At 43.0% G+C, this 556,873-nt stretch overlaps 5 protein-coding genes across 13 annotated transcripts; 2 read left to right on the top strand and 3 right to left on the bottom strand.

Annotated features, from left to right (window-relative positions):
- Nucleotides 1-78,001: 78,001 nt before the first annotated feature.
- PCARE (photoreceptor cilium actin regulator) lies at nt 78,002-86,344 on the bottom strand. Its single transcript, XM_054630717.2, has 2 exons — nt 82,626-86,344; nt 78,002-78,131 (listed from the first exon to the last, which is right to left on the bottom strand). Exons 1-2 carry the CDS (start codon nt 86,342-86,344, stop codon nt 78,002-78,004), a joined length of 3,849 nt encoding a protein of 1,282 aa, XP_054486692.2.
- Nucleotides 86,345-95,665: 9,321 nt separating this feature from the next.
- On the top strand, nt 95,666-128,082 carry CLIP4 (CAP-Gly domain containing linker protein family member 4). 2 transcript variants are annotated; one of them, XM_077176043.1, is made up of 19 exons: nt 95,666-95,774; nt 97,155-97,191; nt 97,324-97,395; nt 99,353-99,416; nt 99,997-100,143; nt 102,754-102,893; nt 103,736-103,829; nt 104,698-104,859; nt 108,032-108,150; nt 110,409-110,645; nt 114,522-114,657; nt 115,370-115,510; nt 118,096-118,179; nt 120,888-121,028; nt 121,449-121,577; nt 123,802-123,925; nt 124,717-124,781; nt 125,442-125,514; nt 126,136-128,082. In XM_077176043.1, exons 5-19 carry the CDS (start codon nt 100,011-100,013, stop codon nt 126,461-126,463), a joined length of 2,106 nt encoding a protein of 701 aa, XP_077032158.1. In that variant the 5' UTR covers nt 95,666-95,774; nt 97,155-97,191; nt 97,324-97,395; nt 99,353-99,416; nt 99,997-100,010; the 3' UTR covers nt 126,464-128,082. The 2 variants fall into 2 exon arrangements, with proteins under 2 accessions (XP_077032158.1, XP_077032159.1); XM_077176044.1 differs by lacking the exon at nt 97,324-97,395 and having other exon boundaries at nt 95,681-95,774.
- Nucleotides 128,083-131,070: 2,988 nt separating this feature from the next.
- Nucleotides 131,071-438,372, bottom strand: ALK (ALK receptor tyrosine kinase). Of its 4 annotated transcripts, XR_013181530.1 has the most exons (30): nt 437,637-438,372; nt 356,155-356,274; nt 344,786-344,950; nt 297,132-297,333; nt 236,071-236,198; nt 209,947-210,078; nt 202,466-202,597; nt 201,417-201,517; nt 191,306-191,475; nt 180,449-180,543; nt 178,946-179,089; nt 167,974-168,136; nt 163,634-163,784; nt 161,142-161,273; nt 160,133-160,277; nt 159,166-159,348; nt 157,590-157,688; nt 156,754-156,906; nt 155,473-155,571; nt 153,584-153,770; nt 151,335-151,425; nt 150,370-150,434; nt 149,314-149,443; nt 142,786-142,883; nt 141,617-141,709; nt 139,862-139,963; nt 138,575-138,709; nt 137,906-137,996; nt 134,519-136,597; nt 131,071-131,906 (listed from the first exon to the last, which is right to left on the bottom strand). XR_013181530.1 is itself a non-coding variant. In XM_077176040.1 (29 exons), exons 1-29 carry the CDS (start codon nt 438,217-438,219, stop codon nt 135,893-135,895), a joined length of 4,794 nt encoding a protein of 1,597 aa, XP_077032155.1. In that variant the 5' UTR covers nt 438,220-438,372; the 3' UTR covers nt 131,959-135,892. The 4 variants fall into 4 exon arrangements, 3 of the variants coding, with proteins under 3 accessions (XP_077032155.1, XP_077032156.1, XP_077032157.1); XM_077176040.1 differs by lacking the exon at nt 131,071-131,906 and having other exon boundaries at nt 131,959-136,597; XM_077176041.1 differs by lacking the exon at nt 131,071-131,906 and having other exon boundaries at nt 131,959-136,597; nt 159,286-159,348.
- Nucleotides 438,373-489,963: 51,591 nt separating this feature from the next.
- LOC129118563 (ankyrin repeat domain-containing protein 9-like) lies at nt 489,964-495,968 on the bottom strand. The gene is made up of 2 exons (XM_054630003.2): nt 494,767-495,968; nt 489,964-490,580 (listed from the first exon to the last, which is right to left on the bottom strand). The coding sequence occupies exons 1-2, from the start codon at nt 495,637-495,639 to the stop codon at nt 490,572-490,574; spliced, it is 882 nt and encodes a 293-aa protein (XP_054485978.1). The 5' UTR covers nt 495,640-495,968; the 3' UTR covers nt 489,964-490,571.
- Nucleotides 495,969-529,376: 33,408 nt separating this feature from the next.
- On the top strand, nt 529,377-541,830 carry YPEL5 (yippee like 5). 5 transcript variants are annotated; one of them, XM_054630682.2, is made up of 7 exons: nt 529,377-529,508; nt 532,700-532,833; nt 532,933-532,996; nt 533,169-533,322; nt 534,089-534,187; nt 537,898-538,070; nt 539,660-541,830. In XM_054630682.2, exons 6-7 carry the CDS (start codon nt 537,930-537,932, stop codon nt 539,882-539,884), a joined length of 366 nt encoding a protein of 121 aa, XP_054486657.1. In that variant the 5' UTR covers nt 529,377-529,508; nt 532,700-532,833; nt 532,933-532,996; nt 533,169-533,322; nt 534,089-534,187; nt 537,898-537,929; the 3' UTR covers nt 539,885-541,830. The 5 variants fall into 5 exon arrangements, with proteins under 5 accessions (XP_054486657.1, XP_054486659.1, XP_054486661.1 ...); XM_054630684.2 differs by lacking the exon at nt 533,169-533,322; XM_054630686.2 differs by lacking the exons at nt 533,169-533,322; nt 534,089-534,187.
- The last annotated feature ends 15,043 nt before the right edge of the window (nt 541,831-556,873 follow it).

The raw sequence follows: 556,873 nt of genomic DNA, 5'->3' as shown, positions 1-556,873 counted from the left end.
ATGTGTGGAGAAGTGCAAGGAGCCAGCTGTGTTTCAGTCCTGCAAGGTCCTCCCTGTGTCTGCATCCCAGCCCTTCCAGAAGTTGAAGCAGAAGCCCTGGATTGGGGTTACAGAGCAGAGTATCCTGTTTGTGCTGTTCAGGTGTGGGGAATGGTGGCATTGGGAACTTGCCACCACTGCCCCTTGTTACTTGTAAGGTTGGCATAGCCTGTGTCTATCATTCCTATGCACCAGAAACTGTTCCAGAGTGGGGCTGGGGGAGAACCTGGCAGCAGGAAGAGCAGGGGGATCTTAAGAGCATTTTGTTCATTCTTGGTTCTCACAGACATTTAGATCCTGTGAATCTGTTACAGTGACAGCCAGCTGGTGGCAGGGGGTGAGTTCTGGTCTCTTGCTTTGGGGTTAGGACAGCCAGTTCACCCTGCCTTCAGCCCTGAAGCAGCTGCTCTGTGTGACGCTGTGGCTGTGGCAGCTGCAAACAACTGGGCTCCTTGGTCAGAAACTGCCCTCACCTGAGAGCTGCTAACTGACCATGCTGTGCACTTTGTAATCCTGAAAACTGTATCTGCAAAGCCAAGGTCTCAGCCAGTCGAGGACTAAACTGTGTGTCTGCCTAGAGAGACTGGACATGGGATAGGTCCTCCCTTCTAATCTAATCCTGGTAGTTTGGGAGCAATGAAGAGAATGAAGAGGACAGACCAGCAGCTCATTTGGAGCAGTCGAGGTTGGATGAGAATTTGTGAGGAGTCCAGTGCAAACCTCTGCAGTTAAGCAGCCAAGAAATCAATAGGACAGAAACCCTCAGGTGTAACTTTGGGTTTTATTTGCCCAGCTATTACCGTGTCTCATTTATGGGTGTGTGTTTAATGTCTGTCCAGGCACCACTGCAGGGCCTCTGGGATTTTTGTTTGCTGCTTTTCATGCAGTGGCCTTCCCAGTTATAGAAGTAGATAAACCGACTGTGGTAAGGAGCAGTACCAGAGGTGGCCAGAGGGTGCCAGACCAGCTCCACATCACAGGAACAAGCTATGACTCGCCTTTGAGGATGGCGTAAGCGCATCGGTACTAAATGCACCCTGCTGTAAGGCGGGGTGGTTCACGTTCATGCCTCTTGTTATGCTCCCGCTTCCAAAGGGACTTAGTACCCCACCAGCACTGGGGGTGAGAAGTATTTGTTACCTCCTTTCCTAAGTATTTCAGTGTTCTGTCTGATTCTTGCAAGTTTCATAGGGGAATAAGAGCTGCCCATATGGGATGTGCACCTGTGTCTGTTATAAGCTGTGCAGTCTCAGAGTTATGGATGTTTTGCTTTCAGCCTCCCTCTGTGCTATGGGAAGTGATTTATTTGTCTTTTAAAAAAAACCCAACAAAACAAACATGTTTTTGGGTTCATCCACTAAATTACTTTTGCTAATGGCCTTTCTGTCCCAAAACAAGTATCTCAATGACCTTGGTTAAGTATAAACAAAAGTAAAACATGCTGTTGGAGGGGAGGAGGATGACATAGAATGGGAGAAAATAAGGAAAGGTTTAGGATGCACAACCAGTTCTTAGAGAATTCCTGGTTTCTGGCAATGGGCACAGTGAGAGAGTTGCTTTGCTGCCATGACCATCCATCTGTGGGGAGAGCAGCTGCTGGGGCTTCCCCCATTCTGCCAACAGCAGTCTGCCTCCAACATGTGGACTGTATGGCCATGATTTTGCCAGAATGTGGAAAACACATCGTTTGAATGTATTTTGATATTGTTTGACATCACCTGAGCGGAGCAGTTTGGTGGGCAGGATGCCCTGTGGGCAGGATGCCGTGTGTGCAAGGGCCGTGGCAGGGATGGGTGGCTGGCCCTGGCACTGGCAGTGTTATTTTCCCAGGCAGGCTGCTGATCCAGCTGTGGGGGAAGGCAGCAGCAGCTGTATCAGCGCAGCCAGCAGCAGCACATGGAGGAGACCCTCATCTGCACAGAGCCCGTCACCCCCATTGCTCCCCCATGGCAGCGAGGGATGATTCCGCCGCAGGGGAAGGGCTGCAGCAGCCTGGAGACTCCTTCAGCCAGGACTTGTTGCAATCTCCTTCCTGCAGCTGTGCCTGGAGCATGTTGGCCTGCAGTGGTGCTGCAGGGTCCCAGGGATGCTGCTCGGCTCAGGGGGCAGAGTGTGTACAAAAGCTGCATTTCAAGTGCTGATCGCGAGACCCCGGAGCCGCTGGAAAGTGCAGCAGCTCTTCTTCATTCTGTGCAGGTGAGAGCCCAGCCTTGGAGCCTGTGCCTGGGGACAGGGAAATGCTCTGAGCATAGGTTTGAATTCTTAGGGACAGTCAAAATGAGAATTGTTTTGAGACAGGTATTGTAATATTGAGTTTGGGTGTGTCTACAGGAAAGAAAGCAGGAATAAACCCCTGCCACAATGAAGGAGAATTTGCACAGCCAGTTTGCACCCTACAGATACACTGATTATATCGGCCCACTGAACACTGGGGGCATCTGATGCAGAGTGCAAAGCCTCTTTGAACAGATTGGAGAGATGAGACTTGAAGAAATAATTTTGCAGATGCAGAAAAAGGGATCAGACCCTCTGGTCCCTTTGCTCAGGGTTAGCTCTTCCAAATCCTGGGCATGACCCCTCTTGGAATGATTCCTTTATTGCTGATATGCAGCTGGAATACTGAATGTAGCTGGGGAGAAGTATTGCTTCGTAATTTAGGTGACTTTTTGCTGGATAAATTCTGGAGTAGAAATGGGCTGTACCATTAAAACTTGCTTGTTGCTCTTTTATTATTGACCTGACTGTTCTACAGGGGATAAAAATTCTGATTTAAGAAAGGTGTTTTTTTTTTTTTTTTTACTGCTTGGCTGCCACATGGTTTTATCCTCTGTGAAGTCATGTAAAGAATGATTAGTTCTCTGAGTTCTAACAGCTCTGTTGGAGAGTACTTCAGAAGGACCTCCCCTGTGCTATTTCCATTAAGAAAACGTTGAATTGTTAGGAACTGCCAAGATCAGAAATGTTTTGAGGCAGATCATGTTTATGTTGGGTCTGGGTGTCTCTGCAGTAAAGCAAGCAGGGAATAAACCCCTGGAACAATGAAGTAGAGCAAAAGTGGAATGTTTGGATGGTCAATTTGTTCCCCACAGATGCAGGCTCCCTGAATACTTGGGACATCTAATGGGAGTGCAAAGCTTCTTTTACTTCTATCATGTAGTGCTATTGTTCATGTCCCAGCACTCTTTTTATTGTGAAGAGAAACAAACAAATCCTAAAAAGCAAAACCCAACCCAGAACTAGGCTGGTGCAGGTTGTGCTTGACACGGCCCCAGTGGCAGCAGACGCGTCTGGCTCTGCCTCTCTGTGCTGAGCGCTGGCGATTGGAGTCACCCTTAGGCCTTGTTCTAAGGCTGGGTACCAAGCTCCCGTCGCTGCCACCTCCCAGAGCCATCCCAGATTCAAACCCTGACACTTCTGCCTGGCAGAAGCACGGGTTTGAAGATGGATTTCACTAGAAAAGGAAAGACCACTGAAGGAAAAGGTGAGGAGAGGAGGGGAGTGAAAAGGCCAGAGCCAAATGCAAAAAGAAAACCCCCAGATTTCGGGGAAGACTGGTGCATGGTGGTCAGTGCTGGCTCTGTGTCAGAGTAGGTGCCTGACAGCTACAGATGATCCTGCATGGATCCACCCATGGCATCCCAACATTGTCTCATTAGTTTAGGCTGTGTTGTCCCTTTTGACAGTGGCCAAATGACTCCTTCTGTCAGCCAGGACAGGGACTGTAGCCACAGCTGACCCCAAAGTGGAAATGGTCATGAGATGCAAATCCTGTTGCTTTCTCTGCCATCAATGTTGGGTCTCACTACAGATAAATTTCCTGTTCTTCCTCTGCTTGCTGATTGGGTCCAACACTGAGGATGGTATTAAGGTGCTATAGAAACACCAATAAGGCCTGCCTGGTGGCTGAGAGGTCTTTGTGGTTTGCAGAGCTAGCAGTGACAGCTGTGTCGGGCTTTACTGGGTATTCACAGAAACCCAACCTCAAGAAGTAATCTTTTTCTCCCTCTTATCATTACAGCTTTCCACCTTTCTCTTCCAACTTGCTAACTCAGGACTGGTCAGAGGAATTAAATGCATGCTAGTTTCATGAAAAAAAAACGACAAAGTAACATTCTTGTTGTCATATAAATTACAACAGTTCTATCAACATTAGATTGTAAGGGTTCCACATTACTGGAGTTTCATACCTCCTTGATGCTTCTTGCAGCCAGCTCCTCTAGTACTGACTCTTCCTTGTCCTTGCAGTAGCTAACTGACTCCAGCCCCCACCAATCCACTCTTTTGTAACACGCTTCTTATTGGTTACAGGTGTGGCCTGTTAACATCAGGCCTGCTCCTAATCTTTAGTAATTGGTTCATCTGCAACTCTTTAGGGGATAAGATTATATTCTATACTACCTTCATTTACCCATATTGTATGCCCCTACACCTTCTGATTAATTAAAAAGCCCCATGAGCACCTCATCTATTAAATGGGTTGATTGAAAGGTGGGATTCCTGAGCATCTTCTACTCCCAAGGACCCTCCCTCCTCTGCCTGACTGCAAGGATGGTGTGTGGAACCATGGAGATCTTGGCTCCCAGCCGGCTTAGGGGGCCTTGGCCCAGGAGCCCCGGCAGAGGCTGCAGAGCAGCGCTGGCCCCAGGGTCACTGCCAGGGAGGAAAAGGTGAAGGCTGAGTGTGAAAAATGCCACCCATTTTTCAGACTGAGCATGGCTCAGCCTCACACAGAGGTAAGGGTAAGCAGGGCTGCTCTCTGTTGGGAGGAAGGGTCTTGTGTCAGCCCAGAGAGGCTGTGCACATTGGCAGGGAACAGCTGTGGCCTGCATGTGCCCCCGGCAAGGAGCTGTGCTGCTGGCAGTGCCCCTGGAGCTGTAGGGCTGCTGAGCTGTGGGGCAGGGAGAGGAGCAGGAGGGTGCATGTGCAGCTGAGGCATTCCTGGAGAGCACAGGGCTCTGGGCTCCCTGCTGTCCCAGGGCAGCCCAGAGGCCAGGCTGTGCCTGTGGCAGCTCTGGGGAAGTGGCTCAGGGTTTTCCCCTGGCCTGCCTCAAGTGTCTGCCAGCAGGAGCATGTTTCCCTGTGCAGCTGTATAGAAGTTTCCAAGGAATCTGTCCCATGAAATATGGAGCTTCATGTGATAAATGAAGCCCACACCTCTGTTAAAATTTAAAGTTTAATAGGAGACAATAGGGGACAATTTCAATAAAGCAAAAGGAACTGTGCTGGATGCTTAGCCGCAGCCAGGAGTGCACCAATCAACACAGCAACACCCCTAATATACCCTGGGTATTGCAACAGCCAAATACATGTTCATAAATGGTAATTCATATTCAAATACTTTAACATGGTTCCTCCTCCATCCCTCCCCTTCAGCGCATGCGCAGTCCTCCTCGTTGTGGTGTCTGCTGCTTTTCGATACAATCAATGGGCCTCGATTCTTTAATTGGTTAAATGTTAACATCATCACAACACAACATTCGTATTAAAAGAACTCAAAGCTTTAACGTTGACTAAAGTCGATGTTATAAAACACATAGTGTTCACTCCAAGGTTTGTGAAAACCAACACTGTAACATATTTATCACACTTAAGATGCTTTAGGTTTGCATTGCAGCCTCTGCTATACTTTGTGTCTCCCCTTTGCAAATCTGACAGGCTACAGTCTTATCAAGAAGTTTTCTCTGGACACTTCTTACCCACAAAAGTCCTTGATCCCATCCAGAAAAGCTCTCTTTCCTCCAAGCTCAGGAAGAATCTGCCACCTGCCTGAAGAGTGTTTGAAGAAGAGAATTTATGTGTTAGGTTTTAAAGTTGCAGATGCACATATGTTCTGATATTTAGATGTAGTTTTAAATAAATGTGTTTTGATAGTATCTTTTAAATTTTGATGATATATTTTAATTGAATGTATTTTATCTTGATTAAAAAAAATTAAATAAAATAAATTCAAATAAACCAAGCAGATAATTTGAGACCCAGACCTGCTAGCCTAGAGGTTATGGGAGTGCAGCTTACTCGATGTGCCAGTGTCTCACCACATCCTTTCATCACTGGGCTTCTCCCCTTCCTCTTTTGCCATGTTTTCTTTGTGTCATTTGTGCTGCTCTTTCTTACTTGGCATTAAGTAACAAAGGGGCCACCTTTTCACATGTTTGGGGGACAATGGATCCAAAGGATCCTGTCTAGTCAAAAGTTTTCCACCTGGATGAGTTCTGTGCTCACCAAAGGCCTGAGCAAAGAAACAAAGAGAAGTGTGCCCAAATGGCAAAGCTTTGCTCCTTTGCAATCTCACACAGATCTGGCTCACAGGTGTCTTCAATCACAATTTCATAGGCAAGAAGAGGTTGTGTATTTCACTAGGAAATGATGCACTGCTTTGGAAAAGTCATCTGTATGTATATTTACCCAGGACAGCAGTCCAACTGTGTTGTTTGCAACTTTGTTTGCAGAAGGATGAGTGGACTGTGAGGCCAATAACAGGTGACAAGGGTTCCTCAAATCTAAACCCCAGTCTGGGTGCCATTCAGTCCAGTGCTGAGACATCATTTGTTCCCATGGAGCAGTGCTTGCCAGGGTAATGAATTCCTGCATAGCTGGAACAAGCAATTCTTGATTCAGCTCCAGCTCTTGGGGGCTGCATGATCATTGACAATGCTCCCTATTGTCCTTGGTTACAGTATAAAGATGTATTCTATTCCCATCCTCAAGAGCTGTTGAAACCAGGAGTGGCATTGTTCTTTTCCTTATCTCCTGTTAATGGGCCCATCAATGCCTTTCCCCATGACTCAGAGGTAATTCCCTCTGGGAGCCATTTCTGTCTCATGGACCCACCCCATGACTCATGAAATGATAACAGCCCATTGTGAGATGCTGTGCCCAGTGGGGAGGAACTAAGCATCCCCACCTGGATATAATCTGGAGTTTGGGCCAGAACAAGCAGCCTTTCCACTGGATTCCCAGAGGAACGGCCACCCTTTCCACTGGATCTTCAGAGGAAGACTACACCCTTCTCCAGGATCACATCTGCCACTCCAGGAGGAGTGCAGCCACCAATCCAACTGGACTGCTACCAATACCCTGACCAACAGGGTGCCTGCTTGTATTCTGTCAGTGCTTTTTCTTTTGTATTATTGCATGTATTTTGGATGGTGTTCTTTTGTTTTGGTTTGGTTTGGTTTGGTTTTTGGTTTTCTTTTCCCCTCTTCCTAATAAATTGTATTTCTGACTTGGAGTCTCTCGCTGGTTTTGCTTTCAAACCAGAACACCTATCCAGAAATTATTTTGCAGTTTTCTCAGTTTTCTTTCATAGTCATTTGAAGCTTTTAACCTTCACATTTCAATTTGCTTTGCCTTAAGGAAAACCACTTCTGGTCCCAGTGCATACTGTAACCTTTTGCCAGCAAAGTCCTCATGGTTGCCAGCTTCTGATGTTACAGAAGAAACTGCATGTGAATGTGTTAATTAGGTTTTCTGATGGAAAAACTCTATGTCACATGGCTGCATGCATTTGCTTAGCTATGGGTCTAGTCCTGGCCTAGTAAAGCCCAGGCAGGGTGGCATGTTTCAGGGAAAACTGCTCCATGAGCCTATGGAGTTGGCATCAGCAGGAGATTGAATGTGTCCTTTGGGGATTTCTCTGGAGACACAATTAGGGACCAGTTCTATGCTGCAATATTCTTGTATATCGTTCAAAAATATCCTAGAAAAGGCAGTGAAACTTCACATCTCCTTTCACAGCCACTGTTGGAAGAGGGGCATTCTTGTCCCTCCTCAAAGCCATTGCTCTTGCACACCAGAAACATGAACATCCACAAACAGCAAGGATGCATGGTCCTCCTGCTGCTGCTTCAGAGCTCTGGGGAGTGCAGAGCTGGGTATTACCAATGGGAACACTTGATGAGCATTTCATGCTCCTTCAAGATATCCAGATCTCAGGGCTTTTAGTCTCAAAGCAGCCACTGTCCTGGCTCTAGGGAAGAACATAAATGGGAAACAGCGACTGCCAGCCTTGCAGGGGAGTGGAGGCAAACCTGAAGTGTGTGTGTCAAAAGAGGAATGGGAAGAGTGTAATTCCAAAGTCAAAGCTTCCTTAGGAGAGCAGGATCAGTTCTTTACTGCATGCTTGCATGAAAATCATTTGGGACCTTGTCATGGTTTGGCACTGGTGCAATGCCAGTGCCTCCATGAAAATACACTCGCCCTGGTGTCTGCTGTGAGATGTGACCAGGAATAAGCAAAGCAGACCCCCACTTAGAAATAAAGAAAAGAAACCTTTATTACTATTTACAACTATATGTAAAAAGAAACACACAGGAAAAATGAAAACCTTCCAAAAACATTTCCTCCTCCCCCCACCAAATTTCCACTACATCCATCCCTCAGATCACCAACTCTTGGTCCATCACCACCCTTTAGATAATCAATTCTCAGTTCATCAAGAGGAGAGGAGTCCCTCTTGTGCCATAGGCTTCCCCAGGAAACACAGTTGAAACCTCGTGTGTTTCCATGTCACTCATGGCACAGCATAGAGAACATCTGCCATCATGACCTCTTCCTTCAATGCCCAGTGCTCTCACCACTGCACATGGACCAGAGCTGCTTCTAGGGTTTTCCTTTGAAGGATGCTTTGTCCCGTTCCAAAAAGAGCACAGTCTCACCTTTGGGACACTTGTCCCCCCCAACTTTCACCCCCTGGGGCCGAGGGGTCTCAACACTGAACCCTCTTGGTTCTGAGCCATTGCCTCCCCCTGGATGCAGTCTCTGTGTCACAGGAAACATGGTTCTGTCCATGGCTATACAAGAAAAGTCCAGCTAAGGCCACTCCATCATCTCTTCCCACCTAAGATTCTTCTCCACTCTTCCGACATCTTTCACTTGCACGAACTTTCATCACACTTGCCCATTTCCTCCTCCATTTCATCTCTCTCTCTCTTCTCATTCAGATCCCGGAGGATCAGTATTTGTAAGGTTTCCATTATTTGAGAAAGGGGTTAAAATCTCAGGCTCTGCCTGCTCAGGGCTCCCACTGCCCTGCCGGCACCTTCTCGCTGTAACCCCCCTTCTCCTTCTCCCGGCCATGCTATCAAATCTCAAGGTGGCACCGGCACAGGCTGGTGCTCTCTCTCTCTCTCTCTCTCTCTCTCCTGGGGAGGGGGGGGTGGGGAGGGTGGCTGCCCGATGCCTCTTGGTGCTCCTCCACCCTTCCATCCTCAAGGGCCTCTTCACCTCCCATCTCTGTCCAAGGCCCAGCCTACCTCACCCGGCCGCATGGCTTCCCCTCCCCTGCCCAGCAGCAGCAGCTGGGCTGGGGGAGGTCCAAACCAGAACCCAAGAGACCTTCCCCCGGGAGTGCTCTGCTTTTAACCCCTGTGTTCTCAGAGGCGTATCCATATCCTCAGTGGCCACACCAGGTGCCAATATTCAAATCTGAGCACCCATTGGTTTGACCACAGCATCCCAGAAAACTTACTTCCTCTCAAACCACGACAGACCTTCTTTTTGTATCTCATGCAGAAAAAGGGGGCTTAATAATACCATGCTACTTAAAACCACATTGGGATCTAGCTCTGTGGTGGTTCACAATGAAGCAGACTGCCTGCTTTGTCACTGCCAGCCCTGGTGATCATGCAAGGGACTGTAGTATATCCCATGCCTGTTTTGCCTCCAAGCAAAGCTTGGTTTTGCTGATTAGTTGTGCAATAAATACAAGAGTAATAAAATGGACAATTAAATTGGTCATTTTGGGGGATATGCTCATGCTTTCACACATCAGTCCTGTACCTTCTGCTCCCAAGGCTTGTCACTCATCATGAAATATTTTAATTAAAAAACTCAGATCCCATGTTACATCTGAATAAAATTGCATCAGATCATCAAGAATTCTGGTGGCAGGAACAAGACCAAAGCCTTCTGCCTCTCACTTTAGGCTATCCTGGATTTCTGCAGCCCTTTGTGAAAGCTGCTGTAGGCAGAGTGTTTGTAGTTGTTTTTGTGACCATTATGAGAGATATGTGGAACAGTCTGCCGGGCTCTCCTGGCAGAAATCTGTTTGTCCAAGCCCAGGGACACGGTGCCGGCAGAAGGGGAGCGGCCCCGCTCCCAGCCCGAGAGTCTGTGAGCTGAGCCATACCAGGGAGAAAAGACACCGAGGGGCTCCAGCCCAGCTGCTTCACCTGCCGCGGCTGCTCCATGGAGCTCTGCCATTGGGAGAAAGTCGTCGCTGGACAAGCCACTGAACTTTCATCTGCTGCTGGAACTACTCCGTGATAGCTCCTGTTCTTCCTGAGGGAGAACCCGGCGCCATCTTGGAACGTGTGTCCTGGGGGGATTTTCCTCTGGCATTTTGGGTCTTTGTTCCAGTGGGGGGACGGTGAGGTCTGACAGTTTGATATCTAGAAATCACTGGCCTTTTTTCTTGCTTTGTAGGCATGCTGTTTGTTAATAAACTGTTGGTTTCTTTCCACTTTCATCTATTAGTATTACTTTCCTATTGCTGGAAGGGGATTGTTGGAACACATTAGAGGAGATGACTTATTGCAGAGTGTCCTGTTTTAGGATGTCTCCAACTGTGTGAGACAGATGGCTTCACACAGGAGCATCCCCAAAGCTGCTGAGGGGAAGGCACAGAGGGAGACAAACCCAGTATCTCTGAGGGAAATTCCTTGACACCAAAGCAACCTGAGTCATCAAACAGCTGACCTGACATTTTGAGACATGGGCCAAAGGGGAAACCTTTCAGGGTGTTTGGTCCAGGCTGGGTTATGCTCAAGGCAAAGGTGTGACAGGGCACTTGGCTCCTTCTCTCTTCATTGTGTCCGGCACACACAGGAGCCCAGAGCTCCTGCAGAAACCATCACAGCACTCAGTGGGAGCAACTTGTGTCCAGTGCTCACACAGAGCTGTGGTGTCCAGCACTGCACCTCATTGGGATGAGGAAGTGTTCCAGCCCTCTTGGAAGGAGCTAAGGAGCTTTGGCCTTCAGATCAGCTCCTTCCCAGCTCTTGATTTGCTGCCCTGGCTGAGCTGCTGCTTGTGGCAACACTTGTTTCACAGCTGACAGCCCTGCTCTGCTGGCCAGCAGCCTTTGCAGGAGCTTGTGCTGGTGACATTGAACCTTTCAGATCTTCCTAAGGAAAGCTCAGGGCAGAACTTGTCAAAAGAGCATTGCCTGGGCGATGCCTTTGACATTAAATCTCTCCTCTGTGCTCTGCGCCGCACACAGTAAATATTTGAGTGCTGCTCCAGAAATTCCTGAAATCAGTCAGTTAAACCGTAACAGAACATGATCTGGGATGTGTAATCTCATTTTAATTCATTGTGCAGAAAGCTGCAGGAGCACTGCTTATGAGCTGTGTGTCTAACCTAAGTGACCTTGCCACCAAGAACTTAGAAAAAAGGGGAGACATGGAATCAGTAGCACAAGGATCTGCGTTGTGATTCTCCCACGGGCCTGAGGACATGGCCCACTTCCACTGGGCCATGGCTTTTTCCCCTCCATCAAAACTTGGTGCTTCAGATTGTGGTGGTGAATGGGCCCGGCCTTGTCCGGCCCCACGGTGATCTGGGAAACGCTTGTCAGGCCTGGGCCTTGCTGAACAGCCCCTGGGCTCAGCTCCTGCTGAGCTTATCAGGGACACGGAGTGCTGCCAGGAACTTGTGCTGTCTAACGAGCTCCTGGGGTGTCCTGGGAACAGCCTTGGAAACCACTTTTCTTGCCTGAATGGCACGGCATCCTTCTTCTCCCGCTTTCCAAGACAGGCTGCTGCCCCACAGTGCGGCCATGAGGAAGCATTTTATGGCCAAGGCCCACTCTCTGGTGGCCCCTAAAGAGCGCTCCAAAGGAGGCCCTTGGAGCTCTCCTGAACCACAGTGGCTGCCAGCAGCAACCTCCCTCTGAGTGGGGCCTCTCAGGGGCAGTGAGCTCTCAAGTTTGCTGCACTGTCAGGATCACCGATCAGCAATGGATCCTGGGCCAAGAGCCCCACTCCCGGAGGCTCCAGTTTAACCACTGTTAAGCTGGAGTGCTGTTAAGCTTTTAGGCCATATTCCTTTTTAGCCTTCCCTTTCTGTCCCTTTGTCAAAAGCACCTAAACACACACACACACACACACACACACACACACACACACACACACACACACAGAATTCTCAGAATGTTTCTCATTTGATTGACAGAATTTTGTTTGTTGCTATTTTTTTTCCTGTTGTTCCTTAACCGACTATTAACCGACTAGTAAGCAATAGTGTGAATGTTGCCAATGAATTTTCATGGGCTGTTGCTTAATATTCAATCTGTTTTTTACTGAAACTTGCCTGGGAATTTTTAAGCAATCTCAGATACTTGTTTGTAACAAGCCTTGGGAGCATGAGGGGCAGGGTTGACACTGTAAAGCAGGAGGGTCATTCCAAAGGGACGAGTTTAACTGTCCATTTTATTACTCTTCTATTTCTTTCACTCTAATAAGCCAAGCCAAGCTTTTCTTGGAAGCAGAATGTGTGTGGGATGCACTACAGCATTGTCCCATAGCTCTGGGCTGAATGGCACCCAGGCTGGAGTGTAAATAGATTTGAGGAACCCTTGTCACTTGTTGTTGGCCTCACAGTCCACTCATCCTTCTGCAAACAACTTGCAAACAACACAGCTGGGCTGCTGTCCTGGGTAAATATACCTACAGATGACTTTTCCAAAGCAGTGCACCATTTCCCAGTGAAATACACATCCTCTCCTTACCTATGAAATTGTGACTGAAGACACCTGTGAGCCAGATCTGTGTGAGATTGCAAAGGAGCAAAGCTTTGCCATTTGGGCACACTTCTCTATGTTTCTTTGCTCAGGCCTTTGGTGAGCACAGAACACATCCAGGTAGAAAACTTTTGACTCGACAGGATCCTTTGGATCCATTGTCCCCCAAACATGTGAACAGGTGGCCCCTTTGTTACTTAATGCCAAGTAAGAAAGAGCAGGACAAATGGCACAAAGAAAACATGGCAAAAGGGGAAGAGGAGATGCACAGTGAGGAAAGGACGTGGCAAGACACTGGCACATCAAGTGAGCTGCACTCCCATAACCTCTAGGCTAGCAGGTCTGGGTCTCACATTCTCCTTTTGGTTTATTTAAATTTAATTTCTTTATTTTTTTAAAATCATCACAATAAAATACATACAATTAAAAAGATGTCATCAACATTTGAAGATACAATCAAAACACATTTATTCAAAATTACATCTAAAGATCAGAATATAAATCCATCTGTAACCATGAAGCCCAACACATAAATCCTATTCTTGTGACACTCTTCAGACAGGCAGCAGCTTCTTCCTGAGCTTGGAGGAAAGAGAGCTCTTCTGGATGGGAGGCAAGGAGAACATTGGAAGTGTCCAGAGAAAACTTGATAAGACTGAAGCCAGTCAGGCCTGCAAAGGGACACACAAAATGTATCAGAGCCTGCAATGCAAACCTAAAGCATCTGAAGCTCCATATTTCATGGGACAGATTCCTTGGAAACTTCTAAACAGCTGCACAGGGAAACATGCTCCTGCTGGCAGACACTTGAGGCAGGCCAGGGGAAAACCCTGAGCCACTTCCCCAGAGCTGCCACAGGCACAGCCTGGCCTCTGGGCTGCCCTGGGACAGCAGGGAGCCCAGAGCCCTGTGCTCTCCAGGAATGCCTCAGCTGCACAGGCACCCTCCTGCTCCTCTCCCTGCCCCACAGCTCAGCAGCCCTACAGCTCCAGGGGCACTGCCAGCAGCACAGCTCCTTGCAGGGGGCACATGCAGGCCACAGCTCTTCCCTGCCAATGTGCACAGCCTCTCTGGGCTGACACAAGACCCTTCCTCCCAACAGGGAGCAGCCCAGCTCCCACCTCACCTCTGTGTGAGGCTGAGCCATGTTCACCTAACACCCTTCCTTAGGCATCCACAGCTCCTCTGGGCAACTTGTTCCCAGTGCCTTACCTGCCTCACTGTAGAGAATTTCTTCCAAGAAAATTGCTCAGAGGATAAAAATGTTTCTGTAAATACATCAGCAACAAATGGGGGGCTAAGGAGAATCTCTGTCTTTTCCTGGATGTGGGGGAAACACAGAACAAAGGTTGAGGAAAAGACTGAAGAACTGAATGCACTCTTCCCTGGTAAAAACTGTCAGGATGGCTGGGCCCAGGGAGTGGTGGAATTCAGTGGAATTAAATCCAGCTGGTGCCTGGTCACAAGTGGTGTTCCCCAGGGCTCAGCACTGGGGCCAGTTGTGATTCACATCTTTGTCAATGATGTGGAGGGGAGGATCAAGGGCACCTCAGGCAGTTTACAGACGATGCCAAGCTGGGTGGGAGTGTTGATCTGCTGGAGGGCAGGAAGTCTCTGCAGAGAGATCTGGACAGGCTGGATCATGGGCTGAGGCCACTTGCATGAGGTTGAACAAGGTGAAGTGCCCCGTCCTGCCCTTGGGCCACAGCAGCCCCATGGAAGGCCACAGGCTGGGGGCAGAGTGGCTGGAAAGCCGCCCAGCAGAAGAGGACCTGGGGGTGCTGGTTGGCAGTGGCTGAAGGTGAGCCAGGTGTGCCCAGGTGGCCAAGAAGGCCAATGGCATCCTGTCCTGGGTCATGCTTTAGTGGTGGCCTTGGCAGTGTCAGGGGTCTCAGGTTATTGGAAGGACTTGATGATCCTAAAGGTCTTTTCCAATGGAAACAGTTCTGCAATTCACACCTCCATTTGTGCTTTTGAAGGATGCAGTCCCAAACAGACCTGCATTTGTGTTTTTAAGGGATTTAGCATTGACCTCTCCTTGAAAGTAATAGGAATCAGGCATTAAATGCTCTCAAAACACTTTTATTCCTTGATCTTAAGCTGTATGCTTGAATTGAGGTGCTTTTGTTGGCCCTTGGACCATGGGATAAATGCAGGCAATTTAGCTGCAAGGGCACTTGTTTAATCTGCTTTTCTGCTTCCTTTCCCCATGGGTGGCAGATTTGGGAGTCTTTTCTTGTGCTTTGACTTCTGGTTCAGACTTGTTCACGGATGTGTTGTAAAATCTTAGCTACCCCTTTGTAGTGAAAAATGCCTGCAGACTGGTGGGAATTGCTAGAGACAAGGCTTACAAAGCAGTTCCCAGTATGATTAGCCCAGTGTCCCTGCTTAAATCCAGGTATGCTTGTATTAAAAAGGAACTAACTGTTCTAACTGCCCTGCCCCCTCCTGTTTTTAAAATTTTTTGTAGCTCTTGGGGCAAGTCCTGTGTGCCATTCCAACTCTTTGTTATCAAATGTGTGAAGTGATGTTGCTGCTGAAGCAGCAGGCTGAGTTCAGTGGGAACAAGCCCAAAGCACTGGGTCCCACAGCAGTGGGCACGGTGGGAGACTTGCCTCTGCTGCCATGGCCATCCAGCCATGGGGAGAGCAGCTGCTGGGGCTTCCCCCATTCTGCCAACAGCAGTCTGCCTCCAACATGTGGACTGTATGGCCATGATTTTGCCAGAATGTGGAAAACACATCGTTTGAATGTATTTTGATATTGTTTGACATCACCTGAGCGGAGCAGTTTGGTGGGCAGGATGCCCTGTGGGCAGGATGCCGTGTGTGCAAGGGCCATGGCAGGGATGGGTGGCTGGCCCTGGCACTGGCAGTGTTATTTTCCCAGGCAGGCTCCTGATCCAGCTGTGGGGGAAGGCAGCAGCAGCTGTATCAGCGCAGCCAGCAGCAGCACATGGAGGAGACCCTCATCTGCACAGAGCCCGTCACCCCCATTGCTCCCCCCATGGCAGCGAGGGATGATTCCGCCGCAGGGGAAGGGCTGCAGCAGCCTGGAGACTCCTTCAGCCAGGACTTGTTGCAATCTCCTTCCTGCAGCTGTGCCTGGAGCATGTTGGCCTGCAGTGGTGCTGCAGGGTCCCAGGGATGCTGCTCAGCTCAGGGGGCAGAGTGTGTACAAAAGCTGATTATATTGGCCCGCTGAACACTGGGGGCACCTAATGCAGAGTGCAAAGGTTCTTAGAATAGATAGGAGAGATGAGACTTGAAGAAATAATTCTGCAGATGCAGAAAAAGGGAACAGACCCACGGGTCCCGTGGCTCAGGCTTAGTTCTGCCAACACAAGGATGGTTAGTTTTATCTGCTCTGTTGGAGAGTATTTCAGAATGACTTGCCCCGTACTATTTCCATTAAGAAAATATGGAATTGTCAGGAGCTGCCAGGATCAGAAATGTTTGGAGGCAGATCATGTTTATGTTGGGCCTGGGTGTCTCTGCAATAAAGAAAGCAAGGAAATAAACTCTTGGAACAATGAAGATGAGCAAAAGAGGAACATTTGGATGGTCAATTTCTTCCCTACAGCTCTCGGCCAACTGAATTCTGGGGTCATCAACAGGGGAGTGCAAAGCTGCTTTTTCTTCCACCACCCTGTGCCATTGTTTGTGTCTCAGCACTTTGTTTGATGTGAAGAGAATTAAACAAAATCCCTCACCAACAAGCTGCAACCGAGAACTGAGTGGGAATTACAGAATTAAGGGCATTGAAAAGTAGCTTTGGAAAGGTCTACATCCTAGACAGTGTGAAAGCCTCAGGCCTGGCCTGGCAGGGCTTAGAGCTGTCTGGGCTTGGGAAGGGAATGGAAGGGGATGGAGTTGGGGTGGGGTTTTGCAGCCATGGAAACGAGAGAAGCATGGGGAGCGTGTCACAAAGGGGCAGCCCCAGGCTGGGCTGGTGCAGGTTGTGCTTGACACGGCCCCAGTGGCAGCAGACGCGTCTGGCTCTGCCTCTCTGTGCCGAGCGCTGGCGATTGGAGTCACCCTTAGGCCTTGTTCTAAGGCTGGGTACCAAGCTCCCGTCACTGCCACCTCCCAGAGCCATCCCAGATTCAAACCCTGACACTTCTGCCTGGCAGGAGCACGGGTTTGAAGATGAATTCTACTAGAAAAGGAAAGACCATGGCAGGAAAAGGTGAGGATAGGAAGGGAGTGAAAAAGGATGGAGTAAATGGAAAGAAATATCCCCCTGGATTTCAGGGAAGACTGGTGCATGGTGGTCAGTGCTGGTCCTGTGTCAGAGTAGGTGCCTGACAGCTACAGATGATCCTGCATGGATCCACCCATGGCATCCCAACATTGTCTCATTAGTTTAGGCTGTGTTGTCCCTTTTGACAGTGGCCAAATGACTCCTTCTGTCAGCCAGGACAGGGACTGTGGCCACAGCTGACCCCAAAGTGGAAATGGTCATGAGATGCAAATCCTGTTGCTTTCTCTGCCATCAATATCGGGTCTCACTACAGATAAATTTCCTGTTCTTCCTCTGCTTGCTGATTTGGTCCAACACTGAGGATGGTATTAAGGTGCTATAGAAACACCAATAAGGCCTGCCTGGTGGCTGAGAGGTCTTTGTGGTTTGCAGAGCTAGCGGTGACAGCTGTGTGGGTTTTTCCTGCCGATTCAGAAAGGCCAGCCTCAAGAAGGAATCTTTTATCCCCTCTAACCATTGGAGCCTTCCATCTTTCCCTTCAGACTTCCTAACTCAATACTGCTCAGAGGAATAAAACACAGACTACTTCCAGGAAAAAGAAAACCAAAGAAATTGTCTCAAAAATTCAAAAAAGCCTTGAGTGCCACTCCCATTAGATGTGTTGATGAAAAGTTGGGAGTTCACTGAACTCACTTCTTGCCTTGTGAGCATGGCTCAGGCTCACACAGAGGTGAGGTGGCAACAGGGAGGAAGGGACTTGTGTCAGCCCAGAGAGGCTGTGCACATTGGCAGGGAACAGCTGTGGCCTGCATGTGCCCCCTGCAAGGAGCTGTGCTGCTGGCAGTGCCCCTGGAGCTGTAGGGCTGCTGAGCTGTGGGGCAGGGAGAGGAGCAGGAGGGTGCCTGTGCAGCTGAGGCATTCCTGGAGAGCCCAGGGCTCTGGGCTCCCTGATGTCCCAGGGCAGCCCAGAGGCCAGGCTGTGCCTGTGGCAGCTCTGGGGAAGTGGCTCAGGGTTTTCCCCTGGCCTGCCTTAAGTGTCTGCCAGCAGGAGCATGTTTCCCTGTGCAGCTGTTTAGAAGCTTCCAAGGAAACTGTCCCATGAAATATGGAGCTTCAGATGCTTTAGGTTTGCATTGCAGGCTCTGATGCATTTTGTGTGTCCCTTTTGCAGGCCTGACTGGCTACCCTCTTGCCAGGAGGTTTTCCCTGGCCAGTCCCTCCATGCTCCTTCCCTCTAAGCCGTTGCTGCCGATCCAGAAGAGCTTTCCTGCTACCAAGGCAAGCAAGATGTGCCATGGAGAGCAGGAGAGTGGGAAACCTGGCACCGGCTGTGAGAAGGAGATGAGAGAGAGAGAGGAGCTGAGTTCAGATGGAAAAGGAAGTAAGGTAAGGAGACCAAGCTATTTCCTGTGTGGTAAATTGCCACTTTATGTGTTGTTGGCACAGGTCTGAGACCTTTCCCTGCAGGAACTGACCCTTTCAGTGAAGTTGCACAGGTCCTGATTTGGCTCTTTAGCTGGGCCAGCAATGATGGGATACTAAGGATGGGTGTGCATCTACGCCCAGTGCTTCCAGCCCCATTGCTGGCCATGGCATGGGGGCCCTGGAGCAGCTTGGGCAGGCAGAGAGCTTGCAGAGAGCAGCAGGGCAGGGAGCTCTGCTGAACTTCCCAAATGCCAGTGAGCCTGAGCTGATGGATGTGTGGGAGCTGGAGAGCAGCGAGCATGCCGAGAGCTGAGCAGCATCTGGGCTCAAAGGCTGCTGGGGAACTGTAGGAGGGAAGGGCAGCAGCAGAAGGAATGAGGGCCTTGAGAAAAGCAGGTTTGGACATCCTGCAGAATGGCTTTGTTTGGCCATGGCTGGAGATCAGCAGTGGCTGTGAGACACCTTAGGGGCAGGGAGAGAACAGTGATGATCTACAGCCACTGCCATGCCATCCCAAAGGCCAGTGGGGGCAGTGGCACCCCAGAACATCTTGATGTCAAACATGTGGATGGCAGCTGGGAATGCAGGCACACTTAGCCACACTTGCAGAGCAGAGAGCATGAGGGCCGGATGTCAAATGTGGGACATGGTCTCTCCACCACCAGTTCCCTTTGCATTCCCCATCCTGTGCCAGTCTGCTCTGTCAGTTTGACTTGTTTGTTCCTTCCAGGTCCCAATTGAGGGCATATCTAAATTTCTTGATGCCTGAATGTGGGCAAGGCTGGCTGCTTGATCTGAGCACTGTGTTCTACTCTTTCCAGGTTTCCTTGCCATATCCCAGTGGTGGGGAAATGAAGAAGGCATCATTTGGACTGCCTTTGATCCCCCCAATTCGCAAGGCGGGAAGTCTCCCTGTTGGAAGTGCTGTGGGATCTGTCCAAAGCTCTCCCCAGCTGGATTTGCAGGAGTCCCGGGAGATGAGGTAAGCCAAGGTGTCTGCTGCTCCAGTGTGCTGTTCACTTCACTTTTCCCATCTCCTGTGCTGATTTTCCACAGTCTCCTATATATTTAGGCAAACCTCTTTGTATTCACCGTTTTGCCCATCCAATGTCAAAGCCAACAGCAATGCCCCAAGAGCAGAGGTGGTGGTGGGAAAGAGGAGACAGCGCTTAAAGCACCTCCAGAATGGTCCTCTACTGGACTTGGCTCTTGATTCCCTCTGTAATTGTTGTGAGGTCATTTGGGAATTGTTTTGAAGGGCCTGGACCCTGCAGAAGTTTGAATGCTGAGATCCTTGACTGTTAAATTCTGCAGTCAGGAGAATATGCATGGGCAAATATTGGCTCCTGGAGAGGTGTCTGCAAATTCAGGTGCTGCTTCTGCAAACATCAGGTGTAATTTCTCTGTGCCTGGGCCTCCACTGTGAATTGAGATCCCTGATAAGTTTTGGGACATAAATGTATAATCTGACTGATGTTTAGATCTGGGCTTAAGATCAAAGAGGGCAAGGTGCTAGAGAAGAGTTCTAGGACTGTACCTGATGGAAAGATATTGGCTTGGGATAGGTGTGAGAAAAGGAAGCTGTGAAGCTTATCCAAGTGATAACCATAAAGAGGGAGCCACAGAAGTATCATTCCAATTGAAAATCTTTGGTAGGGCTTTGAAAGTGCAACGTGAATATCCTTCCCTAGCAGCTGAGTAGGAAAAGGCCATTTTGTTCTGGAAAGAGCCAGGAGGTGTAATATCATTCTCAGGAGGCAGCAGTGCTCTGCCCACGTGTAGCACGGGGCTGCCACCAGTGCAAGGCACGAGCAGGCAAAGTCAAACTTTGTGAGCAGTACAAAAGTAGCTGTCCTCCATCCAGGCTGGTGTCTCAGCCCAGCAGCTCTTGCTGCTTCAGAGGGGCTGCAGGAGATACTTGGCTCTGAAAGGAGAGGCAGCAGAATTGGGGAGTTCTGGTGCAAGCTGAAGAATGACGTCTGTGTTTCAGCCAGAGCTTGGCCAGTTCTGTGTGGCTGCAGCTACTGAAAGCTTAAGGACAATTAATCATCTTTGCATCCTTTTGGGTTTATGTGTTTCATTCCCTCCTTCATAGAAGTGACCATGCTAAGTAGCTTTGTCTCCTTTCATGGTACACCCATTCCCTCCCTTCTCTTTCTACCTCCTCACATGTTCTTTTGTCCTCCATTTTCTCCAGGGCAAGATCCAACAGCACAAGACAAGAGAGGATGTTGGAACATGCGGGTAGGTGCAGGGCATGTCTGTCCTAAAATGACCATTGGAATTTTGACTCAGAGGTGACATTTGGAAAGCTTGCTTAAAACCCATTCTTTTAAAAATGTATTTACATTCATTTCAATTCCTTGATGGGCACTGTGGATTCTCCCAGAGCCCAGTCCCTGGGAGTGTTCTCCAGTGGAGCTGTGAAAATTCCTCCAGTGTGAAGTGTTGAGTGGCAGGAGCTGCAGTGGTACCTTGGGGTCCTGGAAAGGCTGTGCAGGAAAAGGAAACATTCCTGTCCATCCTGCACATGCCTTTCATTTTCCTGCAGACTTTCTAGTGTCAAAATGAGACTAGACAAGGAAGGCATTAGGCAGGAAATGAGAAATGTTCCCAGTCCTTCCTCCTGCTTTTCAAGGAGAAAACCTTTCCTTGGGGCTGTTTCTGATCTGAACCCTATGAGATGTGAAGGAGATTGATGGACATTGCCTGGTTTTGCACTGGGAGGAATTGGGAAACCTCCTATGACAGAAAGTCCTTTGGACTTTTCCAATGAAGGAGAAGGAGACTTCCAAATGGATGCAGCCTAGGCAGGGTGTGAGTTTGTCATCCTCTGACAGCACAGTCCCAAAGCCACCTATGGCAGGGTCACAGTGACAAATCAGTTCCCAGGCTGTCTCTGCCTGTGTCAGTGTTTCAGGCTGAGGCTGGGGCAGGAGATGCTTTGTGCCTGTCCCTGCTTTGCCTGATCCCTGATAAGTGGAATTGTTCCAGACAAAAATCTGATTCAGGGAATGCTTTCAAGTTGAAAGCCTCATTGACACTGTTGTTGTTCCTTTGGCATCTCTGGGCATGTAATGATAGGAGAGATGAGACTTGGAGAAATAATTCTGCTGATGCAGAGGAAGGGATGAGAACCCCTGGTTCCTTGGCTTATGGTTAGTTCTGCCGAATCTGTGTATGGCCCCTTTGGAATGACTCCTTCATTGCTGATCTGCAGCTGCAGTGCTTAATGCAGTTAGGGGGAAGGTTTGGTCATTGAAGAAGGTGAAGTGTTTTCTGGATTTATTCTGGTCCAGGAATGACTAATCTTATTAATCCATACCTTTATGTCTTTTATTACTGATCAGGATATTCTACACAGGGAAAGAAATCCAGTTTTAGGCTGGTATTTCATAGTGCTTGGATGCCACATAGTTTAACCCTCTGTGGAACCATGTAAAGAATTCCTTCTCTTACTTCCCCCAGTTCAATAGGAGAGTATTTCAGTATGATGTGCCCTCCAGTCTTTCCACGAAAAAAAATTTGAATTGATGGTATTAGCCAAGATCAGAAATATTTTGAGATAGATCATGATTATATTTGGTCTTGGTGTCTCTGCAATAAAGAAAGCAGGAAATAAACCCCTGAAACAATGTAGTAGAGCAAAAGAGGAACATTTGGATGGTCAATTTCTTCCCTAAGCTCACGGCCAACTGAATTCTGGGGTCATCTACAGGGGAGTGCAAAGCTGCTTTTTCTTCCACCACCCTGTGCCATTGTTTGTGTCTCAGCACTTTGTTTGATGTGAAGAGAATTAAACAAAATCCCACACCAACAAGCTGCAACCCAGAACTGAGTGGGAATTACAGAATTAAGGGCATTGAAAAGTAGCTTTGGAAAGGGTCTACATCCTAGACAGTGTGAAAGCCTCAGGCCTGGCCTGGCAGGGCTTAGGGCTGTCTGGGCTTGGGAAGGAATGGAAGGGGATGGAGTTGGGGTGGGGTTTTGCAGCCATGGAAACGAGAGAAGCATGGGGAGCGTGTCACAAAGGGGCAGCCCCAGGCTGGGCTGGTGCAGGTTGTGCTTGACACGGCCCCAGTGGCAGCAGACGCGTCTGGCTCTGCCTCTCTGTGCCGAGCGCTGGCGATTGGAGTCACCCTTAGGCCTTGTTCTAAGGCTGGGTACCAAGCTCCCGTCACTGCCACCTCCCAGAGCCATCCCAGATTCAAACCCTGACACTTCTGCCTGGCAGAAGCACGGGTTTGAAGATGGATTCTACTAGAAAAGGAAAGACCATGGCAGGAAAAGGTGAGGATAGGAAGGGAGTGAAAAAGGTTGGAGTAAATGGAAAGAAATATCCCCCTGGATTTCAGGGAAGACTGGTGCATGGTGGTCAGTGCTGGTCCTGTGTCAGAGTAGGTGCCTGACAGCTACAGATGATCCTGCATGGATCCACCCATGGCATCCCAACATTGTCTCATTAGTTTAGGCTGTGTTGTCCCTTTTGACAGTGGCCAAATGACTCCTTCTGTCAGCCAGGACAGGGACTGTGGCCACAGCTGACCCCAAAGTGGAAATGGTCATGAGATGCAAATCCTGTTGCTTTCTCTGCCATCAATGTCAGGTCTCACTACAGATAAATTTCCTGTTCTTCCTCTGCTTGCTGATTGGGTCCAACACTGAGGATGGTATTAAGGTGCTATAGAAACACCAATAAGGCCTGCCTGGTGGCTGAGAGGTCTTTGTGGTTTGCAGAGCTAGCGGTGACAGCTGTGTGGGTTTTTCCTGCCGATTCAGAAAGGCCAGCCTCAAGAAGGAATCTTTTATCCCCTCTAACCATTGGAGCCTTCCATCTTTCCCTTCAGACTTCCTAACTCAATACTGCTCAGAGGAATAAAACACAGACTACTTCCAGGAAAAAAAAACCAAAGAAATTGTCTCAAAAATTCAAAAAACCCTTGAGTGCCACTCCCATTAGATATGTTGATGAAAAGTTGGGCGTTCACTGAACTCACTTCTTGCCTTGTGAGCATGGCGCAGCCTCACACAGCGGTGAGGTGGGAGCTGGGCTGCTCTCTGTTGGGAGGAAGGGTCTTGTGGCAGCCCAGAGAGGCTGTGCACATTGGCAGGGAACAGCTGTGGCTTGCATGTGCCCCCTGCAAGGAGCTGTGCTGCTGGCAGTGCCCCTGGAGCTGTAGGGCTGCTGAGCTGTGGGGCAGGGAGAGGAGCATGAGGGTTCTTCAGATGCTTTATGTTTGCATTGCAGGCTCTGATACATTTTGTGTGTCCCCTTTGCAGGCCTGACTGGCTACCCTCTTGCCAGGAGGTTTTCCCTGGCCAGTCCCTCCATGCTCCTTCCCTCTAAGCCATTGATGCCCATCCAGAAGAGCTTTCCTGCTACCAAGGCAAGCAAGATGTGCCACGGAGAGCAGGAGAGTGGGAAACCTGGCACCGGCTGTGAGAAGGAGATGAGAAAGAAAGAGGAGCTGAGTTCAGAGGGAAAAGGAAGTAAGGTAAGGAGACCAAGCTATGTCCTGTGTGGTAAATTGCCAGTTTATGTGTTGTTGGCACAGATCTGAGACCTTTCCCTGACAGGAACTGACCCTTTCAGTGAAGTTTGAACAGGTCCTGATTTGGCTCTTCAGCATCATATCCCAGAAATGATGGGATACCGAGGGTGGGTGTGCATCTATCCCCAGTGCCTCCAGCCCCATTGCTGGCCATGGCATGGGGGCCCTGGAGCAGCTTGGGCTGGCAGAGAGCTTGCAGAGAGCAGCAGGGCAGGGAGCTCTGCTGAACTTCCCAAATGCCAGTGAGCCTGAGCTGATGGATGTGTGGGAGCTGGAGAGCAGCGAGCATGCTGAGAGCTGAGCAGCATCTGGGCTCAGAGGCTGCTGGGGAACTGTAGGAGGGAAGGGCAGCAGTAGAAGGAATGAGGGGCCTTGAGAAAAGCAGGTTTGGACATCCTGCAGAATGGCTTTGTTGGGCCATGGCTGGAGCTCAGCAGTGGCTGTGAGACACCTTAGGGGCAGGGAGAGAACAGTGATGATCTACAGCCACTGCCATGCTATCCCAAGGGCCAGTGGGGGCAGTGGCACCCCAGAACATCTTGATGTCAAACATGTGGATGGCAGCTGGGAATGCAGGCACACTTAGCCACACTTGCAGAGCAGAGAGCATGAGGGCCGGATGTCAAATGTGGGACATGGTCTCTCCACCACCAGTTCCCTTTGCATTCCCCATTCTGTGCCAGTCTGCTCCGTCAGTTTGACTTGTTTATTCCTGCCCGGTCCCAATTGAGGGCATATCTAAATTTCTTGATGCCTGAATGTGGGCAAGGCTGGCTGCTTGATCTGAGCACTGTGTTCTACTCTTTCCAGGCTTCCTTGCCATATCCCAGTGGTGGGGAAATGAAGAAGGCATCATTTGGACTGCCTTTGATCCCCCCAATTCGCAAGGCGGGAAGTCTCCCTGTTGGAAGTGCTGTGGGATCTGTCCAAAGCTCTCCCCAGCTGGATTTGCAGGAGTCCCGGGAGATGAGGTAAGCCAAGGTGTCTGCTGCTCCAGTGTGCTGTTCACTTCACTTTTCCCATCTCCTGTGCTGATTTTCCACAGTCTCCTATATATTTAGGCAAACCTCTTTGTATTCACCGTTTTGCCCATCCAATGTCAAAGCCAACAGCAATGCCCCAAGAGCAGAGGTGGTGGTGGGAAAGAGGAGACAGCGCTTAAAGCACCTCCAGAATGGTCCTCTACTGGACTTGGCTCTTGATTCCCTCTGTAATTGTTGTGAGGTCATTTGGGAATTGTTTTGAAGGGCCTGGACCCTGCAGAAGTTTGAATGCTGAGATCCTTGACTGTTAAATTCTGCAGTCAGGAGAATATGCATGGGCAAATATTGGCTCCTGGAGAGGTGTCTGCAAATTCAGGTGCTGCTTCTGCAAACATCAGGTGTAATTTCTCTGTGCCTGGGCCTCCACTGTGAATTGAGATCCCTGATAAGTTTTGGGACATAAATGTATAATCTGACTGATGTTTAGATCTGGGCTTAAGATCAAAGAGGGCAAGGTGCTAGAGAAGAGTTCTAGGACTGTACCTGATGGAAAGATATTGGCTTGGGATAGGTGTGAGAAAAGGAAGCTGTGAAGCTTATCCAAGTGATAACCATAAAGAGGGAGCCACAGAAGTATCATTCCAATTGAAAATCTTTGGTAGGGCTTTGAAAGTGCAAAGTGAATATCCTTCCCTAGCAGCTGAGTTGGAAAAAGCCATTTTGTTCTGGAAAGAGCCAGGAGGTGTAATATCATTCTCAGGAGGCAGCAGTGCTCTGCCCACGTGTAGCACGGGGCTGCCACCAGTGCAAGGCACGAGCAGGCAAAGTCAAACTTTGTGAGCAGTACAAAAGTAGCTGTCCTCCATCCAGGCTGGTGTCTCAGCCCAGCAGCTCTTGCTGCTTCAGAGAGGCTGCAGGAGATACTTGGCTCTGAAAGGAGAGGCAGCAGAATTGGGGAGTTCTGGTGCAAGCTGAAGAATGACGTCTGTGTTTCAGCCAGAGCTTGGCCAGTTCTGTGTGGCTGCAGGCACTGAAAGCTTAAGGACAATTAATCATCTTTGCATCCTTTTGGGTTTATGTGTTTCATTCCCTCCTTCATAGAAGTGACCATGCTAAGTAGCTTTGTCTCCTTTCATGGTACACCCATTCCCTCCCTTCTCTTTCTACCTCCTCATATGTTCTTTTGTCCTCCATTTTCTCCAGGGCAAGATCCAACAGCACAAGACAAGAGAGGATGTTGGAACATGCAGGTGTGTACAGGGCATGTCTGTCCTAAAATAACCATTCTAGTCTTGACTTGGAGGTGACATTCTGAAAGCTTGGTTAAAACCCATTCTTTTAAAAATTTATTTACATTCATTTCAATTCCTTGATGGGCACTGTGGATTCTCCCAGAGCCCAGTCCCTGGGAGTGTTCTCTGGTGGTGCAGTGAAAATTCCTCCAGTGTGAAGTGTTGAGTGGCAGGAGCTGGAGTGGTACCTTGGGGTCCTGGAAATGCTGCGCAGGAAAGGGAAACATTCCTCTCCATCCTGCACATGCCTTTTATCTCCGTGCAGACTTTCTAGTGTCAAAATGAGACTAGACAAGGAAGGCATTAGGCAGGAAATGAGAAATGTTCCCAGTCCTTCCTCCTGCTTTTCAAGGAGAAAACCTTTCCTTGGGGCTGTTTCTGATCTGAACCCTATGAGATGTGAAGGCGATTCATGGACATTACCTGGTTTTGCACTGGGAGGAATTGGGAAACCTCCTATGACAGAAAGTCCTTTGGACTTTTCCAATGAAGTTGAGGGTGACTTCCAAATGGATACAGCCTAGGCAGGGTGTGAGTTTGTCATCCTCTGACAGCACAGTCCCAAAGCCACCTATGGCAGGGTCACAGTGACAAATCAGTTCCCAGGCTGTCTCTGCCTGTGTCAGTGTTTCAGGCTGAGGCTGGGGCAGGAGATGCCTTGTGCCTTGTGCCTGTCCCTGCCTTGCCCGATCCCTGACAAGTGGAATTGTGCCAGACAAAATGCTGTGTCTGGGGCATCTGGTTCAGGAATGCTTTCAAGTTGGAAGCCTCATTGACACTGTTGTTGTTCCTTTGGCATCTCTGGTCGTGTAATGATAGGAGAGATGAGACTTGGAGAAATAATTCTGCTGATGCAGAGGAAGGGATGAGAACCCCTGGTTCCTTGGCTTATGGTTAGTTCTGCCAAATCCTGGGTATGGCTCCTTTGGAATGACTCTTTAATTGCCAAACTGCAGCTGGAATGCTGAAGGCTGCTCGGGAGTAGTATTTCTTAGTAAGGAATGATTTTTTTTTTCTGGTTTAATTTTGGATTAGAATTGACTTATCCCAATCACGCTTGACTCTTGTGGTTTAAAAGATGATGTGGCTATTTTAGGGGGATAAATAAATACAGATTTACAAACGGTCTTCTTTTCATGATCTGACCTATGTCCCTTCAATTAAAAAAAATTGTGTTGCTATGCAGTGCCATAATCAGAAATGTTTTGAGGCAAGTCATGTTTTTGTTGGTTTTGGGACTCTTCAGGAAAGGTAGCAGGGAAAAAACGCATGGGGCAATGAAGCTGAGCATAAGCAGAATATTTGAAAGGCAATGTGCCTACAGATTTGGGTGCTTGAATGCTGGAGATATGTAAGGGGAGTGCAAAGTTTGTTTTACTCCTAACATGGCTGTCATTGTTCACGTGCCAGCACTTCCTGTGCGGTGAAGAGAAATGGAATGAGTTGGGAATCAACCAAACCCAACCCAGAACTGAGTGGGAGTTACAGAAATAAAGGCCATGAACAGTAGCTTGGGAAAGCAATTACTTCCTACGTGTAGGAAGTAGGAATTTCATTGTCCAATTTGGGAGACCACTGTGGATTGCCAACAGTTTAGAAGGAAAGGAATTTCCAAGTGGTAGATGAGCAATGAGCAACACATAAGCAAAGTTGTAGAAGCTTTCTCTCTTGGCTTGCCAGCCCCATACAGTTCAGAGGAATTGTAGTGAGGCTGGTTTCATGAAAAACAAAACCAGTGTGATCTTCTGAATAGTAAGAAAACTTCTTGTATTCCTCATCCATGAGATGGATTGATTGTATAGGTGGGAGTTCACCCAACTCACTTCTTGCCTTGTGAGCATGGCTCAGCCTCACACAGAGGTGAGGTGGGAGCTGGGCTGCTCCCTGTTGGGAGGAAGGGTCTTGTGTCAGCCCAGAGAGGCTGTGCACATTGGCAGGGAAGAGCTGTGGCCTGCATGTGCCCCCTGCAAGGAGCTGTGCTGCTGGCAGTGCCCCTGGAGCTGTAGGGCTGCTGAGCTGTGGGGCAGGGAGAGGAGCAGGAGGGTGCCTGTGCAGCTGAGGCATTCCTGGAGAGCACAGGGCTCTGGGCTCCCTGCTGTCCCAGGGCAGCCCAGAGGCCAGGCTGTGCCTGTGGTAGCTCTGTGGAAGTGGCTCAGGGTTTTCCCCTGGCCTGCCTCAAGTGTCTGCCAGCAGGAGCATGTTTCCCTGTGTAGCTGTTTAGAAGTTTCCAAGGAATTTGTCCCATGAAATATGGAGCTTCAGATGCTTTAGGTTTGCATTGCAGGCTCTGATATATTTTGTGTCTCCACTTTACAGGCCTGACTGGCTACCCTCTTGCCAAGAAGTTTTCTGTGGCCAGTCCCTACATGCTCCTGCCCTCAAAGCCATTGCCTCCCATCCCCAAGAGCTCTCCTTCTACCAAGGCAAGCAAGATGTGCCACGGAGAGCAGAGGAGTGGGAAACCTGGCAGCGGTTCTGAGGAGGAAATGAGAAAGAAACAGGAGCCGAGTCCAGAGGGAAAAGGAAGTGAGGTAAGGAGATCAAGCTATGTCCTGTGTGGTAAATCTTCAGTTTGTGTGCTGTCAGCAGAGTTTTGAGACCTTTTCCCTGATAGGAACTGACCCTTTCAGTGATGTTGCACAGGCCCTGATTTGGCTCTTTAGCTGGGCCAGCAATGATGGGATACTAAGGATGGATGTGCATGTACCCGTGCTGCCTCCAGCCCCATTGCTGGCCATGGCATGGGGGCCCTGGAGCAGCTTGGGCAGGCAGAGAGCTTACAGAGAGCAGCAGGGCAGGGAGCTCTGCTGAACTTCCTAAATGCCAGTGAGCCTGAGCTGATGGATGTGTGGGAGCTGGAGAGCAGCCAGCATGCCGAGAGCTGAGCAGCATCTGGGCTCAAAGGCTGCTGGGGAACTGTAGGAGGGAAGGGCAGCAGCAGAAGAAATGAGGGCCTTGAGAAAAGCAGGTTTGGACATCCTGCAGAATGGCTTTGTTGGGCCATGGCTGGAGCTCAGCAGTGGCTGTGAGACACCTTAGGAGCAGGGAGAGAACAGTGATCTAAAGCCACTGCCATGCCATCCAAAAGGCCAGTGGGGGAAGTGGCACCCCAGAATATCTTGATGTCAAACATGGGGATGGCAGCTGGGAATGCAGCCACATTTCCAGGGAAATGAGAAGGCAGGGAGTTCTCAGAAATGTGGGACATGGTTTCTCTCTCACCAGTTCCCTTTCCATTTCCCATTCTTTCCCAATCAGCTCCATCAGTCTGACTAGTATATTCCTGCCCGGTCCCTGTTTAGGGTATGTCTAAATGTCTTGAGGCATGAATGTGGGCAAGGCTGGATGCTTGATCTGAGCACTGTGTTTTATTCCTTCCAGACCTCCTTGCCATATACCAGTGATGGAGAAATGAAGAAGGGGGCATTTGGAAGATCTTTGATCCCCGTAATGCGCAAGGCAGGCAGTCTCCATGTTGGCAGAGCTGCAGGGTTTCTGCACAGATCTCTCCAGCTGGATTTGCAGGAATCCCGGGAGATGAGGTAAGCCAAGGTGTCTGCTGCTCCAGTGTGCTGTTCACCTCACTCTTCCCATCTCCTGTGCTGATTTTCCACAGTCTCCCATATGTTTAAGGAAACCTCTGTGTATTCAGCATTTTTCCCATTTATGATGATCCAGCACAATGTCAAACCCCACAGCAATGCCCCAAGAGCAGAGGTGGTGGTGGGAAAGAGGAGGCAGGGCTTGAAGGCACCTCCAAAAGGGTCCTCTGCTGGACTAGGCTATTATTAGAGCCTGAGCTTGTCCAGCTCTGAGCAACTCCATCAACTGAAAGCTTAAAGACAATTAATCAGCTTTGGATCCTTTTGGGTTTATGTGTTGCATTCCCTCCTTCATAGAATTGACCATGCTTAGTGGGGTTGCCTCCTTTCATGGTACACCCATTCCCTCCCTTCTCTTTCTACCTCCTCATATGTTCTTTTGTCCTCCATTTTCTCCAGGCTAGGGTCCAGCAGCAGGAACCAAGAGAAGTTCTTGGAACATGCAGGTAGGTGCAGGGCATATCTGTCCTAAAATGACCATTGGAATTTTGACTCGGAGGTGACATTTGGAAAGCTTGCTTAAAACCCATTCTTTTAAAAATTTATTTACATTCATTTCAATTCCTTGATGGGCACAGTGGATTCTCCCAGAGCCCAGTCCCTGGGAGTGTTCTCTGGTGGTGCAGTGAAAATTCCTCCAGTGTGAAGTGTTGAGTGGCAGGAGCTGCAGTGGTACCTTGGGGTCCTGGAAAGGCTGTGCAGGAAAGGGAAACATTCCTTTCCATCCTGCACATGCCTTTCATTTCCCTGCAGACTTTCTAGTGTCAAAATGAGACTAGACAAGGAAGGCATTAGGCAGGAAATGAGAAATGTTCCCAGTCCTTCCTCCTGCTTTTCAAGGAGAAAACCTTTCCTTGGGGCTGTTTCTGATCTGAACCCTATGAGATGTGAAGGAGATTGATGGACATTGCCTGGTTTTGCACTGGGAGGAATTGGGAAACCTCCTATGACAGAAAGTCCTTTGGACTTTTCCAATGAAGGAAAAGGAGACTTCCAAATGGATGCAGCCTAGGCAGGGTGTGAGTTTGTCATCCTCTGACAGCACAGTCCCAAAGCCACCTATGGCAGGGTCACAGTGACAAATCTGTTCCCAAGCTGTCTCTGCCTGTGTCAGTGTTGCAGGCTGAGGCTGGGGCAGGAGATGCCTTGTGCCTTGTGCCTGTCCCTGCCTTGCCTGATCCCTGACAAATGGAATTGTGCCAGACAAAATGCTGTGTCTGGGGCATCTGGTTCAGGGAATGCTTTCAAGTTGAAAGCCTCATTGACACTGTTGTTGCTCCTTTGGCATCTCTGGTCGTGTAATGATAGGAGAGATGAGACTTGAAGAAATAATTCTGGGTATGGCCCCTTTGGAATGACTCCTTCATTGCTGGTATGCAACTGGAATGCTGAATGCAGCTAGAGAGTAACATTGCTCATTAAAGGAGTTGCCAGTTTTGCTGGATTAATTCTGTGCCAGGAATGACCTATCTCATTATTCCTTACCTGTCTCTCTTTTGTTACTGACTGGGACATTTTACAGAGGGAAAGAAATCCAGTTTTAAGATGGGTGTTCCTCTCTAACAGCTTGGATGCCACATGATTTTATCCTTTGTGAAACCATGTAAAGAATTAATTCTCTGAGTGTTATCAGCTCAGTTGGAGAGTATTTCAGAATGACCTGCCCTCTGCTATTTCCATTAAGAAAATTTTGAATTGTCAGTATTAGCCAAGATCAGAAATGTTTTGAGGCAGGTCATGTTTTCTGTTGGTTTTGGGTGTGTCTGCAAGAAAGAAAGCAGGCAAAAAACCCCATGGAACAATGAAGCAGAGCAAAAGAGGCAATTTGCAATTGGATGGCCAGTTTTTTTCCCTGCAGATTCAGACTCCTTGAATATTGGGGATATGAAATGTGGATTGCAAGTCTTCCTCCCACATGAGGTGCCATTGCTTATGTGCCAGCACTTCCTCTGTTGTGAAGAGAAATAAAAGCAACAAACAAAACCCAACCCAGAACTGAGCGGCAATTACAGAAACAAAGGCCATGAACAGTAGCTTGGGAAAGCAATTACTTCCTAAGTGTAATTGTCAAATTCTGGAGACCACTGTGGATTGCCAACAGTTTAGAAGGAAAGGAATTTCATAGTGGTAGATGAGCAATGAGCAACACATAAGCAAAGTTGTAGAAGCTTTCTCTCTTGGCTTGCCAGCCCCATACAGTTCAGAGGAATTGTAGTGAGGTTTGTTTCATGAAAAACAAAAACAAAGCAATCTTCTGAATAGTAAAAAAACCGCTTGTATGCCTCATCCATGAGATGGATTGATTATATAGGTGGGAGTTCACCCAACTCACTTCTTGCCTTGTGAGCATGGCTCAGCCTCACACAGAGGTGAGGTGGGAGCTGGGCTGTTCCCTGTTGGGAGGAAGGGTCTTGTGTCAGCCCAGAGAGGCTGTGCACATTGGCAGGGAAGAGCTGTGGCCTGCATGTGCCCCCTGCAAGGAGCTGTGCTGCTGGCAGTGCCCCTGGAGCTGTAGGGCTGCTGAGCTGTGGGGCAGGGAGAGGAGCAGGAGGGTGCCTGTGCAGCTGAGGCATTCCTGGAGAGCACAGGGCTCTGGGCTCCCTGCTGTCCCAGGGCAGCCCAGAGGCCAGGCTGTGCCTGTGGCAGCTCTGGGGAAATGGCTCAGGGTTTTATCTCATCCCGATTCAAGTGTCTGCCATTGAGAGCATGCTTCCCAGTGCAGCTCTTTGGAAGTTTCCAGGAAATGTGTCCCATGAAATACAGAGCTTCAGATGCTTTAGGTTTGCATTGCAGGCTCTGATATATTTTTTGTGTCCACTTTGCAGGCCTGACTGGCGAACCTCTTGCCAAGAAGTTTTCTCTGGCAAAATCGTCTCTACCCATTCCCTGCAAGCCATTGCCTGCAATCCAGAAGAGCTCTCCATTTATCATGCCAAGCCAGATATTGTGCAGAGAGCAGGAGAATGGCAAAAATGTTACCAGCAATGAGGAGGACAGTAGAAAACCCCCGAATCTAAGTTCAGAGGGAAAAGGACCTAAGGTAAGGACACCAAGCTGAGTCCTGCATGGTAGATTTTCACTTTATGTGCTGTAGGCAGAGCTTGGAGACCTTTTCCTGTGCTGTGAGCCCAGGGAAGCAGCTGAGCCAAGGAAGAGCTCAGCTGGACACTGCGTTTCAGGCTGTCTTTGCAATGGGTGTGTAGGGCAGACTTCATGTCCTCAGCATGTATCAATAACAGGAGAGGTCTCAGAATGGTTTCTGGGCTGTGTCGTGGTTCCTTGTCTGTCTTATGGCTGAGAAAACACCAAGAATCAGTCAGAGCAGCTCAAGTTGTCCAATCTGGAAAAGCAATCATTCTCCATTTACCAACCTACATGTCTCTATGAAGCACCTCTATGTCTTGGTGGTGTTTTCTGTGTCAGCTGTGTCTGCTTTGGATGGAAAAAGGTGTTTGCAGGAAGCTGCCAAGTCAGGTTGTCTCAGCCTGTGAGTTGTACAGCCATGCCCTCTGCACAGTTGTCTCTGAAGCTATTTCCAGACTCCATCAGGTGCTGGGCAGCTGTGTGCTCTGGCATGGCTTTGTCCAGAGGGAAGGGATGGGAGGTGGCCATGGGGAGAGCAGCCCAGAGCTCAGGCACACGATTGCCTTTGCAGCAGGGCCAGGACCTGCAGTTGTTTTGGGTTTGCCGTGGGGTGCAGGAGGAGGCAGATGAGCAACAGCTTTGGTAGGGAGAATGTGCAATCCAAGGCTGGGGTACTTGATTTCAGCCTTGCAGAGAAAGGGCCCAAGGTATCCCTGACAGGAACTGACCCTTTCAGTGAACTTTGAACAGGTCCTGATTTGGCTCTTTAGCTGAGCCAGGAATGATGGGATACTAAGGATGGGTGTGCATCTACGCCCAGTGCCTCCAGCCTCATTCCTGGCCATGGCATGGGGGCCCTGGAGCAGCTTGGGCAGGCAGAGAGCTTGCAGAGAGCAGCAGGGCAGGGAGCTCTGCTGAACTTCCCAAATGCCAGTGAGCCTGAGCTGATGGATGTGTGGGAGCTGGAGAGCAGCGAGCATGCCGAGAGCTGAGCAGCATCTGGGCTCAAAGGCTACTGGGGAACTGTAGGAGGGAAGGGCAGCAGCAGAAGGAATGAGGGCCTTGAGAAAAACAGGTTTAGACATCCTGCAGAATGGCTTTGTTTGGCCATGGCTGGAGCTCAGCAGTGGCTGTGAGACACCTTAGGAGCAGGGAGAGAACAGTGATCTAAAGCCACTGCCATGCCATCCAAAAGGCCAGTGGGGGCAGTGGCACCCCAGAACATCTTGATGTCAAACATGGGGATGGCAGCTGGGAATGCAGGCACACTTAGCCACACTTGCAGAGGAGTGAGCCTGAGGGGAGAGGTGTGAAATGTGGGACATGGTTTCTGTCTCACCAGTTCCCTTTGCATTCCCCATCCTGTGCCCGTTTGCTCCATCAGTTTGACGCATTTATTCCTGCCAGGTCTCAGTTGAGGGCATACCTAAATGTCTTGAGGCAGGATTAGAGGCAAGGCTAGATGCTTGATCTGAGCACTGTGTTTTATTCCTTCCAGACCTCCTTGCCATATACCAGCGATGGAGAAATGAAGAAGGGGGCATTTGGAAGATCTTTGATTCCTGTAATGCGCAAGGCGGGCAGTCTCCGTATTGGCAGTGCTGCAGGGTCTCTGTACAGATCTCCCCAGCTGGATTTGCAGGAGTCCCAGGAGATGAGGTAAGCCAAGGTGTCTGCTGCTCCAGTGTGCTGTTCACCTCACTCTTCCTGTCTCCTGTGGGGATTTTTCACAGTCAGCTGTCCCATGGATTCAGGCAAACCTGGGTGTATTCACCATTTTGCCCATCTGCGGTGATCCAGCACAATGTCAAACCCAACAGCAATGCCCCAAGAGCAGAGGTGGTGGTGGGGAAGGGGAGGCAGGGCTTGAAGGCACTTCTGGATGGCTCCACTGCTGGACTTGGCTCTTATTTCAGCCAGAGCTTGTCCAGCTCTGTGTGACTGCATCCACTGAAAGCTTAAGGACAATTAATCATCCTTGCATCCTTTTGGGTTTATGTGTTGCATTCCCTCCTTCATAGAATTGACCATGCTAAGTGAGGTTGCCTCCTTTAATGGGACACCCATTCCCGCCCTTCTCTTTCTACCTCCTCATATGTTCTTTTGTCCTCCATTTTCTCCAGGCCAGGATCCAGCAGCACAAGACAAGAGAAGTCTTTGGAACATGCAGGTAGGTACAGGGCATATCTGTCCTAAAATAACCATTCTAGTCTTGACTCGGAGGTGACATTCTGAAAGCTTGGTTAAAACCCATTCTTTTAAAAATGTATTTACATTCATTTCAATTCCTTGATGGGCACTGTGGATTCTCCCAGAGCCCAGTCCCTGGGAGTGTTCTCTGGTGGTCCTGAGCTGTAGGGCTGCTGAGCTGTGGGGCAGGGAGAGGAGCAGGAGGGTGCATGTGCAGCTGAGGCATTCCTGGAGAGCACAGGGCTCTGGGCTCCCTGCTGTCCCAGGGCAGCCCAGAGGCCAGGCTGTGCCTGTGGTAGCTCTGGGGAAGTGGCTCAGGGTTTTCCCCTGGCCTGCCTCAAGTGTCTGCCAGCAGGAGCATGTTTCCCTGTGCAGCTGTTTAGAAGCTTCCGGGACGTCTTCCCCATGAAATATGGAGCTTCAGATGCTTTAGATTTACTTTGTGGCGTTTGTTACATTTTGTGTCTCCACTTTGCAGGCCTGACTGAGTACAGTGTTTCCAAGAGTCTTCCCCAGACATGTCCCTCTTCACACCTTCCCATCAAGACCTTGCCTTCCATCCAAGAGAGCTCTTCCTCCATCCATCCAGGGAAGATGTATGATGGAGAGGAAGAGAAAGGGAAAAGTAGCACTGGCTACAAAGATATCAGAGGAAGCAGCCAGGAGCAGACTTCAGAGAGAATAGGACGTAAGGTAAGGAGACCAAGCAAAGTCCTGTGTTGTAGATTTTCAGTTTTTGTGTTGTTGGCAGAGCTTGGAGACCTTTTCCTGTGCTGTGAGCCCAGGGAAGCTGCTGAGCCAAGGAAGAGCTCAGCTGGACACTGCGCTTCAGGCTGTCTTTGCAATGGGTGTGTAGGGCAGACTTCATGTCCTCAGCATGTATCAATAACAGGAGAGGTCTCAGAATGGTTTCTGGGCTGTGTCGTGGTTCCTTGTCTGTCTTATGGCTGAGAAAACACCAAGAATCAGTCAGAGCAGCTCAAGTTGTCCAATCTGGAAAAGCAATCCTCCTCCATTCAGTAACCTACATGTCTCTATGAAGCACCTCTATGTCTTGGTGGTGTTTTCTGTGTCAGCTGTGTCTGCTTTGGATGGAAAAAGGTGTTTGCAGGAAGCTGCCAAGTCAGGTTGTCTCAGCCTGTGAGTTGTACAGCCATGCCCTCTGCACAGTTGTCTCTGAAGCTATTTCCAGACTCCATCAGGTGCTGGGCAGCTGTGTGCTCTGGCATGGCTTTGTCCAGAGGGAAGGGATGGGAGGTGGCCATGGGGAGAGCAGACCAGAGCCCAGGCACACGATTGCCTTTGCAGCAGGGCCAGGACCTGCAGTTGTTTTGGGTTTGCCGTGGGGTGCAGGAGGAGGCAGATGAGCAGCAGCTTTGGTAGAGAGAATGTGCAATCCAAGGCTGGGGTACTTGATTTCAGCCTTGCAGAGAAAGGGCCCAAGGTATCCCTGACAGGAACTGACCCTTTCAGTGAACTTTGAACAGGTCCTGATTTGGCTCTTTAGCTGAGCCAGGAATGATGGGATACCGAGGGTGGGTGTGCATCTACGCCCAGTGCCTCCAGCCCCATTGCTGGCCATGGCATGGGGGCCCTGGAGCAGCTTGGGCTGGCAGAGAGCTTGCAGAGAGCAGCAGGGCAGGGAGCTCTGCTGAACTTCCCAAATGCCAGTGAGCCTGAGCTGATGGATGTGTGGGAGCTGGAGAGCAGCGAGCATGCCGAGAGCTGAGCAGCATCTGGGCTCAAAGGCTGCTGGGGAACTGTAGGAGGGAAGGGCAGCAGCAGAAGGAATGAGGGCCTTGAGAAAAGCAGGTTTGGACATCCTGCAGAATGGCTTTGTGGGGCCATGGCTGGAGATCAGCAGTGGCTGTGAGACACCTTAGGGGCAGGGAGAGAACAGTGATGATCTACAGCCACTGCCATGCCATCCCAAAGGCCAGTGGAGGGAGTGGCACCCCAGAACATCTTGATGTCAAACATGGGGATGGCAGCTGGGAATGCAGGCACACTTAGCCACACTTGCAGAGGAGTGAGCCTGAGGAGAGAGGTGTGAAATGTGGGACATGGTCTGTGTCTCACCAGTTGCCTTTGCATTCCCCATCCTGTGCCCATTTGCTCCATCAGTTTGACTTGTTTATTCCTGCCAGGCCCCAGTTGAGGGCATATCTAAATAATCTTGAGGCAGGATTAGGGGCAAGGCTGGATGCTTGATCTGAGCACTGTGTTCTACTCTTTCCAGACCTCCTTGCCATATCCCAGTGGTGGGAAAATGAAGAGGTGGTCACTGGGACTGCCTTTGATCCCCCCAATACGCAAGGCAGGCAGTCTCACTATTGAAAGTGCTGCAGGGTCTCTGCCAAGCTCTCCCCAGCTGGATTTGCAGGAGTCCCGGGAGATGAGGTAAGCCAAGGTGTCTGCTGCTCCAGTGTGCTGTTCACGTCGCTCTTCCTGTCTCCTGTGGGGATTTTTCACAGTCAGCTGTCCCATGGATTCAGGCAAACCTGGGTGTATTCACCATTTTGCCCATCTGTGGTGATCCAGCACAATGTCAAACCCAACAGCAATGCCCCAAGAGCAGAGGTGGTGGTGGGGAAGAGGAGGCAGGGCTTGAAAGCATCTCAGGAAGGGTCCTCTGCTGGACCTGGCTCTTATTTCAGCCAGACCATTGCCAGCTCTGTGAGACTGCAGCCACTGAAATCTTAAGGACAATTAATCATCCTTGCATCCTTTTGGGTTTATGTGTTGCATTCCCTCCTTCATAGAATTGACCATGTAAGTGGGGTTGCCTCCTTTCATGGGACACCCATTCCCTTCTTTCTCTTTCTACCTCCTCATATGTTCTTTTGTCCTCCATTTTCTCCAGGCCAGGATCCAGCAGCACAAGACAAGAGGAGACCTCTGAACATGCAGGTATATACAGGGCATGTCTGTCCTAAAATGACCATTCTAGTCTTGACTCAGAGGTGACATTTGGAAAGCTTGGTTAAAATCCATTCTTTTAAAAATTTATTTGAATTAATTTCAATTCCTTGATGGGCTCAGTGGACTCTCCCAGAGCCCAGTCCCTGGGAGTGTTCTCTGGTGGTGCAGTGAAAATTCCTCCCGTGTGAAGTGTTGAGTGGCAGGAGCTGGAGTTTTACATTGGGGTCCTGGAAATGCAGTGTTGAAAAGAAAATATTCCTGTCCATCCTGCACATGCCTTTTATCTCCGTGCAGCCTTTCTGGAATAGATAAGGAAGGTATTTAGCATGAAATGAGAAGTGTTCCCACTCCTTCCTCCTGCTCTTGAAGGAGAACAACTTTCCTTGTGGTTGTTTCTGATCTGAACCCTTTGAAATGTGAAGGAGTGGAACTTTGGGTTGAGCACTTTGCTCCCTGCAAATACAGGCTTACAGAATACTGGGCACATCTAATGGAGAAAGCAAAGCTGCTTTTGTGTCTAACATGTGGTGCCTTTGTTTGTGTCCCAGAACTTCTTTTGTTGTAAAGAGTAATATAAAAAATCCCCAAAACTGCAAAATCTGACCTAGAATTGAGTGGGAAATACAGAAACCATGGCCTTGGAAACTCCTTTTGAAAGCAAAGACTTCCTTGCCAGTGTCAGATTCTAGAGAGCACTGTGAGTTCCCAAGTGTTTGGAAGGAAAGGGATCCTGTAGTAGTGGGGAGGCAACGGGCAGCACATGAAGTAGTAGAACCCTTCTCTCTTGGCTTGGCAGCTCCATATTGTTCAGAGAAATTAAACTGATGCTGGATTCATGAAAAATAAAACAACAAGCAATCTTTTCAGTAACTAAAATACACTTTGAATTCCTCAGCCATTAGAAGGGCAGATAATAAAGGTGTGAGTTCAATTAACTCACTTCTTCTCTTGTACCTGGTTGGCAGCTTCTTCTGAATCCACAACAAAAACCCAGAGAAAGGAGGAAAAGAGCTCTCAGTGTAAGATAGGACCTGGGATGCCTCTGTTCCCAAGGGAACTCACAGAGACCTTCAGTTTGGAGACTCGTGTGCCGGACCCCGGCCTTGGGAATGGAGGTCTGGGCTCCTGGCTGGCTCAGGGGGCCTTGGCCCAGGAGCCCCAGGAGCATGGATCAGGCTCAGAAAAAGGTAAGGGGGCTGCTGAGCCGCTGTCTGATGGGAGGAAGGGTCTTGTGTCAGCCCAGAGAGGCTGTGCACATTGGCAGGGAACAGCTGTGGCCTGCATGTGCCCCCTGCAAGGAGCTGTGCTGCTGGCAGTGCCCCTGGAGCTGTAGGGCTGCTGAGCTGTGGGGCAGGGAGAGGAGCAGGAGGGTGCATGTGCAGCTGAGGCATTCCTGGAGAGCACAGGGCTCTGGGCTCCCTGCTGTCCCAGGGCAGCCCAGAGGCCAGGCTGTGCCTGTGGCAGCTCTGGGGAAGTGGCTCAGGGTTTTCCCCTGGCCTGCCTCAAGTGTCTGCCAGCAGGAGCATGTTTCCCTGTGCAGCTCTTTGGAAGCTTCCAGGAAGTCTGTCCCATGAAATATGGAGCTTCAGATGCTTTAGGTTTGCATTGCGGCCTCTGTCACATTTTTCAGACCTGACTGACTGCCATGGTCCCAAGGAGGTTTTTCCTGGGATCTGTAGTTTCCCTGCCATCTTCCCAGATTCTCTTACATTCCAATGCCTTGCCTTCCCTCCAGAATTACTTTCCTCCCTCAATGCCCATATCTTACTCTCCTTTATTATGAAGCTGGCCATTCTGCAGGGGCAAAAACTCTGGATTTACAAGATTGTTATTTTTCTGCTTTGCTGCCTGATTTTATCCTCTGTGAAGCTGTTGTATAGAATTAGTTCTCAGAATTTTAACAGCTCTGTTGGAGAGTATTCCAGAATGAGCTCCATTGTTCTATTTGTATTAAGATAATCAACCTCTATTCAGGCTGGCCTGAAAGTGGCCCGATCTTATAAAGTTGAGAAGGAAAATCCTTGGGAAAAATGAATGATCTAGTGTCAAGAACACAATTTACGTTTGGGTATCACTCCTGCAACCCTAGGCTTGTCTTTGAATGTCCTCTAAAATATTCCAACAAAGAGATGAAAATGTTGATCTAAATGCATCCAGGTATTAGAACCAGGGAGTTCTTTTAGGAACCAGAAAGAAGATGTTCACTAAAATCAACGTGAATAAGGGCAGATAAGAATCTCTGTCAAGAGCAATCTCCATCTCTGTCCTTCTCTGTCAGACACAGAGGCTGTCCAGCATGCAGGGGCTGAGGCCTTTGTCATGCAGCAGGTTTCAGTCTGCTGGCCAACAGAGTAATGTCATGTCTGCTGCCAGTAGCCCATCCCTTGGGAGAGGCTCCAGGCATTGTGCCTTGCTACTCTCAATGCCAATCCCTGTATTTTAGGAGAGCTCTGCAATCTGGAACCTGTCTTGCCTGTTGGCCAGCATGGCATTTTTGGGGGCTTGAAATGCGCCATGCTGGTTCCTGTAAATCCTTTGCTTCCATTCCCAGGCCTCCCACTGAGCCAGGCCAAGGAGATGGATCATCCCAGCAGTGCAGGTGTTACGAGGGACAAAGAGCTGAGGGACAGCTCTGGAAAGGTAGGGGATAAGGACAGGGATGAGCAGACTTCCTTTCCAGTTTATGCCCAAAATGTCACTGAAAATCATAATCTTCCACTCCTTGGGGGATGGGGATTCTCTTGGGAATTTATTTGACAACTCCAGAGCAATTGCTTGGCCATTTCCAGTGGTGCCACAGTCACTGGTTTGGAGATGGTGCTAAGGTCAAGAATGCAAGAAGCATTCTTTATGTGCAAAGGCTGTTTTAGAGAAGTTCTGAATGGCAGAGCAAGCTACACATCAGTGAACGTGGGCAAAGTGCATCCTTGGAAGCAGAGAAGCAAAGATTCTGATGTTGAGTGCAAGCAAGGCTGCAAAATCAAATGGGAGAGTTTGATTTTTCCTGGTTACCTTTGTGGCTGTATCTCATAGCCCTCTCACTGTCAAGTTTTCTGCTCATGAACATCAGTGCTTCTGCAACTTGTTTTCACAAGACTCCTCCTTTTGGTCTGCTGGTCTCAGAGACCAAGTCCTTGAGAGCTGAGGCCTTCAGAAGCCAGGAAGTGAGAAACAGCTGCAATTGCTGGCCATGAGTGTTAAGCAACAGCTCATTAGGCCTCCTTGCTGGGTATTGCACATGGTTTTTATTCTCCTGCCGTGGCCTGTAGGAACTGAACTGCCTGCTCACTGTCATGTGAGCTCTTCATCTGTCTTGGAGCACTCCTATGAGTTTCATGCTTCAAGCAGGGCTTCCTGACATAGGTTGCAGTTGCAGCAGTGGAAGATTGTGGCACTACAGTGTTCCACCTCACTGTGTGTAATTGCCAAGGTGAGGACTGGAGACATTCCTCTGAAACTATTGGAATGTATATGGAGCTGCCTTGAAGCCTATGGCACTCTGTGGACTCTGTGCTCCTGATGAGGTGTTGTGTTTGCTTTGTGTGTCTCTGCTTCCAGTCTGTGATGTATTTCCATTACACCTAGGTCCGTGATGCATTGGCGAAATTGGCTGAAAAGAATGTTGCAAGGAAGAAAATGGAGCTTTTGGAAAAGGAGATGAGGAGGAAGCAAAAGGAAACATCCTTGCAGCTTCTTTCTAAGGCAGTTGAGCCCAGGCATGCAGCTGGACCAAGTAAGTGGTGGCTACACATGTGGCGGTCCTTTTTGAGCACTTGCTTGCCCTTTGCACAATATTGCATTCAGACTGGGGGGCTGTTCTGCTTGCATCTGAGTGGAAGCTTGCATAGGATTTAATTCTATTTCCCAAAGAAAAATACAGAGGTATAAAGTGCCCATGGCCTCACTGCATCAGTAAGAGAATATCAGCTTCCCACCTTCACCTCTAAATTCTTTCAGAGTAGAAAATTCTGTCTTGCAAAGTACACTGGGGCTTCAGACTGTCTCCTGGAGAGCAGTCTCCAGGGAAGGTGAGGCCAAAAGAATGCTTTTCAACCAGGCTGCAACCTGGAAGAAACAAAATTCACCTCCAGAGATCCTTCTCCTGCCGCTCCCTGCTGAGGAGCTGGCGCTGTAGAGCTGTGCTGAAGCCCCAGGCAGGGCTTCTGTTGTAGCCCCAGGAGCAAGCAGCGTTCCCGGCTGAATCCCGGCTGAGGGGCTCTGCCTGCAGGGCTGTGAGCGCTGCCCGAGGGCGGCAGCAGGGCCCTCAGGAGGCAGCACTCAGCCCAAGGGCATCACGCAGGGCTATCTGCACTTTCTGTGGGAACTGCCCCTGCCTGCCTCTGGAACAGAGCAAAAGCAAAGCAATACTGGGTTTTTCTTGGTTCTCAGGGGAAGCATCACTGCAGTTTGCTTTTAAGCTAGAAGAGGGTAGATTTAGATTAGATATTAGGGAGATTTTTTTTTTTTAATGGAGGGGATGAAAAGCTGGCAGGATTTGCCCAGAGAAGCTGTTGTTGGTCTATCCTTGAAGGTGTTCAATGACAGTTTTCATGGGGCTCTGAGGAACCTGATCTAGATGAAGATGTCCCTGCTCACAGGGATTGGACTAGATGGTGGTTAGAGGTGCCTTCCAACCCAAACTCTCTAGGATTCTGTCATTCTGTGATCACTGTCCCATGTTAGCGTGCCATTGTTATACTTGAAGTTCTTTGGGATAACAAAGAGATGTTACCCAGCTCCAGCAAGTTTTCTGGCCTTTTCCATCGTCGCCCGGTCCAGCACCCTCCACTTACAAGCTCCTCTCTGGTCCCTGCAGCCTTTAGCCTACCACCTATCCATGGCACAGCTCCTAGGCTGCAGAGGAAACCCCCTGGTAGTGCCATGAAGAAAACGGTCATGAGGAAGCAGGACAACATTCCCTTAGTGCCCAGTACACCCACCCGCCATGGGGATGGCAGCTTCCCACGCAGCTCCTCAGGTAAGCCTGCTCCCTGGCAGCTTTTTCCTGCAGGGGTTTGTCCTTGCACAAGGAGCACAAACTGCCTCCTGCCTCAGCCAGCACAGCTGGGATCTTGGGTCCATAGTCTGTCCTGAGAATGAAGAGCAAATCTAGTTTTGAGTTACTCCAAAAGTTGATAGTCTAGAATATTTGAAGTCAATGGAAACAGAGGTGCTGTGAGGTGGGAAGGGTCAGGTATGGCTGTTCCCTGGTTGTTGCTCCGTGGGGATTGAGCCAGGCCCAGCAGGGCTGGGTTGTTCAGGCTTGGCTTGGTGCTGTCACAAGGCAGCTGCAGGTCTTTCCTCAGGGAGGTGCAGAGTGGCCCTGTCCTCATGGCTGGGGGAAATCAGGGTGCTGAGACAAGAGAGGCCCCTGAGGGGTTCCCTCCTGGGCTGGCCAGTGCTGCTGTGGGCACTGTCTCACAGGGAGTGGGAGCTCTGCGGCCTCAGGAAGCTGCCGCTGGCTGTGGCACCTGTGGCACTTGGGAGCTGGCGCTGTGGGGGCAATTGTCAGGTTCAGCCTGGAGCTGTGGCCAGCTGGGGGAGGCTGGGAGCAAGCAAGGAGCCCCAGGATCCAGGCAGCAGGGAAGTCTCTGAGCCAGTGGCAGTGTGTGCCACACGGAGGCCTGGCTGGGAGATGGGGCTGCAGGCCGCGCCATGGCGGGTGCCTCGCCCGGGGCTGCAGCAGCGCCCATGGCCAACCCTCTCCTTACAGTGACCCCGCAGACGGCCACTGGTGCCAAGCGGCGAGAGGAGCCGCTCCGTGGGCGTGGGCAGAAGGACAGAGCATTTTCAGACCCACAGCAGTCCTTGCAGGAGGCACTCTCCATGCTGGGCAGCGATGACTGGTAAGAAAGGCCCCGCCGTTCCCTCTGTGTCCCTCGGAGCGTTAAGGTTGGTCAGAAGCGTGTCTTGCTCGTGCCTCGGAGCCCCGAGAGCCCAGAGGGCCAAAGGGCACTGGTGAAAGCCCTGCAGAGCAGGGAGAGCATAAAGATTGGAGAGCAGCCTTTTCTTGGCCTTGCTCTGCAGCAGTGCTGCAGCTGCAGCAGGTCCGTGCTGTTTCCTCGCTTTGCCTGCTGCTCCATGGAGCTGCAAGGGAAATGTGGAGGGAAGAGAGAAAGCTGTGGGATGAGATCATCTGCTGGCTGAAGGCAGAAGCAGGATGGCAGCAGTTTTGAGTGTAGAGATTTGGGTGCCTTGGGCCGCTGGCCCAGTGGGACTGAGTAAGATTCCTCTCTGCTCCCACTGCTGTCAGCAATGGCAGGGACTCGTGCATGTGAGTCCCAGAAGCAGCTCCAGGGAGCTCCTCTTTTTGAGGAATGGACTGCGTTGTTGTGATTTCAAGTCCCTCAGCCTGCCATTATTCCTGAAGGGCTCATGGCAGAACAGAAGGAAAAGGAAAATCCTCTAGGAATCTTGCACTTTTGGAATTCAAGTTTTCCTTCTCACTACTTCATATCGGCTTGAGATGTTTTGTCAAAACTCACAACGTGTCCCAAAATTCTACATAGACAGAAGGAAGCCCAGAGGTGATAACCCTACAAATGTGAGGTGATATTGGTTGTCTTTTTGATGTCTGGGTTAGCATCCACTCATTGGTGGATGCTTCATTCTCACAGGGACAAACATGAAAAATCAGCCAGAATGCATCTGCTTTGCTTTGCCCTTTCTCTTGTGCTTTCTCTTCCCCATTTCTCTTTGGTGCCCTGTGAGGTGCAGAGAGCTTCTGCAGGTGTGGGGGGGTCCTGATGACACTCAGGGTGCCCGTGGGATCAGTCAGCAGCCCTGTGCTGCAGCCCTGATGCCTCACATACCTTCCTGAGGCTGAGGGCCTGCACAAAGCAAGTGCTGAGAGCTGGAGTTGTTTGCACCTTTTAAATAACATGTTGCTGTTGTGGGGCTTGTTTTAGGTAGGAGTGTTGTGGGAAAAGCCAGAGTTTCAACAGTTCTTGCCCAGGGGTGGAATCTTAATCTTCTGGGATGACATCCGGCTGCATTTTTGGGGAATGGGTGAGGTGGAGTGGAGTGGGTGACACACAGGCCTAGACTGTCGAGCGGAAACTCAGCTCCAGAGTGGCAGTGCAGACTCTCAGGGCTGCACTGCTTGCTGGGGCTGACAAAGAAGGAAAATCCTGTCCCAGTAACAGCCCAATGGGACTGTGTCTCAGGGACAGCTACAGGGAGGTGACAAGAAACAGCAGCATGGCATGGCCTCACAGCTTCTAGGAAGCAGTGACAGAGGGACTTAATAGCAGAGATTTTCAGAAAGGCCACACCTGAAGATTCTGAAAGCCCTCTCTTTGCCTCTTGGATTTGTGTATGCTTTTGACAGCCACAGCATCCTGTGGCAATGTGTTCCATGATTTCATTAAGTGCTCCTTGAAAAGCACCTCCCATGGTTTGACTGAGCTGCCAGCCTGGTCATTTCAGAGGGTGCTGCCTAGTTCTTGGGTAGAGAGAAAAATCAGCCTTTTTGGTACTTGTCTTTCAGGGAACTGAAGAAGAAGGGACTGTTCACCATCCCACGCCTGGCTGAGTCCCATCCAGAAGTCCTGCTCGGTCGACTTCGTGAGATTTGCTTGGCAGCTACCAGTGAGGTGAGAACATTGTTCTGAACTGTCCCCCATCCTTCATCCACAGCTTGTAGAGTAGATATGTGCTTGCTCATCTCCATGTGTGCTCAGGGACTGCCTTCATTTCTGGTTTTAGACCTTCTAATGTCTGTCAGCTATCTGTAGGGTCTGTGTGTACGTGCAGCTGTATTTACTGGCAGGTTGGGTATCTGGCACTTGTCTTTGAGTGTGGTGCCTTTATAATGCAAGGCAGAAATGGGGACACTAATGACATTATATGCCAGAGTCCCAGTCTCTGCCCAAGCTGTCATTGAACACTGCAATGAGTCTGTAGATCTGAGCTTGTGTTTTCTGTTTGCTGTCTGAGTGCTTCAACTACAGGTGTGGCTTTTTTGAACAGGAGCACCTGACTGGTTTATTTTTATGACTTATGCCTTTATGGTTTGAAAACATGCTTTACTTTATTTTGCTTTGTTTTTCAAATCAAAGGGCCTAAAATCAAAGCAGTTGACATTATAGAAGGGTTAAGTAGAACACTTTAGTGAAACATATGTTTTTATGCCTGCAGTAAGCAGGTGTGAGGCCAGAAATTGGTGCCAGAGTAAGTGCCTTTCTGTGCTTGGGCTCTTCTGCTCTTCCTGTGCTTTTATGTTGCTCTATACACAGTGGGACATGCTGTGATTTCCTGGGAGTTTTGTCTAAGGAAACTGGTTTACTTTTGAAGGTGATTCTTATGTTTCCCCTCATGTCTTCCCCAGGTGACCAACCTCCGGTCCAAGGTGTCCTGCTCAGCAATCGTCACTCTGGGAGAGCTCTTTGCCATCTTGAAGAAGGACATGGACTCCGAGGCGGATGGGGTTGCTGCGGTCCTTCTCCCCATGGTGTGGAACTCCCCAGAGTTTATTCAGAAGGCAGCCTGTCAGAGCCTGGGGATGATGGTAGAGAACGTGACTCCTGCCCGAGCAATGACTGTTCTCATGGACAGGGGAGTCAAGTAGGTTCTTCTTCTTTAGTGATGTTCTTCACCTTCCAGTGTGTGGGTGGGGGAAGGGATCTGAGAGAGAGAATGGGAATGCTGGGAGGGAAGGGTCCTTTATCCTGCATCTTCTGTGGACTCAGGGACTCGATTTTCTGATCACCCTCATTTCTTTCCTCTTGTCACCTATTTCTGCCCTCCTGCAGCCCATTAGGTCACAGAATCACAGAACTGTAGAATAGGGGAAGTTGGATGGGTCCCATCAGGACCATCCAGTCCAGCTCCTGGCCTTGCACAGAACAACCCAAGGCTCACAGCGACTGTTGTCCAAATGCTTCTTCAACTCTGTCAGGCTTGGTGCTGTGAGCACTGCCCTGGGGAGCCTGTTGCAGGGCCCAAGCACCCTCTGGGTGAAAAACTTTTTCCTGACATCCAAACTAAAGCTCCTCTGACTCAGCTTCCTGCTGCTTCCTGGAGTTCTCCCAGTCTGTCCGAGTTTCCTAGATGTGGTGAATGGAGGGGAAGTGAAAGTGCCTGCAAAGGCTGAGGGCAGAGCCTTGTGCTTTTGTGGGAAGAGGGACAATTGCAATTGCAGCTGTGAGCACTGTTGGTATTTTTCAGTGCTAAGCACAGAGGCCCTGGGGAAAACCAGGTATCCTCATGATGCCATTAACCTGAGAAATAGTGAGGGTCCTTGCTGGGATGGGGAGCACATGGGGGAGAATGTGCTGGGTGTGGCACAGCCTGCACAGCAGGTGCAGCTGCTGCCAAAGGGAGTCTTCTATGAGTGTCCTGCCCTTCGAGCTCTGCTTTCTATTCAAAATGATGTTTCATGTTAGCCCTGAGATGATGATTCACTTTCCAGGCACCTTCACAGGCCGAGGGCCATGGGACAGCTGAAGCAAATGCTGCCCTAAGTGTTGGTGCTGGGCCTGATAGTTCCCAAGAGACAGTCTTTAGATCAGGACAACCTGGCTCAAATGCCTGCCACCCTTTCCTCATCTTGGCAATAGGGGAAAACACTCAGATGTATCCCTTGCCAAGCTTTACAAAAGAAACAGGCTGCATTGCTGGATATTCTGCAACTTCACGGCCCACAGCGTGTTTTCCCTGCATTTGTTTCTTTCCAGAGGTCTGCAGATTTGGGGATGAATGGGTGGAAATAGCCTCATCCTGCTGCAGCTCTGTGTACTGGGTGCCCTCTGATGGGTCAGCATGAATTGTCCTAATTTCTAAATAATTCATATGTGATCTATTACTTTAATTTTTCTCTGAGTAAATGTTGGGAAAGAAATGGAGTATGAGCTAGTGCAGGGAGACTGAATTCTTCCCTCTTGCATGCAGGCAGTCCTTCTGTACAGTGCTAGCTTAGTGTTTATCCAAGGACAGAACCTTCTGCAGGTGTTGGAAGGTGCAGGGAGAGCCCAGGCTCCTTCCCCCAGCAAGGCCAGGGAGCACACTCTGGCCAAGGCCTGTGCTGCTGCTGCTCCTTGTCCCTGTGCCCCAGGGTTTGCTCTCTCCTTCCCAGGAGCCGCTACGTCCAGGTGCGGAAGTGTGCGGCCGAGCTGCTCCTGTCCTTGATGGAGAAAATGGGAGTCACCAAGCTCGCAGGCACCCCCAGGGCTGAGAGGCTGCCACACGTGGCAGGGACACTGGCTCAGGACTGTCACAAGGACACAAGGTAATGATCTTCATTTCACCTCCAAAACCAGGAAAACCATTTTGTGTTTGGCTTTAAAGATAAAACCACAAAAGAGTGGAAATGAAAAGAAATAATGAGTGATGTCACTGTGTGGCTACGGGGCATAGAATCATGGAATATGCTGAGTTGGAAGGGACCCATGCAGGTCATCCAGTCCAGCTCCTGGCCATGTGCAGGACAGCCCAAGAGTCACTCCATGTGCCTGAGAGCATTGTCCAAATGCTTCTTCAGCTCTGCCAGGCTTGGTGCTGTGACCGCTGCTCTGGGTTGCCTGGGGAAATGACTGTACTGGGTAACCAAAGGCTGGCCAGCAAGAGGGAGCATTACCAACTTCCAGTGACTTGAAGGATTCTTTACTGAGATCAAAAGAGCTCAGATTAGCCAGTCCAGCAGTTTTGATTGGCCTTAGGTGCACAAAGAAAGCCAAAGTGTTGGCTAATGTTCATCACTGAAGGATCCCAAACATCTGGTTCTCATTAACTTAAGACTTCCCTAGAAATATTTCAGAGGTCTTCAGACAATGTATTCAGTCTTTCTAAACCTCTTCTGCAGATTTCTAGAATGCTGTTATCTGTGGCTCAGTGACCTCCAAATTCCTTCTTGAAGAAAACTTTGGTTTCCTGGCAGCAAAATCACCCCAAGCCATCAAAATCCCCTTACTTTGATGATGAAATTCCCATTAATAGCTGCCAAGAACACCAGAGCAACTAGCTGACCCTGTACATACGCATAGTATAGAATAATCAAAAGCAAGCATGAGGTGAGAAAGGTAAATTACTGTGCAATGGCAGCAGGACACTGCTAACAGGCTCTGACAACAAAGCAGATGTGTTTTGCTTGTTCCCTGGGATCCTTTGATCCCACAGAAGCACACCCCCAGTTTCAGAGAGAAATGGTATTTTTCTCTTGCCCCACATTCTCCTCTTGCCCCTTGTGTTCAGCTACAGCACTGTGCAGTGTCAAGTGAGGTAAATCTCCCTCTTTGCTGAGTAGGTAATGGCTTCTCATGCAAGCATTGCACCTGATGAGTTTAAGGCATCAGCCTCTTCTGTTAACACTCTTCCTTTGTTCATTTTCTATTGTTTCCTTCCTTCCTTCCTTAGGCATTATGGACAGGAGATGGTGAAGTTGTTGCTGAATGATCAAAAATTTAAAAAGCTTTTGGAGCAATCCCTTTCCCCACATGACCTGGAAGATATTCTGACCAGAATTAAGAAGAAGGTAAGTGCTTGGCAGGAGAAATGTCTCCTTTTTGCAAGTATTGCCACTGCTAATACGAGATCAAACATGCCCAATGTGTCTTTATCTCATTCCACTTCTGCTGATTCATTTTGCTCCTTGGAATGAGCTGTTAATCCTCAGCCTGTTCATCTGGAGACCACAGAGGAACTGCTATTATTAGGGGGAAAGTGGGGTTTTGAATACTTTGAATATTGGTCAGAAAGGGGAAAGGGAAAGAGGAGAAAATGGGTTTACACTCACATGTACGCCCCCACCACACTCTCCCTACTCTGCCCCAGTAATGCAACTAAGTGAGAATAGTGCTTCTGAACATAAGGGAGTCTTTGCAAAAGAGACTGGAAGTAGTAGTGCCAAGGAAATTTCCAAATATACAAAAGATGTCCAAGTCAATCTTAGTTACTACAATTGCTGTCTGTCTTTTGGGAATACTGCCCTGCTGTCAAGCCCTGTGGAGCTAGAAGAAGCTTAGTGAATTCAGCAGCATCCAGTGGAAAACCATTTGTTTGTTTGGGGGGATTTTATTCTTTCCATCTACAATACAGAAGGGAGTGTGCCTTGGTGCAGGAGCAGGGAGAGTAAGCCTTGAACCAAATCAACTTCCAACACAATGGGCCTGCCCCCAAAGAGTCCAATTTTTTTCTGGTGCTTCCTTTAAGACCACTCATTGCCTGTCAGTTTGCATTATTCCCATTTATGCTCAAGACTAATGAATTTGGGATTTTAGACTGCTGCTCAGTGTGGTAGCACCCATAACCTGCCTTGGGCTATTGAAACCAAAGAGTTGGCATCACTGAATCTCTGGTCTGTCTCTTTCTGTACGTTAGGAAATGTTTTCCTAAGCCTTGGTAGCAGTGATCCTGGTTCTAACTTGTGTTTTAAAGAGGGAATTTCCTATTTTATATTCTGAAGATTCATGGGGTTTCTTTATGTCTTTGTAGGGGATGGGAAACCAGAAGGCTGAATGCCCCTCTGTCAAGGAGCCAGTGGAGAAGAGGAACGACAGCCCGAAGAAGCCCCAGGCCACATTGCCCCCTATCAAACGGTACTGAGCACTTTTGTCAGATGTGACAAAGCACAAGACAAGCTTTACATGCCTCTTCCTCAGACAAATCTTTCTGCTGGAGATGACCAGTGCCAGAGATTGTTTCCCTTCCCTACAAATCCCTTAGGATAAAAAATGTCAACTTCTGCATTGATTTGAAGACAACTTCTCTGGAGGGCTTTCCACCGAAATTGGGTGACAAAAAGACACCCATTGGTTGCAGCTCAGATGATCCAGTGCAGTAGCAAGGGCAGTGTTGTGGAGGCTAGGAAAGGGCCAAGTCTCTGCTGCCTGACTTGAGACAAGTAAATTCCACCAGGGTTTTTTTAATCCAAGTGGAATCTTTTTTAGATGGGTGTTTTAATGAGAAGTACCAGTTTAGAAGCAGGATGCCATTCCCCAAACAAGCAGTTCCCATCCATGTGGTTTGGCCTGGGTGATTCATGGTTTTCTGACCCTCAAACAGTACCAAGTTTGAGTAGTAAGGAGCAAGGCAATTCCTGAGCAACTTTGGTTAACAGGTGTCTCAGTGTGGACTTTTTGTCTTGGTATTCCTGTCCTTCATATAGTTTGCTTGACGGACAGCGTGTTTGGTTTATTTCCCCCTGTGCTGCAATCAGCATTTAAGACAGGGATTTGGTCCTTGCTGTCTTTCCATGCCAGTGGCAGAGTTACTTGTACCTCTTCTCCTCAGATACCAGAGGGGGTTTATTGAGCTCTGTCCTGCTCAGCGGTGGCAGGAAAGTGACCACATGCCTCAGTAGCATGGCTAGCATCTTCCTGTGCTCATGGAAGAGACAGGTTGATCCAAGAGGATTATTCCCAGAGGATTTGTTAAGCTGTGCATCTAGTCTCTAGGGAAGCAAATGAAATGTGAGTGTAGTTCAGGCCTGTCTGGCTTCTGTTTTTATCTCTGTTCCTCCTTTTCTGGATGCTTCAGATATGCCCCTGTTCGTCTGTTCAGATGCATCTGAGCTACTTTTCCAGATTGTCATGCCTGGTGTAGAGACACTTCTTCAGAGTGATGACTTTCCTCATTAAAAGACACACACGTGCCATATGAGGAGGCTTTTAAACTTGGAAGTAGTGTCTCTCTTTCCCCACAAAGCAATGTGTGCCTTGGAAGGCATCTGAAGATAGATCAGATGCATCTCATCCTTGGTTTTCCTGAGTGAGCAGTGGTGAGAATGTCACTTGCAGATTGTCTCCCATCATGATTGTCACGAGGTCCACGTTGTCCTTCAGAGCCTCATGATTTTCTAGCTTGAAATCACATCATTAGGAAAGCTCCTCAGGATGTTTTACTCACAATTAAGTGAAGGTCTTACCAGCAACAGGTCCTAATTTGGTTTTGTTTTGCAGGGTGAAGTCTGCCCCTGGTGGACGCCTCCTCCACCGTCCAAAAGCCCAGGTCACGTTACCTGCAACTGTGGAAGGAAGGGAGTCACTCCAGAAGCTTTACCATCTCCTGGAAGCCAAGGGGTTTCAGACACGCATGGAAGGAGTGGCACTCCTCCTAGATCTGTGCAAAAGCAGCCCCCAGCTGATCTCCAGTAACATTGTCCAAGTATGTAGGGTATCTTCATGGTTCCTTTCCTTTAGCTGCTTTCCCAAGCCTGTAGAAGTGAAGTTAATTCAGTGTGTCTTGGCACTACATCCTGGCTGTTTGGGACAGGCTGGTCCCTCTTACCCAGACAAATGTAATTGAGGTCCAGGCTTCAGGACAAGTTCTTTCAGTCCAGCTGTATTTGTCTGGCAGGTGCCTATTGCTGCTGTTCATCAGATGATGGCAGAATTTTCTGCTGGTGTAACTGCTGCTGTCTCCTGCTCCCAGTTGGGTTAAGTGAAGGGAATCCAGCCATTGAAAGCATGGCAATTATTCCCTAGACAAAAAATAGGTTTGCATGGGGAAGAGAAGTATCAGGCTGGGTTGGTTTAAACAAAATGTTTTTAAAGGATACTTCCGTAAACTCCATCTTGTCTTGCACAGGCACAACTCTGGCTACTCATGTCCATCCTCATCCCTATTCCTCTTGGTAAAGATGGTGCTCACCCTTCTTGGGGGGCCTTTTTTTCTCTTTGGAAAAAGAGGAAAACAGCTAAGGACAGATCCATCCTTTCTCCTCCCAGGAGCAGCTTTTTCCCTTTCTCCAGAAAATGGTGCCTGATGCTGTGGCTGTCAAGGGACTGAACCTGCTCTAATGAGTGCTTACAGCACATTACATTTCAGAAGTCTACCTGTTAGTTAGAGCAATGGTCTGGATCCTGGAAGAGTTGACCAGGGCCCTGTCCCTCTCCAGACACAGATTCTGAGACAGACAAAATAAGACTTTGATCTCCTCCCGCTACAGTTTTGGCAAAATCATACCTGCCCTCAGTACTTGAGGCAGCTGTATAGAAAAATGGGCATGGTAAATATCTGCTTCCATACTTTGAAAGCAAAGGAAGACTTTTGAATTAATAAATGGAATTGATTTAATGATTTATAGGTGGAGAGAAATACCATAGGAACTTTTCTGTCCCGTGCCAAAACTCTTAAAAACAGATGAAAATCTTTCAAGCAGCATCAGGTTGTGCAACCATTCTTGTGAGTGGCCCACAGGAAAACAGTGAAATTGTGCAAGCAAGGGCTGACCTGACAGAAGGGATCACTTTCATCTTTTATATTGCTGAGTGCTCATTTCTACATCCCCTCTTCAGACAAGGTCATTTTAATCCAGCTTTCATGTTGTTTGTTCTCCTCACAGATTTTTGATCATTTTGTCCTGAGAATAAATGACACCCATAAGAAAGTGAAGCAGCAGGCGCTGGAGGTGCTGGCAGAAATGCTTGGACTCCTGGAAGATGCCCTGAACCCGGTGATGATCCGTTTGGTGGAGGGAATAACAAAGAACCTCAACTCAAAGGATCCCGGGGTTCATGCCGCAGCTGTGAACGCACTGGACCAATCTGTTGTTCATTTAGGTAAGGCTGGGCCCTGGCATGGACTCTCCTCAGCTGTGTCTCTGTCTGTCCCACACAAGAGAGCGCTGAGTGCCTTGGGAGCTGTTGTTGTCTGTGGAAGGCTGCAGCTGACACCCACCAGAAGCTGTGCAGGTGCAGTCCTTATGCACCATCCCCAACAGGCTGGAATGTGCAGCAGCATTTCCCAACAGTCCCAGGCTCCCTTGGCTCTGTGCCACTGGTCTGAAGAGCAAGTCCTGGACTCCAGCTTTGCTACAATTCAGGGGCAAAGGGGTTTTGGAGTTTACTTGGGCCCTGTCTGACTTCCCAAATGAACAGCTTTGCTGTTGGCATGAAGGGACACTGGCCCATCAGAGCTTCTGCAGAGCAGCCACCTGGAAGGCTCTACATTATTGGCATCAGCTGCCTATTTCCCACCTTTCTCCTTTGTCTTCTTTTTCCAAAGGGGAACTTGTGATTGACCGAGTTCATTTCTTTAGAACAAATGGATCTAAGTCCAGCTGTCAATGATGCCTTGTTCCACATGTTGTTTTGGATGGGGCAAGATGGCAATAGCAAATACCTGCCCAGTCAAGGGCTGCTGTAAATTCCTCTGCCACACAGATTTATGTCAGCTCTGAGAATGCTGCACTGGGGGAATAAGCCTGAAAAATGGAGTGTTGAAGAGTCAGGTCTTCAGGGGCAGTTTCCACTTTCTCCACCTCAGCTGCTCTGTGGAGTCATGAACTGCCTGACTCAGTGCCTTTCTGTGTCCCAAGTATGGGCTTCTTCCTTTTTGCTCTGGCATGCAAAACCTTTCCACTGCTTCCATGTGACTGGACTCTTGAGGTCCCTGATGTGAAATGTTTGAACATAGCTCCTGGTCCAGCAGACAGCTTTGGATTTACAAATGTGAAAGGAGTGCTTTTCTTTTGGAATTTTAAACCCTGCCAAGAAGGCTGGAAGGAAAGACAAAAAACATTGAAAAATCAGCAGAAATTGACTTTATTGTAAAAAATGGGGTTGCCCCTGCCCTTTCCCTCCACACTGTCCTTTCTCCTATGCCCTCAGAAGAGTGAGCAGAAATGTGTGTTTCACTTGTAGATGAAGTGTCACTGATGAAAGAGCTCAGCCACCAATGGAGCCAACTGAGTGGTGAAGCTCTGCTGGAAGTCACAGAGTGTATCACAGGTATGGCCTCCCTTTCTAAGCCAAGAGGTCTCTGAGGGAGAATTGACAGGGAATGCCTGTGGACAGACAGCAGAGTAGCTCCTCCACATCAGGAGGTGCTGAGCTTGTCCCTCCTGCCCAATAGCCAAGGCAGGTGTATTTGGCAGGCTTTCCCTGGCTGCTGCAGAGCTGTGCAGCATCTGAGATGGGGGCAGCGCTCGGCCTCGGGGCTGAGCTCTCACTGGGGCTCTTCTCAAGTTCCACAGTGACCAATGTCTTTAATTGCATTTAAACTCAAATGAAGTGCCATTTTCAAATGGGTGCCATAACCCTTTTCCTGCTTAGCAGAATTGGTTTTGGGTACTTTCAGGAGCTGTTTGAATGTTGATGACTGCTGGTGGATTAATAGCATAGAGAAAATGAAGTCTCTTCCACCACAGAATAATAAATAGCTACTACATAACATTTTGCCTGATCAGAAAATAAGACTGGTCTCCTGAGCATTTCAGGTTTTGATCTCTCAGCCAAATCTGCCATGCAAGGAGCCTGTTGGTAGTAAATTTTTGTCTGTGTTTGATATAGTTCAGTTCAGAAAATGAGCAGAGAGCAGATTCCAGAGACAATGTGAGGAAACACTTGTGTTCTGGCTAAATTTCAGTCCCCTGTGTAGCCTTTTTCTCTCTCTATGCCCCTATTTCAGTGCACATTGTAAGAAAAAATGCCATTAGCATTGAGAGGGGAAATGCCATTAAAATGTGGAGATGCTGAGATGCCCAAATGCCAGGGCAATGGGGTCTGGGTGATTCTCTAAGACTCCCTGAGGTGTGAAAGAGCTCTTTGTTGGCAGCCACCAAAGCATTCTGCCAAAGACATCATCTAGGCACTGATGTTTCTCATCCAACTGTCAAGCAGCACCCATCTCTGGTGGGCTGGAGTTTTGGAGTGTGTTCTAATACTGCCCTTTGCTGTGTGCCACGGAGCAAAGGGAAGAGCCAGATGAGACCTCTGGCCCTTGACATCAAAGTTACAAAAATGGAATCATTCCTTTTATTAGAAATCTCTCAATTACCTCTCTAGGGTGCATTTCCAAATCTTCTGTGTGGGTTTAGACAACTTGTTAATGGAAATAGAAGGCAATTTGACATTTTATTCATTGTTCATGCAGAAACAAATAGTGAAATGATTTAGTAAAGGTACAAAGTCTGGCACAGGTACAAGGCTCTGGTTGGAGAAATTAGTCCTGAGGGGCTGGTGGTTCTGTTTCAAGGATGATCAGCTGCATTGCCCGTTTCTGGGTCATGGGGCTCTGAGTGCTATTTCACTGCTCTTGGCCAGAGAGGCTTGCCAGAAGCAAAAGCAGAGGTGGATCCTTGTTTGCATTGAGGCTGGTGGGTAAGGAGCTGTGTCTCTGTCCCGGCAGTGCTGGTGGAATGGGTCCATGCCAGGAGCCCTGAAGTGGTGCAGCGCTACGCCCTGCCCGTGCTCTGGTGCTGCCTGGAGAACAAGGCGCTGCCTGTGCGAAGCGCCAACGTCTGCGCTGTGGTCACCAAGCTTGCCTGTGCCCTCTGCGAGGTGATGGGCACCCAGCTGATTAAGTGTGCTGAGAGCAAGCCTCCACATGTGCAGGAAAACCTCTCCAGCCTCTTGGGCTGGTGAAGGTTTCATGTTCTCCAGAAAGCTGACCGAGTGCTGAGTTGGACACCTCCGGATGGGACTTTTCAGCTGTGCCAGAAATGACAAAATACTAAGGAAGGGTGTGCATCTGCCCCTGCTCTCTCCATCGCCCTTCCTAGTCATGGCATGGGGGGCCTGAAGGAACTCCAGACTGAGGGCAAGGTGAAGACCAAGCATGGCTCAGCCTCCCAAAAAGGTAAGCAGGGAGCAGGGCCGATGTCTGACGGGAGGAAGGGTCTTGTGTCAGCCCAGAGAGGCTGTGCACATTGGCAGGGAAGAGCTGTGGCCTGCATGTGCCCCCTGCAAGGAGCTGTGCTGCTGGCAGTGCCCCTGGAGCTGTAGGGCTGCTGAGCTGTGGGGCAGGGAGAGGAGCAGGAGGGTGCCTGTGCAGCTGAGGCATTCCTGGAGAGCACAGGGCTCTGGGCTCGCTGCTGTCCCAGGGCAGCCCAGAGGCTGGGCTGTGCCTGTGGCAGCTCTGGGGAGGTGGCTCAGGGTTTTCCCCTGGCCTGCCTCAAGTGTCTGCCAGTAGGAGCATGTTTCCTTGTGCAGCTGTTTAGAAGCTTCCAGGAAATGTATTCCATAAAATATGGAGCTTCAGATGCTTTATATTTACTTTGTGGACTTTGTTACATTCTTTGTCTCCACTTTATAGGCCTGACTGAGTACAGTGTTTCCAAGAGTCTTCCCCAGACATGTCCCTCTTCACTCCTTCTCTCCAAGCCCTTGCCTTCCATCCAAGAGAGCTCTTCTTCCATCAAGCCAAGAAAGATGTATGATGGAGAGGAAGAGAAAGGGAAAAGTAGCACTGGCTACAAAGATATCAGAGGAAGCAGCCAGGAGCAGACTTCAGAGAGAAAAGGAGGTAAGGTCACCAAGCAAAGTCCTGAGTTGTAGATGTTCAGTTTATGTGCTGTAGGCAGAGCTTGGAGACCTTTTCCTGTGCTGTGAGCCCAGGGAAGCAGCTGAGCCAAGGAAGAGCTCAGCTGGACACTGCGCTTCAGGCTGTCTTTGCAATGGGTGTGCAGGGCAGACTTCATGTCCTCAGCATGTATCAATAACAGGAGAGGCCTCAGAATGATTTCTGGGCTGTGCCGTGGTTCCTCGTCTGTCTTATGGCTGAGAAAACACCAACAAGCAGTCAGAGCAGCTCAAGTTGTCCAATCTGGAAAAGCAATCACCTCCATTCAGTAACCTACATATATCTATGAAGCACCTCTATGTCTTGGTGGTGTTTTCTGTGTCAGCTGTGTCTGCTTTGGATGGAAAAAGGTGTTTGCAGGAAGCTGCCAAGTCAGGTTGTCTCAGCTTGTGAGTTGTACAGCCATGCCCTTGGCACAGTTGTCTCTGAAGCTATTTCCAGACTCCACCAGGTGCTGGGCAGCTGTGTGCTCTGGCATGGCTTTGTCCAGAGGGAAGGGATGGGAGGTGGCCATGGGGAGAGCAGGCCAGAGCCCAGGCACACGATTGCCTTTGCAGCAGGGCCAGGACCTGCAGTTGTTTTGGGTTTGCCGTGGGGTGCAGGAGGAGGCAGATGAGCAACAGCTTTGGTAGGGAGAATGTGCAATCCAAGGCTTGGGTACTTGATTTCAGCCTTGCAGAGAAAGGGCCCAAGGTATCCCTGAGAGGAACTGACCCTTTCAGTGAACTTTGAACAGGTCCTGATTTGGCTCTTTAGCTGGGCCAGCAATGATGGGATACTAAGGGTGGGTGTGCATCTATGGCCAGTGCCTCCAGCCCCATTGCTGGCCATGGCATGGGGGCCCTGGAGCAGCTTGGGCAGGCAGAGAGCTTGCAGAGAGCAGCAGGGCAGGGAGCTCTGCTGAACTTCCCAAATGCCAGTGAGCCTGAGCTGATGGATGTGTGGGAGCTGGAGAGCAGCGAGCATGCTGAGAGCTGAGCAGCATCTGGGCTCAAAGGCTGCTGGGGAACTGTAGGAGGGAAGGGCAGCAGCAGAAGAAATGAGGGCCTTGAGAAAAGCAGGTTTGGACATCCTGCAGAATGGCTTTGTGGGGCCATGGCTGGAGATCAGCAGTGGCTGTGAGACACCTTAGGGGCAGGGAGAGAACAGTGATGATCTAAAGCCACTGCCATGCCATCCCAAAGGCCAGTGGGGGCAGTGGCACCCCAGAACATCTTGATGTCAAACATGGGGATGGCAGCTGGGAATGCAGGCACACTTAGCCACACTTGCAGAGGAGTGAGCCTGAGGGGAGAGGTGTCAAATGTGGGACATGGTCTCTCCACCACCAGTTCCCTTTGCATTCCCCATCCTGTGCCCATTTGCTCCATCAGTTTGACTTGTTTATTCCTGCCAGGCCCCAGTTGAGGGCATATCTAAATAATCTTGAGGCAGGATTAGGGGCAAGGCTGGATGCTTGACCTGAGCACTGTGTTCTACTCTTTCCAGACCTCCTTGCCATATCCCAGTGGTCGGGAAATGAAGAAGGGGTCACTGGGACTGCCTTTGATCCCCTCAATATGAAATGCGGGAAGTCTCACTATTGACAGTGCTGCAGGGTCTCTGTACAAATCTCCCCAGCTGGATTTGCAGGAGTCTCGGGAGATGAGGTAAGCCAAGGTGTCTGCTGCTCCAGTGTGCTATTCACCTCACTCTTCCTGTCTCCTGTGGGGATTTTTCACAGTCAGCTGTCCCATGGATTCAGGCAAACCTGGGTGTATTCACCATTTTGCCCATCTGTGGTGATCCAGCACAATGTCAAACCCAACAGCAATGCCCCAAGAGCAGAGGAGGTGGTGGGGAAGAGGAGGCAGGGCTTGAAAGCATCTCAGGAAGGGTCCTCTGCTGGACCTGGCTCTTATTTCAGCCAGACCATTGCCAGCTCTGTGAGACTGCAGCCACTGAAAGCTTAAGGACAATTAATCATCCTTGCATCCTTTTGGGTTTATGTGTTGCATTCCATCCTTCACAGAAGTGACCATGCTAAGTGGGGTTACCTCCTTTCATGGGACACCCATTCCCTCCCTTCTCTTTCTACCTCCTCATATGTTCTTTGTCCTCCATTTTCTCCAGGCCAGGATCCAGCAGCAGAAGCCAAGAGGAGACCTCTGAACATGCAGGTAGGTGCAGGGCATGTCTGTCCTAAAATGACCATTCTAGTCTTGACTCGGAGGTGACATTTGGAAAGCTTGCTTAAAACCCATTCTTTTACAAATTTCTTTGAATTCATTCCAATTCCTTGATGGGCTCAGTGGATTCTCCCAGAGCCCAGTCCCTGGGAGTGTTCTCTGGTGCTGCAGTGAAAATTCCTCCCGTGTGAATTGTTGAGTGACAGGAGCTGGAGTGGTACCTTGGGGTCCTGGAAATGCAGTGCTGAAAAGAAAACATTCCTGTCCATCCTTCACATGCCTTTTATCTCCGTGCAGCCTTTCTGGTGTCAAAATGAGACTAGAAAAGGAAGGTATTTAGCATGAAATGAGAAATGTTCCCACTCCTTCCTCTGCCCTTGAAGGAGAACAACTTTCCTTGTGGTTGTTTCTCATCTGAACCGTTTGAGATGTGAAGGAGTGGAACTTTGGGTTGAGCACTTTGCTCCCTGCAAATAGAGGCTCACAGAATACTGGGCACATCTAATGGAGAAAGCAAAGCTGCTTTTGTGTCTAACACGTGGTGCCTTTGTTTGTGTCCCAGACCTTCTTTTGTTGTAAAGAGTAATATAAAAAATCCCCAAAACTGCAAAACCTAGAATTGAGTGGGAAATACAGAAACCAAGGCCTTGAAAACTCCTTTTGAAAGCAAAGACTTCCTTGCCAGTGTCAGATTTTAGAGAGCACTGTGAATTCCCACACGTTTGGAAGGAAAGGGATCCTGTAGTAGTGGGGAGGCAACGGGCAGCACATGAAGTAGTAGAACCCTTCACTCTTGGCTTGGCAGCTCCATAATGTTCAGAGAAATAAAACTGATGCTGGTTTCATGAAAAATAAAAAAAAAACAAGCAATCTTTTCAGTAACTAAAATACACCTTGAATTCCTTGCCCATTAGAAGGGCTGAATAAACGTGTGAGTTCAATTAACTCACTTCTTATCTTGGACCTGGTTGACAGCTTCTTCTGAATCCACAACAAAAACCCAGAGAAAGGAGGAAAAGAGCTCTCAGTGTAAGACAGGACCTAGGATGCCTCTGTTCCCAAGGGAACTCACAGAGCCCTTCAGTTTGGAGACTCGTGTGCTGGACCCCGGCCTTGGGAATGGAGGTCTGGGCTCCCGGTTGGCTCAGGGGGCCTTGGCCCAGGAGCCCCAGGAGCCCCAGGAGCATGGCTCAGCCTCCCAAAAAGGTAAGTAGGGAGCAGGGCCGCTGTCTGGTGGGAGGAAGGGTCTTGTGTCAGCCCAGAGAGGCTGTGCACATTGGCAGGGAACAGCTGTGGCCTGCATGTGTCCCCTGCAAGGAGCTGTGCTGCTGGCAGTGCCCCTGGAGCTGTAGGGCTGCTGAGCTGTGGGGCAGGGAGAGGAGCAGGAGGGTGCATGTGCAGCTGAGGCATTCCTGGAGAGCACAGGGCTCTGGGCTCCCTGCTGTCCCAGCGCTGTCCAGAGGCCAGGCTGTTCCTCTGGCAGCTCTGGGGAAGTGGCTCAGGGTTTTCCCTTCCATTGTTATACTTGAAGTTCTTTGGGATAACAAAGAGATGTTACCCAGCTCCAGCAAGTTTTCTGGCCTTTTCCATCGTTGCCCGGTCCAGCACCCTCCACTTACAAGCTCCTCTCTGGTCCCTGCAGCCTTTAGCCTACCACCTATCCATGGCACAGCTCCTAGGCTGCAGAGGAAACCCCCTGGTAGTGCCATGAAGAAAACGGTCATGAGGAAGCAGGACAACATTCCCTTACTGCCCAGTACACCCACCCGCCATGGGGATGGCAGCTTCCCACGCAGCTCCTCAGGTAAGCCTGCTCCCTGGCAGCTTTTTCCTGCAGGGGTTTGTCCTTGCACAAGGAGCACAAACTGCCTCCTGCCTCAGCCAGCACAGCCGGGATCTTGGGTCCATAGTCTGTCCTGAGAATGAAGAGCAAATCTAGTTTTGAGTTACTCCAAAAGTTGATAGTCTAGAATATTTGAAGTCAATGGAAACAGAGGTGCTGTGAGGTGGGAAGGGTCAGGTATGGCTGTTCCCTGGTCATTGCTCCGTGGGGATTGAGTCCGGCCCAGCAGGGCTGGGTTGTTCAGGTTTGGCTTGGTGCTGTCACAAGGCAGCTGCAGGTCTTTCCTCAGGGAGGTGCAGAGTGGCCCTGTCCTCATGGCTGGGGGAAATCAGGGTGCTGAGACAAGAGAGGCCCCTGAGGGGTTCCCTCCTGGGCTGGCCAGTGCTGCTGTGGGCACTGTCTCACAGGGAGTGGGAGCTCTGCGGCCTCAGGAAGCTGCCGCTGGCTGTGGCACCTGTGGCACTTGGGAGCTGGCGCTGTGGGGGCAATTGTCAGGTTCAGCCTGGAGCTGTGGCCAGCTGGGGAAGACTGGGAGCAAGCAAGGAGCCCCAGGATCCAGGCAGCAGGGAAGTCTCTGAGCCAGTGGCAGTGTGTGCCACACGGAGGCCTGGCTGGGAGATGGGGCTGCAGGCCGCGCTATGGCGGGTGCCTCGCCCGGGGCTGCAGCAGCGCCCATGGCCGACCCTCTCCTTACAGTGACCCCGCAGACGGCCACTGGTGCCAAGCGGCGAGAGGAGCCGCTCCGTGGGCGTGGGCAGAAGGACAGAGCATTTACCCACAGCAGTCCTTGCAGGAGGCACTCTCCATGCTGGGCAGCGATGACTGGTAAGAAAGGCCCCGCCGTTCCCTCTGTGTCCCTCGGAGCGTTAAGGTCGGTCAGAAGCGTGTCTTGCTCGTGCCTCGGAGCCCCGAGAGCCCAGAGGGTCAAAGGGCACTGGTGAAAGCCCTGCAGAGCAGGGAGAGCATAAAGATTGGAGAGCAGCCTTTTCTTGGCCTTGCTCTGCAGCAGTGCTGCAGCTGCAGCAGGTCCGTGCTGTTTCCTCGCTTTGCCTGCTGCTCCATGGAGCTGCAAAGGAAATGTGGAGGGCAGAGAGAAAGCTGTGGGATGAGATGATTTGCTGGCTGAAGGCAGAAGCAGGATGGCAGCAGTTTTGAGCGTAGAGATTTGGGTGCCTTGGGGCCACTGGCCCAGTGGGACTGAGTAAGATTCCTCTCTGCTCCCACTGCTGACAGCAATGGCAAGGACTCGTGCATGTGAGTCGCAGAAGCAGCTCCAGGGAGCTCCTCTTTTTGAGAAATGGACTGCGTTGTTGTGGTCACAAGTCCCTCAGCCCACCATTATTCCTGAAGGGCTCATGGCAAAGAGAAGGAAAAAGAAATAAAATCCTCAAGGAATCTTGCACTTTTGGAATTCAAGTTTTCCTTCTCACTACATCATATCGGCCTGAGATGTTTTGTAAAAACTCACAATGTGTCCCAAAATTCTACACAGACAGAAGGAAGCCCAGAGGTGATAACCCTACAAATGTGAGGTGATATTGGTTGTCTTTTTGATGTCTGGGTTAGCATCCACTCATTGGTGGATGCTTCATTCTCACAGGGACAAACATGAAAAATCAGCCAGAATGCATCTCCTTTGCTTTGCCCTTTCTCTTGTGCTTTCTCTTCCCCATTTCTCTTTGGTGCCCTGTGAGGTGCAGAGAGCTTCTGCAGGTGTGGGGGGTCCTGATGACACTCAGGGTGCCTGTGGGATCAGTCAGCAGCCCTGTGCTGCAGCCCTGACGCCTCACATACCTTCCTGAGGCTGAGGGCCTGCACAAAGCAAGTGCTGAGAGCTGGAGTTGTTTGCACCTTTTAAATAACATGTTGCTGTTGTGGGGCTTGTTTTAGGTAGGAGTGTTGTGGGAAAAGTCAGAGTTTCAACAGTTCTTGCCCAGGGGTGGAATCTTAATCTTCTGGGATGACATCCTGCTGCATTTTTGGGGAATGGGTGAGGTGGAGTGGAGTGGGTGATGCACAGGCCTAGACTGTAGAGTGGAAACTCAGCTCCAGAGTGGCAGTGCAGACTCTCAGGGCTGCACTGCTTGCTGGGGCTGACAAAGAAGGAAAATCCTGTCCCAGTAACAGCCCAATGGGACTGTGTCTCAGGGACAGCTACAGGGAGGTGACAAGAAACAGCAGACTGGCCTGGCCTCACAGCTTCTAGGAAGCAGTGACAGAGGGACTTCATAGCAGAGATTTTCAGAAAGGCCACACATGAAGATTCTGAAAGCCCTCTCTTTGCCTCTTGGATTTGTGTATGCTTTTGACAGCCACAGCATCCTGTGGCAATGTGTTCCATGATTTCATTAAGTGCTCCTTGAAAAGCACCTCCCATGGTTTGACTGAGCTGCCAGCCTGGTCATTTCAGATGGTGCTGCCTAGTTCTTGGGTAGAGAGAAAAATCAGTCTTTTTGGTACTTGTTTTTCAGGGAACTGAAGAAGAAGGGACTCTTCAACATCCCACGCCTGGCTGAGTCCCATCCAGAAGTCCTGCTCGGTCAACTTCGTGAGATTTGCTTGGCAGCTACCAGCGAGGTGAGAACATTGTTCTGAATTGTCCCCCATCCTTCATCCACAGCTTGTAGAGTAGATATGTGCTTGCTCATGTCCATGTGTGCTCAGGGACTTTCTTCATTTCTGGTTTTAGACCTTCTAATGTCTGTCAGCTATCTGTAGGGTCTGTGTGTACGTGCAGCTGTATTTACTGGCAGGTTGGGTATCTGGCACTTGTCTTTGAGTGTGGTGCCTTTATAATGCAAGGCAGAAATGGAGACACTAATGACATTATATGCCAGAGTCCCAGTCTCTGCCCAAGCTGTCATTGAACACTGCAATGAGTCTGTAGATCTGAGCCTTTGTTTTGTTTGCTGTCTGAGTGCTTCAACTACAGATGTTGCTTTTTTGAACAGGTGCACCTGACTGGTTTATTTTTATGACTTGTGCCTTTATGGTTTGAAAGCATGCTTTACTTTACTTTGCTTCTTTGTTTTTCAAATCAAAGGGCCTTAAAATCAAAGCAGTTGACATTATAGAAGGTTTAAGTAGAACACTTTAGTGAAACATATGTTTTTATGCCTGCAGTAAGCAGGTGTGAGGCCAGAAATTGGTGCCAGAGTAAGTGCCTTTCTGTGCTTGGGCTCTTCTGCTCTTCCTGTGCTTTTATGTTGCTCTATACACAGTGGGACATGCTGTGATTTCCTGGGAGTTTTGTCTAAGGAAACTGGTTTACTTTTGAAGGTGATTCTTATGTTTCCCCTCATGTCTTCCCCAGGTGACCAACCTCCGGTCCAAGGTGTCCTGCTCAGCAATCGTCACTCTGGGCGAGCTCTTTGCCATCTTGAAGAAGGACATGGACTCCGAGGCAGATGGGGTTGCTGCAGTCCTTCTCTCCATGGTGTGGAACTCCCCAGAGTTTATTCAGAAGGCAGCCTGTCAGAACCTGGGGATGATGGTAGAGAACATGACTCCTGCCCGAGCAATGACTGTTCTCATGGACAGAGGAGTCAAGTAGGTTCTTCTTCTGTCCTGTATCTGGCATCTTCTGTAGACTCAGGGACTCGATTCTCTGATCAACATAATTTCTTTCCTCTTTTCAACTGTTATTGTCCTCCTGCAGCCCATTAGGTCACAGAATCACAGAACTGTAGAATAGGGGAAGCTGGATGGGTCCCATCAGGACCATCCAGTCCAGCTCCTGGCCTTGCACAGAAAAACCCAAGGCTCACAGAGTGTGCCTGAGACTGTTGTCCAAATGCTTCTTCAATTGTGTCAGTGAAGTTTGAACAGGTCCTGATTTGGCTCTTTAGCTGGGCCAGCAATGATGGGACACTAAGGATGGGTGTGCATGTACCCGTGCTGCCTCCAGCCCCATTGCTGGCCATGGCATGGGGGCCCTGGAGCAGCTTGGGCAGGCAGAGAGCTTGCAGAGAGCAGCAGGGCAGGGAGCTCTGCTGAACTTCCCAAATGCCAGTGAGCCTGAGCTGATGGATGTGTGGGAGCTGGAGAGCAGCGAGCATGCCGAGAGCTGAGCAGCATCTGGGCTCAAAGGCTGCTGGGGAACTGTAGGAGGGAAGGGCAGCGGCAGAAGGAATGAGGGCCTTGAGAAAAGCAGGTTTAGACATCCTGCAGAATGGCTTTGTGGGGCCATGGCTGGAGATCAGCAGTGGCTGTGAGACACCTTAGGGGCAGGGAGAGAACAGTGATCTACAGCCACTGCCATGCCATCCCAAAGGCCAGTGGGGGCAGTGGCACCCCAGAACATCTTGATGTCAAACATGGGGATGGCAGCTGGGAATGCAGGCATACATGCAGAGAGTGAGCCTGAGGGGAGAGGTGTCAAATGTGAGACATGCTCCCTCCCTTTTCTTATCCCTTTCCATCCATAGCCAAGCTGCTGCATCAGTTTGACTTTTTCTATCAGGTCCCTGTTAAGAGCATTGATAAATGTCTTGAGGCATCTAAGGGGCAAGGGTGGATGATTGATCTGAGCACTGTGTTCTACTCTTTCCAGGCTTCCTTGCCATATCCCAGTGGTGGGGAAATGAAGAAGGGGTCACTGGGACTACCTTTGATCCCTCCAACACTCAAGGCGGGAAGTCTCACTCTTGACAGTGCTGCAGGGTCTCTGCCAAGCTCTCCCCAGCTGGATTTGCAGGAGTCTCGGGAGATGAGGTGAGCCAAGGTGTCTGCTGCTCCAGTGTGCTGTTCACCTCACTCTTCCGGTCTCGTGGGGTGATTTTCCACCATATATTTATTGTGGAATAGCACATATTCATTATATTCTCACATATATTTAGGCAAACCTTGGTATACTCACCATTTTGCCCATCTGTGGTGATCCAGCACAATGTCAAACCCAACAGCAATGCCCCAAGAGCAGAGGAGGTGGTGGGGAAGAGGAGGCAGGGCTTGAAAGCATCTCAGGATGGGTCCTCTGCTGGACTAGGCACTTATTTCTGTGTGACTCCAGCAACGGAATGCTTAAGGACAATTAATCATCCTTGCATCCTTTTGGGTTTATGTGTTGCATTTTCTCCTTCATAGATGTGACCATGCTAAATGGGGTTGCCACCTTTCATGGGACACCCATTCCCTCCCTCCTCTTCTCCCTCCTCATATGTTCTTTTGTCCTCCATTTTCTCCAGGGCAAGATCCAGCAGCAGAAGCCAAGAGAAGACCTCTGAACATGCAGGTAGGTGCAGGGCTTGTCTGTCCTAAAATGACCATTGGAATTTTGACTCAGAGGTGACATTTGGAAAGCTTGGTTAAAACCCATTCTTTTAAAAATTTCTTTGAATTCATTTCAATTCCCTGATGGGCTCAGTAGATTCTCCCAGAGCCCAGTCCCTGGGAGTGTTCTCCAGTGGAGCTGTGAAAATTCCTCCAGTGTGAAGTGTTGAGTGGCAGGAGCTGGAGTGGTACCTTGGGGTCCTGGAAATGCAGTGCTGAAAAGAAAACATTCCTGTCCATCCTGCACGTGCCTTTTATCACCCTGCAGTCTTTCCGGTGTCAAAATGAGACTAGAAAAGGAAGGTGTTTAGTATGAAATGAGAAATGCTCCCACTCCTTCCTCCTGCTTTTCAAGGAGAAAACCTTTCCTTTGGGGAGTTTCTGATCTGAACCCTATGAGATGTGAAGGAGATTGATGGACATTGCCTGGTTTTGCACTGGGAGGAATTGGGAAACCTCCTATGACAGAAAGTCCTTTGGACTTTTCCAATGAAGTTGAGGGTGACTTCCAAATGGGTGCAGCCTAGGCAGGGTGCTAGTTTGTCATCCTCTGACAGCACAGTCCCAAAGCCACCTATGGCAGGGTCACAGTGACAAATCTGTTCCCAGGCTGTGTCTGCCTGTGTCAGTGTTGCAGGCTGAGGCTGGGGCAGGAGATGCCTTGTGCCTTGTGCCTGTCCCTGCCTTGCCTGATCCCTGACAAGTGGAATTGTGCCAGACAAAATGCTGGGTCAGGTGCATCTGGTTCAGGCAATGCTTCCAAGTTGGAAGCCTCATTGACACTGTTGTTGTTCCTTTGGCATCTCTGGGCATGTAATGATAGGAGAGATGAGACTTGAAGAAATAATTCTGCTGATGCAGGAAAAGGGATGAGATCCCCTGGTTCCTTGGCTTATGGTTAGTTCTGCCAAATCCTGGGTATGGCCCCTTTGGAATGACTCCTTCATTGCTGGTATGCAACTGGAATGCTGAATGCAGCTAGGGAGAAGTGTTGCTCAGTAAGTAAGGCGACATTTTTTCTTGAATAATTCTGGACTAGAAATAACTTTTGTCATTAATCCTTTCCTGTCTTACTTTTGTTACTGACTCAAGCATTCTGCAGGTCGAAAGAATCCACTTTTGAGACAGGTTTTCCTCTCATAGTGCTTGGCTGCCACATGATTTTATCCTCTGTGAAGCCATGTAAAGAATTAGTTCTCCTAGTTCTAACAGCTCAGTTAGGGAGTATTTGAGAATGACTGGCCATCAGCTCCTTCCATTAAGGACATTTTGAATTGTCAGTAGAAGCCATGATCAGAATTGTTTTGAGATTGGTCGTGTTTATTTGGGGTTTGGGTGTCTCTGCTGAAAAGAAAGCAGAGAATAAACCTCTGGAAGAAGTAAGTAGAGCAAAAGTGGAATTTTGGGATGAGCTCTTTGTTCCCTACAAATAGAGGCTCACAGAATACTGGGCACATCTAATGGAGAAAGCAAAGCTTCCTTTATGTCTAACATGGGGTGCCATTGTTTGTGTCCCAGAACTTCCTTTGTCATAAAGAGTAATATAAAAAATCCCCAAAACTGCAAAACCTGACCTAGAATTGAGTGGGAAATACAGAAACCAAGGCCTTGAAAACTCCTTTTGAAAACAAAGACTTCCTTGCCAGTGTCAGATTGTAGAGAGCGCTGTGAATTCCCAAGTGTTTGGAAGGAAAGGGATCCTGTAGTAGTGGGGAGGCAACGGGCAGCACATGAAGTAGTAGAACCCTTCTCTCTTGGCTTGGCAGCTCCATATTGTTCAGAGAAATTAAACTGATGCTGGTTTCATGAAAAATAAAACAACAAGCAATCTTTTCAGTAACTAAAATACACTTTGAATTCCTCAGCCATTAGAAGGGCTGATTATAAACGTGTGAGTTCAATTAACTCACTTCTTTTCTTGTACCTGGTTGACAGCTTCTTCTGAATCCACAACAAAAACCCAGAGAAAGGAGGAAAAGAGCTCTCAGTGTAAGACAGGACCTAGGATGCCTCTATTCCCAAGGGAACTCACAGAGCCCTTCAGTTTGGAGACTCGTGTGCTGGACCCCAGCCTTGGGAATGGAGGTCTGGGCTCCCAGCTGGGTCAGGGAGCCTTGGCCCAGGAGCCCCAGGAGCATGGATCAGGCTCAGAAAAAGGTAAGGGGGCTGCTGAGCCGCTGTCTGTTGGGAGGAAGGGTCTTGTGTCAGCCCAGAGAGGCTGTGCACATTGGCAGGGAAGAGCTGTGGCCTGCATGTGCCCCCTGCAAGGAGCTGTGCTGCTGGCAGTGCCCCTGGAGCTGTAGGGCTGCTGAGCTGTGGGGCAGGGAGAGGAGCAGGAGGGTGCATGTGCAGCTGAGGCATTCCTGGAGAGCCCAGGGCTCTGGGCTCCCTGCTGTCCCAGGGCAGCCCAGAGGCCAGGCTGTTCCTTTGGCAGCTCTGGGGAAGTGGCTCAGGGTTTTCCCCTGGCCTGCCTCAAGTGTCTGCCAGCAGGAGCATGTTTCCCTGTGCAGCTGTTTAGGAGTTTCCAGGAAATGTGTCCCATGAAATATGGAGCTTCAAGCTTTTGGCTTGAATTGCAGTCTCTGTGAGATGTTGTGTGTCTTTGCAGATCTGACTGGCTACAGTCTTACCAAGAGGTTTTCCCTGGTCGGTTCTGATGTTCTCTTACCCACAAAGTCATTGTCTCCAGTCCAGAAGAGCTGTCTTTCCTCGAAGATCAGGAAGAAGCTGCCAACTGACTGAAGAGTGTTTGAAGAATAGGATTTATATTTTAGGCTTCATAGTTAGAACTGTACATATGTTCTTATTGTTTTGAATAAATGTATTTTGATTGTATCTTTAAATTTTGATGACATCATTTTAATTGTCTATGTTTCATTGTGATGATTTTAAAAAATAAAAAAAAAAAAAAATAAACCAAAGGAGATTGTGATACCAGGACCTGCTAGCCTAGAGGTTATGGGAGTGCAGCTCACTCAATGTGCCAGTGTCTCACTGCATCCTTTCCTCACTGGGCCTCTCCTCTTGCTTTTTTTGCCATGTTTTCCTTGTGTCTTTTGTGCTGCTCTTTCTTACTTGGCATTACAACAGGGCCCCCTGTTCACATGCTTGGGGGACAAGGTACCCAGAAGATCCTGTCTAGTCAAAAGTTTTCTACCTTGATGAGTTCTGTGCTAGTTCTGTGCTCACCAAAGGCCTGAGCAAAGAAACAAAGTGTGCCCAAATGGCAAAGCTTTGCTCCTTGGCAATCTCACACAGATCTGGCTCACAGGTGTCTTCAGTCACAATTTTATAGGCAAGAAGAGGTTGTGCATTTCACTAGGAAATGATGCACTGCTTTGGAAAAGTCATCTGTAGGTATATTTACCCAGGACAGCAGACCAGCTGTTTTGCTTGCAAGTTGTTTGCAGAAGGATGAGTGGACTGTGAGGCCAATAACAGGTGACAAGGGTTCCTCAAATCTAAACCCCAGTCTGGGTGCCATTCAGTCCAGTGCTGAGAGATCATTTGTTCCCATGGGGCAGTGCTTGCCAGGGTAATGAATTCCTGCATAGCTGGAACAAGCAATTCTGGATTCAGCTCCAGCTCTTGGTGGGCTGCATGATCATTGACAATGCTCCCTATTGTCCTTGGTTACAATATAAAGATGTATTCTATTCCCATCCTCAAGAGCTGTTGAAACCAGGAGTGGCATTGTTCTTTTCCTTATCTCCTGTTAATGGGCCCATCAATGCCTTTCCCCATGACTCAGAGATAATTCCCTCTGGGAGCCATTTCTGTCTCATGGACCCACCCCATGACTCATGAAATGATAGCCCATTGTGAGATGCTGTGCCCAGCAGGGAGGAACTAAGCATCCCCACCTGGATATAATCTGGAGTTTGGGGACAGAACAAGCAGCCTTTCCACTGGATTCCCCAATGAACGGCCACCTTTTCCACTGGATCTTCAGAGGAAGACTACACCCTTCTCCAGGATCACATCTGCCACTCCAGGAGGAGTGCAGCCACCAATCCAACTGGACTGCTACCAACACCCTGACCAACAGGGTGTCAGCTTGTATTCTGTCAGTGCTTTTTCTTTTGTATTATTGCATGTATTTTGGTGGGTTTTTGTTGGGTTTTCTTTTTTCCCTTTTCCTAATAAATTGTATTTCTGACTTGGAGTCTCTCGCTGGTTTTGCTTTCAAACCAGAACACCTATCCAGAAATTATTTTGCAGTTTTCTTTCATAGTCATTTGAAGCTTTTAACCTTCACATTTCAATTTGCTTTGCCTTAAGGAAAACCACTTCTGGTCCCAGTGCATACTGTAACCTTTTGCCAGCAAAGTCCTCATGGTTGCCAGCTTCTGATGTTACAGAAGAAACTGCATGTGAATGTGTTAATTAGGTTTTCTGATGGAAAAACTCTATGTCACATGGCTGCATGCATTTGCTTAGCTATGGGTCTAGTCCTGGCCTAGTAAAGCCCAGGCAGGGTGGCATGTTTCAGGGAAAACTGCTCCATGAGCTTATGGAGTTGGCATCAGCAGGAGATTGAATGTGTCCTTTGGGGATTTCACTGCAGACACAATTAGGGACCTGCTCCATGTCACAGTATTCTCTTATATCATTCAAAAATATCCTAGAAAAGGCAGTGAAACTTCGCATCTCCTTTCACAGCCACTGTTGGAAGAGGGGCATTCTTGTCCCTCCTCAAAGCCATTGCTCTTGCACACCAGAAACATGAACATCCACAAACAGCAATGATGCATGGTCCTCCTGCTGCTGCTTCAGAGCTCTGGGGAGTGCTTGGCTTCCAAAACTGGAGTTAGGTATTGCTTGGGTCTTGGCTCAGTTTTGTGGAAGTTTAGAAGGAAAAGAAAATCTGAGATAAGAAGCTTAGGATAAGTGGATACATTGGCCCCTGTGCTTGCTTTCCACCTACTTTTTTGCAGGATTGACTTCTCATCCCCAAATGAGTGACTGGGAAGTAGTCACCCCCAGAGCTGTTGCTTTGTACTTCTGGAGCATATCAGCCTCCTGGGAATTATCATCCAAAGAGTAGAGAAACTCACACAAGTCCCAGTCTCCTTTGTGCTGCAAGGTCTCTAAGTTAAACCTATCAAAGGACTCTTAAAATTACTAAGAATTTATTCAAGAGGCTTTAAGAGTTATTAAGCTTATTTAAGGCTATTTTTACTGGTTTGTAAATAGCCTCTGAAAAGGTCACAACAATCTTCATTGTGTGTTGAGAGAAGACAGGTTGCAGAGCCACTCATCAGTCCAGGGAAACTGGGAATACACCTAGCATCTAAATGCCTGCTGCAGCCCTTTGCTGTGGTGTTTGTAGTGGCTATTCTTCTGTGGAAAAGCTTAATGCAGTTATTTGGCTGTCAAGGGAGCTCTGTGGGGCTGAAAATGGGACATCATAAACTCTTCTGGGCTAGCAAAGCTCAGAGGTGCAGTACATGCTTTCTTCTTCTCTTGGCTCTTGGTAGGATAAATAGTTCTGAAGTACTGTGTCTTTCAACATGAAGAGCATAGCATTTCCTGTGGGTTTTAAAAAATTGTCCATGGTGTATTTTATGTTCTTTCATTGTTTTGCACCTTAGAGGGTTTTAGTTTTGTAATTTTTGCATCCTGTCTTAAGCTGTTGTTGATATGCTATTTGGACTAATATGAAATTTGTCTAAGACTCATAATTAGGTAATTACTTACCAGGAGTCCTTTCTAACTAGATGCTCAGCTGCAGAGCACTGTGGTAGCAGGGTGTCCCTGATGCTCCCTCTTTCCTGACTTGTCCACATGAGAAACTGTGCTATGAGAACCTACTTGCAATCCAGGTCCCTTACAACAGTTAAGATGTGCAGGCATACGCATGTGTTTTCCCTGAAATATAAAGGTGAAAGGATCTGCATAGGTATACCTGGTTATTGATGAAACCTTCACTATTCAAAAAGATCCAAAAGATGCATTGCCTCCTGCCCTGGCTGTCCACATTAACTATATTTACTAGCAAAGAGACACAAAGCTTCTAAGAGGAGTAAAACATTCCAAAAGTGAGGCCATTGTGTTGTACTGGCAGGTTGAATTTCCAGTTTGGATGTAAGAGATACTAAACTTCTACTGATTATAAGAGGGGGTAGGCTGCAATGAAATGGCCCCATAAGATTGACAGAGTCACACTTAAAAGCCAAGCAGCTGGTAAATTTGTTGGTTTAGATTTTCACTGCAGAGTCATCTCTGCCTTGCCACATGTCTCTGTGTCTGCTGGAGTGCCTGGAAAGTTTTGTTCACAGCTTTATGGCTACTGCTCTGGGAAAAGATGGTTTGTTAGCATCCTCAGGCTTGGACTTGGGTTCACTCATATCCTAAGGAGCCAATGGTTAGGTAGTATTAATAAATGAAGGGCAGCCTGTCTCATTGAAAGCTTTCAGTTTCTCCTGAATTGCTGTGCAATCAATTAATCTGTGCCCTGAGGAAAACTTTACTAAAGCAGGAGGGATAGATATAGAGTAAAATAGGCTTATCACCCCCTTTTCCTTTGAAATAACCTTGATAAAGGGTGTGTACCATACAGTCCAACTTCAGAAATTCTCACACTATTGCAATGCAATCACAGTATGTTAGTAAAGAAAGATAAAAGAATAAAGGAAGACACTTAAGAGGTCAGATTTTGAAAATCAGGATGTCACTGAAAGGAGAACAATGAGGAGTTGAGAGGGCTGTAGGTAATTTTGTGCTAGAAGTGGTGGAACAGGATAGGTGCAGGGCAGCTGTCACTGTCATATTTTCTGAAAAATCTCTTTGCCCAGGATTCTTCTCCTGGGAAGCTGAGAAGCCTTGGAGAAAAATGAAAACAATACTTATCTGATTTGCTTCTCCTGTGTTTTGCTGCTTTGGAATGTGTTTGGAGATTGTTTACCAACAGGTGATTGCTTCATTGGTTTCTGGTGTGAATTGTTTTTGACCTAATGGCCAGTTGGGGCCGAGCTGTGTCAGACTCTGAAGAGAGAGTCACGAGTTTTCATTAGTATCTTTTAGCCTTCTGCCTGTATCCTTTCTCTATTCTTTAGTATAGTTTAGTTTAGTATTCTTTAATATAATGTAGATCATAAAATAATAAATTAGCCTTCTAAGAACATGGAGTCAGATGCATCATTCCTTCCCTTGTGGGGGGTCCCAGAAAATACAATAGGCAGGTATATGTGAGATTAATGGAAATGGGATCAGAGGGAAAATGTGGTCCTGGGCCTTGATCACTTTGTCCTGCTGAGTATCTACTGTCTCTATCTGCACATGTTTTCTGTTGGCATGAACATTTTCATTATTCATCAAAAAGGACTGTGGGCAAGAAATGCAAACTTGGGATCTTTGCCCCCAGGTTTCAGATGATCCAGTATACAATTGTGAGTTTGTATGAACCTTCACCTTTACCTGAGGACAATGTGGAAGTGAGCCCCTAATCCATACTGCAGGTGCTATGGATCTTGCCCAGGAAGATCAAAATCATAGTTTGAAGGCCATACCTGCAAAATGCATCTCCACATGATGGCACTGGGTACATTTGATGTGGAAGAATTAATGATTTGCTAATCTAGGAAGTTTTCTCTTCAGGAGATACTGGCAGTTCTTTATTGATGAGACATGACAGTAGGAAGAGTTACTTTATCTCTGGTTATGGTTTCTTTCCTTCCTGTAGCAAAGGTGATATCTTCTCAGAATGTTTCTCTTAATGGTAAAACTTCATAAATGGTTATGACATGCCTTGAATGTTAAGAATGTTAAGTGCTAGCACTGCAATGTTAAGTGCAAGCGCTGCAATATGCTGAATTTATTGATAACCTGCACAGCATTCTCAGCCAAGTTGCTAATCACAGAATCACAGAATATTCTGAATTGACAGGGACTCACAAGGATCATCGAGTCCAGCTCCTGGCCCTGCACAGAACACCCCAAGTGTCACTCCATGTGCCTGAGAGGGTTCTCAAAACACTTCTTGAACTCTGTCAGGCTTGGTGCTGTGAGCACTGCCCTGGGGAGCCTGTTCCTGTGCCCAGCCACCCTCTGGGTGAAAAACCTCTTCTTAATACCCAGCCTAAACCTCCCCTGACACAATTTCAGGCCATTTCCTCAGGTCCAGTCACACAGAAGAGATCAGTGCCTGCCCCTCTGCTTGTCCTGACAAGGAAGCTGTAACTGCACTGAAGTCCCCCCTCAGTCTCCTCTTCTCCAGGCTGTCTGAGGTAGTTCTTGAAGTCAGAAAAAAGAAACTGGAGTGTGTGTGGTGCCTCAGTGTTCTAGTCATCTTCAGATGCCAAGGGAATGAAATGACAACCCCATTAAAGGTCTGAGATTTGAGTAGCATCACTGGAAATTGGGGCAGCTGCCAACTTTTTAAAGGTCTGCAGATTAAGTGCAGCACAGAGCTGTTGGCTCTCTTTTCACAGCTGTGAAGAAGCCCTGGCTGGAAACCTGATCCTGCTGCACTCGATGTTCAATCCCTCTGCAATCTGACCCCACTGCAGGGAGTGCACTCTGATTTTAACCCTTAGGAGCAAGCCACTGTCCCCTGAGTCCACTGTACTGGGTACAAGACTGCCAGGTAGCTCAGGCTTAAACCAGGGCAGGGCAGGAGTGGAAGCACAGCTCACCTGTGCTCTGCTCTGTCAGTGCCCAGGCTAGATCTTGTAGCCTAAAAAAAGACATATTTGTTGAATGGAAGTGCAATCTAAGTTAACTGATGTACCAGCAAAACACAAAACAAGACAAACTTGTGCTAGGATGGGGGAAGGGGAAACAAATGGACTTTTTATACTTCAGGGCACTAAGGAATGCACCAATAGTATAACACTGGGCTAAGATTGAAACTGGTAGCATACAGAATATGGGAGATCCAACTCATACCTTGTATATAAAATCTCTGTTTTATTTACATCAGTAAAAAATAAATGTTTAAATTGAGCCTGGTCTTACAAAACAACTGTATCCCAGAAATGTTGTATTTGTGAAAAAATTGAACTGTTGACCAAAAACCTGTTAAAAAATTAATTTTTTAAAAAAAGTAGAGAGACAAACTATAATTTCCTGCATACTAGAGTTACTCTCAATTTCATGCTTGCAATACAAATCAAAGGTAAACATATTTTTTACAAGAGTCCTGTACATTACTGGACAAAAGAGAACCTCTTAACTACATGTAACCATGAGTTCACATTACAAACTTGCAGATCACTCCCCCAGAAGCTGTATCTTGCATACAATGACCAGTTTGCTGCAGCATCCTTTGGGCAGCATCAGAATCCTTCAGGTGGGATTGTGTTTGCAGGGAGCCTCCTGATGACCACAGCCTCAGTTGGAGCAGGGAGGGGGGAAGTCCAGGATGGCAGCTCATGCACACACCTCCAAGGGAGCCTGGTTTTGGGCAAAGATGCTTTGGCTGACTCCAGAGAGCACACGTGGGATGAGGTTTCCAGCTTGACTGCTGAAGTGTTGTCCCTTGTGCTGCTGTAGCAGAATCTCTTGCTTGAGGGATGTAAATATTTTCTCTTATATTTTCTCTTATTCCCCATCAGGGGTGCTGGGGAGTTCCAGCATGAAGCCATGAAGAGATGAACTGATTGCAGTAGCTGAGGAGAAGCTGTCCTCCCACTCTGCTCTGTTTTCCTCTGCAAAGCTGCATTCAGGCATGCAAAGTGCCAGTTTCCTGCTGTCATGCTCTTGGTTTGCTTCTCTTCTGGGGGCTTACTGCCAGCAGAACAAACCAACCCAAAATGCATGCAAAAATGCATTTGTATTCTTACCCAGGAGGGAGAGAACTGCATTTCTGATGAGGAGAGGACTAACTTAAAGAGCTTACACTGCTGGTGAGCTTTGCAGTATCTCCCTGGTGATTTTCCAGCTTGGCAGGCAGGGGTGGTGCCTCTGCCTGTGTGATTGATTACACAGTGGATTGGATCTGTATGGCTATGGCTGCCTGGCCTCTTTAAGCTCACAAAGCCCTGACCACCCAAAGCATCTATTCACTGCTTGTCTATATTCAAACCCCCACTTTAAACATAATAATTAAGGTTTCCTTGTGTCTGTGGTGCTAAATGGCACTGTACTTGGTGGGAGATGCTTGTGGTTAAGGCACGGGACTAAAATCAGGAGTTCAGTATCCAGAGAATATCCCTTGCTCTGGGGGAGGTGAAGCTCCATTCCCCCATCAGGAAGGTGGGCAGGAAGGGTAAAAATGCTGGGTGAAGGTGAAGCTCCCAGCCACAACCTTGAAGAAAACTGTAGGAAAAAAATTAAACTATTCCTAACAAAGTATGATACAAATGGCTTTTTTTTTTTAAACAGATCTTATTCTGTACTAAAGTTGTAGATGAAATGTCAAATGAAACTGAAACTACATTAATTAAAAGCTGCATCTTAACCATGATGACATATCAGGTGGGGAAGATCCAGTAATTTCTGAGACTGTAGTGAATGCTGTAAAATCTTAGGATTAATTGACTGTAAATAACTTGTGTTTTTATTAACAAGAATCTGTCTAGACTATCCAGTGAAATTACAATAAAATCCCTCAAACTGCATAAATCAGAAAAAAAATATATAAAACTTTTTTCAGGGAGAACAGGATTCTCCATGGTGGCATGTTTTTTCTTTTACAAAAAAAAAAAAAGAAAAAATAAAAAAGAAAAACAAGCCCAAACAAAACCTCCAAATGTGTCCTTAGATAAATGTGTCCTTAGATGCTTTGTGATTTATAATGTTGTTTGATCAGGCGATTGCAAAACTACTCTAATCAGGATTAAGCCTTGTACCCTGGAAACTAAAGGTGATAAGATTATCTGGTAATCAAAGGTGATTTAGAAGATCAAAGGCTTTTTTGAGGAAGTAAGATCCCTAATTTTTTCCCTTCAAAATGGGTTGCTTTGTTTTAACTTGTATATGACATTATTTCTCCCTGTGTGTTGATAAACACCTAGGGTAAAAATGTGGCTTTGCTGAAGCCATGGATGTTTTAATTGCAGTAACACTCAATTGGCTCAGGGTTTTACCTCCCTCCTGGAAAAGTCACATTTTACACAGATGTGATGCCTACTGAATAAATAATGTGTTGAATAATGATTAATTTGTGTTAGCTTTTTAAAATCTATTGTCTAAACCATGGAAAAAAGGACTTGGCTATAGGTCCTGTCTTCATCAACCAAATTTGCCTCAGACTCACCCAGCCACAAAGTGTTTCTTTTGCTCCATGTGGATCTCTGAGCAAAGCCATGGCATGAAAGGAGAAGCAGCTGGCTGGTGTTTCGTTAGATTGTTGAGCCCAGTCTGGGGTTTTTGATGCAATGCCATCTCACAGTTTCCTTGCAAGAGAAGATGAAGCCTTGTTCTGGAGGCTGGGCTAAGGCTGTTTCCTCCCTCTGGGGTCTCTGTTCTTGCTTGTGCCTCTGCCCCTGGGGTGCTCCTGCTGTCAGTCCCTCTGCAGCCCCTGGCCCACGACGTAGAGCTCGGGGTGGGAAGCAGATCTGCTGGACTCTCTGCTCTCAGGAACCGCAGAGCTGTTCCACGAGTCACCTGCTTTTCTAGGGCTCTTCTCCAAGCTGCAGAAGGAAAGATGCTTAAGAGGCTAATGAATCATGACTTTTTACAACAGCACTGATTAGAGCATGTTAACCCAGGAAGCACAAAGGCTGCACGACACCCTGTCATTCCCCACACCCTGTCATTCCCCATCTCCTCCTGAACACACTCTTTGTGTGCACCATCCAGATTTTGCTCTCATCCTGCCAAACGCACTGTACTCTTCCCTCCCAGACCTCTCCTGGGAAGAAAACATTTTGTATATTAACAGGGGATAATTATGAGGCTGGGTTTCCCTGCAGATAAGGGTGATTTGAGTGAAAAGTCTTGTTTCAGACTGCTGAAGGAAAGGAAAGGTCTTACCTCTGATGTGCATCTGCCTAGCCTGGTTACAGTGATTTCCGAGCACACCAGTGTAGCCACATTTCTCTTCACAGAGAAAAGCAAGGCACAATTCTTCCCAAGAATATTTCTGGGTTTCACATTCTCTGAGTCTCAGAGAAAGGAAAACAATTCTTATCATTTGTTGTGCCTGTGTTTGTGCAAAAGTAGAATGCAATATGAAGACAGTTCACCCAAAGTGATGGTGTTTTGTTTCCTTGTGTGTGTGTGTGTGTGTTGAGACTGTTGGGTGACAGTCAGTGGGCAGTTGTCTAAAGAGTTGAGTGCTTGGCAGATTCAGTTTAGATGCAATGCAACATAATGTAATATAATATAGTAATATAGTCTAATAAAGTAATTTATCAGCCTTCTGATAAGATGGAGTCAGATGCATCATTCTCTCCCATTGTCGAGAGCAAAAATATCCACCATATCCCAGCATGACTGTGGGAGGGGAATTCTGCTCTTATAAATCTGCTACTCTCACTCTGCTGACAGAAGCCCTGAGACACAGAAAGTGTAAATGATGTTCTTGAGGTTGCTCTGGCACTCTCTAGGGGTACAGGGACTTTATGTATCAAGACTGATCATAGCAGTGGATCCAGCCATGGGTATCTCATGCCCTGTGCCTTCCTGCTGCAGTGTGTGAAGTGTGCTCTGTGCTGCTGCAGCTCATTCATGGGATTTAAACTCAACATGGGGAAATATTTCAGAGCTATCTGGGAATCATGACTGCATTTTAAGTGTACAAACTGCTAAACTGAATGAGCTTTCGACTACAGACAAGCTGTTATGTTCCTCCTCTTAACCGCTAGGACTTTAATGATTTGAACTGCTAAATGGAGAGATTTGTGATACTTGCCCAGTCATGAAACTAATCCAGATTCAAATATCCCCCAGTTGCAGAAGCGCTCGTTTGGGCTACTTGCTTTGAGCCTGATTCAGTCAACCCAGTCCATCCTCAAGCTCTCACTGAACAGTATGTTAAAGACAATGGCATTTTATCTTCTCTCTCTGCTCTACCACTTAGGAAAGCAGCAGTCTTGATGAAATACTATTTTGTTAAGGTGCATACACAGAAACTGTGCTGCATATTAACAGAATTTCTATGAGCAGAGCAATTGTACATGTTGTGCCTTACTGAGATGCCAATAATTGCTGATTGCTGTCAAATGACCAAACTTAGAAACCAGCCAAGTTATCTCAGCCTGTCCAGCCACAGGCTGGTCAAATGGGAACCAGCTGAGCTGACTTGAGAACTGAAGTTCTTGTCAAGTAAGATTCAAGATTAAAAGAAAAGCTCCAGCTCCAGCCCTAGTTAGGGCTACTAACGTTTTAAATCCTGCTATTCCTTATAACATGGGATGGGCAGAAGGCATGCTTGGAAAAAGTGGGTTTTGCTTCCTAGGAAAGCAATGAATGTTCAGGAGACAGACAAATCTGTGCACAACACTGACATTTAATATCCATCAATGCCAGCTTGCAAAATAAGATGGAAGTTGTCTCTTTTTTTGTGTGTGTTTCTGCTAAAAGGGGGTGTGTGGGAGAGGCAACTCAGCTGCCTCTTTTTGCTTGTACAAGCTCTGCCAGATTATCTTTGGCAACCTACTTCTCATCAAATGGATGTTTTAATTTGGTGTGGGAAAAGTGGGGGGATAAATCTCTTATATCCCCAAGTTTGTGAGCCTGGGAGACACTGGATAACTCACTGGTCTTCAAAATTTCTTTTCCCATGAAAGATTGATAGTATCTCAGGTTTGACTATGTGTTCTCACCCTTCTACTAATGAAGCTGCTAATAGCACAGAAAAATAACACAGGAAAACACGATACAGACCAAAAAAAGGCATTGTTACATTTTAAAAGAAGAGGTAAAGCAGGGGGAGGAATGAAGGAAAGCAGACTGACAGCTGTGTGGTGATGGCTTGTGAATTTGAGACCAGATGCAAACATAGCTGGAATGATGAGGTTGAGGTTTAGGTTCAGACATTTTGAGATTTTCCTCTGTCAGTTACAAAGCAAAGAAAGTCCTGCCTGGTTAATGAACTTGGTGGAGAAAGATGGATCAGAGTGTGGTGCTTTGTCTATTAAGGCACCTGCTAAAAGAGCAGGGCTCAACATCTGCACAGGGTGATGTGGTGCTCACATCTGTGGCAGCCACCCCAGTCCTGAGCAGGAGGAGAGGACCTGGGTGATGTGAAGAGCTCTCAGAGTTTTTTCCCTGTGTTCACTCCCAAAATGGTCCTTCTCTGCCCATCAGCCCATTGGCTGTGATGTTCATTTTAGGCCATTCAATGCAAGGTCCATAAAATTTACCCCAGGCAGCTTATTTTGGGTGTAAGAAAACACACAGTTGTGTATTGCATCTTAAATCAGTGTGTGAGGTAATTAATGGTCTAAATTTCCCTTTTGCTTGTGTTGATATAAATTTGGCATAACTGACTGGTACTACTGTTGGTGTTCATTGGGATAAATGATAAGCTGAATTTGACCTAGGATATATTTAGTTCTTCCAAAATACTTGTAGATCATAACACTAGGATATATGACTTTTTTCATGAAAGGGATGATTTTATTTACAGTGAGTTGTTTTGTATTACTCACTATACTCTGACAGACTATGACAGAAAGATAATACATCCCATCGAAGTATACATTAGCAAGCAATATATAATAAAGAAATAAAATGCATCCATAAAACTGCCCCAGCTTTTGTCTTGCAAGGTTTTACATAAAAACTCTTTTGAAAACAATAATTTCTGCTGGCAGGCACCGGACTAGACAAAGCTGACTTCACACAGTACATAGAAATAACAGAAAACCCAGCAGCACTGCACAGGAATTTTAGGAAATATTCAAATGTCAGACTACAATGCAATATTAGAACTGGGAATGCAAAATGGTTTGCATTTCCCAGTGTTTTTTACATGTTTTGTTCAGCATATTCCTCTACTGCCAGCAGGGGATACTCAGTCCTTATTCTGTCTTTGGGGTGGGAATGCCTGGAAATCTGTCCTCAGTGCTTGTGACTGTCCCTGTGCTCACAGTGCCCTGAGTGCCTGTACACCTACAAGTGCAATTTCATCCTCTTGGGGTTGATCTTGCAATCCCTCTCCCTTCTCAAGTCATGGGACTGCAGCTCTTCTGGGACAAGAGCAAAAATAATGCTCATGTGTGGAAAGGTTACCAGAGAAGCTTAAAGCTTAATTGACTTACACATCCTAAGATGTTAAGAAACTAGAATAACAACACTGGACTTACAGGCTGTTACACATCTTTGAGTATTCCCAAATACCCACTTCTATTTTGATTTTATGATTTTTTTTTTCCTTAGGTGATAGAAAAAATTTAAAGCTAAGCCCAGTTTTTTATTAACAGGCCACCACTTTTTGCAAACATGGAACTGACATGTGTTGATGTCTAGATTTATTTTTCAGAGCAATGAATCTCCAGTAGCCATGGGATGCTTCTGAAAACTGGGCTTGGGTTGTTGTAAGCAGACTTGACATCAGCACCTAGGTCTGAAAGTGTGCACAAGAAGCTTAAAATTCCAGCCTATAATTTTGTCCACACAGATCCTTGCCTATATATGATCTGTCTCATTCTTATCAGCTGAATTGAAACACTGTCCCACAGCTTTCAGATGAACAGTTTATACTGGATTAGAAGCTGATGATAGAACAACACTCCTCCTCTTGGCTCACGCTTATCTTCTCATAAATATGTATGTTTATAATCTGAGGGCTAGTTCAGAGCTTTTTAGGAATTGAATGTGAATGCCATTAGCCCCCACACAAATAATGGGAGTTCTGTGCCATGAAACCAACACTGAATTTTTCCTGGAGTGCCTGTCACAGCTTATGTGTAAGAGTAAGGCTTGAGCAAGCCATGGAAAGTTAACTCTTCCCTTCATTCAGACTGGTAGTCTACTGAAATCTGAGGCAAGAAAATAGAACAGATTATTTCAGTTGGAAGGGACTGACAATGATCATACAGTGCTATCTTTGCCCACCCATCTTTTCTGCACATGAACAGGACACCCTTCTGGGAAACCTCTTAACAACTTTAAATTCCCACTGGAAAGAAAGCCAACAGGGTGCTATAGGTCTGTTCTTCTGGCACCAAGTTCCTTACCTTGCTTGGTGAAGTGCAGGTTCACTGCCAGCTGTCAGAGGAGCTGGGAGATGAGGCTGGACCCCTGGGCGGCGGTCGGAGAAACTTCTCCTCACGAACGGCTGCGGGTGGCCGGTGCTCAGGGACAGCCTCCTGGTGCGGTCACCGGGCTGCTGGAACAGCAGGCTGCTCCTCTGGGGGTGTCCTGCAGCTTCAGGCTGGCTGCTCACCTCAGCAGGGCACTTGCTGGGTGCCACCGGAGGTCTGGCTTCGAATAAGGAAGAGGTGGCCGGGCAAAATATGGAACGGACATTGCTGCCCCTCTTGGAGGAGGAGAGCTGGTGCTCGTCCCCAGCATCCAGCCCAGCTCTGGGCCCCTTGTAGGAGCGAGATGGGGAGGCTGGTGGGGAGGGGGTGCTGGGGAATGGAGTGGGGGAGCCTGCCAGCCGCTGTGCCGTGGGTGAGCTCTGTCTGTGCCCCACAGGAGGGCTGAGTGGTTTTCTCTGTGGTGGTGGAGAGGGCAGCTTCTTCTGCAGAGGTGGGCTGGGCACCCTGGGGCTGGAGGGGGGACTGGGTTTCCTCTGCATGCTGGGTGAGCTCGGCTGAGTGTTGCTGAAAGTGTGCAGAGAATGTCTGTGATGCGCTGGGGGGCTGAAAAGCCGTTTCTCAGTTGGTGAAGAAGGAGCAGTTCTCGTTGGGGAGACCCTCCTGGTGAACAGTGAGCCCTTGTCGCCGCTCCGGAGCGGCTCGGGAGAGCCGTGCTTCTGGCGCGGCACTGAAGGCGCGGGTGGGCTGGGCCCCTTGCTCTCTGAGCGGCTGCTGTGTGGGGTTGAAACCCCACTGGGGTTCTGAAGAGGAATGATTTTATGGGTTTGCTTGTATAAATCCGCAGCCTCTTTCCTCTGGGTTTCCAAAATCTCCTCCTGGCTGGGGATGCGCACGCTGGTAGGGTTCAGCTCCAGGGAGTACCTGTGCGGTTTCTCATCCCCTGACCTGCTGCTCCTTAGACCTTTATTAGTCACCCCACTGGGGCCACTGATATTTTTGCTTGGCAGTAAGTCGATGGACTGAAGGGAGGCTTTCATTTTTGGGGAAACTTGTGATTTCTTAGCAGCATGTAATTCTGGTTTGGTGGTCTTTTTGGCATCTTCTGAAGAGTTTCCTTCTATTCTTGCAGTTTCTTCAGGCTCGGATAAATTTTCAGAAGAAGTATCCATTAACATTTCAGGTGGTGGTGGTGGCAGGTTCTCAGTGTCTTCATCGATCTCTTCCTTTGTGTCCTTCTTGCTTAATTCTGCAGGTGGTGCAGGAAGAAAGGCATTTGGAAAGCTAGAAGAAACATCACTGGTGTTTGTGTCTTCTACTGGCAAAATGCGATGCTTGAGATTTAAAGGTGCCAGGCCTCTCTGAAAGGGAGCGGTGGGTGGGATGACTGGAAGTCCAAATTTTCTGATGCACTTTATTGGTCCTAATGATCTTAGAGGTTTGGCTTTTGCAAGATCATCAGTAGGACTGAAGGTTTCAATCAGTTTTTTGACAGACTGCCGGGGGGTACAGCTGCTGCCACTCAACATTTGTGCTCCAGGAAGCTCATTTTCTTTGCCTCCTGATGTCTCCTGGGTAGGCACAGTAGCTATTACAGGCTTCCTGACTCTCTTTTCATTCAGGACAGGATTTTGATCAGATGTGAACAAAGGGACTTTATCCTGGTTAGGCAGGATGCTGAAATTTTTTGAGAGGCCTGCCTTCAGCTTGCGGGAGGACCTAGATGTAACTTGCTCATCCTGCAAATAAGGTGCTGCTCTTGATTTCCACGACTCCAGGTTGTTAGCTCTATCCTTTCTGTACAACATTTCCAGCCTTTTGCTGAGCTCTTTTTGAGTCCTCTGAAGCTCTAGGAGAGTCGGGTCCTCTGCCTGGCTTCTGAGGGACTCCTCTGACCTGGACCGTCGCTGTTTCCCAAACCTTCTCTGTCTGCCTGTTGCTGTACTGGGCCTCTTTGCTAGGACTGCTCTTCCACTCTCATCCTCTATCCACTCCTTACGCCTGGATTTAGCTGGGACAAACTTGATTTTTTCACTAATGGCATCTTTCATCTTCAAAATGATTTCTTCTGTATCTGCATTCTCTGTCCTTTTGATGGACTGCCTTTGAATGTTATCAGTGAGTGCAGGTGAAGACAGGGACCTCGGCAGAGCATCCTTCCCCATTTCTGATAAACTTGTGCTGTCATCATCCTCCCCCAGCGTGCTCTCTTCTTCATCATCATCATCATCATCCTCATCCTCATCTGAAGGAAAATCTGTTGATTCACAGATTTTGAAATGTTCACCTTCCTGAGTAGAATCAGACTGCAAGGAGTTGTGAGAACGGCTTTTGCTCAAGCTTGCATACTGGGACATGGTAGAAGTGCCCTCTGCTACTCCACCCTGACAAGAAGTCTTTTCCCTGCTTTGCACAGATGAATGAAACACATCTTTAAAATGCCTTCCAAGAGCACAGCCATGGGGAGCAGCTGTGCCCATGCTCACACGCTCCGCGGTTCCGGCATGCTTTCGGGATGGATGTCCATGTGCACAGGACTCACCTGGCTGTGCTCCATGCTGGCTGAGAGCACTGAACTCTTTGAGGGATTCGTTGTCCACACCAATGCCACTGTCCTCAGAACAGAGAGTCCTGTCATCACCATGGGACTGAGAGGATCCCACAGTTGAGGCTTCGAGCAGCTTTACTGTCCGTAGCAGGTGCTCATCAAAGCTCTGCTTTGCTTTCAGTTTGCCTTCCAAGTTGCTTGCAGCAGACTGCAGGTAGCTGCATGTCTCCTGCAGGGCGTTGGATGTGAGGGAGGCCAGCATCCCACTCACCAACTGCATTTTGTTCACTGTGTACTGCAGTAGCTGTTGCAGAAGATCAGGGTGCTCCTTCAAATCATCCTTTCCAGCCGGCCATGCCAGATTCCCACCTACATCCTTGAGAAGATTTTCTCCATCATTGGCAATTTCTTCCAAGAGCTGGTTGATTTCATCAAAGCGAAGCACGAGGAAGCTGATCATCTGCTGCAGGAAGAGCTGAGTTTGGGTGGCCTGGTTGGCCATGTGCAGAATAGTTTCATACTTGGACAGGTTGGGGTGTAAGTAGGCGTATGCACTCTGGTGAGCCTTGACAAGCAGCTCTGGGAAGTCCACCTTCTTCTCTGTCTCACACGGGGCCACAATGGACTTTTCTTTACTTTTGTTGGGTTGACCTTGCTTTGCCAGCTTATGGGTTTTTTTCTTCTTTCCTTTCTTTGGGATTTGCTTTGCGTTGCTTTCATTCCTGTCATCCCAGATGAAAGCCGATGCTTCTGATTCACAGGAGGTTTGCTTTCTGATCTCTATGGACTCAGTGATGTGCTTTTGAGACTCAATCAGCTCAGACATAATGACTTCAGCATCTGTGGCTGTCCTCTCGATTTTCTTGTCTTCCCTGGAAATCTGGGAATCTGAATGAGCCTTGGAAGATAAGTGCAAATTATCATTTTTGTCCAGCTCTGATAGTCTATCCTCCTCCTCTTCTTCCAGGTAGTCCTTCCTCTGAATCCCATACTCATCAATAGTGTAGCAAGATGAACCTTTAACCAGCAGAGGGATTCCTTTATCTCTTGAATCAATCGGCAAAACACTTTTGGATTTGTTCAAAGCCTTAAGACCAATTCTTGCAGCAGTGCTATCAGTCTCACTGCGAGAAGGTGTGCAGCCCATCTTTACTTCGTCTTTATTTTTGATCAAAAATCCAAAACACAAAAAAAAATCAAACTCACTGTGTCATCCTGAGCTGCAGACTGTCCTGTGCCTCAGGAGTTTTCCATCAAGATCCCAGTTTTGTTGTCAGTTTCCTTAGCTGCTCACCTTAAAATCCCATGTGCTTATTGCATAGGGTCTGCTCTTGAAGTTGTGCCCTGTTCCATTGTAGGTTCCCACTTGGGTTTTCTTCTTTGATTCAAAAAAAGGAGTGTGAGAGCTCGGCTGGATTTAGAGCTAATGGATTAAGAGCACTTGCGTACCTCACTTCTGCCCTGACAGATGTCCTCTGCAAATAAGATTTTAAGCTCATTAGGGTAAGCAGGCTCTAGCCAGTCAGCATCAGTGTTGTATTTATAAAGGCAGATTTTTTTTTTCTGCATACTGTGGGACAGAAGGACTTGGTACCTGTCCCTGCTTTTTTTACTTGTTGCAAAAACATAACATACAATTGAATGCAGAGATCCAAAGGAATAGGCTGTATTTTGAAGCCTTTTTGAAGGCAAACTCTCTGAACATGGCATGTAAGCATCACTGGATACTCCTTAACTAAGAGAAGGGTGACCTTGACCACAGATGTACCCACTGGAGAGTAAAGACAGGAAATCAAATGGGTCAGAAATGCCTGTTAAGACTTTTGCATTGAGAGTCTTCAAAATTTCCCCCTACTTGCAAGTGACAAGCTGTTTACTTTTTCCTTCTAAGACTTCCAAACAAGATTTTGCAATTTTTTCCTTTTTTTCAGATGATCATTCTTGAAATTTTTATTCCTTTCTAGATAGTTTCCCAACGTGAAAATCCTAACTGCACAACAATGGTATTTGAATTAAGTAATTCAGTAAAATAAGTTTTGCATATTTTGTTAAGACAGCATCTGAATCTAGTGGATCCAAACTGTTTATTTTCAAATTAAAATTAAAAATCAAATGAAAATTAATTTTTTCCTTTGTCTCAGTGTCTTGGGATTAAATTTGAACTCCCAAGAGTGACTTGCTTACTGTTATTTCTTTTTCATTTGCCAGGGCTTAGTTCTCTTAAATGCAGGGCTTTAAGGGCTAGGACTCTAAGAAGGAAAAAACTAAGAAATTTTAAAAATATAGACCCATATCTGAAAAAGAAAAGGGAAGGGATGGGATGGGAAGGGAAGGAAAATAAAAACCTGTTATTTGAATCACTTCTAAGGTCAGGATGGTATAATACTGCTCTGAAAGAGAACCTAGGGAAGCCAAAGTAGGAATTGGATGAGGCAGAAGATACTTGTCCTTTCCAAGTATTTATTTGTGAAGGGTGGCATGTGGAAGCAACTGCCCCCAGCCTCCCTCTTCACTACTCAGATGGCCAAAATTGACTTTTTAATTTCCAGACACAGCTTTTGTCCTGAGGTGGCCCCTCCTCGATGTTGCAGGGGTTACAGACAGCAGTGGCCAACTCAAATGCTGACTAGAAGTCTATAGCATCTCTCTAGCAATTTCCACCTGCGTGGCCATGTGTGTCTTGCCCAGTTCCCAAAAATCTTTCCATGCTGCCCAGCCTATGAAACATTCTCAGACTTTAAGTAACTGCTTACATGATTGATTCCTCAGGGCTGGGCTGCAATCTGAGAGGGAAGTTGTTATTCTCTGTTCCCCTATTGTTCAAATCTTTTTATCTTTTCAGCAGAGGCAGCAAAATTACCTTGCTTTAGAGGGAAGAAGGCACTACGGGGATTCCCAGGAAGATTTTTAAAACTCAATGTGCTTTCTCCAAAGTAATTTTTCAGGAACACACACATTACACTGAATGTATATGATGACATAGTCATTTCCCAAAAGGCTTTTCTGGGAAACATCAGGTAATAACCTCCTGACTCTGCTTCTGGCCAGTCATTCAGCTCAGGCTCTGGCTGTTTCTATGTCTCACCCCAATGTGCATTCTGCAGAACCATCCCAACACTTTCTGTATTCCCTTTTGGGCACGTATCTCATGTGTTCAAAGTGGGGAAGTGGAGCAGATTTAGGCAGCTGCTTCATCCTGGTGATGCTAATGGTCAGGATGCTGTAGCCCTCCAGAGCTGGCCTAGGAAAGCTCAGGAGAACAGGCAAACAGCCTTTTTGCCCCTCTGCTGCCTCCAGTGTGACTTGAGAGGCATCTCTGTGTAACTGCTTAGTATTTGTGCTATGAAATCTCTGGTGTCTGTTTTTCACAAAGCAGCTCCAACAGCTCCATTGCTCACACTAGGAATTTTGACAATTAACTCTTTGTGAGTTGGTGATGGTGTTCAGGATGTTCTTTTCCTTCCCTTTGCCTTTGATCAGTCATGTTACTTTTCTTTGAATTTCTGTTCTACTTATTTTCACACCATGCATTAACATCTTACAGAAAATAAATGTATGGTTAAAAACTGCAAAATCGTGGTTTATGATTATGAATTATGCAGTCATTTATTATTTTAAATATTGATAGTAAACCAATTGTCATGGTTTGGCGCTGGCGCAATGCCAGTGCCCCCATGAAAACATATGCTCCCTGGTGTCTGCTGTGAGATGTGACCAGGAATAAGCAAAGCAGGCCCCCACTTAGAAATAAAGAAAAGAAAACTTTATTAACTAAACAAGAAACACACAGGGAAAATGAAAACTTTCCATAAACATTTCCTTCTCCCCCCACCAAATTTCCACTACATCCATCCCTCAGATCACCAACTCTTTGTCCATCACCACCCTTTAGATAATCAATTCTCAGTTCATCAAGAGGAGAGGAGTCCCTCTTGTGCCATAGGCTTCCCCAGGAAACACAGTTGAAACCTCGTGTGTTTCCATGTCACTCATGGCACTGCACAGAGAACATCTGCCATCATGACCTCTTCCTTCAATGCCCAGTGCTCTCACCACTGCACATGGACCAGAGCTGCTTCTAGGGTTTTCCTTTGAAGGATGCTTTGTCCCGTTCCAAAAAGAGCACAGTCTCACCTTTGGGACACTTGTCCCCCCCAACTTTCACCCCCCGGGGCCGAGGGGTCTCAACACTGAACCCTCTTGGTTCTGAGCCATTGCCTCCCCCTGGATGCAGTCTCTGTGTCACAAGGAACATGGTTCTGTCCATGGCTATAACAAGAAGAGTCCAGCAAAAGCCACTCCATCATCTCTTCCCATCTAAGATTCTTCACTCTTCCTACATCTTTCACTTGCCCAGACCTTCACACTTGCCCATTTCCTTCTTCCATTTCATCTCGATCTCTCTTCTAGGAAAGGTTAATGTTCTGCACAGTTTTCGTACTCCAAAAAAAAGGGTTAAAAGCTCAGGCTCTGCCCGCCCAAACCTCCCACAAGCGGCTGGACACCTTCTCACTGCACTGCCCCCCTTTCTCCGCCGGCTGGGCTGTGCTGCCAGCACATGGTAACAAATTTCAAGGTGGCACAGGCTCTCTCTCTCTGTCTCCTGGGGGATGGGGGGCTGCCCGATGCCTCTCGGTGCTCTTCCACTCTTCCACCCTTCCATCCTCAGGGCCAGGCCTACCTCACCCGCCCGCCTGGCTCCCCTCTCCCGCCCAGCCGGCAGCTGCTGCACAGGGGAGAGATCCGAACCCTTTCCCCACCGGAACCCAAGAGAGCTTCCCCCGGGAGTGCTCTGCGTTTAACCCCTGTGTTCTCAGAGGCGGATCCATGTGCCCAGTGGCCACACCAGGTGCCAATATTCACATCTGAACACCCATTGGTTTGACCCAGAAAACTTCCTCTCAAACCACACCACCAATACACATTTTATTATTTATTTATTACTAAATCTAGATCCAAGCTCATAGAAAATGTGTTTTAACAAGGAATCTGTTTCATCCTGGATTTCATTGCTATCTGCATGTATATGCAATATTACTATTTAATGTTGCACCAGATTTATTAGCTTCTGTGAGATCTTTGATGTGCCTGTTTGCAAACACTTATGTAGCTGCATTTTTCTTATAAATACTCTTATTATCAAGTAGGCAGATATTTCTTTATACTTTTGAGGCACTTCAGAAAAATCCCAGTGCTTTACCTCACAAAAAATTATAAGGAAAATACTTTATCTCATGATCAAACAACAAAAGAGAGGCTAAAATAGGTAAAGCACATAAATGATTATGCCAAGTCTTAGAAAGCTAAGGTTTGTATTTGTGGAAAAGAGCTCACTGAGGAATTATGGAGAACTTGAATGATGACAACAATTTTAAAGAGCTATTTTGCTCTCAAAGAAATGCCCTTTTTGTTCTTTTGTGTGAGCAAATTGAATATAACCAGGGAGCTGTTCATATTGTTGGCCTAGATAGCACTAAGTAAATAAGAAATAGTCTCTTTTTATTTCAGCTTCTCCTGCAGAGCTGACACTAGTTGTGGATATAGAACAGGTTGTCTCCTTTCTGTAATCACTCATAGAGATACATAGGAAGCTTAATTTTGTTTCCCCTGTGGAAGCCTGTTGGCAATGGTAAAAAATAGGAGCACCATGGTTTGAAGGAAATGTAGTTGCAAATAATTGAATAGAACTAATGAGGCTATACATACTCTTTTACTAGTGGTGATGATGCAAGTGAAAGACAAAATTAATCTTGATTCTGGGCCAGTGATACACTTTTCAGAATTGGCTTTTTAAAAATTTTATTAATTCTAGTTTCTAAGTAAGGTGGTGCACTCTGATTGCATGAGGCTATAAATGTGACCCCAATGCTTTCAAAACCCTGTTTTGCAAATATCTGGATTTTTTAAATAGCAGAAGAACAATTAAAAAAAATATTGAAAACAGCTTGGAAACTGGCTTCCCTCTCCAGCAAAAATATTTTACAAAGGAATTAATGAAGGAAGAAATGTAAGTAGAAAACTAAAGAGAGTAATTTTGGGGGGTTTGCCTGCACAGGGCTGTTGCTACACTGGGGGGTAATAAATAAATTTACACAGATTTACAATTTTATTTACAATTTATTTACAATAAATTTAGACAGATGGCTAAGCTTCTAAAACCACATTTAAACCAGAGTTTAGAATGGAGCAGAAGGAATATCTTTCTCTGGATGTGGCCACAACTATGACTTGGTTGAGCATGCTACAGAACACAGGAAGGATGAAAAAGAAGTAGATTTCTGAAATTTTCTTGTGAAGTTTGTCACAAAACTTAGAGTAGCTTCTTATTAGAGGATGTAGAAGTTCTTGTCTGCTACAGTGATGTGTGAGGTAAATCACAGGTGACCCAAAGGGGTCAAGAAGAATTGTATGACTAGGGTCAGCAGTAGTTTTGTGAAATATATTTACATTAGTGTGTTGTATTTGGAAAATGTTGTCAGTTAGTCAGAGTTTCTCTTTGCTAGGCATTCCATCAATATTTTAGGTGCTTGCTATCTGCCTCACCCAATGCATTCACTGCTGGTTTCAGTGGGCATGACAGTGTCAGCCAAAAGATGAGAGTTAGGACAAAGAACTCTGTGAAACAGCATGAGGCTTTAAGCATAGATTTCCAGAGTTATGCAAATCTAGAAAATTAAAAGGAGAGGGATCCACTGGCCTTGGCAACTTTTACATTAGTTCTCATGAGTGAAAGCAGGTTTGTGGTTGTGGGGCAATTTCAAGGCAAGTGAGATCCTTTCAGGTGAGGGACTGGCAATTTAACTGCTGGCAAGGGCTGCAGCACTTCCTAATGGAAGGTGGTAGTATTGATTTTGGATCAGAAATGAGGTCCTGGAATTTGTGTTCCTGAAAAATATCCCCAGATGCTACAGAAAAGAGTGCAGCTATTGAGCCTTATCCAGCTCCCAGCAGGTTTCCTTACCTAGAGAGTCTGAGGCTTCCCCTGAAAACTGAGGTAGGCACAGGATTCCCCCTGGCTTTCTGTCAGAGAGTGTCTCTAACCACTGTGTGTGTGCATACTCACAGTCAGAACCTCCCTGCTGCCCTAAGCCTTGCTCCAGAGTGGCTCTACTGAGGCTGCAATGCCTTCCTAAGCCATTTCAATGATCGCTTCCCTCTGATACAGCAATCTGTGCAGATGAACTGGTGTCACTCTCATATTTTCTGAAAATTTTATTTACCTAGGATTCTTCTCCTGGGAATCTGAGAGGCCTCAGAGAAAAAGGAAAACAATATTATCTGATTTGCTTCTCCTGTGTTTTGCTGCTTTGGAATGTGGTTGGAGATTGTTTACCAACAGGTGAATTGTTTTTACTTACTGGCCAATTGGGGCCAAGCTGTGCTGGACTCTGAGGAGAGAGTCAGGAGTTTTTCATTATTATCTGTTACCCTTCTGTCTGTATCCTTTCTATATTCTTTAGTATAGTTTAGTATAGCATCCTATCATATCAATCATATCATATCATATCATATCATATCATAATAAATTAGCCTTCTAAGAACATGGAGTCAGATTCATCATTTCCTCCCAACGACGGGGGACCCTGAAAATACCACAGACTGCTTAGCACTGCTCTATTTCTGCCCCAAGAAGAGACAAGAAATTAAATAATGTTTCAGTTGAAACAGGCTTGTTGCTCACAAGCATTGTTCCCTTCCCTGTCTTCCTCCCGAGGTGGTCAGAGCTGGTGCAGCCCATTGTTTTGAGCTCTCCAGGTGTTCAGCAGCCTTGCTGCCCATGGCAGCACCAAATGAGTCAGACAGGATAGGCTGAACAGGCTTTCTATTTTCATTCATATCCTGGCTCAGAGGAGTGGCTGAAAAAGACCATGTGCTAATGCACAGAAAGTGGTTTAAATATATATTCTTTTAAAACTTCCATTGCAGGGCCCAGAGGTGGAAGTCCAGACAGGCAGGGGTTTTGTCAGGCAATGACACCCAGCCTCCTCTGCAGCTGCAGCACTCAGGACTCACTTTGAGCTGAGATGTTTGGGGTTCTGCCATTGCTGGCCTGATCAGAAGGATCTTCTAGAACCTGCAACACTTTGTTAGGTCCTTGCTGTGAAAAATGTCTATTATATGATTGGCTTTTCACAAATATTAAAATGAATATTATATGTGTTATGTTAGAAAGTTATGCTGTATTAATTTTTTAAAGTAGTGTGTTAAATATAGTTTTAGGTTATATCATGATGTTAAAATAGAAACTATATATGTGAGATATTTTTTAATAAAGGAACGAGGTACTTGCACCAGATAGCAGCCCCAGGACACCAAAATCTTTCAGAGAAAGAGAATTTATTGCGCCATTATCAGAAGAAACGAACTTCTTCCTGCTTTGCTCAGCCATGAAGATGCGTTAGGATTAAGAGGAAGAAGCTGACACTGACCAGAGAGAATCCTGTGTTTGAATGGAATTTATGCATCATGTGTGAGGTGCGTGAATATGCCACGGGCTTTTAAGAGTTAATCCTCTGTTAACGGGTGTCCTTTTTCAGGCTTATTTTGCCCAGAAAAGGTACCTGGACATCCATAACTCTTTGTTTCTATTGTCTCGTACTGTCCTAATCTCAATTGCTCAATTTTTTATTGCTCTAATTATATTGCTATTTTTATAACCATTTTATTACTATTAAACTTTTAAAATTTCAGAACCAAGCAATTGGCATTTTTCACACTTGCTTTCATTTTCTAGCATGAAAAATAATCACACACAGTTTTGTCCTCATATTCAACACCACCTTTGGATTCACACCCCATTTTCCGAGGTTTATGGCAGATGGCAACTACATCCTGTGTCTCAGCTTTCATTCTGCTGCATCAAGCAAGCTGTGCTCTGGTAACAAACTCCTCAAACAGACTGTTCTTTTCCTTGGCTGTGCTGACAAACCCTCTCCAGGCAGGCTGGATTAGCTGCTGCTCACTGAAGAAGGGTGCTCACAGCATTATGTGACTCCTCAAGGAGATGGCCAGACCTGCTGGACATCACATCACGGACACTTCACTTCCCTGCCACAACTCTCCAGTTACACAACCCAAGATAAGTGTTTGATTTTTGTGCCATTGCTTCATATTGGTAATGGTGCCCCTTGTGTAGCTGCCTTGCATGGTTTGGTTCCTCAGTTACTTCCATGCAATGATCCCATATCCCAATCTTGCATCAGTTCATTCCTTTCTAACAGCAATTCTTTCCTTTTCGCTTTTTTTATCTCATTGGTTTGCTGGTTTTCTTTTTTCCCCCCAAAAAAAAAAAAAAAAAAGTAAAGGAAAACATGAAACAAAGATTAGTTCCCAGGATAACACCCCAGGATGTCATCAGTAGCCTCCCTCAGCTCCGCACTTTGCACTTAACACTACTCAACACTGTTTGCCCCTGTGGTTGTGCTTTACATTCATTGAAGTTCTCCTAAATTCCAGTCTTCTCCAGGACGAATAATTTCCATTCCAGGTTCTTCACTATTCAGTATCAGCAATAAAGCATTTCCTCTGCCCTGAGCACCGAGCATCTCAAAAAAGGCAAACACTGACTGCCAGTACAATGCTCACATCTGATCTTGCTTACATGCTTGTCGTTATAAAAAGAGTTGGAACCTCTGTAGCCTTGAGGTGAAAGTAGCAGGCCTGCATTTTACTGGGACCTGTTTTCTTTGCCTTTTCCAAGGTATGGAACGTTCTGGAAGTGGAAGAATTTCCTAGCTTTTTTGTAGCCATCTGCTATCACGTTTACTCTCACAACTGCAATTAAATGTTCTGGGAGCAACTCTTGACCTTTCCCCGCACTGCACTTGAGGAAATTTTCACTTGCCACTCCTATTATTTGTCCTGCCCCCACCCCTTTTAATATCATCACTGGAAAAACAACACCAAAAACCTGATTGTACACATCAGTTATGTTTATTCAACAGTGACCCACGCAGAGCACAAAAACATAGCAGGACTTGGCTGAGGTTTTATCCACTTCAAATTGCCTTCATGCAGCCTGGGCTCAAGTACGATGCTGGGTTTACCACTGCAGGCGTTTCCCGGAGAGTGCCAATTGGATTTAGATCCGCAGTAGATTTTACAGCGCGGGACGAGAAACCCTTTGAAAATCCTCCTTGGGAGTTCCTCCACTTCTGAGACAGCCGGGACGCCTGAGCCGAGTGCTGAAACGTGCCGGTGGTGCCGCGTGGGTGCCAGTCCATGCCTGCCCGGTTCCTACCGCCGGCCCCATCCCCGCATCGCTCCCGCCGCGCGTTCCCGCTCCCGCCGCGCGTTCCCGCTCCCGCCGCGCGTTCCCGCTCCCGCCGCGCGTTCCCGCTCCCGCCGCGCGTTCCCGCTCCCGCCGCGCGTTCCCGCTCCCGCCGCGCGTTCCCGCTCCCGCCCGGCCGCCGCGGAGGGGCGAGGTCTGCAAGGAGGGGCGGGGCGCTCTGACCGCCCATTGGTCGGAGGGGTAGGAAGGGGGCGTGGTTTGTCCGCGGTGGGCGGGGCCTGTGCCTCGCTGGGCTCCCTGGGCTGCGGGCGGGCCCGGGCGGCGCGCGGCGCTCGGCCGGGAGCAGGTAGGGCTGGGGCGGGGCTGGCGCTCTCCTGGTGATTTCCCGGTGATTTCCCGGTGATTTCCCGGTGGTTTCCCGGTGATTTCCCGGTGCTTTCCGAGCGCTCTCCCGGCGCTTCCCATCCCCGCTCGGCGCATGGCGGGGGGCGGGGTGGCGGCGCAGGGACCGCCGCAGCGGGCGGGCCGCGGCCGGCCTGGCTCCCCCCGCCCGGCTGCGGCGCAGGGACCGGGGGCGGGCGCGGCCCGGGCGGTGTCACCGCGGAGACCGGAGACCCCCGGCTCCGGGGGTGCGCTCTGGGACAGCGCGGAGTGCTGGGGAGGTGGCCCGGGGGCTGTGGGCGGGCAGAGCCGGCCTGGAGGGTGCGGGAGCTGAGCTCCCTCCCTGGGCTCCCGGCTTCACAAAGCGCCGGTCCGGGGGAGGTCACGGGGTGCGGGTCTGGAGCATCTTTCCTGTGAGGAGACACTGGGGGAGCTGGGCCCGTGCCGTGCGGAGAGGAGACAGACGGGATCTCGTTAGTGCATATATAAATATCTCGAAGGCAGGTGCCCAGGGGATGGTGCCAGGCTCATTTCAGTGGTGCCCAGAGGATGAGGAGCAATGTCTGTAAACTGAAACACAAGAAGTTGTTCCTCAGCGTGGGGAGGAATTTCTTTACACTGAGGGTGGCAGAGCCCTGGCACAGCTGCCCAGGGGGGCTGTGGAGTCTCCCTCCCTGCAGACATTCAGAGCCCACCTGGACACGCTCCTGCGTCACCTGCTCCAGGTGACCCTGCCCTGGCAGAGGGGTTGGAATGGATGATTTCCTCAGATCCCTTCCAATCCTGACAGTTCAGTGAATCTGTAAGAACACTGCCGTGTTGCAAAACCTGCCCTGCACACCACCCAAATCTTGGGTTTACCTACATTTGTATAGCATGTCTACCACCTGTGCTGTAAATGTTCTGAAGTGGGCAGGTGGTGTATGTGCAAGAAACTTGTTCTCTGAACTTAATTTTTCTTGAGCCTATCTAAGTACATCATAAGGAGTCCATTTTACATAGTTGTTGTCAAAAATAGCATCACATTTGTGACAGGTTCAGCTATCAAAGCCCAGAACAACTGTATGTTATAGCTTGAAGTGCTTTAGCAGTTGCAAGTTCTTACAGCACTTGCAGGAAAGCTTTGTGCTTTACCACGAATTACAAACTAGAGTACGTGAAAAAGTTGGATCCTCTATTATGGAACTTTTTTATATGTATTTGCAGAGCTGCCATGCATTCCTGTGTAATGTGTGGATATCAAGAAACCTGTTGTTGCTGTTCAGTTTTGTCAACAAAAGGGTGTGTGCATCTGATGACTCTTTGAAGATTTTTTTCCTGATATTTCTGCTTTTTTCAATTTCAGGTATAATTCAGTAGGAAGAGCATATGGCTGGCAAATAGTAAGTATGGTACTCTCTGCTGTGCTAAGCTGTGCTCAATGGTAGTTTGGCAATGCTGCGAATAGAAAAATTCTCTCTTTTTTCACGTAATTTCTCTAATAGTTTCTGCTCTAAACTCTTTTACTAATACAGGAAAGTCACTGCTCTTTTGGAAGGCCTCCCATTCCGCTGCACCAGGACCTTCCAGCTGAATCTTGGTGGGAAGTACGTTTTGGTTATTGTTTCAGTTTTGCTCACCACAGAACTCACTATGAGGGTGGCGTGGGGATGCCTTTTCCCTGCCTTTGAATTAGTTTTCAGCCTTTTCCTTTGCCTTTCCAGCTGTGTGTGTGGTGTTAGCTGGCTGGGAAGCTCTCACAGCTGAGCTGGCAGCCCCTGGAGGTGGCTGTGGGTGCAGAAAGTGTCACCTTGACATCGTGTGTCAGTGCTGGGTGGTGACATGTGCCCTGTTCTAGAGCCAGATGAAAACCCCACAGTGTGAGGGTGTGCACACTGCCATGAGGGTGTGCACACTTCCACTGGAGGTGCTGGCATGTAAATTCCTTCTTTCTGGAGTTGGGTCAGCATCTGCATTGTAGCCCTTGGGACTTGGTGCTGCCTACCTGACAGCACGGGTTGTTTCCCTGCCTGCTTTGCTTTGGCAGAACACAGATGGTGTTCTTGTCCCTGGCCCTGCAGAATTAAAGATGCCCTGGCTGTTTGGTCTGCTTTCCTGTGTGCCATAAACACTCTTTCTTATATTCATTTTGAAATGCTTCTGTTGGTTTCAAGTTCCAACAACTTGTGTTGTCCTACTTCACAAAATCTCACCTTTTCCTGTTACCATCTGCTCAATCAGGCCTGGCTACTTTTCACTGTGCTCCTTTTGTTCCCTCAGTGTAGGGCTGTGCAAAAAGCTTTTAATTTCTTTTGTGTCTTTTCCAGCTTAAGAGGCTCAGCTAATATGTCTTTTATACTCATGCATATTGCATGTTCCTTTGTGCATTTCGTGAGAGCTCTGAGGTGCTGCCTGTGAGAAACTTGGGGATTCATGTGTCTTACAAAGCTTTGTTTTGTTTTGCCACAGCCTCTGAAGAAATACCAGATTGTAGCAGATTTATTTCACTGTTGCCCTTCAAAAGCAATTTAATTAGGTATTTGCAGCTTAAGGGACATTCTAGTCCTTCACACAAGAAAGCTGTCATCTTTATGATGGCTATTAAGCCATTGAAATGTAAACTCATAAATTTTCCTGACTGTAAGAAAATACTAATTGAAATAATTAGAGATATTTTTGGCCTTGTTGAATAAAAGAACACGTAAGCCAATGCAATTTGATAATGCTGTGGGAAAAAATAGTCCTGTCCTTCCAGTGGCCTCCTCCTTGATCTTCATGCCAGAACATGAATTTGTGCAGCTGTATAAGACTAGGGAAATAAACTAGTTGGGAGGAAAATGAGCATTTTTCATGTGGAGCTTTATTTCCAACTTGAGGACAAGGTGAGCTGTGTATGATGGGCAAGAAGAGGAGGCTTTAGTTTATTTACTTAAAGACTAGCATCTGCTAATGCTAAATGCTTTTTATATTATCATGTAGATTCTGAGGTCCCAAGCAGTGTGACCCATTTATTTGGGGAAATATCAGACTAAATCTGCTCATACAGCTTGCTCTGTGTTAGATACAAAAACCAAAATAAATCTTCTTTTAGTTTTTCATATTTACTTGGGTATAAATTAAATGTAATAAAAACAATCATTCCTTCAGGCTCCATGGCTTCTTTCTGTTAAGCAGGCTGGCTGAACAAATTCCTTAGAAAAGAGCACTGTATAGCAATCTCCACAATAAAAATGTAGGTTGTTTAGTAGAAATGTTGCTTTTACCCCAAGTGTTTAATAATGATCATTCAAGATGCAGAATTTAAATTTTTCAGCTGTGAGATGTAGCCTCTGATGGTGCAATCATGTCTGTTTCTATTATGAATAATGATATTTTTGTTATTTGTTAATGAATTTGCCTAATAAACTGTCTTACAAGTGGTAGCCAGCTTTCCTCTGATCTCAGCCTCATCCCGTAACTAGATGTAACTTGGGCTAGTTTTTGTCACTATAACTCTACAATGTTTTAGTCTTGATTCTTGTCACTATAACTCTACAATGTTTTAGTCTTGATTCTCTCTCCTAGATTGCTGGAAGGCCTGGGAAAGTGCCTGGAAGCAGCAGAAGAGGGGGAAAGTTCCAAGGCTGTGGTAAGTGTGCTATTTTAAACCAGGCAGGAGCAGAGCTGGGAGAGGAGCTGATATGGAACCGTGAGTCCAGGAGTGAATCACTTGGTGATTGATTGTCTGCAGCTGTGTGTGGGAAGATGAAAGAGCTGAGAATTTAAAAAGAGGAGGCAGCAGTAGCTGGCAGCATGTCCTTGCTCATGGTGAAGGCAGGGAATGTGCATGCACAGTGTGAGGGCAGGTACTTGATGCTGCACGTTTTCATAAAGCTGTGAAACACACTAATCCGTTTATCCTCAGTGTGTGTTGGCTAATAGAGCATTAATATTTTCTTTGCTGCTCAGCTGGGAAACTGGGGAGAAATATGATGTTTTCCATGAGTTAAGTGCAAGTTTAGTGATGGAAGTCACAACTAGAAGTTGGCTAACCCGGACACCATACTCTGTGAGCCTTGTTCATATATCGGTTTGTAAGAATGTCATGGCAGTAATAGTTTGCAAATTTAAGATTTTAGTCTCACTGCATGTTATATCTATCTATGATAGAACTAATCCTAAGTATTTCCAATGAGGTTATTTATTGATTTTTATTTTTCCTCCTAAAGTGGCTTTCTAGAAGATGACCATAGAGGATCTCCCAGAACCTTCCTTCGAAGGAGATTCCCTCATTGAAAGAGAGCGATTCTTATTCCCAAGCTCTGAAACATCTGTTACTTTTTCTGTTGCTGCAGCACCAATGCCTTCAGACTGTGGTATGTACTTTAAACAGAAAATCCATTTGTGATCAGCAGAGAGTAAATTTGAATAATAAATTTTAAGGAAAGCTGTCAACTCTTAATTATTTCTTTCCAGGAAAAAGTTTTCTTCTTATTAAATGGATTCTCTCTTAAATGAAATGAAAGATTAAGACCCATGCTTCATTTTCCATTTTCCCTATTGCATACACTATAAATTATTTATTTTCCTTTGTACAGTTCTGTGCACGTGTGATCACATTTGTACTTTCATGTCAGTGTAGAATTGGATATTGTGTTAAAATGTAAACTTGGAGTAAGTAAGGGAAGTTAATCTACACCACATTTGAAACCTCTAAAGTTACACTTTTTCTTGTGCTTTAGTATGTAAATGATGTACTAGAAGTACTAGAAGGAGATATTTCTGTTGGAAGTGTATGTTTTCGTGGTGGTAAGGACTGTAAAGTGAGTGGTAGAAAATTATACCAAGTATCAGTGATCAGTTGTCAGAATGATGTTTGTCTTCAGTAACTGCCTTCACATGTATAAATGATAATAAAAATTCTGACAGTGTATAATGCGTTAAAACGTCACTGTAGGTAAGGAGCTTCACTGATAGCTGCAATTATAATGCCTTTGAATGTTGCAGAAGATATTAATAGCATCTATATACTTCAAAAATCACTCCTTCCACCTCTGTGTTTCCCATGCATTGATTAGAGCAATCAGCTGTATTCAGGAAGAATAAATAAATACCTGTAATGTTCTGTCTTTGACAGGCTCAGCATTCTCGAGACCCAATTTATAAGTTAGCTCAGGTTGGGAATGTAAGTGTTCCATATGAAATGTCTGAGTACATATGTGTCTTTACATGGTTTAGCCCTGTTCTCATCACTTGTCTTCCTCATCTGCTCTAAGTACTGCCATGATTTATTCCATTCTACTTTCTTATCCCTTGAAGTTTCCATTTGCCTTCTTTAAACATTGTTTTGTTGTGGTATCTTCTAATAACCCTATGATTTCACTGCTATGTGTTCTACCTGGTTTCTGCCTACTCATTAAATGAAAATAAAATCCTTTTATAGGAGATTGCTGTCACCTGTGTAACAGTAACATTGCTGAATCTGGGTAAAGGAGGTTAAACCATGGCAGAGAGAGAGTCTCAGTCTTTACATTCAGTGCATTTATTTTTCCTTAATGCAGTTGGGCACTGTGATCAATACTTGGGAAAGATAGAGGGGGAGAAAATAATATTTTGAGGTGACATCTAGATGCCATTGGCATTCTTTCATGGGATTCATTGCTTTAACAGATTCTCTGTAGCATTGCTTTACTTGCAAAGACTACAGCTGATCACCTATTAAGCACTTAGGGTGGTTGTTATTAATCCTTGATACAGTCTCAGATTTTCACCCTACCATGCTGATTGGAAGAGTTGATCTCTGATAGATAATTTGGATCAGGTTTGTGGCTAGAAATCTTCCTGGTAGAGTAAGAACTGTGAATATCGTGCAGGATCATTAATCTTGTTGCCTAGTTGTCTGTTTACTTCATAGTTTCAGCTGTAGATCAGCTGTGGTTTATGTGGAAGGTAAATATTAGTGGATAAATCAGTAGATGTGTGTTGATGCATTGGATGTAGGGAAGAAGCACACTTTGTGTAGTGCTGGGAGATAAACGGTTTGGTTTTTATTTTATATGCTAGGTGGAAATAAAAATTAATGATAAATATCAGAGAAAGTTGCCCTTCTTTTCCATTCTTGTTGAGGCAAGGTGATGGAGTTTGAGGAACTCTAAATAGCCAGGAAGAGAACTCAGTACGTGCTGTTATCTTTTAATCCAACCTAGAAGTCAGGTATGCTGTTTTTGGGGAAAGGTTGGGATGATTCACCCAGGAGTGGTTCATGCCATGTCACACACCCAGATGGGTGATGGTGTGTGTTACTTAACCTGTCTGTCCTGTCTGAGAGCCGTGAATCTGTGATGGATGTGAGCTGATTGTACATTTATCCAAAACCTGTTTAAAAGGCACCTCCCTGATGGCTGCAGGGGGGGTAAAAGTTCAGTGTTTGCCATGGTTCATTTGCCTTTGGTAGGAGACTGTGCTTTCAGTCCCTCTCCTCATAGCCATTGCTATCCAGATTATTTCATGGAATTCTCCAGAGCTGGAAGAAATTCCACAGATGAAAAATAGAGGATGTGTATATAGAAGCACACACACCCCTATGAATAATGTGACATATAGTTTTGTAATAAGGTGTTTTATGCACTTACAGTTTGGGTTGCCTGAAAGAAAATGAGGCTTGAAATCTTTAAATGTAGTGTTGTTTTCTTTTTTTCCCCTGGTCTTGGTTTGGTGTCATAATTTTTGAAGGTGTTTGTCTCCTGCAGCTGCCACCAGCTGGGATTGATGCATTAATGAAATACTGAAAATAGCAGAGGTCACAGAATGCCTTCGTGATTAGACTGTGTTTATATTTTAGTATGTTCCATGTAAATTGTGATGGAAGAAGAAGGAAGATGTTTTCTCTCTGCTTCTCTGCTGTTCTTTGCCTCTGAGTTTGAAAAACTAGATGCATGTTAAACATCAAGATCTTTTTATATGAAGACTCTTTTCTTTTCTAACAGAGTTTTCCTTCTTCGATCCCAATGATGCAGCATGCCAAGAAATACTCTTTGACCCCAAAACATCAGTTTCTGAATTGTTTGCTATCTTGAGGCAGTGGGTTCCACAGGTCCAGCAGAATATTGATATTATTGGGAATGAGGTGAGATGCAAATGAAGATCCTTGAGTGCTCTCAGTGTTAAACACTGTGTTGACAGTGAATAAAACCAGTTCATTCCGAAGCAGAATTAATCATAAATGCAGTTTCTGCCTTTTAACAAGTAGTGACTGATCATGCCTTGTATTCCACATGTTGTCAGATTTTATTTGGAAAAAGAGAGATGATGGATAAAATTCAGTACATTTGCATAGATGGTATAAACAATATTTCTCTCAAGGCAATTGTATTGAGACCCTTCACCTTGGTGTTTCAGTTTCCTACTTAGCAGTAATACCAAACTCAAACCCAAAAAATATATGAAGTTACTGTTAAAGCCTGACCTTAAGGGCAATTTTCCAAGGCACAAAATGTGTTTCTAGTATTTCTATCCCACTTTCTTATTTTTCTTCTGGATTACAGGTTTTTCTGGGGAAGTGTAGTGACAATAAACCCTACCATATTATAACTGGGGGCTTCTTTTTCTTGGGGTTGTGTGGGAGTGGGCTGGGCAATTGTTGAGAGATCAAAGAACAAGGGGAGAGGTTCATAAATCATTTTCTCACGCGGTTAATTGCTTAACTTTTTAGCATGTGAAGTATATGTTAGAAGGAGCAATATAAAGATTTTTTTAATCTGTAAATAATGAGGGCTAATTATAATGCTATTTATTACATTTGCATATGTTGCTCAGTTCTGCAGTTAAGAGGCTTTTCTGGCAGGCTTCTTTGTTACTAGCCATTGCAATGAATCCAGGAGTCAGTATATCTGCAATAACTTTGGAAACAGTAGTGATGTCAGAGATATGCCAGAGCTAAAATGTGCTTATTTTCCACTTCCCTGTCAGATCATTAAAAGGGGTTGCAATGTGAATGACAGAGATGGACTGACTGATATGACTCTCCTGCATTACACTTGCAAATCAGGGGCTCATGGCATTGGTGAGTAAAAATAAAAGTCATTATAGATGTAAAACCTAATTGACTCACATAAGCTTATCCCACTGACACTTAGAGGATTTTTCCTTCCAGTAGATTTTTTTTTTCCTTGTGCTTGGTTTTCTCTGTTTTAGTGGCCATGAGCAAGGAAGATGCAGAACTGCAGCTGTAGCCATGGGGAGCAAGCTGAGTTAGTGGTATGGGTATTACACACAGTAGTACCAGCTTAAACAGATGCTTCATGTAGCAAAGGCAGTTTCAGGCTGAGGTGCAAGCTGCAAGTTTGCTATAATTTTTGCTGTAGTTTTCTTACAGCAGAACATTTAGGTGACCAGCTGTTCCTTTTGTTTTGTTTCTTTCACCCGGTTCGTGTCAGAAGAGAACAATAAACTTTGTTTGCATTCTTATGGTCATAAATACTGGAAATGAGAGCACATTCAACTCTGTTTGAACACCCCTATTAACTTTTCTATGTTTTTGTTGACTCAAGCCTACTTCTCTGAATTTGAGCAAAGTCTGGCATAGGTCATCTTCCCTGGTGTTGGCACATCTTTTAACATAAACTTCAACATCAAATTGTGATGTGCAATTCTTTTTCTCCTACCAGATCCTAAAACTCCTAGGTTTACTGGTTGACACAGTACTTAGATTAGAGAAAAACAGATAGTGTTATTATACACTAGAGATTTCAGCCCTTTATCATAAAGGCCAAAGATTTCTGTATCCTAATCCTAAAAAAAGGCATAGTAATAGTTCTGCTGTGAGCTTGAAGGGCGTAATGTATGTTTTGTTTTACACATAAACATGTGTGTGTTTTTTGAGGTCAAATAAATAAATCACTAATGCATTCTTCACAAAAATTACCCTGCAGGTGATGTTGAAACTGCTGTAAAATTTGCAACACAGCTGATTGATTTGGGTGCTGACAGCAGCTTGCGCAGCCGCTGGACAAATATGAATGCCTTGCACTATGCTGCCTACTTTGATGTTCCAGAACTCATCAGTGTTATTTTGAAAAATGCAAAGCCAAAAGGTAGGCACTGTGACCTTTGTTTCATGTAGTTGTCCATATTTTGTAGATCTTGAGCTGAAGTATTGTGGTCTGTAAGTCTGGTGTTCATTTATCCATTATACATAAATAATTTCTTATTCTTTTATTCAGCCTCACTGGTTCGTTTTTCTCTTAAACTATTTTTTAGTGCTTTACTGTACTGTTTCCATTGCTGGTTTTTAAACTTACTTGAGCTTTGTACAAGACAATAAAAGTTTCAAATAGACTGGAAAGTAAACAGGTTAATCTTAAGTTATTGAGAGCTAAGGGAATGTTTGCAGAAAACCAAAGATACAGCTATTCTAGTAAAATCTTGTGGTTTTTAAGGTTGCTTAAACATTGAGAAGCATGTTTGACATGTGGGGAGAAGGTTAAAGGAGTAGTGGGGATTTGGCAATTTCGTGTGGCAAACCTGTGACTGAGGCAATTTTAATGTGCTTGTTTTTCCCATTTCTCAGCTATGTAGAAGGTCCTGTTTAGGGAGCAATTTGACTTTAGTGTTTGGCATAAATAGATCACACCTTTTGGAATGATACTGTGAAGGATTGGTAGTTGGAGCCCTATTTGTACTAATGCACTTGGAAGTACAGAAATGGTTGTGATCAGAACTGTTTGTTTCTAATTTGGTCAGGACAGCAAAACCAGTAAGCAACTTTATCACTAAAATTGTACACTAAAATTTGTCACTAAAATTGTACAAATGTGAATTTGTTCTACTGCATATCCTTCTGATTGTGCTAGTTTACAAAAGGATTTTTTTATCTAGGGACTCTGTCTTAGCAGTTTGAAAAGCTGGTAGGCTTTTGGAGTATCCAGGGGTGCTTCCCACATCTTGAATCTCCATGGAGGTAATTGCTAAGCAGTGCTGCTGCTGGAGTGACTTGCTTAGGAGGTGACACGTGTGGGTGGATAACAAAGGACAAAATCAGACTGCACAGTAGTTAAGTCCACATCACATTTCAATAGCCTGGCTCCCATAATTTGCATCAGCAGTCTCCTTTCAGACCTTGTTGGCATTTGGTGTTCTCCTCCTGTGCAGTTCCTACAGAAGGGGTGGGACTCTGCTCAGATTGCCAAGGAAACCACTCTGGTTACTGGGCAGTTGGCAATTCTTGGATAAGCAGCTGATATTTTTAATCTCAGGAAATATGTAAAATTATTTGCCCTGTGACATGGAAACAATGGATGGTCTGAATTAATAGAATAATTTTAGCTCCATACTTCATCAGCCAGTTTGCAGAGAAGGAAGAACATACATAGAAGGTGAACATGCTTTGGATGGATCTATACTGAACTGGAGAAAAAATGGTTGTTAATATAAAAATAATTTTTCAAGACAGTGGTGTGCTGACTCTGAGACACCCATTGTGAAGCACAGGTGTTTCCTTTTGATTTACTGCTAAACTGCTTTCTTTATGACACTCTGTAGTTAAAGTCATCATACAGATTTACTCAGTTGCTACAGGAGAGAGCTAGTTTGGTCTTGGATTTTTAAAGGTTTTAAATACAAAAATTGTATATTATTTTCCTCTAGATAGTTTGGGGGTAGTTACCAGGTAACATTTGATATTTGTCTTTCTTTCTGTCACCTCTACTATGCCCACTTAGATTGAAGCTGTAAGAGAACTGTTCAGAAAATCTAAGCATGAAGCTTGCAAGTCTGAGGAAGTCACAGAGTCTAACTCAAAAAACCAAACCATACATCAGTTGTTTTTCAAAATAGGAGTAGATGCAGCTGTTGATGGCTCAGTAGCTGATGCTACTGACCAGTATTTCTGCAAATTGATTCCTGTGTGTGCAGAAAATGTTTGGCTGTATCCCATGGACGTTTCAATGGCTGTATACAGCTCCTCAGCTTCTAGCTGGTTTTAAACTGGTGATGTCTTCTGACCTTTGGTACATAAAGGGTACATCTGCACGTGTAGCTCTCATTATGATTGAGGCATGTAAATGCAGTATTTTTTCATGTTTGTGTTCAATCAGGGATATTGCAAAACTGTTAAATTCTGATTGGAAATTTGTTACCTTTGATCTTTATAAAATTGAGTCAGTTTTATTAGTATGTATGAACTTAGCATGTCTATACAGACATATAACTGTGTATTTTCTATATTGTTGATGTTTTATTAGTTTATTTAGTGTAACTATATAAGGATGTTGATGCATTTGGGAAATACTTTGTTTATGGCATTGTGAGAAGGGCTAGTGTTTTTTGGGATGGAGACTGATACTGGAAAATATGAGAAGACTCTTCAGCCCTGAGGTGGAAAGTTTTATGTTCCTCACTGGTATTTCAAATTGGAACATGATTGCTAATACTTGTGGTCTTGTGCTTGTATATTAAATCAGCTGGCATTTTTAATTAACAGTGCTATACCTAACTGACTCAAAATGACATCTCTCTTGTGTAATTTAAGAGAGGAGCCTCAGCCTAAACAGACATTTAAACTCCAATCTTCTAGAGCAGTAATAACTTCATAGCAGATTGAAAGATATATTGGGAGCAACTGATGGAAATACATATTGTGCTAAATAATTTCCAGTCAGGTGTAGTGCTCCATTTTCCAAACTATCAGTGTGAGACCCTTCAGAGTGCAACTCTTTGAAAACAAAGAAATTGTAACAATCACCAGCTCTTACTTCATTCTTGGCCATTAGTAATTAAATCAGTGTAAAGCAGATGTATAATCAGTTTTCCCTTGCCCTACTGCCTGCTCACAAAGGAAAACAACTGGTCGAAGATGCATCTCATTTTAACGTTTGACACCTAGAAGCAATAAAATATAAATGTGTCTGAAACGTTAAAAAATTAATCTACTTGCAAACCTGAAGTTACTCACTTGTTAATCTTGGCACAGTAGATTGGGCACCCTGAGTAGCAGCAATTTTGCAGTTAAGCCATCAGTATTAAAAAATGAGTGAAAGTACTTGCTCATCTTCCAGTGAAAGGTTGGTTCGTGGTATGAATAAACAGATGCAAATAAGGTTGATATCCATGTAGAATTAGTTCTTATATGCATTTGGTACATAAATAATGGTGTGTCTGTGTAAATGCTAACATAAACTGTAAAAATGAATGTCCTCTCAAGGAATCTGTAGGGGGAAATGTCCATGTAACAGACTTGCATACCTCACATGTGATGTTTAATTGCAGATGTGGATGCCACCTGTAGTGATTTTGATTTTGGAACAGCTTTGCATATTGCTGCATTTAACCTATGCACAGGAGCTGTCAAGTGTTTACTGGAACATGGAGCAAATCCTGCCTTTAGGGTAAGGAGTTAGGTTGTAGATTCACCAGAAGGTGAAAAAGGTACCTGGAAATACTGAACAGTCTGTCCAGGATTCTGACCAGCTAAAAGTGTGCTACATGGAGTGTGAGTGCCTCTGAAAAAGATATTTGCAACTCATAGTGGATGATTTTGTATGCTTTGTCCTACTTGTGTGTTGAAGTTTGCATTTTTGTGTCATGGTCTAGTTCATTATTTCAAATAACTTTCAAGAGGCTTTTCTGTTTGTTGTATGAGATTTCATTTGTTAATACTCATGGCTGTCTTGCATCAGCTGAATCCCCATGGCAGTGGGGGATCTTTTCAGAAATGGAGGAGTGCAATCCTTGCCCTCCAAAAGTGCAGTGCTGTGCTTAGCAGTGAGCCTGGTGTTAGCATGAGTAACTGAGAATGCATAAACATCACCTGCTCTCCTTAGTAACCTAATAGTAGGCATAGGTTAGAGTGCAGAGTGTTGCTAATATGTGTCTAATATTGGGTTACTGCCACAGTCTTGGGTTTTGATTGAGTTTTGTGTTTGATTTGGGTGTTTGGGGTTTTTTTGTTGTTTGTGTTTTTGGGGGGAAGGGCTTGGAAGGTTTTTTTATTTTAGCAAAACCAGTATTTTAGTTCTCCATTTTCAAATGCAGGGGGTTATTTTAAATGAGAAATCATAGTTGCTTTAAGGATACTCAAAAGTCATTATTTTGTGTAGCACTGTTGCTGTTAAATCTTCTGGAACATTATTGTCCAAAGAGTTCTTCATGATATTCAATCTAGATCTCTTGGAAAATGTTGGGTTTCTTTTTGTCTCTCTATTCAGTGTGCATGAATGTGTCTCAAGTTCTCTGGCAGCTGTTTGGGAGTCTGTTGTCACAGGCAGTGCTGCTTTGTAGTTGCATGAGCTTTCTGAGCTGCCAGGGGTGGCTGTGCCCTTGAGAAGGGAAATCCTGAGCTTCCTCTGGGCTTCCACCTCTTCCACTCTCCTTCCTGCCACTGCTCTGCCCCCGCTTTGTGTTGGCACAGAGGTTTGCAGGGCACCTGGTGGGCTGAACTGTGGGGCTGATGTGACCAAAATAATCCCTAATGTCATGACTACAAACTCAAACTCCCCACTCAACTTTAACCCAGCTATTTCCTGTTTTTAAGGTGGTGTGATTTTTACTTACAGAATGATTGGAGATTTTTAGGGAATGGTGGGTGTTGAATTGCTCAAACCTGCAATAAAGTTTTGACTAGAGAAGTGTGTGGAGTTGGATTATTTGGGAACAGCAGTGTAAATTCTGAGTAAGGATTATACTTTTCTAGCTTTGAGATGGATTGAGAGGGGGTTCAGGAAACATTGAACTTCTAGTCTGTTTTGAAGGGACCAAAACAAATGCAATCTTACTCTGCATCGCTCCTGCTGGTAATGTCTGAGTCCAGGGGCTCAGTTGAGACAAATTTGGAAGACTGAGATGATTATTTTGCTGCAGATGTGAAAATGGGCAGACAGCCAAAGCTCCACATCAATGGCTTTGCTAAAGAGTGTAGGTAGGACTGTCCCTGGAGCAGCTTGACAGTACCTGCTGTCTGGGCAGCTGCCTGGAGTTGAGGTTGACTCCAGGGGAGCTGGTGCTCCAACAACTTGTCCTGTCACATAGGACATGCAGGGAATCACAGCCATGGCTTCTGGGACCAGGATGTGTTTGGAAAGGACTCTGTCCTTAATCCATCTCTCATAGGATAGTCTGTGCCTAGATAAACCTGAACAGATTTATTCAGGTACTCGTGTGAGCCATCACATTTGCATATTCTATACATGCAACATACATTAATTCGATTTTCTCTTACATTTGGCATAAGCCTCACCAAGGAGCAAGCTATATGCTGGGTAAAGATAGATTCTTTGGGAGGAGTTGGCATTTTGGTTGTTGGCATTACAGACCAGAAGTCTGCCTTGCTTTCCTAACTCTGTGTTCAGGTACACAGAGAGACACAAGTGTCTTGTTTCAGGTGTTCTGAGTCCTAATCATGTTCTTGAATTTGAAAATGTTGGTGACTTGTCAGTTTCAAAAATGAGATGCTGTACATACTAGCTGATCTATCTAAGGATGTTTTGGTATCCTTATTTGAAAATGTGTTTTTTTTTCATAGTTGTTTTATATTCTAGGAAAAATATCTAATAAAGAGGATGAAACACTTTGTGAAACACTGTGTTTTCACCTGGTCAGATTTATCTTGTAACAATATTAAACCCTGTGCTATGTTATGTTTCTACAGAATGACAAAGGGCAGATTCCAGCAGATGTGGTTCCTGATCCAGTAGATATGCCACTGGAAATGGCAGATGCAGCAGCCAGTGCAAAGGAAATCAAGCAGATCCTGCTGGATGCAGTGCCTCTCTCATGTGACATCTCCAAAGCTATGATTCCAACCTATGACCATGTCACAGGCAGGGCCATGCTTTTGTCACTTGGCCTGAAGCTGGGAGATCGTGTTGTTATTGCAGGACAGAAGGTATGGCCATGAACCTGGCACTACTCTCATAGTTCCTGGGGAGTCCCTTTCTTTACCACTTTGGAGACATACCTCAATTTGAGGGTCTGAAACGCTTTCTGGAAGGTGTGATCTCTGGATGGCAGCAAGGAACTGGTTAGGGAAAGTAATAAGCTGAGGAGTTGTGTGATAAAGTCATTATTATGAAGAGCAGTTTTGACAGGCATAGGCTGCATTTTGTGTCTTTAAATGATTTTTAACAGTCTCCTGTAGTACATCAGCATGGCTCAGATTTTATTAACTTTTTTGGTGTCACATCAAAGTGATGGTAAAGTTGGCAAATTACTTTGTGAGTTGCCCAGCTTTGTTAGGAGTGTGCATTTGTGAAGTACTCCTGATAGTTTCCAGAAGGCAGGGGAAAAACTCTTCAGTTCTGCTTAGCCTATAGTAACCCAATTTCACTGGTGCAATGCAGCTAAAATCTTTGAAGCAGTGCTGTGCCAACAGGGTTGTTACATGGTTCTCTGGAAGTATAAAAATGTAGTTAATAGAGGTCCAGCTCAAATGTGAATAGCTCTTTAGAAGCTACCACGATAGCCCCCTTTCTAAAAACATTTTAAAACTGTAGCATTAATATTGCATTCAGTATTCAGACATTTCATTTGCTGTGATAGCAAGGGATCTAAGTGCTAGGACTCTTTCAGAGAAGTACTTTTTTCCTGGTAAATACTGAAAGCATTTTTGAGCAAAATTTTATATTTGAATAGCTTTCACATTAATAGCTTTCCTAATATAACTTCAGATTTGTAACTGTCACAACTGAAAGATTCTAAAGTGATCTCCAGCAAGAGTGTGAAGCAGCTCCCATTGTGTATTTTAATTTGCTGTACTCTTGAAATTGGGTCAGGGAAAGCAAAGGAATCACTAGCTATGCAGAAGGCATTTTAACTGAAGTATGTACAGAAGCCAATTATTCTTTAAAGACAGAAGTTTCTTTATCAGAAATCACAGTGGCAGCAAGAGAAGATAAGTGCAAGTTAATGGAGGCTTTTGAGCAAGAAAGTGATGAAATTGGTGCTCTTGTGTATCTTTCCTCTAAGTAAGGCCCAGTTTGTGCAGTAATGTGCTCACTGTGCATGGACAGAGCTGCCTGGGTTTGGTTGCTTTTATTCTTGTAGTTGATTATGCTGTTGCAGTGTTTTTTAAGGAGTTGTTAGAAGCTGTTTTGTGCTGCCAAAGGCCAGCAGGCCTTTGCAGCTAGCTTGTTTTTCTTTAAGGGAGCCAAATCTGTTCTAGAGCAGGGGGGAAGAAGGAATGTGATTGTGCTTTTTGAACTTCCATTTCCACAGCAGCTTTCCTCCCTTCCTTCCTTTGTGTGCGAGGAGCTGTTGTGCAGCACTCCCACATTTCTTCCCACCCCGTTTCTCCCTTTGCCTGAATGGAGAAGTTGTTCTCAGCCCTGCCTTCCCCTCCCCCTCGATACTCCTAAATTCCTGCAGGGTGGAGCAAAAGTGAAAACAGGATGAGTAAAATGGTGCCCTGTTTTTAATCTTCTCCTGGATCAGTTCTCATTCTGTGTCTTAGTTTGGAAAGACAGCTGTCTGCTAAGGAAGGCAGGAGCCTCCCCTGAAATGGAAAATGTAAACCCCCTCCCTCTGAATTGCTATAAATTTTAAATTAAGGGGCTCTCGGGCAAAAATATGGGAGCAGGAATAACAATTCTTTATTAGGGAAGAAAATAGAAAGATAAAATAAGCAATGCAGTAAACCAAAACAACACTGACAGAGTGAGAACACAACCTGACACCCTGTTGGTCAGGGTGTTGGTAGCAGTCCAGTTGGATTTGTGGCTGCAGCACTCCTGGAGTGTCAGGTGTGGTTCTCTTGGAGCAGGGATCCTGTAGAAAGGGTGTAGTCTTCCTCTGAAGATCCAGAGGAACAGGCAGCTGTCCCTCTGGGAAATCCAGTGGAGGTGCTGTGTGGTGTTCCAGAATCTCCAGATTATATCTGGGTAGGAATGCTTAGCTCTTCCCTCTGGGTGGAGCATCTCCCAGTGGGATGCTGTAGTTCTTATCAGCCATGCAGTGACATTCAACATCCTGTTATCAGCAGATGTCTCCCTGGAGGGAGGAGTGGTTGTGGAAGAGATAAGGAAGACTGCCCACTTAACAGAAGACAACTGCCATATAGATGGCAAATAGAATACAATCTGCCTTCCCCTCCCCCTCGGTACTCCTAAATTCCTGCAGGGTGGAGCAAAAGTGAAAACAGGATGAATAAAATGGTGCCCTGTTTTTAACCTTCTCCTGGATCAGTTCTCATTCTGGAATATGGAAGTGCCCTGGGATGAGGGCACTTGGAGCAGCAGCATTTTTTGGAGCTCTGTTTACGGGTTCCTGTTGTCTTTGCTGCTTCTGCAGTCTCCTAATATGTCAGCTTTAATGAAGCTTGAAAGCCAAGCACAGTAGATGCCCGAGGGAGAATGGATTCCTCTCCTGGCTCCTACTGTGCCTGTCATTCTGGTTGTCTTGCAGGGTAGGAAGCTGTGTAAGCAGGTGTTCTTGTGTATGTGATTTGGGGCCCCACAGCTCCACCAGCTCCTGCTCTGCTAGGCTGAGTGTCCATTTGGATCACATCTGATGAAGTGGGAGTGAAAAGGGAGAGAAGCAGCTGGGAGAAAACTGCCCCTGCTGTGTCTTGTGCAAGAGAGATCCCCTGCTCCTTGCTTGCACAGGTCCTGGGGCAGAATTGGAGCTGCAGTTTTGCCATCTCCCACCTCTGGTTTAAGATGCTGGCTGTTCTCCTCTCTGCTCAGTAAATGCTCTTTGGCTGGTGCCTGGAAAGTAAGTGGAGGAATTGTAGGAATCTGTGGGGCTGCTTGGCTGAACTTCCCCATGCTGAATGTGATCCCTGTGTCAGTAGCTAAAAGGTCTCAGTCTAGATTAGTGTGACATACCTGCCTATAACAATCAAGTTTAAGGAGATCTTCAGCATAAGAGGCCCTGGGTCGTGTTTATTTCTTTACAGACATTAGGAAAGAGTACCTGGAAGGTTTTGTAGTTAAAAAAAAATTGTTTCTATCTGTTTACTCTCTGAGGCTTGGATTAAGCAGTGGAGTCATAGTGTACAATGAACTAACATTAAGGTCACATGAGATGAGGAAAACTGAGCAACTAAAAGATCAAAGTTTTTTATTACTAAAACTAATTTAAAAATTCAAATATAGAAATGAATTGAAATCAATGTTAAATGCAGCTCTTGTAGTTATTCCTCCCCTGTTTGGTTGAAGTGTGTGAATTTATACTGTATATTTGTGGAGAATGAGGTCTACCAGCAGGACTGGTCTGTCTTGATATTCTTCATATGCTTATCTGTTCAGAGTTTGTGGTATTTATTGAAGCAACAGCAAATGTTTAAAACATTTTAAATGTTTAAAACATTTGCTGGCTTTTAAAATTTTGTTTAATCGTAAGGAAGGAATCTTTATGAATCTTCTCCAAAGAAAAAAATTATGCTCTGAAGTTTACCCTTGAACCTTTGCTGTATATATATATATATGTATATATATACACTTGTATGTGTGTATCTATGTAAACACAGATTTGTCTAATATTTCTATGGAACCCTCCAGTTCAGGCAGATACCTAGCCCTGATTCTGGAATTATTCTTGGATAAGCAGTGCAAGTAAAAACCTCTCACTAGGCATTTTGGAAAATGTATTGAGTGGTGTTGAAAGGTAGGAATGTGAATAAGTGAGGGAAATGATTTTTGCATTTTTGTGATGACTTGTCTTGCATTTTGGAGATGACTTGCTGTCTCTTTCATAACTGATACTATTTTCTCATGAACAATACTTTTCTAACAAACCCATTCTGTGTTGATGCTTTTTCTCTTAGGTTGGTACCTTAAGATTTTGTGGCACAACAGAATTTGCCAGTGGCCAGTGGGCTGGTGTAGAGCTGGATGAACCAGAAGGGAAGAACAATGGAAGTGTTGGAAAAGTCCAGTACTTCAAGTGTGCCCCAAAATGCGGTATAGCCTTTATTTTGTTTTTTCTTCAGTTTTTAAACCCCCACATTTTAAAGAGTACTGGAAGGTTTGAGCTGTTTGGGAGGATAAAAACAGGTAGCAGATTCTGTTGCTTTTCTTCATAGTGCTTTGTGTGATTTATTGGTTCTTTAGCTGGTCCTAAAGTTTTGGCTGCAGCTATTTGCAAAATGACTGAAGCCACCAACCAGTCAAAATTTCTGGTTCTTTCCTTGAAACTGTGAGATTTCCTTGTTTTTCATTGATATTGTTGAAAGGGCTTGTTTGTACTGTAACAATACTAGCTATGTTTCTTTACCTGCTTTGTCTTCCTTGGTCAGACATTCCTGCTTGTAGTTGTTTTCTAACTTTGAGCTTGAGGTATTTTAATTAAGGTGCTGTGGCCACACAGGGCATACAAAGGTGGTGTCTTTTGTAGCAGTGGAGACTGAACGTTACTGTTAGGATAAAAAGGAGATTCTAATTGATAGTCTGAGTGTTTCCAACTATTCTGTTCATGTTGCTTGATAAGGATTTTGATTTCACTGTTCTCTTGAGCTTGTCCTTCCTACCCTGCAAGTGCTTTGTCAGCATAGCAAGTTATGATGGCAGCTAAAAAAAAATCCCTGAATTAATTGGTGTGAGAGAGTAGCTGCAAAGTTTCATTACTTTACCATTATCCATGGTTCTTTGTTGGCACATACGACTTTTTCTCTAGGTATCTTTGCACCCCTTTCCAAAATAAGCAAGGCTTCTGATCACAAGAAAAGCTCCGTACGAAGCTCTTCCACGCGCTCTTCGCCTTTGGTCAAATCCAAGAAAGTAGATGTGACACACATAACTTCCAAAGTGAATTCTGGTGAGTATTTTCTTGCATGTTGACACAGGATGGAGAGATGCTAATCTTCAAGAATTAGTAAATCTTGGTATTAAAATTCTTGTTTGGAGTTAGTTCATAGCCTGGGACAAGGTGATAAGGTATTCATTAACTCCATGTTGTCCTGGTTGGAAGTTCACTGGCCTGTGGAGTGGTGCTGGAAGGACATTGTGTGAAGCTGTGATTTCAGTGATCTGATGTACTGTGACAGTTTCTACTCTTTACATACTCTATATAGAGAACCTCTCGCCACAACATTTATTCTTGAGCCATTAAAGTAATTTCTAATTGGCTGTGATAACAGTTAAGTGTCTCAACTTAATGAGGTTCTATTTACTAAGATATTCCTGGAGAATTTGCAAGGAATGAAAATCTAGTAAGTAATCTATACACCTTTATGCCTAGAAATTGAAGAGATGTATTTTCTTTCCATAAAGAAACTATTTAACTCATTGTATTTTATCTGTTAATTAAATTTTCTGAGTAAAACCAGTGCCAAATTAGAAGAGAGAGGTTGTCCTTGTAATAAGGCTGCACTCTGATTAGAGTTACGGGCTCAGTCTCTGGCTCTGGTTTACTTTCTTAGTAATTTGCTCAAGTTAGTTAATCCTTCTGTGTAAGTTCCCTCCCTGTGGAGTGAGTGATCCATGTTTTCTGACTGTTCAGGTTCCAAGCTGTTTGGAGAACAGGCTCTTCCCTGCTGTGTGCAGTGCTGGCCATGCATAATCTGGCCCCCCATGTTTGGCTGCCTATGTAATAATGTCAGTAAATATTTCATTGGCATTTCTTCTGCCTTTGAGACCTGTTCAGGTGACTCACACTAAGGCAACACAGCTTAAGGGATGGAAGATAACACACATTCCCATTGAATTTACCCAAGCACCCTAAAACACTGCACACTTTACCTGTAATATGCAGGGTATAGAAGCAATGCAGCAGGCTGGTGCCAGGAAAGGATGCATTTTGACAGCTTTTTTGGATGACTTATGTGACTTTTCTCTGCATAGATTGAGTGGGGAGTAAGTGTCTGTATTTACAATTAGCACAAGATTCAAGCTATTTATAAATGGGCATCTTGCATAAAAAGCTTCTTGGGATAAGCAGTTTGTTAGGAGTATTGCTCAGCAGCAGATCTGAGCTGCCTTCTTTTGTTAAATGTTTTTCTGTGTTTGATTCACTTTGCTGTGAACTGTTTGTAACCCATTAAACTATAATGGGAGGGACTTTTCCTTTGTCACTGACCTAGTTCAATCATAACCCACTTTTTCTGTCCCAAAGGTGCAGTTGTGTCTTTGTAAAATTTAAACATTTGATACCTTGCTTTGAGGTAGAAATCAGAGTCAGTTAAGCATCATCTGCCCAGGAGAGCTTACATCCACTGGATGTGAGTGTCTGGAAGCTGCTGTGTGCAGGGAACACAGCACAGAATTCCATGGCAATGAACATGCCTGGCTGAGTGGCTGGCAGGAGTGGGGCAAGGACAAAGCTGCAGAGGCAGAGCTTGGGTTTGCAGTGTTTATGTGCATCACCAGGTCACGTTTCTTTCCTTTAAACTTCCTCCCTGGAGTAAATTGGTTTATAATAATTTGAGAAAAATTAATATGCTTTTTGTAGATAAGGTTATAAGCTGCAAAGTAAAATATAATATTGTATAGGGGTTTTGAAATTTTATTTGGTTCTACTGGATTTGAATAATCCATCAGATTGATGAGAAAAGATCTTTTTCAAGTTTCTAGGAAAAGGATTACTGAGATAAAAATAAGAAATGTGTTACCAGTCACAAACAATTAGTTTTTTGATCTGATGCCTTAATGGCCTTAAAAATTTGGGAAATACTCTACATTCACAAACTAGTTCAGTCCCTGTGGCTGAATTAAGCTGAGAGATGTAGTTAAATAAAACAGATGTGATTTTTTCTTTCATGACAGGGAGGGGATAAATCATAGATAAGCTTGTTCTTCATTGATTTAAGGTAGGAAACTGTCAGAAATGCAAAATGAGTGTTTGCAAATTATAACTTAGGTGAGAGTATGAGTTCCTACACGTATCACAACATTGCTGCTCTGAGAGTTAGGCTCTTGAAAATCATACTGGCATGCTTACATCATTATTTGTAGTCTGAATGAAGATTTGACCTCAAATCTCTCTCAAAACCTTGATGTGTAATCTTTAAAGCAGAAATTATGAAATTAATACTGGTGAATAGTAGACCTTAAGTCTATGAAAGTGAATGTTATAGATATGAATGTTTGAAAGATTTAAATAAAAGTCCTTCAATATAAAATTAGTATTTTATAAACCATTTGTTTATTGTTTGGCAAGATAGTTTGGACTGGTTTAATGTGTTAAGGGGTTTAATATCTATGCTTATCCATCAAAATAATTCTGCAGTTCTCATTTTACCCATTTGTCAAGTGTCTAAGGAATTGTACAGTTTTATCAATTTTTTCATGCATCCAGTAATCTGAAAATCTGAATAATCTGCAAAAATTGTTTTTGTATGTGACTGTAAAATGATTGTTACTTGTTAGGATGTGTATATTTAATTGTATATATTCTTTTTATAGGCTTAAATATTGCAAAAAGAGACAGTGCTTCTGAAAACAACTTTCTGACTGCTAACAGGGGAAAAACTGTACCTGCAAAAGATGGTAATTAAATAATTTTAATTTTTTTTAACATGTTAAGAAAAATTCTTTGTGTGGTAGAAGCAGTATTATTGCTGCCCTACCTCTGTAAAAGCCCTGTATCTTCACTGTAGAAAGAAGCTGCCATGCTTGTTCAATTCAAGTCTCAAGCAGGCTGTAGGTATTTGGTTTTCTAGGAGCAAAGTAATTTGTGTGGATGTTTGGCTGGTGTTCTGTGTTGGTTTGGTAACCACCTCTGTCTGAACACTTGGGCAGGAACATGGGAAAGCCCTTAAAGCTGGCTCTTAGTAAATGATCTTGCAGAGGATCTGCAGAATTACCAGCTGAGGTTTTTGAGGGAGACCTTTTACCCTGTGTTGTTGCTGCCTCGATTTTAATATTCTGTTGGCTTTTTTCCTCTCCTCTATCTTTATGTTCGTGCTTCTGTAATAAAGCGTTACCATCTAACAGTGCTTAACAGTCTTGGTGTTGTGTCATGGCAGACTCACAAGAACAGGCTTCAAATATGAAAAGTGAAACTAACTTTTAAAGAGTGCCTTTTGCATGTGAATCATTCTCTGCAATTATCTGTTTTCACAATTAGATAACTTCTACCACAGCAGTACTTTGCTGAACTTGAAACACAAAGGGACCTTTCAGCTATCTCAAACAAACCCTAAAAGTTGTGTTTCCTTTGAAGTTTTGTCTACAAAATCATACTGTGTTGGTAAAAGCAGTGTTTATTTGGAATAATTTGTAGTGTGAATTTGAATACTCCTTCTTTAAGGCACAGAATCACAGAATAGTGATTCCCTTCCCTTGGAAGGGACCTTAAAGATCATCAAGGATCATTAAATATCATCACCCAACTTGTCTGGGTAACCTGTTCCAGTGTCTCCCACCCTCACAGGAAAGAATTTCTTCCTAATATCTAAGCCTCCTTTCTGTCAGCCTCTACCCCTTGTCCTGTCACTGCTTCCCCCCATGCACAGTCTCTCCATGTGTCTTCGAGGCCCCCCTCAGGCACTGAAAGGACACAGTGAGATTTCTCTGGGGCTGCCAAGCCCAGCTCTCTCAGCCTTTCCACACAGAAGAGATGCTCCATCCCTCTAAACATCTTCATGGCCTCCTTTGGACTGGCTCCAGCAGGTCTCTGAAGGAAGCATCTTTTTATAGCTTCTGTGAGTGAACAGTTCTGAATTCAGAAAAGACAACAACAACTGGATTTATAAAATATGACTTAGGAGTAAAGACTTGAAATTTGTGATTGTGTGATTAAAAAGCCAGAAGATGAGAGGCATAAAACTGGAAGCTTTGGAATACAAGGGGTGATATAACCCACTCTGCATGTATAGTGGGAGTAAAAAACCTTGATTTAAACTGCTGGTGATTGAGGTTTTATACTGGGGGGGAACCCTGTAAGGGATAATTATGTGGTGAGATACACTGCTGAGGAAGTCTTGAGATTTCCCTGATGGGAAGTTTTTAAGAACAGGCCAAATACTCACCTGTCAGGAGTGTTGTAACAAATAATTGTTTTGCCTGAAGGAAAAAGAATCAATTATATGGCCTGCTGAAGTCCTTTCTGCTCTTCCTTCTCCCATGCTGTGATTTCCCACAAAATGAAGTATCTTGATGACAGGTTTAGTTGGAGCAGTTCCTGTTGCATCCCTGTAAAAATGGTGGTCTGACCTCCAGTGAATGCATCCCTGGACTGGCTTTTAAATAAGAACATGTAGCGTGTGTCTGCAAATGTGCATGTGTATTTATGCCTTGGATATGGAGCTGAAGTTTGCCTGTTTAGTCACTATTTAGTCAGTAATTTGAATTTTCTTTATTGTAGCCTAACTGCAGTGAGTATTTCAGTCTTCAGATTTCTGTCCTTAGCTTTTGTTTGGACCCACTGCCTTTGCCTTTCCTCAGTTCTTCCTTACTGTTTTGGAAAATTGGAGAATTAAATTACATTGAACAAATGAACCCTGTGTTGATACCAAGCTGTTTGCCAAAACTAATGGATTAAGCTTCTCAAAACTCTGGAAAGTTTGATAAGCAATATTATCTTAATTTTTCACATTGATAAGCTGAGGCATAGATGAGTCTTGCTGCATCCTGCTTCATTTTGGGTAGAAGGGGTTAAGAAGGGGGAGAAGAGGAAGAGCCTTGAAAAGGAAGTAGGAAAGATGAACATAAGTCTTATTGGACAGTTTAGACTTTAGGGTTTGCAAATGGAAATAAAAGTGATTTATTTCCCATTCTTGTTTTATAGTACAGATTTTAATATTAATACAGTATGTAATGGAATATAGTAGGCTTTAATCCAGGCAATAATTCACTTACATAATATCACCTTCCTTCCACTTCTCATCAAATCTTTAGTAGGCTGGGTGCTGAAAGGCTGGTGGTACGATCTCTTACTACTAAAGCTCACATATTTTAATAAATGTGCTTGGGACTGTTTAGATGAACTTTCATAGAATAATAAAGATGGGCTTTTGGAGACCTCTTCTAGCATCAGCTGTCGCCACATTCCCAAGGCAGGGTCATGTGCACCCATGTCATTCCTGACACGTGTTTGTGCAAACACTGCATAACAAGCTCTAACTTTGGCTCTTCACTTGTATTCTGTGCATGGACAGCAGATAACTTCAACATTACAAAAGCTTTCCCTTCTGCCTAATCTGTCCTTTTCCAAATTATAATCCCTGAAGGACAATTTTCATTTATGTCTTTAGGTTTTCCTGGGTACAGCAGCTCTTCCTCTTCGACTGCCTCCTTGGAAGGGAAACGGAATTACTCCAAGAAGAGGAACTCAACGAGCAGCAGTAAAAAGGCCCTGACCAGAGTGTCTTCTGCCTCATCTAAGATTAGTGCTGGTATGGTCTGTTGCATTGAGGTGTATTTTCACAGGGGGGAGTTCACTGCTATGCTAAGTACTTATGTAGAACTGCTTGTGTTGTTTCAGAATGTGAGTTAGTTCGAGAAAGACACTTGTGAAGTAGTTTAACCATAAACCTAAGTTTGGCAACTTCTAGAAGGATTTTTGTGATGTCTTCAAGATGCAAAGTGTTTTTACAGTTGGCCACTCTACCTTTTCAGAGCAGAGAAAAGGCTGTAGTTCAGTTTTTGTGCTGCACAAAGCAAGTTTTTGTCTAAGCAAAATTTGTGTTGCCATGTGTGGAAGGTACACTGCATTAGAGATAAATACTCTCTTCACTAATCACTTGGCTTGCTATTGAAAGCTTTCTTAAAGATTTAATCTCACTAATTTCAGGTCTTGTTCTTGTCTTGTTCAGGGTTGTATAGTTCCCCAACCACGAGGAAAAATGCTCTTGATGGAGAAATCCAGGTTGGAGACAGAGTACTGGTGGTGGGACAGAGAACAGGCACTGTTAGATTTTGTGGGACAACAAAATTTGCACCAGGTATGTGCAGTGCTCTGTGTATGTCCAAATTAGTATGGGATAGCTTACATGTGAGCACATGAATGGAAATCCATCTTTTCCATCGCTCCTTCCAAAAGAATTCTAAATTTAAATTGGTTTGTTTCCAAGTTTGTTCTTTCTCTCTCTCTCTCTCTTCCCCTCTCCCTCTTATGTTTCACTGAATATGTTTTTTACTTTAATGCAACTGTCAGGAAAAAATAATTGTTTAAAATGTGACTTTTATTTGTCCACTTTACGTAGGAGAGATACTTTGATATTGAAGTTGTAGGTATTACAGAATCACAGAATATTCTGGGTTGGAAGGGAACCACAAGGATTACAGAGTCCAGCTTCTTAACAAAGCTTTTTGAAAATCCTCAGTTTAGTCTCTGAAGTGGTATGTAGTTTATTGAGCTCACATTCATTTACTCCTTACTTTTTGTATTAAGGCTTTTTGACACAGCTTGTCTCTTGCAGTAGTGGCACTCTTTGCCATGTACCAGTCTCATTTCTTAGCTTATTGGCTTCTTTAAGAGGGTAGCTGTGAACATTAAAATTTTAACTAACAAACCTTTAGGTCACAAGATTAATAAAATTCCAAATGCCTCAAGAAGCCCCAACCCCTACCACCATTTTCTCATCCTTCTCCCTTTCAGCTTCTCCTTTCCTCTTGCTTAAAACTACTTTGCAGTGAAGCCAAGTGCTGTCAAAGGCTGCATTGTGGAAATCAGTTTTGAATCTAATATTGTAACCAAATTTATCTTCTCTGTGGCCCTGTCTATAATCTTTCTGCAAGAGTAATGCAGAAGCATTGGTAAGTGATGGTGTGAGCACCTGCTCTGGCTGAGGGCTGTCTCATTGGTGGGTGTCTGGCAATGCTCTGTGTTGACACTGGGTGGCATCAGCATTTAAAAAACCCCATCAGGATGCAAGGTCGTGGTACAGGCTCTGTATTGTTTCATCCCTGCCCCGTTCCCAGTTTCACTGTGGGCAGCCCTTGCTCAGGTACTGCAGTGCCCTGAGGGACACTTCAATGTCACCCCTCTTTGTGTTGTTGCTGAGGAAGTGATCAGGGAGAAAAAGGCTGTTTCCCACATACACTGACAACTGTGAAATCTGAAAGCTGTTTGACAATGTGAAGTCTCCTCCCTCTCTGCTTTAAATCAGGAACATAATTTTTTGGAGGAAAACACGCTATTGTAAGAAGTGAGGATGGAAAGATGACAAATCATCACCATTTGCTAACCCAGTAATTTATAGAAAATGTAGCAGATGCATGTTTAAGTATTTCAGTTCTAATGTGTATCAAAGCTCTGGAACTTATCCAAGGTTTGTTCCTTCTGCTGCAATGCAGATCTTTATTTAATTCTAAAAGTGGAAAGGGGGGAACTTCTGATATACTGAGCCCTTCTAATTCATAAGCTGTCATTCTTGAGTTTCTTGAGCTGATAATTAGAGTTACGGTTTTATCCAGTGCCTTAGTACCAAGTGACTTGTATTAAATTCTGAATCTTCTGGGGATGGATAGCATAAGGACTACTAATGGAGTATGAAATTTAGCACCTTTGTGTAATTAGCTCACATTTATCACAGGTTATGAATGATCAAGCTCGTTAACATCTTGCTGCCTATTCAGTGTTCTGTATGAAATTAATTGATGGCCAGTCCCAATTTTTGCACTCTTCTCTTGATATCACACGACCAGCCTTGCAATTTGTATTAATTATAACTTGCTAGAAAGAGGGAGGAATGAATTAATATCAAAACTTTAATTTTACTGTTGATGATCTCAGATGAGGCATAAACCATGTGGTCAGAGGAATGAAGAGGTAAATGTGAAACAGCAGTGCTGGTCTTTGCTGTCTCCTTGTTGTCCAGTAGCCAGTAATGCTCAGTAACACTCTATTTTACTTTAGTATGTATATGTATATATATATATATTCCTCAAATGTTTTAACTTTTTTGTATTAATTAAAATGTCAGTAATTTTATTGAAAGCATATAAAAATGCTGAGATAATTAGATCTATTAGGTTACAATTTTTGCATAATTGCATAGATAGCTATTTTATAATATTCCTATTTACTATTAGCATCTTGATATTTTCTGACTAGAAACTGTTATCCTTGATGTGTGTGAATGCCAACTGTGCCAGTGGTCAAGATGAAGAAAAGCCTGTAGTGTTTTGTTCCAAATGCCCTGTTTTTACTGTTTTGCAATGTAGGGTTCTGGTGTGGGATTGAACTGGACAAGCCCCACGGGAAGAACGATGGCTCCGTGGGAGGAGTGCAGTACTTCAGCTGCCTTCCCAGATATGGCATATTTGCACCCCCATCTCGTGTACAGAGGTGAGCACTGCAGCTCTTGTCATGTTGGGGTTGCCAAATGATTTCTTAATACATTTTCCAACGCGGAACAAATTTTTGAACGCATACAGAAGATACAAATGTTTTCTTCTGCAAATGTAAGTTTATAACCTCCATTAAAAATATGGTGGTTTTAGATCAGCTTTTTGAAAGCAGAATGTAAAAATAGAGACACATCTCTACTGTTTCTCTTGAAACTACCTGAAGTATTTTTATTCCAGGGCCTCTGATACTCTGTGTTCATTAAACCTTAGTTTCATGAATTAAACCTTACTTTCATGACCCAATCCTGATGTGTTCTGCTAAATGCAATTATAAAAGGAAATTGCCCTTGCACATGACTAAAAAAGGCTCTTTTCATCCCAGCTAACTGCACAGAGGATCCAAAGCCTGCACCACTTGCTTGTAGTCTCTTCCTTAGCTTCCAGGAAAAGCATCCAAGGAGTTCTGTACTCTTTCCTCCTGTATGTTGTTACTCTGCCAGACATGTTCTTGCTTTTATTTCTCTGAATAAGCCAGCTCAGGCAAACTCTTAGCAACTTGCCTCAGAATGATGCCTGCTGTCTCAGTGAGTGAGAGGCAAGTAACTCAAATACTCTGACTTTCTCCAGGCATGTCTTGCACAGCAGCCTGAGTGCAGCAGGAATGCTGGTGTCTCTTGGGGGCAGATGGAGAAGGAAAGAATGAAAACCTCATCAATATTTGACAAGAAGCCAGTAGGTTTGTTCAGAGTTGAGTTGAAATGACCTCTTCATTGTGTTACTGCTTTTCAGACTGACTGGTTCTCTGGATTCTCTCACAGAGACTTCGTGGAGTAAAGTAACTCACACTTTTCCAGGTAGGAGCGGGAGACACTGGGATTTGGGTGAGGCAGGCCCTGCTCTGCAGCCTGAACCATCTGCACAAAGCCAACTTCTCTCTTCTTCTGAAGAGATTTTCAGGGACCCCAAATGCCAGCCGACAGTCTGGCTGCTCCCTTTCCAAAAATCTAGCCTGGAGAAGGAACTGTGGAGTACTGTATTGATCTTAACACTTTCCTGGCAGAAAGAATTGTCAGTTATGATTGCTGGCAGTCTTCCCTTACTGCTAATACTGCTTGCTAATCAGAGGGAAAGGGAAATGGAACCTGCTCCTTAACACAAATTGAGATTGATGAAGGGATCAGTGGGGGGATGTGCCTATGAAATTACTAAAACTTGTGTGATGTACTTGAAGTAGTTGGTTTTCTTTTCCTCTATTTTAGCTTCTCATGAAAAGACCTTCAAATTGCCCTTGTTTGGTTTGTTTAATTTAATTTCTGTTCCTTCTGAAAAGCCAAACATATTATAGGCATATATATTTGTGAGAAATTTCGTCATTTAATTTCCAAATTAGAGGGGAGAATGTGCAGCAAATGTAGTGGAAGCAGTATAAAAAAACGCACAAAGAATACGTGTTCATAAAAGTGTTTCTTTTTTCCTTAAGAAGTCCTACACAGGTTATTAATCTTTCCACTCAGGTTTTAGACGCAGTCTAAGCAGCACTTCTGCCTCTTCACAAAAGGAGATAAACAGAAGAAATGCCTTTGTTAGGTGAGTGTTATGAGTTTCAAGTGGCTGTTAGCTTTGCTCAAAAAAACTCTTCATGCATACAGGATATCTAGACCTTTACATGTTTTTTTTTTCCAAAATGAGCCAGTAGTACACTGTTTTTCCATGGGCATCCAGGAGTACAGTCCTAGAAATCAGGTTGGCATTAAAGTTGTTTTCCAATCATATTCTCCAAATACTTGTATTTTCACAAAGCTGGGTGAAAATACACCACCAGAGGCTCTTGGTAAAGGACTTCACTTTGTTCTGGTGATCCCAACTGACAGTTGTATGTTAAAAGTTGTTTCAGTTAAACTGTTTTGAGCCCCAAATAAAATGTTTTGTATGGCTTAATTTACCAATACTATCACCTGCTGTAAATACTGTAGATCGTAGCACTGGGTGAAGGAAATTGCTTTTCCAATACTTGAGACTGCGGAGTGCAGCAGCCTGTTACTGTTATTTCATGGTTTGTTAGTTACATGAGATCGAACCCAGTTTTTCTAAAAAGGGATTTGAGGGTGTGTTTTTCCCCCCACGCACTTCCTTGAATTACAGATTCCCCTTGGATGTTTTATAACAAAACAAAAAAGACTTTTTTTGTTCCCTTTCCTTTCTGGCTAGGTCCAAGAGCTCCGTGCTGCGGCGCAGCTGGAGCAGCAGCAGCAGCAGCGCAGCTCCCTGCGAGGGGCCCGTGAAGCTGCACGAGGGCTCCCAGGTCCTGCTGAGCAGCTCCAACGAGATGGGCACCATCAGGTACATCGGCCCCACGGACTTTGCCCCGGGCGTGTGGCTGGGGCTGGAGCTCCGCAGCGCCAAGGGCAAGAACGACGGCTCGGTGGGGCAGAGGCGCTACTTCAGCTGCAGGCTGAACCACGGCGTGCTGGTGCGCCCCAGCAGGGTCACCTACCGCGGCATCAACGGCGCCAGGCTGGTGGATGACATCTGCTGAGCCCCACGCAGCGCGGGAGGGAAGGGAAGGAGGATTTCAAAGCACAAAGGAACCCCGCCTACAACGCAAACGTGTTTCGGGATCTTTACATCTGCATTTGCATTTTACATATAAAAGTGTATATGTATGTGTGTGTATATAATATATATATTTTCTATAAATATATATATATATATAAAATAGAGAGAGAAAAAAGTGTTCAGTCATGTTAAGGAGTAAAACCGCCGTTAATTTTCTCTTACTTTAATGACCCTTGCCTGGAAGGTTATTAAAGCATCTTGGGTTTAAGATGCTGCATCATTTGAAAACCATTCCAGTTGGAGAACAAGAGTGTCTGCAGCATTCTCTAAAGCTCCTGTGTGGTTCATGCAGTATTCAGAGGGTTTTTCTCCATGTAGTAATGAACTGGAAATGTTTGTGCTTTGCCTGCTTTTGACAGTGGAGGTGGTTGATGGGTGACATTAGCCTGGTTCATGGGCACTTTGTCAATTCCAATACCAGCTGCTAGCAATAAAAAAGGAGGAAAAGTAAAAGCCAAACCCCCACCCTCCCCACCCTTTTCCAAACAGTTGTGGAGTATTTTTGCATTTTACTGTTCAGATCTCTCTTCCTCTTTCCCCCTCCTCCTCTCCTCCTCTTCATAATACAAAAGGGCTGATAAATACAAGGATTTGCCCCTCTCCTAGTGAAGAGCAGCAATTAATAAGCCTTTAAAAAGCACAAATATGCTGCATGTCAGTCTGTACAGTAACAAGCACTTTTTGTTCTGCATTTGTAGAACGAGCTACTTACCAGATGCACTCTTTAAAATAATGCACTTTGCACTCTCCTGGAGAGCTTACCCTCATTTTTAGAGACTATTTTTTTGTTTGGGGTGCTGCAGGCAATGAGTATCACAGTTTTAAAATGCAAATAAACCCAGAGTGGAAGACATAGTTCCCTTATCATAAATATTTAGTCTGTATAAATACAGCAAGGTAATTCCTGCCAATGGTATGGAACAGATACAGGGTTTTCAAGCAAGCTGTTGCCATTATTTGATTAGTTTGTGACACTGTTTCTTTTTGTTTGCTTTGGAACAGTTTCCAGTATAATTTTTTTGTGAGATCTTATGATGACTTAAGGATAATTTTAGGTACAGCACTGTAATGGGCCTTTGTGTGACATCATTTGTGTATCAGCCTTTTAGAACAGCTAATCTTTTGTCCATGTTTTAAACATAGAATGTATTTTAATTGCTCAGCATATGTAAACATTATCTTAACTGGATGGGTTTGTGTTCCAGAACAGTCCTTTTACTCTTAAATTATTTGCTTGCTCTTGCCTACTTGAATAAGTGATACTTTACATCATAATATCCTATTTTTAGACAGAATCCTGCTGCTGTAACCTTCTTTTAAATGTTGCTGTAGTTATTTTTCCTGATCTGTATTTAAAATAATGCATATTGTATTCTAACTCATGGGAATTTTGACTATAGAAGCTGTAAATTTTGAATGTAAAAAAAGAGAGTAATGCTTTATATTTAGAGATGCAGATATTCAGTGATGTACTGAACTTTATCTGTCTAATATCTGTTTCCTGCTGATATTAATAAAATGAAACCCTATTAAATAGTAGAGCAAAGAGAATTTTCGTGGCGTCTTTACAGAATGTACATTTCTTACTTCTGTTCTCCTGTACAAATTAAATGCAGGGAGCTCAGTGAGCTGTGATCCAGAAGGTTTTCTCTCCTTGCTCTTCAGCACAGAACTGCCAGCTCCAAGCAAAGCAGTGGAGTTTCTGTGAGGAGACACTCATTACCAGGAATGCTCTTTTCCCTGCCTGACCAGATGGAATGGGTGGAAGTGCTTTATCTGAGGGGCAGCTGGAGTTCTCCAGGAGGAGGTATGGGAAGAAGTGTGTGGGTGAGGCAGCAAGGTGGGGCAGCTTGTTGGGAGCCACAGCATTTCTGTGTGGTCTGTCTTGCACAGATGATTTAGTGGGAGCTTGTTTTTGCTGCAGGGCTCTCAGGCTGCAGCTTGCACAGCTCTGCAGCTCCACACAGTTCAGCTGGAAGCAGGGCCTGGGCCTCACTGAAGCTGCCTGATGGAGGGAGAGGGCACAGGCACCATCTGGCACTGGTGTGTTGTGCTCTGCCTTCCATTTCAGCTGCAGCCAGCAGCACATCTCTGCTGGAAGCTCTGGCTGTGAGTGGCTCGAGCAGTGTAGCTCAGAGGAGCAGTCTCACTGTTATCAGGATGGAGCTGTTCTGGTAGCTCTCAGAATCTTCTGGCAGGAAGCAAGAAGCACTGTAAAATTATGCTGTCTGAAACAGAAATAAATCAGTCCATTCCAGAAAGGATTACTGATGGCTCTCTTCAAGGTGATGAGGGGAAGGGATTTGTGCTTCCCTAAAGCCAAGGTAAGTTGCCATAATCCTTTACTCCAACTCTTACAGGAGGACACTGTGTCATAAAGAAAATTCTGAAAATAAGTGGCAGTGAAGTTTGAAATTAGGTGCTGTGCAGAGGGCTGTACTATCACAGTCCCTGACTGGTTAGAAAAAAAGCCAAATGATCCTCAAAGTCCTGAGAAACTACATAAATAAAACATTATGTGTAGTTTATAAATAAGCAGATGGTCCCCAGCAATTCTGTGCTCTCTCTGCAGACTCTGAGGCCAGTCCTTGTCCCACACACAGCATGTGAAGAAAATGTCCTTCAATACTCTTAGCAATTAAATCTTACAAGTTTTCTTGAACACTGGCTGGAAAGGAGAGACCACAGGTGCACGTGACAGGGGGATGAGAATTTTCTTGAGGTGTCTGAGGATGGAGAATTAATTTCTAGGGAGCTCAGCTGAGCTGGACTCGGTGACTGCTCTGCAGATGGTGACAGTAATGGTTTTCTGGGCAGGGAGCCTGCGCCTTCAGAGTGCTGCACACAGGTCCAAGGCTGGCTCTGCAGAGCTGCAAGACACAGCACAGTTCCTCTTACAAATAATTAACTCTGTCACCTGGAGGAGGTGGCAAATCCAGCCTTTCTGTCATGGTTGTTCCAGAGTTCAGAGTTTGCAGAAGCCTTGTCAAGGACCAGGTGGGAACTGAAACTGTCCACAAAAGCCACATAGCAGAGTACCCACCTGCATCCTTTTCCCTGCCTGGCTGCAGACTGACAACTCTGGGAAAAAGGGGAATTACAGCAGAGATTTCCAGGCAGTGCCAGATCCAAACCAGGCTGTGGTGGCTGGCTGCTGACCAGCCCTGTTCCTGGAAGATCATAGGAGAGCTCCTTTTTGAGTTAAGACAGGGAAGAAAAGGAGGGAGGGGAGAGGTGCCTACTGGAAAAGTCTTGTTAACCAAAGCAGAGCACTATCCTGCTGTAGAATGTGCACATGAAGGAGGACATTTATCTATAGTAAGCCAGTCCTAATTTCAAGGAGCATTTCATGAGAATGCAGCTGCCTGGGCCATAGGAGTGATATGGAATGGGATAAAAAGTGAGTGTTTCAGGGCAGAAGCTATCTCTTCCTAGAATTGTCACAAGATTCAATAGTCTCATTTTCAATACTGAATATGAATTAAAATACATCTTACAGGTAGACCTACCCTCAGTCCAGACTCAAAGGCTGTCTTAGATGCATACCTTTAGAAAAACACCCAAATGCTATCTTCAGCCATATCCTTTGTTCTGTTTTTGTACAGTTTGCTGTGGGTAAAAGCCAGCCTTCCTTGGGACAGAAGGAAGGGCACCTTCCCCTGTAAGAAACTTGGTGTATAGCATCTTGTACCAGCTTGCAAGGCAAGATGTATTCTATTTGCTGTGTGGCAGTTGTCTTTTGGCAAGTGGGCAGTTTTTCCTTACCTCTTCCACACCCACTCCTCCCTCCAGGGAGATATCTGCTGATAAGAGGCTGTTGAATGTCACTGCATGGCTGATAAGAACTACAGCATCCCACTGGGAGATGCTCCGCCCAGAGGGAGGAGCCAAGCATTTCTACCTGGAGATAATCTGGAGATTCTGGAGTACCAGCATGGCATCTCCACTGGATTTCCCAGAGGAACAGCAGCTGCCTCTTCTTCCAGGGGATCTTCAGAGGAAGACTACACCCTTTTCTACAGGATCCCTGCTCCAGCAGAACCACACCTGCCACTCCAGGAGGACTGCAGCCACAATTTCAATTGGACTGCTACCAACACCCTGACCAACAGGGTGTCAGGTTGGGTTCTGACTCTGTCAGTGTTGTTCTAGTGTACTGCATTGTTTATTTTATCCTTTTATTCTCTTCCCTATTAAAGAACTGTTATTCCTGCTCCCATATTTGTTGTCTGAGATTCCCTAATTTAAATTTTATAGCAATTCAGAGGGAGGGGGTTTACATTTTCCGTTTCAGGGAGGCTGCTGCCCTCCTTAGCAGGCACCTGTCTTTCTAAACCAAGACACATCTGCAATGTAAAGAGGTCTGGAACAGTTGCTGCAAACCCCAAAAGGTGACTCGGGGTACCACCAAACCTACTCCTTAGAGTGTTCATCACCTTAATAATTCTGCAACTTTGCCAAGTAAAAATGGATGTCCAGAGACATCTGGACATTGATCCAATCATTGCACAGCCCAACACAGAGAAATCCAGCTACTGTCACTTTATTTGTCTTCATGCCTTGTGATTCACTACACTTGTTTACAATACAAATACACTATTCAATACAAAATACTCAATGACCATATATTAGTATTTTTCTTCATAGTATCCCTGAAGTGCACAGGCCCTTCCTTTATAAACAATGTTGCATAAACGGCTGTACATGAGACAGACACTCCTAAAATGAAGCTCGGTACTGAAAGAAGCCAGGAGGGGACACTTGGGACGTTTCCCTGGGATGGGTTTAACTCTGGGACAGACGAACAGCGATGTCTTTGCTGCTGTGGAAGGCTGTTTTATGCTATTCCCACCTCCAGGTTCTCACCCCCCAGCAGCCAGGAGCAGACATGCAGAGTGGCACCTGCCATTCCTTGTTCCAGCCCTGTGGCTGCTCCCTGTGTAGGGCAGCTGGAGCAGCCCTGGTTTGACACCGCTGTCCAAGACCCACTCGGCCACATTAATGCAGCCCTGGGGCCTCCCTCCCACCATGGACCCTGCACCTCCTCTGGCTGTGGCCAGGCCCCTCTCCCACCCCACTCCCTCACTGCCTCGGGGGAGCAAAACCACCCCCGCTCCTGCCCTGCTTCATCCCCAGGCACGTGGTGGGGAAACAAGGTTCAGTGGCACAAAGGGAAGGTGATGGGACAGCTGGAAAGGCAGAGAGACAGGCAGCCAAACCCAGTTTACCTCCAGCAGCTCATGGAACCACCTACTTATCCTCTATAGGAAACCAGGTAACATCCACATGGAAATAAGCCATTTTCAGGGTTTTTCCCCAGTTGTACTTTACATCCTGTAGATCATACTGCTTCCTGTTTTCCACTGCAGAATGAGGAAGACATAAATCAGAACATCATTATTACCAACACAAAAGATTAACAGTCTTAAAACAAGTTCCTTAAAAATATACAGTGTGTCAATATACTATAACTTAAAAAATAAGTCGTTGACAAAAAGGGTAAGAGGGTTAAAATAACTTGAATTTGTTTTTCTCCTAGTATGGAGGGGTTTGATAGAGGAATTTGGGATTTATAGAGTGCTTTGGTCTGGTGAGCCTATGGTGACTTAAATCCCTTCTGCTCCCTGCAGCCCTGAGTACTGAACAGGTGAATCGTCCTAGACACAGAAATTAAAATTTCTGGTTCATGCTCATGGCAACTGCAGCTTGAATACAATCAACAGAGCACCCTTTGCTCCAAACAATTAACGGCAGTATTTGTTTTCTAAGAAAGAGGACAGGCAAATGCTCCAGGTCCTGTTTCTAAGTGAGGAGATTTGATTACCTGCAATATTTACAGAACAGTTTTTGCAACCTGGGGTACTGTGCTTGGACAGCACACATTGATACCAAACTAAATGCTTGCTGTGGAAGAGCTCAGAAATTGTATGGTTTTGACATTAAAAATGAGCCCAAACTGGATTTCTGAATTCCAAGAGTTAAGAGAGAGGGATTAAAAAAAAAAACAACCAAACAACAGTAATACAAACAAACCCCAAAACTCCAGCCCCAACCAACCAAGAAAATCCAAACCATTAAAGAACCTACAACAGAGCATTTTGCACTGGAGACACTAGAGGGAAGCTCTCTTAAAAGCAGCTGCCAGTGCTGAACAGTATTTGTCTCAATGCACTGTATTGAGCAGACTGGAGAATTTCAGTAGCAATTCACCATTTCCCCTGATCAGAATTATCTCTTGACATATTCCATAGGTAAGAAGCAGGACTGTGTTTAGCTCCTTCATTTTTTTTACAACTCCCATTCTGTAAGAAATTCCATGATAAATAACTGCACAGCACAAGCTCAAAGCAGTAACCACACCCTCACCATGGCTGGGAGAGCCTGCCTTTCACACCTACAGACTTAAAATCATCTCTTGCTGCTTGTGCTTTTTAAATTTCTTTAGAAATTCCACTTTTAACATCATAACCTGGCAGCTCATCTGCATTTGTGCAGCATCGAAGCTGCTGCCCCAGATCCAAGAATTAATAATTTTAGCTAGTCAAAGATCATTAACTTAGCAACTTTTTGTTCTTGTGCATTCTTTTGAAAACACTCATCAGTAAACAGGTCAGCTTCTGCCCTCAGTAACTTTGAAAGGCAGCAAAAACTCAGAGTGTGCTCCTTTCCAAAGAAAGGCTAAAGAAAACAATGAGTTCAGCTTTTCTGAAAATGAGAAAGCTGGAATACTTAAATGAAAATTGCTATTATATGTGAATAATGTCCTAGTGTAATAAATTGTTCAGATGGTGCTTGCCTCCTGAATTAATCAGCTTTCCTGAGACTCGAGAAACTGCCCCACTGAGTTTACTGAGCTAGAGAGAGAGAGAGAGACTGGTGTGACACTAACACAATCCTGAGCTAGACAGAATCCCTCCCCAGTGGCTATTTCACAGCAAGAGCTGTGAGCCTAATAACCTGGGAGATGACAAATACCCTCCTAGCTCAGCCTAAAGAAGCCTGTAAGCGTGACCCTTGTTATCCCCCCTAACCCATGCAGCAGCAGTGGGATGGATCTCTAGCAGATGAACATGAAATTCAGAGCAGCCCCTGACCCAAGCTTCCCAACAGGAGCACAGCCTGTTAACCAGTCACCACATCTGCTTTTGGCTTTGGTCTAAATAGAGGATTTAATTCTGGGTATCATAGGCATCAGAAAGGCAGATTAGGAGAACACACTAGTGCTCCCCCTGCAATGTGTTTTGTACAAGGGGGGTGGTGTTGGGGAAGATGAAACAGGAAAGCCCCTTATAAATATGACTGCCTGGCAAAAGATTTTGAGAATGTGGAGACTATAAGTGAGATTGAAATGAAAGCAAGCTTTGAGATACCTCAGTTACTGAACAACTGGAAAACAATGGTATGGCCAGCTGAAGGTAATCCCCTCTTGATCAAACATTACCCTGCGCTTGCAGACAAATCCAAGGGTCAGAGCAGACCCTACTAGCTTGGCAGAAGGGGTCCAAAGAGTAGCTTTTAGGGTTTAAAATGTAACACACTATGGTAATGCAATGATTCTTATAGGCTGCATGTAAATGCTATAGGATTTGTATATTGTAGTAGACTGGTTAGTGAGAATCAGAATATTCAGCACAGAAGAAGATTTATTGTATTGTAATGGGAACCTCACTTGCTCTCTCATCCTCTTTACCACACTCTTGCCTTCTCTCTCTTTACCTCTCTCTCCCTCTTTTGTGCCTGCTCTGAGCTGGGGCTGGCAGCTCCAAGCTGGGCCCCTGCACCCACACATTTGCAATAAACCTCAAGTTCCATGACCTGGCTTCAGAGATCTCTCGTCTCCGTCCGTCCCAACCATCCCCCTGCATCGCTCCTACAGTGTGGCCCAAGCCAAGTCCTCCAATTTCAATCTGCCCATCCCAAATTTTAGGAGGTATAGACATTCTGGTTTGTTCTCTGATGAAGACAGGAAGCTTACCTCCACGTTTGGATCCAGGGCCAGACTCAGGGTCACTTCACTGAAATGAAGAGTCTCAGACTGAAGAACACCTTCCCACTCCTTTGCTGATGCTCCAGTACTCCCATTTCTATGGAAATAAGCACCCCTTTTTTGGATAGCGATCATGCTAAAACAGCTCCTCCCAACCCTAAGCTGAAGTTACTAATGCACATCTTTACACATGAATTATTTCCTACATCTATGTTTTGACAATACACTTAACTGGAGTATTTTTCATGCACGGGGTGTACAAAGTGAGTCAATGGAGTGTTTGTCCTTAAACCACTATCATACATGTATTTTGCCAAAGGAAAAAGGGCTCTAAACCCTTCAGTACAGACAGTATCTGGCTTCCAGACAGTGGCACGATGTAGTCTTCTGCCTTTATGGTGTTGTTCCTACAGTGTATATCAAAGGCTACTTCAAACCTTCGAGGTATGCAGGTGGCTGTCCCTTTTCAGGGCACGGTGAAAGTCTCTCTCATGACCATGGTCCTTTAAAGCTTCACCTTGATTCCACTTGACACTTCAACATTCTTTATGAAGGGCATCCCTACTTTTGTAGGACAGAAGGAATTTTAAAGGGTTTTACTTGGTTCTGGTGTTTAAGCATAGGTGAACAAAAACAAACCAAAGAAAACCCCAGCCAAACAATGCCCGCCCCCTGAATGCCTCGTAGCATCTACACCCATCCTCTGCTTCCTCTGCCCTCCCCTTCAAGTGATGCAGTGTGACCAGGGTTTTTCCACTGCCCTGCCAGCACCCCCACAACACTGTGCACTCAAGGACTTTTGAAGACTGGACTGCAGCTGGACCAAGACTGGAGATCATGCCATCGCGTCACCATTCAGCGCCGTCGTATTTCTTTATTTTGGTTTGGATAGAGCATGCTCTTCCCAAACCCACTACAAGCCCTGCCAGCAGCAGGAGATCTCCAGGTCTTCCACAGCAACGACAAGTTTGGCACGGGAAAGCCCAGACATGAAACACTCATGGCAGTGAGCTGCGGCTTGACACGGAAGCAGAGGACGCACAACTGGGAAAAGCTCACAGGAAGGGCATGACGACAACCATGCGGATGAGTTGATGCAACAGCAGCTGGGCCTTGCAGTTAACAACAGTTCCCTGCATCCTCCCTCCCCCTCGTTCCTTTGACTCTGCTGGGGCCCCGGTGGTTTGAAGCCTCTCGGGTTAGTAGAAATTACAGCTTCAAGGGTGGCACTTTTGGAGCAAGTTTGCACGAAACAGGAGGTGATGCTGTCCCATGCCTTGCTCGCGGGGTGTTGGGTAACGGGACATCTCTTCAAGGCTCAGGGGCCACGGGGGGGAAAAGTCAAGAGAGGGTCGAGGGCTCTCAGGGCCCCTGCTGGGTTATGTGGCTCTTGTTTCTGAGGACAGGGTCCTCGTAACTGCTAGCACAAGGTGATGTGGAGCTTTCCAAGGGCAAGCCCTGCTGCTGGTATCCGTAGTTGACGTTCCCACAGGGGAAGTGGCGGAGCCTAAAGAGAGGCACTTCTTTAACACTTGCGGTTAGGGAAGATGGCTCTAAGAGCAGGGAGGAGCCTGGCAGCCTGCCAGTCACAATGTTGGGCCCCACAGTACAGTTTCCTTCCTGTCCCAAATTCTCCCTCTCGGGCCTCTCCTTCTCCAGCAGAGAACTGTTTTTGCTGGCCTGCTTCTCTGCAAACCAGGAGCCGTAGGTTGGATTCCAGAGGTTGGTGGGCTTGTTTCTGGAGCCCCGGCTTTTGTGAAGCTCGGAAGGGGGGTTGGACTGGGCATAGGCCATGTTGATGTGTCCTCCCCCTGTGGCTGACTGCACCTTCCCTGGCGGAGGCTGTTCCAAGGCTCCCACTTTCCCTAGAGATTTTCCGGCAGTGACGGCCGATGCCAGGGGTGGTGGAGATGGCAGGGTTTGCTTATCATCCTTTCTGTCTTGGTGTGTTGAGACCAAGAGAGGAGGAATTCCTTCTGGATCGTCAGGGCGCATCGCCACCTTCTCCTCCTCCTCAGCTGACGGGCCGTACTCTACCGGCAGGGCGGTGTTGATGACATCGGGATCCTGCCCAAGGGAACAACGGGAATTCCTCAAAGCCTGCAGCCATCACACATCTAGCAGCTGTCATGCTATGATCTCAAGACATCCCACCACCCAGAGCCCACATTCCATGAGGAGGGGATGCAGACAAACTGCAGTTAGGTGTGAGATGCAACAGGATATCCTTAAAATCCAACTCCTTTTAAAGAAAGTAACCCTCAAACTCACCATAGAACAGCAGAGGCACAAAACCAATGAAAAGCATTTTTTATGTCCAGCAAAATTTCCTGTGGGAATGCTTTTTGGAATCTCTATCATCTCAGAGTTCATAACACTCTAAGATAATATTGAGAATGTTGGAACCATGTAAGTATTGCCTCCACATGAGAAGGGAGGAATGGGAATGCTGAGTGAAGACAATACTTGCAGACTCCTTGAAGCCTGAATCCACAGGGGCTGTGGTTCTGAGCTATTTAAGCAGTTTTGAAAATTAAACTGAGAGAAAATGCAGTGATCTTGGCAACCTTTACTTATTGCTATATGCCATGGCAAGCTACAGATAGCAGAAAAAAATGCCTCCCAATCCCAGGATTCAAACACACGTAAAAAACAGATCAAGCTTCCCAAATAGCAAGGGAAAGCAAACTGACTGAAGTGAGCAACAGTGAGATCATACAAGGAGCCTGCGCTGATGCAGGCAGGAGAACATTTTCCAAAGTGCTCTATTCCTCACAAGCTAAACTGGTCGTAAAAAAAAAAAAAAAGAGTAAATCAGATTTTGGCCTGGAAAGCCAGCCACATCTTTTCCCCTCTGCCTAGCCTAAGAATCCCCGCTCCTTCAGCCTGGCCATCTCTCCACCTGCCTACTCCAGCGCTGCCAGATTAAAACAAAATTGCCAACAGCTGCTGAAACCATCTGCAAAGGGTGCTCTGAGCTGGGACCACTTCTGTTCAGTGCTGACTATGCCTTAAGGGTAAACACTGGGATGGAGTGGCTGGGATGAGGCATGTGAAAGCAGTGCAGGTGCTACCCTGTCTTTGCTCTTTTGCTTGTTGGAATCTGTGCCTCTATAAGCAGAAGCAGGGCTACAAGTGTGCTCTCTGTAAAGCTGTGTCAAACTGTGTCAGCCTGTGCCTTTCAGCAGCAAAAGACAAGAGGATCAAGCACCTGGTGAGGTGAATATCCCAGCCAGGGGTCCCAGGCTGACATCAGTCTCCCTGGACTGCAATAGTGCAGTGCTGCCTCCTCATCTTGAGTCCTGGCTTGTCTAGAGAGCTCTTTAAGAGGAACCCTCTCCACCCCTGCCACCTGAGGTGAATGAACATGGATACCTGAGTGCAGTACTCAATCCTCTCCAGGATTATGGCAAAGTTTGGCCGGTCCTCAGGCTGGTGCTGCCAACACTGGGTCATGATGCGGTAGCTGGAAGGGCAGAACAGGAGATGTTCGTGAATGGCAGATCCTGTGGGATGCGACAACTGCTCAATGCAACTTGGGAATCACAGACATTCAGCACCATTCTTGCTTCTAATAAATGAGAGTTCTCTGCCTTCCCTGGAATTGGACAACTGATGCACTGGTGACCACTGGAGTGTGACCACCAGTGGGGTGAAATGCAGAGTCTTTCAGAGAAATTACTCATCCACCTGAAATCCATTGGACAACACACTAAAGCTAGGCAGGGCTGCAGATAAAGGAGCCCAGTTTTCCCTGCCTGTGAACAGTCTGATGCACTGAAGTTTCACAGCTAACCTAAGACGGAGAAACATTGTGTCATCTTTGACCACACAAGCAGTGGCCAGGACTTCTCCAATGGGCCCTGATTTATTCTCCAAAACAACAGAAAAATTAAATATTAGAGAAATCACTGGCACTAAAGATTAATAAGGCAGATTAGCCATGATTAGGTCAATCTTAAAGGTCATTAACTTTTGAGTAGAGAAAAAGCATTTGAAACAGAAACTTAGTTGCATGAATATATCAAAGTTACAGTCTCATACACAGGGCCAGGGCAGTTTTTAGGTGGATCCATCCTTCCTCCATTGGTGACAAACTCCAGAACCTCCTGGTTGCTTTTGCTGGGGTAGGGCATGTATCCCAAAGAGAATATCTCCCACAGCAACACGCCAAAGGACCTGAGTACAAACAAAGAAACAAGAAACAAAGAGAAACAAAGGAAAACAAAGTGAGGGATACTGGAATGACCATCACCAGTGGGCAGTGCCCTTAGGTTCAGTACCATCAGCATTGCTTTTTGCAACATTTGATCAGGTAGCTGGTGGAAATCCTGCTGTAGGATTCAGACATAAATAAGCTGCACAGCTGTAACTTTAAAACTTTTAACAAATATCAGGAGTTGACTGTTAGGTGAGTGAAGCCTATGATGTAGGTAGGTAAACATGGTTGCTTTTTCCTTGTACTCAGCACTGCTCAACTGGAGGTAACAAGAGTGAAAGGTTATCCTTTTCTGAGGCACTGACCACTGCCAGAGAGAGAAGTTTTGACAAACTTTTCCTCTGGAACAGCTACCCTGCATGCAATATCCTGCTAGTGAATCCCCACTGGTTCTCTGAGGCCCACAGGCCCCACCTTTCACTCAGATTAGAATGAAAACACTCCCCAGCAAACACAGCCCTGGCCTGGGTGCTGTGGGCTGCAAAGCCCTGGGGACGGTGGCTGGGACAGTGCCCCTCCAAAGCATTCACCTGATTTAATTCACATTAAAGCTGTAGAGAGATGTGCAGCAGTGGGAAACTCCTCTGCTTGGTGCTGAGACAGGCAGAGCTCAGCTGTACCAGGGTGTGGACCTCACCCCTCTGCTTGCTCAGGATCTGGGTCCTGGCCACCAGCCCCTTCCCCCTCCACACACTCCCTGAGCTCTTGCCTCCTGCTCTCCCGATTTTCTGGCCACTCAGGAGCTCCAAGTGCTGCTGTAGGCCAGGAGAAAGGCAAAACCCACAATGCAGGACATCCTTCTCCCTGACTGGCAGGATGGATTGTGCCTGCAGCCTCCCATGCTGCTTTCCTCAGTGTGGCACTGATGCTTTCCTGCTGCAGCAGCAGCACCTGCATCTGCTCTGCTCTCCCTGCCCTGCAGCACCCACCTCTGCACAGGCCTGATCCTTCTGCTCCCTTGTCTCCTCAAACACTGCTGGCTCTGAAAGACCCAGCTTGTCTTTTTAGTATGTGAGAAGTGAACAATACCATGTGGTTTTTACAAAATATTCACAGTTTACAAAAGGGGTCCCAACACAGACAGAGCGGCCAGCGGAGGAAAGGAAGCGCACCATGTGTCTGTTTTTGATGTAAAGATCCCTTCCATGAAAGCTTCAGGGGGCATCCATTTGACAGGCAACATTGCACACCCACCCTTACGATAGTAGCTGGCTCTGCAAAGAACAAACAAAACAAAAGAGTTAGCCAAGGATTCAGAAAATGCCATCAATATGGGATTTTCGTAATTACAAATATTCAAATTATGAGCCAGAGGAGAGACTAATTTAGGTGGAACAATCTAAGTGCTGGAATGACCTGTTTCTTCTCATAGAAGCAGTGGGAAAGAGCAAATCATGGAAGTGCTGTTTAATGTACACCACTTCAGGCCTGACCTGGTGAACCAGTTATCCTCATCCTCATCCTCCTAGGGAATTACTAACACAGTAACTGCTGCTGGCAGAGCTTCCTCCTGCCCTTTTCAAACACAGCAAGATCTCCTCACCTCATGTCACACATGGTCATCTTGGGCATACCCAGCAAGAATAAACCAAACCTCTCCCATATATACCCAGTCTAAAGCACTGTGAGTAAAATCCAAACCCCTCAATAGGAGCAAGGAACTTCTTGAGGAGGATGCCAGGTCATTAGAGCCAGGACAGTGACACAAAAATGTTCCTGAGACAGGAGTTGCAACAGTCCTTTGGAGTTGCTGTCATTTAAGATAAAACCTGCAAGCCCCCAATGCCATGCTGGCATTTGCAGGAGGCTGCTCATGCAAGGTGGTATCACTGATCACAACAGCACAGCCTGAGCATCCAAAGGGTGCTCCTGGACAAAGAAACACATGCAGGCTTCAAAGGCACCTTTGAAAGCTCAGCATCAAAGTGTTCATCTTGGCAGTCAGTTTGCTGCTTGTGTGAGGGTGACAGATGCTGCTCTGTCCCAGCAGAGCCCCATCTGACAGTGGGGCTGCATGGGGGCTCTTTGTGGAGGGAAAAACACCCAAACAGCTCTGATACACTTGGGTTTCTGAAGGTAGCACTCTGTTTGCAGCACCTCAGGCTGTGATACTGTCAGAGCTCAAGCTGAGCAGAGCCAAACCTGGCTTAGTAATTGCACAGGAAAATCCCCAAGCAGGAAAAAAAAAGAAGGCAAGGCACTGGAATAAACTGTGCAGGTGACTGAGCATGAGGCATTCCTTCTTCTGAGTCAGGGCAAATCAATTCCTCAGCACAGCAGGGTATGGAGCTGCACTTCTAGAGGTGCTCTGTGGAAGATGAAACATCAAACTGCAGCCCTGACTGCTCATGGTCATTAAAGATTTTCTGGCACTTCTTGCAAGAGCAAAGGTAGTTAACCCTGTGTCCTGGCTGAATTCCAGTTTGGGTGATTACATTTTCCTGACCTTCTACACCTTCCTCCTTGAGCTGCAGTAAATTTAGGAAATTTACTGGTGACACCAAACCAAAGGTGCAGGGGTAGCATCAAGGAGAGAGATTAAACTCAGAATGATTTGGGATCACAAAACAAAGGGGCACATCAATGCCATTCATCGTGGAGAATGTAAAAAAAGGAAACTGAGGACAGAATCTAAGAGGGAGGAAAAACCTTCCATGACCATTAGACTCCACTGCCCAGGAGAAAACTGCCCAGGGCAGTTTAAGGCAAACACCAGGAAGGCATCAATTGGGATTCACCAGGCTGGCATCTCTCCGCTCCTGCCTCACCAGGGTTACACAGAGCAGCACAAGAGGCTGCACAAACACTGCTCCTCCCCCATTTCAGTGACCTCCCACTTGCAGGTACGCTGGGCTTGGCTCTGCTACCTGTAAATATCCCGGGCCATTCCAAAGTCTCCAATCTTAGCCACTCTCCCAGGCCCTCGACAGGTAAGGAGGCAGTTCCTGGCAGCAATATCCCTAAAAAGAAAGGGAAGAAAAGAAACAGAAAGAGAAGAAGCACTTAATTATTAGGCAGTTTTGCAAATCAAAAAGAAAACAAAATATAGGACCTACTTTCCTGAGCTGCAGAGAACCTAAACAGCCAGAAAAGTCAGTGTTTATGGATAACTGCAATGTCCCCAGTTCCAATCTATCCCCACAGCAGGAACAGTTTTGTTCTTTAACATTTTCTCTTTAAACTTCACATAACATCTTCCAGTTGAAAGGGTGGGCCTCCTGTGAGCCTCCCTTCACCCCAGGAGTTATTTTTATGTCTCTAAGGAGTGCAAGAAGAGGAGCTGATTTCAGAATGTACCAGTCCCAACATCCAGCTGTCTGGGCAATGATCCACTGATCTGTTCCTACTGTGCTTGTTCAAGTATTGTCAAAAGGCTGTTGTACTGCCAGAGACAGGTGTCAGAACACTGCCAGAACAATGTGCAGGTGTTGCTCTGAATACTGAAGCTGTGGGCCTGAATCTGTGTATGCAGGTAAAGCTCCACCTCTGCTGGGCTGGAGTAAACCTTGAGGTCTGAATAGCACAATGGCACAACTTGTGGTGACTCTCAGAGCTGCAAACTGCCACCTCTCTGCTCATCTCTACTCGGCAGGCAGATTCTAGGTGCTTGCCAAACCCCCTGTTTTGCAGGAGCCATGGTCACTGATGCTGCCCTTCTGGCTGTGCTTGTACAGGTGCTCTTCGAGGGGGAGAAGAAAAAGCTTCCAAAATGAGCAGACAGGCACTAAATAAAATTCGTGACAGAGAGAGCTTTAAAGACTTCTGTCACAAGACTGTGTCCATCTGCAGAGTAGGCAAATAGGCTGCACAAGTGCAGGCCCTGAGACAGGGCTCAGGATCTTTGGCAAAACTACAGACCTTTGCCAGCCTGATTTATAGCAGCTCCTATCTCTATTGCTTCTACAATTCTGATTTTGTCTCCCTGGTTTAAAGGTATCCAGCCACTAGAGTGCAGCAGGACACAAACAGATGGAGCAGGGCATTATGAGCCCCTGCTGGCCTTTCTGCAAGTCCTGCCCAGGCAGGGCTCACCCACCTGTGAATGAAGTGGTTCTCCTCGAGGTACTGACACCCACAGGCAATGTCACGGGCCACGTGGAGCAAGTCCAGCATGGAGAGGGAGGAGGGCTGATTCTGCCAAAAGACAAGGGACACACATGGGTTAAAAGCAGAAATATGGTGTGGTTTGTCACTGCTGCAGCGCTGGGAGCTCCCCAGCAAGTGACAAAGGGATTAGGGAAATGCACAAGAGAGAGTTCATACCCATGAACTATGAAAGGATGTGCAGACACAACGTTACACAGATCCCAGAGACAGAATCAGAACAGACAGAGTCAGCTGGCTCTGACTTTCCAGCTCCATTGGGATGCCCCTGTAAGAATTTCCCCCAGTTCTCAGGGCACATCTTCTGAATTTTCAGCACGATTTTTCAGATCTGTAGCCTGAACTGTTCTTCACTGAGTTTCTCTGTATTACTGCCAGCTCCTCTCTAAAGTCACCTTGAACCACGAGAATGACATTTTGTATAATGGCATGAGTCACATTTGCTCTTTCCCTCCTCCACATCTGTGTAGGTTTTATCTTGCCCCTCAGAGCACTGGCACAGTTTTGTGTAGCCAATGGCTATGGAAGGCTAAGGCTGCCAACTCCTTGTTCCTGCCCCTGTGATGAAGCCCACAGCCCTTGCCAGGAGGAGCCAGATGCTCTAGTGGAAAGGGCAGGATTCACACCCAGCCCCTGCAGCCAAACCACAGCTGCTGCCCTGAGGTGTGAATCAGTGATCCCTGTGGTGAGACTCAGTGATCCCTGAGGTGAGATTCAGTGATCCCTGTGGCCAGTCCTGTGGGGAAGGGGAAAGTGCTGCTGCCTGTGGAGTGAGGAGAAACAACCGGGTGGCAGTGACTGCTCATGGCACAACAACCATTTCATGGATAAGTGTTTATCAGCCTTAGTTATTCCACCAAACAAGCTTATCACACTCCTTGGCTCTCTCTTAGGACACCAACCTAGTCCCCAGAAGGCACACCTGTCCCTGGGGCTCTCACACCAGTGCACAAATGAGCATAGCTTCTCCAGTGACAGGGACTGCTGGCTCTCCAGCCCATCTCCAATGCATGCCATGCTGTGCTGGCCATCCCACCTGGTCTAAACCACTGCAAACTGGGACTGGAAATAAGTCCAGGCTCTGCAGCAGCCACTAGTTAAACAGTGGTCATTGGCTGGTAAAACTCAAAACCAAAAATCAACCAAATAAAAAACCACAACCAAAACCAGACAACGACAACACCAACAACAAAACCAAAAAAAAAAACCCAAAAAGCCAAAAACAAACCCCAAAATCAAACCTCCCAAAAGCCCCCAAAACCCACCCAAAACCCCTACCAAACAATAAAACAAAACAAAAGAAAACAAAACAAAAACAAACCAAACAAAAAAAACCAACCTAATGTCCTCTGAAGATATTAGGAAAAAAAACTTGCCTCAATACTTAGCTAATGAAATAATTGAAAAATGGTGCATCTCTGTGTGAACAAAGCCTGTTTTGTTCAATGCAGGGCCATAAACCAAAATGTGATCTTGTTCCACCTGCCTATATTTTATTATTTACACAGTATAGTTCATTGCATATATATGCTTCACTGATTTTTTAAAACACTGGACTGCATCTCCCCTTAAACTTCCCTCTTTACAGAGCAACTATTTTCTGCAAACATAAAGCAGCTCTTTCCCTGCCATTTTGTGGGGAAGGGGGAATAATCTCTTTTACCTCTGTGAGTTAAAGTGACTTACCAGCTACACAAGATGGCTACAATAGGAAAGAATGCACATCTTCTTTTTCCCTTGCAGGGCATAACCAAGGGGAAATTAATATCTCAATCTACCCATTCCCTGCTCTTTCAAGCAAGGGTCAGAAACTTGAAGTGAAAACTGAAAAACTGAGTAAAAAGCTCAATTCTTTACTCTACAATCGATTTCAGACTCAGGCTGTACTGCAAAGCAGTCTGGAGGCTGAAGCCACAAGCTGATTTGACCTGTATAGCTTTTTTCTCTTTTCTCCTTTTTTTTTTTTTCTTTTTGCTTTCCTTTCCTTCCTTGGATGAATTCCTTCCACCTTTTTTTGGCTAAATACAATCCTAAAACAGATGTGACTGCCCAGCCAAGGACAATTTAGCCATGTAATTTGTTTGAAAAATGGAGGTTTGGGATTCATTTTGCAAAGGGGCAGCCTTGAGACAAACCAAAGGATTTGCTTTACAGCCTTTGCTCCCCAGATGAATGGATGGTGCCAGCTGCAATGCTCCACTGCTCAGGGCAGTGGGCATGCTGGAACCACTGGTGTGACACCTCCCAGGTGAGGCTGAGTCTTGCCAAAGGTGAATGAAATTCTGTGTATTGTTCAGTGTAATCACTGCTCTGTGCAACAGGCTGCACAGCACAAAGGAGGGGAATCATTTATCCGTATATGATTTCTCTCCCAGAGCTGGGCTTTGATTGCTGTGCTGTGTGAGAGAAAGATCAGCACTGAACCTCCCAGAATGGACAATTCTGCAATGCTCACTCTGAGCTAAGGCTCCAAGTCCAGGAGCCTCTGGATCTACCAGCCTGCCTCTCTGCAGATGAGGGGGAAGAGGTAATCCTGTAAGAGATGTGAAACTCTATTAGAAATGGAACAGAGAAAGCCTTCAGGGCTGTCAGCCATGGACTCATGGGGAATTATGAATCTGAACCTTATGGAGTGGACCTAGCTGGCATAAATTGACATATTCCACGAGAATCACTGGTCTTGCACCAGTGATGATCATTCTTGCTTAGAGCCCAGAAAAATCATTACATATTGGCTGAGCTGAAACTTCATATTTTACATGAAGAACACAGATGAACAACATGTAACAGTGCTGGCAGCATCTCCATCTCTCATTAAGTTGGATCCTGTGTTCTGATACCTCCTGCAGTTGCTTTAGCTTTCCATTTCATGTCCCTTGCAATGCCTTCAGTCCCCCCTTCCCTTCATTCACCTTCTCCTTCCCCATTCCCTCTGCTCCCTTTCTGGCTTTTCAGTGTGCAAGTGCACGGCAGCATGCTGCATGTGTCTTGTTCCAAGCCGCACACATTGTAGCTGGGCAGTGGCAACTGGGGGTCTCTCCAGCAAGGTGCTTTCTTTTTCCATAAGCCTTGGAATTAGTGCCAAGTTAATGTCTTTCACACCTCTATTAAGTCTATCCAAAACTAGCAAATGAATTTGATGTTACTGGCAAGGAAGTGCAAAGAGCAACTGGGGGATGAAGGTAGAGACTGAACACGTAAATCTCTTTTTTTGTAATTAGGCTAAAAGCAGAAGTAGGTGGGAAAGACAAGGTAAAAGAAATTAGCTGGAAAATACAAAAGTGGAAAATAAATAAGGAGAAAGGCAGTAATTCATATGGTGCTTACTGCAGAGTAGAGAAGTGCATCTCTGCCATCCACCCAGTCAGATAGGGCTTGTGTTCAATTAATTCCTTTTGGAAGCAAAGCTCATCAAAGCCTCTTTACTTTGCACTTGTCCCTTGTCTTTCCTTTCCTTTAATGGCCCTGAAAAGCTAGACATCCAGCCTGCTATGCCTGACTTCTGCCTGTCTTCCCTGAATGAGCAACAGGAGGAACAAAGCAGCTCAGGGTTCATTAAGAGCAGTGCAAAGATACATCCACCAGCACTGAGCCACAGGCCCTATGTACAGAGACTCTGTCACACCTTGGGTGTATGCAGAGGGTAAATCCACTTCCAGGGCTGGATCTCATACTTCACAGAGCACAGTGCCCTGCACACATCTCAGTTCTCATCAGTCATAGTCTCCTTCCTCGCAGTTTGTGAGCCAGCAGTCAAAAATACACCAGAGGCTGATTTCTCAGCACTCACAGGTGCCACTGGCCCCTCAGAAGCTGCCCCAGCAGCCAGATAATGAATTACCCTGTCATCCTTGCCAGGCAGACACCACATGGGATGGTTGCAGAAGCAGGGCAAGGCAAGGGGAAAGAAGGTATTAGAATGGAGCATAACAGTGTGGATCTGCATCTGCACAGAGTCAGGCTGCCCATGTTCACCCAGCTGTTCAAGAGGGAATGGAAACTGCTTTTCTGGATCAGTTCCAGCTTGCACCTACCCATCTGCATTAGAAGCTCAGCTTTCCCAAAGTGTGGGAGACATGAGACGAAGCAGAAAACAGAGGCATCAATCCAAGGTCTGCTTCACTCCTGAGAGCAAGTTAAATTCAGAAACCAGGGAGAATCTTCAAGTGATGGGAAAGGCCTTGTGCCTGGTAGCAGTTATGATCAGTCTCAGGTAACCTCGAACAGGTCAGGAAAGACAAGTGTCTTAGGTTGGAAATGGGGGTGTGCATTCTATTGACATCTGTTAGAGGTGGGGCAGTTATCTTCTGTTCATTGGGCAGTTTTCTTTATCTCTTCCACAACCAATCCTCCCTCCAGGAGATACCTTCTGTTAGTGGGCCAGTGAGTGTCACTGCATGGCTGATTAAATTCCATCATCCCACTGGGAGATGCTCCACTCAGGGGGAGGAGCCAAGCATTCTTACGTGGATATAATCTGAGATTTGGAACATCAGAGCAGTCTTTTCCCACTGGATTCCCTGAGGAGCAGCTTTCTTCTCCAGTGGATTCCCAGAGGAAGACCAGACCCATCTACACCACCACTGGGCCTTCAGAGGAAAACTGCACCCTGGAGTCTCTCCAGCAAGGTGCTGGAGGAACAGGATCACTGCTCCACCACAACCACAGCTGGCACTGCAGGAGGGCTGCAGCCACCATTTCATCAGACTGCTGCCACCACCCTGACCCACAGGCTGTCAGGTTGTATTCTGACTCTGTCAGTGGTGGGTTTTTTTTTTTTGTACTATTGCATTTATTTTTTAGTTTTCCTAGTAAAAAACTGTTATTCCTATTCCCACATCTTAACCTGTTTTAATTTCAAAATTAGAATAATTCAGAGGTTGGGGGTTTATATTTTCCATTTCAGAGGAGGCTCCTGCCTTCCTTAGCAGAGACCTGTCTTGTCAAACCAGGACAACAAGGAAAGAAGAGGAATGTGAAGGCAGAAAGAAATACTAAGGAAGCAATGGAGGGAACCATCAGCCTCTTCTGCCATGGGCTTTCACAGGGGTTGCACGGAGCTACTGCTGACAAAAGCAGAAGTTGTGGTAAGGAAGAACTCATGACTGAGGTAGGGCCAAACAGAAAAAAGCCCCTCAGATCAGAAGGTTCCCATGACTTCATCCTGTCAAGATTAAGGGCCGTTTCATCTACAAAAGCAGCTCATTTTACTGCAAGTAGGTAAAATTCCTGCTGTGCAGGACTAGTGTTCTGGTAGCTTCTCACAAGATCTGTACCATCACTGAGATGGCTTCTCTAATTTAAGCAGCCAAACCCCATCGTGTTTCACCTGCCCCTTCCCACATCTTGCACAGCCTGGCCTGGCAGTTCTGAACAAAGCACTTACCTGCAGCATATCCAGTCTGTGTTATTTTACACTGCACTGGGTGAGAGTGGGGACCACGTTGCAGAACATGAATTTCCCCATTCACCTACCACCAAGTTCAGCAAATTTGTAGGAGCATCTCTAGGTGCTTCAGAAAAACAACCTGTATTTATAAAGTCTGCTTTCTTAGATCTCAGACTTTATTTTCTGGGTGTTTAGCCTCCTTATCCAGGAAGGAGCCACTTTATTGCAGCCTATTCAAGACTGCAATGCTCTGAGTCTCACAGACCATTTTATATGTCTGAAAACCACACTGCATGGAAAAAATAAAAAAGTTTATCTGTTTCCAGAGGCCTCAAGGAAGAATCTTATTGATACCTGTTAGAGCAAATTTGTGTCTCTCTTGTACTGATAAAATGCAGCATTTTGTCCTGTGTCGAACTTAGAGACAAAATATGAAGCTGGGCCAGCCTTAAACTTCAGCAATATCTGTGTGACTTTCTGACCCAGGGACTCAGAGAAAGCTTTATTCTTCTGAAATACTGAATGCTCTCTAGAAGTCATAATTTATTTCTTCCACATTTCTAGCTGACTGTCTCTTCCTATTGATGCTGATTTCAGTGGGGAAAATCTTTAACTCTGGACTGAAGATATTTTCTATTAAGTTGACAGCTCCAGGCTGGATTGTCTCCTTGCCTATGCCAAACTTGAACTGACAGGTATCCACAGAAATGCATCTGATCAGCAGTTTAAATAATGGGTTCATATTTTTAATATTACTTGCTCAACATTTCCCCCCAGCCTGCCCCCAGCTGGTGTGGAGAAGGTAAGAGTTAACATTTTTTTTTAGACTTCGCTTTTGTTCTTTTTTTAGGTAGTATCTGCAATGGTATCTAGCAAAGTCCAGGGATGAGGCACCTCTGCATAGCCCCAGCAGCATCTGGCTCCTGCCTGCACAGAGGTCTCACAACAACAGAAATTTTGTCACCATCTAAAATGCTGGGAAATAGTGTCTCATAGATGAGTTCTTTTACAGCTAAGTGTTTGCCTTGTGGCAGCAGCTCCCTGAATAAACCACAATTTACTCTTCCTCACCGGTCTGGGCCGTGTCTCCCTCAGGAAGGATTTGAGGTCTCCCCCAGCCATGAGCTCCAGCAGGATGAAGCGGGGCAGGGCCTGCAGGCTCACCCCGATGCAGCGCACGATGTTCTGGTGGTTGAACTTGCTGTGGAGACAGGGACACCCAGTTGTGGAGCAACATTGACCCAAAAAACACAGTAGCAGAAAACATTCAAACCTTTTTGCTGCAGGGAACGTGTGGGGTTTTTTTTTGTTGTTGTTGTTTTTTTCTGGGTTTGTTTTAGTTTTTTTCCCCAGAAAATAAAAAATCTCAAAGGTAGGGCAACTTGATAAAGCTTAAGCACTACCCCTGCATTCTGTGTCTGTCTGGACAGTGTAGGGACAGACAGAGGTGGGGAAGCAGTGGGTTTTGGCTGCTTTTCCTCTCCCTGTTTTCTGCATTCTTTTTGGGCTACAGCAAGACTTCTGGGGCATAGGAAGCAGAACATGTCTGATAACAGAGAAAAGTCTGCTCTTAATTTCCCCATCCAAGAGGCAGAAGTTGGGCTAGGACAATGTTGTTCTAAGTAACACACAGACATGGGGATCTGCTTCTGGGGGATGTTTCTTGAGGTCAAGTCTCCAATACTTCCTTAATTCCCCACCTCTCAAATGTGATGGGAAAGTGGTTCCATAGATTCTGTGATTCAGACACTGACACATGACATGACAGCATCATAAAGTCAATGCCATCTGTTTGTTTTGACTAGCCAAACTCAAATTCCTAAGGTATGTTCTCCTCTCTGAGAGAAATCAAAAAAATCTTATTATCAATTCTAAAATCCGGGCTTTAAATTTTTCACTTTGGGTAATGAAAACCAATGTGAATCCTTTTGAAAATTTAGCCTTTGATCATTTGGTGCCTCTTCATTTGTAAGAAGAACAGAAAAGGATGGCAGTGCCTATTATATTTGTGCTGAAACTACTGTATAGATGTGCTGAGATGACACCACCTATGAAGAACCTTTTTTTTCTATATTTTGTTGTGCTTTGCAAGGCTACACAAGTGGTGTTGATGTGATTCATACACACCTAATAATGAGAGCTTCCATGAGGAAGTCGAGCTCATCTTGCTCTGAACACACTTCTGGCAATGTCTGGAAAAGAAAGAACAGGTTGGCAAGGAGAAGATACTTCAACTTACAGATTAGAACACCTTGGCACTAACATTGTCTGCAGCAATCCTCCTTTCTCAAAAGAAACTTCACTCTAAGACAATCACTAGTGCATTGCTAAACTAGACTGTGAAGCCTGTTGAAAGGTAAATATCAGACCTCCTGGCCCATCAAGGCCACTGTCATCCTCCTCCCAGCAAAGGAAATAGCCCAGAGTGCACAGAGAAGTGTTCAACATATGGGACTCTGCTGTTTAGAGGATGAGGAGTGAGATCACAGCTTCTGAGTTCTCTGCAGTTCAATGATCCTCCCTTCCTGCAAGACTGGGATCTATAACCAGCAGCAGAACTGTGCTGCTACGTAATCTCTAAGAGAAAACAAACCAGCTAGACTGCTGAAGGCCTGGAGAACTCTACCAGGGTCTCTTAGGATTTAGCTTCACATCCAATGCATATCCATCCTGTAAGGGACAGGTGAGATCCCTGGAAAACCAGCCAGCTCCTACTTGCAGGGTCTTTGACGTATGTGCCAGCAGCTTTTGGCCCTGTGAAGATTTTTGGACAGATTACCAACCAGGTGTAGCATGGGGAGGATGGACAGTGCATGGATTTAGCTCTCATTCCTGCAGCCTACTTGGCTCTGTGGGAAACCTTTGCCTATTTACTATTCACAGTCCTCTTTTAGTAGTCTCACATACCCATATCCTATAAGCTGTACCATTGCTGTGATGGATTTAAGTGTTGCAACAGAGCAGCAATATTTCTAGCCATGTCTTTCAGGACTTATAGCAACGCTTCACTCATCTTCATTGTTATAATGCATTGGGACTCTTGGGTGAAAGGTGCATGAAACCATCATGATAACTCAATCACTGTCACTTACTTTCACAGCCACCTGCAAGGGAGTGGGGTCGCTGGGGATCCCTGTCACCTGACCTTCATATACCTCACCAAAGGCTCCGTGGCCCAAACCCCTGGACAGACCAGAGAAGACAAGAAGGTTTTACTACAGAGAACACACATTATAACACTGTGGACACAGCTCACAGGCTCACAATTTTCATGGCAGTGTAACAGGGAGAACTGGATATTGACAGTATGATCTCACCAGACCTTGGTGAGGTCTTTCATGAACCTACATTTTATTTAATTGGAAGGGAAAGCAGTCCATGGAAGTGAACATTCCCCAGTGAAATTGAGCTGCTGGCATTGCAGCACGTAACAGAGAGCAGTCATCTATGGCTTTGGTATCAGTGCTCAGTGGTGGGTGCTCCAAAACAGATCAATAAAGACAGGACTTTAGTCTTGGTGTTTACACACCCTAAACACATTAACAGTTCCCCTGATATTTCTGCATCACCATTAAACAAAACATTGAGCAAGAAACTAGGAGGCACAATGATTCTCTAAAGACCTGAATTCTAAAGCAAATAACTTTTCTTGACTTATTGTGTGATTCTGGGCAAGCACCTTAGCCAGTAAATGGTGATGACAGTGCTTTGTAAAGCACTCAGCTCAAGGAATTTGTGCTGAGAATTGTTTCTGGCAGTGATCATGTTATGAAACGTAGAGTTTTATTTTGAATAAGATTACAAGAAAAAGAGAAAGGAATAAGAGTAATCATACAATAGAACCTGTTCCATGTCCTTGTGATACAGATTTTGCATACCTGTCTATTCAGTCCTCACTCTCTTAACATTAAGTCAACTCGTACAACAACAGCTATTTCACATCAGGGGCCTGTCACAATGACATGGTGAAATATAGCAGGGGATGAGGCTGCCCCCCAAATCCTGAGTCCTTCTTAACCCTGCATGGGCTGCACTTTGGGCAGTAGCATTTCCAGCCTCTAAGAGGCATTCCTGCATCTCAGTCTGGGGAAAAGGCTGCATGCAGTCTCCTGTTAGAGCCAGGTCTGGGCTGAGGGCTGCATTGATTCTGTTCTCTGCTCTATCAGTGGACTGCTTTTGCATGGGCTGTTGCCCTCCTGTCCATATGAACAAGGAGGAACAATCAGGTCTGCTGTTCATAAGCTCTGTCTGTAGTTTTCCCAGGATAGAACCAGTCTGGGCAGTCAAACCACACTGAGGACTTGTGCTGCCTGTGACTCAACCACTTTGTGTAATAACATTTTGTAGGTATCAGCTTGAGACACCATTCTTGGCTCTGCCTGACCAACCTATTACAAACTGAGGGGATAAGCCAGATCTTTACAGCTCATAACTCACCCTCCTTCCAAAAAGTCCACTTTCCCTTCCCTTGTCAATTCCCAGCTATATCCTCTGCTGTCTGCTTACCACACTTCAAAAATCCTTTCAAAGTCCAAGTGGCAAAGGGAGCAGCAGCACAGGGTACACTGGAAACCTCCAGGTGCAGTCCAGCAAGATGTGCAGGTAAGAGGGAATGAGATAAGAGACAGCAAAACATTGCAGACTGCATAGACTGCTCTGAGCATGATTTTTTTTCAGCACCTTAAGCTTCCCAATTTTCCAAGGACTCCTGCTTCCACTTTTTATTTTTTTGTGTAACACTGCATGGTATCAGGGTACTGTCACATTCACAGGTATCCAGCAGTAGAGCAAAGTGTGTAAGAACTCAGAATATTCAAGTTTTTCTTAGGAGACACTTTAAAGCTTTTCAGAAGTTCTCATCTAGACATGATTATCTTGCTGGCTTTATATCCCTGTCTTTTTAATACTGTCTGGCATTTTCAAATCCATTCCTTTCCTTGCTATTGCACTTAAGGATGTCATTGTCTTTACCAAAGACCCCATCAAAGATTTAAAAGAGCTTTCTACAAGCTTCAGCCATCCCAGAATTTCATCAGCTCATGGCAATGGGCCATTCACTGCATAGCCTGTAAAAGATGTAACTGAATTACTGGTGATGACTATTCAGTTCTCCTCACAATCCCAGGAGATGAACACCGCACCTGTAGAAGGTCAAGGGGAATGCCAAAATCTAGTCCCCTCCACACGAGCCTAACTACTGCAGCTTTATATTTTATGGAAAGGGGTCTGGACCTAGAAGTGCACAGGAATTTGCACAGAGCTGTGCATTTACACCTCTCTAGGAGAGTTGGGACATGTGGGTGTACAACATGAAGGGTGGGGAAGGCAAAGATGGATTTACCGGATGAGGGAGATGTTTTTTCGAGGCACCTCTTTAAGGTCACTAATGGAGGTGGTTTTTCCTGCAAAGCAGTAGTTGGGGTTGTAGTCTGTCATGATGGTGGAGGTACGCAGCTTGCTGAGTTTGTACTCTGGGCTCTGCAGCTCCATCTGCATGGCTTGCAGCTCCTGGTGCTTGCGGCGATACACTAAACAGGAGAACACAGTTAACCATGGCCAGAGACTGCATTTGGGACAGCCCTTCTCACTGGGATTCACTGTGCTGTGGCCAGACTTCAGGGAATCAAACCAGCCAGTGACACTGGCGTATTTCTGTACATCAAATAATTACAGATCGAAAATGGGATCTGAAGATATCCAGGAACCTTTGATTTACACATCTTACAAAGAAACAGGCTTGCTCATGGACTGTCTGGAAAAAGTAAAATGAATTTCACTTGGAGACATCTCAGAGTTCTGATGTTGTTTTAATGCTCTATTTAGTTTAACCAGACCTTCCAAATACAAGTCCAGTTTGAAACTTGTGGGAGGTGGGGTATTACTGACTTTCCTAAATCACACAGAAGTGACTAAAGTCTGAAATGAATTATTGCATCACATTGTTCAAAATGGATAACCTAAGCTGTTTCCTGAGAATAACACATTGTACATAAAAAATAGCCAATTTTCCAAAACTTCCACTGTTTCTAAACAAGAGGTAGGACCACATTTGAAGTCAGTTTATGATATGTTATATTCCTTGCATGACTTCACTGATACTTCTGCAACACCATTTAAAACCACACGTTGAAAGAAGACATCCTGAGGATATTCCTTGAAATAGTAACTGATATTGCAGGATTTTTTCCAAAAGAAGATGACAATCAGGAGCAGGTTAAATCACTATTGATTTCTGTGGGAGCTGGATTGAGCCCAAAGACTGTGACGGCAATAGTTATTGCATCTTCTCCAGCAGATGTTGCTCAAGGGAAAAATTGAAGGGGTAAACATGCACTTGCAAAGGCAGATGGATGTAATGACCTATCCACAAACCCTTCCTGTCCTCCATTTTCCTCCTCATTGCCTTTGCTTTGATTTTTTAAATCGTTGCCCTTTCCTGAGATGGAAATGATAGGCTCGTTGGATGGAAAGAGGATTACTCTTCCACTCCTGAGAAGTATTTAGTCATTGTAAAAAGGCACTGTAAGGATAGAAATCATAGATGTAGGACCATGTGCATGCAACTGATAACTCCTGAAATTCTTAAAACCGAAACAGCTGTGCAGATCTAATTTCCTGCTCTTGGTTCATCCCTCTCCTTCCCCGGACCACACACAGTGTGGGCAAAGAAAGGTGGCAAAGCTGTGGTTTGAATCCCTGACTCCTTTTCATTGATTCAAATCTATTCTGCTTGCACCAAATGCAGGTGAGTGAGTGTTTAAGATAAGAACATGAAAAGGTGAAAAATACCTTTTAGAATTTCAAGCAAAAATGCCAAGAACACCCACATCCTACAAAGGAGCAGTTTGTGAAAGAGGAACCTATGTGAGAGTTTAAGCTTAAATGTCATACATTAAGAGATGAAATGTGTACATAGGCGCACAAATAAAGAAACTTTTAGGCAATAAACAGCACCAGATCTCACAAAAACCAGAAGCAGTTGTGTTCTGGCAGCTGCACAGTACAACACAAAAAATAGTGTATCTTTTGAGATGCAGTCAGTAAGTGAAGCCTCCTCGACTTGGCCACTGTGGTTAGAAACAACTACAGAATTCTGAAGATGTGTGTGGGAAGGTGTCATTAAATACAGCAGTAGCTCAAAACCTGAATCCTTTTGCCTCTCAGGGCCCAATTATCCCTAGCTCAGATCCAGCGCTCATACGAAAATATCTTTTGCAGAGAAACACTCACCTATCATGATTCCTGAAAAAGCCAAAATTAAAGCAGCCACCAATGCTGAAGTCACTACAGACAAGACCAAGGAGAAAGGGAGACGAACCACTGGCTCAGCTGCAACAGAAAGAAATTTGAAATTATCTTCCAGGAGCCACATTTTTGCCACCAGATTTTTTTCTGCTCGTCTTTCCATTTACTCATCTGCTGCTCCAATAGTGTAGGAGCAACCTCTGGCATGACCAGTTCTCAGGATCTATGACTTCTCATACCTCATTGTTTCACTTTCCTCAATTAGTATCAAGTAATTAAAACAGATGGTTCACTATCAATGAATTAACATGTGAACTCCCTGGGTGCAAAAACAAGACCATTAAAAAAATGGGCAGGAGGTTGGGGGGGTGAAAAGAACATTACATTGTTTGGGTTAAAGTGCTGCTATCAATGCCAAATCACAGCAAAACAGGAGGAGGACTGCACTATTTCATCTCCTAAATGCATGTAATCCAAGCAGAAAAACCTGATAACAGTGTAGTGAAGCTGCATCCTCATGTGGGATCATGCTATTAAGGATTACTTCACCTTGACAAAATGACCATACTTTTTACCTATCTTACAGGCAGGAATGGTAAAAACACAACACAACAATTTTCCCATGCCAGTGACAAGCTGAAAGCAGGATCCCAAACCCCTGGGGTCACCTGCTCTAAATGCTGCACAAGAATAGGAAGCAAACCCAGTAATGGAGCTCTGAGCACCTGGTTTTGAAAGAAAGGCAAGTACAGGCACTGTGTTTAGTTTTTGTCAGAGAAACCTTGCACAGAATTTCTCACAGTTTCTGAACCTTACTTTAAATGTCCAATTCCTCAGGAATCATATTTTCCTTCACCTTGCTTTCTTCTTTTTTTTTTTTTTTTGGTTCTTTAAAGAACTGGTCTGAAATTGAAGTTCAGCTGGAAAATTCTTTCAGTGAGCAAACTTTCAGGATTTCAGAGCAGACTCTGAACACAAGCACAAGCAGACACAAAATTTGACTCTGCTCAGATCTGCCCAGGATGCCAAACACATACTGTAGAGCAAAGCAGCACTGCTGCTCAGTGCCCCAGTCCTCACCATTGATGAGGCTATATCCTGGCAAAATAGCTCTGCAGCATACACAAGCAAGAAAGAAAATAAACTTCTACTGCAGGCAGGTTTAAGATTAGACAGCACTTTCAGGATGTCTTACAGTCCAAACCAGAGCCTTTGGCCACACATTTTCTGTCCCACATGTTAGCAGTACCCCACACACCTACTTACCTGTGCAAGACACACCATCCTCTGCCAACTCGGTGCCTGGCTCACAAAAGCAAATGACTTTTTGAGTCTCAAGATCAACATGGCACTCGTCCATCTCACAATGACTGCAGTTAAGGTGCAGCCTAATTTCCACCTCTCCGTGCCCCTCTGTCACTAAGGAGTGGATGAAGAAGCTCAGTTAATTACTGTAAAGACCATTCTTATAATTTCCTTGGGTTCACCCTTTTCTTTCCTGGCCTTTAGTCCCTCCAAGACCAATCACTGCAATATCTTCAAAACTTTCTGGCTGAATCCACCAGGCCAGAGTGCATCTGCATTTGAAAATACTTCTGGCTGTTCTAAAGGAAACTTCTGTTTTTTTAAAAACAAGTAGATTTGTTGTTGTTTTCTGAACACATTGCAAACATATTAAAGATGCTGACTTCTGGGAAAACACAGGTTGGAGTTGCAGTATTTATCACTCCCATGCACTGCTGGGCAGCACCTAGATATTTTACCAAGGGATGCTCTAAGGAACTTGCTTGCTGGTGAATAGTCAGATGTTTTGTCTGTTTCTTTCCTAAAGTATCTGAGCTATGAGGTTCTGTTATCACTTTCCTTGTCCAAAATTATTCTGTAGGCTGGTAGACTGTACTGCTGGGAGTGTTTCCTAATAGGCTTGATGTTTCCTCTCTCTGTTTTTTTCCTGCTACTTCTGTCTATTCTCTGCTGTATTTTATGTACTTTCTGCTTCCTCATGTTCATGACACTGAGCTGTACTCCAAAAGGATGTAAGGGGTCCTACTATTTTTAAAATGAAATAAGCCCATGAGAAGACCTCTGACCAGTATGAATACCTTTAAGTGCTGGAGTGTATAAAGTACCAATTGGATTAATAAAGGACACACCATCCTCCCCATCCATCTCTGGGTCATTGTCCACTGCAGCATTGCCACCTATGTCAAACCAGAAGTTACCTTAACAGACTGAGGCTCATAAAACAATAAAACACAGATAAACATGGAAACATGCATGACTTCAGCTTATTTAGGGAGGCATCCAAATGAAAAAAGAGAAAAATTATTATATTTATTATATAGGAAATATTTAGCATTTATTATATAGGAAATATTTAGCAAGTTGTGGCATGAACTACTGGACTTTAGAATTTCAGTTTAATAATGAAGCTTGTGACAATCAATCAATCAATCAATCAATCAGCTCTGTTTAGGTAGACTGGTGCAAACTAAGGCACAAACTTCATCTTTAACCATTTGGATGCTGTGAAACACACAAGCCCCTGTTAAAATTTATGTAGCCAAGAGACTGGAAAGCACCAGTACTCCAGGGCTAAGTTAGTACCCTTGCTGATCAAGGCATGGACTGTGTCAGCAGAGGGAATGGATAACCTGATATCCTTCCTCTCCTTTGCACCCTCAAAGCAGGGTGGTCCACCAGGAGTGGGGACTGAAGGAATTTATGAGTTGCTCATTTCTGCTTGAGCATATGGAACATGTATGTAGAAGCAAAGTATGGGCAATAGATAACAAATATTAGAAACACATATATTTTGTACTTCAAGCATGCAACGATTCCCCCACCCCACCCAAAAATAGCTTTTTCCCTTTAATTGTCTTCAGTGAAATAAAAAAAACATAATGTGAGTCATTCTGTTGGAAAAAGAAGCATTACACAGGAACATTGGTACAAAACATGCACTTAATCATTTATACTCATTACTTCCTCTCAAGATTTCTAGTCTACCATATACTTAATTTAAGCTGTGGAGAACCAGGGGTTAAAGAGTCCACCACAGTGCAGATGGCTGCAGAAAGTATGGGGCCCAGGAGACTATGGGTTAGTAAAGATCTTGAATCTGGCCCACACCAGTTGTAATCAACATAATGCCATCTGACAGCTGCCCTGAGACACAGAGGCACATGAAATTAGCTCCTTGTTGACTGAAGTCATATTAAGAGGGGTGCTGGCTGGCAGCCTGAGCCTCTGCCCCCAGAGACCACCTGTGCAGGACCACCCACAGCAGGGCAGGGCAGAAGCTGCATCCTTCCCCTGGCATAAAGCCTGGCTGCCAGTCCCCAGGACCAAAGTCCTCCAAACACAGGTGCTGGCAACAGGAGCACAGAGCTGTGGCTCCTCCTGCACTGTCACCCCAATGTGAAAAGCTCAGGAATCACAGCAGGATTTTAAAGTCACATTTTGCAGAGCGCAAAGCCAGGGCTGCAGCTGAAGGACTGGCCTCTGGCTCTTTGCTCAAAGCCTCAATGAGTTCATCTAGTGCTAAAAAGGCAACACACAGACATACTAGTACATAACAGTCAAATATGCTAGCTACAGGAGAGTTATCATCAGCATTTTGCTGACCATTAGCACTAAAGGAGGGGAAGGGACACCTTGAACACGAAGCCACTTTACCTATATATCCTCCGCCTCCTCCACCTGAGGAGCACCCCCCTCCACCCCCTCCGAAACCCCCTCTTGTCTCCCACCCCCACTTCTTCATGGCCTGGGGGCAGGATCTTCCTCCAGTAGCACCTTCCAGCAAGGATTTTCCTGACCACAGGAAGGAAGTGTTATCATTCCAGCCACCTCCACCACCTGCAGTTGAGAGAAGAGAAAAGGCACAGCCAGGGGTTACTTTTTGTGTAAAAAACACTGGAGGGATCTGCAGGAGAAGCATCCATTCAGAACACCTCAGCTGAAAGCCATCATCTGCACCTCTTTTCACCTACCATACATGCAAGGACAAGTATTTTCTGTAGAAAAGGTAGAAAGATATCCCTACCTACTCTCCAACCACTTCTTTCGGGTTTTCAGAGCCTTCCCCTTCTCTTTGACTAAAAAACTCTTGAAATAAACCAATGCCAATTCTAAAGTAGAAAAAACTGAATTTATTGTAAGGGGTGTGAAAATATGTCCCACTCCTACTCTCCACACCACTTACCAGTGATTCACTTTCAGCTCTGCTGCTTGCTCAGTCCAAGGTCTCTGCACAGAGACTTCTAGACATGGTGCAATTATTCTCTTTCTGCATAAGCCTGAGAAACTCTGAGTAAGTCCACACAGCACAAAACAGTGCAGAGACCAGAACAGTCACATTGGCACTGCAAACTCCCACATCAAAAATCAAACAACTTTGTTTATGAAGGTACTGTATTATTTTGGGAAAATCTAGCCGTTGTTATGGCTATACCATCTCTGATACCCTTGTTTATCCCAAGTATCCAGCACTGTGTGTAGCTTCTATTTGCATCTGTTATAACCCTCTGTTCCCCCTGAGCTGTATTTTCATGAGTTTTGCCTCACCTTCTTGTGAGGAGGAGGAATCTGGGAGTACCACATATTCACAAAGGTTTTCTCAAAAGGAATAAACTCTCCTTACCTGCAGCTCCTGAATTTCCATTCAACCCTGGAATAGAGGAATCATTCTCCAGTCTTTCTGGATGAAATGTGTCCGTTTTGGCCCTGTAGGCCCTGCCACCACCCCCTGCTGCAATTATCAAGGGGACCGGCTCTCCGTTCTCCATCTTAACAAATTCAGAAATAAAGGCAATGTTCAAACTGAGTCAGACATGGAAATGGAAGCTCAGCCTCATCACAGTTACTGCATGCTGCACCAAGCAGGCATCTAGGGCTGCTCAGCACTGCATACTGTCATTGCATTATTTATGTACCCACACCCAGAAAATTAATGAATAGAAAATTAAAGAATTGTCCTACCAAGTTCTGCTACAGGAAACAGCAGTGTCAGTAGCTCTATGAATTGTATCTACCATGGTGATGGCTCTTAGAAGGCCTGTAATGCCTCATGTGATGACTCTTATCAAATGAAACAGCTAAGGAGCACTGCTCTGCACAGTGTCTCCCTTGAGACCAGTGTTTGGAATTAATATTGTCTCAGCTAGCACAGAACAGGAAACATCAGAGGTCCACAGCTACAGGACTGCCAACAGAAAACTTACAGGCTATCCTCAGCTTTCCCTGTCAGGCTAAATGTATAGCTGATGTCTCACATTCTACAAGGCCAGAGGTGAATGAAGTCCTGCAGAATTTGCCCTTTGCTGTAGAAGTGTGCTTCAGCATCTCAGTTTTTATTGAAAAAAAAAACCCGAACAAACAACCCAGCTCAACCCATTATGTTTGCAAAGGATACTTCAAGCCACTGAAATGAGTGTGGCCATATTGAACAGCAGTTCAGGGAAGTGTGAAAGGCCAGCCCAGATCCCTGCATCTCTCAGGTGGAAATTAGGGATACCCAGAGGTTACTCTGTGGGCCCTCTCCCTGAGGTGCATAAGGCATTTTTCAGAGGCAGGATGTGTGGATGCTGAAGGTGCATGGGCAGACGGAAAAGGCACCGCCAGGGGTTACTTTGGAAACTGTGTTTCCATACCTTAAATATGTAAGTGGCACCGCCCCCACCACCACCTCCTCCTGCCCATTCATTGACACTTCTGTTCACACGAATCTCTTCTTCAATCACGTTGTTCTCTCCAATGCAGACCTTCTGGATAACATCATTTGTCTGCAAACAGAAGACCAAGCCTGAATTTAGGTAAGAAACCTCCACTCCCTTGTGCACACAGAGGCCTCATGAACCCTTTCAAAGGGTTCATGAACCCTTTGAGGCCCCAAAGGCCTCATGAACCCTTCTACCATCCCAAAGCAAGAAACTGTCCTCCAGGGAAACTACATGACCAGAACCAAATGAATGCTCTTCTAGAAGAATCTGGCTTTTTGCCTCAACCTTCACCAGAAGAATTTGTTGCCATTTAAATAGAATTATTTTGAAGCAAGCTCAGTGCTGATACCTATTATCATGTAATACACCTCCATAAACTTTTAACATACAAAATGTAGCAGAATTTGCTGCAAATATTTTCCAGCACTAACAGTCTGTATTTCAGAAGAGGAGCACAGGAGTAACTCGGCAAGGATGTGCCTTGTCCTGTGCCACATGACAGCAAATGGCAGAGACAGAGAACCCAAGTTTGTTTACCTCATTTCTTGTTGGGTGGGCCAAGCAGCCCCTGTGCATCTCTGATGATCTTAGCAGCAATTTTACTGCAACTATCAATGCCTAACAAAAGAGCAGCAATCCCACCTTTGACTGCAGTGTAACCCCGATGTTAATGAAAATACCTCACTAAAAAGCCTCCACATTTCCTACTTAGCATTTTTCCCCTTCCATCAATTATCATTGAACACAGTGAACTTTCTGTATTAGGCAAATCCCCAAATTCACTAACTGATTTCAATCACAACATTAAACCACCATTTATGCCTACTTTAGGACTATGACCTAACTACTGTTTTGGTTTAAAATTGGAGCACTAAAGTGCATGACTAGTAGGACCCTGGCTGTGAGCATTTTCAAGTTGCAAACTTTGCTTCTAGCCTATTTTACTTTACAGGTTTTGTCTCAGTAACACTATCTTGTTATATTGCATGTATAATGCACACTGAACTTACTAAACCAACAACAACTTTTAGGGGAAAATGCACAAACATTTGTTATAGGAGGATTGACCTTCTGCTTCCTTCTACTCTCATGTGTGTGTTTTCTTTTGGAAGAAGAACCTGATAAAAGCATACTCAAATTACAAATTATTCTGCTGACCACACCATATATTCAAAGTTGCGCTAGAGAATGAGTGGCATCTCTTTTGTGTGCAGACTTGCCTAAAGAACTAACAGTCTTCCTTTCCTTGTTTTTTCCCTCTCCTTAATTGATTTGGAGTTGGGTGGGAATGATTAATAAAATGACAAAGTCAATGACCCAAAGGAACCACTAGATTACAAAAAAAATAATCCTTCATGGCAAAGACATAACTGATTACAATCCAATCTAGTAAAAGTCCCCTCTACAAGTCAATGCAATCTCTTTGCCTCAATGAAAGAATTACATTAGCACTCAATAAATTCTCACTAAGATTACAGTGGCCTGCAATTTAATGAGTCCATTTATTACCCTCAGCTGGAATTTCCTAGTTAAAGATGCTGGATGGACGTTTGAGTTAGGCTATTTCTCATTTCAAAAAGGCTTTATATTAATGGTTTGTTTGTAGATATGTGTAATTCTAGTTTGAACATTATTTACTTCAGCATCCAGCCTTGAGAACCCCTTTTACTTGTCTATATCCTTCAACCTTTCTCTGCTCGAACAGACTGCTAAGCTTTCATCTCTTGGATGCCAGCCATTATCAGCTGAGAAATGCACATCATTTAAATGTCCAGCTCAAGCCTGCAGGTGAAATTTCATAATAAAATGCTTAGTTTGCTCCATGAGAGTGTCTTACTCCCACATCCTCCTCCAAAGAATACTTAACAATTAATTAACTACTGTGCATGCAAATAGTGCCCATCTTTCTGTAAAGACATTTGCAGCAAGGGTTGGTTAATAACATAAAAACAAGGACTGACCCAACCATGATTGATTTGTCTTTCCTATTCCCCTGTGGAGAATAACCAAGCAGGCTCTGTGACGTGGGTATCTCTAGAGGTGCAGAGTATATGAAAATGGCAGGGCTGGGCTCAAAAATGGAACAAGGACAAAACCCTGCAAAATCAGCCCTGAAGACTGATCTCCAGAGGAATGGAAGGCAGGGTTGTCTTTTGTCTCCAAGCCCATACACAGAAGCTCTGAGATACTCAGACCAGACAGGAACCTGTTGTGTATTATCAATGGGGCCCAAATGTTGAAAAGAAGCAAGCACAGGGACATGGTGCTTCATGTTCTCATGCTCTCCCAGTAAAACTAAAAAAAAGTATTTCTTGACTCCTATACCCCCAAACCCCTTGAGGACAACGTTTTTCTGTGTGAAAAGACAAAACTCTATGGACTGGTAGAAGGGATGCAGGCAAAACAGAAAGGCCATCACTTACACTAGGACAAGCATCTTCTCCTTGCTGTCCCACCAAGATATACAGTGTATCATCCTTCTGGAGGTCAAAAATTCCCAGCACAGACACTCCGTGGGACCGCACCATGGTGTTCTTCCCTCCTTTCCCACCTGCAGCTCCATAGCCTGAGATGCTGCAGGAAAAAGAAAACAAGAGGCTACCACTTGAGTTGTCCCAGGCAGGTGGAAGGAGGCACAAACCCCTTTGGAGCACTGAGCATTTTGCACACCTGAGCATTTTGCATGGTGTCACAAAGCTGTTCTCCGAAGACCTGAGATTCTAAATAAACCTAAACCCAAAGCCTGAAGACCGATTTTCTGCTCTGTTTGAATCTGTGAGCTTGTGTAGTTACAAAACAGATTCTTTCACATTGATTATTGGGCAAACACAGCTGAGAACAGAGTGAGCAAGCCCTTATAGTTTCCAGCTTTAATATCTGAAACACATCTTGTTTCCCAGAAGGCACATCCTTGAGAAGTTTGCAGCAAGGAAGAGAAAGAACAGAAGCAGGAGAGCTGGTAAAACCAGGACATATGGCTAAAGAGAACATTAAGCATGAGATTGACAGAGGGAGATTTGAGAAAGCAGACAGCATAACTGGTCCTGGTAGCATGGACCAGATGGAAAACAGCTCTCTTATTCCCAGGACCAGAGGAATACAGAAAGAAAAGTAGATGGAGATGACACTACCTGCAGTAAACAAGGAAGGCAAAAGCCCCCTGGCCAAACTCATGGTGATCAGAAACATCTCCCTGTCTCCAGCCAGGAGTGGGCAGGTTACACACAGGCTGCTGCAGTCCCAGTTCAGGCTCTGGGATTTTTATTTCAAACACTCAAGATTCAGAGGTGCTTGCTGTTGCTGCTGTACCCAAAGATGTGGCTGTAACACTGTATTTCCCATCTCCTCCCTCTCCCTTTCTAACAGTGGACATACTTAAAGCAGCTTTTAGCAAAGGATTTCAAAGCACTTTTAAAAAATCATGATAAAACACACATTTCTGCGACGAAACACAGAGTTACTCAACTTTCTGAGCAGGTGAATGATGGTACAGCAACCCAGTTTGGATCTGAAATAAGCAGATAAATCTCCACTGACATTAGTAGCATTCCATGTGCTTCTGTGAGAGCAAAATTCCACCTGGAGCAGGTAACCAGAGACTGCAGAACTCAAAAATGGCTCTCGGCTTCCTACCAGGCACAGCATAGGTGCTCTGCTTTAACACCTCCTTTCCTCCAGCACCTGGCTGCTCTCTGCCCAGCACAGTCCTGCCTGCAAACAGGCAGTGTCTCATAAAGCATATTAGATCCTGGCAATGTGACATGATTATGTTCATGCCACTGCTGATAACCAAAGCAATCAGTCCTCAGTTAGGCTGTACCAGAGCCAGCAGAAAAAGTGATGGACACAGCACTGGGCCACCCTGAACAGATGCTACATGAACTGAAAGCTGAGTTGATTTACTGTAGGATTTTGCAATGGCTAATGAGGTGCACTACCAGGCACAGCAAGCTGGCAGGGCTAATTGGCTTCCAGTAGGGGCCATACTTTTCCATGTAAGAACAGATTTTGCATACAAGCAGTGATATCAGAAAGTTCAGGAAACCCAGTCTGGCCTCACCCAAAGGCTGAAGACAAATAAAACCCACTATATTCAGGTGGCAGTCATTCCCTGTTCAAAACAGGTGTCACTATTTAAACAGTTATCTTGACTTCAAACCTAGAGAGGATCCCTTTCATTAGTAACACCTTTCTTTTACAGGAGGAAGGAAGCCATTTAACCATATTGGCCCTGAAGAAAGGTTCAGCCCATTCAGAGCAAGAACACAGAGTACCTCCCACTGCCTTCCTTCTTTTCTTTTACTATGACACTTGTGGGATCTGCAAAAGAAGCCCACACCTTCAGGAAGGGTCAGGATGTGCAGAGTGCAAACCAGGGCTGGAGAAAAACGTGCACCCTCACATCCAGGTAATGGGAAACACTGGAGCTAGTCTTGAGAGTATGAGAAAATGCTGTACCTAGCCTGGCTGACTCAGAATGACACTTTTTTGCACACCACTGGGCTGTGTTCTTGTGCCACCTTACAAAATAGAGAAGAGAGGACAGTGGAAGTGATCACAAGTGGGGCACTCAGCAAAATGGACCTAAACCTTTTCCTTTAAAAATGGAAAGAAGTAGGTTAAAGGATGGTGAAGTGTAATTTATTACAGTCCACTTCTCTCATACTTGGTCATGAGGCCTAGATGACCAGACCTTCTGAATGCTTAGAAGGAGATCGGAAACAAAAAAATATTCTTTTATAATGTTTAACTTCCTTGTTACACAATGTGAAGTCCCACAGGGGTGAACCAGAGCATGTAAAAACTCCAGTTTTCCAGTGTGGGCACTACAGTGTGTGGCAGCCTACCCAGACCTTCACAGCTGGGGTTTTCTGGGTGTGCCTGGTTTGTGCTGGCAGAGTTTTGTGCAAAATTGAGCTGTCTGTATTTTAATAACGCATATTCTGCCTCATGTTCACAAAATCAATATCCTTCTTGAGCAATTACCAGGAGTGTACATTACACAGTGTAAAACACACTGATGTGGCAGAACATCAGCTCCCTCCAGAGCCCAGCAGCCAGCAGGAGCGTTCTCTCCCTGTGTCAGGTGTTTCAGCAGTGCCCATCAGGAAAACTTACAGCACCCACACTGCAGCAGCACTGCAGGGCAGAGCTAAACACAGGCAGTAAGTCCAGGCTCTGGGAAGCCTGGAATTGATACTGCAACTTGACATTTTCCTAGGGCTATGCTATGCTGGCAGACTCTGCTGCCCCTTCAGCAGAGCAGAATCAGGAAGATGTCAAGTTAATTTAAGCCCACAATTGCCTCCTGCTTTCCCCAGGCTGTGAATTTTCTACTTTAGCCTTAAGAGGTGCAGAAGAGAATGTCATCCCTTTATATATATATGTTATGAACGACATTATACATCTATTATCTATACAGAACTTAAAAGTCTGTTAGGTCATTTATAGGATTTAAATAGACAAGTCATGCCTGCAGGGCCCAGGGGTTGTATTGTGCAGCAAAAAATCAGCCTACAGTTGCACAGGAATTCTGGCTCTTCTTGGACTCTGCTATTGAAGAAATGACAGTGCTGTAAGCTTTTGGGCTGTTTTGCCTCTTCATTTTTGGGCTGTACTTTATAACCATATTTACTGGATGCTGGTTCTGAAAAATTCTATTCACCTCAGGCAACTCCTTGTTGATAGCTGGGTAAAGTATCATTAATGTTTTTTGCATTACCATCAATCCTTGTAGGAATAGGCACTCAGGCAGAACTTGTGCCTAGCCCAGCCAGTTTCTCAAAACTGCTTTGCCCTAGACCTCTGTTAGAGACTGACACCTGGCCTAAACATTGGCATTCTTTTCCAATATAAAAGAAAAAAAAAGAGATGCGATCAGAAAATTGTAACTGAAATTTGTTCACCTTCAATGGAATGTTTTGCTTTGAGATCCAAGACACCATCATTGGTTTCAATATGGAATGCTGCATGAAACCCACCTCTAGACAGTCACTGGTTCAAACTGACAGTTCTGCTTACAAAATGATGCATGTAATGGCTTCATGCTACCATTTAGATACAGTGAACTACACTTCAATTGAACTTCTTTCCCCAGCAAGAGCAAAAGGAAAAAATGATTGGTAAAAATCTGATAAAGTAGCATTGAACTGTATCTGATCACCTCTCTTTGAAAACAACTCCACAGAGGGATTTAAGTGTTAGAACCCTCAGTATCTCACAGCCTACCATTTAGGTGGCTGCCTTCCAAAATCAATTCTACTGTGGTAAGCCAGGCTTACAAGCTCAACTTGCTGTCTCTAGATTCAAAAAAAGTGAAGATGCTGAGCAGAGGTTGTTATAAGCTGGCCCATAAGAAATGCTGACACATGATTGTGCCTTCCACAGCAAGTGAAGGGTGGGAAAAACTCATTCTGAACCCAGGGCTCCATGAATGCCAAATGGGAAATGCATTCCTCTTGGTCTGGGGAGGTGAAAATGCTTCATTTTCAGCTCCTGATAGAGCTCTCCCAACCTGTGACCATTCAGGCTAAAGATTTGCCTGCCTCAGAAAGTTTCTTCTCTTTCACCAAAATAGTTGCATCTTCCAGGGAGCAAATCTGAGATGGGGGAGACTGGAAACCACAGGCTCAGTGATAAGTAAAACCCCAGCAGATGTGGCCAAACTTCTGAATGTAACACTTCAAAACTGCCTGTTGTGTATCAGCAGCTTGGATCGTTCTGAACACAGATACATCATGCCAATCAGAGACAGCTCCCTTACCTGTATGTGTTGGTTGCTGGTACTCTCCAGATCTGAATGCCTTGGAGAATCCCTTCAGCTCCCACCACCACTCTGAGCTTGGAGTTCCTGTAGGCATCGTTGCACTGGCTCTGGGTGGGGCCATAGGGTCCACTGGCACCACAGGTTGTGAAGAGCCACTGATCTGAAAGGAGGACACGTGCAAAGCATGACCCCACACCCAAGGACCAAGGAGCTGCTCTGCTTCTTGGACCAAGAGCAGAACCTGGCCCTGAGGTTTTAACCCAAACAAATATCCCCAGAATTATTTTTAAAAGTCTCATATTTCTGTGTGCCTCAGTATTTGACAGCTTTTCATTGACATCTCCAGAAATCTATCACAGCAATAAACATAATTTTATTTTTCCTAAGGCTCAAAAAGGCAAAGAGCACAGAGTAGAGAAAAATCCAAGAGTCCTCCCAGTTTCAGGCTCTGCTCTCTGGGCTGTTAAGTGCTCATTCATAATCTCAAGGCTGGTGCATTCCAGCCCTTTCAGTTTCTAGAGACATATGGTTATTGAATTTATTTTAAATGGGAAAGTAACTGTTAATTAGATAAAAACCTGTAAACACAACACCATCACAGTGATTAAAACATAACAATAGATTAATTGAATTCTGAATAATTGTTTGCTCACAGGACACTCAAATTAAGCTTCAGAAAGCAAAACACCTGACTGGGGCCTGTAAAACCAGCATCTAGTTTCTGCATTTTCTAGGCCAGATCTGTGGGTGTAAATCAATGCCTCCCTATTACAGCCATTTTCATCAATTGGAAGCACTGATCCTGTACAAATAGATGTCTAGAACAAGGCTTTGTTAATTTGTGTTTCAAAAAAAGTCTAAATTTTAAAATTTGAATACATGATGGTGGCAATTATGTCCTTTTCCTTAAAGATTCATTTTAGGAGCATTGTAGTCCCAAGACCACAATGCTTTTGTAAACCCACCTTGTCCTATTTTCTAGTATATCAAGAAATACTTCATATATACTCAAAAATAAGATCTAGATGGTAAATAAGCGGAAAAAGCATTTTTTGTGAACATGACATGATTTATCAAACATACTTATTAATAATCTAATATTAACAATCTAATAAACTCTATTAGGTAGTTCTACTGCCATTATAAGATAAAAGATTTGGAATCTGAAGGTTTTTCTATAAATGATGTTGGTCCAGTCAGCCTTCCACAAGGCCTTCTCAAAGGGCACCATTTCTCCACCAGCTTCCACAAAAGCGATGCCACACATGCAGATTCCTTCAATGGTGACACTAAATAGTTCAGACAGGGCATTAATTGGGCTCAGCGACCAGGAGTTGGAATCAATGATCCTTGCAGATCCCTTCCAACTTAGGATGTTCTATGATTAGCTTGACCTGCTTCCTGGAATTCAGAGCTATTGTCTAAGCTGATGTGGTTTAGAAATGATGGTCTGCACGTGTCTGGATGAGCAAGGCCAAAGGTCCTACCACTGCTGTTATTGGAGACGTTCACCCTCCAGAAATACAAGAAAACACATTGGCTTAGCCAGAAAAAAGGTCTGAATTACCTTTTCACAAACTAATCCTGAAGATCAGCTAAATTCCTTCTTACAAAAAAAGTTCAGTGAATGAAATGGATCAAAGAATTTGACAGAACTTTAAGAAATACAGTGACTGGTATTTCTGAAAAATGTTGGTAATACAGTGTCGTGCAAAATTACCACTCTGTAAAAAAATTTTCCAATCCAAGTACTGCTGAGAGAATAATCCCACCTCTCTGAAAAATCTACACCATCCCTTCTCAAAACTCCCCTGCAAGGGTCCTCTACAGCTTTTGTCACTGTTACTTGTTTTATTTACATATTAATTTCACTTATTTCTCCAATCCTTCTGCAGTGGGTGGCAGTATGAAATCTTAAAATTATTAGACAGCAAATGGAATAATTTTCCTCTCTTCCTGTGCTTCTGATGTACCCCCTAAAACAACAGGTAAGAGGGTAAAGGCGCCTAAGGAAGAAAGGTCTAGAAGTTACTAAAGCAAAATGCTTCAGTAGCTCTGAACAGTTTGGCACCAGAAGTTACTTATGTTTACCCTTGCAAAACCCACCCCAAACCCAAAGGAAAATCTCACAGTAGCTGGAAGATGAGAGACTCATTCTGTCAGCTATCACAGTGATTTAACATTGCAATACCCCAGCGGGTTTAGCCACCTGCACTGAAACATATGTTTAGTAAAGCAGGCAGGTAAGTGGAACAATAAGAAGCCACTTGGATGTCTCCAGTGAAATATCAAACATGTTCCCAAAGGTAGATGTGGGTGACCTTCAAGGAGACAATAAGCCTAAAACATGAGAGAATCAAAATGGAAAACTGGAAGTGATAAAACCTAGGACAGGCCACAGCATGTGCAGACTGCTGCTGTGGTTAAGCTTTACATTTCTGATTTAGTCCCTTGAAATAATACAGGTTCCTTAGGTATCTGCCTATCTGACCTTTGCAAACTCCTCTCTAGATGATTCCACATGTAATACACATGCTGGACAGCTGGACCTGAAACTGGCTGCTCTTGGCTCCCACTGGGTTCCAGGGACTGGGGATCAGTGAACTACATCTTATTCCAAAATGCTTTGAAATGGCCCTCTGGTTCCCCAAAAGCCCTGGTTGAACAGAAGGAGAATGTCCTTCTGCTGTACACCTTACACCTTCAGACTCTGAACTGAAGCAACCAGAACAGCTTTTGTATTTTCTGCCTTTAGGGCAGACTAGAGGGGGCTCACTTGCAGTGCAGAGGCAGTATCAGAGTAAAGGCAGACATTGCTGGCAATTTGAGATTAGTCAATCTGAGTTTTCAGAGCTTGAGAGGATGGGGAAAGAAAAACCACAGATATGTTATACCAGGGAGTACAATGGAACCTGGAGATGACTGAGCACAGGAGGTGTTATCTTGGGTTTCTGAAGTGGTCCTGTTGTAATGGATACAGTGGTGCATACAAGATTGTCTGTAGAGCCTCCCAGATTCTGCAGGTGCTGCAGCCAGGACTAGCAAGAATATGTATTTGCTTTATTTAGGTAGACAAGAACAGGAAAACGTGTTTCAGAACTAGCAGAGCTGGGTAGTTATCTTTGCCCAAACCATTGCAGCAGGAAGTCTGGCCCAAGTGAAGTCCATGGAGAGACTGCACCTGATTTAAACCAGCAGGGATTTTAGTAAAATCTACAGCCGGGTGTTGCATGATCTCCTCATTTGTCATTGCTGCACTGATGTGCAAACAGCCCTACTCCTGTTTATAAATACTGAAAACCAGTCCAACATGGAACAGCTTTGTCACTGAATCAATGGGACATAATATGACACAGGAAGAAGTTTCCCCTCATTTCAAGATAATTAGGAAAGATGGATCTTAGTTACAATTCTGGATACAGACTTAAACTCCCACACTTCCCCCCTCCCCACCATTTCACAAAGCCAGCTCTCAGTGTGCAGATACAACAGCCCAAGAGCTGAAACCTCTAACCCAGCAGCAAAACAGAGCACTGCCTGCCTTAATAACCCACCACTACTTTCTTAAAAGTAAGATTTCACTCCATGCAAAGTATTGATTTTCTCTTGATTCTAGAAATGACTGCAGCATGTCTTATGAGCTTGGAGAGAGCATTTCTACAGGTTGCTGCATGCCACAGCAGTTTACAGTAATTCAGTTTGAAGCATTATTTTGATCTCCAAAGACTAAAGCAGCAGCACTGAATCGAAAATCCTTAAGTAGCTTGGTGAGGAGCATAGATTTTTTCCCTCTGTGAATAGCTGTGATCTGTTTCATAGTGCACAACACATCCCTCCTTCCTCCTGCAGTGTGTGGCAGGATAACACTGCCAGCACCTCACACACTGGGGGAAAAACAGCAGGACTTTCCAGGCTAAAGCTCCCCAAAAACTAGCAGATTGTGGAATTCTGCCCAACTTCACACAAGTTACATGTACCCAATGTTCAGAAACAGCTCAACATTCCTATGACAAAAAACAACAGGCAGTTTAATGTAGGGTCCCTGTATATTCTGCAATTGGTAGTTGCAACATGCTACCCAGGTTTAAAGAATGGAAATATCTGTTTGAGGTGGAGGGGGAAAAAATAGTGGAGATTCAGATTGGAGGACTACATTTCAGTGAATAATTTATACATCAGTTCAATTTAGATAGAATCCTCCCTTCTAAAAGAAACATGGCAGAGGAAAGATTAAGTTTCTGCATGTTCACCCACTCACCTGGCCTCCTGCTCCCTGGCAAGCCCCCCAACAACTGGCAAGGTCCCAGAAGCAACATTTTGCAAAAAAAATGTATTTTTGGCTCTATTAAAACAATTGAAAAAAAATTTCTTCCTTCATAACTTTTCTTTCTGTAATGAATTCACTGACTGATATATTTACACACACAGTTGCTCATCCTTTTGCACAGCAGAAATTCTAGGTTTCACACAGCTTGTCTAGATACATGAAATGCACAGCAATCAAGGTGCTGGATTTCAGCCACAGCAAGAGGGGAGTAATGTCCTGCTCTTGGAAAACAAAATGAACAAAACCCCACAAGACTTAAAATGACTGATTTGTTAGAAGCTCTGATACTACTTGCAGCCCTAGGCAATGCTGCTGCAGGCGCTGCTGCAAATAACAACCAGCAACACTGAAGAGAAAACCATGGGACAAAGCCTGAGGCACATTTGTACTTCTAACATGGAAAGCAATTTTATTGGCATGTGTACAGCTCACAAACTCCATGCCCCAAAACAGACAGAGGCATTCTGGCTATACCTCAAGGGTCTAAATGTATTAGCTGGCATTTGTCAAATCCAGCTGGTTTGAACCTAGTTTAAACCCACTGCCAACCAAAACTTTAGTGATTTGAGCAAATTTCCAACCAAGCACCATGGTACTTGGCTTATTTTGGAACCTAGAGTAACATGTAAGTGAAATGCATCAGTGCTTTAAAATAGTGTGTAGACAGTTTGTGTAACTTGCTGTGACAAGCTCTATTCAGACCAAAAGGCCAGTCCTACTTCCAACAGAGTAGAAATCCACATTCATGAGGGCTATAAATTCTCATGTTTCAGAAGCATAAGAACCCCAGTGGCTAAACTTTTGGATACTATTAATTCTTCCTCACAGAGTCCATTTTACCTCTTCGTCTCAGGCAGATGCCATCTAGCTTGATGCCACGACCAAGTGGAATGTTTGCTTCATCTATTGGTAAAAACTTCCATAAACTTCCCTTGCCTGCCAATATTTGGCCAATATGGGAAATCAGGGGCTTACAGGAAACTGCCCACCATAATCTTCACTAACATTTGGCTGCCACTGGCCCCATGGGTTGTGTGGAGAGCTGTAGATTTTACTCAGTGCATGAGCAATCTCAGTTATGCATTACCGATAATTCCAGTGGTCCACGCTGGAAGCCTGTAGGCAAAATACACTACAAGCATACATAAGAAACATGCTCAGTGAGGTAAAGATTTCAATTTTGCTATGGGTTCTGCCATTTAACAGTGTTCTGTGAGCAGTAATTGGAGATTATTACCTTTCCCAGGATTGAATTTGCCAGAGATTAATGGGGCAGGGGTTGAAAGATGATGGTAAATGGCAGAACTAGGTTGTGCTCACAATCACAGTCTCATACCTGTTAAGTGTGCCTACAAAATGCTATTAAGGGGCTATAAAATGATCATAGAAATTAGTGAGTCTTGCCAGCAATACAAGAACCAGTTACTGAGGTATGGCTAGACTAAGAGAGGTCGGCTTTTCCACCCTTTCTGGAGTTACTATTTCTATCTTTATTTTCTGAATGAGAGCAGCAGTGGAAGACTTGGATAGGTCTTTCAGTTCAATAGGAGGAGCATCTGCAGTGACGGCAAACATATGCGTGATTGATACTGAGTATTTCAAAGAAATACTAAGGTATTTCAAAGAAATACTCAAAAGCTTGATTCATACTTTAGACTTTTCTCAAGTGTTTATAAATAAGGAACAGTCTCAGGGCATTCTGGTAAGAAACTGTGGTCAGTGTAAGAGGGTAAGAGCAGTACTGATTCTGGACAGCAATGGCAACGCCTTGTTTCTTGCCACCTTCTGAAACCAGGCACTAACAAAGCAGCATGAAGAAAACAAATTTCTTTTCCCTTTTATGATTCACAAAGAGTCTTCCATAATGATACATGCCAGCAACCTTTTTGGAATTTCATATTGCTCATAATTACAAAGGATGGTAGAAATGCACATTAGGTAACAAAGACCAAGTTGGGTGGAGGTAGAAAAATTATTTAAAACATTTTCTGAGATTTACAGCAGTTTCTGTATAATTTAAACTGCCATTCTTAAGAGTGAGCAGCTTTGAAGTGTAGGTCTGAAACCTGTGAATTGCCCTGTTTATTTCAAGTGCATGATTAACTCTGGAGAGCAATTATGCCAATTCAACTTTGCTAGGTTGTATCTGGTTGCATGCTGATTTTCAGTATTGCACCGTTGCTATTTTCAATCCTACAGAGAAAGCAAGTGTAAACACTGCAATGAAGAAATTCATACCTACATATTGTGAGATCCCACTGTTGTGTCTGAACATCTCCATCACTGTTTAGAATGCTACATTTGTTGGGGGGAGGGCACTGGGCTGTTATTTACTGTGTTAATTGATGCATAATACAAAAATACAATTCTGCAGATACCTTTATTGCATTATACCAACAGTTCAGTTAGTATAATTGCATACAAAGAGCAACCAAATGTAATTTTCTTTTACTTAATACTTGCTCCGCTGTCCCTTTCAGCTCCTTCATCTGATTAAGTAATGTGACTGAGAGTTCTTCCGAGAAACAGCCATGGAAGTGCTCAAAACAGGACTCTCCCTGATGGAAAACACAAAATCTGTGCAACCACTAAATGCTGTGGGGAAGAGACTGCAGGAAAACAGTATCCCAGTTTGGGTAAGAAAATTATTTGATGGCAGTTTCCATGCATGAAATCAGGGCTGCACAATGGCTGGTGGATGTGCAGAGCAGAAGGGACAAAACAATGCAAGATTTGAGGGGGGGAAAAGGTTAATGTTTTTGCACATTGCACAACATGCCATTTTTGTACTGTGTGCCCTGACATGAATAAGTTGTCAGTGGGACAGAAGAGAAGCTGAAACATCAAAAGAGAGGCTATCCTCATGGTATTTAAAGCCTATTCAGAAGCACTAGAAATCTTTAATTAAAGCTTGATTGCTCTGTGTCTTGTTATCTCCTTTTGCCTACTGAGAATCCTATTTTGTCTCCTTCAGCTTCTGTGATAGTAATTTGTTTACCTCGAGTTCCTCATTATTGCTCACTGTATCTTTAGATGCCTGAATTTCCCATATTCTAGCCTTGTGTATAAAAGGAAATTGCATTGGTTTGATATAAATTGACTTTTTAATTGGTAGTTGAATGATAGTATGGTTTGAGAAGCTTTCAGTTTTACTTAAACTAATACCTAACCAATTTAAAAGCAAAGCCAAAGTAAGCCCGGATTTACAACAGAATAAACAGCACTCAGCCTTTTGTACAATTTAACCATCTCAATGAAAAATCCTGGTTCCATTAAAGCTGATTCAGTCTTCTGGCATATGCAGACCTTGTTACAACTGTTTTTTCAGGCTGCTTCTAGAATCAAGTTTCACCTGCAACCTTTCAGCAAGAAGCTGGTATTCCAGCAAATAACACATTATTAGTTAACAGAAAAGGAAAGCATTTGCACTGCCCTGTGAACATCTATCCAATGGCCACCTTGCACTGCAAGTAGCTGTTCGATCTGAAAACCACAGGAATGTTTCTGTGCTGGTCCTGGTCATCAAGGAACTTGAGAGAGCAACAACACCACATTACTGTAGACATTTCAGGTCTTATTCTACCTGGAGTGTTCATGATCCCAGTGTGACACACTGCAGTGGGTAACACATTTCTGGAAGCTTTAAGGTGTTTGACAGCGTGGCTGTATGGTGTGTTTTGAGTCTCCAGTGTGCATGACCTGGAGGTCCTCTGAGCCATGACCAACAGTGGCAAGGCTGAAGAAGCAAGTCTGAGGGTGCAGGGCCTGAGAACAGAGAGGACAGGGGGCCTGGTGGTGCCAGCCATCAATTCTGCTGGAAATGCATTTCCAAGCACAGGCAAAAGCAGCAGGTATGTATATAAGAGGCTGTGCTCAGATACAAAGGAACAAGTGGAGGGTCCCTGCCCTTGAAAACAAGTGAGCTTGTTTGGATTTAATGTTGTGTAAATAAAGTGCTACCTGTCTTTCAGGCTGTAGCTCCTGCTGCGAAGGCTGAACTGGCCTGGAGACTTAGGGAGGGCATTTTATTATCCTGTAGTCTCATCAGCTTTAGGAGCACAGTTCTTTGTTTTAGTAAGATTTCTTAAGAAGGCAGTATTATAGTATGTGATCCATCACACAAGTCAAAGATCCTATTAACTGTAATTACTTTTAGCTGAGCTCATACTGGTCAGTGCAGTCTTTGGGACTTCAGGGTGGTGCTGATGCTGTTGGTTCACTCACACTACAGTAAATATGTGCCCATCAAAGGAAAGGCCTTCTCAGAATCAGCCTGAGGTTTCTTAAATGCATTACGGGATGCAGAAAGAAACAAGATTGAAGCTGGGTAAAATACATAGCCCAGGGACCAAACCAGCATCTGCAGTGTTTCCTGAGAGCAAGCAGGGGCTCAGCAACACAAAGGGAAAAGGGAATTTGGTGCTGCAGAGACCCTCAGAAATGCAATGACTTTCACTGCAAGAGGCTGCCACTCAGCTTCTCTGTTTCTGCCCTGTCTACTCTGAGGGCACAAGGGGAGAAAATTGCTGCAGGAGTAATTTCAAACCCCAAGGGCTAGAGACAATTTTAGACAGAATATGAACAAGACCAAGGATAAAGCCCAGAAAATAGGCAAGCTGTTTTAGATTGAAATTGCCTTGAATTTTCACCCCAAGGTCATCACAAATTATTTTAATTGCTCAAAGAACCTCAGTGACCTTCTCTTCTACCCTCATGCAATCTGATTCCCTTTATTTCTACCATCCAAGCCTTTCTTTAAATTGAATTCCTCAGACAGGACAGGGAGCAGAAGAGCTAGATGATGTCAAGTCTAGTGACAAGTAGGAAATAAAATTCTCACAAAAATTTACAGCCACAGGATTTCTAGCCCACACACACTTTACATTAACTTTGCATTTAAAATCGAATGCTTTTTTTTTTCTGTTGCTAAAACAGAAGGTACCCTGGAAGGCAATGTATAGCTGCCTCAGGAAACTACATCACCACCCACAGGAAGTCAGCCAGAAATCCATAATCTACCCCTGCCTACAGATCCTACCATGAGATCACTGACCCAAGGGCAATACTGAGAGCACTTAAAAGACAACTCCACTGTTTCCAGGGCAGGAAACAGAGATACAGATATTGAAGGGAGAACTTCAAAAGATCTTCAAAGAGAACATATAAAGATACTTTTGTAAATTATACCTTTGTGACAGCCCAGGCTTACACACAGCATCTGTAAGAGAGCTAAACACAACCTTTATGGCTGAAGTGCAGCTTCACCCAGCTCAGCACCCTCTCCTATGGGCTCTTTGCCTCTGTCTCACTCCCTCGGGGCTCCTGGAAGCGCTTCTGCACCTTTCTTGCTGTTTGATGCTCAGCACATAAAATATCAGTAAACTCCATGTGATGGGGACTCAGCTGACCCTGCAGGCTGTCCCTCAGCCTCTGCTGCCAGAGCTCAGGCAGCAGCAGCTGCCCTGCTGTGGCAGCACGGGGTGGGCTCATGGATGCAGCTTTTCAGGGAGGCTTTCAGGGCTCTGTGGGGCTTTTGGCCACACTGACCAGACTGTTGTTAGCATCAGAGCTAACACCATTAGTCCACACACCTCAACAGAACACTGCAGGTAGCAAAGTGAAATACAGACTAGAAAAGAACAGATGCAAAAAACTCTTCTTAGCAGAAGAGTGGGAGAGAAGGAGGCAGCAGGAACAAATCCTTAGGCTTAATGACAGGGCAAAGGAGGCATTTATCAACCCTGCTCTCTAACTTAAGAGGGGAGGTATTTCAAATTGGCAGGTAGCTGCCCTAAGTGAGGAGAAACAGCTGCACACGGTGCTGGGGGTTGCAGTTCTTACAAGCCCTTCTGTCTCCTGCAGCCAGCCCTCACTTCCATGGCCAGCCCTGCTGCCCCACGCAGGCTGGAGGTTGTGGCTGCTTGAACCTGTTAGGAAGAGAGGCTGGCAAGGAGGAGGGAAGGAAGCCAATTCAAATGGAAATGTACCTTTGGGGCCCAAAACAGATATTGTGGATATGTGGGAAAGCCTGGGAAAGGAGAGAGGGAAACATTTGGGAGACAGTGATGGGAGCACAGTTAGGTTGGAAAGGCTGATTAGGTGGGAAGGGCTAATTACAGTTAGGTTGGAAAGAGGAGCTGAAGGGTAAGGGAGAATAAAGTAACACGAACATACAAGACTGACATTTCCAACTAAGTCCAGTACTGTACTGTTTCAAATGGACAATGAGTATCTACTGAAAAAGTGAGGCTATGTTAGTTCAAATCAAGTCTGTATCAACCAGAGTTGGGTGTTCAGGTTAATAAATGCTAAACTCAGTCAATTTGGACACTTCACTTTGATTCTGCCCATTTTTAGATGACCATGACACCAAACACACTTATCTTACAGTTTAAACCCATTTTTTACTTCAAGGGGCCCTCTCTGGTTCTTTGACCAGCTGGCAGCCTGTTACAGTTAAAACCAAATTACAGTTAGCAGCTAAAGGTAATCTCTTTCTAGAGCATGTTTGTTTTGTTTGTAAGAGACTTGGGAAAAGCTCTAATCAAAGGCTTTGGGGAAAAAATGCATTTAGCCACATTTAAATGAAATCTGTGCTAGTTGGAAATCTCTCCTGTCTGATGATGCTTCTCAGACAGTTACCTGCTGGATCAGAAAAGGGGGCACTGCTGAGCTGGAGATTTCCCAGGAGCTTTTGTTCCCATCCAAACTTCTTCTGGCCACCTCTACTGGTGAGCAAATTGTTTGACTCTGGAGTGGTACCTCGAGGTGTCTTCTCTCCACTGACTAGAAAACAAGAAATCACAGATTGGTTTATGGCTGAGGGGGACTGAGTCACTATGTTACTCAAAATTGAAGCTAAAATAAGGGCTGGAGACTTCTGTGCTGAGAATAAGAGCCTGCAGTCACAGGATTTAACATTATTAAAAGAATGAGCAGATTTACTTTCCATTGTTGTTATGGAACGGAGACAAAAGGAAAATAAACAGGAATGAGTGGTAGGCAAAACATTAAGTGAAAGAAGACACAAAGTAGAAATACAGAAGAAAATCTTTAGCAACTGTTATAAAAATTTTTTTAGCCAGTAAAAGCAGGAGGAATTTTCTTTAATTCTATCCTAATTTTAAGATCTCTTTGAATACTGTAACTTGAGGTATATTGCACTTGTGCACAGAACCCAAGAGGTATTACAGCATAAATGGAGAGACTCATGCCCCAGGCAATGCAAATTAACATAACACAAAGCAGATGAAACATTCTGACTGCAGAAGTGGTTTAGAGGTTTTCAGTCCAAACAGGGCTACAGAGGTTGCAGCTCCAAGCGTAGGAGAAGAAAGGATGTGCTCAAGTTCTGTTGCTCAGCCCAAGGCAGAAGTTTAATTTGTTCAGAGCAGCAATTCTCCAGCCCTCATGTAAGTTGTTGGTCTGAGGTACAGAGTGACAGATCATTGAACACATTTACAAATTAAGCAATTCACTATGCATGAGATTATGAAAGATGAGTCAGACACAAATGTTTAATAAAAATCTACATGTGCCATCAGAGGTACAGACTGGGCATATTCTAGAGGCCAGTCAATCACAAAGCCAGGATCAGAATCCAAATTTTTCCCCAGAGCAGTAGAGTGTGAAGATCCTAGTTTCTGATTCACACTTAAATGCATGTCAGTCCAAATAAAATAACCTTGTTCTAATTTAACTGGAGTATTGTGCCCAGTGTTATTGCAAAGTTAGTGTCAATCACAGGATGCTTGTCTTTTCCCAGCCAGTGTCCAACTGTCATTCATTTTGATAACTGACACACAGCAAACCAGGTCATGTGGAAATCTATAATCACACACTGGCTTCTGCATCAGCCTGGCTGGACAGGTGATGGTTCTGCCTCAGCTGGAAGCTGATCTCCCACACCCTGTGTCTCACTGCCCACTCATGCCAAACTGGGAACTTGCTCCCTGCCTGGCTCCACCAGTGAGGGGTGCACCTGACCGGGGTTCCTCTGCCTAAGCACAGTGATTTCTGACACAGACCTTTGCCTTTCAAGAGTCTTTGGAAGATAATGACACCCAGCCCGTTCCCCACAGTTCCCAAATTTCAATTACATGGCAAATAAAAGACAAGTCACTTGCAGATAAAAGGGAAACTTACTTGTTAAATAACAGTCCAGACTAAGGGAGACATTGTCAAAAGCAATAATGGCATCAGAGCCTTCTTCCCATGAAGCGGTGATCTGAAACCAAAACCTGCACAAATTGGAAAAAATGGGATTAAATTCTGCTAAAGAACATGAAATTCAGAGCTCTTCACAATTAAAGCAGCTTTTAAATGGCGGAGAAAAACTTTTCACGTATAAAAATATTAAATTGATAGAGAAAGTATCCTCACTCCTAGCAAGGAAAGATGATCTGAGGAGGGGAGCTATTCAGTAATATAGGTGGAGAGAATAACAGCATATTGCCCCTCTTCCCTCCAGACAAACAGCCTGCAGAAGCAGAAGTGTGTGTATGCATGTGGTCAGAAAACAAAGTCCCCTGGATTCTGGTACAAATAAAAGCTCAACCAACTGACCAGACCCCTAAGAGGTTTTAATCTCACAAGTGATTTACACTCTAAAGTGCTAAGAAAAATAAGTAGGCAGGGCTCTTGAAGTAATTTGGAGCTCCTAAAAGGAACTGGCAATCAAAGGCTGGACCAATTTTAGAAAGTATTTGGTGTTGATGCGCTCTGTAGGAAGCAAAGGGTGTCTAACAGCCCTGGCAGTCACAAAAGAGAGGAACTGACACTGGGTAGTCCACAGGAAGAGCAGAACTCATTATCTCCTTAGAGAAGCTGAGGAGGTTCGCCTTAAATCACTTCCTGATTTAAGGAAAGCTGGCTTCTGCTGGGAAGTTATGCCACTCTTACATTACCAGAAGAAAAATCACTGTAAATTCGTTCTCAGTGATATTACAAGTCAACAGGATGAGCAAAAATTACCCACAACCAAATACTTCAAATCTGACAGTACACTGACCACACATTAATTGTGTGTACTCATGGATTTAGGTTTTCTCTTAGCTTAGCAAGTTCATGTTCTCTCGATGCATATCTGCCACATAAAACCGTAATACTCTGCTTAGGAAAGAGAAAAATTTCTGAAAGCAGCCAACCATAGCTGAGCAGTCAGATACAATGCTCAGAGGTTGCATCAAGAATATAAAAACATGAAATGATCACAGGATATAGAACAAGCTGCAAGTGAATATGAAATATTATTTAAACCTCATTCTCTGTTGTATCTTGATGTTTTACACCAGCAGAAGTTAAACCATTCGTGGGTCTCTTTAATGTAGATCTATTGCTGGTGCTTGCTGCTCTATATTTTAGAGATAAATGTTCAGTCAGAATGTGAATTCTTGCAGGTGCTTCAGTTCAGACAAGAAAATGATGACAGAACAAGGTATTTTTGAGGAGCACCCCTATTTATTTCAAAAGGCTTTAGAAATCCTGTCTCTTCCTTGCAGCAAGAATCTAAACACTGGCAGAATTTTTTTTTCTTCTCACAGACTCTAGTCCTTTCTGCATGGCACTGGGTCTAAAATATTTTCTCTCAGCTTTGTGTATGTTATTAGCATTCCTACATTAGTCTTGGTGATTCCTACTGTTTTAAAATATACCTCTCCTTTACCAGCAAGCCAACCTCAAAACCAAAATTCCAGTGAAGCTGCCCTGGTCATGTGCATATTTACTGTGGGACAGCATATTCCTGTGTTTTGAATGTGGATTTTGACTGAGACTCCTGTCAGCAAATGTAACCAACTTCCACGTTGTTCTCCAACACAGAGCAGCTTTCCAGAGGGGACAGTGAGGTTTGGCAAAAGCTAAACCAGACCCCAGGGATATTTGTGAGGATATTTTGAGGATATGTAGATTGGAGTGTCATCATCTTCTGCAACTGGTGTTCTTGCTAAGCTACAGCTGGGCACAGAGTCAGAAAAGCTGACACAACCAAAGCAAAAAACTCAAACCAGGAAAAATTCCTGTCAGCCTCCAAAAGGTACAAAGGGTTTGGAACAGACCACAGAAAATATTTCTATAGTTATGATGTTTCTCCTTCTTCATTTCTGGTAAAGAAAAGCAACGATGTTCCAACACTAAAATTTCTCACTCCTTGGAGATATGCCTTGCACATATGGAGAGACTTCACTAAAACTGACTTTTTGTGTTCTAAAAGACATGAGCAGCTGCCATGAAAGAGCAGGGGACACAAATAATAGTGGATATAGTGAAGGAAGAGTATCCCTAGCATCAAAGGCAGCTCCAAATTGCAAGACACAATTTTCCTTGCTAAATGATCCATCTTTTTTAGCTCAAAAGGTGGGAGCTCCATCCATACAAGTCTGAATATCACAGAAGCATATTTTTAGCCTTCCAAAATCCATAAAAAGTGCAACTGCAGTCTGATGCTGCCAGCAGTCTCACAGTTCTTAGTTGGGATACCTGAAACCCCTTGTGGGTATGTCTAGGAGGAGAACAGAAGGGAACATAAAATCCTTGGATATTAAATTGGCTTCTGATGGAATTGGCTGCCCTCCCCCTGCCTCCCTCCCTCATTTGCTTTACAGCTGATATCCTACAACACTTCAAATGAAATTACAGGCTCTAGCATAAACATAAGCTGTTCAGTTTTAGACATGCCATACAAGACTTAAACAAAAGCTGTTGGACACACACAGTGGCCTCTGAATCTCCTTTTTCCTGCAAGTCACAGCGCCAGCAGCAGAGATGATTGAACTGTTGGTGAAACAGGTCCTAAAGCACCACAGGTCACATTCTGGTGTGCTATGGAGAACCAGCACCTACCTCAGGCTGTAAAATACAGCAGAAGCTTCTCCTTCCTTGTTGTGTGCTGCTGAAATGCCCAGGAAGAGGTAGGGTGGAACCTGGCTCAGCTGCACATCTTTCAGACAGCTGTGAGTGAAAATCAGTGTCCTGCACACAGTGACCATTGGTGCTGCATTGAGGAGGCCAAGTCTGGTGCATTTGAGCCTCAGCCAATTTCCTCAGGGTGCACAATAAATGCCAGTTGCAGACAAGGACACTGATGTGAATTTATGATTGTAAGGTGTTAAACCGATGCTGTAAAATTAATTACAAAGACAAATAAGCAATTGCTCTCTGTCAGCTTTTCCCTCCAGTACTGCAGACTTTAGCTCGGGGAGCATAAGAGACAGATACCTCTGCAAAGACTACAGTGCACCTTCTTTCTGCCTCCAGGCAATGGAGCACTTCTAAAAATATCTTCAGGCAATTTCCTAAGGTTCATGCCCCAAGGTGTTATGCACTGATGCACTTTTCATGTCGTGCCTCTTCAGTCAATAAAGGGTTGTTCTTTTGAGAATTATCAAATGTTCAGTTTCTAAGACCTTGAAGGCATGACACAAATCAGTATTTCTGTTGTTGAAGGGAGTGCCATGTCACATGCCCATGTCAGTATGCAATAGGTTGCTTTTTACTTTTATATACAGTTCATTCAAGTTAAGAATCAGCCTTGCTGATTTCACCTGCAGGAACACCGGGACCAGAACTCTTGAGAAATTTCCACAAGTTCATCAGGGATGAAGAAAAATGACAGAAATTCCTCCAAAATACAAAAATTCTGTGAATGCTAAACACTATTAGGACCATCAGTGCTGCTTGGGTTGCCTATTAATCTTATTTTTTGCTAACACGAAAGCAATTTCAGTACAAACCTTCTCTTGAGACCAGCATTTCTGCAACAAATAGTTCATCATTTTATCTTCCCTTGTTTAATGCCACTATTAATTTAGAAATACGATGTCTTTCAAATTCCATTGAAAAAAGATCATCAGTTAACCAACATTTCAATCATTAGCTTTGGTGGCTTTAGCTTAATGGGCTAATTAAGGGAAATTTAATCAAAACTCAAGATGGAAATGTCACACATCAGTGAGATGGAAAAAACCCCACAGACAACCTCATTCCCTTGCTCCCTCTTTTTTTTTTTCTCCCTTTCGTTTGATCCCTGAAATCAGTGCAATAACTCCCTGTGACTTTGGTGGGAGCTGACACTGAAGCAGCAGCAGCAGCAGATGTTACTGCAGTGACTCAGAACAGCACTGGAGGTGACAACCACCACAAACTGGGGTTTGTGCACAGATCAAAGAGGGGCAATGCTGACTGCACACCCTGCATCTCCACTGGCCTCAGCACAGCACAGACACAGCCCCTGCAAACACAGATGCTGCAGTGAATGGCCAGGAAAGAATATTCCTGAAGGCAATTATACAGGAGCAGCCAAATTACTGCTGGCAACTTTGTCGTGACTTTGTGGCTTAATAAATCCCTGCAACTTCTTCATGTGGAAGCCAGATCCTCATCAGATAATTCTGTGCTTGTAAGCTAGATTTCTTCACAGGAATGAAAGCATGGCAGCTATGAAACACTTCAATGACTTGGATATTAGAAAAATTACGACTTGAGGACTGGTGGAAATGACTTCTTAACTGTCTCCTTTTGCCCTACTCAACCTGGAGCACAGCTAGAAAGGGATTCCTTAGATGTATGACAATTGGGCAGTACAAGTTCCACCCTGCAGGGCTGAGTGTTAGCTGAGCTGTGAAAGCAAAAACATACAAAGGCCTTTTTAAAAGAAATTCTGTTTGAGGCAAATAGGAAAGGCTGTACCAGGGGGACACCCTGCCCCTCCTCCTTTCAGTCTCCTCTCTGGGGAACATCAGCTCCTCTGTTTGAAGGATACAAATTTCACATACATTCAAAAACCACTCAAGGGTGACCACTGCTCAAATATTTCAGTCACAGATAAGAAATGACACAAAATGACATTTTTTTGGTTTGTTTCTTTGGTCCCATGTGTGAAATATCAATCCAGATGAACAGTTCTATGAAAGTGTAATTTAACTCAGTTAAATCTGACCAAAACAGGACAACATCAAAGCTTCTGGTCTCCCACTCCTCAAGTTTTTTGAATCTTGGGTTTTATTTCAGTGTGGTCAATATTTGAGCTTTGTAACATCCCCCTGGGTTTTCTTTCAGCTCGTTCTTTTTGATTACTGTTATTTTTTTTCTTTATTCTAACAGAAGACTGGTTCTCCCCAAAATATTTGGGGCTTATTAGAGAGGGAAATTCAGAAATGAAAGTGTGAAGATGTATTTATAGCTATGTTGGTATAGCCTCCATGAGGACAAAACTCTTTTGCACACATCATCTATCCCTATATCTTCGCTGCACAGAAATGTTAGGTTTTGCATGTATTTTATCTTCTTCTGATGAAAGGGAAATAAAAAAACCCCATTGAAGACCTCTGCAAGGTGATTTTCTGCAAATTCTACAGCTCCCTCCCTTCAGTAACTACTCTGAATTTCACCTAAATATTGTCCCTGGCTCATACAGACAGTTCAGATTTTCATTACCCAGATTCAGGCAGCTGCCTTCATGCCATTATTTTAGAAAGCCTCATAATCATTATTTTTTTTTCTTTTGATCATAAAAGACAGGGATTATTAACCAAGATTGAACATTAATCTCCTCTGTACTCAATCCCCCATACAGTGACACGAACACAGCGTGTCTGTACGTACAAATCTCATTTCATAACTGGTAATGTTTTGCCTCTGATGGAGATGATTTCTCTCCCTACCTAGCTAAAATAATTACAGCTGAACCTGCTTGAGACCGAGGTATTCACAGAATGGAGAAATTTCAGGTCACTAACCCTTATTACATTCGGGTTCCCATTAACTTCTCTGTTACAAATGATGCATTGTTAGCTCACTTCACAAAGGAATACTCACTATTTGGGATAAAAGATACATTTAGAGGAAATAAGATTATTTGGAGAAATATAAGCATGTTAACCAAACTCAGTTACAGTGACAGAATTGCCGTGCAGGAAGTTACTTAATAGCTAGTAATAAAGATTGAGATTTAAAGGTGTTACTAAAGACAACCATGCGTGCACAAAATCTGTCACAGGTACTCTGCACACACTGTCACAAAAACCACTTTTTCAGATGCACAGAACAACATTTTCAGAATAACTCTTTCAGAAGGAGGACAGTCACAGGCAGACATAATTAATGCTAGAGAGCAGAAGAGCAGTGATCTGATCTCACTGCTTTTAACAAAGTAATGTGTGGCCACCTCAGGGCAACACAGCCTGGGCTTGTAGGGTGGATGTAAGACAGACTGAAGAGATCTGGGTGCAGATGTGTCCAATTAATATATATCCATAGAATATTCTGTGAATTGATATATATGTAGTAATGTGTAAGCAGACACATGATTAGCTTGTGTGGAGGATCCCTATTTCTTCTTAGAGAATGGCAAGAAAATTTAGGAGTAACATGAAATAAACAGGCCCCTGGGTCAAAAATATTGCCAAGGACCTTTTCTTTCCAAGTGGGAAACCTGACACTGAGAAACTTATAAATAAATTCTGAAAGGAATGAGAAGGAAAGACACAGCAATGCAAGAGAAATTACTGGACAAGAAGAGTGCTTAGCCACAGCTGGTGGAGATACAGGGGTATGAGATGAGACCATTTCCTTTTACTGCTGCAATGAGTGAGAGGCTCCCCAGGTGCTGTGGCTGCCATTGACACCAGAGCTGCTGAAGGAGCCAGACAGAACAGACAATCTCACTCCCACAGACTGAAAGGGAATCCCACATGGATATGGAAACCAAAACCTAACAAAAGCCAGTGTAGTTTGTCAAACCCACAAGTCAGCAAAATTAGAATAGGTAATGAAGCCAGTTAAAACAAAATAGCAAGTGCAGCTGTTGGGACGTGAATTCTGACTTGTTGAAACAGAATATTACCCTGTGAGGTAACTGCTGTCTGTAGGCCTTTCTGCTTTCTTCTTCAGGAAGCTCTCATCCTTACCCAGCCTTCCAGGTAAGTCACCTTACTGATCCCTTCCAACATAATGAAATTCTCAGTCTGTGTTCAGGAGAAGGTCATCAGCAAGAAAATAATTTTGAAGCTCTCTAAGCACTATGGGACCAAAAGAAAATTGGTTTTTCACTTTCTGAACATGCTTCCCTGCTAGAAGGACATGACCTGGCCTTGCCATCAGTGACAAGGCAAATGGTGCTGCTATTCTTGACTGAAAATTTAATTTCTAGGGACCTCAAGTAAACTCTTATTCCTTCCTCCATCTGGACACTACTCATAAAGACTGGCTGAAAATTTAGATATTGTAATGCCAAAAAATTGAACTTAAGAAGAAAGGAAACCAAAGAAACCTTTCTAATCAGTAAACACATTTAAATTCTTTTTATATTTCCACACAGTCCTCTTCTGTCATGAGACTGCACTGAGGTGGGACAGGTTACTATTAATATTAGCTATTTTTAACAGATTCCCCTTAGAGATGTTACAGTGAAATCTTTTAAAAGAAAAGGACAGTGTTAGTAGAGAATAGAGGCCTTGAAAGTCCAGAGCTGGACTGGGCTGGCTCAGTTGCTGAAGTTGTTGGAATCTACTTCCAGGCAACTTCAGCCAGGTTGTAGAGGAACCCAGAGAACTTTTAGTCTACATGCTGCACCACATGGCTGCCCTCAGCTTCATCAAGGGAGCAAAAATCAAGATATTTAGAATTTTTTTCTTAAAGCATTAATTTTCCAGTCAGGCTTCAGCCTATTAGAGTTAATCCTTTTCCACCTCTCACACTCTGTAGCAAACAGTTGCTAAGTGTTGGTGATAATGAGCACCAGCCTAGAGCAAGCTCCAGAGAATCACTTAGTTACCTGTGATTGTATTTTATCTATGTGCTGTACCTTGACCACACTGTTTAACTAACAGAATGTCTAATTATTAGCTACACAAATCACTCATCTTCAATTACATCAGGCTTCTGTTTGCTCTTGCTGTCACATTCCCACAACATTATCATTACTAAAATTTAAATGCACATGTACTAACTAAAAGCAAATATATAAAAAAAGCAAGCCCAAACTACCAGGTACAACATAGTTTTTAAGACTGTTTCCTACTTGCATTTCTGTGAATTAAAAAAGAACAATCCTTGACAGGCTTATCACTTTTCACTGGAAAACAAATAGTAATTTTCCATCAAGTCAAACAATCTTACAATAAGGTGATTCTCTACTCTACTCTCAATCCAAATGTTGTAGTATTGCACTAATATATAAAATCCAGTAAGTACAAATAACCATTTCTCTAGCTTTCACTAATCTCTGCAGATTATTTGATTTGTGGATAATGCATCCTTTAGAGAGAGGTAAGTGGCTCTACAGGGGATAACAAATCACAGCCAGGATTGTTCAATCATATTGAGTATATCTCACTGGCAACTTAAAATACAGCACCTCTGGAGGTGATGCCTTTTGCCTCTGGTAGGCACAACCTGTTCATCCAACAATTTAAGGAGTCCTTGCCCACATCTGGCTTCTTAATTGTAGCTGCCTTGATGGCACATGGCACATCCTTGACCAGGCCCTTGGCCCTTCCTCCCCCATGCATTTAGAACTGGGTTACAGCTCTGTTCATCAGCTCTGTTGGTCAACACAACACATGAGCTCTGAGGATTGTTCTGATAACACCTGCCAGAATAAAAGCAGGTAGATAACTTCAGGAAGATGTAAAGTGCCAGCACTTCAGCTTCTTTCAAGTCCATGCAGAAGAGGTAAGACCTCACACAGGGTGAAATTGTGATTGCTTGTGTCCAAGGTTGCCCAGGCTAACACAGAGCCAGATATCTACCATCCCTCAGTCACAATTTTACTTCTTTGTCTTACTCCTCCCTCTTTTCTGTTACTGCCAATTCACCTGAAATGTTCTAGCTGTGATTTTCTGCCAAAGTATAATTTCTCCCAACAGCCTGAGGGATATCAAACATTTAAGAAATGTCTGTTTCTAAAGATAGAGCTGATCTAATTTCTTGGAAGTCTTCCTAATGATTCTTTGAAGTGCTGTAAGCCAAACATGGAAATTATGGCTAAGCAGCTTTCAAACAAGCATGCTTTTGAGCAGTTTTAGAGCATGTTATCTTGTTATTAATAACACTTTCCATTCAGCTTCCCAGGCACAATGGAATGTGCTTTAAAATTGCGTGAAACTGGTACCCTGGTGTGCCTTACTAGAGAGCTTTACTTCTTTGAGGTAATTTAAACTTTCAGCTCCTCCTGTAGGAAAATCTGCAACGTCATGGCTATAACACAGACCCTCACAGCTTCTGACACAGGAACCACTTAGAAAAAGACAGACACAGCAAGCTTTCAGCAGCACCAGCACTGTGTTTAGTTAACTACTTCTTACAGTTCAATAAAACTGTCATTTATCTCCATTTATATACTGGAGTCTCACCAGTACCAGTTTGGTGTATACTTCCATAGAATTCCTTCCTAATCTGTACAGCAGTCCAGATTTCCTAAGAAACAGGTTTTGAGATGGTAAGAAAGATGCTTGCAGTATTTTCAAGTCTCACAGGAGGCTTCTTTCTTCCCAGGGAGGATTGGTTTCAATTAAATCAATCTTAGAAGAAAAATTCATTAACATAGTGCAGTTTCTGTGAATAAATAAGGCCAAAAACTTTTCAAGAGACACCAAAACTTCAAAGTTTTCCTTGCTTATGTCTTTACCTCCAACAAGCTCCCCTCCTTCAGGGGACCCATCTGTCTTTCTCTGTAAGCAATGGGCAAGTAAGCGTGTCAGCACCTTATACATAACAGTCAGCACTGTGTTATCAGCTGAATCCATGATTTCTCATGAAGCACTGCTAGCCTGACTCCTAAGATCAAAGTGTTCTCTGCCTGACTGTGCAGGCAGAGAGAATTTAAAGGAAAGCAATTGTACAAGGGTACAGAATAATTCAGGTACAAAACATTCCTCTGGCAACACTAGGAAATAAATCACATAAATAATAATGGCAAAATAAACCATTCTTCAAAGGAAACACAGCTGAAGGGAATGAAGCAACCAGGTATTTTTACAAATGGTGCTTTACCAGTGACTGCACAATAAGCTTAATGCTGGCATTTTTTAAATCTTTGATGCACACATATTAATTATACATTCAGGACCAAAGCACTGGCAGTGTCCTTGTTGTATTTGCAGCCTATGTGCATCCCCAAGTGCCAGGGAGATAAAAGACACCCTGATAGAATGTTTGTTCAAAGTTCTGAGAAGGCAAACTACCCATTAATGAAATCCATTATTTCTAGGGCACAGGTTTCCAAAAAGACAAGGGACACCAGTGCTCATGACACAGATGGTAGATGCATCTTGCAGCCTAAGGGCCAGGGCAGCAGGAGGTGAAGTATGTCTGTGCCTTCTCTAGAAACATCACACATTAAAAGTAAAAAATGAAAGAGAGTATTCCCTTAAAGACAACTGGCAAGAAACAGCTAAAACAACACTCTAAATAAACATATGCTACCAGATAAACCTTCTGTGCTTAAAGCCAGAATAAAAGCCATGACTGGCACAGCCCTTTATCAAGGTGATCTTCTGCTACAGCTAAAACAAAGGATGATCCATCACATGGAATCTTGTCTGATTTTCTAGCAGGCTCTTTTCCCACCTCTCCATTCTCAGATCTAGACACATTGAACACCAGGGGCTTTGGTACCCAGAAAAAGTATCAGCTATGGAGCTCACATCCCACTCTAGCAAACCATGAGGGAGCACCAAACGTGCAACATAGAACAGTATGCAAAGAGTGGGTCCCAGTTAATGAAACGAAGACACAGAAGTTTAAGCACCCTGCTGTAGACTACCCATGGAATCAGTTTTTGAACTAAAACTTTGACTTGGGAGCTGCAAAACTGTGTGCTTTGCCCAAAATACTCAGTTATTCTTATTGTCTGCTTCTAACAGATGAAGAAGATGCCTCACAGAGGACAAAGCACTTCTGCTTGAGGGAACAGCTGCCAGGAGCAATGCTGGCCATCTTCATCACCAGGTAGCTAGTGCTGCCAGGACTGACCATCATGCAGGAGAATGAGGAGAGAACTCATACCTATCCAGTATCTCTGGGAGAGGTAAGATCATCCACTGCCATATTCCCAAAGCTTCGCTGTTCTCGGAATGCCAGAACGTCCAGCTCTGCTCCTTTCCCGTCTTGTTCTCCACCAGCACCAGGGAGACATTTCCCAGCAGGACACCGTGGATGAGCCATGACATTCGTAGCTGGAAGAAATAAAACATTTGAGATTAAACATCACAAACATTATTCAAAAGTTAACAAAGTTATCAATTCCTCTTTCCTTGCTTTCCAACCACCAAAAAGTTGATTCTCCCATCCTTATATAATCAATCCCTTTAGGAAACTCCACAGATGTGGAAGCATGTAATACTCAGTATATGCTATTAAACATTGAAACTACTGGCCTCTTTTGTTTTCTTTTTGTAAAGTTGAGTCTAGACAGTCTGTTTTAGCTTTCACATATGTGGCTAACTTTACAGGGATAAGACTATACCTCTCTTTTGAGCAGTACAAAGACTACACTCCCCTAAGATGCCACCTAAGAGATTCAAGTTAACACTAACAACTTATTCAGTAATAAATTTTTATATTCCAGTAGCAGTAGTAGCAAAAAACGTAGGGAGAAGACTGCAATAAGCAGGCATCACTAGTAATCACATCCTTGTTCCCCAGATACCCTTTTCAAAAATCAGTTTTTATCTTCCATCCAAGTTTATACAGATTTTTCAATTAAAGTTCAGTAATAATTTGGTGGGTTTTTTATTAATTAAAATACTTCAGGGAACCATTTTTCTAACATTTCTGTTATGATAATGTAATTTAATCAATTTCTATGCATTTATCCCTGTATGTAAAATTATTTCATGTAGTTTTCTCATTTTATGACTTTCTCACTCTCATTGTATAAAAAGAAAAACAAATTCCTTTCACATCAGGCTAGCTTCACAAACCAGAGTATATGAACATAGTCTTCTTATTTTCTTGTGAAAAAGAAAAGGAGCTAGCCCTTTGTTGATAAAGAGCACAAGTAAAACACCCATATATATTCTATTCAGGAGCTGGGTTTCATCTCAATAACCAGTAGAGGTGAGAATGCTGAAGGAAGGAGTTTATTAAAGCTACATTAACAATGGATGTTTTGGATACAAGAAAGCGTTCAGCACAGTATCTGGTGTCCATACATATTAAATAAAGCACTCTATTTTTCAGCACTTCAAAGCCACCACCAAAGTCAGGAGGCTCAGAATTCAGTTTGTATTTTACAAAGGAACACCTGATAACATTACTTCCTTGCTTTGATAGCACAGAACATCCATATCCATTTCTCAGCATAAAACAAAACTGCTAATTTCGCTTGCTGTTCCTATGTCATGGTGTAAGTTTGTTCTGGCAGCCAAATCAGATGTGGGCATCAAAGTGACAGAAGTGTTGCTATTATTCCTAGTTTATGATCACAATTTTGCAGTGGGTGGAACAAAATTCTGGATATCCATTGCATTAATTATCAGTTCTGAATTTGGGTAAACACTCCAGTTCATCTGCCTGTCTCCAAAGCTACAGAGAAAGAAGTGACTTCATACTGCAAAACTGTGACAGAGACTGAATAATCTAGATGGGGCTCTTCTCTCTCTCCAGTCCAAAAATCATTGGACTTGCCTGGAACCCATTGTACTGTATGACCCAAGGACTGATAAATGTACAAACAGATATGCCAGTTTGTGTCTGTGAAAGCATTTTGTTACATTATTTTGGCCACACATCCCAAACTGATGTGTAAGATTCTGAGTGGTCTAGCAAACCATCACAGGTGCCCACAGCACTTCTGGGGACAAGCTGGTCAAGTCTGGACACTGGTCAAGTCTGACTTCCAGCTCACTCCCACCACAGTTCTGGGAAAGGATTCATGGAATCCCATGGCTATTTCCACAGGCAGTGGAAACCACAGCATCAAGTGTGAGGATTTTCACCTCCCAGACACCAGAGAGAAAAAGCAGAGTCGAGCAGGATAGCCAGGAACTGTTTCAGATTCACAACATGATGGCCACGGAGGCAGCTGAGGAGGGCTGAGTTCATACCCAGCAACCAGAAGCAACACTGGTGAGAGAGGCTGCTGACAAATGTTCATGGTATAGGAGGCTGATGCCTTCAAACTTGGTGTCTGTGTGGCTACTCCTAACAGGAGACAATCAAGATGCAAGAAATTGTTGGGTATTCCATATTTTCAATTGCCTGCAAACTGAGGCATTTTTTAGTGTGAATTTAAAGTGAAAATTTATACCTTTCAGATCCAGTAAAGTAAATTTTCCTTGAGGAAACTGATCAGGACTTAACTATTTGTTTTAATAAGTTTGGAATGCCAATGGGATATTTTAAACCCTCCATTTATACCAGAGAAAGCAACACCTCTTACTGAGACTCCACATGTCCACTTTTAGGACCCAAGTGCCAACTCCCTGTTCAACACACTGTGTGACATTTTTAATACAGGTAAGTTGGAGCAACTTCACCGTGCCATTTTAGTAGTTTAAAATTTGAGAGGTAAAGCAGAAGGGCAGAAGCTTCAGAAAGCTTCTAGGCAGAAGCTTTCAGACCTCTGTCTCTTCTGGAGACCTGCCAGAAGGTAAGAGGCAACATCTACATGGTCAGGAGTGAGGGAAGAGCGAGCCTTTGATAGCTGTTAACGTAACACTACAGCAAAAGCTGAGGCAATTGATGAATTGGAATGAATGCCTTTGCACACATGTCAGCTGTTTGAAGGAAAGAAGTAGCTGGCAACAGATGTGGGAGATCAGCTCATTGGCAAAGTGCAATATACAAACTCTAATGAACTGGCTCTGAGTGAATCGACTGGCACTGTGTCCAAATGGGCATTTTTGGCTGTGATTTTCATGGTTTCTAAGCTTCACAGCAGGGCAGTCCAGGTCTTTTCACACCTGCTGAAGTGAACCAGAGCAGATGAGCTGGATACCATAGTAAAGACTTCTGAATGGGGCTGGCATTCATTCTGTAGAATACAGCATCAATGATGGCAGATGGCACTACATACACAGCGCGCCCTGCAAGCAGAGCAGTGGCACATTTGGAAAAATCTAAATCTGGGCTGTTGGTGGAATACCCCAACATTATGCATCAAACATCTCTCTCTGTGTTAAACCAGCAGCAAAATATTCAGATGCTAGAAACACCACTGAGAAATTAATTAAGCGTAGAAGGTAGGCAGTGGCTCAATGGCACCTTGCTTTCTGGCTTTAGAGCCCACCAGAGCTGCTGATCAGCTGTTCATATGCAAACCCACTGACTCAGTAAATGAAATGGTTTAAACTGATCTGGGGAAAATCAGGGAGGGAGAGCCCATGGTAAATACACAGCATATTGAGGCAAAACTCAGGTCAGATGGCTACATGTACTATACTGCAAACACCATCTGGAAAGATGCCTTCTGAGAATCCCCTTAGCCTCTGAGTGGGTGGAGTTTCTGAACTGACAAACAGGGGACTCAATTCATCCCAGAAAGAAAAAAAAAACAAAGAAACCTAATCCTTATAAATATCAACAGGGCTTGGCAGGTGAAGAAAAACAAGGAAGGTAGATTTTCCAGCACAAGCTGCATAATTTCAAGACCACCTGAGAACTGAGACTTCCATTTTACTTCTTTATGCAAAAAAAGAAAAATAAAATACCAAGAACGTTCTGGTTGAAGTTTGAACTTGCTGACACCTGTGAATCTACTTTAATGGCTAGAAACATTTCAGCATAAACTATCTCTGAGATGCCTGTCCGAGGACCAATGACACATACTTGCAGCAGCATAAATAAAACATTCTGCAGTGACACTCTGGAGAGCTGCTGTTTCTTTTTCCTCCCTTTCTGCACAGCAGTGATGCTGACTATTAGCATTATGGTCCTACCTGGCAGGAATTGATACTTCAAACAGGGCTTGGAATAAAGTATTTTTAAGAAGACAGAGAAGAGTCTACAGGCCTCTTCCTCCCAAGGAAGTGCAGTAGTTGGATCTCACTGGTGGCTCTCTGGCCAGCAACACCTGAACTCTAGACCACAGGTTTTCTTATGTGAGACAGCACATAACTTAATTCTGATGCCCCCAGGTTTTTGTTCACCCTCTCCATTACGCTTGTTCAAAGGAATTGCTCAAAATTTTCCTGACAAGGAACAGTGGATTCTTGAAATGTAGACATTTATTCTCCTAAAAAACATTACTGTTCCCTTGGGTCTTCTTCACTGGAAGAGAAACAGTAGAAATTGTTTTCAGCTGTGAATGCACTGACCCAGTAAATGTAGCTCAGGTATTAAAGGAGCTTGGAAAACATCTCACTGTTGAGGAGAAACTGAAGCTGCAAGTTGGGATATGATTTGCACAGAATTAGGCAATACCTGCAGACCCCTTTGCCAAGTCTCAGTAAGCTCTGTACATGAATATGAGCTACCTTTGACATGTGAAGTTTATCATACTGACGATAATTTTTTTCTTACCAGAAATGAGAAATGGTTGCATACAACAGTACAAGCAAAGACATCTATTACCACTGTTCAGCAATTCAGGCTTGGACTCTTATGAATAATAAAGAGGATCAAAAGGTCTTGTTCCTGGTTTTCGGCCAGATCTACAACAGTGCATGATAAGACTCTCTTGTAGTCTGCAGACACTTCTGCTTCAGATGAAGACTCAGGTGTGAAAGCAAAAACCTTTTGTAAATGATAGAATTTTAATTAATTGATCTGATTACGTAGCTTTAAAATACCTAGGCAGGCAAGAGAAGCTCATGTTTTATATGAACAGATTCTCCCACTATTTATTCTTACATTATTTCTTACTTTATTTCAGAAAACAGACCAAGAGAAAAATAAAAGCAACAACAAAGGAGAAAGTGTTCAGAATTTTGCTGTCAGGGGACTGTGGAATGACCAGCACTCAAGAGATTTCAGATGCTATAGACCCTCTGATCCAATGACACAAAAGCCAGGTGGGAAAGGGAGCAAGAGAGGAAGTAACAGTAAATAAGCTGTTCAGATTTTAAAAACAACATTTTAAAACAAGAAAGTATGCTAAGAATATTCTGTCAAATAAAGCAGATGAAAGGTTGAGCTAGAGGCATATCTATGTTGCATTTTTCATGCTCGTAAATTTTCAGTGTCAATGTTATTACCATGTACGCTTCTAAGTTATTTAAAGCTCAAGGAGCAGAGGAGAAAAAGAGACACACTGCAGGTGTAAGCATGGGGCTCAGAATGCACTCAAGGAATGATTTATATTATTGACTTACATGCCTTGAAAAAATTGCAACACTTCTGCATAGAAAAGAGAACTGAATTAATAAACAGAGAAGATGAAAACATCTTTATGTCTGTAAACCTGGCTGAGAAGGCAAACTTCAACTATACTGCTCTACATCAACATGTTATATTTATTTTTGAGAGAGAGTACATTTACATAAAAAAATAATTTCAGATGTTAAAGAAATCTGGCCCAGTTTAGTACTATCGTACATTACATAATGGTGGCTTTCAAGAAACAGCTAGTTGAAATGTCAAAATAGCATCAGAAAAATATTTTCATTATTTTAAACACAGCCAAAAGCACAAAGCACATTTACTACCACAGGAATCTGTTTGTATTGTTTTCCAGCACAACTATACCCTTTAAAATGTTTGACCCAGGGCCTACCAGCAAAATGAAACAATCCAGTTCCTAATCACAAAGCAGTCCCTCTTGCAGAGTCACCTTACTCCATGGAGGTGCATGCAATAACATTTCAGGCTAATTTCAAATCCACCCCCATGCAGGAACAGCAGCTCTGCTGTTCCTCTCCCTCTCTCTGACAGCCCACACCAAAGCTGCAGCTTGGCTTTTACTTATCAGGCATGGCACTGAGATTCTGTCACAGATTCCCTCGAGCTGAGCAAAGCACAGCCTTTCTCAAAATTTGCTCATGTTTCTGGAGTGACTTCCAAGCAGAAGCAGCAGTAACAACCCACCACAAAATGAAATCTTGCAGGAGAGATGCAAGGCTACAGCCCAGGCAGGTACAACTGTACCAGCCTCTTGCATGTCTTTGTGAGAGAAAGCCACACACTTTGGGAAGAAACAAGCATGTTTCTTGTGATCTACAGGTACCACAACATCCTTCAAGGCCTGAGGATGCAGACATCAGGGAACATCTCTAAAAAATTGAAGGAAAAGCAAATCAGCACACATGACTGCACCTGCACAGCAATAATGCTGGGCTGAGGGAGATGGGATTGCCTTCTTGTCTTGGACATGGGGGGTCAGAGCTGAGTCTCCAGCTTCCACACAAAGGTGAGTAATCCCTGGGCACCTACAACACTTCTGCCAGCTCTCTGACTTCTTTGTGAAGTACCGAGGAGTGGGTGGCCATGACAGTTTGGAAACTGTGCACACCTAGGAGCTATCAGCTGTGGCAAAGCAATTAGTTTTGCCATGGGTGGTGCCTGAGATGACAGCACTTTGCTTGGATTTAATTGCAATGTGGTTTCCTAGGTTCCCAAACACCAGTACAGCTTCTAATGACATGCATACGGATTTCTTCTTCAAAATGAGGGAATGCCTATCCATGCCATGCTCCTCTGTCAGCCTTGTACATGCCAGCTGATTCCCACTCAGAGGGGAATCTCAGTGTGACAGAAGGGGCAAATAATGCTGTGCTTTACTGCTTGAGCTCTAAAAACTCTGCCTTTCAATCAGGCCACTGTTTGGCTTAATTCTTTGCACTTCACACGCATCCCTATGCTCAATTACACGTGCTTTGCTTCCAGTGAACTTTTACATGTGGGTTAAAAGGTTTTCACTCTTGATTACTGTGACTGTGTATTTCCAGAAGCATTTCCTGAGCTTTTTGTTGCATCTCCCCTCTCTGGCTACTTCAGGGTAATAGAGCATCACTTCATGGACTATGTGAACCACTTCCTGCATTCACCCAAGATTTAGTAGAAGTGCCACAGTCTCCCTCTTCCATACAGAGTGGGTGTTAAACACAGACTTAAAGGGGTCAACAAGCAAAGGGCTCTTCTAAAAGTGCAACATGAAAAAGATAACAAAGGCTGTCTGGATTGCAAGCAGGAGAGATTCTTTGAAGCCAGGATACTCCAGCCAAGATTTAATAAAACAACAAAAGGAAAGAGAAGAACTAACTGAACCAAGAATAAAGGGCAGCACACAAACTGACTGCTCTGACCTGCCAAAAGCACTGAAGAACAAAGAAAATGAAAATATAAGGCTGCTCAAAACAAACAGGAGTGAAGTGCAATACAAAGCTATACACAAAGTGCAAGGCACATTAGGGCCAATCCCAAAAGTGTGGGAAAGTACAGGCTGTGTTTATCACAGTATCTCCTGTGTGCATTTTTATCCTTTTCCCATTTTTTGGTGCATGTGGGGCAGTGCAGAGTGGGTGAGGCTGACGTTTCCCTGCCTGAGCTAACAAGGAGCCTCCTGCAGGGCATGGAAAGGGCTGGCAGCCCTGCCTGCTCCTGGGGACTGAGCTCAGGCTGCAGGGAGCACAGAGATGGAGTGTCACACCAGCCCTGCACTCAGTGACAGCTCATCCATGCTGTGGTGTCTCCAAGATCTAACACCAACACCCCACATACAGCTGCCCAGAACCTCTGCAGGGAAGGTCTTTGCACCAGGCTGGTGCCTCACCTCCTTTTCCAGTCTGCCACAGTGTAAGATTACACAGCCAGGCTCAGGGAGGAAAAACAAGCTTGAAGCATTAGAAAGTCTTCATGGCTGGTACCCACTGTGGACTGCTTGGCTGTTTCCTTATCAGCTTTGAGTCCTGGTTTCATGGACACCCTGGCCAAACCCCAGACTCCTCCAGCCTGGCAAACAGCACTGTGGCAGGTAATGTTCCTCATGCTGAGGCTGAAGTAGTTAATTCCTATGAACACCTCAGGCTAAAAAGCAGGGTGTCAGCTTCTGCTGTGGTGAGTGGGATTGGTCTAACATGACTGAATAAAAGAAAATTAGGTGATAAGGGGAAGAAATAATAACTTCATTGAACAGCAGGTGCCCCAGAGCTTCCATGTAGAAGGGGAGAATAGAGGGGAGTCAAAATTATCAAACTGGGGATGTTTGCTGACCTCCTTGTTGCTCTCAGGAGAGCGAGCAAATATCTAAAGGATCATGAGAGCTGGATCAAATACAAGAGGAAGAGCAGATTTATGGCTGGATCTGATGGTGGAAGAATAAATAGATCTAATTCACTCAAACCCTTGCAACATGAGTTTTGGGTATTTTCTGTGGGATTTCAGCTTCCAGAGAATCTGTCCCAGCTGTGACATGCCAGGTAAAGTTGTCAGCAGTGACAGGTAAAAGAAAACTCATCTTTTAGTGCCTGAACTTGAGCCAGTTCAATCACAAAGTGGTTGAGGGTGAATAAATACAGGACAGCATTACAGTATTTTCACAACCTCTTTTCTGACTATAATTTCACTATTAGGAAGTTTGTTGGCACATATTGGAGGAATAACTGTGTAGGGAGACATATCTCCTTTCTCCTCTTCTGTTGTGTTGAGAAGTGGAATTAAATTATTCTCTGCACAGACAGATTGTTCCAGTAAAATAGAATTTGAAGCCACCAGGGATCCACTGAGAAGGGAAGCTTTTTACACTATATGAAAAGGCAGGAGACAAAACCCTTGCCAAAACTCCTTCACTCTTTATTAGCGACAGCTGCAACCCTGGATGCGTCCGGATGCCTTTGGAGTGCCAAGGGGAGTGACGAAGGTGGGATGGCATGTGAGCAGATGAAATACATGGCAGCTTCTCCCCCACGGCAAGTTTAATTATTTGCAGTGTTGTATACACAAGAAAAAAATCACACAGATATTGGGAAATCATTCACTGTGATTCCTGTGTCGGGTGGATTATGAAAAACACTCGCTTCTTGCTGGTCCATGGCAGAACAAGGTCTTAAAATATTCAAAACCTGCTTACGCCTCTGTCACAGATGGGAGGAAAAACAAGGTAGAATATATTTCAAAGACAGAGAACATGAATATATCAAGAGAGCAAAACCAGAGGCACTTTGCTGAATGAACTGAGATATCCAACAGAAGTGAACCAAAACAAACTTTAGGGCAAAGAAACACCTTTTTCTGTGTAGTTTCATTCCAGAGAACTTTCTAACACATCCCTTCTTGTCCTTTCTGCGTTTTAAGATTACTGGAACGGATTTTTTTTGTCTGTTCAGTACTCAACCAACAAACAGCTGCACTTCATTAGTATCAGTTTTCCTAAATCCCTCTGCTCCAGGATCCAGAAGCTTATGGGAGATTTCTGAGTGACTGTGAAGATGTGAAATGCTTTAACTCACTAGGCATGGTTCAAAGCCATAAGTCAGAAATAAATCTTATCAGTGATTCTACAATCTGTGAAGCTACAGAATAAGAAGATGCAGACAGGTCATCTTTCTGAACCTGCACTTTAAGGGTTAAATACAACTCAGAAATGACAAGCATGAGCAAGGTTGTCTGGCAAGACTTGATGTACCTCCTTAAGCTCATGTCTTGTGACTGTCAATAGTTTTTCTGCTTGAATATGAACCTGGCTCCATTCTGGATGAGTTTCTCTCTGCTGCTGCTAACTTCAGCACTCCTGTGAACGAGGCCTACATGAGGACTGGTGGGTTTGAAGTGCAGCAGCATGAAGAGCTGCCAGCCCAAATCCCAGCTGTGCTAGAGAAAACATGTACTGCTTTTTCTGAATGGCTCAGGGGCAGTCCTGAAGCCTATTCTGTCTTGGATGTTGCAAATATAATGCTTGTTCATGCAGTAAGATTCTTCTTCTCTGTGTTTATGTAATGTTGGCTGCCCTACTCTCACAGCGCACACACCTAATTATGAAGACTGTAATACATCATGTGATGCAATGAGGACAGGATAGGACAGGTTTTTCAAAGCACATTTTGTGGCATTCAAGCAGATAACCATATCTTTCCCCTGCACAGTGGACATAAATAAGTATATTTTATAGAAAATAAAATCAAAGATAGTGGTTGCCTTGCTACTGACCTAGTACCTATATTTGAAAACCCGAGTCAAACAAAAAGCAATTTACACAAAAACCTCTGTAAATTGCACAATAAAAGAAAACATTATGACTTGCCTCACAGGGAGAGTTCCTCAAAGGAGCTGGAAATGCTGTGCTGGTCATGACAGTCTTTGCTACTGCTGGTGCCTTGCTGGTGTTAAGGAGGAGTGCACGACCTGGATGAAAGAGAAGGGAGAAGGTCAAACTGCAGCACTCACCTTCGGGTTTCAGATTTGTGAAACCTGCCCCAAGCCTACGTTAGCTGGCTCCTACCACAGTGGAATTCCAGGGAGTGGAAGGCTTTTTCCATTTCTTAGGGATGCAGCTTCACCTACCTAACAAATATACTCAGTAACCACATGAGCCTGTCCACCTTCCCCCCCATTTCTACCTTCTGTTGCTCCATGACTTCAAATTCATCCTCCTTGCAAAGCAAATAATAAAGTGTATCTTTTATGAACAGAAAGTAACATGGAAGAAAAGAATTTATCTTGACCAAAACCAAATAAAAATACAGCTACAGCTCTTTGCTACTTGAATAATTTCTGTAAACAAGAGAAACAACGGCAGTATTGGGTTTTCTCTCAGCAGCTTAAGCCTTCAACTGTTTGTATGAGAAGGATTAGATACTGGTATTTAGGTTGGAGAACCAAGTACATAGTAATTGTACATAAAAGTGCAACTCAAGGGATCATGAAGCAAAGACAAGAAAAATTAGAATGTGAGCAGGGGAAAAAACTAGCATACAGAAAAATAGAGAAAATAAATAGGAAAATCAGAAAGAAAAAACCAGATCAGTATGGCAGAGGGTCAGGCAGATGAACATTTGGTATGAAGTTTTTTAGAAGGGGTTAAGATCTGTATCTGGCGTCAATGGTGGAGACTGAGGTACCAGTTTGTACCCTGAAGACAAAAAGGGAGCAAAAAAAAAGCCTTTTACTCAAAGCACTCAGAGTGGAAAGATGGCATTTCAGAGTAGAAAGCTGGGATCTGCTTCACTGGAGGCTGAATATGTAAGTATACAGGAAAAATTGCCTTGTGTTTCATTCCCTCTCCTCACCACTTGTGTATCATTTCTGCTCTCTGCTGTTTGTGCTCTGCACTTACTGTTTCCTCTCACACACCTTCTATGGAAGGGAATCGCTTCTGCTCCGGGCTTCCGATCCGCCATGGAGAAGGATGGGACGCAGGGGAGCCCGGTGTCCAGCCACAATCCCCTTCTTCAAACGAGCAGTAAAAGCCAGGGGGAAGCTGTCCTGCAGGAGGGAAAGGCACACAGACAGAAGAAGCCAGTGAGCTGAGGAGGAGGCTCCTGGGCTCACTGGAGCTGCAGTGACTTGTTCCAACTTGCTTTGCCCAGGGCATTCCCAGCTCCTCAGTCCTTTCGAATGGCGCATGTGCCCAATCGTGAGGAGGGAGGAGAAGAGAGCAGCAATGCCCAGAGTGTGGCTAAGTGACTCCCCACACACCTTGACAAACCCCAGAGAGAGGACACATCTCACTACACACCCTGGGGGCTCCTGGGCTCTCAGCTTTGCAGGTATCAGCTCGCTCAAGGTCACATCTTGGAGATGACTTTCCTAAGCACTGCTTCTACAGCCCCACAGGGGCAAATCTTGGAGAGGGATAAATTCCCTACAAGATTCCCTCCCTTACAGTTCAGGTTTCTACTCAGCCCAGCTCAGCACCATGATCTCTTCTCTCTGTGAGCACTGATGTGGCCTCAGGTAAAGCATTGGATCCTTTTGTGCCTCACTTTTTTCACCTGTGAGTCTCTTCCACGAGATGAAAGAGGATAGTTTATTTTAATCCATACTTCCAGGCTTTGAAGCCTGCTCATTCTGTCACTAGCTTAGGATTTCAGTTTCTAGCTCCAAACAATAGAGCTCCATTAGCTTTTTGCCTTGAAATTTGTCAGTTTTAAAGCAATAGTAGTCCCATTCAAAGCAGAAGGTAATCTCATGCCTTCCTTTTACTTCTCTACCTTCAACTGCAAGTTCTGCTTATGAGGGTGCAAAGTATTGCTCCTTTTGCTCTAAGAAAGGAGAATGGTACATGAAATCTGTTAAAAATTGAAAGATAAAAATGAAATTTCATGTGCAAACACACATCCAGGATTTTTTTTTTTTTTTTTTACTTTTAGCTGCTTGATAAAATCAGAATTAAAATTTCTTCACTTACAAGCAGTAGGATAGACCATAACCTTCTAAAGCAAGAGAATCTTCTGGTCAAGTGATATCAGTAATTTCATTAGCTCCTCTATGAGAAGAAGAGGCTCTTGAACATATAATTTGTTGTGATTAATAATTTCTTTTCCCTCTGAAATTATATATCTGTGGAGAGACTGTCAGACAATGCGGCACCAGTATTCAAGCTCCAGATTATTCAACATGTTTAAGTACCAGCAGATCCCCCTGGCTGAGATTTCAGATCAATAAAATACCTGCTCATAGGTCCCCTGCTTCAACTCACACACCTCAAAAGGCAATGGACTGTCATTGGCACATGCAGGTGTTCCTTGGTGTACCCAGAGAAAACAACTGTGGAACACCATAACTGCAGCATCTAGACCACAAACATTTGATTTTCTGAAAGCCTGAATCACAACTCACTTGTCAGAGGAAAGTGAAACAAATCCTCTATCAGTAGCTTTTTAGTAGGGCTAGTTTTGGACCTGGAACCTGACATTGAGGCAAGAACCACATTTTAGTGTTATTTTGGGCAAGCATCTAAACCTGTTATGAAAAATATCAAAACCTGTATGAAGTTAGGGCTTTTTCAAGGTTTTCCTTTTAAAAATCTCCAAATTCATTCAGCCTAGTCTTTAAATGTGAAGTTGTTAAGCAGAGGGTTACTTCCCTGTGTTTCACCCCTCTGCAGAACTTGATTATATTTCATTGCACAGCCTGAGGCTGGGATACATAGAAAATGACAAATTATAATGTGCCCTGAATTCCCACAGAAACAGCTTGGCTCGGTGTCCAACTGAATTCATGTCATGGCCATTTGCTATCTAGGATGATGTAAACAAGTCAGAGCAGCAGGAGGAGTCATCTAAGTAGCAATCCCTGCCTGAAGGCCAGGAAAAGCTCACTGTTGATGAACAAGTAAGGGCATAAATAAAAAGCTATTACTTTCACAGAATATTTCATTCCCTTTTCCCAAATTAATGTTTTATGAGTTTTCAGATGTCTCATGCCCTGGATGCATTTTCTTTGCTGCTCTTTCTTACCTTGAATATGCACAGCACCTGTGATTCCATGTGTTGGTACTCCACAGGGACCTCTGGGTACCACTTCTCTCCAACCTGTATTTCTCCATTTCATGTGTTTGTCACTGAAACTCACATTAGCACAGACACTGCACTGATGAGGGGAAGCTGCTCTGACTTTATTGGAAAATCATGGAAATTAGGAACAGGGATTACTTCTACTGAAACCTGCCATTTTGGACATTAATACCAGTGACAGAAACCTCAGAAGATTTAGGCCTTAGTGAGATTAAGATACAACTTTGTGGGTATGAGATGGAGAACAGAGTAGTCCAGTGAAAGTGAAGCACTCTGAGAATGGAAGAGTCTCTCCTTTTATGTGGGGGGCAAGCAGGGAAAAGCTGTTGGATGCTAAACTTGTTCTTAACCAAGTATTTTCAAGCCTTCAGAATGAAATACCTTTCAAGAAAAATCTAAATAAGTTCTTTTTCTTTAACCAAATTTTTTGTCCATTAATAGCTAGAGAATTAGTAACTGACACAATTTATGAACCAGATGGAGTCATCTGGTTCTTCAAAACTAGGTGTAAATCAACCAGATACTACACTTTAAGCTTCTGGGTGAAATTCCAAACAGGTATTATAAAGAACAAAAGCATTAAAGACTACTCTGTGTGTATGGACCTTTACCAAGTTTAGGAGGAAATCTCAGAAGTCAAACAGATCAGCTACTCGATTTAAAGAATCACATGAATCTTAAACACGACTTTGTTTCAATGATTCTTCTATGCTAGCAAAGTTGGCCAGCCAAATTCTACCAGAAATGAAGCATAAAAAGAGAAAATACTTTTCAACAGTCAGCAGAGTTATCCTTCAATGGCAGATGGTTTTGCTGAGTTCAAAACTGCCAGAGGTTAGAATTCATTTCTATAAGTACAGCTTTTGATAAAGAAAGAAGCAGAAGGATTAGTGTATGCAAGACAGGAACCTTAAGAGCATAGCATGGCCTGGCAACAGGTTGCTACTTCATAATTTTGCTTGCAGGAAGACTCTGCTGGGCTGTATCTGGATAAAAATGAATCCCATGATTTCTTCACACATTTTGGCCTGGAAAGCAAACTGGCCACTTTAAAATTGATTATCAATGCTTTTTTTTGGTCACTCATCCACATTATCAGAAAATCAAGCTTTAAAGGTTCCTGTTCTAGCTGCCATCTGGCCTTTTGACTGATATGTGCATGCAGTCCTCCCACCACAGGCTAAGTTCCTCCATTCAGAAGCCAGACACTTGTCTTCCTCATCTCACCTGCTAAGGTGTTTCACATCCTTAAATATTCAATGAAGCAGAGTGAAAATTACCCTATAACCAAGTGATTGTGAGATTTATTTGAAAGCTAAAGAGGACATTATTTCCTGTTCCAGCTAAAATTCATAAAATGTGGAAGTGCAACCTCAGGAGAGACTTGGGTAATCATTTTCTTCTGAACTAGACCAGAACTCTAGACCACAAGCTTGGAAACTCTTTATGGAAATAGAAAATATGGGTTCAAATTCACAGAAGAACCAGTCCTGGGTTAATTGTATCTTGAAGTTCTGGGTGTCTATAAAGTAAATATACTACTGGCACCTCCATTATTTAAAATGTTACCGTTTTTAGAATATATCCATTACTTGCCTAACATGCTTGGACTGATTAGCCAATATTTTCCAAGGATGATTTTTTTTTTTTGTGAACTTGTCATAGAAAGTAAAATAGTTTTAGAGTAGTCAGAATTACATCCCTTTTCAGTAAAGTTTTAACTTTTGCTCTGACTTGCTGCCCTGCAGTGAAAGATTATTTAACCAAAATCCCAGATACTGTTAATTAAAAAGAGAAGTACAAAACTGCTAAAACAAATTCACCCTTTCTGTAAAACAGAGTTCTGCCCATCTATGTTAGTAAATAATTTGAGGTTTTGTGTCTGTCTTCTACCACACAAAGTATATTACATGTGATTATTACAATATGAGAAAATTTGTTGGAGCTTACTGCAGAAAATTCTATCCATATGTTGAGTGATTTGGTAAACTACTTATATAGAATTTGTTGCTTGGCATTAATAGATAAATTTGCTGAAGCTTAAGGCACAAGCTGTGAACTTTCACCAGATATACTGAACTTTCCACTCAGTCAAATATGAGAAAACCCTAGAGCTGGTTCAAGAAAGAAGATAAGCAACTTCATTAACAGAAGCTGCAGCCTTGGAAATAAGAAATATCCTACCTGGAGGGAAGCAAGGGACATGATGATGAATGGGAAGAGCTCCCAGAGCCTCATATGGAGGGCAACTGGTCCAAACAGTCACATGAAGGCTGGGGAATTCAGATTGATTGAGTACAATCAACCAGGGACTGTTCAAGGTTGCTGTTCAGAGGCACCCAGATCCAGCTATTACACCATTTGAAAAAGTACTATTATAGAGGAATCTATCTTTCAATTTATGAATTCAGCAGAAACCTTGAGTCAAAGCCTGCCACGGTGGCTGCCACGTGTAGTTTCTGTATCTGGAATGTATCTGGAAAGGCAGGAATTTCCCAGCAGAGACACACCACTATATCTGAAGTATTATGAAGTATATATCACTAATATCTGACGTATTAATGTGTGTGTGCAGTGTATGCTCTGCAAAGTAACTTCTAGCATGGCACTTCCATCAGGCTGGTGGATCTGTGTGTCTGATCCTGAGCCAACAAACACGTGCAGCTCAGCCTCTTGTCCCTCATCTGCCTCTCTGAAGCTGTCTTTTACTCCTGCAAGGATATCTGATTATGACTCAAACATGCTTTTCTCTAGGGGTCATCCCTCTCTGCTTTTACAATTTCTACACAGACTAATTGGTTGCAAAACAGAACAAGCACCATGACGTTCCACTGGCCATTAATAAGTAAAGAGATGTTAGCAAACAGCAGGCTGTAGAGAGATCTTTTTCAGCTCAGACAGGAACAAAATTCAAATTATTAGGAAAAAAAAATTAAAATCATAATAAAACCAATCAGTTTTATTGTAAAGCCTGTAAAGCTGAAAGACTGTGAAAGGCAAAAAAACCAACACCTCCTTGAAGCTCAAAGATAGAAGCCTTTGATAATGGCATTTTTAAAACATCTCGCCTCAGTTTTGAGCATAGCTCATCTTTTTCTGACAGCTCTTTTGTCTAAGCAGAACCATTTGGGAAACCCTTTTCTCTGCTTGATAAATCTGAATCGCTTTTTACCACACTTGCAAAAAGCTGATGAAAATATCCGTGTTGCTCAGGAGTAAAATGACAACTAAAATGCTGAAAGATGACATATGTTTTGCGTTAGGCTGCCACTCGTATATATCTGACACCTCAAACATTAGATCACTTCTCTGTTTTGTGTAAGAAACCTTATGCCAACAATATTCAGCACTGTAAAGAAGCAAAAGCAGAAGGATCAGCCATAGAACTGAGCAGGCTTGTAGGTGGATAGGCAGGCACATCCACAGCCTGGGCTCCTGCTCAGGCAAGCCATGCTTTTTTGTTCCTTGAGTGGAAGACAGTGCTTTTTGGACCTTTTGCCTGGAAGTAAGAACTCTCATTTCCAGTACCTATGGGTGAATGCAAGCCATGTGGTCTCCTCAAGCTGGGAGTGATGCTCTGCTAAACAGCTGGCTAAATATTTCTGCTTTTTACATTTTCTCACAGACATTCTCAGTACATTTCTCTGCCAACACAGCTGCAAGTGCCATGTTGCCTTGTGGAAACAGCTACAGATGAATGGAGGGAGAAAAGACAATCAAACCAAGACCTGTGGACAACATATGCCAGAGAGGCATTGGCTGCTTGGGCTCACCATGGGTACAGGGTGGCAGCAAGGGGCAAAAGCAGAGCCACCCTCCTGATATATGAACAACAGACTCACCACAAGTGCACCCAGGGTGTGAAAATACCAGGCAAGCATGTTCCTCCAGGCCTGCCCCATCCCATGTGGTATTTAGTTTACATCCATGATCAGTACAACTCCCCCTTGTGACCTCTGCTCTTCCCCCTGGGATTACTCCCACAAGGCAGAGCCATTTATGGCACACGGGCACCAAAGTGTGTCTGAGCATACAGTTGAGGGTAAATAATGTTTCTCTCTTTCCAATGAAATGAAAATGCATTCGACCTTTTTTAAATTATAGAGTAGAACACAACAGAAATGCCATTATGGGGTTTTAGAGTTCTATTTTAAATGTCTTAGATGGAAATAAGGTTTCAATTTTACTAATATGAAGCATTATTGGTTCTAAGAAGCTGCAAGTCCACAGTGCTGACACTGTTCCTGTGAATTTAATGCCCACTGAGTGGGTCATTAAAGAATATAATTTCAAATTGTAACAATATCTAAAATGATGGAGAAGCTTGTAATTTCAAGCTTTTAACTAGCTTCCTAGATGATCCCAGGTCAAACCAATGTTCTTCACACCAATAAAGTCTGTAACTTTATTTCTTTATTAGCAGAAGTGAAATCTGCTACAAGTTGTATATCACTTATGTTAAGTTCTTGCTAGAAACAGCAAACATGTTTTTTACATACCAAATCAACACATTTCTATGTAACCGCCCACAGGCTAGATCAGCTGTGGCACATACACTTGGAATAATAAACTCTCAATATTTATTTTTCTTGATCTATTTGCCCTGTAGACAACCATACAGCTGACAACCCTCTACTCCTAACTATTTGCAGGCTGGCAGATGGGAGGATGCTGGAAGTAGAATGTACAGAGGAATAGAAAAAGTGATAAGGCGCCTTCAAGATGGTCAAAGGAAGGTCCTAAAGTACCTCACAGCATATTTTTGAAAGTACTCAGGCACAGCAAGTTCTTAGAAAACTCAGGCTGCTATCTATCTTCTCCAGTATGTTATTGGACTATTAACTCCTGAAGTGAGGGTAGAAAACCAGAGGAATTACAAAGACACAGGAGTTGGTCAAAGACAAGCTACTGGCACTGCTCATTTTTCATCTAAGAAGTTTTCTCTTTCCTCTCCCCCTCTGCCACATGCTGCACTACATTTTGATTAAAGGCTCTAACCAACTACACATTTCGTAATTCTGTAAGGCATCTAGCTACTCAGGCTATGCTTCCTTTGCATTTTTGATCAGGACACTGGGAGGGATGAAGCACCAAGAGCATGTTAAGAAGCTGCTGCAGAACAGATGCAGGTGAGCCCAGAAATATCAAATGGTGCACTCCAGGCAGACATCCAGGAAATGGCATCTGCTATGGGGGATACAGGTCTGTTGATAGCACCAAGTGAGTCTGTTAGTGCTGAAGTCTCAGACATTAAAGTTCAAACCAATCAACGCTTCTGGAAAAGGATGGTACAACCTGGGGTTAGGATTTACTCACTGCACGTATCTCCCTCATCTTCTCCCTCAGCACAGTCCTGGATGAAGTCACACGCCTGCCCCAGCCTGATCACTGTTCCATTCCAGCAGCTGAAGGAACCCTCCAGAGCCATTTTTGAGAGAGAGGCAGATCCTAGAGAAAAAGACAACAAAAACAACAAAAACACTTCAGATAACCAAATTGCCTTCCTTTCAACCAACAGGTCACAGCATCCTGCATAACACTGAAGGGATGAACACCTTGTGAAATCTTCTCAATTCAGTACTTACTTGCTAATTTTTTTTGACCTATTTAATCTTGTCAAATGTCTAATAGTCCACCTAATAGAGAATTTCAGTTCCCCAGGCCTTTCTGGTGCTATAATATGGAAGGCAACTTTGAGGGCTTAAATCCTGCATCCTGCTCTGGTACTTCTCAAGAACAACACAATACACATGATAGGTTTTTAATTGTGTGTGAGTTTACTGCTGTACTGGCAGTCCTGAAAGCTGACATCCTCTTTGTCTAGCTCAGGAGTAAATATGGCTACAGGATTTAGAAAGAGCACAAACTTTCATCATGTTCTTTTGGCAACATGCGTTACCTTTGCTTTGGGTGTATTGTGTTGTCGTAGTCTCTGCAGGAGAGAAAACAGTTTAATCTCTACTTGTACTTTTCTTTCTCTTCTGTGCCTGCTCCTGCACTCCCTTGAGCCCACAGCAGCCTATATCCACCAAGAGACAGAAGTCACCAGTTCATTTTACCTGTGCTAAGCAGCAATGTGCAAAGGAGACAGCTCTCATGAAATGAGGTCATCAAACATTACAATTAGAGGTCAATATCATCCACTCAGAAATGATCCTGAGCAATTTTCTCTAAGAACCATCCTTTTCTGAAGGCACTCGATTCCCCTGAAAGCTGAGAAGTCAGATATCAAGTAGCCTGACAGGTATAATTTTCCTTACTGTAGGAACTCTCTCATCCCAAGTCCTTTGAGATGATACTTAGGACAAAGCCTTTTTTTTTTTTTAAGAGGTCCATGCTCTAGATCAGACACATGAAGGAGGCAGGAATTAATTCAGTTACACCTTGAAGCTGGTGTGCATGGAGGAGTCTAATCTTGAGAAATGCCAGAGTTCCTTCCACAAAAATTTGAGTGTGGGTGCAGTTCACTGACATCTTCCTGAATGTTCCAAGATACATTTCCAGTCACTGCTGGAAGACAAGCCTGGCAGAACAAAGAGATCTGTGCTGTGAATTCCCCACTGCAGCAATAACTGCCCTGTCTCATATTAAATGGATAAATGCTCCAGATTAAACCAAAGCCTCTGGGCAGAGTGAGCCATTGTTTGCCTAACTCATCCATGCTCACTAAACAGTGCAGCTACATCATGTTCTCTGGTTCTCTGCTACTACAGGGAGTTGGAAATCACTGGCGATTCAATTAGATATGCACTTGATATTTTTATTTATATTGCCTGCCAAAACTAAAAATTAATGAAGCATGTAGGAAAACAACCACTATTTCTCTTCCAGCTTATTTTATGGTGCAAATCATTCAGGAGTGGGGGGAATACATGCCAAACTTTATTAATAAAGGACGATAGATCCTCAAAAGGGTGTTCTGTGTTATTGTCAGGTCGATTTTTTTCCCTTCCTTAGAGCAATTCTGGCTTGCCACATACAGGCTGCACAATGCCCTTGTATTCCAGTCTGGGTCAAGGCATAACTACAGAGGAGAAGCTTTGCAGGAAATATAGCCCAAGTAACATGGAGCTGGCTGCTGACAATTTCTGAGGGCTCCTTGGTGAGGGTTTAAGGCCTTGAGATGGCATCTTCTTTGGCTTTGCTGAACTTCCTACAAAAAAATGGACCCTCAGAGTTACTGCTGAGAGCCTTCCCTATGTGAGTGTAAAGCTCTTCACGTGCCACAAGCCAGACACTTGAGGCTCAGGTCATGTGCAAATGGGCACTACAAAGCTGTGAAAAGGGACTCTGGTAACTCAGTAGGTGATCCCTTCTCCTAAGGGCATGCAGTGAGCCTGAATAGCACCCTGTTGTTGGAAGTACCACTCAAAGAAAAGTTAGGAGAGCACTTCCATGAGTCAGCAACATCATAACACTCTATAAAAGATCCTTAAGTTCTACTGAAATTCAGAAGTACTCTTGTCTCTCTGAATTACCCCACAGATGGTTTTGAAGCCCATGTTTAGTACCAGCTTTCATGTCCCACTCAGTTTATCTGCAATCTTTTCAGCAATGTCCGTGTTTTACTTCAGCAGCTGCAGAGATACACAGAGATTCAGAGGAGTGGTAATTGTAGGCAATAGGGTTGTTCTGTTTACTCAATTAATTATAACTTTTTAAAGGCACTCACTTTTCCAAGCACACAACTGCATTAACACTAATTATAATGGAACCAAGGCATTCAAGAGAACCTACTTGTCTTCCCAGGTGTTTTTTGTTGCAGCCTAGGGGCACAAATCTCCCGAAGCCAACTGACTGTAGTATTTGAAATATGTCAGATGCAACTGGGAATCAGGCAATTCCAGGAGCTATTCCTCCAAAACAAAGCAGCAGATTTACATGCTCATTCATCTCTTTGGAGACAGGGCTTGAATTAGCTCAGATTTGCATTAGACCAATATATACGTGCTCCTTGTATAGGTTAGAGAACACAAATAGCAAAGCTGCAGCTCGGGGAATGGCTGGGCTCTGTTACAGTGCATGATTTATTCCCATCTTGTTTGCTTGCTTACTGTGAGCACAAAGGCAAAATGAATTGGAGAAAGGAGACGATTAACTAGTAAAACAAATAGATAACCAAAAAAAGCCCAAATACAAATAATCCTTTTAATGGGCCACTTAATGCAGATGTTTGCATCCAAGCTCAAGGAAACTCAAATTTTAATTAAAATACTTTGCAAGAAAAACAGACGTTTGATCTTTTCAGTTCCCAGACCCAATTACTCCTGGCAAAGTGAACCAGAATGACCTGGATTGTTGAAGTGGCCTCAACTCACACACAGAAGACGTGTTGGGAAAGGAAAATGAATGGTATCAAATAAGTATCAGAGTAAAATTTGTGGGAGACATCCTTTATATTTACAGCAGTGTTTATGTAGCCAGTGGCATCCATAAATTACAGCAGTAATTAAGCTGTACCATGGCTGGCTTGGAGGCTTATAAATCATTATTTAAACAGCAACATTAAATAAATGGCATTTCAGGCTCTAAATTGAAAGTAGAAAAGTAGAAACAATTCCTTGGGGAACAAGAGCTGACTTTGTACCTCACAGGTCCTGCTTCTCAACACAGTCCAGCCTTGGCAGTGTTCAAATCCAGTACCAGAGCCTGGAGACAAATGACAGACTGAGGTCTTTACTGCCCATGCTTTTGGACTTGCTTTCCATTTCCTCTACCAGGATGGAAAGAGGAAAAATCATGTGGCTTAGCTTATGCAGGATCAGCAAGTCTCTGCTCACACTGTGGGACCCAAGGGGACATATTCCAATTCTCAACAGATTTTTTCTGACTTGGGTGTCTCTTCTCTCCTTCCATGTCCCTTGCCCAGCAGAGGAATCACAGTGTGCTGGCAAGCTCTGGTGAGTCTGTCTCTGAGGAACCTGGCCAGAAAGATTGTGGTGTTTGATCATTGCAAAAGGGGAAACTTTGTCTTCCTGCCACTACACCTGGCCAGGTGGGATGGAGAAGAAATTCTTGCAGGCATCCACAAAAATATCTCTTATCTGGCAAACTGTCTAGGCTCCTCATTATCATGCAGGGTTTAATGAAGCTGAACATAATCATACCTTCACATACTACATTCAACTTCTTAGACCATAATTTTAATTCTACCAAAAGCTTTTGGGACAAACACAGTCAGGTGAAGCACTCCTTCTGAGGACACATTAAAACAGAAGAGCTTAATAGGACAGTACTTGGTTGCTGTTTAAAAATTGTCTCATTTGTACTCTGCAAAAATTCCAAAGACCTGGGATAAATCTACAGCCTTGTCACATTTTACCAGCAAGCAGCTTCTCTCTGGGCTATCCTTTCAGGAGCCTCATTGTACAGAGTTGAGTTTATTTCAGTGGTTCTCAAGGCAAGACACTATATGCCCACAATGTGAAAAATTTCCATTTTTAATTGCATATATGTAGCAAAAAATACCTACCTATGGAAGTCCACCATGTTTATCTAACCCTATGTGTTTACTTCTCAAAACAGAAAGTTTCCTACTATTTGATTACATCTCTTAAAAAATGTTTTCCAATGGGCTAGTGCTGCAGCTTAGTGCCTCCACTAAATGTGACTAAAAATCTGGGATTGTACAACTTTGTTGATGATGTGTGTCTGTCACAAGTATTTGTCATTAACTCTCAATTTCTCCTGCCCCTCCTTTGGCTTGAGTTCAAAGCTTTGACTCGGATATTTACAAAAACATTACTTGGAGGATTGAAAAGTAGTATGAAAACAGAAGAGCTGCTGTCGAGCTATGAAAGGATAGTGAGAATTTGGGGGAGTTTCTGATCATTGATTTTTCCATGACTTGCCACTTCTGATGGCTACATATTTCCTTACTCTTTATCTCCTGTCCTCCAGCAGCACAGACATTCAAAGGCTGCTTTGTGCTGAGGATAGCCATATTCCAGGACAAAGTAAATTTTCTATTGATACAAGTCACTAATGCCCATGCTTTCACCATTAGAGAAGTTGGAAGCTATGAAATAAAGGAGGAAAGAAAGTGAGAGAAGTGAAAGATAAGTTCATATTTGAGAGGAGCAAAGCCATCCTTGGCAAATGGCCATTGAACTCCACATGATACAGGGCAGATCACATAAATCACAACTTTCACAGCAAGCTACACTGCTCTCATTTTCCAGCCACCCACCCCAGGACACTTGTATCCAGATCAGCAAGGAACCCGAGTAGTTGCAGCTGCAAATGAGACCAGTGAGAGAAATACTTGGAAAACACATTGTCCTCAAAAATGCTTTGAAAAAAAGACTGGATTCCATGTTTCTCACACCAGGCAGTCAAAGTTGGTCAATACTTCATAATTCCTGTCTTTAATATTTGTAACAACATTGTTACTGTTACTATCATTGCCTAAGGATGCATTTGTAGGAGGAAATATTCTCTTTTTTATTAGACTGCCTGCTACAGGCAGAAAAAACAGCCTGTGTTTGTAAATGCCTGAAAGCTCACCCATTCTTCCAGTTACATAAACTGCCTTTAATCTTCTTACTTCATTTCCTAAACATAAATGGGAATAAACTCATCACAAGAGCTCTGTGATGTTCATTTCATTAACGTTTGTAAGGAACTGAGATGCTATGATAACAGGCATAAAAAAACCTGTAAGGAAATTATTTACTGTCTTCACAGTGCAGCCTGAATAATTTACAGTATAAAATGAACACACCTTTGATGAAGGCAGGACAGAGGGCAAGAAATAACTTCCCATTGAGAGAGCACCCCCTGCCCTGCAGACTAAGGGTGCAGCATTCCCACAGTGAGCTACTACAAGAAGAGAAAACTTGCTCATTAGAGCCACGTAGAGATAGAATTTTCATCTCAAAGACAATGTCAACATTTCAAAATGTATCTAACCAGAAAATAAAAATACCCAAAGTTTTCACAGAACAAAAAATTCAAATCAATTCTAGGTTAGAAAACTGACTTTAGGGGTTTCAACACATGAGTAATGCCGTCATAAACCCCAGAAATTTGAAAACACTTGAATTAAAACAAAAATAAATGTTGGACAGGAAACTCAAAAGGGAACTTACTGGTTTGGAACACGCTCATGCCAATAATTCAGCCAGCTCAGTTCTAATGTGCTTTCTCTCTCTGCTGCCTCAAAGTAGGGATGCTGTATTTAGTACACAAATTTTAAACATCTGCTCCTTCAGCACCGCCTAATGCCAGCAGGATTGCTTACACAGAAGAGAGCTCTCAGCACACCTGAGGAGCTGGCACTTGCTCACTGCCACATTTTCAGTAGCAAGAACTCTCTCCAGAGTTGTGCAGCATTCAGACTATCCAGGCCTTCTGTGTTCTCTCAGAAATGTTTTTGACCAGGTCTAGTTGCTTTTCCTACCTTTTGACTGAATGACTTTCCAACAATAGTGTTGGTGTGATGTATTTTCCCTGAATTTACAGAGAAAAATAGCTTCCTTTAAAAACTATAATGAAATAAGAATGTGGAAAGAGAAAGATGGATTTCACACTCTCTCAATTTTCAATTAGGAAAGTTGGCTGAGGGTCTTCACCAAAATTGTTAAATGCAGTAAATTACATGATAATGTTTTCCCCTAGAACTAAATCCTGCACTAAATATAGCTCCTTCTTTTGGCTTTTTTTGCAAGGGCTCTGGTAACATACATATTTTTCTGGTGATTTGTTACCAGTCAATAAACAGCTCCAACTGCACATCCAAAAATTAACAGCAAACAAGTAAACAGCAGCAGTGAACTTTATAATGCAAGTGTGATTTCCATCCTACAGTGATACCTACATATTCTGTGTCATCTACTGAATTGAAAAGGGCCAAAGATGGACAATACTTATTGTATGAAATACTGTGCAGACATAGTCATTGGACCTTTTTAAAATTTCATCTAACACTGTAGATCTTTAAGGCTTTCATCCATAAATATGAACATTCTGACTTAGAATAATACAGTGGGATAGAGTAATTTTATTAAAATCCCAAATCTCATTTCTTTTGGTTGCTTTTTCTTGCCCTTGTTTCAGTATCAGGCTGTATTTGCTGTTTGTTTATCTTTTCCCTCAGATACAATTGCATCTTTCTATGTACCGCTGAATTTTTGTGAGATTAAAAAAACACCAACAAAAAGCCCTCTCCCCTAGGTTTCATGTTTCTCTTAAAGCAAGTGAATACTATATATTTGTAACAGTAAGCAGCCGGTTAAAAAGAAAAAAAAACAAACCCAAAATCCCCACAAAAACAAAGCAAAAAACCCCTTTTCTGTGACTTCCTGTGTATTTTTCAAAATTCATACCATGTAGAGGGAAAATAAAAAGGTCCAGTATCTATTATTAGCCTCTGCTATTCCCATCAGACTTTTCTAGGCCTGAATAGGCTTAGAGAACAGCTCTTACCAGGGAACAATCTTTTCCATGGGAAACACCAGCAAACTGACTGCTGGCTCACTGAAAGATGAATGCTGACAAAACCATGAGGTGGTTAAGATCTCTAAGCTTATTTACAGACAACAGGAGCAGATTTAGCACAGGTCCTACCTCAGCATCAAACATGGAACTGAGTGTGAAATAAAACAAGGCTGCTGGAGAAAAGACATGAAAATTGTCCTTCCAAACCTCATGTGTGCCTCTTGGGGAAACTATAAGAGCTGATTAGATAGGAAATACATGTAATTTTCCACCTTTTCTTCTTAGGAGGCTTAGTTCAAATCCATTTTCAATTATTAAAGTAAGTGCTGTCTTTGCCTCTTCTAGTTCTTCAGTTCCAAGCACAACCAACACTGACAGTATACACAGCAGATGTTTTTCAATTCTTGGTTCTTAAAAACAGTCCAGCAAGAAGACCTCAAACATCAATAACATTTAAAGATGATCAAACTGAGGTACTGGTCAACCAATTTCAATCACCTAAATGAGCCTGTAAATTGCCCAAACCAGACAATCTCTCTGACTCCTGCTGCTTCCTGTACCAGTTGGACTGAAGATGCCCAGATTCAAGGAAAAAGAAGAGACTGAAGAATATTTTCATAGTTCATCAAGAGCTGATTCCACACAGGTAAGATATAACCTCTCCCTCAATCCTGCAGTAGCAGCATCTCAGAAGGCTCTCTTTTAGCATTGCTAATCCAGTAAGCAAGAGAGGTATATTCATATGCCTGGTGATGAAAAACACAAATAAAGGTACAAGACTTAACTGTATTCAAACAGCATTTTAGGTAGGAATGAGATTTTTCATTCCTAAAACGCAATTCTCTTTCTGAAAGTGTTTTAAGTAGTCTCTCTGCTTTAGCTGTCAGCAGTATTAAGGTTTTTGGCCTTAGTACAGATGGGTTGCTGGGGGTGGCAGGTGGAATATCACAAATCAGCACAGCCCTGAGCATGTACATGGGGTCCCTCAGCAGAGTGCAGGGACTCATCCCCACACCACAGCCAGCCCCTTACTGTGCAAAGCAGCGGCCCCACAGTGGAACAGCAATTGTTGCTCCAGGTAGAAGCAGAAGCTTGCCTGGAGTAGTAAGTTTCCTGTTGTGCCCCTTTCCACTGTGCCAACTTCTGCAGTTGTGAGAAAGCAACAAGTTGTCATCACACAGCTGACTTCCACTCTGTTTGAAAAGTGAGCAACGATAACCTCAAACCCACAAAGAATGGGCAAAATGAAATTGCACCTGAACTCTTGCTGTGAGGGAGAGCAGTGGCTACACACAACAGGTTCACCACAGGGGGGGACTTCATGGGCATGGATGCTTCCAGCTTTTAGCTCTGGGGAAGGAGAAGGAAATTCTTGGTGTCCCCCCATCTTCACACATCACTGAACACCAGAAAATCATGGATGCAGTGAGTCAAGGGTGACTCTTCCAGCTGGATGCACCAACAACTGCCAACATCTCCGTGCTCTGAAGCCAGTCCAGAGGGACAGAGGGCCAGCACAGCCCTGTGTGATTGTGTCCCAGGCTGTGCTCCAAGGCCTTGCCACGCTTCAATGACTATCCCAGGAGCAAAGCTGCTGAAGGCCAGTGGCCCACAACATCAAAAAAGCCTGGAGAAGACTCCTGCCTGGAGTCCACATCTCTGCCTGAGGACCTCTATTCATGTTTGAATGTGCATGAAACTTATGAAAATTGGGAACAATTACTGAAAAAAAAAGAGATGTCAGTGAATAACAAAGTGATTAGCTCTGTGTAAGTCAAGGTACATACTGAGGATATCAGGGAAAAATGGAAAAAGTGGTAACACTACAATTCCAACATTACCACCCTGGTTTCAGGCAGACTCTCTACTCTCTTGTGGCATGCTGACAGACTCTTTGATTAATGCTTTCCACATGAGATCACTTTCCAAAAGTACAAGAAGATGCAGAGAAGATTGCAAGAGTTGACCAGTATCAGTACAGAGAATAACCATGCCCTGAGGTTGAGGTGCTTGTGGGCAGCCAGCAGCAGTAGAGCAGTTAGACTAAAAATGGAGTAGTTACATAATATTAAAATGGCTCTTGAACTTATTTTAAATACAGTGATAGGAATTTTAACAAACTGTTGCTATGAGTAAAGACAGATCAAGGAGACAGACCATGACTTCTCCCTCTCTCTCTGACTCTAGGTTTTCTCTAAAACCTTTACCCTTCAGTGAATAAATTGTGCAATCTACTCTCAGGAGATTTCATACAATTACTTCGAGCAGTCATTCTTTTAGCAGTTCTCATCTTTAAATTTGCTACCATAAAGTGTATGTCTACCCAAAATATTCCTTTATATCCTCTTTGTCAATAAACTTTCTGTTTAGTGCAAGCTCCCCTTCAAGATTTTTCCAACCCATTTTCCCCCCATTTTGCTCACTTATTCAGTTGGCCATTAATTAATCACTTAATTACTGTCAGCGGTAGTATTAAATTCTCACAAACTTGCTACTGCTGTTATTATGTAAAATGCTCCTCCCAGCTGGGTAGGTTTCAGCAAAGCATAACACCTTGTTGACTTTAGATAAATCTATTTATAAAATGCAAATGTATCTCTTCCTGGCAGGCAAATCCTTTACAACTATTCAACAATTCATTATACAAAATAAAGAATTAGGAAGAAACACACCTCTTCATCAAGTCCTAGCAAACAAACATTCTGGTAAAAAACAAATTATAAAAAGAGAATATGAAATAGTAGCCCCACAGCAAAGTAATGGGGTTATTCTGGTCTTGTGGCAAGCAGGGGTAATCGAGTACCCTCAAATACCCAGCCACACATGCACAGAATTCCAAATGACTGGCAATCAAAAAATAATTAGGTGTACCAGGAATTAAGAAAAGAGAAATATAAATCAATTTACCAGCTACAAGAAGCAATGAAATTATGTGTACACTCCACCAAACATCTATGGGATCAGGGTGCTGTTTCAAAGAAGGTATTGGTAAAAAACACCAGCAGTTTAGGACAGGGTTACAGCAAGCTGTATTGGATAGGACTCACTTGACAGTACAAAGTGCACAAATGCATTGAATAATCAAAAAAGAACCACCAAACTTTCTTTTGGCCATAATATAGAGGAGATCTCAGAGCTACTTTGCATGTGTCTACATTTGATCTTGAAGTATCAATTTAAAAGCCCAAGGAGTCACTGACATAAATTTTTGAACACATTTCATTGGGAATTCCCTCTGGCAGGGGCTGTCTGGACAAGGGCAGCCATCTTAGGGGACAGACACTCCTCCTGATTTTTACTCTGCCCCACTGGTCACTGTATTTGCACTTCCATTCACCTTAAGCTGCGCATGGTGCTACAGTAAAGTTATACTGGGTGCAAAGGTTTTATATGTCCACTATATATTTTTTACAAAGAGAATAGTTAAAATACCTGACTTCCAGCTCTCCCAGGGCTTTAACTTAATGGGATGTGGATGCAGTTCACCACCATAAAGAATGTCACTGGCTTACAGCACTGCAGTATCTCAAAGCCAGGAAGGCAACCCGTAGGACACAGGGAAGGTTCATACAGAAAGTTTACTGAAACACCAGCAACAAAATCAACTGCCCTGCTCCTTCCCCCAGGAAAAATGCCTTGCCTCCTTTTCCAGAATCTCTTGAGAGACAGCAGCAGGACTCTTGTGCAGCTGCACTTACAGCAAAGGCTCTCAGCTCCACTTGGACCATGCCCTTGCTTCCCATCCCACAGGTCATTACTGCTGCTTTTTAGTGAGCAATATAATTTTAAACAGTCTGTCAATGAGGTATCACAAAGATGATAAAAGTGCCTTGCCCTAGCATCTAATGTGGATAAAATCAATGATCCAAGGTCCCATGGGTGGTGACAGGGTCGGAAAGCTCAGAGGCCTCTGGGCTCACAGCAGCAGCAGCTGCATTCTCTGTTCAGCAGAGCAGTAGGGCAGCTCAGGGAACTGAGATCTGGCAAAGACAGGGTGCCAAATCCAAGTTATCAGTCAGCCAGGGTATTCTTGGAAATAAAAAGCCTGGTATCCTTTCCCCAGTACTCAGGGAAATGAAGAAAGAATTAAATAATCAAGAACTGAGCACAAAACAGCTCAAACACAGCAGTCCAGCATCTTTTCTTGGAGTCCTTCAAACCAGACTCCCTCTGTGCGTGTAGGGGCCTTGCACTGCTAGCAAATGACCTCCAGAAATGCTGCCTAACAAGTCAGGAATCTGATGGTCAGGATTTCCAAAATTGTTCATTTGTTGTGACCTTGGATGAGCCTCTTTGCTTGACAAAGACTTTGGATAAGTATCTTTTTGCTGTGACAGAAAAAAAAAACCACCCTAAAAAACCATTTTGTGGGGAATATATGGCCTTGCTTCTTTTTAGAATAGCATAATTTTTTTCATGGAAAAAAAAATCTCATTTTTAAGAGCTATCTAAAATGAAAATGTCTCCTGTAGAGGAAAATGTTTGCTCAGCAGTACTTCAAAAGATTATATTTGACCTGAAATAAAACATTGGTTAGCTTCAGGAAACTTGCTATTGTTCAAAATTTTTTTCAGTTCATATATTTCATGCTTTCTTTATGCCTTTTAACATATTTTCCAATAAAAAAAAAAACCTCCTTGAATCCAGGGAGAAAGTGTGAAAACTTGTTTTCTTCCATTAATTTTTTTTTTTATTTTGCTTTGCCAAAAAACATATTATGTTTGCACTTGGAATAGCTTTGTCCCACCAGGTTGCTTTTTTAACGAGCTAGAATAAAAACAAGCTAGAATAGATGTATATAATAAAAATAATAGAATATATATATTAGAAAATTATAATATATATATATAATAAAGTTATATATATTATAGACTATATTTATTATAAAAATTATATATATATATATATATATATATATATATATATATATATAAAAAAAAATAAGCACGCTGCTCACTCCATGTAAGACCATGGAAGCTCTCAAGTGGAAGGTGACACCAAGTGTGCCACCAAATGCTGGTCACAAGAACAGGGTGACAGAATCACTGGAGCCCCTGCCACATGCTAGTGCAGCATGTCTGAGAGAGCTCTGGGTCATTTCAGCTTGGTCCTGTCCCCTGAAGTCTCCTCACTCAGAGCACCAAAGACACAACTTTTTACCATGTTAGCACTGACAGGGCTGACTACGCTCTCTCCACTTGTCACACATCAAGCCATGGAAATGGCAGCAAAACTCAGGTTTGGCTGAGGGAACCTCAGATGTGGAAAGCAGCACAAAACCAGCCATGAGGCCTGAACATTCTCACATGGGCACTGGAGAGTTATTATACTGCTATTTCCATCTCAGTGAGGAACAGCGTGGAAAACAGTTAAAGTAAACTCAACATTAAAAAATTCACTGACAATTAAGATGACAGATTAAACTGATCTACATGCAATCTGCAAACTGATCTGGCATTCACTGATTAATGCAGTAAATTAGATACTAACATCTCTCATGCAATGTTATAAATCACTACTTTGCCTCAGCAATGCATATTTGGTGTCAAACAATTTTTGATGCTGGCTAAGTTATTAAATTTTCTGTAGATGAAGCACTGAATATCTGTTACAGTTTTAGGATGAGATGATGAAAAGACACTTCCAATTTCTGATCAAAGTTACTTGATACTGCTCAGAATTCCAAAATCCAAGTGGAAATTGCTTTTCACTGTAGTAAAAAACAGCAAAAGAAACCTAACAGCACCAAGTCTGGACCCAAACATCTTTTAAGTGGATGCACACACTTGAAGGTAGAGAGATGCTTTAGAAACACAATATATTTCTCAAAAATGGTACTTTCATGACACACCCATCTCTGAGTCTTACAGACTTGGTAAAATACAGAGCTCCTTCTTGAAGAAATTGCAGCAAGAACTGCCCTCCAGAAGATCTGAGTATTTGGCCCAAATACTGCAAACAAGGCAGAGTCTGTCTCTTGTGCTTTTCTCTGGGTGTTGCTCACTGTGAGTCAACAGACCCCCAAGCACTTTCAACTGCACTGTCACAAATTCACAAGGTGAGGGTATCCCCCCCTCCACAAGTTCCTGGCAGTGCAAGGCTCCAGCCTTAGCAACACCACTTCAGCTCACAGCTGTCAGCACTAATGAGTTAAAGCAGACTGTGGTGAGATCCTGGAGTTATTTGTAGCTGTGGAACAGGTGAGTCCCTCTGGTTTGCAGGTATGCATCCTTCCCCAGCTGCACTGGCAGGAGAGGTTATTGCCTCCATCTGTTCACCACTGCTTTCCCTCCTGATCCGCTGATCAGGCAGCATGTGCAAGTACTCCCTAATTTATTTCAGGCAAAGTCAGACAGGTGACACCAGTACAGCAATTCTTACCTACCCAAGGATTTTTTGTGACCCTCTCTCATTTCTAAGTGACAGCTGCTCTCTGGTCTGTGTTGAAGCATCTCCCAGACTCATGTGACCCACTGAAAGGCTGTTCTCTAGTCCCTTTTAAAAACCATCATTCTAATATGAGAGATAATTCTGATACATGATAATGCTCTTACTAGCCCATGCAAAGCACTTTGTGCAAGAGGGAGTATTTCCCTTTCCTCTTTTCAAAGAGGGCATACTGTGGAACATCAGGCTGCTAACTCCCTTTACCTTTGCAGCTTTGGGAAAACTCAAACACAGCTTGGTCTTTATCTGAAATATTCAGATCAAGTCCGCTTCTAAACCAAGGGGAATGGGAAAAAAGAAACTGCAAGTATGGTCAAACTCTGAGGAAATTGTCTCTCAATTTAGAACTGCACAAGAGGGACCTCTCTTTAAATCAAAGGTGGAAATAAAAGGATTGGGTTATGTACAGGAAATTATTAAAGCTTTTTTTTTTTTTTTAATAGTATTAAAACAGAATGGTCATGAAACAAAAAGCCCCAAAGAACATCACACCTGGTACAATTTTCTCTTCAGTAAAAAAGTTGGGTTTAAATTTTTCCCGTAAAGAAGAAACATTGATTACATTAATATAATGGAACAGAAATTCCCTGACATGCATCTTAACAGTGCATCATGCCTAAGAATTCCTGTCAGTTGAAATTTAGTCTAGAACTCAATGATCACCAGGAACTGGATCTGAAATTACTTACTCCTGAATGTAACAAGATATCCTTTCAGAAGCAGGCTGAATTAAGGTTCAAGACAAATGCTGCATATAATATAGATCTTAACCTCATTTAGAAGCAATGTTGTTTAAGGCTGTATTAAGGGATTGAGTTACTGCTTCTGCTTAAACAGAAGTGACAGAGTCATTCACAAGGGTAATAAAAATAAACAAGATAATGCAATAGAAGGAATTGCACCTCCTGGTAAGGAAGTAAGTGAAAAATTAATGTGGATCTTCTATTACCACTCTTTGGGAAGCAGCATGGGATCCAATCTCCAATTGCAACTCAATTTAAGTAGACTTTTCAAAAAGCCTGATTTGGGGTCTCAAATATGATCTACAGGACTCCATTAGAAGGCTCTGGGTTGTAGCTCTGCTGCTACCAACGCCCACTTCACTCTTCACAAACCACTTCTGTATCTGAATGTTCCTCCCTGAATGTGAAAGAAAGAACTGTGTTTGTTGTTTTTTTAGAAATAAGCCTTCTTTTGTAGACCCATTAATAAAATATCTAGAGAGGCTGAAAAACATGGAGCTGAATTCACACAGGTTTCCCAGTGCAGAGAAGCTTCTAGGTCTGACTGGAAGCACCCAGTAAAAGCTGCATGAAGGAAGCCTGTTTTAGTAATGTCGTTTTGTAAAGTATGCCTGGATAGCAACATTAATCTTGCACTCAACAGTCATTTAATTTCTTTCAGGGTTTATTCTAACAGACTTTGAATAAACTCCTGCAAAATAATTACTCTAAAATGATTGATATGGCGTGGTAACCAGTGAGTGTTGGGAATGTTCAATAGAGAATCTGTTTGTTAAAAGATTCCTTGCCTGACCCTATTCATTCACAAGTGAGAAATTGGTGGGCAGACCTTCTAGATTACAGGTATTAAAGCACCCACTGGCTTTAAAAGGATAGTGCTGTTAGAAATCCCAGACAGCAATTCTTCAACCAAAGCATTGTCCCCTTTCTGACACTCTGATGATGCGATGATGTTAAAGGTGGAATGAATTGCCCTCTGAAGTGCCTCTTTTTCTCTCTGTTGACTACAGAGGGACCCTAGAGACCAGCTTTGACATGATGCCTAACTTTCAGATAGCTGAAGTCACAAAAGATGAATACCATCTTGTCTAACTTCATACAACAAAGCACCTGAATGTCTGAACTAAATCTTGCCTAGGGAGATTGAATCTTGTGATATTGTGAATTAGATGACTGGTTTATTATACAGATTTTATTCCCTGACAGTTCAGTTGAGGTCTAGACTGAGAACTGCAAACTGAATTAGCTTTGCAAGTTGAGTTTAGGGGAAAATTTTTTTTTTCTTCTATCCACTGAAAATATTTTCTGGCCTTTGTTCAAACACTGAAAAAAGCAAGCAGCATCAGCAGAATGTTGAGGTGCTAAAAGAAGGTCACCTATATGCTATTAAGATAAAGAAATAGGGAGAAAGGGACAAGTCCATTGCTTGACTCTGTAAACTGGAAAAGAAACTTTCTTCATGTCATCTGAGACTACTGTTTTGAGCAAGACAAATAAATGGAAACCATAATAAACTTCTCTGCAGTGTTTATAGAACAGTATCATGGTGGGCTTGCACTGTAGGAAGAGTTATTTTGCATGACTGATTAACATTTGGTGGCATCTGCCTCATCATGACACTTTAGCTTCATTTAAGCAATTATCCTAATTGTCCAGGAAAAAAGGGCACCGTTTACTTGAAAATAAACAAAAGTCATACGAACCAGGGAGAATTGTTCTGAGAAAGACAACTGTAATGCATTACTGCTGCTGCCTGGTACTGCTAGGAACAGAACCAGCAAGAACAAGCACATTTATTATAATTTGAGGGGAGCTACATGAAGCCACAAATTAGTCCACATTCTACAAATCAACAATTAAGATGAAGACTACTTACTACAATATAAACTTATAATGGAATAAAAATTGCCCTAAAGGTTTTGTGATTCGATTAGACAGGCAAGAATGTTTTATGACTAAAGGGAAAGAGCAGAAGCAGGCTTGTCCAAATGAGAGGAATTGCCTGATTTCACCTGGGAACAGAGAAAGCTAGAGGTGCTCCAAAGATGAAACTAGAAGAAAACAGAAGATAAACACCATAAACATGGAAGACCAAGGCAAAGCACTCTGTGCAAACATGAGCAGTGCAAAATCCCTTGGAACAGAACTTTTCCAACATAGAACAGAAAAGGTTATTTCCATTTCTCAGTTGTCTTAACCAGTTGTTAATTAAAAAAATTTATATAACAGCACAGTAAGATGTATAATTACAAATACTGTGGCAGCTTCAGCCTCTATCTGCAGTAAAAGAAGAGCTGTAACTTAAACCTGACTCTTCTCTTGGCTGTGAAGAGATGAGCAATGATGAAGTAACTGAAGTCCAAATCAGCAATGTTGTGATCAAACCTCCTGTTAGGCTCCTCCGTTTTCAAAAGGATAAATACATAAAGATAATATTTGATAAACATGTGGGGGCAGATCTCCAAGCTGATGCAAACAGTTGAGGCTCCAAAAATTATTGGGATGACGTGCAATGTGCTTTAGTAATTTCACTGGCAGAAACTCTTCACAAGTAACTGCATAGTTACTCACTTCCTTTGCTTTGGGAAATAGCTCCCGTGGAAGAAGTACTTCCTTTACTTGGCTGTCTAAGCCACTGGCAATTTTTGCAGACAGGTGAGTCATTTTGCTACTGTTTTGTTACTGATGTGTACAACAAGAGTACACAGGAGGGCTGAGTTAACACTGTTACCAAAACTTTGCACTTAATGTTTCTGATCTTACAGCAACTGCTTTCCTTTTGTTATGTCTTCATTAACTGATGTTTGTGAACATGTCTACATACACTGTTATTCCATGAGGTGCTTAAAGAGACAACAGTGTCTTTGTGTCTTTTTAGAAATCAATAGCAACACTGATCATATTACAGAAAGTTTGAAATTTCATAATTCTTTTTTTTGTTCTTTTTTATTTTTTAATTTGTTTTTGTACCGCATAACCTAACACTGGATTTATGCAGTTGTTGCTTACAGCTCTAAATGATCTTTTAAAAATCCAGTCCATCATTTGGGCTAAGTGCAAGGAATATTCTGTTGTTTCCAAGAAATCATCTACTCTGGATTGTGGTGCACCCAATTCCACCAAAATAGCTTGGATCCCAGTATGGCACAACCCATCATCTCACAGAACCAGATGGATTGCTTTTCAACTCTGAAAGTTTTTAGGTATCCAAAGAGCTGCACTGTTCATCTGTATTCACATCAAATGAAAGATCAACCACTGATATTTTTGGAACATGATAAATGTTTCTTACAGAGTTGACTAATTTATATTTATATTTCCTTGTAGATCTGAAAAAACATTTCCAAACCTCTGCCTATGCTTACAAATTCACTGATACTCCATCAATCATGTTCCATGAACATTACACTTTTGGAATTGGACCCAGGATCCAGCTGACTCATTTAATTGCTTGCAACCTCCCAGTTATAGAAAACTTCAGCAAGCAGTAATTTTAAAAAGGGAGGGAGGGGAAAAGGTATGTTCTTAAAATTTCTTTCATGTAATAAAAACTGACTGCAATTTAAGATCTTGCCATCCATGTGTGACTTCTGGATCAATAAGCCTTTCTAGCAGGGCTTTCAAAGGCTCAATTCATAAAAGCCCTGTACACCTCATTTATGGAGGCACTTGGTAAAGCTGCCTCCCTTCTCATCCTCATGATGGAAGGCATGTCTCAGGTGCCAGGCAGTAATGATGGCATTTTTGAGAACTCCTAGGGGACTAAGGAGTGTGGTTCCCATTAATTTGTGCTCCAAAGTCACCTGGCAGCTTTTAAACATTGCTCTCTCTCCCCACGTTTTTTGCAACTTCAGAGTAAAAGAATTGCAACATACTGGCTTAATGACACTGCCTGAGACTCTGATGGGCAGCCACTGGTTGTGAATTTCCAAATACAGCATAAAAGACTTTCATTTGTTAAAAGGGCATTCACTGCTTTTGAGAAAACTTGGTTCCCCTTTAAAGATTCTTAAACTTTTCAGGGGACAAAACCCCAGTGCAGTAGTTTTATTCAGCTGTCATTCTATTTATGGGCTATGGATTTGATTTGGAATTACAAGGTTGAGGCTTTTTGGTTTCAGTTGCTCTATTGCAGACTGTCACTCTGTCCCTCAGTGTTGGCACCGAGGTGCCACACCTCTCCCATGCTGGATACAGTGCAGGATTGTAAAAAAAGTCTGTGGGTTGATTTAGTAATTGGTTTGCTCAGAAAGCTGACTGCAGTAGACCTGGCAGAAACAGAACAGCAGGACAAAGCCAGCAGGGCTCCTGAGCCAGGAAGGGGAAGGCTTTGGACAAAAAGAGCTGGAGAGGGTCATATAGCACAACTGGGGCAGATTTACAGTGAGACCTCTCAGACCCAGAAACCAAGCTGGACTTGAACTTTTCAGAGGATAAGCCCCGAGGTACAGAAGTGCCCTGAGCCAAAACCTTAAGGACTCTACCCTGTGAAGAAATAGGAAGAATTACACCTTTTTTTCAATCTTTTATGTACTGCACTACTACAGAGAAGCAGTGACCACCTCAGGACCCACCATTTATATGTGTGACACTTAAGCAGGCTTTAAAAAAAATAAGATTCTTGCTGTTGGCATTATTTCATTTTCAAGCAAACACAGAATACCTTCTTTCCTTATTGTGCCATATTATCTTCATTCTTGTTCTTCATCTTCCAAAATCTATTTTGCTCATTAATGCCTCTGAGGCTCCAGCGAGATGTGCCACCAAATGGGACTAGTTTCCATCTGAACATCCTACATATTTATCTTTGCTTTTGATAATTTTAAATGTTAATGGATTAATTCTTGTGCATTTCATTAAATTTTGACAATTCAGTGCATTTCCCTCACTTGGTTTCTTTGCCGGTTCAAGAGATTATCCACTTAGTTCAGTCTGGTTGACTGAGTGACTATCTGATTAAGCTTGATTGCCCTAGTTAATTAATTGCATTGTAAATGTTTCTTCCAATCACTTTCTAACTGGTCAAACTTTTTAATCATTTCCACCATCTAGACCAATTATTCCTGCCTGATATCCTGTCGTTTGTTCCCAGCGTTAGCGATTTGTCACCATCTCTCCCTCTTTCTGTAGGGATCCTACAAGCAAGGTGGACAGACACTTTTCACAGGAGCACGTAGTGACAGGACAAGAGGGAATGGCTTCAAACCGAGAGAGAAGGTGTTCAGATCAGATATTAGGAAGAAATTCTTCACTGTGGTGAGGCACTGGCACAGGGTGCCCAGAGAAGCTGTGGATGCTCCATCCATGGAAGTGTTCAAGGCCAGATTGGATGGGGCTCTGTGTAACCTGGTCTAGTGGGAGGTGTCCCTCTCCATGGCAAGGGGGTTGGAATTAGATGCTCTTTAAGGTGCCTTTCAACCCAAACCAATTCCCAGTCTGGGATTCTATGTTTCTCTTCTTTTGCTGAATCAGTCTGACTCATTTCCTTTCTGCTCGATCATCTCCCTCTTCTGTTCTGACTTTCTAAGCTTCCCCACTGTCTCTCAGTTCTTCACAAAGACCACTGCAACTCTTCACAAACATGAATCAAGTTGCACAGTCAGATCTCAACAACTCCAAACACCAGTCCTATTTGAACCAACAAAACCTTCCTACAGCTAATAGCGAACTTTATGGATATAAAACAGAACTCTGACCAAAACTATCCCTCTTTTGCAAAATCAGGGATCTCCATGTCCTCTGTTACAGGCCAGCAGTCTTTTGGGGTTTATTAGGGAGAGAAAAAAGGAGAGTGAGACTGTCATCTACTTACACAGTGGAGGCAGATTGCATAAATCTTTGAATCTGGAGTAATACCGGCTTAAAATCATTGGGTCATCCGTAAATCATCATTGTCCTTCCCATTTCTCAAGTGATAATAGCAAATCCTATGATTGTTTTAATAAATCCAAGCAGTTAAAACATCACAAGAAGTAAGTGGCAGCAATTAATAGTAATAAAAATAAGTTCAATTTGGGGAAAGCAGATTACAGAGTTCATTTTCTTTCACTGAATCAATGGCTCCCCTGTTGAAATAAGCCTTAATTAAAGGAGAAGGTCAGGATAAAAATCATATACAGCATTAAAAAGATAATGTATTGGCCAATTCTTCAAGGTGTTAAAAAGTACTTAAGACCCACAAGTGCCAACATTTGCAATGTCTCTTGAGCAGTTCCTAGTACTTCTTATAAGCGGGTCCTTCTCTTCAGACTATTAAGGCTTTGGATTTTAAAGGCTGAGACTTCTCAATTCTGTTTCTTAACCCAAGCCAGCTAACCTTTTCTGAGCTAGAGAGGATAAACCTGCTCATTCTGGTAAGGCACACCTATTTGGAGCTGTGGCAGGTTCAAGCCTTTCCACCTTCTGCGTGAAAACATCTATTTTAAAGATGACTTTTACGTGCATTATAAAACATTTCTTTATATCTCCCTCCTCCATATCTTAAAACCCCAAATATATGGCCAGTTGATTACTAAATAAAACAACAGGACACTGTCCCCTTTTTCACCAAATTAGCATGGCAGACCTATGAAAGCCAAATTCTCTAGATATTCAGGTTTGCTTCCCCCCTGCTGCTCCTTTGATGAGCACATGAAGGTTCTAAATAGATTAAATTATTCAGCATAACCACCACTGTCTAAATCTGGCTCTGCAAGAAGTAGGTGTTCACAGCCAGTAACAGAAATGCATAATCACTAATTCATTACTGCAAGAAGCTACTCTACCAGTAATTGAGTTATTGTGCCTCTTCTGGAAGAAATGTTAAAACTAAATTTGCTTAATTTTTTTTATTCCTAGCATTACAATAACTTAATTTTAAAAAGATGAAAGTGAAAACAAAGATAATCCCCATAACAAGTTCATTAAATTTATTTTACTTAAATTGGCACAAACCACAAGTGAAATAACTTTCACTTTAGAATGACTTTAAAATTATTTAACTTCACTACAGCCACCACCCTCATCTGCACAGCAGTATTTCCTCTGACACAAGATCCCTACAGGATTGAGACACAAGCAGGTTAGAGATAGTTTTTGGCACACAAGCTGAAATCAGAATAATCAGTCATAGCTGATGAGGGAGCAGAGGTGAATGGGGAAAGAAGGTGGTCGCCAAAGCATTTGGAAGCAAATATTCCTAAAATAGTAAGGCTTTTCCAAATGCCTACTTAGTGAAATTAGACCCACAGGAAAACCAGACCAGTTGAACTGTGTAAAGAGCATAGGCCACTTGTTGGAAAATACAGCCAGTCTGCCTAATTTTATTTTTTTAAATGAAGAAACATAATGCCAACATACTGAATAATCCTGCTGGTTTCAATTAGCTCTGGACCTTTTCTCTGGCTCAGTAAGGTTCTTAACCATGGCATTAATGCCAAAGGAAATGATCCAGCTTCTTTTACACAAAAATTACCTGGACAGGCCAAGTAATATTATGGTAAATGTTAATCCTAAACCTCAGATAGAGACAGCTACTTCTGAAATTATGACTACTTTAGTTTTTTGAATCCTGTTTATTTTTGTTTTATAACAATGACAAAATACTGACTGCTCATTTTCTGCTGACCTGTTCTCCTGTATTTCTGGACAGAGGTGGATCTCCAAATCATATAAGATGACATGATTGATTCTACTGAAAGTTCATACCTTCACTCCTCCATCCCATAAAGAGAACCAAGCAAATAATGAAACATAAAATATTGTCACAATTAATCTAGTGGTTTAAAAAACTTCTGTAAATATCTTGCAATTCTACCCAAATGAAAATTACTTAAATGCCATACAATTTTTTTTTCAATCAATAATTAGCATCTAAATGAGCTGTGTGTCATGTGGGGCTTCAGCTTGAAATGTATGTTTAATTATTTTTATAGTGAGAAGATGCAGTTCCTGGAGCAACTCCCCAGGGATGTGGGAGAGGCCTCATCACTGGAGGTCTCAAGATGCAGCTGGGTCAGGGGTCTAGATAATCTCCCCCAGATTCCCTTTCACACAAAATTCTGCCAGATTCTCTTTTGAGTTTCCTTCCAACCTGGCCCGTTCTGTGATTCTCTCTCATAAACTGATATAATCTCAGTCTTCTGTTGGGAAGAGGTTAACTTTTCTAGCCAATTTTCCAATAGGAAGCATCAAGAACTCGTTTTGAAAAGGGGCTCACTGGTATTTCATTAAGTTCAGTTAACCACAACATCCTGTCATTGAATTAATTTATAAGACAAACTGCAAAAAGAGAGCATGTGGGAAAACTGAAATGATACATACCCGGGTTTTGTCCGAATGCACAGAAACATCATTTTAGTAATGATTCAGATGCATAAGCAATCTTGTCTGGAGAGAGCCCTTATTGATCTCCTGCAGCTGATTCATAAATCTGTTGCTAGAATATTTATCAAGCGGTATCATGAAAAATTCTATCTGGCGGTTGATCATATTTCCTCCACATGTTGTAAGTCTGTATTTTCACTCTTCCTTTGCTCGCTCTCCTTTCAGTAAAATTACCTCCTGATCTTCAAAAATTTTCCTTTCCTGAGAGGTCCTGTGCTTTTGATCACGGATTTTGCCTTTAGTACAACCTTAACTCCAACTTTCAGAAATTTGCATACATATTACAGCCATCAGATCATTACAGAACTAACTGCCTACCAGCTCCAAAGGTAATGTGTGTTTCTGGGTACTTTCAGTATCTACTGAAAAAAGGCAATTGCTGAGTGGACAGAAGCATTAACTTAATCAACAGCACACGGTTTCTCCCCTCTCCAAAATAAATGGTTTTTATGTTGCTTACTGAGCTTGAAAACTTGAAAGCTAAGTGCTTCCTCTTGGACAGGCTGAGTGTCTGAAATAACTGCTTTTAACAGCCCTGGAGCATCATTAAAGCTTTAAGACATTTCAGAAGCATTTGGTCTCCACGCCCCTTAGGTAAAAATTTACTTAGAATTGGTAAATCGAACATTGCTAAGTCAAACAATGTCTTGTCATTTACTTGTGCCTACTAATAAGTACTTTAATTAAGACTTTTGGAAATAAGTTAGCAAATTAATTAATTTACAACTGCAATAAAAAAATCAGTAAGAAACCCATTAAATATCATAAATAAGTCAATACATTACTTAAGAAATGAACTCTATTTTTATTACTAGAAATTACCATCCACTATAAAATGCCACAGTACCAATTACTTTACTTGTATAAGTTACAAATTTCTTAACTGATGTTATTAAATTAATATATTACTTCTCTGTAATTTGTATTTTTTTTTGCTTTTGCTACTGCACTTATTTAAATAGTAAGTTGTAAGAAAGAGAATTAGGCAATCAATAGCTTAGGTTTTACACACTGACAAACACAATTTGCCTCACATTTAAGTCAGTAATTGAAAGTCAATTGGTTGTAGCAGTCCAGGCAATGCTACCTGTTAGCTGTCCTGAGACAAAACCTACAGAAGTACAACCACTCTTTGTACTGACTGTAGGGGCTCTCTGATCAGATTCGAATCCTAAGTTCGAGAAAAGACTGTAAGAACTTTCCTTCTATTATGGGAATTGGGAAATATGAAGATATTCAAGTGACAATTAACTAGACTTTTTTGATTTTTTTAAAAATTCAGAATTTTAGCAGCATCAGAATCTCCTTAAGTTTTTTATTTCCCATTCGATCCCATATAAACAGTTATTTTTCAGATCAGATGAAATATTTTTTTCCTATACAAAATCTTTTCTAAGATTTTGCATAGGAAAATTAAGGATTAATTAAGGGTATAAAAAAAAATGGAATCACCAACGTGCAAAAGCAAATTCCAACCTCAAAATTCGGCATTCTTCAAGCCCTTGTTGTTTTTCACCCAGAGGGTGCTTGGGCCCTGGAACTCTCCGGGCTCTCCAGGGCAGTGGTCACAGCACCAAGTCTGACAGAGTGCCAGAAGGGTTTGGAGGATGCTCTCAGGCACATGGGTGACTCTTGGGGTGTTCTGTGCAGGGCTGGGATTTGGACTCAATGATCCTCATGGGCCCCTCCCAACTCAGCATATTCTGTGATTCTTTCTATATCTGCGCCTGTGGAAATGGTACCCTAACTTCCTAAGACTGTATGTACTCCCTAATTTATTTTTAAATGGTGTTTATGGTCTTCAAAAGGCTTAGAAAAATCAGGCTGAAGGCATGTTTCTATTTCTTAGATATTTCTTTCTCAAATTCACCCATGTTTTATGTGCTTCAGCAGCATTAAGGTATCCAAGTAGCTAAGCTGCCCAAAGGCTTCTAACAGCTGCAGAAAAATTAGATTTAGATTAATCTTTTTTTATTGCTTTCCCTATTTTCTCCAAGCTTAAGGTGTCACCCTCAGCTGCTCATCACTACCTCTTTCCTTGTAAAAGTACACTGCCACATCTTCAGCTGTACACAAAAGGCTTAGTGACCTAAACCAACTGAGAATAAGAGAACAAGTGGTTTTGTTCTCTGGTGGCATTGTTCTTACACTGTGTCCTATAAGCAGGGCAGAGGAGTAGGTGTTTGCTACAAATCTGCAGGCAAATTGGGACATTTGTTCCTTCTTTTGCTCAGAATGAATCTAAATGGCCTCAGCCCTTGACATCCATCATTGCACAGCAGTGCTTGCTGTTGGTCAGAACTCCCAGCCCAGCACCTTGGACTCACCCCTGAGTGCTCCCAAAAGAGGAGATCCTGTGCCCACAGTCTGTTGCACTGAATTCCCAAAGCATTGGGGATGACTCGTGTCCTTACACCAGCAGCAGAACAGGCACCTTCTGTCTGAACATGCCTTTGCTTCCAGCACAATGTCAGGCTGCTCCTTGTTGGAGCTTAGAGAGCACCTTTATGTACAAACAGTGCAATAAATCCTTTAATACAACTGGCCTTTGTGGAGAGCAAGGTAAATGACCAAAATAATGTATGTTCTGCAGCACATTTCCCTGTCCTAGAGAGGCTGAAAGGAAGGACATGCAGCTCAACTCAGCACTACTCCAAATAAATAAAATGGACAAAAAGTAATGTGTTAAGAGCTATAAGTAGTAATATTCTTCACTGACACGCCACCTAAAGATTTCAGAATGATTCACAGAGTCCATAAAACTAGTAGAACTAATATGCAGCTGCTTCTGGCACAGAGCACTGAATTTACATACTTGGATTAATTACACAGCTTGTATTTAAAAAAGTAACCCCCATTTAGGTTGCCCATTATTAAAATTCCACACATTACATGAAGCTATTAGGGCTGCTCAGCAGTAACTGCTTTGGAACATTGCCAAAGAAAGGCATACTTTATTAGAATCAAGTTTTCCGCAGTTGTTTAAAAAACAACCCTGAAATTTGTAACCATGAACATAAAAAAAGGATGGCTTGCAAGGTGTCTGTCAAGGAAGCCCTCATCTGCTCTACTTTCTACTGCAGAAAAGTGAAGTTGTCAGGATATGCATCTGGCAAGCCAGGATGAATACTGCTTCTTTTCTCTCCAAATTAAATTTTCATAGCTATTCTTCCCAAATGGGAAAAAAAAAACCCCAAAAAAAAAAACCCCAAAAAAGGCAAAGCAAACCAAAACAACAAACTTGTTTTCAACTTCTTGAAGGAAAGTTTTAAGGCAACATTAGAAAAGATCCTTCCCTGAGAAGGACCCTATTTTATTTTTTAAAATTTAAATTATTCATTTGACAAGAACCTTTCCTTCTGTGGCATCTGCAGCAGTCAGAAATCGTGCTTCTCTCCACAAAGGCATCAAAGCACTATAAGCTAGAAACAATAAAATACTCTGTTACCTGAGCTGCAGTTCTTCATGGCGAAGGAATCCACTGCTGCCACGCTCTTGTTCCCATTAGGAACATATTCCAGTGAGATCCGAAATGGTTTCTCCAGGTGTCCAACTCTCCTTTGAAGCAACACCCATCTGGTCTCATCACAGAGCAAGAGGAAAGAACACAGGAGAAGAGCTGTAAGAAAGGCTACTGCTTTACAAATACCAAATCCCCCAAAGGAGCAGCTCCACTTATGGCTGGTCACACTGCACCTCCTACCCCAGACCTCACTTCCCTCACAGTGCCCCATGCTCCGGGCCTTTCCCTCCCATGGATTCTGCAAAAGCAGGATTCTAAGCACCAAGATTTCCACCCAGCTAAGATGTGGAAACCCAACTAAACAACAGCTCCTTTCTGTCACACTTCTGTGCCCGCAGATGTCTGCCTGCTGTTTAAAGGAAGCTTAACTCTCTGTGCAAAGAAAGCTGTGAAATCTGTAGCACACGTGCACATCCTCTTTAAATATCATTCCTGAGCCTCACCAAAAACTCTCTTAGTCACTCAGGAAATAAGGCAGTCTCCAGGGCTGTGCAATAGCTCTGAATTCCCAGCACTGCATCACTGGTTGAGGTAACACATTTTGCTTTTAAAGCAGTTGGCCGGAACGTCTACCTGTGCACGAAGCACCACATCTAAAATGTGTCATTTCTCCTCCTCCACTTCCTGTCCCTCTTTTCCTGCTTACCTCCTTCCCAAATGACAAAAATTCCCAGCAAGTAAATCAAGGAAATGAATTAGCAGCCCTGGAGATTAACATCCACACTCCAAGACTGCTACCTACAACTTAAGTCTGCTTGTTGCCAAGAGTAAATGAGAACAAAAAGCCTGTATGAGCTTTATTTATTCCCTGAGATGCTGGAAGACATCACTGCCTGGCTGCCTACCTCCTCCCCTCCAATCAGCTGGGTCTGCTGCTTTACCTGAAATAACTTCCAGCCAGAGAGCACAAAAACTATTCGTAGACCCCTGATTCCAATTCTGTATCCCACAAGACATGTCTAAAGGTAGACAGTTAAAATAAAATCTGTATTTTTGCCAATATTCTGGAATTCTGCTAGAAAAAAGTTAAGGAATTAAATACTTGTACAATAACATGGCCTGGCCCATCTCCCTTTTCATCCTGGGGCACAGGCTGCCAATAAAACCACTTGACACCATTTGTGAACAGTTCCCAAGAGGCACTGTTACCTCAGCAGTGATACAGATCCCATCCCCTGTTCCACTCCAGGTTATCAGGGCCTGCTCACTAACCATAAACATGATCAGAGACAACAGATTCTGTAAAGTCACTCAGCCACTACTAATGCAATTTTTTCACATTTCTCTTCTGTTACAGGAAGAATTCAGCACCAAGGGAAAAGTCCCTTTGTAGCATACTGTAAGTGGTCAGCTGGAGCCTAACAAACCAACAGGGCCTCACAAAGCCTATTAGGAAATGCAGCTCCAGCTGCAACTTTTGAAAGATGAGACCAAAAATGTATTGCGTTTCCTTAAGTTGTTTTCAAACACCAGTATTAAGCATTTTAGGGGAAGAGTGTAATTATTTCTAGTTGTCAGAAATTTTTCATTGCCCTTTGACAAAAGCCCAAAGCTTTTTATTCCTCTTACAAAAAGATTTCCTTGTCAAGTACCCCCACCACCTCCCTGTATATGTGTTTGTGTTTGTCCATGAGCTGGGAAAAAGAACACTTTTTTTGCGGGGGAAGGGAGGGAACCCTCTGGAACAGATCTTCTGAGCAAAAGAGGCTACACAGTTTATCTGGCACGGATTTCAAGAATCTCCTTCTCCAGAAGCATGCCAAAATCTGGATGTTATGAAGTTAAGAAACCCTTCCAAAAGGAAATATAACAACATGTGCATATGACATTTGCACCAACTGACCATCACTTGGTGCCTGCTGTGAGCATGGATCAATCCTAAATTGCAGACTCTACACTGTGACAGAAGCTAGGAGACTTTTCTTGGTTCCAGAGGCAGACATGTTGTTTGTCTCCTCAGGGACACAGTGGTGTCATTATGCTCCACTGAACTCAACAAAATTCCCAGCAGGCAAGGAAGCTGCTGACAGGTATGTGAAGGACCTAAAGAATTGAAGTCCTAAGCAAAGGTTGCAGAAGGACCCTGCTGGCAACTATTGCAGTTCAATGTGCAACTCAGAAAAACAAACACAGCTTTTTCATGATTTACTAGGTGTCCTCCTCCCTCTTTTTCCATTGAGAAGAGTGAAAATAGACTGCTAAATTTCATTTTTTGTTTACAGTTATTTTTATTTTCACATCTCATCTTCCACCTTCTGTGCTCTAGGCTCCCACTTGAGAGGAGGATGTTGAGTCCTCACTCTTTTTCTGTCCCACTCCCCCCAGAGATAAATCTGCTTTTGCTGAAATTAAATAGAATAAAGCATTGAGAGTATTTTAAATGCCTAGCTTCTGTGTGAGTTATTTCTTCTGATGTCATCTCAACTTAGGTATATTATAAGGATTAGAGGATACAAATTTCCCTACAAATAGAGCCAAAACTAACCCTGGATTAAATTTGATTATGAAATACAAAAGCATCTGTATGTCATGAAAATTGTTTTCCTCAGCTTCAGAAGACTGATGGATTTTAATTCCAAGTACGCAGTGGCTCTCAACAATGATTTCCATTTCTGTGCTACTGCTAACCCTCTGGATAAATGTGCCAGGAGTTTTAGGAATTGCTTTTTTGAGTTACTGGTGCAATAACTTTAGTTTGAGATTCTCAGGCCTCTCATAGTTTACCACAGAAACTTTATTAACTCCCAGAGCTGTTGCCAAGCAGGTGTTTTATATCACCACCACACAAGACTGGAAAAGGCAGACTCACTCAAGCCCAGATTCATTACTAAATATATTCATACTTTGTGGTACAAATTCCTACAATAGGGTGCCTGAGATTCAGAGATTCATGTGAAAAGAAATTCCAAGTATCAGCATCTTATTTTGGAGACAAAGATGACATTAACTGGGGGATTTATCAGGGACATTAAAAATAGCTCCAGGGTCAGCAGAGGCACCTGTGGGCAAATTCGGATAGGAATCAGTTCTGCAATCATTCTGTGGCAGATTTGGGACTCTGATCTCCAGACCTTCTGTATAACACACTGTATTACACAGACCCACACTCATTTGCACATCCTGTACTATAGATAGGCTGCCTGGCAGCAGCATCAGCAAGATCTACTTCAGCATAACCAATACATATTAGATGTTAATTAGCATAGCTTTATTAAATTTCTATCAGTGGTCTACATGTTATGAATCTAATTTTAGAAAGCATTTTAGCAAGGTAACAGAAAGCTACTTCAGTTGTCTTTTGGGATAGATGGGGAAACACCATGTAAGGAGCCTCATACTGGAGTCATACTTTACCAGCCTGACAGGTTTCTTTGCTGAGATGATAGCACAGAAATAGCACAATGAGGTGATAGCACCTTCTTGCTCGAGGAGGAGGGCAGTGGATGTTGCTTACCTTGACTTTGATAAGTTTCCAGTACTCTCTCCCATTCCGTCACCACTGACTGATGGAAGCTCAGACTGTGAGCGGGCAGTGAGGTGGACTGCCTTGGAGGGTTATCACCAATGTGCCAAGTGCAGCTGGAAGCCAGTCATTGGGAGTACACCTCTGGTTTCAGAGTGTTTTCTGTCTTCACTGATGGCCTGGATCATGGCACAGGCTGCACTACCAACAAGCTTCCAGCAAGACTGGGAGAAGCAACTGATGCACGGGACAGTTGGGCTGCCACTGGGAGAGGCTGGAAATTTGGGTCAACAGGAACCTCATGAAGTTCAAGAAAAAGAAATGCAAAGTGCTGCCTCTGCAGAGGAACAACCTCATGCACCAGCACAGGCCAGAAAGTGGCTTTGCAGAGGACAACCTGTGGGTCCTGGTATACAAAATGCTGAGCCTAAGCTAGAAACATACCCCCAGTGACAAGAAAGGCCAATATTTTCCCAGGCTACACTGGGAAACACAGATCAAAGGGGTGATCCTTCCTCACTACTCAGCTCTGGAGAGACACTTCTGGAGGACCAGGTCCAGGGCAGCCCTTTCCTGCACAAGACAGACATGAGGTACAGAAGTGAGTCCAGCAAACAGCCACAGGGATGATTTAGGTACTGGAGCATCTGACATATAATAGGAGGCTGGGATTGCTTAGCCTGGAGAAGAGGAGGCTCAGGAAGTATCTTATCAGTGTTGATCCATTATGAGTGAATGAAAAGGAGACAGATTTGTACAAGGGTATCCAATGAAAGGAAAACAGGCAAGCACAAGGCACTTTTCTTGGACTGAAAGACCAGAAATTCCATGAAAACACAAGAGAAAGCTTACTTGCTTTAAGAGTGACTGAACACTGGAACAAGTTGCCCAGAAATCTTATGGAGCCTCTATTTCCAGATATTTAAAGTGGGAATGGATATAGCTTTGGGTAACCTGCTTTAGCTCACCCTGCATCAAGAAGGGAAGTTGGACTACTCAGTCTCAGGGGTTCCTTCCAACCTCAACCATTCTGCATTTGTGAAACACAGGACCCAAAAGCAAACAACAGTAGGTAACAGATTACTCCTGTTATCCTCTGCATGACCTCCAAGCACTCTACAGAGTGATCACTCAGCCCAGTAAGCTGACAACTGCAAGGACAAAGGCATCACTTATGCTACCCAGAGCTATCATCACATAGCCTTCAACATCATGGCCTATTTCTACCACAACAGTGGCCATAATAACCATGATGATCACTCTGGATACTGTCTCAAGCAGTAAAAAATTCTGCAGTTTAACATTTTAATTTAAACTTTTATACTGCAAAGCAACACACTATGTTGCATTGTTTAGGCACTGCTCAGTGTATTGTTACAAGTCAGATCCATCAGGTCTTTCACTGAAGCTGCATTAAGAAAGAAATTGTCTCAGATATCTAGAATCTGCAATATACATCAGTTTAGACAGAAACTAATAGCACTGTGGTCTTCAGTGATAGAGTAACCCAAAATCCTAGATACAAATATTTTCATACTTTAGAAAAGGTCAGACCTGGATGAGGATGTCACCTAGAAAGAATTAGTTGCTTAAAGAAAGCCTGGGCAACACCCAGAGTTTCTATCAGAAGGCTTTTCTCCAAAACAGAAAACACTACTGAGAGAACCTGAGCTCAGCTTTACACAGGGGAGCAAGGGCTACATTTTCAAATGGCTTCTTCATACTCAGTCCTTAATGTGAAGGTGAGCTGGACACAACCTTTGGCCTCTCTCAGCTCTGCAAGGGTGAGGTGCTGGGTCCCAAACAAGCCAAAGTACTTCTCTGTAGCCTAACTTTTCTTAAGTGCCCCATCCATGACTCAGTTGGCTAGGCTCTAGGTTTCAGAAGCCACAATCCAGTTGTCATGGAAACTTGAGAGGTAGTTAAGACGCTCTGGTTGTTCATGCAGCATGTAGCTTCAGAAGGAACACTTTCCTGATTAATTCTAATCGATACACTAATGCTTTGGATGCCATTTTGCATGCTCCTCTGGGTAATGCCAGCACTGATTAATTGCAAGTTCAAGTCAGGATGATCTCTTAGAGGCAGTGCATTAAAAAAAAAGTGTTAGAACTCTCAAGTAAAGTCTCAAGCCAGAACCCTGCATTTGTCTGCCTTCATGGCTAAATGATTTTGAATCCAATTAACACTCACATACTCTTTCATCCTATTAAAGAGGGGTTTCAAAATGCTTGATTGCAGCAAGCTTTGGGACTCCAGTTTACTCCCATGTACAGCAATCATCTTTGTGATCATTCCCCAGACTTCCAGCTAATTCTGGAAGGTAGAATTAATTTCTGTGCTGTCAGCCAGTCTGACACCTGTGCTGCCACCTGTGCCACCACTGTCTTCAGAGGAGTGCAGTTTGCACTGAGCCAACAGCAGAAGTTAAGTTTCACCCAGAATACTGTCCTAGCTTTGACAGACCCCCCACTTTCTCACTTTCACAGAAAATTTGAAAGCAAGTCTTCCACTTACAACAAAAGTATGGAAATTATTAGCAAGAAGCCCCAAAGAACTAGTGTTTAAATCACAGTAAATCAGGGCTAACTGAACTGTATTGTGGGGAATAAAGAGCTGCATGGGCCCTGCAAGGGGCATGAATCAGCTCATGTGCTCCCAGCAACAATTAATGGCAGGTTGAGGGAATACAAGAACTTCCAACTATCTCCTCTCCTTGAGGCAAATGTTCTGTGAATTCAAGCTGAATTCTGCACTCTCACCTGCACTTTCCAGAATAAAAATTGTGGAATTGAACAGACTCCTTGTAGCTAAATTGAGTGACAGTGTGATTTTATTTCTTCAGGTTGAGGCTCTCATGTAAAATATTCCTGCTGCTACCAGCATTCATCATGGTGTGGCTGAAAGAAAAATGCAGTTATCTTGGCAAGGGCTTAGATTTTCTCTCTTTGGTAAAAGGTTCTGCAAACTTTTGGGAATTAAAAAATTAAATATAAATAATAGCAGCTGTGTCAGAGTATTTCACATCAAAATCTGCCTGCAGCAGTGAAAATATTAGAAGCTGATTTTTGAGAATGAAACCTTGTTAAGGGTGGAATTAAAATTAGCGCTAGGAGTCCAAATGAGAATTTTTTCTCTTTAATGGATAAATAGGGGAAAGAACATAACTTTTTCATCCTGCATGGCCCTGCATAATTATGCAGAAGTTTATAATATGTTTTAATCTTGCCTCCATATTGCTTCAGACTTTCCTTTGCTTCAACAATTAATGGGCACTGCAGAAAGGAAGAAGCAGATAAGACCTTTTCAGGCTCGAGTCAACAGAAAATGAAAAAATGTTTTCAAGAGGATGCCAATAAAATTTATAGAGACAGGATTAGAAATAAAATCATCTACAGGAGTCTGGGTAAACTCTTTTTTCATTAATTCAAACAATATAATACATTGCCTGGTAAATATTTTTAATTATCAACTTTAAAGTAATTTCAGTTTACTGACCCTAAAATTACTTAAATGACATCAGGTCCAGAATTTAAAGCATGATAATATAGTCTTGGAAAATGGGAACAGATAAAAATACTGTACAATAATGCAAGCAATTATTTAACATTAAAGGAGGAAATTCTTGATGCACAACACAAAGTTTGCAATGTTAATTCCTCTGCTCATTGATAATTTTACTTTATAAGAGCAAGAAAAATTGGAAAACTTTACTTTTTAAGGGAAAGAAAAATAGTATCCCTTTTCCTCTATTGATTTAATGCCGACCGTCTTTCTACCCTTTTCTTTGGCCTTTTGCATAAGCAAGACAAAACTGTAACTGGTAGGTTAAATACAGCTGAGACCTTTATTAGTGTCATTGGATCAGACCTTTAGCATTCCTGTGGGTGGCTCAAGAAAGCTTCCCCACCCTTTCCTCAAAATGCCTTTAGAAGATGCTTTCACAAAAGTTTTGCTATTAAAACAAAATTTTTAAAAATTGAAATTGTTTTCTTTCCTGTTACTCTTTCAGTGCTTTTAAGATGAAACTGAAACCACTGCCACCTCCCCCCAAGAAAGTGTGCTGTAACTGTGCTTGGTTTGACCAATAAGCCAGGCATTGAGTAATTACCTTGCCTACAACAGGAGTCCAACAAGATTTTGACTCCAAAATGCAATTATACCCCCTCATGAGTGCTGGAAAGGAGGTTAAATCTACCCTCTCTCTGGAATTGCAGTGCTGGGCTCCTTTGTACAGCTGCTCCACTGAGAATTGTACAGCTGGGAAGATATTGCAATATGGAAGAAACTGCTTTAGGCTTCAGTGAAACACAAGTTGCCTGTGAAGGGTATTTTTTAATCTTCTACTTATTCCTAGCCAACAATGGAAGTTTGCAATTAAGCCAATACAGTTTCTTTGGTAGTGGACTCTTCTCCTGTGCAGAGAGCACGCTACGCAGCCACAACATGTGGGAAAACACTCTACACAGGAAAAACTATTGAAATGGCAGAAGATAAAACCTACAGAAAAAATACCTGTCCTTGTTAACTTCCACAGAGTTAAAATATTATTTTTTAACTGCCTTTCTGAATGTCAGCTAGAAAACACTCTTACAAAGATTTTGCCTTTCTAACTTGTTTGAAGAAAATTCCCTGCTCTGAAAACTTGTGAAGACTTGTATTTGAGCATTGTGAAGAACTGAAAAGGTAGCTGACTAAAGAGTTGCACACTCATAATTAAATCTTATTCTTGTGAGTACAAATGAGAAACTTTTTACAGGATTTAACACTGACTCAGCCCTGGAGCAAAGAGCAGAGGAACTGTAGAGGGATTCAAAGTCAGACAATGAATTTATGCTGTATGGTGGAGGGCAAACCTCTTTGCAAGAGAGTAATCAATTTTCCCCTGGAAGGTAACCCACTAAATAAATGGCAGAGTTATTATCAATTCAGCTAATCTTTTCAAAAAGTCTGTGGAATGAGTAAACAAGGTTTTTACAGGACAATTTTTGTTACTGACCATTCCAAAATGTAAACTTAGTGCTCTAGACATGCTAAGAAACTCATCACATAAAAACTCTATCGGACAAGAGTGGATGAGACATGAGAAAGCATTGTTGGTTTTTTAAATGACAGAACCAATTATTTTAATTAGCTACTTCATCACTTCCAATAAACAGTTCTGATGTTTTTTGTGGGAGCTCCCCATGGACATGACATGGCTAATCACTCCAGTAAGAGCCTTCTGCAATTGCAAGAGCAGTAGAGCTCAACAGCTTGCTCAGAGGAATGTGTTCATCTGGCCCTGAACTTTCTTTACATTCCCCAGTTAAACCACACACAACAGAACTTTCTTCTGCCTCTTAAGCAGTACATAGTTGGAGGCACTCCTGGGATGCTAAAATTAGCTATCACATCCAAGATGTAGCCCCAAAACTGATGTGAAACCAAGTTGCAGTAACTGTTGGCAGCATGTAAGCCCAGGCAATACCAGGAACACTGAGCATTCATACAAACCACGATATCTTTAGGTGGTTGTACAGACCTCACAGCACTTTAGCAAAGAAATCAAACATCTCATTTTTCAGGTGGGTGAAAAGGAGGCACAGCAAGGTTATGTGATTCATTTAGTCAGTAGTTAGATAGAACTAGGATCAGAGATAAAAGTTTCTTATTCTTATTCCTATGTCCTAATCCACTGCATCGTGATGCTTCTGATGAGGGTAATTAAATTTCATGCTTCAGGGAGTAACTTAATTGTCTTTGAGGATCAGAAGGAAACTCCATCCTTTCAACACAATGTACAAGGCTGCTTAGGTGTCCCAAAGAATAGTTTTCATTTTTTATTTAAATATTGAAAGTAAAACAATCTAATCCTAATTACAGCCATATACAGTCAAGGCTTTAGAAAGACAGAATGTCTTTTAAAAAGAAAGAGCAGTGGCAAAATACTCTGAAATTATTTAGTTCTCAACAGCTGTGTCTGGGAGACCAGTTAAACCAGGATTTTTGCCTCCACACTCAGCAATGGCTTTTCATGGCACAGGTAAAGGGAATAGGAATATTTTATCCACTCACTACCTATCTGGTGGAAATAAAGCCATGAAAAATTTGAGGTTCAAAGTTAGGTTCAAAGAGTGAGTGAGAAAGAAGATTTCACTGACGAGAACAGCTGTGCTTGCTGTCTATCCTTTACAAATATGTTGCAATTACCTAGCAGCTGTAATAACCTAAACTTGAAAATCAGATATCAATACAGCTAAAGCAAGATTAAAGACTAGATAAAGAACTGTTTGAATCATTAGGCTCAGAAGGATTTACAGAACATCTACTCCAGGCATTCCCGCCCACTACAAGACAGTCCTCCAAGAGGCTTCTAAAACCCATTTCATCAGGTCAAATCCCATAAAAAGCTTTCTGGTTAAAAAGAAAAAAAATAGCCTGACTGGGTATTAGAGATTCCCAGAAACAAAAAAGGCTGGCAGATAATCCTCAGCAAATACCACCTTTCCCATAACTTCAGCTGTTGCCAGTCTTTGCCCGCAGCACAGAGGTAAGATATAATTGCACTGGGCAAAGCATGCGCCATATGAGATGCAAAACAGACAAGTAAATAAGAATAAAACATGGTGCAGAACAAAGAGAAGTGAAATGCTTCCCATATAGCTGTACAATACAGGGGATATCTATGCACTGTAAGCAATGTGAGGGGTAATAGGAAAGAAAATTGCAGGTGTGAAAATAAAAGATGCATTTCTTGATGAAAATCTTTCTTTTCCAATTTAATTTACCTCCTTCAAACACAGTAATTTGAAAGAAATGATTCATTAGGAAGGATGGGAAATATGAGGCTTGGAATGCAGACAGGTTTCATCCACTACTGCTTATGCAGCAGGTATTGTAAGAGTTACCCTTTTGGGGAAGGGGCCTTTGAATTGTATGACTCAATTTCGAATGGAGAAGGAATTTAAAATAAAAAGAGAGAGTGACTAAAACAGTCACTTTGTCAGTGTCCTCAAAGAGAAGGAACTTGAGGGGCCAGTGTCTGCTCTTCAGAGCAAATGACACTTCAGAAGTCAGACAGATCATACCACTTAACAAAAATGTCAACTTTAAAGAGACAGAAATGCCACCAAAGTGAGGTTTGCTGCTGCTTTCAACACAGCAGCAGCCACAGCAATGTCCAGTGCTGACAACATCTGCCCCTCTTACCACATTTGCAACATATACACCAGTAACATCTGCTGGGTAGATCCAAAAATGCTACCAAAAGTCAAGTCTAGTTTTCCCACACATGTGAGACTGTTTCTGTCCCACTGAGCCAAATCTCCTGAATTTAGTATTGGGCATTTCTGAAAGAGAATCAGAGCAAGCCACACTGAACATTCAGAAGGGAAGTCAGGAGTAGCCAGCTGCATCTGTCACTGCCTGCAGGTATGAGTTTAAGACACTGTCTGGTTTCTCAGCTTCCCAGAACCTGGAGCATGGAGCTGTTTTATTTAGCTCAGAATACATTTGCCTGTTAGTCTCAACATTTGGCACACACGCTTCCTTTGAGCATAAATAGAAAAGTCTTGACAAGAAACATGCATAGAAAACAGACTCCACAAGATGTTCCAGCATAATATACTGGCTCCCCACAATCAAATAAAAAGGTTCCTAAACCAAAAAGCTCATTTCCTTGGGTTAATATTGTCAATGAAATTGAAGGTGTTTTTGATTCTAAAAGCACACGAAAACATGAGGACTGTCTTTAGTATTTACTGATAAAGAAAATACCTAGGCCTTTTCATGCATTCCCAAAATAGGAGTCCTGACAATGCTGCTCATCTCAGTATTACATTAAGTTGTTTTTCAAATTCAAGTAGTCCTTTTTTTAACAACATCAGTAATTGCAATTCAATAATATTTTCTGAGATAGCTCTTGCCTTTAGACACCCTTCTCGGAAGAAGACCATGCACTGCAGCATCCAGGAAAGCTCGGGAGCACAGAAATATGAGCTTAGCCTCAAAGAAAATGTCTCACTTACAAGCTCACTTGTATTGGGCAAAGGCTGGAAAGAAAACCACAATTCCCTCACAGGGCAAAAATGAGGAAAAAGGTCCTTGCCATGATATTTCAATGTGACTTCAGAAACACTGTGACATTTCTATGGACATCTGTATAAAAAGGTATCCTTGGTACCTGAGGGTATTGTAAGGCTTGATTAAGTTAATACTCAGCTCAGTGAAAAAGGCCAAACAAATTCAGGCACTATTCCTACCCTGTGACTTAAACCCTGTTTGCAATATAACATATAAATTATACTCTGAACAAGGATGAGTTTTTCTATATGAACCTGCAACAACCTTTGAGCACTTCAGAAAATAAGGCTGCAGGAATGCAAAATATCCACACGCAAGAGTACATATTGTCAGATCACCTATATGTAGGAAAAACTAGGGAGCAACACCAAAACTGCATTTCTTAACATTGATGATCCGTTTCATGCCACATCAAGAGGATTTTTCAATGTACTCTTTTCTAGAACTATTTCCTTGCTGTTCTTCCTCTCCTGAGAAGAACCATAATGCAAGTTTTGTAGACTGATACGAAATACAGTAAAATTTCCACTCTTTCTTTCCCCCCTCACTGCTTTTCTACATGGGTTGCCTACTCCAAAGTAGAGTTTTGCCTTTTTCATCAAAATTTAGTTTTATTGACTCTCAAAGTCCCACAATGACCTCTAATTTTCCCTAACAGGCATAACCACAAGGCTCTCTGGCTCCACATTTGCCAAGGACAATCAATACTGTTCAATAAAAAACAAGCCATGAACCACAGCAGCCCCTACCTCTGCTTAGCTCAATGACTTTATGCAGTTTCAGCTTGTTCTTGGGTGAATCAGCTCCTGGGAAATTAAAGAGTTCAAATCCAAATGCTCCTGCACCCTTTTTGCTTGGGGAAATTGCCTCAGGACATATTGAATTCTGGTCACAAGGAGGTTATAGTTGCCTCAGCCCATAGGATGTGCTGAGCAGTGGGCTGAAAGAAGATGAAATTATGCTAAAGCTCCATCAGAGCAATCAAGTGCTTGTGTTTTAATCTATAACTCCATTTCTTCCACAGCCCTGCTGAAAATATCCATGTCAGCCACTGTCAGCCTCACACCAGCCTTGCCATTAGCCCACACTGGGATGCCTTTCCACTAATTAAGCAGAATTCATCTGACATGATGACTAAACTCTCCTTTTCTAGACAGCAATTTGGAATTGAGCTGAATGCAGGGATAAGGTAAAACAGCGAGCAAAGGAAGGTGTATCGAGAAAGACCATGGGTATACTTCAGCTTCTATGGACTGCATGAAGTTTTCAAATTTTATCAAGGACTTCAGCAGCAGCTTAGCCTGGTCACTGCTGTCCCAAGGCAGGAGAGAAAGGAAGGGCTGCACTGCAACCCCTAGCCTGGAGTGAATTAGTGCCAGGCACTCCCACGCTCTGCTCATTTACAGCACAATTCCAAGAGGCATTTCCCTGTGTGAGCTAATATAAAAATCAGTGCAGAATGTAAAAATAATGACCTTTTGGCCTAGTAATATTTTACATTCACTTTCAGTTTAAGTCACTGAGAATAATGGAGAATTAGGACGTCTGGTCTTGTAGGTGAAGTGAATTCAGTCCAAAGACCACTGTGGCCTCAGAGCAGCCTTCTTGTCACCTTCTCCCATTTTCTTCCCTCTTTGAAAACTGAGACAGCACACTAAAAGCTGTGGCAAATGAGGCAGCACACTAAAAGCTGTGACAAATGCTCTCCAGTAGTTCTATCTAGCAAGTGGCTGTGTTTGAGATTCATATCTACAGAAAAGGCCCAGAACATGCCACAGATCCATCAGCATTTTAGAAGGTGAATGAATAAAGTACTTAGAAAGCAGAGCAGCTGTTTCAATTATAGCATTAGCAGCCCAAGCCCTAAGCACTCAGTGCTCCTGGAAGCCTGAGGGTGGGTAGGGAACAGAGCCATCTCCATGGATTATAATTAAAAGACCAAGGCCAATTGCACATTCAGAACAAACAGGCAGCAAATGCTTTGGTTGCAGTTGGTCATTTTCTGTTTCAGCCTTCCAGATTTTTGGTTTTGGTTTGCAAATGTGAACAAACCCCTTTCAGAGTATGCCAAGTACAAGTAACTCCAACAATCCCATCCTGCTGTTTATACATTTTGCAGTTTCTACTACATGGTGGGGTGGTGGGGGGAATTAAAAATTTAAAAATTGGGGCATCTTCCCCTTCTACTTTCACAGGGACAAGTTTATATCCTGAAGCCCTTAGAGGCTGCAAAACATTCATTTCCAAGCAGGTAATGTCCCATGTAAATCATCACCCCACTGCAATAAAAGAAATGGTGAATCTATATTTTATATTTCCTGCCTGCTTATGCAAACAGTGTAAATTCAAGATCTTACCTTATAACTTTTTTTAGTTAGACATCTAGTGTCTAACTCTCAGACAGCAATGATTATATAGAAAATAATGGAATCGGCTCAAAAGCACACAGAGATTGTACCCTGGGGAATTTCTGTTCAACCACACACCACTGAGTGGACAAACAAAGTGAATTCAATTTTACTAAACAACTCTGACTAAACAAAAAAATCAGGTTTATTCTTCTGACCATATTGATTCATATGAGCATACTATATGTAAAAATAATGGAACCATATAAAATAAACCATATAAAATAAAAGAAACCATATAAAACCATATAAAATAACAATAAAAAATAACCATATAAAATAAAATAAAAAAGTAAAATAAAGCAACTGCAGCTGCTCCTGGAACAAGACCTGCCAGTGTTACTGTTGCACAAGGTAATCTCCTGAGCTTGAACACAAAGTGCCAGGGAAAGACATCTGAAATCCTCAAAACACCACTAAATAAAGCTTCAAGAAGTCCATTTATTATGAAAGGGGTGAAGCAAAGATGCAACACACAGGAGTACACCACAAGACTCTGCTAAAGGCTCCCAGAAACTGCAGCCTGAGGTGAAAGCAGTGAATGTGGCAACCTGCTGAGAGCAGGAACGCTCCTTCCAGGATGGATGGATGGGGCAAGGGTTCCCCTCTAGCAGAAACCCTGAACTCTGTCTCCATAAACATCCCACTTCAGATAACTCAGACATGGATGGTGCCTGCAGAAGAGAGATTCCCAACCCTACAGGAGAATATACTTCCAGATACTTTAGTAAGTGGGTGTTAGATGGATAGCACAGATAATAACCACCAGGGACTGGAGCAAGGCTGGGACAGCTGGGATTGTTTAGCCTGGAGAGGGCTCTTATCATTATGTACTAATACCCTGGTTTGGCTCTGCCTTGAGCAAAGGGGCTGGACTAAATGATTTCCAGAGGTGCCCTTCAACCTCAGTGGTTCTGTGATCCTGCACAGGTAGATGTTCCACTGGCTAAAGATCTTTGTCTTCACTATTGATTTCTTTAACAAAGTATGCTGAATTACTGGTGCTCCTGGATCAATGCTGCTGGAGGGTCAATAGTGGCCACATCTTCAATTTTTCCTTTTCAGCTATAGACTCAAAGCTTCACTTGAATGAACTTAATGTGCTCTGAAACAGGATATGTGAATAAGAAAATGCATATTATTATCAGCTTATTGAAGTAACATTTGCTTTGTTCCTGATGATGGAGGGCTTGAAAATGCAAACTAGAAGAACATCAAGAACTATTAATGAAGACTCTGTCAAATGTTTCAGACCTTTTTCCCCTCTGAAACCAATTTCAGATTTCAGAGTGAAACAACCATTTTCCTGTAAAATGTGCAAAAGTTAGTAAGTCTCAAGCAGCTTCTCCCTGGAGGGAAGCCCTTCAGACCCTATTAGACATCCTGCTCTGTAGTTGGTTTATCTTTGTTGGCCTTTTTTTTTTTTTTCTGATCACAATTCTCTATAAACAGAACAGGAAGAAAGAAAGGAGAAAAGGTTATTTCCTCTTGTTACTTTGTGCCAGCAAAGGGCAACACTCCAAACTCTGACATGTATACATGTCTTTGTAAACAGGGCAATAGAGAACATGGGCAGTTCATATCCAGGCTAGAAAACTCATCTCTTGGCAAGTGAGACAAAGAGCAGGAGCCAGGAAAAAGGATAGAGGGGGAGATAGAAAAGAACAGCACTAGCAAGCAAGGAATGAGGCAGAGTACAGAGAGCATGTGCGTAAGAGAAAATCAGCCAAAATATATGCCACAGGATTACCTGTGTCTGACACAGAATCACAGAGTCAGCTGAGCTGGAAAAAACCCATCAGGACCATCCAGTCCAGCTCCTGGCCTTGCACAGAACAACCCAAGGCTCACAGCGTGTGCCTGCGACTGTTGTCCAAATGCTTCTTCAACTCTGTCAGGCTTGGTGCTGTGAGCACTGCCCTGGGGAGCCTGTTGCAGGGTCCAAGCACCCTCTGGGTGAAAAACCTCTTCCTAATACCCAATGTAAATCTCTCCTGACACAACTCCAAGCCATTCCCTCGGGTCCTGTCACTGCTCACCACAAAGACGAGATCCACGTCTGCTGTTCCTCTTCCCCTCCCAGGGGGCTGGAACTGCAATGAGGTCTCCCCTCAGCCTCCTCCAGGCTGAACAGACCAAGGCCCCTTCAAGGCCCTTCATCTTTGAGGCCATCCTCTGGACACTCTGTAATAGTCCAATGTCTTTCTTATATTGTGGTGCCCAAAACTGCTCACGGGCCTCAAGGTGAGGCCCCATCAGAGCGGAGCAGAGCAGGAGAATCCCCTCCCTTGGCCAGCTGGCACAATGCCCCAGAGGCAGCCAGGATGTGACACCACATTCTCACTGCAGTTGTAGTTTGTGGTTTACATGAGATGGAAAAACAGGTGCTTAGAACCCTCCTGCTCAACTGTCCACAACAACAGCCCAGTGCAAAGCAAACAAATCAGTGTATTTAAATACTTAAATGCCAGCATGGATTGACTCTTTCACTAAGTACACTCCTGCCTCGTTTTGTTTTCCTTTTCCTTCAGCCCTTGGGATGTCAGGGTACAGCCATGAGCCAAAAACAAAGAAACACACTGTGCTATTCAAAATTCTCTAAAGGACACCATGCAATCTGTGAAATGCTTCAGGAAGAAAGCCACTGAAAAAAAAAAATGGAGTGATTTTTCTAGGGTGGTAAACTGAGCTGCACAAATTACAGTCCAGAGGAGACTTTAGGTCCTGTTCTTTTCTCAGTATAATATTTTTGAATAATTGTGTACTTACAAACCCCACAGAAATATCTGGCAATATCAGAAAGAACATATAACTGAAACTTAAAGGTGTGAATCAAAAAACCTATCTAAAAATGCCTGAGGAAAAAAAATTCTAAAGAGTTTTAATAGTGAGTTTCAATGTAATTTAGTAGGAAATGAGGAGATGAAGATGAGGACTCATGAGAATGGAAAAGAAGTAAGAATGGGGACAAGGTGAAGACAGCAGATTAAAGACAGGACACAGCCCCCTGAAATAAGCAATCTCTGTACAAATGGGTGAGACCAGTGAACTTCAGTACATTTGCAGAGAGGAAAAAAAAATTCCATTACAGCAGAGAGAGCAGAAAGGCACAGACTAATGTCCCAGCTCTTACAACCATACTGATTTTTCCCAGTCTTATGTTCCTAACTGCAAGTCATGTGTGTTACTCAGGCAAAAGCTGATGGTGATCAAAAGATATTAGAAGCAAATAGCCTTTTAGGTTCAAAGAGTTCAGCAGGGTCAAAGCCTTATCTCCCCCTTCTTTTTCTTTCTTCCTTTTCTTTTTTTTCCTTCTGAAACTGTCAAGTCTCTAGATTACCATCCCCGATATCTCAGAGGTTATCACCTCTGAGGACAAACTGAAATTCAATGTTGGACTATTGCTTTAGTAGCATCTCTAAATTCTACTGAAAAACATCAGCTAAATATAAAAAAAACCCCTCTATTTTAATGCCAAAACTTAAAAAAATGGTTGGAGTTCAATAATCACTCATCTCTAAACTTATCCTAAAGAATAAAGGTATGTCAATTTGAGGATTATGCATCAACAATGAATCCAAGGTGTCAACAGAAAGGTTATGTAGGGGCCAGGGTAGCTGGAGTGAAAAGAATTCAGCTGAGGCAGAGAAAAGGAAAAGTTCTAGGGGCAGGAACATGAGACAAGGAAAACCTCTAGGGGTAGGAACATGAGACAGACACAGACCTAATTGCAATAGGCAAGGGTGCACTATTCATATTTTCATGATGTCTGCTGAAGTCCAAAAGTTGATGATTCATATTTTCACCCTTTAGCTACTCCTTCCCCATTTCAGGGTGAGGCTTTCTTGAACATTCTGCTGGGGGTCTGTGCAGACTGTGAAGTCTAAATTCTTTTCTTGCTGCTAAAATTCTTCCTGTAGTTTGTGGTTTAAACATACTGGCAGGAAGACATCGCAGGAACACATCCATGAATAAATGGGACACTTATTCTCCAAAGAGGCTACTTCCACTTAATGCATTTAAACCAGCTAAAAAAAAAAATACCAGAAGGATGCTAAATCTCTGCAGCCTTTGGAATCATGCCTGAGGAGTAATGCAAATGGGCAGGACTCTGTTCCTGACCAGACCTAGGGTTACCACCAGCTTAAGCTCTATTGCACCAACCTCCACACTGTGAGTGGAGTAATGAGAAACTCAGCAAGTATTAATACAGCCTTTCCATGGAGGTTCAGATTCCTATCTAAATTATTCTTTTTCATCTGAATACATTTACCTACCCCTTAGCTCTCATGCAAAGACATTTTCTTCTTGGCCTTTGAGTGCCATGACATGGTTTTCTCTTAAGTTGTTTTTCCTATGCACATTTTCTTCATCTCTCCTCACTTTCATGGAACAGAGGTCTGGAACTGAATCACTTATATTCCACAGAGGTGTGGGAATAATCCATGAAAGCAACAGGTGGCCTGAACAGCACTTTGAGATGTTCTTTCAGGCAAGGCTGCTAAAGAAGAGTGCACAAGCTGACATTGCACAGCAGCTGTGTCCAGCCTGTGCTAGACACCACAACCTGAAACATTCAGCAAAAACTGCCAGCAGCAAAACTTAGCACACATTTGAAAAGTTTTCCCTTAACAAGCCCACCCCTGCCCCACTGGGGATTCCACTGACCAATTACTGGGGAAAGGATTCCTACAGTATTACTCAACCCCACAGTCTGGTGTGAAATTAGAGATGAATTCACCATTACCAGAAGAATTCCATCTTTCACTCAATCACATTAAAAGACTCAGCTGCAGATGCATTCTTTTCAGGAGGTGACAAAGGAAAGTTGAGCTGAAACTCTTCTGGCAGCACAGGTGTCTCTTTAAAGACAGAGTCTGGATGGAAGAAGGAATTCTTATCTTCCAAAGCATGTGAAAACATATGAAAATAATATTGGGACACCAAAAAAAGATGTTGTAAACAGAATACTTTTTCACCAGAACTACTCTATTTAGAACTCTGTCGCTGCATATAAGAGAATGAGAAGCAGGTATATTCAGTAAAAGGGAAAATCTAAAAGAAAAGCAAGATTGCATGTCACAAGCAGTTATTCAGAGACTCCTGACACATGAGGATTCCTGGGTTCCAAAAATTTATATTAAAGTGCAAAAGAGAAGCCTTGAATCTCAGCTCTGGAAGAAACAAGCAAAATTAAAATAAGTAAAATGACACATCAGTGGATATTTAACATTATTTAGATAGTTCCTTTGGATCCTTTAGGAGTCAAATGAGACTTAGTAATTAATTTTTTTTTTTTGGTACTGAAAACAATAGATGACTAATATAGGTATGCTCCTACAAAAAGCTTCAAAATAATTTCCCAGAAAAAAAGCTTCCTAACAGGCAAACCATGAAACTGGCAAAAACTGGTTTATATCTGGACTCCACTAAATCAGAAATATCATTAGATGAGTATACTCTATTGCATTATAAACAATAATAGTTTCTAGTAATATTGTTGTGGCATGAGTTCCCATCCAATGCTGAGTTTAATGAATCGCTTTTCTTACAGCAACACCATGATATGGTCTTTGGAAACGTTATGTTGCTGGTAGCTTTGTGATGCAATTTATTCAGAGATGAATTTTGGCCAGCAAGCAGACTTTGCTCTCTTTGATTTTTCCAGCATCACTTCTCAAGGGAAAACAAACTGCTTCCTGAGGCAAGGACATTTGTACTTTGATCAAAGTTCTGTGAAAAGATAATTTTCAACATATTGTTTGAGCCTGCCTCTGCTCAAGAACCCATACTGTAGGATAAAAAGCAATTTTCTGAGCATAAATTTAGGCTTCAGATCACCAACTCCTCTTTTAACAAAAAACTAATGTGGAAAGCCTCAGCATCATTTGCTAACTTGCCAAGACTGTACTCATTGTACTTAAAATGTGCAAGTCTTGAGACCACTGCATATACACACCCACAAATATTTCAGTTATTCAAGACTAAATGTATGTGTCCTATCCTTCTGGGTGACTCACTCAGTGAAAGAAAGAAATGTTAAATTGTTTAAACCGTTCAAGATTGCAAAAAGTGACAGAAGAAAATATTGAAAAATATTTAATTTGCATTTATCACAAACATCATTTTGAAGATTAAGAGAGTGCATTGTCTGTCTACAGTCAAATACATGCAGCAAGGAAATTTCTTGTGATTTCACAGTTACATCAAAAGACATCTGAAATGATCTTCAAAATGAGGAGACAGAAAAAGAGGGTGAAAAGAATTAATTTCTATTATGAGCACGGTAATACCTCAATGCTCTGAACAAGTCAGAGGCTCCTGTGTGGAAGCCTTGGCAGAGACATTGTAAGGATACACCTGCCCCAAAGTGCTTGAACTGTTTGGAGGAGCTGAGGAAAGGCTGCAAACCTCCGTTCTCTCACAATACATTACTGTCAGAAAGCAGGTACTGGCACTGCTACTTCTCACATTTTCATCAGCCAGTCTGTTCCAATTTGAAAACCTATTCAAACTGATGCTCCTATTTCCTTAGGTTGGTGGTTTGGGGTTTTTTGGTTTTTTTTAAAGAAGAAAATAATTTGCAAATTTCACTTTGACAAAGCTGTATGTGTAAGCTCTGGTACAATATTCTCAGCCCATCATGGTCACCTTTACCTTTGCTGTGTTGGATTGACATGCTCTGTTATCTTCAGAGCAATTGTGGGCCAGAGGCAGAGGTGCAGGTGATTGCTCACTGCCCATCAGCCTGACCTACCCACGAACTTTACAGCAACTTTTTATTAAGAAGCAGAAGGCAAGATTGCTATCCAGCATCTCTTTTTTTCCTTGGCCTATCCACCAGCACTGCAAACAAAAGCACCAGTTACTGTCAGGTGTGAGGGAGATTTTGCTGAGAGGTGGGCACTAAACACAGGCTTCTCTAAAGCAGGCACTGAGAAGTGATTGAACTTCACTCCAGACAAAACCAGAGATGAACCCACACCTGCTTCACTACAGTCAGACCTGCTTGACTCCAGTCAGACTAACATTCCACCTGGGTCCATTAAGAGTTATGCAAGTTCACCAAATTCATTTTTAAATAAACTGTAGAGATTTTGATCAAAAGTGATTTTCAACAAACGACCAAGGGCTCAAAATATTTCAGCTTTCTTCACACAAAGAATACATTATTTTAATTTTCTATTTAACTTCTGCTTACTCTAACCTAACTTCTGGTGACAGCACAGCAGCTGATCCTGAACTTCACCAAAACACTCATGATCAGGCAAGTCAAGCCATTAAGTCCAGCACCTCATATCCTTATATAGTACTTAAGCATCCACCCACACACCAAAAAAATCAACATTGGTCATAGCCTTGACATATAAATCCCCCAAAGATCATTTGCAAACTACAACTTCTAACAGCAGCATCCTCTGGAGCTCTTTCAGACACTTCAGAATCAGACTTTTCCAGCTGACAGCAAAAAGCTCTTGTGCACTGAAGCACCACACATGATGTTATACAACATGGCTGAAACAGCAAAGTCCTCACAGGACATTAATTAGCTCTAATTGAACTGCTGTCCCAACCTGTGCCTGACACCACTGTGTGCTTTCTTTTAAATTTTTTCTGTGAGAAAGCCCTTGCAGGCAATCCAGAGCAAGCCCTGTAAACATCTCTCTCCATCAGGTTCCATCATAATTAAATACCAGAGAGGGCACCTGCTGGGCATGTCTCTCCCCCATACAGTTATGTGTTCAAAAAGCCTTCTGCTGTTAATCAGCACTGATTACCAATCTCTCTGGCACTAATTGGTGTTTCATGCTGCAAACCACAGCTCTGGGAGTCATACAAAGTTTCACCAGAGGGCATGACCTCCAATAATCCTGGCATAATCCTGTTGTCTGATGCACATGGATCCACCCCAGTACCACAACAGTTAGTTAATGCTCACAGTACTGTAATTTGACAGAATGAAAGCAAATTTTGTCACTTTACAAAGCATTAGGATATGTCTTTCTGTAACACATCTGGCTTAAAACCTCAGGGCAGTGAACTAAAACCAGAAATGTGACACTTCCAGTGTCAAACTCAGTTAGAGAGTGAATGTTCTAGCAAACACAGCCCTTGAAGCCATTGATTGGGCAATGCCTCTCTGCTCTTTCCAAGTTTTGATTACTTCATGAAATTTTTGCATCTTTTCTTCCCTCAGAATAAACAGCATATGTTGAAGAATTCTTGAAAATAATCTTTCCTTCAAGGGAAAGAGTTTTTGCTCTAGTAAAAATGTATTGTTACCTTCAGCTACATCATGAAACAGAAAAAGGAGAGTACTGAAAAATTCAATGTAGAAGATGTGGTTTTAAGGGCAAGATCTCTCACAATACAGCAAGAACATAACACAGTAAAATAATAGTGAAATACAGTAAAATAATAAAGCAGTTGTTACTGGATCTTTTAGATTTTTGGAGCAAGAGGATGAGACAGAATGTTTACCTTCTTTTCCCAATTCTGCCAGCAGCCATAAAGCCAAATGCTCAATTGGTATTTTATGTTCTAAGAAGAAGGCTGGAGAAATAAGCTGTACAAATGAAATAAATACCTAAGGGAGGTTACCCTAGAAGAGAAGATCTTAGTTTATGAGTAAATCTTTAATCATGTGAAAAGATGCATTTCTACTTACTGTTTGTGAATGTAATAGCTCAGTGTTAGGAAGAGGTAGAAATAAAAACAATAATTACAGATAGCTCTAATTCAGCATTCTGCCTTTTGAGTGACTGTGAACATGAATCGGTGCTCTTACTGAGGAGAGGGGAGTTGGAAACTGTTTTGTCCATATCCCTTTCAACACAGACCTGAAATTATGCCAATTTTTGGTCAAAATGAGTCTATTGTGTATAACTACACCCAGGCTGCTTGAGATCTCAAAGGCGCTGGTAGTAAGGATTTTTCAAAAATTTGTCCTGCCCAAAACTCTGCTAAACTCTGCTGGTGAATGCCAAGAACAGTCTGGCTAAATAGATGTGCACTTGAGTTGAGAACCTCTGTTTTCTGCTTAGAAGGACACATCAAAATCCCACCTCAACATCAGCATGATGTCACTCCAAAATGCACTTTTCTGTGGTACATGCTTCTGAATAACATAAAATATGTGCAAGGACAAAGCAAGCAAGAGGGTGAGACAGACCCTGTTGATTGGGAAACTCACCTGGAATTCCCTAGTCCCTGGCCCAGCCAGCATTCAGTATAGGTTACTCAGAGCTGGTTCTGAGACAAACAGAACTGGCTGCAAGAGCTCTAAAATGCAAACTGAGTTTTCCCCCATCAAACTCCACAGATTATAACTCATAAAAATGCTGCTGGTTGTCAGAAGCAGGTTTTTTATATTTCTGTCCCTCCCTTCTTCAGTTTTTTCCTGCTAGTCTCTTTCCCCAGTGCTCATGGTGTGATGAAGAAGAGAAATGGATAACACTTTGGTACAATCAGGCAATAAAGTTGTCTTACAACTTTGTTATATTTTATTAAAATATAATTATGACTCTGCCTTTGTCATGCTCTTTGTCCAACAGCCAAAAGGTTGAAAGCAAAAATTTGGTTACTGACTCCTCTCCCTGTGAGAAACAGAGAAAATAAAGATTTTCATCCAAGGATTTTGGTTTTTTTTCTTTCTTCTCTCATGCCTGTCTTTCATTACAAAAAGATCAGGCCTCTCCTTGTGCTGGAAGAGTCATTAGATGGTAGGTTATCACTCCACAAAAGCCATAACCTTTCTGTACAAGCAGCCCTGAGGGAACATTAAGTCAGCAAGACACAACACTTGTTTTCAATTCCTGAGAAACAAGGTTTAGAGAAGAATCACTTTGCAAAAATGGTCTTGCTATTCATCTGGAGGCTGAAGAAGCTGCAGCTGTGGGACCTATGATAAGAAGACTCCTCCAGACCAAAAAATAAAGAAAAAATTTGTTTTAGGAGGAATACAATCCTATCTCTTCCTTTATAAAGTGTCAGGAAGGAAGGGTGGGAAAAAAAATTCCCCTTTAAAATAGTGAATACAGGCAACACATTTTCTGCACTCACCACCTTTGAAAAGCTGAGCTAATTCTATACCTGCCATGATCCCTGGGTGCTGCTAAGGTGATGCAATGGAGGCAGAGAAGCCCCAAGAGACCAGAAGGGGGTTGTTGTCAACGGGGCAGTGACAAAAAGCCTGATGCCAAAAGTAGTCATTGGAAGGGAGACTCCAGCAGCAACATGAGCTGTAGGCAAGCACAGGGGAGCCCTGGGAAGGAAGAGCAGCTCTGAGGAAAGCTTTGGATTCTCTTCACACCACTTGTCCCAGTATCCTCTCCAAATTTGCGTGCTTCAGAGATGATACCCAATGCTCACATCCAGCTCAAGTTCTGTAGCTCTGAAGAGGACCAGCCCAAGAGTACAGCCCATATATTTTGTCAGAGTTATTAATTCTCTGCTCATGTCCTTTCCTCAAGCTCCAGAGATCACTGTGCAGATGCAGGTGAAATGAGGAGACACTAAGGATGGGGGCTGTGAAGCAGAGAGTGATGATTTCAATCTCCTTCTGAGCTTTTACAACACAGAGCAACACTCATTATTTCAGCATTTGCTCAAGTTTGTATTACTTTCTTGCTGTTCTTTCCATTCTTTCCTGAAAATTGTGCTGGACAATTTCAAGCATATGTTCCTCTGGAGTTCACACAATGTGCCTTGAGCAAGTCTGCAATGAAAGCCCTAACATTTCTCTACATGTAATGATGTGAGAGCAAGGAGGTCTAGCCTACTTTGTAGGATTTGGTAAAGTATAGAGGGAAAATGATCTTATTCATTCTCCTTCTGACCTTTTCAACTTCTGAGAAAATGATTGTGCATCCAGCCTAAACAGAAGTGAAATGTTTCAGCTGCTTTGATTACAGCACCATGTTGTCTGGGAAACATGGGCTTAGAGAAGGTATGGATCAGTCTCTCTTTGGATATCATTAACTCCTTTTGCATGACAGACTCGAGTACCAGGAAAGAATAGTTTCCATGGGCAGCACAGGGAGATTCCAGAACTTATCTAAACACAAAGAAAGCCCAGAGGCTTTCAAAACCAGTGCAATTTATACCACCACTTGAGCTTCTCCTTGAACGTGTTAGCAAAATCTAAATTGCTAGATTCTCCCGTGTGTTCTACTTTAACACACTTGAACTCAGGCATTGTCATGAAGTTGCCAATGAAGCAAACATTACCAACTGATAACAGAAGTTAAGACAAAAAGAAGCAGAACACAAGGAATATAGGATAGGGGATGGCTATATTTATATGTCAGAGTAACCTGTCCTCTGCCACAGATGACACCTTCATCAATTCCTCTTTGCACACACAAACAAATTCATCCCCAGTTATATATATTGAGGGACGCCACTGAGATGGACTGCACTGTCTCTGCTACCAGCCTGTTCCTGCTGATAGAAGTCATTTGATCCTGCTCAGAGCACCAGAATTCTGGGAAGGTGCTGAGAGTTGTTCAAGAGTTCTGAAAGGATCAGGACATGCAGGCCACAGGATAAGATTTAGATCAGCATTTGCATGGTCAGAACTATCATTCATTTCTGAAAACCAAGGCAGGATTTGTTAATGCTGATCTATTCAAAACTTTTTAAAACTCTCAATTTCTTTCTTTGTCTAGAAAAACTCTAGATGAAGGAATATAGAGAAGGCAGAACTTCCAACAGTACAAATTATCTCAGAGTAATATAGGATCAGCATGTAGGCACCTGGGGTAAAAAGGATGTGCACATTTCCTCAGCAGCTCTTAGGCAAACCAGGGTTTGGGATTTTAGTGCCAAAATGCTGGAAAATCCTGCTTTGGAAGTGTACAAGTGATAGTAGCAGCACAGAATTTAAAACTTGAGAAAAATTACAGACACCTCCAAAATGACTCAATTTTGCAGTTCTAAATATATAGGGAGAGATTTAATCTAATCTAAACTCTAAACACATCTTCTGTTTCTATTATTGAAATCTTGAACATTGAAAAAGGCTTCAGTTTGGACTCACCATGCATTAAACATGACAGATTCTGCTTTCAATCATGCTAACATTAAAAAAAGGCCAACAACCATAATAATTTCAGTCTGGGTTTAGAGCTGTTAAACAACATACAGAGCAATGACAGAACAGCTGTACTTAAAAATATAGCACCCCCCAAACTGAAAAATTGCACTATGGAAACAGAATAAAAAATTATTAACATGATTTATTCTCCTGTCATGTAAAAAGAGACTTGTTTCTGCAAATTTAAGAAAGCTAAGAAAAGATCTTAGAAACAAAACCTGGTTTATGCCAAGGAGTTCAGGTGGGTGCTTTGCCTATGCAGAAGTTGTAGCATTTATCATCTAAAGAGAAACTCCTTCCAAACAGCTTTAGGAAAATCAGGAATCACCTCAGAAAAATCTCATGGAGTACTGAATATATTATCTTTCAAGTTATTTAATGACTTTCCTCCCTTTCATGATATTTAATGACTTTCACACTATGTTTAAAGCAGAATGATCACAATCAGGCCAGTGCATTTTTTCATAAGGACAAAGAATTAACTACTCACCATACCAGCAATCAATTTCATGTGAAGGAAAAGGTAAGTAAGGATTTTCATTAAATCAAACATAAAAATAAGTTACAATGCCATACATAAATAAGTTACAATGCCAAAATTCGAACAGTTCAGAGATGTGATCTCAATCAATTAAAAAAATAAAAGGAAAATGATAGAGGTATAAGAGGAGTCCCTGATGCTTCCTGAAGTCCTGTCTGCTAAAGTGCCTCTCAAATGAACTCTACAATAGAGCCAGCCAAGATTGTCATCAGAAATATTTTATTTTCAAGAAATGCTGTTCTGTTTAAGCAAAAGTCTTTCCTATGAACATTAGCATTCAGGTGGAAAATTTAGATTTCAGAAGAATCTGCTCTGAAGAAGAAATTCCCTTTCTCCCTGACACAAAACAAAAAAAACCCCAAAGAAAACACAAAACAAAAAACAAAGACACAGTAAAATGAAACACTGTGGAATGACAATGTCACTGGATAAGAAAAGGCATTTCTGCAATGCCTGTATTCACCAGAATCTATTAAAAAATAACTATAAGTATAGATACTACTTTCCAACAATCTCCTATATTTCTTTTATTTTGTAATTTTGGGGATAGATTCTCCTCCAGTCTTAGTTTTATCCATAATAAGCAGTTTTCTCAGGCCAAGCACATACACAGAAAATTCACAGGTTAATTATTTTTTCATACAGCCACACCTCATACTTACATACTTTTGCTCAAACAAGATTTTAAATGCACTCCTTTCTGCTATCTATACTTTCAAAGTTTTCTTTTTAAATGCCTCTAAATCCTTTGGGCTAGAAAAAGAGGTACCAAATTTATAAGGATGCACTGTCTTAGTCTAAACACAAACTACAGGTAGCCAAAAAATGGTGTCCAGGGCTTTTGAAAGCTTCTACAAACTTTTTTATTTTTCTGTCAAAATTCAGTATTTCACAAAACCTCAGAGTTCAAATTTACTGAGCAGCTCTAATAAAAACTACAACTTTTAGCTCCAGAATGTGTTTGTGCCTTCCTCTGGAAACAGCGCACTAAGATGAAACCTCCACAGTGATCCCTTCCTTTCAGCAGACAAAGTTTAAGAGGATTTTATGTTCTTCTGATCATTCAGGTACTTAGCAGTATGAGGCAGAGGTTGCCTTCAGATCTTGCAAGCCAAAGTCTGTCTCCTGCAAAAGAGAAGTGACCCACCAGTAGGACATGGCTTAACTGTGGCCCAGCTCACAAAGGCAGGCCAGTGTCACACAGGGAGGGCCCTGAACTGCTCCAAGACAAAGCAGTGACAGCTCTGCCCTCATTTCCATGAGTGACAGCTGTGGGAAATGCTGCTGCAGTGGTCAGGGCACACAGAGCTGAGCCATGCACTGACTCCCAGGTGCTGGACTGAGCTCCATCAGGTTCACAGTCTTGCTTCCACCCTGGCAAAGCCCTGCTCAGCTTCTGAAAGGCTGGACATGTCCACAAACCCTGCTCATGGGCTATTTCTGTGTGCATGGGGTACTCCTTATTGCTTTCTTTAGGAGTGGTTGAGCCACAAGTGACCAAACCTTCACTGTGGGCTGAGGGTTGCGTCCAGTCTTTGAGAAGCTTGAAGAGATGGCACTTGGTCCAAAGGTTGGGCATTTGGCTACAGAATGCCCTCAGTTCAGGAGAGCATAAGATTCCATGACATGCTTGTGTGATGCCTTGTGAAGGCTGACCTAGAACAGAGACTAGATAGAACTAAAGAATAAAGTAGGGACTTATTAGAAGGCCTCAATGGATACAATGGGCAGCACAAGAGCCCAGCCAGGGCTACACCCCAGGTGAACCCAAAATAGTCACAAAATGCCCAGTTGGTCAGAGGGTCTCTCACTTTTATAAGATTTGGTCCATTAGCATATTGGAGCTAATTGTCCAACTACAGCTTTAGCCCATGAAGTCCCATCCTTCTTGTTTTCTGTCTTCATTCCACCGTTGTTTATGCTCTTGGGCCTGAGATCTGGATTGGCTGTCCTTGGTCCCCAGCTAGAGAAGGAATCGTTTTGTCTCCCTACTCTGTGAAGAGAGCTTACTATGCCCTAGTATGAAGCTCAGAACTACACACTAAAGCAGCACAGAATCTGAAAAATATAAAAGCTAAAACCTGAGGCATCACATGGAGCTCTCCATAGAGGCCCGCTGGCACCAAGAGCCCTAAACAGGCATACCAGATGCTTTTGCATTTCTGCATAACAGGTTAAGGAGCACTCAAAAGTGAGAATTCAGATATATCTGCAGTTAAGTAAGAGACAAATTCAGAGAGGGGTAAATACCTGGAATAGATAGAGAATGAAATGGGTAAGACACGCTTCAAATTAAATGTCACTGCATAAATGAAATGAGAAACCGGAGATGCACTTTTTGTCTGACCTGTTCTTTTGTTGCATTCTCAAGGTTACCATTTATTCATTTTCTTTAGACCAGCAACATCACCAACTGCCTTGAGGTTCTAATAACCACTGCATAAACCAAGAGAATTCATCTGAGATACGCAGAACTTGGGTTCATCAATGCAAACCCAGGGAGACTTTAGTTAATTGTATACATTATTTGTATATTTGTACCCAGAATATTTGGGAATATTAAAGATGTCATATCTTTTTTTCTCCCTTGATATACTGACACACATAATTCTGACCATTTCAGGGAAACAAAAAAAAATCACAATCACTTCTTCCTTTTGCTTGTATGTATTTGTGTGCGCAGGGGTTCTTTCTGATGCAAGAGAAAAGGCGATGAACTTTCCACACAAAACATAAAAACAACATCAGTAGCACAGTCAAAGAGCTCTGCACAATTTCCCATAGTTGATGATTAGTTGATTTAAGAGACAGTGAGTTGGAAAATTAATATTTTTCAAATTTATAATATGAACATAAACAAGAGCAAGTACTTTACTAAGCTGTTCTACAGATTTGGGAATAATCATCAGTTTAGTATCAGGATTTTATAATCTATTTTATGCCAGGATAAGCACAAGTGGGTTTTGTTGCTGTTTTCCTTTCCTCCTGCCAGGGAAAAAAAGATTTTTACATGCTGTAGCTGATTAGAATTCAAACATCAAAGTTTTAACTCCTGAGCATCTTCTCTATTAGCAAGAGTGAAGAAATGGAGGGGTGACCAAGCTCTCAGGTGGGACCTCCAGAGATTGTTTATTTGAGAATCTGATATGAATTCAAGTGACAAATCCCAAAGAAAGAAACTCTTATTTACAAGAATTTCTGCTAGCACTATTCCAAAGCATCACAAGTGAACTCCTAATTCCTTCAACTAAGCTAACTGTATTGATGTGGAAAAGTAATAAAATGATAGCTGGTGCAAAAGAAGAGAGAAGTAGGAAATAGCTTGATTAACTTCAATTCCTACTATTTTTCCTTTTAAACAACAGGTAGTAGTGTCCAAATAGCTACACAAACTTTAAGAAGGAACTCAAGACAGAACAGAAACTACCACTACCTGTTCCTTATTGATCATTTCCAAAGGATGGTCAAAGAGGAACTCACGGTCAAACTGAACAGCATTTTGAAAAAGTATCTTTGATACAACAATTCACACAGCTCAGAACTTGCTAGAGTCTGGCTTGATCTCCACAACATTTCCCATAACACCAGTAGCTTAAAATACATCACAGCTTCAATGTTTAAAGCAAAGACTTCTGAGAAGTGTGTAAATGTGAGCAAGTATTACTGCTTGTAAAATGGAAATGGAAGTTTCTGGAGAAACTATTCCAAATTCTATCTCAGAGTTCTTCAATTTCTGATCACAGGAACACCCAAATAAAACTTTACTTTCTACAGCTACGAACCCTGAATTTCTTCAAAATTTGAGTTTGCATTCAAGTTCTTACCCCTGACCTGACCCTGTCTGGCCCCCTTCAGCCATGCCAGGTCACAGTTATAATTAATTTACCACCAGGTACATTGCCAGATGTGGATATTGCCCTAGTAGAAGTAACTGTGTAAGTTACTGATCATCTTTCATGATAGCTGGCAAGAACAAATCCAATCCTAGCAGGGCTCAGGGGCATAAAGGACCCCTGAACAGACAGGATCCCAGCAGTTCCATCTGCAGCCACTGCACACCCCCACTTCCCAAAGCTCTGGGGAGCCACATCTTCAAAAATCTCTCCCCGTGCTTCTTTCCCCTTCCTTAATTAAATTGCAAAGAGTAAATAAGAAATACAGCACACAGAACATTTTGATGTCCCTCAATGAATCTATTGGTCATTTTAGGGCAGCATTAAGATATTTTAAATCAAGGTCTTTGCTCCGGGCTCTGCACATCTTCAGTCAATATGGCTTTGTAGATCACTTTACTCAAGGACAAAGCCCAGAGATATAGAGTAGGTGTCCAAATTTTAACCAGATTCAGATTACTTGTCTTAAAAAGACATATTTCAGCAGTACAAACTGAATTTGAAATAACTTTTGCCTGGATTTCATCAGTTAAATTAAAAAATAAGGATAAAGTTTGCTCTGAGGTTTATGAAGAAACTCAGACCCTTTTCCTGAAAAAGCTTAAGATGTTTCATTACTAAATGTTGATGAAGAAAAAAATTCAATTGACTTTTAAAGGGCAGTTGTAACAGCAAACCAAACAATGACTGCTATTAGACAGTTTTACATGTTCCACACCTTGTTTAGTTGTAATTCAAGGCAAAAGAAAAAAAAAGTCCAACAAACAAGAGGTGGGCTAGGTTGGGATAAAATATTCGATTTGTGGGAGAGCCAGGTAAGTGTTAGTTTTGTAAGAATATCATGCATCTGCACAAGCTAGTGAAATGCCAATGCCAAATTTTGGTGAACCTTACTGGAAGCAGAGGGTATGTAATACCCAGCAGGAACAACCCTCAGTTTATATCACTTATAATCCAGTTAACAATAAATTAGGCTTGACCAAAACCATAATAAAGCATTTCCTATAAATGAGATTTAAAAATGTTTACTCTGTAATCTCCAAGGAGTCACAAAAAATCACTGCTGTTGCAGGCCCTGCTAAAACCTGGTCCAGTTCAGTAAACCATATTATTTTGTGTATGGGGAGAACTACACCACTCTGAAAGTAATTTTTGCCTTGGGGATAATTAACTGCATATTGTACCTTAAAGTTACAGCATCAGGGAGGTTTAGTATATTGAGCTACTTTAATTAGAAAGCATTTTACATATTTCTTAGCCCCAGTTGTTGTCTTAAACATGCTGGTGAAAAATGTTAGGATGGCTAAAATTCCTATTTTTTACTTTGCTTAAGGCACTATTTATAAACATTACAATGAATCAGGCCACTGGAGCCAGAACTTCTCACTTACAGACTGGGGAGTAGTTGCTACTTAGACTTCTCTTCAAAGCAAGCCCTCTAATCCTTGTGTTTTAGAGGATTTTGTTACACACTAAATACTCAGTCACTGCGTGCTGGGAACATACTAGCACAGGACAGGAGGAAAAAAATTAGCTTTTTCTTCTGATTAAGCTCCCTCTCAACAGATGACCGTGTGAAACTCTGTCATGACTATGCAACCCAACAATTTGGAGTAGATGGACCTTTTAAGAGATCTGTATATTTCTGCATTATTAATGGGATATAGTAATATTAAACAAAACAGGAAGGTAAAGACATCTGGGGTATGCATACAAAAAAAAGGAATATGTAAGTGTGGTGGAATCAGCTTCCTCCCTCACCCTCACAGGTGAGCACAGACCATAGCAGTTCACAGCCCTCCCCTCCAAGCTCTGTTCACATTAACATGTCTCCATTCACATCAGCTGCCCCTCATCCTCTTCTGACAGAAAACATCTATTAAAAAACAGAATCAAAGTCTATTTTTGGAATGCTTATCAGAGAAGCCACTTGGAGCTCCTGACCATAAGCAAGCAGTGCAAAGAAGCTGTTGAAACTACATTTTAAATTAGGTACCGACTTGGCTTTATGTCCTGGGATGTATACAAAATATTACCTATAAAGGTAGCAGAATGTAGTGCAGGTAAGGACAGGCCTGTCCATCAGAGCCAAGGGAAGCAGCCCCAGGTTGACAGGGCATGGTTACAGCAGGAAAACAGGGCAGAGAAATGATATGCTGCCCATTCCACTGCTAAACTGAGCTTAAATATGTTGAGACCACCAAAGCTAAGCACCCCAGAGAGCTGTGCTCATTCCTCCTTTGCCCTACTGTTGTACATTGCTAAATCACAGATAGCTGCTCTGAATTAAATACAGCCAGTGAATTTTAGGAAGGCTGAAAAGAATGATAGACTGCAATTTATATGCTGCACGGTAACTTCAGTTTAATTGGACATGTGTACTTGATGTTTCTTTCAAATCAGCTCTAACTGTAGATGGATTCAAATGGCCAACTCTCTGATCAGAATGCAAATTAAAACACAATCAAAGAATGTGAGATGTTCACATCGATCGTGCAGATTTGACCCATTAAAGGGGAATTCAGAGCCATTCAATACCCTGATACTGACGTGTTCAAGTGGTTGGATCCAAGATTTTGAAACCTGATCACTACTTCCAGCAACTTCTGAAGAAGAAAAAATTGCTATTGAACAGACAACTAAGTAAAAAACATAGGTAAAGATAAGCAGAGACTTATGAAAGGAAAACCAGCTTAAAAAAAATACAGTCAGCTCTGGTGTTGACATTCAGGCCTGTAGAGGCTTAGGAAATTGCCTCTGCTCTTTGTGCCTTGGTTTCTGGCGTCTGCAGAGAGTGGCTAAGATGGTTCTCAGCCTTATACTGTTGTGGTACCGAGACACAAGCTTAGTATTTCATGGTTATTTGGAGTCATGGAAAGCCCAACACTTCCTGTTAGTTTTAAAATCACACTCCATTTGTGTTTGTAACCAGAGTCAGCAGATTTTTAGATAGCTTGCTCAGGCATTACAGCCTGAACCAGGCTGCATTGTGAGACAGGAGATACTACACTAAATGAAAAAGCAAAGTTTTTGCTGATGCTGTAGCCTGATACTATATTAAAGCCACTAAGCAAAGAATACTTTTATATCAGAATGATGTATTTCATGTATCACATTTAGCGCTACGTCTCCTCGATTACAGGTGTTTACACAGAACTTTCTTTCTCCTGGGAATTAGATGCTCAGTTATTTTTGAAATTAAAATTAAATACAGAAAGTGTAAAATACTGTACAGTTAGAAACTATAGACGCTGTAAGTGCTGCAAAGTACATAGTATAAGAGAACCAGCCTAACTTTGCTTTCCTCTGCTGTTAAAAGGAAACAAGTTTAGCTCAGTCTTGATCAAAGAATAAAGACATTTATCATACCTTTATTAAAAAAATCCAACCAAACAGAGCAAAAACCCCAGAGCATCAAAAAAGGCTGTATCTCATTGAAAGGCTAATTGCTTTTCAACATTTCCTTGAACTTTGAACCATGTGAATCGACAGATAGCTGGAAAACAAAATTCCTAAGTCCTTACACAGCCCACAAAGCAGCTGTAAACCTCAGCCTAATCACTGGAACATTTGAATTAGTAGCATTTCTATTGCCACAGCACCTTCAAGAAGCAGCACCGTATTAAGACACTACTCCTCCTCCCCCTTACCCCAGACTTCTGGGATCGAAATGGAGCAGGACCACCACTTTCACCAGGTTTATGTGCCATGTGCACTAGCACAGAAATGAAGCACACTCTGCTAAAGTGCCACATCAGGTCTTGGCAGATGTGGCCACGTGTCAGCAGCCTCAGCAGCAGCAGGGATGAAGGGCTGGGCTGTGGCAGTGACATGTGGCACAGGGGGGTGTGACCACCACGGTGTGTGGAGCACTCCAAGAGGAGCAGCCAGCCCAGCAGTGAGGGGTACAAACACTGCTTGGCTGGTCATTTAATGTGGTTGGTTTTCCAGAGCGGGCACTAAGTACAGATGGTTTCTTTTACTTGATCCCATGATCCATTTCAGCCAGGCTCATTTGCACCCAAAATGCACCCCTTGGGCTGTGAGCAAGACAGATGCTTGAATGTGAAAATGAGCAACTCCTGAGTGACACTTTCTGTACACAGCTACTTACTAATAATTTAGAAAAGTGGATGTAATAGGTGTGTAGTCATCTACATCTCCAAAGTGCTCTGCCTCACCATGAATTCATTACAAGTCTTCCTGTATTTGATGTCTTTCTCAATGTCAAATAACTAGTTACCTTTAAAAGTTTCTGATCATCATAGCTTTGGGGAAAAAACATTTAAAAACGTGAGGTAAGGTTTAAAAAGCTTGAGGTAAACTAACAGCACTTGCCAGTAATATTTGTTTAATGACAGATGTGTGATTTATGAATATGAACGGCTGGAAATACGACTAATAAAAATAAAATTTTATACAAAAGGTGTGCTTTATAAAGCTCATAGTCTACTTAAGGGTGCTAGGTACACAAAACAAAGAATTTGAGCAGATAATCATACACAAGGACCCAAATGAGAACCTTACTCTCCCATTAACAATTATAAAATAACAGATATTTTAAGGCAATCTGATTATTAACCTCCAACACAAGAAGGCATTAGTTACAGATGGGGTAACTCCTGCCCATCCTTATTGTAGAGCTGCAAATGGAAATTTGCTAGTGAAGCGTGTGAAAGATAATATACTTCTTAAAAAGCCAGTGTGAGAATTCACTTTGCTTTCATTTAATGTCCCAAATCTGATCACTTGTTTAATGACACAAGATAGAAAAACAAAGCTCTTCCACCACTCCTAAGAGGATGTTTGCAGCAGAAGTCAGTGCAAAGGGCACTGATTTACAGCCCTAGAGCACCTGTAGCTAAAGCATTTCCCAAGGCTGTTTAGGAAAAAGCATGACTAAATCAAGGCAGGTCGTCCCTGAGTCACAGCTCGTGCTGCTGGTCCTGCCTGTGGGGACAAGGAGATCACTGATATTCTGGCATTTTCCCAGCAGAGTTTGGTATATTCCATATGGCAAGCTTTGACTTACTTTTGAAGGTAACTGAGGCTGGAGAAAGCATTTATCCTGTAAACATCTCCCTTCAGATGGCAAGTTGTTCAGGCAATTCTCCTCAAATGTGCTCTTGTGCTGGCAATCCGCACCGTATGAATCTCAATTCAATTGCACACCATGGGATCATGCTGAATGAAGAACACCAGGATTCCAAAGAGCAGTAAGGGAAAAACATTTATCCCCAGCAGATCAAGCTGTTGAGGATTTGATAAAACACCATGATTCCTTCTCCTTCACTATGACATGCTGACCCTATGGGTATTTTCTCCCTGTCTCCATCCTCACAGATCAGTCTTGTTGATAGAATTGCAATATATGGGGTAGGAGGGAACATAAATACAGAGCCAGCAGCGCTGGTATCACACTGAAGCTGATCAATAAGAACATAGAGCTTCAGGCATTTTTGGTTTGTTTTCCTGGGGGTTTTTATTTTCAAAAAATAAAGCCACTCTCTGACTGAAGTTGCACAGAAAGCAGGGAAACAATATCTTTCCTCTCCTGCAGTAGGTCTGTTTCTGGAATTGGATGGTCTGGGAAATTCTCAGTCAAGACATGGTACAAACTCAGTGCAGTAACTCTCATGAGAGTTCTGTCCCAGCTGTGCTCTCAGAGAACAAGCACACCAACAATGCAGAGGTGGCTTGTCACAGGACTCATGACTTTACCTGCTCTGGGCCACAGCCACATCATGCGCAAACTCCTCCTTGGTGCCACCAGCCCTCCTTGTGCAGAGTCCTGTCCCCTCCAGGTGGGTGTCCTAGGGAGACTGGGGCTGTGCCACACATGGCATCCACTCCCAGAGCAGTGGCAGCCCTGGCACGGCCATGGCAGACCCAGACCGCCTGTCTGTCTGCTACGAGCATCTGAGGTCAGCACTAATGCATAGCACCAGCGCTGGGGAAGATGAAACAGGAAAGCCCCTTATAAATATGATTGCCTGGCAAAAGATTTTGAGAATGTGGAGACTATAAGCAAGACTGAAATGAAAGCAAGCTTTGAGATACCTTAGTTACTGAACAACTGGAAAACAATGGTATGGCCAGCTGAAGGTAATCCCCTTTGGATGAAATAGTACCCTCTGCTTACAGACAGGTCCAAGGGTCAGAGCAGACCCTACTAGCTTGGCAGAAGGGGTCCAAAGAGTAGTTTTTACACTATGGTAATGCAATAATTTTTATAGGCTGCATATAAATGCTATAGGATTTGCATCTTCCATTAGATTGGTTAGTGAGAATTAGAATATTCAACACAGAAGATTTATTGTATTGTAATGGGAACCTCACTCGCTCTCTCATCCTCTTTACCACGCTCTTGCCTTCTCTCTCTTTACCTCTCTCTCCCTCTTTTGTGCCTGCTCTGAGCTGGGGCTGGCAGCTCCCAGCAGGGTCCCTTCACCCACACCTTTGCAATAAACCTCAAGTTCCATGACCTGGCTTCAGAGATCTCTCGTCTCCGTCCGTCCCAACTGTCCTACCCCCCGATGCTCCTCCACACCAGGAAGGCACTTGGAAGGACACAGGAGGAGTAGGAAGTGTAAGAATGAAATTCAGCATTGGCACCAACTTTTCCAGCTAATTTCCACCTTCCAGTGCTAATTGCTTTCATTTCACATGCAGGTTGATTTGTCCAGGGCTGGGCCGCTCTGACATTGCTGGCAGAAGCCCAGACCTTGCTGTGTGCCCTGATGTTCCACAGGACAGTAAAAGATGTGTGCAGGAGACAGGGGAGGCTTGGCAAGTGCAGCACAGAGTGCTGGGGCAGCAGTCAATGCAAACAGGTCTGGAATGTGAGGTTCACTTTTGGGCATGATTACACTGTCCTCATTTCCTTGAGAAGGCTGACATTTCACAAATACCATCCCTCAAATGCATTCAGTGAATAAGGAAAAGAGCATATTATTGTTAATTATGTTATCCTGAAAATATAATCAGACCTAAATTTCTGCATCTTCTATTTAATCAAAGCATACAAACAGCAATAAAAATGTCCTTCCCATTAAACTGAGAAGTCTCTCCTCATTTCAGAGCTACTCATGCCTAAGTCTATTTTGAAATATTTTAACAAGATAGAATTGTACCGTGTAATTGGAAAAATTAAACTTAATATTTTTATACCTAAAGCAGTAATAAATAAGCCTGCATAAGCTTGCACTGTGCTCTGGAAGCCCAGTATGTGTTTTTCAACTTGCATATCACCTGAGGGTTAGGTGTGCCAGAATATTGATCCCCCCAGCTCTGTCTCTATCACACAGCCACTGCACATAACTTGAGAAAGAAAACAGCAATGCTTAAATACAGTAAATAATTATTGTAGCACAACTGAAAAGAGATCAGTCTTTCCTGACCTCTGCAAGATGTGAAATTCTCTGCATATCTGCTCTTCCCAGGTATTAGATGAACCCACATTCAAAGATCTCACAGAAAAGGATAAATTCACTTTTGAACATTGATTTGCTAAGGTCAATGACCAAATGCAAGCTGCCTAAGCTGCATTGTGTAGCTTCAGACCTGATCTTAACTTTTCTGAAAGTTCACAGGAATTCTGATGGTGAAAAACATCAATATGAGGCCCATCAGGAGTACACAACATTTAGTAGAATGCAATTGGGGATGAGAAACAGAGGTTTACCTGAAATGAAGAGATGAAAATCAGAGATCAGGGTTACATTTTCAGAAAATAGAATTATAAGAATGTTGGTTGGAAGTAATTTAGTCCAACTTACTCTAAGCTGATGTGCACCAAGTCTTTTCCAGGGATGGAAATGGAATTGATGAGATCCAAAGGACCTCATTTTCTTGCCTTTCCAAAAACTGATACAGTATGTGCTATTTTTAGTCACCAGAAATTTGCCAGCCTCCTTCCCAGTCACCATATTTTGTCACAAACATGGTATACCAATCCCACAAACACATCAGATTACTTTTTCAGGCCCCTTGGGCCCATCCAGGACATGGATTGATCACATTCACCTCTGGAAAGAGTCCCTGACTTGTTGCTGCTCTGCTGTTGGCTGCACTTCTCCTTCCCAAGTTATAAGAATATGCAAACAGATCTCAGATCAGGCTTTGCTCATGAAAACTCAAGTCAGAAAGAATGTCCTTAACTTTTGGTTTTTCCTATTCAAAATGGACAAACATTTCTGCTGAATTTCCTTGTACTAGTAGAGTATCTCCTTGTTAGCTTTGATGTTTGCTACTCATTCATCTCCAGCTGGGCTTTGGTAAGATTTAGCAAGAATTACTTAGGTCAGTGATTTCAGAAATGCCCACTATTTTTGGTTTCATAATTTGACCTGAAGGTAAGAACTGACACAAGTTTAGGATATAACTTGGGGGATCTTTGTGAGGAACTTAAGCCCTTGGAACAGGCAACAGACAGTGAGGTTGGAGCCTATGGAAGTGTGGTGAAAATCTCCTGTGGCATTGCTAGCTGGCCAACCAAAAACTCAGGTAGACTTAGCAGATACAAAGACATGGCTTGATACAAAGAGATGGCTTGAAGCACAAGAAGAGAATGAGTTCTCTGAAACAAAGCAAGTCCTGACTAAGGCCTTATTTCAAAACCACATGTGAGCACTAGATCATTTCCAAGAGACACAGCAGCCTTTATATTTTGGATGGTCCAACACCCAAATCCTCTTTAATAATGTCCTGATGGATCTCCAGGCTAAGGAAATCAAGACAAAGCCTTGCTTAGGATCATCCAGTAGCTCAACAGCTGAGTTGGACACAGCCCTTTGTTCTCTTTTCTGCTTAGATAATGACACTGGAATTCATTGTTTGCATGCACAGTGGAGAGCACAATATATTATTACAAAAAGAGGAATTGCTAAGAAAGCAAGTGGAGAAATATTTGCACACTAAGGACATGCTGTAAAGTGAGACCACGTATTCTGTAGCTCTTCATGGAGACACAGTCAGCAAAAACCCAAAAATAAAAACCAATTGGGACCCTAGAGTGACATAAATCTGTGCTATAGCATGTACACATCTAATATAACAAACAAACTCAAGACTAAGGACTAAGGTCCCAGTCAGTCAGTCAGAACATGCTAACAAGCAGCAAGAGCTACTTGCATTTAATTCAGTGTGTTAAATGGATCTCAGGAGGAGCCTATGAGTCACATCCTCTTGCAGGGGAAGCTCACATGAGGATCTGAAAGTCAGTGGCATCAGCACTGTGACAAAAGTTGTATGGCACAGAGAGGGTAACACGTATGGAGAGACCAGATTATTGTCAATCAAGCAGCAACTGGGGAGAGAGGTGGCAGCAGTGCATACAGAAATGCTCTAGTGAGTCATGTTGGGAGAAAGGGAGCAGATTAAGCTGTTAACTCACTTGCAGACACTTACTCACTCCTCATAAAATCAGCACACAGCTATAATAGTTGTCACAAATAGTTGTCAAAGCATTCTGCCACAGTAATGGTGATTATTCATACTTCTAAGCAATACAAGCTGCAAGGCAAGGAATGCTAATGAACAAGCTGTCAGCTGTAACACATGGCATTCCAACTACCTGGTCAGAAAAGGGTCAGATCTTTGTAAGAGCACCTAATGTTAAAATTATTAAGAAGGATTTGTAAACAAGACACTACTGGGAATCTTGTAAGCAAACCTTGGCAATCCACCTGTCTCCTGGGCTGCACCAAAAGCAGCATGGCCAGCTGGGCAAGGGATGGGACCCTGCCCTTCTACTTTGTCCTTGTGAGACCCCACCTGGAGTGCTGCACCCAGCTCTGGGACCCCAACATGAGAAGGACATGGACCTGTTGATATGAGTCCAGAGGAGGTCACTAAGATGACCAAAGGGCTGAAGCACCTCTCCTGGGAGGAAAGGCAGAGAGAATTGGGAGTGCTGAGCATGGAAGAAAAGGCTATGGGGAGAGCTTACCAGCACCTTCCAGCACCTGGAAGGGACTACAAGAAAATTTACAAAGGTATGGAGTGAGAGAACAAGGGGAGTGGCTTTAGACTGACAGAGGGAAGATTTAGATTAGATAATAGGAAGAAATTCTTCACTGTGAGGCTGGTGAGGCACTGGCACAGGTTGCCCAGGGAAGCTGTGGCTGCCCCATCCCTGGAAATGCTCAAGGCCAGGCTGGATGGGACTCTGAGCAACCTGGTCTAGTGGGAGGTGTCCCTGCCCATGGCAGTGGGGTTAGAACTAGATGGTCTAGGAGGTCCCTTCCAACACAGACTGTGCTATGGTTCTATGATTCTTTAACAATTTCTGAATAAAGGTATTTCCATCTGAAAATGAAAATGTAATGGAAAAAAATAAGATTGAAATATACCAACCTTAGTTATACTTCTATCTCAAAAAGTTTTCATTTCATGGTGGAATTTCTGTTTCATCTGATAATTCTGTTTCCCCAGAAAGAGGGATCAATACTCACCTCACCACAAACACCACTGCAAGGGAGAAATACCAGCAGGGACCCAGACAGAGCAATGGGGGTACTCATAAAGAGTGGTCCAAGCTGTGGGTGTACCATGTGCAGCAGGATATATTCCAGGCTGTTCTGCAGGACAGAAGAGAGGGGCCTGACAAGGAAACACACACCCGGCCCTTGGAAAGGTGTTGGCTTTCTTTCAACATAAAACGATTCAAGTTTAAAAAAAAACAACTAACAACAAAAAAACTTCCTAACATGTTCTTTTATTAACCTATTCTTTCAAAGACAACAATAACTACAGAAAATACCAGATTAAGAAAAAGAAAATGATAAAATCTAAGATGAAGAAAAACAGATAATTCAGCATCAACATAAAGTTTTTTGAAAAGCCTATTCCATTCCTGGAAATGGAATATTAGCCTAAAAAAGGTCTGGTCTAACCTGTGTTCTTTAATGGTTCTCAAAGTCAAATGTCAGCTTTTCCATTTGGGTCAACTATCATGTTTGACAACCTCTCCAAGCCCACATGGAAAAACAGGGCAAGCCATATCATGCATGAACACAATCCCCCACCTGTGTATCCATCACAAGGTGTGAGCAGCCTGCAGAGTGTGATGCTGCAGGCTGAATGCCCTGCAGGCTGCTGTGTGCATTTCTGATGGAACACCGGGGGGGAGATCTGTAAACTGTACCATAGAAACAACAAAGGAAATGGTGAAAAGGAAAGAGACCTAATTCAGCAGATTCCAAGTGAACACATCTCCACTGATTTAGTCAGGAGTAAGGAATGAATGAATTTTCAAAGACCACTTGAGATCTGATGAAGCTGTATGTAACTTAAGGACATGAAAGTTTTCAACACCAGCACTCTGTGCTGTGAGGATTCAACTTATGCTGAAGTATCACACTGAACTAGATAGTGGATAATGGTGTGTGAAGAGCTAAAGAATAAAAAGAGAGCTCAGCAGATTCCAAAATTTCATTCTTTACAACTGTGCCTCTGCACCACTGGTACTGCTTATCTTTCCAGAACAGGGCTTTCCTGACACTTGTCCTTCTCAAGGAAACCAGGTTTGATCTCACACTTATATTAATTGAGAGAGAGATTAATGTTGATAGCTGTAATAATAAGTCGAGATTTGGGTTAATCTTAGAATCTTTATAGCAGGAGACTCTACTCTCAGAATGTTTGGAATTGGGCTCTTAAACTTAGATACTAATTAAATTTGTTCTGAGATGGAAAAAACAAAGACTTCCTGAGATAAGAGAAGGAGCACAAAACAGAACAACAGGAACACAGGGCTGGGCAGTGGTCTCCAGTCTGACCTAACCCTCCCTATTGCTGTAAAACTGTCAGGTATTAATATCTGACAATTACCTTCTTCTGATAAGCAAAGCTTATGAACAGTGCAAGGCCAGGCACCTTCCACCCAGCAGGTCAAGTGAACCTTTCCAACTAACAGGAAAATATTCTGTCCAGGTTTACATACTGGCTGGTGCTGGCAATTAGTGCTAGGCTTGGCAGGAGCCCACCACTACCACCACCACTGATGGCTGACTGACAGGATAACACTCACTGCAGCAAGAGAGATAAATGATCAAACCAATTCAATATGAAGTTGTCACAGGTGTGTCTTCCAGCCTGTATGAAGGCAGGAAACAGCTTCAGTGGTGGTATAGAGTACTATACTCCCTCTGTAGGAATCAAAAATTTTACAATCTCTCCAAATGTCAAGCTTTGCCCAACATGCCCAATTCAGAGCAGGTTTCACTTCACACAGACAAATGTGTGTGTTACTATATCCAGTGAACTCTGGGAAGCATTTTAACTTATCTTACCTGCTCTGGGTCACAGTCTAACCTGAACACTGAATTGATTCCATCTATTACTCTATTTTATCAGGCTAAAGCCATGAGAATCCCTTGCTAAAATTTTGCTTTTAGCACTTAGACAGCTGAGGGATGGGACCCCAATTATGACCCAATTATGCAATAGAGAAACAGTGCTCACAGAGAACAACAGCAACAAAAAAAACCAGCCAAAGAAAGGATCAATATAATCAGTGTGATGACAAAAATTCTTCAAGGCTCAGAGCAAGCATTCAGCAGGACATAGGCTCAAAAAATAAGAATTCTAACACCACCACACAGAACTGTGACACAAGACTGCAGGGTTCTGAATACAGAGCTGTGATGAGTCTCTTAACATTTCTTCCAATCAGCTATCTGTGGGACAACAGAAAGGATGTAATAAAAAACTTATTATTTGATAAAGTCTAGCAGATTTTTACTTGAAAGGTGTTGCTGAAGGGCAAAGCATTAAACTATATATGGCTGAACCATGTCATGTATTATTAGCATAACTTCTTTGTTCCTCTAGCAGTTTGTTTTTCTGCCTTAGGGAACTGCTCACACTCTCTACCCCAATATCCAAGATAAAGTCAGATTGCAGTCAGCATTCAGAGTACTTAAAATCAACATTTATAGCCACAATTTACTTGCCTGACTGTTGCTGCTTGAAACTGATGTGTTGAAATTTACTTTCAGGATAAAAATTGCAAGGGAGATCTGGGGAAAATGTCCCTATTTTTTAATTTAAAAAAAGGGGTGGGGAGTGACATTTACTTGCTGGGATGCTTCCACATATTTCTTTCATCAAACTTACATGCAACACATTGCATATATTAAAACAGAAAGATATAAAAAATACTCCATAGATGCAGCCCCTGATTTGAAATATTTCAAAGCATATTAGAAACACAAATCACATCCAAAACACGGCTGTGCTCCTGGCTGCTGATTTAGGATGTGACTGAAAGACTGGTAAACTCTGTGGAGAGATTCCTGATCAAGAGGGCTTGAAATGGGCTCTGAAACATCTTGATGTTACTTTGTTGAAGACACACACCATAAGACACCCATTTGTCTAAACATTAAGACCCTCATGCTTCACTCAATTGCTGCTGTGCCCACCTGATGACACTCTCCCAGTTGCCAGCTCTCTGTTTTACACACATGGCTGAATCCAGCATTATGGCACCCGTACTTGACAGGTTTTCATTTATGCAAGAAAGCAACGAGGATGTTTTCTGCAGGCATTTGATCATTTAAAGTCAGTTTGGTTTGATTCAGACTGTACCTGCTCCATGTGTGTTTCCTGCAAATATCATTATAGACCCATTTACTACTACAAATCATGGAAGAGAAATATTAAGATACAACACAGTATTCCTAACAAGCCCACTTTCATCTCTCTTGCTTCTTAGGAATTATGAACACCACAGGAAAAACATAACTTGTGAACACTAGAAATATAGAAGAAAATAAAGGAGGAAATACAAAGACCATTTATATTATCTTCTCAGTCGAGTTGCTTTATTTCTAGTCAGCTGGACACTGATAAGGACCTCTGTAACATACTGTATATTATATATTGGCCAGTCATGTTTCCTCTACAAAATTACATAGTTTTGTCATGGTATGTGTTCAGTGCAGTATTAATTAAGATGCCCTCATCCACACCTGAGCTGCAAGATTAACCTGCCTCAGGTGGGCAACTTCATGGCAAATCAACACTTCAGTCACTCATCCTGCAGTAGTGCCTCACTCTCACCTCCCAGAACTTTCCAGTTATCCTGACAGCATGTGGGACTGCAAGTAAATGGAGTGGCTCAGATCCTCTGCCAGGCACTTGTAAAGAGGAAAGCAGCTCACTGTCATTTTGAGTACAGAGGCAGGATATCAGTGGGTGCCTCTGTGGCCTTGCAATCTCAGTGGAAGAAAAAGGGAAATTAACTACTTTCATTTAATTAGAAAGCCTTTCACTGGTTTGTTAGAACCATTTCTGGCTAGCAATAAAGTACTTCACAAATTTCTTTCAACAAGAAGCATTTTGAAAACATACTCATAAGGCTATGCTATAATATCACTAAGAAGTTAATGATACCGTTAGCATGAGTTTAATGTAAATATAAATGCATTGCTGATATGGATTAGACATCCTACTGTCTTGATGCAGCATCATTAAGACACAAATATGAGCAGTACATGAGATTAAAAATGTAAGCTTTATACATTGCTCCTTTGGGGCCTTCTCCAAGGCAGCCACATCCAGCATCCCACAGCAAAGGTGAGCAGGGTAAGACACTGCTGTGTCTCCAGAAAGCAGCAATTATAACAGCAGAACGAAATCAATGTTTTCTGCACACTTTGGTTTGCTTCTCTTGGATTCTGCTAACGCCAGCCTGGCTCTCCTCTCTAAGTTGGGAGTGATTGGTCAAAGTGCACAGGTGCTCCCTTCACCCCATTTAATCTCAGGCCAGCTTCACAGCAAACTGAAGGACCATGAAATAAAACACCACTTCTTTCTCCTGCCTTTTACATAAGATGCAGAAATTGGAAATAGGACCCTGTTCCCCCTAGATTCACTTTTCTGATGCTAATAGGGCAAACGAAGAACTATGTCTGGAGCCACTGTCATTTCTAACACTTTTCAACTTCCACCCAGAAACTAACATACCAATAAAAATATTTTTTCTCTCTCTCACTTTTACACCTACTTGGAGTTAAATTTAAAAGTGCTAGTATGTATCAATCACATCATTCACAAATCAGAAAATGGAAGCTGAACAATGCAGTCGGAGCCAACAACACACAACCCAGAGAGAAGGGCTGGAGGCTGTTTCCTGGCACCATAAAGGTAGAAGAAGGAACATTCTTCCTCTAGAAAGGAGCCTGGAGGAGGAGAAAAATCAGCATTCTAACAACTAGCTTTCTGCTGGCAACATGTTAATACAGAAACCCTCAGTGAGGTTTTAAAATTTCTTCCAAAATGTTGTGAAGACAACGGTCACCTCCTGTGCAAGGTCATACAATTGATTAGAAAGTAAGTAGGTAATGATTCGCTTTCCAAACACACACTGTCCTGAGTGGAGAGAGGGGAGTGCATGAAACAAAGCATTTCATTAATTCAAAAATTTTAGGTATGGCAGAAAACACGCTATTTGCACAAAATAGTGTTATTTGGTAATATTCAACCTCTGTAACGTGATGTCTTTACATTCAACATGGGAGATGACTCCTTACTAGACACATCCAACAAGTCTCATTTTCACACTACAATACTCCTTCTGTCTAAGCACAGTGAAAGTGAAGAGATTCACATATTCAGCCCTACCAGTATATCCTGAACTACATGTGTAAGTCCATCAAGCATCCTAGGTACAAGAAACTCATTATTCTGTTAAAGTATTAACTTAAATTTATAGGCCAGAACTGACATATCCAGATGCACAAAGTCTTAATTCTGCTTACAGAAGAAACACTAACTTTTTCTTCCTTCCCTTGCCCTGTAATACACACAATTCTCATTTGAAACAATAGCTGAATATGCAATAATAATTTGTAATGTGAAATACTGTTAATGTGTTTCCACAGGGAGTTCCTTGTTCCAGAACATGGCAGAAACTATTTTTATTGCTCAAGTTTTCATTACAGAGATGCCATAGTACATATATCTTTGGTCTACCATGTACAGCATGTGACAAGCTAATGACAAGGTTCTTTTCCTGCCCACCCCCTCACCCCCCCCCTTTGTTTTTTGGGTTTTTTTACTATCACCAGTGCACTAATATTTAGACAGATTTACTTTAGAGCAAATAGTAAATGACTGGGAAGTTGTTACAATTTCTCATTCTCATTCTGATTAATGAGCTGGAGGAACACTCCCCTCCCTTCCTTCTCCTGTGATAGAAAACATATTGAGCTTATGCATCAAATAATTTTATACCTGCATTCCCTAAAAGATGGATGAGACTGGCATAGTAATGAAGGCTTTTCCAAGAGGGAAAAAGGATCCACAAAGCCACCCTTCAGCAGTCATTCCAGGATGAATGGTTAAGAATATACCGTGTCACACTCAACACACAAACTCTCACACACACACAAACTACCTACATAGGCTGTGCATACCTGTGCATAGACCAAAAATACCTTATTTCTTCATAATGTCAAGCAAAAAGAGAAAAGAAAAAAAGCAATTTTTTTGGGAGTGGGAGAGAAAAGTCTACTTCCTGTATATGGTATAATGCATATATGAGGGAGAGACAAGAAGAAAGAAACCCAGGAGTACCATATTCAGAAAAGAGTAAACATCAGACAGAGCTCAGTAAGAACTGAGAGTGGCCCAGAAACAAGACTAAGAGGCTTCTGGGCCACGTGAGCTGTGAACACAGTTTTTTGTGGGGTTTGATGTCTCTCATTTTCAGGAACTCAAGACTTTCAAATCAACAGGATGATCCAAACCTTTGGTATCACTGCCAACTTTTCTTCCTTCCAAGGGCATCCTGTGGATCTTCAACTCTAAATAACTATTATGGTCAAAAAGGATAACTGCATAAAAAGAAAGACAATATAGGCTATGCCTTTGTCCCTCATGAACATCCTGAACTTTCCAATAGGACATTTAAAATACGTTTCAGAAGTAAAAGGCATCAAAATCAGCTTTACACCTAAATGCTGAAAAAACTCACTAACCCAAACAACTCTCACTAGGGCTGTCACAGGCGAGGAAGAGAAAATAAAATACTTTCTGATTGATAGCTGAGGAAAAGCTGAGCAAAGAATGACAGTAACCTGCAGAATTTATTACCATGGCTTGCTGTGCCAGTACTGAACAGTTACATTACAATGAATGCTGTTTGTAAAACAAACTCTATTATCAGCCAACAGATAATAGCTGAGCATGATCATGGCGTAAATTATTAGAGAACACTACAAGAAGAAGTGATTAAGAAAAAGTCAATACTGGGAGAAACAGTTGTATCAGTTATAGAAAAAAAAAAACCCAAGTGGATAAAAGGCAACAAATTTCAGATTTGAAATTTAGCAATGTGACAGCTTGTTTTCCACTCAATAACTAATTAACTTGTTCTACACTAGGGGGATTTTTCTTCACAAAATAATTTTACTCTTCAGTCTGACAAAACATGGGACCCTTCGGCTCTGCTATTACACTTCGTTAAGTTCTATAAGACTAAACTATTTGTAAAGTAGGAGCACATTTTGGTCATCTTTAAAGTAAACAAAAATAAAGATATTAATTTATCAGCATGCTTTACTTTGCTTTGCATACATGACCTGCAATATTGTCTGAGTAGATTCATCATTCAACTGCACTTCCTTACGTAGCCATGCTGCTGTGCCGCACTGACAGAGAGACACTCCAGTGCTATGATTCCTCATGGAAAGAGTTTTCCCAGCAGCATTCTGATGATGCTCTGCAAGTCATGTCACTTGCATGACATGCCACAGAGCAGCTGGAGAAGGCATGCTGTCTCACAGGAATAAAGAACAATCCCTGTGAAAAAGGACAAACTTTGCTGTGTGTGAACTCAAGCAGCAAAATGACAGCCACTGTAATCCTGAACAGAGAGCTAAGAAGGCATTTGGGGTCAGTCCAAGAAACCAACATGGGAAAAACACCAAGTTTTTTCATGGGAAAAGTCCTGATTTCATGGAAGACACATTTTCTGAATAAAAGATCATGCAATTGTTCTAAATTGTTTCTGGTTTTTCAGCTGGACACAATGTGCTCCATTCCCACTGTTATCCCCTTCATGAAATCCCTGAAATTCTACTACATATTAGGGGTTTCAATCTTTGAAAGAGCAGCTTTTGTTCCTAAGTCAAGCCCTGCTTCAAAAGAAGGGGAGAGTTTGTTTCACTGACTTGGCAAGATCTCTTTCGGAATCTAGGAGAGAAGAACTTGTTTCATGTTCTGGAGCTAAAATGTTGTCTATCCATTGCAGTTAAGCCTGAGGCTCTGTCAGAAATGAAAAGCTAATAAGACATTCACTCACTTAAGAAAAAAATAAAAGGAAAAAGCCAAGCGAAAAACATACTCTTCAGGTTGATGTTGGAGGCAAATAACTCAACTACAAAAAGCCATCAGGATTTTGCAATTTTAATTTTTCTGCTCATTGAAGCTTTCTACTTTCAGGCAATTAAAACCAGGCATCAAAGGCACATGAAATTAGGATGGGGTACTGATTAATTTGTGGAAAAAACGTTCCCAATTTAGTTAGACGGACACAAATCAGGCATCCATATCTCAGGAATGGGGAATATTGATGCACTGAGGAAGGCTGAGAGGAGCACAGGGAAGAGAAGATGGAAAGAGTACATCCCCATGGAGGGTAGAAATGTATCTGCCAAGCGCTGCTCATGATGAGAACTCGGGGACAGATGCAGAGCCAGAATAGTCGTAGCCTATGAACAATTATTTCTTCCTCTCAAGTTTGCCCCTACAAATGTTTCTGCATTGCAACAAATGCAAAAGTTAGATTTTGTGCTTATGCTGAAATTTAGTGTATTAAAGCCCATCCTGCAAACAGTGTTGGGCCACTCAAATGAGGCAGAGGAGATACACATTAAAATCTCCACAGGAATCAATTCCTTTGACTCTGAAAACCCAGACATCAACACTATCTCTCTCCATCAAAACCTGCCCTCTTCTAGTAAAAAATACCATAAATGCAGTGCCACTCAGTCACACATCTATTGAATACCAAGCTCACTAATGATCTGCTAGAACACCTCCTCAAAGCTTGACTGTGTCCATCTGTACAGTGCCACCTCCTTCAGCAGGGTCTTAGTGTTATTAAGAGTCCTTCAGACCACTTGATGAAAGAATTTCTGGAGAGCTATAGAATCACTTGCTTTGTTTACATGGCTGTTGCTGTGAAAACTCTCCTCACTGAGGCCAGTTTGCAAGCTCTAAGAAGCTGATGCTTGTACCCTCTTGGCAGAGATTTTCCTACAGAAGCAGCAGCTGAATTGCACAAGGGAAAGTGTCCAGTGCACAATCTGGGCTGCAGCAGGCAGTACCAGAGCTGGGCATACAAAATCAGCTGCTCAGTGACTCCCTGGCCTGCATTGGGCTGGGGTAGAGATAATTTTCTTCACAGTTAAATCATGGTACTACCCCCAGCTTTTGGACCCAGAATTTGGGATGAAGAAATATATCCAAGTCAAAGACAATTAGGACAGGAGCAAGAGAGAGGGAGTAAAGACGAAATGAGAAAGAAAATGAGACCTATTGAGGGTTTGGAAACCTGTTTAGAAGAAGAGCCTGGAATACAAAACTAGAAGGGAAAAGTGTTGAGATAGAGTGAAGAGGGGAGAAGTGATCCCTGGGAATATTAAGAATAGATAAAAGAGCTGATGGGAAGACAGAAATTCTATCAGCCAATACCACACCAATCTCTCAATTTTTGAATTATTAAGAAAAGAGGTCAGTAAAATTCTATAGGATATTTTTTCCCTTTTGTACTAGAATAGTTGTGGAAGGCAATAGGTAAAAAGAAAGCAAGATTTTCTTGAAAAAAAATATTATATTGTTAGTGGCCTGATGTTGATAAACATTGATGGCATCTCTCACTGCCTGAGAGCAGCTGTTTTACTGACAGCTGCAACTGCCTTGATACCAGCAATCAAAATGCTCCATCTAAAACAAAACTAAGAGCAGTCAATGCCCTTTCAAAGAGACCACATACATGTCCCAGCTTTTAACCGGAGAAATTGTCTAAAGGAATGAAAGGAGCCCAAGTTCCCAGACAAGAGACTTTATAAAAAAGGGAAACCAACTTGTGTCAGATGTAATCTAGAGGCCTTTAAGAAATGGGCCTCTCAACAACTCATCTGGCATGAAATAATAACAAATTGCAATCATCATGGTTTTGATATGGATCTGAGGTGTCAAAAGCACTAGCACTGGCTTCCCAAGCCACAGCCTCCTGAAAGACAGGCATTTAGAGGGGAGAGGGGCAGAGATGCAAAAAAATCCCAGTTGTTAGATTTGAGAATACATTTAAACCAAGACAATATCCAGACAGATCATCTCATGGTTTTATTTTCTGGTGTGGCAGTAAAGTTAGCTGGGAATTCTTAGGATGTTTAACATCCTAAAAATAATCAGGTTGTCCACCGCACTTAATGTACCGACAACAATTATCTCACTAAAATTATCTTAACATCTCTGAGCAAGCACACTGCACAGGGAAACTTCTGAGCTTTGGAATTTTCTTCTGCTGAAGAAAATCAGATTATTTGGTTCCTTATTAAAAGGTATTTCAATGCAAATATTTTGATAAAATGCTCCCCCCTTAGTGTAATTTTGTTCTGTTATAAAGGCATCATAATAACTGGTCACTGATCTGAATACGAGAGGCTGTTGACTTTGTCTCATTTATTCTACTGCTTGAATTCCTTGCTAGATAAAGCAGAGTCATAAAAACTTCATTACCTTGTGAAAAATTTAGACTTGTGCCAATCTTCTGCAATCTTATCCTCGTGTGAAGTTCACCAAGGAAGACAGACGTGCTGCAGGTTCAATCCCAGCTTGGAATATCTTTGCCTTGTCCAAAGGAACTTTATTATGCATCTTTGTGGCCTCAATCCATCAGCACAAATGGCACACCAAGCCAGGGATGATCAGGAAAAGCTCCAATTACATTCAGCAGACAAACTTCATGGCTGCTATTCTCAATAGAAAATCATATCTAGTCAGCCTGATCTAAGACACAACAAATACCACAAGGTTATGGATTGATGTTTATAAAAAGCTGGCAACTGCTCTTGATGACTTGGAGAACTCAATGTCTATAAACTAAAACACATGAACACAACCCTTTGAGGAAAAAAGAAGAAAAAGAAAAAAAAGAAAAAAGGAAAAGTCCAGCACTTCCAAATGTGGTGCAGAGGAATGTTCATTTCTCTGGACAAGATACCAAAATGCTACTGAGCGAGCCATGAAGGTTCATGACTTCCCTGTACTGAAGAACAATCAGCACAGTGCCAGGGAAGCCTTCTACAAAAGTGCACAAGTGAAGAAATAACCTGATTGAAGCACTGTTTAAAATAGATCTGACAAGCCTGTGTGAAACCTGTGCCTTTGGTGTTGGTGTAAATCCCAAACCCCATGTTTTTGCTAGAGTAGCTGCTGACAGTAATGGTTTGCCCTGGTAGTACAAAAAAGAGCTCTGGAAAAATATTTTATTAAAGGAATATAATTTCTACTGTACTAGATGTGTGCTATAGAAAGCAGTAAAATTCAAAACAAAACAAAGGTAGCTATTTGACAGAAGAATGCTTTCTGGCAGGAGCAATAGTACTTAACAAACATGGTACATGACTTTTAAATTAAAAGCTCTGCACATTTCTTCACACTGGTGTCATACAGCTCAGTCCTCACAGTATCCCTGTGGAAAGTCATGCATTGCTTTCCTCAACCACTGAAAAGAATTTCAAGCTGCTGCCTCTGCCACTGCAGAACACATCAGAATCTAAATAATTACTAAGCCTTCATTCAATTTCCCATGTGGGAATTGAGAATTAGCTTCTTAATTCCTGTTGAATAAGCCTTTGATTTTTTTAATATGCAGAAGCAAATTGTAAGTTAGAGGTCAAGTTTATCAGAGCTCTCCTTTTTCTTGTGTGGAAAACACACAATTTACTAGCACTTGAGAATTATAGGCAACATTTTTGGTGAGCAGCAATACAGACAGTCCTCTTTAAAGTCAGAGTGCAAAGCTACTCCACAAAAACTGCAGAACTCTGCTGCAAGTCATTGAACACCACTGAGAATTTCAGAGGGATAGTCAAGAACCTGACTTGGGATGCAGAATCAACTGCACTCCCACTACAGGAATGCTTTTAGCAGGTGGATGGGTCAAGGACACGATTTTAAAGTCTTGCAAAGTTATCAGCACCTAGTTAATTTCTCTCTGAAATTGAAAGCAGGAATATTACCTTGTAAATCTTCTACAGTACTTCCTACAGCAGGGTAGATTTGCCTCGGATAAGAAGGAGATTCTGAAGCATTAGCGGGGAAAGCCCCAAGGAAATTGCACACAACGACAAAGCCATGCTCCAAAATGGGACAGCAGCAGAGGAGGTTGCACACAACTCAGATGGATTTTAAGGTCAAAAGTAAGTAGGAGATACAGAAAGCAATTATATCACAGGTTTGATATAAAACTTGGCCAACAGCAGAATGACAGAGAGCTTAGCTGGAGGGCAGAGGAAAAATAACAAGAAACAAGGCCGGCAATATTAATTGCCCAGTGTCTGGAAACAAATGTCGGAGCATTTTGCTATGGGCAAAGATACTTGGACACATCAAAGGATCCTAAAAAGACTGTTGCATTTTCATATAGCAGAAAGGACACCTAAACAAAGAAAAAGATGTCAAACTGAAGTGTTTGTGCAGGCTTGGGAAGAGGAGGCTGGGTGGTGTGGGGCAGGTGGTTTACTTGTTTAGGTTTTATCAAAACTCAATTCATCCTGACATGTCCAAACTGATAGGAAGTGCAGCATGGACTAACATGAACATGAGGTTGTGAAGATTAGTTTAGGATGACTTGAAAAAATTGAAGTAGAAGCCTTTGTGTAGAGAAGAAAACACAAGATCTATAAAACAAGGAAATAAGAATGAGAGAATAGGGGGAAAAAAGCCAACCCATACTTTGGAAAGTGAGAATAGCATAACCATAGAAGAGGAATGTGAAAATAACTCTGAAGGATACAAGGTACAAAAGTTTAAGATGACAAATCTTTGTGCCCAGGCTTTAGACAGTATAAAGTTGGATTAGGTTGCTCAGAGTGGTCTGTTTTAGCTCTGTAAGAAATGATTCATATTAAAGAATCTTTGGTTTCAAAGAACAAATATCCAAACCAGGCCAACAAAGGATGGCTGAATTCTCAGTGTGGTCAGTTTGGCATTGTTTCTACAGTCTGATGTGTCAGACTCTGAGGTTTCTTACACAGAAGTAGCTCCTAGGGTCGAAGGTCACCAACAGGCCCTGTGATTATTTGGGATGCTACAAGGATCCTTGTGCCAAAGCATACTGGGAATCCTGCTCCCCACTCCAGTCCTCCTACACTACAGTGTGTTCAGGACTATGTTCAAAGCAGCTGAAAATACTATTCCACTTGGTAAAAAGTGAGCCCTTACCCTGAACAGTACACTTCTCTTTTCTCTTTTTTTTTTTTCCCATTCTCTACATAGTAAGTAATATGCTTCAGTAGTAAGCAAAATTTTCATGTTTGACACACATTTCTCATTTTCTACTTTATTTCCACTTTAAAATTACATCCTCCATCCTGTTTCATCATTGTTATTGGAGGTATGCTACACCACTTTGGTCTTCCCATTTGCATTAATCTGGCAGACATCGATAAAAGGCAGCACTGCCAGGTAATAACTGTCTGAAAACATATTTTACAAAAAAAGAAGGAGCATTTTCCCACCAGATTGCCCCAAACTGATTTTCCATCAGTTTGATTGGGACTGTGATCAACTGCTAAAAAAAGCAATTTCAATTACTCACAACTGAATTAAGTCAGTTGGCCTTTGTTGGTCCAAGAGGTCATAGGATATTGTACCTTCACAATAAGATCTGCCACAATAGTGAATGGCACTCAAAATTCAGTTTCTGGTAATATTAATATATCATTAATTGTAATAAAAAGTTCTCTTCCATACAGATGTAAGAAGAAATAAGGTGTTACACTCCAATCTCAACTGACAACACAGCAAACCTTTCTGGAGCCCTTTGAAGACACTGCTTTTTTGTCTTAAGGCTACATGGAAAAATAAGGCATGCTCTAAAGAAAAAAATATCTCCAAAAAGGACCCATGTTTATCTCAAGTAATAACAGAGCACTTCAGCAGCAGCAAAACTACCAAGACTTTTAAAACAGAAGTGTACAGACATTTACTTCACCCTAGTGTGTAAGTGACAACTTGAGCCACATCATCTTGTACCCAAGTAGAATGTAAAAATGGTCTACAGATGTGCAGACATTTGTATATTAGGTTCATACTATTGCCTAAAACTTTGCAGTACTGTATTTTACCTTACAGATCCTGAATGATTTCAGTATAAATGTCCCCAGCAGTATGAAGTTCAACATGACCAAGTGCTGGAAAACTGCCCAGCCAAAAAGGACCCGGGGATGCTGGCTGGCAGCACTGAACACCAGACAGAGTGTGGCCACAGTGGCCAAGGGCATCCTAGCCTGGATCAGCAAGAGTGTGGCCAGCAGGACCAGGGCAGTATTGTCCTCCTGTAGTTGACACTGGTGAGGCCACACCTCAAGCCTGTGCTGAGTTCTGGGCCCCTCACTACAGGAAAAACATGGAGGTGCTGGGGAAGGACAACGGAGCTGGTGAAGAGTCTGCAGCAAAAGTCCTGTGAGGGGCAGCTGAGGGTGTTAAGCTGAAGAAAAGAAGGCTTAGGGCAGACCTTATCACTCCCTACCTCTCCCTGAAAGGAGTGTGTAGCCAGGTGGGTGTCAGTCTCTTCTCCCAGGCAACCAGCAATGAGGACACAGTCTCAAGCTGCACCAGGAGAGGCTAAGGCTGGACATTATGAGGAATTCCTTCACAGAAAGGACAACTAGACGTTGCAATGGGCTGTCCAGGGAGGTGGTGGAGTCACCATCTCTGGAGATATTTAAGAAAATACCGGACATGGCACATGCTGCCATGGTATGGTTGACACACATGATGGTGTTTGGACAATGGTTGGACTCCAAGATCTCAGAGGTCTTTTCCAGCCAGCTGATTCCATGATGCTGCACAAACCAAAAACTAAATAGCAACAACCTCCTCAAGGTGCCATGTCCAACGGAGTTAAAGCTTTCCTCAGGTCTAGACTTGAGGTACTGGAAGAACCAAAGGTTTATTAGGTAGAGAAGAAAATCTTTTTTCCACATGTAAGCATTTGCTATCAAAAATATCAAACTGATTCTTCCGAGGTATTGAGTACAGTATCCTTTGAAAAGGAAAGTGGGAAAAGTAACACCAACTTTGTCTTTACTTTTCTTTTCCCTTTTTTTCCTTCTTTTGCACTTAATTTTACAGACTGAATGGGACTAAAAATTGGCCAGTGGGTAATAGCACAGAAAAAGTTTAAGTGCTAATTTTCTGTCTAGGACAATTCAAGTTATCTCTCTAAAATTAAGGATTAGTGGTGCCTGGCCATCAGGGTGAGAGAGCTTAGTTTCTAACGAATCCATAAATCCAAATTAATTTCCTGGATTACCTGAATTTCTCAACTGCATAGTTTGAACTGAATCACTTGAACTCCAGATTTAGAATTCTCCCAGACTAAAAATATCCTGCAAATTTTGAGACATATTTTGATGCTTAAAAATAAGTTTAAATGCCCCAAATACACACTAAGATGTTGGTCTTCATTCTTTTTATGTCTTAGCCCAGGCATTTGCAAAACAAAGGCTTGAATTTAGTGAAGTTTTTCAAGAAGGGGAAGAGAACCAAACAAACATCCCCCATCATTGCAAAAAGAATATAAAACAATCAAACAAAAAAATCCTTCTATTAAGTACCTGGTCACTGAGACAAGCTACTGAAGCTACTGGTAAAAAAAGAAAGAAAAGGAGCAAGAGTAGTACAAGAAATAACCTTCAGATTTCAAGCCCCAAGGTCAAATGTGACAGATGCTACTGATTCCTTCATATATTTTCCTTGACATCTATCAATGCAATCAATCTTAAGTGAAGCTGTAGATGCCAGAAAGGGAATAGCCTATTATGATTTGCAGCAGCCTTCAGAACCAGGTGAACTTTCTCTGTTGGAAGTGCTCTGTGCACCAGTATTCATACACCTACTGAAGTGCTGGCTGTGTGAAGTATGAGCGTTTTATGACTTCTTTTCTCACGCATACATGTTCACATTTCATGTTTTATTTCAGAAACACCTTCAACTTCACACATTTACACAAAAGTCTTCATATCAATCTCAAGCTTGGTGATGAGGGAGGTTGACAATAAAAGACCACATTGAAATTAGGTGTCATTTGCTATGTTCTTGTAAAGTTTGGTTTGATATATAGTATATAATACTGCAGCTCACCATTAATAGTGCAAGTAGAGGTGTAAAGTAAAAATGATAATTAAAATGAACCATGATAATTTTGTCCTTGCCCAATTCTAATTTCTCCAAAATACACAGATCAAAAGAAATTAAAATCAATCCTTTATTACAAACTCTAACCTTGCTGACAAGATTTCCTTGATTTCCTTTGTGTTCTCTCCACTCTACTAAGCACACTTAAAATCTTACTTGCTTTATAATTATAAATGTAACACATGGGAAAAAAAAAGATGAGAGATGAAATTAAATCAGTGGCCACAGTGACAGTCTGACAAGTACCCAGAAGACAACATTCAAACCATGGCAGCAATTCTGCTTTGCTAAATTACCAACATGCAACATGAACATACCTGATGTCCCCTCACCTACAGAAATAGAAAATGGGAACCCCATTAAATAGCAAGAAAGGATTGTATACAGCACCATGGAAACAGAAAAACAGCAAAAGATAGTAGCCACATCTGGTGTCATTTGAGATAAATCAGAGAGTGCTGTGCTGCATGGCAGGAATTATAACAACTCTTCTGCCATTACAAAAGATCAATAGCAGTGCACTGCTTCTCTCCCTGTATCATCTGCGGGTGCTTGTAAAACCCAACAGCACTGCAAGAGATGTCAGAAGAGACTAACCACATCAAAAACATCCACAGACTCAGCGCAGCTAGAAACACTGCCATGCAACAAAAGTAACTCTGATAGTACACAGTGATGTAGTGTCCCCCAGAGAGGAGTCCTACTGATTGTTTAGGAGTTAAGTAAGGAAGGTCTAACCAAAGGTGTTCCAAAGCCCACAGGTTAAACTGGAGTAAAACCTTACGCCTCTTTAAAATTAATGATAATTTTAACAAGTACATAATTCTGCTGAACTGATAAACAAGGACATAGTTACCTAGTGAGTAGGAAGCTTTCTTCTAAATATTATATAACAAAGTTATGGCTGTATTTGGCAGAGTTTCTGTGTACCACAAAACAAGTATCCCTTTGGCAGCCTCTGGCGCTCATCCCTCAGAAACCATTCCCAGCCCTTACTTCTGCCATTCTGCTCCTGGTGTGTGTTCCATTGCCCCACCCTACTGCATCCTCACCCTACTGCAGTGTGATGCATCTTAGCTTAGCCACCTTTCTTCCTGCATGCAACACATCAGCTGCAGGGAAATATGTCAGCTAAGAAAATAAAACAAACAGGTGTCTTCCAAACAACCATTTCTGCAACGCCTCTGGCTCATTATGGAACTCATACAACTCTAGTCCACAGGCTGGGTTTTTTTGGTTTTTTTTTTCTGAAGAATGAGACCAGAGGAGCAAACAGAATATCCATAGTTCTGTTTTAAGTCTTTATGCATAATCACACCCAGTAATTTACACACAAAGACAACATGGGGAGCTCTGGTAACAAATAAATATTTGGGGGCCATGCTGTCTTTACCTAATATAATTTCATAGCTTTACATATATTCTACTTAAAATCAGCCTCAAGTGCTGTCACCCAAAACCTTGGCTTGCCTGGTTTCACCCTGAATGAAATAGTAATACCTGACAGCATCTGCTTTTTTCTCTTGTAAATGTAGGTGAACTGTGAAGACCTTGTGAGATCTTAAAAGATGTAATTTGGGTTATACAATTTAAAAAGGGGAAAAAAAAGGAAAGAAGATATTAGTGCTGTGCATAGTTCAAGATCTGACAAAATCCACCCTGAAATTAACTTATTGTTTTATCACCCTTCATATGCATTTTTTTTTCAATAAAACACATTCTTCCTGCTATGGGCTTGATCTCAAGCAATGGCATGGACTCACTACTGCACATACAAAGTCACACACTTTACACCTCTGGTTTGCAAAGCAATATATAAAGCACATAGAATCAAAGAAGTGTCAGCGGTGAAACTTTAAAGTGTTTTTATTTCTAGCACAGACTCATCATTGGGGAATTCAATTACTTTGTGCCTAGAGCTAAAATCCTTATAAAATTTTAGAAATTATTTGGTTATAGCATGGTCAAAGAACTCATTATAAAAGAACACAATTGTTTGCAATTTCCAAGACAAAATAAAATATTGAACAGAACAGATTTCCACTGTAGGATTGCTAGTTCATTTAAGAACACCATTGAGTTATTCTTGACTTTCAATCAGCTATACTGGATTCCTCTTTAAAGGAAAAAAGATGCTTTATAAATTGAGATTTACATGTTTTGTTATCAGAGCTGGAATAGCTAATATTATCCCTCTAAACAAAGGAGGGGCACTCAAATTCTGGAATGAAGATTCAGGGCAAATGGTGACAAATTGCTACCTCCTCATCTGTGGCTGTGAGAAGCCATTTAACCATCCCCATGGGACATTTATGTGGGCACAGTAGCACCGTTTTTCTGCACTGCTGAGCTGAGAGGAGAGTTACTGCCTCTTGCAGTGAAGGACAGGACCAAAGGAGGAGGGGAAATGAACCAGCTGGTGGCTCCAACTGGAGTTTTCCAGCACGTGGCTTACCAAGGAGTCAGACATACAAACCCATGAAAGCCACAGGCACATCCTTAGCCATCTACACCCCACAGAGACGCTGTTGGGGAGCAAGCTGCACTTCTGGCAAGCATATGGGACAGTCAAGCTATAACCAAAGCCACCTTCTGCAAAAGCACAAACCCTCTTTACTGCGGTGACGATCTCCATCTGCAACACACAGCTGAGTCATCCATGTTATCCCCAGCAGATGGCAAAGGCAGGAGTTTGTTACTGTACTTAAAGCAATCTTTCCCTTCCCTTCTAGGCTCCTTACATTTGGCACTCGCCTGGGCTCCCAGGGAGCTCTGCCCACCCACAGATCCGAGGCACAGCTCCTCCATGCTGAGCATTTCACACACAGCAACATTCCCTGGGAGTGCCAAGGAGCAGAGGCAGTGCCAACGCAGGAGGCACTTTGCACAAAGCATGTTTATTAGCTGTGACACAGAACACAGCATTTGCAAAGAGCTAAGGAAGAAGACAGCTGCTGTGGCTCCTCTAATTACCTCTCCCCAGACATCAACAGCAATTTACAATTTGGATGATGTTGCTGGAACTAAGTATGATCTAGATCCACACACAAGCTCTCCTCCTCACTTTTATAGGCCATGTGTTATATAAGAATTACAACTATTCAAACTGTTTCTATGAGTTAGGTTATCTCCTGCAAGGCTTTTTATTGCACATTCTCCTTTTGCTACTGGAAGGTACAGGATTTGCTATAGACAGTAATCAGATAATTACATCTTGTTACGAGGACAAGCCAGCAGGATTTGCTATTAGGAACTCTCTAATCTATCACATCAAAACAAAGAACATTTGAGATGTTTCATAAAAATTATGCTTCCTAACACATTTCACAACAAAGGTAAGAAATAAAAATTTTAAATAGTCAGTATATAGAGCAGGTAGAACATTAGCCTCACATATATCCAAATTAAATTCCGAGTTACTCTACTCCTACAGCATCTTGAAATATTTACTGTGTTCATCTCCTGCTGTTTTGCTGCTAACAAAAATTTAAAAGAATACACAGGAAGTCTGACAAATTAAAACATCATCAAGATTAATTGCACAAAGAGGATAAAACATTTCAAACAGTTGCACCCTTGAAAGATCAAAAGCTTTCCTTCCCTGCCAGTAGTTCTGAACAGCTTTATGGGCAAAAAAAATCAGAAGTGAAGACAAAACTGAAAATGTATGCAGGCACATGAAACTGCAAAGACTCAGTAGATATTCTAAGCCCAATAGTATACGTGGGTTAAGAAGTAGTAAAAAGCAATCACACAGAGAGAATTAAGCAGAAAATCTTTAACCTGAGGATGAATACCCACACTCTACCTGTACCTGCAAGCACTGAGAATAAATATGGTGTTGACTTAGAAACTCCATTACCTGGATCCAGAAATTTGCTAACGTTTTGTATAATAAAATAAGCACCAACCTCCACCTTCTACAATATTTTAGACCCATGCCAGACAAGCATCTTGTCAGTAGCATGTCCTGCTCCCCTCAGATGGGCAGCATGCATTTTGTGGCACTATGGCTACACAGTCGAGTGATTTTTCTCAATTCAAGCTGTGAGTCAAACGAGGGGATGAGACTCACCCGTGTTTCTCTGGACTCTCCTCTGACAGGATTTCGCTGCTTCTCTCATCAATGGGATGGACACGAGCAATATATTCTCCACTCTGCTGGTAAAACTTGTACACAGCCACTTGAACCACACATTGATCACTGTTGCTCCTCAGCCAAGGGCTCAGGATGGTGGGGCTCGGCCTCTCTGATGCATTGAGAAACAGAAAAGAACCTGGAACAGAGGATGCAACAAGAAAGCTTTAACAATTAGAAAAACCCCAAGGCCTCCTAGATTACAGATGAATAATTTCAGTTTTATGTCTCAGCTCATTCTGTGCCCTTCCATACCTCATTTGCCAACTAGTTTGGAAAGCTTGCCCATTTTCTATTAAACCTATTAGGATTAAAGCAACACTTCAAGTCATCTCTGAATGGTCCAAAATAAAAATTATATTTACATTTAACTCCCAGAAGACAAAAGCCCACACAGGTGATTAAGGAGTTTTAGCTTTAGATTCTTGTCTTTAACCCCTCAGGTCTGGTTCAGACCCAAGTATATTAGCATTGGTTCTGCTGGATCCTGATTTACAGCTCTGGTATATTCATATTTATTTAGAATACTTTATACTGTATCTAGTCCTCTCACCCAAATAAAGAACACCAATTCAATAGCTTTTCTTATGCTCTTCTATAAACAGAAGACTGCAGCAGTTTTAAGTCTAATATTAGAGACAGGATAAAGGTCTGACACAGTTTCATTTCTTCAGCAATTCATTCTAATGTATTAATTTTATATGCAGCTAATCCACATTAAACATTTCATTATTATCCACTACATTGACTCCCTCGGCCTAATTCTATTTCAATACAATCTGAGGCTTATCCAGTGGGACAGAGGTAATGTATTTTCATCCCATTGCTGCTCATTTCAGGTGAGTCAAATGACTCCCTTTCGGCAGCTGACTAATTTATCAATTTGTCCACAGAACAAGCACACTGGAGCCTGTAGCTGGCAAATGAAAGGGACCAACCCTCAGAGCAAGAAAAAGCATGATATTCCACAAATTCTAGCAAGACTGGTCAGGAAATGAAATCTCATTGTCTTGATTACCTGGAGCGTCCATTAATACAGCCTGTCTGTTAATACTGAAAACATGCAGGTCTCATGAAGAGTAATTTCATTGAGAGAGAAATTAAGGCTCAACAGGGCTGTAATTGAAGCTTATTTTTAAATGTGCATGAATTTCAGCCAGAGCAGAAGCTTGTTTTTGAAAATGCCAAGGTTGCAGCTTCAGAGAAATGATCTCCTACATCACTGAGCATGGCTCATATGATGTCCAGGCTGTCTAAGGAATACCGTTGAGGAGCTACAAATGAATCCTTCTCCTTTTCACCTCAGTGGGTAAGCTCTGGAGCAGGAGGTGCAAAGCAGCCACTCTGAGCTCCTGCAGCAGTTCATGCTCCTTCCATGAGGCATCTGGTGAATAGTCCTTACTTGATTGTCCTCAATTCTCTCCACTGAACTGAGAGTCAAGAGCTCAGATTTTAACAGCTCACAGTCAGGTGCTGGTTTAGAACACAGGAACTGCACTTGTGTTCACAGATGTCCCCTCTGAAAAAGTCTGATTTGGCAAATCATCTCAGGTCACACAAAGGGCAATAACAGAAGGGCTACAAATGAAAACTGGATTCCTATCAAACACTGTTTCCCTCACATACGTACATTTATCATACACAGCATTTTTTATATATTTGTCAAAAACAGTGTTCTTGACATTTACACCACATTAATGACATCTAAAACTAGAAAACATCTATACTGAAAGAAACATTAAGAAATACATAAAGTACAGCCTGCTCAGATGTCAAGATTTTAAAACAGAGGAGAGCAAAATGCAGTCACAGCTTTTCTTCCTTAATAACAAGATTCCTGTGTCTAAATAATAGTCTTTAATACAGTTGCTAATGGAATTGTTTGATGAATTTAAACAAAGTTTTTGCCATCATTTTTGTTGGTCAATAAAAGGGAAAAAACCCCAACAACAAAAAATCCAGCTACATGTATCATCCTTCCCTGTCTCTCCCTTTTGTTGCAAACAAAAGAGAATTAGAGCAGTAAATCTTGTGGCTTTAATTTTACCATCCCCATAAGAACAATGAAATCTCTGACATGATAGGGAGCAAAGAGATTTCTGCTGGTGGCAGAAAGACACTAAGTGTTGCAATAATTGCTGATGGTAACTTGCCAGGTGCAAGAGCCATTTGCACACCTTACTGCCTTGCAACAGGGAGTCAGATTTTAAAAATAACAAACAAAGGCAGCTCTCATTCCCTCTTTTCTTGCAGCAGTTCTAAATCAAGGGAGCTGCCAAGGATAGTTCCTCTTATGCCCTGACTTGAGGTCAGGTTTGAATCATCAATGAAGTCCAGTAGTAGGCCGGGGTGGCTGCTACAGCAAATTTGTGAGTCACAAATCTCCTTTGTTCTGACTTCTTTATTTCTACTCTCTGTCTGCAGGGCTCACACTGTGCAGTTGCAGCTTATTACTCATCACATGGCCAGTTGTACCTACTGGTGTATATTGCTACAAGGAATACAGCTTTGCCATGGTGGGGTTACCCCAGCACACTCTGCCAGGATGCTGTTCCCAGGAGGACACAGCTGCTGTGAAGTGGTAATCATTGCAGAAATCATTGCAGAGGGCACAGCTCCACAATGGATTACAGTGTTGGCCTCACCACCAACACAGTCTTGTCAGAAATGTCCTCCCACTGCATACTTTTGGGGAGATCACCTACCTGGGCAAATACTAGAGCTAAAAGAGATTGATTTTTTTATAATATATACATGTTTGTTTTATTTTAAAAGAGGAGGGAATAAACTCAACTTTGTTCTTGCTTTTGAAAGCTCAACTACCTCACGGGTGACTTCATTGTCTGCAGCAGCATTCTCCTTCTGCTCTTACTGCTCTTTTAGTTTGTAAGTGCCAAGCAAGGAACTATCAGAGCATCACTTAGCTCTGGTGTTATGGGAACAGTTTCCCAAGTTGAAATGGAGGTGCTTACTTTAATACCACAGACATTTTCTTATACAGCAGAATTTGAAGATTCTGGGATTAAGCCATGGCACCCACAAAGGAATAATTAATGAAAATGATAAATTCTGAACAGAAATCCCTATGCTTCTCCCTTCCCTCAAAAGCACAACCTCTCAGGCACTGCCTGACACTGTTTCCTGAGGTGCTCCCCCACAGGATCAATATGACCACCATTTCCAGGACCAGCCTAGAGACTGCTCCTTGGACTAAAGGGATCACCTGGAGATCAATTCCACATCCCTGCCAAGGGATACAAGAACATTCTATTTCACAGCAAGAGACTTTCTCAGCAAAACCAGAAGCTACCTGTTCACCTGTATTTCCCCACAGTGGGAATCCATGTGCCATGCTTTGAGATCATTCTGTAGACTGTATGACTCTCAGGTTCTAGCTAGAATTGCCTTGCCATTATTTTCTCCTATCGGCTTGCAGCTCTAATAAGACTCTTGGGATCCCCCTGGGTGAACAGAACAGAAAAAGCACTGCAGCTTCCACCAAACTTCTGCTGCTGCTGCTTAGATACCAGGGGACATTAGCTGAGATGAAAGGTGCCACCATGGTTCAGGCTGCCAGTGTGACATTCTGCTGCTCAGGACTCTGGAGGGTCTGTTCTTTATCACAAAGATCTTCACCAATGAGTCACTGCAGGACTCTTTTGCTACAGGTTTTTAATTGGACCCTAGCTGCACAATGTGATGCTGATATTGAAGAGATACAGTTAAAATAATGAAATTGTAACTAGATATACACCCACACACCCAGGCACTTAGCATTTCTGGGGTCCTGAGCACATTCATCATTATCACACAGAAGCCAAGGTTTGCAGAGGGAACAGCAGTCAGTATTTTGCTCCCAATATACCCATGTTTGTGTTATATGACAGAAGAGCTACTAGCTGATACTGCTCTGTGGTGTTCCAGAAAGTGCTGGTCTAAATGCAAATACTTTATTTTTCATATTCCCTCTAAACACTCACATACTGTGTGACAAACCTACCAATAATATTCAGCTTCTAATGATAATTTTTCCCTGCCTATTTTAAATAGCTGTAGTCATAAGGCAGTAGTGTTACTCATCCTCATATGTTGTGTCTGATAACATCTCTGGCAACTTGCTGTCACTTCAGACAAACACACATGAAAAGATATTTATGCTTTAAGCACAGTAGATTATTGCGGTTGACATAAAAGGAATATTACAAGACAAATTAATATTTATCCTGCATGAAAAATTGCTGTTGATCCTTTGGAAACTTGTTTACAACATTTTAACATTCATGTCACACAAAGGGAAGGATGGTTTATCAGCTCAGTAGCAAGATGTTTTTGAGGTGATGAAGACAGCTTCAAGTTCTGCTGTTCAGGACTAATGAGGTAACAGATTATATACAAACAAGAAAACTGATGTTAAAGTACTATGCAGGCACAAACACACTGAACAAAGCACCTGTCCAAAAAAGGTTTCAAATGAAGAAATACAAACTGGAAAGCCTACTACTTAAACCCACATCAGCAACAAAGCCCATTCCCACAATCCCTGGCCCAACATTCTTATCCGATGTGGATGCACAAACCACTTGAAACTCATGCCAGGGAATGCTGAAGCAACCCTGAGATGCTCTCAACACAGAGCCATTCCTCTGGTAATGCCATTCCTGAAGGTAAACTTGGAGTCCTATTGCAAGCTCTTTGAAAAGCTGGTCATCTGCAGCTACCCAACAGCTTTGAATGCATCCTGCTAACTGCTCATATCCTAAATCCTTCCTGCTCAGTCCTGGGGGAAAAGCATGGACAGAGCCAGGTCAGGTTATTCTGCTCAACAACCTCGTGATGCTCATCGAGGTCAGTGCAACCCCATTGCATCCTTGGACCTTTTTGAGCCAGCAGCCCAGGAAAAATGGGCGGAACCCAAAAAGACAGCAGCCTGAGAAGTCACATTGGGAAATAGGGGTCCTCAGCAAAGTTTTCACCTCAGAAAATAGCAAACAGCTCTTCTGGGACAAATACATTGAGGCAATTCTTCAGCTTGCAGCTGAGGTCTAGGATTTCCAGCATGTGATGGGGCTGACCTAATGAAGAGCAGCTCTGTGGAGAAGGACCAGGGAGCCTGAGCAGGTGACAAATTGACTGTGAGCCAGCAGTGTGTCCTCACAGCCAGGAGGGCCCATGGGATCCTGGGATACATTGGGAAGTGTGGCCAGCAGGGCAATGGAGCTGATCCTGCCCCTCTACTTGGCCGCACCTGCAGTTCTGTGTCCAGTTCTGGGCTTCTTAGTACAAGACAGACACAGAGCTGCTGCAGAGGGTCAACAGAGGCCACAGAGATGGTGAGGGGTTTCTCTCTCTTGTGAGAAGAGACTGCAGGATCTGGGCCTGTTTAATGTGGAGAAGAGAATACTGAGAGGGGATCTCATCGATGCATGTAAATATCCCAGGGTGCCCAGGGGATGGTGCCAGGCTCATTTCAGTGGTGCCCAGAGGATGAGGAGCAATGTCTGTAAACTGAAACACAAGAAGTTCCTCCTCAGCGTGGGGAGGAATTTCTTTACACTGAGGGTGGCAGAGCCCTGACACAGCTGCCCAGGGGGGCTGTGGAGTCTCCCTCCCTGCAGACATTCAGAGCCCACCTGGACACGCTCCTGTGTCACCTGCTCCAGGTGACCCTGCCCTGCCAGAGGGGTTGGAATGGATGATTTCCTCAGATCCCTTCCAACCCTAACAACTCTGTGATTCTGTGAAAAGCAAGACTCAAAATACAGCTAGGCTGACTTAATCTGATCACACTTATAAAGCAGCAATTTAACAATCTTTGCAAAACTGATAGATTGTTATTCTGAACATAAACTCCATCTTCCTACTAAAAGGATTTTATTACCTTTCACGTACAAGTTCAATACTCTACCAGATTAAATTAGAGCTGTAAAAACTATTAACAGTCAACGTCTGTTGGGGACTGTACAGTAGAAAAAAATTATTTAAATCAAGTTTTATAGTCTTTAGAGATGCTGACTGGAGAGAACATTTCCACTAGTATCACAAAACATCCCACAGAGCTGGTCTTTGCAGTCTTCATTTCACACTTGACTTTCAAATTAACTATTCAAGCAAAACTCTCGTAGCAGGAGCTCAATAGCTGGCAAAAGCCATGAAAGAACTGGACACTACCTGAGTGACAACATTAAAGAAAAGATTCTGTTATACTTTTTCTGGGCTTATATACACAGATTTTCTAATTGCCTCATCAAGACTCCAAAATGTGCTGAATGCGAAGAATGTGAACGGTCTCCAGTGCTGAGTGCAATGTGACTGCATAAGCACCAGAAGATTTGCAACCTGCTATACTTGCCTTGGACTTAAAATTCATGGAGGTAACAGCCTTTGAATTATTACAAAATTTGGAACTGAACAATTCTTAACCATCTAATTATGGTAATTGGATGATATCTTACCTCTCTGGGAGTCGATCAGAGTTCTGCCATTAGCTGAAATAGAACGGGGATTTCACTTCTAATACCAAGCAGGAGTGTGAGCACGTTTCTCTGAATGATGCAAGAGCAATTCAGAAGCTCTAATGAATTCATACTAACTCTGGTGGGCATGTCATACATTTTACAAATGGACAAGTTAGGGCAGACATTAAACAACTGCAAACAGCATGCAGCCAAGATTGGTATCAGAGCTGAGATCTGGAAGTCGAAACTCTTTAAAATTATCTTCTATTTCAAGTATTTTTCATTTCCTAAGTATAAAGGGGAAGGCCAATAATCCATCAAAGCAAAATAAAGTAAAATTTTGTCCTGTTACTAAGGCATCAAGCAAATCTGATTTGCCCCCTCTAAGTTCTTCTAAATTCAATGGCTTTACTCATATAATCTTGTCCCTCAAACAACTAATGTTCACTGCCACCCTTGGGAACTGCAGCAGTGTTATAGAAATGTGATTTGAAGCTAGGAAAGACAGGAGTCCTTCGTTTTCTCACACTCCAGTCTCAGAAATTTTCTTTATTATTTTAACTATTCTCTTGGAGGCAACCTTGAAGCTTACACACAGAGAGAGGAGTCTCCTAGCAGTGACCTCCACACAATTCTTTCACAGATTTCCCCTGTCACTTCCCTATGCTCAGGTGCAGCACGTGAGCTGCAGTCCAAATGAATACCCCCTAAAGATTTATTACTATTTATCAGTTTAAACTCCAATAATCCCTAGCATAGTCATATGCAAAAACTGGAACTCATCACAGTACTCTTTAGACAGACAACAATAAAAGATATTTTTCTCACAAAGCAGTTTAGATCCAGTTTTTCAAAAGGAAAGTCAGATGGAAGAAGAAGAAAACAATTAAAAGCTCCAGGTATTGCCTTCTGTAACAAGAGCTAGAGCCAGATGCTGTTACAGCCCAATTCCTAAATGACTCAGCAACGTTTGCTCCCAGCTAAAAAGCACTGAACTGAAAAAAAGTAGTTAGTTAATTAAAAACTTAAAATTCAATGCTGAAATTAAAATCTTTCCTTGAGAATGACAGAAGAGTCTTTAAATAATTCTGCCTTGCACAGCTGATTAACCAACATGCATCTTCTCTTTTGCTGCTGACAGAGGCCAAGAGCAAGCTGCTTTTGAGACGCCTGTTCTGAGACGAGAGGATGGGAGAATTTTCTGTCATCGTGAGCAAGACAGATCTAAAGGGAAAGCTAAGAGGAAGCTGGTCCTGTCAGTAAAAACAGAGAGGCAGAATGCCTGTTCAGGAGCTCCATGTGTGCAGTAGTTAAGGGGAGGGTGTGAAAGGAAGCCTAGTGCTGTGCCTCTAAGTTGCTGTTTTGCCCTCGAGTGTGCTTATTCCATTACAGTCAGGAGGCTGGAAGCTTAAAAATTAAGTTCAGCAATACTGTGACGCACAAGTACCTGAATAGAAATGTGCCTGGAACAGAATTGCAGCTCAGTGATGTCAGAGACCATGTTAAACAAGTAGTTAGTACTGCAGGTTAGTCCTCTGAAGAACTAGAAAGCCACAAGAGAAGGCACCTAATTAAATCTCTGTGGTGTAGCCCTCCTCCTTTTGCATTCTCTGTCAGGATTAAACTCATCACACAGAAGCTGCTATTATGTCAGCTTTAAGTGCACAGGAGTCATAACTCAGACCATTGGAGAGCTCTGACATTGGTCCACAGATAACATACATAAGATAAATCATAACAAGATGATGCATTTTAAGGTCTCATACATTTCAATTTGTTGTTGTCATCATCTTCTCCACGTACATGCATGTACATCCATGCACACAGTGCCAGCAGTCTATTAGCTGGCCAGCTGTCACTGTAAGTGGTGGGAAATGTGATGATCCTATCCAGAGCTTGTTAAATGCCTCATAGCATAAAGCATCTGTCACCAAATCCCTGCTCATCCTAAGGTTCAGCCATCCTTCCTCCATCTCTACTCCACACCACTTCCATCCACCTGCCTGTCAGTAACTCAGGTATCACTCTGCATGCCAGTTTTCTTTGGCAGACCCTTCTGACTTATCTTTTAGCCCTAGAGGTTCCTCATACCTTCTGTGCTTTCCTAAGTCATCATTGCAAGGATGAAAAGGGAAGAAAGTGCCTTGGCACAGCAGTTAGAGGATGGAAAGAAATGCAGATGGCAGAAACCTTTTGAGGACCCTCTGCTCTCCTGTGAAAGCTGTCCTGGCTGCTGGTTTTCCTCTGCTCACTCAAAAGCCCCACTTGACATTCACGTGTAAGAAAAAAAAGCAAGCTTCACCCACATGCCTGTTGTCAATGAGCAGACAAGTGAGGGGACAATGACCTTTCCCCTAGGTGTGACACAGAGTTAGACTTTCTCTGAATGTTGATGGACATGCTGAAAAATGCTGAGGCAATCAATGACAGAAGATGATTCCACCAGCTTACACAGTTTCTGTTCCCTGGGCCCTCAATAATTTATTTGTTCTCCAATAACACAGTTAAACTTCACATTTAAGATAGCATTTTAGAAATTCAAAAAATTGCAGAAAAATTAAATTATTAAACCTCAGAACGCTAAAGTTCCCTTTTCCAACTTGAAAAATACAATATGAAAGTGAGGGGCTTGCCTCATTATATGGTAAAATCAGGCATCACACAGAATTAGTAGTCTAAACTGCTCAATTGCCAACAATCTTATTTATGATGGCAACACATATTTGAAAGAGCTAGTTTCATCTGCTTCTTGCTGTTAACTCTTTAATTAAAACTCTACCTAATCTGCCTTTCCTGTGAAATAAAACAGATTCTCTGTTTTATTCCAGAGACAGTGAAGGAGGGACTATGGTTCAGATGAAGGCTACATGTCCCGGTGGGATGAGATCTCAGTAGACTGGACTCAGCTGTCTGCTCTTGGTTCTGGCCTCTCAAAGACCTTCCAGTACAAAGAAGCAAACAGCCTATCCACTGCTGTCACTGTTTTAAAATGGGATCACTGAACCAGAGGAACTGGAAGGTCCTTCCATAGGTCTCCATCCAGTGTCCTGCCCTAAGCAGAACCATCACTGACACTAGAGGAGGGCAGGTACAACTTCACTCAGCCAGCTCTCAAAAGCCTCCAGGCATGGAGATTTGCCAGCCTCTCTGGGCAACCTGTTCCAGCACTGCACCCTGCTCCTGGTGAGTCTGTGAAATCCAACCTGGACCTCCCAAATGGGAGGCTGCTGCCACCACTTATTGTATCCTCTGCTATGGTGGAGAAGTATTTGGCTTTACCTTTTCTGTGTCCCTCTGCTGGGTGGTTGTGGCCACCTCCAGCTCACCTCTCCCCAGCCTAAGCCAGCCCAGCTCCCTGCAGCTCTCTGAGGAGGAACATCCTGCAGGCCCTGAACACACCCAGCCCCACTGGGCCCTGCCGGTTTCCCCACATCCCCCTTGACCTGGGAAGGGGAGGCAAGGCCAGACACAGCAATCCATGTGTGACCTCACCACTGACCAGTCCCAGAATAAGTAACTTCTCCCACCTGGATAACCATCCCACCTGGATGTCTCCCTCCTATCTTATTTTGGATGGCTGCCTACTCTATTTGTTATGGGTTGGGTCTTCCACAACCTGCAGGTCTTGTTCAGCAGGACTGCTCAAGGCCACCACTTCCCAGCCTGGGGAATGGGATACTGCATCAGCAAATCCTGGTGCAAAAGAAGAGCTTATTACTTCTGATGGCTCCACAAGGCTCCTGTTAAGCCATTCTTCAAATTTACCAAGGCCCCTCTGGAGCAAAATTTTGCCATTCACTGCATCAGCAGAGTCCCCTCTCCTTTCAGTGGAGGATCACCTACAAATTTGACCAGTATCTCATTTTCTAGGTCATGGCTAAGAATACTGAGCACTACCAGCCCCAGTTCTGACTCTCCCAATCCTTGCTGCCCTTTCCTTGAACCCATGCTATTACATGCTGAGGTCTGTAAAGGCAAAGAAATGCTCTGAAATTCACGTTCCCAGTATCATCTGTCAATAAAATTGCTTTAACATGTACCGAGGAAGATTAATGGATTATTTGGAACACTTCATTCCCCCATGGGCTTAGGAGACTCATTGAAGGCCAGAGCTCTTTACAGAGAGTACCTCAGAAAGTCACTGCACCAGAGTTCAGGAGAATGAGGGAAAGGACAGCTGGCAGCTACAAAGAGACAGACAGTGACAGCAGCACACATGGAAACAAAGAGGAGCTTCAGTCATGTCAACAGTGACCACTGAAGCACAAGTAGCTCAAAATGTTTTTGCTACATGACAAACCATAATTTCTGTGCCTTGTCTCCTCAGTTGGCTTTTCTTATTGTGATTGCACTGTGATTCACTTGAAAATTACATTTCTGCTGAGGAAGAGCCATTTTTTCTTTACTTGTTCTGCAAACTGCCTATCACACTTTTGGTCTCTGAATACTGTGAACTGACTGAAATAATAAGGACACTACTTTTTCCAGCAGTGAAAGTGCTCGGAAAAGTCTCCACCCTTCATGCAAGCGAATACCCATGGGGCTTCAATGTTGGTTTCACATGAGTACAAACTGTAGAAGTTCAAGCTCTCGATGCACATTATGGAAGAAAGACTGTACAGCTCTTTTGCTCTAAAAACAAAAAGCATGGCCACAGGGGATCTGCCCACTGAACAGGGCATGCCAATCATCTCACATGTTGCAATCCTACCTTCAGCATGACTTACAAATCAATCATTTGTCTCAAGAGAGAAATGTTTATCTTAAAAAACAAATTTTGACAGCAAAAGGCCTAACTATAATGGAGGAAGGGTATATGGAAATTTAACTAAACAGGACTAATCATGATACATCACTTTTGATACATGATATTACATAACCATGATACATGACTTTTCTTCTTCCAAAAAAGAATACTTAAATGTCTCTGAAATGTCACCACAGAACTAAGCATTTCTACCTCAAAAAACAAAGTGCTACAGAGATTGTCAGGGGAAAGGTGGGTCAAGGTGTATCTGCAAAGATATACAAAGCTCTTGCAACCAACTACATTCACTTTTCTGCCTTACTGAAACTATCTAATGAGAAAAAAAATCAACTAGTCAGACTTATCATTCTGCTGGCATCCTGAACAAATTACCTTTAGCTCATTGACATTCTAATTTTCTAGAAACAGGCATAGTTATGCTAGAAAGGTTATGACTTGTGTATTTATCTTCGTTACAATTATTCTATGCTCTTTTCACTTCCATAAGATATAGCATAAATGAGAAATCCCATTTTATTTGGTTTTTGCTAGTTACAGATTGTAAGAATTACTGTCTTATTAAAACACTATTTCTCTACTCTAGTTTTAGTCTGGAGATAACAGAACAAGGAATGGATGGCAGGGTGAATTGGAAATGGATTGTGGCTCATAACAGGGATTTTACACAGCTTAGAATGACAGTCTTAAGAGTTTAGAAGCTGGTTCTGCCCAACAGAGAAATTGCAGCTGATGGTTTCAGTGAGTCCCCACCACAAAGCCACTACCATTATCAGTACCACAGTGAGCCATCTCAGTGGTAAGCTGGCGTAATGAAACTTTTGTGGTTCCTGCACTGCAGATACACTGTGGATTTTGACCTCAGTGCTGCCTCATTCTATCTGCACTAAGCCCAAATTGCCCTCCAGGGCTTATCCCTGTGGAGCAAAGCCCCAATGAATTTTACTGCTGGATAGCAAGTGCAGGAGGTACAGAAGTGATTCAGGAGCCCTGGCATATGAGTGGGGACAGCTTGCCTTAACACAACTATCCTCACCCTCAACTTCCCACTCTGGTGACAGATGACTTTCCTGCTAGTGGAGAACAAGTGGAAACACTTCATTTCACAAAGTGATGCATTATGGTAACTGGTGCAGTATTTTATGCAACATGGTACAGATAGAATTCAAAAGTAAGCAGAGTGAATTTAAGGTACTTCTGGAAACCACCCATGTTGTTCTTAAATTCACAGTGGTCACTGGTGTTCTACAGGACAGCAAGGAAAGATGCTTAGCCTTAGTTTTAATAAGGCTACTTTTAAAAGCCCATACTGCAAAACATCATAGTAATAAGAGAGGAGAGATCTTACCTGTTATTTTTTATACTTTTAACACCATTCACATAATTTGCCTCCATTTTGCATTTCACCTGCAGGTCACTTTTCTTTTCATGATTGTGCTGCCTTCCTTTCCTAATTGGAGGCATTAGCACAAGGCTGCCAAGTCTTGTGGCAAGGGATGTTATTTAAAACCAGACAAGATTCAGCTTTCTTTGACTTCAAACAAAACCTTATGACCACCTGTCAAATGATCCAAGGTTCAACAGACCCATGTTTTTTTGAAAGCATCACTTGTGGCCTTAAATCAGCCTGGCAGCCTTTTTTTAAGGGTGGAAAATAAACTCCCCTAGGAATAAGCTAGTGGAGGCAGCAGACATGTGAGCTGTAACACAACAGTGAAGAGCAGAGAATTCTCCTATTTCCAATGACATCCAGCCACATAGGATTTACTGCTATGGCTTTTCAATAACCCAAGTCCTACAGAGAGTGAATGTGCTATAGACTGTTATGAAGTGGTTGGCAGAGACTCCATAAAGGTTACAGGAGATACCCAAGCTTCACGGAATAATGCTCCCTCCCTCTTTGCCTTTTAGATAAAAAGAAATATTGCAAGGTCATATGCAGCAGAAATACACTGCTGACAGCACATCACAATGGAGGCTCTAAAAAGCTCACAGGTGTTTGTGCACGTATGTCATACCTGACAGCATGCACTCTCACAGCTCCTGCAGGCAGCATTTTTCATCCCAACTGGCAAGGTTTTAATGGCTTTTCTATTAAACTGATTGTTTTTGTTGGATTTTTGGGGTGTTTTTTTATTAAAAAAAAGGGAAAACAACACATCTTTTCAGTTCATTACAAACATGAACTGCTGCTGAAGGGAACATGGCAGACACTTGTAGACTGAGAAAGATTTCAAACCATTTCCATCTTTGAAGATGAGCTATTCAGGGTATTTAATTTAGTTAAGTCTCACTATGGCTGTAAGCCCTTGTTCTAGATATGGTTGATAGGTTTTTTCCTTTAGGAAAAATGTGCAAAAGGAAGCAAACAGAACTGCTGAAACAGAACAACTGTGTTCTTTTGGCAGCCTTCAACACCGAACAACTACTGAATTTTATTGTTCAGGGGAATCCCGTTTTTCCTATTAAATGTAATCATACACCTACCAACATGACTCTCACATTGGGAGAAAAGATCCAGTAGTCACTTTCAACTTCTGGCATTCTTGTAAGAAAATTAAGTGATTTGGAACTCTGAACAGGAGATGGAGACAGAAGAAAGCTGGTGAGGTGCATGAAATCAGCATCCTCTCTCCAAAGCTATAATTCAGCATTCCAGCATAAACAAATGAGATGTGGAATCTTCAAACTGTGATTTGAGATACTTGATGTTCAAACCTTAGCCAGGAACTAAACACCCTGATATGAAAGCCAAAAATGACAGGCCTGATTTACAGTGACCATCTCTTGCTATGCTTTCTTTATACACTGGTCCCTTCCAAACCAAACACTTACAAACATGTCAGTGAGTTTTCACACCATTTTTCAATTTGCATAGAAAGTAGAACTGAAGTCAGTACAAGCATAGTGACTGGACTCATACTTAAGAAGTTTAAATAAGACCTATTAATCCTACCAGACTTTTTGCAGTGACCCTCACCTGGCATCCCTTTCTAGCATTGTTTCTAAGACAAAGGCTTTCACATGCAGCAGATACTCCAAGGATGGCTGCTGATGTCAAGTTTGAATGGTAAATAAAGTTTCATTACTGCTTGTCTAGTGAGTGTGAGAGACATTATTTGAAAAAAGCCATATGGCACATTTGACTGATTTTGCAAAGAAACTAATGTAAATCCACAAATGCTTTAAGGATGACCCTGAAACAAATTAACAGAATCACAGAGTGGTTTGGGTTGGAAGGGACCTTTCAAGATCATCCAGGTCCAATCTGCCTGCCATGGGCAGAGACATCTTCCACTAGACCAGGGTGCTCAAAATCCCAATCAACCTGGACTTGAACACTTCCAGAAACAGGGCACTCACAGCTTCTCTGGGCAACCTGTGCCTCACTGCCCTCACAGGGAAGAATTTCTTCCTACTAAATAATCTCCATCTGCTCTCTGTCAATTTAAAACCATTACCACTCATCCTACCACAATCTTACCTAAAAAAGTCTTTCTCCATCTGTTTTGTAGGCCCCCTTTAAGAACTGGGAGCCACTGTAATAATGTCTCCCAGAGGCTCATCATGAATAATGTTGTACATATGCTTTTCTCCTTTAAAATGCTGTATAAGCTCTACCACTTTTGAAGGTTTCAAATACAAATTGCAGAATGCTTCTAAATGGAAGATTGTCTTCATTTGGAAATGGCAGACAACTAGAGCTTGGTAAGCATTTTATATCACTGCACAGCCTACAAAGCCAATAAAATGCTCTTTTGAGGAAATACTAACCTGGTACAGCTAGATGGAAATCAGATATCACTTTGTATTAAGGTAAAAGCATCTACTTTGTGGTAAATGAAGTGTGCAAGACCCAAACCACACCAAATAGGGTGGTGAGAAATGATATATAAAGCCATAAAAAACAACCTCCATGGTCCTATACAGTTCAGTCTGCAATCCTTGAAAAGAGAGCAATACACAGAAAACACAACTTGATGCTATTGCTTGAAATATTAAAGTGTGTTCAAGGGTTTGAAAACAGCCTGCTATTTGAAGATTTTAACACCTTGTGTGGGAAAGATGAAGGCTGATCAAGGATCATGGTTCATAAACAATTGGAACATAAACCATTTTGAAATATAACAACACTCAAAAGAACCAAAATATTTCATATTTTCTAGGAGGGTTAAGTACTGGGTAAAGCTAGCACCACCTACACTATAGCATACAGAATAATCTTAGCTTCATAGAAATAATAGTGGCAATTTTTTCCTTGGCCTCTAGACTTCCAGCAGGGCTATAAATTTATGACAGATGCTTTCTGGTACGTGGATACTCACCCAGACAGAAACAGAGTTGGAGCTGCCATTTATTTCCTGAAAATCACCCTAAAACCTTCAGAGCTGGTTAATGTTGGCCTTTGTAATTCAGATACTTTTAATGTAGTACCCTTCCTCCCTAGCTAGCTGCTTCAAAAAAAATCAAATCATATCTGTCTTTCCATTTTGTCAATGATGTAGCCTCTCATGGGTGCTGACACTTCCTTCAATTTTGCAGTTATTATTTCAGATAGATTAGAAAGATCTGTCCTACCTTAGCCCTCAGCATATCAGCTGAGACTTAGGACTATCTCAATTATAAGAGAACTGTCATCTTTGGGGGAAAAATGCTCTAATGTCTGTCGTAGTTCCTTAGTATGATGGTCAGGTTGAAACTAAAACCTTTATATAGTGAGAAAACAAAGACACTTCTAGCCCAACATTTATTCTCCTATGGCTAGAAAATTACCTGCTTCACTCATGAATAAAATCAATCTTTATCTTCTATAAGCAAAGGAACTATTCCACACTTTCTCTCTCCTTCTTTTATTATTCACAAAGTACCAAGCCTGATGACTACATCACTCCTTGTATGCACATGGCACTTACTGCAAGGAGAGAACAAGAAAATCCCAGAGAGAACGTGTGTGTGCTGGTTCTGAGTGCTTCTCCTGTTCCTTTTCTATATATATATTTTTTTAATCTTCCTAATGCATAAGAGGATGTATAGTTTGAAAGAAGAAATTGGTGTTTTCTCATGAAAGCAAATAATATTTTCCAGTCAGCTCTGCTTACATCTCACCATGCATGGACCACTCATGGTGACAGGGGACTGCTTTGTGCCGCCTCGAAAACAAGACAATTACAAAGTATCTGAAAAATACAGCCTCCTATGAAATTACACTGTAGTTAATGAAGCACAGATACTGCCCCTAAAATGGAAAGAAAACCAAAAAAACAAAACCCAACAACCCAGAAACCTGTCTATTAGATGTAGTAATAATCTGGCCATGAAATGATAAAGGTTTGACAACCCATAAATTGCAAGCATTCAGTTGGGCTGCTGGGAAATTGCTTGCATACAAGTCACCTCAAATCCAATAACCTTTCTTGAAAGTTTGATTATAAGTGAGATTATAACTCTATTATATTAATCACTGCAGAAGAAGCAGACAAAAACCCCCATACCAGACAACACCTTAATTGAGAACAATAAGAAAGATGAATAACGTATGGTGGTTCACATAGGTGCCATGGCACTGTAATTGCTAAATTTAATTAAAGGGAAAAGAAGTTGAAGATTCTGCTACTGCTGTGATTTGCATATTTCAGCTCAAAAAAGAAAGCCTTTCAAAAACTAGACTGTACTGAAATCAATCCTACAACAATAACAGCAAAAAAGGCAGAGCATTTTTGGATAGTAAATGCCAATATGAATTTGCAGTGAATACGCATACACGACAAGAGAATTGTTCATAAAAGACACAATAAATATTTTGCATTTCTGTAGCACTTTTCATCTGAGCTTTAAAATATGATTCATAACAGATTAATTCCCACATAATCAAATGCCACACAGGGATTTAATTTACTTGTCCAGAAAGGCAGCACATTTTAAGAAAAGGCCAGCAAGCTTTTAGGTATCAGGTAACCCTATGAAATAGGGTAACAAATGAAGCAAGCTTTTTTCCAACCAAGTCACATCTGAAGAGAGAGGAACATAGCCCTGTTTCAAGACCTCAGCTGGTATCCACAAGAGTCTTTTAGCAGAATATGTCTGCTGCTTAGGCAAAAGAAACAGGACTCTTTTGCACTCTCATAAAAGTTAGATTACAAATCCTCAGAAAGGGGGAATATCCTTGCACCTCATTGAGTCATGTCCTCCTTATGGCAAACACCTTATACACTGCCTCACAGACTGGCACACTTTGCTCTGGGGAGAAAGAAGGACATGGCATCCAAGTTAGGGCACTGATCATTCAGAAAGCACCACTGCAACTGCTCAGAGAGGTTCTTCAGAAATGTGGCCACCTATAAAATCAACGGAGCAGCTGAACAGACATGGAAGTGTCTGGCACACAGACATGAACGTGGAATCTCTCTGAGGACTTTGTACAGCTCAATTACAAAGGTAGTAAAGCAGCCCATGAGAGCATGCAAGACCTACAGAACAAGACACAACCAAAATCACAAACATTTACACTTAGAATAAGTGGAAGCATGAGACACTAAAGTTTTGTTTGTTGGTGGGCTTGTTTCTCAAAATACTGTTTTTCAGTGTTTTGTTAAGCTAAATTTTTTAAAGCCTAAACAAAAGAATGCCTTAAAATGAACTAGGATTAAGCATATCACAATCATTAGCAGGCTAAACAGCAATATGCTTCCTGGACACTGTGCTGCCTCCAGCCAAACCTCATTATCCTTCTGAACCCTAGTTAGGGAATAAATGGATTGACCTATTTATTTCATGTCTAAATTTTATTAGAGGATTAACTTATTTATTTAGCATTCAGAAGTGGCAGTAGCAAAGGTATTTGTATTCTGTGAAGTGGTCTAGGAGAGGTAAAGGGGATGACTGAATGAACTTTGCTGATGGAACTGGATGGGTGAATTCCAGCAATCAATGTCAGTTCCTGTATGTATCACTCTCTCAAGAAAGCACCCTGCAGCTTTCTTGATGGCCTTCCACGCTCATTCTTAAATCGCTGATATTTAATTTGCATTTTTCTTATCTCCAGTTTTAGTATTTTTCCACCTGTGCACAGTGGTTTCTCTTCAGCTACTTACTTCCATGCTTGAGCAAGCCTTGCTGATACTCATCATCTCTACCAGCATCTAAATCCTGCTTGCCACCATGATCCCTCAATTTCCTCCCTCTCTCCCTTCTTTGGGATTCAGCCATGAAATCAAAGATGAATCAGATACCAGACATACACATTGTCATCAGATTAAATTTATCACAGCTGCATGTTACATTGCTTGTAATGAGGAAAACTGAAGGGGGGAAAAAAAAGGGAAAACATCATGAAATATCAGACAACTGCCTAAATTTATCTCTGGGACCAAGCTACAAACCTAATAAATGCATAATAAAGTGTGTAGGAGCCAAGGCCATAACTCAAACTGTGCTGGCTACCAGCAGCAAACACAACCTTTGAGGAAGTACAGCTACCATACAGCTCAGGTCTCTGCATCCAGCACTTTGTGGTCATTGGAGAAATTTTTCTTTTTGCCCCCACATTTCACTTCTAAAAATCAGAACTAGGCTTTCTTTAAAACCTTTGTAAGACAAGAAAACAGTGAAAGCAATAAGAAGTATTTCCTGATAAATAAATGCAATCCTGTAATAAAAATAAATAAATACTTGGCCTCATCCAAAGGGCACTGAAATTTTCCATTTCAGCATCTGGGGTTTGTAGTCTTCTCATTAGCTTCAGGAAACTTTGAGATAACCTTTTTTTCATTTTATCTTCGACAATAGAAATGTTTTTGTAAATGACCTTACCTTTACCAGAAATGCAGATCCTGGAAACCACTATACTACAAATAATATGAATCATGAAATATCCCTCTGATGTACCACCAGATCAGGCAAGTCTTGTTCTGTTCTATTTCAAATACAGATGGTCTTTGAAGCACACCTTATCAAGGCATTTCTAAGGTGCATATTGCCATAACTGAATAACATAGGAATATTCTATTAATTTAGTCATGAATAATCTGCAAACAGATGGAAAAGTTCTACAAACACCTTTTTCCCCCTGGAAATGATTTGAAGTGCTCTTTGTGTGCAATATAGATCACTCTTTAGGAAGTACGTGTTTTAGAGAAGTCATTCTTAATTCACTGTTTGAACTTTTATGTTTGCACTGAAATGCAAACACATCCTTGGACTGGATGAGCATTAACTCTTCAGAGATAACACTCCTTCCTAGGACTGACTGACTGCAGCACTCCTATGATACCCAAGGAAATATAAAAGATGCAGCTCACTCCTAAGAACAGACAAACAGAGGGAGACAGTTAAGCCATAATACAAATAAGGTATTTCAAATAGAACTATTTAGACAAGCAAGCAACATGCTTAAGATAGTGTTTGTAGAAGCATTCAATTCTACATTCTTCAGGTGAGACGCTTCTCATTATATCATGGCCATCTTATTACTGAACACCTTTTCTTTACCAGAATCAGGGTGCAAAGCACTGACCTAATCCTGCAAAACAGGCTTTCCTTTAAAATCCTCCTTACCAAGATTCTCTCCTACAAAGCTCTCCATGATCTGCTATGGATTTGGTCCCATGAGTCAGCTATGAGCTACAAGTTTTTGTTGCTCTCACAGTTCCTTGGGCATGGTAGCAGGGTGGGTGGGGATCACTGCATTTTTTATCTCATATCAAAGTAAAAGACAAAGTTCTTGGAAACTGTTGTCCCATATTTTTGGGGAAGAAACTGGAATAAATGCAGTATTCACAGCCAATTTCCCAGCTCAAAGTATGAAAAATCAGTGATTTTCTTAGAACAAGTATATAGGTCAAAATTTTAGAATGCATCCCAGCACATTACCTTGCTACCGTGAATCTGCCCTAAGGACTGACTGACGGGGCACCTCAGAATCTTTGGTTTCACTGCTGAAACCGCCAACAGGGTGGCCAATTAGTGCCAACTCCTGTGGACAGTGCTTTGATGGAGAAGACAGAGGTCTCCAACACTTTTCCCACTGACCATCAAGCACCCTGCGGACAGCAATGACTTCTGGCCCCTGGTGATGGGCTGAATTTGAACAGAGTCTGAAAAGGTCCCACAGCCATGGCAGACCTCGTGTCTCGCGGGTTCTGTTGATTGCTGTCAGGACAGAGAGCTGCTCCTGCCAGCCTGCTGCTCCCAACACACCTGGGCTGCAGGGGGGCAAAGAGCACTTCTCCAAGCATTTTGTTTTGTTTCAAGCTCCCCAGTCGGGAAGTGATGGAGGCATCAAACAGAAGCCTTGGCCCGTGGCATAAATCAGAATTTGCGTTAAGTAGCTAATGTCAGCCTTGGGGGGAGGGGAGGGAGAGGATGAAGTGTTCATTTCCAGAGACCAGCACATGGTTTGTGCTTCAAAACCATTTAAAAGAATATAAATCAAGGCAGAATATGAACCTGCAGAGCTAATTCACTGCCTCACTGTTTCATTTCAGTTGCATCTTTCTCAATCTCCTCAGCCAGGTAACATGGCCTTTCCTTGAAAGTTACACAACAAATCAAATAAGTGGGTGCTGGGAAGCAAAGAAGAGAGGAGGAGAGGTAAAATTTATTACTGCCTAAAAGGGAAGGTGACTCATAAGAGAGTGGTATTAGCAAAGTGACAGTATGAGACGAAGAGGGAGCGCTTTGAACTCATTCTAATGATCTAATGACTAATAGAATCCATTAAGAAAAGCAAGGGCAAGATCTTTTTCACTGATTAACGTTGTACCTTATCCATGTTTTTAATAAAAAAATGTAATCTATACTGCTCCTCAGCTATCTGCATATTTAATTAAAATGCTGAAAGCTTGCAGAAAGCATTTATTTCACTCCATCAGATGATATAGTGAAGTATCCTACCCTTCACCATGGATCTGGAAGAAGCAGAATAAAGTAAGAAGGAAGGAAGCTAAGGAAGACCTGTATGTTAATTAATATAAGAACATCTGTTGGCTTAGCAACATACCTTTAAAGTATGGTGTGTGAAACCCCTAGACAGATACTACAAGAATTTAATCCCAATATTTTATGAAGCAGATGTTTTCTTAAAGCCAGAAATATTATAAAATAACCAAAAATATTAAAATTCTGCTCTTAGACTTCAATGATGTATAAACAAACATTATTTATTTTTAGGGGAATACATGAACCTCATACAAACAATCACAATATGTTTTTAAAAAAAAAAACCTTACAGGCCAACTAGACTCCACATTCACCATTTACTCTAAAATTGCACATAAATCGTTAGTGCCCTCAAACTGAAATTAAGGAGCAGACTCACTTGATGTCTATCCAAGTATTCTGCAGTCACTTGAAACTGAGTTTCTGCCATCAGAAGACACACTCTAGTGTGAGAGCAGCTAAGGTTCTGCTGAGCACTGAAGAAATACCTTTCCTGCTCAGACTGACCCACTGCAGTCATTCATTTTAAAAGCACAATACATTATTAAAATAAATTCAACTCAAATGAGCAGCTGAGCTACTTGTGGTTCAAAACAGCAGCCAGAGGCCCAGATCACATTTCACCTGGTTGCAGCTGAACTGCTTGATCACAGTCTTGGCTGCTTTGAAAATGGAAGCCTCTTGCCAAGGCAGAGTTCAGCTGACTGACTCAAATGGTGGATGCCAAAATCCCTGTCCAGACACACCCCATCCTTTGGAGTCCTGGCCACTGGAAACATATTCAGTGCTGGCTCAGGAGACAACTGCAGCAGCTGCAATCAGAGGGATTTTTAAAACAGGTATAAGGGTACAAAAAAAGGGCTTGCTATTTGTTTGCAACTGTTTCAACATTTCACCAGGGGCTGCTTATTATTCATAGATTTTGTATTTGTACATTCAGACCACAATCGTGACTTTGCACAGCTTTGAGCAAATCACTGTTCACTGAACACTTGCCTTTTCTGTCCCTTTTGAGTTCTTTTGAACACAATTGACCTACTCTGGGGTAACACTGGCATATTCTGAAAGACATGGCTAAAGGAGTTATCTAAAATATTAGAGATTTTATGTTTAATAACTCTTAGAATAACAGAGAATTTCAAAGAGAAACTCAGCATTAAACCAGTATTTTTAAAGGATTAAAGAGGTGATTCTGACATTCTGAACACCAGAGAATCAACATGGGACAAGTTAAATGGCTTCAGAGCTGAGAAATGAGTCTTACAACATGATAGAGAGGAGCTGGGTACTAAGGAAATATTTTCTCAAGAGAGAGGAGAGTGAGCCATGCTATATAATATACACTGAGAAAAATAAAGGCAACAAAGACTTCAACTGTCATAAAGGTAGGGTAACCATAAATAAAAGATGAAATAATTGATAAATAGAAAGGATAACATGAGCAACTGATACCAAGACAAAGCTCAGTTCCAAATGACATGCAGGAAGAAAATCATGGCAATAGGGGCTGTATGAAGACATTTGTTTTGGCAGTGACACAGAAAAGCTTGCAGTCATAACATCAGCTGGTCAGCTGAACTTGGGACTGCAGTCAGGCACCAGCTGCAGCGGGAGGCTCAGCCTGTGCTGCTCTGACTGCACAACTGAGCTGGACTTGGAGCACAGGCAGAAATTTCAGGCAGTTGGTACCTGGCTACAGCTCTCAGTACCAGTGGCATGGCTTTGGGTCAGGCTGTGAAAGGAAGCAGAGCCTGGGAGAAGTTTGACTACAACCATTTTATACGGAGTCTTGACCTTGGCATCTTTTAAAGCAGTTTTTTCATAAGGTAAATAACACATATTTTCAGCCAAGTAATTAATTAATTTTCAGGATAACTACTGTATAAAGGATAAACTGAATGTGACCTTTCTACCCTCAAAATCCTTTTCCTATATTTCAGTTTCTTGAGATTCTCACATAAATTACAAGTGCAATCTACTGCCTTTATCAGAAACTTGATTTTTTTCATCCTCTCTCTTCAAAAAATTGAAACATGAAAAACTTTGACAAATTTTAGTATGCCTTACACCCTGCCACTCAACACAGCAAGCAAAGCAAACGGCAGTCATCTCTCATCAAGGTGTACTTTTAATAAATAACTTCCCAGAACCAATACAAAGATTACTAGATCAATTTCTATCCACTACTAGGTCAGATGATGAAAAAGGTCTCCTTTGGCCTCAAAATCAATTAACTAATTTGTTCTCCACAGATGACCAAACATGACTCCAAGAAGAGTCTTCACAGTCTACCACCCCACACAAGGAAAAGTCAGGGGAAGCCACCTTAGCAGGGAAGTGCTGCCCTGCTGCTGCTGCTCCACGTGATGGGGTTAATTTTGCTTTATCCTATCCACCATCTTTAACTACTTGCAACATTTTTAAGAACCGCATGCATTAAATCAAATGTCAAGACAATCATGTCACTCAAAAGCTTTTCCTAAGCTTAAAATAACTGCCTGAAAATGTGATCTCTCTGGAGGCTGGTTTGAACATTCTGCAAGTGCTCCTTCAGCAAGAGTAAGGCTCCTACTTCAACTCTCAGGCTTTATGGCCCTCCCAGCCTAAGGAGGAGGGACTGGGAGACTACAAAGGCAAATGATTTTTAAACCTGCGTTGTGGGAAATGAAATAAAAACTAACAAACAAAACCAACCAAGCAACACACCCACCACCACCAAAGAAACCCAACAAATAGCACTGACTTCCAAAAGGAACTTTGAAGATGTCCTCCTCATAAAGAAAACCCTAACAATCATCCCAAAAGATTTTAAAGCACAGCATTGGTTTGATTTCTTTACATGATCACATCTGTAGCAGCACAGTATGGCAGAGAAGTCTCACAGCTCAGTTTTATTTAAAACTCTGTGCAGTCCCAGCAACCCTGTGAAACCTGGCTGGGTGCTGACTGGCAACAGCTTGCCAGAGAACCCCCACTTCTGGGAAAAGCACGCTCTGAAGCAATACTGCCCAGATTTATAAGAATGCAAGTCAGAGCAGTGTGCTGCTTCCAGACTAAAAAGAAACGCTTAGGAAATATGGAGAAAATTAAGGAAAAAATACAATTTTTTCCCCCAAAAACTTTAATATTGCATGAGCTCTATGCTTCTTAAAGCAAAGCTGATGAAAATATTTTTGATGTTTTTCCAAGTTTAGTCTTGTAATATCCCTACCAAGCCAGCACATACATTCTTACTTAGAGGACAGTGAGCTGAAATAGAGTTCCAAATGTGACACTGTGATTTGCTGGGCAGGACTACAAATAGAAGTGGGATTGTATCCTTCTGAATTATTAATAAAAACATGTCTAATCATTCCCTTTAATAGCACTACCTCAGTAAAGTATACAGAATTCTTTAAGAAAAGGCCACTTCACTTTTGAAAAAGGATATGTTTTCAAAGTATTTTAATGTCATTTCTCCCAGAAACTATCCAGTTATCTAAACTATCAGAGACTATTGTAAATTTTTATTCACTTGCAAATACAGCTCTACTCAAGAAGAGGTAATTGCCATTATAAACATAAAAAAGGAACAAGGTTGAATGCATTACAGAGAAAAGAGAACCAGTTGCAGAGACTGAGCAGGAGAGTGCTGGGAAGTGCCAGTGATAGTCCAAAGTAGGACTGATCCTTCAATGAAACTTTTCAAGCCAACTGAAACATGCAATCTTTGGAAACCAGGATGCTTCCCATGCTTAAATGTTTCACTGAGAAGGCCTCTCTACCAGGGAAGAGATTCCCAGTCAAAAAAATAAGGGGGGAAATGCTTTTTTCAACCCCCTGCTTTTGGACTAGTTTAACCACACACATCTCTCTGGTGAAGAAAGACTAAGCCCTGTGAAAGGTACCAGTCAATGGCATTTCTACCAGTGACTGCTATGAAACCCCATGGTGAGAAAAAGTGTTTTCTGTGAAACCCTAAGGGATATTTCTGCAAGGAAAATATAGGAATGATTTGTGGAATTAAACAAGCAAACAAAACCTCAACAATTTGGTCTGCAGGATGTAGATTGCACTGCCTAAACAAATTTCACCTCCATCAAAAATAAATCAATGTGACTGACAGCTTCTCTTGAATCTTCAACAAAGAATTTAAGTTTCTGCCATTTTATATTGATTTCATGTAAAATAATTTAGAAACCTTCTCTTTGTGTAGATTTAAGTTTATACATCATACACAGAAGTCACATGGTGGTTTTTTTAGGAGATAACTAAGGACATGAAAGGTAAGAATAGTTACAAGCAGAACAGTTTCTGTTCTAAGGATAGACCCTAAGCCCTTTCATACATTCATACCAATTGGTTTTTATATTGATTTCCTAAAGGGACAATGCTTCAAACCCAGCCATTTTTTACTTCAGATTTTAGAACCTAAGGCTCTCTGGGTTTCTTCACCCTAAATCCAAGACCTGGCATAGTGTTTTATTGAAAAATCATACTTTCTAAGACACTTTAAGTACAAAAGGACAGTAGCCCAAGGTTGTGTGCCTAAACTTGTATCTTTGTATATATCCTAAAGCACACCAGCAAAGGTTCCTGGGAAAGAGTTGAGGTAAGAGTTCATTTGCAGCCACTCCCCTCATTTTATGCCACTGAAGGGAGAGGGCTTGCCCCATTTTCCATTTTCACTGCCCTGACCTTTGCAGATCCCCAGCTCTTATGCTAAAGGCCATGTCTCCTGCAATAGATCTCCCTGTCACCACAGCTGCTCAGCCCCCTGACAATGCTGCTCCGTGCTGCGGGAGCAGATACAACAATCCACAGGTTGTGATTCCAACCAACCTCCTTCTCTGGCTCTCCAGGCCTCCTCCTTTCCTTGAGCAGCTCTAGAGAAATACACATTAGAGTGAGGAAATCTGTTGCCACCCTCTCTGGTTTTTATCATTTATGAAACTTATTTCTTAGACAAATCCACATGCATTTATGTTTTTAAACTAAATTTCAAGGAAAGCAAGAATGCATTTTCCAGTCAATTGACTACTATACCAACAGCACAGTCTCCTTGCAGATAAAACTTTGCTCCTGCAGAATTTGGCTTTGTATCAACTTAGACTGTAAATTGCAAACTAATGAATTTGTATTGGCAGAGGGAAACGTTTCTGCTTTTACAGACTACAGCATTTACTAGTAAACAAGATTACTAGGAACAATTCCCAGTTTCCCCAGCAACTTAGTTACTTGTCTCTTACAAGGCTCATTGTTGATTCATTCCTCTCTGTGGTCCCAGTGTAATGAGTCTTCTCCTAACCACCAGATAAAATTATAGCAACTGAATGCCAAGTTTTGTGAGTCCTGACATTCTGAAAAGAATATACCCAAGTGCTGGGCACAGGAGTTGGTTTTACCTTGATGCCACCAGAGCTGCAGGTTTCTGCTTTAGAACCATCCCTCAGAATCTTCGCATGTCCTTTCAATCATTAAGATGAAAATAAGATAATCAGAACAAAATAATTACTTATCTAGCCATCCCTCCTGTCGTCTCCCCATTTTGTAAAGCCATGGAGGAACCCTTGAGTTGTGAAGCTGGAATCACTGCACCAGTGGGAGCCTGTTAGAGCTATGAGGCAGCAGCCTTGCCATACAGTTCCTTGTCCCTCCCCTCTCATCAGTGCCTTCCAAGTGCATTTTGTTCAGGATAATGGGAAGACTCTTGTTTAACTTCCTAAGAGCTCAGCTCCCCAAGGCAGTTTTGTAACATGAAAACTTCTTACACTTGTCTCTGATCTTTCCCACTTACAAACAAGTTTTGGGCAGCAGTCAGAAACATACAGTCAAACATGAAATGATACCAGCTGCATAATCAGTGTGACCTGCTGAAATCACATTGTTGATAAAAAGTAATTTATGGTCTTTATCTGCATTCTTTGAAAGCTGGTGAATACAGATGATCTAAGAGTAACATGGTATTTTACACAGGAAGTCAATTAAGCCGCACTACTTCAATAACAAGCTTCTCAAGAACCACAGATTTCAAGTATATTCATATACATTAAATTATTATGATAACAACTTTTAGGAGATTTGCTAAGTCTCATTCAAAAGGGAAGGACAAATCCCTTTGCTAACTATGGAAGAAGAACACCAAATCAGTGAAATTACTTGTCCAGATTAAAAAGTCCCATTTGTATCAAACATTCTAACTATAGTCTGGCAAGGTTTAAAGAAAACCTATAAACAAATAGCACTCATCTGCTATAGACAGATTTTTTTACAGGCTGTTAAGTACATAACAGTGCCCAGGTATCTAAACCCGATGGAGATAAAGGAAAGTCAGACTCTGAAAACTTCTGAAAAAATAATTCAATAAATCCAGTATTCCTTTTTGTTTGTTTGCTTTTAAACCAAGATAATTTTCTGTATGTTAAATTGATCAGTACTAACACTAGGATGAAGTGAAGTCATTTAGATGTATCAGTTTGAAAACTGATAAAAGGAAAACCTTTAACAGAACGCAGCTTCTGGTACTCATTGCAATAAAGTATTGAAGACAATTAAAGCTGGCATTAAAAAAAAAGAAAATTAAAAAGGGAAAGTCCATCTTTTTATAGAGATCAAACATGGGCAAGGCTGGAAGTTGGTTTAGGTGCTTACTCCATACCCACACATTAGAGTACTCCTTGCACCAGCTCCTCAAAGGGTATGATACAGTACCAGTGCCTGCAAAAATATCTCAGACATGCTAAAATTCCGGTTTCATGGCATGGGAGCTCTCACCTTCAATCTCAAACAAAATTACAAATGTTATCATTGTCATTCCCAAATCAGGTCCTCCCCAAAGGTTAGTTTACTGGAGGTCATCATTAACTACAATGCCTTAAAAACTAGCACCTGTGGGGAATTCTGGTTTGATTCCTAACAATTTACAGGGGCAGGTAAGCAATTTTACAAAGCTTCTCTATCAGATACCTAAACATCTTATAACAACCAAAACATAAAATCAAGTTAAGATTTTTTCATGCTTTGATGAAATTCTGAAAGATGAGATAAATTTCCTAGGACTTCAGAAGCACTGATTCCCCAAATTTTCATACACTTCTAGAGAAGAGCATGAATTCCTACCAAATAGAACTAATACATTTCACATTTGCATGTTCTTGTTCCAAGTTAAACACAGGAAAGGAAAATTAAATTGAATAGGACCACATTATCGCAGTTCAGGACTTGCAGCCAGGTTTGACAGCGCAAACTGTATGATAAGGATTCCTTTTTGGAAGTCCAGCTCAGTTTTGATGTCACATACAATGTGGTTGGTTGGCATGAACAAACACCAAAGAGGTTAAAGGAAGTTACTGCTGCTTTCTTTTGGTTAAAGGGAAGTTGAGCTTGCCAGTATATGGGCTGTGACAGATGAAGTTCACTTTAGCTTTGCTATTTCCATTAATCTCATTAAGCTGATGAATGACACAGTGAGACTTGCCGTAGAGAGATAATATGCAAATTTCTGTGCCTTCTACACCATTAAAACCAGTGAAGTAGAAGCTTCTGCACACAAGAACTCACAAACTACTTGCTCTAAGGACGAGTATTGCTCAAAACACACCAGAGGAAGGTACATTCCCCTTTTACAGAAGATGGTACCATGTTTAACCAAGGGGAGCTCTTTCAGAATCTAAGCACAAAATTAAAAAAAAAAAAAAAAAAAAAAAAAAAAAACCAAAAAAAAAAAAAAACCAACAATGAAACAAAATGACTCAGATTTGAGTCAGCTGAAAATCTCCATGACATAGAAACTATAATGGAGTAATTGCATGAGGTCTGTGTATGCCAGGTTCCTATGTTAGTCAACCCATTTTCAGGCACCAATTTACCAAATGATGATTGCTGGGTATATGAACTATATTAGCAGGAGCAGAGCCCTTGATTTTACTTGTTCTTGTATTCAAAAAGTCATTTTCAGAAGTTCTTTTTCTAAGGAAAATATCTTCTTCCATGTACAAAATTAATTTTATCAGACCAAAGGAAGTTTATATAAGCCCATTTACATTTTCCAGTTGTCTTGATATAACTTTTAAAAAGAATTTTTAAAAAAATCAGTTTTATTTAATATAAATCAGTTACCATAATTAAATTATGTCCACAATGTTAAGGATAACTGGTAATTGTAAGATTTGCTCACTCAGGATAATTACTTCTGTCAACATTTTGAATTTTTTAAGGGAGAAAAACACATTTGCCAGAGTATTTCAATTTTTCTCAGCTGACATCTTCACAGCGATTAAATTTTTAAAGTGGATAGCCCTCAATAAAAGCTAAAACATTCCAAAGAAAATGTGGATGAGTTTCTGCTCTAGCAGACATTCAGACAAAAAACAGCTCAAGTAAAATACCATAACATGGAATATTTTTTTCTGTCCGCCTGTCTTGTAGTTCATGCCAGGCTGACATTGATGAGCTGAGTGGCCTTCTGTCCTGTTTACTGCATGTTCATACATCACTTTACACTGTGAGGAGTAATGTCTAATTACTTTAGGACTGTAGGACAAAGGAACAATAAAAACTTCATCTTTAGTTATCACTCGAAAGTGACACTGAAACTGTCCAGGCTGACAGCACAGGACTCCACACAGGACACTCAGTTACTAGAGCTGGCATGAGCTGCACAGGTTTTTACTGTGATGAAAGTATCACAGAAAAAAAAATTTGTTAAGGTTCTCTGCCCAGTTAAAATTCAAATCCTAGAACAGCCTAGAGTGGGAGAGGCCTCAAAAGATCATCTGGTCCAACCTTTCATGGAATCAAGAGCCTAGAGGAGATTATCTACCCCCCTGTCCAGTCCCACCTTGAAAACACCCAGAGGTGGGGAAGTTCTTCCAGCCAATGATTGTTACCATAGAAAAATCCTTTTGCTTGCATCTTTATCAAACTTCTCCCAGTGCAACTTGTTTCTGTGGCCCTTTTTTTGTGGCTCCTTGTGAAGAGAGTGTGTTCTCTTTGTAGCTGGCCTGTAAGTACTGGAATACTGCAGTGAGGTTTCCCCTGAACATTCTCCTCTCCTGGGAGAAAAGACCTAACTCCTTCAGTCCTCACTCACAAGGTAGGTCCTCCAGCCCTCTGATCATCAATATTATTCTCTTTGTAAAGAAATCAGGTCTACATTTCTGCACATGGGTGTGCATTTCTAATTTCAGGGGAGGTCAGAGAAGTTCTTGTCCCTGAGAAGAGCACCATTAAAACCATATTAAAGCATTGAAAACTCGATTCTGTTCTTTCTTTGACTTTGTTCACTACTCAGCAAAATGCCTTCTTGTTAATTATCGACTTCATCATCGAGGGACAGTTTAATCACAAGACTGTCTGCAGTTCAGGCTATCACAGCAGTACTAGCAGGGAATTTTGCACTGCACATAATTGGCCAGGTAATTAGAATACAAAACCCTTAATTGCTCAGTTACCAAACGTAAACGGTGCAGCACGCAGTGCCTGACTGGCAGAGGGCTTGGGGGAACCAAGGCAGCTGTCAAGTGCCAGCTTTTCCTCCTTCACAGCAGAGCACAGCAAACAGCACAGGGGGCTCACTGAGCCCCTGCTCTCCTGGGGGATGTGGGAAGGCCTTTCATTCTGAGGTGTAAAAAGAAATTCAGCAAAGACACTCTATACCAGGACATCCAAAACTACTTGAAAATAAAACCGTAAACCCAGGACTTTTGAAAGGCAGAGGAAACCCAGCATCCAGTCAACAATGGGCAGTCAGAGCCCATGTATGAAACAGCAGCACTCCCCAGACTGACAGCTCTCTGGTGTGGCTGCTGTTGCTGGCTGGGAACTCAGTACAAGATCTGTATGGTCTGAGCTAAAGAGATTTCCAGCACATGATACTAAAAGTGGATGGGTGCACCATCAGCCTGCCCCAAGATCTGTGTTATGGATAATTCAGAAGTTACCACTGTTGGTACATTACAGCAAGGGGTACGCATGACAATAACAACAGTTCTTCCTGTCCATCTTGTTAATGGACAATGCAAAATGCTACCTCAAAATTACCTAGATTACCAATCCCCTTCACTGGAAGGCTAATTCATAGCTCTGATATTTCATTATCTTGGTCTTATTTCCATGCTAAAAGCAGTTGTGGCCTGTACTTATTCGTTCACGTGTTCGTTCCTTGGTCAGCACTTCCTTCTCCTTCAGCTAGACTTCCAACACTTGCCTTTCTTTCTTCAAATATATTTATAGACATCAGCACCTACTTCTCATGTCAGTAGACTGAAGGGCTATTTTGTAATCTCACTTCTGCTGTGGCAAGACCCAGTCTAGGAGCTCTTTTCAACACCTACTCCCCTTTTACATTTCCTTTTTCTCAAACAGAGCAAGACAGACTAGACTGCATTAGACTCCGTTACTGTTTTATGCAATGGCAATAGAATATTCTTCTCTCTTACAAAAAAATCTTCACCAGCCTTATAGCTGACTGCTGTGGCAATTAACAGACACTCATAACTCTCTTACAGCTTTCACTCACAGCCAATAATCCCTGCTTGGAACACAAATTCTTACTCTGCTCCACATACAAGATTTTTCATTTTCTGCTGCAGAAATATTGCCTCCAGGATTCCAGTCCTAAAGGCATCACATTCTTCCTCACTTTATTCCACTATTATATTAGCAATGCCTTTCAAACCCATGTGGTCACATTTATTCCACTGCTTCTGTGTTTCCTCCACTGTCTAGAGGCAATGACTCATAAATTCTTGTAACGGCTGGTCCAACAATCCTATGCCTTTCTCACTGCTCCTCCTTCAGGAATTTCTCTCTTCAGCTTGTGAGAAATCCACAGCTGCCCACACAGCTTTCCAAATGCAACCACAATTGGTTTGTATCCAAACAAGATAAGACATCTCCAGCCATAGAATAGAACTGATAAAAAATTACTTGGTTTTTAAGAGCAGGAAGCTAATTCAGGGCATTTGCTACTTATCCATGTTCCTAAATTAAACCTTTCTTAAAGGAATAAAAATAACAGTGTGAAATTCTTTAGCAGACAAGCCCTTCAAGAAAGCTGCTTTCTGGGTGAGAACAAAGGAAAGTTTTGCAAGAAGCAGCTAATTCAATTGCTTGTTGCCTTAGTGCCCTGCTTATGTTAAACTTGCACAATATGATTCTCATTGGAAGGAGTAATCATGAGCCAGACAATCATTAGGCAAACTCAATGATGTTTATATTATTTAGATATAATCAGAACCTACTTGTTCTTATCATTGTAAGGTGTTTGAAAAACACAGTGTTTATAGCAGGGGGCTTAGCACCCCCTTCTTCTATTGCAAGGCACAAAAGATAGAATCCTGCACTCTCTATTTCTTTGTAGATTTCATTCAACACAACACACTTTGCTGCAATCAAGGAAACCCAGCGGTAAATGCATCTTTGTATCATTATTTAACTAACTGCAGCTCAAGAATGTTCTCATTAATTTACAAAAGTTATGAAAATACACCTCTGTATTTTAAAATTCCTAAGACCTTTAGCTACAGTATTTGTACTTAATGAAAAAAGAAGAGAGACTCCAAATTTAAAAAATCCCATTCTTACTGTAATCTAATAGACTCTGGATATCCCTGATGATAATCTCAACCTCACAAAACTCAATATTTCTTCCAATTCTTTTTCTACTTTCAGAAATGAACTACATGCTACTCCCAGTCTAAATACCTGTCCATTCTTCCCTCAAGGACAAATGACTAATACACTCTTCCTAGATTTGAAATATTTGGCCTGCATAAAAACCTCTGTGATATGAAAAGTTATACCTATTTCACTGGGTATTTTTTACTTTGCAAAGTTACCATCTCTTCTTTTTTTTGCTATAGCTAAGAAGTCATACCAGCTGGATAAACTAACATAATTTATCATTAATCCTCAGCCCTCCAGTCTTTACTGACTCTGGCATGTTCTATTAAACTTTGTGTCTCATTGTAATATGGTTTCAATTCAGTGACTAAATGTATTTATTTTGAATTAAGATCCCAACTAGCCAGGGCAAATGCTAGTAAACCCATGGCCTGTATCATGATCTTGAGTCAAGAGAATGGGAAATAAGAAATAGAAGTTTAATCCAGAAATGAGGTAGGATTAACTCTTTTCTGAAATCACTGCAGCAAGACCACTCTTAATGCATTTAGCAACAATTAATTCTCAAAGCCAAAACAGCTGCACATTGCTGATGCTCTCCAGATGCAAGGTAAGGAATTAAATCATGGGATAATTCAATTGGAAAATTGCTTGTAATTATGGAGAATGCAGCGTCTGCTTGACTCCTCGTGGTGATTGGTAGTTGCTTTAAGAATAGTGAGGTAGTCTGTGCAATGCATGGGGAATACAAATAAGTAGCTGTGTTATGAGAAATCTCATTTAGTTTCACAAAGATATGGTTTTAACATGATTAAAACTGTATTTGCTGACATTAATGATAATCCATTTTCGCTGTCCCATTACTGCCAACAGCCCACAGTCACACACAGAACAGCAACATTCACTGACAGCACCTTCCCTCTGAAGGAACTCTGAGTGCTTTGCAAACATGCAGAACATGGTCCTGCTCTAAGCAAGGACCCAGATAGGCTGGTGTGCCTCACCTCATTTGAAATATCTGCATCCAAACAGCCTTCTTCTAACAGGTCATTTAAATCTCTGATGCCACAATTTGACAACTGCTGGAAATGGAAGAATGGTGCTCTTTCCCTTCAAGTATTAAATTCTCAATAGTAACAGAGGAGAAGGATGCCATAAGGTCTAGTCAGAGACCCTCTAGTACTGACAGCATGGAATACCCAAAAGAACTGACAGCTACCAGTGGAGAGCAAGAGCCATCTTGTCATCTCTAAACTGAGCATGTATTCTGAAAATAACAGGATGATGCAGGGTTTTGCCATCTTTCGTAGAATCATTTTACCAGAACTGATCTTAATTAGCATTACAACATGTGACAGGGTCTGCTCACTATTTTAAAGTTGGCAAACTGAAAGACCAAATGGCTGCTGTGTGTGATCACATTCCTACAGAGTCAGTGATTGAATGGGAAAAACACCTAGAAATACTAATTTTCTGTTTCATGCTTTAACCATTAAAACACAGCTCTCAGTGTGTAGAACTCCAGTTATGGTAGCAATGGTTACTGTGACATTATCTCTTCTTTATCTACTGAAATGTTTGCCTGAATTTTTTTCTTTCATTTTTACTTTAAAAAGCTTTAACAGAAAAACCATTAAGGAACAAGAGATCAATTATTTACAAGTTGCTTCAAAAATCAATCATCCAGTATCAAAGCTGAAGTTGTTATTTTTAGCAGTATTAACTACACAATAATTAAAATTTATTACAAAGTCACAACCCCTCATTAAGTTGCTGTCAATTGAGGGAAAAATTCCTCAAAAGCAATTCGTTTTCTTTAAAGTGATTGTAAAAAGATTCCCATCAATTAAAGAGACATCTGGTAATACAGAAAAGGTGATAAATTATCTCCTTTTCTCAGTGCTAGTACTTTGTAGACCAAAGGCAGTGCAGAAGAGAAATTCTAATGGTTTTATCTTGTCTTGAAAAGGAGAATAAACAGCCTTGTGTGGGGCCACATGGACGCAATCCTGCAGAGACAAGCCTTGCATTTCAATCTAACCAAGATTTTCAGCAAATTCTGTAAGTATTTGGGCAATCATAATAAATAGGGAAGTTCTTTGCATGTTTTATTGAAGCAAAAACCAGCAGAAAAAAAAAATAAAAACAAGCTAAAACAGCTGCTGCTATGCAGCAAGGCTTCCAGTGACACAATGCACATTTGTATCACCTTGTGGCAGGGTCAGGCTTTAAAAGCATCCCAGGTTTTAGCCCAACAAAAAGAAACTGGGAGCATCCTCAGCAATTTCACAAACAGACTCATTAAAAATGTGGGTTAGCAAAATGCCACATCCTCAAGTCTGTACCCTTTAATCCAGCAATCCCAATGATGCTTTCTTGGGACAATACCTGATAACAATCAGAGGAGGGCAACAGAGCAGGAAGGTGCCTTTTAGAAAACAGTTCTTAGGAAAAATCAGCAAAAAATATCCCCCAGCAAAATACAACCCACACACAAATAAACAAGGATCTTTGATTACGTTTGGGATTGAAAGAGGTTAATCTGCAGTTCTCTCAAGTTTCTGCAGTTTGTATTACCAACAGCTTTAACAACAAGGAATTGTTCAGTAATTCCGTTTCATTTTTAAAAAGTTTAGCTTGCTGGTAAAAGTAATGTACTAAGTAAGCAATCAAATAACCAACAAATCTGTTGATTTTTGGAAGTTTAGGTCATTCCTGATGCAATGCCCATTACCACCTTCACACTCAGGGTCAGTTTTGCTGTAATGAAGTACATTTCACCTGCCCACCCACAAAACTCTCTGAAATGTAAAATTTGATTCAGATAAAATAGAAAAACCCCAAACATAGTAGAGACAGTGGTTAAAGGCACATTGTCTCTAATGTGCCTCTTTTCCAAACAGCCAATTCCTGTCTCTTAATTCAGGGGCATCCCAGCCAAACTCCTCCATGCAAAACAGCTCTCCCCCCAAGGTAAGCAGTGCTTCACACCCATGTGAGATCCCTCAGCTGGTTGGAGCTCAGTTATTTCAATTTCACTTTGTCACTCACTCTGTAATGACAGTGCAGCTCAACAATCACTCAAGCACTGACCCTGCTCCAGCATTTTCTTACAGCTGCCCTTACCTGTCCAGACAAACACCTTCCCCTGTAAATCAGTGGAAAGAAATGGAAGCACTCATCTATTACACAAACATTCACCCAAGCACATCAGCAAATGCACAACACCAGTATTATTGGAAGCATATTAGCTCACTGCAAGGAAAACCTGAACACTGATTCCCAGCATTTCACCTGCAGTGAAACTCCACCCAGTCATGGCAAAAGCCCACTGTACAACAGAACAGGAGGTCTTGTGTTAATGGAAGCCAATGCTCAGTTTCTAAACAGTCAGCATTTTAACTTCTAGTTCTTGAGTATTTTTTAATTTTAAGGCAATTGGGAATAATACTGCTGAATCCAAGCTCACCAAATATTCCAGAAGTTTCCATATTCTGTTCAGCCTGGCATTTAACAAAAATCACTTCTTGGACAGCAAACACTTGCCATTAACCACCTGTTTTGCAAGGTGACCACAGAGAGAACTGCCTGCAGCAAGCCAAGCACCAACCCTGAAAATGCCTGGAGTGCATTTTAATCAACCCTTGCTTCAAAGCCATTACAATTACCACTGGATTCTTTTCAGTGTAACTGGGATCCAGATTTTCTGTTCTCTAATTAGATGATCAAATCCTTCAAAGATAAAAACTCCTTCTACACCTTATTCACCTTTCTCCATTGATGGATAAAACAACCAGCTACAGATGCTGCACTGGTAGTCATACTTAAATAAATGTCCTTAAAGAAACTTGCTGTTAAAAACATTAATTGTTGCTGTTCACTCAGCTGTTGCCACCAATCCCAAATGGCCTGGCATCTTTACTAAGAGGCTGATTTTAGAACCTATGCTCGCTTAACAGATACCTCTTTGTCTTGGTTAGTCATTAGGAAGGTCATTACTTTGGGAGTTAGCCACAATTTCTGAATTAAGTTATACAACATTTTTTAATACAGTCTCATTCTTGCTTTTTACCCCTAATTAATGATAAAACAAAAATTAACTATCCGAGCTATTGGTTCCTCAGAAACCTTGATTTTCTAATAACATGGTAATACTGAATACATTGCCCTTAGACAGCTGGATAACTAAACCAATGACTACAAAATTAAAACAGCTTTCCGTACTGTGCAATGGGGCACTGAGGCCACCAGAACAATCTTTTCTTTTCCTCCCATCTGAGAAAGTTCTGTTTGTAAAATTCCAAGCTGTGTGTCACAGCAAACTTTCACCTCTAATGGAGTGGCCTTGTTGACATGTAGGATGAACTCAGGCAGACAGGCAGAGCCTGCCCTATCAATACCTGGTAGTCTGAAAAGCTGTAATGTTTTAGAGCAGTTAAATACAAAACAACCTCTGTCTCCTCCTCAAATACTTTCACACCTTCAGGAAAAACACAGAGAGTGGAATTAAACCTGCATCCTAATGTTGTTTTAACATGGGCTTTTTGTTTCTTCCATGCTCTGATTAAACACCTTGAAAACAGAACATCCTTGAACCTTCTGCTCAAAATCAATACTGGAGCTCTGCAGCTTGGGCTCTTGTCTGATAAACAAACCTACTGCGACAGGTGAAAAGGAGCTGTGATCTAACCTTTATTATGCTGTTTAAGTGTTCTAAATTACTGCCAGAGATGCCTATCTGTTGTACACAGCAACATGCTTCCCTTCAGTGCCTGACCTTTCCACTTCCCCACTGGAAGCAAAGGAAAGCAGCAACGTGTCCTCCACTAAAAGCAGCACACAAGGTGAATTATTGTAGTTCAGTCCTTCATCAGGTTTATCCTTTTAACACAGGCAATGGTAAGTAACAAATCTGCTGCTTCTTCTGTTTGAACATCTTTCCAAATGTGGAGAAATCTACTCATCACCTTTTTTACTCATGTTTACATGAGATAATTTAGAAAGACAGCCTCTCCCAGAAGAGTGCTTAGATCTGCTCACAGGCATAGAATAGAAAAAAGAAAAAAAAATGCAGAACAATGGCTAAAAGCCCACTATTACATTTCTTAAATTCTTAAGGAAATGCCATTTAGAAGTAAGTGGTCCTTGCTTCTCTCATCTCTGTTATGACACTGAAGCATTCAGCTAACAAGGCTGGCTTTCATTTGACTTTACAACTGATAGGAACCATTAATGTGAATTATAAATCATTTTTTTAAAACACAGTATTTTCATTTTAACAGAAGACAGTGACTCATATTCAACTTTTATAAATTCCTGTTTACTCGGGGAAGGTGAAAGATGAAGGCCAAGCATTTCCAAATTCTTGCATTTGATAGATGAGAAAGCCTGAGCTGTTGAGACTAAAGGGACTCAGAGGGACTTACAGAAAGCAATTTCCTTGCCATGAGTGGCACACACAATTTAATTTATTGCACAGAAAGGAAGTGCTGCTCAACACAGGAACAGGGTCTAGGACTGGAGGTCCCAAATCAACAAAGAGGTATTGTGGTATGTTTCCCAGCAGAGTTACAACATAACATGGAGGGCCATGTTCTATTGTCCCCCTCAGCTCACAGCCTGTCTGAAGAGTGGGAGAAGAACTGGGGAAGTCCAGCCATCAGATTTCTTCCCTCTCTGCTCTCCCAGTATGGCTGTTCCCATCTTCATGCATTATACCATCTATTTAATCACTGTGCTCTCAAAACAAGCAAGCAAAGCAAACAGATGAAACTTCAGGGATAGCTTCTAGCTCATAATTGAAAGGATGATTATTCATTAGAATCTAGGCAAGTTGCTTGGGGCTGCCAAAACAGGCATTGCATGGTATTATGAAATTTATTTTTTAAAGATAGAAAACAGAATTCTCATTCAGTATCTTGGCTTTAACTCTGCAAACCTTCCTTCGTTATTTTGAGCAGGATAAAATAAGGATGCTGAGTTTAAGCTACTCTATGAGAAAACAACTAAGCTCAGAGGCCCCACCCCCTTCAAGGTAAAGGCAAAAAAAACCTACTTCAGTGAGCTTTAATATTAACAATTTCTGTAAGATTTAACCTCTGAAAGCACACCTAGGGGAATATTTCTTGCAACACCTCTGAATTAGTATATGTAATTGTGAGAAAAATGAGATATTACAAAAGCATTGGTATCAACATATCCTTTACAGAATTACATCTAAACAACCTGAAATTAATCAGAAAACCAAGGAGAGAAATATTTAAAAAAAAAAAAAAAATCCTCTCTTTACCCACATTTACCAAAATGGTTAAACTCTACTTGGGTTTAGCTTCATCCACACAAAGATTCTGACTGAATCATATTTTCTCTACCACTGTTCTAAATTAACAATTTCTTATCTCTGATTAATTAGCTGGACTTCGTTCTTGGCAAGAGCCACAGCAGTAAAACCTCTTAGCTTCTAAAATTCTGTGACTCTTTTTTAATGTATTCGCCCAAGCATAGGTGTGTAAGATAAGTACTGTAATACAACAGACCATCATTGAGGAAAAGAATAACAGCAAAAATGCTTCAGTTCTTGTCAATCTGTTTAGGTTTTTAACAGACTCTCGCAGAAGAGTTGTGTAGAAAATCCCACATGATAACATCTGTTCATTACCAGTGGAGCAAGCCAACTTCACGGAGGAAACACTGGGGACCCACAGGCCCCAACAATTGTTAGTGGTGACAAAGGTGGAAGAGACACAAGTCTGGCACAGCAGGGAACACAGCTCACCCCGCTGGGCTTCAGTTTCTGTCTGATTCAACCCCACTGGGCTTCAGTTTCTCTCTGACAACAGAGAGAAACCTTTCTCCCAACTCCTCAAAACCATACAAAGTGCCTTATTTAGTAGGGCATTCTCAGAGCCTCCTAGGTGGGGTGCTGGAGAAGCACAGGTTGTTGCAATATTTGGCAATGGATGTAGCTAGACCATGCTTGGTAAGGATGGCCAAAATGTAGCCAAGGGGCTGCCAGCCTCACAGGGTCTTGCTGATACTTCTTTACCATACACTGTATTTTTGTGTACAGAGCCATATGTGTGACCTGTCATTGGCGTGGTAAAAAAATAAACACACAAAATAGAAGAAGCAGGTAGGCTAGAAAGAAATCAAAACGACCAAATAATTTACTAATCCATTGCAGAAATTTTTTTGTGCAAATGTGAGTTTTCCGTGCTTAAAAAGTTCAGTTTAAAAAAAACCCTCTGAACACAACATATGCATGGACATACACAAGCATTTCATGATAATGGACTTTGTCCCTACACTACAGAGGGAAACAATTACGTTTGTGTGTGAATCTGGTAGTCTTTTCCTATAGCAAGGTCAAACACAGCCAAGAGCAGGGTACACTTCCCTCCAGCTGTCCTTTTAATATGCCTCTCATCTTGCCAAGGAGAAAGTGTCATTAGGAGTGAGAAAGAGACCGTTTTACAACCCATTTATTCTTCATTGTCTCTGCCTCTTCTGGATAAACTTGTTGGAGTACATTAGTCACAGGTATGCAGCAAGCCATTAGAGCATACCAACATCTGATGTACACTGAAATTAATTTTTCTTCTTCAGCTTGGGGAAGAGACTGCTGGATGTTGCATGCAAGCCTTCACTGAATTAAGGAATGAACAAACAAGATTTCTAAAATCAACAAGCCCACGTGCCTCTTCACAGTGTGTATAAATACGCACTTTATAAATAAACACACTGTCCTACAGTGAGACAATAATTTGCCTCTTTAGAGCAGGCTCATTAAAGGGAAATAATTTTGCAATAACAAAGCACAAGTGTAGTCCTATTTAGAAGAGCAAGCTGCAAAATTGAAGGAACACCTGGTCCATTTTTTGCACTGGCAGAGCACGAGCTGGAATCTGATCCTTACAAAAAGGCTGTGTTTTTCCTTCTCCACAGCCCAGTGGACTCTGGAAGCAAGTTTGGTTTGCATTTAGTGTCTTAATGTTGCATAAATTCCTGTGGGTATGTGTTGTAACACTTGATACATTTATGTTGCCAAATTGAGTCTCAAAATCTAAATCTCATCTAGAACAACCAGAACTATTTAATGTAAATGATATTTTTAATTCTAAACCTCCTGTTTTTATAGAAATAACTTGATAGTCATCCCTACAAATCCATAAATCTCTCATTTGCAGTAAGATTGATAATAATTTTCAGTCTGTGTTACTTCCAAACCTCACTTAATTCTTCTACTGTTTCACTTGTGGTATGTAGCTCATTCTTCAACTGACACACAACAATTATTTCCACTGAGACACTGACTATATCTTAAAGAAGAAAATAACTAATAGGAAACTCAATCCCACTTAAACGAAATGAAAGTACAAAAGTTCACAAATCTCCATGGGATACCTGCAGTTTACCTGAAGACATATAAATAATAAAACTAGGGTGGGATCATATCATATCTTTTTAAGGACTATTCAGCCATCTGGACTGAACCAGGATGATCCAAATTCTTCTCCAGCATTAGAGAGAAAGATGCAATAAACATTCAGGCCCGCAATTTTTTTTGTCAAAGTTTGTGACAGGCTCAAAAACATTTTTCCTCCAAATAGAAATTCTCCTGAGAAAACAGTTCTTGGTTTGTTGTTTCTTTTTCCAGGCCTAAGGTGTCAAGATCTCAAACTCCATGTAATGATTTACTAAATAAGAAATACCTCTGATATCTTGTTCAAAAGACACATAAGCTGGATCAATTCTATGAGATCAAAGCATATCCTCAAACCAGTATAAGAATTAATGTAAAAGGAAAACTTTTCTCTGTCTAGTGTGAGCCCAGCTACTCTCCTTACTCTTTTTCCCCAGGCAAATAGCTATCTTCTTCTAAGAGCATTTCCAAACCACCCCCCCTTTTCTTTTTTGTGGAATTTTAAGTATTTTTTTTGAGTTTTACATGAAAAATAACTTACACTATACTTATTTCTTGCAAGCCCACCCTGATTCATACTCTACTGTTTTGTTAATAAAGTTATAATCTGAAACAAAGTATTATTTATTATCTTTTATTATCTGCCTCATTCTTCTTTGTCTGAGGAATCATAAATCAAAGTCAACAGCCATTTTATAATCCTTCAGTTCATTATCACCCATTTGCTAATATGCTCAGTGCCTTAGCCTTGCTCCATTTCTTTAGCAATAATTATAAAAATTAAAACCACATTAACACAATATGCAGATATTTCTTGTTTTAGAACTTACATAAGAGCTTTTCAACTAATCAGTGGCTGGTTAGGGCAGTGTCCTCATTCATCTCCCACTTCCCCTGCCATCCTTCATGAAAGTTTAATCTACATTTTCCATTAAGAAGTTGTCTCAACCAGAGTTCACATTTGCACAGGGAGGCTTATTACTTTTTTGATTTTTATTTGGAATGGTGGTCATATCTCTACAACTTATCTCTTCATCTGAAATTTTTATCAAGCAGCTGCATATTTTCCTGGTCCTGAAATCTTCAAATCACAGAAGCAGAAATTCACTTACTTGAACTAGAATCACAAGATTTAAAAGAGGAGCAGGCGACTTGCTTGCACAACCATAGTCAGGAGCAGTCAAGCCTCTAATCCTTCCCATTTAAAACTGCATTTTTGGTTAGAAACAGATCACTCTGAAATTTGATCAGACCTTCACTCAGTTCACATGCAGCTGGTTTGGGTGCACTGCTACTGGTCCTGCCTCCTTAAATACAAACGATTAACTTTGTAGGAGAGGTTCTCTCTCTTCCTTGAAGGATTTGACTCAGAATGAAGCCCCAGTTGTAGTCTCAGATGAGGGACCACAAGTACTGCCCAGCAAAGTCCCTGGGCTACACAGCACTGCAGGAAGCTGAGCCAGTGCTTCTCTGGAGGAAGGAGAATACAGCACTGCAATAAGGTAACAGGAAAAGGTGAATCCTGAAGAGTCCCACTGGCTGATGGCTCTTAAACCATCCCTGATGGATGCCAAACTCAGGGCTGTATCCTAGAGGTCCCCACAATGCAGAAAACTCTGGGTTTGACTCAAGAGTTGAGAGGGACAGAATTTATGGCTGGTTTGACCCATTTCAGATTTATCAGAGAGGAAAATGACTCTTGAGCATGACAAAAACACACATCCACACAGCTGAAAGTGCAATTTCCTCGGTCTACAAACTCCTTCCTTCTAACCACAGACTGGGCTGTCTCACCTGCCTCCCCAGGAAATACTGCCACAGTTGCAAGATCTCCAGTTCCTCATGTTTCATTACGATTGACTGCAGCGCATTTGCTGGTATAATATATTATGAAGGGTCATGAATAATTAAAAATTAATCACACTTGTCAAAATAAATAAATGCAGTCAGTCATGGAGAATGCTTGAATTTTTTATAGCGTCTTTTTGCTTATTCATGAAATAAAAGAAGTCTTGTAATCCACAATGGATTGCCTACTCATTGCAGCTTGTACAGGCCCCATTCAGATCCCAACAGAAGAGCTTTTCCTGTCAGTCTTTAGCACATCAGTGGAACTTTAACCTTACATCTCTGACCCTGCAGAAAGTTACATAACTCCAGCAGATCTTCAGGGACCTAGCTGGCAGATACACCAGTGACTATCTCACTCACTGGTCCACTTATAAGATGGTGGGGAACAGAGAAGAGTGAAGCATTTTAGCACAAATTTTAAAAAATCAAAACCTTGATAGCCTCCCTAATCTACATCTCTATAGGCAAACAGTCCAGCAGTTATTCCTACCAAATAATATTTTTGCATGGTTTGATAGCATTCTCAAGGCTTGAACAGAAGAGCAAGTAAGAGTAAACGTTTAAATAGCAACTTTTCTCTGACACTCTAAATTGGTCTAAAACTGTTAATGCATTTCTATCTTTTTTCAAAGGGAACCTAAGCCTGGGCTGGGAGGTGAGCCAGGAACACACCACCACACCAACCCTATCAGACCAAGGATCCATTAACTTCCAACATTTGGCTCTCAGAACAGACAGCTGGAAATAGAAAATGAAAAAGAATGTATGAACAGGGAGAGCAAACAGTTGTCCCTCACCACTCCTGGACTTCAGGGACTGCTCACATGAGGACTTTCTGGGCCAGAAAAGGTTCTATAGAGAATTTAGTAGCTGTAACTATTTCTCTTCCCTGCACATATCCTGTCAATTTGCACAGCCACAGAAGGTTCCAGCAAAAATAATACCCTGGGAAGAATGTTCCACAGTTTCACTGTTTGTTAAATACTGAGGGATCTCCTTTTGTTTTGTCTGACATCTAATAATTTTGCTTGATGCTGTTCAATACCGTATTAGAAGTATCAAATATTCCTTTTGTACTCATCCTTCCAGTGCTTTACCTTGGGAGTTTATAAACCTTTATACATATTTTATAAATTTCTGGTTTCTACACAACCCTGCATCTACTCCTTTAGATGCTTTATGCAGGCAGGGTAGCCCTTGTCAATTTAAGTGTTCCTAGAAGACAACCATTACATACTTTATCATATTTGTTTCCATTCTTTAAAAACTTTCCCAACTGTACTAAAATATTTTTGATGCGTGGAATCTAGAACAGAAGACTGAGTTCTAAATACAGCTGCCCCACACACTAATACTCTAGCATACTGTTCCTATTTTCCACTCCCTTCCCACTGAGCCCCCAAATCACATTTATTTTGTGACTGCTACTGAGGTGATGCTTTCACAGCTCTATTCTTACACTTAAATCAGCTTAAATGACAGTAACCAGCTCCGAATCTGTCTGCATATATGCCAAGTTCTGATTGTGTCTCCCACCACCTCAATTCAAATAACCTGCACTAAATTTTACCTGCCACTATTAGCTGGTTAAGCATCCCTTTTAAATTCCTTGCAAACCAGACCTTCAATCTTTTACCCTGAATAATTTAATATCAAACTCTGCCACCTCACCATCTATTACTATCCAGAAGATCAATGATTTGTGTGACACTACTGCTGAACTTGCCAAGTGAGTGGATTGCTCAGCTGTGACTGCAACCAGATGCTGAGACACCAGGAGTTAGCTCTTCCTCTAGGAGGCTTAATCCATGCTGACTTCCTCTGATTTCATGACACTGAGCTGTATCATGCTGCTGGGACAGGAGCAAAAATACAGAAACTCTCCCAATGTGTCTCTTTGGGAGATCTACCAATGATTTTCTACTGAACATTTTACAGAAACTCGTGTGAAGCCTAATGAATCATACCAGAGGCATTTGTCTCTATCAATGTCTTGCCATGACTTGATAACCAAGTGACAAGGATGAGCTAAACCATCCCAAAATCTAGTTAAGCTATCTGTTTATTTCTGTGCATTACTGTCTGCAAAGGAGATGAAATGAGATTGAGATAATTGCAAGTACAATTTGCAGGAAACAGTGGGGGTTGGAACTACTGTGCTTAATTATTTCAGATTGAAACAGACCACACAACTATCTGTGCCAAACAGCTGTAATTAAAGTGATTTAAAATAGAGAGATGCTAGCTCAAAGTGTTGATTTCCAAATGAGTCTTTATACATGCAAGAGTTACAGTCATCGATGAGTTGCAGACCTACAGCTCCACTGAAAAAAAATTACCACTATGTCCAACATGCCTGGTAATTTTAAAAAACAGGCCCACACATACACAAGCAAATAAACCACACAAAATAATCTACACTAATGCCCCACAAATCTAAATGCACTCAATCAATTTGACACTAGTTACCTGCCCCTCAGAATATAAGAAAACAGCAGAACACAAGTTTCAGCCTAAATTGCCTATATTCCAGATGAGAACTCCCAGCATTCGGGCTTAGAAATAGAGCTTTAACACAACAGGCAATTGGAAATCATCAACCAATACCACCTTTGGTTCTGGGCTGCAGGGCCAGTCAACAGTGCCCCCTTCTCCTGCTTTGATAGATATACAAAACTGAGTTAGACAAAGGTATAACTTTACTGGAAAGGATCCAAAAGAATCATATATTGACAACACATAGCACTATGGGGTCCTGGCCAGGCTCTTTACCTGGAACAATACATTTACTTCCTTGTGGGTTTTCCCCCCACTCCAGGAGAATGACAGCTGTTCTTTGCAATTCAAAACAAGGTTTTAACTCCTAAATTTCAGGGGCAGCCAGCTTGCACTAGAATTTAAGAAAAAGAAGAACAAAACAGAAATTCTGATTTACCTCAAACTTTCCCTGAGCTGTACCTTTGTAGGAAGCAATTCAGTCTGCGTGTGGATGTTTATTGATGCGGAAATTAGAAGATATTTGCATGCAGCACAAATGTGGTCCATCTGCTTTACACACGACACAGATCACACCACAATGACTTGGTCTGCTGATGAATCAATGGGCCTTAAAAGTTAATTTATAATGGCTATCTGGGGAAAAGTACTATACTATTGATATGGATGAGAAAATAGAATATGAATGAAAGCAGCACAGAAAATTTCCTCAATATTTGCCTGAACATAAGAACTGTCACAAGCAGCCAGACTGCAGCTCTGCAAAGTCAAATTCTGTCTCCAGTGCTGGCTCCTAAGAAAAGAATTCTTTCACTTGCAGCCTTTTGTGTAAGACTTCTTGACTCTAAACAGACTACTGAATTCAACATCCAGTGATGAATGTATTCTGCAAGAATTCATTTGATCTTTCTTTAAACTTACACACACTTCTGGCCCCACAACATTAATTCATGTATTTTATTAGCACCATTTATTCAGGTACTACATGAAAAATGTCTCAGCTTGCTTGTTCTAAACCCAGAGCCCACCAACTACACAGCTGCTTTCCAATGCTCTTCAATCTGCTTTTTAAAGACCTCTAACCCCTGCCATCAGGGATTGAATAGATAATCTTTATCTGTTTAGTTTTTCCTACTATGGAAACTGTTCCACATCCCTTGAAATTTTTGTCATCATTCCTGACACCTCTTTGTTCTCCTGGATAAAGTTTGTAGCTCTAACTCCCCCATCTTCATTTTTGTAGGTCCATTCTCATCAACACCACCTTCCAGAGAGAAGTTCCACACAGGTGTCACTAACAGCTGAAAGGATGTTAAGAATTTTTCTGCTTTCCCAGGATAAGAAGAGCACAAATATATCTAAAAATCTTTTCAGAACTTGAAATCTTAATGAAATATGCTGCTGTTCACAGACATGATCATAAGCAGGAAAAGTAATTCCAACAAACCACAGTTTTTTTCCTAGGGAAAAAAAAAAATGTCTGTTGCACTCCCACATCTTTTGAGACCTCCTAGCTCTCTTTAGAGACAGGATCTTTTTTGTTATACTGAGGACAAAGCCCATCTTTGTTTTCTTAGCAAACAGAGAACCTAAGCCCTGGATGGAAGGATATTGCCTAAAATGGTCTGCAAACACACAAGTGGTAAACAGGACCTAGAGCAAAGATAAGGCCAGACTCTTCCAAACACTGAATGACCTTAAACATGGGCACCATAGCACAGTTTTCATCCAAATATCAGGCATGGCATGGGCCAGCCCAATTCAGATTTTACACAAGAGTGTATTTGATACTTTGCTTCTGAGATATATGATGGAGCTTGTGTTTAGGTGAAAACAGATCTCTCCTGCGCACAACAACCCCCTTTTGTTTGTCACTTTATTTTCACTCACTGTCTGTTGAGGAAAAGGGATTAGAGCTATCTTTAGCACTTCAGGGGGACATGTTTGTTTGGGCAGGGTTTTGGGGTTTTCTGTTATGGTTATTTTAGAGGGTGGAAGCAAAAGTGTTTTTATTTTAAAACTAACCACTACTGATGGCATTGCACAGCTGTATTCATCTTACCTTTGGGTGTGCTCTCAGAGTGATCTGTCTCCGGCCCATCTGGGAGGTTTAGCTGTGAGATTTCCTCTGCATTCAGTCTGACCCAGGCATTGTTGGGGATTTCCTGATCTTTTGAGGTAAAGGAATATTCCAACTCACAAGGAGATTCAAAGTTACAGTCAAATACTGGAAAAACAAAATGTACACAAAACACGCCAGGTTAATTAAATCTGATGTCTTCTGTGCTTGAAGATATCTATACATACACGTGCATGCACATTCATTTTGTACTTCAGTAAGTTAGGCCTTGATTTTTTTCCATAATGAGGTAAAAAGAAATAGGGAATTTAAGAAATAGGGAATTTTTGCCTGTGAACAGACAGGTAAAAATGGGCCTGAAATGGGCTGCATGGGGAGGTTCAATATGGAGGCAGCAGCAAATCAAAAGGAATGCCCAAGAGCCAGAAATTCCCCTTCAGGACAGGTGAAAGGGCAGCTCAGGCTAAAGTGGAGAAAGACATCATCTGGACTGAAAGGAAAATAGCTTAGTCAATGGATGAAATGGGACAGAAAGCCAATCTCTTCTGGGATGCTGCTTCAAATTCAACCAGGACCATTAGATTGCAAAGACTCCTCACTTAGGAGTTCCTGTTCACATCCCTGTTTCACCTCAGTGAGCACAGGTCTCTACAAAGAGAGTCATCTGTCCTGGGCATTTGGAATGTGCTGGAAGCCATAGGGACTGTACCCCAGGAGGTGACATTCTGATTCCCAGGGTTTGAAACTCTTTCCTGAGACAACAGAAGTAGCAAAAACCTGACTGCTGCCGCAGAACTTCAGCCTCCAGGCAGCACAGCCAGCAACTGCCTCCAACAGAGATTCCTCTCTTTGAGATGTTTCTCTAGAGAAACCCATTACCTTGCTGGTGCAACTATGATTCACTTCTCAATGTCCAGTTTACCATCCCACCATAGTTCAAGCTGCTTAACACAACATGCAGTGACAACCTGAAAGGATTTTACTTTGAATTGCCAAGATCATTAAATTTTCTGGAATGCCCAGTATACATTTGCTTTTGTCACCACAGTCAGCACTCAACACAATATTCAGTAAGAGAAAGAAATGGTTTTAGAACTAACTCAGTGTTTCTGAAGAGGCTAAAGTCCATTTGAAAAAGCCAAGGAAAAAAATTCAGCTGCTCCTTGGAGTATTCTGCACTGTCTTTCTGTCTTGCCATACAATGCAGGTGAAACAAATAATCTGAACCGACATTAGTGAAATTAACTGATTTTTTAAAACTTCAATTACATTCTCTGTTAAACATCTAATTTCTTCTTGTGGGCACAGATTTATGTAGTTGAGCCCATTCTCCTGGTGATAAAATATTTTCTAATCTGAAGGTTAATACTGTTGCCCTCCTGCTATACTTTTGCCAGCTAATTTCCCTTTTTAACAGCAAGCTGGAAGAAACAGAGTCTTTTTTCCAGTTTATATTTGATTTTCTTAACCAAGTGCTTTATCATTCACTCAGCATTTTAAATACTTCACAACACCAGGGAAACCATATAACATAAGGAGTCAATTTACAGCACAAGCAGCAGTAACAAGGATTATACTAATTTCCTTAAATCCAAATGCAAGGGCTCCTACTCTCTTCAGGCCCCTAAATTATCAATATAAATTTCATGATACATGAAGCACACTTCAATTTAGGCAGAGGGGAACTGTGGATATATTCATGCAGTTTACTACTGCAATATCATATCCAAACCTAAGACCATGTATTTCAATCCCCTTAGATGGTCTTAAAAACAAAAGCACAAAAAACAAACAAAAAAAACAAAAACAAAACAAAAAAAAACCACACCAAAAACAAACCCAAAAGAGCAAAAACCAAACTAAATATTTTTAAACTGAAGTGTTTGGAGTCTCTTAAACTTTGTACTTAATCCCAGATGGACAAAAGAGCAACCAAACACTGAACTATAGTTTACAGAACATATATTATCTTTAGTACTCACAGGGAACACTTTGAGCAGTGTGTGCTTTAAGGCACTGTCAAAAAAATTATGGAGGGGAGAAACACAGCTCATACAAGGATTTTTTTGATGGAACTCACTGAGTGACAAATGGGAAAGCCCAGGCCAAGGACCACACATGGCAAAAACAATCATTTAAAATCAACTATTTCATTCTTTGTGCACTTCTCTTCCCGATCAATCTCGTATTTTCTTCAGCTTTCCAGCAGTTGCTGCTGGCTTCCCCTCCTCTCCTGCCCAGCTGCTGGGAACAGAAGCCTTTGTGCTCTCTAACCCTCCTGACCCAAGCAGAGGGGCCCTTCATGGATATCCAAAGGCAATGTCATTCTCCTCTCCAGTCCCCCTGACTGTCTGATTGTGGCGCCACAAGCACTCAATGGCCAGCTCTGCTCCCCACTTTGCTCTCCCTTTCCAGAATCCCCATCTCAAAAGAGAGCTATCAATCAGTTGTGGAGCCCTTAACACAGCAGGCCTCTGACCTACAACTGGTACAACTTAATTGGGGTAAGTGATTAAATACCAGGCACTGCTCATAACCAGTGCTGTGACCCCTGCAGACAGCTAAAGCCTCTGCCTGGAGCAGGGACAGTAAAGGAAGAAAAGGCAAGCAGCAGTGCCATTTCCTTCCCTTGCAATGAAAGGCCTGCAGAGAGTGGGCATGATCTGACATGCCTGCTGTGGTCACACTGAATGTCCTTCACTGCAGGCTGCTCCTTGGAAAAGAGGGAGACTTCGGCTCACACATCCCACAGTGTCTGTGATTCAGTGGAAACACACTTGCAACTTTTACACGATTCAATAATCCCCTCACATCACCAGAACATCGGTACTTTTTACAAGCTTCTATTTAAAATAGTCCTGTATCAGATACAAATTTCAGGGCTATTATCCTATTCAGTACAACAAAGAAATACTATCTGATGCAACACAGAAAAATCTATGCAAATGGCATCCAGTCTTCCAAGGCTAACATTAACTTCCTACCCTCAGGCTTTCCTTCTTCCACAATGTCCTTCACTATCGACAATGTAATATACCTCATAAAAAAAGAATTATATAATTTTTTTCACTGAGAAGCTGGTCTTGGTGTGTTAGCTATTACAAGATCACATAGGCCACACTTGCAAATACAAAACCTGCATAATACTTGAATTGCTGCCACAAATCACCTGCCATTTTTTACACCTCTGCATAAAAAAATAGTGCTTCTCTTTCCTTTTTCACTTTTGTCTTCACATTTAAAGGCTATACCAAGTTTATTGTTTCCTTTCCCAGTTAAGCACAGAAAGCAGTAGCCATGTGCCTTTGGAAGCTGGACAAAGGCCATTCTGCCTTTCTTTTTTTTTTTTTAACTGAAAAGCTAAACACTGCAGGAAAGGGAATTAAAATTAACGCATCATCCAGTTGTTATTTTTTTAAACCCACTATCAATATAAATTATCTAGGTACAGAACTTTTGGACTTGAATACTGTACCTAGTCAGTAAAGTGGGGGGATTTTTTGTGACTTCTGATGATTTTCTAAAAGAGATGTCACAGAGATTTAAACCAAGTACAGGCATTTATGTCAGAATTATATTGACACTACAGATTATAAATGCTCTACAGGAATTTAAGGTCCATATAGAAAAAAACAGCAAAGTCTCTTCCTAAATAATGAATTTAAAAAAAAACTAAAATAGAACAAACAACTCTTTGTCCAACAGTCTCTTTTATCTGCAACTGCTGGGCACGAGAGAGGCAGAACAGATAATTTATTAGAAGTCTATTTCATCATCATCATGCCTTTAAAGAAGAAACAAAAGTGATGCTTATAATCAAAATAAGATAAAAACCTGTTTAAGAAAGGCTGTAGATACAAATCAGTTCAGCTTTTGGTATGTAAAAAGATACAGAATATTAACCACAGACTGAAAAGCCAATTAAGCTACTATTCAATTCAAAAGACACTGGAATCTGTGTACGTCTGATTATGTTAGAGTCTTGTGAGTGTCTCTATTTATTTATTTTTTACCAACATACCTAACAATAATAATTTGTACACAGATAACTAAAATATCTGGCAACCACATCTGTTCCAATTAAACTGATTAGAGTTTTCTAATAAACAAATGCCTTAAAATAGTACTGTAAGTAATACACCAAAGCACAGAAATCAGTGAGAAGTATTCTTTTACATTGCAGCAGGTCAGATTATGGATCATTCACTTCTGGGCCATCTTGGATCATTTGTGTAACCACACACCACAGAAATATACCTTATTTGGAACCAAACAACCCAACATTAAGAGATAGATTTTAAAAACCCTGTTCTTGTTAAGAAACTACTCTGATTATCTTTTCTTCAGCTACCCAACAAAAGATTAGGTTTATTTGAGCTAAACCACATCTCCTTTCAAACATAAAAATCTTACCAGCAGGTAGTTTCCTCTTAGACTGCTCCTTTCTAGTTCTACAGGTGTCTGACTTTAAAAGCTCCTTTTCCCTCCTGGTCTGCTGACTCTTAAAAATCACTCCTCAATTACTCTCAGCTGGGAACACTTTTGGGAACCTCAAAGGGTGTGGTTGCTTTCTCACTGCTCTACCACAGCCAAGGGAGCAGGGAGAGGTTTTCTGTTCTCAGCAAGACCAACCTAGTGAGGAACATCCTCACTGGCACCTCATCAGCCTGCACATGACTAATTTCTACTCCATCTACAGCCAAATGCACAATGTAAAGGTCACTCACACTGATCAAGTCAGGACCACAATCTCCCTCAAGAATTCCTTCAGCAGCAACAATCACAGCAGCAGTGTAGAAACAGATAGAATATTCTTGCACAGGATGTCTTTTTTCAATACAAATATTGACAGATATTCCTTGTGGAGGAGACATAATTTAAATTGTGTAGTAGAGATCTGCTCTGCTGAGTGAGCTTTGAGACCTCCATCAATACCCACTAACCTCTATTTTACTCATGTTATAAGGCCTATAAGCTTTTAATTTATGACAGGGAAATGACAAATTGATTTTCCAGTTATTAATCCTAGTGACAGAGCCAGTTCCTAAAGCCTTCCCATTACCTCTGAGTACAAAAGGGCACAGGGCATTCAATCTAAGGGCTTCAATTGCCTCATCAGGCCTTGCTGAATTTCTATTCACCAAACCAGGTTGCACATGTGGGGTGCCACAAAGAAGCCTGCAGTGATAAGTATTTCTCCCTGAAAATAGAACATAAATAGGAGACACTGTGGTCTCTGGCTGTCAGCTCACCTGCCTGATGAACATTCAGGAGGACCCAAATACAGACCAGGGCCCTGCAAGTGAGAATCTTTTGCTGGCACAAAGAAGAGATGAAACTTCCTGCAAATGAATTCCTAGTGCTGTGTTTTAGCTTTGCAACTGGAGGCACAGCAGCAATTTAAAACAAGGGGATCTACCACAGGATGGAAAGGGCACAGCAGAAAAGCCCAAAGGAAAAGGGAAAAGGTGTTGGCAGTCACACAAATTCAAGAGCAAAAACAATTGCGGGGCTTAACTGCCTTGTTCCTGCTGAGCAAGCAAGTCTGAAGAGACAATTTCACCTATTTCCTTCCATTGTCTAGCCCTGAGAAAGGGCAAACTGCACATTTTAAGGGATGATTATGTCACATGTGCCCTGCCAGGCACCCTGGGTCTTGCTTAGCAAATGCCTGTGCCAACAATCACTGCCAGCTCCTTGGGTGCTGCTCCAGGAGCTGACAAACGTGAGAGCGACACCATGGCCTGACAGGGGACATGGGGAGCTGGGGACGAGGAGGAGCCCCACACTCAGCACAGCTTTGGGGTCCATACCATCTGATGAACCTCAGTCACCTGCAAGTGCAGCAGTGAGATCAGCTGGGCACCATGCCAGCTCCTCTCCCTGCCCTGAGACACAGCCTGTGCTCACCAGGGACCTCCTTTTAATTTCAAGCTGCTTAGCACAAGTTAGCTTATCGCTCTCTGCGTCCTTGCTCCGCACCAGCAGGTCTCTGAGCACAATGCCCTGACCTTGACATTGCTGACAGGGCTGCTGCTGTACCCTCACAGGGCTTCAAGGGCTCCTCAGAGCTTGCTGCCTGCAAGGAAAGAGTTCAGTGGGACCAGGTTCTCCCCAGCACCCAGCAGTGGAGGCTGTCGGGCAGGGTCAAGGCTGGTAGTGCCAGCACTGCTCGTCCCTTCAATGCCCACCTTGAAGGAAAACCACTCAGGTTTCCTTTGGAAGGGGCTTTAAGCTTAGATGGCATTCTGAAGAAGAAGTTTTAGAGGAGCAAATATCTTTGGGAATTTCCCAGCAACATTCTGGGAAGGGCGCTTGGGCATGGATGCCCAGCACAGAGCAAGATGCCTGCCTCCCTGTGGAGCCCAGAGCTCTCCTCATGCCAGATGCATTTAAATGAATCCTCTGGGGAGTGAGCCACGATGGATGGGCCACTGCTTAGAGAAAACAGCAATAATGCAGCTATTCATTTATTTGTTAAGAGAATCATAAAAATGACAGCATCTACTTTATATCCACCCAGCCCCTCAGCGTGCACCAGGGACTGAATCACCAAAATCTCTGACAGCTGCTTTGTTCAGTGAAAATCAAACTACAAAGAAAGGGCCAGGACTCCTTCATCAATCAATTATAAGCACAGTCTTTCAAAACAGCTACAGAGAGAGGTGTGAGAAAGGGGTGTTGGGAGAACAACTAGAACAGCTCTCGTTTTCATTCCTCCTGCTCCAAGAAGTGTCAGAGAGCCCATTCTCCACACAAGAAATATTTGTCCACCAAGTCTCCCATGCATGTAGCAAAAAAACAATACATGAAAGCGCATTTCTAATGCCAGTTCTGGCCAAAAAAAAATGAAGTACTGACTAACAGCAGTTGTTAGAAAATATGCTCCAGTTGGCACAAAACAGTAGTTGGATGAACTGTCATATTTTGTCAATTCATACAAGGAACCTCTTGCACGAATTTCAAAAGATCTCTAGAGAAAATGAATACTTGAGAGATGGGGAGAAAAGATATTTGTTGTCTTACTGTTGTCAAAATGTTGTCTTACTTATTTTATTATTGAAAAATACTGAGCTGTCATAGACATACTATCTGCAGATAAAAGATGTCATAAGAAAAAGAAAGTTAAAATTTCTCCCTAAAAAGATTTTTTCTTCCTTTTTGCTTAACACAACCTTCAGTTTAGCTAGGCAGATGCTGTGCTTCCTGACTTTCCTCCTTTTGGATTTCAGCACCGCTGCACATAGCCAAAATACCATCTAATTGTTAAACAAGAATTCCTGCAAACATATATGGGATCACAGCATCTGCTATTTTATATGGAGCAATTCTGTTAATGTGGTGTGAGTAGCTGCTGTTAATTGAAGCCTTGCCCTATTCCATTCATAATGCTATTTGCAAACTACATTAGAATACTTGTAAGATTGCAAAAAGGATGTATTTGGATTAAGATGATACATCACTTTCCCAGTATCTTTACTAAGAAAGCATTGATTCAGTTTTCCTCTGGGATGAAGCAGCATTCTCCTTGCTCCCCTCCTGACTTAATCTCATCCCTGAGCAGGATCTTGCTGTAACAATCAGTTTGTACCCATACATCTCACTATGCCGCGCTGAGCCAAGAATCACAACAGCTTTATCATTCTGAAGATGTCAGTAGTAGTCTGATTTGTTGTAGAATTATGAAACAAGTAGTCATGGGATGCTAACTGCAACATGAATTCATCTGACTGGTGCCCTCTTTCTCTCCATCTTCCCTTTTCCATGTTCAGACTCACTGAGTTTCATGGCAGCAGTGTCTATCAGGTGCCCAATGACATGAATGAAATGGTGCTTATGATCTACCAGGGGAAAGAATAAATCATCTGACACCTTGCTGAGCAACTACCATGCCACTGAGCATCAAATATGTAGCAAGAATGACCCCAAATTATCCCACAGTAGAATTAGACCAATGCATTTTTATTTTTTTTAGTCAGCAAACCAAATTCAGGAAATTAGGAACACATCACAGACGACAATCCATTAGAAAGTGTTAAAAAAACCCCAACAACCCTGTCAAATTAGTTTTCTGAAGACATAAAGCTGAGTGAAATTATTAATAAGTTGTTAATAGAGGCCATCCTGTGGATTAGGCTTTTAGTACCTATTAAATCAAAGCTGTGAATAATTATGTATTCTTGTAGGTGTGTGTTCCTCCTCTGCTGAACTCACCTTTTCTAGATGTTTTTAAGCACAATAGTGACTAGGCAACCAAATTTGCTCTCATCCTGAGTTTTAGTCCCAGTTGACTTTGCCATCCAAACACCACTATTTCCTAAACTTTAGGGGGGCAAAAAAAAAATTTAAAAAGTCTGTGAACTACATAACCTGAGAGAGGTACTTCAGTACTTTGCCCAGTGCTGGTTCAGAGCAGCCAAGGAGTTCAGCTGCTACTGGAAAATGTGGCAAAGAGACTGTAATAAAGGAACAGTTAAAAAGAAAAAGCCAACTCCAGCAGTCCAGCACGGCAACCTTAGGCCTGTTATTTGCATGTTCTTCTTATAAAGGGTTGAACTGCATTTGATTTTTGCACATTTTGCTCTTTCCACAGTTGCCACCACACCCTGCCAGGATCATGCTCCAGGTGCAGGGTTGTTGGTTGGGCCAGGGACATGGAGAGGATGGGGCAGAGAGGGATGTGTTAACTGCATGAAGGTCCAGAGGGGCAGCTGTCATCTGGAACCCCTATTACACAAGCTTATAAGATTTTATGTAGTGGACAATTGATTTCTTATAGAATACCTGCACAGAAGAGAAAATTAACATTCAACCAGCCAGGACAAGAAATGAAATATGTGGCTGGGTGCAGTTAATCATGTAAGCCTCAGGACAGAGATCCATCAGATCTGCAAATGGGAGATTAATATGCTACCATAAGTCCACATATGCCAAATGCATTAAAATTTGTTCTAGCCACAGGAAACAGTCTGAGTATACCTCATGAGAACAAAAAGATATAAAAAATTTGGAGATTTAAAGTCTCTTCCTGCCTCACAGGTTGAATTCCCAGATAATTTTGACTTCACATGCGATTTTCTGAAAGGCAGGTGGATTTTGCATCTCTGAGATGACTGGTGATTAATCAATGCTTGGATTGAGACAAATGTAAAAAAATCTCTAGACAAAACAGTAAAAAATTCTTGTGAATGCACCGCTCCATTATCTTCTTGTGCCAGCGATTATCTTTTGGGATTGCTGCCTGTGATTTCAAAGATATCATCAGGCAGTGTTCCTGCCAGAACTACCAGAGAGAATCTGTCAGAATTTCTAATTCTGAGCAAAAGAGAAGAGAACTTAGTTTGGTAGAGGAAGAAGGACACCACGTATCAATTTACTCGCTCTTTCAATCAGAGGTTTCTCCAACGGCGGAACACAGAGAAAGTGTAATTAAGATAACTAATATTGCCCCACTCCAGCAATGTCACCAGTTAATTAGATGGGTCCCATCAGATGATTAGGCAAACAAAGTTGTGATAGAAGCTATTGAGCATTTCACAATCAGTCATGCTAGGAGCAGTAAGGAAAACTGACAGAAGAAATCACTCTAATAGTAAAAGGCTGGTGGGTTTTATTTCTGCTTATAATTTATTGTGTGAATTTGGATTAACCACTAATCAGAAGGCTGGGTCCTGGGACAGGAGTACTCACCTAGAGCTTGGATGGTCTAACTTTGTCTTCTTCCTCATTCTGCTGAGTCCCTGCATGACCTTCAGAGAGCCATGTAGACCCAGGGCCAGTAATCAGCCACTGAAAGGAGCTGTCCACCCTATCATAGAGCAGCTCTGAACAGAAATCAACTCCCAGGGAAGTTTACTAGTTAACATGCCAGTGGCTAAGCTGAAGGCATGCAGAGGAATAGAAGCTTTAAGAAGTGTCCTCAGTTTTAGGCTATGACTATGGGCTGTGCTGCATACACTCATCAGTCCTCTGGGGGCTGCACATCTCAAGTGGCAGGAAGTGTCTGTACAGTGATGCTATGGGGTGTTCCAGGCTGAAATGTGTGCCTTCCAAGGCTACTAATTAAAGGCTAGTGCCCTTTAATTTAAATTTTTGTAAATGTTAAATTGCAAAGCTAGAAAAAATAGAAAAAGCAAATTATTCCTGCCTCTCTTCAAGATTCTCAAAATTTCAAGGTGCATGCCCTAAATTACACCTACTGAGGGAGAAAACAGTTTATAGTTGTCCTGAGTGAACACTGTATTTTGTGTAACACCTCATCAAATTCCTGCCTTTTCTTGCAAAACAGATGGTTGGAATATGGTAGGATTTGGTCTTGGGCAATCAGCTAAAATCATCATAAATCATTTCTGCTGAGATGCAGTACATTTATCTCCATGTGATGCTGTCAGATGAAATCAGTGCTCTTAGCTTTTAAGAACAAAGCCTTCCCTTAGAATAGTATTACTGAGAAACTGAAAGAGTTTAGGAAGAAGTAATAAAGGATAAATTAAAAATCATTCTTGCAACTTCTGAGAAAACCAAGTAAGGGAAAAAAAGATTGTACTACTGTTGCTTCCAAAATGAAATTGGTGTGTCCTCATCACTCAAGCAGATACAACAGCTAGGAGCAGATATTGTATGCCAGTGGAAAGAATATATATTGCCCACATAAAAGGCTGCAACATAAATTTGAAGAAATATGGGGCTCCTTCATATAGGTAGGTCAAACTTTTCCCTCAAGCAGATAATTACAGGCTTGGGGTGAGTAAATCTTATTAGCCTCTCAGCACCTTATCTCCCTGCATAGAGACTGGTAGTAGATATATAGTAGATATATTCTACTGCAGTCACTTTCTGGATTGCACGTTAGATATTGCCTTGTGCAGTCCAGTCCTGACTACAGCCATCGTACTTCACAGTGGGATGACCATGGATAGGTCATACCTGAGAACAGATGAAAACACATTCTCTGATTTTGGAAGGGATGGATGTTAGAAAAGGAGACGAGAAGCAAAAAGTTCAGTACACAGCTCCTCTCTTTGTAATATTGGTGAATTTCAACATCCCACTCAATTATTACAGTCTGGGCCCTTGTTTTTGAGGGAGCAGGGCAGGCTGGGGCAGCCCAGGCACCTCCATAGAGATGGCAATGACCTCAGGCTGGGCTGGGCTGAAATGGGACTCCTGGGCCCTTGGGCAAGTTGGGGGAGCTGGTAACAGGCACTGAGGCTTTCTAGTGCCCTCAGATGCTGCCAGCATGGATATTTTACCATGAAACATTTGACTTGTGTTGCTTTACTCCAGTATTGCACCAAAACCTTAGGCAGGGAGTTGCAGCCTCTTGAGGATAACATATTCATGCTACTCACTGTGTCGTCCTCTGTGGGTGAAGAAGGGGGATGTATCTCTCATGACCCAGGTCAGGTTCCAAGCAGAGTAGCCAGGAGGAAGAGAAGGGCTTCTTGCTGTGTGATCCAAAGGGCTCGGACCTTTCATTAAAAAAAGGAAGACAAGAAAGAAAAGCCCATTAGATATGATGTAGCTGTTTGCATGCCACACGTCAAGTGCAAAGAACTTAAGCAGCTTTATTGACCATATGCAATAAGCACCAATTTTCAGCTACTTCTTGGTTGGTTCTTCCTTCCTGATACATGCATGCAGAGGGATACAGGACAGTTGTTTTATAGTGCAAAATCATCTAGAAAATTTGTCAAGTGTCATCTCACACTGATTCTAAGTTCTCTTTGACCTTTCTGTCCCCTAATTTGGGAGGTTTTTTTAAGTTCTGCTAGCACAAGGAGATCTTGTACATGGAACAGGAAAACATTTACCGAACTTGTGTTCAACAACCCCAGCATCTCAAAGATTCTTTTGGTGATCCAAATACTACAGGCAAGTTCTGTACAAACCCGCACTAACTCTGCAAGACCTCGATAACATTAGAGTTGTAAAGAGAAACAGTGTCTGAAATAACACACAAGATCAATGAGCAAAGTGTAATTCTGCAAGCTTTCAAAGTACAAATTTTCCCTGTGAATGTTTAAGTTGGGTTTTCTGAAGATATGGGTCTCATTTTTTGAGATCTTCAGAAAAAAGGTAGGATTTAAATGTGTAGAAATACAGTCAGGAAAAACTTGTGTTTGGGAGATTTGCTTGATGGGAAAAAAACCCCAAACTTCTGGATTTCTGATTTCTCTACAGAAGCCATAAAAAGGGCATATTTAAGAGAATAGCAGTAAACAAAGTAAATGCCTGAAGTCTTGGGGAAAACACTGCTTTGATTTTGTAAAAAATTTTACTTCCCACTTCCACCAAAGAAAAACTGGAAAATTTCAGAGGGACTTATCAGAAGCTTAAATACCAGGTATCAGTTGTGCCCTATCTTGTTGTCAGTGCAATCTCCTTTTTAGCACACTCTTGTAACTGAGCAACTATAGCACAACCAAGAGAAAAATAACCACTTTTATGTAAGAGCTGTAACTCTTAGTCCTTGCTTAGAGCAATAATCTTCAAGATAAAAATGAACTTCACACTGTATTGTAAGACATTCTTGAGTGGCAATAAAAGAATATCCCTAATGGCACAATTAAAGCTGGTCTCTATGCTAAGTTAAAGTGCCATAACTAAACACCCCCTTATTGTTGCCTAGAATGTGGCTACACAGAGGATCAGGCCAGGGATTTGTGAAGGGAGGCAGCAAACTTGTGCTGCCTGCAGCTGTCATTGATGAAGAGATAAGGAACCATGGAATAATCTTTATATTGGCTTTTCCTCCCTAACATCAAGACAAGTCTTCCAGTAGCCCCTGATAAAGCTGGTTGTGGAAAATAATGTCAGGTTTTATTACAACAGTTAAAATAGCTGCTAAAAGCAGATTTTTTTTCCCTACAAATGTGCTTCACTTTGATGCTACTATAAAATAATAAAGAAAAGAAGAATATTAATAAAAAATGAGCTCCTGAAGTAAGCTGGTTTTGAAAGCCATGAGTGTTTTGCCTCGTGTGAGATGTCTGACCAATATCAATATCCCCATTATATAACATCTGTACCCAGTGCCTCTCCAAAAGAGGGAATAATTTAATATCCTGATCCCAGATCAGAGATCTCCCCCAGACAAGAACCGTGGGGCTCCTTTACCCCAAACAGACCCAAATGCCTGCAGACGTCACTCATTTAGTGCTACCAGAGAGCCAAGACCTTGTGCTGCAATCCTTTGAAAACTTCACAAAAACCTTAAAAAACTGGCCTGCTTCCCACCTCTGCTCCCATGGCAAAATAATCTGAGAGAAAGTCACTGAGGTGCATTTCTCTCCCTAATGCTTCAGTCACAGAATTTAAAATTAAATCTCTTCACCTACCCTGACCAGCCTTACCTGGGAATCACTGCCACAGGATCAGCACCACAGCTGATCGCTGCAGTACTCCAAATTCCCTGGCACTTCTCACATTCCAAAAAATGCCTCTCCCTATTGCATTCTTCAGAATTCCTGCCTACCTTCAGCCTCTGCTAAGTGGAAATGTTCCCACTGGAACCAATAAATGCAGTGAATTGAGATAAAAAATGAGATTGAACATCTGAGCAGAGAAGACACGGCAGGCCAGGCACCTGAACCTTCCCTCAGCAGCAAGAGGTCAGTAAGAGATAATACGAAAAATTGAAAGTTTTTCCTTTATTTTTAAGGAATGGAATGGATTCAGTCCAATTCATTTTAACCTTAGAACTTATTTTATCCCATATTCTTTGGGGTTAATTTTGGAACTTCATCTCAAATTATTTGTTTGGGCTATTGGTCTGAACTTGAAGACAAGAAGATTGTATCAGAAGTTATGAATCTTTCCCAATTAAGTTATCTTCCACGAAAGATGCTGGGTAAAAGGTTTTTGTATAGCCAAGAGGCCACTCTTCACAGTGAGGAATGATTTGATTTAAGCATCAGCTTTAGCTGGGAAAAGGAGAGACCTTTCCTCTTCCACCTTCAGGGCATTTTACATCAAGAAAGATAATAATGGGAGACCATTTCAGCTAAATAAATACTTTTTGTTCAGCAAGGGCAATGCAAACATAGACCACAGTCTAGCCCTTTAACAAAATAAAGGGTTTTTTTTCCTCTCCAAAATAATTCAGTTTAAGCCAAAAGTCATTGAGAAAATGTATCTCCTTGTTTTTAGATATGCTAACCTCCAATTCCAGTTGTTTGTATCAGGGTACTCTGTCACTTGTCAAAAGTAACCCTAACCTTAAAAAAAAAAATTAATGGATTGGCAACTGGAAGCTGACAACTCCATTTTTAGTAGCCAGACATATGCTGAGGTACAAGAGAGGTTTCTTTTATATTCCTGCCTGAAGACATACCAGGACCAAATCCTGGCCCTAGGTGGTCCATCACAGCAAGAAACATGCACCTGCAGAGAACATTTGACATTTCTGTTTTTTAAACTTGTGCAAAGGTATCTCCTTAGGGGATGTAAAATCCAGTCAGGGAGTTTGGGGAAAAAAAAATAGAAAATGGTTTATGTGTGCTGAAGTCAAGCCTTAAGGCTACAAATTAATTAAATAAAATATTTATGTATTATTTTAATGAAAAATACCTCTTTAATAGAGAAACCCTTGATGTTCACTTAGAAATGGAACAACAAGAAAAGCTTTCTACATGAGTAATTTTTAAACAAACAGGATTTCCTCCCTTTTTTGTCTTCTCTGGAGGAAGGAATATCCCCAGCAATTAACATATGTAATTTTCTAGAGATTCATGTAGTGCAGAAATGTAGATGAATTTTTACCAAAACACTCAAGCTCCACCATGTAACCAAATATTGCTTATTGCTCCCTTTGGATATTGCTTGATTACTCAGCTCTCTCACTGTGCTGAGCTGTATTACTTGCAGTTTCTCAGTGGTAAATCTGAGGTGACAGGCCAGCATGTACCTGTCCTCTAGATTTCAGAGTTGCCACAGATGTGTAAGATAATAACTGAGATCAACATGTACTTTCAGCTACATCTACATCTAAAAGAATATCTCAAAATCCCTCGTGTTTGTTCGTGTGGAAATCAAAAGTCAACATTAGTAGAATTTTTGGCTCTAATTTATAACAGCCATCAACAGAGTAGTTCCTAGTAATTATTACAATAACATGTTTAGAAACAGCCACCATTATGATCTGGATTTTGCAATTTCTGGGAAAGCCTGACATTTCAGAAAAGGTTATTCCAGTTCTAAGAAAAAGGTAGAGATTTTCCACAGAAAGGATATTACAACATTAAAATCTGGATTTTCCAGTCTCTGGGAAAGCCTGGCATTTCAGAAAAGGTTATTCCAGTTCTAAGTAAAAGGTAGCAATTTTCCACAGAGAGGATAATATGCAGTTATCTTTCCACTATTAACAAAAAGAAGGACTAAACTACTCAGAACCAAGGCAACTTCATTTGATTAAAACAAAAAATCTTACAGAGAACCGACTGCCCCAGGTAAGGAAACCTCTGCAGACTTCTCCTGTGAGCCAGAGGCAGGCCAAAGGCATCCTTGGGAAGAGGCAGATCCAACACTGCAGGATCCTGAAGCCAAACACCTTGATCTTGCAAAAGAGCTCTCAGGACCCTGCCTTCAGTACGACTGGGCTGGCTGTGACCAGCAGGATGTTTGGGCTTGCCTCTGCTCAGCTGGAAATGTAAATTCCAGAGGCCTTGATAAAGGATTGCTGAGCTCCTACCTCCACAGAAGTTCTTGGTTTCTTTTTTTTGTTTTTTTGGAGGGTATCCTTCCATCCATGACTAGAAAAGATCTCCTGAGAATTCCCTCTCAAATTCACAACTGATCCCCACAATCACACTAACAGTACTCACACCATTTAGAAGCTTTCATTTTCCCCCTCTTCCCATCTACAAACATACTCAGTCACCCATGAAAGTGCAAAAACCACATTATATTGAGGTGACCAAGCAACACCAAACCCAACAAACAGCCCAAGTAAATGCTTTGTGAATAATCCATACACTCAACCATGCTCATACAAATCATTGTCTAAATGAAATTTAGCAGTAAAATGAAAATTCTGTTTATGGTGGACAAGGCAGAGGGCAAGCTCTTTGCATGCAGTTTCTGCTCTGAGTAGTTGCTGAGCTTTTTTTACATTAATAGGTGGATGTACTCCAGGGTTTTTTTCACTAACCTTTTCTACAGTATGAAAATGTTCACTGACAGTCTGTCAAGTTTATCTTTTTCAGCTGGAAAATATATTTAATAATGCATTATGTTACAATGATTTTATGTCATACCCAAAGCCTGATGAGTGCAAATAAACTATAGTGTGTATGCCACAAAAACTGTGCTGGATTGTTACAGAGAGGGAATTTTCATTTTGTGGGCTGTAGCAGACCTGTGGATTGTGAATTCAGTCTGCATGAGGCACAGGAGTGATCAACAATGTTGACTGGCAGGTGCTTGATGAGTAAATTTGGGAATAGCACACACTTCCTGTACATAAAGCGCGTGTCTCTAACAACACTGTATTAACTCAACCACTGGGTTATCCTTCTGACCCTGACTTTTTTTTTTTTTCTTTTGTAAGCCTCATTTAAAATTTTCTTTTAAACCCTTTATGTCAGCCATGTACTTTTCCCCATCCCCTTTTCAACTGGAATATTAACTTTTTATTGAAAAAACCCAAATTAAAATTTAAAATTTTCTTTTAAACCTTTTATGTTAGCCACCTACTTTTCCTATCTCCTTTTCAAATGGAATATTACATTTTTATTGAAAAAAAATTAAACTCTTAAAATTTTAAAATTTTCTTTTAAACCCTTTATGTTAGCCATGTACTTTTCCCCATATCCTTTTCAACTGGAATATTAACAACTTTTATTGAAAAAACCCAAATGCATCATGACTGATTAATCAGCAAGTAGACACTTCACAGCTCCATTCTTTTTCTACTGACAAGGCAGTTCCTCTGCCAAACATGACCCATAAACATTTATTGATGCAAGGAGAGAATGTGCTAAGTCTGGGCGATGTGGCCTGATCAGTGGAACCCTTGGATCTGGAGGGAGAGGAACACGAAACACCCAAACTGCAATTTGATCAAGACATTGCAATAGGGAAATATTAACTAGGTATAATGTCCTGCTGCTCATTGCAGGAGAAGAAATAATCCACATTTTCCATACAAAGAGCATTAAAATAAACCAATTAAGATGACCAAGCTTATAACAACTAATACAGTTTAAAAATGTACTGCCATCTAGAGCATACTGCTGCATCTCAGGTGCTCTGCAGCTGCCAAAGACCTGCCCAGTAAGACCCCACAAAACAGCCATGATTCACTGATAAAGAGCTCAGGGCCTCAATTACAGACCAGGCTAGGAATGGCTCAATGGTGTTACTCACCTGTGTGCGCACAAGAAACCTTTAAAAAATCCAACTGCAGGCTGAGTTTTGCTGTAATAATCTTTTACAGCACAATTAAGCACCTTTGTGGGCAACACAGAGAAAACAAAGAATTGAGTGTCAGTAATTGAACTGCTCTTAACTCTGGTTCAGAGCCTCAAAAGCTGAGGCTGCTGGCAGGACTGTGTCAGGGATGAGCTTCTCTGGCTTGCCTAGGCTGCAGCTTAGCTAAACTGGGGGAGAAAGCCCTGCAGCAGCAAAGCTCCATGTGCAAACACATCTTCTGAATTTTGGATGCTTGTTCTTCGTATCAGCTTTTAGACATTTCAGAGCCACAGCTGGAAAAAGAGTACTGGGGTTGTGATTTTGTAGGGCTGTGTTGTCTTCAACACAGGGCAACACTTGTCTTGTCTTTGAACTCATAACAAATGCATCTGAATTACTGACCAGATATGCAGTGAAAACCAAAAGGAATCATGTTTAGCTGTTTCCTGCAGCACAGACAGACCTCCAGACACTGCAAACAGTAGAAAAATGCCAGGTAGAAATCTGCAGAATTGGTAACCTTTCTACTCATGAACACTAAAGTACTTCAGGTTGCAGATATCTGAATTTTTCTGTACCTGTGGAAATAAAGCAACCCTTCAACTGTCATCTGGGGTATTTGTGTGCTGTAGCTTAGAAAAACTTCCAAAAAAACAACTGAAAGACAGAATTAATGTCTGGTATGTGTGTCAATATTAGAGAGTTCCTCCATTCATGGTCATTGGGAGCCTGCTGCACTGGCCCCCTCCTTTAGGTGTTCTTCATCCAAAGGATTTTTGAGCAGTTGCTCATCAGTATGAGTGTTTTATATATACATATATATATATACACACCTCCCAGACCATGCCAAAATGATCACTATGCTGGTATATCTGCTATACCAGTGTGGTTCTCATCTTCCACACCTGGGGTCCTGATCCCACATACTGCCAATGTTCATCTCTCTGAACGTCTTGTCCTACCCCTCTGCACTCTGTACTTTCCCCTGCTCTGTACCCAGCTAACAAAACCTCTAGAACCACAGTGGCCAGACTTTCAAGCAAAAGAAATTGTTGTTTTGACAGTGTTTTAATAATTCATTACACACACTGACTTCAAACCATTTAGTGCCTTCACCTTGGGCTTCTGCATAGCTACACAGACACCCAGATGGAGTCTCATCAGATCAGCACACTTCCTATATAATTTTAAATAGTGGGGTTAAAGAAGTAGAAAGAAACAAACCCAGAAACAACCCTCTGCTCTTTATTTTTTTTTGTGCTGCATTGACTGCATTCTAAATCAGAATACACACAAAAACACCACTGAACAGTTATCACTTTAACACAACTGCAGATATTTAGGTATTCAGTGGCCCACACCCCCTGCAAATTTTAATACAAGCTCATATTTTTCCTCAACATCTGCATTTTAAATCTGTGTCTCATGCTTTAAGATGTGGCATTCAGTGCTCACTTCTTTTCATCTCTGTACTTCTTGTCAGTGGACAAAAACACATGCAAAAATTCCTCAAACATTTAAATGCTGGAGAAATGAGTATTTGAAGGTTTTGAAGATCTGAATCTTTGGTCTGCAGGAAGGCTTTCACCCTCAGAGCAGGCAGCCTGCATCACCTTTTAAAGACTTCTTTGATCAGGATGAAAAAGGTAGTAATTCACTTCTCCTCCCACACTTTCATGCCATGTCAGTACCTGTGGCTCTGGAGACACTCATAATGAAGTTTAGGGAACATTTATTTTTCCTTTCATAGACAGCATCTAAATGCCTCCACTCTCTGTCAAAGCCATCCTCAGTCACACATGACCTGAGCATTTACAACCCTCTCTTTGACTGCACTGCAGCACTGAGCTTGGATAGCAGGGACAGAGGAAACACAGTTCAGTTTCATACACCTATTACATAACAAGGGAAAACCTAACTTTTATTCACTGCAGTTTAAAGGTCCAAGTTCAGCCTGAGCTAATTTGGGAAGCAGCTTTACTTTGGTCCACCTGATTTGCCTGGGGATCCTCCATCCCTGTAGCCCATAATACTGCTACACATATCTCCTTCTTTGTGGGGAAAAAAAAAAAAAGGTAAAAAAAAGCATTTTGAAGGTGTGCACAATCCTTCTTCCTCAAAGAGTGTGGGACTTTGTCCAGAAGAGTCTCTGGCATAAACCCACCTTAGGTGCAAGCTGGCTGTGTTTTGCTGCCTGGAACCATTCAATAATGCCAGGAGGAAATGGCAGCCAGTAAATACTGGTTATTTGGAAGAAAGCAGCAGCAGTGGCATAAGTCAGCCTTATGTTTCCTTGTTATTATCATTATTACTATTATTGCTTCTGTGAAAGGAGGGGAATTCTATGCTTACTGCACAAGTACATGTGCAAGTTAATGCTGGCAAAAGGCTCAATAATGGCTCTTCATATAGAAATACAAATCCAGGGGCTTTTTGGTTTTTTTTTAATGAGATATCCCCACCCCTTCACATCTAAAATAGGCCACAAACAAAGGAAATAAAATACAGCAAGTTCAGTTAAAAACTGGAGATTTCCTGTACAATAGAGGCAGAAATCATGAAATTATGTTTCCCACAGACACTTTGCCACAGCTGTATCATGAAGACAGAGAGAACAACTGTGGAAAGGTCACTACAGCTGCAGAGGCCTTGTCCACTTTTTATCCATGAATACCTGAAATCTTTGAATCCATGAATACCTGAAATCCCATCTGAAATCTTTGAATCCAAAGATGACATTTTAAGAGCAGAACATTTTAAATTATACCTACCATATCAAAACATAAAATGAACACTCAGAGGAATCAGAGGAAGCCCTATATGAGTACAACAGACACAACTGTGAAGAAGTGACAGTAAAGAATTTCGTGCCATTTGCATGCCCAAACCCATTTATTTGCTGCATTAGGCACTTCTATTAAGCTATAATGTTGCAGAGTTGCAAGAAAAGTTCAGGGTGTTTTGGTACCAGAGAAAATACAAGACATTTGTTATTGGTAGGCAAGCTGCATTATTTCTAGAAATAGAAAAAGGGTGTGATGACTATTTCAATCTAAAACACAGCTGTCTTGGCAGGAACAATAAAAACTAGTTCATATTCCCTTTACTGGGAAGGATGCCAATGTGCTTATATTGTCTATTTTCACTGCAGCATTTAATTTTGCTTAAGGTAAAGGACAGCATCTCTGACTACAACTGTGGGGTATTTAGATGTGAAAGTACCGCTCAAGGAAGTTCTGTAAGTGCTGCCAAAATGAAGGCCATAAAGCATCTGAGTGAGGCATCAGAAACTCCTGTCTTCACTCACACAGACGTCTCTAAATTGACTATGAGTAAAGATTGTAAAAGGGAAATTGCTTGTCATTCTGTTTTTCAGGTGCTGAATTAAAATAAGAAGCAGTATCTCTGAAGATCCCTTGAGTTCTGTAGGATGTTTTGGATTCCTTGGCACAATTTTGTTCTGTGTAGCTGCTTTCCAAAGATCTTAACAGGTAAGTGACCCTCAGCATTGCCTAAGGAGAGGTGAGTGATGTAAAGCAGCTGATGCCACCAGCCACCTCCATCCCCTGCTGGATGGCCCCAGAGCAGAGCAGTTATGTGCACTAATAAAAGAAGGAGCTCCAGCTCAAGGTACCCCCCCTGTGTATGGGGCAGGATGGCCAAGATTCTCTCTGCTGATGCCAATTTTGCTGCTGTGAAGTTCTGCTCAGGCTTGTATTTGGCCTCTGGTATAAAGACAAGTGTTCAAATACGCAACAAAACATGGTCTAAGGTGAGTAGGAAGAGGCAGGTTACCATCATCTGCCTGTCACACAGAGCAGGAGCTTTCTGGTGTCTCTCTTACATATTCCTACATGCTGCAACAGCCTTCCTTTTGGGGAAAAACTGGTGAGGTGGGCTGGCCCATAAAGAACTGTAAAAAAATTAGAAGACATGAACTACACAGAAAAAAAAATGGGCATATAAATTACATGCCTCTTATGTGTAAGGATACTAAGAAACCATGGGATTAAATGACCTGTTCAAATTCACACTGCAAAGTAGTAGTAGAGTTTAGGAAACAAAACAATTTTTACTGTTTTCTTCTTCCCAGAAGTCCCCACTTCTGGTGGTCCAGCCCTGTCTGTGTCAAAGGATTTCACCCTGCCTTGTGAAAGGGGAATTCTGAGCATTTGCAACAGAGCTTGTGTGTGGATGGGGCTGTGAGCTACACAAAAACAAAACAAAATAGCTGTGCAGAAATATCTAGAAGAACAGGCAGATACTTTATGTGGATTTTTTCTTTTTCATTTCTCCCCAAGTTTATGTCTGTCTAAATCCTTCCCTGCAACAGGAGAAATAGCTTTGCTCTTCTTCCCCCCAGAAACTGCACTGTTCAAATAAGAATTTCCCAAAGTGATTACCAAAAGGCCTGTAAGAGAAATGATTACAAATGGCTGAGTTAACTGCTACAGACGGCCTCATCAGTCATCATAATGTGATCTCAGCACCAGGGTCATCAGAACAGGCAACTTGTCATGACAGATGACACCTCTTCAGGAACACTTCCTCCCATGACTTTTCCCAAAAAAATCTCTTGGGATGAGGCGCTTGCAAATAATGGTCCTTAAGCAATAATCAAGGAGGAATCATCACCAGCTGCCCTCATGAGCTGCTTCCCTGATGGGGTTTGTTGGGTTTTGGCACTTTTTTTAGCCTCAGAGTGTGGAATGTTTTATCTGCTTGCACATCTTGAAATCAAAGTAGTTTTGGCAGTTGCTCTAAAGGTGAATTTAGAGACGATGATAAGAGAGACAAATGAGAAGACAGGAGGCCTGAAAAGGCTGAGGCAGCACTGTGAGCCTCCCGCCACTTTTCCACTGCCAGCCCCAAATGCTGCAAAACAATTTGTAATCTATGCCTCATTTTCAGCATCTAGGAAAGAAGAAGTATATGCTTTTTTGTACATCTGCTATGGAAACTGCTTAGCTGAATTTATTTGAGTTATACAGTGATGAACACCTTCCGTGATGAACACCACACTAACACCCATTACAAATAAAGGCCAATTTATCATCTCATATATACTGGCTTGGGAACTGGATCTCAAGAGCTAATTCCATTCCCACTTCATCTTATCTACAATGGGATCTAAGATAAATTTTATAGTTTCTCTTTTTGCCTTTTTATTCTGCTACTAAAATGGAAGTAATGACGCTCACCAAGTTTGGAAATCTTTGAATAAAAGACAGTAAATATTTTTATGATGAAATATTTAAGCAAGGTTTTCAAAATATAATTTCCATCAAACTCTAGTGTCCTGCTCCTCACACATACAGCTTTTACTGTGGCTATGGTTAAAAGCTTGTGTAAGAAGCACAGTTGGCTTCTTAGTAACACACATCTCTGTCACAGTGAAGAGGCAAACTCTCAGCAGTGAGCAGTTTGCTTGTGAGATCTGGCACTTGTTGGCTGTTTGCAAATAGTTCATGGGCAGAATACAGTTGATGAATACTTTCAAATTACTCAAATATTTACTGGGAACAGATTTCAGCCCTTGGGGTTTTCTGTTTGTTTGCTTTGTGTGGTTCTCCTGTCATACACCAGTTGGTCTTTCAAATGGTACACAATAGGTGCTGGATCTAAACAACATTACAAATTTCTGCTTTGCAGGGAACTCCATGATTTCTTTTTGTTTCCAATCCATGTGTTGGAATGAACAAGAATAAAACTGAAGTTTCCTCGAAATAAAATCTTATGTAGGAAAACAGCTGGGGAGCAAATGCTTCTGTGTAAAGGAATTAAAATTAAAGTGTTTCCATGTCAATTTTACAGTAAAATATACCATAGTATAGTTGCAAATGAAGTAAATTATAGCACTGCTTCATCATAGTAAGGCCAAAATACTTCATTTTGATTTTCTCTCAGACTGAAAAAGACCTTGGCATTTTGTGTAAATTGACATATTCCCATGGGAAGTCTAGCTTTCAAAATTATATTTCTTGATGGAAAATCTGCCATTAGAAAACAACTTAAGTAATTCTAATTCTTATGCATCTCACATGATAAGAATTTGCTATTCTGCTGCCAGAGCATCTCTCTGAGAGTCCCCTGATAGGGACCTTGAACTGGAAAAGCCACTCAGAAAAACACTCATGGAGAGTCAACAAGGTCTTTTAGAAAATTTAGTAAAGAGCAAAACAGAATGAGCACAGCTATGGCAAACCCATAAGAAATTCAAATTTTAAAAAAATCTCTATTGGCAACAAACTTCAGGTGGATATTTCTTTTTATTGACAGAGAGGGAGCTGTGTATCAGAGGCAGCACAGCACACTGTGGGAATTACAACAACAGGCTGAATCCCCACCAGAATGATGCACTGCTCCTTATATCCATCTCCTGCTCTAATAACACTGTCAAGAATTTCAGGATGGAAAACACAAATTCTCCTTTCCTTCGCAAAAAAATACCAGCCTTTCTGCCCACGCCTGCAGTCACAGTCCCACCTTTGGCTGTCTTGCAGTGCAAGCAGCTGATCCATCACTGGGGGCATTCAGCTGAACTGGCACTGTTGGGCTGCAGAGAGCCTCTCTGCAAGTTTGAATCCCATCAGGGAGGTAAGAACATTCACACTTTCATAATTACTGGTTTCAAATTAGACATCTTTTGAAACAGTTTTCCAAACTTCTTCCAAGGCCTGACTAACATCTCTCTGTCAACTGCAGTAAGAAACCATCAGGTGAGGATTTGGGGTATTGTAAAGGTTCTTGTCATGCAGCTTAGCAAGTAGAAATAAACAGGAGCCAGTATCACTTTAGCAGGCAGCCCTCCAGAGCTTGCTCTTGAACTGACTATGCATTAGCCAGGACTACAGCTTGTGACATTCTGGGAAACTATAAAATTACATGAGGAATAAAACACTTGTACTAAGTAACTTGTTATTAAATTCTGTTGCAGAGAGTTATCCTGCCTTAAAAGATTTGCTGTATGCCACAACACTGTCTCAGAGCCTCGTCTCCCCCACTGATCTGTGAGCTGTGGAGGTGACTGTGGGGGCTCTAGACATGAACAGAGACTGCCCTGCACATGGCAAAAGCCACCTCAGGCTCAGCCCACTCAGATGATATGTTAGAGTCACAAAGCTGTATTTATTTCTCTCTAAGCAAGGAAGTACTTAATAAAGATAAGCAGCCTTCTTTCTTTCCCATTTACTAAAAGAAATCCAGGCAAAATAAAACCAGGGAGCATGCTTTTCTCCCATGTTAACTTGATCTTAGGAAAGACCCTATTTTGGCAGGGTGTCTTACGTCTGTGAAGACAAATAGGTAATAGAGAAAGACATCACCATCCTGGAGACGCATTACAATGTGCAGAGTGGGGATATGAATAATTCTTCATAGCTTCTGAATTATTCAGAGGTGACCAAAAGACACAAAAGAACAGAGCATGGTAAGGGGATTTTTACCTCCATCTCACTAACTTCACTGCCTGGCCACAACTCTAATTCAGCTGGTGGTCAGGGTCTTGTTCTCTTGAGGACACTTACCCCACATATTTTCATTCTGAGGCTCCTCATCCAGGTTCTCCTCAGTGCACATCTGTCACCCCCTGAGGTGTCCCTAAGCCTTTGTGTCTTCTGCTCACTGATGTCCTACAGCCAATCTGCTGGGTGGCTAGAAGCAGTCTTCAGCAATTCGGTATATCTGCATCAGTTTTGCCTTATTTCTTCCCCTCCCCTCCTCTCCTTGAGGAACAGTCTCTCTCTCCCTGCTCCTGACCCATGACTGCGCTGAGGAAGCATGGGATGGGATTTCTTGTGCCATTGAGAGGTGTCTGCTTTCTTGGCTCTGGGAGTGAGTACCAGAGGTAGCACTGGATCTGAGGGGAGGTCTTCCCTGGTGTTTTACAGCCAGGAGCCCCTCACCAGGGCAAGTATTGCTCTGGAGCACCTGAAGGCCACTGAACAGATGGCAGGGTATAGGATCAGCCTGATTCTCACAGTGAGGAGCTGAGGATGTTCTTCTGTGCATGAAACCTGCTTTTGTTCTGCTCCTGCAGAGTTTTCTATTAGTAGTCACCATCTCAGATGTTTGTGCTCCCTGAGAACCCACAATCTAATATTTATCAGGGATATAATGCTAACTTGTCCAGCCTGTCCTTATTGCATTGCTAAAAATAGTAATTAACCTGTTTTTTGCTCCTCGCTATCTCTGGAGAACACCTGCTTACACAGGGTTGATCAGAATCCAGCTCACTACTCACAGGAATTAGCATCATTATCTCCTTGTACAGACTGCTTGAGCTGCAAATTCACTTTCGTGGCTCTAGGTTTTAATCTGCTGGTAATTGTTCTGCTTTCTGACCATCATATCCTGGGCTGCATGTGGGAACATCAAGAGCTTTCCCCCCTTCCTCTCTGTTCCCTATTCTGAAATGCAGCCTGTCCTGCTTTCTCAGGGCACTGGCCTCTGTGTCTACAGCAGCACCCAGCCTGCATTTCCATCATTACCAGCCAGAGCTGGAAGCTTCCTACACTGCATCCACTAAAAGTGAATCTGAGTCAAACTCTCCTGGATGTTGAGGTGTGCAGTGTCAAAATCCAGCCTGGGCTCCTGGCTAGGAGGGATCTGTATCACCTGAAATTCAGTAACTGCAGTGTATTATGTCAATCCCGTGATAGTCTGGAAAGGATTTATGGCAGACCTATCACCACTGACAGGTCAATCACAGTGCTCTAATCAAAATTCAAACTGCTACTTTTAAGTCTGTGGGGTTTTTTTTGAAAACTTGACACAGCACAATCAGAACTGATATGGGATGTAAGAGGTGAGATTGCTCAGAATTTCTTTGTAACTTGTTAAGATAATATGGCTTTTTTTTCCTTTCTTTTTCTCTTTTCTAGGCAATGTTATTTTTCCAGTAATATAGACTCAAGCTGTATTTTTACCAGCCACAGAAACAGATCAGAATGCTGCAGGCACGCAGGTTCTCCTTTTTTTTCTACCTAGTTTTGCAGGTGTTGGAGATCAGTATTCAAATGATTGCTTCCTTGCCTAAATTGAATGAGACCCCCCCAACTTTTAATATAATTCTATCTCACAGGAGTCAGCTGTGTAAAAATATTGTAATGAAGATTTATATTCATGCAGGAACAGTACTCAGATGGACAATGAAAAATACAGTCATTTCCTAACCTTCAAAGACATCCTGGGGTCAGAATTCAGACATTCTGTCCATGCAAGCCCTCTGTAAACTAAAATAATGGTCTCAGTAACACTGGTGCAGTCCCAGTGCTTTCAGTGGTCAGGGTAGGTGACTCACCAGAAGCTGGGTTAACAGCACCATTGTTGAGAGCACTCAGGTGCTGAGAGCCTCTGTGCTGTGCCACCTATTATTTCCAGGGGATATAATACAGGAGAGGGGAGATTCCAGCTTGCTCAAAGCAGAATAGGTTCTGCAATGCTAATAGAAGTAAAAAGCAATAAAAGCCATGATGTTGTCACTAACAGATTTTATATGTGTCTGATTGTACATGGGGAGTTACTCTATTGATTAAATTAGGATCTTTTTTGAGGAGTCATTCTCTAGAGTAGAATAGCATTTTAAGATTGGTAGTGAATTACATTCATTTGGGGAGTTCATCAGGATGCTTTGGCATTCACAACTTTAGCATGCTCCAGTCCTGCAGTAAGAGCTAAATATCCTACAACACCTGCCTGCATGCTTGGTTGGAAGTGGAAGCAAAAGTCAGCACAATTCACAGCTATTGTGGGCTCAAAAGCTGAAGATTGTGCTAATAGGTAAAGCTCCCCTGCACTGGGTAAGCATCAGGGATATCCTTTACTGAAGAAATACAAGAAAATCCTCTGTGTGGTTAAAGAATTACCTCTAACAGTATCTTACTCGTGGCTAAGCTCCAGGCAATACAGAACTAGCAAAAACCCTAAACCCAAGTGGGATACAACCTAATAGCATCCTCTGGCAGAGGTAGAGAAACAAAGTTTCCTCTGTCAATGTATTGATTTTTCCAGACTCGTCTCATTTTTTTTTACAAATATTCTTTGGAACTTAACTTCAAACTGAAATTGCAGTGGGTAGGGAGAAATGTGCTATTTTTCTACTTTTCTGTTTATATTTGAAGAAAGTTTTGAACTCCAGGAATACATGATCTAATGGAGCTAGAGAACTTTACTCGCTGCTGAACACAAAGATGGGAGAGGTTTGCAGGCCAGTCAATTTCCTTAAACAAGGAAAATTCTCCTTGCAAAACATATCTGAAGTCTTGTTAAATTCACCAAAATTAGTGGAATTAATTAAATGGAACTACTTCCATTACATGGAAGAATGAATAGAAGTCCTTGGTGCTTAGATTTACTGTTTGATTTAAAATAAGTTTTGTTTTAAAGAATGTGGATGACAGTGAACCCAGCGGTGTAGCTGGTGTGCCAGAGGGCAGGGCTGCCATCCAGAGGGACAGGGCCAGGCCAGGGAAATGGGAATTTTGGGAATTTTGTGGTATCCAGCTGGGACAAATGTGAAGCCCCACAATAGAGTAATACAGGCTGGGCACTGCCCAGCTGGGCAGAAGCTAGACTAAAGACCTTTCATGTTCCCTTCAACCTGAATTGCTCTAAGATTCTATGTGAAAATACTAGTTGTGAGCCACAGCACATTTTCAAGATCTCTTAGAGGACTGATGAGTTTACATTTAAGAAAATTATGGCTCCTGATGGCTTGGCAGAAATGCTTTCCATCAGTGAAAGCACGAAAGAAAATTCAGCTTGCATAAATCCCAGCAGGTCAGCACCAAACATTTTACCTATAGATATATTTTCTGGCTTCCCTGGGTAGTTTGATGCACTCAATAGCTCCATTTTGCAGATGGAGCAGTGGATGGTCCATTTAAGTGACCTGCTTATGCTTGTACAGATTCCATATCAGAGCCCAGAGTTAAAAGGCATTATTTGCTCTTATTTTTCACCATAAACTCACCTTCTAAGCATTTTGGAAACATTCTGAATACTTTGTATAGTACCTAGTACCTTTGTATAACAACTATAATGTTTCAAACACTTCTTGGTGCTTCTTTGAAGAAAGCAATGCTGAATAATTCACTACTGACAACAGCAGAAACTCAAAGCTCAGTACCGAGTTCTAAAACAAAAAATAAACAGAATTTCCTCTGCTTTTAATTTTTGTTTTTAATTCTCTTTGTGTTCTAGGAAACTGGCCTAATAATGCTGCGGTAATTCCATAAGTACAGCTTAATCTTAAACAATAACAACAAATGAGTTTCATTTGATCTGTTCAAACACAGAGCGTGTTTGACAAAAGTGCCAAGGGCTGCTAGTGTTAGAGGGATATTGGCAGAAGCTGTTTCCTCAGCTATAGAAAGGAGCAAAGGAGGCCATTTTTAGCATTTGCTGAGGCAGTTGCAGCAGATTAACTTTAGATCAATGAGTTGCTTGATTATTCTGCTTCACTCTCAAGTCTCTTTCAAGGCTTCTCTTTACCAACCAGGAAAATAAAGACACAAATTAAACCCCTCTCCCAGGCTTTATTTTCACTCACAAAGAAGGGATTTTTCAAAAATGACTCCATGTCATCTGCAGCAAGGCAGAGGTGCCAAAGTGTCCCTGGCTGTCACCTAGTGATGCAGTGGGTACTCAGGAGCATTCTCAGAGGGGCTTTGACAACTTTGGCTCTGCTGGGTTGGGACTGTCTTCTGGTTGAGAAACAGGAAAAATAGGAGAAGACTCCTATTTTTGGTTACACGACTCCCTCTCAATTCTAAGCTACCCTTTTAACTTGCTTCCCTCTTTCTCCTGTCCCCCCACGCTACACCATCTCTGGCTCATGAGTCATTTGGAGGAATTGCAAAGCCCTACACCTGCACGCATTTTCTGCTGGCCCTGCTTGTGCCCAGCAGAGCTAGGAAACAGGCAGGCTGAGGAACTCAGACCTTTAGCTGCCATAGTGAGAGCTGCACCCTTGCCATCATGTTGAGGGGCAGCAGCTTTTGTTTACAGCTAACTGTCTGCACAAAGATCCCTAAAATTGCCTTTCCAGAGCTCCTTAGCTCTGCTTCAGCCCTCCTGACTCTCTGTTGCTGTCTGATTCTGCTCAGATCCAGCTGCCTTTAGACTCAGTATTACCCTGAGATCTTCCAGGTGGGTGAAAGAGCTGCCTCCATCAGATCCACAGTCCACAGGAGTCACCCTTGGTCATAGCCAGGATTAGGTCAGCCTCTGGAGCAGAAGGCTTCTAGGAAAGCCTTTCCTCTAAACACTGAACACAGCTAAGTCTCTGCCATCAGAACACTGTGAGACTGGCAGATCTATGCCCTCTGATTTTAGTGATATTTTAAAACTAATACTACTGTAGAAAAATTTCAGGCTCCACTTGACTGTCTTAAAAAAAATTTATAGGAATATTTTGAAGGCTTATCTTCAATAAAACTACCTTTAGAACAACCTCCTGCAGTATATAAGACTTCTCATTCTTCAGTGAGTAGAAGAAGAATAGTCTGAGTTTCATATCATTATTTTTTGAAGAAACTATGCCTTTTCCAGAGATGAAGTCTGCTTAGCAGACAATTACTCCTCTACCTTTCCGTGCCAGTCTGCCTATGCCCAGAAGCAGAACTTAAACCATCTTGAGTTTGATTCTTTTTCAGCTTTAGTTTTTTGAATGTTTAAAATAAGATATACCATCCTTTTCTGGACTGACATCAGGTTCTTAATAAGAGTGCTCTGGGATTTCTCGCTATCTGGCAAAGTCCTCTGTCCTCCTTCCAGTTGCACAAAGTAATGGAATTTGTAGCCATATAAATGCATTAGTGTTAGGCAATGTGAGGAACAGGCTTGTGTATTTGTGCTGCAAATGAGCATCATAATGTTTTACTGCCTGCAAGTAGCCACTGCTGCAGTCTTTTGCTCACCCCTGTATACAAGACATCCACTGCTCCTAAGGGTGTGGAAAATAGTTCACCCAACTGACAGACACAGTAAAGCAACAGTTAACAACCTGAATTTTTAAAAGGTAATAAAAAACCCAATCCAACCCCAATACAACAAATGTGATAGAACCTTACTGTATCTTCCAACTTCGGCAGGGTGAACTCATCTTTTCCTAGACAAACTTGATTAAGGACTTGGGAACAAGACTCCTGTGCTTATGTGTCCCAAATTCTGTCTTTCTCTTCTGTTTCTGCCTGTGGTGGCCCTCTATAGATCACGTAAACATCTAAACCTTGTTTCTCTTTTGGTATTTTGTGTCATCATTTAAGCTCGTGAAAGCTAAAGAGACATGCTGAAACTACATTTTTCTTGCACTACTTGATATGCATATGTCCATAATGTCTTAACTTAGAAACTAGAATATAGCAAAACATTTAAAAATATCTGAACATACAGAGAATAATCAGATATTTACTATCATCAGATATTTTATAAGTGTCTTAACAGACAAAAGCCAAAAGGCTGTTAAGTAGAGATGGATGAACTGGAGCAGATGGAGCAACACTTAGCAACATGCTGCTACTTCTTTAACCAAACTCACAGTATTATTTAATTTGCAGCCTATTCTTGATGTTTCTCCTCCCCCTTTCCTTGACCACCTCTCACTGCATGTAAAAACTTGGACTCCTGATTACCAGGAATCTTGCATAGACCTGGATTCATATGGAAGCCATGCTTTTTTTCCAGCTGAGGTGGGGATTTTCAGGGGAATCCCAACAGAGATGGCTTTGTACATCCCACAAAGATTCCCTTGAAGCAGTGCACAGTACAATGTTTTTGTTTCAGCACATGACTAACATGGATTTAGTCCTCATATGCTTTACACCCACTGGGCACATTCCCCTTTTCATTGCTGTTATTCAGGTGGCACTCACACAGAAAGGGATCACAGCCAGCTCCTCACCAGATTCCCAGAGGCAGCTATATGGGACTCCTCACACAAACATGGCATAGGGGTAGCACTTGAACATTTTCTCCAGTCTTGTAATTACATTTATGCAGCTAAGCTCTTCTGGAAAACTCCAGGTTTCTTAGGATCTCACTTGTTTGTACTGGAAGCTGAGCAGTAAAGACTTCCTTTAAGGACAATGCAGCACAAACATTCAGGGGCATGTTAGCACATGAGAGTCAGAAAAAAAACCCTGTTATATGGAGGTACTGTTTACCTTCCCAAAGTTGTTTTAGCTTGAACAAATATCATAAAGAAAGAAAAGCAATAAAACTGAAGTATGTAGGTCAGAATGCTCCAGCTGAAGTGTTGAATAGGAAAAGAATGAGCACTTACATAAAAATCAAAGGTTTATGGATTGTTGCCTTTGCTCGGGGATATTAGGGAACTAATTCAATCTTCTAGTTTCCAAGTGTAGTGATTAATTAGAAAAAAGGGATTTTCATGTGTTTTACCACTTCTTTAAACCACTTAGATGGTGGAAGAGGGCTAGAAAGCTGGGAGGTTTTCATATCTCTTAAACTGACAAGATCCATTCAAGTATCTGGTTTTCTGCAGAAGATGTGAACTTGCTCTGCAAGCCCACCCTGCCTTGCATGCCCCACATCAGACATGAAGGAACTGACACAAAGGCTGAGCAGGTTAAGAACACCCCTCTCCTGTGCCTGCAAAATATCATGGAGACCTGCTTGAAGGAACCTTACCCTTCCTACCACCAGACACAGTCCCACTCCTCTGTAAGCCGTTCAAAGCTCTGTTGGACACCAACTCTGTCCACCAAAGGAACAAGACCTGATTTGTTTTCTTCCTAATAAACCTGCAATTTTCCTCAGGTTTCTTGAGCATCTCTCTTCCTTCTACAGATGCAGTTTTGGCAACAGCAGGTACAGTGGCATGCAGGCTCAATGCTTCCCAGTGCCCCTGAGGACTCAAAGCTATTGGCACAGTCACAGAAGGAACTGGCATCCTTAGAATTGAGCTGGTGTGCAGCCAAGGGGTGTCCTGGTGGCAGCTCTCTCTGAAAACCATGTTTGGTCAACTGAGCCCTCAACAAAATGTATAAGTAACAAAAATGTATTAATAACAGACAAAGAAGAAAAAGATCTTGCAGAATGGGCATGCTGAGACACATGGCAGCTCCCATCAGTGCTGCTTCACTGTGTGATTCTATACACACAGAAATAAACTAAATATGAACACTGATTTCTGTGTGTGTGTTCAAGAGGTTTCCTCTGCTTCCAAAGACTCCCACTAGCCAGAGAAGTAGGAAGGCTCATCAAGCATGTGTGTCAAAATTAGTGCTTTCCAACATTTTACTGGAAGCAGGATTGTGATATTTTTCTAGTGACTTTGAGTGGTAGAAAGAATACTTTCTGTAAACATAACAAATGGATCAACCTTGAAATCTTGATGATTTTTACCTGAAAACTTACTGATACTAAGCACTAAGCATGATTTGAAAACAGAAAGCCAGTATGAACATCTTATATATGCAGTAGACAACACTTAGGTTGTTGGTGGACTTATAGCTTTCCTGTTAATTACACATACACAAAGTGGGCAAAAATAACTTGAGGAATTATATATATATATATTTATTTTTTTTTTTAAGGTACAGTGAGCCCTGCAGGAGGGAGAAAATAAATAATTACGGTTTTATTCTGAGTACAGTTGTTTCAGTCCGTTCCACAGCCTGACCAGAAATGTCCTGAGCAGAAGCCTCAGGAATTTGAGCAGTTGAATTTCTTTTCTGCTTACTCACAATTAAGATTTTTTTCCCGCTATTAACCCAGTCTTGCTACTTCCCTCAGTCATGTTACTATGTATTGCCAACAAGTTATTTTCTCAATCCTTAAGAAATTTGAAAAAAATACATATATATATATATATATATATATATATATATATATATATATATGTAATATGCACACCCTCACAATTCAGCTGACTGACTATAGGTAAAAATCAATTATTTTTGCCATGCAGTCAAAGCATTGACTTTTGGCATTTTCCATATAATATTTTTTTTCAAACCTTTAACATTCATTGCAATAGAAAAAAAATTGGTTCTTAGACCAAGAGCCTTCAGATTTCTAGAGGATATTCAAGTTTAACATTTAAAAATTAATTCTCCCTTGACAATGATTAGAACTTCCATTAAAACAAAAATGATGATTAGCATCCAGTAACCCTTTGTAAACGGGTCCATTGTTCAAATAAACTGACCTCTGCAGCAATTGACTTTAACATTGCTCAAAAGCTTGACAGTCAATTATCTTCTGATCTCCCTTCAATGGGCCTTGTGGCTGGAATAACCAATCCATCACCTGGAAGGTGAGTATAATAGTGTCTTACAGGCATTTCTTCCCTACTTATGACATATACACACTGCTGCAGAATAAGTCAGGGAATTCTGTCTCAGTCCCACTGAAGCATCCCTAAAAAGCAATGATGCATCAAGAAGCTGTTCCCCCTAGTGAATATCTCTGAATACACAGAGCCATGATGAAAAGTAGTGGGTTGAACACAACATCATCCACGGCTTGGTGAAACCATCAGACTGGTACTGGACTGTGTCTCCACCAAATATCACAACCCTATTTATTCTGTAGGACATGGGTTTGGGTGTGCTGCAGGGAGATGCAATTCTCCTTCTCTCTGTCTCTTACTCTTCCTTCCAGTCAATCTGATCCCCCTGGGGCCCTTGGTCCTGCTGCTGGTAGGAGCTTGCAGCAGGTTTGATACTCCCCTTCCCTCTCTCTGCCTTCCAAAGCACAATCTCTCTGTCCTTCCCCACACACCACTGTGGGTCCCACATTCCTCAATTAGCCCATGAGCTCTCCTCCACCACTCTGCCTGGGCAAGCCAAGGAGAGCCCTCAGGACAGCACTACCCCTTTCCCCTGGGGAGACATGCACATTGCTGGATGAATATTATGGATACTGGAATATTTTGGTGCCTGAGATCCTGCCACTGCTTGCTGCCCTGGTCATTTACAATCACCACACTGTGATGACTTTAATACATTACCTTTGCCCAGTGCCAATTCAAAGTTTAAAAAGCTATTTACCACTAAATCTAGAACAGTGAGGTGCTTCTTTTCTGCAAACAAAAAAATCTTCTACAATTGAACCTCTGAACTTAAGACTTGAAGGGTGGCATTATTTCTAATATCACAGACTATACAATGTCAAGCAGAAATACTTGTTCATTGCAAATAGAATAAAACTCAGCTGCATCCATACTGCTCACCCAAGAGAAACTACTCCTATCCCTGACATACACACTGCTTCAGTAGAGACTATGCATCTTTACAGCACAGGCTTTCACAAACTAGTCTTCCTAGAAATATGAACCCCAGTGTAGCCTTTGTCCAGTCAGGTTGTGGAGGAAAATACAGACAGCATCTTGGGAACTGGAGAGCAGCAAGGAAGAATAAGAACCCAGATTGATTGAAAAGACAGACAAGAAAGCATGGGGAAGGAAGATGAAGAAGTGCAGCAGGCCAAGAAACAGGAAAGCACGTTACACTGGGTGGTAAATCCTGCACTGCAATTCATAATTCCTCAGCAATTCCTTAGCCTCACTGAGGTTTTGAGAAGCCTTACAAGTAGCCCTGTATGATCCAGCAGAAACTGCTGCGACCTTCACTACACAACTGACTTTGAGTTATTCCCATATGAGGGTGCTCCTGAGCTAGAGCAGCTCACATGTGCACACACACACAGTGCTGTGCCCACACAGGACAGCTCACAAATGATGCCATTATTTTTATAGGCTTGAAATTTCAAGCCTATAAAAATAATCATTGCTAAGCAAAGGTAATTTCTGATAGACAGAAAAGTAAGATTAAGTGAATAAAAGATTGTTATAGTAGAATGAAAGCATTTGAAATTAATAAAAGAACTAAGCCATAGATGAACTGCCTTGATGTTTCATGGTACCTCTTCTTCTGACATTTAAAACATGCTTAAGATTACCCTGAATGTCAAAAGTAAATATATACCAAGGACAACCACCACAAAACACATCGGCTGTTTGTCTACAATTACTGAACTTACTATGTGCAACAGAACAACTATGACTAATGTCTATAAAAGAAATCATCCTCAAAGGACTGGTCACTTCATTTTTCAGGTCTGTCTGGTCTACATAAAAGTCTGAAGCATTTCAGTAAAAAGTTGAGGCCTCCTGGATGTCACTGGTCTGAGGGCAGCACTCAGCTGGGCTGGGACAGCTGCTCATTAGCTGGGTTGGCTCAGCAGTGTGACACAGCTTAGGATTGAGTCCATAGGACTATGCTCCACATTTACCTGCTTGCTCTTTCATGTGCAAGATTGAGGGTGCTAACCTGCCTTTTGCCCTTTTTTATCTGTCAGGATTGACATCTCTAACTGCTGATTAGATTTTATAATTCTGTGGAATCTCAACTTCAAGAAACTCAGTCCCCTTAGTGCCATTATATTTAGCAAAATAATATTATGCCTCTTGCAAAGCTGAAGAAGTGCCCATCCTGGACCACAAGTCAGCCAATGCCAACAGGGGAACATGCAAATTATGAAAGAGCCCATTAGGTACTCCAGGGAAACATTAATTTTTTTTATCACTTGCACACAGCAAACCCTAAGCAAAATGGCCACATTACCATGAATGTGGACAGCGGACTGTAACAGGGACAGAACTCTGAAAGTGAGCTGCACATATTTATTATAATGAATGATCAATTGTAGAATGTGGGAAAAGTGCATCTTCTTTGAGACAAGCTCTGTTTTCCAGTTGGAGACATAGCAGCAGGTTTAGATAAAAAAGAGATCTGAGAAAAACAGTATAAAGTAAGATTACTGTACTTGAGGCTTCAGTAGACTACCACTACCAACTGGCAAGCTCCCACTTCATCTTGGCCATGTCTTCCATTACTAAAACTTCCCAGAGGAAGTAATTTTGTAAGGGAGAGTATCAGATAGCTAACTCCAGCAAGCATGCATAATTTATTAGGATCCTAGAAGATGGAGCTGTGTAAAAACTTGAAACTTTCTGTAAAGTCCAGCCACAGGGAAGAGAATTACATTGATTGCCACTACAAGCATTCCCTCTTTCTGTCACCTCCAGCCAAGATCAGCTCCATTTTTCTATGTGTGGTCTGAAAACAAAGAGAAATATATTCCCTGCCCCAAAAACTTTATTTGTGCCCTGAATAAAGCCAGTTGATGGCCCACAGGAGATGTGTGCTGGCAGGGAGAGGACTGGATCCTGCTGCACAGGTATTTTGAAGACACTTGGCAAGCAAAGAGCCAGGCCCAGCATACAGGTATGAGTGTGGTCCTACATGTATCAGCACCAGGGGTATGAGAGCAAGGTTTTCATGACTTCTAACCTGTAAAAGCCTTGTGGAAGGTTTTTGAGGAAAGTAGGATGTGAAGCACCAGCTGCCAAGTAAGTCCTGCTTGGGAGAATTGCCTGGGGCTTCATACTCAGGTTTTACCTGTGATTTCACATGCCACATTACACCTTGTCTTGCAATAGCTGGGTATGTGTTCCCTTCCACTAGGAGCTAGTTTCTATTTTAGGACCTGAAAGTCATTGTTTCAGTGGTAAAAGTAGGAGATGAATTGCTGGAAATGTGCGAGAAAAAAAGGCAAAGCCATCTGGTCGACAAAAGTAGGAAAAACTTTTGGTCTAGAAAAGCTCAAAAAGAGAAGATACTTTAACACACAGGTGATGCAGATAAAGCTATTGTCAAACTGGTGAGGATATTGTGTCACTTGTTCTTCATTGCTTGGTTGTGATCTGAACCTCCCTCATATCCTACCCTTGGATAAAGGAAGGAAACCCTCTGCTTAAGTGCTATGTGTGGCAGGTCTGCAGAACACAGATCTGGCTGAGTTACAAAAAAGCAGGAAAGAAGTTTCTTTCTCATTCATATTCTTTATAAGTATTAAAAACTTGATTTTTCAGTGCCTCTCTGGAAACTAAATAGGCCTTCAAGGAGGACCATTGGACAGCTAAAAGGTGGTTTTTATTTGTGTTTTTCTAATAGCACAAATAAAGAATCTCTGGCAACCTATGACAGGGTGACAAATAGGCAACCATTGCAATTGTTATTAGCCCATCTGTGAATATCCACAGTGGAGTGCTCTGAGGAGAAAAAGCATGAGACAGAAGAGAAAAAAAGTACCCTGTCATAATTTAGGTTCATAAACACAGAAAATATAAACACGTTTCATTGTAGTGTGTAGCCTCTAGTGCCAGGGACCTTGGCTCATAATAATTTAAACAGCCAACAATACAAGATTTATGGAAATAATTTAGCACATCTTAAACAAGAAGTCTGGCTTACCCATCTCATATGTGTGTAGATCTAACACTTGTAAAAAACAAAGCCGATAACAAAAGCCCCTGGTATATTTACCAGAATCTTAAAAGGGCATGCCTGGCTTAACTTAGGTCCCAGCTACACTGACTTGCCAATCCTAGCATGAATATTTTATAGGTATACAGCAGCATGCCTGTAGATGGTATTTTTCCAAGCCCAATTAGCAAAAACACATAGAAAGACAAACAGACATAGTTGTGAATAGAATTTTCAGCGACCCCTGTGTTACCACAAACCCAGGAAACATTAAATGCCAACAAATGAGTCAACAGCACAGTATGTGGCTGTATCAGTGCTCAAGGTGATGCACAAGAAAGGGCAAGATCATGAGGAACCCACATTTGGAAAATCTTGGAGAGGGAAAGAACTTAGTCAAGCTGCTGAGGTAGACCAGAGTTAGTTCTGGGTTTGTTTTTTGTTTGTTTGTTCTTAATGGGAAGAGGAAAGTAAAAACAAATTTTTGAAAACCCTTTCTTGCTCAAGAAAACAGAAGAATTCCAAAATCTCAAATGCACACACTTGTCTGACACGAAATAACATCTGGAAGCAAACTACATTATGAATTCAGTGACATAGCTTTAGATCTAATCTGAGCTTTTCCATAGTACTGGCCCCTACATTTTCCTCTGTTGCCCCTTTTTTAAGCCCCATCTCTTCTGTTTAAAACAGAACTTCAAGAGGAGACATCCAGTTGTGACCTGAAGGGGAAGGATTTGATGCTACACTTTGTTTCAACACTTCATTACCACTTCCCCTTGACAGAAATCTGTGTTTCATGTTGGGATTTGTCACTTTGCACACAAAAGTCCTTTTCCTACCTTACTTTGCTGGATTAACATCCATAACTGGTGACAGAAGGAGAAAAAACAGGACATAAAGTCTCCCAAAGTGACACCTTGATCTTTTCCTGTAGGGGCCAAGCGCTTCAATTCTCTCACTCTAAAGCATTTCCATCAGCTATTAAATAACTTTTCAGGCTTTTCTGCATTATAGTAAAGGCCAGGTGAAGGGAATGGATGACTAAATATGACCTTCAGGTGAGAGCATTCAACCAGGAAATGGGTTACTGAGGTTCTGCTTCAAAGACTATTCAAGAGTTATACACAGAGCAAAATAGCTTCCAGAGAGGAAGTTGAGAAAGTGAGAGAGAGAGGGAGGGAGGGACAGAAGGAGAGTGCCTGGCCAGCTGAGATTATCACAAAAATGGATTTAGAGGTCACTTGAACTTCTAACGCCTAATGCCAGTATTTTCATCTGCTGCCTCCCCAGTAAAAATTTGTTCATTGGTACATAAGGCAAACTTTTTATTTATGTTCTGCATTTGCTTTCAGTCCTTTCACTCTTACATCTCTCTGGAACCTCATTTTTGACCCTTCTGTGTGTATATAAAAAGCCTGAGTCTGGAGATCATTTGGATCCTTGCTATATTGTATGAGCCGAGGCCACACTTTTCAATAATGCATGAAGCTGCAGCCCTTGCTCCTGTGCTCAGAAATGCAAAAAGGATGTCTTTTAAATGGCTTGCAATGTGACAGAGACAAGTGAAAAGAGAGTTCAGTAAATATCAGCCTATCTCACAGCAGAAGTTCACCTCTCTATAAGGACTCAAATGCAAATAAAAAGTTACATCCAAGTCTCACTCATGTAAATTTAGGTTAGGTACTGTGCTCTGAATTTCATGTAGGACTTTTTAACGCATTCAAATGTCCTTATACATACTACAACAGCTCTTGCCCAGAATTCATTTAATAAATTTAAGGGTCTTACTAGACAGATGTAGTATGGGAGGATAAACTAGCATGTCAATTTACAGTGCAATAGCCACTCCAGAATTACTGTGCACATCTTATCTAGCAGTACAGTAGGTAATAGTCTACTCTTTCTGAGCATGCCTTGCCAATGGGATACATCAGATTTCTCACACTGCTGCAATAAGTTGATGCCAAGTAGAGGCAGAGTTAGTTCCACGATGTCTGTCCTGGTTCCAGCCATGATAGGGTTAAATTTTTGCAGTAGTCAGGAGGGTGCATGGCTAGGGCATGGAACTTATTCTGTACCACCTCACCTCATTGCCAGGGGCAGGGAAAGGGACTTTCTTCCAGGGAGAAGGAGTTCCTTCTGGTTGAGTAAGAGTGGTGCTGGTCCTGAGCTGTGGGGAGCGGTGGGTGACACCGGTTCCAAGCCTTCGAGACCGGTCAGGGTGGTGTGGCTGTGCTCAGGTCCAGCTCCTGGTGAGCATTTCTGCATTTCACTCCCTCTTTTTCACACTTTTGTTATTAATACTGTTACTGTTTGTTTTCTTATCTCATTGCTGTTTCCAGTAAATTGTTGTTACCTCAGCCCGTGATCTTTGCCTTTTGTGCTTTCAGCTCTCCCCTCCAGCTCGGCACAGAGGGGCAGGGAAAGGGGAAGGGGGAGCATGCAACCAGCAGTATGGTTTGGAGATCCTAAATTGGAGACCACTAAACTGAGGAGTACCATTCCTGAACCACAACAACATCTAAACACATCCATGTGGATATGTCCTAAAAATCGGTTTCAGATCCAGGATATAGATCCCAGGGCACATTATTATGCACCTCTAGAAGCTGGTCAGAGGAACTTGAAGAAGCTGCTCCTCCATGCAAGAATGGTTACTGGAGGTAATGGAAAGGTCTGGTTCATCAGTCCAGCTGTCCCCGGTTCAAGCCTCTTGAATGAACGCTGTACCTCATGCTAACAGCACATGGTACACTAGAAACAACAATCACTCCTAATAAAATGTATGATGACATAATATTTGTAGCAGAAAAAGCAGGTGGGCTGGGAAACACGTAGCTAAGCTAAACTGTCTTCTATGATCAGGGAGTTTCCTGGGAATTTCGTTCAAGTTTATTGTAAACAACAAAAGTTGGGGGGACCTTGGTTTCTTTAGGTGGGTATCAATCCCTTAGGGCTGACCGAGAGTCTTAAAACAGGAATTAAATATCTCTGGTTAACTCTAAGATCAGGTCAATTTTGTACATAAACAATTTCATTTTTCTCTGAAGAGGACAAATTTGCAAGTAAAATCAACAGTCCACATTTTTTTTATTCTGAAGTTGCTAATATTGTGACTATTAAATAGTTGATTTTGTGATAAGGTCAGGGAGATGACAGAGAGATGATAGGACCAACCCGAAAACCATCCATGCCTTTTTTCTACATGGCAAAAATACTTAGGAAGGAAGAATTTGTGTGGGATTTCAGCAATTCATTTTATTGGTTTTGTGTAATCCACTGCACACTGGGCACACATTCAACCTCAGCTCTCTTTGTAAATGGGATTTCCGCAGAAGCTTGAAGTACAGAAACTCACACCTAGCTTGAACTGTCATGTTTTCTTCAACCAATGTCTCTGATGGAAACATGGAGATTCTAATAGTAAGAAAGTGCAGGTTGTCCTGTTGCTATATGAGTTCAGTTCACATCCATCATAATGAAAGTAATTTGATTTAATGCAGCATTACTGCAGACACAAAAGGTGGAGGAGAATCTATTGTTGTTAAGTGATTCATTGATTTCCCACCAAGGCGTTAGCATTTTAATTTATTTAAATTATTTGTTGCATGTTAAATGAGCAAAGTAAATATGCACATTATGTTTTGCTCAACTCCTACTGCTCGCAGGAGCAGTGTCAGCAATGTGCCCTGCTTGCATTTGGCTCATCACAGCAACCTCTCTGGAGTAAAAGTCAAACACAGTGCTCAAAGTCAAGGGCTGAAAAGTCAGATGACTCAATTCACACTGAGCTCTTTACAAATGCTCTGGGGCTTAGCTGTGATGAGCACCCACCAATAAAAAAACAGCTGAAACACTCTAAAGGATAGGATCCCAGAGGTGAAATTTCCTTTTCAATGCCATGGCTTTACAAAATGCTACATCCTCATCCCGCATGAGATAATAACATACAGCCCCGTTTCTTTAGCAGAATTTACACCTGGCAGTGCCTCAATGCACGTTGCTTAACAGAGCTCACCTTGCCACTGCTTGAATCTACTTCATGCATAGGAGCACTAAGCTTGCTGTTCACCTTATCTTGCTCTTTGTCTCATTTGCAAAATTTGCAATTATTTTACAATTTCTCCAGATCTCCAATGCAAGGTTAGGTAGCTAGAAGTTTCTGGAAAATCCTGTGTAATAACATTCCCTTTGTGCAGTATCTTTTTACCTCAAAGTGCTAAAGTTACTTAATATGGCCAATATTATATAGTGCTTTGTCATACATAACATTGGATATAACAAAATATCTAAAACAGGTCTTGAGCTGTGCTGGATCAATACAGTAATTTTGTGACATTATAAAATCTATGACTAAGACTTACACTGAGTCAAGTGCAATGTCATTTGTGTCTGTTCAATCTGTATTTTCACAGTTTGGCAAGGAAAAGAAAAAGATCAAAGATAGGTGGGCAAAGGGAAAATAAGTATCTGTTTGGGGTCAGATAATGGGTATACCATGAGAAAAAGTGCCTGGTAAGGGTATAATTCATAGGCTGCTGGTGAGAGCTCTCAGACATGATGTGAAGAGGGACTGTGACCTTCAGTCTGCCCAGCTCAGAAATGGGAAGGCCCAGGGATTGCCACAGCCCAGCCACTGGGGCAGCCTCACATTTGCTCTCCATCTCAATCAATACACAATTATTTTATGATAAATTCAGCTGCTTTAGGGGAAGGGAGGGAGTGCTGAAATATGCCTGGCAGTCTGGCAGAAAGAGTATGTCACTGACAAAAGTGTCCCAAATCAAGCAGAAGTCAGAACATAGGTCTACTAGATGAATGTCTCTGCTGATACCAGGGAGAAGCAAAGCTCCCTGGTTTCTACATCTTGTGAATCTCGACAGCAAGATGCAATGGGCCACCATTTTTCATTTTTATTTCATTTTTCATTTTATTAAACTGTTTACCAACATCCCTCCTCCTCCCTCTCAACAACTTCAGTAGTTGAAAACACATTTTTTGGCTAAGCAGCTGTTCTCTTCAATCAAAATGAAGCAGAGAACACACACTCCTGCAGAAATTGACTTTTTTTTTTAAGCCCTGCTCATTTGGTCTTCCAAGTAAAGTCCCTCAAATAAGGGACTTTACTAGCTGTCCCTGATACAGCTATGGTGAGAGCCAGAAGGACAAAGGCAGGAGTGAATGGGCATGGTGAAAATCAAACTGCCTTTGCCACAAGAGACACCACAGTGTGAGGCCTTCATGCCTGGCAGAGTTGTCAGGAGATCAGAAGGGGCTTTTTAGTGACAACTGATTGTTTCAGGGCTTTTGTCTACACTTGCTAAATTGTGTATCTGCACTTAGAACAAAATTTGAGGAATGGTACCAATGAGGGTGAAGGAAACAGAAGATTAACAAGGCAGATTTGCACTTGTGAAAGAATTTCAGTCAAACAGCAATTTTTATAATGATGAATGTTCAGTTTCCTCAGTTCTTTCTTAATAGGACCATGAAACAAATTTACCATGATCTATTACAAAATCATCAGGCAAAGCTTCCACACAACCAAGGCCAATTTCAACATTTCTTTAGCAGGCAATTTCACCCGGAGGTGAAAAATTCCTGGAACAGCTTAACCAATATTATGCAAAAAGTATGTTGTATTTACCAAGAGCCAATTTTGAGTCTATCACCATAGCATCTAAACAAACAAGATCAGAGCCTTGCAATTATAATAAGGATGAATTTGTTTTGTCTCCCTTTGCAAGCCCTGAGTTTTACAACAGTCATCAACAAAATACCATTTTAATTCAATGCCATTTTCATTTTAAATATAGAATAATCCTTTCTTTGCCATAAGAATGGAGGATTGGGACACACACTTTGCTTGTGCATTGACACAATACTAAAGATCATGTAATAGATCTTAATTTTCAGTCTCTGGAGCCATGTTCAGTTTTCAACTGTGTGGTTAGGATGTACCAAGAAAGGCCATCTATTGTTAACAAGAATATTACAATGTAGTGTAGAAGGGAAATAGTTCTAGTGTTAAAGGAACAGACTGTGATTTTTGCTGAGATTCTGGAGACTTGACTCCTTTTATGAAATGATCCCTGTGGAGATACTCAGTCGGGTTATGATTTACTGGAATCACTGTCCTGGGCAATTCAGTCACACCAGGATTTTTCTATCACCATCAGGAAGGCAGTGTCTGGTACCTGTGGAGTAGCAGCCACACACAGGCTGCTGAGAGCAGTGGTGATGACTGCATGCATGAGTGACCCGTGGTGGAACCCTGCCAAGAGCAGCCACTCAAAGTGTGAGCCATCAATTTCCCTGTATGCACTTTCCTCTTCTGGATTCTGCCAATTATATTTATTCAGCATTTTAGAATTGCTTTCTTTTCATCCATCCTATGCAGTTACTTGGAGGAACTTACTGTGCTACTACCAAATTGAAAATAAAGCCAGGATATTGGACCACAGCCTGGATGATCCACCAGGCATTGCAGTTGGATCAGATTGAAAGATGAGGCAGAATCTGAACACTAATAAAATGTTTCCAAGATGAGCCAGTTGGATTTGGAGGCATATAACCCACAACACTGCTTACAACCTTTTCAAGCATCTCCATCTGCTGATCAGAGCCAGAGAGCAGTTGCATGAGATGCTACTCAAAGTTAAAATCACTCTTGTGCCATGTTTGGGTGTGCACTGTGCTGTGCAGGTGCACACTGCACATAGAATCAGGCCCACTGCATGCCATTAATAAATATGATGTTGCATTGGCGTTATGCTCTTGATAGGTTTGACAAATTACATCGTAATTTCTGACCCAGATTAAAAAAGCAAGAGTGATCTCTCTAGAAATATAAACCTCTGGAATTGAAGGGAACTTGCAAGAAATAGCAATGCAAGGCTTTTCTCCTGCATAAATCCTCTCTATTTTCCTACTTTGCTCCTCCATCACCATGAATTACTAAATCTCAACATGAGATAAGCAGCAAGTCATTATCACCATTGCACATGGAAGGAAAACCTAAGGTCCAATTGATAAGAAGGTTCAGAGCAGAAGCAGACAGGAGACTAAATGGAAAGCCCTTGTCAGAGTAACCCTTTCTCCTTAGAATTAATGGAATGACATCCTGAAAGCATGATAGCCTTGGCCATCTCAGGCTGGCTATTAAAGAAAATCTCTTGGAGAACAACTCACCAGAATGGGCTGATATTCTCCACTTATCTGGAACTGCAGGTCAGAGATGTTCACAAGTGGGAAAAAAATGGGTTCTTCCAGAAGCTCTCAACCAGAGAGTTGCATTTTTTGTTCCAGTCACTATTTAGGATAGTGAGGCCATCAAATACACCCAATGAGAGAACCAAAGCACTGTTTAGCTGCACAAAATGTTAGTCAACGTGAGGAGAGCAGCAAGACCTGTAAAATGCAGGGAAGCAGAATTGGCTTACCTACACAAATGCAGCAATAATGCCAGAGAAGTCATGCATTTCTCTGAATTACAGTCAGATATCTGAGCAGATAATCTGTAATATTGTCAGTGCATAGAAAGATGGAGGTTTTGGCCAAATAATTCTCTTTGCTTCAATGAGCTCATTGTTCATGAAAACTTCTTTTTAAAAAATGAAGGCAGGCACAGGAGCAAGCTACTTGAATCCTGGATAGAGTAAAATATTCAAGTGGTTTAGAAGTGAGGAGAGAGCAGAATTTTAAAGAAGCTGATTATTGCTTCAGCAAGTTACATGCAAGTGAAAGTACATCACAAATGGGACAGGTCAGCCTTTTTGAAGGAAATGGATATTGCTTTTTAAAAGCTTATCAAAGACATCTTGCAGGCAGGAAGTATTTTTCTGATGCAAGTTGTCTGTCTGCAGGCACCCAGATCCCCTACAAGAGATGCCTGCAGGTTTTGCAGCCCCACTGAGGGCAGAGTTAAGGAAGGCAGGAGTGACTTTCTGGGAAAGAGACATGGGAAATGTGAGCTGAGATTTCACAGGAGAAGCAAATCTCAGATCCTCCCTGCTGATTTTCTGACTGGTTAGAAACAATGCTGGTGGGACAAAATGCCCACTGATTTAAAAGAGCTGTTTGGGGAAGTGCCCACTGACACCTACCCAAAATTCAGGGTCTGCAGTACCAGTATCTGAAGAGTATCATCTCCAAGGGCAGTGATACAGGTACAAAAAAGAAAAAAAATTTAAAAAGAAAAAGCTATTTCCAGTTGAGTTGATCCCTCTCCAAGGCCAACCTCCAGGCACAGGTTTACCAGCTGAATTCCTGGTAGGTGATCAGCACCATGCTAAGACCAGCCCTTGTTTCTTACCAGGCAAAGGAGCTGGATGCTGTCTTTGTTACTTTCTAACCCACTTTCTAAGAAATTAAAAATTAAAAACTAAAAGAAAAGTGTGGGAAATGTCCTATCCATTCCTATCCTCAGTGTGGAGAAATGATACAGATCTCTCTGTCCAAAACTGCTTTCTAGCATTGATACTTCCAAATCTTGCTTTGAAATAGAAACATAAGCAATCATATATTTGTCAAAAAAATTCCTTCTTTTCCAGTGACAGATGAGGAGCTACACAGAAAAAGAGATATTGAAATTTCACTTTCTTAGCATTTTATCTTTCATTCCTTTCAATGAAAAGGAACAAAGCAATCAAATATTCTCTGCAGTTTTTGTAAACTCAGCATCTAACCAAGATACCAGCATGCAAACCAGGACTGACAAGAAAAAAAAGCAAAACTCACTTGTCTTACTTCACTGAGAAAATAAATGAAGAAATAATACACAAAATAGATGGTTAAAAGTAATTATACTTACATAGCACAGTGCTTAAAGACACCCATTTTTCTCCTCTAAAAAAAACCAGAAACTAGATTTTCAAAACACTTGTACAGCTGATATTTGGCAATGTCATTCTAGTGAGTATGAAAGAAGGCTTTTCTCATAAATATATTATTTTTATCTTGAGAGAATTCCATGCAAATGAAGTAAACAGGCAGATGAATGGATTGGGACCCTGAGCATCCTGGTTTAGTGGAAGGTGTCCCTGCCTGTTGTGGGGGGTTGGAATGAGATGATCTTTAAGGTCCCTTGCAATGCAGACCATTTTATGATTCTGGGATTCTATTATGAATAGAAGGTGAAAATATGAACCATTTACTTAAAAACTGGACTCAATGATCCTTGTGGGCCCCTTCCAACTCAGAATATTCTGTGATTCTATGAGAAAAGGAGGGAGGGAGAGAGAGAAGGAGAGACAGGGATGGGGTGAAAGAGGAGGAATGAAGGAGGACACAAGGAGGGCTAAGCCAGCCAGCTAGCTTCAGTAAAGTCAAATAACCCTGAATCAAATGCTAAACAGTAATAGAAAGTGCATATGAGGGTCTGGATGTATTAATGTATGTTTGGAACAGAAATAGAAAGAACAAAATAGATCATATTTCAAGGAAGGAGAATGAGGAGAGAAGAGCCAGGAAGTGATATAGTATTTTTTCCCATTACTATAGGACCAAATCTAGAGGCTGTATATCAGTGAAGTAGGCAGTTAGAATATTACAGAATGGATATAAAATCTGTAAAATATATGCAGCATTATTCAAAATGTATTTTCAAGCAGAATAGTAACTGCATATCTCCTGGCTCTGGCTGTAATGCCAGGGTTTAGACAAAGCATGCTGGGGAGCTAACCAAAAGGAAATGGAGAAATGCCCAGCATGTTTCAAGGACTAACAGGAATGTCATCAGCAAAGAACAACAATAAAAGCCAACAGATGATGCCACAGCAAGGCTATTTACAACCGTTGTCACATCCTAGAAATGCCCAAATATGATGCAGTATCATGGCTTTCCAAATTTTCCAGATCTGCTCCATATAACAATTCTAACCTCCTCTCACACCTTCTCTCCTCCAAACTGTTCTCTCTTCAGCTTTCCCAAAATTTGATTTCATTAGGAAAAAACAAGCAAACAAAAACCAACTAAAATGAGAATGAAGGTTTGGCCCAAGCAATCTCCTTGTCTTTGTGTTCCAGAGCTCATGCCTCACCTCAGGACTTCACCAAGAGGAGCACTATGTCCTGCCTCCCCTCAGCTGCAGTCTCCAGAGCGGCATTAATCACTCGACTTCAGGACTTATTTAGCACTTCCTTGCAGGACCAGCCCCATTAATAAAGCAGGTCCACAGAAACATAGATACTTAGCCCTGAGCTTAGAGGAGACAATATATTGCAAGTGTTATTTTCCTCCTCAAAAAAGCCGTACAGCATAGCCAACTTCTCCCGTGTTGATGAGGGCTTTACTTTGCAAGTAGCTGTTCTGAGAATGGTGTGCAAAGCATTAATTTATCAGCCTTGCAAGAGCTGCCATCAGGCCCTGCAGGTAACCTCTCAGAAAACAACTTCATAAGCACAAACTCCCCAAGAAGAAAACCTCTGTCAGCCAAAAACAACCAACGCATCGGGGTATGAGCTGTACCTTTACCTTGTCCCAGCTATTAAGAGCTTGTATCATCTGCATACCACTGTGTCCCTCTGCCAGCCCACCTCAGAATGGCTAAGAAATTACTTCTATGGAAATGTTATGGAACCACTCGGAGACAAAGCTGGATTTGATATTATGATGAGCTACTCAGGAAACTAGAGATCAACAAGAAAATGATAATTCCACTGTGAAATCAAACAGTTTTGCCTTTACATCAAGGCAGTGAAATGAATATACAACCAGAGGGGAAAATGTTCATTCAGAAAGAATAAAAGTGGTTTTTTGAAAACTGCAGACCCACTTGCTCAAGCCACATAAATTGTGATTTTCATCCTAACAAAACTGTGCTTGGAGAGATGGTATCACCACATTCCCCAGTCTCGACACTTCATCAGTTTCAACTCTACATCTGTTTGATTCTTGGATAAACTGCTGTTTTCCCCTCACTAACCCATGGGAAAGTTTTGGGCTGTTTTCAATTTTATGTCAGAAGCAGCAGCAGCACTCAATAGCTTGTGCTATCTTCCTGGAGTAAAGAACTCCTCAGAGAGCTCCTCACAGGACAGAGAGAGCTTCCTGGTAAGCAGGTCCAATGCAACCACCTCCAGATGACAACTTCTGCACAGCATCTATGAACAAGTGTCTGGCATTGCCCTCCCTACTCCTCCACATAAGGGAAATGGGGACAAATGAGCTCTTGGAGACACCAGCGGGCACCTCCAGCACTGGTGGCAAATCTTGCAGAGAAAAGCAAACCAACTGCAACCAACTTGAGAAATGGCAGAGCTGGCCAGCAGCTTAGCAATGAGGGGAGGAGCTATGACAAAGATCAGTGAAATGCAATGTGTAAGGAAAACTGCAGCACTACTTACACAGCAGAACTGTGTTCTCAGTGACTTTGGATAAGCCACGTTATGTGGTGCAAACAGACAATAAGTTTGCAGTGCATTTACTTAAAGCCTGGTGATTTGAGGGACTGCTGCTGTGGGTATTAGTTTAGCAGTCACTCTTCTGATGTGCTGAGAGCAAACAAACCCATTTCTCATGGAGGAAAAGATGACCTGCAGGAAAGACCACCTGCAGTGCCTATTCAGAGCAAAATGCCTTTGAATTCCATGCTTCATCATGCTGCTGATCCAAAATAAAAACAGTGAGCTGAAGGAAGGCCTGGTTTTGTGTTGCCTTTTGCCATTTACACACAGTATACATGGAACACAGTGAGAGCTGCTCTTACACGTGGCTCAGCTTCAAGTAGAAAGGAAGAAGCCAACTACTTTGGCAGTTTTAGCCCAGACTGACATTAACAATCAACCTTAATGAGCTCTGGGTAAATATTTCAGCACTTCAGCATTCATTAGTGAACTCCCAGTCACAGTGTGTGGAATCTGCAGGTACCACAACAGCTAGAGGCCAAGGCACACACAAACTGTGCTGGCTTCAAAGCAGCTCTCAGTACCCAAACACCCTCCACATGCTGCAAAGCCCACCTGAAGGGCAAGGTACAAGGTACTAACACGGGACTTCCCAAAGCAGCAATGTGAGAGGAACACTGAGACAACTCAAAGAACTCTACCATTTGAAATCACAAGTCTGTCCCATCACCCCTGGAAGATGGAATATGGCAAGTGACAAGGATATGACAGTTGCTTTCGTTCAATCTACGAGAGTTTCAAATTATGGCTGTCAACTGGATTCACTGCACAGCTTATGTGCAAACATAAGCTGAATGCATTGGCATAATAAGCGGCCAATCAATAACACTGAAAGGACAGATTAATAAAAGTTGTTTCTGTCAGAGGACAAATTGAGGACATCAGAAAAGATGAAATTCTATGAATACAATTGCTTCCTGAGAATAGTAACATTCAGCTCTTGTTCTGATTAGATGGAATTGGTTCAGATGAGCATCAAAAACTTCTGAATGCTTTTCTAAAACTGCTGAGGCTCGTCAAAAATGCACTGCACCAATGCCAGAAAAAGACAACAAAGCAAAACACCAAAAACTCTCAAACCAATTCTGAAAAGATCCATGGGATTTTGCAGTCGTCCTTATCTGCCCCATTTGTGCCTTCCAAGTTTTCTTATCTGCTCAGTAAATTTGTATCACAGGGTACCTTCAAACTCTGAATAGGTTTGGATGAGTAAGCTGTACACTGCTTTGCCTCATGCGACTCTGAGAAAAATAGCCAGTCAGTCAAGCCCTGATTCTAAATTCTTTACTGTGGACAGAGATGATGATATATAGGATGGAAAAAACCCACAACTTGATTTTTCTAAAAGCTGCATGAGCTAGCCACATCGGCAGCTAGGAAAAAAATCGTGTTCTGACTTGTAGTGCTGAACAAATTTGATGGATTAGTCACTCGCTGAGAACTGATATAGAGTACCAAATTACTGTATTGGACATTTCTCTGACCACAACAAATTATATTAAAATATATGAATGTCATCATTCAGAAGATAGCTCTCTGGTGATGTTCTTAAAGAAACAAGACTCTGATGTGCCCAGCTGCCTCGGTATTTAGGTATGTGTGCATGTGAATAAAAATACCATCTTAGTCTTGTCTGAGACATTTCTTATCCTACTGCCCTGGCAATCCATGTACTCCTCATGAAAGCAAGTAACATGTTAGTAGTTGCCCTTCATCTGCTCAACACACAAAATGTCTCCAAGTAGAGTTTGGAAAGCAAGAGCAGAAGAGCTGTGTTTTACTTTTAGAGACAGAGGTTATACCCATGGAGAGCTGGACATGAATAAGGGAATAGTGCCTAAACATTCATGCTATTTCAAATGTCAATGCTCTTCAACCAGGAGTCACTGAAATGATCAACTGCTTGTCCCCTTATTCTCTCTGTCTTCCATCCACATGCAACAGAACTGGTGTGCTGAGAGAGCTCAACAGCTGCTAACAGGAGCACAGTACCTGGGGAAGCAGTCAAAATTGTTTCTGACACTGCCAACCTCAGAATGTGAGAATTTGCTCGTGGCCCCAACACTGAATTTCCCTCACACCTTCCAGAAAGAAAGAAAATATTTTCTCCTTCGAGAGTGAAACCTCTTCAAATTTACGCCCAGCAGCAATAGATGGAATGCAAAACATTCCATTCATATGCAGCAGGTGGATGCTGTGCTGAAAACCATAGTTTTACACATCTTCTGAGGTCCAAGAGAGCTTCCACGCCCAGGATTTGAAGGCACCATAGCATGTCACATACAGAAGTGCAGAGCCAGTGAAGCAGGATGAAGGCCACAACAAGAAAATAGCCCAGAAACAGCCAGGAATACACTCCTGCCCTTTCCAGCCCTGAGCTCATGAAACTTCCTGCACTTCCCACTGCACCTTCAAGAGCCAGGCACAGGAAATACATAATCCATAGAGTGAGAACAGTCACCAAACTCGAACTGAAGTCATAAGTATTTTTCATATTGACTACTTTTTATTAAAGAATTTCAAATCACTTTAGTTAAAAAGGTAGCTTTTACCAGCAGTCCCAAGTTACAGGCAGGGGGATTAGGCAAACTGGTCCATGTCTATCAGCCTGCAAACTGCAGATTTTGTGACAGAGTGCATAGCCCCCATGCCATTTAGGATCATCTTGAATGATATTTTTCTCTCCTAATTTGCTTTGTTTCTTCAGTATAATCTAGCTTTCCCCAAAACCCCAGATTACTGCTGTTGCCTGCTTCATGAATTAGGCAGAACAAACAAAGAAAAGCCACAAATCTTTTAAAATGAAAATCAGAAGCACCAAGGTGTAGAATTGTGGTCCTGTCTTTCCACCATTCTTTCCTGAGTCTTTCCATCATCCCTCTCTAAGCCTACACCATCATTTATTGCAAGCTTCTGGTTGGAATAATGAAAGTATTGTTTTTCTTCTGAAAAAACAAGGTTTTCACAGAGTGAAAATTTTCAGTACTATTTTCCTAATGAAAGTGAATTACTTTTTTTCAATGAGATTTCATGTGAAAAACAGAAAACTATTTGCTGATACCTCTAAATTATGCCATTAGGTACTAGAGGCTGTTTCAGTCTTGAACTGAAACAAAACACAGAATTTTGTTTCTGTCCAGCAATCTCTCTGCTCAGAGTCTGCTCTATATTCATTATAGCATTTTCCTGGCCTGTTCTCTGCCACAAGGCACAAGTAACTGCATGTCAGAAGCAAAGATTTTTTAAAATAAATCCATTAAGTCAGTAATGGTACCATATGACCAGAGATTTAGCACCTATATTTAGTAGAGTTGGGTGATCCAGACATACAGACCTGTTAGAATTACCTTACCCTGCCAGAATTCAAGGCTGAACATGTTCTGAAGTGTAAAACATTTTGGATGGGGATAGAGGGGTGGAATAGAGAAAGAGTTGAAAGAGTTTAGCAAAAGCTGGTGGATCCTACACAGGTATTTGCTACCGTAACTGGTTTTCTAAACAAGAGCAGTGCATTTTAATCCCCCTGCACAGCCAAAATATTTGAGGCAGCACCATGGAGGCAATCTATGAGACTGGAAAAGCTGAAGGTCAGTGAGGAAGCTGAGAGAAAAACAAGGAGTAGCTAAAGGCAAAGCAATGGTAACCAGCTGCCCTGAAAGGGGAACACACCACAAAAGGTCTTCAGACAATTCCTGCAAATATTGCTGGGTACAAATTCTGCAGCTGCTTTCCAGGCTACACTGAAACCACCTTTTATTAGAGAGCTGTGAGCAGTGTTGGGGAAGCTACCTGCACACAGAAAGGGACTATTTCTGTGTTATTCACAATGACAGCAGCTCACCCTTCTGGGAAGAGGAGGAGGAACATAGAGCCTCAAATGAAAAATTGGATACCTGGATAGATGTACCAGACTATGGAGAGAGTGCCTGTATTGACAAACATCTAGAGACTGACAGTAATGATCAGCCAAAATGAAACATAAGACACATCTGAGCTGCCAGTCTGAGTACAGGTCTGCCCTAGTGCATTCCAGCAGGATGAGTTGGGCTTGGATCACATGCATGGCTACTAGTGTGGACAGAAAAATGGAAGAAGATCAAATAGAAATTCAGGGTGAAAAGGTAGAGGAGTGCTCTCTTTAATATGTCTGGAGATAAATAGCAGGGGAAAACAGTCATTAAAGCCAAGCAGTGTTATTGGCATGTGAGCAAACAAATACAAATTGATGCTCAGAAAGTACACCTGGAAACAAAACCAAAACTTCTGAGCAGCAGAGGAGCAAGGTCCAGCAGTAACCTTTTTGCAGTAGCAATTGGGAGCAGGAAGGGAATCTTGGCTACTTTTAAAAGTGTTTTTTAAATCTTAACTCTTTACAACTGAAACTGTGGGGGAACAAACATGATGACCCAGCAAATACCATTCCTCCTACATTATTTTGTCATAAAACGGCAAACTGGAGATCCTCCCTTGTCTTTTTACAGAGCATCTCTTCTTTGTCATGAAAGACAAGAAGATGGTTAGAGTCCTGTGTTAGCAATGCTCCCTTTGGCCACTGAAACAATTAATTTTAATCCTATAATTTCCAATCTGTTTTTGGAAGGTTCTGAAGCCCTTCAGTTCACATGAAGATCAATAGCATCCAGAGTAATTGATGCAAGGTTCTTCTACCAAGAGGCTTCTGTTGTCTACATCTCCCAGAGAAACACCATGTATTTGGCACACACCTGAAAACCACTGAACTCTGTAACAGACACTGCACATCTTTCCCTCATTTTTGGTCTTTTACAATGCATCTAGTATTGCTGTAGATGTACTTGGGCCTACATAGAGCAGCTCAGCCACCAAAGTAAAGCCACCAAATAGCAAACCAAGTAAAAGGAAGACAGCAGAGTTCAAGTGCTGTTATTCCTGTCCATTGTGAACTAGGTGGCAGTGTATTTTGAGTTTTCTGCCAGGTTGTGAAAGGGAAGAAGGAAGAGCTGGGGAAAATGCAGCCAAACACGTTAATGTCAGTATTACACAACGTTATCCCTGGGGATGTGTTGTACCTTAACCCCAGCCAGCAGCCAAGCCCCACACAGCTGCTCACTCACTCCCCCACCAGCAGGATTGGGAAGAGAGTTGGAATGGTAAAAGCTGGAAGACTCACGGGTTGAGATAAAGACAGCTCAAAACAGAAAGAAAAAGCCACACACACAAGTGAAGCAAAACAAAGGATTAGCTCACTGCTTCCCCTGGGCCTGCAGGTGTTCAGCCCTCTCCAGGAGAGCAGGGCCACTTCACATGGAATGGTGACTTGGGAAGATAAATGCCATCACTCAGAATGTCCTCCCCTTCCTTGTTCTCCCAGCTTTATATACTGACATGTTGCATATGGCTTGGAATATCCCTGTGGTCAGTTGCAATCACCTGTGCCAGATGTCCCTCCTCCTGTGAACTCCCGTCTCCTTGCCAGTGTGACAGTACTAACAGGAGAAAAGGCCTTGGAGCTGTGTAAGCCTTGCTCAGCAATAACAAAAACATCTCTATCATCATCACTGTGTTCAGCACAAATCCAAAGCACAGCCCAATACCAGCCATTGTGAAGAAAATTAACTTTAGCCCAGCCAAACCCAGCACAGCCTGTATTGAAAAGGTCATAAAGCATCAATGGTCAATTATTGGGTTCTTAGCCCAGCATAAATTGGGAGAAACTACTCTAAGATGGCACAGAGATGAATGTCTCAGCAAGCAAAGGCTACAGAAAATTGTCTGCACAGCCAGAGGGCCCCTGGCTCGTAGCAGCACAGTTGTTCCTTGGTGAGGGATCTGCAAACCAGAAACTGAGTGCTACTGCTGCTGTAAGGGTCAGGCTTGCCTGCACTGAGGGTCACAGCAGCAGCTGAAACTGGAAAACTGTTGCCCCTCAGGATCTGTTCAGGCACTCAGTGAAGGAAGGAGGTGTCCTGAACAAGCTGCTGCAAAGAAGCAGATTCAGGGTAAGTATTAGAAAATACCAAGCAGGGGGAGGAGACAATACTTGTGTCTACCTGGGCCACAGTTCAATGGACAGGATGGCACACAGACAAAGAGACCACTGAGGGAGATTCCAGCACTGCCACTGTCCCTGCTGGCACCAGAAGCCCATGTGAGGCTCTCTGACAAAGCTGGTGCACAGCTCTGTAGAAAGCAGCAGCCCTGGAGTGCCAGAAAAACATGGGGCTTGTGCTGCAGTTTAAAAATTGGCCAGAGAAAGTGTGTGGAAAAGGGAAATTACCATATTATCCTTGTGGACCAAGGTTAGGGACTTGTTAGGAATCTGATGTGCCCCTGGACTACGTGAATCCAGACAGCCACGTGGTACAGGTTGGAGTCTTCTAATCTTTATTTAAGGTTTTGAAGATAGAAATACCAACCATTAGTTCCATGTGGTTACTGCAAAGGTAAGTACCTGAAAAGATTGTGAAGTACCCAGATGTTATGATACTAATAACTCAGAGTGACAGAAACTGGCCTTCCTTTTGAACATTTCCTTGATAATTGCCAGATAACAGAAGGATCTACCTGAGGCCCACTTCATTTCTGAGAAAAGCAAGGTGAAAAAGGCAAATCTTTGAGATAATTGAAGCACACTAAATTACCTTAATTATCCATATTTCTCTTCCGTACCTTCCATCCTCCCACAACCAACTCCTGCTTGCTCACGCAGTTATCATTGCAGGAAATAAACAACATCTCAGCCATACAGTCCCTACTTGTATTCCCTCACAGCTGCAATGAAGCACAGGCTGAGGAATGAGGAGAAATATTGAGATGAAGCAGAAGGTATCCATTAACCTCTTCAACAAAGAACATCAAACACTAAGTTTTATTAGGCTGAGTAGGAGAGCTTAAGAATTAGTACTCCTTCCTGAAAAATTTAATTAGACTGTGATCAACAACCCTAATCTATTTATTCCACAATGACTAAATTAGCCAGTGCTTCTCTAAAGAAAGATTTTGAACTTCTTGTTCATAGTTCCCTGAAAATACCATTTCAGCACCCAACAGAAGTCAAAAAGGCAACTTCAAAAATTTTTTTGTAAAAATGCAGGAAATGTAATGATTTTACAATTCTGGTGCCATTCTCCCCTCTTCCTCTTCCCCTCATTCTCAACACAGACATGAAAGAACTAGAATCACAGAATGTGCTGAGTTGGAAGGGACCCATAAGGACCATTGAGTCCAATTCCTGTCCCTGCACACAACACCCCACAAGTCACACCATGTACCTGAGTGTTGTCCAAATGCTTCTTGAACTAAGACAGGCTTGGACTGTGACCACTGCCCTGGGGAGTCTGTTCCACTGAAACTAGGAAAGTTTCAGGCAACAATAGCCAAGGAAAATAATCAGCCATATGGCATACCTGGAGAACTTCAACAGGCTAGAATTCATTATCCTGGAAAAGAAATTACTGAAGTGGGTCATAATAAGGGAATATGAAATTATGACTTGCAAAGAATATGTAATAATTATTTTTTGTAAGTCAAAACCTAGAAGTATATAGTAATGCCATCCAAAAACTTTCAAACCACAATTCTTTCTCAAATGATGCAGTTGTTAAATAGTAACACTCTGGTCCAAAAATTCTATGGAAATACAAAGAAAAGTCCCAAAAGAAATAAGAAAAAAAAAACTCAGAAGAAAAGTCCATTAAAAGCTATTCAACAAGATGGTGCTGGTGGGACTTCCACCCCATGAAGTTCCTGTGCTACAAATTGCTGGAAATTTGGGTACAATAGTACCAAGGAATTCCTGGTCTGACCTGGTATAAACATTCAGCATTTGGCTGGTGCCATCTGTTTTTGGAAGCTAGCAGGGATGATCACTTATTCCACAAAACCAATGAATGTTAGAGAGCTCCACCATCAAACATCTGAATCAGTGTCAGATTTGTGATATAGCTGCTGCATGGAGGATGCTGTTACAAGGCTGCAAAAGACACAGGTCACCAACTACTTTGTGGATTGCTCCCATAGCTGGTTACCATTCAAAGTCTTATCTCATTTCTGAATTAGTATTACTCAGATATTCAGCTATTTTACTCCAACCATACAACTTGTATCAGCAAGAACAACTGAAGAAATCTCCAGCATTACTTGTGCAATTAATAAGATCAGAAAGTATAATGACATTTATCCAAATGAAAGATCCTGTTCATACATGATTCTTTTTTTTGGAGTCACAGTATGCAGCTGTGTAACTGATATTCTGCCAGGTAAATTTAAATATTAAGGGAATGCTGAAAATAAGAATAATGAGAGACAGAGTATTTTTAAGGCTTGTGGCTGAATTATCCCAGGAGGGAAAACAAAACACGACAAGACACCAAAACGCGTTGCCTTATCTATCAGTTCATCTGGATGATAAGACTACACAATCTTTGCTGCTTGCTTTCATTTGTGCTTGTATGTCAAGGTTTTAGCATTCATAAGATCATTCAAGCCTACAGAAGCCTCATGCAATATTAAAATGTTTATGCAACCCCTCTCTGTGCTTTAAGCAGCAACAACAAGTTCTGAGTGTGCAGAGAACAAGAAAAAATAGGTTCCACATCTCAGAAGAAAACCCTAATCCAATCAAACAATGATCTCTGAGCCACATTATGATTAACCAGAACTGTAATTTTTACCTCAATTAGCACCATTTGCATTCCACCACTTCCTCTATTGACATGTGTTCTGGAATTTCTTTGTGGGCTCAGATGCATCAATAAGCTAAAGACCATGCTGTTATTTAAAAAAAAATTGTCTCTTCAAAATAATTTAGTTTCTACAAGTAAAGCAGTAAAGTTGTGTATCACGAAACAAGGATTAAGATACCAAAAAAAAAAAGGATGACACTTTGATCTACCTGGCAATTTAGAGAACCACTTGCTGCTTAATGAGATGTAAGTGCTGTAAGCAGCAAGCTTTAGAGGATATGGGGAAGATCTCCATTGTACCTTGGCTTAGCAGCATGAATTGCTTCATGGCAAACTATCATGGGCAGAGTAAAAAAGGGAAATAAAAACTAAGAGGAAAAAGGCAGGAAAGGATCCTGCATTGTGTGAAGAGACTCCAATGTTGAGGACCAGTTTGCAGGGATGCACGCTGGAATGGGACTGTTTCAGACTCACAGAGGGCTGAAAAAGAGAACATGGGATAAGCAGAGCTCTTGTATCCTCTGGAGGTTTCATGCCAATGTCTGTACTCCTCACATTCCCCCCTGGAGCCTTGAACCACAATTCAGATGGAAGCAGCACACCTTCATCCCATGCAGTTTTCATCAGCACATTACTTTTCTGGTCCTCTCCATTACAGGAATGCTCCATTTACACTGTGTGCAAAGCTCAAGCCTTGGTTCCCAGCTCACATCTGGCTCTCACAGTTAGCTACAGTTTTGAATCAAAAAAAGTCAAGCTTATTCATAGGTTTGGATTACGTGCATAAGGGACTGCATGACCCCATCTGCTCACCACTGATACCACTGGCAGCATGCTTCACCTACATGGTGAAGCTGGATCCTTATTCCAGTCTGGATGATAACCAAGAAATTCTTTACCTTCATTTCCATCAGCTCTTTTTATGATGTTTCCTCATTAACTGTAAAGTTAAACATCTTACTATGTGCTGTTTGTTAAAGATTTAGAACTCAGATAAAGCCAAGCTGAAAAATTCATGATCTGCCCTTTGTTTGACCATCCCTCACACAGCTGCTATCATGCTTGACTGGGAGCCCCTGATGAGCACGGTGAGCTGTGTATGCACCAGCAAAGGCCCTGCAGGAGCCCCTGGGTTGAACAGCAATTCTCAAAATGGCACTTTAACAAGACACCAGAAAGATTATTTAATCCCCTGCTACCACCTTCAGAGATAATCACAAAGAGACTTCAATTGCTCTTTTTTATACCATTTTTTGAATTACCTTAAAAAGGTCTTATTATTTAGAACAGCAGGGTTTGCATCCTTCACTAACAGTGTGGAAAGCATGTGTTTGCAAACCCCCTAACTGATATTCCTGTTACAAATAACACATTCAAACATGGTGAAGAGCACCAGAGCCATCTGAGCAGCCTTGTACCCAGTCCTGTGCTGCCTGCTCCAAGCCAGCCATAACCTCAAGAACAGCCTGAGGTTTCCCCACTGCACAGCTAAGCACTGCCTTCACTTTCTCATTTAACCCAGTCAGACACTTCCCAACAATACACAGCCCAACATGCATTGGTTGTTTGATCCAACGATGAATTCCACGTATCAACCAGCCAGGATCCTTTTTAACTTGTTTACTTTCAGATATTCTCAAAAGTGATTCTTTTCTGAAAGAGTTTGAAGGCACTAGGTTTCACAAAAGGGGAGAAAATGAAAGGCTTGACAAGATTCTATGCAGCATTCATTCAGTCTGACAAAAGAGCTACAGAAAACTAACACCTATAAATATCTAGCAGTGTTTCCTCCTTGTTTCTAGGCAGAGTATTGGCTCATTTAATATCACAGACAGTTAAAAACCAGTCTAAATACACTCTTCTATTACTACCTCATCTGCTTGCTCTAAACCACAAAAAAAACCACTGAACTGCTCTCTCCAAAAAGATTTGCTGTTTTCTCATTCTTTTTTTTTCCTGCTTTTCCCTGCCCAAACTTGCTCATCTCTTCTCTCTTCAGATTAATGTTATGTGAGGAATTGAATTCTTAGTTCTGCTGCAGAAGTAGGAGAGCATGTGTACGGCAGGGAGGGGAAGTCCCTGTGGGAAAGAGGGTACGATGTTTTTGCATCTGATATCCCTTGATCTGGCCCAAGACTACAGCTCATCTGAGACCTGCTTCCTAGAAAAGTGTACTATATCCAGGGAATTGCAAGGGTTTACCAGGGGGACTGCCTTGTGTTCCTCCTGCTGGAGTTGTCCCTTTTTCTACAAAAGTTCTGGAGGTCTGTGGCCTGTCCAATGGAGAGAAGAAGAAGCAGTGACCTCCTGGACATACATCTCACCTGGCACTGGAGTTCCAGCTCTTGCTGAAACCAGTATTCAAGACCTCTGCACAGACCGGAGCAGCATCTGACAGACATGCAGACAGTCCTGCCTCCCCCACAGAATGCAGCACTACTTGATGGCTTAGTTTCCTTCTGTGATGAAGGAATTACATGTCCAAACTCCTTCAGGCAGAGAAAGAATTAACCCCCAAATTCCTACACCCTGGGTGACCCCTCTAACCAGTTTTTTAAATACACAAAGAAATCCACTGGCTATTTTAATAAACCTAACTCCTGATACATTTTTACTACTACAACTAATAAGTTAATATATCCAGAATATGTAAGTACTTCCAAGGGAAAATAGATTTCTTTCTTCATCAAAGAAATTATTCTGCAGATGTGCAACCAAGAACAGTGAGGTATCCTTTGACAGTGACTTCTCCAGGGCAAGGATGAATGAACTGCTCTCTTTACCCAATGCTGAACAACAGTGGAGCTGGCACATCTTTCATGCTCCTCAGGCAAAACATTCAAGAATAGAATTAACAATATTTATTTCATCAGTTTACACCCAAACAATTATAACATTATATAACAATAAAACTCCCAATCAATGCACAGGGAACTAGGAGGTGTTTTTAAGAGGAGCTGGTATGGTGACACCCTCCCAGCCTCTGTGAAGTGCTGTGACCACAGTTCACATGTGTCAACTGCCCCAGTGGCTGTGACCTCTGTGAGCATCTCACCTGGAGGTGCCTCAAATGGCTTGAGAGGATGTGGCAGTGCTGCACAAATGGCCCCCAGTCTACCAGAAGGCAGTTTTGGGGTTCTCAGTGTTCAAAAGAATTGCCTCAGCAGGATTTATATGGAATGTAGGTGCCAGGGAACCTTTGTGGAATCAAGCCCAGAAAATTCTAAATTGTATTAGCATAAATGAATAATAATGTATGAGAGTTTATGTTTCTAGGTGGAAAGCATTTGCCCATTCAGGTATTTTCTTTCTTCCTTCCTGTCTCATTAGAACAGTCCAAAGGATAACAAAGTTGCAGCATTTCAATCAAGGTGTTCAAAATACAGCCTTCCAAATTCAAACTCATCTTGAAAATCAGAGAGAATGAAAAAGAAGAAAGCCCACAAGAACAGTTTTCTCAATCAAACAAATTCAGCTCTATTTTAGTCTTTTTACATTTAAAACAAAATACATCAGAATGGTAAATATCTTGTCTGCTTTTTAAAAGCTAGAAAATCAAATATCTTCCACTGGTGAATTTGTCATGTTTGATTTGAAAAGCACTGATTTTTCTCTTGTGCGTTTCATTTCCAAATGAATATATACAATGTAAATGAATTTATATAATATGTACAGCCTCCTTTCAAAGGGGGCCATTTGTCAATGGTACATTAGCTGAGCTCTAAGCTGCTAGCATAACTGACACAAAAATAGAGCAACTGCAAGATAAAACTATAGGCAGCTCATTGCAGATGCTGAAACCTGTTAATGGCATATTAGGAATTTACAGAGGATATACAGCAACATTTTCAGGCACCATGGGACTATAGTATACACGTGTGTAAGCAGCTAAATCCTCTTCTTCAGAATGCTATTTACTTCTTTAAATGCTTAAGAAAATTTTTTGAGTAGGGGCCAACTCCTCCCCTTAATTTTTCCCTCTCCTTTTACTAGAAGGAACAGGCTGGAAAAAAAAAAAAAAGGTAGGAAGAGTTAAGAACATTTTCCACCACCTCACATAAAACTGTAAATCAAAATTCTATTTAAAAGACCTGGCTAAACCAGGTGTGACTCCAAACACTGCTCCAGGAGCTCACAGCCACCACAGCTGAAGCAAGTCAATCTGCTGCTCGTCGCTGCAGCCCAGCCCCTGCAGTGCACTAAACCCTCTGGATCAGGCAAACTCACACTTTGGTGATATCCCTGGCTGAGAAGCACCATGGACAGTGTAGCTGAGCTGATGCCAACCCCACAGGGGTCTCCAAATATTCACAGGCAGGCATTCAAGTTCACATGTTTTTGAAAGCTTGGGATTTTAAACCAGAGTATTGATTCCACAAGTGGAGGGTTGTTCTGTGATTTTGGTTTAATTTTTTTTCAAGAAAAGATAGCAAATACTGTAAGGCTCTATAAAATTGCAGGAGTTGGCAAAAGTGCAGCTGTAATTATAAAGGGCTGTTATTCTCTTCTGTGTGAAGCTGCAGAACATTTATATATGGGTGACATCCATCAGCCAGAAGCCAACAGAGCAGTCACTCCAGCAGCCATCCGTGGGCCAGAGCAGGGCCAGGTAGTGCAGGCAGCCCACCAGCCTCACTGGCAGCGATGCCAAAATGATTTTTGATCTTATATATTCTTCATATATGTTCATGGCTCTGTAGACTGTTATTATATAGTAGCCTAACTTCAGTACTTTTCCTATTAATACAAACAAATTCCTGAAGGCCTGTTCTAAGCTTGCTGCTTATGGGAATTAAGGACAAGACACTTTCCCAAGAGACTTTTCCATGTAATTGACATAAACAACTAGCAAGGAGGGGGCTTCAGAAGGGGTTGAACGAAGAGAGGGAATCACTTCATTACCTGTGTTTCTAATTGGGGATTCTTGTCAATTATGCTAATTAGCCAAACCTAAAAAACTGAACTTGTCACATATCACGTGAGCATCTTTGACACAAGTTTCAGCATGTTGTGCACCCACAGGGATCCTTCATTAAATGGTAACCACACTTTGTCACCTAACCTTATTTGGCTCTTAATTTTAAGGCTCAAAAGGCAACAGCAGCACCAGTGCTTGACAATTTGCAGACTTCATCCCAAGGCACCATCTCCAGCACTGACATGGTGATGGTCCAGCTTTGCTCAGGAACACTGGTGCTGCAACAGCCCAGAACACAGCAGGTTTTAGCTGTATGGATCACAAGAGTGAGTGGGGAAGATCCAGTATTCACATAAATTGTATTTGTGATTTGACACTGTAAGATTCTTTTAGGTTTTTTATTTTTTGCATACCATCTATGCAAATTTTCAAGAGTGCTATGCTTTCTTATGAAATAAAGGCAGTAATATCATGATTAAGCTGTTTCTCTATGTGATAGAAGAAAGACAGCTACAGTTCAAAGTTGTGATCTGTTTTAGCTTTAGAGGGACTGTACTGTGGTTTAGCCATATATTTAGATGTGGAGTTGGTTGACACCTAGCATTTCAAGGCTTAAATACAGGGAACCTTGATTCTCTTTGAGCACACAAGAAGAGAAGGTACTACAGCACATTCAGGTTCCCAGAAAGTAGGATCTGAATTACAATGAGATGTATCTATCTAATCAAGAGCATGTCTTAGTATCCTAATTTATAGAGTCTCAGCAGTTGATGAAATATGAGATATTGAGAACCACTGACCAAGCAATTTTAAAGGTTGGTCTAACATCTTTTGTATTCCTCAAGGGGGGAAAGAACAAGTACTTTACCTTTCTGAGGAATAATGAAGTAGGGATGAAAGTAGTGATCATGACTAACTAATAGCTAATTGCCAAATAAATCTGTGTAGCTGTCTGATACCTGTATAAACAAATGCTCACTTCACTCCTATAAAGACTTTCAGTACACTGGAGAGTTCCTCTAACCTGGTTCTGATTACCTTTGGATGACAAATACAATCCTATGGAAACAGATCTCTAGCCTGATCTTGGTTTAATTCCTTGGAGGAAATCTGCCACATTAATGTACTAACCTGTGTTATATGTTCTGAACCTGTACCTGCTGGGCATTTCTGGTCAGCAGAAAATGGGACTGGTTGAGTGATGGCAATCCTCAGGGCTGAACTTCTGCTTAAAGATAATATTACATGACTCCTCTAGCTATTTTATTTTAAATTTAAATAATTTACATACTAGTGTGTATAACTGAGAAGAGCCCATTAATAATCTGTACCTAGACAAAAAAAGACACATAAATAGAAAATCTTCTGAGCTGGATTCCAACTACTCAGACTTCAGACTGAACAATTCAACTGTCAAGTGAGACATCAGGGGAATCATGAGACAGAGCTGAAGAAAACCTTATGTTCAAGGTGAGGGGCAGAGAGGCAGCTCATGGGAGAGAAGAGGGGAAAATTTGCCCCCTCACGTTCCCTCTGTGCTCCTTTGCAAATTTCTACCCATTCATTTCCTATGCCAGAACGAAAATCAGAGGAGAGAAAGGGAAAAAAAAGTATTATACTACTAGAAAAATACAGTCCTCAGAGGAGACAGCAAAAAATAATACCTGAAATAATTGCTTTTATTTTATTAAAAAACAACTGTAACTGAGGGAACAACAAATTCAGCCATGCTGTTATTTAAACTCCCTAAAGGAAGGATGGGGTGGGGGGGAGGGGGATATACAGATGAGGAAAATAAATATGCCTTATGTGCAAACTGTTTCATGCAGGCGAGTCCAGGCCTTGATCTGTCACAGGACTAGAAGTTGTTGTTGCTTGTTACCCCCAGCAGTCTCCCAAAGCTATGATGTTTGTGTGAACACTCACCCAAAGCAGAACAGGATCCAGGTGTGGGCCACGTGGCAAAGCTTTGCTTTACACACTGATCAGCAGTTTTGTACAGGTTTGTTCTAGATTCCACCCATTGAATCACAGAGATCCAATCATGGAGATCCATTTTCATGTGCTAATAGTCTCATTACCTGCCCATTTCAACCAGGAACATTATACACTTACTGGGGCTCAGAATTTCAGAACAAATCCTTGATTAAGAGCCAACTCATAACCTTTAATTAATTAGCAGACATCCAAGCACAACATCCTTGAACTTTCAGGAGAATTAGCGTAAGAGATCCAAGCAATTGGTTAGTGCATTTCAGAATCAGACAAGACAAGAGTGCAAGAACAGAGAAAAAACATTTTGCTGAAGAGATAACAAGATTTAATCCCTATTCCATGAAAAAAGAAGAAAATAAAGAAAACCAGTTATAAATGTACTCATTCTAATTTCATTAACATTTCCTCCTTAACATCCAAAGTGTTCTATGCCATTTGATTTTTTGCTAAATAATCAAAACATTATTTTCAGAACTGCAGTGGACTTGGCAGTTCAGGCCAGTTCCAAGAGACTTTCATCCAGATTTCCCCACAGTCACCTCTCAGCAGAGGGTGCAGTAGAACCTCACTGAATTTCATCACCCCACCTCCCCCACCAAATTCTGGCAGAACCCATGACATCAGATGACAATGCGGTGTTGCAATTAAGAGCAGTGACAGCAAAGTCATCTTCACAAAGCCTCACTAAGTAATCTGAGGTAAATCACCTAGCCATAGTCTATGCATTTATATAATCCACCTACCTAATAGAACTGCAATGAGGATTAATTAATTTTTCAAGTGTTTTGAGATCCTTGAATTAAAGCAGTAGCTTTTTCTTGCAGTACTTTAACTGTGCTAATTCCAGACTGGCTCAGAAGTGACCAATCATAGGACATGGACAAATTAAAAAGTCCAAGAAGTATTCAGATCTCAGAAGGAAAATTAATCAATTCAACCTGGGAAGAGCTGGATTTCAGCCATATTTTATACAATTTGAAATGAGAGAGAAAAATGACAGGTTCCATTCCCATTCTAGGCCAGTTATAGTGAAATTTAAAATTTAGTGAAATTTTAGCATCAACATCTGTTGATGCTAAATACTTCAGACTAGAAAAATCCATTTAAGGTTATTTTCTGCAAGCCCATGCTATTCTCCAGGGGTACCAATTGGATATATTTAAGCCAAGCACCCATCAGAACACTATTTCATGCCCAGAATGGAAAGGAGGGTGAAGACCAAGATCTCCCTGCTATTTGAAATGTATAATGTCACTGAGCTGCCAGACTATGACATATTAAAATCCTGTTTGCTATCCATGGCCTGGCATTAGTTCAACAGAAAACAGCAAATCTGAACTCAAATTTGATTGATGAAAATTTCTACACAATTTATTATCTGGCATATTTTTGTGACACAGACCTGACTTTTAATTCTTTCCCTGCATGGTTTTTATTAGCTCTAGTAATTTGCTTCTACCAAAATCTTCTGGGCATGAAAAAGGACCTCTTTCCCACCTTTTTCAAATTTTGGTTTTATGTACTGCTTTTAAGAAGTAGCTTTTAATGTAAAATTGTAGAAGCATTTAAGAAAATTATTTGTTTAATTCACCCTCAATATCTAACAGAATTTCAATACACCCCTTTTTCTGGTGAGGTCCTAATCTAAATTTTTAATCATATGCAAATGAAAGGAAACTTATCTTTTGAGAAAAATGCCTAAGTTCCTCACATGACAGCTAAGCTTCCCAAAATAGTAGACTGGTGTGCTGGCTTTCACACCAGTTTCAAATTAAACTCCAAATAAGCCACTCCCTTTCCTCCTCCCTGTCTGCTAAGGAAGGGACTAAAAGGAAGATTATGGGTTGAGCGAACGATTTATTAAAAACCCAGAGCAATGGAATAAGATGTGCACAAGAGTGATATTAATAGCAGAAGTATACAATAAAACAGAAGGTGTTTTACCACAAAAAGGTATTCACCTCTGGGAACAAAAGGTGGTGAATGTTTCCTGCAGGACATGTCCATGGGGTTTTCCCAAAGATGATACAGACACCGTTCCTGCATGCAGTGGGATATGGGAACAAAGGCAATATGGCCAAATTCCAAAAGGGAGCCCTAGCTTTCCCTGCTGAACCCATGCACTCAGCAATGATGTGGGGGCATAGAATAACAACCTGGTCACACCCACACAGATGCTGAACTCCCCTCCTCTCTGTAACCAGGACAATGGGAAGGAAATAATGCCTGTGGAGGATCTTGCAGAAAGCAGAGCTGAAACACTCACACATGAGCACACATTCAAGCACCTGCATATGCTGCTTATCTTTGCATGCACAGGGAGCCTGGGCCCCGGTCCTGATGTCTTTTGTTGACACAACTTCATTTGTCATTTTTGTAATAAATTATACTGAACCAAATTCTTCACGTCTCCTTAATCCCAGTTGAGGCTGGGATCACAGTGTAGCTGTGCAAGCAGAAAGAAGGATATATGATCTGCATAGAGCATATATCATACATCATATATCTGTATAGCAGAGTGGGAGAATCCAGTTTTCTTTTCAACTATTTAGGGGATTTTTTTTTCCTTCATGTTGAAATGTTACTTAGATATCTCCATGGACTTTCCCTTCATCTGGGAGAATTTTCTCAGCCATCCTCTGGCTAGACATACATATCTGTACTGCACAGAGTCAAATTTTTCCATAATTCTGTTTACCTTGACAAAAACCTTACAACACTTCAAAAAAACTACCATTTTATAGCCACCAGGAACAGCTGGACACAGGGCCTTCTGACGGCTTACTTACGAGCATACCAAGGGCAGTTGCAGACTCACGGGCCTTTCTTAAAAAAATCACAAAATATTTGATCAGATTTTTTTTTTCCTTGGCCTGACCTTCAAAGATGATCACCAAATTGTCACAAGATCAAGAAGACCTCAGTAGACGATTAAAGAATACAACTACCTATCAGTATGATTAAGTCTCTTCCACGTGTAAAATGAGGGGCCTCATCAGAAGCTGTTTGAGTAATAAAAAATGCAGTGTACCCATTCCAGGGGCTACAATTGTTCATCTTTTCCCAGGGGTAGAGGCAGTATTTAAAAAAAGCTATTTCACTAAAGAAAGAGAAAAATAAATTATGCAGAAACATTCATCGTCATGTGGAATGTCACCGAGCTATCAGGATGTCCGAATAAATATGACATGAGAAAGATGCAGCCCTTGTTCATGAATAAAGAACATTTCAGAGAGTTCAGAAAAAAAACCCAAAACATGGCCATAGTTATGCAAGCCAGGCTAAATAAATAAACAAACTAAAACAAGGACACCCAAAAGGAAGAGTCTCCTACTGGGAGGCAGACTTATCCTTGACTTCAAGAAGATCTGTAAAAGTTTATCTTAAATGGCTGTTAATTCCAACCTCTAGAGCTTCAACCTATTTTAGGCCTGGTGTATGTGCTTCAATTAAAAAAAAAATAAAGCCAACAGAGAGCAGAGGCAAATGTTTGGTTGCATTCTGTGCAGTATTTGTATCGAACACAAGCCACAATAGGATATTAAGGATGATAATTTTATACATTATAATGTCCATATGCATATAAATACACATCCCTTATGAATTTCTTTACTTCTGTTGATACTTGGGAAATTATTCATCTGATTAATGAATTATACACTGAATTTATACATTAACGCCTAATACTTATGCCCAAATAATTTCTGGACTAATATATTATTTAAAACCATGTAGGAAGATTAGAAACTGGGTTAATTTACTAGTATCTAGCTTAGGGCTCCAATTTTCTTAAAGACAAATTCAGTACATGAACAGGCAATAGGACTGTGAGGACAGAAACTTTCAGATGTTCCAGTTATTAAGGCTGTTTAATAGATTATCTATACAAAATGGAGATTACAGCATAAATCAGACTTCAAATGGTAAACTAAGAACTGCAAACTAAAAGCTCCTGATAAGCAATTCATGAAGCTTTGACTTTGCCAAAGGGATTAATGTTATGTGACATAAAAAGAAGCAATACCCATGGCTGAAGTGACCTTTCAGATCTCTGCTTAGACACAACAGAAGTTGTCCATAGTCTCGTGGTAAATGCAGTGTCAGATCTAACTCAACAAAAATGGAAGGGAAAAAGCACCACTTTGAGTAAGAGTTACATGCAGTTCACCCTGGCATGTGGGCAAACACATAAAAATCACTTCTGAGGAAACTGGTTATGTCACTGCAATTCTCAGAAAATTCTATCAAAATGGAAGCCCAGCTACTTTTTCTAAACCAGACTTTGATTGCTTTTAATGTCATTATTTGCAGACGTCCTCAAAAGAGATGTTTTTTTGCACTTTCACTTCGTTCATTTAAAACACACACACAAAATAAAGGAAATATTAGGGATTGATTAAATTGATGCTGTCAAATTAATTGGCTCCATCTCAATTATATTTTCTTAAAATAAATACAGATCAACTACTTTTGAAGATCTAACACTTGACATGAGATAGGGAAATTTAGGATATAGTTTATATGAGTTTTTCAGATTTTACTTATTGTTCAACAAGCAATTCCTTTTAATCAATACAATGATTTAAAATTGCTGCCAACCTTTTGGAAGGCCAAAGGTGGCAAAACTGTTCCTAGTGTTTCATTTATATCTTGCAGGTAGTGAGATTTCACTATTGCTGACATTGCCCAGCAGTCCTTCTATTGCAACAGTAGCTCCACATTCCCAATTCAAAGAGAGTACAGGGACTTTGTTGTCTTTTTCTTTAGAATTTAAGTTTTCCCATAATAAAATACCTTAATATGCTTTTTTTTGGGGGGGTGGGGTGGGGAGGGGAGAGAGAGGATAAGATGTCCTAGCTGAAGCACTACTTGAAAAGAGTTTTTGGCAGATGATCAGCATGGAGAAATCTCTCTTCTTATGCTTTAAAGGCTGAAAATTACAAGCAATCAAAGGATATTAAAAATGGAAAGTTTTGGGCAACATGTTCTGTAGGCACTGTGATCTGGGCTCCAATAATATTAGAGTGCTGCAAGATGCCTCTTCAAAACACTGCATCTAAATTAATCCTTTCAGTAGCTTTTACACCATGCCTTTTTCGTTTTACACCATCCCATGTACTAAAATGTGGTATCAGCAGTTCCATACTTGATATTAATTCAGGACTTACTACTGCATATCCACCATATGGACATGGCTTGAGCACTTACAGAGAGCCTCAATTATTTCAACATATTGCCAGCTTTCAAGGGAAAATGTCTGTCTTCCCTTGGACCTGCTATTCAAAAACAATTGTATCACCACCACCAGCTCTGAGGGGAGATAATCAACTTTAAAGTGAGGTGGATGAACCATTGAATAAATTTACTGATGATTGCTGCATGAAAGGAACTCTTCCCACCTCAGAGTTTCACATGATTGCATCACATCTTATACCTTTTTCAAATACATTCTGAAGTTTCACAAGCTGTGCATGTTAGGACACTGCAACACAAAAGGAGCAGGGAAAGGCTTATTCCAGCATTTGCTGTACAGCCAACCATAAATATTTTGAATTCAGCTGTCCCTAAGTGCGAAAAAGGTAGAGACGATGAAATAGAAATCAATGGTCATGCTTCATATACTACTTGATGTTTTACTTTTTCCAGGGCTTTGATTATAGAATGCAGCCCAGAATGAATGAGCAGATGTGCATCTCCTGCTTTATGCTACTTTTTCTGCTTTGCTGCATTCCCTGTTTCTTGACCTCCTGCTTTTTACATCCTAGGGGAAAGCAGATGAATTTCTGCAGGGAGGTGGTGCAGTCACTGTGTTTCTTTTTTGTTGCACACTTCTTGTGTTCCAGAAGCATAAATAAATTCAGGAATAAACAGGTACAAGCTTAAGTCCAGACCAGATCCAGGATAATTACAAACAATCAACCTCTGATAGTGGCCAAGTACTCAGTATTTAACACAGGTTGGGTGAAAAGTATAACAGGCAATTTTTCCCCCAAGACCATCCCACCACGGCTTGCACTCTCCAGAGCAGTCTCAGCACAGTTCAGTGACTGTGCGAGCTAAGGGTGACTCAATTCCTTGCTGCTCCTAAAAATACTTCTATAAAAGCAAGAATGAGGTCTCAGACACAGGAGCTGGTCATACCACCACTTGTGTTACAGCTCTGCAAATCGAGTCAGGACTGAAGAACTTAGAGTGCATCAGAGCTTTTGAAAGTTATCTTCTGTGCTATATGATCAATCATGTACTGAGAAAACCAAATGGCCAATATGAGCATTTTACAAACTTCCCAAGCAATGAAATATATCCCCTGCTTTCTGGACTACTGTTTTTGAATCTGATGCACACAGTCACCAGTGATCTGGAAATACAGTAATTTGTTAGAACTATATGCAGAGTTTTATTCAATTTAGAAAGAAAGGGGAATATGAGCAAAGGGGAGTGAAAGAATATTTTATTGAAAACAATGCTCCAGATGCATCCAGAACAGTCATCTGGGAGATATATAAAACCATTACATATGGAATAGAGTTTTTGTGTTTCTCCCAAAGAAAGTAAAAATACAATATAACTTATAATTAGTACAAACAAAAACGAGGTTAAATTCACAGTCATATATTGCCAGAATGATTCTAACAGGCTGAATGGAAAAGCTTATGTAGGCAGAATTTCAGCTAGCAGGAAATATAAGATATTTATCTGAGTTACAAGACAGCAAGAATGACAGAACTACTAAATTCACATGCAGGTTTCTAAAATTAATTTTTGTTTGTAGAACAAGCTGCCAGATTACCAGCATCAATTCTAACATACTTTGGAGCCACATACTTCGTTCATACAATGTTATTCTTATTCTCTTACAGAAAACAACTGATTTTTTGTTGCCCTAAGTATAATATTTTAGTGTTTCATGCTGATTAGGTGAATCTTTGACTGTGGGACCTTCCTGATGGAAATGCCGAGCAGGGTCCAAGGGTGGGGAAGATGAACCACAAGATAATTTACATAAGTGCATTGCAATTATTTCTCCTTAATTATGCATGCAGCTGGCTCTATTTTAAGCCACGCCAGTGTGCTGTGCACACGATCACTAAGGGTATCTGTCACTCCATGTGTCAGGCCTTTAACATTCTCACCCACCTGCCTGGAAATCAGCAGCAGCAGCCAAAGAGAAGCAGTCAGGCTTGTGGCCACCTGCCATTCATCAGCGCTGTCAGGACACGGCTGCTGCCTCCTCATCTCTCATGTCAAGACTTTCTGTGCACTGTGTTCAAAACACCAGGTCCATTTGCTCTTTTCTACCAAGTTACTCTATGAACTTCTCATTCACCAGCAAACTGAGCTGTGTCATTTTTCTGTGTCATTTTTGAGAGCACAGTCGCACAAATGTAAGCTGGCAAGCTGAATTAGTGAAAAAAATAATCACAGTTGTGTTTATGTTAATTAAATTAAATAATTATATACAAAAACTCAGCTTGAATTTCCTCTCAAATGACACTGCTGCACTTTTTTTTCCTCACTTCCTGGCAAAGATTCTAACTTTTGTACTAATGCTTTGTCCAGACATATATTGAGGAAATGCTATGTTTATCCAGCCTTTCAGAGTGTGGGGGAACCTTATCATTGGCAGAAAATAACAATCCTGTTTTGTCAGTGCTACATGGAGATGCTCAGGAAAATCAGGATCATTCCTCAAACACAAGACACCACCTAGAAAACTCTGCCAACCAGAGTACAAGGACATACCACAGCCATAAAATATAAGCATGGTAAATCTGTTCTAATAGAGCTGCTCTATCATCTCCACCAAACAGGAAAGAAACAAAAACTCAGACACTCTCATTCCCACCTGGCAGCCCACCAAGTCACCCCTGTGCTACCACATATGTTTCCAGTGTCTTTACATAGATACTTGCATTATTCACTAAGTCCTGCCCACCACCTGAAGCTTCTTTGGGACAAAAGATCTCATGGAGACACTGCTCTCCTGGCCTCAGTATGAAGAGTGGTCACAATGACTCAGCATGAAACTGTGGAGAATGCTTAATAGTCTAGAACAGTTAGGTATGCCTAAAATAATTCAAATAATGGTCAGTTCCTTAATGGGAAACCCTATAAGCCATTTATCCAGAAATCAGGGTCTTTTCATGTGGAATTTCTATGTATGGACTTGGGGGTTTTGGCATTTGCAGCACTGCCCAGGCTATTTTGCCAGAAATACCCTGTATTTGGGAGATGACATTGCATGACCTAAGACCTAAGTCTAATTCTTACTAACAGCAAGACAGCACTACTCCAAAATTTATCAAAATGACCTTCTCCCCTCTTCTTCTCCTCTTCTGCCTTCTCCCCAAAAAAGAAATAGCAGCACGAGTGGCAAAATGGGAGTTTTGTGCCTTCTTATCATGGAAGCTTATTTTACTTTCAAATACCATTGTTATTTGCATTTAAACTATGGTGTGTGTGAAGCTATGAACTCAACTTCTAATTACTACTAAAACTGGCACATAGTCAAGACAATGCAATAAAACACAGTAGATCTTCAGACTGCACTCAATTATCAGTATAGGCCCCAACCACCTAGTAGACATTAGATAGGATACTAAAACCAGCATTTTATTTGGTACCACATGTAACAAAAATGATTTCACCTAGTTTTGATTTTTTTCTTGGCATGCTGCTATGAAAGGTGTTCCACCTGCCTTTGGTATTCTACCCTACAGAAAAACAGGGAAGAGCAAAAGATTTGGTTTTATCACACAATAAATAGTTAAAATCATGCAGGCACCACATAGGCAAATAATTCCTATGGTGTTCACCACTGAAAGTCATTCATTGACATAAACAAATCTAAGGGGTTGCAGGAAAACAGTGCACAGACTCATCAAACACCTTGCTCTAACAGCTATTTTTGAAGCAAAGGATATAGGCTATTAGAGTTTAGTAGATTATGAAACCACGCAAAATCCACTCTTTCATGGAGATAAGATTTATCGAGTTGCTATTCCTCCTGTTCTTTTAAGATATTTCATAATGACACTGACAGATAAAAGGCTTGCATGCCTGGCTCCATAGCCCAGAACACTGCCAATACTCCAAAATTTATCAAAATGACAATTCAAAGCTATTTTCCCCTAGTTATTATAGAAGGGTCAGTTGGATTTTACACAACTCATCTTAAATGATTGATTAAAGACACTGGAAAGACAGCCACTGTTGCCTTCCAGGTATGCAATGCTGGAGTGCTAGATACATCTCAGGATGCAAAACACACCTTATAAAAAGTTATTGATAAAGCATGGACCTCAGGAGAGCATCATTATTTTTTGCTAATAACAATACACACATTCTATTCCTGTGAAATGTATGTGTATCTGAAAGGATGTTTGAGGAGGAAACATGAGAGGGGTTGGTTACAGATGGAGGTTACACAAGTTGGAGCAGCATTCAATGTGACAGTGCTACAAAGAATTTGGGCTGTCAAAACACAATTGCTGTCATCATATTGCAAAGTTCCATACCTTCATGGTGATTTCTCATGGGCATTTCCTCACAGCACTGACTCCTTCTTCCTTACAATACAGCCAACAAAACTCCATCTCTCTCCTCCACGAGCTAACCCACCCTTCTATAGCACTCATCATTATTGGACACAGCTGTGGCTTGTTAAGGGCAAGCCTGTTCCTAATCTCTGGTATTTAGTACAGCTGCCATGCCTCAGGGGTGAGATTACCTTCTGCACGATCTTTCTTTTCTTACATTCTATCCCACCCCCCCACCCCCCCCAATGATATACATCTTACTAGATTATTTTTTTCTCTAAAGATCATAAAATAATAGACTGGTTTTCCTGGAGGATCATCTAGCTCCAACCTCACCATCATGGGTGGGGATGTGTTTCACTAGACCAGGTTGCTCAGAGCTTCATCCAACCTGGCCTTGAATGCTTCCAGGGATGGGGCATCCACAGCTTCTCTGGGCAACCTGTGCCAGTGCCTCATCACTCCTTCCTAATACCTAACCTAAACTTCCCCTTTCTCAGTTGGAAGCTATTCCTCCTTGTCTTGTATATATTCTTGTAAATAGTTCCTCTCCATCTTTCTTGTTCTGAACTAGAAACGTATTTATAACATATTTTTGTTTGCTGGTTCATTTTTAGTATACATAGAAGAGTAAATTTTGCAAAGAAATTAGCTATCTCTCTCAATTTCTCAAAGCTAATCCAAGCAGGACATTTCTTGTCTCTGAGAGTCTTTGTCACCTCTACTCTTAGCAGATGTCCATTCAAAAAACCCACAAACTATTTTACAAACAGCAGAAAGCCCTGAGGTCACTTTTACCTACTTTCCTGCAATATATAATCTTCAAAATTAATTCCAGTTTTCATGATGATTTTGTGATCTCTTTTGATGCTGAAAATGTTATTTTCTTTTCTTTCCTAGGAGGAACTGCATTTTTAATCAGGCTTCCCAGAAAGAGCTTTTGCTGATCTTAATGTGAAAAGAAATCTATGGAAAAAAAATATGCCTGGGAAATATTACTTCAGATGACAGAGTTTATTTGACAGCACAGAAGATGAAAAGGCTTGGGTCCTTAAATTCTCTCTTCTCTACAGACCACAGAAGAGCATTTGGAAAGCTGAACAGTGAAATATGGTTATGCCTAGAGACTGCTTGGCATCTCCTGCACATCACAGGAACATCTGGAGAGATGCAATTAGAGCACAAGCAGCTGCAATGCCCTCACTTGCTAATCTGAATTGTTTCATTGTCACCTTGTGCTCCCTCACTGACTGCTGCATCTACTGAGCGACCTGCATTTTATAAATCAATTCTCAACTGTGTTGCATTATCATAGAAACATTAGACAGCAGTAGGTTCACTGATCTGTTACCAGAGCAGGGAGGTGTCAATGGGATGACCTGCTGTCTGTTGAGTGAGCCAAACACTCGTCCTGTGTAACAAGCAGACATCCAGGCTGTGCCCAAAAGCAGTTAGGGAACTCGTGCATGACTTGGGATTCGACAATCTTGTCAAAAATCTGTCAGCTCCCTAATGAGAGGCACTGCTTTACTCTGCTGATGTGTGTGGTGAGCAACCACGGAAGCAGAGTGCCATAAATCTGAGCCCAGTATTCCAAGCAGATATACTCAGTTTGCTGGCATTCCCAAAGAGACAGAATAATACAGCTAAGAACATGTACCACACGGTAACACCCTTGAGCACAGCTCAAGCTGCCCTGAAAAAGCCCAGCCAAATTCTATTTGGTGATGTCCACAGTCACAGAATCACAGAACTGTTGAGGGTGGAGGGGAGTTCTGAACCTGTTTAGGAATTGCAAAGACAAAACTCTTTTAAGTTTTTGGTGTGTGCCAAGAATCTTCTCTGCAGCTCCTAATCAAACTGCACTGGTACAGATATTTGCATTTCACCTCTTTCAGGTCAGGAGGAAAGCCATGATGTTCAGGCCCTGCTCAGCTGACACTTTATTCCAGACACAGAGTTTTGACTGGGGCATGAGGGCTGCAGTGACCTGGGGGGTGTCACTGCCACCCTTTGTCACCCATGGCCAAGCACTGACCTGGCAGGCACCAGGCTGTGACTCACTGCTGGGTTTCACTGGGGTAGCAGCACGCATTCATCAGCACTAACAAGTAAATCACATCAGACACCAAAAGGGAGAAGAAAAGAACAAAGTGAACTCCATGAAGTGTTCCAACATCAAAGAAGAGGAGGTCAGAATCTCTCATCTTCCCTGCAGTATCAGAGATGGTTGCCAGTGACTCAGATTACAGCACAACCCATTCAGCACAAGGCCGCGGGGAGAAAGCCAAATTCACTTCTATTCCCTTTTTCCTTCAGCAACATCATAAGGTTCATCAATGTCATTATTTTATTGAAAAAAGAGAATCATGAAGGACCATGGAACTGCCACAAAACTTCACTTTCCACCTCTCTCAACTCTAGCAATTTGTCATTTTCTTGGCTGTCAGTCAGTCTTACTTGTGTTGACCTCAGCAGCTCCAAATATAAACACTTTTTAAAATTGTATTTCAATAAAGATGGTTAACAGGTGAAATCTTATTTGTTTAATTCATTAGTGAATATCTTCAGTTATTGAATAGCACAGGATGAATAGCATGAATACTAGTGAAAAATGGAGTCCTGCACTACTGAGACATCAGTTTAAAAAAACAAAGTAACTCTTCATTTTATGGATGATTGTGGCTGACTGTGAAACAGTGAAACTGCCCTTATCTCTCTCCGCTTTAAAGGGTAAAGCTGCCAGCCGCATTTCCCATTTAGCCAGCAAAATAGTTGACAAGTCAGTATTTTATCACCTTTCTGAGGAACCTCCCTTAGGTTTGTCACAGATTTAGTGCTACTCAGAGGAGCTGCACACATTGCTTTTATGAAGTACCTTTATGAGAAGAGCTACTTGTTCAGAATGCAATATAAAAAAAAAAAAGAGCTTGGCAAGGAACCTGCAGAGGAAGTCACATCAAGGCAGATCTGTGTATGATCAAGTCATGACACTGTCAGTCACAGCAAGGCCCAACTTCCACTGTAATCAGCCTTTTTGGAGGAAGAGGCTGTTTTGGGAAAGGATTCCTGTTTGCTGTAGTATGGAATCATAACACAGAACCTAGCTTGATGAGATAGGAAAAAAGAGGCCTTAACAGAGAAGCCTATGGTAAAAACAAATCAATTTTCCTGGAAAATAAAGCTTATCAGGTCTTTACATCCAAGGCATCTGAGATGCTGGTTGTTACAGCTGAACTCACCTCTTTGCTGCACCTGCTCCAGCTTTGGCTCTGATTCAGGAGGCTTTTACCTGCAACATTTTACATGAGGTGAATTGCAGAACAGAGCCTTCATGGAACTGCAGCTTCAGAAGTCAAGTACCTTCCCTGTCCTTGGGTATGGAACTGAAAGGAACACCTAAAACCCCCTGTGTGTGACCCCAGCAATGTGTACCAACAATAGACGCTACAGAGAGGCAAGAAATACCTGTGTTTTACCCAGAGAAAACAGAATTGCTTCCAAAGCTTGCAGGACTCTGTTCTCAAGAGATGCTATGATCATTTCTGGATAATGGAAGTGCCCATGAGGCTCTGGAGAGAGGCTTTAGAAAAGCAGTGACCAGGGCTGGGAGGTCAGTGATAAGGCTTTAGACAGTACCAAGCTCTCAAAGCCACCCTGAAAGTCAAGCTTTCATTGTCAGGCTAGAGACATGCATGGAGCAGCTCAAAAATTGCCACATAAAACTTATCTTCTTGTGGCAATCCTGAGAGAGAATCCAAGTTTATACTAAGATGGTTCACAGTGCACCCATAAAAAAGAAGTCTTGGTCTTGTCATGAAACCAGAATTATGAATAAAACAGATGTGTCCCAGGATATTACTCCACAGAAACAATCTATGAACCAGTTTGGAGACTAGGAAAGAAAAGTTCTGAATTATTCTAGCTTGAACTAAAAGACACTTCCATGTTAGCTGTAAACTAGTTTGATAAGAGTTTTCATTTAGGTACTTTGCCCGTTCTTCCTTCTGATAATTCTGCTGATGTGACTTCAATACAATCTTTAATACAAGTCTGACCTTCCTATTATTTTTCCTTCCCTTGAGCATTTTAATCTGAACTCCATTCTACCATCCTCAAGTACTTCTGGAGAAAGAGATGAGCATGATGATAAAAGACATGTTAAGAGACAAGATCATACTTCAGTTCTTTATCTTTGCAGATGGATTTGACTATTAGAAAGGATTTTAGAAGTAGGAACAAGACGTTTTCTATCCCTTCTGAAGTAAAAATCACATTTTTCTTTCAGATGGACATCTCAATTTAGTTGTCTCTTTCTTTTCAGAAAGGATATTGACTCATTTCCCCCTTCCCAATCTCTATTTAAAAAAAATAACTTATTTTCAAACTTTTAAGTGACAAAAGTGTATTTTAAATAATTTTAGGATCATATACTGAGAACTTTTTCATGGGGCAGAAAGGGAAAATTTGTTAACCTTTACAATTTCAAGTCTGGGATACTATTCAAAAGTGCCTTACTTTGAAGGCATGACCACAGTAGCATAGGCAGAGTGAAAAAGGTAAAAAGGTTTGGAGATGTGCCTGGTCTGTTTGTTCTGTACAGTACCTTGGCATAAATCAAACATAATTTCATTTTAATAAAGGTAAAGAACTTGAAACTGGATCTTCAAGGATGCAATGCTTAATGAACAGTGGATGTAAACATTTTAAGAGGTGACCATCATTTCTTTAGGCATATTCTGGTAAGCCTGACAAGCACCTTCCTCCTGTCACTGAACTCTGGAGAGCTGTTTTCCCCTTTGCTTACACTAGGATGCTGTCACACCATCATTCCTCTTACTGGGTTGATGCTTCACTGTTTTAATTTAACTCAAAACTCAGATATATGATGCCAAAGGTGTGGGCTACGTTAGGAAGTTTGAGTTTAATGGCTAACACACATGCTACAGTGCAGTGGTTGTGCCCAAAAGCCCCTTCCATAAAACCGTAAGAGTTCAAGAACAAGTTCTTGGTATCTCCCATGCTCATTTGACCTGTGTAAAGACAAACGGACACTACTGTTCCAACCACTAAATGTAGCACCAAGGCCTTCTTTTGCATTTCCACCTAGACTAAGTGCTGACAAAAATGCCAGGTTGAACCTAAGTTCTGTTTTTTATCTTCTGGCACAGAACATGAGGTGTGCTGTCTCCCTGTGCACTCACAGCAGAGGGCCCAACAGCAAATAGCAGAAAAGGTGGTTCTTGCCCAGTCTGTCTGTACCTGAGAGCAGGAGAGGGGAGCAGGTGTACAATGGGGAGATGTCATTGGCTTCAGTAGGCTTAGGATCAGCCCCTTATGCCTCCCATCAAACTCTAGTCCAAAGCCTTCAAGAAAACCTGAAAATTATGAGTGCTGGGAAGAGAAACCCCTGACTATGCTGCAGCCTAAATCTGGGACATGTCTCCCCTCAGTTTGATCACTCTTATGGGATGACAGTCATTGCTTTCTCCACAGGACACTATACTTCAAAGCAAAGTAATGTACTGCCTTCAGTTACACTAATGCAATCCCCTCTGATTTATTCCTTCAACCATTTCAGTCAACGTCCCAGCAAGTCATCTACTTACCAGCTGCACATCTGCTTGACAGCTTTAGGGATCTTTCTCAAGCAATAAGTCCTGAACGTCTTTCCAGGGTCTTATACTTCAGCTCTTTACTGTTTAGAGGATATTGCTCTATTTATCCTCAGCTTCATAGTCCTCCTAATGTTTATCTACCAGCACTGCCATCTTTCAAGCCACTGTACTAACAGATAAGGCCTCGGCATCTGATTACTGGTCCAGTTATTGTTTGCTGTTTGTCCTCTATATTTAGATGTATTTTACACATTTGCTGGCTTCATTTCCATACACTATTATCCTTGTCAGAGACAGAGAATAACAGTTGCAGTCATAACAATGATCCTGCAGCCAGCTCCACTAACATTTTGCTAATTTTGCTCCCTGTTCATAGTCCTTTAGTCATGATATTCAGAGTCAATAGCAATTTTCTACTTAGAATGGAAGGGATGGATGAGCTACACTTTCACGTGCTGTTTTTTTTATTATTATTTAAGTACAGATATTTGTTTTCTTTTAAACTTGATATTTCTTCTAATAATAAGACAATTACTATCTAATTGAAAGCAGACAGAAGTTGGGGATTTTTTCCCATTAGGTTTGACTTGCATGATTTGTCTAAGGTCATTTGTCCACAGGAAAATGGTGGTAAAATAAACCCTGCAGTGCTACATTCTACTGCAGTCTCACCTGCTTTTCTTACCAGTTTGCCCTTCCTAGAACAAAAAGAAATTTCTAGTTTTCCTTCAACAGCCCAATCCCTCACTTGACAGACATCCCTTGGACAATCTGCTCCCTTGGCGCCCCAGTGTACTCACTTGCAGGTGAAGTGGGAACTTACAGTACACTCTTCTTGCACCTCTTCAGTGTTCCCTGCTTAGGAAGGGGCTCTACAAAGGCACAGAGGGAACCTGACTGCCCAAATCCTCAAGACTCGATCTAGTGTGGCATTGTCTGTTTTCAAGCTGGAACTGTCTTTCATTACCCTAAAGGTCTCCCTTCCCATTAATCTTGTTGAGCAGCTCTCCTTTCCAAGCTCTGCTGCTCACAATTTGTGATTCCTTATTGTTGAGCATCCATCACACGTAAAATCAGTTCTAAGCACCCCATTACTCACATATTTAGAGATGTCAAAGCAAGGCCTCCATGTAGCTCCCAGAGCACTTTAGAATTCCCTTCTGCTTTCCCATCAAAAAGACAAAAAGGACATAAGCAGACAGCATCTTATTTGAACTTACCGAGAAGGTAGATTTCCTTACACAGAAAGTTATGTCGAGAAGCAAGGCAAAAAAGGCAACTACATAATACAGCTACAGTTAATGATGCATGAACATCACGAAGTTCAGCTGAGCAAGGACCCAGTCCTGGCTCCTTCAGGTGACTTTTTCAGTGTAAATACAACAGAAGAACTTTCCTTGAAGACCCTGTATGGAAACTAAGGTGAATTTCCTTTCTCATATTGTAATTTATATTTAGACTACTGTGCACAGCATTTAAGGACCCAGAAACCAGGGGTTTCTTTAGCTCAGCCTGGTCTTCAGTTTAGGGACCATCTCCATTCATTGTGATCATGTGTCCATACAACTATATCCTGATGAGATCAAGGAAACTGGGAAACTTCTGGGGGAAAAAATCACTAATATGGGTGTCTAAAGAAGTTTTCTATATTTAAGAGCTTCCATTATTGGGATAAGCCTTAGAGAAAGCTGTTGAGCTCGTGTCTAAAAACTTTGCATTCTCACACTCGTTATTAAAAGGGAGAGTATGATCAATTGGTCTCCAGGGTTTATCCAGCAATAGATTCCTTTTCCCAGCACAGGATTGCTGCAGCTCATTCACGCACTCACTCGTTCATTCATTCTGCAATTGCGCAAACAGACTCTGTAAACAAAAACTCCTCACCAGCAAACTCCCACCGTGCCAGCAATATTAAGTGGCAACAATACGAACACCCTGCAGAGAAGCAAAGGCAAACAGTTCATTGATGCTTCTCTTTCCTCTTATCAGTATAGTTGATCCTGCTTTACAGCCAATGTAAAAAGATAGGTTACAGTGGTAATAAACCTCAATACATTAAGTCTCTGTACAGACTGGTTGCTGAAGGCTTAATATCAGTCATAATTATTATCCATAAAATGTTATTGAATCAGATCTTAAAAGTTAATGCTGCTTTGTTTCAAGAGATAAAGGACAGTAGGCTGGAAAGGCAAAGAAGGAAACACTGAGCTTTTGATCAATCTTTGTGTGATTTAAAACCTTAATCGCAAAAGGGACTCAGCACTTCAAATATTATCCCAAATCCTATGAGCTGGCCTAAGCAGAGCCCAGTGGCAAGAGTGATTACTCAGAGGGTGTTTTATCTTTGAACTTGATACCAGCACTCAGATGGAGGATGTAACTCTTTTCTTGAACTCAGGCCTGGTGAATGCTGCCCTTTTAAGACAGATTGAAATGTGGAACAGGTAGGCAAGGGCTTTCATAAATCCACAGCATCCCATGTTCCATTTGGGGCCTTGATGCTTTCAGCACCGCCTTCATCCACAGGTGCTTCCTTCACAGCCCTCACATTAATACAAGATGCAAAGCAGGTGCCCTGACAGAAAGCACCAGGCCATAGTCAATGGCTCACATAAGCTGACCTAACATTTACAGCTAATAAAGATTGCTTTCCTTCCTGTCCACAAATCCAGAGGATCTGGATAGTCTGGACTGATGGGCCCAGACCAGCTATAGGAGGATCAGCAAGGTGAAGTGTCAGGTCACAACTCTTGGGTCACAACAACCCCCTGCAGTGCTGCATTACAGAAGTGCAGCTGGAAAGCTGTCCAGAGGAAAAGGACCTGTTCCAGAGGTGGCCAAGAAGGCCAGCGGCACCCTGGCCTGTATCAGCAAGAGTGTGGCCATCAGGACCAGGGCAGGGATTGTGCCCCTGCACTTGGCAATGGTGAGGCCACACCTCCAGTGCTGTGTCCAGTTCTGGGCTCCTCACTATGGGAAACACACTGAGGTGCTGGAGAGGCTCCAGAAGAGGACAACAGAGCTGAACAAGGGTCTGGATCACAAGTCTGATGAGAAGCAGCTGAGGGAGCTGGGGGGCTCAGCCTGGAGAAGAGAAAGCTCAGGGTTGACTTTATCACTCCCTACAACCACCTTAAAGGAGGGTGTAGCCAGGTAAGGGTCAGTCTTTTTTCCAAGGTAACAACAGATCAAGAGGAAATGGCCTTAAGTTGTGCCAGGGGAGGTTTAGATTGGATATTAGTAAAACTCTCTTCACAGATAGGATTATCAAACATTAGAACTGGCTGCCAAGGGAATGGTGGAATCACCATCCCTGAAAGTGGTCAAAAAATGTGTAGATGTGACACTTAAGGACCTGGTGTTGTAGTGGACTTGGCAGTCCTGGGTAAAGAGTTGGATTTGGTGATCTTAGAAATTTTTTCCAATTTACATAATTCTGTGATTTTATTCAGCTTTCAGCACTCACAATATCACTAATGCAGCTCTCCTTCACCCTTTTTGTAGCACAATATTGCAACAATCTGAAGCCATCACTCATCTCTACGAAGAGCCAGGAAGAAGAAAGGTTCAGTATATTAGCTGGGGAGGCACAAAGTGGACCAGCATGTGTCCTCCCCTTCAAAAGCCACAGTGCTTCCTAGCCAGAAAGAGACCTTGGCTCCCATGTAAAACAAGTCTCATCTCCTCCCTTGGTTACTTAGCAAATACCAATCATGTTATGGACACCCCAGTGTCCTGCAAAGTGAGGACAGATTTTTAAAGGTTCACCACAGGCTGTAGATCTTTGAGAACAAAGAAGTGTGTTCTGACTTATGTGCCAATTCTCAGCCAGCCCCAGGTAGATTCACTCCCTGCCTCTGTAATGCACCCACTTTGCAAAACAACCATTAAATTTGGAAGCTTTATGGAATGCAACATTTTTCACATCTAAAAGTATGCCAGAGAAATCATGCAGAAGGGAAATAGGAAATACTAGCAGGGAGACCTATTCTAAATCGTCTACACATAGATAAGGTGCAAAATTCCTTTCCTTAAAGATTTTATTAACCTTTTGCTGATGGAAGGAGATTACTGATTGAGAGCTAGATGAGGTCAGTGCAGCAATTATATTTTGAAACCTCTTCAAACAAGGCTCTTGTACAATGTAAGAAAAAAGTTGACAAAATGAATTGTTACTTAAAACGAGTATTTTAGAAGAATAATTAACCTATAATAACTATTCTGGCCTCCTCTCCAGCCCTGAAAAGTAATCCTTTCTCATTAGTTTCAAGTTTAATTAGCATCAATAATGAAACAGCCCTTGGAAATAACCATTGCATCATGGTCTATAATGCTGACATACACTGCCCTACAAAGGGTAAGGCCACGGGGTGATGTCTGAAGATAGGAAGAGGCTCAGCAGATCACAGATGATCCCAAAACTAAGAAGAAAACAGTATTTTAAAAGGTGCAGAATGTGACAAAACCAGATTTATTTTAAGAGGAGTGTCACAAACACGGTGTGGAGCAGAGGAGACTCAGACAGTTTTGCCAATACCTGCTGCAGTATTTCCAGCAAGCTAGAGAGCGTCTCAACTCCAATTTCTTGTTCTTTCTTGGCCTTTTGGCTGAAGCAAAGAAAGAGAGACTTCCTTGTATAGTATATCCTATATGAGAAAATTCTATTCAGCACTTGCAGTCTAACATAATCAAATAATGCTTTTTCCATCCCTGGCTTCTATGATCTCTCTGTAAAATAGATATAATAATGCTTAGCATTGTCACTAGGGTGATAAGGCTTAAAGTGGTTTGAGAATCCAACACGAAAGAGGCTATAAAAAGCCCAGGCACTCTGATGCATCCGAGACAACTCGTTACTCAATGGGCCAGCAGAAACAGCAGGAGAATGCCAATGTACAAGCTGCAATTAGAGGTCTGCTGCAACTTGCAGAGCTCTCAAGCATCACCACAGATTTCTAGTAAGCGAAGTCACAGATATTCAGCTGCATGTCACAAGCCCTACAGCAACCATGTTCCAAAGAACCACACCAGCTTTCAAAACTGAGCTGGAAAGAAAACTTCAATAACATAAAATTCTTAGAAGGAGTATGACATATGAAAATCACCATTTCCAGCATGTCTACCAAGACTAGTTTTCTCTTCCTAACAGACATCTAGAACTAAATAGCAGAAGAATCCACACATGAACATCTCCCTCTGTACTCCCACCTTCACACAGCAGGATCCTGCTTTTTCCCCCTGCACTCACCACCCAGATGTTCTCTGCTCTTTGCCTTACAGCCTTCTCTCCCTTTGCCCAGCTTGTAACTTGAGGATAGAGTCAAGGTTTTCTTTCATCACCAGGTTTTGTAAGACATGAGACCAGCAAGAGTAGTCAGTAAGGAAATGGGGAGAAGCTTGCAGAAAGAGCCTCCACCTCTTTCTTCACAGTACATTACTGCAGGGAAATCCCAGTCCAAAAATAGATTCAGTATACACCCTTGTTTCAGCAGGAAAGGTAGTTCTTCTGCCTTGGTGTAAACATTGGAATACCAGTGGAAACTCTTGAGATTTGCAAACTGAGCTGAAGAGTGGTAAAGGAGATAAGTTGCAAAGGGGATGCCCCATATTTCTAGAACCATCTAGCTGAAAGGCTTCAGCCTACTATCTCCACTTTGCCATCTGTAATCCAGGAAGAATCAGGTAATCCACTAAAGTTTTAAACTATCTCAAATGCCCCATTCTGTGCAAATGTCTGATATCTTAAGTAAGAAACCATAAAGGATAAACTTTCTCTCTCTCACTGCCTCCACAACATTCTCCCTTCCCAGGCAGGACAAACAGTGCTTGGTTTGCTCAGCAGTCCCCATTAGCCAGCAGCAGCCAACACCTGCAGCTCCTCACTGCACATGGAGATGGTGCCCAGCTGCAGCTGCCAAAAGCACATGAGTAGCTGGCCACAGCCCATCCCGCTCGCACTTATGGTGAGGTACAAATAATCTTGGTCAAAGACTCACAAAGTATTCAAGTTTCAAATATAAATTTGACATCTGTATCAGATGTCAAATTTGGCTTCAAGACAGGTGGTGTTTTAACAGTCAAAGGTAGGGCTCAACTTATTTCAAAATAAGAGAGAAACTGATTTTCTTGTAGCATCAACCAAAACTCTAAGTTTGCTAAAACTGAAATGCAGGAAATAGCAGTCCTTTGACTATTAGCAGTGCAGAGGTGGGAACAAATCAATATGGTACACCGGCTCTTTTAGCTTTTCCCTTAAAAAGCTGAGAGTTCAGACTGCACCTTACTGCCTTTATTCAGGTTCTTAGAAAATAAAAGCATTATTAATCCACAAAAAAAAACCCACCATCTACCAACAGAGTTCAAAAGCAGTCAAAACTACCCTTGCTTTGCAAAGGAAGTGACCACCACAAAGGGAAGTGTTTTATCTCACACAAGATGTCAATGGCAGAGCTGTGTACTGCACAGTAATTAAGTTGGAAGTCAAACTAGAACTCAGTTCTTGCAGCTACCTACTGAAGTTCTTTGGCCAAAGAAATGCCAGCTGTTAGAAACTTGTCTGAAGTCAGTTTGAAGCCAGCCACCAGCTCTGTCTACTGGGTACACTTAGAACATTCAACCACTTCACAGATCCTGCTTGACTAATGAGGGAAGATGATTCTCCTTCACTACAGCTGACAGAGTTCACAGCTTCTGCAAGTAGAGTTATCTCAGTCCTACCTATGCTGCCACAGGGAATTTCTGAGTAGCCATGCTCAGCAAGATAGTGACAACCATGAAGCTACTCGGCCATCTCAGTCATAAATCAAAATACTCATGTAAATTAGACTTTAGTCTCAAAATGTGTTTCTTGCCTAAATATTTAAACACATAAATAACCTCCAGCCATTCCAACTTGTCATTTTAAGCTTTCTGACATTTATTGTTCACAAGAAAAGAAAGGTCAGACTTATCAAATCTGCATTTATGCTTCCATGACATTTTTCTCCAACCAAATCTTTCTGAATTAAAGAAGCAAGACAAATGTGGCACATTTCATAAAGGACCTTTCTCAGCCCAGCACTGCAGTCTCAGCAACCGTGTTGTGCTCAGAAGTGGCTTCCCAGGAAACGGATGCTGTTGCTCAGTAGATAAAAGAGATCTGGAAAGCAGGCAACCTGAATTGGTGTTTGCTATTAGGTAAATCACTTGTGCCAAAACCATACATCTCCTAGTCTCAGTACCCTAGTTCTGAGTAGCCCAAGAGGATGCTTTGGTGTGACAATTAGACAGGAAATGTCCAGGCACAGTGTGGAATTTGCTGCTGTTTGGGAAGCAACTTGGGTTCTCAAAACACCATCACTCCAATGGAGTTAGCACTGATGTATCCAAAAGGTGAGATCTTCTTTATTAAGACAAGACTCACTTAGTTGGGAACTTTGTAAGTGCTCAATCCTGCCAGTCTCCTTTCAACTCTTCTACTTCTTTTGGCTAATTCACAAACATTATCAGAAACACACATTTTATTTCCTATCATGTAATGTTTGGATGAGATGTGCAGTGAACCAAATGACCAGATTACTTCAGGATCCAATTCACTCAGACACTGCAGAACTGCCTTTGATTTTGAAGAATGTCTCTGCTTTTGTATAATAAAGCACTTAAGTTTCCCTGTGCACTTCTTTACTGTAGATATTTATTCCCTGTTTTTAAGGATGTGGAAATAAAAGCATAGCAAGTTTAGAGAAAACATATTTTTTCAATGTGCCATAAATGTTCATTCAAACATAATAAATTGTTACTTGTGCCCCTTTTGGTGTTTGTTTATGGCTATTTTACTGAACATGCTTATGAATAAGAACATTCATAAGAACAATAAGCCTAAAAGTAAACAAAATTTGCAGAAAACAGATCTAGAAATCATAAACACATTGTGCATAATCCTGGCTCCCGATGAGGATCAGCAACACCACATAACTCTGGGAAAACAAAACCATGTGATCACATCACACTTTCCGTGAACCACTCAAAGACTGAGCATAATTTCTAACATTTTCTGTCAAATAATCAGCAACAAATTTGCAAATCCCGGTGGCTTTACTGTGAAAGCCTCATGGCTTTGCAAGCTTAATTTTTGTGGTCAACGTGGACAAAGCATCATGAGTCTAAAGATTCATAAGCCATGAGTTTTCTCAGTGCTGATGGAGTGGGAAAGTGACTTGGACAGGAACAAGCAGGACAGCAGTAGGATCAAGGATCATACTGCCCACAAAGCCAGGCAAAGCCCATCACTAGACAGTTTCCTCTTCAAGAAGCATTTCCAGTTCAAGAAGAGTTCACTATAGCGAACTGACTATATCCACATTTCTGGAGAGCACCAATGGCTGGAGGTCTAGAGGCACATGCTATATACCTAGTAAGGCAGGAAAGTCTGAGAAAGATGCTTCTAAGCACTCACATGATTCACTGATTTAGCAACTGGTAATCCACAGGCAACCCACTGCTACCACTGACAACCCAAGGGTAGAAGAGGAAAGCCTTGATTTGCACTAGTTCACGTCCAGAGTAAACTCAAGTGCAACTCATGCTGTCTTTAAGCTTTGGACTGGCAAAGCTGGCCTGATAGACAAGGCAAAGCACAAAACCCCAGCAAAGAGCAAAGCCACTTGCACTACAGCAGAAACCTTTCAGAAGCCTGATGGCAGTGCCTCAGTCTTATCAAGCAAGTTCTGCCACTGCTTTATCAGAAGAGCAAGATCAGATCTCAGGTGTGGCACACAGCTGAGGGTGAGAGAAAACCAGAGAGCAACTGCCAAGTGACCAATATCTTTTACCAAGTCTTCTGCTCAGTATGACACAACTGTAAATGGTATCCTTTGAAGGCAGCAAAACAAAACCAAAATACAATGAAAAATATAACTAAGAGACCTTGATTAAATGCTGGTATCTCTAAAATACACAGAAATAATTCTGTAGACTTCAGCACAGTCAGATTTCAGCTTGGAGCTCTGATTTTCATTTACAACAAGTCCAGTTTCAAACCCACATTTTTATCTAGTCTGAAGTTCTTTCTAATCTTCAGGCAAAGGGTTCCTCCTGCAAATGAGTTCAGGTGTACAGTAGCAGTCCCCTAAAGATGTAAAGCCTAATTGCCTCAGCATTATAATAGCATTGGTATGTAGTGAATGCAGACAATTTCAGGGAGAATACATGTGGCAAGTTAATAAAATTTTAGATGAAGGCCACAGTGCAGGAGTAATATTTCGCCTAGCCAGAGGATGAAAAGTTATGCATTGCTATTTAAAAAATATAATTGGAATGTTAAATCTATTTCATGAATGAAAGTACATTGACCTTTAGAGGGAAGAATGACTCCTTTTCAACCCTGTATGCCCCTTCTTAACATACGCTTCCCACCTCTGCATATGTAAGTAGCAATTAATTTTCATGGGAAGTTATTTTATGGCCATTTCAGCTTATTAAATTTCCTGGGTAAACTCACAAGAAATCTATTTAGCAACATTTGTGGCTCAGGTGCCCTATAGGGAGAGAACTGGTTACCTGTGAGGTTAACACGAAAAAAATCCAAATACCAGTGCAGGGTTAGAATGGAAGAGCTCTTGGATTATTTCCCCCAAGAAAGCTCAATAACCTGTCCACAGTACACTGCTACAGAGACACACTGTGGTTCAACACTATACAGTAAATCCTGTAAGAGCAGAACTACAGCCAGCCTGAAGATCTCCTGACAGTAATGTTCACCTGGCTGTTCCGTTCCCCATGGCAATGTACTGGTTTTCATTAGATTCTTTTGGGAAAGGTTTCCTTGCAGGCAGAGCAGAGTTTCTAGTCAAAACCACAGACAATGAGAGCAAAGTCAACAGCAACCTGGTGGTTGAGAAGAGATCTGGACCTCAAATCCAGGAGATCTGCAGCACTGCACTCCTGTCCAAGCTTCTTTCTCCCTTCCTCTGCATTTCTTGTTGTGTGTCTTTCATACAGAAAAGATTCAAATTAATTGAATTTTTTTTTTTTTTTGTTTCAGAGAAGCACTGGGAGAAGGCTAAGAAAACAGTACTAAGTCTGAAAGCATTTCCAAGAGAGGAAAACTGTCTTGTACCAAATTTTGAAAAGGCCAGTCTGACACAGAAATGGTAGATGGGCTGAGGTTTGGTCCTATTCCAACTGAATGAAAGTTCCATGCAGTTTCTCTAAATGGAAGCTTCTTGCAGGATGCTCTGTTCCCACAAGGAAGAGTGTGAGAGAAATCTGGCATCAAGAATACTTGCAGAAGAGCCCTGTAGAAATTCAAATTTATGGCTTGTCTGTTGAACAACAGCTGCCCATAAGTACATCCTTTACTAATTGTTCAGTAACAGACTGAGACAAAGTGTTTTATGCTTTGTACAAGCATGCTGTTAAAAAAGGAAAGGGTTCACTCCAGTTAATTTTTTCTTTGAGCCAGCAAATGAAAGTGTAAGTTAAAGACAATAAAGCATTATTTACAGGACTCTGTTGTCACCTCTAAGGTCAGTGTGACTTCATCCCTTTGCCATTTTTCCTCACCCTAAAATATAATTCATACTCCATTCACATGGAGGATAATGTGGTGAAAATAATTTAGCAAGGTAATTATACATTTTTCTGGGAAGTACTGCAACCCTGTACATCTCCAGCAGACAAGAGGAAAAACAAAAGCCCTGTATGCCAACAAAAGTGAAGCAGTTTTCCATTGTTGATGGGAGGATTGTTTGAAATCCATTTCCAATTAGCTTAAGCAATGAAGGAAAGGCTCAGTTGCCTTAGGAAGGGCTTTAGTTAAGCCCTGTGCACATTAGCTGCAATGGTGTCAATAACTGCAGGAATCTGACAGGCTGGTGGAGGCTGTGTGTGCTGTTATCACTGTGTCAGCACATCCTGCTGTCGGCAGGGCTGCACAGCACCAATTGAAGGCTGGCAGTGACACATGGTGTTCACACAGGCAGCACCTTAGCAAAGCAGGAGGAATGGATTTCCTAATGTTGTTAAACAAACCCACGTTACAAAAGCAGGGCAAAGCCATAAACAGTGTAACTATGCTGAGGAGTCACTGCTGAAAAAGCAGAAGTGCAATTCAGAAAGAGACCAAGATTTTTACAGATTATGAACAGCTGCAAGGAGAAGTTAGCACTTCCATATAGGTAAAGGAGGTCCATATTCCTTCCCTCTTCTCCTCTTTTTCCTGCCTCCTCTGTGATTGACTTTGCATGACTGTGTTGCAGTAAGAACAGCAGAGCTTTCTCTCCAACATGATTTTACAGGGGCATACCTTCCTACTGATCTGGAAAAACATGCATTTCTCCTCAACAGTGAACCAACAGACAAAATAAAGCCTGTGAGTTTGAATAGCTTTGGTTAAAGCTCCACCTGCATTGTATTCACATCAGAGAACCTGCTAGTTCTTATGTATGCCCTTCCCTCAGGTTAAAAACACACCTTCATCCTCTATGAAGACAAATGCATGTCCTCAAGCTCCATCATTGCTGCAAGTACCTGAGTAAAAATGGCATTTGCAACTAAGGCTTCACTGCCCGAGGAGATCTGTAAATTGAAACAAGTGGTAATCACAACAAATTCCCCAAACATAAAAAAAAGGAGACAGGAGGCTTTGGTGTCTTTAATTTTTAATTATTCTTTCTTTATGGCAATGTAGCAAGGGGGGTGTTGGCCTCACCTAGCCACCTTGTGGTGGACAGCACCTCTGTGCTATCCCTGCCACATCCAACACAGGAAGAGCTAACCTGGCTTTTGCCACAGCTGCAGGACTTACTCACACACAGCCTACTCTGACAGTCAGCTTTGATTTTCATTTCAGGCAGCAAGGAAGGAGATGGGTTCCATTTGTAGTTCTTCAGATGGCTATCCCATCTTTTCAGATGAGCATCAAAAATCAGTTGCTCCAACTTTGTATTCAAAGCCCAGCAGTGACTTCTCCCTCCTCTTGTGAATTTATTGAAGTGTATTCTGTGGTCCATTAAGTAGGTGGCTACTCAGGGACACACCATTGACTTCTACAAAGCTTCATAAAAGGTACCTGACTTAACTCACTGTGACAAATTATTTGGACCTGCAGTCCTCTAGGTATTATATTCTTCTAGTAGGAAAGGCTGAATCACAGCTTCTGTTAAAGATACAACGCACACACAGAATGGAAATTTCTCTTGATCACTGGCCCATAACAGAGTCCTGATTTGAGATAAAGGAGCTGCCCCAAACCATGGCTGCCAATCACCACCCACCAGAATCAAAATTCTAAGCCAGGTTCTCTCTTCACACAAGTACCAGTGCTGCATGAGCCTTCTCAGATGTACAACTTCTTGCACTGTAGCTGATAGAATGCAGCTCACTAAGGATCCTTCGGGGTTTTAAAATGTCAATCAGCCCTTATATTTAATGTCTAAAGAGTAATAATATTAATATCAATATCCAGTAACAGAGATAGTAGCATTAATGCACAAAATCGGGAGCCAGACCCAGCTTTGGAGATGTTTGTGCTGTTCCCTGGTGTGTTGGCACTTAACCTTGAAAACCCTCGCAACACTTTGAGGAAACATCCCTTTTTAGGACGATATTTTTTAAGTTTCAAAGAACCTGATCTTGCTGTCCTTCGACTAATGACACTTTAACCTTCTAGGTCTTCCTTGCGGCTTTCTAGCACATAGGAACTCCTGGCGTTTCACAAAAATCCCTCATCACTTTCAAAACAGTCCTCCTGGCCCCACCAAAGCGCTTCGATACATTTCGCACCGGTAAAGCGCAGCCCTTAGGGACAAGCCGTGAGGGGAAGGCGCGACTGCTGGGGGGAGCAGCATCGCTTCCCGCATCGGCGGGGCTGTCAGTGCCCGGGACGGTGCGGGGCGCTGGCCGCGGGGAGGGCGCACGGCACCGCCGGGGCACGGCGGGCGCTGCGCGGAGCGGGCGAGGGGCGCTGCCCGGCGCGGTGCGCGGCATGCAACGCACGGCTCACCTGCCGCGGAGACGTGGAAGAGGAGGCGGGGGCGGGCGGCGCGGATGGCCGCCGACAGCCCTCGCTCGCTGCCCGGGAGGGCGCCGCGGCGCTCGGGCATCAGCCGCACCCGCAGCCGCCCGTCGCCGGCGCGGAGCCACCAGGCGAAGAGCTCGGTGAGGTTGAACTCCAGGTACGCCCCGCCGGAGCCCGGCGGCGGCTCCCCGGCGCAGCCGTCCCGCACGGTGCCCTCGCCCACCTCCAGCACCAGCTGCTTGGCGCGCCGCAGCCGCCGCCCGGCCGCGGAGGGCCCGGCGGGGGCGGCGGGCGGCTCGGCCCGCGGCAGCGCCCCGCGGGCGGCGCGGAGCAGGGGCGCGCAGTCCAGGCGCAGGCGGCACCGCGCCGCGGCGCGCCCCGGCGGCCCCAGCACCAGCTCCCGCACGTAGGTGCGAAACAGCGAGGGCACGACGAAGTCCATCGCCAGGCTCCTCCTCTGCAGCCGCGAGAGGCCGGGGGTGTCCCGCGGTCCCGCCGCCCCCGGGGCCAAGCTCAAGGCGAGGCAGGCGGCGGCCAGGAGGCGGGCGGGCAGCCTGTCCCCAGCCATGACCCGCGGGAGGCCGGCAGCGCCCCGTCCCGCGCCCGCGGAGCGGCGCCGGGGAGCGCGATACCGGCGCGGCGCTCTGCGCAGGGAGCTCGGGGCCGCCGGCGGCCGCTCCGCCCGGGGCCGGCGCTGCGCGGGCTTTGCCGGCTCCAACTACCCGCCACAACGCAGGCATTACCCAGCCAGCGCTGACGTCACGGCCGAGCGCGCCCCCCAGCAGCCAATGGCGTCCCCGGTAGCCCTCATTATGCAAATGAACGGGGGCGGGGCGGGCGGAGCGTTCATTGAGGAGAAAAATGGCCCGGCGGGCGCGGGAGCCGGGTCGGGCTGTGCGGCCCCCGGGACCGGGCCGGGACACGCGGGGGTGGGCAGCGGCCGCTTGCTGCCCGCAGGGGGGGACCTGGCAAGAGCACGGCTGGAGCCGCACCTCCACATGGCCCAGAGGGGCTGGGGGCGGGCACCGGGCGCCGAGCCCGGCTGCCACCCCCGTGTTGCGGGAGGCTCTGGGGTCCCGTTCCCCGCCTCTTCTCTCTGTGCAGGCAATGATGGACATACCTGTCCGCTTTTCTTCCTTGCTTCCCTTCCCTTCCTTACCTTTCCTCTGTCCTCCCCATCCTTCCTTTTCCTCTCTTCCTTTCCTTTCTTTCCTTCCTGGCTTCCTTCCTTACCTCCTTAAAGGCTGACGTCCATAAAACAACCCTGTATGTCTTTCCCCTGTAGAGAAAGGAGAAAAAAAATATGAGAAGCGAGAACTAGGGGGGGAGAAATCTTAGAGTATAAGTCATTCTAAAAAACGGATCAAAATTCTTCCATTTCTGCCTGAAAGCAACAGCCTTAAGAAAGGTTCATGCAACAGTTTCCCCTTTTTTACCCTTCATAAATACAATTTAATTACTGTAATTACATTAGTGCTGTGCCTTAGGATAGCTAATCATAACTCATTCATATTTCTGGAAGTTGCCTATATGAATTAATGACTTATTATTATCTCTTTAGTTTGATACTTAATGCATGTATATTTTTATAATCCAGGTACTTTAACTATATAATCATTAGAGTGCAATTATTCTGTCGTGCAGTTATTCTTGTGCTTATATCAAATTAATGTTAATATACAGATATTGTGGAGCAGAACCACAGTGTAATGCCTCCATAATTGTACTGCCACAGAGTGTAATTGCAGGCGCAATGCTAGAAAAGGGAACCATGATCTTTTCTCTACAGAAGCGTTGAGGAAGGAACTTCAGGGCAATTGCTGAAGGATTAGTTAAATAATAGAGTTTATACAAAAAAAGCCACTTCTGTGCTGTGTTTAGGCTCATACAGGTGAGCTGATTCAAAGCTCATCCAAGAAGCTGGCATTTCTCTGGCTGCAAATGCTTTGGACAGACCCTTGCTTTCCCCCAGCTCTTCTTATTTCAGAGCCCACTAGATCAACTTGCTCAACATGTGAAGCCTAATCCCTTACTTTTCAGTTTTAATGACCCTGGGTCTCAGTCTCATCATGACCCACCAGTAGGGTGCCATCCCTGGCTCTGGGACAGGGCAGAGATTCCCTGGCATAAGTCCCAGCACCTTAGTGCTGTATGCACCAGTGTCCATCCCAACACTGACACCAGGGCTGTGCCACCAGGGAGGCCACCTGCAGCTCACTTCTTGGCCCTCCTCCCTGCACCCACAGCTCTGCTTGGCCCTGGGCCAGCTGTGGGTGCTGAGCAGCAGGAAGGAGGCAGTGGCAGAGGAAGAAGAGGAAGAGCAGGAGGACGGTAGTGATGAGGATGGGATCTCCATCATTCTCATCTGCCCCACCAGCTCTTGCAGTGCCACTTCTGGATTAGTTGTGTTGCTGCACCCCATAGTAGGGCAGGAGAGGTTCCCAGCCATGCACACACCACTGTGGGAATGATCTCTGCCTCCCCTGGCAGGGAGTTGATGGGGACAACTCCCTGGCAGTTCCGTGTCCTACATCCCCTCGTCACCTTTTCCCCAGCTGGGAAGGGTAAAAGCTGCTGTTCTGCCATGGCAGCTCAGAGGGAGCCGTGGCTCGGGCAGCACCTCTGTCCTGCCCTACCATGGGCATTTGTCCTGCCCCTGTGTCCTTTCACACAGGGCAAGGCTGTGCAGGCACATCTGCCCTTGGGCTGGGGGAGCAGCAGGGCCTGGCACTGGTTCTCCTCTCTTTCTGCAGCTCCCAGGCACTGAAGGAGCTGTGGGTGGGAACATTACAGTGCTAAGCTGGGAAATGCTCCAGGAGCAGCCAGACAGGAGAACACAGCTCCCCAGCTGGGCAGAGGCATCCCTGTGTTTGGGGGTGGTGTGGAGCACAGCTGTCTAAGAGGAGAGGATAGGCAGCTGGGGGCTTATCCAGCTCTCTCCCTGTTCCTTCCCACTGCACAGGACAAAGGGAGCCCAAGTGACCTGACTGCTTAGTATCTAACCCCTGGAAAAGGAGGTGAGCCTCTGCCATGCCATGTCTCTGCTCTGGGCTATGTCCCTGAGCTCTGCTCCCCCAGCCAAGCAGCAGAGGCATCACTGCTCCCCTTCTTCCAGTCCTTGTCTTTTACCCAGTGGAGGATACCTAGTGCCAGGAGTCTGGAGAGGCTGGCAGAGGTGAGGATGGCTGCCCTGTGGCTGGGCTGGGGTGCCAGGGATGTGTTGCTAGTGGAGTGAACTGGTGCGGGAGGGATGAAGGGTCTGTGGTGCCTTTTGGCAAGCAGAGGGATTGGAGAGCCACCAGGAACACCAGCATGTCCTTGCCAGTGGCACTGGGAGAAATGCTGTTGTGCAGAGCAGAGAGCCCAGGAGGACAGAGGGTCCTTCCTCTGCCATGCTCAGGCTGCTGGGGCTGGGTGGCAGCTCCCCTGTGCCCCTTCTGTTGTGGGGCTGCTCTGTGAGCAGAGCCTGGTTCTTGCAGGTTGATCCCAAGCAAGAGCCTCCAAGGTCCCTGTCTGGCAAAGGAGGACAACTTTGCTGCTCACCAGCTGAGTTTTGGAAGGATGGGCAAGGTTGTGCTCAGCCACTCACTTGTCCCGTGAATGTCAACATGCAGGTGTGGGACCCCAAGGGAGGACATCACCTGGATGAGCAAAGACACCTGTTGTGTGGTAGTCACTGGGTACAGTTCTGCTGGAACAGAGAGCCTCCACAGCTGCCCAGGGCTTGGAGGAGGGCGAGGCAAGGGCTGGGACAGGCTGTCCCAGTGACACATCAGCTTTCAGGAGTCTCCAAGCCAAAGCCACAGCTCCAGCTGCCAGCTCCCTGCCTGTTCTGTCACATTGCTCAGCACAGCGATGTCCCCTGATGGGTTTTTGGGATCTGTGGAGGTTCTCTGGTCTAACTCCCCTCCTTAAACAGTCTCACCCAGAACAAGCTGCCCAGGACAGTTCATCCACTGGTAGCTGTAGGAGTCCAAAAAGGGATTTCTTTCAAAGCAGGACATTTATCTTCCTCCATCCTTTGTATTTACCAGTGAGCTGAAGTTGAGTGGTTGCTTTAGTGCCACATCAGTGCAGTAACAGCTGGAATGTAAAAGAGCCAAAGGACACTTTTGCAAAGGTCTCTGAGTTCCTGCATTTTTTGTGAAAAGGGCAGGTTTTTAACTTATCGCTTCTCCTTTAGGCATGGCATTGCCCAGAATCTGCAATTAAAGCAGTCACTCAAAATTGAAAGCTGTTCTTTCTCTTGGACCTGCCTTAATTCCAACATCTTGGGGATTGAAAGCTGCACAGCAGGCCTGCCAGAGACATTCCTATGGCTTGGCTGGTGTGCACCAAGGAGAATCTGTCTTCAGCCACTATGGTCATGTCCAGGGAAAACAGCCTGTGTTCCTGAAGGGAGAAAAGAGCAGCACTGCAGACACAGCATTTGCCCCCAGCCCAGGGCAGCAGCTGCTCAAACCAGCCCTCTGTGACTGTCTGTGCTGCTGGGCCTGCAGGGGTTCAGGGCACAAGGATTGAACCTGAATTACCTTCATGAAACACAGCTGTCAGGAGCCTCAGTGCACGAGGATCCAGGAGCTAGTCAGGGAAATCACTGACCCAGGACATAGAAAGCTTTCAGCAACTGTGCCTATGTGCCACATAGACTGGCCATGTGCATCCATTTCTCTTTAAAACTGTTCTCATAGAAAAAGGGGGTTTCTCCTGAAAAATACTTTTCCTGGGGAAGACACACCAGGGAGGGTTTGAGAGGGAGCAGAACTTCCCATAGCACAGGGAACCAGATGTACAACAAGTTTTTTTCTTGTTTGTTTGTTTGTTTGTTTGTTTGTTTGTTTGTTTGTTTTGGTGTTCTTGTTGTTTAATTAAAGAAGAAGGTGCAGGGAGAGCCATGATGTTTGTTATAAATTCTCACCAGGCTGAACAAAGCCACCAGGCCATGGGTCAGGGAACTCTTGTAGTTCATTCAACTCCAGCAGCCAGCCCACTACTGAGACTCAAAAGGTGTTGACTAAAGAGCCCTTAAATTTGTACAATAGGCTTCCACTTGTGGTGTCTAAGAAGCTTTTAATTTTTTACTGTACACTGCCATAAACTTTCAAGTCCTCAAAAGAAACTTCTCAAAGGGGCTGGCTCAAAACACTTCCAAATGTCAAAACACTTGTCACAAAACACTTCCACAAGCTCCCCATTCCCACAACAAACAGTATGGAGTATGGAATAGAAAATGGGCTGTGCTTTGCCCGAGCAAAGCAAGGGAGAAGAGAAATAAAGGTGGAGAAGAGAGAACAGAGAATATCATCAGCTCATGCAGATGGTCCAGAGCTGGGGCAAACAGTGAGAGTGAAAGAGAAAGAGAGAGGGAAAAAGCGAGTGAGGGGCTCTGACCCACTTCCTTTCATAGTTAAGCTAGTGCGTAGTGAACCTCTTATCTAAACCCGATTTTTCTCACCCTTTTGTTCACACATGCACAGGCAGCCCTTGGAACCGTCCTCCAGGGAGTGAGTCCAGGGTGAGAGCTGAGCACAAGTCTCCAGGCAGAGCAGGAAGATGGCTCAGCTCAGCACTGCCCCACCTCCCCAGGACCCTCTCTTCTAATCACAGCTTTCTGCCACAACAGTCACAATGTTGTATTATGTCTGGTGCTTCACTAGTCCACAACTGGAAACAAACTGAAGTGCCTAAGTGCTGTAATACAGAATCCAGTGGAGAAGGACTTCAAATCGATCTGTATGCTTCTATTCCTTTGAGCTCAGATTACTTACTCAAAATAAATGCTAAGTGGACTGAATTAATCCTGTGCTCCTGTCTTTTCATTCCACCTCTTCTTCAACTCTAGTGGATAGCCTTATAAACATGCACAAACGTGCAAAACGTCCCTGGACTGGGAACTACATCCTCAAACCTGCCCTTTTCACCCTGTTCTTTTGGACTCTCATACTCTGCCACAGTTTCATGTGCTACTGAAAATGTCTGTTATTGCAGATTATTGTATGCTGGCCACAGGAAATGTTCTAAAAATCTCAACTATCAGTTTCTTATGGGCTTTTTTCCTGCTTGCACAGATCAATCAGATTTCCATCAAATGAATCTGCTGCTGTGGGACTTCTACAGGTTTCAGTTCTCAGTATTTTCCTCTGGGATTCAATCAATTTGAGTCTAATGCTTAGGCTCATTTCAGTGATTAGTAGGTCTCCTATTGAGTGTAACTGGGTAGACCCTGGGCACAGTTCAGATTTTCAACTAATGTACAGAATAATTTGTTACAGATAATGTTGCAGAACAATTTAATTGATTCCTTTATGCTCACCATCTTGCTGAGATAGACCATGTCTCCTCAAATTTACTCTTTATTTTGGAATTTATATGGGCACCTCATTGACCTCTATCTTAACTGGGACATTAAAGCTGGCCCCAGTGATAAGTCAGGCTGGCCTGAGTGGAGCCTTTGCTCTCTGATCTTTTCTGAGAGTTAGATAAAAAAATGTATGGTGGCACACCGCAGCCTTCTTCCAGGCTCCCCTTTCATACTTCTGGGTGATATTGCCTGGAGTGGAATCAGCTACTCTAATCTTTTCAGGCTCTTCCTTCTCTACTATATTTGCCCCCCAAAAAAGCTGTTGATCAGGAGAGGGTGTTATGATGTGCCTGACTTCAGCCCCTGGCAATTTACTTTTGCTCAGTGCCACCAGTGCAGGTGCTGTACAGACCCAAGTGGCTCTGCCACCTGTAGAGGGGATGTTCCCTGGGGACAATATGGAAAAAGCCCTGAGGTACCTGGAGGTGAGACAACGAGACAACGGGGAAGGTGATCTTTGCCTGCATTTGGGTGGTGATGCAGCCTTGAATGCCTAAGGCACAAATGGCACTAGATGAAATAATCTGCATGTGCTTGATGAGCAAAAATGAAGTAAGTAGGGTTCTGAGACAAGTGGCAGCTAACAGACTGTTATTTACCTCTCCCAAAGAAATTAGGTAGTGCATCAAAGCATGTAGATGTGTGCTTTTCCCACTATATTGCTTTGTTTCATTCCCACAAACCACAAGAAAGTTAGAGCTGAAAACTGAAATGAAGAGGTGTCTTTATTAATAGTCTTTTAATGGCACAGGAACAGCTGTTAATACTTTGAAAGAGAAAAAAGTGAAAATGTGAAAATGGACCCATTAATGCATGAAGAGAGGCAAAGAAATCAATGAGGGATCTCCAGTGGTTGAGTTGCTGGCCTGCTTTTTCATCTCCTTTTTTTAATTGGTCTTTAACAGGGAGAGTGGTACGGACAATTGGAAGGGAATAGAAGCTTGGCCAATACAGCTGCTAATGAAGGCCAGGTAAGGAAATACTTTGTTCAACTCTGTGATAGGTTGGGATCAGCAGATCTGGACAATATGCTTCCCAGGTTTTTAATTTAGCTAATGAATTGACTCTGTCGCTGGCAATTAATTTTGAAAAGTGGAGGAAAACCAAGGTAGTCTCAAAGGATGGGGGGGGATAAAATACAGTGCTAACCTTTACTGTGGAGGGGAAAAGTCACATTGGAAGGTCTGCATTTCAGCATCAGCAAAAAAGTGAAAGAGAACAAGTCAAACAGGGGACTTCCTTGGAAGCACAGTGAGGTGTGAGAGGTGAGGGTGTGACACCCATGGAAGGCACATTCTGCTGATAAAAGACTCACAAACCTCAAGCATTAAGATATCCATGCCAGGAAAAATGTATTACCTGTTTGGGATCTAATTTCTACTGTTTAGATGTTGGGAAAGATCCAGTAAATTTCACATATCCACATTCTAGCAAACCTTTGCCAGAACTTCCTAGGAAATATTACTGGGGTAATAGACCTGAGCAATACCATGCAGCCTCAAAATCAGTCAGAAAACTCTTGGAAATGGAGTACTGTGTGTGAAAGATGGGTTTGTAATAGACTGAGCAGGCATCAGAAATTGCTTTGCTCTAGCACTTCTGCTTGTACTTAGCTGAGAATATAAACAGTCAGCTCCTTAGGCAATACTGCTTTGGGAATGCTTCACCACAGCCAGATGTGGAGATCTTGATTTGGACAGGCATATTAGAGTGTCACCAAAGCAAAAGGAGAAAAATCCTGTTGAGGAACAAAGCCAAGCTATCTACAAGGAGATCATGTGTAGGAGCAATGTTTTCCAGCTATTTTGGAAGGAAATAGTGACTACTGAGTATTAACACTCCTGGTGGTGTGTAGAGGGACATGGCATTTATGTTTTCCCTTTTCCACTGAATTCCCACTACAAGTCCTCCGTTATCTGTGCTCTGGGTGGGATGTTTGACCCAAGGTGCAGTGGCAAGGCACCTTCCACTGAATTAATCCTGTGCTCCTGTGTACAAAGTGTCTGTACACAGTTATTTCAAAGAGAGAGCTGAGGATGGGGACTATTTCTAGATAGGATATTTGGTGTCTGGATACATCAGCTTGGAAGGAAGAATAGAGAGGGAGCTGGCGATGGGGCCGGTGATGCGCATTTTGTTTGGGACTGTGTAGGAAGAGAGCAAACTTTAAGGAGAAGCAGCCTTAGTCCCTCCATGTAGTGCAGTCTTGCTTCCTAAGCCTGCTGAGCTGAACTGCCTGACAGACATCTTGGGCCACCAGGACCCAGCTGCCAGCCCAGCCTGTCCTTTGGTAGATCTTCCCTTACTAGGGTTAGGCTGATCAATTGGCATCCAATCCATGAAAGGCATGGGATGAATTCCTTATTCACTGCCTTGCTGCTCACAGTCCAGAGCTTGTAACTGAGGGGCCAGAGCTGAAAGCCTGTAAATATCCACTGTACTGACTTCAATGAAGCTACTTTGGATTTACACTAATGAGGCAGAAAGTAGATTGTGGCTCTTGCTCATCACTTTGTAATCACTCTGGCTCCCTGAGACAAAGGCAGTGAATCAACAATGCTCATTATTTCATTTACTGCTTTGCTTAAGCCACCTGCCCTTTCTTTAGCTATTGAGTGTTTCTAAAGTAGCCTTCCATTTGCCAAGATAAAGCATAATAGCCTCTTTTATTACCTTGGATTTTTGTCTTCCTCATCATGTCAATTAGTGTTTGCATTTTAACAGAGATCCTGCCTGAAAGCATTGTATCCTCTAATGTCACAATTAGTGTTTTTTTCTGTTGGACCAATTATAGGTGATAATGTTACTATTTGACAGTGTTTGTGTTCTAATTAAGTGCCTGATTGCAAATCTGGTTCTCAATTCCAGTCAAGCTGCTTCTTTTTCATAGGTTATTCCCTAGCCACAGCTATCTAAAGATCCCTGGAAATATGCATGGAAAATAAAAATAGATGAGTCACCACTTGTATGAAATATTTTCTCACTTTCATCCAGATTCATCTTTCCTCTTTTGTTATTGAGCACCCTGAGCATTTTTTCTTATTTGGTGAGAATCTTTATCAAGGACAGAGCATGCCACAGATAAAAGTAGAATGGAGCTTCTGAATGACAAGTTTAATCCATCACTTAAAGCTCCTGCTTTCAAGTGTCAGCCATGAACCACTGATTGTTAATATCACCCAGCACCAGGGTGCATCAGTACAACTGTTTTGCCCATTAAGAAAAACAAACAAATCAACGCTGAGTGTCAGGTTATAAAATAGGAAACCTCATCCTATAAAGCAGGTTTGGGGACAGAAATGAAATAAGACAAATTACTCTGTTTATAATGGAGGAAATGCCATTCTCATTAATATATATATCTAGATATATATCTGATTCCATCTTATATTTGGCACTACATAGAACAGCAGGGGGACATTTGAGAGCATTACCTGTCCTGTAATTCTGCTTGCCCCGCCTTGCATAAATGTAGATCTACTTCTAAATCTGCACCAGTTCGCAAGTCTTTGGATACTGGTGTGCACAAGAGAGCTTATAAAGTTAATGTGTAAGAACAGAGCATGCTGGAAACAATACACGTTTGTGCAGAGTGTGTTGTGATTTTCATACCTTGCAGGATCCAACACATAACCAACAGAGTGTGATTTTTTTCCCCTGATCACCTGAATGAGCAATACACAGGCACAAATACAATCTTGCCTTGCTTCAGTGCCCTCAAGTGAATTGTGCTCACACGAGGGAAAAGGCCAATTTTATGGCATTTGAAGTGATGGTTGAAATTTTATAAGCAGTCAAGCTAGCTAAAACATTCCTGTTTCACAGATACCAAAGGACCTTGCAGTGGAATTCTGTATCTGGGAGGGAGTTCCTCCAAGAGGACTCAGCTGATCACCTTAATTCAAAAGAGCTATATTGTGAAATGGAAAATGTTCCAGCATCATGTAATGTCCCAGTGTGGAGCTTGGTCCTGTACTGACTGATACAAACTTCAGTTCATGGAAACAACCTCGCTGGAAGGCTCTTGGTGGGGCTTTGCTTTTGCACTGCCAAGAGCTCCTGCTGCCCAGGTACTCATGAGGCAGCTCCCAGCTGGGTCTTGCCTTCTCCCAAAGACATTTATCTGAATAGACTGCAGAATCAATGAAGTTTTTTGGACACAGGATCTCTGTCTCTGGACACTGCAGAGGAAGAGAAACTTGTAGCTCAGCTTCTGTGAGTTATCAGATCAGGTGCTAAATCACTTTATTGCCTAGGGGATTTTCCCTGTAGGTGCTCTGCATTTATAATACATTTCTTTAGGGTTTTAATTGAACATATGGCTAAAACATACAGACCTGCTTATGGAAAGATTTAGAAGTACTATCTCCTTTTACTTTCAGCACAAGGAAATGATAAAATACAGTGCACATTTCTCTGTCTCCCTTCCCTTACTGCTCTCATAGGTTCTCAGGTGTTTGATATACTCAGGAGTTCTCTTGAGGTCATGACTTTTCTTCTGAAACACAGAAACTGCCTCCCTTGTGTAGCTATATCCCTTCTCCCTTAGCTAGTCCCCCTCTCAAGAAGGACATGCTGCCTTCCTCTTTCCTGTCATGATTTCATATGCCTGAAATTCTTCTGCATTTTGTACAGGTCATTATGCTTTGTGGCTTTCAAGGCTTCTACTGACTTTGAGCCACCTGTCTGGGATTGTGAACAGCCCACTCTGTGCCCACACTACATTGGAATGCTTTTCACATAAGCCCCAGGTATTCGTGCTTTTGCTGTTTCAGAGCAGCAGCCAGACCATCTTCTTAGTACACAGACATGCTCGCCCTAAAATTGCTGTGAATAAAGGCTTTCTGCTTTCTAGACACCTCACTGGGGTTTGAAACAATTTTTGAATTCCTTATAGGCAGTAGGGCTCCTGTATCTCATTCTCTGGAAATGGAATAAGTTCACTGGAGGTCTTTGGATTATTATGTTAGGAGCACAGGTCACATCTTAACTTATTGCAAATTGAGTGAAAAAGACCTTTTCTGAGAAGTGACCTTAAATTCAGCTGGTGTATACAACTGACCATTTTGTTTGATGTTTGTTGTGTTATCACAGAAGCATGATTTTTCCCATTTCAAAGCAAAAAATACTCACAGTTATTTACCTTCTGTCTGTGAAGCTAATTTAATGCTGAGTCGAGCATTGTGAGAGAAATAATGAACAGTAACTGCATATGCAAGAAACTTTAGGGAGTGTACTTCTCAGTCTGCTGATAAGGTGGCATTTAGGGCTGACAGCAGAATCAGCAAAGTGCTTAAAAAATGAAGATGAAACCACTACACTTAGGAGTTGCTTTTCCGCATTAATTTTCAAATGTACTCCTTCCCCAAAACTCAGTGACTGCCCAAGACTGTAGGGTCTCCCTCAGCTGTTAGCAGGGGGCAAGGCATGATAGTGTAAAGAATTTTGGAATAACAAGTAGTGATATTGTCTTTCTCTGTGATAGATCTGTCAAATTTCCATTTGCCTTTGTTCTTAACTTTTTAGGTTGTATAAAAAGGGCAGTAATACTTAACTGCAGAAGATTTTCTTTTGTTTCTGAAAAATGTAATGCTGTTGCAGGCACATTTGGAACATGTTTGTGGTACTCAGTAGTGACTGCAGTGCCTAACTTCAAATGGGAAAATGTTGGCTGGGGGCCTAATTTTTGTATGCAATGAACAAATGTCTTTGCCATTAGCTTCAGTGAGATTGTTCTCAGCATCTGTGAGGTGCTACTTTGCGCTCCCAGATGTTGCTGATGTCAGCTTTAGACATCCTGCCAAACACAGGAGGGTTTTTTATTAAAAACCTCCAAAATTATGGAATGACCTCATAGTAAATATAGTATTTAATTTCATTGTAAATTTAGAAAAAAATCAAAGTACTGTATATTGCAGAGTGTAATGGAAACTGTCCTCAGGAGTCCTCTTCACATGCCTGCCAATTTTAATGAAGCAGTTTGCTTCAGATAAATTAGAGATACATTATGTCCCAGGGGAGATAATAGGTTAAAGAAGCCAGAGACGTGTTTCACTGTTTCTCTTGGTGCAGCATGGCTATGAAACCCCACCATGCTAATTCGGTATTGTTTCACAGGTGCTTTGACATAAGTACAGGAGGGGCTGTGCTAGCAGGGCCACAGATCTCCGAGACAAAGCTGAGGAAGTTCAGCAGCTCTCGTGCTTGAATCACTGGTGATTCTGAGAACTGAAGGAAGACTGTGTAGTTCTGGAATAATATATGGTAAAGGACCCCTGCCCTCATCCTTAGATTACTAATCCTCTTGGATTCTTACTTTCTTCTTGGATAAAGTTTCTTCTGCTTGAGTGTCTACAAAAATGAAGCTCATTCCCTGCGTACCACATGAACCGAGGCTTGCTGAAGTTTGAGAGGTCCTGAGATACATCTGTAAGGCACTAGTATTTGCTTGAAACAGCATTTTGTTAATATCTTGAAGGTCTTGGCTTACAAAAGCCTCTAGAATCATTCATTGAGATATGCAGACATATTTGTAATTGTTTCTGGTTTTCAAATAGACACAGCTGCTAGAAGTTGAAAAATTGTGCATCCTTCCTCTGCAGTAATTCCTACAAATTCAGTGATGCCCTCTGGTCCTATGGCAAAAAAAATGATAGGGCATAAAACAAATGCCAAATTTACAGATCTTTCAGGTAATGCAGAAAAAGCCCATTTAACAGATAACTGAGTCTTTTCAAGAAAGTACTGCAGCTTTGTATGATGATATTCTTAGTGATTAAAGAGGGTGTTTTATAAAAGCTGCATAATCAGGCTGGTATTCTGTCTGAAATGACCCTTTTAGTCATCTTTCTATTCCATGGGAAGCTTTAATACTAACAAGCATAAACAAGCTAGGGTAAACCTTGAATTTGCTGTTATTAATAGGTTTCAATCTGCTGCAATATCATCCCATGTCTCTCCAGGCAATTAAAGTTCTTTCTTGCTTTTAAAGGAGCTTTAATGGGTGCAGCCAATGGACCATCTATTATCATGAATGAACTCAGTTACTATCTTAGTCACAATCAATATTTGCTTACACCAAGTTAGGAAAAATACTGGAAGCTTAGAGAGTGGTTAAATGGCTGCAGCAGGAAAGCCTGAGAGCATTGAGAAATGTACCCTTAAATAAGTGCAGTTTGTCTTGATATTTCTATAGTCATCCAGGAAATAAGTGCTGATGATCATCTTTTCTGACACCGGTACTGCAAATTTGCATCAAGGAGATAAAGAATTACTAAATCTCAGTGAGGAAAGGTTAAAAATTAACTCATTGTTTCCCTGATATGATGAAGAATGTGTTCTAAGAAGCAAATTCACTACAAAATGCTCTGCAAATAAGCCAAGCAAGCAAACATTCATGCTCATACATCTGACTGGCCTAAGTGGGAAAGCCACTGATAGACAGTGTCTCTGGGCTGAGGCCAACCAGCTCTGTAAGAACTTAGCAGAGGAATATTGTGCCCCATCGGGGTGGCTTTGCCTCCCCTACAGAGCACGGGCAGCATGCTGGGGCCAGAAGGATCAATAGTCTCACAAGGGGCTGAGGAGCAAATTTCATCAGAACCACGTCAATAGCCTCCCACAGGAGTCTGCTTCATCATCCCATCTGATGACTTAACCACTCCAGAGGGGAGCTATTTGGTGATTCCAGTGTTGGAAAGCAAGTCTAAACTTTCTGAACTCCGTGTTACTTCTCTGATTGAGTCACTAAACATTTCTGCTTCAGTTCTAAAAACTGAAGCCAGTTTTTAAAAACTGCCTTCATGCTCTGGGAATTGAAAGGTGGCTAGGAAGAAAGAAACTGAAAGACTAGGAGAAACTATCAAAAGTTCCTGGCTTTAGGACATCCCATCTTTCCCTTTCCCTTTCCCTTTCCCTTTCCCTTTCCCTTTCCCTTTCTTACAGTAAGGCTATGTTCAAGGCATCAGAATGTTATTTTGTCCTGGAAGATCCTCAATGGGAGAGCCTGAAAACCTCCACCTTTTCCAGGTTTTACTGTCTTAGATGATTAAGGTTGCCCTTGCTTTAGCAAAGCCATGAAAGGCTGACCTATATTTCAAAATGGGTTAGGATACAATTAATTTCTTTGGGCCCTGCTTGGAAGACGTCCCAGAGTATCCACAGAGCCTGCCAAGCAAGCCATCAACAAAAGATTACAGATTTCTGATGGAGAGGTTTGTTTATGGTCTATTCCCTACATCGTGATAGAATCATTCTGGCCAGGTGAAAGAAAGGCAAGAGCTTCCAATTAATAATTTGCACTCCACAAATGAATTGTTAAAGTAACAGTGGGTCAGTCATTTATTCTTACTGAATCTTAATTATCTGCCTTGAAAATGAGCTGAGATCACTGTTGTATACCTGGCATACAGCTGAGATACTGTTGCAAGTACTGATTTGTATCATACTTTGCAAAGATGTGAAAGGCTTAGCTGAATGCAAAGGGTGAAAAAATTGATGTCAGAAAAATGTATCCAGGTCAATTAAAAACAAAGTTGTGGCTTCCCCAGAAGCCCTCAGATATCAACTTTGGGCACAGATAAGTGTGAGCCCAGGAGATTGTTCTGCAGGTCCTCTGAGACTGACTGACAGCCCTGAGGATAAAGAGCAGTGGCCAAACCAAAACATCAAGAAGTGGTTTGATTTATTCAGACCTGAAACAAACAGGTAAACAAAGGAGAACCGTTTTCCAGTATGAAATACTCCCTTATTCCCCTCTTCCATTTCCTCTCATCAATCATTTCAACCAAATAAAATGTCATGTTGTTTTTAGGTTGGTTTTCTTTGTCCTTCTATTTCAAAACATAAGTGTAAATATTTTAGTGAAACATTCTCACTGGGGAAACAGCAAACAAATAATTTTAACCTTCAGTCAGAAATGTCTGTTGCTAACACATCACTTATTAACACCAGTTTATAATCAGATTTTGACTGACCTAAATCTGCATTTTTCAAGAAGTGCAATACTCGAACAGAAAAGTGTCCAACCCTGAACTGGCAGCTGCTCTCCAGCCTCTTGAAGAATGAGATCTGTTCCCTCTTTTCCAAACATTTAGCATGAAGAAGAGGTCCAATTCTATGTCATCTATGCATCAAACTTGAGTACAACCAGTGTGAAAAAGTATATTTTCACAGGTCAGTGCAAAGTCTGGCCATGCAGAATGGTCACACAGTTTATTAGAAATGCTGGGAACTTCTTGGACATTTCTTAACCACATTCAATATTCAGCCAAACTCTTCTGAATGCTTGGGTAGGCATCCAAGTGAGAAAACAAGAAAATCCAGTTGAAACAAGAAATAAGTCTATTTTAATCACATGTTGAATTGCACTATTTCAGTGCATCCCTTCCTGTTTGCTTTATAATATTAACAATAAGAAACAACCAAAAACCCCCAAACAACAGCAGCAACAGAAGGAAACCTGCTTCCCTACACAATTATTTCTCTTACTATCCCCAACAAATCATCACACACCTTGCTAACATATTTGTTTGTTTTAAAGCAATTTAAGCTTCTGTTGCATTCTGCACTTGCTTTTCTCAGGCTCTAATCCAGAAAGGTGCAGAGCAAGCTCAGCTGCCTCCTGAAGCTGAGACAAGGCCCTTGGAGATTAGGGCTTCTGAGACTGTTTTATTTCCATTCACTTCAGACTTACAAGTCTTTGTTTTTCATCTTTCTCTAAAGTTACTTTAATTAAAATGAAACAAGTCAGAAAATCCCACATTTCTCCAAAGCAAGGTCCAAAATAGCCTTGTCTCTTTGAGTTTGCTTACTGGGTCCTCCTAGGAGTTAGGCTTCCAATTTAAGAGCATGTTGTATTCAAGTGAAGGGAGAATGGAAATTTCCACTCTAAGAATTTTCCTTATAATGTTTCTGTTGGGAACAGTTCTGCATAAAAGAACACATTTGCCATGGAAGAAAGTGCAACTTTCATCTTCCTAATACACATATTCTTTGACATCCAAGCAAATTGCACAGCAATAATATGTTGCCAGTGTTGAAAAGCTGCTTCTATCCCAGTGCCCCATGACAGGGAGCTGGGTATGAAGCACAGTGGTGGTGAAAAGCCAGTCTGAATCTCAGGTGCATCAGCCCAGGCTTTGTTATTGGACACAGGGAAACACCACCCACAGCACTGGTAAGGCCTTGTTTCTGATAGCACAGTTCCTGCCACCTCTGTTCCAAGCAGAGAAACTGAAGGTAGCAGGAGTGAAGAGAAAAAGTTCTTTCCTCAGCAACAGAAGATCTATCTTACAAAAAAGAGAAAAAATAACTTGGCTTGTTTGGCCTAGTGAAACAAGACTGGAGATGGGAGAAAATTACTCTGTATAGATATATTGAGGAGTAAATACTGGGGAGGGAGGAGGATTATTTAACCTAAAGAATAATGTTGGAACAAGATCAAATGGATATAAATTGGTCATGAATAAATTTAGACTGGAAATTGTGGAAGGTTTCCAACCATCAGAAGAATGACATCCTGGAATAGCCTTTCAAATAGAGTAGTGATGGGCAGAAACTTCAATTTAAACTTGTGATATGAGTCCTTGAAACACCAAGTGGGTTTGAAAAAAAAAGGTGCTGCTACGTTATATGTTTACATAAAATTTATTCCATGCTCTGGAGCTTCTACTGATTACCTGCCAGGGACAGAAAGAATTTTTTCCACTTCATACATAATTTTGATTCTAAGGCTGTACTGATTTTGGCTGGGATAGAGTTAATTTTCTGCTTCGTAGCTTATGAGTGCTGTTTTGGATTTAGAATGAGGATAATGTTGATAACACGCTGATGTTTTAGTTGTTGCTAGGAAGGCTAACTCTAAAAATCAAGGAGTTTACAGTTTCCTGTGTTCTGCCAGTGAGGAGAACAAGAAGCTGGGAGGGAGAACAGCCAGGACAGCTGACAAAAACTGGCCACAGGGATATTCCATAGCACTGAATGTCATGCTCAGTGTATAAACTGGGGGAAGTTGGCCAGGAGGGACCAATTGCTGCCAGGGATGAGCTGGGCATTGGTCAGGGGGTGGTGAGCAATGGTGTTGGGCATCACTTGTTTCCCCTGGGTTTTATCTTTCTCTGCTTTTCCTTTCCATTATTATAATTGTTGTTGTTACTGTTATTGTTGGTGGCAATATTATAATTATTATCACTATTTGTTATTATTATGGTTTTTATTATGTTTTATTATTATGGGTGGTTTTGTTTCAATTATTAAACTGCTCCTAACTCACAAGGTTTAAGTATTTTTTCCCCACAGGGACAGGTGGAGTGAATAAGCAGCTGTGTGGAGCTCAGCTGCGTGCTGGGGTTAAACCATGACATGAGCTTTTTTCCTTTTTTGCCCTGAAGTAGCAGGAGGAAGCAGAGGTAGATGCACACGTATTCTTCAAAGTATTAAAAGCTTCCAGGTGGCTTTGATGATATAATTGTTCACATGTCCAAGTTCCTACTGATCTAATGTCAATGGGTAGTTTTCTCAGTTTTTACTCAGGAGATGTGCACCACTGAAGACCACCTGAAAATTTAATCTAACATATCCTGAATATTATTATATGCAGAATATTATTGACAAAGTCAATCTATTGCTTTCTGCTTATCCTAGATGATGGCTGCAGCTGAAAAAGTGATGACAGTCTAAGACTCCTGATAGGGCATGAAAAGTGTTCTGTGTCAGGCAAGGGCTGGTGGAGTAAAACCAAGCAGTCATTTCACAGTGCTCAGGCTGAGTAATTGGGATACAGGTCCTCCTGTGAGTCTTGACACTTTGAAACACAAAGGGTGATAAAGTGATGTTGCTGTTGCTACAAGAAGGCCTCTTGCCCAGCATTCATTTTATCCTCTTTGCCTTAGAGCCAAAGAGCAACCTGTCACATTGTGTGGTGCTGTTTCCTCTTCCTTCCATCCAAACCTGAACCAAAATACTGATGGTTTTCAGCATGGTGAGACATGGAAAGAATCAGCATTTTGTCAAGGCAGTAACCATTCTGCATCATCCCTAGTCAACCAGGCACTTCCCCTCCAAGAAATATGAAATGTGAAATACAAAGTGCAAAGGAAGCCCCCCACCTGTGAAATATGAAGTGCAAAGGAAGCCCACTTTAGGGTCAGTTTTCCATAGCATTTTCCTTTCCTTACTTGCCAGGATTTTTGTAAGGCTGCCAGCCTCATTTTCCAACCCAATACCTTCATGCTGAAGTTTCTTGCAAGGCAGAGTTTTAAAATCAGCCTAGACAGAACTCAGTCCTGCCTCTCCCCCTGAAAAACTCTTGGCCTTTCAGCCCATTCTGGACACTACTGCCAGCCTCTCCTTCCATCTAACCAGACCTGTGTCAGGATCTGACAGGAAAGACCACTTCCATCCTACTACCTGTCTGTGGCCTCCTACAGCTCATCACTGGTCATTTATCTTCCTGAGCTGCTAATTACACGGGGCCAGCTGGCTCCCAGGTCTATGCTGGGGAAGCATAATCTGGTATCCCTGTAGCCCATGCCCTGTAGCAGTATCCCTGTAGCCCAGGAAGCCTGCAGGGGTTGGAGTTGATGTTAGCATTTATAACTGGGAATGCTCTAAATAAAATCTTTACTCTTTCCTCCATGGATCCAAGGAGAAAGTCCACTTGATCTACAGATAGCCCTGATCCTGAAATTCTTCTAACCCCACTGTCTCCACTACAGGCACATATCTTAGTAAGTAAAGGTTAAAGGAATAAGTCCTTGAATTCTGTCCATCATGCAAAGTCCATCTCTCAACCACTTCACAGAAAGCACTAATGTAGCTTCTGAGATAAATAAGAGCATGAAGATAGAAGTAAGGGAGAGGGGAGGAGTTTTCAGCTGAGATTTGGAATGAGATGGAAAGCCACCAAAGCAGAAAAATATTGACAAGCCTGTTCCAGATGACAGGAGGCATAGAGGAGAAGTCGCTCATCCCACCTCTGTTCAGATAGCATGAAGAGGCAGAGAAAAGCAAAACTTAATGAAACTAAATGGCATTACATATGGGGAAAAAAAAAAAAGCTCTGCACTGGATGCAGTGAATCTGTAGAATATGCTAGAGAGAAAGTCAAAGAGATAAATAATAAGGCTGGATTTTTATAAGAGTTTGGTCAATATGGGACTATTAATAACATGCAGAGCAGTGTCAAGTAACTTAGAAGTGATCAGATTTCAAAGCTTCCTAGGATAAGCCACCAAGACATGGTAACCTTGGGATGTAAATGCTCAAACCAAATCCCACCACTAACTGGGAGTATTACAGGGGTGTGTTCCTATCTGCAAGAACCAAATAGTGATTCCTGCTGGAGAACAGACACTTGCTGCACTGACCACTGCTTATGCTGTTTCTCTGTGACCTTGGTGCTGTTCATACTTGTCAATTATGCTTTTCATCTTCATCTGGGTATTCAAATCTGAATATTTCTTCCTTTACGTAGTCGGGGAGACAGCAAAGTGTTGTGCCTCCCTATCCACACTCCTGCAGGATTACTGAAGGTCAAAGCTGGGATAACCAGCATTTACTTCATGCAGGTTTACTATTATCTGAGCAGTTCAATTAAGATGAGGCTGAAAGGAAAGCAGCTGGGGCTTTAAAAGCTCTCATCTCACAACAGGCCCATCTTCGTGCCCCATATGTTTTATCTGCTTCCCTCCTGCTCTCAGAGAGCCCTGGGACTGCCCAAAATGCATTCAATAAATTGAGACTTTCAGTTAATGCACAGACACACAGACACACACACACACACAAACACACAGCCTTTCCTCACAGGAGTCTTTGCAATGTTTCAGGTATTTAGTAGGCTAAAATAATAACCAGGAACACCAAAAATTAAAATAATTTCATTTGGAAATAAATAAGCATAATTTTTAGTGTAGGATAGGGAAATTCCTTCTCTCCCTTTTTAACCTGCTCATCCAAACCATTCTGTGATATGATATGATATGATATGATATGATATGATATGATACAATTCATTAGTTACAAGGACGTTCTCTGCTCTCACATTCTCTGCTCACACCTTTTCATCTGCATTTGGCTACCCCCAAGACCTGGTGCAAGGCAGTGCTGCCTCATTTCTGCAGGATTCCTGGCTGAACGCTCCTGCCATGCACGGCCAGCGCTGGGCTCAGCAGGAATGGCAGCAGAACAGCCTCACACCAGCTGGCAAGGGCACTGCAGCATTGGTGACCAGCTTGGAATAAAAACACAGTAGCTACAGTATTTATTCAGGAACGTAGGGAAGAGGGAATGTAGGAATGTAACTAGAAAGAAATTTGAGTCTGGGTAGTGGGCATGGACAAATTACTCCTGCCTCTGCTGAAGCCATCTCTGGTGCCACAAAAAAATGCAAAATTCACATGCCCTAAAAACAGAAAGAGAGAAACACCAGGAGGATGAGTGGAAGGGTGCTGGGTGAGTCAGAGGTCAATGGAGCAGGGAAACAGGAGCATGCCCTGCTGGTGTGGAGAGGGTGTGAGGGCTGAGGGACACCAGTATTCTAGAAGCATCCTTCATTACCAGTTGGAAGCACAGGTGAAAAAGAGGAGAGATGTCATATTATGAGCTTATTTCAATTGCTACCTCTTTGCATCCAGGACTGGCAGGGCTAAAAGCTACAAATCACATTCTGGCTCACTCTAACTGGGTTAAACTCTAAGGAGTCTAACTCTTCACTTAAAAAGACAAAACCAATTACCAACAACCTTCTTCTGAGGACAAAAAGACCAACTTGCTAATGAGGGTCTAAGAGGGGGCCATTCCATTGTAAGAGACACACCATCCCACTGTCCATTTAAATGTCTCCTTTAATAGCCATATTTTTATCTATGAAGACTCAGAGTACAATATTTATTCCTACTGTCCAAAGTGTTGCCCCAAGGATTTTAATGGTTACAGTAATTTTATTCCATGTAATGGAGATGCCTTTTAAATGGGAAATGAGGGATTATACAGTCTGGAAAATATGCTCTACTGTGGTCTTCCCATTTGGCTTGGGAACAAATATAGAACCATTCCAGGACATAGGTTTTGGAAGAGAGGGAAACTTTTATCTATTTGCCACTCTAGTTAGGTTCTCTTTACTAATTTGGCTTCCTTGCCCAGAAACAGGACCAAAGTTCATCCATGGGAGAAAATTCCTCAATGCAAACTAACAAAACAACCATAAAAAGGGGTCTTGTTTTATGACATGCTCCATTGGAATTGCAGCATTCTGCCTATGTGGGCATATTTTCTAACACATTATGCAGAAACAAGTCAGGGAAGATGCTGAGGATTGTAATTTTCTAATTTAATTCTGCCATTTCCAGTAATGGAAAGCCATACTATGGCTATTTATCTTCATAAGTGACAGATGCATTTCATTAAAACTTCCTTAAATAATTTCTCATGGCACTTGAAGGAGGAAAATAAGGAGTGAAAAGATATCTGTTTTGTAAGCACACACACATCGAGGTTTTGAGAGATGTTAAACACGCAGATGATCTATGACTGCATTAAAGAGGTCAAGTAAAAAGACATTTGTCTGGTGTTTTTTTGCAATGTTGATGCCTGTTGAACTCATCGTGAAGCAATCTGACATTGACTGCTGCTGGATGAAAATACGCTAATAATATCCCCGTACACGGCTATAATGAGTGCCACTTGGGAGAATCCCAAAGCTCGGCGTAATGCTGTGACAGGCAGATGCTTCCCTTCCAAATACTGCTGAAATGCTGCCATGTAGGAGCAGGAGGATGCAGCAGCTGCAGAGCAAGTGACTCTGCAGAATAATTTGGCTAAGAAGTGAAGAACTTTCTATTTAGTTGAAACTGCGTTTAAATAAGCAATGTTCCAGGGCAGGTGAACATTCACCTAATTTTCTTACTGTGCCAGGCAACTGATAAAACAAAATATCTTTTGAAGAAATCTGCATCATGTACTGATGCACCTCTAAAGCGTGTTCTGTGTGAAGTTCTAGCCCAGGTCTTGGCATACAGGTTTTGCATGGGAGCAATGAAAGCATCACAGAGGCAGAGCTGTGGGTGACATCTTTTACCATTTTTCTGTTGTCCTCATATTCCAAATAGTTCAGGGAAGCCTGAAGGCTTGCAGCAGTTCCTAGAGGGTCATTAGGCCAAGGAAAATCACCGGTGCATCTGCATTTTCCTCACTCATTCAGTAAACCCATACAGAAGGGAATGGGTTTAGAGGTAGCAATGTCATTGTCTACTCTTCAGTTTCCCATTTAGAGAAACTTTTTAACTTAGGGGGTTGGCAAAGGGGACAGTGGCAAAGAGAGCCTTGCCCAGACTCCTGCCTCACAAGCCTATCATCCAGTCAAGCAACTGCTGCCCAACAGTGCCAGCAAAAAGGTCAGTGGCTACGTGAGCTGTTAAGAAAGAATTCACCTCTAGATCAAGGAGGAGAGAATTCCCATATGCTGGTGGTATGGATGGGTAAGTTTTCATGGTCTGTAACAATGCTGTTTTTACTCCAAGGTCCCCTTGTTAAGGCCCCAGAGCTGTCAAGCAAGCTGGAAGAGTGCCTGCAGCACCTGTTGCTATCCCCTTGGCACTCAGTAGACCCCTGTCTATTTGGCATAATCACCTTTCCCTCACTTTACATTGCTCTCAGCAAATAAAGCCAAGGGAATAAACTCTTCAGGAAACACTGCCCTCTCTGATTCGTGAATCTTGCAGTCCTTTCTCACTCTTATTGCAAACTACTGCCTGAACATGCTCCATTTGCTATTCTTTCCCAGTGGAGTTTGTTGACAAAGATGTCATGTCGAGCTGTGTAAATCAGTACAGACTAGATAGGTGGTCTTCCTTCTACACTGACTGAAGAAATGCTAACTCTCTGATGAAAAACAGTCACCTTCTTAACAGGAGCATTAGCAAATGATCCAAGGGTTGTTTCTGCCAGCATGCCTAGATGTGGTTTCCATATGTAGAGTGGACTGGGTGCTTTTCATCTGAATGGGAGATCCACCTGGTGCATAGCAGCAGCACCCAGGGCTTGATAGGAAAGCCACACCTTGGGCCAGTGTCTGCCTCCTCCCTCCAGCCAACCTGCAACCTGCTATGAGTGTCAGGGCACCCACTGCCCAATACCCCATGTACTTCATCAGGAATCCACCTCCTTTGAAAGCCTTCTAAAGGTATTTTATATCATGGTCATTCTTGAGTTACCTGAACCAGTTTACCAGTCAGCACCAGACCTCTCAGATAAAGGCCCTCAACCAGCAGTATGAGTTCAGCATGAAAACTGGGGCCAGCACACATAAAACCTTCCTTTCCTCTTCCTCCACTGCTCCTGAAGTCAGTCTTTATTTCCATATTATGGCAATATTGTATGAGAAGGTGAGGCAGAAATCCTGCATGCCCCTTTCCTTGGTCTCTTGAGTCACTGTGGCTCTGGCTGCAGGTGGGTGAGAATACCTATTTTGGCAGAGAGGACCAGTGTAGAGGAAGTCACAGAGACTCAGCTCAGGGGAGCTTGCCCGGCAACAGGAACTGATGTCAGCCCATCAATAAAACCAAGCTTCAGAGGGGGCTGAGTTTCTTACTCATGCTCTGGTGTTCAGAGCATGACTCAACCAGTTCCCAACGCACGACACTCAAGGGCCACATGGGAAGTCTTTCATCTGCAGTGTTTTGGCTGGTCTGTTCCTGCCACCACCTCTTTCTTTCCCCTTGTGTTTCCATCCAGGTGATTAGTTAGGACTGACGTTCAGTGCTGCTGTGGAATGGCTCAAAAAAGCAGTTCAATGTAGCATTGTGTCGTTTATATGGGTTTTATCGTAGAGTTGGTTATTTTTTATAAGTTTAGATTTGGTTTGACCCTCGGTTCCCCCCATGTTCTCCCTCATAATAGTTTGTTCCTCCCGCCAGTCACCTCTCCATCATTGTAACCAACCCCCTTTCATTTCTAGAACTTTCTATGTCAATCATCCCTTACCTAACATATGATTTGTCCCCTGAGCCTTTTCCCTCCCCTGGGCCATTCCTATTGGTTCAGTTGTGTCCCTCGCTCCTCCCCTGGGCTTTGTTCATTGGTCCCTCGTGGCTCCTCATGTCACACCCTTCCCCTTTATCAGTGACTCCCCAGCGGTTTTTCTCTGACACCATTACTGGCCCCGCCTGGGTCAATAAAGTGCCTTGGCATCCATAGGTGTGTCCACTCCTTCCTTCCTTCGCCTCAGTGCTTCGCAGTCCTGCTCTCGCCTGCGTCACCACGCCGCAGATGGAGCCACTACCCAGGGGTTCCCACAGAGGACCTGGGAGTGGCGGGATTCGTGGTCTCCGCCGGTCACTCCGGAACGGCTAGCCAGCACCTGTCAGCTCCAGTGGCCACGGGAAGAGACTGCAGTTCAAGGGGCAAAGTAAAAATTTCCATTGCAGTTAATCACTGGCCCCACTGTGGAACTCATCAAACTTTGAGGAAGTAATTGAAGCTATTTGCACTTGTGGAAAATGAGAAAGACAAAAGTACGGGAAATTGCTTGTTGTTTTGCTCTCAGTGTCACAGCTATGATTACTCACTTTTGGATGAGATTCCTCTAGAAGAAGTGGCTTCCAGATAAAGGATAAAGAGACTAGTCAGAATTTGTCTCGTTTGTTTGCTTTGAAAAATACTTTTCATGCTTTCTCTGATCCTTAAAAACAATCTTGATGCATGCAAGAAACATCCCCTTGGAAAATGAGGGCCCAGTTGAACATTCTGTTCTGCCAACTTCACCTGTCAGATATTTAAAGGTGAGGAGAGTTAACTGGAGCTCTTAATGGATCCAAGCCACACACATTTTTGGTTAGAAATTGTTCTTTCACGTAGAAAGGTAACTTTGTAATAGAATTGACAGCTGTGCACTCTGGCTGAGTGCTTGGAACAGAGACTTCAGTAAGGCTGAGCATCAGATGAGGCACATGAAGAAAATACAATGAATAGACTGTCATGAGCATCAGATCTCTGGCTGTGAGAGGACAGACTGGTCCACCCTCCCAGGTGATGGACCCCCAAGGTGACCTGTGATCCCTCTGAACACATCCACAGCCCATATTTCCTGGAACGCTTCTTAGAAATCACTGTAGCAACAGTCTCTTCCAAGATCAAATTCCCTAACTAGAAACCAGAACAATGGAACTGTGAAGGGAATAGAGCTTTCTGAGAACTGTTTCCATTTGATCAAGGCATGCCAAGAATTTAGCTTGACTTCTCTATTGTGATTTCCATATAATTGCTGTGAATTGCCTCCCTCCTGAGATACAGGTTTATGCAGCAGCACTTAAAACTGTGACCCGATGAAACTCAGAGTACTTCAGAAAACTCCATGTCCATGAAAACACTTCCTGCCAGCCCTTCTGAGGCATGGCAGGGTCTGGCAACAATGAAATGCCTGGTAATACACCAGACCAGATCTTCATCCGACATAAACCAGTGTGTTAACATTGTTTTCAGGCCATTTGTAACTGGAAATCAACATGATTAGGAGTGTCATTCACGAGGAGGGAGTGTCAAAGTTGTATTTCTCTTTTTCTTGCCTATTCCTTGGTTGTGGTATTATCACTGTCATGGACCCATGGCATTCCTTTGTCTCATTGCAAGGGTACAGAACTCGAGTCAATTTGGAATACACAACACATGGACTTGTGACTGTATATTGTAATAGCTGTCATTGTATCAGGTTAATACTGTTGGATAGAGTTTTTCTTTTCCAAATGTGAGTTTTTACATCTGCAGAAAAGCAAGGGAACAACCAACAAAGAAAATAAATTATCCTTTTTTGGGTTTTTGGTTGCATAATTTTAATGAGATTTAAATTCTTAATTCCACTGGAGTTGGCCCTAAACAAGTGATGTACTCTTCCAAATACTATGGAGATAAGAGCTATGTGCCAACTGAAATATTTAATCAGAAACTGAAATAAACCTTATAAGCATGTCCAAGCCATTTTACATTAAAGTGAATCACAGCACCACAAACCAGTGATAGAAGCACAAAAGGGATCACTAGAAAAATTACAGAGTCATAGAATGGCCTGGGTTGAAAGAGACCTTAGAGTTCCAGGGTCTTGAAAGAGACCCAGTTCCAACCTCCCTTGAATAAGCAGGGATGCCAACCACTAGATCAGGTTGCTAAAAGCCCTGTTCAACCTGGCCTTGAATACTTCTAGGGATGGGGCATCCACAGTTTCTCTAGAAACCTGAACCAGTATCTCACCATGCTCACAGTAAACAATTTCTTCCTAACATCTAATCTAAATCTCTCTTTTGGTTTAAAACTCTTTTAGTTCCCCTATGTCCTATCAGTATCTGCCCATATAAGAAGTTTCTCACTCACTTTTTTATGAGCCCCCTTTAAGCAGGGGAAGGCCACAGTGAGGCTTCCCTGGAGCCTGTTTTTTTCCAGACTGAACAATGTCAACTCTCTCAGCCTGTCCTCATAGAAGAAGCGATCCAGCCTTCCAGCCATCTTCCTGGCCCTCCTCTGGACCCATTCCTTCAGGCTTACATCTTGTGTTGAGGACCCCAGGTCCTGATGCAGCACTCCCAGTGGGGTCACATGAGCAGAATCACCTTCCAGGATGAGTTTGGCTTTCTGGACTGGGAGTACAGACTGCTGACTCATGTCCAGCTTTTCATCTACAAAAGCCCCCAAATCCTTCTCTGCAGGCTGCTCTCAAAGAGTTCTTCTCCCTGTCTGTCCTCATGTCTGGGATTGCCCGTTACCTAAGGTACAGGTTGCACTTGCACTTGTTGAATCTCATTAGTTTCTCGTGGGCCCATGTGATTAGCCTGATTTTTTTGTTTGTTTGTTTAAGTTATGATACTATTTTTATTATGTGGGAAATAAATAAATCCCTGTAATAATGCTGCACTGGGTTCTGACATTTTCTGATTGTCAGGAGAATTGAGATCATATGGATTTGTCAGATGGCACATGAGAAAATGTGAAGTACAGTGGCAAACGTAACACAAATGTAGGAATTAAGTTTTGCTTTCATTTGTGCCATGCAGACTCTTGGTAGAAACCACTTTTGGACATTCACTAGGGTGTATAAGACCAGACTATTATACTGTGACTTGCCTTTTAAGGCATACCATTGCCTATGATGTTTTAAGAGCATCCATGAGGAGATACACATAATGTATACAATGATGATGATGATTATATATGTGCAAACAGTTCCTCTGAAATCTGCATGCACATCATTTAAATGGCCAGTCTGTTCCTGGTGTTTGTGTCTTTCTTCCTTTATCTATAATCTTTCCTTTCAAGACATTCATTGGATATAACTGATGGACTTAATGCTTTTGTTTTCACCTCTGCAGGTCCCATTTATAGAAGTCATCTTATCACTCTCTCATTCACTGTCCTTGCCCTCCCTCTTCCTTCTTCCTCTGTTAAATCAGACTCCATTCTTCCTCCAATTGCTCTGCACAACCTTGCATTCTGCACATTGACCTTTCATACGCTGCCGTTTGGATCACCAGCTCTAGCCATTACATTAGCAACACACAATTACACCCTCAAGGTAGGCTCAAGTGCAGATCCTACCCCTACATAAGTACCTTAATGAATGGAAAGGTGCTGATGTATGTTTGAAGTATGATTTCAGCTCACGTACGACAGAAGGGTTCTGCAGAGACGTGAAACCATGGGTAGTGATGGGAGCATTTCCCAAATGTTTCTGTTCTGCCACGGTGCCCTCTGTATGGTGCTGCTCTCTGAAGTGCCCAAGCATTGTATCTTTTTCTGGAGATTATTGCCAAAGCCACACCCAGATGTCTCAGCAGGGCTGTCACAAATAGTGAGCTCAGATGGGCAGTTCCTGCTTGGTCTAAGCACTTTCAAAAAAATGTTCTTGGCGGCTTACTTGGTCAATTTTGCTTTTGATAAGAAAATCTGTCCTGATATGCTGTAGTTTTGTGATATCCATTGCTGTTTGGGAGTGTGATGCATTAAAATACTTATGCTTTTTTCCTATTCTTTTTTTTTGTTAAATTCAGAATTCAACATACATTCTTCTGTGAACATACAACATCAGAACTAAAGCAATTCTGGCCGCCCTCCCAACAAAAGAACAATCTGGCAATGAAAGATGCCAAACCTGGCAGATGAAAGAATCTTCCCCACGGATATGTGGGTAATGAACACAGAGATACATGGGTCATGATCTAAGGTCTTTGTTATAGCCTTAGAGTTGTGATAAATTGAGCAACATGTGAAGTGGTGGTTTTCAATCCATTCAAGGTACTGTGTTTCCAGAATATCGCAGGTAAAATTTGCTCTTACTCCACAGACCACTAAGAATGAACTTTCTCACTTCAAGGAGGAATTTTGCTGTGAGAAGAGATGGGAACTGGACAAAAGGAACAGTGTGAGGTTATCCCATACTATCTTTGTGGAAATCGTCTCAGTGCAGAGGTATCAGTCTGGACAGTGATTCCAATATCAATTCTAATAGCCATAGTTCATTGGAATAATCATCAGGTTTTATTTTTACACAAAAGGATTTAATATTGCTCCTACATTCTTCACTAATTTGACTTTGCAAATGGGACCTCCTCCAATTCACAGAAATCTTGCTTTAGCTTTATTTACAAAAAAAATCCTTCTAAGATGGGTAAGTCTAAAAGAAAATCTGTGGCATGAGTGGTCAGTGTGTTTAATTAGCCAGTTCAAAAGAAGTGGGGAAAAGAGACCACTTCTGAAAGATCCCAGATGGAAACCAACTTGTTTCCAGTGGAACTGCTTCCTTCCAGCATATTTTAGGTTATGCCTGTATTTCATATGATAACCTCAGTAAATTACAAAGTAAAGTGATGGAATAAAAAAGTGTGTGATGAAAAGAAAGGGAATTTAGCCTCCTTTTGCACTTCTTATAGCAAGGCTTATTTAAACCTTGTCCCTCACTGAAAAGTTTCTTCACTGAGAGTATCCTGATGAGAGGAGATGCTGGCTCGATCAATGGCTGCCTCCGTGGATCTTCGATCAGCTGGCAAACACACTCAGCCCCTGGCTGAGGCAGCTTTCAGAGAGATGCACTTCAAATATGCAGTGCCTTTTTGCTAGGCTTGAAAGGATTAATGGCAGCAAAACATAAGCATGCTGACAACATAGGCTCTCTTGGGAGAAACACAACTGGAACTCTGCAAGGATTTTGGAATTGGGAAAATATGGCATTTCTTTGTATATCATGTGCAGAAGGAGAGATGTTGCACAAACATTTGGAAGTTTAGGTCAATTTCAGCATGCAAGAATTTAAATCCAATTAATTCACCTCTTTTTTCCTAATTAATCAGAAAAGTTTGCTTGCTGGACCAGAAAGTCAAAAAGACAGCCCATAGCTGAGGGTTTCTAAGCAGTTTTATCCCACCTCTACCAGGGTTTGACTTTTTTTCCTTTGCCCTCAGTGTTGCAGTGTCACACAGGCAGGGCACTGCTGCTGGTACAGGATCTCCACCACTCCTCTCTCTCCCGCCCATGCTGTACTGCTCTAGAGCCATCCTCAATAGGCAAGCCGCAAACCTGGGATGAGGAGCTGATTTACCGAAGAATGCAATGCCATGGCATAACCCAGGCCATCAGGGAAGTCTGAATGCATTTGGGACAATCATTTATAACTGGCAAAAAGGGAGGAAAAAAGAGAAAAGAGTGAGGAGGAAATTGCTAGTTTTGATTTTGACATTTTCCAATATAAATCCTTTTATTTTTCATCCCAGTGGGACCTTTCAAGGCTAAATTCAGTCACGCTTACTTTCCAGAAGCTAAAACAAACGAGGTCTCCCTGCAACACACAACTGAATTCAGTTCAAAGCTAAAGCCTCTTGGTCAGATTTCCCTCTGGGTCAACTCAGACAGATACAAATTTTCCTGCTTTACCCATGCTGCTGCAGAACAGAGAATAAACTGTCTGCACAGCTCAGCTATTACAATATGTTTCCACATTTAGCCTGTTCAAGAAGCAGGTGCTGGTGGGAAGTACAGCATTCACAACCAGCACATGTCCCCAGTGACACACTTTTAATGCAGAACATAAAAATATACAATAAAAATATTTATGCAAAAGTTGAAGAATGGGCTGTGAGCTCTCAGTTGTTTTCAGTGGGATAAGCAATTTTTCTTATGCTTTGGCAAATTTTAGCCTAATTAAAAGAACAAGTAGGTAACTACTGATAGTATACGTAGATAAATTAGAGCAATAATCTAGTCATCTATCCCAAACCTATCCAGAAATTTATGAGGGCTTTGATGAGGTGCAGATGGGGCCCTTACAACAGAGACAATAATGAGGCCAGAGGACTCAGGATTAGAATTTTACATGTCCTATGAAATTTTGTAACTCTGGGCCAGTGTTGTTCAGTTGCAGTAAGAGGCATGCAGAGTGGTAGAAAAACCCATCACCCCATGCACATCACTTTTACATACTCTTAATGACTTGTTTAATTCTCTGTGCTCTGCTCTCACAGTTTTTTCTTTCACCTCCTGCAAACTGATGTCTCTTTATCTGGCTCCATTTACCCTACTTCAATATTTCAGTCACAACAGCCCTGTTCAGCATGACAGGCTGGGGGCAGAGTGACTGAAAACTGTCCAGCAGGAAAGGACCTGGGGGTGCTGGCTGACAGCACTGAACATGAGCCAGCGTGTGCCCAGGTGGCCAAGATGGCCAATAGCATCCTGGCCTGCATCAGCAAGAATGTGGCCAGCAGGACCAGGGCAGGGATTGTCCCTCTGCACTTGGCACTGGTGAGGCCACACCTCAAATCCTGTGTTGAGTTCTGGGCCCCTCACTATGGGAAAGACATTTGGGTTCTGGAGAGACTCCAGAGAAGGGCAAGTGGAGCTGGTGAAGAGTCTGGAGCACAAGTCTGATGAGGAACAGCTGAGGGAGCTGGGGGTGTTTAGCCTGGAAAAAAGGAGACTCAGGGGTGACCTTATCACTCTCTACAGCCACCTGAAAGGAGGTTGTAGCAAGGTGGGTATCAGTCTCTTCTTCCAGGCAACCAGTGGAAATGGCCTCAGGTTGTACTAAGAGAGGTTCCCTTTGGATATCAGGAAGAATTCTTCCACTGAAAGGGAAGTTAAGCATTGGAAATGCTGCGCATGGAGGTTGTGGAGTGACCCACCACACTGTCTTGTTAAAACCTGCTTACGTCACTTCCACAGGTGTTCAATTTCTGCCATTATTGTTGGTCAAGGCCTGGTTGGTTCCCTGTGATTATATAATATAGGATGCAGAGCAGTTAAATAAAACAACAAAACTAACTGAAAAGGCCATCCTTTTCTAAGTACAATGTTGTACCTTTCTGACTCACATTTTGGCTTCCTCCCATTGCCCTCCCCACAAGAGGAAAAATCCATGCTGGATCCCAACACCTGGGCATTGTCTGACATCTTCACATTAGGAAACTCTATCAGTAACTGCTCCTGCTCCCTGATGTTTGATCCCAGGCCTCCCACACTCATCAAGATACAGGAGGCTCAGTACCTTGGAGGCCAGAATGGTAACAAACACAAATCCCTTCTGAGAACGCAGGAGATGTGAGTCAGCATGAGCAAGACCCAGATTACTGTGAACAACACCCCAGCTGAGCAATAGCAACTTAATCATAGTCTGAGAGTCAGTATTGTGCTCTTACTGAAACAATCAACATCTCCCTTTTCAGGATCCATAGGAATACTGTGCCATTTAATAGTTTGCATTCGGGCTGCTAAAAATCACCATTCTTTTTGCTATCTGAGGCCTCAAAAATTGGCATATTTTGTCAAAAGAAAAAGATAATCTTTAAGGTAGTGATTTCAGTCAGCAAATATCCTACCACCTGCTTAAAATGTCACTTTTCACTTTGGAATCTCATAGTTATCAATCATAGGCTGTATCTTGCTGATAAATAGGAGAATTGAAGCAGCACCAATGTTTTTCACACTGTGAGCTTTTGATCAAAACAGTGTCAGGAGGAGATCTACACACAACCTCTGCTTCAACCACTGCTTGCTTGCCTGTGCACATTAGAGATGCAGAGGTCTTTGCACAGATCAAATTTAGACATTTAGAACAGCTGTTCACTTCTCTAGCAAGAGTCATAGGTGCCTTTACATGTGGCAGGAAGATGCACAGAGTTCCTTGTTTATAATAAAAAGAGTTGCCTTTGCTCTTCCTGTAACTCCATTTGAGATATTATTAGACTTCATCTTATGTCAAAAAGAAAGTCTGAAATGAAATGAAATCACCATAGAACCATATGCCACACTGCTAAGGCACAGCAAAAGTAAGCTAAATTCACTATTGCAGCTGCCAGAGTGAATTTGTCTGTTTTTATTGGTATATGACTCAGCTTTAATATTTTTCTAAGACAGTTCTTGATAGTCTTATCGACAAATAAATAACATTAATAAGAGAGAAGAATTGGTCACTTCCTTCCAACCACCCTAGTAAACATATTCTGGCCATAAAGGGAGGCAAAACAAACCAGAGCATCCAAGTGTTCTTCTTTGGGATGGAATAATCCTAACCTTTTTGCCCTGGACAGATTTTCTCATTACTGAGAAAGCATTATTTAGGGAGAAGAGTACAAAAGGTAGAAGTACTGAGTTCCTATCCTAGGTTGGACTACTGCCTATGGGGACCTTCAGTAGCTCTTCCCACAGCCTCAGTTTCTTGTTGGAGCATAAAATACAAACAATTTTTTTCCTACAACACATACACAGTAAGGCCTTATCAAACTTTCAGTAAAGTACCTGGTGATTGTGGGATAAGAATATAAATGATTGCTCCCACTCCCAAAATAGTTAGTTGGCACCAGAGGAAGAAGTCTCCTGAAGCTTCTGGAATGAAATGGGAAAGAAAAAAAGAGGAAAGGAGAAGAACTGATCTGCCCTTAGATAACAGTTGCACAGATGTTCCCACATCTCCTAACCTCACATTTATGTGATGTTGCACATTGGCAATATGAGGCTTTTCTTGTGAGCAGCACCTTTATTTATTGCTGCTGAATTAATTTTCCTTTAAGAAATAAAGTTCTTTAACTGCTGGTATTATTGGTCTGCTCTCTCCATTTTGTTACAGCTTTGAACTGAATCCTGTCACCGCTTCTTTCTCCTGAAGTGATTCAGGGCACTGTGCTTTGGATCACAGGGCTGCAAAGTGTCATTTGGTGTCTTTTAACTGTAACCACAGACAACAAAGGCAGCTGGCTTTGCCATGACTACTGGATTTTATAGATGTCTGAAAACAAGCCATAAGTGAAATATCTGTGACATTATGCATTTGTGATACCATTGCAAATGGAAGCATTTCCATTTCTGTAGGCTAAGCCCTACTCCCTCCTCCAAGAGTTTGCCATCAGTACCAGTCTGCTATAGCTCCCATCCTGAGGATCTGTGTGCAAGTCAGGGATGTTTATTAGACAGAGTTAATTCCTTTCAGACTCCTTCTGAGTGTGGCTGTGACTGACAGAGGCGGGTGCTGTTTGCAAGTGTCAATGGAGCATGACCTCGAGTTAATACACTGAATGATGAGAGAAAAGGAGATTCATTCAGCATCTGAACTCTGTGCTGAGATTAGCCAGAAGTACAGAGCACATACAAATCGCTGTTTTGTCAGCACAGCGCTTGGCGGAGTTTTTAAATATTTCAGCTATTCTAAGCCATCATCCTCAAGGCCAGGGCAACTAAAAAAAGAGGAGGATCAAAACAGCATTTCTGATCAAAACATCATTGTTTTAGATGTGAAATTTGGACCTGGATGCTTAAAGCAATGCATGGCAGCCACAGCCCCAGGGTTGATGTGAAAGGACTTGCAGTAACATGCACAGAGCTGTTTACACAACTCAGAGAAGGAACCACAGGATATTTAGCTTTTCAGCAGTAGATGCCTGTTCAACTCCAGCCTGGTGAGGAGAAATTGGAAGTTACAAGGATCTCCACATTCTGTCTGCTTGTGCTAATTGCTCTAATTTCAGTAGCCTGTGGCCATAAGTTGGTTTTCCAGATGCCATCTCTGCATCTGGTATTAGCAGAGCAGTCGGGGGCCACATAGGCCATGGTAGGTCACCTTTTCTCTTATCCAAGCAGCTCTGTCCAGATCTGTCTGTCTGTCTGTCTGTCTGGAGGCACAGTCTGATTAGTGTTCAGGGCATAGATCTTATCTGTACTTGGCTAAAACAGTTAGAAGGTTGGGGAAAACCCCTGGAGAATAGCAGTGCTGGGGGTTTTTGTGTGATTTCTTCCCAGCTATATCATTGGTCCTTAGAATTTAAAAAACAACAGAGCTGTTAGCAGAGGTATTGGAAAAAATACGGTTTCCCTCCCTCCTCTGAAGGAGTTCTGAGTTCTAGCAGTAACTATTACCAGAGGCAGGATTGTAGAGAAGCTATCAAATCTCTTTCTATCTGCACTTCCTATTGTTGATTCTGACAACTACATCCATTTAGGGTCAGATTCTATCGTACATTGCTGCTTTGAAGCTAGCAGACAATAAATGCAGAATTTAGAGCATAATAACTCCAGTAATTTCAGTGCAAAGAATCCTCTGTTCACCTCTGTTCACTGCCTGTTTCTCTCATGCATGGTTCTCTTGACTTTGTATCCAACCCTGTGCACAAAAATCTCTGCATCATCAATTTCTCTTGCAATCCTAACTAAAGAGCTGCTTCTCTCTATCTCCATTGCCGCTCATCAGGCTTTTGAGTCTCTTAAAACAGCAAGACCAAAACTGGTCCAGTATTTTCTCAGAGGTGATCAAACCTAAGAAAATTATTACCACTTTCTCTTCTTGCCCTTCCTTCTATCTCTCCTCTCACAGCTGCCCCAGGAAAACAGACACAAAAAATCTGCACAAGAGGCAGAAGACAGTAAACGCATTCTTTTGTGAAGGCACCAATATTTATCCTGGGGCTGCTGCAGTCCACGAAACCTAACACATGGAGATTTTGGGTTTGCTTTTTGTTAATAAACTTTGGGGGGTTTGTTACTAACCAGCACCAGTAGCTCTTAAGAAAAAGACAGGTTTTGCAGAAGCCTATTGCTTTTTTAAAAGAGTAATTTACAATTAGGTACAGTTTAGATTACCAAATTATTGGCAGCACTTAGGTGCAATGTCTGGTTTTTTCCCTCAGTAATCCTCATCATCTGCTGACCCAACCCAGAGCTGACTGCAGCTAAAATTGATACAAAAAGTACCCCAGCTGATATTGGCCAGTGTGTCACTCTCTCTTTGCTTTTTCTCCTGTTCATCTGCTCTGCCGTCTCAAATGCTTTCTCTCTGCTTATCACATGGGTCACTTAGCATGTGAAGGAGTAACAAGAAGAGAAAGGAGAGGCAGCTGTATTAACAGTTATGCAGAATATGTATGATATATTTCTATGTCATTACTTGTCAGGCCCTTGCTTGAACGATGCTCTTTTGTCACTCTGTGCTGTGGTGGGCAGGGTCGGTGTCATTTGCTTGCAAGGATGTGCGCATAAGGGAGACTCATTCTTGCCTCTGAAAGGATGTGTTGGCCAAACTGCCAGTGAACAGCAGAGTTGAGTCAGCAGTGCAAAATTATAATTAAAAAGGAAAAAAAATAAAAGAAAGGAAAAACAATACCAGCCATCATTTCCTAGAGAGCTCTGCAAGCTTGCTGGAAGCCTCTTTATAGCCTTGCAAATGCTGTGAGTGGTGTGCAGGCAGTTGCCACTAAACGGTGCAAATGGGAGAACTGCAGGAACTCACCATGTTTCCACAGCGTCAAGAGTGGAAAATACCCAGAGTCTGCCACTCAGAGTGGTAAATCAGACTTGCCCTGCCACCTCCTGGCCGTACCAGACACCGAATAGAATTTAATGTGCTAAACAGCCTGCTTTGTATCTTACTCTCTCTCTCTGGTCAGGAGCCTGACCTGAGGTTCGCTGAGGTGGCCAAGCTGTGACCTCAGCCTGGAAAACATATGCAGAATGAATGGATGAAGCCTTTGGGACCATAAATATGAAACAAAAGCTTTGCTGTGACCTTCACACATATATTTTAATACACAATGAAAACATTAGAATTCGTTCTATGCCTGCTTCCCATACAAATGTGTTGCTGTAGAGTTTCTCACCTTTTCTCACCTTACAGTGGGGAGGAGATCACTGCCTCTCGAAGTATCCCTGATGTTGCAATTGTCAGGCCTCATCCAACCAGACATTCAGGAATCTCTGCCTCTTTATTGCTCTGTAGAGAGGAAGTTCTGTAAGTATACAAAGAAGGACTACATACTTGCTTGGTTGTTAATATGGGATTATAATATGGAAAAAAGGCTCTAGTTAATATTCTTCTTATTTCTTTCCTAGCTTGCAATGTCTGGTAATATTTCCTACTAATGTTGGTGTAGGGATGGAGATAGATATTGACTTTCATCTCTGTACAGAATTCTAGCTTTACTGCTCCATAAACTGCTCCAAGAGAATAATAATAATATGATGTCATGATTTATAAGCCCAATATAAATTTTTACATTTTTATACAGTTTCAAATAGTATTTGCTTTCACAGTTTCATTTTATCTGAACTTCTATTCAATGGAAAGTTATAGAAAATCTCAAGGAATTCGTAGCCTAAGGACATATAACCTTTGGCAATATGACTCTACTAGTAAAGAGGGAATGAGGGTTTCAAGCTCTTCTTGCTCTTCATTCCATGTTCATTAAGGACTCTGATAGCCCACGGAGGGAAATAGAAAGATCTTTCAGAAAACGTCAACCCAGACAAAAACAAGAGTGTCTGCATTTTAAAACCCACATCATCTTCACTCTGCAGCTGAGTAACATCAATTTCATCTGGTAGGAGCACACTCTTTCCTTGGTTTATATGTGTGTGAACAAGTGATGTATTTTTAATGAGATTTATTTTCATGACAGGAACCTCATTGACAATTTGCATTAAAGACAAGCTAAATGAGCTGTTCAAGAGTAGAACAAGCTTTCTCACATTTGTTTTCTTTAATTAACCCATACAGCATGTTAATTTTGGATTAAGTCCTGCCTTATACCATCTATGAGATCAAAGTCATCGTTCCATAAAATCTTTGATCACTCTATTTTCTTCATGTTAACCCTTTGAGGCCATAACTAACAGATAAAAATTAGAAGGGCATTTGTTTTAATGTTTTAACACAAAAATGCAGTAACTTTTTTTCTGTTTTTTTCTGGGTTTTTTTTTCTCAAGTAAGATGTCAATTGTAAAAATTTCCAGCTGGACAGAAATTTGTATTTCCAGACAGGTTTACTTTAAGTACCTAGTCATTTACTGGAATTACCAAGTCACTTCCCATGTTAATCGAAATGAAATTATATTATATGAAACCCTAGTGACCTCCAAATGGAACTGAAGCCTATTAGGTCTGAAGGACAGATCTCTCCCTCATGTGCTAATAAGTAATTGGTAGCAGTAGATGTCTGTTATCATCCATAGGGATCAGTTCCATGAGGTAAAAACTCAGTCAACAAATTTGAGGGATGAAGGGTACATCCTTCACCACCAGATAATACAGTTACTTGCCAACAAATAAACATGGAGGTTCAAGAAAGCCTTGGATTGTTTCAGTGTTGGATGAGAAAGAACAGACATAAAAAGCTGTATGGATGCTGGTTCTGCTTTCTCTCTGCTTACTCTCCTTCTTCCCTATAATATATAAGTCCAAGTGTCCAACTTTTGCTCCTGCTGGCCCTGCTCCCCACTCCACACCTGTAGTGCTCCATGCTCCAGAGGAGAAGGTGCCAGCCCCAGGTTTCAGCTTGGAGCTGCACAGAGGCAGATGAGCTGGCAGGGAGAAGCTGGAGGGGGCTCACTGCAGATGTCACAGACAGGAATTCAGCTGCCAAGAGAGCAAGGCTTCTACTGAGGGTGTTCAAATTATAATTAGGTAGAGTTTATGATTTGGCCAAGATATGATTTCCTGGAGACAGTGAAAGGGGCTTACTTGATACCAAAAATGCCTTTTCTATGAAGCCTGGAAAAAGTAAGCATTCTAAGCCACAGCATTGTAAGATTTTTTTAATGAGGCCAACATAATTGCCATACTCTAATTTTTATGTGTGATTGAAGAACTTTGGATAAAATTTTACAAAGTATGGCTGACATAAGCTGCAGGAAAGGGTGCCTAGAAAAACAGTGTTATAAAACATTTTAGATACCACCGCCATGTCAGCCTTCTATCACAGTACCAAAAAGCCCAATCACATCTCATGGCAGTAATGGAAACACCCCTTACCATCATTGCCAAAGCAGGGAGCTTGGGAGAGGTATCTTGAAACTCTTTCTTGACTCCAAGAGTGACACTGGAGAAAAGTTAAGGAACAAAGCTCAATATACACCTTACTCAAAGGATACAAAGACTAGGCCGGGACACAGATTTGGAACAGGGAGTCTCTGTGCTGTGAAGCTGCCAGCACGGCCCTGGTTCTGGTTGTCAGATGTTCTTCCAGACAATGCCTTTGCCTGGTTTGGGGGCTGACAAAGGTTGCAGATTATTCCCAATAGGCAGTTTGGATGCAGATACCTTTAATTTGGAGGCTGCTTGAATTTAGCTGTGTCTTACCAGGAGTTTACCAGGTGTTTACTAACTTGTTTCCTAGCAGTTTGTTTACTACCTCACCGGTTTGTTTACAAGCAGAGAGAGGTTCAAACAGGCTCATAACCCCAAAGAATGACTGTGGTCGTCCAAGGAGATGGTGCACCTGTAGCTTATTCCCCACTTAACTTCCCCTTCCATTTATCATCAAAGAAATAGGCCAGTGGAGCTCAGCTTGTTAAACTTGTCAAGACAGGCCATCAAACTTCCTGTTGGGAACAATAGCATTTAAAATTACATCAGAAAATAGGGAGGAAGGTAATTTTTATACCCATATCAGAAGATCAAAAAGACACCGTATCAAGCACATTTTGTCAGGAGAGGAAGCCAAGGATCATTACTTGGAGGATTCAATGAATGTTGTTAGAAACTGCACTTTCCCCCACTTCATTCTTATCATGACATCTTGGCAAAGTGTTAAGAACTATTTCTAAGGAAGAGGTTATGGATGCTGGCAGATAGGAGCAGATACGATCACAAGATTGAACTTGAAGAACATTTTATGCCAGCTTAAAAAAAAAAAAAGTAAAAGAACTTTTGGAGCAAGTGAGAAAAGATCAAAAAGAACTAGCATGGCAAAGTAACAACTGCAAAGGTAAAAATGACAGAAGATGTTTTTAAATTGTGTGCAAGAGTCCAAGCATCACAAGGAGAGCACCAGTTAGAAATGGGAGAATTTTAAAATGACCCAGAGCAAAGTGAAGACAGAATATTAAGGACCATTTACAAATGGGTAGAGAATAACTTCTCTGAGGAGAGTAGTGAAAAAATTACTTATATCAGTGCCATCCGGAAATGAATTAAAATCAGTGAGTTCCAGTCCAGGAGGAAACTTTAAAGCTAGATTTTGGAAAGCAAATACAGTTCAGTCTGTCATCATTCCCTTTGAATCCAGTGATATAACTGGTGCTGAAACTCTGTAAACCTGTAAGGAGGAACATAAACCCATCACTGATGATAATTTAAGGCATATGATTAACAAGGAAGGAAAAAAGGACCTCTCTGATGCCATCAGTCATAAATCAACCAGGCCTAACTCAAGGTTGCAAAACTTGAGAATCTGACAAGCTGGCAAAAATACACCAAAAGATTCTTCTGGCAGATACTGCAGCCCCCTTCTGTCAGGAAAGTTTTAAGGCCTATTGCAGGAGCAATTGAATTGGGAATAGTTAAAAAGAATGAAGTGGCCAGGAAAGAACAATGCTGTTCTGAGAATAGAAGCAAAAAGCAATGCATATTCCTGTGTTTGGATAATTCAATCGAGAGCTGTGTGGATGAACTAGTGGGAAGTAACATAACCCTGCAGCCAGCTCCAAGAGCTAATACTGTGTTGAAATTTTGAAATGCAAATCTTGAGGAGCAATTATGCAAAAACTCTTACTAGGCAAGTTTTTGGAGAAACCTTAAAAATAAATTGTGAAGAACCACATGGAGCAGCACTGTGTAGAATAGTAATTGCTATGCCAGGGGAAAGAAATGAAAGGAATGTGCTAAGAATGTAATCTCTGACTGCTGTGAAACACTGAAACTCCCTAGAGCATAAAGAGAGAGCTAACAAAGCACTGTAACCACCAGTACAGGCATCCATCCCTTCCTATAGCAGAAGAAGAGCTGGGCATTACAGGCACAAGCTCCAGGCCTGGGAGAACACCCTGACCTACAGGGGAGAGCAGGGTCAGTTCCAGAGTGTCCAGAGGTTTGAACTCTCACAGCTACACAACACACCATCAAAAACAAATGGGGCATGCGGCATACCTGATTTTGCTTAGGAATAATGATCAAGCCCTCTCTTCAGATATCATCAACAAGTCTGGATTAAGTGAAACGGATTCCCAGTAAAGACCTGTAAGTAGTGACTGACCAGTATCCTGAGATTTGTTTGCTCAAAAAGAAGCATTCTGTGTTTTTAATTCCTATAGTAATGTGGCTTCTTGTAATGAACAAGCAACCTCAGGTTCTTTTCTGCACCTTGATCCACTAAGAGGAGAATTTACAATTTATCTTTACAGTTACAATTAAAATTTGCCTTTGCAATTGGAGTAGATTACTGTGCTCAACAGACTGCTGAAATGTCTGCCATTTGGCCATTGCCAAAAAAGCCTCCCAGGACTGGAGTCCAGTGAACCCTCTCTTTCTGCCTACACCCAATATTCCCTACGTGCTACCTATCCCAAGCTTGAAGAAGTGTAGCCTGGTTTGCTCCCAGCAACAGTATGAAGAGCAGCCAGGATAGCAACATCAGCCCAGGTGCCTTCTGGACAGAAGAATCACAGAAACAAAAGAGCAACAACCTTGTCTTGGCTCAATTGCTGCTGTATGGTTTTGAAGATGGTCCACTCAGACAGGTTGATGTGACAATTCTGGCAGGCTGCCTGTGATCCCAGCCTGTGCTCTGTGTGTATTAGAGAGGCACTATCCAAACTTGTCTCCAGAATTTCAGCATGCAGCCTCCCTGCAGTAGGGCACGAGTAAGGGACAGTGGGAGCACATACTGCACATGTAGCAGGGAGCAGGAAACTTGGTTCCTTGGTACGGCACATGCCGTTGATCTCAGGGACTAAAGGACCTGCTGTTTCTCCAGCACCTTGGGTTCACATGTGGGAACCAGGGGAAATAGTGCTCACATTCCTTTGAAGAACACTTTGACTGTGATGGGAACCAAGAGGACACTGCTGTGGCTAAATAGATGCAAACCTCCTTCCCATGGCTGGATTGATGCAGTATAAAATATACAGTTGTAAACTCTGTAACCTCCTGAACTAGCACAGTATAAGATGAGATGCACCACCTTAACTCTGCTCCCTCGCGTGTGTGCATCACAGCACATCTCTGATGGCATGATTATATATGGCTTCTAAAATAATATAATATTAGGCAGTTTTGTTCTACAGCCTTATTTATTACTTCTGAGTCTGTTGTCTCTACTTAATCTTTTCTTGCCTGGAAGAACATCACTCCATCAGTGAATCAGCATCTCCAGAGAGGAAATGAAATGGAGACACGTTCATAATATACAGCAAATCGCTGTCTTAACACTCAGTTAATGTTCCACAGTGGATTAAGAATTATTGTCCTAGTATTTCAGCTTAGTCCAGATTTAGTGCCCCAGTGGAAGAATTAAGGACTAGATGAAACAGTGCATGTAAAGCTACTTTCTAGAGCAATACAGGAGCATGTTGCTATCACAGTCACTAAGGCAGGTATGTAAAAATCAAGGAGCTGTTGCAAAGTGGTTCTCTTTTCGCAAAGGGGAGGAAAATGCATTTGGATACCAAAAGAAATTACAGTGGTATTGGTGGAAAGCAAACAAAGATAAGCTGGTTAAACAAAATTATTTTACTGTGTGCAGTCATAGACAGAAATATGACTCGTGCCACCATGGTCCATGGGTTGTTATGGATCATCCAGTTGGTACTGCCTGGAATGGCCACAGAAGAGATTTTACAGCAGCTGATGGACAAGTCCTAAACCTTTACTCACAAAAGATTTCCCTGAGGGCTGAGGTCGTCAGTGAGGATCTACATTTGAGAGTCATTTTCTCTAAAATTCCTACCTCTATCCAAGGAATATTCCTGCAGCTCCATATCTGCCCACTGCTCTCCCTTTCCCGTCTCTGATGTGCTCTTGCAGGTTTGTAGTGACTAAGAGTTGTTCAACTGTGTGTTTTGATGGGATCAGAACTGTAAAACCCAGGAAGAAAAGTCCCTGTGAAGGTTCCTATGATCTTCACTCTTCCTGCAATTTCAAATATCAGCTGTGCCACCATGAGCTCACACATCTGACTCACTGCTTCTAATCTATTTTCCTCAACTCAGTTTTGCTTTGGCAATATTGCCACCCCCATGTCTCTTGGTGACTGAACACTGAGCAAATTAAATCCTGATCTTTCTCTTTGACTGCCTCCTCTTGATCTCTCAGCTTTTATAACTGAGATGTTGCCATATCCATTTTCCTTTAGGTGAAGTAGCTAGAAGCTCTGATTGCTCACAATACTTTTTTGTACATTAGGCTATATCTAAACACAAATTATTTCCCTTCTGTAGTGTTTCTAAGACCCAGGACAGATCATGCCCTTGACCATTTTATCTTTAGCCAGATGTCTCTTCTGCTTCTGGCCTCCCTGAGATTGCAGCCAACCCAAACACAACTTCCAGACTGACCTCATGCCCTGCATAATGATGGTATCATTAATACTTATTTTTCCCTCCTCATCCTCCAATTCCCCCTACAGCATTATTTTCTGCACATTTCTGCATCCTGCAGTGCCTTTCTCCACCTACTTGTCTGTTTCTGGTATTTCTTTTACCATTCTTCCCTCCATTCTGACAGCAATGTTGACTCTGACCACCAAGCACAACTTGTTTGTCACTCTGTACTCTTTCCTTCTTTCATGCTGCCATGATGCAAGTGGCTTTTTTTTTGACCTGGCAGATCAATGACTCTCCATGTGCCAGGAGAGCTGTCTCTGTCCCAGGAGCCAATGCACAGTGTCACATATTACTCCATCTTTTTTCAAATCCCTCTTCAAAACCTATTTTCCTTTAAGAGAGAGTGACATCACAAAACCAGCATAACCAAAACCCACAGTGCCATTGGGCTTGCTGAGGGAAATGTAGCCAGGCATTTCTTCCTTGTGCTGCTAAATAAAATCCATTCCATAACACAAAGGGAGATGATAAATGGTATTACTGAGCATGGCATGAAATGCAGAGACTGAGAAGGAAACCTCAAGGTTTTAAGATCATTCTAAACTCATCATTTCTTCACTGAATGATACAATGTCTACATTGAACTGTGCAGTTGAATTCACCACTTGTAGCTTCATTCATCAGACATTTTATGCACCCACTCCTGGGAAAAATACATGGGGCTGCTGGTGCTGCTGGAATACATGAGCTATTTCCCAGTGACCCTGTGCAAGTCAAGCATTGGCACAGGCTTACATGCTGCAGCATCTTGATCTCTAACCTATTTCTATAGATTAACTCTTTACTAATGTAGCAATTCCATTTGTTGTTAGTTCCTCCATTTCCCTACATTTGTTACTGTAAACAGATACAAGATATTAACCTTAAACATTCAGGAGCTGTCCCATTATTAGGCTGTCTCCTTCTAGTAGGGCTTAGAGGAAAATGAAGGCAATGCAGTTTACTTACAACACTTATGTGGGGGTTCTTTCCAGAGTTCCAGGAACACTCAAGGCTCAAAATGTCTTCTGTGGCCACATCAGAAGCTTTCTGGTAAGTTCATTCCTGATATTAGCAAGAGTGCCCTCCCTTTGAAGGTCCCTCATGTTGCAATTCATGCTGTTTGGTCACGGGGCTGCCTTGACCAGAACACGGGCTCATGAGTGCCTTTATAGAAAGTGTAAATGGCTGGGCCTGGGGACAAAAATAGGAATAGGATGCTTGTGCTGCTATACAAAACTCAAATCATCCATCCTTTCTGCTCTTCATTTTCCATGTTTGCCCATGCCTCATGACAGTCCAGGAAAATATAGGGACCTTCATCCCTGTCGGGGAGGTAGATAATGCTGCCAGTGTGAAAGAATGAAGTGGACTCTTATGAGCTGTCTGGCCTGTGTTTTCCACCCTCAGTGTTCTGTGATTCATCTAATTAAGGTACACAGCCTGCAAAACAAGAGGAAATTTGGAACCTCTACTCATTAGCTGGGCATGAATGGGATTTTTTTTTTCCTCTTGACTGTCTTCATTTTATCTGCTGCAGCTCTTCATGACTCAGACTCCAGAAGGGCTCATCATTGTGTGGGTTGCCTCTGGCAAATGCAAGGAGCTTGAAAGCAAGTGTCTGTCTGTCTGACTTTTACTTCTCTCTGAAAACAAACACTGAAGAGCCTATTCCCTGAGTGACTGACCCAGCTGCTGTGTCTTCCCTGCTCGCTGGGCTACAAAATGATTAATCTCCTTCTACAGAGTTCAGTACTTAAAACATATGTGAAGGGGACACAAGGGCTTTCATATTAAGCAGGGATAAAAAAAGCCTTGTTTTACTCTTAATGAAGAAATAATTTCCTTAAGAACAAAAAAGCTCCTCACAGCCAGTGCTTATAAATTGCTTAATTGGAAATACACATAACAGTCCTGTGAGGATTAGCAGAGTGCTTCTAGCTGGAATTAGAGTCAGGAAAGAAAAGTTATTTTAGTGATACTAATAAAACAGGAGGTTGTGAAGGCTTCTGGGATATATACAGATGTTTTATTTTAGGCTTTGCATATAAAGATGATTTTTAACCAATTTGTTATTGGTTTGCAAGCTCTGCTGATTAGCCTTGAAGCAGAGAGGAGTGAAAAAAAAAGGAACAGACCCCCAGATCAGAGAATGATAGCTCCAAAAATACAAACTGGGTTTTATTTTAGCTGAGACTTCAGGCTATTGGGCCATCTACCATTTTCTAGGTATTTGATGATTCATAAATGTGCCAGAAACAGAGCTAAAGACATCTTTGGCAGTACCTTTCCTTGTTTCCTGGTAGGTATCAAGCCCGTCATCAATTCTTTGCTTTCTGCAGGAGATGCCCAGTGCACAGGCAGGCTCCTTGCTGGGCTGCAGTGGATGTGCTTCCTGCCCCAGCCACTCTTCTGGGAAAGTGGGAAATAGTGGTTCTCACAGCTCTACCACCACTGACTTCTCCAACGAGCTTTGCTGTGCAGGAGCAGTGATCCAACAGGGCTGCATCACATCCCTGGATTTCAGGTACTTTGCTAAACACAGAGGTGGAGCCTCTCAGCCTTCCACAGCCAGCTAAGTCACCACAGCTTCTCCTTTCCCTTGGAGGCAGCAGAGAGGATAAAAAATGTCCTTCTGCTCATCTCTTCCCAGCAACCCCACATGCCCTGTGTGAAAAAATTTGTTTCTGTTTGTAGCTCTTTGTCTAGAGCCCAGCTCCAGGGTAAACTTCCATGGCATGTGAGGCCTTTCCATTGCTGAATAAAGCAGAAAACCTTTCTTTGGTAGCTGAGGCACCTGCACCACCTTCCTGCAGCTGGGTTTGCACATTTGTGTTAGGTTTGGACACTGCATCCAAAAGATGTGCTGTAGGATCACCAGACAGGCACGGGCAAGGGGCAGCCAACAGCACTGGGGTCACCTCACAATCCCGGGGTCCCCTCACAGTGGCAGGGTCTTCTCACGGCCTGGAGTCACCTTGTCATCCACAAAAATGGGATTCGTGGGCAACAAGCCTATAATTACACACTTGAGAGAGACATCGATTATCTCAGAGTTGCACAAGCCTGGATGCTCAGTGGTATTCCACAAATCAAGCACACCAACTATCAAAACCTTTTGTAATTTATACATTTCAGCAAACAAAGGAATTTGTGTTCACTGGCTACAAGTTACATAGTTCTCTTATTAATTAGTATTCTGTGTTCTGCTTATTAATGATTCTCTTGCTTCTCCTGCTAATTAGTCCCATACTCAGTCTTTCCCTTCTTTTGGGTCAGTGGGTTTCTTGGGTCCATGAGTGGTGGTCACCATCTCCCTCTGCCAGAATTACATTTTACCCAATTGGAGCTGGTTCAGCACAGTTGCTGAGCTGTCTTTATTTTTAATAGTTTAGAATTAGTTTCTTCCTTATCTTTGGGGTCCTGCCAAATGTCCTTGGGGTCCATAAATTCTGCATTCTTTGTGTCCACTATCAGCTGCACATCCTTCTCCCCAGGCTTTGTTAACCTCCCCCGAGGTCGGAGATCACCGAAATACCTGAAGCCCTAAACTTTAACAAGGCAACTCCACCAACAAGTAATTTATCTTTCTAACACCTGGACGTCACTCAGGGATTGCTCGTTAGCTGCTCTCTCTAAAATCTCCTTTCCTGCTGGTTAGGCTGAAAAGTGTACAAAGATCAAACACCAAAGAACGTCCTTTCTCAAGGAAAATTTTGCATATTCTGCGTTTTACAGCACCCTCACGGCTCTGGGGTCCCTCAGGGTCCGGGAGTCCCTCACGGTCTGGGGATCCCTCAGGGCCCGGGGATCCCCCAGGGCCTTGGGGGTCCCTCACGACCCGGGGGTCCCTCACGGCTCGGGGATCCCTCAGGGTTCCGGGGGTCCCTCACGACCCGAGGGTCCCTCACGGCTCGGGGGCCCCTCAGGGTTTCGGGGGTCCCTTAGGGCCCGGGGGTCCCTCAGGGCCCGGGGGGGTGAGGTGTCGTCCCTCACGGAGGCAGCCGAAGGGAGGTGGTGCCACCTGGCGGCCGATGGCGGCGCGGCGGCCCAGGCCCGGCCGGTGCCCGCGCAGGAGCCGCCGTGGTGGAAAATAAGAAAAGTCGTCAAAAAATAAGAAAACAAACCCAAAGCAAGACAAGGGGGATGTGTGGAAATGATCACCGGTAGCGTCTGCACAGATGTAAGGAGCTGGTTTTACTTCTCCGCAGCTCAGGCAGCCAACAAGCCTGGGCACTCCTAGGAGAAGGGAAGGCTGCTGATAACTCATTTTTATTCCTATCCGGCCCTGCCCAGCTGTTTCCTTATCTTATGAGTTAGCATCTCTATTTTATCTTATAATAAACGGTGTTATTTGACTTCAAAAGCCCAACAGGGCTCATGTGCTGAGGAGAGGAGGGAAAAAGGTGTCCCTTTGGAAGATGAATCCACTTCAAAGTTGAGGCGATTTGAGGACTGACTGAAAACACAGGGAGCCATGCAGTGAAGCTGACAGTAGCCGAGCAAAACTGGCTTTTCAGGCAACACTGCAGGAATAAAAGAAGAAAATAAACATTTAAAGCATTTGAAATATAAAATTTAAACACAGGGCTTTCATTATAAAATACATTCCTTTTTTTTTTTTTTTCCCCTCTTCATTTCAGCTGGAGAGAGCATATTCATTAGCAGCTCTGCCAGGTTGAACAGTTTCTAGATTTGATTGAGGATGGTATAAAGGTCCAAATCTAGTAAAAGCAGTAGCTACTGAAAGGTAAACTGAAGTTGCCTGTTTAAAGTCTGACCTGATCCTAAAGGCAAAGAGTTGGCTACCTGAATCTTAGAGGAGTTGCACTGACAGGCAGCTCGGTAAAACCTGTCAGGCTGGCACCAGTAAGGAACTGGGATGTTAGTCTTGAACTCCTGCCTGGCTGAGGCAGGGGCTTTTCACTCTAAAAATAAGTAAGACTCGTGAAGGGCCTCTTCTTTCACATCAACTATGGTGCTTGCATGTGCATTCATGCTGTGTGTCATGTGCAGTCACTTTACAGCTTGAAATTTGTGTGTTCATCCCCTCCAAAGCAGTGGGGGCAAAGGCCTAGGCCACGATGGAGGGGCTCCCCAGCTCTAAATATCTGCAAAAGGGGAATAAGAAAGGGCATGGACAGGTCTAGGTTTGTACTTTGTCATTTTAGTGATGTTTTTTACTTGAGGGGATGATGTTCATGTGTGTCAGGGCAGAACAGAGACATTTTGAAACCTGGTTCAGGTTTTCCAGAGAACACAAAGCACCAATCTGCTGCTAGAATTTGTTAATTCTGCACAAGAAGGGCTGGGTAGTTTTGTGGGAAAGCTACTCTCAGCCTCTCTGATTGCAAATTTGGGTTACTTGCCATACCTTACACTTCCCTGAAGCTCACCAGATCTGAGTGAGCCTAAGTAAGCATGTGTGTTCTGAGTGTTTAGGGAACACACCTCTAAGCAGAAACCTAATTTAGGCAGAGCTCTTTCTTCCTATCATTTTGGCTTTCCTTTCATGAAATCCCAAATTATACATGGAATGTAATTTTATCTCTGTCTGTCACCATGCTGGGCTCTGCAGGCTGGTAGAGAAGTAAGCCAAAGCCTGTAGCTATCAGTGAAGCTCAATTCTACCCACAGGAGGAGTCCCATAAAAAAACCTCATTTGATCAAGCAATCACCTCTATTGGTGAGAAGTTTAGTGTCTGCAAATATATGCATCACAGCTGAAAATAGTATCTCACTAGGATCTGTAAACTCAGAGAAGAGTCTGCTTACAGTGTCACTCCCTAACACCTTCCAGGCAGAAGAACAGAGATTTTTGTCCTATAGTTGCTCATTTTCAGCTTCAGTCAAAGCCTCAAAATTATAAGACGCTTTTAAAGAAATACCATCTGGAATTCCCCTGCAATCTCCAGGCAAAGTGTTTTACAGAATCACTGAACTAAAGAATATTCTGAGTTGGAAGGGACCCACAAGAATCATTGAGTCCAACTCCTGGTCCTGCACAGGACAGTTCCAAGAACCACACCATGGGCTGTACTTCTGTAAGCAGACTTCGCATAAAAATCTTTCGGTCCTTCTAATGGACAAAGGTTTTTAATTCTGCCATCTCCTGTCAGAACAGATTTTACTGCAAAGATTACCTTCATAAAAACTGAATTGTTTGTAAATTACTTACCTCACTCAAAAGGACAGAGGATAAAGGAGAGATCTGGTGAACATAAGGTACTTGGGTTCACAAAAACCTGTGGGCAAGGTTCCACACCAAAGATTATTGAAATTTTAGAAAATGAAGCTGTTGTGGGGTCCAGGAGTTATTTCATGCAGTGAAAGCTGGTTACAGAATGGCAAAGGGTGAGGAAGAATCAGAAGTGGGCTATCCTGGAGATTGGTGCGGGAACCAGTTTTGTTCAGTATATAACTTGTGGCTGGAGAAAGGAGTGAGCAGTGATAGCTCTGTGTTCACAGTGCTGCTGGAGGTTTTCCAGGTATCCAAACACCACACAGAGGCACCTGAAGGAGTAAACTAAGCACATACTAAACTGAGTAGGAAAAAGAGGTGGCAGCTAAGCTTGGGTGCAGATAAATGTAAACTGCTGCCATAGGAAGTCATGGACGTGACTGTATCAACAGGCTTGGAAAAGACCTAGACAAATTTGGGACACTAGGTCAAAAGAGGAATACTCTGAAGGACTAGGCAAGGGTATAGTCTCCAATATCCCCAATCCAACAGCTGTGGGAACTGAGGGAATTAAGTAGGGACTGTATTGCTGAAAATAGCCAGGCAAAGGTGCTCTGCTTACCTGGCTTCTCCCATTGCCAGTGCTGGAGATATGGCATGATGCTGGGAACACCCAGCACCGTGAGCTTTATGTTCCTATTTTGACAAAAATTCTGGTACATGAAAATCTGAACAAAGACGTTCAGCTGTCAAAAGAAGTGGGGTATTTTTATAATATTTTGATTCTTTTTTAGTGCTTTGACACTGTTAATAATAAAAAGCCAGGTATTACATTATCAAAATTTTACTATTCTTTAAGAAATATCTTGATTGATCTGAATCAGTTTTCTTCCTTGTAAGATTGGTTTTGATAGTTTTAATTTTCATTTTGAATTAGAACAGAAGTGTATTTTGCAATATTGTTGGTTTTGGTGGAATAGAAACATCAATTCCCAGTCAGGTCTAATGATTATTTCCTTTTCTAATGCTTGTCAGCCTCTTCTTTATCATCCTGATATTCTCTGTGATCCTGAAGCCGAGCTCCATGAGAAAGTGGTAGGGAGAGGTTTCTGTGTTTCTCATAGCTTCTACTGTAGTTTGGGATTCTCCAGACTATTTTCCCTATTTCTGTTCAGCTGTGGGATCCGCTTCCCACAAGGCATCTTGCCATAGAGCCTTTCCCAACCCTTTTCTTCCCTTTCTTCCTCCCAGGTTTTCTTGCATGAGTCTGACAGCTCTGTGATAATCATTCCTCCTCCTCACTGTTCTCCTCGGGGATCTGTGTGGGTGGGCAGAGCTGGTGTACAGAGCACAGCTCTCTTATCTCTACGAACTCATGAAATTCGCCAAAAGCCTTCCCACCAGCAATAAACTTCTCCTTCACACAGCAAATCCATAGCAAAACGCACACACATTTTACTAGGAAAAAAATTATGGCTGATTTTCCAGACCAAGCACTGCTTAGGAGTCACCCCCGGAGAAATCTGGCTTCTTGGCTTCAGAGCAGCTCCCAAAGGGCTGGAGACAAAGGCAGGCATCTCGGGAGCTGGAGCCTGGTGGCCATCCATGTCACCAGCTGAGAGTGGTGGCACAGCAGAAGGCAGAGCATGCTCCCCCAAGGCGTTGCTGCTGTGCTGGCCAGGGAGACACGGGACAGTGTGGGACATGCCAAACCTGTCAGCTGCTTTTGGGGTGACTCACTCGGGGAGGTGCACCCAAGTAACTGAGGCGTGGGCAGGATTTCGCTCAGTGCATCATCTGCTTGTGACAGTGCTTCCCCCCACGCAAGGGAATATACCCTTTCAATTTCTCTATTTAAATCCCTGTCTTGCTGCCTGCTGGTGTGTGGGCTCCAGCTAGCTACAGTTGTAAAAAGCCTGATACCTCCATGGGACTGCCTCTGAGGGATGTGTCAGCCTGGAGTTCCCAGATGGTCAGCCCCAGCAGAGCTGCCAGGGCCCAAGAGAAACTAAATCAGATTCCCTTTCTCAAACATGGGAAACATGGAAGCAAATAAGCCAGAAAACTACATATTTGGGGACCACATTCTTGTGGTGAAGTAGTTAGGGATAAATCTCATGCTATGAAGGCAAGGACAGTCTTGATTTTCTTTAAATGAGATCAGTGAAACTACCCTCTCTGCATTCTTCCATGAAACCAGTAACGTACTATGCAAGCACAGGCTCAAAGGAGTCATCCCTTGGTTATGGCTTGCATGTACTAGTGTCCCTTGAGGAGATCTGTGGGTACAGCTGGCACTGGAGTCTACACCCTGTGATTATCATCACCATCCTCATCATCTAAACCAGCTACCCATCACCTGAAACACTTTGGGTAGCTGTTTTTATCAGAGCAGAGGAGGATCTGGATGGTTCAGGTTTTGGCACAGAATCTGGTGGATCCTTACCCCATGGAGAGCACAGAGGGTGAGAGGTGCTCATCTGCCTGAAGACCTTCAGCTGAGCCTACAGGAGAGGTTGGTGCTGGAAGCCTTGCCAGGGCTGTACACAGAAAAACCTGAGGAAGGAAAGGAGCTGTTGATGGCGTACAAGCCAGAGAAGGAAAGCAGGCTACCAGCACTCTTATGTTCACGGGAAACAGCTGCATAAGCTGAACTCAAACCTAAAAAATTAAAATCTCTGAAACCAATTACCATTCAACCTCTGTTGAGCCCCACCTTCTGATTTATCACCACCTTTCAGCAGATCTGTGAAGTGTGGGTTCACCCCATCACTTGGGGTCACCTCTGACAGCACAGTCAGCTACTATAAGCCTGTGAAGGGAAATATTATTTTCCTCAGAACACATTTTTTGAGACAATGGCTCAGCAGTAAGAATGCAATCATCAAACAATAAGATAAGCCAAAGCAAAAGCAACGGATACTTGTGGGTGGTTTTGACCAGTTGGCTAATAAAAGACACATCAATTTTATATTTCAAGTTTATTATATTAATACAATCAAGATTAAATTATTTTCACAGCTAGCGTATGTAATTATATCAGACTATGTATACATCGTTTATTCCAGCACGTTACAATTGTTTTATCTTTAATCATGCAGCGAGTAATGTGCTAACACAATTATGGGGAAGATTTCTCCCCCCCTAAAAAAGAGAAACCAAAATTACAAAAGTATGGCTTTATAAGAAAGTTGTATCATACAATGAACATTCATTTGTACTTGGGCATGGCAACAATCAGTCTTAATAAGTGGCCAACAGCATCTGTCACTGCCATGCTGATTCCAGAAACGCCAGGGGAACTGGGAACAGGGAAATGCCATTGATGTTAGAGATGGAAAATATATATCCATATACATTCAGAGTACAAAAAACGTAAAAAAATGTTTTCAAGGATTAAGTGTCACATTTATTTATATGCTAAAGTCAGAGTTATGGAGCCTTGAAGAACATAAATACACAGTTTCTTTTCCTTTAGACCAACAAACATCTGTAGTGATGGAACCGACTTAAAAAGCGTTACTTCAGGTGTAGGGAGGTGTAACTGAGGTCAGAATCTGGCCTGTCCTTCCTGCTAATGATGCTGCAGAAATAGACAGAAGCATACGGTTAGAAAGTCATGCATAGCTGAATTTTGCTGGCAGCCCAGAAAAAAAGAAAAGACAAAGATGTATGTTTAAGACATTTTATTTAAAAAAAAAAAAGTGTTCTAGAATAAAGTGTGGCCAGCATCACAAACCTTTTGCTGGATGATTGTAGTTGCTGGCAAGCTGAAGCCCTTGTGCTTGGTGTTTGCGGATAAAACACCCATTTCAAGAGCAAAACTGCTGCCTCTTTCCAAGAGAAGAGACGTCCTTACCTGTCAGCAGCACGGGGCCTGGGACACACACACTTACCGCGTTAAAAGGCTGCTTCCCTAGGGCATCGCTCACTGCTGGTCCGAGGAGCGCAGTGGGTGCGAACTGCCGGTTACGGATTTGCCAGGAGAGGGCAGGCAGACACTCACACATGTGCGACAGGAGGGCAGACACTCACACACGTGCACACACACACACCTGTACATTTTCACTCACTCACTCACTCACTCACTCACTCACTCACTCACTCACTCACTCACTCCACCCCACTGCACTCACTGAAGTGCTTCCCACCAAAACCAAAGGCTCACACATACAGACAATTCAGATCCTTACAATGCTACTCCTCAAAATTGAAATTAAAGAGATGTAACCTGCAGAACCAACCTAAATCCGAAGATCAGAAAAGACTTTTCCCCATTTCTCTCTTGTGTTTATTCTTTTTCCCAAGTTCAGAAATACAGATCTGAGTGACACTTACTTAGTATGCAGATATGCAGAATGTAAACATCACCACACAGCACCCAGCACCCTTTTTGATTAACAAAGCCACCAACAGATTTGCCATGCAAGCATAGGGATTTTTCAAGACAGTCAGGTTGCAGGAAAATATTGCAAAATATTTTTGAGTTTACTTTTGCTAATTAGCTGGCTTGGAAAGAATGGAGAGAAAAAGCCAACACAGGTGGGGCTGAGGTAGATTTGGCCATATCTGGTGTAATGTCACTGTATTGACAAAAAAGATGAATGGGATCTCAAACTAACAGGCAGATCACCACAATATAAGCAAACAGGGTCTAGGGAGAAGATTCTCCTATTCCAGCAGGAATGCCCATCCTGCTGTCACATTGCTACAGGCAATGGAAAGAGTTGTCACCACAGTGCTAATGACCCTAAACTTTGTCTCACTGGGACTGCACATGGGAGGCCCGATGTGATTGAGGGCCAGCTGGTGCTTGATCTCTTGCTAAAATGGTCAAGAAAAGGAGAAATGAGTGGGCTGTGGAGTGATCTTTCCTATGTGGGTACTTGCCTGTTATACTCTGGGCTGGACACACCAGAATTTTTGGCCATGTTGGTCAACAGTGGACCAGCAGCTTTCTTCCAGGCTGGGACACCAGTCACAGGAATGTCCCAGAGAGACACTATTCAAGACAATTCATGTTCTATTTCTCTCTCTTGGCAGGTGGATAGAGGGGAGCCTCCCACACGGACAAATGCATGCACACAAGCATCCTGCTGTCTGCTACAAACCCACCCATAAAGTGCCTGATTCCTGATCTCTGCCTTGATCCACAACTATTGCAGCCAACAAGAGACCCCTGCACCATTTTACATTCACTTGCTCCCAGTGGGCTGCTCTGGCTCTCTGAGTATGGCCTCCTGCCTTAATAGAAAGTGCTGGCATTAATGCCAACAGTCCCTACTTGCCTCCTTGGATTTGTAAGATGAACAGCCCTCCCCTCCCTCCTGTCTTTTCTGAACTTCACAGCACTGAAACTCACATGGTTTCGAGCCAGTGCAATAGCACTGGATGATTTCCATTTCCTCCTTTCCCGGGATCTCTGCTTCCAGGACCTAATTACTATTCTAATAATATCCTTCACCGCCTCCTCCGCCTCTCACCCACCGACATCTGGATGAGATACCGCAGTGCTGCTGGGGACAAACCCAGTCCTGCTCCTCAGGACTCCTGGGGTGCCACTGGGGCCGTGCTCTGCACAGTCACTCTGGGCAGCCACAGGCACCGAGAGCCTGCTCTGTCCTCTGCCTCCAGCTCCGGGTTTTCGGGGGAGTATGTGCCAGTGCTGGGGAGCCTGAGGGCTTGGCAGAAGCAGCTGAGCCACCTCTTATAATGCAAATCTGCCTTGGGTTCTGCTTTGCTTCCCAAGCTGTGACAGCCTCTGTCTGCAGCACAAGCTGTCGAATGCAGGCTTCCCCCAAAACCCTCACCCAACGCTGACCCTGCATTTCCCCATTTGCAGCCCTCCCCATCGAACAAGGAGGAATAGACACAGATGAAGAAGGACATTTAAGTCCCCAGGGGCAGGAGTGGAGGAACACTGCAGCACCAGAGATGTGGGATTTCAGGAGAAGGGTTAGCCCCTTCATGGCCTGCTTGCCACTTTTAGGGCTGGGCTGACATTTCCTCCACCTCACAAGCAAGGCTGCTCATTCACCTGGCCTAGCACAGGTGGCACCGGAACTGAGGCCCTCCCACGGCATGCGGGAAGAGATGGCTGGGAGGAGCATCCCAGTGTCTCAGAAAGGATGGTCCAGGTGGCTGTGAACGGCATGTTCTGCGGCCTCACAGTAAATCTCCACCTGGCCATGGCTGGCATTGCCAGTGTCCTGGCACACAGGAGGTAGCCCATGCAGAGGGAAACTAAATGGAAGTGCTCCCTGTGCTGACAGAAAGATGGGAGCAGGTCCAGCACGGCCTCCTTGGCACAGGCAGGGAATTAGCCAAATGAGACATGAGCCATTTTTTCACAAAGCATTTGAGATTTGACATCTTCCACAGCTACTGCCTGTGGAAAGTGGTTTGTGCCCCAAGCCTTGGGCCCCAAATCCAGCTGAAGAGGAGAGTGAGTTCTCCACTGCTGCCCAGTGCAGGCGGGGGAAGTGAGTTGTGCTCCTTCAGCAGAACAGGGGGTTGCGCTTACAAGGAGTGGGGAACACTGGTGTCCAAATTAAGGGATGTCCCCCAAAGGGAGCTGGGATTCTGCCACTGCTCTGTTGATGCTGAGAACAGCCAGGAGAGCAGGACCAGTGCCTTGAGCAGAGAGAGCAGTGTGATTCAGAACTACCCAGAATGCTGCCCAGACTCAGCCCTGCTTTCTGCAAACTCACCCTGCCTGCAATGCCCAGTTAGTGGGAACATTTTGTAACTTCCAAGATAAGGATTTCTGTCTGGACCTGGGTGGCAAAAATACTCTAATTGACAGCAAGTAACAACTTTTAACAGCAGAACATCATACCCCAGCTTAGGATAAGTAACAAATGCCTGTGGCTCTGAGACCCACAGGGAAATCAAGTTAGCCAGCTACATCTCCTGTAGAGATATGTTCCAAAACAAAAGCCAAGGAGAAATAATGTCACATATGAAAGACAGGGCTCTCAATGTCCCTGCTCCAATTGCCATTTGTTTACTGGACAGTGGGAAAAATGGTTCCTTCCCCATTGCAAAAGTCTGTAGAGGCATCAGGGCTGGGATTGCCTTTAACCCTCTTGCTCCCAGGTAAGACTGGATGCTTCCCATTAGCTGTTCTGTGGATCTTTATCTCCCATCCCCCAGGAATATACACACACTGCCCCTCTCTGAACTCATGCTCTGCACACCATGACCTGCTGTAAAGTAACTCAATAGGATCAGTTATCCTGCAGGAACTGCCTCTGCATCCCTGCAGCATCAGCCATGCACTTTGTGGTAATTACTAATGATGCTTGAGCATTGTTAGAAAGGAAGCTTGATGTTTGAACCTTGTTGGAAGGGGATGGTATTTCTCCCAGCTCCAGCAGTGACACCATTTAAAAATCCCACTGGGTACCTAGTTCCTTTTAACCCAGGTGCATTACACAGGATACAGTTATCATATTGGGAATTCAGATACACTGATACCAGCTGACAACTAAGAAATCAAACGTAACACACTCTCAACTACAGTTAACCCTTCACATGCACAACAAAACAGAAAACAAGGAAGGCTTTTGCCTTTAAAAGTGCCATGCCTGCAATCAGTTAGAAAAGACATTTAAAATCTTGTCACAAAATATTGGATTTTCCAGCATAGCCTAATAAGTTAAGTACTAAAATCACACTAAAATGCAGAGGGTGGTGGATAACCAGCTCCTCTAAGTTGCCTTGGAAAATCCAAGACCTATTGAATAAAGTCAAGGAAAAACATTTACCACATTTTTTGCTGGTAGCTTTTTGCCATAGGATGGTAAGGGCTTTAGTGCCTGAGGTATAGGTAGTTCCTGGATGCTTTTAGGGAAGTGGGAAGGGGGAAGAGTCTGGAGAATAGTTTGCATAGCTTGCAGATATAAAGAAGCAGGTGTGTTCCCCACCAGGCTGTTGAATTTGTCTTCTCCCAGCAAAGCTGTCCAGTGGTCTGGATGCTCCTGCAGAACTTTCCGCATCTTAAACTGTGGGTTGGGCATGAAGAGCAAGAGGTAGTCGAGGCAGAGCTTCTTTGATGCGACATTGACTTTGGAGTCCCACATCTGCTCCAGGATGACGTCCAGCGGGGTCAGCCCTTTACTGTCCTCTATCCTGGGAGAGGCTCCGTTCCCGAGGAGGATGAGAACCGTCTCTGACCTCAGCAGCTCACAGGCAAGGTGCAGGGGTGTTTTCCCATCTTCCAGATGAAAGCAGCCAGCCCTATTGATATAGGAGTTCAAGCTGGGGAGCTTGTGTGCAATTTTGATGATCAGTCCCAAGATATCTCTCCTGTCATATGTCACCGCCATGGCCAGGTGAGGAGCAGAGGATGGGCAATAGCAGAAGTGTTCCCCAGGCACCTTGAGAGCCTCCTCTGGAAAATGAGACAGCAGATACTGAGCATAAGGCAGGTGATTATGCACCACTGCATAGAGAAGGGCTTCTGAAGGTGAGTAGGTTCGTAGGCTGGCATTTTCCTCCCAGTAAAAATACTCCATAGTTCTCATGTCTTCCAGCATCCACACAGGCTTGTGATCTCTCACAGCCTGGTAGAACATGTAGGATAAAAACTTGCAGTGCCTGCTCTGATCATCCTGCAGGCTGGCCTGGTTACTGGCCATGGCTCAGCAAATAAAGAACAGCTCCACGTAAAATCACTCCAGACTGTAAGATTGGTGCACTTGGAATGCTGATCCTGACGCTGCTGCAACCTTCAGGCTGTCATTGCTGCCTGGACTGCACTAGCTGGAATGCATGGGCTGATCATCTCCACCCATTCATTGTTTTTCCCCTCACTGCAGTGGTTTTGTTTAGGTAAGCACAATCCCACAGGCTCAGTTAACCCGTGCCATGCAAGCAGATGGCTGGTGAGTACATCCCGCTCTGCGCGTGGCACAGGTTACTGAAACGCTGTCAGACTGCCAGTGATTTTATACACACACAGCCACGGAGAACAGAGGGAGAGACTAAAATTAGCTTGAGAGGTGAGGCGGATTTCTGTCTGCATTTCGTGTCTAACCAGATCAGCTCATACACTGCAGCAAGTGGAATAGCAATATTCTGCTATTTTATGGGGGTTTTTTCATGTCACTCACACTCACACACATGCAGCTCATTCCATAGTAAAAAATATGTAGCAGTGTAAAATACTCCACAGCTGAAAACAGGCATGATTCCATGCTCGGGAAATCAAGGGATTGGTAGTGCTAGCACTAGGAAAGGATCCCTATTTTATAAATAATGGTATGGCTGGCCACTTAGGAGAGACTGATGTTAATGGATTGTCTATAAGGCATTAGTAACGTTTAAGATGCCAGCATTAATCTCTGCAGAGAAAGGAGTCAAACGGTGTGTGCAGTAACGGTGCCCAGAGTCATAAAGCAGATTGCTGGGTTTAAATGCCTTCCTTTGTTCAGCAAGGAAATACCTGGAGTGCCCCTGCTGCACAGCAAGGGCATAAACAAAAGGTTAATGGCCAAACCCCACCGGCGGGTGGGGAGCTCTGATCAGAGCATTTCTCAGATGTCCTGCTTTGGGACTCTCACTGCTGTCAGAGCCAGCAGCTATAGGGGGAAGTGGGATTAGGCAATCAGACTTGTGCAACACGCTGGTAAAACACAGAGGACCAAGGCCTACAGGTTTGAGGGGGAAGGTCCTATTGGATGAGGCAGAAGGACCTGGCCAAAATTAAATTCACAGAAAGGAAATTAACTAAGAGTCCTTTATGGCAAGCTCTGTTTAAGGAAGGAGGGTTTCCATGCATCCCATAAATCTACAGATTGCAATAAAATGGTATCTCACCATTTTGATAGGAAAACAGGGTTTCCCTTTAAGGGAAAATACAGCATATCAGGAAATCCTTACTTTAATTTCACAAGAAGAAAAACATACAGTAAGTATATTCAAACTAGAGAGAATTCAAGTATCAGATCTCCAAACATTGTTTGGAGTCATCCAAAGAGAAAACCAAAGCCACTCACAAAACTGGGTCTAGATCTTGCACATCTTCCAAAGCTTTATAGCCATTAAACAACCCTTAGCTACTGCAGATGTTAAGAAAAGCTCCCCTGGGAAGTGCTCATAGCACCCAGCCTGTCAGAGCTCAAGGAGCATCTGGAAGATGCTTTTAGTCATACAGATTAATTTTAAGTAGTCCTGTGAGTTGACTTGGTGCAGAGACACATAGAAGTCAAGAGAAAAATGTTCTGCAAGTATCTCCGGTGAAGAGGGAAGCCAAAACCCCAGAATCAGGAATGGCCATGAGGCTTCTGGCCAATCACCTCCACACCACAGCTCCAGGATGTCCAGGATGTGAAAACATCTCTAATTACACTGTACCTTGTAATTACAGGTTACACTGCAATTCTGTCAAGGAAGCCCAGCCCAAAACTAGGAGTCCCTCAGGTTTGCTCACTTCTTTATGGCTCCAAATGGCACAGGTCTGTCTGCTCTGGTGGCTCTTGGCCTTGGCCTCTTCTTTTTTTTCTCCAGGAGTTTAGAAAAGCTGGTGCTAAGGGCACTTTTTGATGGCAATCCATTGCTACTAGATTTTATTGTAAGCATAATACATCTGTAAAACATTATAGAACCATTAGAAATGGTTCTATAATGTTTTATCCATTGTTGTATCTATTGATATGGAAAGCTTCACTGAGGAACTAGAGGAAGACTAGGAGTTTGGAAGTTTCTATTTATTTCTTTGAATTTTCATCTGTAGCTAAAAATAATGGTTCCTAATTCATAAGGTGTTTGTTGAGGCTTTCCTCTTTGACAAAGTGCAGTCTAGAAGAGAAATAGAATCAGTTTTGACTCACAGAGAGAACATCCAAGACAGCAGGAACAGGTTGGAAGGGAAAAACTAAAAAGCTGATTTTACCCAAAACACTATTTACCTTTCCATCTGAGGCTGAGAAGCTCTTTAGATCTCTTCTGGGCAGATGCATTTTTCACATTTGGTGGTGATTTCAGCTTATAAAGTATTTCTCACAGGTTATTTTGAACCTGTGAGAAATACAGAATGTTTCTGAGCTATTCAGAAACCTTCTTACAGTGTTATGCTCAAAATATTGTTTCTGGGCAAAAGGGAAACATATCTTACATATAAAGACAAGAATTGAATGTTAGTAGAACTGAAATCTTAGCATGCTAATAAAAATTATTATTAGTTCAGGTCAAATTATTACAGAAAAATAAAAAATACTCCTATCAGAAAAAAAAAATCAATAGCAATAATAATAATGATTAAAAATAATTTGAAGCCTTTTGCACACTTCTTATCTTCTATCCCTATTGTTGATGTTATGTTCCCTCTGCCTATGCTCATCTAAATCCTAACATTGGTGGTTTCATTCTGATGGTGGTGTTACAGGAAATCATCAGCATCTGGAGCTGTTCTGTGGGAGGAATGTGAGGTTGATGGTGATGGTTTCTTCTTCCTCACTCCCATTTCTCCTGGGGGTCAGTTTTATGATTTGCTACATACTTTTACACCTGTTTTTTTCTTCATTGGATTGCAACTCCATTTCACATCCACATTCACAATAGATGCTGATTCTATACATGTAAGATATTATTTATTTGTCCTCTTTTCTACCCCTGAAACCATTCTCATCCAGCTGTGTATCTGAATTTCTTTAGCTGTCCTCAGGTGAGTGGTTTGTAGCTGTGAGTGCTCCAGAGTCTTCCCATCCGTGCCCCATCTCTTCCCATCCCATTGGGCCTGCAGCCCCCCTCAGTGCACCCTGTGCTTCCACCTCGCAGCACCTCTGTTGTCACACCAAGCCCATGATGACTTCTGTCAGCTCCAGCGTGTGAAATTGGAGTTGTGAACAGCTCTTAGTGCACAGCAGAGCTGGTATAAAACTATGGCTCTCCCATGCAGTGCTAGTGAAAGTAAACCCCATCAGCTGCAGGCACATGGCTAGAAGGAGGAAAGTGTTCCTACAGCTAAGCCAAACTGAAACAAAGCAGCAGGTTCTCTACACTAGTCCAGGCAAAGCAAGCTTGGCAGGCCTCGGTCCTGAGCCTTTGGAAACTCAGTCCAGAGCCTGCAGCCTGGTGCCAGCAATGGCCAAACTGTGCTGCAGGGACAGAGGGTTCCACTGGGTCCTGTTTCTGGAATAAACCAAAGCAGAAAGGCTTTGTGTACTGCATGCTGAGAGTGGGGCTTAGGCCTAGCAACCTTTCCCTGTCATTTCTTCCTCCTGCCCCTCTGTACAAAGTTACAGGGAGCAATGAGAAGAACTGTGGGGACAAAAGTGAGTGAAGAGACCTTCTGGAAAAAGAAAAACTCAACAGCAGCTTTTGGTCACTGGGACTAAGCTGGAAGTGAGGCTTTCACGTTTGTCATTTCACTGCCTGGTGGGAGCAAGACATTTCTCTCCGTTAAGGGAAGAGCAGCCTTGCCACCAGCTCCAGTGATCCATGTGAGCTCAGCTCAGCTCTTTCCACCATGTTTTTACCTGCACACACACAGGAAAAACTTCAAGGAAGAAGCTGCATGGGAAACAGAAAAACAAAAAGCTTTGGGAAAGATTGGGACCATCTCCAGCATCCTACCTGTGTTAACAACTCCAGTGAGATGTTTCTTGTTCTCTTTCTGCCCTTCTCCAGTGATCTTAATTGGCATTTGTTTCCAGGCAAAACTGATTTCAATTTTTCTGTGCCCTTTGTACAGGAGGGCTCAGGATGATCCAGCCAGGATATACAAAGAAGCAAATCAGTTGCCAGATATCAGATGCCTGAGCACAAAACAAGAGGATGTCCCTCTTCAGAGGCGCACTGGTTTTCATGATTGTGTCTGCTGATCTTTTTCCTTTCTTTGGGAAAGAAAAACTTATCTGCTGGGGATGGATGATAACCCTTCAGCCACAGTGAGGCTCTAGGAAATGCTTGCTGTGTCCTGCTTTCCACGTCCAGCCCAGGCTGTGCAGTGCAGCTTGGGGACACTCTGTGTGACAAATTAGTGCCCTTGTGCAGAGCCCTGCTGCACCTCCAGGCTGCTTTTACAGAGCATGAAGGGTTCCTTTTATGCTCTGCTACACACTTACCAACTATAATTCATCCAGCTGACTAAACTAGGCTTTGGGACAGTGGAAGAATCTACAGTCTGACCTGTCCTGGATTGCAGAATATTTCACTTCTGCTTGCAGGTTTCAAACAGTAAATGAGACAATTTTTTACTACATTGCTAGAGGCAGGAAATGAAAATAAGCAGAGATTTGCCACTTTGGAAAGCCTTTGAATTACTTGTAATGGGACCAGCTGATGTGCTGCATGCAGAACAAATCAAACACCAAATGGTTATTTACCTGCAGAACTCTGGAAGTAAAGATGACTATCTCACATGCAACAGACGTGCACTATATATCTAGTATATATACATGTATATCTATATATACAATATATGTAATATATTGTATATATAATATGTGTAAGAGGGACTCATCTGGAGACAGATGGAGAATTTTCAGGTGAAGTCCACGCTGCTGGTTGGCCACTGCTGTAATCCAGACATATGTCCTGCTTATACTGCTCCACCCAGATGCTCAGCTGGATATTGTACCAAGACCTGGAGCACTTACAAACGCTGGGGAAGCCATACAGTGTTTTCCTGCAGGTTCTTGTTTATCCCACTTGTGAAGGGCTGTTCTGTTGTGTCCCAGTTCCCTCCAGAGCCTCACTTCCCAAGTGCAGCTATTCTGGAGATCTGTGGCAGCAATCCCCAAACAACATGCACAGATCTGAGTGTGCCTCCTCCTCTTCCTTTGTCCACTTTTAAACTCAGGGTATAGACAGAACCCTTGATACAGGAAACATTTGCAGCATGTCTGGGAGTTGACAGGGAGCAAACCTTTTAGAAGCAGCATGGCAGCAGTGTGTTGGTCACCGAGAGCAGTCAGTGCAGCAGGAGTGTGGTGACAGCGATGCCAGACAATGAGCTGCCCTGCTTATGGCAAAGCACAGCCTGCTGCAAATGTGAGAGCATCTCCACAGCTGTGAAAGCAGGGTGAAGATGGATCTTCAAACAGAATCTTCTGTGTCTCCAGTGTCACAGGATAATTCATAGAGACAGCTTAATTTATAGAATATCTGTCAGGCGCCTATCTCTACCCCAGGTGAGAGCTGACTGCCATTTTTTGGAGCCACTCTCATCTCTCTGGGCACACATAACCCCAGTGTGTGTCCCTGCATGGCACTGGCCAGCTGCAAAGGCATGCCACAGCTCTCTGGCTGTCACTATGTGACCTCAGTGGTAGAGACCTGAGGCACAATACCAGCTGTGGCCCCTGACTCTGAGGTACCTCCCTTACCTTCAGATGAGGGATGTGGGGATATTGAGTGTTTCCAAAAGCCATCTTCCTCCTAAGCCTCAGCAACCCCTCAGTTTGGGGTCTGAACAAGCAAGAGGGATGGGTGCTGAGGTCTCAAGTTGGACTGGGCTTAGGACAAAGAGTGAGCTGGGCCAGGAGATGGGTCAGGAGCAGGATCCAGAGGAGGTGGCAGAATTGAGGAGAGACTTTCATCAGAGCACTGGAGAAAACACAGAGTAATGAGGTACAACCAGTGTATCCTGTGTTCTGAACATGGATATGAGATCCAGTGCCCAAATAAACAGTTTGGCTTATTGAGCTCCCCATTTCCAGGGAAACTCATGTGAGAGGCAGTGGAAGTGCCAGAGCCTGAAGACTGTCAAGTGCTGCAGGCTGCTCAGGGCAGAATCCTGACCACCACAAATCAAATGTTTTTCCTCTGTCAGCTCCCAGGGAAGGATTGCCCATTTCCAAAGGCAGGCACTCAGTAAACACTGGGCTAACTCCAAAGGAAGGATAATAATGTTTCCAGCTCTCACTGTACGTCACACACATCTTCAAATGTGGGTTAGATCAAGCAGTATGCTCATGTCTGCAGGATGAGATGTCAGCTCAGTTTAATCAGCTATAAAAACAACAAAGCTCTTATTATTCTATTTTTTTTAAATGCTTTTGAGACCTGATTGCACAGAGCCTACACACCAAGAATCCCAGTGGCTCCCATTTCTGTAAACCCTTTTGTTTCAGTTCCCAATTCCTATCCTAATTTGAGGCTACATCTCTCAAAGGCAGTACATAAATAGACAGATTACCATTCCTCTTCCAGAAAGTAACCTGTCAGCTGAGTTCTGTTTAAAGAACAAAAAAAGCCCTTGCAGACAGTCTGTGCCTACATTGAGCCAGATGCTGTTTTTCCAGGGAAAGGCAGAGACTGTGAAACAGTTTTATATCATTGGATGCTTTCCTTCCTCGTGATGATTACGGGTGTCGGTGCCCTGTTTCACCACACCCCTATGTAAATGTCAAGGCTGTCAACTGCTGAGAAAGCATTCAGGAAGGCATGAATACATTTAGTTTCCAATACTGGCAAAAAGCAATGCTTTTTTACACCAGCCATAATTAACCTGAGGAATTCAGTGCTATGTGATATCAGCAAGGCTAAATGTTTGGCAGTCTCCAAAGTAAGTTTTTATCTTTTCTGTAAATTACGGTCTTTGTTCTCTGCATATGCAGGAACTGACACTACACCAAAACTGCAAATCCAAGATCCTACCACCATGTAGATGGGCAAATAAATAAAAAACTACAGCTGTGCCACTCCTAACAAAATTATGACAAATTTGTCTGAACTTTTGTAGTTGCTTTTGTGCTATATTGCTACTGCAAACAAGAGCTGCTCAGAAAGTTAACTTCGGGTATTTTTGTGGGGGAAATGTCAGTGCCACAAGACTGAGCTGCTCTGCAGGATGTATCAGTTTCATTGCATCTGTCGACAAAACTCATGGTCCAAAAAGGCATGAACATATTTTTCAAAATTATTTTTATTGAATCCACTATAAAAGAAAAATCCAAGCTGTGCAGCTATGTAAAACCCCACAATCTGCAACTTATGAGCCCATAATTAACTGCGGGAGGTCACTGTAAACAATCTTCAGCCCCAGTGTAATTACAAAATTATTTGTCAGGAAAGTCTTTTCAGTGCCTTCTGAGGTCTCAGAGACTGAGACAGATTTCAAAGTTAATTCAGTCATCAAGAGTGCCAGTTCCTATGCCCTGCATTTTATTGTCTCACAGAAAAAATACTTTATCCACAGCCAAAGATAACTACTCACCACTGTTCTCCACACTTTCCAGTGGTTTTATCTGAAAAGGATTTTTAATCGGGGAGAAGTGCACAGTCTGATCAACAATAAGCTTTTCAGAACTACCTGAAAATTGTATTTGTCCAAGTAAGTTTCCTCTAGACTTTATTATCTCTAATGCTTTGTTCAAATAATTGTATTGGAAGAGTGGATTCCCTGAGCAGAGCACTTGTGATGACTCAGACAGTGACAAATTGCTTCTACTATCACATATAATGAGTTCAGATCCTTGCTAACCAGCAGCTGGTCACTATTTTCCACCATCTTCATGGTTTAATGTATATTTGAAGTCAGCCACTGAGAATTCACTCAAGAACAGATACATTGCAAAATAAAAGCAGGAAATTCAGTAAAGCTGCTTAACGGAGGAGCATTTTGGTACCTCACAAATGCTTTGAGCACTTTTAGATTTAGACACCTCTGAGCTGTGTGACCACACAAATATTATCAATACCAGAAACCCTGAAACAGCTGCTAGTGCCCTTAATGACATCCCAGCCAACAGCCACTGAATTGAACAGGAAATTTAAAGATCTTCACAAAGTCACCCTTTTGCTGAATGAAGCCTCTGGCTCATATACTTGGTTGATTCAGTTCAGAAAAATAAATGCTATTTGTGACTAATTAAAGAGAATGAAATATTCATCAGGAATGCTCCAAAGGATGTTGGACTGCCTTGGCATAATGCAGGATTTAAGTTAATGACTCCTATATTTTGTTTAAAAATAATCTTCTGCCCATCATGAGCAAAACTGTCCTCTTTTGATAAATTTCATAATTGGTGATGAAGAAAGAATTTTTACTTCAAAGTAACCAAAAGTTAAAGGCAGAAAGAAATCAGCTGATTTCTGAAAGATTTTCAGATCATTGACATTTAGAGGGATGGCTTAAATTTTTAATATAGGTTTTGGTGGAATGCTGGTTTTCTTTTGGGTGGTTTTGGTTTTGTTTTATTGGTTTTGTTTTCTTTAGGTGAAAACTTAAGAAGTAGAAGCTCTTTCCCTCCATAACATGGAGTCTGCACAAACCCTTGTTTACAGGCAGCTTTCTGGGTGACACGTCAGACTGCCTTTGCAAACACTCTTTCAAGCTGTCAACTGCAAGGTACTGAAATCAAACAAAAAAAATCAGTCTGGCCCTCTTCTTAATGACATATGAGATAATTTGAAGAAGAAGAAGAAGAAGAGTTACACCACTGGCAGCAAAATTCCTCTGGGTGCCACCCTAATAATAATGCAGGCTGATGGAGGGCCATGGCCTACATCAACGTTCTGGGACTGCAAGCTCCCCTCTGCTCAGCAGCACATGCCCCAGCTGTCTTGTGTGTAGCACACTGACCGTGGTTTCTCCCCTCTTCCTCTCGTTCTCAGGCTTTGCCTTTCTGCACCAAACGGTGGTCTGTGCATAAAAATCCAGGCTCTGGGGGCCAGGAGTTGGACTGGAGGGATAGGGATGCTGCTTTCCCTGACCAGGATCATGGTGAAATTCACCAGGTACGGGATGTGCCCTCACTTTGCTTTGCCTGGTAGTGATGTTGACAATGACAGACAATTCCCAGGGGGCTACTGCCCTGAAATGTAAAATCCTGTGCCATTTGAGATGGGATAAGGACACAAGACACCTGCACAGAGCTGACAGAAGGAGCTAGTGAAGCTCCCTAACTTTCCACAAAAATAGCTGGAGGCCAGGGAAAATAACCTGGAGCTCCTTAGGACCAATGTCAGACACCTCGTGTGATTTCACAGGCTTCAGCAGGCACCCTGTGTGACAAGAGTGGGGGCTCCTCCCCCCGTCAGAGCTGCTGCTTCAGGAGGGCAGGGTGGCACTGGGCTGTGTCCCCCCTCATCTCCTGAAGGCTGGAGCAGCAGCAGGCACTGCTTGTTCAATGCAACTGGTGTCTTCTGTGGAAGGAATATTTTTACAGAAATGCTTCTCCTCTGAGTTGCTCCAGAGAAACCTCTGATGGGATCTGATCCTGTCAGGACTAAAGAACAATCAGGGTTTCTATGACAACCCTTCTCTGGTCCTTTCACCTCCAGGGCTGCTGTGGAGCACAGGGACCCCCTACCACAGTCCTGCCGTGCCAAGTCACAGGGACAGCCCACGGGCTCAGGCTTTTCCCTGAACACCAGAGCACTTGGGAAGTGCACAGCCCCCTGAGAAAGGTTCCCAGCCAGCCTTCACTCCTGACACCCCACAGCTCTGTCAGGCAGGTGACAACAGAGCCAGGACTCCTCGTTCTTCCAGCAGCCTGGATAAACACTGGCAGCAGCCAGGGATCAGCAGGAGCCTTGATGCTGGCAAGATGAAATCTTGTTCATTCCTAAATGATATTTGAATTTGGAGATTTAAATCTCGATCTGGGATCTGAAAATACCCTGAAAATAGAATCATCTTTATGAAACAGAAATTCACCCTCCTAGGCAGCCCCAGTTGTCAAGACTCACTCCTTCTCAAAATGAGACCATCTGTCATGGAAACAGGCATCTAACTTTAACCCAGATTTGAAACTGCTGACTTGGAGGTTTGTAAATAAATCCCAGCAACACCCCAAATGTTTTCAGGCTCACACTGAGGGGCCACATCTGCTCAAAGTAAAAAAAATCTGAATTTACATGAGTCACACATCAACTCATTCTATGTAAAGACTTTGTAAAAGCAATACCAAAAAAAAAGCTGTCAGTGTGCCAGCAATATCATGTTTACATTAAAGCCTGTCAAATACAGCCCTAAAACACCACATAAATAGGTGGAAATATTGAATGTGTGGCTGCAGGATAAAATCCAAGTGTTAAACTATCACAGGTGTCTAATGGACATTATCTTCCTCATCCTCTTCATCAGGCAGAGGCGTTGTCCTCCTGACAGCCACGGCTCCAGGGGCAGAAGGTGGCTGTCAGAAGCAAGCCTGCTCTGCAGCTGGAGCTGTCCTCTCCCAGCACAGCCCTGCTGGTCTCCTGTTTGGCAGCTCAGTGCTAAAACAGAATCTGCAAGCTGCTAAAGTTGGTGCCACTACACATCAAGCCCAGACACTTAGCTGGTTCCCTCTCCTGAGTATGTTGGCATTTCAGAGCCTTCATGATTTTTGTGCCTTTTTATAAGAGTGAAGAACTGCTCTTCACCCCACTTTGCAAATTGGAAACTGAGGTGGACACAGAGTCAGTGATTTCCTGGAATAATAGAGGCAGACAGTGCTTTTTCCTTTCCCATTGTATTATGTTTTTTGACATGCTGCAAGTCTTTCTGGCTACCTCAGATTCACACAAGAGGTGGGACCAATATTTAATTTGAGCATTTTAGTGTCTCTGTGACCTTCCCTAGCACTTGGTGAATGAACAGAGATTTCTGAAGTCCAGGCTAAAAGACTCTGAAATATGCTACTATTTCTACATGATTTAAAATTTGTGTGCATCATAGGGGTGTTCTGCTCACATGCTCAGGCTTGGCTCCTTCACCAGATATTGAGTCAGGAAAAGCTTTTCTTGTGATCAGCTGGGTGGCAACTGTTGGATGTTTTCTTCAGTTTTGAGGGGGTTTTACCTTACATAATATAAATTATGCTACACTGTTAATTTTGGGACAATCTTGATTCACATTTGTGACCATCCTGGATGCTGCATTTGCCAGCTAATGGCTGAGATTGCCTTTCTTGGATTCTCCCACTAGAGGGGCTCCCTCACTCCCTTTAATCCCTTTTGCAAACATTCACTACTGATCCCATCAGCCTGTAAATTCCCTTCCTTCTTACCAATGCTCTAGAACAACTGGATATTGACAGCAGTCTCTGATTTATCCCAGAGGTCACTGCTGACATCAGTTTTCTGAATTTCCAAGCATCTTCATCTTTTCTCCCACACAATTTTGCCACAAATTTCTCCCATACTCCCCTGTATTCAGGGCAGTGAAGACGAAATCCCCATCACTGTCTCTAAGCCTGGCTCATTTTCCTCTTCCAGATCCCTGATTTAAACTGTGCTCCACTGTCCTGGCTGGAAAAAGCACCCACAGAGCACTGGCTGCTGATGTGCTGGCACTGCTGCCTCTCACATCACCCACCTGCTCTCACAGCTCAGCTCTCCCCTCAGCACACCCCAGGCTATTGTCTGGCTGTGGGTGCTCTGGGGACAGGACTGTCATTCACTCTGTGCTCCTGGAACACCTCAGATGGGGTTTTATTGGGAAGACACACAGCAAACTGCCCCTTACAGAGCCTTGCTTTTACTGGCCTGGTGCTTTCCCATTCCTATCCTAATGCCTGCTTTCAGAAACCTCTCTAATCCCCTGGCAAGCTTTCCCCATCCCTTTTCTTGGCACTCCTCACTTTGTGGACCACATTGCTTTGACCATATTGTTCTGCCCGTGGTGTCTCAGCACATCTCTGGCACAGCCTTGCATCCAGCCCTTGTAACTTTGCCAGAAAAAAACTGGGTGGGCACATGGCTGGGGGGCAACACTGTAAAAGGAAAATGCTCTTTCCAAAACTGAAACCAAGTTTGAGAAGCAAGCTTGAAAAATTTAATTGGCAGTTTAACCATTTGTATTTATTTATGTTTTTATTGTTTCTCCCCGTGGACAATAGAATTGTATGAATGTGTCTGCTCACCTGTCTATATTCTACTTAAGATTCTGTTCCATTTTCTTGATGTAGTTTAGGCTACAATATATCATTTTTTTAGGACATCATCCTATTCACTCTACAAAATCTTATCTGGGTAGATTTCATGGAGCTTCTTGGATTTATACATGATAATCCCACTTGACCAAAAACCTGGTACTCCATACATGCACCCTCATACTGTCCCATAGCTCCTGTTTAGCATCCTGGGTTCCTGCATACCCATGGTAACATGAATCCTTATGCTGTATAAAATACACAACATGCAGCCAGTGCTTTCTGGGAAGTCTTGGAGTCGATGTACACCGGCTGTTCTATTCACAAACATATGTCTGATGCTTCCCAGAAGCTGCAGTTTAGGACATGTGCTGTCTGTCATAGCCAGGGTAATCCCTAAAGGCAAACTCATGAGTACAATATGGTAAATTCTCCCACTACACCTTATTTTCAGGAGTTTAGGGAATTGTGTGATGCATGGACAAGATGACACGTAGCTTTCACACCTTGGAAAAAGGTAAGAAGTGGCATCCTGGGCAGATGATCTTTAATGTGTATTTCAGTGTTTCTCCTCTGCACTTTCTCTATAATTAGAAAGTGTCAATTATTTTGTCTGTTTACAGTTTTCCAATAGAACCTCTAGCAAAGGCAAAATCAGTTAAGCTCTGAAAATCAACCCCTCAGCACTAAAATCTGTTTCTGTCAGCTGGCAGCAAACAAGCAGAAAAGCACTTCTTGGTGAGTGCCCGGTCTTTGAGAAGCAGCGTGAGAATGAATCACCCTTTGCATGCCTTGCTATTCAGATGTACCCCTGCAGGGTCCGCACATGGAATAAAGATGGAAAACTCTCCGCACCTCCGCGCACCCACAAGGTGGTGCCATTCAATAATTTTAGGAGAAGAGCCACCACCGAGGCATTGGGGAGGAAAAACCAAGATCCAGCTCCCTTTAGGAATTACGATCTATTGCACCAGGAGATGTTTTCTAAACCGTAGGCCAAGCAGCACCCGAACAGCAACTTGCACTCAGTCAATCCAAAGGATCAGATCAAGAATTCTGGCTGCTGCCTTGTGTTTCCTGCAGCCTCTTCCCTGTTGCAGGGTTGTGTCCACCTCTGCATGCAGCCCTAGGAAATTTCCTCTCCATGGAGTGGCTCTGCAGCATAAACAACCCCAGTCCAGCCTGCCTCCCTGTCAGCACACCTGTGTGTTAAACAGAGACCATCTCTAACCTCATGGCCCATGAATAAGCAGCTCAGTTTGCTTTGGATGGTTAATAAGCCCGGGGAAAGTCCCTGGCAAGGGTTACTGTCAGCCCTCCTGATAACTCCCATTCCCATACAGAGGCTGTTTGTTCTTCCCACATCGTCATCTCCCGCTCACAGGACACACACTGTCCTGCCTTGGTGATAGACTCAGGATAACTGAGTCAACACAGTGAAGAGTGGGAGCCCCTTGTTTTGGTATTAGCAGGACACCACCAGCTGTACTCCACATCAGTTTTCCCACTCCATGGAGATGGCCAGCTTATTTTCCAGCAAGTCTTGGATGAACAGAACATTTTGAGGACTTGGAGGCTTCTTGCCTGTGTCAGATTCAGAGGAGAGGCTTAGAAGTATACCCTTCCCTCAGCCCCTGCCTGAACCCCTTGCTCTAGCCAAGCTCTTCTGGAGGCTGGGGTTAGCTTCTGTAGGGTTCAGCTGGTTGTTCCTAACCTGCAGGCTATCTCCTTCCCTTCAGGCCGTGTTCTTTGCTAAATGTCAAACTGCCTGCAAGATCAGTGACTCCTAAATCCTATAAACAGCATATGTGGAGCAGACATTAAAATTGTTGCTTGAGGATGCATACTGACTGTCCTTATAAACACAAGCATCAGATTAGCAGAGAAAGAAACTAAAACAATCTTTCAGAAAGAATTACAGCTCTTTTTTGCAGCTCTTTAACAGATTAAGTTGCCTTTTTTTCCCAGTCAACTTCATCAGTGGCACTATTCAGAATCCTAATGAAATTCAGATGATAATGCAGGTGGGGGTCTTGAGAGCACCTCTGCCTGTGGCTGTTCTTGACTCTATGGCCTGGAGGAATGCAGAGGAAAATTGTATTAGCTTGTCCTTCAAAGGCAAGGAATTAAACTTGTTAGCATTGTGGTCTAAACTGTGTCAGTAAGTCGTGTTTACCATTAAGCAATTGCCAGAACAACACAGGTAAATGAGCAGGAAAATAGTTGTTTATTTATGGCCTCAGTTACTCCTAGTTGCTGTTCACTGTTGAAATGCAATAAAGACAAAGGAGAAGAAAACAGTGGGAGACAATCTCCAAAGATGATGCTCAAATGAAGTGTGAGGAGTCACATGTTTCAGGAAATAAAGGGAGATAAAAGCAGAATATAGCATTTGTCTTCCTCATGTATTTTTGTCCTCTTTTTTTTATCACTTCTGTAGCAATCTATAAAACTAGGAAGGGCGGGAGGATGATAAATGGTTCATTGTGCTTTCTTGTATGAGAACAAGAAATGAAACTAGCAATTAGCAAGCTCTCCACAAGCAGGAGGAAGTGGTCCTTCACACACTGTGCAAGAAATCTGTAAAACTCCTTGCTGGAGAAGATTTTAGATTCAAGCCTTTACAGAGGTACAAAAAGCAAGTGAACAACTTCCTGGGAAAAAGAACCCATGAGTGCCTTTGAACCCATGACAGCACCTCCTCCCCCAGAAGGCCTGTGTGTGTTCCTGGGGAGGAGGACAGCCAGCTCTGAGAGAAGTTACTTATTGCAGACTGCTTGGTGGTAGGGAGGCTGTACCTGGCTGTGTCCAGCCTTGGTTTCCCCTCCCAGGTCTAGGGGGATGTGGGGAAACCGGCAGGGCCCAGTGGGGCTGGGTGTGTTCAGGGCCTGCAGATGTTCCTCCTCAGAGAGCTGCAGGGAGCTGGGCTGGCTTAGGCTGGGGAGAAGTGAGCTGGAGGTGACCACAACCACCCAGCAGAGGGACACAAACAGCAGACACTTTTCAGGAGCAATGGAAAATACAAGGGTTGGTATCCAAGGTTTGCAGTTTGGGAGAGCCAGGTTGGAATTTCGGGAAGACATTTGCAGTACAAGATCTGCAGAGGGGACTTTCAGCCAATATTTCCGTGACTTAATGAGCATTGACTTGATGAGCATCAGTTCCAAAACTGAACACTTGCATTTTGCAGAAACCCCCCCCCAAAAAAAGTGGTGGGAGCTTTCTGAGACAAAACCTAGAGAGAGACAATATATCTCATATGGTAGCTGGGAGCACCTCTTTCTTGTTATCTTCTGATTTGTACTGACACCATCACAGGTTTGCAGTGACAGAGAGAGTTTGTTATTTATTCACCTCACTGAAAGGCCCATTCTCAGTGTCACTGGGATGACTCTGTTCTTTGTACTGTAACAGAAGTGTTGCAGTCACATCATGTTCCAATAAAGAGGCCCTGACCTCCAACAGTAGCTCCATGTGAAAGAAATGAGCACCTGCTAGGAAGCTGGGTGCCTGTCATCCCAGCCTCCCTGGTGAGGCATTCACAGGCTATTTTGGACCTCAACTGCAAGTCCACATTCAGTTCTGCCTGACTGAATCTGTCAAGCTGGTCCTAAAGCAGCTCACTATTCACAATATTAACATTTTGTTCATCAAACACAGGGGTGCCCATCAGTGTACCCCATCAGAGCTGCCTGAGACACACACCCAGAGCAAAATAGCCAAGATGCTCCCCAACAGTTTTCAAGGCAGATTAAAAAAACCTGAGCACAGCATGGCTGGGGGCTAAAAGTGAACATGAGAGCAGCAGGTCGACCTACACACTGCCAGCTTTTGTTCAGGCATTTGGGCTTCCTGAGTAGGATTTTAACAGAGAACAGCAAGTGAGATCTGGCTGGAGTTCCTCTCCCAGCCACAGAGAGCATCATGAGACTCTGTTTGCTAAGGAAAGTATAACAAGGGAGGAGTAAAGATAAAAACAGAATGATATCAAGAGCTTGGGAATGAACATATGTAAGGTCAAGGATATACTGTGGAAAGAGATAATTGTTGCTTGATAAAAATAGAGAGCATCAAAGGAGAAATGTACTGAAGGAATAACACCACCCTCTTCTAGACCTCTTGTGGGGGCAAATAAGCCCTGCTGAGTGTATAGAGAATTGCCCCTCACCTTATGCAGAGCCCTTCTATGTTTTATGCATCCTTCAGCCTCACTGCTAGGGCTAAAATAAAAAAAAAAAAAGCTTGTCTGTAATGCCTTGGTGATGATTTTGTGGAATCCTGTCAATTATCCACTAGAAAACATCCTCTGTTCCCTTTACTCTCTGTTAGGATGGGACCTATTTCTGTCTGAATTGTCTCAACCAACTTCAGATAAGGGTGTCCTGGGGATTAAATACTTCATAACCCTGGAATGTCCCAGAGCTTTCCCTCTGTACCTTCCTCAGACTGACTGAGATGTTAGAATATGGGAAAGGCAGGGAGTTTTACAGAGGAAAATATTAATGGAAAATATAGGGAAAATATAGGGGAAAATCTGCCCCTACTTCTATCCCCACTGGTGCTGGATAACTTTTGTTATAGTTAATAGACACTGTTTTATCCAGCCAGGTTTTACATCACCCAGTATTTATATTGTTTGAGATGACTCTCCGTTGCTCTGGGATCCTGTTGTGAGGAAGTTTCCTTGGTATTATTCTTTATTTGGATTAATCTCATGAGGACAGAAAAGCCCAAGTTAAACAGTCAGCACACAGAATTTTAAGATGTGATGACTCTGGACCTGAGGCTCCCCAGGCCAAGTAGCCCTGCTCTAGATCAAATGTTAAATTTCCTTTATGTCCCATGATGCTCAGATCTGAGGGCTTTAAACTTACTTCCACATTAATATGTCATTTCTCTTTATTACAGCTCTCCTGTGCTAGTGCAGAAACTTTAATGGAGGAGCCACAGGCTACCACTTGCAGCTGCAGTCCTGCTGTTTGAGGACCAATCCATCACACAGCAGTGGAACATCACCTCTCATATTCTGGGCAGGCTCTTCAAAATGTTTTCCAAGAAAATTATCTGCACAGAGTTCTGTAAAAATCTAATTCTACCCCATTAACCAATAGCTTATAACTAGCCTAGAAAAAAAAATCAGGTATAATAGCCCTATGACAAATGAGGTAGCACTTAGTCAATTCATTTATCTATCTACTAAATGGATACTTTAAACCCAAGAGCCTCACCTTTTAACCTCCCTGGTTAATGTTTCCAGATGACATGCCAAATATATCCATTTTATAAAACCACATTAAAATTAGAGAGGGGAAAAGTCTGGTCATCTTGGTTAAACAGGATTGTTTCATAAAGAATAATACTGAAATTGTATTAACAAAGCTTCAAAACTGTTCTGACCTTAAAAGGACTGATACTCATTCTCCATTTTGCTGTGACCATCTTGCTTATTAACTGTGTCTGAGCTCAGGGCTCCAGGTTTGTACTGGAGTGCCCACTGTGCAAGATAAAAGAGAAAGGTGGTCCATGTGCCAGCAACCCAGCCCAATGTGAGATACAACACAACAGAGAAGCTCTCTTGCTCAAAGTCAAGAGTCAGAGCAGAGGTCCGTGCTTGGCAGTGTATTCAATGCATCTCATCAGTCTCATTCTCACTATGTTTTCCACAGAGCTTGTGACAAACAATTTTAGGAAGGAATTTATAGGATGACCTTGAAGGTGATGTCATGGTGTTTAAACAGAGGGGCTCCTTTGCTGCATTGTGCAGTGTGGAAAAAACACCTTATCAATAAGAGTCTTGTGCTTTGCTAAATGGAGACACTGGAACTGCATGGAAAGAGGCCACAAAAGGCCTTTAAGGGGCAAAGGTAAGAAATTTGGGGCTGATGCTGCTGACAGAGGAGTTTGGCAAAGCAAAGGCAGGGGGTGATGATGATGGTGCTGGGGTGGTGTGGTGACCCCTTTTTCCCTGCTCTGCTCTCTCCCTCTCTGCTTTTGCAGTGCCTCACCCAAGTGGCCCCCACTCTCTGTCAAATGTGCCCCAACAGACTGTTCTGCTGAGTAGCCTCTTCGATGGGCCCTGATGTTTCTACCCCAGCTGGGGCTCGGCACACCCTCTGCACTGGTTTTCATCACCACACACAGGAACACAAGGAGCAGAGACATGTAGGGATGAAGAGTAGATCAGTCAACCTGCTGTGGCTACACAAGGCTCCAGGGGTGTTGCAAGGAGTGGGAAGGGCAGTTCTCTCAAACTGTCCTGCATGGTAGCCTCTCTGCTCTGTAGCTTTTCATTAGCATGTCAGAAATCAGCTTTTTACAAAGCTGGAATCAGGAGTGATCCCCATTCTGAATGTATTGGGAAAGTAGGATATTGAAAATGATTGTTGCTGTCAAATTTACAACCCAGGAAAGTCACTGGGACCAAGGAAAACAGCTCCTGAAAACTTTGACAGTTGTAATCAGAGGCTGAATATACTTCAGGGAGGATGCAGCTCAGAGAATGAGAATGGAATACCCGTTAGAAAGAAAATATATCACAAATGTTATGTTTAACTAGGAAGACTGTAGAATCTTTGTCATTTGAGATATTTAAAATATGCTTAGGATGATCCTAAAGTACTTGCTCCTGCCTTAGCCTAAGAGGTAGATCTCCTGAACTGGCTTCTGATCCTTCATTATTTGAGTCTCTGGAATCAAATACTGCTTTTCTGTGTCAACAACCTGTCACTGAGATAATGAACTGAACTATTATTTTTTTCCTGAGAGTCTTAATACCTTGTGGCACCTGATGCCACCAAATCATTTTTATTGCAGTCTCCTGTGGGGATTTGTGGTCAGCCATTTAAATGCAAGCTGCCCTCCCTGAGCTTCCATGGACAAATATTTACCTGCAGCAGAATACAGGCAGCTGTAGCTGCAGGCTCCTCTTTATTTATAGCACAGGCAAGCTGCAGTCTGCCTGCCTTTGGTCACCTGCTCAGAGCTGAGGTTAACACATGAGTAAGCAGTGACTTCCTAAAGGCTAAACTGTATTTGCAGAAAATATCACTTTATCCCAGTCACTGCCATGGACAGATATACAGTAATCCCTACAGACATGTGAAGGCTAAGCCTGCTTATCTGATGGTGTGAGGTCAGACAGAGGGACTGATAGGGGCATGTGTTTACAGTAACACTTGCGATTGCTCTGCAAAAAGACATCCCTCAAAGGGTTTCCTCAAAATAGTGTCAGGTCCAAAATAGAAATTCTTGAGAAAATTAGGAGTTTAATAATAGATCATCTCCTATCAGGGTACTTTGAATCACACAAACACAAAATAACTACGAGATATTTTCTTAGAGAGCCCAAGTTTATCAGATGCCATCTTGCAGGGTTAAGCTGATTAGCACAATGGTCAGGGAGGAAACTCTCCCCACCAGGCACAGTTACTAGCAGAGGTAGCCAGGGTCTTACCCAGCCTGTGTGGTTGGGCACAAGCTGCGGTGGAGGCAGAGCCAAGCAAGGGCTGCCAGGCCAAGCTGGCACTCCAGTCCTGTTGGCTCTGGTCTTTCCCAGTGAAAGAGAGGGGCTATCCCAGCCTTCTCCTGCACCATGCCACCTGTCCCTCTGCAGAGGGAAGTGCACACTGTTCCATGGTCGAATTTGGCTGACACTGGCCAATGGGCTCCAAATTTGCTGAGGAACAATCAGAGGGGAAACAGATGGAAAAGCAGCATGAAAGCATAAGCTTTGTTTCTTTAGAAAGCCAGGCTAAAATGTCCTTCTTGGTTTAGAATGACAAATACAGCTTCACATGTGCACAGCAACTGCTTTTGCTACAGCCTCTTGAATCTCCTGGCTACAAAACCATGGAAGCCCTATGGAATATTGCCATACCCACCACTCTTAGCTATGACAGCAAAATATCTTAAAGAGCAGAATCTAAATTAATATTTCATTGACCCAAAGCAGCTTGGGCTTCCCTCAGTGTGCTGGCTCCTGTCAGTCCCATGGAGATTCACCAACAGAATCCAGCCTTTGGAGCAGAGCTTGTTGGTCAGTAAGACAAAGGACTGTATGCAGAGAGAGTCTCCAGTGCACAGCAGCTTGTAAGTGAAGTGAAGTGGGCTCTTGGGAAAGGAAAGGGGTGAGGGGTCTTTCTGCAGGTGGTAGATGCTGGAAGAGAGAGGCAGTCAAGGCAAGCAGGGAGAGCATTTGGAGCAAGTTGATGGGTCTCCCCTTCAAAAAAAAAAAAGAAAAACAGGTTTAAGAGCTGTGCATTTCTGCACAACTTGTGTTACACCACGGAACTCAGGTCTTAAGAGGGTCCTTCAAAACAGCTGCTTTTCTGGTTCACTGTAAGCACTATCCTGGCTGCCTCATCCCTGCAGTGACACATGTACTTGTCCTGCAATGTTTGAAGCCCTCCCTGTCCCCTGCACAGCTGCCCTGCAGGCTGGGACAGAGCAAGCTTCATGGGCCCAGAGGGGCTGAGGAGCCCGTGTGGAGCAGTGAGAGGTTCATCAGGACAGTCCTATGACCTGCTGAAGGGATAAGGCAGCTTGGTCCATTCTTTCTCTCCTCTGTGCATGTGGAAGCAATGCAAATTTGGCATAACCCTGGCCTATATTATTCATCAGAAGTCACTTGATAGTGGGATTTGTCAACCAGCCAGTTCCATGGGGTACTTCCTTCTTACAGCCATCATAATTTCATCTTCTCTATAAACATCTGCAAATTACCCTCCTTCAAATCATGCCTTTTAACTCCTCTCTTCTGGGGTGCCAGTGAGAACTGAGGTTTACCCAGCAGCCTCTGGTGTGATCTGCCCTAACCTCATTTTCTGCTTTTTCCTTCCTTGTGCTTCCTTCTCTGAAATAAAGGATGCTAAATCTCAACATGATTTTTGAATGCTGCTTACTCCCAATCTGTGTTGTTTCCAATTCTATGCCTGTAAATACAAGCTACTGGTGGAGCCCAGTAAGAAAGAAAATATCCCAGCATATGGTTGGCAAATGCAGCATGCTCAGCTCTTGTCTCTAAATGCTGTTTCCCAGTGCTTTCCTCAGGGAATCAACCCTGATTAAATGTGCCAGTGTTTTTCATTGCATTTGGAGGATCTTCAGAAAAGTGGAAGCATGAAAAAGTAAGTAGGTAACCAAGAGCAGTTTAAGGTGGAAACTGCAATTACACTTGAAATGGCTAAATCCAAATCTAGGTAAAACATACCTCAGTGACTCCTGCACCCTCTAATCCCTTTGCAAACAGCAGTTGATGGCATTTGGATAAACATCTGCTGGACGTGTGAAGGAGAGCCACCATATTCATATCGGAGTGCAAGATTTCTTCAGGGTTTCCCAGGCTTTATGATCAGAAACTCCCAGACTCCAAGCCCTCTCCCTCAGATATGGCTGCTGCTGCTGCTGCTTCAAGCTTCTCACTGGAAGGTGAGCCTTGAGTTGAGATGATTTTCACCAGCACGACTGAGGAGGTTTCCAAACCCCACTGGCTCAAGGGCTGCTGAGCTGTCTCACCAGCCAGGCAGCCTGGGCAGGAAGGTTTGAGCTGGCAGTGTAGGATGCACCTCATTATCCTAATGCAAGCCACCTTGGTTTGATATCAGGACTCTATAACTCAAAAAGCTTGAAGTGTTTTGCACTTTTTTCCAAGAAAGTCCATATTTTCACCTTTTAACTTGATCCCAGGAGCTTTTCACTGTACAGAATAATAATAGTAAGAAAAAAAAACCAAAAAAACTAAACTAAATCAAACAGTCCAAGGCTTACATGAACAGAGCTCTCCTTTTGCCCCCCAAAATGCCACTCAATATTCTTCCTCTCCCTTGCCCAGACAAGTGCTGTGTTGTCCTCATGGACCTTTCCTTGGCCAGTGTGCCACAAGCAGGTGAGATAGGACTGAAGATTGCAGCCTCTTTTTGGAAATCATATGAAAAGCCCTGCCAAAGCCAGCAGTGACTAATCCACTCACATAATTAGTTGTGGGACAGATGACAATGATTTTCAGAACCCAATACTTTCTGTGAACTGCTGTCCCTGAAAACACTTTAGAAATTTGTCAGCGTGCCCTCCACATAGGTCCCAGATATCTCTGCTTCTTCCCTCTCCTATTTCAAACCAGTATTACTCTGTTTTCAAAGAGCATCTTTTTAGCTCCTCTGAGAGGAAAAAAGGGCTAATGCTGGGAGATTTTTCCACTGTACAGGTAACAGGAATTATAGCCTGCAGCTGGGATTGCTCCCCTCAGATGGAACTGGCAGTCATTCCCCACCGATGGTTTCTGCCAGTTAATTTAAAAGTGCTGTCCCCCACAAGAGAGCTGTCCACACAAGGCTGCTGGCCCAAATTTTCCAGGTGGTTTAGTTCCACTGGTGGGATCATGATGGGGACCACCAGGAGAGATGTTAGCTTCAGACAAAATCAGTCATGAGCTTGGGCTGAGAACCATTCCCCAGTCAAAGTGAAATGGGATTGAAAACAAAAATAAAGGGTGAAGGTTACATTCACTATAAAAATCTGCATCTAAAGATCAAATCCATTCCTAAGTGTCAGTACCAGCCTGAATTATTAAAGCTGAAATTATTTTCTGAGGTTAATTTTCCTTTCCTTGCTTGTGTTAGCAAATCCTGCCTAGCAACAGAGGTGACCTCTCGAGGTTGCTTCTAGCAGCGTTTCACATGGCTCTGTTTGTTCACTGTCTGCAGCTCCTTCCCATCCAGACAGCCCAACGAGAATAGCCAGTTTCTCCTCAGCACTATCCTCCAATTGCTATGTGACAGCCCTGCTTTGTGGCATGTCAAGTTACAAACACTGTCAAGAAAGATTTAAATCCCCCAGAAAACAATTCATCTTTAAATAAAAATAACTATCTATGAATCATTCCTTTTAAAAATAAGCACTTATGAGAATTCACACTGTCTTGAGTAGTAAAAGCTTCTGTTTGACTCTAACAAAATCAGAGTAACTGTGACAGAAATGGCTGGATTCCTAAAGCTTTTCTTCCCTCCCCTTCAAGAAGGGATAAAACCCAGTCCATTATGGTCCCAGACAATCCCTGTTTTCTCAGCTTCTCTCTTTCAAATCAGGGTGAATTTAATCTAAACTCTTAATTATAGACTGGATCCTAAAAGCTGCTAAAATAAGGTGCCAATTATGCACAGCTCCTCAGTGATCCAGGCAGTGAGTTAATCACTGCCCTCACATCTGGTACAGCCCCTACTGCCTTGCAAATCCCTGCCTGCAGACTGTTCCCAACTGGAACAGATTAACCCCTTTCTCTCAAGCATCCAAACTGCTCTAAAGGCTACATCCAGGAGTATTCACAACCTCAACCTGGTATGTTTCCCTTTCAGCTCCCAGGTCCCACTGAGAGCCTCAGAGGGCAGGAGTAAGGCTTAAAATAGGGAAGATGGAAAATATCTGAACAAAGCTTGGAATTTATTTCCTTGATGCCTTAGGGAGTGTAAGGCAGCATGAGGTGTGTGCAGGGTAGGTCCCCAGAGTGTGCAGTCACAGCAAGAACAGGGCACAGGAGAAGGAACCTGCACCTATTCACCACATCTCTGCGCATGCTGCTTCTGCACTTTGAAGGGCTGTTTATGCCTGAATTCTTTGTCTGGATTTAACCAATCCCTTTACCTCCCTTCTACTTTAATACATGAGTTTGTATGGAAAAAACAGTTGAGATGTATTTCCACCATCACACAGAACTAAAGGTGATTGGCTTGTAGGACTAACAGCAAAGTCCTTGCATTTTGCCAGCCTTTTTCTTGGCATAGACTCATTTGAGTGCCATGTAGAGACCTCCTCTCCTGTTCACCATAGCACAGGTGGCCTCTTCTTCGCTCCCAAGCCACAGCTCAGTCCTGCTACAGCTCCAACAGTTAGACAGAAAACTACCAGGAGAGCAATTATTTCCTATATTTGCCTTTCCATTTGACATAGGCTGATTTCTAGAAAGGAGGAAAAACACCAGTGTTAGTTGGAAAGTTGAATGCTGCTCAGCTGGTAGGAAAAAATTCCTTGATGCTGTGGCTCTCAGTTTGAGAGCTGGTGTCATGAGCCAAAAATTGATTTATAAACTGTCCTGTCTCATGTTGAGTATTTATAATTCTACAACACTCTCCCAGAGAGGAGGGATCACATAACTTAGCCCAAGCTTAAATGACTCCACAAAAAGCAAAGCAATGGTGAATCAAGCCGTGCACAGCAAGGACAAACAGCCTGTCAAAAAAGTCCCAAATGCTGATTTACTTAAGGCAAAAAAACCATTGAGTTATGATATTGCAGTTTGATATGCATAAAAGGTCTCATTTGTAAAGTGGTCTCCTGCCTTAACAAAGCACCTCAGGCTATTTTCAAGTGGTTTCTACACACAGCTATTTCAGCTCACTGTTTGCTCAGTTTGCTTACTTTAAGCAGTGGTGACAAGATAAATATCTCTGGGTTCCAATTTACTTTATGTTTCTCAGCTTTGTCAAGGCACTATTTAGACTGTTGTGTCGAACAGCTGACTCCGAGCTGGAGCTTGCCCCTGCCTACATGCAAATGAACGATCAGATTGTGGGTCTGGGCCAAAGAACCGGGGAACACGCTAAACAAACAAACTGCAGAGCAGTAATTCAATAGCTAGGACAGGGCTAAGTATCATCTGCCCTCAGGTGCGATGAGTCAATTGTAGACAGAGCTATGCTGCACAAAAGAAAATCTCCTAGATCACCCAAGATAAAAACCCGCGATTAATGAAGTCTTGATTAACTCAAATCGATCATTTAACAACCATCTCTTGTTGTGTCCCGATTGTGTTTGCACATCGGGAAAGGGCAGGGAGGGCCAAGCAGTGAGTCACTGCGCACGGACACCCACCCCCTGCCCGAGAGGCAGCGCGCTCCTTTTGCGGCAGAAAACGACAAGGATTAGTGACAGTGAGCCAGCAAAGATGCCACTACGTGGGCTGCCCGCGGAGGGCTGTGTGGCAGCCTAACGTGGCTCATGTGTGCATCGCTGTCCCCGAAGTTAGGGATGTGGGCAGGAGTGATGTGTCACACGCTATCAATAGCCACTAACAGCGCCTTCAGAACCCGGGGATAATTAACCACCACAGAAAACTCACCTGCCTGACACATGGTTCAGCTCTCCTTTCAGTTACTGATCACTTGCTCAAGTGAATTTGCCAGGGAAAAAAAAGGCTTTTCCTGGTGTTTCAAGCTGATTAGACAGATTTATTTCCTTAATCCATTTCTTGGTTCTGTCATTTTGCTCTCCTGCCCTTAGTTCTGAGCTGTTCCTTGTGTTTAATCAGTTCCTATTTTTTCATGTGTAAGATTCACTGGATTTACCTTGTTTGCTCACTATTTTGGGGGAAGGAGTACTGCATTGGTCTATTCCTTTGGGAGCTACCTACAACAAGTATTCCAAACAGAAACACATTTGCTGGTGACTTACTGGACCTGGGAGAAACCAGCTCCCTTTGCCCACAGGCTGTTACACTGTCTGCATTCTGTGAGCATCTGAATTGCTTCTCAGCTTAAGGTAGCAAGGGAGGAAAAAAAAAACAACAAACCCCAGACAAAGCCAAAATGCCCAGCTGGTTTGACTACCAGGTTTTATCTGTCCAGGGAGGAGCATGAAAGGGCTCTGTGAGATCACTGCTGAATTGATACTGGGAGACAGGAAAAGAGGAAAACACAGGTCAATTGAGTATCAAATTTAAAAGCATCCCAGTCCTTGTGATGTGCTTCTTCTTGAATTAGTTTGTTCTCAACTATCTAAAATTGGATCTTCTCAAAGTGAGTTAGAAGCTGCCAAGTGTCTGCATGATTTTCTTGGGCAAAAATCTGCAAGGGATTGGAATGAGATCAGTGTTTCTCTTGCTAGCTGATCAGATCTGAACCTGAGATTCCACCAGACTGAGGTCAGTCAGTACATTTCTGTGGAGAAAAGGCACACTAAATTATAATAGCTGAATTTTTGAAAAATCAGAATTAGGAAATTCCAACCTAAGTGCTGTACTGCAAGGAATTCAAATGGATCTGTTCCTGTCATCCACTTCCTTGTGCCATTTAACCTCTAAAATATAGTCATGACTGTGAGGGCACTCAAAGACCTTAATTGCACTGACTGGCCTCACCAGTGGCTGTGTTTAGCTCTTGTGGGACCATGTACCATTCTGAGAGCCCTGCCTGTGCTGGCTCTGCCTCCAGCTGCTGCCCTCTTGGAACATCAGGCCATTGCTGTGCCCTGGCAAATACCCTGGAGGCTGTTTTCCACCCTGTGGCTTTCAAGGGCTGAGTGGTTAATTAGTTGTCTAACAAGTCTTTCCAAACTTGATTGGTCTAGATTTTAATAGGGTACCTGTGAAAGTCCATTTGTTTGTTGCTGTTTAGAGGCTCATGAAGGGGTGATCCCTCCATGCAGCCTCCCACATTCCAGGCTGAGGTTCTGCACTATGAGCTAAGTCCCTATTACCTGAGTCTCTCTGAAATGAATGGGAGTCAGGCACCCACATGATGCCTTTTGGAAATCTGTCTAAACACTGTAATAATAATAAATAGCTGTAACATTAGCAGATTCCTAGAAGCTTGACTCATAATGATGCAATAACAGTATGATGAAATACTCTTCCGTGCTTTATTGGCAAGTTACTGGAGTGTTTTTCTGCTTTGTTCCTGCTTTCTGCCCCCTCAGAATGCACGGAGTGTCCATCTCTTCCCCTAAAGACTTCTTCAAGGACATAGCCAGCCATGCCTTCCATCCTGTGATGGAGTGTACAGGTCCCATGTCAAGTGGTCACTGCTGCAGCTCAGCTCCCAGCACTGTTGATGCCCTGTTGCCTGCCTGTGTTGCACTTGTTGATGCATAGTCATGTGTGAAGGCAAATATCCCCCTCATGTCACATCCTGCAAACCCAGGAAGGGACCTTGCTCACCTCTGTCAAATGTGAGCAATCTGCATGTGGAGTCCCAGTGAAAGGAGAAAACTGAATCAGTCACATTGTGGGTTGCTTACATGAGTCCTGTGCTACAGTTTTGTGAGCCCACCTGAGCTGAAATCTGTAGTAATTCTTATTCTTCTTGTTCTCACCTGTTTCACTGGCTTATGAGTGACTCAGGCTGCCTTTTCAAAAAGTCCCTTGCTAGTGTACCTCAGAGCTGCCCCGTGCAAGGCAGTCACACGTGCTGAATAATTACTTTACTCACCATATAAGCAACTGGCCACATCAAAACCCTCAAGCACCCTTCCTTTGGGCTCTCATCCAAAATGGAGCCTGGAAAGCAAACAAATGGAAGACTCTTTTCCTGGTGCTCCTGGCCTAACCCTGCCAGTTCCCCTCTGGCAGGACAAGGGGTTTAAGATCATTTGCTTCTACTCTCTTGTACTCCTAATTTTTATCTCTGCAGCAAGAACTACATTGCTTACTCAGCTTAGCGGACTGCTTGAAAATCTTTGTGTGTGTGATACTGTGTGTTCTGATGTAAGGTCTGCAGAGAGCTTCCTCCTCTTTGTTACTATTGTGCCTGGGAAGAAATCCTTTCTTGCTTCTGTGGAGATTTCAGGAATGCTCTGGAATAAACCATGGATCACCTCTCTTAGGCTGCCCCAGAGACAAACACTGGTGTTTACTCAGCTGTGCAGCTGGGCTCCGAGGGACAGCCCCCTCTGAAGCACTTGCAGAAGGGGAGCTGGGAGTTTTCTGTTCCCTCAGGTGCGGGCTCCTCCCACAGCTTCACTTGCTGAAACACACTGTCCCTGCAGGGAGTGGTGCCACCCACGTGTCGTGGCTGCCGGACAGAAACCAGGTGTGAAGTCTCCCTCCTCAAGGTTTCTCCATCCCGGAGACTGATGTTAAACACGGACACACATCTGCTGAGCTCTCCTCCTGGTCTCACATGCATTGTACCATCACTGTTTGACTGTTTGACAATGACCAAGGATTATTAGGGTGTCAAAAGTATCACAAAACAAGTCTCGACCCCACCATTTCAGTGGTATGCATGAAGCTGTTTATTGGGTAGATTTCCAGGTCCTGTCCCCTTCCCTTGCATGTCCTTTCTCCCCTTTTCATGTGGGCCACCTGTTTCTTCCCCCAGGCTCCGCTTGCCTTTTTCACTTTGCTCCCTCTGAATTTAGCATCTTTGATAAATGTCTCTGGGTAGATATCTGTGAACAAAAGAAAGTAGTAAGCCTAGAGTGGGGCTGGCTGTTTTCCTTTACACAGGCTCACCTTTGACACTCAGAAGTGTGCCTCCTAAGCAGGGGGTGGTACTGTTAAAAGACTGAAAGCAAAACTGAATCAGCTTCAAGACCTTTGAGGAAATGCTATGTTGACTGAGGCTGGGAAACTCCACCCAGAGCTCCAGGAACAGCGAATGGAAAAGACTGACAATACAACAAAGATTTCTTCTCACTTCCCTGTCTGTGATGTGACAATTGTAACAAACAAAGAGTTTCATCTCTTGGTAAGTGCAACCGAAAACGAAACAGTTATGGGAATTCATCTGGGCCTCAGGTGTGTGTACATTTATACATTCCCAAGTTAGTAGATTCCTCTGATTACATAAAAACCTGCAGCAATCCAGTGCAGACATTAAAGTGTCCTGTTCTGTACAGGCTCTGAATGTCTCTGCATGGGGCCCTTTCTAGCCCAATCTGTCTTTGTTCTCACCCAGTGCTCCCAAACAATAGGGACAGCCCAGACTGTCTGATGAAGTCCACGTGTGTTGGAGTAGCTGCTCTCCCCCGAACTGTTTATCTTCTGGTAGACAGCTGTTGTGATGCTTTTCTGTGCCAAGGGAATGGTTCCAGCTTTACCTTCTCAGCTGAGGATAAAAGCTCCCCTGAAATCACCTCCTACAAAACACAGGGGAGTTGGCAGCTGGCTCATTGCATCAGCTGGGTCAGTGGGGCACCACCCCACAGCATCTTCTCTCCACTCAAACACATGTGCATCAAACCAAGCCTTTGTGTGCAGGATGTGGCATAATCAGATGGCTGTCATCCATGAGTTGGACACCTGACAAAAGCTCCCCCAAAGGAAAGTGATAACATATGTGATCTTGCAGAGCATTGCCACTGGACAGGATTTGGGAGACAGGACTTGCAGACTGAAACCTGAAAGTTCTCCTTATTTTAGTAGCTGTCCTTCACTGTGGAGGACCAAAAGAGAAGGCTCTGCAATAAAAAACCCTGCAAGATCCTTGCCCCACTGTGATTTGTTTGTGTCACCATCCATCCTACTTAGCAACTTTGCTTTCTTTGCTAGGGCATGGCAGTGAGGCTGGCTGCAACAGTGCCTGGCTGCAGGGTCTCTGTGTCTGCCTGCTGGCCTCCCTAAACTGCCCTGTGCACAGCCATGGCTCCTGGTTTCTGCAGGACACCGTTCTGCATTCCCTGGCACCAGGCCTGCTTACTGGCTCCGTTCCTGATGTCTTAATAATGGCATGGAAATTCAAAGTCCCTCTTCAGGCATTAAGTACTTTTTCTGATATGGCTCCTATGGGTCTTTTGGGGTTTTACATTTAAACACCTTTTAAAATCTGGCCAACAGCTACTAGGTATGGTGACAGGGTAATGAAAACAGCTCTGTCCTTATGGAGAGGGGGTAGAGGGACCGCTTCATCACTGACCTTCATCTTTTGATGTTGAGATTAACTGTAGAAATAATTTCCCCTGGCAAAAAATACAACCATCTGAAAAAGTATCTGTAAGTAGGACTTGTTCCTGTGTCAGCTTTTAGGTGAGCCAAAAGCAGTAAGTGTCTGCTCGTGATATCAAATGAAAGACAATTACTTTTTTGTGTTTGTGAGTAGGCTTACCTTATGAGAATGAAGCTGCAGGCTGTACCATCTCCTCTGAAAAACACAGGCTATCAGTAGCCACTGCCAAATAACAAGAGCAGCCCGTGGGATGAACCCAGCCTTTGATGCGAGGCAAAGCTGAGAAGGCACAGAGGGGGCAGTGAGGAGTCACGCTGTCTCCCAGAGAGATCACAGCCTGTAAGCCTGGCTCTGTATTTCAGCTGCCTCCTCTCTGCTGACAGAAATCCTGGGCACAGAAGGAACAGCAATGGAAAATCCCACTGCATCATTGTTTCACCTCAGGCATGCCTGGTTTGGTAGGCTTAACTTTGCCACACAGGAATGCACAAGTGTACCAAAAGATTATTAGTGGTTCTGGCGAAGGAGCAGGCACAAAAACTACTGAGCTGTAAATTTTTCTTTTTAAAGGGAGAAGATGTGCACAAGCAGCCCCCGAGCCCTGACACTCATTCAGTGGGACGTACCCAGGTCCTGCTGAATTCCACTGAAATTTTGTCACAGGTTTTAATTAGATTAATATGTTGGTGGTTGAGTCTCACTACACAGGTCTGAGATTGTGATTAGTTCCTCAGTTAGCCAATTATCTCTGAAATGCTTCCTATAGAGTTGCTCATTGCACTGCGAAATGGCTTTAGATGGGGCAAATATTAAAGGTGCATCTTACTAAGGCTGTTGGGTGTGGGCATCTCCCTTTTTTCTGGTTCCTGAAGTTTCAGATCTAACATAGCCTTTTTTGTTCAGTAGTGCTGCAGAGAAGACTGGCTCCTCCAGAGTAATTTGAGTTATTGTGATATGAATCAGCCGTGGAAAAGGCCCAGGGTCTTCCCAAAACCTGGCATAAGAAGTAAAGGAGCAAACTGCTGACTGCACTGCATTTCCCTGTGTCAGAGGAGAATTAATTAATGTTTTCAGGCTGCTTTGAAAATTAAAAGTGCCATGTGGTACAATACTGCTGATCCTGTTTTTCACCCTGTAGCTGACACGTAGCATGTCCCTTACAAGCTAATTGGAAATTGCTTTTGGTATTTTTAGCGTTTTTCAGCAGAGCTGCTACAGCCTGCTGCTTTGTTCTATTAAACGTGCCCTACCTCACCCTCCCCTACCCCCCTTGCTCTAAGCTCCTCTGCGAGGGAAATAAAAACATCAGTCCCTGGCACCATCTGTCAAGCACAGGCTAATCCATTCTCTGCTTGTCTCATTGGTTTCTCTCTGATTGGTACAGCTACCCTTCTTATTGCTGAGAATTTAATTCTATTCATAGGTTTGGGCTTTGCTTTGTTTTCATGGTAATATTATTGTGATGATTGCAATATTCAGATATACAACCCCTCCGTATGCCCAGACTGGAGAAGGGTACTTAAGCAAACCTGCAACCTGCCAGCAAGGCAGGGAGCATCACTCTGTCCCTTGAACAGAGGGAAAATGAGGCAGGAAGAACCAGCTTGCCCTGGGATATGCGGGTGCCTCAGCAGCAGGGCTGAGCAGTGAGCTCACAGGGCCTCAGATAAGACACAGTCACCAGAGCTGACTAAAGCACCACTGCTTTGACTCTTTCTGCTCTGCTTTGACTTTGTTTACAGTGATCTCCGTGGGAGCTGTGCAGAGATGAGTAAGACATGGACCTTTGTATAGCTCCTATGACGAGCTGCAGCAGACCCACCAGGGACACAGCTCATGGTTACCCAGTGAGGACCAGCAGCAGATCAGGTCAGCCTCTTAACAATAGGGGCACGTTGGATCAGTTTTTTTTCCTCCATTTGTTTGTGGTAAATGGGACCCCAGGCTCCACTTTATGGCTTCCTTCTAATACTCTCAGTACTTGTGCTGTCCCTGTGCCATTAAGTAAGTAGTGATTGCTGTCTGATGGACTGCTCTAACACCCTCCACCCTCCTTCCAGGATCTAAAGAGAGGCTGATGAGAGGCCAGTGAGAAATGTCAATGCTCAGCTCTGCTCAGGATCAGGCCAGAGTTGACCATACTGAAGAGATCTGATTTTCTGGAGGTCTGTCCAAAGCAAACAGCAGCTCTTAGCACATTGATGTTGGCCTGTCACTGACTGTCTACCCTCACACAGGCTGTTGTGTTCTCTTCTACCTCATCATTTCTTTACCCAGGCAAAAGACACAGGCTGAAGAACAGCTGGGTGTGTAAGCAGGTTTTATGTGCTGTATATTCACAGAGAGATGCCCCTCTGCCTCTGTGTGACATGAGAAAAGAATCCTGCTGACTCATTCCTTCCTGCCATTACTGCAGCTCCTCTGGTAATACCACATGGATAGACCCAGGAATGAAAATACTTTCTCCAGAATAGACATCCTTAAAATGGCATGGCTTGCCCCATAGAAGGAAAACAACACCTCTTTGCATCTCTTTTTCATAACCAACAACTCAAAAGGACTTTTTTTCATTGTATTTTGTCCAAGACCACTAAATGCCAAGGAGGCAGTCTGTAAGCACTTAAAACTGGCAGGGAACTGATAGCTCTTGCAAACAAATGCTAAGAAGGGCCACACTTTGCCTCATTCTCCTCTGATGTTTCATCTCCACAGTGGGCAGTGTTTAAGGTATCCCACAGAGATTTCAATGTGAATGGCCTGAAAGTCTGCAAGCAGCATGAGTCACAGCTTCACTGAGGGGAGGATGTCACCAAAAGCCATCTCTGTGCCTTTCTACACCTCCAGCCCTCACAGGGCTCCATAGTATGGTGAAGCTCACAGGCAGGATAGGCCAAATCCCTGAGAAAGCAGGTGCCTGAAGACAGGAGTCCCCTTCCTCCCTTGGCAATGTGTTCTAGGGGTGCAGGGAGGTGCTGGGTGGCTCTGGCATTCAGCTCCCCTAGGAGTGGGAATTTCTGCTGGCTGTGAGGGAGGCCGGGGGTCTGGGCGGCTGGTAGAGGGGGTGTGGAAGGCACCAGACTCAGGGCAGTGGCTGAGAGGTGCCTGGGAAATGGAGCTTGGCAGGTGGGGAAGGGCTGAGCACTGCCACAAGGCTCCAGCTTTGGCTCTGACACCAGCTCCAGGCCTAGCTCCGTCTCCAGCTCTGGCCCTGCCTCCAGCCCCCCACAGCTGGGCTGCAGCACTGAGCACTGCCCTGGCCCTGCCCTCAGCACTGCTGGCAGCACTGTGCTCAGCTCTGAGCCTCTCGCTTTAGAAGGGATATTGAGGTGCTGGAGCGTGGCCAGCAAAGGCAACAAGGCTCCTGAAGGGTCTAGAAAGCACATCTTGTGAGCAATGGCTGAGGGAGCTGGGGTTGTTCAAGGTGGAGGAGAGCCCATGGCTCTGCAGAGTTCCCTGAGAGGATGCTGTAGGAGGTGGGGGCCCATCTTCTCTGACCTGTCTGCAGTGACAGGACCAGAGGAAAGGGCCTTAAACTGAGACAGTGAAAATTCAGACTAGACAGGAAAAATTGTCATTGTTAGGGTGGTGAGGCATTGGAATAGGTTGTCGAGGGAGGTCACCATCCCTGAAGGTGTTCAAGAGGCTTCTGGACGTGGTGCTGGGTGCTGTGGTGTAGTGATTTAGCGGTTACTGTGCTAGTGCTAGGTGGATGATCAGACTAGATGACATTAAAGGTCTCTTCCAGCCTTGATGATTCGATGATTCTGTGATTCCGTAATTCTATAACTCTGTAATTCTGCCATTCTGTGACCCGGCGTGCCCCGCCGGGCGCGGCCGTGAGGCGACCCGGGGCGGGGCGGAGCGCGAGGCGGCAGGGGCGGGGCCTCCGCGGCAGCGAGGGGGCGGGAGCGGGGCGGGGCCTCGCCGCGCTGATTGACAGGCGGGGCGGGGCCACGGCGGGGCGGAGCCGCGCGGCCGATCCGGAGCGCCGGGGCCGTGGAGGGCGGGGGAGACACCGGGTACGGAGCCGCCGCCGCCGCTCCCCGCAGCCAGGTAACCGGGCGGGGGCCGCACTCGCCCCGCGCTACCAGGGGAGGCCAGGGCGGCTGGGGAGGGAGGTGGCGACCGCCGCGCCGCGGCGCTGTATCTGTCGGGCCGCGGCAGAGCCCCGGGCGAGCCGCTCCGGTCCGGCGACGGGCGCGGAAAGGGGCAGTGGTCGGCCCTGCCTGACCCGGTGCGTTACCCGGCGCCGCCACAAAGCACCGGCCTTCCCCCACCGCGTCTCCTTCTCCGTCAGCGTCTCCCAGCGCCGCCCAGCCTTCCCGGCGGGGGCCGGCACCGAGCACCCCCTCCCCGTCGCCGCCGACACAACTTCCTCCCCCGGCCCAGCACGGGGCAACTTTTCGGGCCGGTTCTTGTGCGGGGCCCCGGGCGGGTGGGCGCGGGGCCATGCCAGGGCCCGGTGCGGGAGCGGGGGCAGCTCGGGGATGGGGGGCGGCGGTGGGCCCCGGGCACGGCCCCTCGGTGCGGCGGAGGCGGCGGCGGTGCCTCCCCGTCAGCTGTTTCCTGCTGTTTGTTGTCAGGGCTCCTGCGCTCCCGGCAGCGCCCGGCGGCGGCAGGGGGGGGGGTGGGGGGGGGACGGGACGAGCCGGGCCGGCCCCGGTTGGCTGCGCGCGCCCCCGTGACGGCGCGCGGGCCGGGCCGGGCCGGGGCCCGCCCCCGCGCGCGCGCGCGGCTTTGTGTGTGCGCGGCACCGGCACCGGGATCGGCTCCGGGATCGGCAGCGGCGCCCCCGCAGCCGCCGCCCCCGGGCCCGGCCGCGGAGGTTCCGCGGGGGTTGAACCGCCCTGCCCTGTGGCACGGGGGGCGGCGGCGGCGCCTGACGCTTCGCCCCTCTCCCGGGGCGGAGGTGCCGCTCGCTGCTGAGCGCTGGCCGGCGGAGCAGCCCCGTGTCCCCCCGCACAGGTGCCTCCCGCCGGGAGCTGTCACCGAGCCGGCCCCGGTGCTTGTTTGCTTTGTGGAGGTGCTGGCGGCTCGCTCAGCAGCGAGGCGCATTCGGCTGCTAGCGCTCGGGTTGGGGTTTTCCCGGTGGAAGTATGGATTCCCAGGGAGCTGAAATATTCTGCCGGCGCTTTTGGAAAGGTTCTAAGTCAAAGCAAAAATAAGACTGTTGTCTGTCTGCTTCATTTGTTACTCTGTGCACACCCCTCAGCTGTCCTGCACAAGCAGATGTAGGTTAGATTAATCCAGCGTGTTTATTTAAGAATAAAGGCCGTGTTTTGGACTGATATCGCCATACAATTTAATAAATTATTTGTCTTTGGTTTCTTTAAACAATAAACACGTGTTTAGGGTTAGATTGAGGGAATAACAAAGCAAGTACACACGGTCTTATGAGAGAGAAACAGGGTAGGGCTCTTTCGAAAGTGGTATCACAGAACAACTCCTGATGTCAGCAACTAATGGCTCCGGATTAACCATTATCTTAACTAATGTTTATGACTGAAAGGAGGGGAACTTGCTCCCCAGTTGTAAACATTCCCTCACGTGACTGTATGTAACTGCTATATATACATTATATATATGTAACTGCTATATATATATATATATATAATCCTACGTATATTTTTAGATAGAGCCTCTTTCTGGATGGCTGAATTCAAGTGTGTGACAAACAAAACTGTCAGTTTTTAAGTGCTGCTCAATTTTTCTAAAGTAGTCTTCAGAAGTATTGTGTGGAGGCTTCTGTCATCTGCTACTTTCACTTCCGTAGTTACAGAATTACTTAGAGATGCAGAGCTTATTGTTTGTATATAGATTTTAATAATGACGAGTGAGTTTCAAGTGTGGTTGCCAAGTGTGTGAGGACAAATGAAACTGCATCTCAAAGCCCAACAGAGAAGATGACAAGAACAAGCTGTATTTGTTACTTGCCACACACTGAGAGCTGTACACATTTTTATATATCTGTATTTAACATGGTAATCATCACAAGCTTGAAGGGGTGGTGTTCAAGTCAGGTCATTGGTTCATATTTGTTTACTAACATTTGACCTGTGTTGAAATCTTGGGCTGCTCATTGCACTGCGAAATGGCTTTAGATGGGGCAAATATTAAATCAGCTCTCACCAAAATACGTAATTCCCTTAAGCAAGATTTAAGTTAAAAATTACTTGTTAAATGTGTACATGAAATGCCTGTACACCATGGATGTTTGTTAGCAAGGTGATCTCTAATTTTGGAGCCTTTATCTACATTTAGGACCTTTCTAGTTAATATATAAATCTCTTGGTGATATGCACTTAGTGTATTAGAACCCTTTCTGCCAGCTGGATGTGGCTGGTTTGGATGATGGTTGTCTTTACACCATTTCTTAAAAGGTTGTTTATTGGATTTCATTTTTAATGACTCATGAAATCAGTGATGTCTTTGGATGAAGTTTTGTATCATTTCAGCACTAAAATTAATAAAAACAGAAAATGTGTAGTTTAGCTTTCTGGAAGTTGCAGAATGGATTCATAGACGAAAGTTGTCTCAACTGCTTAAGTAGCATAAGAATAAATTTATTACAAAACAAGGAAATACAGCTTTCTTAAAAACAGTGGAGGAATTAGGAAGGGGAAAGGAGGAAAATGAAGGGAAAAAGAAGCAGGGAGACAGGACTAGTTGCTGATTTTGGACTCTTTGTAGTTAGTGGTGGGAAAGAAAATTAATCTGAGTGTGATACCATTTGTAAACTAATACTTTTATATGTTATCTAGCAAGAGTATTGTGAGGGTTTAAGTTACTCTGTGGGAGATGCTGAGATAGGGGGGTTGTATGAGAAACAAGCACCCATCTCAGTGTGCCTCTGCTCTCTGTAAATGTGAAACAGAGCACCCTGGATTAGTGTTTCACTGCACCAATATGACATAAACAAATTTAAATGCCAGTGTCCTAGTGCTTGCTTTACCTAAGAAAAAATGCAGTTTGCAATAGGAAATGATACTACTGCACCCTGCAATACAAAATTACACTGCTGCAACTTGCAGAAGGGTGTTTTCATCCTGCGAGGCAGCCTGTTGTTGGTGGGTGCTGTGCCCTGCATCTGGGCTTTGCCAAAGCCTCTTCTGTCTTTGGACTGTGTTCAGTTCCCTTCGCAGTTTGATACAGTAGCTGGATGGCTCTAAAGAGCACTGTATGCTGGTCCAGTTCATTTTCTCTCCACATTTGGCTACATGTGGTGGTTTCAATTCTGCATGTAGGCAGAGACCAGGCCTTGTTTACTTGGACAGTCGCAGAAGTTGGTGGTGGACATTGAATCTCTGACCTCCCAAGAGACTGACCACGTGTGTATTTTTGGATGTGCCCCCACCTGTGAGCAGGGAAACCTGGGAAGGTAAGGAGCAACTTTTATTTTTTTCCTTTATGATTCTTTAACGTTTGGTCTTGTGCAGTTGTGCTAAGAATTCTCTTTCCTCTTTTGTCCATCTCTGAGATGAGAAGAGGAAGCTGAAGCCCAGTTCCCGAGATGCCGTTATGAAGTTTCAGCCTGGTTCAGGGTACGTACATCTTGAGAATGTTTCAGTGTGCTTAGGGGAATGCATAACTCTTTGCCAGAGGGTAGAGAATGCTTATTTGCTCACAAAGGAAAATGGTTTTCGTTGGTTAAATGGTGAAAGAGAGGCGGTCACAGTTTTTTGTCCTTTAACTAGCAGCTGTTCTCTGTCGTAGATGTGAACGCAGTAGATGGTGCTGAAGCAACTCTGAGGCTCCTCCTGTGAAATATCCACAGTCCAGTGTATAGAGAAAGTGCTTGCTGGCTCTCCCAAGTGTTGATGGTCCTGTGTCTTCAAGAGATGCATTCCAGGACAAGAAAACACTGACTGTTAGTTTTAAAGATGTTAATAAATAATACTTTGTGTTACTTTTTCATTCTTTATTGATGGTGAAGATAGGCAGATGAGGTAGTACAAATACCAACCAAGTGATGCTTCAGGTGGTTTTGGGTGTGTGTGCAGACAGTGGTCAAAATCAAGCTGTTGAACGTCAGCCCTTTGATACGGTTGTTGCTCAGTGTTGCTGAAATCAACACTGAAAGTGTTTGGGGAGTTTGGGAGCTACTGCTCTGGGAATACACATTACAGCACTCAGCCACAGTGCCTGTGTTTCCTGTCTGTCCATGCACTCACTGGGAGAAGCATGCAGGGAGGAAGTCTTTCACAGAGAGATTGAGAAGTGGTATCAAGGTTTATGCTGTCAGAATAATGTACTGTCAAAACCATGCAATGTCAGCAAGCCTGACCTGCTAGGTAATATGAACTCTCATTGATTGCTCTCCTAAAGGTCCTCTCAGGAAGGTGGTCTGGGTGCTGAATAATGGAAGTGTTGTCATGTCTCAGTTCATGAAGTACCCCTCTCTTGGAACTGGAGAGATTGGACATGCAATAGATACTTTATATCCCATTAAGGAAAGTAAATAAGTCTGCCTTTCTTACATTGCAGCCATTCATTTAATAAAATCACTGTGTTTGGTAATTTGCATGAAGGCAGGAGCGCTAGAACTTCATCACTGATACATGCCCAGTAAAGAATGCTTAGCTGATTTTAAAAGTGAAATCATGAGCCAAAAAAAAAATCTGTTCTTTCCTCAGCATTTGGTTTTGTGAATAACCAAGATCCTGGTCCACTACTTCGGAAAATTCTGCTGGTAGCATGATGGAATTGGTGGGATAGTGTCACTTTCTGGAGCTGTAAGTAGCACTAGGGAACCTGACCGGTTCTCTGGACAAGTGGAAGTTATTTTCTAGGTTTTTAAGTGTAAATAGTGGATGAATGGCCAAGTGCACTTACTGTATTTTCCTCCCCGTTTAGAGGATCTTAAGCTTTAGAAATGCTCTTATGTTTCACAATTCTTTGGTTTCTCCTCATTTAAAAGAGCCCTCCCACTGCCTATCAAAGCTGCCTGTAAGTGGCTTTTCCAGATCATTTATGCATGTGTGAACATAAATAGACGCCTGCACCTTTCCAATTGGTAGTGAAACTATAGGGAAAGAAATCTGCAGCGTTAACTTGGGTGACTTTGTACACACCACTTGTGTTTGTAAGGGGCGGGAGCCTGGGAGCTATGGAAAATTGCTTTCCCCTTGTGCTGTTGTGCTTCTGTTTTTTTCCTGTGTGCAGTAAGTATACCCTACAGGATTCAGCATCCTTACATAAGGAGAAAGAAGGTACTTGCTGTGGATAAAGACTCCTGATTTGGCCTTATAAGTGAATGCTGTGTTTTTAGCTTGGGGGAAGAAAAAGGAAGGGGAGAGTGTGAAATGGTTTCAAGTTGAAATCAGTTTCTCTATTTTACAGGAGAGGAAAAAGCAAAATTTCCATGTTAGGTTTTCTAGAAAATCCATGATAAAGTGTGGCATTTTAAGTCTGTATTACTTGAAGTAATTTTGTAATTTTTTCCTGCTTTTTACTACTGTGAGCAGTAACATAAAGACTTACATAAGGTGACTAGTTTTATAGTGCTTCAGCTGCACCCTTACAGATTCATTGAATTCAACAATCAAAACTGAGGTCAGAGGTAGCTGTAGCCTGCTATTTATTTTGACCAAAGTCTATCAAGTGGTAGTTAAGTGTAGAGGTTACTTTGAAAAAGTTAGACACTCTGGTAACCTTACAGTATTTTAGTAGTTTCTTAAGAAAACATGCACAAAATCTATGTTGTTGTGACTGTTACAGTGCTCACTGTAGAATTTAATTTTCTAAATTTTTAAAATATGTATTATTTCAAGAATATAGATTTGCTTATGCACTGTATTCTGAAAAAATGTATTCTGGTACCAGTTGGTTTGTTAGATTCTGCTGTGAGTTTAGGTTACTTTCAGCTCTTTAAGGTGACATAAATAAGTGAGGATTTTAGGCCTTGTATTAGTAGGCAGATTTTTCAGCCTTACGTCTTTGAATATATTTATTTACACATTTATTTTAATGTTTGAGATCTTTGGGACTTAAGAGTTCAGTCCATGCCATAGTGCCATATCCAGAAGTAATACATTTGAATGTTGCTGTGACTTCGAACTTGCTTGCTAGAATTGCACTTGTGCTCCCTTCTGAAGTATTTAATTTCTATTTTTAATGTCTCTGGGCTAATGCTTTTCTGAGGCCACTGACACGAATTACGATTTTAGGCAGGTGATGCACTGCATTTGAAGTGTTTAGGTGCATTTTTCAAAATGTCATGCTGTGCAGGGTCAGTCTGTGTAAAGGATCTGTTCTGGACACCAGGCTATGTGTGTGTGTTGCTCTTAGTGAGATAGGGACAGGTTTGGATTTATGTTATGTTACCTTCTAAAAGTACTGACAGGGTGAGGATTGGGTTTACTCTGAAAGAAATACCCCTTTGGATGCTGATTCCACATTACTGTAACTTATGATCAGTTAATTGTTTTGAATCCACAATACAATCAGCACAAATATAACATAATCCAAAGTTAGGAAGGATGGCACATGGACCTAGGCCAAGTGCCTTATGGGCATATCTGTTACAATTGCCTTAATTGCTTGTATTTGTGGTTTCTTCTGGCTGGAGACTTTTACTGATACTTGTTTATTCACACTTATTGTGTGTTGATTTTCTCTCATTTTGTCACTATTCATGTTTTAATTTTTTTTTTTGCTTTGGTTGCTGGGAAAGATAAAGGCATATTAGAAAGGTATAAAGCTTAGAGAAATATAAATGAAAACACTTTCCATATTTTGAGTGGAATCACATCTCTAATACTCAGACCTATTTTATTTATCCTTTGAAGAAGAGAAATGGGTATTATATCACCTTTAAAAGGAAGAGTCATGACATTGCTTTTAATTTTTATGTATCCTTCAGATGGGATACAGAAGATTAATAGTGATTTGAAAAATCTGAAGGTAAGGAACCTGAGCTAAAATCTCTCTGTTCAATATTAGGAGCCCTTTTTGTTGCCTCACATTGTAAGAAAACAAAGTGTGAAATAAAGCAATTGGAAAAAAAATCGTTATGTCAGTGACTTGTGATTTTTAGATGCAAAAATGATGTGTTAAGCTCTGTGTGTGCAGGTGCAAGTTTTAGTCCATTTGCTTTGTGTATGTTAAGAGTAGACTTTAAGAAACTGATCCCCTAAACCTTGAAATGAGTTTAAATTAGGTATTTGTGCTTATTAATGGTGTTTGACTTAGAATATTCAATTAGATGAGCACAGAATTTGATTGACTTCTCTATGAACGGCAGTCTCTGCTCTGAAAAGTAAAGCCCACACAATTCTAATATTGCAGTGTGTCAGATTTACTTTACATTGCTCTGCATGACAGAAGCAGAGACAATACATTTTTCTGATTCCACATCTGAAACATAAATGGAGGTACATTTAACTTGTTTAACTGCAGAAGTTTAGTCATAAAACTTCTGCAGTTGAAAGGGAAATATCATAATTCAATTCCTTTGTCATGTTACATCATCCTTCATGATTTAAGTTTTCAGCTATACATTCTGTGCCTACTCACTAGTTCACTTTGAGTAATTTATGTTAGTTCGTGTCAAGTTGGTGAGACACTTTAATTTTCCTAAGCAGTGAAGAGGCTGATGTGTCAGGCACTGCAGGTCATCTGCATAAAGTTTTTTAGCTCTGTTTTTTTTCCCTCATTGGAGTTGCTGAGGTATTTTAGTGACAAGGCTTTGGAAATACCTTGGATAAATTACATAGTATTTTATATTTGGATTAGACAACTTTTAAACATTTGTATATAAAACTGTCTGGTGTAAAGACTGGGTGGATTGTTTATTATGTGAAATAGCATCCAAATCTCTCCTATGTTGGTCTGTATACAAAACAAAGCGTCAAGTCAAATACAGCAGCCAGGGTGCTATACCAACATTCTGAGTGGTGGTGTTGTGTGATCATGTGTCATAAATTGTGCAAAGCTATGGGGAAGTGACATAATAAATATGTATTATAAAAGGTGGGGGTGACTTGGGAAAATTAAGCTATAATTGTCTTGGTGACTCAGTGTAATTCTCAGTGCTTCATTTCTTAGTGCTGACTAAGATGAGTGAGTTGTTGGGAATGTACTGAAATAGAATTTCAGTATTGTGTTAGAAGAAGTGGAAGCTTCTGAGTTTAAGAACTGTAGGGGGTCTGCAAAACACTGAATTGTATTTTAAAGGTTTCAGTTTGTGTTTTTCTCATTTAATGTAATTAGTTTGTATTTATGTGATCTTTATTGGTGAAATGGTCACTTTGGGAAATAGCTTGTCTTGATGAGAGGGTGAAGACAGACTGTAAGTTCAGCAGTTCACCAACAGAGGAATGACTTGGAGCAATCATTAGCTGAATTGGTTTGAAGAATATTCTGCCATATATATGGGATGTTTGGGAGTTTCAATTTTTTTGCTGAAATGCTTTTTTTACATGATGTTTCTTTTTGCTTTCAGGTCTTGAGTAGAAACTTAGATAAGTTGTAAAAATGGGAAGAATTTTTTTGGATCACATTGGTGGCACTCGCCTGTTCTCCTGCGCAAACTGCGACACGATCCTGACCAACCGCTCCGAGCTCATCTCCACTCGCTTTACAGGGGCCACAGGAAGGGCCTTTCTTTTTAACAAGGTTGGTAAGAAGCTGGAGGAACTGCTGTTTACTTTTGAGAAATGAGTTTGTGGGATATGGATCTGTCACAAGATTGAAAAAACTTCTTGGCTAAAGTGTTGCGTAATTACTATTTTAACTTTTATTTTTTTTTCTGTCTTTGAAGTCAAATTTGACATTTACTGTTGATAAGAAACTTAGCTAAATTAGTTTTGTCTGAAATGCTGAAAGACTGTAAAGAAGACTGTGTATGTAGAGGCCTCAGGCCAAAATTTGATGGAGTTTCAACTTCAGAGACTTCTGTAATATGAACCCCAAATTCACTCTGAGAGTATCTGGTATCTGTCAAAGGGTTCCAAAGGTTTTTTTAACTTTTATGCAATTAAAAAAAAAAATCTAGATAATATTTTGTTTAATTTCTGAAATACATTTAATGTAACAGTAGTCTGGCAACTTAAGTTGCCACAATCAATCACAATCTTTTTTACAGACAGTAATACTCTGGTTTAGTTTAAGAGTTTTTAATTGATTCAATTCAATAGATTGACATACAGATGTCAAAATTTTTGAGTGAATTGTAGGATTATTTATTAACCTTGCATAAAGACTTGTCCATTAGATTAATTGAAAAAAATGGTAATTGTCCTTTGCTTTCTCACAAAGTTCCTGAACATATAATGCTTGGTTTTGTTTTAGTTTTGGGGTTTTTGTTTTTGTTTTGGTTTAGTTCTGTTTTTTTCTTATAAGCCATTTGTCCATGGCCAGAGTTGATAGAGGCATCAATAGTGTCTTAACTGTGTTTTGCTCTGGGACTTCTGGTATCCCGAATCTTATCAGTACTGAGAGATTTCCTCCTCGTTCAATAAACTCTGGATCCTGGAGGTTAGATTTTTTTTTTTAATGTTAAATAGCAGGGTTTCATTACAGCAGTTTGAGGTTTTGCATTTCTGCAGTTGGAAGCTGTACATTTGAACCAGTCAGGTGCTAAGCCAAGAAAGTAGTACAGTCCCATCTTTTAGAATCAGCTTGGGTATAGTTCTGACATCAACTTTTCAATGAAGTAAACATCCTGGTTTTGTGGTGATGCTGCAAAAGAAGTTTGCAAGTATATTTAAACTCCTGATACAGCACACAAAAAGGTGCATGTTTTATGTCTACATTCTCAGCCACTGACCCTGGCTGTTTCTTAGGTAATTATTTCAAAGGTACCACAAGATTTTTAAAGAAGCACCTCTTTTAATATTTTGTTTCTGAATTCTGGGACTTGGTGATCACTCAGTTGCTAGAAATGAGTTAGATACATTACAAGTGGTTTAATACAAATTTACAAGCTCTTCACTGGGAGTTTCTCACCCAGAGTTGAACACAGCCCTTTTGCATATTTTGTGATAGCAATCCATGTCTCTCAGTTAAAATGTGAGGGTTTTACATCACTATGAAGCCCATCTTTAAGGTGTTACCCTCTCTCTCACACAGGAGATTTTTTACACTGCAGTTTTCAGTTGTGTGTGGTGCCACAGGCTCTTCCCTTCTAAGTGTGTCATTGAGCAGGTTTCCCCTAGGCAGACTAATCCTCTGTGCTGTTCTCTGTGCCTGTGTGTTTGTCCCAGGTGGTCAATCTGCAGTACAGTGAAGTTCAGGATCGGGTCATGCTCACCGGCCGCCACATGGTCCGGGACGTGAGCTGCAAGAACTGCAACAGCAAACTGGGCTGGATCTATGAGTTTGCCACCGAGGACAGCCAGCGCTACAAGGAGGGCCGCGTTATCCTGGAGCGAGCCTTGGTCCGGGAGAGCGAGGGCTTCGAGGAGCACGTTCCATCCGACAATTCCTGAAGGGGCCCCAGTCCCTTCTCAGGTTCTCTTCAATTAAAACTCCAATGTAATAAAATCAACAAAAAAATCTGCTTACATACACTGTCACCTTAGCATCAGAGTCGGATTCATGGACTACAAAGTGGGAAAGATTGTGAGAATATTTCAGATGGAACCTTACTTTCTTTATTCCTTTTATATTTTACTTTCCCTCCAGCAGCTGTTTGTAGAAAGAATGTTGTGCAGATGCTGTAACTTCTTCTCTCTTTCATTTACATCTGTTAGATTTGAGATTGTATCTTAAGGTACAGTGGGCTAAAAGGAAAATATTTGCAGGATTTTTCTTTTGTTGGAGAGAAATTCAATGAGGGTTTTTTTTTTTTTAGTTTGCACAAACTGATGTCAGCATCAAGTTATTTTAAAACTACAGATGTTTTTTTAAAAGTATATTCCAACTTTTGGCTTAAGTTTTTAGTTAGGTTTTTGGTTTTTTGGGGTTTTTTTACCCAGCCTTTTCACCTGGTTTGCTAGCTAAAGTGAAGAGATCCGAATTTGTGCTGAGTGCTAAAGGTTCAGTGTTGGTACAGCTTGGGCTGGCCCATGTGCCATATTCTTGTTGAGGTTGATTGGTAGCACAGAGCCCATTATTTCTTGTCATTCTTGACCCAAAGAAGTCACCATTCCTTGTTTATTCGTGAAGTCCCATTCACCATGTAAACTGGTGTTGATTGGAAACTATCCTTGAAATAGGGTGAAACTGCTTGGCTTTTTTTAACTTTAACAGATGTAACTTATGAGCATAGTAATAATATAAAGTAATAGCTGTCTGTTTAGTCTTGCATTGCTTACAAATCCGGCTGTGTTTGTAATGGTAGGGATCCACTGAGGAACTACTGTTTCAGTAGTCATTTTTTTTCGTTTCTCTACTAATCTCATTAAGTTAGACAGGGAATTGCAAATCTTAATTCTTCTTCAAGTAGCTTTCTTTAAACCCAGAACTTCCTATGTTAAACACAGCTGCTGTGTAAAAGGAGAAGATTGCCAGCATGTTTGTTCATGCGTAGAGTTATGCAATCTGCATCTCTTGAAAAGATTAACTTAAACAGCTTGTTTTCAAATGCTGCTTCTGGTGTTGAAACCTTTATCTTTCAACTTTGTTGAACGTTTTCATTGTGATGTTATGTTTTTATCTTTCTGGGCAGCAGTACATGTCAGCCTAGTAGTAACTAGTGACTTGGATTCCTGCTTTGTTCTTGTAGAGGGCAGCTCTGTTTAAAACAGTGATCTTGCTTGCCTTTTTTAGCAAAAATGCTGTTCATTAACTTAACTCAAGGGTGCCCAAACAATTTCATTGTGTCTTAAGCCATAAGTTAGGATCTCAAGGGCTGAAATTTATTTGAATGTTAGATATGTATGATTTCTTACCCAAGATATGAGTTGGTTGTGGTTTTTTTTCTTATTGGATAAATTGTGGTCAACGTGAATTAAGTTACCCACAGACGTAGGAAGGGGGGGAACCCCACCCAGCCAAATGGATCTGGGTTCTGACCTTTCAGAGTAACTTTTCTTCTCTAGACACAGCTCCATATCTGAAACTTAAGATGTGGAGGGTGACTATGCAGAGTATTTTTCTTAAATTTTTTTTTTGGTTGCCAAGTGGCAAGTTGGACACCCCTGACTTGAATCTACTGCCTCTTTCATGTAAAGGTAGCTTTGTTCTAGAAATGTCACATAGAAAGAAAACAGAGTAGATCACATACCAGAGCTGTGCTTGAATCAAGCTGCTTAAACAATAGTGTACTTGTGCCTCAAATGAATCAGTTTTTGCACTGAGTACAGTAGTACCCCATTATCTTGTACTTCTGTCCTTCACAGACCCTGGAAGCGCCATTAGCATGGTTCTCTGCAGTACTTTTCTTGTACTTCTGACATTACAGTACAATAAAGTATGTTTTGTCCTGAACTGATCTTTGCTGTGCTTTTAGAGTTATTGTCATGGAGTCTGTCAGCCAAATCACATAACCCATCTTTCATTCCTTGTGTTAAGTTTCTGCAGCACAGTGACAAGCTGTTGACGAGCATCCCTTTCTGTATAGGTGGTAAAAGAGTTCTGTTGATTTTGGAATGAGCCAAGTAGAGCTTCATGCATACCACTTGGACACTTCAAAGCCTTCAATTTACTCCTGTTAAAGAGAAAACAAAAACCTGCTCATTTTATGGAATTCTGGGTGCCAAATGTCTTTTCATGACTTTGAAAAGGCAGCAAGCTAAGCAAAAATCCGCCTTCTGCAAGAAACTTGAGGTTTTGGCTTCTGAAATGGCTTGGGAATTAATGAATTTGGTATTATATATCTGGACCTCTGTGAGTTTTTCCTTTGTGTTCAAATGTTAGCCAGAAACCTGCCAGCAGCTGGTCAACTTCTGAGGAACTGAGATGAAAGGATTATTCTGTTGGTGTGATGGAGACTGGGGCTCTTATTCTAACTTACATTAAGACCGTTTTGGTAGAATGTTGGTGTGAGATGCTAAAAATTACTTTTCACAAAGCCTTTGATTTGAAAAACACATGTGAATTGAATTCTTCAAAATCCCATGAGACTTAAGCAAGTTCTGTGCAGCTTTAAAACAGTAGACTTTGGCTTGATGTTTTTGCTTACATGCTGTTCCCTCCTTTATCACTTTTGATGGCTCTGGGAGAGTTTAGCCTCCTATATTTTGGCTGCTCCTCCTTGAGACACTTGGTGTGTGAACACAGATAGCTTATCTGTGGGGAACAAGGCCATTGGTAACAGCACATCTAGAGACAGAGAAGACATTGCTATTTGCCATCAGCTGCAATTTTGTAGTAGTGCAGTAGCCTGGGATTCTCAAAGGAGGGCTGGCACAGGAAAATGTGCCACTACAATGATCTTTTGCCTGGCCTGTGCTGGGGCCTGAGGTAAAGAAGGGAGATAGGAAATTGCAGTGCACAACAGAGTGCTCCTTGCATTCCTGGAGACCTCAGGATCTGTGCTCCTAGGCTGCAGCTTGGGCCAGCAGTGCTGCTGTGACATCTGCATGACATGGGCTGGATTAGAGTTCATGTCACCAATGCTGTGATCCCATCCTGTGGGTGTACTCGAAACTGAAATACTTCCTTGCTACTGTTCCAGCAAAATACAGGTTTGGGAAGAGGGAAAGTTTGCATGGTGTGTTTGTGAAGTGTAAAAGCATTTTAATTATGCCCTCCAGGGATGTTAGAGGAACTTCTGGAATGACATACATGTCTTGTGGCTTTGTTAGAAAAAGTGGCCTTACATGGGGCTCTGGGGTTGGCTGTGGTCACTGCCACAGCCTTATTCTTACAGGACAAGCTTGTCTCTGCAGATTTGCTCAGAGCTTTAGAAAAAAAAGCTGGCAGATCATCATGGATGAGCAGGTAAGGAACAGGTGAAGCTGCAGTTGAGGACACAATTGCTGGGTACAAGGATGAGGTGGCTGGGAAGGCTCTGGCATTCATTGGGAAGAGGCTAACTGGTTGATGAACTCCATTTCAGACAAGAAACACAAGCTGTGATACTGCAATACCATTCTGCAAAAGCCAGAAACAGTGTATTGTGTTTCCTTCCTGGGCCTGCCTTTACTTAGAACAACAATAAATTTTAAAAATCCAGTGACGCTTGCTTTACTGTGGATCTCAAGGGCTTTGCAGACTCCTTGAGGCCTGACAAGGATGAAATGCTTCTGTCTTTTTATTTTGCTTGGGGCACTGATAAGAATTGCTCTCCAGTCCTAGTTTTGCAGGACTTAAAAGAACTAAGCAATTTTGAGGCCCCTCTCTTCATAACCCAGAGTTAAAATTGCCCCAAAACTTCAAAAGATTGCTTTGAGTGATGAGGAGGAGTATGACCTGGTAGATAAAGTTCCTGTACAAGCTTTTTTCTTGCAGAAAATCTGAAATATGGCCAAAGAAAGTGAGCTCCTGTGGCTGTCCCATTGCATGTTGTGTGGCAAAGACCTTCAAGAGCTGCTGAGGAGCCTGGTTTCTGCAAGTGTGGAGTTCTTCCTGGTCTCATAGTTACTTCCTTCCCTACTTTTCTCTCATGTAAGGATTTCTGGTACATGTAGGGAAGTGTAAGGGAAGAAATCTCACATTTGCCTTCAGCCTTTTGTTTACTGATAGTGTTGCTCTTACTTGAATGGATTTCTGTGAGCTCAGTAAAACTGCTGCTAGGCTGCTGCTGCTGCTGCATTTACTTAAAGGCCTTTCTGGCAGAATATCAGTGAGTTTATCATCTCTCATCCCTGAGTCTAGGCAGAGGTTGTTTGGGAGTGATGCTTGACTGAACATTGTACTCTGGGTAGAGGTGATGTGAAGGAAGACCTCATTCACAGGATACTTCCATTGCTGTGCTGCAGCTCTTTGCTTCTGATGTTATTTTAAGTGTGATTTGCTTAAGTTTGCATTTCAAGTCCTCCTTTGAAAAAGGAGGTGACTAAGAGACAGCAGTCTGTGCCTCTTAAACGTGGCATTTCCCTCTGAAGGACCTGAAATACAGTTTGGTACAGAGTGCTCTGTGTGCTGCTCAGTTGGAAGGCATGGCTGTGTTCCTGTTTGACTTGTTCCTGCAAAAATAAACCCCAGAGCTTGTCTAAGATATGGCCAAAAATCTCCCTGCATGGGAGTTAAGATATGGAGGAGAAACCCAGGTGAAAGAGTGTGTGTGATTCATGTCAACTAAACCGGTCACTCTGAAGCAGCAGAGGTGGGAGAAATTCTAGAGGTAAGCCTGTGCCTTTTCTTTTTGGCTGGTGTGGGTTCAGGGAAAGTGGAAATCACTTGGGCATTGCAGAGGATCTAAGGTCCCCTGATGAAGAGAGGAGTGGGAAGTGCAGTACCAGGGCTAACTTTGGTACAGGCTCTGTGTTGTGTTCAGATGAAGGCAACTGGAAGGTATTTGTCATTTGAAGAAGGCTCTGTTTCTGTTCTCATTAGGTGAAGCATTTATTACTATTAGGAACTTCAATTTGTATAGAAGTGAAAGTAGGAGAACAAAAGACTGTGGTAATAATTAGGATTTTCTAAGCATGAGGGGTAAATGGGAGAAAGAAGGATGTTCAGATCTTGTATTTTGACTCTTCCCAGGAGAGGGATGTGTGTTTGCCTGACATCAAGATCCAGTGCTGTTTCTCTCTGGGACTTAGGGATGTTTAGATACAGGATTTTGTTTTGTCTTTTTGTAAGCATTTGATTTGACAGTTGTAAACATTTACAGGTGTTTGAAACAGTAAGTTTACTGGGTTACAGCAGACTGCATGGTTGTTTGCACACTAATGGCAGATGTTGCAGTAGATGTAGTTAGTGGAGTAGGGAGATCCCTTTTCTTTGAGGGAAACACAAAGCAGACTGGCTCATACAAGGCTGCTTAACCAAAGAACTGCCTGGTGCCTTTCAGCTGTCTTTAGAGACAACAATCCTCTGTCCCTGGAAGAGTTTGAAAACTAATATTCCAGGCACAGGTATGTGGTGAGTATAAAATGAAGAGGGCATTTGTTATTTTCAGGGGTAGATCTTGGCACATGTGCATGGTCAAAAAGGTGGGATGCTCTGGATTTGGTAGTGAGAACTCAGGTACATCCTGTGGATAGAGTGCAGAGAGAGCCTCTGTGGTTATGCTCCTGTTGGTATTTGGCCAGCAGATCTTTTCCCCCATCCTGCCCATTTTTATTGTCTTTGGTCTGGTCTGTAGTGATTGTTGCACCTTCCCTGCAGAATTAGGGCAGCTTCAGGACTTGGGGAAGTGCCTACTTCTGGCAATATTAGATGGTCACTTCTATCCTAATCTGTACCAGTACAATGGATTAGTAGTTGCAGCACAGAGGGATTCATGGATTGCCTATTCCATGTCTCCCTGCTGAGGAGGGATTAGCTTAGTGATGTACTCCATGAGAGTGCATTCTTGGGATGAAGTTCCTCAGCGGGATTTCTTATTGTAGCCAAAAGTATATCAGAGAGATGCAATTTAGGTCACAGAAGTAGAACACTTGAAAAATGCCAGATTTCCAATGGATTGGGTAGCACATGGTTATCCTGTCCCTGCACAGGTGCAGCTTGGGGATGAAAGTGCCATGTGATCTACAAGAGCAAGGATGGCACCATCAATCACCCTTTTATATGATATGCATCGAACTTGTAGCTAGAGCCTCCATCCCACCATTCCTAACTCTGGACTGCTGGACTTCTTATTAATTTTGTTTCTAAAGGCAATTTGAAAATGAACTTTCTAGTGTGCATTTAAGTGGCAAAACTAAAAGAAAATGAGATTAAGTATTTGTAATTGCTGGCTTCTTCATGACTGGGATTTGAACTGGGAACCCCCTTTGGTGCAGTAATCATCACTACTTAAGCTCCAAGGCTGACTGCTGCTTCACCAGTAGCTGGAGGAAGGTTTTTGATGCAGAAGTTGAGCAGATGACAGATGAAGGCTTTAGATTTGATGTAAAGTTTCAGTATGGGACTGGGAATTTTATTTTCAGTTTGTATGCTAGTTCTGGTTTGGTTGAGGCAAATGTGGTTTTTTTTGTTTTGGTTGGGGTTTGTATTTTTCCCCTTCTGGTATGTGGAGTTGGTGAATTTCCTGCTCCATGTAGGACTTTACAGGAAGAAAGGGGAGGATGAAAATTACATTGTATTTCCTATCCAAGCTGCCTGACTCTTGCTTCCAGGCTCCTGAGCTTCCTGAGGTTCCTGCTCCATGCATGCTCCCTGTCAAGGAGAGAGCAGCACCATGATTCATGTGCCACATTACTGGCACAGGGAGGAGCAGTGGGAGGCAGCTTTCTATCTCACCCTGCTTCATTTGCTCTATCAAGCTGCAGGTAAGCTCAGGGCTTCTGGAAGATTTGGCTGCCTGCAAAAAACAAACCACAAGCACAGAAAAACAACAGCTTTTAGCACTTAGTCCAGTGCAAATTTAGGACATAAAATTCTATTGTTTTTCCTAAAAATAGACACAAAGCCATCCCCTCCCATAAAACTCACTTCAGCAGCATTGGTATTTTTCTGTCAAAAGGTTGAAGGAGAAGGTGGGGGACTCTTGCCACAGGAAGTGAGGGGAAAGCAAAGGCAGAGAAAGATGCTCTGCCAGAGGTTTTGCTGTTACCTGCCGGCAGTGTTGATGCTTAGATATCAGCTCCAGGCGCCTTGGAGAAGGTGATGCTCATCTCTGGCTCCTTTACCTGTCTCCTCCTTTTTGATCCCTTCTCTCTCTGTCTCTGCAGTGCTTTGCTCCTCCTGCAGTCTGTGCTTTCACCGCTTGTCACCTCCCCACACTGCCACTGGCTCCCCTCTGTCCTTCCTGCCCTGCTCCTTGCATCCCCGCTGGGTTTGCAGCCAGTGACCTTGTTCCTCCCTGCAGGGCACCAAAGGGCTCTGCTCCCGGCGCCGGCTCCTCCTCGCCCCGGCGGTGACAGCGCTGCTGGTGGCGCAGCCAGCCGGGGACACGGAGGGGCTGTTGTCGCTCTGATTCACCGGGCTGTCACGCCAGCAGCACACCCAGCCCTGCTAGCTCACTGCTGGGGGTGAGGCAAAGGGGTGCTGCTTCAGAAATCAGGGTTTCATCCCTGCCCCTGTGTGCTGCCGGCGGGCCATGAAGAACACACACACACACACACGCACACAAAAAGTGACCCTGCTGTTCTCAGCTCCTGCCCTGCTGGCACTGATGCTCAGCAGAGACAGCTCTGCAGAAGGCTCTGCTCATCTGTCTTGGTTTGGAAAGACAGGTGCCTGCTAAGAAAGGCAGGAGCCTCCCCTGAAATGGAGAAAATGAACCCCCCCCCCCCCCCGGCTCCGAATTGCTATACATTTTAAATTAAGGGGCTCTCAGGCAACAAAAATTATGGGAGCAGGAAATAACAATTCTTTAATAGGGAAAAAAATAAAAGGATAAAATAAACAATGCAGTAATACTGACAGAGTCAGAACACAACCTGACACCCTGTGGGTCAGGGTGTTGGTAGCAGTCCAATTGGAATTGTGGCTGCAGTCGTCCTGAAGTGTCAGGTGTGGTTCTGCTGGAGCAGGGATCCTGTAGAAAAGGGTGTAGTCTTCCTCTGAAGATCCCCTGGAAGAAGAGGCAGCTGCTGTTCCTCTGGGAGATCCAGTGGAGAAGCCATGCTGGTACTCCAGAATCTCCAGATTATATCCAGGTAGAAATGCTTGGCTCCTCCCTCTGGGCGGAGCATCTCCCAATGGGATGCTGTAGTTCTTATCAGCCGTGCAGTGACATTCAACAGCCTCTTATCAGCAGATGTCTCCCTGGAGGGAGGAGTGATTGTGGAAGAGATAAGGCAAACTGCCCATTTGCCAAAAGACAAGTGGGCAGTTTGCCTACTGCAAATAGAATACATCTTGCCTTGCAATCTGGAGCATCATCTCTGCTGAGTGGGGCTGGGCAGGCCCCAGGGTGGCCAGGAGCTGAGATGGACACTGCACAACCCCTGCAGACACACAGGTAATGGCAAAAGGCATCCTGTGGAGTGACAACACTACCAAATTCCAAAGCCCAGCTCCAAAGTGTTGTGTCACAACTTTTTAACAAAGTAATTGGACAATTTGTTTTAAAAGGGCAGAATCATGTAAATCCCCTGAGCCTGGTTTTCAAAAATGCCTGTTTCTAGAGGAACATTTTTAGAATATAATAACCTACCCTGATGCAGACCTCCAGCAGGGAAAACTTCAACTATGTAATGCTTTGTGAGCAAAATCATAGCCAGCTGAAAAGAGCTGTGTGCTGGCAAGTGCCAAGCAGCCTTCCTTCAGGAGTCATCTTTTACACAGACACTTCAGCTCAACTGAAAAGAGAGCCCAGCTGCCAACAAGTGCATCAGTTTGGACAAGGGAATGGAAAACTATGGTTTTTCTTCATTTACTATGCTTTGAGATGTACTTTCAGGATTCATAGATACATCTGGTTTTTCCTGTCTTCAATGGGCAGTTTTGTGAAGTCTGTCAGAGGCATATATTTTTGTCCATCTTTTAACATTGTAGAATTGTTCACAGTATTGCCTTAGAAATGCCTTAGTTCAGTGCCCTTTTCAAGCACTGATTAGCTGCCAAATAATCAGTGTTTGAAAGACTCTGGACCAGATTCTTGTCTCCTTTACACTTTTTTTTTTACTCTTGACATTAGCTTACTTCATTGGAACTACTAATTCTCTGCAGGTTTGGTATGACTAGAAATATATATACATATATTCTCCTGTAGATATGAATATGCATGTATCTATAGAGAGGAATTATATAGAATAGAAATGAAATCATAGTACCTGGTGGATTTTGGTTTCACTTGATCTTGTGCACATTTGCTGATATTACCACTCTCCTGAAGCATACTTCTAAGCACATCTTCCTAAACAATACCTTCTTTACACCTGCAAGTGTTCTCTAGTGTTGGGTGACTTTGCTGTTGTAAATTTTCCTGTCTGCATCAGATAGTGTTAAAAACACTAAATCATTTATTTCAGGTTTTAGGCAGTACAATTCCAAATATTAACTCAGTTGTGCCTCATGCCGAGGCTTAGGCTGGTGCTGTATTAAAAGGCAGTGAAATGGTGTAGTTTTTCAGTCCCCTTTCAGAAGGATTCCTTTTAAATCCTTTTAGATAAATAAATTTGGTGGTCTGCCATCTTAATTTCTTCCCTGCCTTTGCTTCTGTCTTTTGTCTCCATCTGTTCATCACAAGCTGAACATTTCTTATTGTGACATCCTTTCAAACTACCACCTTTTTTATTTTTTCTTGAAGACTTTTTGCTCACTGTTTTTCCACCCACTCTGACCTTCACCAAACCCATCACATAATTTATTTTCTCGGCTTTGGCTACTCTTTCTACATTACCAAATCCATGTTATTTCTTGTTAGATCAAGTAGGGTCCAGACCTCTTACTGACTCTTTTTTTTTCTAGGTAGGATTGGTGTGAAAAGTGCCAGAGACTCAAACAAGGGTCCTCTACAGACTTTCCACCTTTCTATTCTGAAACTGATCCTGGAAGTCTTTAAGATTAATGCAGGTCCTTTCCATAGCTCCCTCAACCAATGCAGTACTTCTGACGAGGCTGCTTTGATTGTATCTGGAAACCATCCCCAGCTCACCTTTAATGAAATCCCAAGCTGCCCAGGCTGCAGCTGGTGGGGTGTGACAGAGGTGACAAAATTAATTTCCACAGAGGTGAAGTGAGCAGTGACAGGGACCCCTGAATAGAGATACCATTATTTCCCTCCCTCAGCCTAGGAAACAAAAGAGAATGCTGCAGCTGGGCACTGCAGTGCGTGTCCATAGACAGTGGATTGCCTTGCATACTCCTTTCAATATATTTTTTTACAGAGGGGTATTTTGTGTTCCTCTGATATTTTTTTGTGACCAGACCTCAGAGAGGAATGCCAGCCACTGCCAGATGTCTACTACACTCCTTGCTTCATGTGTGTGTGGATAAATCCAGCTTCTCTGCAAAGCCTCTGTGTTCCACACATCAGTGCTGTTTAAAGGTTTCTGCTGTTAACAAAACGCTGTTGCACTCCCTTCCAAAAGCATCTGGGAGCTGACCCTCATGCCATGGTAGGACTCCAGCTCACCTCCTGGGGGCATCTGCATGTCCCTTCCCCTGTCATCAGCTCTGCAGTGGGATGTGCACATTCTAACAATCAAGGTTTGTGTTTCAGAAATATTAATGGCTGGGGATATACCATATGCCATACCTTAGCAACCCTCTATTTTAATGAAGAGCTATTTTCTGACAGCACAAGAGAGACTGTGGGAGTTTCAACATCTAGGAATGTTGGGGAGTGAAACCTGAAGCAGAACTTGGCAGCCTGCAAATTATTTATTACCTGGGAGCAAAAGAAGCATAGGCTCGACTTCCACTGAATCACTGTGGCCTGGAGATATGGTCCTGCCTGCTTTCTTGGCCTTTGCCAGATCTCCTCTGCCTAACTTTTACTGAGAGGGTTGGGACCCTCTGTCCAAAGGGGAGAGCCTTTCTCTGAGGAGTGTGCCTGGGCCTTAAAAGCTTTTCCTGAAAAACTCTCATTTTATTTTCCTGATTAGTCAAAGCTGCCAACAAAGACACTTGGATTTGTTCTCATAGAATAACTTCAGTCAACCTTCCCAAGGAGGCTGCTGTTGCAATTTGTGAGTAAAGTGATTTATGATTCCAGCTCATCCTGATCTGGCTGAACTAGACATCTATAGGATTTGAAAGGGAAGGCTGTTTGTTGCTGACTTGAAGGATATATGATATCTGGCTATAATCTTTAGGATGAAACACATCTGCTCACTTCAAGTTCTCAGGTCAGATCCCAAGTTTGCATGTTCCTTCTGAAATAAAACTTGGCTCAGGTTTTTCCCAAAGCTGTGTTTCACCAGTGTTTACTGCAACATCAAGCTTTGGAACAGACATTGTTCATCTCATGTTGGTTGAAGAAGTATTTATAGGAGATCTGAAGCAACTTTATTTCCCCAGGATTCCACACACAGAATGCCAGACTTGGAGCTTTCCAAGGCAGCTGCCACCTTAAAATAGTCCGTGAGAATTCCTATTGTTCAGGTGACATAATGAGGCTGAGATGCAAATGCAGAGGGAAGCAGTAGCTGGTATGGAAAGCAGAGGCTGGTATGTTTTGACTGTTTGTTTGGGTTTTTTTATGACATCTCTCTGTCTCTTTCTCCCCTCTTCCTTAATAATAGATTTTATGGGGGAGAATAGAGGAGATCAGGGGCCAGCTTCTGGCTGGAGAAGTTGGGATGTACAGCCTGCACAGAGGGTGAATGTGGCTTAACGCCTACATCTGACAGGAACTGATTTAGACATTTCCTCCTGCTCTGCAGAGGGCTGCACTGCAGCATCAAACACTGATGCCTCCCTAGATCCCTTTCCCAAAGGAGGAGAGGAGGAACAAGCAGGAGTTAATAGCTGGTGGCTGCCACCTTCATTGTAGATGCAGAAGCACTGAATTGAAGTGTGGCTATGTTCTGATATCCAGCACCAAGCCTGCCAGAGTTCAAGAAACATTTGGACAACACTCTCAGCACATGATTCCTGGGGAGTCCTGTGCAGGGTCTGGAGCTGGACTCGATGATCCCTGGGGGTCCCTCCCAGCTGAGCATATTCTCTGATCTTTGCAGAGCATAAGCATTGCACTCTGGGGAGAAGGAGATGCTCTGTGTGTCACCCCACCAGCAACTCTGCTGAGGAGCACAGGAAAACATATTGGTCAAGCTTCATTGCCTCCAGGACAGCCTCACAGATTGCCTGAGTGAATCAGCAGTTACCACTGCTGGGCTACATTTTGTTGCTGAAAAATCCTGCTGGTATCAAGTGGATTCAGAAGGATGGCAGGTGATACAGCCCCGGGAATGAAGAGGCCTTGGGCCTATGGCCACTGCTGCCACCAGCTTTCCTTTCCTCTAAACCCCCTTTTCCCTACAAGGTCATTTCACTTTCTGTCTTTGAAGTTGCCACCACTCTGTGTGAAATCAGAGGGCTGTGAAAGATGTAGAAGTTGTCTGTCAAAAGTACTATTTTGTCAACTAAAGAAGCCATGGCAACGTAAAGCTACAGCATGGTTTCCATCACAAGACTAACTTGAGTCAGTCACTGCCTTTGAAACATCTGTGGTGTGGGCTAAAAGTAGACTTTTCCACCAGAATTGAAGGACATTGAAGGAGTCACGAAAAATAGCCTAAAATAGGGTGAAGAAAAGAGGATTACCAGATTAAGGAGGGGGAAGGAAGAACAAACAAGTGCCTCAAGTTTCTCTGCTTGTATTGATGTTACTCTTTTTCAGCCAGACCAATGTTTTTATGGGATATATTGGATGGTGACCTAGCAAGTGGAACCACTGTTGAGACTCTGGTTGCTAAGATTCTTAATAATAACAATGCTCCTGCCAGGAATTACCTGCAGCTGGGGAGTTATACCACTGCTTAATTCTGCAGGGACTAGGAAGCTGTAGGAGCCATACCTTAGGGTTTTTCCAGATGTGTACCAGCTCCTATTTTGCCTTTGTCCTGTGTTATGCTAACTTCTATCCTCCCTGCATTCCTCCTTGTTCTAGGAATGCATCTATCTGGAGACTGGAAATGTGAGAGCTCAATAACAAGTTGATATTTTACCTGTAAAAATGCAAACATACATCCAAGAAGGACAAACTTGCTTCTCTATGAGAGCCATTTGAGATATCTGAGAGGGCTGAGATGTAGCAAGGGAATATTTTGGAATAACTTTGGGACATGACAAACAAAACAGGCCAGTTTGAGGCCTGCCTGTATTATGGTAGCCTGCTCTTGGACACATCACACTTATTTGGATGGCTAAACTGATTTTTATTAAAGAAAAATATTTCTGCAATGTTTTCCCTTTAATATCTTCAAGTGCTTTAATAGGCCTGGGAGATGCTGGGGAATAATCAACACAGAAGCTGTTCTGTGAATCTCACAGCATGTATTTCTATGAATGTAAACTTTCCTTATTCCCTTTTTATTCAGACATCAAAAAGGAAAGAACAACAAGACAAAGGGAAAGGCTGAGTCTTATGCAAAATATTTTTCTCTATCATTTTTGCCAAAGAAAAGAAGAATTACCGTAGCATGTAAATAACCTTTTTCCCCTATCTAATCTAGGGCAAAATCTAATAGGCAAAACTAATCTTTTTGCCTATTCTAGACACTTTCACCAGTTCATTGTAATTAGGCATAAGGTACTGAAATGATTTATATGTCAGATCTAAGGGACAATATTGTGGTTCACTGTTATTAGGCAGAAGGTACTGAAATGGTTTACATTTCAGAAAATGAAATGTAACAGAAAATGCTGTAGTTATACCATTCTTTTAACAGATGTTTTGACGCTGATTTGAAATTTGGGGAATATGACTTCAGATTCTGGAGTCAAAGGCCACCTAAAATAATGAGCAAGAAGACAGGAAGAGAGTTAATATTTTAAGGGTCAGGTGTGCAGGGGTGCTTTTAAGACATGTCAGAAAGCTGAATCATGAGGCCAGGAAGGCAACCCAGCGCACGGAGGAACTTGGATGGTTAAACAAATGATGACTGCTGATGACTGCTGTAATTAGGAGGAGTTTTAAAGCCCCTTATAAAGAAATTAAGGGTCTGCAGTGTTGGTAGGAGATCCCTGTCTGAGGGATGCACAGTGCCCTGAAGAAGGAGGAGAGGTTCATGTGCAGCCTTGAAGGAGGATGGGGAATCGCTGTGGTTCCTGAACACAGGTGTGACTGTGCCAGGCCTGCTGGGCTCAGTGCTCACACAGCCACATGACCTGGGTGCTGCTGTTCCAGTGCTTGACTTGGGCAATCTAGGGAGAGGTTTGCAGGGGTGCAGTGAGCACAGAGACAAGTGAGATGTCTCTGGGTACCTGCTTGCTCTGAAAATCAGGTTTTGCTGTTCTCAGACTAGCTGCTTTTGTAAATACTGACCTTGCCAGTTTGTGGTTCCTTGTCCTGGTACAGGAGTGCTTGGAGATACTCTTATGAGAAGGAAATTTCTTGGTTTCGCAATTTTTTGGATTAAAATCTCCTGGCTCCCTTTTCCCCAAAGTGTATTCTCGTCTCCATAAGGAGTGTACATAGCCTTGGCTGGTGGGTCACCTCTTCATAACCCCTGGGACATTAACCTGTGATGAAACTCCACTCATGTGGAGCTCAGGAAAATTGTGTGGTGGACCCTGAATGAGAAGATGTGTAAAATTCAATGCCAAGGTAAAGCAAATCCTTTCACATCCCCTTCTTGACAGGCAAGAGTGTGACTTAGTGTCCTGACAGACAGGAACAGTCTGTGGCATGGCTGGTGGGGTTGGTGGCTCTCAGTGCTGTACTGCCTGCACCATGCAATGCTCCAGGGTCACTCTCCTGAGGGCTGCTGGCAACAGCAGGGACTAAGCTGGCTCACAGTGGGGAGTCAGGAATTTTGTTTAAGAGTATTTCTGCAGGCGAGTGTCAGATGTGTGTGCAGCAGCTGTGTCTCACAGTGTGAAGTCTGTCTCACCATTCCTCCTGAGGGATAAACCCCAATCACAGCTGCCAGCAGCCCTGTGTTTCCATTTAATGGGCAGTGTCCAGGCACTGCTGGTTGCCATGAGGAACTTCTGGAGGACTGTGGAAGTAGAAATGCTAAGTAGCATTTCTAGCAGGAGTAAGCAGCTCCCTGACTGAACCTTCACCCTCCCTCCTGAAGCAGTAATCACTGTGTAACCTCTGTGATAAACCAGTTCTTGTGCTGGAGAAAGAATCCAGACTGGCCATGAGTGGTCTGGCAGCCCTGTGTGTGTGACAGATGTGTACAATTTGTACCCCACTGTTTGTCTTTCACACAGAACCTCTGAGGGAGTTTAAACCTACTATCCATCCTGCAAACAGCACTCACAGCAGCAGAACCTGTTTCTCTGCCATAGCTTTTGTAAATTAATGCTGCTCTCCTGACCTGACCCAGATTTGTACTCCAGTTATTCCCTGGTGGGATGGAGGAGCCAGCAGCTTGCTCTGTATTTGAACAACATTGCACACATCCTAAAATACCTGAGATATGATGCTCTGTACACGGGCTACTAGTGTCAGAGAAGGGGCTTGTGCACACTGGTTTTCAATATTTCTGAGGCTGTGCTTTGGAAATTGGGCATTTCACTGAATTACCTGCACTGTGAGCAGAGAGATAATTTAATCACTTGTTGAGCAAGAAGCAGAACTGCAGAGAAAGGCCAAGAAGGCCTGGGCTTGATGGTGTAGCCTGGAAAGACAATGAAGAGTGACGCTTAAGTAGACCCAGTTCTCTGAGGTTACCTTTGGATGCTCATCTTTCTCTCCATCATTACTTGGGCTTAGAAAATGCTTCTCTCATGGAAGCCAATGTGGTTTTACCACTACTTTTGCCATTTATGTTGGCTAGAGAAACACAGCTAATATGAGAAGACATTTAATTTATTGTTAGTCTACTTAAAAGTTTTACCAGTGTGCTCAGAGAGTACTTGTCAATTACAATGATGTTAAAAAAGAGAAACAACGTTGCCTAGAGTATTAGAGAGAAAGGGTCAAAACCAACACAGAAGAGCACTTCAGCTGCTGCAGCTTTCCAGGGTGCCAGATTCAGAGGTGCTGTCTGTCCCCAGGAGAAGGGGGAGGGCTGCAGGTGTCATGGGCCCAACAAGTCCTTTGCTGCAGCAGCACAATGGTGGGAGGATGGTCATGGTGATTCTGCTTCCTCCTCTGCTGGAGTCCACCTGGAGCTGCTTCTAGCCCACCTTTAAGGCTCCTCTTGCAGTGCTCCTCGGTCCTCAGAGCTGGGCACATTGCACTGACCCAGGCAGAGCTGTGCACACCTGGCAGAGCTGCTCCTGGCCCTCCTGGCTGCTGTGAGTGATGTTTCCCTGCCCCAAGGTCAGTTCCTCTGTGGATGCAGCAGCTGCCTGTGGGGGAGTAGCTCAGAGCACTGGGGCTGCTGAGTCCCTGCATGTCCCAACCAAAGCAAGGTTCACACACCTCTCTCTCAGTTTTGCAGTGTTAGTAAACAGCCTGTGGCCTGTTTCTAGCAGTGGCCACGCTGTGTTTCATGGGCTACAGGCAAACAGACCCCATCTGCCACCCCAGGGGCATGGGCTGTCACACACGAGTCCAGCAAGGACATGGCAAACCCTCCTGTGGCTCAAGGCTCCTCACCAGGACCGAGCAGCTGATCTTCCTGGAGGCATTTGCTCTTTCCTACCTGGTCTTGCCTCGCGTGGGTCTGAGGGTGGCCCGTAGCTCTTGACTTTGGTGCATGGCTGCTGCTTGGTTTTTGTAATCTTTTACAGCCAGTTGAATAGTTTGCACAATTAACTGAATCCTGGGAATCCTGCGGTTCCCAGGATTGCACTTCTAGACTTGACAGCCTGGTTAAAAATTTCAGTAGGTGATGAGAGTGCCAACAAGGAAGGATGTATACCAAGTATGATGGCCAGCATTTGTTACTGCTGTTGTAGTAAGA

The sequence above is a fragment of the Agelaius phoeniceus genome, chromosome 3 (genome assembly GCF_051311805.1).
Source record: "Agelaius phoeniceus isolate bAgePho1 chromosome 3, bAgePho1.hap1, whole genome shotgun sequence".
NCBI lineage: Eukaryota > Metazoa > Chordata > Aves > Passeriformes > Icteridae > Agelaius > Agelaius phoeniceus.
The sequence above is the reverse complement of the archived record's forward strand: the minus strand, read 5'-3'. Positions and strand labels throughout refer to the sequence as shown.

Coding starts and splice junctions, on each gene's coding strand:
- PCARE (XM_054630717.2), bottom strand. CDS start 86,344: ATGGGCTGCACACCTTCTCGCAGTGAGACTGATAGCACTGCTGCAAGA. Junction 78,132..82,625: donor CCTGCACTTCACCAAGCAAG/GTAAGGAACTTG, acceptor TTCCTTCTGCAG/CTTGGAGAAGAGCCCTAGAA.
- CLIP4 (XM_077176043.1), top strand. CDS start 100,011: ATGACCATAGAGGATCTCCCAGAACCTTCCTTCGAAGGAGATTCCCTC. Junction 102,894..103,735: donor TTGATATTATTGGGAATGAG/GTGAGATGCAAA, acceptor CTTCCCTGTCAG/ATCATTAAAAGGGGTTGCAA. Junction 103,830..104,697: donor ATCAGGGGCTCATGGCATTG/GTGAGTAAAAAT, acceptor ATTACCCTGCAG/GTGATGTTGAAACTGCTGTA.
- ALK (XM_077176040.1), bottom strand. CDS start 438,219: ATGGCTGGGGACAGGCTGCCCGCCCGCCTCCTGGCCGCCGCCTGCCTC. Junction 161,274..163,633: donor GAGAAGATGCTTGTCCTAGT/GTAAGTGATGGC, acceptor TTCTGTTTGCAG/ACAAATGATGTTATCCAGAA. Junction 155,572..156,753: donor GGATGGTGTGTCTTGCACAG/GTAAGTAGGTGT, acceptor TTTCTGTTGCAG/CTGAGCCAGTGGTTCGTCTC.
- LOC129118563 (XM_054630003.2), bottom strand. CDS start 495,639: ATGGCCAGTAACCAGGCCAGCCTGCAGGATGATCAGAGCAGGCACTGC.
- YPEL5 (XM_054630687.2), top strand. CDS start 537,930: ATGGGAAGAATTTTTTTGGATCACATTGGTGGCACTCGCCTGTTCTCC. Junction 538,071..539,659: donor GGGCCTTTCTTTTTAACAAG/GTTGGTAAGAAG, acceptor TGTTTGTCCCAG/GTGGTCAATCTGCAGTACAG.